The sequence below is a fragment of the Ursus arctos genome, unplaced genomic scaffold (genome assembly GCF_023065955.2).
Source record: "Ursus arctos isolate Adak ecotype North America unplaced genomic scaffold, UrsArc2.0 scaffold_9, whole genome shotgun sequence".
NCBI classification, from domain to species: domain Eukaryota; kingdom Metazoa; phylum Chordata; class Mammalia; order Carnivora; family Ursidae; genus Ursus; species Ursus arctos.
The window spans coordinates 77,050,367-77,620,120 of NW_026623111.1; the positions used below are offsets into that span (position 1 = coordinate 77,050,367).

At 35.0% G+C, this 569,754-nt stretch overlaps 1 protein-coding gene, 1 long non-coding RNA gene and 1 pseudogene across 2 annotated transcripts; 1 reads left to right on the forward strand and 2 right to left on the reverse strand.

Moving 5' to 3' along the window:
• Nucleotides 1-167,242: 167,242 nt before the first annotated feature.
• Nucleotides 167,243-462,527, reverse strand: STPG2 (sperm tail PG-rich repeat containing 2). The gene is made up of 11 exons (XM_048211740.1): nucleotides 462,419-462,527; nucleotides 450,681-450,793; nucleotides 441,109-441,276; nucleotides 431,501-431,613; nucleotides 428,576-428,687; nucleotides 344,090-344,249; nucleotides 329,873-330,033; nucleotides 316,400-316,492; nucleotides 244,169-244,328; nucleotides 168,600-168,715; nucleotides 167,243-167,347 (listed from the first exon to the last, which is right to left on the reverse strand). Exons 1-11 carry the CDS (start codon nucleotides 462,525-462,527, stop codon nucleotides 167,243-167,245), a joined length of 1,410 nt encoding a protein of 469 aa, XP_048067697.1.
• A 7,825-nt stretch (nucleotides 462,528-470,352) lies between these two features.
• On the reverse strand, nucleotides 470,353-471,211 carry LOC113263063 (omega-amidase NIT2-like; annotated as a pseudogene).
• Nucleotides 471,212-489,225: 18,014 nt separating this feature from the next.
• LOC123001624 (uncharacterized) lies at nucleotides 489,226-503,525 on the forward strand. The gene is made up of 4 exons (XR_006410693.3): nucleotides 489,226-489,252; nucleotides 492,608-492,648; nucleotides 493,864-493,962; nucleotides 503,351-503,525. It is a non-coding gene; the product is annotated as an uncharacterized LOC123001624 (long non-coding RNA).
• Nucleotides 503,526-569,754: the final 66,229 nt, after the last annotated feature.

Genomic DNA, 569,754 nt, shown 5'->3' on the forward strand with positions numbered 1-569,754 from the left:
TTTTTAAAAAAAGTATCATCCTTGCCCCATCTCCCCCCAAAAAGCAATACTTAGGAAATGATGAAACAAGAAAATTCTGGAAATTCTCATCAACACTTTCTAATTTTGAGCAAAGCTAGCTGGAGTGATTCATCAGCCCTGGGAAAATCAGAATGAATCCAAGAAAGTAAAAATAACTTATATGGTGCAGGGAAACATCAGCAGAGTGAGAAAATATCACCAGGATTTTCCATATTCCAGGGTATCATACAGAGTTAAGCAAAAGATCTAAAAAATGTGGGAGTGCCACAGTTTTTGCTGGGGTGAGTGGGCCCTGACATGGAATTTAATAAAACGATAAGAAAAAGAACCCAGCTCAGATTACACAAAGCTGCAGCTGAGGCCTAGCCGTCCTACAGTCCATTCTCTTATTCATTCATTTAACCATTCTTTATCAAGAATCTATAATGTATCTGGCACTGTTCTAGGCACTGAAGAAATGGTAGTAAACAAATCAGACAAAAATATCTAGTTTGACAGAGTTTATATTATAACAGAAACAACTTTAATTTTTAAAAATTTTTTTAAAGATTTTACTTTTATTTATGAGAGAGAGCAAGAGAGCCAGCGGGGGGAGGAGCAGAGGTAGAGGGACAAGCAGACTCCATGCTGAGCATGGAGCCTGTCACTGTCACAGGGCTTGATTGCAGGACCCTGAAATCATGACCTGAGCTGAAACCAAGAGTTGGAGGCTTAATCGACTGAGCCACCCAGGCACCCCTAGAAACAAGTTTTTAAAACAAACAAAACCCAAATAAGACTATAGCTTATTAGAATATGATAAATGGAGTGGAAGAATTAAGTGGAAGAGAGAGAAGATGACAAATGAACAAAGACAGGAAGAAAGTTAGGGAATGAACCACATGCACAAGTGAAGGTGAGATTCCAAGCAGCACACACAGCAAGTGCAAAGGCAAGTGTGAGAACCAACCTAGCTGGACAGTGTTATTTCCATGGAGTGAGCTAGGTGGAGGTTAGAAGGGAGATAAAAGAGTAACTGGGGGGGACTCCCGGGTGGCTCAGTTGGTTAAGTGTGTGCCTTCAGCTCAGGTCATGATTCTGGAGTCTTGGTATCAAGCCCCAGATCAGGCTCCCTGCTCAGCAGGGAGTTTGCTTCTCTCTCTGCCCCTCACCCCACTCGTGTTCTCTCTCTGTCTCTCTCTCTCTCTCAAATAAATAAATAAATCTTAAAAAAAAAAGAGTAATTGGGCTGGAGGTGGAGGCAGGCATGTGGCATAAGGCCTTATACCACTGTATTTTGTCTTCTACACGGAACGTGAAGAGAAGCCATTGAGGGCTGTGAACAGAGGAGAGACTTAATCTAATTTATAATTTAATTGGCACATTCTGGCCATGGTCCAGAGAATAGACATTAGGAGGAGCAATTATAGAAGCAAGGGACACTTTGGAGGTTTTAACAATAATTCAGAGAAAAGAGGATGACAGTGGTAGCAGCAGAGATTTTGAACAGAGCTTGAAATTTGGATATATTTGGAAAGTAGGGCCAATAGAATTTTCTGATTGAGTATATGAAGATGTGAAAGAGAGGAGTCAAACCAGAAGTTTGGTTTGGATATGGAAATTCTGAAATGCCCATTAGACATCCAAATGGAGATTCGATGTTTGGCGTGTAGTGAGAAAAGGCCCAAGAATTTTGGCATCGGACAGGATGTCCAGCCCAAAAGGGACCCCACCTGGTTTGCCAAATAGCCCCCTATAACCAGCTGTTATTCAGTGCCTCCCAGGATTAACAAGTTCACCCAGGCCTTGGACTGCCAAACAGCTGCTCAACTGTTTAAGCTGGCCCACAAATACAGACCAGAGGCAAAGCAAGAGAAGAAGAAGAGATTAGTAGCCCAGGCTGAGAAAAAAGCTGCTGGCAAAGGGGATGACCCCACTAAGAGGCCACCTGTCTTTCAAGTATGGGGTAATACTATCATCGCGTTGGTGGAAAACAAGAAGGCTCAACTGGTATTGACAGCACATGCTGTGGGGCCCATTGAGCTAGTTGTCTTTCTGCCCCCCGTTTCATAAGATGGGGGTTCCCTACTGCATTATCAAAGAGTAGGTCAGGCTGGGCCACATGGTCCACATGGTCCACAGGAAGACCTGCACCACTGTCACCTTCACACAGGTTAACTTGGAAGACAAGGAGCTCTGGCTAAGCTGGTGGAAGTTATCAGGACCAATTACAATGACAGATATGATGAGATGTGCCGTCACTGTGGAGGCAACATCCTGGGTCCAATGTCAGTGGCTCTCATTGCCAAATTGGAAAAGGCAAAGTTTCAAGAACTGGCCAGCAAACTGAGCTAAGGTAAGTGTACACTATTGAATTTTCTGTCCATAAAAGTAATAAAAAGTTCTCTTAAAAAAAAGAGAGAGAGATCCTATCTGGAGGTAAAACATGGGACTTTGTCAACATGGAATATTTAAAGCTGATACTAAGGTTGTGAAATAGAGAAGAGGAAGCTGAAAAACAGCCTAAGAGAACTCCTGTAAGGGAAATCAGAAGGAACCAGAAAAAGAAATTAAACACATACGGTGAATGAAGTAGGATGGTGTCCTGGATGCCATGCACAGAAGTTTCAAGGAAGGATGTCAAGTGCTGTGGTAAATGCGGTTAATAGGTAAAATGAGGACTAAGATTTCACCATTGGACTTAGCCACATGGCAGTTACTGCTGGCCATGAGAAGAGTGGTTTCTGTGCAAACGTAGACAGTGAAAGTCTACTAGGTTCAAGGGAAACTAAGAGGAGAGGAGTTGGGGAAAATGAGTATAGGAACTATAAGAAAGTTTGCAATAAATGGAGACTAACAGTGACTGGAGGGGATGAGGGCTTAAAGAAATATATTTTTAAAAATGTGATGTGTAAGTTTGCTGCTGGGGTAATCTAGAAGGAAAAGAAAAAGTCGATGTTGAAGGGGAGGAGGAGAACTGCTGAGGAGATGTCGTTGAGTGAGAGGGAACTTGGTCTAGTGCATAGTGAGGGAGGCCTTAGCCAGGTACAGGAAACGCTCATGAACACTACCAAATGTGCAAGTGGAGAGAGTGTGTAGATCACAGGATTTAGCCTTTAAATATAGTAACAGAGAAAATAGTCTTTAGAAAGTGGAGAATGTGTCAAGGATAATTCAGTCACATAAATCAGAGCAATTATAAGATCTGAACAAAGCTGCCCATTTTAAGATTTTTTAAAATCTGAAAGTGCATAGCATATGTAAACTATTCAACCATACCATAATAGGGAAAAAAGAAAAGAAATAAAAGGTTCGAGGTGGGAGAGGAGCAAAAGACAAAAACAAACAAAGAATGAAATATCACATGCAAAATAGCACAAAGAATTTACATGAAACATAATCCAAGGACTAAAAGCCTATTCTCAAAAACATTTTGAGATATAGAAGAATTTAGAGAAATTAGGAGTTGAAATGGACCACAGAGATCACATGAAAGACAACAAAACAAGTTGAAACATAAGATTTCACAGCTAAGGAAATGGAGAGGCAAAATATTCAAATTGAACATATAGATTAGAAATAGTAAGAATCAGAATAAACATGATAAAAAGTCAAATAAGTGACATAAAGAAAATGTTTGAGGGGCACCTGGGTGGCTCACTGGGCTCAGCTTCTGCTTTTGGCTCAGGTCACGATCTCAGGGTCCTGGGATTGGGCCCCGATCTCCCTCACCATCTGTCTCTCCTCCCGGCCAATGCTCTCTCTCTCTCTCCCTCAAATAAATAAATAAAATCTTAAAAAAAAAAAGAAAGAAAATATTTGAGGCAATTATAGGAAGTTAAGTGAAAATAGAAACATAATAAAGATTTTCATTGAGAGATGACGGCAAGTAGGCATACTGAGATGATCAAATATACAAAAATTACTTATTGGAAATCTGGTAAATGGAATAAAAAAATCTAAGAAATATAACACAACCACATTCTCTGACATGAAGAAAGAAATGAATCTAAAGATACTACACTATACAATAGAAAGAAATTTAACAGACACAGCAAATGACAAATTTCTGATTAAACTATTCTGTGTCCATGATAAAGAATTACTTAGACATCGAGGCAGAAAACGCAAGTCAACTTCAAGAAGAAAAAAAATTCAAGTTTGCCTCAAATCTTGTCAAGCAACATTTAATAGCCAGAATACAGAGAAACAGTGTCTCCAAATTCCTGATGAGAAAAGAATGGATGAGTGAAGGTCAGAATGTTACCTTTGGTTCTAAAGGCAAATGTCAAACATTCACATACATGAGAAAACACGAGTGCCCATGAGTTCATGAATGGTTAAAATATTAACTATACAGTATTCAAATCCAGACAACCAAAACATGATTCAAAAATTGAGAATTCAAAAAAAGTTTTTTAATGATGTAAACATGGTTAATAAAGGGACGATGATAAATATTGAATTCTTTTAGGGAACTAGGGAGAACTATCTAGAAAAGTTAGGGTTGCAGGACAGTCTATAACATAAACCCTGATAAAGAAAAATAGCATTAGCAATACACTTAGTGGGAGGAATGGTAAAACGTATAACTTATGGAGGGGGTCACTACATGCAGATTAAATCGAAACACAATTAAAAACATTTCTTTAATGGCTCTTTTCTCCCCCACCACACAATTAATAGCAGGGACCATGTCTATGGTACTCACTTGTGTGAACTGCCCCTCCTCCCCTGCCACTGATACTTAAAGTCTAGATCCAAGAATTCACTGAGGACAGAAAAGTTGTGTGGGTGTTTTATGCAACTGACAATCACTGAACTCTACCTTTGAAACTAATAATACACTATAAGTTAATTGAAATTAAATAAAATTAAATTCAATAAAAAGTTGCGTTAGTTAACTCTATCACTGAATATTCATTTATAGCTGAAATAATTATTTATAAGGAGATGTTCTTATATGCTGTTTGGCTACCCAGGGGATAATTCAATTACAAAAGATTGTAAATATTCACTTCTTTCATTTTATTTTTATTTATTTTTTAGCTGAAAATGAAGTGATTTTTAATCTATAGATAAAAGACTATCTAAATGGTACTCATGATGTTTTACAAGTTTGGTTTTAAAATAGATTTGAATTCGCAGCAGGTCTTAACGCACAATGATCTCAATAAATCAGGCAGTCCGGAACACAACGTGGAGGTATAACAATTATGTGATGACTTCTTAATAGTCCAAGGGGATAAAGACCTTTTACAAATATGGAAAGAAATTAATCTTTCCACAGTATTAACTCCTAAAAGCTGTTCTCCTTTATAGACTACAATATTATTGTCAGTTTCATATACTTTTACTTTATAGAGAACTCCCAGAGGAAGGAATTTCTGGAGGTTTTCCCAGATACATACAGCTACATTTTCTGACGGGCTTAGACTATCTTCAAAGTATGGCCCATCCAGATCCACATTCTTATGATCAAGGGATTTCATAACCCTCCTCCATATACTCTTGGAGGTCAGTCTTTTTCCCAACCATTCCTGTAACAGGATCAATCTTTATAATCGTGCCCATGGCCATCTGGATTCTTGCATTTCCCAAACATTTTCCACTTTTCTTCATTGCTCAGAAATTTGCTGTGGAGCCGGTGGAGATAAGGCGGGACAGTTGCTCCCTGCGGTGACTGCCCTCCACGCTCATCACCTCGCCTCTTCTTTCGTTTTATATACCTAGTTTTCAGGATGATTAATCTCATCCCTGAATGTTAGAATGGCTCAGATCAGCTCACAGAACATCTGTTAAATTTTTAGAATTTTCACCCAGTAGTTGTTCATAATCAGCCATAGTGGAAGTATTTATACCACAGAAAAAGTCAGATGCTATGAACAGGAGTTAAAGATAATTTAATATCTTTATGAGTAATTTAGATTTGTTTCCAGTGAGAAGACTCCATATTTTTCAATAACACTTACATTAAAAAAAATACTTATTTGAAAACAATTAGAACAGGAAGAAAAAAGAAAGTATATTTCAAAGTATATCACCCACCTAATCATAATTGTTGCCAATATTCCTGCATATTTTTATAAGCTTTTAGTATGTGTGGTTTTAAAAATTAAAATGCAACTTATAATTCTGTTTTCCATACTTTATATTGCAGCATAAATATCTCCCTATGTTTAAGTATTCCATAAACAACCTTTTTTTCCTAAGATTTTCTTTATTTATTTGTCAGAGAGAGAGAGAGAGCTCACAAGTAGGGGGAGCAGCAGGCAGAGGGAGAGGCAGGCTCCCCGCTAGGCAAGGATCCAGATGTGGGACTTGATCCCAAGACCCTGGGATCATGACCTGAGCCGAAAGCAGACACTTAACCAACTAAGCCACCCAGACGTCCCAATAAACAACCTTTTAATAAATTAATCCACTATATGCAAATCACAGTGTGTGCAATTGTCTCGAATTTGCTGATATTTACATATTTTCAAAAATATTCACAATTATACAAAATCATAAGAGGAATGTTTCTGTGCACTTTTTCCCTATATTCTGGTTACTTCCTTAAAATGTATCCTAGAATTTGGATTATATAAGAAAAGAATATTAACTTCTTTAAGATTCTTATTAAATATAACTAAAACCCATCTACAGTTTATACTCAATGGATTCTGGTTTTGATATCAAACTCACACTTCAGCATTTAAATAAGGTTTATAGAACTTAGGGAGGAGAAAGAATGTGGGGGGAAATGAACATCATTGAAAAATAATGAGAAAAATTTAAAAAGCACCCACGAGAAATAATGTGAGCAAACAGTATCTCTTATAGTTTTTAAATTCTAAGCTATGTTCCATATAACCAATTATTATATTCAGTAGAAAAAAATAGGGTTTTTTTGGTTAAACCTTCTATTCTCTAGGAACTTAGTCTGGATGTTATTTTTATCAATCTATACTGCCATTTGAAAAATAGGAAAACAGCCCAAATCATATATAATGCACCAGATTAGAAATGAAAGTGCTTATAGTAAATTTCTTAGGGGATTGTTAAAAGGCACAGAAAAGAAAAAAAAAGTGTGTTTGAGGTTTTACTTAAAGAAAAATCCTTTTGCTTTACTAATACAGATCTCCCTGCATTTATGATGGGATTATTATGTCCCTACAAACCATCATAAGCTGAAAATGTTATAAGTCAAAAATGTATTTAATACACTTAACCTACTAAACATCATAGCTTAGCCTCACCTGCCAAAACGTGCTCAGAACGCTTACCTTAACTCATAGTTGGGCAAAATCACATAACACAAAGCCTGTTTTATAATAAAGTGTTGACTATCTCATGTCATATACTGACTACTGTACTGAAAGTGAAAAACATAATGGTTGTATGGATACAAAATGGCTGTGAGGGGGCGCCTGGGTGGCTCAGTCATTAAGCATCTACCTTCCGCCCAGGGCATGATCCCAGGGTCCTGGGATCGAGCCCTGCATCAGGCTCCCTGCTCCACTGGGACCTGCTTCTTCCTCTCCCACTCCCCCTGCTTGCTGGCTATCTCTCGCTGGCTATCTCTCTGTCAAATAAATAAATAAAATCTTTAAAAAAACATGGCTGTGAGCGCATCAGTGGGTTACCCTCAGGATCACGTGGCTGGCTGGGCACCGTGGCTGCCCAGCATCATGAGGAAGCACCCTATTGCATATCACTAGACTGGGTAAAGATCCAAATTCAAAATAAGTATGATTTCTACTGAAAGTGTACCACTTTTGCACCACCATGAAGTCAAAAATCCTAAATCTAACCATCCCGAGTTGGGGACCAGCTATAGTCGAAGGCCAAAAGAAAAACCTATTATGTCCCATGGATTATTCGATTGTAAGTTACCATAATGTATTTTGCTTTTTTACAATTTTGAAAGGAAATTATTGTCACCATCTTAAAACAAGGAAGTCCAATATTCAAGGAATTAGGATTGCTCTCTCTTTTTTTTTTTTTTAATATTTCTTTCTTTCTTTCTTTCTTTGAGAGAGAAAGAGCATGCACATGAGCTGGGGGGAGGGGCAGAGGGAGAGAAATTCAAGCTGACTCTCCGAGGACCAGGTAGGATCTCACAACTCTGATATCATGACCTGCCGGGAAAGAGGGGAAATCAAGAGTTTGATGCTCAAGTGACTGAGGCACCCAGGTGCCCCTAGGCTTCTTTTTTTGAACAGAGCTAAAGCACAAAAGGTCAGTCACAAAGGGTGATATATGACAGAAGTATTTCTTTTCGTTAGGTAATCTGAGCTGGATCTTCAGCCTACAATACCTAATAAAATAAGAGCATATTCAACTATCAATCCAATCAGATGTCAAAGCATTTACTCAGGATGAACCCAAAGACATGCAAAGGCCTGAAACTTTCCTCTTTTTTCTTTTGGTTTGTCACACTCTGGAAAATCCTTAGGAGTATTTTAAATGACTCACCTTTCCTCAAGCAGCATTCTTCCTATTTTTAAAATGATTACTCCCGGGTGTTTTTGTTCACTATCGCCCTTACAATGAACAGCATCAGCAAATATGTAATCTTCAAGACACTTAATTTATCTAGTCCAGATGAAAATAGAAGCTGAAAGCCCTCAATGGAAGACGGTTTCTGGGGATAATGGTTATTGAAATAATAGTTGAAAAGAAAGGACAATTACAACAACAGCAACCCAGAAAACAGAGAGAGATTCAGGTACAAAGGGCTATAGGTTGAAAAAGCCAGGTTTTACTGGCTACATGCTAGAAAATGCAAAGATCCCGGGTTCCGATGGCATTATTCCAATAACTGTGCATTAAAACTCTGCACTGATACTGTTCTAATAATGAGTTATTGATTATGAATATGTAATTTCAGTGCCTAGTCTACAATAGTTGCACATATTTTGAATAATCCACTTTACCTTTCTTACTCCTCATCTCTAAATGTAAAAATAACCTGAGTACAGGTCAGTATCGTGCAACTCCAGGGGGCACACTGTACTCTAACTAAATGGTGCCCCTTAAGTCATGCAATGGGCCATCCTACCTTAGATATTTATGTTCATTTTGAAGTTTTATAGAAAGTTGATTAGCTACTATCTTTACAGATGTTTTCCCCTTACTATCATTGTTAGCAATAATATGGTTTTAAGGCAATATGTTCAATACAGCAAATAAAATATTTTTTAGCATCTGAAATATCTATGTTCTTCTGTATAGAGTGTTCATTCATTCAACAGATTTTTAAAAATCTCTAGCATGTTCCATACAATCGGATTACAAAACTGAAGAAGACACTCTCATGGTCCTCAAGAAGCATCTTAATTTGAGCCTATCAACCTTCAAATCACATAACTAACTTGCCTTCTTCGGATTATATGCTCACCAAACCATCTTTCGATTTTTACAATGTAGTTTCCCACATGACACCTAAGGAGAAAATGTGCTAAATACGAGACTCAAGTATCTGGCTCCTAGATAGCAGTATTTGTTATTGTAAATTTATAGACTGGCACCTTGATTATAATTAGGCTTCCCATGTAGCTTTCCTTATTTGGTACCTTTAGCAATTATAGGTCTTATTGTAAATTGATATTTGAATTTTTTGTACCTGTCTCCTGAGCTTGGCTAACATGAGTCTGTCCTTGAATTTGATCTGCCATGGACATACTGGAAAATAAAATTTCTGAAATATACTAAGTGAGATGCAGGCCCTGGGTACTGGTAAATTTACTAAGGTAGTGCCACATTTTAGAACCTCTTGAGTTACCAACTTAAGCTTCTTTAGGTAATCCACCTCTTCCTTTAGATTAGTTGAACCAATTTCATACTTGACAGCAAATAAGTGGAAGTATTAGGTTAAATACTAGGATTTCTAAACCAATTATAATTTTCGTATATAAAATTATAGGTCTGAACAACTTATTTCCTCTTAAATTGTATATTTCTTTTGGATAAGTATATACTTAAAGCACATTTAGCCAGCTGCTTCTCCTACATATGCTCCTTAGGCCTGGCAAGTATAATCTTAAATTCAAAAAAAGGGAAACTCTAATTTATACTATAGTTTTAAAAAACTGCCTATTAATAAGAAGTTATGATAACAAAAACTTGGATTACAAATTACTATTTAAAATACACTTGTAAGTAGGAAAATCTAGAACTTTCAACCTACTTATACTAGTAGTGATTAGCATCACTGTTAGTATCAGCCCTAATTTAATCAATCAAATTGGAGGTAGAAAAGTAAAAGCAAATTTAAAAAAAAATATGCTCAATAGTAAACATAAAATGAGGCTACAGGAACAGTGTCAAAAATATCGTGAATCACCATCATGGTGAGTGAGCTAAGTTTTTGTTATTCGTTTGTTTATTAATTAATTAATTTGAGAGAGAGAGCATGGCGGGGAGGGGCAGAGGGAGAGAAAGAGAGAGAATCTCAAGCAGACAACAGATCTCATGACCCTGAGATCAGGACCTGAACTGAAATCAAGAGTCTGATGCTTACCCAACTGAGCCACCCACGTGCCAAGTTTTTGAAACAAAGCAGAAACCCTCTCTGGTAGATACTTCTGTAGCTAAACTAATACTTCTGGTTCTCTGCTTCTCAAACACAGAATAGGATTTCATTACCCAGCCCCGTGATCCCCACTTTGGATTAATGGAGTCATGTAATTAGTTCTTGCCAATGGGTTTTAAGTGGAAGGGATGTTTATTGAGCATTTAACAGATGATGTAAGACCATCCAGAGCATAATTTTCCCTCTGGCACGGTGACCGGCAATGAGGCCATGGGTCCTTTAGTCTGGGTCCCCTATATTTACAATGATAAGAGGCCCCTGCTAACCTGCTATGGACATCTAAAATGTACCAGATATAAATTGTGGTTTTTTGTGAAATCTGGAAATTATTTGTTAACATAGCCTTTCTTAATATATACATTTCATATTATGTTAAAAAATAATTCAGATAAAGACTCTGGCTTATAGCATATCAAAACTTCCACAGAAAACAACTATAAAAGGCAGATAATTTCATAAAGAGCTGCCGAGGCACCAAAGATTTGATAGCACAATATCCCAAGACAAAGAAGCTAACTGAAGTGGGCCCAATGTTCTCCTGACTGCTTTTCCCTTTGAAAGCACTTGCTCATTCTTAGTGAAAAAAAAAAAAAAAACAAAAAAAAACCAGGCAGCAGATAGCTGCTAAGAGGCCAGAAACCAGACAGCTTTCAGCAATCTCAAAGAGCTGAAGAAAAAATGGAAAGTGAGGCTAGAAAGATAGCCAGTGTTGAAGAGTCAAGATTCCTGAGAGAACAGAAGCACAAAAATTTGGCCCAATGTTTGACAGTTTTGCTGTGTGGCAATTAATACATTTGAAAGCTGTTGAGAAAAATGAGTTAGGAGCTAAATGGAGAAGAGCTGTACACAGAGAAGAGTTTTAGCTGTCAAGATTTCAGGTTCAGCAAGACAAGGAGACCTAGAAAAGACTTTGCACTCTATTAGGATCTGTGGAAATGTAGGAGTGAGTGACGGCCAAAAATAGCCTTATATTTACAAAGACTGCAACCTTACCTCAAGACAGCTTAGTCACTGATCCAGTTGAGGTAACCTGCCCTACTTTATGACTGCATTAGGATAGAGTGAGTTCTCTGGAGAAAGAACATTTTTATGCAGAGACTCTACAAACTTTTATGTGCAAATCTGGCATTAATCAAAAGTTACTAGGTGGATCAAGAAACAGGAACAATAGTAAAAAAGATACAATAAAGACAGACTTACAGCTGATCAGGACATGGAGGTTATCAGACAGAAACTTTAAAATAATGATGCTTAATATGTTCAAGAAAAAAATAACAAGATGGTGAATTTTACCAGAAAAATAGAAACTTTAAAAATAGGCAATATATTTTTAAGTAAGCCATGGGTCAAAAAAAATCAAAATGCATATTAGATAACAATTTGAATTGAATAATAAAATATAGCATATCAGTAAAAAATCAGCTCAGTATTATTGTGTTATTCAAAATAGTTTGCTGTTTCCCAATTTATTAACTTGTGTTTTTCATTTAACAAGCATTTCTATGCTACATATTTAAAAATTTAAAACCATATTTTATAAGTATTAATAAATTATTTACTTCAGATAATATTGGGATTACAGGAAAGTGGGAAGATTTCCAGAAAGTCCTGGAACCTGACTTCTATTTGGAATGTCATGTTATTACTCACTAACCCCTCTGATTAGCTTTCTTTTCCTAAATAACCAGTGAGTTTTGTTATTTAAATTAACAAAAGGGTTTTAGTAGAAAAAAGTTCAGTAAGTATAATTTGACTACATGAAGGATATGAAGCTAAAAGAAATCCACCAATTAATTCCAATTCATGAGAAAATTTTAAGAAGCTTCAGAAGCAAATTTACATAATACAGCAGAAGTTTCCATTTATGTTTTTAAGAAGAAACTTTATTCCACTTTATGAGCCTTAGATATCCAATCTATAAAAATTAGAATTGATGCACTAAATTTTAATTAGGTTCCAAAAAATTTGAGAAGAAATTGTAATAGTGTCTTGCCTTAAAATAAACTGTAAAGAACAGTGAAGTTTCATTAGCACATTGTTAAGAGAATCGTAGAGAATTTCCAAATGAGAAAGAAAAGTGTGATAACGAATAACTTAATGAGGATTTGTGTCATACAATATGAAAAAAAAAAACAAACCTAAAAACAAAGCCTTATTTAGCTGTTAACACTAGAAAGTTACTCATAGTATTTGATTTTAAACCAAGATAAATCTGCACTTTTAACATTATGTAATATAAGGTCAAATAAATATAAAACTCTTGTTTTCCCCACTTTTTCTACACATTAAAGAAATGCGAGAAGGCATTCACTCTGAAGAGGGAAAATCGTAGTTTGTGATTTAGAATTAAAAATGACATCATAATAGTGTACTCCAGGTAACAAATGTTATCCAATTGGTTAGTAGACATAATTTTTGAAAATTTAAGAGCATTGAAAACTTAGCAATAGCTTTACATAGAATATTATGTACCTACTAAGACCAAAGCACTCTTCTGAGCCCTATAAAAGACACAAAGTAGAAGTACTATAATTACCAGAGTAACCTGAGAAACTCTTATCCGGGTCAAAATTACATCTTTAGCACTAAATTATATATTGGTAGAGAGTGAATCCTGGAATCCATTACAACAAGATATTTGAAATATTTCAGGCAACAATTGACAAGGGCTTGTACTGGAACCATGAAGACTGAAAGGAGTAAAGTGTGAAACATAAGACTTTAAACTTTTAATCATCTGTGTCCTAACATGTAGGTAACTGCCAATCATTGATTCATTCTACATGTATTCTTCAACTACCACACCTCACAGACATAATGCTGGGGGTGGTGAGTCTAGAAACCCTACAGTGTACAGGCAGAGACAGACAAACACAACCAGCAAACACAATCACTATCTCCTCTGTACACACACATCCATATATACGCACACAGTCATTATTATCAAATGAGAAAAGTACTATGACAAAGATAAGCATAGAGTATTACTGTGTGATGAGAACCCTAGGAAAGAACACACTGGCTTCAGATCAATGTTCAGATCTGAACAGGATCTAGTAAATTACGGGAGGTCAGTGTTCACGCTGTGACAACTAATAAAGCCGGTGAAATAGATAACTTTAAAAAGTTACATATTTTTTAATATTGGAGTATTGAGGAAGGAATTAAAACTAAATAAGCTAATACCAAAGGGATGAGCCTTTCCTCAACAGATAATCAACATCAATTTTCTTCTCTGGGGCATTTGATTTCAGATGTGATCCGAAGATCAGGCAGGATCACACAAAGTGACTTTACTGGAGTAAGGAGAAACCAGAAGAATATTTGGTGGGCATTGTCGAAAACTAGAGAAACTACAGGCAAGTGGCTAGTTTTCCACATCAAATTTTTTTGGGTAAATGGACAAGGATGGGGCTGGACCTGAAGGGAAGAGTGAAATCTTTTCCATCTTGCTGTGGCTGTGAATTGCAGCATCCATCACATAGACAGAGCTGACATATTTTGAAGCTCTCTGGGACAAAACATGAAAGCTAAACTCCCACAGTCTTTCAAGGAGACAAAAATCTACCATGCTTTCGGTCAAAAGTTCATAAGGGTCATCCAGGGAAAACAGCTGAACCAAAGGTGAGCTGAGTCTTCACTAACCCTAACCCAGAGGTGATCCTGGTCTGGTCCTGGGATGGACTGAAGTGATTAGCCTCTCATGGAGAAACGCTCCTTGCTGGCAAATTAATTATGTAGCTAAAGATTTTACAATTGTTTTATACACAAGGTCTGACATCCAATAAAAAATTACTTGTCATGCAAAGAGGCAGGAAAATGTAAGCATCAATCAGAACAAAAAGCAAGCAATAAAAGCAAATGATTAAATGATCCAGGTACTGGAGTTATCCAAAAAAACCATTAAAATACCAATATGTTATTAACAATTAAGGAAAGATGGAAGAATTTGATGAGAAGATGAAAAATTTCTATAAGGAACTAGAATCAACAAAGTAAACATCAATAGGTATTTAAAAATTGAATAAGCACAATATCTGAAACTTTAAGCCCACTCAATGAGGATAATAGTAAGTTGGACAGAGAAGAAGACATGATTAGTGAACTATAAAACAGGTCAATAAAAAATGTGTAAGCTGAAACACAGAAGGAAAAAATAAAGCATGAAAACAAAATAAAGTGCAGGAGACATAAGGGAACAGTGAAGTTTTAACATACTTGTCACTAGACTACCCAAGAGAGATGACAGGGAGATTGTGGCAAAAGAAATACTTGAACAGATAATGACCAAGGATTTGCCAAAACTGATCAAAGATATCAACCCACATATTCAAGAATTTCAGCAAACCATGAACAGGATAAATAAAATGAAGACCATAACTAGCCACTAGCTAATGAAATCCAAAGACTAAATAAATTATAAAAGCAGTAACAACGAAACTGGTGGCTGACTTAGCAATACAAATATGGAAGTCAACAGAAACTGTGTTGAGCTCTGAAAGATTAGAAAAAAAAATTTCAAACTAGATTTAAATCCAGCGAAAATATCCTTTAAAGGTAAGGGTGCAATAAAAATATTTTGAGACAAAGAAAAAATAAGAGAATTAGTCACCTTCTGAGATAATTGGTTGCCATACATAATATACATATAATATATGTATATATTATACATATATTATATGTATTATACATATACAGTATACATATAATATACATATAATACATATAATATACATATAATACATATAATATACATATAATACATATAATATACATATATATATATATATATATATGACAGGAAGTTTGTCAGGCTGAAAGGAAAATGACCCCAGATGTAAAGATAAAACTGAAGGAAGAACTGAACAGCACTAGAAACAGTGACTATGCTGATATATAGAAAAAATATTGACTGTTGAAAACAACATATTATTGTGTCTTGTGGATGTATGTCATAGAAAGAAAAATGTCTGACAACAATAGTTCAAAAATTAAAAGGGGGTTAAATAAAGCCAAAGTGGTGTGTGGCTTTAGCATTGTTTATGAACTGCTAGTACACTAACTTAGGTAGACTTGGGGACACTAACTTGGGTAGACTCCAGTTGGAACATGCAGTCTTTGAGGTGCCTAGGAAACCTCCAGCTGGAAATGTGTCTCATGAAATGCAATATGCAGTGTTGAAGCACTTGGGAAAGATGTGGACTGGATAAACATGCTGGGGTTATCGGGAGCACCAGCCATGGTCATGACTGGAACATCTGAGGGCACTAAAGAAAGAGCCTGAGAAGGAGAGGAGGAAGGTAAGAAGAGGGAAGACAGGGGGAGAAAGGGAATAAAAAAGAGAAAAGAAAAAGAAGGGAAGGGAAGGATCGAGAAGTGGATATGGAGAGGGAAGAGTAAGGAAGAAAGAAGGAAGAGTGTCCTCATGGTTTAAAATATTAACAATGCTGGGGCACCTGGGTGCCTCAGTTGATTAGGTCTTATTTTGGCTCAGGTCATGATCTCAGGGTCCTGGGATAGAGCGCCTCTCGGGCTCTGAGCTCAGCACAGAGTCTACTTGGGATTCTCTCTCTTTCTCTCCCTCTGCCCTTCCCCCTGCTCATGTGCTCTCGCTTGCTCTCTCTCTCCCTCCCTCCTTCTAAAAAATAATGCTTCACTTACTGAGGGCTGGGCATGTATCAGACATCATAATAGGCCCTTTAGTAATTTTTTTTCAAAAATTTGATCCTACAACCCTGTGAGGTGGATACGATTACCATCTCTACTTCAAAGAAAAGAAAACTGACTTCAGGGAGACTAGGTATGTGCCCAACATAATCCAGATACTAAACAGCAAAATAAAGACAGTAAATCCAGATATTTCTGACACGTGTCATGAAATCCAACACTTTGCTGTGGAGACTCCCTGATGCAGGGCAGGATGAGGCCCTAAGAGGCAGGGCTTCAGGCCACTTGCCAAGAGGATTCTTGCATTTGTGTGAGAAAGAAATCAAGAGTAAGCCATTTAGAGAAAGGGACAAAGATTTATTAAGTATAGAAGAAAGGAAGATGCTTTGTCTTCATAGACAAAGTAGTGGTCTCTCTTCCCACATGGGAAGAGGATTCCCCTTTGTCTTTAAAAAATGATTTTATAAGTTTTTATTTTATTTTTTAAAGGATTTTATTTATTTGGGGCAGGGGTAGAACACAGAGGGAGAAGAAGAAGCAGGCTCCCCGCTGAGCAGGGACCCGGACCTGGGGCTCGATGTCAGGACCCTGAGATCATGACCTGAGCGGAAGGCAGATGCTTAACCAACTGAGCCACCCAGGCACCCCTTATAAGTTTTAAAAAATTAGATAATGATATAGGGAGGGGCTTACTCTTTAACTTTGGGTTTATCACCTATATAGGGCGGTTAATTTTTCCATTGTCTTAGGGTTGTGGAATTACCCACAGGGAGCAATTTTAAGAATGTCCAGTCTTTATTACTTTTACTGCCAGAGGGAGTGGGATCTTGTGGCTCTTTTTATGACCTGCTGACATTTAGGTTAAAGGTCTGCTTAAAAACCAAAATGACTTTACTTTGGTCAACTTGTCTCCCGAGCCTCCCTTCCTTCCTGCTTCATCCCTCGTCTATGTCACAAAGCTAAGTCAAAGTAGGAGGAGTCCCAACACCGAGGAAGTGGTCACAATTGGCCACTGCCGCAAAAACAAAACAAACAAAAAATGTAAGTAAGCAACAGTGCTTCAAAGCGTGTTCTTTGGATTTTGCTTTCAAGAGTTCACCGATGCTTCTGGCAAAAATAGTTGCCACTGAGTGGTAGAAAATAGACTACGATAGGTGGAGGCATTCACAGAAGGTAGACAGATAAAGACAATAATAAATCTGGACTCTGGACTCTTCCTTAGAGCCTGGTCATGAAGAAAGAAAGATTGAGAGCGGCTAATGTGTCATGGATGGAGGTTTTGTTTTGTTCCAAATATCCCGGAGTCATGAATATATTGTATGCTGAAGGAGTGGAGCCGCTGGAGAGATTAAAGAAATAGGAGAAAGAAGATAATTGAATGAGAGAGTAGTCTGAAGGCACAGGGTCCAGAGGAGGCTGATGAAAGTGTACGAGCCTTGGAGGGTCATGACAAGAGGACTGAGGTGAGAGTTGTCCTCAAATCCAGGAAGGATTTTCTTTCCACTAAGAAAGGGGATGTTCAAGTTTCTACAAAGGAAGGAACTGAACTCCTTTCTGAGACTTTTATTTTCTGATGGAGAAGAGACAAGTGAGTGGCATTTATTAGTAATAAAAATATTTTTCATATAGCATATGATTCAGTATAACTTTAATAGTAAATAAAACTCAATCATTCATATTTCTCCTTATGCTTTCTCAGCTTCAAACTCCGGGCTTCTATATGTTTGCAAAATACAATTTGGAGATATTTAAGTAAAAGTTAAAGTTCCAGTTCCTTGTGCCAGCTGACTCGAAAACTTTTAAGCTCTTAATTACCTTGTATTTCATATTCTTTATTAATACCAAAAGTTATATGTACAATCAAGTGTGAATTTCTTTGGTTGTAGCTTCCCTTTCCTGGACGTAGCATTACCCTGTAAGGTCTCATTTAAGATACATTATATATAAAATATGTGTGTGTGTGTATATATATATATATATTTACTTATGTTTATCTTAACCAATGTGTTCTCTTTCGATTGGATGGCTGGGGATGCAGCAAGGCTAGGGAACTGGAGTATCTTATATGAAAGTTCATAAATGTTATGAATAGAAACACTGAGGATGATTTTTTAAAAACATGCATGGGTCTTTAAGACCGAAGTCTCAGTGAAATCAAACTTAGTGCAAACTAATCAGGCTTTTGGTCAAAATCAAAAATGTATATGGAACAGGATCTCCCTAAGGTGAACGTGAGGCATAACTAATAAGTGTTATGAAGATATACAGTTATAATTACGTGAACTACAAATCTGTTTTGCTGTGGTGTAGAACACTTTCAGAGATGAAAACCTTACTTACTGGAATGTGCATGACTGTAAATCATGGCCTTAGTAAATCTATAAGGTTGTATTATTATAAGTAGTCATGGATATTACAAGCAAGTTATTTTTCCTTCTGGTTTTTCAGATTTAGGATCTTGTATTCAGAATTGTATACCCATTTGGGACACAGCATTCTGGAATTTTTAACAAGATATAAAATTTCATTTTCACAGAAAGACAGCCTCATTGTAAAGACCACATATCAAGCAAATGAGAAAAGATACGTACATGTGTTTGTGGGTGCTTAGAGGGGAAAAGCAGAAAAGGGAATTGAAAGAAGAAACAACTGGAAAATAATCACCCCATAAAAAGTCAACCACTGTCTCTAGAGTAGTAAATTATAAGTTGAGGGAGCAATTTGAAACAGGAAGTTAGGATAGAATGCACAGTTTGTTAAGTTAAAATATTGTAAAGTTGGAGTAAGGAATTTGAAAGTAATTTTAATGTATGAAGAAATTTTGGAACTATGCCATACTGTTTTTTTCATTTACTTCTAAAAAATGTACTGTAATACTGAGTATAAAATTCCCTATGAATTTAGACTGTAATTATATATTAGAAAAATAGTTTTCTTTCCCTTATAGAAGCAAACTTTACATATAATATTATATATATATATATATATACAAAATTTTTGTTGAAATCAAACTTTAAAACTGGCATCGAGTATTTCTGATACCTTATTCTGATACTGTAATATTGTATTTTCAGCCTGATTAAAGAAATTGTTTCAAGAAGTCACTGTATTTTCAACTACTTAATGGAAACAATGAACACATGGAGATGGAATGAAGACTGGGGTAAAGAAAGAAAAAGTAACCGAAGCAAGTTATCTTTTTTTCCCAGCACTGTCCCCAAGTGCACCCTGGGAAATTTCATAGCTCTTTAGGGTCTCCCTGATACTCCCTCTTCCTTGTCACTCACAATGGAATAAAATTCATGAGCTATGAAGCTGCCTATTTCTGAGCTGAGCTCATTCTCCTCTGAAAAAAAGTATTTCTGGACTCATTCAAAATATTTGCAGTGGCTTCTATGTGGTGTAGCCGTGAACTTGGACCTGAATCACAGTCACAAATTTTAGGGTTAAATGGGAACTTTCAAATACTCTAATCAAACTCATTTGTTTTATGTGCAGATTTGGATGTCAGTTCCAATGCAGTATGCCACACTACACTGGTTTTGTTTGTTTGTTTGTTTGTTCAAATGGAGCAAGTTTTAGGAAATCTGAGGCTGATGTCCATTTTACTTGGATTATCCTTTGTGCCGTTCTTACGACACTTCTAAAAAAACTACCTCATGTTAAAATTTTATGTTTTGGCCTTTGCAAGAGCACATAGTCTTTTGTATAACAGTATTAATCAGGCTCTGAATCTGTGTTACATACTTAGTCCTGGAAGCCACAGTGATACGCACGGTGGGGATGGCCCCTGTTCTAACGGAGCTCCCTGAGAGAGAGACGGACTTGGCTCAAACAACAGAATGCTGTAAGGATCTCTGACTGCTGTGTGGAGAACAACACAAGTACATCTTTATCTAAAAACACAACATAAAATATACCAGCTCATTTAGCCTTGGAACTCCATATATGCTTAGTTTTAAAATATATTTTTTCAGTTTTAAACCAATACCTAACTATAATTATATTTATTATATTATTTCTCTTAAATTTCTGTTTATATCTCTTCAAATTTCTCGTCTACTCTTCTAGGTGTCAAAAAGCTATTAGTTTGACAAGCCGCATTACCACATCCATCCCTATTAGCTGCGAAACAATAACTTATTAGATCCAACCCATGATTAAACTACAGTTTAAATGGTAACAGCTGAATTAATGTTAACATGGTGCTACCTAGTTAGTTTTCTCATGTGAACTGTCCTATTGCTACTTCAACAAAAAGAACATCAACCATGTAGTTTTTATAGATTGCTCTCTTATTCAAATAGCTATTACTCATTTACTAAAAATAAAGTGAAAAATAGAACAAGGCTTTCTGAAACTATATATCAAGGAGCAAGTTTTATAGCTTCAGTATTGCTTACAAATCAATTTCTTAGAGTTGGTCTGCCATTAGTAGCTTTTAAGACTGCTTAGAGCTGTGTCATTCACTGCTATTTTGACACATTAATGCACTAATGGTGTGTGCAAGCTGACATAACTTCTCTCAAGTTCTATTACAGTAATTATCAAGACCCTTCTATGAGACATGCAAAGTTAAGCAAGGTGACAAAGAGTATGTAAATACTCAAGTGTTCCTGGAGCATTCATTTAAAAATGACAGTGAATAATTAAGAAACTATAAAAACACCAAGATAAGAACTGTCTGCTGAGAACCTCATCGGAGGAAACAAACCATGAATAAAAGAGACAGTCACTTAGAAATGATAGCAGGTACATTTAAGTATTCATTTTCTTCTTATAAAACAAGGTTAAAAGTTATGGCATGATAACACAAATCACATTAAAATCCTATGAGTTATTGGTAGTTCTATTAAATGAGTATACATTTAAGGAGCATGTAATATGGTAAAAACGCAATTGTCATCAAAAATCATTTCACCTTTGGTGAGAAAGAGGACAACATTCTTTCATGGCAAAAAAGCATTAATATAAATTAGTAAATGTGATATACTCAGGAGGAAAAACTTGGCTATAGGCAATAAAGTACCTAATAATCAGCCTTTTGTAGTCTCCCTCCTTCCTCTTATCATATCCCAGGTTAAAAGAACAAAAATCCTCCATATAACCCTCCTGTTACATTACTTCTGTCAAAAATATTAAGTGCCTTCCTATTTATCTTACCACAATAAAACAAAATTTTCACTATCCTGGCTCCTTACCAGCTCATTCTCAGCAACATTATTTTTTTACCTCCAATATGATGCTAATATTAGGAAATGACATCAAAATCTTTAATAGAATTGCTTTTCATCCTCACTTTCTTCTTGTCCTGTGAACGGCCCAGCCACTTGAAGAAATTTGGTGCTCCAAGGGACAACAGAATCAAAAATCAAGACATCAAGTTCTCGACTTTTAAACATTAAAACCAACAAGTAAATAAAAATGGTGATTCAGAATTAAGACAGAAGGATTAAAAATCATATGAAGTTCACAGCTGCCAATGCAGAAGAAATAAGAAATTACAAGGTAGAGATGGAGAAATGAAAGGTTTACAACAAGATCTAGAATAGAGGACATAATTGCTCTCTTCCCTTGCTTGTCCTAGAAGGTATCAAGGTCCAGAGAGTTCCCCAGATATCCATGTCAAAGTCAAATAGAATTGAAATAAGAATATAAAAATTAAAAAAGAATAAAAAATAAAAAAATTAAAAAAGAATATAAAAACTGCATTTTAGATTTTTCTATTCTTTTGAGTGAGGCTTGGATGGCTATGTATTTCCCCCTTAGGACTGCCTTTGCAGTATCCCATAGGTTTTGGACCATTGTGTTTTCATTCTCGTTGGTCTCCATAAATTGTTTAAATTGATTTTTGATTTCCTGGTTTATCGAGTCACTCCTGAGCAGGATGGTTCTTAGTCTCCAAGTGTTTGAGTTTCTTCCAAATTTTTCCTTGTGGTTGAGCTCCAATTTCAGAACGTTGTGGTCTGAGAATATGCAGGGAATAATTTCAGTCTTTTGGTATTAGTTGAGACCTGTTTTGTGACCCAGAACATGGTCTATTCTTGAGAAAGTTCCATGGGCATTAGAATAGAATGAGTATTCTTTGGTTCTGGGGTGTAGTGTTCTATATATATCTATGAGGTCCAACTGGTCTAGTATGGCATTCAAAGCTCTTGTTTCATTGCTGATTTCTTGCTTGGGTGATCTGTCTATTGCAGATAGTGGAGTGTTGAGGTCTCCTACTATTAGTGTATTTTTATCCATATGTCTCTTTATTGTAGTTATGAGTTGGCTTCTGTATCTTGCCGCTCCCCTGTTGGGGGCATATATATTTATAATTGTCATATCCACTTGTTGGATACATCCTTTAAGAATAATATAGTGCCCTTCTGTGTCTCTAAAAAAAATCTAAAAATCTAAAAATCTAAAATGCAGTTTTTATATTCTCACCTCAAGAAGCTGGAACAGCAACAGAGGGACAGGCCTAATCCACGCACGAGGAAGCAGTTGATCAAGATTAGAGCAGAAATCAATGAATTAGAAACCAGAAGTACAGTAGAGCAGATCAACAGGACTAGAAGCTGGTTCTTTGAAAGAATCAATAAAATTGACAAACCGCTGGCAAGACTTATCCAAAAGAATAGAGAAAGGACCCAAATTAATAAAATTATGAATGAAAAAGGAGAGGTCACGACCAACACCAATGAAATTGGAAGGGTTATTAGAAACTTTTATCAACAGCTATATGCCAATAAATTAAGCAATCTGGAAAAGATGGAGCCCTTCCTGGAAACCTATAAACTACCAAGACTGAAACAGGAAGAAATTGCTTTTTTAAACAGGCTAAGTAATTATGAAGAGATTGAGTCAGTGATAAACAACCTTCCCAATAACAAAACTCCAGGCCCGGACGGTTTTCCTGGGGAATTCTACCAAACATTCAAAGAAGAAATACCTATTCTCCTAAAGCTATTTCAAAAAATAGAAACAGAAGGAAAGCTACCAAACTCATTCTATGAGGCCAATATTACCTTGATCCCCAAACCAGGCAAAGACCCCATCAAAAAGGAGAATTACAGACCGATTTCCCTAATGAATATGGACGCCAAAATCCTCAACAAGATCCTGGCTAATAGAATCCAACAGTACATTAAAAGGATTATCCATCATGACCAAGTGGGATTCATATCTGGGATGCAAGCGTGGTTCAACATTTGGAAATTGATCAGCGTGATACATCATATCAATAAGAAAAGACTCAGGAATCATATGATCCTCTCAATTGATGCAGAAAAAGCATTTGACAAAATACAGCATCCTTTCCTGATTAAAACCCTTCAGAGTGTAGGGATAAAGGGTGCATTCCTCAATTTCATAAAAACCATCTATGAAAAGCCTACAGCAAATATCATTCTCAATGGGGAAAAGCTGGAAGCCTTTCCCTTAAGATCAGGAATGCGACAAGGATGCTCACTCTTGCCACTAATATTCAACATAGTAATAGAAGTCCTTGCAACAGCAATCAGACAACAAAAAGGGATAAAAGGTATCCAAATCGGCAAAGAAGAAGTCAAACTGTCTCTCTTCACAGATGACATGACACTCTATACAGAAAACCCAAAAGAATCCACTCCCAAACTATTAGAAGTTATAGAGCAATTCAGTAATGTGGTGGGATACAAAATCAATACTCAGAAATCAGTTGCATTTCTACACACGAATAATGAGACTGAAGAAAGAGAAATTAGGGAATCCATCCCATTTACAATAGCACCAAAAACCATACGTTACCTTGGAATTAACTTAACCAGAGACGTAAAGGATCTATATTCTAGAAACTATAAATCACTCTTGAAAGACACCGAGAAAGACACAAAAAGATGGAAAAATATTCCATGCTCATGGATTGGAAGAATTAACATAGTTAAAATGTCCATGCTACCCAGAGCAATCTACACTTTCAATGCTATCCCGATCAAAATACCAAGGACATTTTTCAAAGAATTGGAACAAATAGTCCTTAAATTTGTATGGAACCAGAAAAGGCCCCAAATCTCCAAGGAACTGTTGAAAAGGAAAAACAAAGCTGGGGGCATCAAATGCTGGATTTTGAGCTGTACTACAAAGCTGTGATCACAAAGACAGCATGGTACTGGCACAAAAACAGACACATAGACCAATGGAACAGAATAGAGAACCCAGAAATGGACCCTCGGCTCTTTGGGCAACTAATCTTTGATAAAGCAGGAAAAAACATCTGGTGGAAAAAAGACAGTCTCTTCAATAAATGGTGCTGGGAAAATTGGACAGCTACATGCAAAAGAATGAAACTTGACCACTCTCTCACACCATACACAAAAATAAACTCCAAATGGATGAAAGACCTTGATGTGAGACAGGAATCCATTGAAATCCTAGAGGAGAACATAGGCAGCAACCTCTACGACATTGGCCAAAGCAACCTTTTTCATGACACATCTCCAAAGGCAAGAGAAACAAAAGATAAAATGAACTTGTGGGACTTCATCAAGATAAAAAGGTTCTGCACAGCCAAGGAAACAGTCAAAACAACTAAGAGGCAGCCCACGGAATGGGAGACTATATTTGCAAATGATGCTACAGATAAATCTGGTATCCAAGATCTACAAAGAACTTCTCAAACTCAATACGCGAGAAACAAATAAACAAATCATAAAATGGGCAGAAGATATGCACAGACACTTTTCCAATGAAGACATACAAATGGCTAACAGACACATGAAAAAATGTTCAAAATAATAAGCCATCAGGGAAATTCAAATCAAAACCACACTGAGATACCACCTTACACCAGTTAGAATGGCAAAAATTGACAAGGCAAGAAACTACAATTGCTGGAGAGGATGTGGAGAAAGGGGATCCCTCCTACATTGTTCGTGGGAATGCAAGTTGGTATAGCCACTCTGGAAAACAGTGTGGAGGTCCCTTAAAAAGTTAAAAATTGAGCTACCCTATGACCCAGCCATTGCACTACTGAGTATTTACCCCAAAGATACAGACGTAGTGAAGAGAAGGGTCATATGCACCCCAATGTTCATAGCAGCATTGTCCACAATAGCCAAAGTGTGGAAGGAACTGAGATGCCCTTCAACAGATGAATGGATTAAGAAGTTGTGGTCCATATATACAATGGAATATTACTCAGCTATCAGAAAGAATAAGCTCTCAACATGTGCTGCAACATGGACAGCACTGGAGGAGATAATGCTAAGTGAAATAAGTCAAGCAGAGAAAGACAATTATCATATGGTTTCTCTCATCTATGGAACATAAGAACTAGGAAGATCGGTAGGGGAAGAAAGGGATAAAGAAAGGGGGGGTAATCAGAAGGGGGAATGAAACATGAGAGACTATGGACTATGAGAAACAAACTGAGGGCTTCAGAGGGGAGGGGCATGGGGGAATGGGAGAGGCTGGTGATGGGTAGTAAGGAGGGCATGTATTGCAAGGTGCACTGGGTGTTATACGCAACTAATGAATCATTGAACTTTACATCAGAAACCAGGGATGTACTATATGGTGACTAACATAATATAATAAAAAAACATTAAAATAAAATTAAAAAAAGAATAGAAGATGTCATTAAAGCAACCTTCACTTTGCATCTCTAGCCAGGACACTACACAACTAGAAACATATTATTTCAGAAAGAATGAGAAAAGACAAAAAGGGATTGGAGGGAGAAGAAAGGTGGAACAAGAGGCAGAGAGAGGAAGAAAGAGGAGAGAGAGGGACAAGTAAATCTTGTAATAAACTAGTTAAGAAATCAGACTCCAGTAAGAATGTCAGAGTGTTGTTTTTTTTAATGTCAGTTAGCCACTGTATAGTACATCACTAGTTTTTGATGTAGTGTTCAATGATTCATTAGTTGTGTATAACACCCAGTGTTCATCACAACACATGCCCACCTCAGTACCCATCACCTTGTTACACCTCTCCTCCAACACCCCTCCCCCTGAAACCCTCAGTTTGTTTCCTGGGGTCCTTTGTCTCTCATGGTTCATCTCCCTCTCTGATTTCTCCCCCTTCAGATTTCCTTCCCTTCCCCTGTGGTCCTCTGTGCTAAGAATGTCAGAGTTCTATCCAGTTCTATCTTATTTTCTGTATAACCTTGAGAAGTTACCTAATTTTTCTGTGTTGCAGTGTCCTTACCTATAAAATAGAGATAACAATAGTACCTGCACCTCATAGGGATGGTATAAAATTAAATGAATCAATTAATAAATTACATAAGAAGAGCTTAAAAATGATAAAGGTAAAGTGTTTAAGCAATTCTGGCAAAAAACAATAGAATGATTATGGCATGTCCAGATAATAAGTAAAAGACAGTTGGATAAAGTAGAATAATTGCATAGAGAGGAAAAGAAACTGAGTATGGAGTGTACTAGATAGGAACTAAGTATAAAAGGACAGAACAATGACCTGGGTCTAGAGCCTGTGTTCTACATGCAAAAGGGTCTAATATAAGTAGGTATGTGATCAACGTATGAACAAATGGACAGTGGAGAGTCAACGAAGGCCTTTTTTTTTTTTTTTAAAGATTTTATTTATTTATTCGACAGAGATAGAGACAGCCAGCGAGAGAAGGAACACAAGCAGGGGGAGAGGGAGAGGAAGAAGCAGGCTCATAGCAGAAGAGCCTGATGTGGGGCTCGATCCCAGATCGCCGGGATCACGCCCTGAGCCGAAGGCAGACGCTTAACCGCTGTGCCACCCAGGCACCCCCAACGAAGGCCTTTTAAAGGTAGGATTTACATACTAGATTTTGGAAGAGTAATCTTGCAAAGTTAGACTGAGAATAAGAGATAAGTTTGAATGAAGGAAGTATGATAGAAGATGCACATATTTTCAAATAAGTTGCCAAGAACATTGACACGAATAGTGACACTGAAAATTAAAAGGAATTTATCATTAGAAATATAAATCAGAAAAAAATATATAGCAAAAAGATAGTGCTATGAAAATCATTTACCCCCTAATGCTGTGACTTCCATTAATTAAAGAGAGAAAAAAAAAGAGAGAGGAAAATTTTGAACAAACTTAAGATATTTTTACATTTATAGAAGGATTTAAAATACCCCTAATAAATTGTACACAATAGACTAGCCTTGATCAGTCACCAAGTCAATAGCATAATTCCTTGTTCTAATCTCTATTTGTGACTCTGTATCATTAAGTGTTACAAGTCAGAAAAATTCAATTCTAAGCATGCATTAATCATCTTACAGGAATCAAAAAAATGTTGAGATTTTATCATAACATTTCCATGTTGCTAAGTTAGACTCTTAAAAATTTCCTCTGTGTGTATACTGGTTACAGAATATTTTCAAATTCGTGGTCTAGTACTTTAAAGAATGCTACCTAACTCTCCGAGACAGTTGTAGCTTTGTGCTCCGGAGAGGAGAGTATTTCAGAAAAAGTGATTATATTTCTACTTCACAGATCTATCATAAAGTATAATTAGTCTTCGTGGCTACTTATGAGAAACACAAAATTGTTACTTTTTCTTCTAAGAATTTATCTTATACAGAGATTAGAATGCCAATAATAAATCAGCCATATTTAAATTTAAAGGGTAAACTTTTATTTCAAATAGCACAGTTTTTTTAAAAAAGGTTTTTAAGAGTTCCTACTGTGCATTATCAAACAGTATATTGAAAAGAATGAAACTAAATATATCATTCCCCCAATGTATTTCCTAACCACTGGGGATTTTGAAATAGTCTTTTTCATCTCTAGGTGATCATTAATTTTTGCTTAAAGAAATAATGAATGACTTACCACAGGACCAACAAATCAACAGGCGTGTCAAAGAATTTTAGGGATTAAGGAAACCCGAGAACCTGGCTAGTCCAATCTATTAATTTCTTTGATTGGAAACCAACCATATACTGTTAAGTAAATTGTCCAGGTTAGTTCCATTACAGACAAAACTAGGATTAAAAGCAAAGTTTCCAATACTCCTACGTTATACCACTCAGGATCATTACCCAGAACTGACAAATGAGAAATCAATATACGGAAATGAACTTTGGACGCAATACATGAGATGAACATGACAGTGAAACTGGTATCAACAACAATAACAAGGACCTATTATTTTATATTAATTCAATATCTTTGGAAGGGTTCTTGAAAAATTAAAATTTCATCTTCAACAGAAATACACCGATGATCTACTTCATTCATAAATAATGTACACCAAAGACTGTATTTAAAAATTGAACTAATATTAACATGCATGCATAACGAGGCTAGAAAAAAATCCTAAAGTTAAAATCACAATTAATTGATATTCACTTTTAAAAATTTTCCATGTTCAGATTTAATTCGCTATTTAAAAAAGTAAGTCAAAATAGAATACCTAATCTCTCATATTAAAAATGTTTGTTGGAGGGGCGCCTGGGTGGCTCAGTCATTAAGCGTCTGCCTTCAGCTCTGAGCATGACCCCGGTGTTCTGGAATCGAGCCCCACATCAGGCTTTTCCGCTGGGAGCCTGCTTCTTCCTCTCCCACTCCCCCTGCTTGTGTTCCCTCTCTCGCTGACTGTCTCTCTCTCTGTCAAATAAAATAAAAAAATCTTAAAAAAAAATGTTTGTTGGAATATCAACCAGTAATAGTAAACATGGGAGTTAGTTACCCTTTAAAGCCTGAACTTTGCTATTTCCTGTGATAAAAAAATATGATTTTGGGGCCGCCTGGGTGGCTCTGTCTGTTGAGTGTCTGACTTGATTTCGGCCAGGGTCGTGGTCTCGGGGTTGTGAGATTGAGCCCACATCAGGCTTCACGCTGGGCATGGAGCCTGCTTGAGATTTTCTCTCTCCCTCGCCCTCTGCCCCCCCTCTAATATATATATATATATATATATATATATATATATATATATATATATATGCACATATATATATAAATATATATAAAAAATATATAGATGCACATATATTATATATGATTATATATATAATATATATAATAAATATAATTGCATATATTATATATAATTATTATATATGTACATATATATTATATATATATATATGTAATTTTTTTAAAAACCTGACTCTTCCTACATCCATGGGGGGTAAAATAGTAAAACCTAATAATTTTAAATATCTAATTAATTGAGTAGTGTTTACACAATTAGTTTGATACATTGCACTCATTGAATAATTTGATGCTACTACTAAAATAGGAAGAATATCAGTGTTAAAACATGTACAGAATAGCTAGTACTATGTTTCCATAATTTATTTCTTGGGGTATTTCTTTTATAGGTTTTCAAACTTTTATAATTTCAAGCAGCTAAACATTTTTCACAGCCTCCAGTTTTATAAAGGAATCTGGTGTAAAATCAGTTGTACAGAAAACTTTGTTGGAACTAATTTTTTCTCTATGCAGGTTATTATTTAGCTATTTGAATTCAATATGTTACCATAAAAGCTATTAAAGTATCCTTACCTTAGGAGTCACTGCTGAGACTTGAATCATTTATAATGACATAACTTTTAATAGAGAAACCTGACAAGCCATCCTTCAGATGATGTGCAGTCTTTGTCTTACCTTAAGTAATATTAGCTCAGAGAAGAGGGATAATTTAAACACACATGGAGATGCTGGTGACTTCTACTATATGGATAATAAAAATATTTAAATTAAAGATTTAAATTTAAATTAGACTAGCAGAAATTTTGGTTGGACAGTTGAAGAGTAAATGAAATACTGGTATGGCCGTAGAAGTTTTAAGTTTAAGGACAGCTGTTGACCCATCTATACTGAATAATTTAAACAATTTTACAATGCAAGACAGAAGCTTGGAAAGAATAATCATTCATAAGTTCTTTCAGCTATGATATTACAATGTTAATTTCTTGAAATACCATATACTCTTATGCCACCTAAGATGTTTGTCACATGTGAATGGAAGACTTTCCTCCACTGTAGTGAGGTAGCTCCTTAAGGAAGCCAGCTAGTCAAACAATTTAAAATGTCATGCTGCTTTAAAGTTACAATTTTAATGTAATGCAAAGCATTTTTATCCACTGTATAAATAGCACATGGTATTTGACATTTTCCTACTATTTATGACTTCAGATACATAATCTTAAATTTTTAGAACAAAAAATTTAGTTCAATATTTTAGAAGAGTGGAAAGAGTATGCAGGAGCTTTGGTATAAGATAGATTTGGATTATAATATAGACTCTGCTACTCTCCAGCTGGATAAATGTTTTAAATACTTATTCTCATTTTCATCATCTATGAAAACAGAGGCTATATCTATATACTTCCTATGGTAATTATAAAGATTAAGTAAAATGATTATTATATAAAAGCCTAGAAAGTACATGATAGATGCTCAATAAATGAGTTCTTTTATTTTAATATACTTCCTATATCCTTTCAAGAAGGTGCTATGTAAAATATAATTGATTATAAACAGATATTAAATGGTGAATGGACAGTCAAAAAATTGTTTATTAGACTTGATGGTCTTCAAAGGAATTATTATTTATTAAAACATGTATATTATTAGGTAACAATATAGTGTACTATGCAATTATTTGATTTTACACAAGATTCCACTGTAAAACTGGAGAGGTTGGGGAAATATTGTTTAACATAAGAGAAAAAAAATTATTGGCCAGTGAGTATGTCCTTTCTTAGCTGAGGTAATTCTCTTATTTCATCCAACAACAAATTATGGTCATTCATTCAACACTAGTCACTGCGCTGGAAGTTGATAATCCCGTGACAAACAAATACAGATACAGATCCTGAGGGCATGGGACTTACAATAAAACAAGGGAGGTGACAAGATTAAAACGATTACCTAATAAGTACATAATTAAACTCAGATAAGACACCTCAGTCTCTAAAGGAAGAATCAGACTTGGGTTCAAAGGACAGGGAAGATTTCTGAATGAAGAGGTCATGGCGCATCCTGCATCCACCAAAGTAACAAAGTTTTGGTGACAGGAGTAAACAGTGGAGATCCCAGGAAAACAGCACAGCATACTGAAAAGTTAAGTGTAGCAGAATGTATAATAGATATACTTATTTTATACTACGAAAGCTAGCAAAATGTGAAACAAAGAAAATTAAGATAAACTTGGCTACAGACAATTATACCAGTATCATTTCTCTCTAGTAAAATTATTTCAATAAACACTAAACTTATCACTGCAGTTGTGGCAGACTTGTTCCTTTTTGGTTGGTGATCTTAATTTTAGAGCACTGAGTAAACAGTTCTTCACGTTTTTGTAGTGTTATCTAATTTTCTTGAGAGCAAATTTCAGAATTTCTTTGATGAACAAGATCCATTTGGTTTGTAGTGATGTGATTCTTTTCCTCAATTTACAGGCAGCTTCTTGTTTAATCTTTCTTAATTTATTATTGTCTTATGTTCACATTAATGATACCTTGCTTCTCACTCACTGTTTTGTTGAAACTCAAAAGATCAACAATGCTTTTTTCCTAAGCATCTTATTTTAATGGGATTCAGAAAAGCTAGTCCATTATCACTTTTTTTCTTTTAATGGGAGGACTAACGTGTCCCTCATCCAACAGCACCCTCTCTTTTGAAGCATTATCTTCTGAGATTCTTCCTAGTAAGGGTCATCTTGTTTCCACTTCGGAGTTTCTTTCTGGAAAAATTTTGTACAACCAATCACTGAACATCTGAGCTGAGGCAAGCCAACGTTCTGAGGATCACAAATTCAATCTTCACACTGAGAATGTTTTTGTTCTTCTTATAGAGGCCTGTGTTCATGTCTTTTAAGAATTAAACTTCAGTCACTAAAAAGCTAAGTGGAACAGCAAGTTGACTTTCAAATTATAGAGCTATCTTCACATACAACATGCACATTACATAAAAATTAACTATAAAAATTAAAAACAAATCATATTTCATCAGGGATCTTTTTGTATTTTCTGAAACAACATTATTGAAATGATCCATTTCTCTCTAAATTACCAGTGATTCTTTGAAGAAATTATTTACAAAAGGATGAACATTTGAACCACTGTATCACTTTGCACTGATTGTACTGTGATATGCTTTAGAAAACTCAACCATAAATATTAACTTCATTTATGCACGTGAAATATTTATTATTATTTAATATAATTTACTGCCACTGGAAAATATCTATTTTCTGTTTTTTTCAAAAATTCCATTTGCAATAAAATTTAAACATCGAAAGTATTTGAGGTCAAAGGATTATCACTTACATCTACTGGAAGAGTTATAATAGGCATTTAAAAGATGGCAGTTTTCAACAGCCAACTTATCTATAATTATTTTCTCTTGCAATACAGTGGGTATATTTAAGCACAGTTGTCCTGAAAATAATGTATACATTTTGGTGATTATGAATTATAACAGAAACAAAACTAATTACAAACCTGATATCTGATTTATGATAAAAATATACAAAACAATAAAACTTCAAAGTTTTTGTATGAACATACTTCGATAAAAATAAAGTGAATAGCTACCAACGAGCACTAGACTAGTTCTACTGAAGTAAAGAACCAAAAAATATCAAACCACTGTTTGCATAAATTGGGAAACAGCCAAAACAGTATTGTGATACTTGAGAGATGGGAAACAAACAAATTTAACCTTGTAAGTTCCTGGCTTTCTATCTCTAGGCATATACTGAACTCCAGCACAAGGAGCAAAAATCCAATGAGAGCTTCACAATATAGTTAGAGAGTCTGAGGCAGCTAGAATTTGAGAGTCAGACAGTTGGAGAGGAGAGACCTGTGGAGAGTAAAAGCTCCAAAATTCTGCAAAGGAGTTCCCTTGAGTCTTTGTCTAAATAGTAGTCTGTGCACACATATAGTAGAACTCCATAAACATGCACAAAGAAGAAAAGAAGAATTGCGGGGGTTCTATAGCCTGAATAGTTCCCAAAGGTCACACAGGACCAAGAGAAGTTTAAATTCAGACAAACCAGAGTGTAGGGACTTTGTTAAAACCTGGGCATTTGGTAGAATACATAAGTGTCATGCCTCAGTAGTAGGATTAGTAACTTTAAAGGCTTTTCTAACCTAAAATGGGCTTTAAACATCCTCAAAAAAAAAAAAAAAATCTAGCTGATCCACAAGAAAATTAACTGCTTGCCAGAATAAACCTCAACAACTTTCAGAAGAAAAATAATAATATCAAGGTATTAAACAACATGATAGTCAAAATGTTCAGTATCAAAACAAAAATGACTGTACGTGTGTACAAGCAAGAAAATGTGATCCATCACATAGGGGAAAAAATCAGCCAATAGAAATGAACCTAGAAATGTCTAAGCTGATGAATTTGGCACACAAAGGACATTGAAAGAGCTGTTGTAAGTAAGTTCAAGGATTTAAAGAAAATGTAAAGATAATGAAGAGTCCAAGAGAAATAAAAGTGAGACAACATTTAAATAATTAATAGTCAATTTCCCCTAATTTTATTTTAAAAGTATAAAATAAACTGTCAGATAAAAGAACTCTAGAAATTATAACCAAGTTCAATACAAAGATTACTGCAAAAGAAGAGATTGGTGACATTGAAGACAGGACAATACAAATTATTCAAATAAAGCCCAAAGAGCAGAAAAAAAAAGAGAAAAAAGAAAAGAAAAATAACAGAGTTGCAGTGACATCTAGAGCAATATCTAGTAGTCTAACATATGTATAAGTGTAATCTCAGGTGGAAAAGTAGAGACGAGCATAAAAATATTTGAATAAATAAAAGCTGAATTTTTCCAATTTTCACAAAATATAGATGCTAAGACCTTAAAAGCTCAACAAATCTAAAGCAAGATAAATATCAAACATCACCAAGCTTCATAAAAATAATTGTAAACAATATAAGAGATATATGAGATCAGAGAAAAAAGGGCATATTGTATACATCAGAACAAAGGTCACTATCAACTTCAGAAAAGAAACAATATAAGTTAGAGGTCATGAAATTGCATCTTTACAATGCCAAGTATCAGAGGTTTCCTGTGCTTGGGGCAAGTAAGGGGGAAAAGACTGCAAAGGAACATAAGAAATGTTTTGGCATGAAGGAAATGCTTTGTATCTTGATTAGAATGGTGGTTACATGTCTACATATGTCAAATTTATCACCCTGTATATTTAAAATGCTTTTCATTATAAATTATACCTCAATAAAATTTATTTAAAAATAATAGATAACAGAAAAATATAATTTGATAAATTAAGAAATATATTTTCATTCACAAAAAAAATCTATGTTCTAACACAGTATAGATAATAAGGTGAAATATTACTTCATTCTCCCACTAATTATTTTATTTATTCTTTCTATGAAGTGTTTTGAGTCTCTAACATGCACTTTTCTGACTATGTGATATATGTAGCTAAATTCTATAAGAAAATATGCTCAGTAAGATGGATAGTTATAAAAAAATTCAAACAGTTCTTGAACTCTGTCCTACTTTTGTTTTAACTATTATAATCATCTTAAATGTATATCTTTTTTATGAAAATTGAATTTATTTTCTTATCCATTGTTTTAGTAACATAAGCATATTCAATCAAATCTAACCTAGTATGAGCACACTTTTTGTAAAACAGATCATTTCTATCACTCCTTTAAGGTATGTTTCATTTCTTCCTACACTAAAATGAATATAATTAATCTGTATTATATTTCTTTTTTTTAAGATTTTATTTATTTATTTATTTATTTATTTATTTATTTATTTATTTGACAGAGAGAGAGACAGCCAGCGAGAGAGGGAACACAATTAGGGGGAGTGGGAGAGGAAGAAGCAGGCTCCCAGTGGAGGAGCCTGACGTGGGGCTCAATCCCAGAAAGCCGGGATCACGCCCTGAGCCGAAGGCAGATGCTTAACGACTGAGCCACCAGGCGTCCCTAATCTGTATTATATTTCAACATATCTTTCAAGAAGCCTTCTTTCCACTTAGTTTTCTTAATTTGATAAAAGCAAACTTTTATTTTGGTTATGTGTCTGGTAACAAAGCAGTTTATTTAATTTTCTTTTGAATACTGCTTTAAATCATCAAATGGAGAAAAAAATTTCTGTTTCGTTTTTTTGAAGGAAATACAGTCATGATATTAAAAAAACATAAAAAATTTCTTTAAGGGAATACAATGCTGATTTAGTTGGTAGTAAAATAAATAAAACTAATGCATTTCAAATTCTTTTATGAACTATATAAATTTTAACTGTAATATAGATATGCTGAAAATTTAAGAAATCTGACAATATTTAAAAATATATTTTTGAATCATGTCATTTCAACCCACTAAAATCATTGAATATATTCCTATTGGATAAAGTAATTACATTATTACTACTGGATTAAAATAATACAAAAGCCTATTTAACCACAATGCTAGAATTTTCAGGTCAAAGTTATGTATGAAATTATTAGAAAATACCTGTATAATATTTCCTAATAAAACTGAATTCTTAAATTATTTTTAAATTTTTGTAAATTCTTTCCTATCTACATATTGAAGGAGTAAAGAGTAAAGAATTCAATGAGTGACTTATTTTCTCCATCCATCAGTTAGGGTTCTACATAGAAAATATTCTACACTCTCTATCTACCTATCTAGCTATCTATCAAGAGAGAGACACACACATGTATATGTGTGTATATAGATACACATATATATACTCAAATTGGTGGATGTAGAAAGTTAGCCACTCATTGAACTATGTATTATAAAAATGCATATTAAATATACATGTATATGTAATATATATATAATATATATACTTGTTCTCATAAATGTTAAGCACTAGTAGAGTGAGAAAGAATATAATCAAATAGGGGCGCCTGGGTGGCGCAGTTGTTAAGCGTCTGCCTTGGCTCAGGGCGTGATCCCGGTGATCTGGGATCGAGACCCACATCAGGCTTCTCCGCTAGGAGCCTGCTTCTTCCTCTCCCACTCCCCCTGCTTGTGTTCCCTCTCTTGCTGGCTGTCTCTCTCTGTCAAATAAATAAATAAAATCTTAAAAAAAAAAGAATATAATCAAATAAATAAATTAATAAAGCAAATAAGTAAAACAATTATTATAGTAATTAATGCCATGAATAAAATATTATAGGGTGACACAGTAGAAACTACCTTAGACTGAATTCAAAGGAAAAGTCTCTCTAAAGAATTCAGAGTTGAAAAGAGACATTAAAGTCACAAAAGAGAGCTGTATTTAAAGATGGTGATGTCAGGAGTTCCTGAGCTTCCCTCCTCCATGGGCACACTAAATGAATACTATACATGAAGCAATTCCCTCTGAAAGAGATCAGAAACTAGCTGAGTAACTCCTACAGATCAAGTGAAGGAGAAAATATCACATTGAATTGTGTAGGAAAAGCTGAGACACATTCTTGCCATAAACTCTATCCACATCATAGCACCATACAATTGGGAGGGAACTCCCAAAACCCAGCTTCTCACTGAAGAGTGAAGGGTTTGGACCCCACATCAAGCACCCCAACTTTAAAGATTTTCATTTAAACCTTAGCCCCTAAAACATCTACCTGTGAAAGCCAATGGGGTATAAGTCCATAAAACCATAGCAAATAAGGAAGTTAACAGGAACAAATACTCCCTGCAGCTGTCACCCCAGAACTCAGTACAGAGGGAGCAGGCAAAAATGCCCAATTTCCAGTCTTTCCCTAAGTAAGGTCTATCTTCATAGTTTAAAAGCTGTTACCAGAGGTTAGGCTTCTAATTTAGCATGCATCTAGGGGCTGTGAGCCTCAACTAAGGACAGGGAGGTTGGTGGACATCTCCGTCCCTCTCTCTCTCTCTCTCTCTCTCTCTTCTGCCTGCCCCAAGTCACCAGTATCTCCCTGGAAGAAGATTATACACACTTCTGCACCCAGCTTTAGGGCTGCTGCCCAAAGTAAGGGTCCCCAAATGGTCTGGTTCTGAGAGCCAGCAGGGCTTCTGTTCAGTAGTCTCACAGGACTGTAGTAAACAAAGAAGTTCTTGATGGACCCAGGAGCGTCCTTTTTCACCCCCACACAAACAGCTCTACACCTAAGCCCAGAACAGTGGGAGAAGGCAAAAATACTCACCTTCCAGTTTTCCTCAGGAAGAGGCCCAACAACATACTTCCCCAGCTGTTGCCTGAGGATACAGCTTCCAGTTGGCCTGCATATGGACTGAGTGCGATCCACTCTTTTGGGTCACTGACAGCTCTTGGCACTCCCTAAAACGACTGAGAGCCAGTAAGATCAAAGAAGGATGGATTCAGCGACAACCAGAGCTGTGCTGATTGACAAGGTTTATCTCCTACACAAGATCACTCTCTCGAGAGTGGGAGAAGTGGCTGTCTCATTTAATACACAGAAACCAACACAAAAAAATCAAGGACAATGAAGAAACAGAGGAATATATTCCAAATGAAAGAACAAAATAAAACGACACAACTAGACCTTACTGAAATAGACTCCTAGAGAATCAAAATAATGGTCAGAAAGATGCTCACCAAGGTCAGAAGAAGAATGCATGAACAAAGCGAAACTTCCAACAAAGACATATAAAATAGTAAAAGGCATCAAAAAGAAATCACAGAACTAAAGAATTCAGTAAGTAAACCTAAAAATTTAATAGAGGGGTTCAACAGCAGACTAGATGAAGCAGAAAAAAAAAAGATCAACAAACTCAAAAACAGAGCCAGGAAATTCATCCAATCAGAGGAGAAAAACTAAAAAGAATGAAAAAGAGTGATGGCCTAAGGGACTTCCGGGAAACCATCATTATATGCATGATAGGGGTCCCAGCATGAGAAAAGAAAGAAAAAGGGGCGGAAAGCTTACTCAGAGAACTAATGGCTGAAAACATCCCTAACTTGGGGAAAGAAACAGACATCCAGATCCTTTTGTACAAAACCACAAAAGATCTCAAATAGCCAAAGCAATCTTGATAAAGAACAAAGTTGGAGGCATTATACTCGCTGATATTAATCTATATTACAAAGTTATAGTGATCAAAACAGTATGGTATTGGCATAAAAACAGACACATAGACCAATGAAACACAAAAGAATATCGAGAAATAAATCCATGTATATATGGTCAATCAATTTACAACAAAGGAACCAATAATAGACAATGAAAAAAAGGATAGTTTATTCAGTAAATGGTGTTAGGATCATGGGGACAGCCACATGCAAAAGACAGAAACTGGGCCCACATCTTACACCATACACAAAAATGCAACTTAACATGGATTAAAGTCTTTAATGTAAGACCTGAAACCATAAAATTCCAAAAAGAAAACATAGGAGATAAGCTCCATGACATTGGTCTTGGTACTGAATTTTTGGATTTGACACCAAAAGTGAAGACAAGAAAAGCAAAAATGAGTAAGTAGGACTACATCAAACAAAAAACCCTGCATAACCATCCACTAAATGAAAAGGCAACCTACAGAATGGGAGAAAATATTTTCATATTTTATATATATTTAAAGTTTTTATTTATTTGTGTGAGAGAGAGTACAAGTGAGGGGAGGTGGAGAGAGGCAGAGGGAGGAGAAGCAGACTCCTGCTGAGCTGGGAGCCCTACGTAGGGCTCGATCTCAGGACCCTGACATCAGACCTGAGCTGAAGGCAGAAGCTTAACAGACTGAGCCATCCAGGCGCCCCTCATATCATATCTTTGATAAGGAATTAATATTCAAAATATATAAAGAACTCATATAACTGAATAGAAAAGAACATCCGATTAAAACAATGGGCATTTTTCCAAAGAAAATATATGAATGGCCAACATGTACATGAAAAGGTGCTCAAAGTAATTAGGGAAATGCAAATCAAAGCCACAGTGAGATATTACCTCACACTGGCTAGGACGACGATCGTCAAAAAGACAAAAGCGAGCAAATACTTGTAAGGATGTTGAGAAAAGGGAACCCTTATACACTGTTGATGGAATCATAAATTGGTGCAGCCACCATGGAACAGCATGGAGTTTCCTCAAAAAATTAAAAATAGGACTACCATATGATCCAGCAATTTCACTTCTGGGAATATACCTAAAGGAAATGAAAATACTATGCGGATGAGATATCTGTACCTCCATGTTCATAGCAGCATTATATACAATAGCCAAGATACGGAAACAACCTAAGTAGCCACCAACGGATGAAAGATGAAGAAAATGTGGTATGCACACAAAATGGAATATTACTATTCAGCCATGAGAAAGAAGGGCATCTTCCCACTCATGAAAACAAAGCTGGACCTTGAGGGTCTGATGCTAAGTGAAATAAGACAAACTGAGAAATACAGATACTGTATGATACTATTTAAATATGGACTCTAAAGCAGCCGAACTCTAGAAACAGAGACTAGAATGGTTGTTACCAGGAGGTGAGGGGTGGAGGCAATGGGAGACATTGATCAAGAGTACAATCTTACAGTCGTAAATTGAATAAATTCTAGGTATTTGATGTATAGCAGGGTGATTATGTTAAGACTATATTATATACTTGAAAGTTGCTAGGAGAGTAGATCTTAAATGTTTTCACCACAAAAAAGAAATAGTAATTATGTGGCATGATGGAGGTGTTAGCTACTGCTACAGTGTAGTTATTTTGCAATGTATAAATGTATCAAATCAATACATTTTACACCTTTCATTCACACAGTGTTTTATGTCAATTATGTCTCTATAAAACAAGGGGTGGGGAGTGGCGAAAAGTAGGGAAGTTAAAAAAAAAACAAAAATATAAAGGAGCCAATCTGCAAAGCTCCTAGGTTAGCATATGGGGGATCAGTAATAGCTAGAAGAAAGCTATTCCAGAATCATTGTGGCTGAAACAGTAGGTGAAAAAGAGAGTAGCCCCAAATTAGGTAGGAGCCAGATTACGTAAAGGCTTGCTAGACGTGCTGAGAAGATTGGTGGTTGGTTCAATAGATTCTGGTAGGACTTGCATATTTACATGACTAGCAGTGCTCCTGACACATGTGATCTGTCTACATATTAGTTTATGAGAAACATTTCCAAAAGAGACAAAAACTAAAAAATCTTGTTTTCCCAGTCACCACAAAATTTGATCTAACAAGCACTCTGTTAAAGAGGTCACAGGAAGTTCAATTTAAAATTAAACATATTTGTAAAATAACTTCCTAACAAATCTAACTAACCAAATATACTTCACCAGAAAATAAATTAACAAACAGAACTCTATGCATATAAAATTACAAAGATACAGTTCCAATGAATTACATTATGAGTATCTCAGAATGTGGGATCCCAAAGTTAATGGAATCTACAGAGATATCCATAAAAAGCATACAACTCAGATTCAGATAAACAGTACCACTGAGTAATAGAGCTTTTCAGACCATATCTATATATTATTGTGCTTTATTATGGGATTCACAGATTGAAAGACAGTCAGGATAAATAGATTAAGTAATTTTTAAAAGGACAACAGGAATGCTAGAGTTATCTTCACACATTCAAAGGACATTCATAAAGGAAACACAGCAGCCAGATAAACCACTGAAGAGAACTAGAAAAACTGACCAGTAACTAGAAACAGCCTGCAGCAGGTGGAACCCTCCAGTGAAATACCAGGAATTAAACAGAGGGTGGGGTACAGCTATCTGGAGAGGGGTTCCTGACCTAGGCCCATGTTATATTTCCTTTCAAATCCATGATTTCATGATGATTTTTCACCAAATAAAAGAATATAGCAAAAATAGAGTAGTATTCTTTGCAAAGTAGCAATATAGAAATAAAAGACAACTCTCTAGATTAAAGGAGAATTGAATCATATAGTCATATTTTTAAGACCTTACATGGGCAAAACCCACATGAGGTTATGGAAGGAAGAATATCTAACTAAGGAAGGCCCATGTACTCACAAATATATATCTTAAAACAGAGCCCAACACATCCTCGCATCTCCAAATACAAATCTTCTCTACAAAGCATTAAGAGGCAGCAATGCAGTTTTCACTGAATATTTTCATCGAGTTATAAAAGAGAAGGTACATTACCTAGTACAGAGCAAACAATTCATTGATAATTAATGATATTTCTCCTCTCCCCCAGAAAAACCCTTTTTATTCTCAGCTTCCATGCCTCTTTCTTTCCACCCTTCTCAGAAACTTCTAAAAATTTCTCAGGCTTGAGTCTCTCCTTCCATCTATTGTAACTCCATGTTTTTTGGATTTTAGTCATGCGCTACTTAGCAAAATCCTAATTGCCTCCTCCAAATTATTATTTAGTATCATTCTGATGTGTATGAAAGCTATTGAACACAGAATGACTGTGTAATCAAAAATCCTCAGGTGTTAAGTGTCTGCCTTTGGCTCAGGTCATGATCCCAGGGTCCTGGGATCAACTCCACATTGGGCTCCCTGCACAGCAGGAAACCTGCTTCTCCCCCCCCCCCCCCCACTCCCCCAGCTTGTGTTCTTTCTCACGCTCTCTCTCTCTCATTAGATAAATAAATAAAATCTTTTAAAAAAAATCCTCAGGGTAACTTGTAGATTAGCAAATACCTTATCCTGCTTCACTTTATTTTTTTTTCATTGACAAGCCTAATTATGGTATGTATTAAATGTAAGTTCACTTTTCATATCAACACATCATTTTTCATTTCAACACATCTCTAGTTAAGTACAGGCTTCCACTTAAGCTTTTGGTATTAAGTCAAATCCACAGATTCATTTGGATTGGTATTATAGGGAAGCAAAATTTGCCACCCCAAAATGTGTCTCTTTGGCATGTGGATTATTTTAGGCTGATTATTTTTAAGAAACAGAAGGCTCAAGAAAAACCTTTGACATCCCACTAACTGCCTTAAAAGTTTAGACAAAGGACCTGTTCCAGGAAGGGAATTATCACCGTAGAAAGTATAGCATAATATAAACTAGCTCTGGTATACGGGGAGCAATTTAGCAAAGTCTGTTTGTTAAAATGCCTCTCTGTGTTCCATTGTTTCTGTATGGCCCAGCAAACATTTGTTACCAAACATTTACTCTGTTTCATTTTCACCTTCCTGTGAATTGCTTTCCTTTCTTTTGAAGTCCCAGCCTACCACTCACTCCTTCTTAGTTCAGGATGACAATACACCTCATTTTGCCTAACTTTAGAATCTCATGTTTATGTGGATTCCCTGTGTGTAGGTAATTAATTTTCTCCTGTTAATGTGTCTCATGTCAACTTAATTCTTAGACCGGTGAAAAGAAGTATTGAAGGTAAAGTAAAATATTTCCTCCCCCAACAGTATTTTGGAGATAGAAAATAAACCACACAATATAAGTAGGAATTGGTAATGCATTTACTAACTAAAATGTAGAGTGCATGATTAAAAACACTTATGTACATATTTTATTTTTACAGAGGGGGAAAATGGTCACCTTATATACTTGGAATCACAATCTCAATTTAAAATTTGTTAATTATAAAGATAATACACTTAATCTGAGTTTTTCCACAATAAACTTTAAAACTAAGCTGTTCTAAAAACAAAAACAAACCAAAAGGCCTAAGCTGTTCTAAAAAATATTTATAAGAAAAATGAAGACCAGGGAATTTCTAAGAAGCCAGAATATTATGAAAATAGGAAATTAACATGGCTTATAAATTCCCCAACATATTAAAGGCTATAAAACACATATGCAACATCTGTCAAAGACTCCTTCCTTGGCCAAAGTTGAGTCAGGTTCCTCTGAGTCATCTTTTTGACCTGGCCCCAACCTTGGGCTCTGTCCTTAGCCTTAAGTTCAGTGCTAGCAAGATAGCTGCTGAGTCAGTTTAGTTAAACACCCTGCTTTGGTATATTACCACTCTGGATAGCTGATCAAATTCCTCATCCACCACCCTCAATATCTTATCTCTGCAGTTTGCTTTCAGCAAGGATCTTACTGAGTTGGGCTAGGGAAAACTCCCCTAGAATTGTTTCCTCCTAGTCATTTTCCATCCACTGACCCTTATCCTTTTCTTTGGCTGTAAATCTCAACTTGTCCTTGTTCTATTTGTAACTGAGCTCAGTCCTTCTCCCCTGTTGTAAAACCCCACTGCAGTAGACCCCCTTGAATAAAGTCTTTCTTACCATCTTTAACAACAGTAATGAATAATAATTTCTTCTTTAATACACTAGGATAAAGGAGACATAGTACCTAATCTTTACTTAAATCATTCTAAAAATTATCATGAGGGGGCGCCTGGGTGGCACAGCGGTTAAGCGTCTGCCTTTGGCTCAGGGCGTGATCCCGGCATTATGGGATCGAGCCCCACATCAGGCTCTTCCGCTATGAGCCTGCTTCTTCCTCTCCCACTCCCCCTGCTTGTGTTCCCTCTCTCGCTGGCTGTCTCTATCTCTGTTGAATAAATAAATAAAATCTTAAAAAAATAAATAAATAAATAAAATAAAAATTATCATGAGAAGTTAAACATAATCCCCTAGATAGCAAGTTCTGGCAAGAATCATTTATATAGCATATAGTTTAGTATCTAGTAAACAAAACAAAACAAAACAGATTCACCATAGATACTGCAAGGCCTAGATCGAGGTAAACTGGTAAATACTAGAGAGAAGGGGATTGAGGAAGAAATGAAATCGAGAGCTGCTACTATAAACGACATGTGATTGTTTTCTCATACAGCAGTGTTTCTCAAAGTGTGGTCTATAGAGTGCTTTTCAAATTTTAATGGGCAAATAACATCTAAGAGTATTGTTAAAAGTTCAGGTTTGAACAAAAACACTAATTCAAAAAGCGATATGCAGCTTTATGGTTATTGCAGCATTATTTACAATAGCCAAGACATGGAAGCAACCTAAGTGTCTATCAATAGACTAATGAATAACGAAAATGTGGTATGTATACACAATGGGATATTCTGCAGCCAAAACCAAAAAACCATGAGATCATGCCGTTTGAGACAACATGGATGGACCTAGAGCGTATTATGCTAAGTGAAATAAGTCAGACTGAGAAAGACAAATACTGTATGATTTCACTCATAAGTGGAATATAAAAGAAAACCAAAAAAATGCATAAGCAAACAAAAAGCAGAATTAGACCTATAAATACAGGAAACAAACTAATGGCTGCTAGACGGGAGAAGGATGGGAGATTGGGCAAAATAGGTAAAAGGGAGTGAGAGATACAGGCTTCCAATTATGGAATGGACAAGTCACAGGAATAACAGGCACAGAATAAATTCCCAGGTGATGCTGGTTCTTCTAATCCTTGGATAAGACTTTGAGAAGAAAGCATAGACGACTGGGATTCATCCAGGCTTTTTTCTTAAGCAGGTAAGTGAATCACCCAAACCATGCCAGGTTCTCATTCAGCAGATCCAAGGGGAGTCATAGAAATCTACATTTTTAATAGTATCCCCCAGGTGATACTCTTTGAATTCTAAAATTTGAGAGGCATAAAAAGAGCTGGAAGAGGATTTGGGAATGGGTTTGCTACATATAAACAATACCTTTCTTTACACTTAGCTCCCAGGAGCTTTACACTTTAAGGATGTCCTTGATGTTAACTTTTACAGGATATCATAAGAATAAAAATGTTAAGCAATGAGATTGCAAAATGATTTGCTCAGAGCCCTCTACCCCCCTGGGGATGGCCCTAAGCATTAAAAACAAGTTAAGTGGTAGAAATTGAGTGGAAATAAGTTCTAAACCCTCAGGAAGCAAAGAGGTTAATTAGCAGGGTTAGTCTTGGAACCAGAGCTATGTCTCTATTCAATACTTTTGTTAATGATCTGGAAAAGAAGGTGAAGTTTTAAATTTTGCAGAAAAAATTTATTTTAATTTTCTTGAGAATAAGGAAATTGGTTGAATTCCAAATGACCCAACAATATATAGTAATTAAGAAACACAAAGGTTGATAAAATCCATTTAAAATATGTAAAGGCAAAGCACATTTAAAAAATAAATTCAAATTACTCAAACACATTGATGAGCTCTGAACTAAATGTAATTTTCTCAGGAATAAGATTTATGTATCTCTTTGTGCACTTCAATGAAGACATTTGTTCACTACCTAGAGGCAATAAAAATGGAATGAGGTATTAAACCATATTAAAAGAGGCCAGAAATAGGACACACATATTATAATACTTCAATTTATGAATCAATAATATCTCTTTATCTTAACTATAGTGCTATAGTAGTCATCTTAGTCACATCATCTTTAAGAGGCTATATGAAAAAAAATAAAGAACCAGAAAGCAATGAGAAACTATTATACTTACAAGGAAAATGAGGCACGCTTTATCATAAAAGATTAAAGGATACATTTACTTGAGAAAGGGAAAATTAAAAGGATATGTGATAGTATATAAAATAATGAATACTAATGGCAAAACCAATTGAGCACTCTAATTTATCTATATTTCCAAAGACCATTTGCTAGTAATAGAAAAAAATAGAATCCAATTATATTAGAAGGTAGACAAATATTACCAATAAAGGGTATATTGGTTCTTAACAATGTCCTTCTATGAAAAATCCATTGTAAAGGGTATTGTATTATCTAGGTAAATAAGATGACAGAAAAAGATTAGGAGACATTGTTTAAAAATAATGGATTATAACTATATCTGCAGGTGATATGCAGTATACTCAATAACATAACTAGTTGGAAGTAGAACGGTAATTCTTCCTTTCACTGTTCCTTTACTTTGCAGTATAAAAAAAGAAAAAAAAATGGAATTAAAAAAAGATTCCTGTTTCAACCTGACAAGCAAGGTGGATCTAATTATTTACATTTAGTGATTCTAGAAAAACACAACTTTAAAAAATTCAGGTATTAATTCTTAAAATAAATACATTTAAAATTAAGTAGATATCATTGAAAAAAAAAACCCTAAGAGGTTATAATCAATATTCATTAAATAATATCTACTATGTGTTAGTAATTGTGCTATATGCTAGAAATAAACTGATGAAGATGAAAGACTGTCCCTGATTTCATCAAGCAAACCCTGCAGGCGGTTATACTTCGGTGTGAGAAGTGGTATAAGAGAGGAAGTATATGAGTATATGATGATATAGGAACATATAGAATAGACACATAATCCAAATTTGGGGCATCAGATAAAGCTTTCTAGAATACTTGATTCCCGATATGGGAAGCTGAAAGATGTTATTCAAGTGAAAGAGAGCAGGGTTAGCTTGATCAATATAATAAATTACATGGTAATTTTTTTACAAATGAAAGAAGCTCAATATATCCAAGCTAAAAATGAGGTGGGAAGAGAGGCTAGGGAGATCAATGAAGGCCTGGTCATGCATGCCTCGGTAAGGCTCACACTTTATCCTGAGACAGCCGAGCAACTCTTGAGTTTTTTTAAAGCAGTAGAAATATATAATCAAAATTTCCCTTTAGAAAGTACTCTGACTGCAGTGTGGAAGACAGACTGGGGGTCAGGGAGGGGGAGAAAGACTGGAGCCTCAGAGTTTATCCCGTTTCTATGGAGTAGATGATTATGGGTAAGGTATTGATACCGAGAATGAATAGAAGCAGACAAATTATAGAAATGGTTAGTGGGTAGAATCAACAAGTTCCTAGGTGACTGAATGGGGGATGATAGTAGCAAAACTTTTACAAAAGAAAATGAGGTATGCATTTGTTTAGAATTTGAGGACAACTTTTGTTTCTAAATAGGAAAAAAATAGTTCACAAATTTGATGACATTAAAGAAACACAAGATATGTTAGCTATCAGTCCATCATTCTTTTTTATTTATAATATCTGAGATTATGCTGTACATAAATATTGACAATTTTATTGAAAAATAATCATGCATTATAATTTCCCTACTATGCCAGATTGTAGAAAGTATTTCAATTTAAAACTTGTCTTTTTGATTGTGAGATTTTACTGTGGTTGTAATACGTCCACCACTATAATGTTCAATGAGGTATTGAACTCTATTGTCATATTCAATTGAACTCTATTGTCATATTCTGAAAAACCTCTACTTTTCCTAGAAGCAGCATACAAAAGAGTCAGGTTGATGAAAAGCATATTGAAAAGGGCCTGTTGCAAGTGGGAACATAATGTGTTTAAAGAAACTGACAGAGAGCTTGTGTGGATTGAGTGTAAAAAACAAGAGGATGGAGGGAAGAACGGTAAAATAGGAACGACTAGAAGACATTGAGTTGGTTTAAAGAGAATTATCACTCTGGACAAATTGGCTTTGTGAGCTTATTACACATCGAACATATGACTATACTCAATACATGAACTAGAATAATACGAGTTCTGATATGGTATTAGGAATAATTTTTGTAGCGAACAGACCAGAACAGATCATCACTCTGTTTACCAGTTTGTGGCCCTGGCATATTAGTTAGCCTAGCCAAGTAACGTCTCTATAAAGTTAGAAAAGGGCATATATTACACCATTGCTATAGGAATTAAATGAAATAATATATTATTTTATATATTTGGTCTCTAGAACTGTGAAAAAATAAATGCCTAGACCTAGCAAAAACTAAAAGTTGAGAATGACAATGTAATTTTTATCTAACTTGCTCAAATTTAATTTCACTATGTCTAAGTGAATGAAAGTCACTTCAAAATATCCCAATTTATTTTTTCATAAATAGATTTGAGGTCTGGAAATAAAGATGACTTTGGATTTGGAGTGTGAATACCTAGGTTCAAGTCCTAGCATGTCTCTTATTAGTATATGTAGATGTAGTGGGTTGAATTGTGCTCCCTACCCCCCAAAAAATATGTGACTATCCAGAACCTGTGAATGTGACCTTATCTGGGAAAAAGACCTTTCCTGATGTAATTAAGTTAAGGGAGACCATCCTGGATTAGGGTGAGCGCTAATCCAATGATAAGTGCCCCTACAAGGGAAGTCCATGTAGAAACTAGAGGATTGTGTGTAGATGGAGGCAGAATTGGAGTTATGCTTCCTGGAGCTACCAGAAGCAAGAAGAGGCACGAAATGATTCTGATCTAGGGTTCTCAGAGAAAGGAAGATGACACCTTGATTTCAGATTTTTGGTCTCTAGAACCGTGAAAAAATAAATTCCTGTTGTTTTAAGCCACCAAGTATGTGGCAATTTACTGTGGCAGCCCTTGAACACATACACAGTGTACTTCTGGCTTTGAACAAATGGTATAACCACTATGAATTTCTATTTCCTTCTCAATAAAATAGTAAAATTATACCCTGTCACATAGGATTGGTGTGTTAATTAAACTGAAAGATGTAAACATAAAAGTATATTTAAACTAAAGTACTACTCAGGTCTAAATGTTTATTATATTTTCTAATCTGTCAATAAGGTTTTTAGTAAATGTTTTGTTTTGAAGGATGTTAATAAAAAAGAAAGAAGAAAGAATGGCGTATCTAATGTTTATCATCTAGTGAGGGAATGATAAATGCCTAAGAAATAAGTAAAGAAAAAGAATAAAGAAACATGAAAAGCTTAACCTTATAAATAAAAGCAGTGGCATACCTGAAACAAAAAAAGGATACAGAGCAACCAAGATGTCCTTCAGCAGGTGAATAGATGAATAAACTGTGGTATCCAGACAATGAAATATCATTCAATGTTAAAAAAATGAGTTATTAATACATGAAAAATACCTCGATGCATATTAATACGTGAAAGAAGCCAATCTGAAAAGGCTGCATACTGTATGATTCCAACCATATGACATCCTGGGAAAGGCAAAACTATGGCGACAATAAAACAAACAATGGTTGCCAGGGATTAGAGGAAAGACAGAAATGAGTAGTGGAGCACAGAGGATTTTTAGGGCCATGAAACTACTTATTTTGATATTATAATGATGGATACTTGTCATTACAAATTTATCCAAACCCATAGCATGTACAACACCAGGAGTATACCATAATGTAAACCATGGACTTTGGACATCATGTTGTGTCAATGTAGGTTTGTCTTTGGTAACAAATGTGCCACCCTGGTGGGGATATTGATAATGGGAGAAGCTATGCATGTTTGGGGGAAGGGAAATATATGGGAAATCTCTGTACCTTCTGCCCAATAGTACTATGAAACTAAAACTTCTCTAAAAAATAAAATGTATTAAAAACAAAATGAACCAAAAAAGCTAATAAAATTATTATAAATAAATTAAAAGAGAAAAAGTTTACAGAGGAGAGTGGCTCGTAATATGAAATAGCCTAGTTTAGGAAAATCTTATACTAGTTCTATATTTATTTACCACCATATATGAAACATTATAACACTAATAATTTTAATTGTCTGTGTTGTTAATGCTACTCACTGTAATGAACATAGAGAAGAATAATGTGTACCTTATGATTTCTAGAAGGGAAGTCAGTTCACTTTACAATTAATAAAACTCTAAATGTTCTATGATTGTGAAATAAAAGTAGTGAATGAAGTTATTTTTAAATAGAATCAGTTGTGCTGAGCGCTATCTATATGTAATAGGGCTTTCAATTTGCTCAGACCATCCACACAACTAAATACAACACTGCCATTTCTGAGAATTTTTCACTTATAATTTTTTCTTAGAATGTGGTTTCATAATCACTTTTGATCAACATCTGCTGTTGACTTTTTCAGTTCACATTAGAACTAAACAAATTTCGATCTCTATTGAGTATCTCCATAGGAGATCTAAACTTTAGTCTCTGCTTTCTCATTAATAGCTGTGTGACTATAGTTATTAATATGCAAATTATAGTTTCAAAATGAGGAGCCCCTACTCATGTACCTAGATAAAATAACACTTATTATTACTACAAAAATTCTTTTTATAGCTGTCTTTGACAGATGTCAAGTATGTAGATAATAAGTTCAGGGAAGCATTCAAGTTGTTTCAAAGGTTTGGTGGGTCCCTCGTAGTTACTTGCTTATGGGTACTTTCAACACCAATCAGAGATTGAAGTAACTCCTACTGTGCCCAGTAAATGAATTTAAGAGATGACTAAAAGCTTAAAGGCCTAATCAATGTTATATGATATTATCTAGATTCTTAGTATCTCTTAATAACTAGGATGAAGAGAGGATATAAACAATGTAAAATTCAATGGAGATAAGTATAAAGATTTTTTAAAGAATACAAATAGAACATAATTAACTTATCAATTAGTTTAATGTGTGTCAAAAAGATTTGGAGACTGTCTACAAGGCCTACTAGTGCCAAGAAAGTAATGCGACTACAAGAAAGAGAATCTAAACTTAGTCCATATGCATAAAAGAAACATATTGTACAGCCAGTATTCAAATCAAGACTAATATTGATTCCATTCTATTTGTATAGTTCAGACATATGAGGGTAAACTGGGGCAAATTACTTCACCTCTCTTAGTTTTAGTTTCTTTATCTGTAAAATACCCATAATAAAAGCATTTACCACACATAGTTATTACAAGAAGCGAACAAATACATAAGAAGCACTTAGATTAGCTCTTGCATAGAATAAGAACTAAAAAGTATTTATAAGATAATGAAATATATTAGCAGTTAAAATCATGATGGGTCTAGAAATTGATGGGACAGTAATTTTCCTAGTTAACTGGTGTTTACTTCTGTCCCTTCCTTGTTCAATTTTGGCCAGCTCTGATTTTTACTTCCTGCCTTTCTGTAATCCCGTCTTTCTGTGACTGTGTGTCATACCAAAGGAAAAACTCATTCTTAAGTTATCAAAATGTGATTTTTCTGCTACTGAGTTCTTTTTAAAAGAAGTAACCTTATAAAATAAAGACTAGAAAATAAACAAAAGATATCTGTTAATATTTGGAATATTTTTACATTTAAACTTTAAAAATCCATGAACACTATATGAAGAAATATTGTACTTTGAGAGACAAACTGTAATGTAAAGAAGAAAAATGAAATATATTGAGTTTCAGATATTAATAATAACATTGGAGCAAATATGAGAACACACTTTTTTCAAGTTCTTAAAAGCATGCTAGCGGCTGCTTTCCATGAAAGTGAAATCATTTTATTCACTATAACTAATATCTGGACCCTGAGTCTTGTAAAAGGTCAAGCCATGCTATGAGTAATGTTTTAAAGCAAATCAAACCAGACTGATACTCTTAACTCTTAATCACTTTCCATTAGAGCAATAACTTGCAATCATAAGGCTCTTTTCCATGGAGCCTTTTTCTGAATGATCTACCTCCGTTATAGACGTAGACGACAGTGCTCCTCTTTATAGTTCTCAAGTACATCTCTAATTTTCTCCATTGTGGAAGCAGTTAATGGCTTATTTTCTCTTTCTTTATGACATGAATGTTAATAGCAAGGATCTGTGAGATAAGTGACTAAATCCTAAATGAGTGGTTTTATTGGAAACATTCCAAATCATGGCAGAAAATGAAATTGTTTTTGTTTTTACTGCTTTCTGTTGTATTAGGGTATCATGGCCATTTCATTTTTTGTTACCAAATAATATATTGCTGCAAATGCTTAGGAAAACAATCACCAGAGAAAACAATTACCAGACTAATGTAGATGCAGTGATGTCCGTTATCCCTTTCTCATCATTATCAAATATTACTAAATTTCTTCATTCGACACTGAGATATAAGCTATGTAGTTTTATGAATGTAGGTTGTAAACTGTTCAAATCGTTAATTCATCCTAGGACCTCTTTTATTTAAGCACCATTGCTAGATCACCTCTTCAATTATAAATCCTCGGTATTTACCTTGTATTTTTGGTGAAAAGGATTCTGGGTACATTTGAAAGAACACTAGAATGGGTATCAGATAGCTGGTTTCATATCTAATCTGCTGGTCAAGTTCTGTGATATCTTTGGAAAACCCCTCTAACTCTCTTGAATCTCTCACCTCTATGAGTCGATTTTGTCTCAGCCCCAAGGCGCCCTGGTCAATAGCAGGGCCCTCTCTGATCAGCTGTGGGCATGCACTGCCCCTCTTGAGTCTGCCAATTCTCTCTTTGAGCTAGCCCATTTAACAGCATTTTCAAACCAAGCCTCATGGCCATAATATACCATTTTTCTCGATGCTGGCGCCATCTCATCATCCCAACTTTAAGGCTTAGGTAATTGAGAACCTGTGGTAGGAGACAGTTCATACATTCAAGTTCAACCTCAACTCCCTACTCCCTAATAGTTCTAAGGTCTGTATGTAATTTCTTATCCCAGAACAGGTAGTACAGGACAGAGGAGGAGCAGCATGAAAAAGTAGTCTCCTAGAAATGGATGGGTGACATAGAAACCTAACGTTAAAGATGGGAGACAAAAAAGACAAACTCTTGCTCTGGGTAAGTCATTCTTACCTGCCTCAGTCACTCCATCAGCTGTGCCTATTTATCATTCCACAAAGGTCTTTATGGTTCTGTGTTTTTTAACATAACACACATCCTTTTCCTGAGCATTATAAAGCATGCTAGAGTCTTATCTTGCTTCAAATTCCAGTATGATTTTTAAAAACCCCTATCATTCTTAGGTGCTTCTGAAAAATAGCTACTTTGAGTGATTAAAATGTATTTATGGCAACTGGTAACATCTCCCGCATACATCTGCAGAAATACAGAGATTTTATTGCACAACTATTAGACAAAGCACTCTTCATCTACTAAAAGATAAGCAAGAAAGTGGTCATTAGAGTAAATGGTGAAGTTACTTAGGTTCACATCAGTAATGCATGGAATTAACCATATTTAATGTTATTGGAGAGGAATAAGCCATCTTCCTAATCATAATCATCTTGATCCAATTCCATCCTTCAGAAATTTTAATTTATCTAACTTATAAGAAAATGTGTTAAACAAAGGCACTTCACAATATTAGTGCAATTTGCATCAAATGCACTAGAGAAAATTACCTAATACAATTTTCTAAGCCATTTAGTATCATGAACTTGGCACTAAAAGGAGAAAATTGCATTTTATGATTTGTAGGCTGTTGAAAACATCACACACCTGAATTCACACAATCTACATATTTTTATGCAGTTCTCCCAACAAAATACCAAATCTTTAATAAGCCAGAACACTAACTTGAAGATTTTACTGTATTAAACTAAAACATACAGATAAGACATCTAGCCCTATTTGAGAAACAAACAGTAACTGTGAAAATACTGTAATCATTTCTCTCCCACTTTTGGAATAAAATTACAGATCTCTTCTTGTCTCTACAGTTATTGTTTTTTTTGTAAAACTGAAAGAATAAAAGGTTAAAATAGGGACTGAAAAATATGTGTGTATGTATTTTATTAATGTTCATACTCTATCGAATCAAAGGTTACTGAGTAAAAGAATCAAAGAGAAAAGATCTATATATCAATAGAGTACATTAATTTCCCTTTTAAAAATACACTCATACTTTATTAGGCTTGTGCCAGTATAAAACTAAATTATATAAACTGGATAAAGTTATTCATTTAGAAAACTAATCTTATAAGGAAGGCCTCCTGGCTTGTAATTCCCTAGTCAGCTATCAGAGAGAGGGGTGGGGGGGAGGTCAAAATAAATGACGCACTTGATATTTGGAATTATGATAAACAACACGAGTTTTCAGAACTTGTCAAATGAGATGAACAGAGTGGCTATCATTTCTATCTCTTCATCATCTGATGTGGCACATAAAACAGTGACAATAAAACTGTAAAGATTACTCCCGAGATTCTTCTGATGTCACGGTACCACACACACAGCAGGATCACATTTCAACTTAGACACCCAAAACCTGACTCATCTTGCCAAAGGGAATAGAATATAAAACATCACCGTAACCTCAGCATCAGAGAGAGAAGTAAGATGGCAAAGAAGACACAAGGGCAGACACAGATTTCTCAGGCAAGAAAAGGAGCTGCAGGGCCAACCAAATACACCCAAGTCATTCCTGAGGTTAACAACTACCATAGGCAGAAAGCATTTTGCAGGGCATTTTGGAGCAAAGGAAGCAAAGACTCTGTAGAAATCAATTTATAAAGACTGTACTTAACGTGACCTTTGAGCAATTGCATTAGCAGGGACTGAGAATTTCTTGCAAATAGAATAAGGATCCTGAAATAAGAGAGAGATATCAACACCAAGGAAGAAAGGCATGGAAACAAGAACAAAGTGACATATACAAAAGAAGACTCTAGACTAAAGCAGAATACAGATTACTTCCTAAGTCAAACTAAGCCTTTTTTATGTTTTCTTAGCAAGGAACAATTGTCACTTTATGTTAGAACTTTATAGTATATTTTAGAGTGGCTACGTATATTTGTGTCTGAGGTTGTCGTATGACAAAATCCATTCTGTGTTATATGAACTGTCATTCCCTGGTATGAGTACAGGTAACCTCAACAAATATTTATATTCTATCAATTAATAAAGTTGAAAATCATCAACTTATGCTAAATACAAGAAAAGAAAAGATGATGAAAAATAGAATATTTACATAGTCTCAAAGTATCTCCCTATAAATTATTTGTTAATTACAGAAAATAAACATAGTATCTATATAGTGAAGAAAGTGGACAAAACTGTAACCAAATGACCTTACCGAAAAGGGACAAATTGTCACTCTGTGCCTCTCACTGTGATGCCCTGAAAAGTACACATATCACATATGTAGCATTCTGACTACGAATGTATCATCTGATCCTAGTCATGAGGAAACACTAGAAAAGCCCAAATTGAGGGAAATTCCTCAATTTCTTAAAAAAAATCAACCACAATGAAACACAAAGCCTATTCCAGATTAAAGACAAGATACACATGACAACTAAATGTCAGACATCATCCTGTATTTGATTCAGTATCTCCCAAAGATGTTACAAAGGATATTATTGGGATAACAGACAAAAATAATATGTGGATTATTAACTAGATAAAGTTATTGTATCTACTTTCTAAATTCGTATTTATCAAAATATTTAAATTTGAGAGCTAGACTGGATTCTATAAACAATATCCTTATGTTTTGGAAATTCACACTAAAATTTTAAGGACTAAGGGGAGGCATGATGTATGACTTTGTACATATAACAGAAAATCCTGTACTATTGTTGTAATTTTACTGTAAGTATAGAAATATTTCAAGATAAGAGGTTAAGAAATTCATTATGACATTAAAAGTATAGCTGAGGCCCAAATCACACATCAACAATATAAAATGTACATCGACAGTGGTAGAATATATTTGAAATGTAATTAAAACAAATTGAACTATTTTTTTGATTTTTATTATCAACAGTAATAGTATTATGTAATAAAAGTTTGACATAATAGTCCAGGGACAATAATTCCTTACTAATATCAGCCGTGTATTTTGTTATTGCACATATATAAAACAATAAATGATAGCTTTCACTTGAAGCTGGTGGAAGAGGAAGTATCTTTGGCTCATTCTACAAGTATATGTATGATGTTGTCATTAAGTTTTTACATGATTAGTAACTCCTGAATTTGACATCTGCTCCACAGTGGTATGGCAGAGTAAGTGGAATAATCCCTTAAGCCGAAGTTTTGTACACAGCTTGAATAAAATGCTTCCTAAACATTTTCAAGGCTATTGTCAGATTGCTGTCTTCAATTATTTATTTCTAATACATTTGAGCTTACTTCCTTTTTTGTACAATCACTTGTCCTCAGTTTAGTTTTCATTGCATGTACATTTTCAGTATGACACTTGAATCTAGTGGCAGGAGGATTGTAGAGGGTGTATCATGTCACAAATACCTGCACTCTTTTTTTTTTTTTTTTTTTTTTGAGAGAAAGAGGGAAAGCGAGTACACGTGTGCACACGGTGGTGGGGTTGCTGTGCAGAGGGACAGGGAGAGAAAGAATCCTTAAGCAGATTCTCCACTGAGCATGGAGCCCCACATGGGGCTCGATCTTACAACCCTGAGATCATGACCTGAGCTGAAATCAAGAATTGGACGCTTAACGGGCTGAGCCACCCAGGTGCCCCAAAATACCTGCACTCTTGACGCACAGCCATTTGGTTACATCTTACGTGGTTTCCGTCGAACTATTTTCTCTGCTTGTAACCATTCCTGTTGGTCACTGCTTGTTAGTCATTCCTGTTATTCTTGGTTTGATAAGATTTTTTTTCAAGTAATAGCTTCGCAATGTTTTTTGTTTTGTTTTGTTTTGTTTTGTTTTACATGCAACAGCTGTTATATCATGGTCAAACATCTCATATGAGAACAGTTTCCAAAATCTCTAACTCAAGTTAGGATTTCAAAATATGAAGCATATTCTAAATTATGTCTTACATGTTTATCTCTATTTGGGAAATCAATCTTTGGATGTTAACATGAAGGCAAAGGCCATGTGCGTGCTAATGACAGTGTGATTTGGAAGACTGCAGGATCCTATGACTACTAGTCACAGCCAAGTTCAATGATGTCAGAAATTATTTCAAAATTAGCATTTGCCCATTCTGTCTTCCAAAGTTTGAGACCTGAAGTTGAAGCATATTTTGGCTCAACTCCAAAACAGAATCCAAACTTCCATTCATTTCTAGTGTATATGGATGTCAAAGTTTTGAGAAATATATTTTAAATCAATGTAGTAAATGGGAAAACATGGTTAGTGTTAGGGATAGTAATTGTTCATAAATTTTAACTATTATTAATCAGATTCACACATAAATGAATTTGAAATGAATTCAATGAAATTTGAACAAGTTTTATCCCACTTAGAGTGATGTATATGATCTTTAACACTATAAAAATTCTCAGGGTGATTTGTAGTTGTTAAAACTTATAAGTCTAATTTGTTATCTCTCCTCTGCAGTGATTCAATAAAAATGCCTCAGACCTTTGCTAAGCCTAAACACAATGTGAAATCTCGTCTTCTATGTGGGTGAATTTTAATTTCCTTCTCTACTTTGAGTTTTTGAATTCCTTATATTTCTATAATTCTTCCTAATTTCTATGGCAAATTGCTTTTATATTTGGAACAAACCCATAGATATTATATAAAAATTATTTTGACAAAATACAAATTGTTCTAGGTATTTGGAAATAAAAACAATAGCTAATATAATTTTCACAATATTCTCTACAACTCAATACCATATTCATTCATCCAAACTACACAAATATGGGGCGCCTGGGTGACTCAGTCAGTTAAGCAGCTGCCTTCAGCTCAGGTCATGATCCCAGGGTCCTGGGATGAAGCCCAACTTCGGGCTCCCTGCTAAGTGAGAAGTCTGCTTCTTCCTCTCCCTCTGCTGCATCCCCTTGCTTGCATGCTCTCTCTCTCAAATAAATAAATAAAAAATCTTTAAAAAGAAAAAAAAAACTACACAAGTAATCATTAGGCCAATATTGGTAATTCTATCAGATGTCTGACATCAAATAAAACATGAAACAGCTTTAAATCAAGATGTAGGAAATCAGAAGAGGAAAGGAGGAAAAAGTCCGAGTGCTAGTTATGAAGGCTACGTGGCAGAAACAAGACAAGTATGGATTTATTAACAGAATCATAATTATTTTGAAATTGTAATTATAAGAAGATTTAAATTAAAACTAAAAGTTCTGAACTTTCAATTGATTGAAATTTTTGTACACTCTACAAAAAAGACAAAGCAATTTAAAACTTAATGATACTCAAAACTTAAACAATTTTTAAAGGTACTCAATATTCCCTTGCCCATATATATCCATTTTTATTTTCTTCATCTACCAGAATCACAGCTTGGTGGAAATTGTATAACATTATGAGCTAAGTCAACTGTGTTTGAGTTTTAACCCAAACCAGTGAAGAGTAGCAGAATGAGCTGCCCCCAAAATGCCAGCAGTATTATTTTGAGCTAAAGGCACTTGGAAAGCAACATATACGAGGAGGGCATGCTAACCTTCTCTATTCTTCCAAAAAGCAGGAGATAAAGCTCCCATGTGAAAGATGCCCTACTGGGAGAAAAAGAACATTCTTATCACCAAAGATGGGGAGTTAAGGCCAAGAGGAAACTGTACAAACTTTGTTAAAATAACCCTATCTTCCTTTAGTCTCCCCATATATTTTAGTTACTTCTTCACAATTACTACTCCATGTTCAACATAAGCACTTAGACCTAAGTGTTTTTTGCGTCTTAATTTTTCTGTGATTATTCCTGGGTACATGTAAAAAGTACTAAGTAAAATTTGTATGTTTTTCTCCTGTTAATCTGTTTTACATCAACCTAATACTCAGGTCTAGTTGATGACCCTAAGAGGATAAAGAAAAAATTTTGCCTCCCCTGTGTAAGTACAGAAAGAAGGTCCCTAACTTAAATGGTTCAACTTATGACTTTTCAGCTTTATGGTGGTGCAAAAGATGCATTCCAAAGTCCTCAAACTATACTTTGAATTTTTTTTTTAAGATTTTATTTATTTATTTGACAGAGATAGAGACAGCCAGCGAGAGAGGGAACACAAGCAGGGGGAGTGGGAGAGGAAGAAGCAGGCTCATAGCAGAGGAGCCTGATGTGGGGCTCGATCCCAGAACTCCGGGATCATGCCCTGAGCCGAAGGGAGACGCTTAACCGCTGTGCCACCCAGGCGCCCCTATACTTTGAATTTTGTATTAGGCTCATTTCCTGGGCTAGTGATATGTGGTACGATACTCTCTTGTGATGCTGGGCATTAGCAGTGACCCACAGGTCCCACTGGCCACGGGATCATGAGGGTAAACAACCAAGGAACATACAACCATTCTGTATTTCACTTTCAGTATAGTGTTCAATAAACTACATGAAACGCTCAACACTTTATTATGAAATAGGCTTTGTGTTAGACGATTTTGCCCAACTGTAAGTTACTGAAAGTGTTCCAAGCTCATGTAAGGTAGGCTAGGCTAAGCTTTGATGTTCAGTAGGTTAGGTGTATTAAATGACTTTTTGACAGATTTTCAATTTACAATGGGTTTATTGGGACGTAACCCTATCATAAGTTGAAGAAGATCCATGAATATTTTTTGAGCTTATCAAACATCTTTAACATCACTAGACCTCATTTTTTTCATAAATAAAAGAAGTTATTATTAAACCATCTTCCCAAATTACTACAAATTTAGTTGCTGTAAACACAATTTATCTTCTATTTCTATAGGTCCAAAGTCCAACATAGGTCTCACTGCTGTAAAACTAAGGTGTCAGCATGGATGTGTTCATTTCTGGAGGTTCTATGGGAAAATCTGTTTCCTTGTATTCTCTAGCTCCTAGAGATTCCCTGTATCCCCTGGCTCATGGCCCCCTTCTTCTATCTTCAAAGCCATTAATGTTAAATTTCTCTTCCTCCTCTTCATATCTCTATATCTGACCAAATCTGGGAAAGTTTTCCTGTTTTTAAAAAACCATGTAAGGGGTGTCTGGGTGGCTCAGTCGTTAAGCGTCTGCCTTCGGCTCAGGGTGTGATCCCAGGGTTCTGGGATTGAGCCCCGCATCGGGCTCCCTGCTCCACTGGAAGCCTGCTTCTTCCTCTCCCACTCCCTGCTCCACTGGAAGCCTCCTTCTTCCTCTCCCACTCCTCCTGCTTGTGTTCCCTCTCTCGCTGGCTGTCTCTATCTCTGTGGAATAAATAAATAAAATCTTTCAAAAAAAAATATCAAAGTAGGAGAGCCTGGGTGGCTCAGTCAGTTAAGCGTCTACCTTTGGTTACCTTGATCCCGGGGTCCTGGGATCGAGCCCCACATTGGGCTCCCTGCTCAGCGGGGAGCCTGCTTCTCCTTCTCCCTCTGCTGCTTACCCCACTTGTGCTCTCTCTCTCTCTGTGTCAAGTAAAATCTTTGAAAAAAATATCAAAGTATACATTGCTATTTTTAAATTTCAAAAAGTCTTCAAAGTATTTAAAAATTTTTGCTTAATGATCTTTATATATATTTTCACACTAATTTGGGAAGGTTTTCTTTTAATACCAATTGTGAAGTGCTTAACTACAATAACTTAATTGTTTGTTTTGGCAAAATGATTTCTGAACTCAATAATAATTATGAATATCCAAAATCATGATTCAAAAGATGTTAAAAACCCTCAAAAAAGATATATGTACAACTATAGATATGTGTCAATTTTGTAGTAATTCATTAGAATTAAGATTGGCAAGAAATATCATGGATATATCACATCTCCTGTTAATTAGATTAATCCTTCAAGTTAGTTTGTCCAAGAGAGGGAATTTAAAGCAAGCAAGGTGACTATATGGGGGCAACAGATCCAGCGTACCTCGGCAAGGTATTTCCTTAGTCTCTATTCTCTTAGGCTCAAAGTTGCTTAGTGACCCTGTCTGCCAAGATAAAAGCCTGAAAGACAAAAAAGTAGCCTAAATCTCACTCCCTCAAAAGTATTTTCCATAAGCAAACCTCAGACTCTTCTAAAACGTGAATCAGATTCATCATCAGAAAAGCCACATCCCCATCTGTGCACCCGTATCTCAGCTTCCAGTTTCCCCACATAACAGAAAGCCAATTTCCTTTAATTTTCAACAAAGGCTAAAACAAAACAAAGAAAGAGTTTCTAGTATTTACTTAACCAGAAAGTCTAATAATGAAAGCAGCCCTTTCTCCTACAGCAACACAAAAATGGAACTTCCTTATATTAAGCACCTAACTCCTTAGGTATGAGGTTCCTAGCTATGACATAGCTATGGCCTCCACTAGCTAGGAACTGAACATGAAAAACTTGAGGGAACAGAATTGTTAAGATTTAAGGACTTAGAAGTTTCCTATTCATTTAGCATCAAATGAACAGTATCTGTGTCATCCAAGAAATAAAATATTCATCTGTTTCAGCCAAGTACTCAGGATTGAGGGAGAAAGTGAGAGAATATCTACAATAAATAATAACTATACAATCTTCAAACTGCATCTGTCCTCTAGACAAAAAAGTTATCTACTTCTGCAAAGAACTTTCATGCATTTTTAATAAGTTGATAGTAACGATTGTTAGTTATGACTGTTAAATGCTATTTGAATGTGTCCAACATTGCTTTCCTATTATTAACAGTAAAGTATATACTAAGATACTCAAGAGTTACATATTACATACATAGATACATACACATGTACACACTCTGAAAACACAAAACCCTACCTATGTGAGTTAAAACATTAACTATGTTTACTAACTATCCTATTTAGGAAAACAGAAGGAAACAATACCAACTAATACATTCTTTTCTTTTAGGTACTAAGATATGGTTCTTGAAATTTCAAAGTAAAATACTATAATTAGGGTAAAAAGCGTTCAATCCTAACACCTGAGAAAGGATTGAATCCTAGGATTTGAAATATGTCCAAATAGGAGTTTGAGGGTAAATAAATGTTTATCTTTCTCTTTTCTTTGAAAGATTTTTGGGCTGCTAAATGAATTGTGTCATTTTATAAGTTCCACTTTTATTTAAACTCATTTTAAAGTAATTACAAGTTTAAGAAAGGATTAAAGTTGAGTATTTCTGGAAAAACTCAAAATTATGGCCTTTCATCTACTAAGTAGGAAGTTGGGACTTAACTGCTGCTGCCTTTATAAAAGAAACAAACTTTTAATTTACTTTAGTTCATCTATTTACTTGTATAGATCACTCTTTGGCTGTGCTTTCAAGTGTACCACACTAAGGAGATCTATAGTCATTAAGCCCGTGCTTTGGTCTTCAATAATGGAGCTTGATTTTCTCTCATTTAATCAGATTTACACAATTTTGCAGACTAATTGGGGTAAACTGCCTAATTAAAAAACCAATTATGTTTTATAATTGACCAAGTTTTTTATTGAAACCACTATTCCCCGTAATCATTGTAGATTTACACTTATGCAGTCATCAAAACTGAGAATTATATATGAATGCTTTATTTATCTACCATCTATTATAAATGTCTAGTCAGTTAGATTGAGCAAATAGATATAGTGAAAGAAAGTTTGGATGGACTGCATATTCATGACTTTAATCACTGTAGTAAGCATATTAACTTTTCAATGGGTATTTAGTTCACTGGGGTATAACAAACTACATGAATAACTAAAGTCAAAACAACACTGTTATACACAGCAAATTATTACCCCATAAAATAATATAAGAATTGTGCCAGTGCTCAGCAGCTGTCAGATGAAGACACTCATTACCTATATCTGGTCTGCAATAAAGTCACAAGACAATGTTTACTCATTCATTTTAGAAGCCACCCTAGTAGAATCCCTAGGAGACACACACATGTAATTTATATAGTACAAGCTATAATGATTATCTAATATGATCAATATATATAATTAATATAATCACTGCTGCAGAACAAGCTATAAAGATTACCTGATAGACCATTACTTACAATAGATATTGTATGCCTATCACTAAATGAAATTTACAATATTCTTCTACTTATTTACTTGACAGTTTAAGAAGGACCAGTCACTGATTTCTTACATGGATAATTAAAAGCCACGATAGAAATTTCTGTCTCTTTCTCTGTATGTGTTCCTCTGTGTGTCTCTCTCTGTTTCTGTCTCCTTTTCTCTCTCTCTCTCCCTCACACAAACACAGAGTCATTTAAATTCCTTGAGAAGTTCTATTTTAATTACTACTCAAGTATAAGTGCTTCCAACTTCCAGATAACTACGAACATCCTTAGAGGAACAACAAAGTTTATGAATGTAACCGTACTCTATATTAGGTAAATACTTAAGTGTAAGAAAATCATAATTTGATGTGGGTTGGACCAGTTAATACTTTATTTTCACTACTTCTTTAGATATGCTGGTGGAGAGTCCAACTCATTACGTGAAATATAATTGGATTTTCATGGAGATATGGCTATTTCAAATAATCATCAAAATTTTCATCCCTACATTGTAAAGTGTGCTTTCCTTAGCATTTTTCTAGGAGTAAATATCATTGTTATTTTACAAATCAGAAAAAAAACAAAATCATAAGCTGTTATGATTAAAAGCTGTTGATTGAAATTAAGCTTTTCTCATTCTTCATTTTATTTTTTAGGGTATGATTTCAATGGTGTTTAATTTTTTACTTTTAAGCTTCCAGATCTGTGCTTCCCAATAGTGTAAACACTAGCCACATGTAGCTATTTAAATTTAATGAAATTAAAAATTCATTTCCTCAGTCATACTAACTAAACTTCAACTGATCAGTTAACAGATGGCATGGAACACTTCCATTATTGCAGAGAGTTCTTTTGCGCAGTGCTGCTCTAGAAGTACCACCGAGAATGACAGATCATGAGTTTGCATGATCAGCACTTTTTCCCCCCGTCAGCACTCTTAAGTGATATAACCAACATTCAGACCAAACCCAGGCCTATCTCCAGAGTCTCTGTTTTTCCCACTGCACTAGGCCTTTGGCAACCAAAGATACTCTGGTCAACAATATAGTTTCGGCACAATTTATAAATGTATAGTAGTGACAAAGAGCTATGTAAAAATTATATTTGGTCCAACTTCCTAGCTTTAGAGAACACTACAGACATTTTCAAAAAAGCTAATCAGGCGGGCGCCTGGGTATCAGTTGGTTAAATGACTGCTTTCGGCTCAGGTCTTGACCCTGGGGTCCCAGGATCAAGTCCCGCATTGGACTCCCTGCTCAGCAGGGAGTCTGCTTCTCCCTCTGATCCTCCCACCTCTCATGCTCTCTCTCTTTCTCTCTCAAATAAATAAATAAAATCTTTTTAAAAAAGCACTAATCAGGTAACATAAACATAGATTAATTTATACTTAACTAATAAAAATGATAGCTTCATGTAAGTCTGGACTCAGCCTACTTTCGAAAATAACATGGAATTAATTATGTTATAAAGTCTAAATATCTAGCACTCTACTAAAACACTGTAATTTAACTCATGGATTGGCTTATTAATTTCACTCTTCAGTTGACCAAGTGGAAAATGACAGTTGTAAAATTATGGTCAAAGTCAAATGGGAAATGTCTTAGTCAGTTTGGGATGCTGTAACAAAAATACCATAGATTGGGTGCCTTAAACAACAAACATGTATTTCTCATAGTTCTGGGGACTAGGAAGTAGTGTCAAGGTGTCAGTCTTTTGGTTTGTGTTGAGAGTCCTTTTCCAGGTTTGCAGAGGAAACACCTTCCTGCTGTATCTTCACATCCTCTTTTAAAAGGGCACTAATCCTATTCATAAGGGTTCTACCGTCATGTCCTAATTACCTTCCAAAGGCTCACATCTCCAACTACCATCAAATTGGGGTTTAGAGTTTCAACATATGAATTATGCGAGGATATAAACATTGTCTATTGCAGGAAAGGACGACTGTATGCCCTGAAAGCAGATCTTTGCAATTCTTTTAAAAATCCCTCTAATTTTTCAGAAATTTTTCAGAAAATAGGACTGTTTTCTAAAATAAGAATATTTTAAGAAAGCCAAAGTTCCAAGGAATTATAACTGTGTTGTGGTTGATCTGATCTGGAATTCTTCACGTTATATTTCCAGGGGCCATGAGTGCCCACTCCCTCGATCTAGTAGCCCTAGGAGACTTTCCATATATCATAATGGGAAGATAACTGCATCATTTATGATTATTTCTTTTTTGGCCTTATTATTTGGCCCAAACTAGCTGTTTCTAAGTAGAACTTTATACCATAAAGTAATTTGCCTAGGTTCTGTAGCTACAATCATCACTGACTTCTGGAACCATAACCTCTGCCCCAACCCCATCTCTTATTTCTGCCCCAGGGTTGTCCATTGTGTAGGAAGTCATAACTTACTTTAGAACCAACAATTTTCCAAATGTTGCCTGAACCATAAGTTCCTAAGACCTATAGAATGTGCACACACCTACTCAGTGCACTTTTCAAATTGTGAGTTGAATCAGTTTAGTGGATTAGAAAATCAATTTAGTGTATAGGTAAGCTTGAAAAATAGTAAACATCAGAATGTCACACACAACAATTTTGTTTCGATAGGGAATGGCAAACGATAAGGAATGAAGAAAAAAGTGAACTAATCCAGTAATAAATAAAGATACTGTTTACTATTATAATAAAAATTCTCTTGTTTATACCATTTACTGTTTCTTTTATCTGCTAATTATACTTATCATTGTCTTTTTCTCTGTCATTAATTTATATTCTCGTCAACCATCAATAGATCTATTCTGTTAACAAAATTAAACCTGACTTCTCAAAAAAAGAATGTTTTTGATATATTTTAGGAAAAAAAAAGCCCAAATCAAAACATAGTATTTATAGCTGAGTAAAAGATATATTTTAGAGTGATAAATTGATTGATGACACAATTATAATTTATCTGTTGTGTTTATTGAATGCATCCAAATGCCAGTAATAACACTAAAAGCTGTCCAAATATAAATTTTAGGTTAACTGGATCACTAAGAAGCTCTGTATTATTTACACTGAACCACAGAGATAAATGAGGTCAGTGCTATGCAAACTGCTGTCATAAACTGGGAGAAAAGAAGGTCTACAAAGTGACAAATATTATCAAGAATGTGACAATCTCCTGATGTTTCTAGACACTATCGTACGTTTATCAGTGAAACATCCCTGGGGACATATTTTTTGCATAAACATACAATTCTTGACATTACTGATGAAAATTCCCTTGCGTTCTTACTGTGATAGTATTTTTTTAAGCCTTTATCATTTGCCAATTTATAAGCAAATATAGATTTGATGATCTATGCTATCATGGTTTCTTGCCAACACTACAAACAGAGTTACAGGGAATTTCTTCCACAAGATGAAGAAATTCAGTGTCCTGAATACCAGTTTCATAATGGCCAGCTATCTGCTCCACCCTATTATCAGCTATGCAAATTTTAAAGTAGTAATAGAAAGAAGTCTATCTAGGGTCACTCAGAACAAGCTGAAGGAATAGTAAGTATATATTATTGGTCAGTTGGCAGGCCCTTTATAATGCTAAAATACAGAACTAGTCATAATGCAAGTAGTAACAGAGATTAAGTTGATAATACTGCTTTTGAAAAAAACATTAACCTTTCACTTTACAAATTTGCAAAATATTTTGCTTAAGCAAAACAAGCAAGCCAATTAAAAAAAATGAACAAAATTTAGCTAATGCACTAAGCCTAGAAAAAGAAATAAATGTCATCCATAATGGAAAGGAATAAATAAAACTTTCTTTATTCACAGAAAGCATTATCATGTTTATAGAAAATCTTGTGAAATCCATAAGAAAAGCTACTAGAAGTAATAAGTGAGTTTAGTAGAATTGCAGGATACAGGATCAATGTACAAAAATCACGCCTTCTATATATGAGCAATGAACAATCAGAAATTAATTTTTTTAAATGCTATTCACAAAAAATATGAAATACTTATGGAGAATGATGACAAAAATGTGCAATATCTGTAAACTATAATGTTTTGTAAAATGCTATTGAGAGAAATTAGAGAATATATAAATAAGGCAGTCATATGTTCATCAGTTGAAAGAATCAAAATTGTTAAGATGGTAATTCTTCCCAAATAGAACTATAGATGCAGTATTATCTGAATCCAAAATAGTCAGGGTTTAAAAAAAAAACAAAACAACAGAATTGGGAAGCTGATTTTAAAATTTACATGGGATGCAAAATATTTAAAATAGTTAAAACAATGTTGTGAAAGAAAAAATTTGGAGAACTACTTGATTTCAAAATTTTTCATAAGGTTACAATAATTAGGATAGTGTTGCACTGACTACACATAGTCAAATAGATCAGAAGAACAAAATAATGTATACATTTGTTCAATCACTATATTGTACACCTGAAACTAATAGAACACATATATTAATTATACTGGAATTTTAAAAAAAGGAAAGGATAGCTATAGTGAATTTAGAAATAGACTCACAACTGATTCTGTCAAAGATGAAAAGGCAGTTCAGTGGAGAAAGGACAGTCTTTTGACACATGGTGCTAGAACAATCAACCATGTAAAATGCAATAAACTTCAGCTCAAAGCTTACAGCATATCAAAAAAATTAAGTTAAAAAATATCTTAAAATAAATATAAAACCTAAAACTATGAAAGTTTTAGAAGACAACATAGAAGAACATTTTTATGTCTTTAGGTTAAACAAACATTTCTTAGACATGACACCAAAAGCTTAGTCTGTAAAAAAAATATGGACAAATTAGACTTCAACATAATTAAGAACTTCTTTAATTAAGAAATTAAAAAGACAAGACACAACTGTAAAAAAAAAATCACAAAACAGATCTGATAAACTACTCTTATCTAGAATATGTAAGAAACTCTCAAAACTCAATAGTAAAAGCCTTTTTCCGTGGGCCTGACCCTTCCTCTCCTACCCATTGACACCAGAGTGGGTAGGGTAAAACCAGCTAGAATGAACCAACCACAATACACAGAGCAGACTGGATCAGGTCAGACCAGGAAGCCCCTTTGTTGCTGATGGCCTGAAACTCTTCTCCTTCTGAGACATAGAGGGTAGTGAACATCATTGGGAAGATCAATCAAGAGCCCCACTCACATTAAGCTACCAGAGGAAGTGCTCTCCTTCACCACCAGCATGAGATTCATCTCAGCCAGAGAGAAATACCACAGTAGTTGGAATAGTACTGGTGAGAAGGATCTAGCCACTACAAGCGCAGCCCACCACAGAAAACCTCTTTGATCCTGTGAGCCTGAGATTCCCCTTCCTGGCACACTTCAAAATATTAATGTGGGGTTCTTGATATGGAAGATCCTTTCACAAAAATACCCAGACAGGGAAGTGTTCTAGATCTCTCACAAACAAGGGTTAATCCTACCAAAACAAAGGTGCCTCTTTATTTCCACGTATCTGAGGCCATTCCTTCCCTTTTAGAGAAAACTACAGTCCTGTCAAGGAAACAACTTCCACCTACTCAGAGAACATCAGAAGGGACCAGTAGGAGCTCCAGGGGTACCAGATAAGCCAAAAATATCAATATGACACTGCAAAGTCTCTAAAAACTTAACTGTCTTAAGAACCATAACCTCAAAAGTAGGTTAGGAACTGTGGGCTTAATGTAAACAGGGTGCTGCCTGCTAAAATAGAAGATTTAAATATGATCCAGACAAAACAGAAAAGAAAAACCATAATAGTAAACTAAACGTCTAGTGTATAATAAAAAAGCATCCATCATACCAGAAATCAAGATAATCACAATCTGAAAAAGACTGATGCCAAATTGAGATGAATCAGATGTTGAAATTATCTGACAAGTATTTTAAGAGAGCCATCATAAATATTCTCAACAATCAATTACAAATTCTCTTAAAACAAATAAAAAAATAGAAAATCTCAGCAAATAAGTTATTAAAGAGGACCAAATGGAAGTTGTAGGACTGAAAATTTCGATAAGAGAAAACTCATTGGATGGACTCAATAGTAGAGTTGAGATGAGTAGGATAGAATCAAACTGAGGACAGACCAATAGAATTAATCTCATCCAAGAAACATATTCTGAAAAAAATGGACAGAGCCCGAGGGGCCTCAGGAACCTGAGAGACAATATGAAAATACTGAGCATTCATATTAACTGGGTCCCAGAAGGAAAGCAGCAGAATCATCATATAAAACCATGAAGACCAGAAAGAAGTGGCACAATGTTTTTCAAGTGCTGAAAGAAAGAACTGTGAATATAAATTCTATACCTGGCAAAACTATCCTTCAGGAATAAAAGGGAAATAAACACATTCTTAGATGTAGAAGACTAAAAGAATTTGTTGCTGGACAACTTACCTTTAATCATGTGGTAAAGAAAATTCTGCAATTAAAAAAAAAAAAAAAAGAATCCTGGAGCATTAGCAAGGAAGAAGAAACCACAGAAAAAGCAGACACATAGATACCAGCAATAGACTCTCCTTTTCCTCATGAGCGGTATAAATTACATTTGATGATTAAAACAAAAAATTATAACAGATAGTATACAGATTTTGCACCCTTCTTATGTATGGCACTTATCAACATGGTCATATAGATGTTTATTTTCTCCTCTCTAGTAAAACACAAGTGTCTAAAGAACTGGCTTCAGGGGTGCCTGGGTGGCTCAGTCATTAACAGTGCCTTCGGCTCAGGTCATGATCCCAGGGTCCTAGCTTCATAATTCACTCTTCTTAATGTCACTATAGTATCTTTCAGAATAATTAGCACATATTAGTCTTCAGTAAATATCAAATCTATGAATGAAATGAATAAAATTTATACTTGCGATCACTCTCTTCTAAAATACTAAGTAAATATTTCAAATATTAAAATGATTATTATCAAAAGTATTAAAAACACCTGATAATTTGCTAAGAAATGCTACAATATACATTTGGGTGCCATTTTCAGTCACATTATTTTTCACCAACAGGTTCCTTTGTGCTATGCTATTTTTAAGACAATATTCAACAATATTTCATGGATATATAACTTTATAAATTCATGGGAAGAAGTACAAAGAAGTACAAAGATGATATTAAAAGAATTATAAATATTCAAATTTTTGAAATAATAAGAACCTTCATTTTATTGCATAGGAACCCTTCTTTCATAGCCAAATTCAATAGCACAGGTAACATTAAGAGCTAATGTGGGTAACATGACTTATTATGCAAGTTCTGTAATTCTATTTTTAACTTACAGTGTTTTTGATGGGGGTCAGTGGTCTAAGTTTCTATTCTTAGATCTGGAGAAGATTGGAGGCATTTCTAATAGTCTTTGTAGCCCTAAAATGTTGTAAGTTTCTGTCATACTTCCCACATCCAACCTACACCCACCCTTATTCCTATCTGCAGCCTGGACTTACCCTGACTGTCCTTAATCATGAATGGATTCCTGATGGCTGTGTGCATCAGCACATTTATAGGCATACATAAACCTAAATGAAAATGAATTTCATAGTCCCATTCACCTTTAGGTATTTTTAATCATGGTTACAATAGTAAGAGGAGATGATCCTGAGATCTGCTTTCTCAGGTCAAGTAATGAAATGTACGGTAGTACAAATAGTAATATGACACAAAAGGAATGTGTGTAAGAAATAAATCAGGATCAGGTTCTCTAGAAGGCTGATACAATTTGGTAAAAATTAAATACTCTATTATGGGAAAAAATATCATAAACGCAACTGAAAACATACATTATTCCAGGAAATCTTATTTATATCACATATAACACCCATATGAGTATTTTGGCTAATTTATGAAGGGCTCACATATCCGCTAAAAAGGAGATAGAGTGCCATAGTGGAAAGTGGGTACAGGATATGAATAAATATTTTATAGACCAAAAAACACAAACCAATAATGAATATATGAAAAAAGTAGCCCATCTTCATAATAGTACGTAAATTTAAAAAGCATCATTTTCACCAATCCAACTGACAAATTTGAAGTTTGATGATATCCACTGCAGGCAAGGGTGTGTTGGGAAGAGTTCACACCATCAGTGAGAATATAAATTTGAAAATCAATTCTAAAAAATAATTTGGCAATATTTTCTTAAAATTGAGAATGACATTCCTCTTGACCCAAAAACCTCACAACTTGTCATTTACCTTATAGATATGCTATCAAATTTTTCTGAGATATTATTAAAAATATTTTTTTGTGGGATGCCTAAGTGGCCCAGTCAGTTAAGTGCCTAACTCTTGGTTTTGGCTCAGGTCATGATCTCAGGGTCATGAAATAGAGCCCAAGTTGGGCTCTATGCTCAGTGCGGAGATTGCTTAATTTTCTCTCTCCTTCCTCTTCTGACCCTCCCTCCATGCTCACATTCTCTCTCTCTCTCTCTCAAGTAAATAAATAAATAAATAAATCTTTAAAAAAAGATCTTTTTGCAGAACTGTAATAGCATAAATGTTGGGAACAATTAAAGTGTCCAACAATAATAGCAAAAGGGAAAAAAAAAAAACAACGCCCAACGGCTAACATATGCCATCGACTCTTTTCAATACCACCTGCTCTGCTTAGCACTTACTTTGTATGATTCTACCTAACCCACACAATTATATTGGGATATCGTGCCTTTTTAAAAGATGAAAACCACAAACACAAGGAGTTCTTTCCCTAGTTTCTACAGCTAGGAAGTGATGGAAGTGGGATATAAATCATTGCAGTCTGATTACAGAATGCCTACCATTAAGGAATACAATACAATTAAAAATAGAAGGTAGACATCTACGTGTTAATATAAAAATCTCCAAAAGAAAAAAGGTGTAAAATAGATGACAGGTATGTTCTCGTGTGTGTTTTGGTGTATGGGTGTGTAATTGTATATGGATTTTATTTTCTGAAAAGAATCACAAAAATAATTTAATAATTACCTAGTTAAGTTTGGATTATGTATGTGTATTGTTTTTATTTAGAAACATCTATAGCCATTATATAGGCAAAAAAATCATGACACGCTTTTATGAATATCTTTGTAGTTTTATATGTTAAAATACACACACTATATTTAAAGTAACAAAAGCAAGTAAATAATAATAACGCATGAATCATTAATTTTTAACCTAACACTCATCAAATTCATTAATTTATTTGTTAATTTAATAATCCATTCATTAAACAAAATTTGTTAAGCGCTAACCTACAAAACAATTTTCTAGGTCAGGAGCTGACAAACTTTTTCTTTAAAGGCTAGAAAGAAAATATGCTAAACTTTGTGGATCATAAAATATTAGTTACAACAACTCAACTCTCCCTTTGTACTGCAAATGTACAATAGACAATGTATATAAAAAATTACTATGGCTGTGTTTTAATAAAACTTCATTTACAAAAACATGTATCAGACCACATTGGCCCATAGACTATAGTTTGCCAACTTCTGCTCTAGGTGATTATATTTAGTCTATCTGGGAGTCTTTAGCTTACAAATACCACAAACATGTATACTTATAATAAATACCCATCTACATAATTCATATATGCCTAATAGCATGCATACACATACACAGTGAAAGAACCAACAAAGAAGTTATGCCTGACTGAACTATAAGATGCAGACGTAATTATCATGGAATGATGTAAAAATTGATAATATTAATGATTATATACTTGAGTGATACCAAACATGTTACTAAAAGATAAGAATTTAGAGGAGAAAACATGACGCAGCTTTATTCTTAGATTTTGAATAAAGAAAGCAGAGAAAGAACTGAAAAGCAAATTAACTGCTATCTAGATTTACATTAATATGCAGGAAGAAAATAGGCCATTGCTATTTTGGGATGAGTACAAGACATCACTTATGAAAACTAGGAGGTAAAATCCTTCACCACACAATTACATTGAGTCTGTATCTAGAATGCATATCTTAGTTGCATACTTCGGTATCAGAAACATACAGAATAACTCTATAAGCCGTTCGTAGGACAGCATTAAAAATAGCTCAAAGATGAAGAAACTGATTTCAATTGATGAAATGATAAATATGCAACTAGTACTTTTATGACAACAAAGAAACTTAAAACTAGAAAGAGAGCTGATCCATTTATTAGAATATTTTAAAAGAATTTAAATGAAATTATAACTTTTATATTTTACAAATCAAATCTCACTAACAAATCCTGGAATTTGGAATTAGACCAGAAATACAGAACATAAGTAGTATAAATGTGGCAGCAAAGGATGAAGATTTGCTGCTCCATTCTCTCCAACATTAATTAGTTTACATAATAACGAAACACAAGTTATATAATCTTATATCCATGTGAGTCAGCCCATAGGTCGACTTGCTCAATTTTTAAAATAAAAGGAAGGAAAGTTTTAGCAGCTTGGAAAAATTTTGTAGTTATAAATAAATGGTACACTTTTTGGATAACCTGATTCTTCCACAGATCATCACACTTGAAGATGAAAAATGATGTGAAATAAGAGATAAGGGGATAAAATTCTGAACAATGTACCTTTTATTTCTTTCAAGCACATGCTGTCCCCCAGTCTGCCATGGTTCACTGCAACCAAATTGGTTTTCTCTTTTTGTATCAATATCCAAATCATGGTTCTCTCAGAAGGCATAAACTAACCTTCCCATTAATCCTGTGAATGTCATCAGTCAGAATGTTGATAGCTAATCCATGTTGCCTTCTCATAAGATGTACATTAATATTTCCAGAGTAAAATTTGTTACAAGTAATAAGAAATATCTAAAATTTGTTTTTAGCTAGATGATATATACTTGTATTTTTCAATAATTCCTTTAGTATTCCTTTGATGAAAATTTAGAGAAATATCTGAGTGACTTTATATCATTTTTTGTGATTAAATAAAATACCTAAAACTCAAACATGTGAATTGTATAGAGGGGAAATACCTTAAAATACATTCTTCTAATAAATAAATTGCATTGACAAACTTCGGAAGAAATAATAATCAGAAAGGGCAATAGGAAAAAAAATTATCATTCTAATAAGTATAGTTAATCTTTAAATGATAACATTAAAAAATATATAAACATTTTAAATTACCATATTGGGACCTGAGAACCCAAATTAGTATCAGTAGTTCTTTTTGATTTATTAACTAGGAGAATATATTTATCCACTTCTATAATCTAACAAATGAAAAACAAAATATTAGAATGCTTGTTTAGAAGCTTAGTTTTATTAAAGTTAACTACTTAATAGAATAATAAAATTATTATACACACATGTTTTTATACATAGGTCCGTGCCAAAATATTTTTATGAGGTTTCAATTCATCAAGCCCAAGTAATTAATTCACACATATAAAGTTTATTTTTTAATTTAATTTTTTTTAAATTTTGTTTATTTATTTGACAGAGAGAGAGAGAGCACAAGCAGGGGAAGCAGCAGGCAGAGGCAGAGGGAGAAGCAGACTTCCAGCTGAGCAGAGAGCCTGATGCGGGCTTGATCCCAGGACCCTGAGATCATGACTTGAGCCCAAGGCAGATGCTTAACTGACTGAGCCACCCAGGTGCCCCTAAAGTTTACATTTATTGTGAACATAATTTGGAATTTTTAATCAGACCTTTCTCTTTTTGATATTAAAAGTGTATACTAATTGAACAAAGATAAGAATTAAGTTCAATACAACACAAATTTATTAAATGCTCCCTATGTACAAGGCACATGCTAAATGTTGGAATATAAACATGTATAAAATGAAGTCCTTTCTTCAAAGGGCTTCAAATTAAATACTATGAAATCAGCATACAAATGTTACAATGTAAAGCAAAAAAAGCAAATATTTTGAAGTTGTTCAATTAAATATGGGTATTCAATGAAATAAATGCCTATTTCACATTTGTGGAGGGGTAAAAAAGGATTCATAAAGGAGGTAGCATTTTGAATTGGATTTTGTAGGCTGGATGGGATTGCTACATCTCTATACAGAGATGTATAGAGAGGACACTATGCAGATGACACAGTATAAGCAAATGACAAAGTGATGAAGCAGTGACTAGAAGATATACTCATCCATATACACACCCACGAAAGCAACTAAAGCATGGGGTATGCATATGCATAGTGGGTAAAAATTCAAAAATTAGGGTTTGGGTATTTTCATTGCTATCCTTAAAACCCAAGATGAGGAATTTGGACTTAGTTTCAGGAGAACAGAAATCAGGAAGTAATTCTGAACACAATTAACCTGAATGTCTAAGTGCATAGATTAGAATGCAGAGAGATTTTAGGCAAAGATTAATTTGTCAGTTATTAAAATAACCTTAAAAAGTGAGGATAATGACCTGAACTATATGGTAATAGAAGAAATGGAAAGAATAATGTGAGAAATGTGGTTAAAATTAATCTAGAACACTTAGCAGCCAACTTAATTACGGATGGGCATGGAACTGATGAGATGAAGCCAAAATTGGCCTTAAGATTTTTGGTGTTTTCATTATTCTAGATGTTCTGGGAATTTCAAAAGAATATGCCTTTGTTTCTTTGCGCATTCGTTTTTATTTGCTTTTCATTGTACCAGGACATCAGTAGGGCTTTTCAATCTGGAGATCCATGTCTTTAAATCAGGGAGAAATTTTCATATTTAGGTAAATTTCTTACCTTATTTTGCTCTGTTCTCTCTTTCTGAAATTCTTGTTAGTTAGATATTTGGTCTCCCAGATTTCCTTATATTATGTGCTTTTTGTGAATTGTTAAAAAGTAAAAATTCTTACAAAGATAGCTTCTATGTTTTCTTCTAAGAGCTTTTAAATTGTGCTTTTCAAAACAAATAATCTACCCAGAATTGAATTTTGCATCAGTGTACTATAAAGGTCCATTTTTTCCCCATATTGATGATTAATTTTTTCCTGCAACAGATCTCAAAAAACCCATCTTTCCCCTAATGGTCATCAAGCCCCCTCTCTCACATATCAAGTTTCCATACATACATAAGTGTACCTTGAGCTATTCTATTCTAATCTATTGATTTGTGCATTTATCCCTACACTGATATCACACTGATTTAATTATTATTGCACTATAAAAATCATCTTATGTGGTATCGGAATTCTCCTGCAATAGTCTTCCTTCGGAGTGCCTAATATATATTCTTTACTATTTCAAATACATTTTAAACAATCTTGTCAAGTTCCTTGAGAAATATTTTTCATGAATATAGTACATTTCTCCATTTATTTAGGTTATTGCAGTGACTTTCCATATACTTTTATTTATACTTCTTTCGTTAGATTTATCTTTATGCATCTCATATTTCATTGCTACTTATGTAGTAACTTACACACAATTTCAAATTTCCTAATCACTGCTGGCATATAAAAATTCATTACTTTTTATATAATGACAGCTGGAGGTAGTTAAAATCTTATGAATTTTACTATTTGCCTATAAACTTTATTATTTTGTATGTTAACATCATTATCAAATAATGCCAGTTGTTGACCTTTCTTTTCATTTTATTAATTTTCTATGTATCTATCATTAGTTTCCCCCATGTTTCATCAAATCCAATGCCTAATGATATCAGTTTTCAAATTTAAAAATACACCTGATAGCTTTATCATCATAGTTCTTGTTCCTTAAAATTCTATCCATCCTCCTGCTCCAATCTTTATGAATCCATTCCCATTATCTACATTTTTTTCCTTTTGCCACTATTATGTCTCTAAATAGGGGTGGAAATATGAGATGTCCTTGTCTTTTCTCTGAATTTGAATGAAATACTTCTAAGATTATAACAATGAACGTAATGTTTGTCCTATGTTTTGAGTAAACATTCTTAATTAGATTAATGAAATTTCCTACTATTGTTAGGTTCCTAGCAGTTTTTATTGATGGGTAAGACTTTGCACCCAATTTCAATGTGTGGGTTTTTCCCCTAAGCATCCTGCAATTCTCCAATACCAGCTGGGTGTCCTACAAGTCAACTCAATTCTGACACTATGTATCTGGAGGTAGCGTTGTCAGGTTAAGCACTCAGTTCTACAAGACTGCCCCCCAAAACACTTCAGATGCCAAATGCAAGTAAAGTTTGTCACAGGTGCTTCTGACTGACAGGAAATAGATTGGAGGTTCCAATGATCCCTCCTTGAGTTCAGTTCATTTGCTAGAGCAGCTCAGAGAATTCAAAAACATTTTACCCACTCGATTATCAGTTTATTATAAAAGGACATAACTCATGAACAACCAGATGGAAAAAATGAGAAAAGGACACGGAACTTCCATGTCCTCTCTTTGCATTCCACTCTCCTCAAAACTCCATGTGTTCATCAATCTGGAAACTCTCCAAACTCTGTCCTTTGGGATTTTTATGGAGGCTTCATTACAAAGGCACAATTGACAAAGTCACTGGTCACTGGTGACTGAACTCAATCTCCAGTCCCTCACCCTTCCCCAGAAGTCTGGGAGTGGGACTGAAAGTTCCAACTCTCTAATCACAAGGTTAGTTCTCCAGACAACCAGCCCCCTTAGTTGTTTTCGAAAAGTCACTTCATTAACATAACAAAAGACTCCTTTTTGGCTCTCAACACTTAGAAAATTCCAAGGGATTTAGGAGACTGTGTCAGGAATAGAGTGAGAGACCAAATGTATGTATTTCTTTTTTTTTTTTTTAAAGATTTTATTTATTTATTCGACAGAGATAGAGACAGCCAGCGAGAGATGGAACACAAGCAGGGGGAGTGGGAGAGGAAGAAGCAGGCTCATTGCGGAGGAGCCTGATGTGGGGCTCGATCCCAGAACTCCGGGATCACGCCCTGAGCCGAAGGCAGACGCTTAACCGCTGTGCCACCCAGGCGCCCCCAAATGTATGTATTTCTTATTATGTTATAATATCACAATGGGTTTGAGTTTTAAGGAATGTTTTTTGTTATTGTTAATTTGTTTTGCTTCTAATGATACTATCCTATGGTTTTTTCCTTTTACATACTAACATATTAATCACATTAATGTATTTTCTAATTCTCCATTATCCTAGTGCATACAGGGATGACTTTTATTCCTTTATCATTTAGTGGAATTTTTGGAAGGGAGATAAGTCGAGCGCATGTATTGATTTGCCATTTTCAATAAAAAACTCAGGGTTAATATTTATTAAATGATAAGGATTTAGATAAAGCAATAATAAAATATTAAGATCCTATTTTAAAAAATGAATAATTGTTAAAAAATGGGATTTTTAAACTATCGAATTAGAAAATATTCTTTTTTTATTTTTTTATTTTATTTTTATTTTATTTTTAAAGATTTTATTTATTTATTTGACAGAGAGAGACAGCCAGCGAGAGATGGAACACAAGCAGGGGGAGTGGGAGAGGAAGAAGCAGGCTCATAGCGGAGGAGCCTGATGTGGGGCTCGATCCCATAACGCCGGGATCACGCCCTGCGCCGAAGGCAGATGCTTAACCGCTGTGCCACCCAGGCGCCCCTAGAAAATATTCTTTTTTTAAACACGAGAAGATATATTGATAATGTAGTACCTCACATACTATGAGTAGAAATATAAACTCACATAGTCTTTCTGAAAGTCTACTTGGCAATAAATGTCTAAGCCAGTCACTGCAATTCTAAAATCAAGCAAAGGAATCAATTAATGATAGAAAAAGCTTTATGCACAAAGATGTTCAATACAGTGTTATTAGAGGTATTAAATACTAGTAACAAATTAAATGTTTAACATTAATAGAAGGTAAAATGTAGGTAGCAAATCAAAGAATAAAAGAAATATTGAACAGTGTGGCTTTTTAAATAATGTTTGAGCCTATTCAATTGAAAAATTAAAAAAAAATTTTTTCCTTACATCATGAAGCCATTAAATCTGCAGAGAAAGATATATTTTTAACATCTATCTATTAATCTATCCATATATACTGTATATTTTAGATTTAAAACAGCTGGAAGTTTAAATAAGTAATACACTAACTTTATAAAAAATGTGAAAAAAAATACACTGAACATACACTGAAATATAGCACTCCCTGCTTCTGCATGATAATAGAGTATTTGTTCTTTTTTCCTGTATTATTGTCTTCCTGAAAAAATCCATAAGAAGTGAATATTATTTTTTAATTATAAAATAAACTTTAAAAAATATAAGTCTTACAGAGCAGTAAGCAAGCCCATTTTATATTTCATTGTGAAAAAGCATACACAATAAGCTTTATGTGAATCAACAAAATTTAATATGTAAATGTTAACTATTGTATGTGTCAAATGACCATATTAGTGCCTGGGAAGGCACTTTATTAGAAAGTGTCTGAAAAAGCTAGCCATGTAAAAGGGCTGATGAGATGACCCTTATCTTTAAAATTGTTAAATAAATATAGTGAGTTAGTCCACTCTAACAACCACTAATGATGACTGATATGTTATTACAGCATTATTAGATGGAAAAAATTTGTAATTTTATACTGGGAGATCCATAACCTATTAAACTTACCACATATTATAAATGAGTCAGCTCTTGACCTTGAAATACCAAATATTCTTCTGTTACATATATTACCTAGAAGAAACTGGCTTCTAAGGATACTTAACAAAACTTCAAATATCTTAGCAATGACTTTGAAATTCCATAAATTATCTGAGCACAAGAATGAAAATAGAGTAAAGTAATAGAAAATGATTTTTTTGGGGTGAATTTTGATTTAGATGTTGGTCTAGTATTTTAAGAAATAGAAAAAATACAAATCTGAAAATAAAGACAAAGGAAATTCGAAGACAGAGTCGACTATAGCACAGGTAATAGATCTTAAGAAATCTTCTGTTTTTTGGATGATGAAATAATCATTCCCATTTAATTCTTAGGATAAGAGTTTTACTGTGTTACATTGATCAAAGCAGAACCAAAGTTTTTCTATAACCTGGAAAAATTTAAAGCCAGCCATGTGATTTGCTCTAATGTTTAAAAAGCCTAGAGAGAAGGGATGCTTCTTGACTATTAAAGAATAAGAGTTCTAACCTAAGGACATTAGAGTGGCTGATTTAAATATCAAAACTTGAATACCAAAACAATCTTCTAACCTCAACATATAAAAGATTCAGCAGCAGCCAAGTTATTTAAGTGTGACCAAAGTAGTCATAAATCTTTTTATAGAAGTCCCAGTTATAGGTACTACATTAAAAGTTCTTGTATAGCAGATAAATTGGGTAACAAGACTTGGTATTTTCATTTTGTAACAGGAATTACCAAACACGAGGGACAAAGAAACAAAATTGACACATAAATGAACAAGCAAAGGACAAATGGGGGGAAAAAAGCAACAAGATCTCAAGAGGTTTTTTCTTTTTCAGTAAACTTCCCCAAAACTCATGCTTCTTATTTGCTGAGGTGTATGAAAGGAAGAATCACATGTGTTTACTCCTTTGATCAGGTTATATACTACAAAATCTGAAAAACCAGAGGATAAGGTAGGGAAAATAAGTTTAAGTGTTCTTCCTCCCTTTGTAGAAGAAGAAATACAAAAAGGAAACAGAAAAGATACAGAAGTTCAGAAAAGTGGAAATTAAAGCAAAGAGTTTCCTCTTTTTACTCAATTGGACAAAATTTAAAAATTGATAATATCTAATGCCGGCATTATTGTTGGGAAATGGGCATTTTCATACACTTCTGGTGGATATATAAATTCATACCATTTGATTGGAAAGTGATGTAGCCATTTCTATTGAAATTAAAAATGTGCATACACTCAGCCAACGGTTCCACTTTCGGAAACTTATTCATTAAGATTAAATTGCATGCAAATTGGGTGTTCTTGGTACAACCAAAGTCTTTGTTATCATTACCAATAACAAAAATATAAAGGCAATCTGAATGACCCAAAATAAGGAAATAACTGAATATATTGAGACTTACTTATTCTCATATATCTATAGAATATATATATTCTCTCTCTATATGTGTATATATATATATGTACATATATATATAGTGAAAAGGCTACATGTATATGTGTATATATATGTATATGTATGTATGTATATATATGTATATATGTATGTATATGTATATATGTGTGTATATGTATATGTATATGTGTGTATACGTATACATATATGTATATATGTATGTATATACGTATATATGTATATGTATATATGTGTATACATATATGTATACATACATACGTATATATATAGTTAGTTAGTTAGTTAGTTAGTTAGTTAGTTAGTGAAAAGGCTACATACTGTATGATTTCAACTACATGAAATTCTGGAAAAGGCAAAACTATGGGGATCATGGTTGCCAGAAGTGACAGGAGGGGAAGGGATAAATAGGCAGACCACAAAGGATTTTTTAGGGCAGAGAAAATACTCTATATGGTATTATAATGATGAATATATGTCATTATTTATTTATCTTAACCAATAGAATGTACATCACCACAAGTGAACCCTAAGGTGAACTATGGACTTTGGGTATATGTGTCAACATAGGTTTATCATTGTTAACGAATGTACCACCCTGGTTGGGGATGTTGATAATGAAAAAAGCTATGTATGGGTGGGGGATATATATGAAACCTCTGTATCTTCTGCTCAATATTACTGTGAACTTAAAACTGCTCTAAAAATTAAATTATTCAGAACAAAAGCTATGTATGGAATGGAAGAAAATATTTGCAAATCATTTATCTGATAAAAGATTAATATCTAGGTCATATAAAGAACTTCTATAATTCAACAAGAAAAAACAAAGAATTGGATTTTTTTTAAAAGCAAAGAACTTGAATTTCTCCAAAGATGAAATACAGAAAGCAACAGGCACATGAAGATATTCAGCATTGCTAATCATTAGGGAAATGCACATTAAAACCTGAATGACATATGTCACACGCAAGAGAATAGCTATTATTTAAAAATAGAAAATAACAAATGTTGACAAGGATGTGGAAAGTTGGAATACCAGTGTGGTAGGAATATAGATGGTGTAATCACAATGGAAAACAGTACGGTGGTTCCTAAAAATATTGAAAGTTGAATTACCATATGATCCACTAGTTCCACCTCTGGATATATACCCAAAAGAATTGAAAGCAGGGTCTTGAAGAGACCCATGATTATAGCATACTCACAATAACCGAAAGGTGTAGGCAACCCAATGGTCCATTAATGGATAAATGGATAAATAAAATGTGTTATATGTATTCAATGGATAATTATTCAGCCTTAAAAAGGAAATTGTGACACATGCTATAATACAATTAAATTTTGAGAATATTATGCTAAGTGAATAAGCTGGTCACAAAAAAAAAATACTGTATGAATCCACTTATATGAGGTGTTTAGACTAGTCGAGTTCATAGACGAATGTACAATGGTGACTGCCCAGGCTGAGGGGAAGGAAAACTGTGAGTTGCTTACCGACTTTTACAAGATGGAAAGAGTGGTGGAGATTGGTTCCACAACGATGTGAATATACTTAACACTACAGAATTGCACACAGAAAAATAGCTAGGACGATAAACTTCATGTTCTGTATATCGTACCACAACCAAAAACTTTAAAAATTAATCTTAAGACATACTATCAATTTCTGAATACTTTACATGGGAAAATCTTTGTCATAGTAGAAAAAATCTACTAACTCCATGAAACATTTTAAGAAGTAAATATCAGAGACCTAAGAGTTTATGTTATGCCAGTTTTGCAAAGTTGCAAAAATACTAAGTGGACCTGGACTAAGACTCAGTTCATGATTCCAAAACCTACACTTTTTGTATTGCATAAAATATATTGCCACTTACTGCTAACAATTAAATTAATATTTTGGAAGTGAGCTATGATTTGGAAGTGTTGTAGAGAGGCACTGTTTTTTTCCAGTAAGTTTCTGATGATAATATAAAAATTAAGCAACCACAGTATGTGTACTTATAACAGAATCATCAAGATTCTACACTAAAATCAGGTATTATATGATTACAAAAAACAAAAAACAAAATAAAAGTTCATGTTAAAAGAAAGAAAAAAGAAAGAGAGACTCCAATACACATTCTTCAATCTCATCTCAAAACATGCCACAAAGAGTCACTTAAAAAACAACTTCAAAGCTGTGGCAATTTCATTGCTGTGTTTTATATGTGTCATAAAGCCCCATGCTATGGAATTTTTAGATCTAATTTTCATTCCTAGATAAAAACTGAAAGACAAATTACTTTCAAGCAGCAGCTCAGCTCTGTTCCCCTTCTTCAAAATGATTCAAAATGGTGTAAGACGGTCCAGAATACAGGATGTTGATGATGTTTATTTTTAAATGTTTGCTCATTCCATCACATGAGGCATCAGGGTATCCTGTGTTTGTGAGTTTAGTGCATGACCTTTGACCACATCATGGTATGTGTTCTTTAGAGTAGCGCTGCTTTCAAGATGGACACTATTCCCTCAATATTGTTAAATATCCTTATTTTCAAGTTAGTTTTATTTTATTTTAGTTCTTAACTAATACCCTTACTGAATATATATCAATGTAACCAGTGAGCACTTGGGATCCCTGCTCTCTAGGCTGCACATTTTCTGCAAATCCCTAAAGTGGAACTCTCTATCAGGGAACTTTTTCTCTGTGCCCCAAATAGGGCAAGTATAAAAATATCTTATTGGGGAAAGGCAAAACACATAAAGGTATATAGGCCAAGTTCAGAAATTACATACAAATTCTTTGGTTATTTTCTCTTGTAGATGTGCTTCAACAAGAAAGCTGATTAAATGTAATACATGTTTGATTCATCCACTGACTGATTTTATTTATAGCAGAGCAATTTTTGTGAAATTTATTCTTTTTTTGTGAAAGTTATTCTTGAAATCGCAATCTACCATTGTATTATTTACAATATAATACTGAGTTCAAATTAACGATTAAATATTATAACACTTTAACTTTAAAAGCCCTTATACTGTCTTTCACTTCTGAAAATGTTTTTAAGTATTTGCATTTTATGAGATGCTTCCATCATTTTTTATGCCTATAATTTCAGAAATAAAGTTTACAAAGACAGTTTTAAGAGAAATATAAAACTGTTACACAACTTTTAAAATAAAATGCCAAGAGTACTGGCACATATGGGCTAAAACTAATATTCCAAATAATAATACAGAACTCTTCTTCTTCTATATGATAAAATGTCATATAGAAGTTATCTCTCTTCTATATGATAAAATAATAAGAACAAAACAAAAGAGTAATTATAGCAACAAAAAAAGTTATGGACACCGGTTTTGCTTCTAATAGAAAGGAATTTTCACTGAGTAACTTGAGATTTTCAAGGTAATGATTTTGCCCACAATTTGATACATATATTTTATTTTATTTTTTAAAGATTTATTTATTTATTTGAGAGAGAGAAAGAGTAAGCGAGCACACTCATGAGCAGGGGGAGGGGCAGAGGAAGAGGGAGAGAGAGAAGCAGACTCCTTGCTGAGCACAGAGCCTGATGCAGGGTTCAATCCCATGACCCCAAAATCACACCTGAGCTGAAATCAAGAGTCAGATGCTTATCCCACTGAGCCACCCAGGTGCCCTGATACACGTATTTTAAAATGTGTGTTAGTCAGCTAGTGTGATAGTATCAGCACCAGCAACAGCAGCAATGGTAAGATTAGCTACTGGTGCTGCCGCTGCTCCAAAATCCAGTATCTCGAACACTTTACCGTAGTATGTTCCATTCCTTCTCTCTCCCTTCCCTCTCTCCCTGTCTGTCTCTCCTCTCTCTCGTTCTCCCCAGCAGTCCAGATTATATAAGGAGGGGCTCTTCCTGGCACTATATTGCAGAAGAATTTGCAAAACTGGTGATGAAGGATTTGTTCCATGACTCTTGGTTTCACCACCAAAATCAAGAAAGTATCACAGAGGGAGAGAAAATTGATGGCAAGAGTTGTCACTGTGCTGTGAATTCCTCACTCCACCCATTTGGGAGTAGGTGGGTAGTTAGGGCATGTTCTTTTAACAAGTCTAGAAAGGGGGCATTAAAAAAAACACTCAGAGAGGTACCTGGGTGGCTCAGGTCATGATCTGAGGATTCTGAGATCGAGCCCCATGTAGGGCTCTGTGCTGAGTGTGGAGTCTGCTTGAGATTCTCTCTCTCCCTCTCCCTTTGCCTACCTCCTGCTTGCATGCTCTCTCTCTAAATAATAATAATAATAATAATAATAATAATAATAATAATAATAAAAGAATTACTTATAATTTCCATATTTTCCCAAGTTAAAATATTCTCATCTATCAAGGAATATCAGAATTTAGGGGATCAAAATTATAATTCAGATTATATCATGTTCAAATTTATATTTGAATTAATCTTACGTATACCCTGAATTATTTTCATAACCAAATGTTTGCCCTCTGTCCCTAAGTGAGTTTACATTAAAGTTCATAAATAATTTTTTCCCATCTTGATTATCAGCACTGGAAAATTTTTATGCAAAACATATATATATATATGTGTATATATACACATATATATATACATACATATACATATGTGTATATGTATGTGTGTGTATATGCATATAGGACTTCTTACACATCACCAAGAAAATTTCCCTCAAGTGAGAAAAATAATTTCCTGATGATATTCAGGTTAAATTGTTGGCTAGATAGGAGATTCTTACTTTTAGTCCCTAATTTTCCCACAGAAAGATGCTAAAAATAAGAAAGAAAACAAAGCCATCAAAGCAGTGAGAATCAGGATAAATGGCCAGGCATCTGCCTGAGTCCAGAGGGAATTTCTGATAACTAAAGGTTAGATGGAGGCATTAAGCAAAATCATTTAGGACAAGGTAATAAATTATGTCCATCAAAACTTAATTCATATTCTTACCTCAGAGACATGGTACCATCACAGAGTAAAGCAAAGAAAGTCATTATTTTACTGAGTAGGAACAGTTTTCTAAGCAACCCAAAGCCATTCTCTGTTGCCTTCCAATCCTATACCTAGAATTACAAATCTAATAATCAGCAGATCCCAAGACAAAATTGGACGGAAATAACGAATCACACCCCCGAAAAAAGTCAGTAGCAGAGGGAGACGAAAGCAAGAATAACCATGAGAAAAGTACATACTCTCTGGGCTATATAGTGTTTATGATCGCTTCAAATGATCCTAAAATTAATTCTTGTAATGACATAGCTGACCATGCAGTGCAAGTAGCAGTCCCAGTTCAGCATAGCTTACTAAATTAATGACTGAATAGCAAAGAGCCTTAGAACTGTAGACGTGGCAGAAAGATTCTCACACCAGGTATCAGTGAAGTAGAGCAAGAAGGATCAATATATTTGATAGTCAAGTATGACTCTTTTCATTAAATGGTGAACGCAAGAACAGTAACATGTCAGTTACACCAAAAAAGGAGAACAATGCAGCTGGGTTGTAGGAATAAAAATATTCTTCTTGAATACTATGAATTATAGTAAATAAAGGTAAATTTCAGAAATCAGGTGAAATTTTTGTACATTTATAAGAACACTATTTAAAATGATCAAATTGCTAGACAAAATTTTAAAGTTCATGAAGGAATTTAAAAAAAATTGTCACAGAATTTCTGCCTTCAAAAGGCTCTTAGCTCAGAAAAGTTTTAACCATGAATGTTTTTAATCGTTCAAATAACAGAATAAGTATAAATTCAGTAGATTTATTTACCGAGTATTACCTATTATGTGCCGATAGATGCTAGGTACTAAGAATAAGGCAGCGGGCAAGAAAATCATGGTCTCTGTCCTCACATGCAGCTTACAGTCCAGTGTGTCGAGACCTTAGATCCAGAGCACAGAAAAAACAGGGAACTTCAAACTGCTTCACTTATAGAACCGCGATATAATAAACTGACGATACTGACACACACCCATATACACAGATAAAACTCATCTATAAACTCAGATGCTAAAGAAAGAAAATGCTAGGAAACAATATCTAGGCTTTTATAGCAACAGACTATGCAATAAGCAAATTTGGCTTATTCCAATATTAAAGTTTTGATAAAATATTTAAAAATGTGTTAATTAGGTCAAAAATGGAAAACCATGTGTTTAGTTAGCCAAATCACATTTGACAAAATTAAATACCCCAAACCGTATAATTTTCTAAATTTCTCTAGAATTTTCAGAAAATAAGATGTTGAAAAAGTAATAAGGTAAAAACAGCATTTCAAACAATAGAATAATTCTAACATAGTATACAATAAAGATTTTCCATCAGTAAGGAAAGAATTAGTCAATAATTAGTTAAAAACTATTAATTACTTATTTATTATCAAAAAGAAAGTTAAATCTACCTCATAATAGAAAACAAAATAAATTTCAGATGGATTACAGTTAAATGTAAAAAATGAATATTAAAAACAGAAGTAAACATAAAAGACTATGTACTGAATTTCAGTTTATGTCTTTCGTAAGAACGAAAGCAGAGGAAGCACAAAGGGGAAGAATGAAATTGCGTTACACCATATACTACAGACCGTCTAACATAAGACGCAAATAACAAGTTATGGTAAAATTTTTGCAAAATATATGGCAGGAAATGGCGTAGCATGCTTAATATACATGAAGGTCTTTCAAAACAAGAAAAGGATAACCATGAGATACCAATTTAAAAATTGGCATTAATTCATAGCTACACAGTTTACACACAAAAATAAAATTGGCTAATAAATATTTAAGAATATAATCATCATCATTTATCAAATTTGACAGACTATAACAAAGACATTTTCTTTCCTATCAAAACAACAAAGAAAAAAGAGGAAAACAGAATTTGCAACATGAGAATTTTGTGAAATAGAGCAATTCACTCTCTGATGGATAGAATGTAATTGGTATAACCATTCTAGAAAATACTTTAGCAATATATGTAAATACTTTGTAAACGCTCAGGCTGTTAGCACTATAATTTTCAAATTAAGCTGCAGTGAGGAAGCAAACCGTTCTGAATCTTTGGTGCCCTCTCTCTTCAGCCAGTGGGTGGGCAAAGACTGATGGCACAGGTAGGGAAGTTTTTATTGTGTTGGTCTGAAAGGAGCATTCCATTACCTCCCACCTCCTACCGTATCACACTGGCCAGAAGTCAGTCATGTGGCCACATTGAACTAAAAGGCAGGCTGTGGCATATGACTCTGGGTGAAACCTAATGGGTTTCAGTTAACACAAATGAATATCTGCCACACCATCTGCCCCAATGACAACTAGTAAAAAATAGATGCAACTAGATCCAAATTGATAGAGAAACAAACAATAGTGAGGAATAAAAACTATGAATTAACTATGGTCAATTGTTTTGTGACACTTACAAGTATCTTCACTTTTCATGTCCTCAACCGTTTGAAAAATACTGGTTATGTACTTTGTAGAATGTCCATGAGTATGTGACTGCGTAATGTTGTTCTCATGATTAGGCTGGGGTTATGGGTTTGGGAGAAGAATACCATAAAGGTGAAATGCCTTCTCATCATACCATATTAGAAAATACGAGATATTAACTAACAAAACTTACCACTGGAAATACTAACTTTGGTCGCTTGGTTAAACCAGGTTTCCATACTATAAAGTTACTATTTTTTTCCCTTTCTATACTTTATTATTTAAAAGTGAGTCACCAAGTCCAACCAACACTCAAGTAAGTGTGTGTGTGTCTTGGGGAGCAGGGGGATAAGGGAATTATTTTCCACCTCTTGTGTTTGTGGGGTGGGGAATAACTACGTAGATTATTCAAAAAAATTTTTAGGGAAGATATGTACCTCCTTCCTCATTTATTCAATCATTACTTTATGTGAGTCTGGACTCATGCATATTACTTTTATACTTCAAGTTATAACCAAATACTATGTTATTTATTTTATTGCTCAAATAATCCAACTTTGGGATACCCCTACCATTCAATTTTTTTCAGCAATTCCTTACTTTCTGGTACTGGTACATAAGGTGTTCTAAACTCACATTGTATTTTCATTGCCCTTTATCAGAAACACTCGTTTTTCTAAGGAGCTCCAGTTCATTTTATTGAAGAATTATATTCAGAAACCAAGATCTGGGTCCTGGCCTGACTGCATTTACTACTACGATTAATAAATGCTTACCATTGTAATTATAGTGATATTAAATGCAACATCAAAGACAGTAAATTAGTGTAAAATCAATCTGTGGTGTATGTGTGTATACATTTATAGATGGAAAGGATTAATCTTTGATTTGACAATATATTGGTAATTCTTTTGGGATAATAAAATCATCTTACTGTTCTCTCTTGCTCATTGTTTTAATGACAGTATTTTTCAAATCCCTCAACTTACATCGTACACCATGTTGTAGATATATTTTTTTACTGATATTTCCATTGCTTGTGGCTAGATATTAAGGAAATGTTGGCATAGCTAGTGAGTTACATAATGGCATATTTTGTACCATGGAGCTGGCCAAAAAAAAAAAAAAAAAGATATTTAACATCCCTCAATAATAACATAAAATCAGCCCATTTTATGTGCAGTTTTGCCAGAAGATATTATAAAGATGAGAACTTTTGAAAACCCATAGAGAAATATGAAGGTATCTTAAAAAGTCATGATGATTAAAATACTTATTCAATGTTTTATTTCCGGAAAAATTCCATATTATTTCCTATATCCTTTTAGTGAAAACAAAAAGAAAAATACATTAAGTAATATAAATTCAATTAGCAAGGAAAGGAATGGAATCAATACTTTCCTAACTTCTTATTTTCTCTTCTTACTAAGGTTCTGGGTTTTTTTCAAGTTTTTATTTAAATTTCAGTTAGTTAACATACAGTGTAATATTAGTTTCAGGTACAGTATAGTGATTCGACACTTCCATACATCACCGGGTGCTCATCACAAGTACCCTCCTTAATCCCCATCACCTATTTTTATAGTCCTGTTTTCACAAGCAAAGTATTAGTAGGACAGTAACTATTCATAAGAAATTTTGGGAAATAACATGATTTTCCCTCTATCTAGCAAAAGAAGGCCTTAGAATCATACTTTTAAGTTTTCTTTCCATTATTTGTAACATTTTCTTGGAGACCAGGAAACCATTTTATTTTATTATTGCTTTTGTCTTTTCTATATGGCATTATTGATTTGTTTCTACTCCATTTATTCCTGAGCACAGCTGCATGAGGACTGATTGTTTAATTTGTTGTTTGTCAAAAACATCACTAGTGGTGGTATCAGCAAGGCTTGGGGAATAGCATTTGCTAACAGGCTCAACTACGTGTTACCGCTCAATTCCCTTAAAAAAAAAAAGACTTCAAATTTGTACAATAACAAAGGTTACTTTTTAGAGAATTATTTCATAGCAAAAGGTTGGCCAGTTTATGTCAATTCATATGTGCTCTCTAAAGACTTATTAAATTATAAAATGAACAAGATGTAAAAGTGACTTGTTTGCACGGAAGAAGGGGCATACTACTTTAAGTGTCTGAAGCTTGAAAATGTTATAAATACAGTTAATAAATCCTGCCAAATTTCCTCAGATTTATAAAAAACTTTAAATACTATAAAGCTTACTAGACAAATTATTTCATATTCACATTATAACAGAATGTGAAGGATAGATTATTTAGATAAAATGTATGTACTATATGTGTGTGTGTGTGTATTTAACTTAAAAACCATAGAGAAATATGAAGGTATCTTAAAAAGTCATGATGATTAAAATGTCCATTTAATATTTTGTTTTAGGAAAAATGCCTAACATATTCCTTATATCCTTTTAGTGAGATTGATTCCATTCCTTTCCTAAGTGAGGTTGCTTTTAACTTTATACACACACACACACACACACACACACACACACACACAAATGCACACACACACAATATAACTTAATATATACACATACACACAATAATAGATAATATAATTAACTTAAACTTAACTCCTCTTTTAGAATGTAAGATTCATGAAGGCAAAGCTTTTTGTCCATTTTGTTCAAAGCTGTATTTCAATACCTGGCATTAAATTGGTATACAAATGTAGAAAGAGGGGCACCTGGGTGGCTCAGTCCTTAAGCGGCTGCCTTTGGCTCAGGGCATGATCCCAGCATTCTGGGATCGAGCCCCACATCAGGCTCCTCTGCTGGGAGCCTGCTTCTTCCTCTCCCACTCCCCCTGCTTCTGTTCCCTCTCTCACTGGCTGTGCCTCTCTGTCAAATAAATAAATAAAATCTTTAAAACAAAACAAAACAAACAAATGTAGAAAGAAGCATCATTATCCCCATCTCAAAACAAACATAAAGTAAATATTTATTAATTGATTTATGATTATGATTTAAGTTTCTGACTTCTGTTCTCATATGAAAAATATGAGGTTCAGATTGAAAATGATTTATTCTTGTGGCCAAGTTCGAGATTAGGAATTAGAATCTGTGATATCTCCATGATACATAAAAAGGATTAGTATTTGACAGGAATTGCAAGGGTACATTTCTGGAAGATTCATTTGGATTCCACATTGATAGGAATAACAAAATACACAGACTGTTCCCTTCCATTCCATGGAAATCCCTTTAAGCTTTAAAGAAAGCGTACACTAGCCAGTTGGCCTGGGAAAGGGCAAGTGTGAATTAGGGACCCACAGTGGATATAGTGAGGTAGTGTTAAGAAAGAACACCAGAGGGGCGACGAGAGACATGCATTCTGGAAACTGTGAAAATCTGTAGTAGACTATGAATACCACATCAGAGTTGACAAGAACGGTGGTGGTTAGATAGGTCTTTATTATTATTCAATTTTGTCTAATTAGTATTGCTGAAGTAATTTTTAGTATAAAAATTCAGACTTGCTTACCAAGCCCAAAGCCCAGGTAAGCAACCCTCTAAGGAACAATGGCAGAAAATACTTTCCAAAGAGCATCTAACACAGTCTTCTGCACTGTAAACTTGCTATGCCTCCATCAACAATCGAAGTCTAATTCCCCTGGCCCTTGAACCTAGACTGGGATTTGTGACTTGCCTTACCAAAAGAATGTGGCAGAAAGGATATTTTGGGACTTCCAAAGCTCGGTCATATGTTTACGGCTTCTGCCATATCTCTTAGGATGCTTCCTTTTGGGAAGCCCCCTCTGGAAACCCAACTACCACTGGGAGAAGCCAGCAACAGCTTCGAGTCAGAACAGTGATCCTTCCTGGGCATCCCGCTCAGTCAAGCCCGTAGAGGATGCCAGCTCTAGTTCACATCTTATTTCATCTCGATGAGAGACCCCAACTGAGAACTACCCAGCCAAACCCAGCCAACCTACGAAACCATTAGAGATAAAAAAAAATTTTGTTTTAAGTCATTAAACATTTGGGTCCTTCAATACATAGCAATAGGTAAGACATACAGGAACAGAGTGCTTTTAACTCATTAAGAATGTAAAATATTTCAGGGTATGAGAAACCTTGAATAAATGAATGCTTTCAGGGTACCAGCTCATTCTGAGAACAGCTCAACCATAAAATTTTAATATCCTCCAAATGGGTGACCTGAGTATAAACACATGATTACAGGATGCACTGTGTTTTTCAATAAAATGCTATTTTCTTGTTAATCAAGTGGTTTGCATTCACTACAAGGAGCTTTCTTGCTAAAATCGATTTGAGGACTCGTGCTGTGGTGGCTGTTTTACTGTGTATTTCACATTCCCATTTGTTGTTAGGTAAGTGGAAGAGCAGCCGTGGCACTCATTACTGGTGAGCTTTTCATTATTACGAGTTCTTACCTGACATCCATCCACAAAGTGGTGTTAGATATATGTAAGTGGGCCCGAAATTTCTATTTTCATACATATGAGAGGTAGAGAACAGAGCATAATGATTCATTACTAAATTATTTACAATAATCTCTTGAAAAGTGGCATGTTACCTGACATAGGACATAACTAGGGAGCCATCTGTTCCTGTTTTCTTATTCCTTCCCTTGACCACAGATGATCCTTCTCACCTGCCCCAAAACTCCACATATCCTTTCTAGTCAGGATAAAAAAGTACTGATTACCTCATTGCCATATCCTTCAAATAGTGGTCATTGATGAGATAAGGAAGAAAATGAAAGTGTGTGTGTGTGTGTGTGTGTGTGTGTATTTTTACATGTGTATTTGACCTAAGGATCAAATAGCATCTGATTATCTCAAAATTCAAATGGAAAACCCTCTTGTTTTGTCTAAGAGGAAATACAGAGAAGCAGTGCTTGGACACCATTTTGAAATTCTATCTAGAGGCTTTAACATTATGGTAACCTGCCAAAGTTCATAAAGTTATACAACCTTAGATATGAGAAAGCTTGCTCAGCTGCACATGCCAAGATATATAAAAGGATAATACCAAAAGATATTGGGTAATTAGAAGTACAGGAGAGCAAAAGAGGAATTTGTTATTTTTTATAGTGCATCGATTGAGACAACGTGCTTCTGGCTAAAAGCCATTTTTTCCACATAAGTTCAGATAAATATTTTCCCAAAGAATTTATTCCTTGTTTACTATTATCCCTAAAAATGTAAAGCTAAAAGCTATTCATCCTAAAGGCATGTTATCTTCAATTATCTGAAAAGACCTTGGTAAGTAGCATCTATTTATGAACAGTATAAAAGATGCTGTGAAATAGTAAAGAAAAAGTAGGACATGTCTCTGACCTCACTAAGATCACAAAGCAAATCAAAAGACAAAGCTAGGTTGGACTAAATGCTAAAGATATAAATACAAAAAGTTATAGGGCTATATCCAAGTACAGTCTTTGAAATGGGAAATAAGGTTAGTTTCAGTTATAGGCTGCCGAACATTGAGGGAGACAACCCACCGTGGGCCCTGAGAATTCCTGCACACTCTTACTGAGTGGACAACGAATACAAGGCCATGATCACTCTTTACTTGGTCCATTTTCCAAGTTTGTTTTGTTTTGTTTTGTTACAGGGAACAATGTTAAGGATGATGTAACATCTCTTACCAAAGAACAGCCTTGCTGCCATTTACTATGAAAGCAAACCAGTGATCTCCCAAGCTCTGGCTTTCTCTCCTGTAACACAGCCCACTGAAAATACAGGTGTCCATCATGGGCCCTCTCTGGCCCCCATGTACAAATGCCACAACATAAAATAGAATGTCCAGTTAAATTTGAACTTTGGATAAACTATGGATATTTTGTTTCATGTACGTGGGACTCAAATATTACTTGACACATATGTACAATGAAAAACATATTTGACTAAAATTCAGATTTAATTGGGTAGTCTATATTTTTTTATTTTTGCTAAATTTGGCAAATTTACATGGGGAACATGAGAACCAACAAAAATGAATATAGAGCTCTGGCTACTGCTTTTGCTGGGAGTAATAAAGTCCTTTGTCCTTTGTCACTGATACAGGAGTCTCGTGTCTTCTCCCGGCATCCACGATGGAGTAACAGGCTAACACACTACCTACAAGCACGGAAGACCCAGATTCTGCACAGTTCCTGACACAGAGGAGGGGGGGTTTGCTTGGATCTGTTCATTATATTAGTTTATAGCTAAGCAGAAGGAAAACGGGGTATTCTAGGCAGGGAAATCGAGCCAAAACAGAACACTCTGGGGAGAATTAAAAGAAAATAAAGTTGCATATTTAAAAAAAAATAATGGTTATAGAAGGCCTGAAAATTACTGGAAAACAATTCTCTATGGGTCCCTTGCATTTCTCACATGCGCAGGTACTCATTGTTTTTAACTAACTTTTAAAGGATGTTTGTCGAGTGAACAGCTTTGAACCTGACAGTATATCCTTCCAGAGCAAAGGGCAAGCTTGTTTATTATTCAGTGAAATAGAGATAATGTTTTCTTCTTGTGCAAAGTTCAGGCAGGCTTACTGTACCTTATATTCAAATTCCCTAAATTTCATATTCCTCTCACGTAATCCTATACACTGCACGTGCAGGGCTCACCTGCTCTTCTTCATACCACCCCAAAGGAATTGGGTCTTGGAGAAATGAGGCGAAAGCTGATACTCTTGCTGCTGCTACTGCTGCGAGTGATAAAAGGTCTATGTCCAGATGCAGGTGTCTCCTATCCTCTGCCAGCATCTGTGAACAGCAGCAGGCTAACTTGTTAGTTTGCAATAGAACAAAATACCGAACTGTGATGGCTCTTAAGATTATAGAAAGTTTGAGTTTTGAAGAATTTATACATGAGGTGATAGTCACCAGAGGGCAATTACATGCTTTGGCTTGAGGGCTGACAGGAAAATGATATTTTGACATGATTCCTATGCTCCTTCTCACTCCCAGGACCCTCCCCTACACTGTTTCTCTGGCTGGAACAGTGTTACCGCACCATCTTCTTCCCAACACACAAAATGCACCCTCCTACACATGCATATATAATTTCCAGGCTAACTACTTCTCCCTCAGGAGCTGCCAACCAGTCCAAGAAGCCTTTCATGACCCCCTCAAGTTCTGCTCTTTTGTCCTAAGTACTACAAACGTGCCTTGTACTTTTTACATCAGTCATGCAGTCTGTGGTATTTTGTTATCATAGCCTGAGCAAACTACAATAGACACCTTAGAAAGTACAGCTCGATATATTTTACTAGGGAAAATGATAATACTGGCAGGTGTACTTGACTGAATTTGGCCATACTAAATAGGAGTTTAAGGATTAAGATAAAATGATTCCAACCGAGTTCTATCATTGTATCATTTAGAGGTGAATGCATGCAAGCTATCCACCGAGATCTGTTCTTCCTTTCTTTCTGACTGCATTTCCCAGTTCATACTGTGGCTAAATGTGGTCCACATGTTATACTCTCTTAGATGAAAGATAAATGACCAAGATGTGTGCAAAAAGGAGTCTCTGGCTCTGGATTCCTGTGCCCCTTCTGTCTAGCTGGAATGATGACTAGAGTAATGACCCTCTGTGGCTTCATGGAGCAAGGCTACAAGTAGCCTGAAATGACCCTTTAAGCCATTTGCAGACACCTTCTAGATACCCTTCTTCAAAATGTTTCCCACAGATAGTCCTGATCCTGGGTAAAAGAATGATTTTTTAAAGATTTTATTTATTTATTCATGAGAGACAGAGAGAGAGAGAGAGGAAGGAGAGGGAGAAGCAGGCTCCCCGCTGAGCAGGGAAACTGATGCGGGGCTCGATTCCAGGACCCTGAGATCATGACCTGAGCTGAAGGAAGACACTTAACTGCCTGAGGCACCCAGGTGCCCCAAGGATAACTTTTTTTAAAAGATTTAATTTATTTATTTGAGAGAGAGAGAGAGAGAGAGGGAGAGCACGACTGGGGTGAGGGGCAGAGGGAGAAGCAGACTCCCCGCTGAGCAGGGAGCCAGGCACGGGGCTGATCCTGGGACCCTGGGAACATGACCTGAGTCAAAGGCAGATGCTTAACCAACTGAGCCACCCAGGTGCCCCAAGGATGGTTTTATAATACTTGGAAAGTGACTTTTTTTTTTTTTTTAAGATTTTATTTGAGATAGAGTGAGAGAGAACACAAGCAGGGCAGAGGGGCAGAAGGAGAGAGATAAGCAGACCCCTCCCAGCAGGGAGCCCAATGCAGGGTTTGATCCCAGGACCCTGAGATCATGACCCCCGAGCCGAAGGCAGACGCCCAACTGAGTAAGCCACCCAGGCACCCCGGAAAGTGATTTCTTATCACCTACATTTACATTCTTAAAGTTTGATGGCTAAGTATCCACAACTGCCGAGAAAAGCTCAAATTCACCTTCAGGGTCTGAGGTTAATCATATGGGCAAAGTGGTCATCCTCAAATGCACAATGTATTTGAAATCTCATAAATACTATTCTCTGCTCCATGATATATCTGTGTTCGTCTTGACATGAAATAATGTTTTCAATTACTATCAGAAAAATTATTATAAACTTTTTTCTAAAAATCTTTAAGAAAATGGACCCAGATACGCCATAATGACCCTGGCCCTATCTAGCCCTTTTATTAAACAACATGTGCCATGCTCTCGCACACTTATTCTTGCTATTCCTATCTGAGATATACGCTCCCTCTATCTATCAGTGTCACAACTCCTACTTATTCTTCAAGGTTCAGAAACTATTACCTCCTTGTGCAGTCTTCCTTAACTCTTGTTGCTTTCAGCAAAACAGAATTGGTATCTTCCAAATATGGGCACTCATCACCGCTTTGTACACACTTCTGCCATGTCATAATTTATACCAGTGAGTAGTCAGGACACGGATGTCTCTTTTTTAATTCTGAGCCTCTCCAGGGCAGATCTGTCTCATTCATTGTGGAATTTGGAATTTCCTAAAATATTATATATCCAAATATATTTATTTATTTTTAGCCAAAGATGCTGGGTACCTCCAGGATCCTCTTCTTTTTCCTTCTCCTCCTCTTCTTTTTTCATTTTATTTTACCTCATAGCTTTAAACTCATCACATTTATGAAATTAAAAATATGAGTATCTGCTAAATTGAAAAGCCCATATTTGAGGAATTTAAGAACATAGCAAAGCATTCACTACTGAGTCAAAACATATAAGGAAACCTCTCATTATTGTAGGTGTTAGAGTTTTATCCCCTTGAGATTCATTGCATAGCCCTGTTCAATATGGAATTCTAAAAATATGAAAAATATTTATTTTAGTAAGGCATCTAGTGTACCAAAATTATTTTTAAAAAATGAAATTGGAAAGTAATTTTTCTATGCTAACCCAATTATTTAAATTAGGATACTTAATCTACTTAAGCTAAATTAGAAAGAAAAGTATTGCTGTGAGGAGACTTGTACATTTCTGACACTCTTAGATAAGACAGAGTATAGAACATAATATAAAGTATCTTGAAAGGTTTTCGGTAGATACATACTGACAGACATTCTGTAATTAGCCAAATATTTACAAAAATAGTTTCCTCTCTCTTTTTATGCTACAGAGTAAAATGTTTGAAGGACAGAATTATTTAATTTTGTTTTCCACAGTGTATAGTATAGTCGGAGAAACACCACTCTTTGAGAACTCTTTATTAAGAGATATTGCTCCAGATTTTAGCAGGATTATCAATAAGAAGCTGGAGAAGTTCAATAAGATATTTTAAAATCTCCTTTTTAAGCCAGATGATAAATTGCATGCACGGGTCTATTTTTCACCAACCATTTTAGCAACCCAAAAATAAAGCTGTGCCAGCATGAATAACTTAAATTACATAGTTTCTAGTTGACAAGTCTAGATTTTTGCAAACATTCTTAGTAAATATTACCAAAAACTAAACTTAAAGTTCATAACAAGAAAAGTCAGGGGCGCCTGGGTGGCTCAGTTGGGTCGCCTGGGTGGCTCAGTCGTTAAGCATCTGCCTTTGGCCCAGGGCGTGATCCCAGAGTCCTGGGATTGAGCCCCGCATCAGGCTCCCTGCTCAGTGGGAAGCCCGCTTCTTCCTCTCCCATTACCCCTGCTTGTGTTCCCTCTCTCGCTGGCTGTCTCTCTCTGTCAAATAAGTAAATAAAATCTTTAAAAGAAAAGAAAAGTCAGATAAAAATCCAATTTGTGTTTCCTATTTTTCAATAATAATACTATAAAGTTTTATTAAATGTTGGTCCAGACACTGTGCTTAGCACTTCATATGCATTACTGTATTTCCTCTATTCTAAGAAACGTATTTTTCACATTTTAATCTCTCTGATATACGGATTTATCTTGCAACCACTGTTAGACAAACGGATATCAGGATTCGGTTATGACTGATGTACATACATGAACTTGGCTGTTATTCCCAGTGGCATGTCTGGATACTTAAAATCTCTCAGTCAACAAATCATCGAAAGACCATAGTAAAACTGGTAGTATATTTTCTGTCCTTAGTACATAAAATATTAGTGCATTGTACAGTATTCTCACTAATGGCCAAGTTGTCTCTAGATTAAATTTTTGCTGAGGGCGCCTGGGTGGCTCAGTTGGTTAAGCGACCAACTCTTGACTTCAGTTCAGGTCATGATCTCAGGGGCATGGGATCAAGCCCTGTGTTGGGCTCTGTGCTCAGTGGGAAGTCTGCTCAAGATTCTCTCTCTCTCTCCTTCTTCTTCTGTCCCTTCCTCTCTCTCTCTAAAATAAGTATAAAGATCTTTAAAAATCTTAATTAAAGAGTTTGATTACTTTTTTGCTGAAAACCAGAATCTGTACTGTATCCTGAGAGATAGCAATCCCAACTGCTCATCCAAAGCAAAGACTTTGGAAATATTTTGTCTCTAACTTTATATCTTCAAGTATCATGATATTATATGATTTTGATCTCCCACGTTTATGCATATACTTTAATTCAGTACATTAATCATGTATAGCATAGAGAGCAAAGGGATTAAAAAAATAAATTTAGAGTCAGAAGGTCATAGCAGTAATAGTAACAACAACAACAAGCCTTGAAAGCCATCAATAACATGTGTTATTGAAAGAGCCAGATAATTATCTAAAATCCAAATTTTATATAAGAAAGCAAACTACTTTATGAAGGTAGCATCAGTAATAAATCTGAGCAAAGGGCACATACAATCAATGACTCTCATTAATAATGTAAAAAGGAAAGTGTTGGGGGTTGTTTGTTTTGTTTTGTTTTACCATTTTTGCTATTTGAATATATTGCTGGCAATTGCTGAGATAAAAAACTGGATTAAAAGAAATTTTTATATGTTATAAAATTTTATAAAGTCATATCCAAATGCTATGGAAAGTTCAACAGAATCCTTGAGAAGAAAAACAAAATAGAGATAATAGGAAAAAGTGGCTTTGTTCCAGCACTTAACTGTAAACCTTGAACACACACTTTAAGAATGTTAACAACAGAAAAAATTTTCAAGAATGATTTAAACCAGTACAGTGAATTCATGAGCACATTAATTTTCACCAAGTAGGTATTCCATAAATTTTGGTTGAATGAATGTCTGAAAAAGTAGAATGGTTACTAGAAGCAGTAATCTTGAAAAGAATACAGATACATTCAGATACAAAATAATACAAATTCATCTGTAAGATCTGAGAGTAGCATCAACATTTTGAAATATGACGGGTAACAGAATGAAGGGAATTAGGATTGCCAAATAAACAAAATGGGAATAATCATTAATATGGCCAAAATAAAAGGAAATTTTATAAGTGAAATATAATTTGTAAAAGCACAGAAACTTTGAAAAGCTCTATGTGGAGCTGATGTGCCTATTAATCCATAGACAATATGAAACTGTTAATCAGACAATGAATCAATCCTCCCTAACATTAACTGAGTTGTTATGAAATAAGTTAATAATTCTCTACATGTTAAGCACCAGCTGCCAGTCTATAATCCATATAAATATGCAAACATTTTCCAGACGACACTAATTCAATTTATCAATGCAAAATAGTAATGAAATTCATTGGCTAATTCCAAAAACAATAAATGATGATGCAGTGTGATATTGTTGCAGAACTATAAAATAATGCTTAGATTCACCAAAAATAGAAAAAACCCAGAAGAAGCTGTATTTGAATTGATTCATCTTAGAGATACTATTAATCCTGAAATAAAATAATTGCAGTTATTTTACTGTACAACAATCTGTCTCAAGAGAATATCTGAAGCAACATTAGTGACTCCATACAACTCCCATTGTGTTAAAGCGCGAGTAGCTACAATTTAGTTAAGGACAAAACTAGTTCAATTTTTTTTAAACGACATAAATTACTATACTATATTTGAAAACTGAATCTACTGCTTGGCCCAATGCTACATTCTGATTTTTCATTGTTAATTATAGAAAATAACTTACCTAGCATCTCTTATTTATGTATACATTTAAATCACAATTAAATCTTGCTCACACATTTTATTAGAACAATAATCTGAAATTCAGATTAAATAAAACACATTTGTCCTTCAGCAAAAATAAATATTAGCTTTCCCTGTAAAAATAATGGGTTTAAAGCAAAAATATAAAAATAGTTAAGTACAGGGGCGCCTGGGTGGTGCAGTCGTTAAGCGTCTGCCTTCTGCTCAGGGCGTGATCCCGGCGTTCTGGGATCGAGTCCCACATCAGGCTCCTCTGCTATGAGCCTGCTTCTTCCTCTCCCACTCCCCCTGCTTGTGTTCCCTCTCTCGCTGGCTGTCTCTATCTCTGTCGAATAAATAAATAAAATCTTTAAAAAAAATAGTTAAGTACAGTGTAAAAATGTTACAGTTACGAGAGAATGCTCTATCAGAGGAGGTCTTATTCAAAATCAAAGATGGCTAATCATTTCTGCCTTATTAATCCTAAAAAATCTTACAAAATACAAAAAACTAAAGATCATCGACGACACGTATTGCATGGTGCACTGGGTGTTATACGCAACTAATGAATCATCGAACTTTACATCGGAAACCAGGGATGTACTGTATGGTGACTAACATAATATAATAAAAAAACATTAAAATAAAAAAAATAAAATGAAATCATGAAATTGATTTTAAGAAATTCAGGGTCTTCAGAGTTAACAGACTACCTGATCAGTACGAAAAATTAAACAAGAAAACTTATAAAATTGACTATATAAAAATAATGAAGGCAGAATGTGACAAATATTTATGGTTTTGTGATCAGGTAAGAGACAGACATTTTGGACCACATTCTTAATTTATTTAAAAAGTGTAAAAACTACTCTGAAAATGACAGCAAGATATACACACACATATTTATGTACACATTGTTCCTAAAACCAAAATATTGGTTGCCCTTTTTAAAAAATTGATTTTCTCCACAGATGGAAAAATATATCTTACTAAAACCAAGCAATCTAAAGAAGTATTACAGAGTCACTATTTAATAAGATTATTATATTGACAGACAAGGTAGGATATTATTCAATATCAAATTCATAATAAAGAAATAGGTTTAGAAATATTCAGGTGTCATATTGTTTAAATTTCTATCAACACAGTGAGAATTCCGCAAAGATACTCAAACTCATTTACCAAGTGACCTGGGCAATGCTTACAAGACCTCCTATCAATCGTGATGTTAAATTTAGCTTTTTAGCATTAAAAAAAATGAAGTTTATGCAACCAAAAAGTTAGAAAACTAAAAATGTATTCTGTGGGGTTTTTTTAGAGCTTTCAAATGATAAAAATTTTAAAAATCTCTGTAGTTTATAGATAATCTTCAGGTTAGTTGAAGTAAGAGTACTCTATATATTTGAGAAATGATTTTTAAATTCTAAAAATTCTTGTCTATTGAAAATACTGAAGAAATGTAAAACAAAAAGTTTTTGTACAAAGTTATTGCACACTAAATGCTCTCATGGCCACCATATTAAAGGAACAAAGGCCGAGAATGTCACCTGGTCTAAGAAGAATGTTTTTGCTAGATTGTGCTAGGTTGGTTGAGTTGTCAGCATAAGATTAATGGAGCTGAGCTGTACCATTAACCTGTGACATTTCTGACAGTGCAAGGCTATGTGCTATGAGAAAAGTAGACTATTTTTTCTTTGCTATTCCTCAATTTATAATAGAAATAAGAAAAGATAGATGAAATGTTTTAATGAAAGACAGAAACATCAGAGAAAGCCTATCTCGAATAGATACTTTCCATTATATGTAAAAGCACATCCCCAAATCAGAATATATTAACAAATCTATCACATAAACATATCACATTTTCCCGGGAGATAAACATTAGAATAGTTCTTATTTTAATCTAGCCATTTAAGAACAACAAAATCCATCTTTCCTTATTGACACCTGGACTTGTACTCCTATCAAAAAAAGTTAATTAAAACCAAGTCCCATTTTTATGACAATAAATCCGAATCCATTGTTAAAATCACTATTAAGTCTAAAATAAACAAGCAATAATAGCATATTTTGGTTTTTAGGTTTACTAAAATTTCACAGAAAGATGAATATATTTGTTGTTTTTTTATTTCTGAGCTTCCCACTGGCATAGAAAAAGTAAGATAGATAGATGATGGCCACACTGGAAAGATAAACTACCAAGATATAATGAAGACTAAATACCAGTTAATATTCATAATCAGAGTAAAAAATCTAATAAAATCATAAGTTAGTATTGATATTTACTCATAATTTAAAGGTAAAATAAAATTACCTAATATGACTCAATGCCTTACTTACATGTGTCAATAAAATGACATTTTTATGATCCTGAGTCCTTGCTCTGAAATGCAATGCATACACAAAAAATTCAGTTTTCAAGGACAGAATGTTACACATTTATTGACTCATAGAAACCAGTATCTTTTATAAAGTCATATCATAACTAATAGGAGCCAACAAAAAATGCTGTACTAGTCACTGTGCTAAAGAATGACAATATAAAGACGCAGAGATCCACAGCTTATCTTCAGGGTGCCCAGCCTAGGAAGGAATGTGGAAATAGGATCAGGGCCAGTATCAATAATAGAGTGCTAAAATGCCAGAGTGATAAGAAGGAATTATCAATTATTCAATTATTCATTCAACAACAATTTATTGGATGTTTACTATACACCAGCCACTGCTTTAATTATATTTAAAAGCTGATAGATGATAGATAGATGATAGATAGATAGATAGATAGATGATAGATAGATAGATAGATAGATGATAGATAGATAGATGATAGATGATAGATAGATGATAGATAGATAAGGCAGATAGACACATACATACATTTATCTCAAATATTTAAGAAAATATTAATGATGTTATAACTTTACACAGGTATAACTCACAATCTTTAAATCATGTTGCATACATATGGATTTATCATATGAAGTGAGGAATATTTTTTAACAAGTCTAGATTTTGTTACATTTCTATCCACTATTAAGTAGTTTCTGTGATCTCTCAGCTGTCAAGACCCAAAACTACATTTTTTCATTGTAACTTTGAAATTTCATTTAGAATCTGAAGTGGCAAATTCACCTCCTTAGTCTTTTTATTTTATAAATTATTGAATGATCTCACCCTTATATATTTCAAAGTTTGTGTTACTATCACTTTTCTAGATTTACTTGGCTATGACATTGAGAATTTAAATTATGGAATGTCAATGTATGATTTTAGATTTAGATTTAGAATAATCATCAGTGTTAAAATTTAGAGACTGCTTATACTCCAACATAGCTATTAACTTTCTATTTTGTATCTGAGGAAAATCATCCTGCTTTTTCCCTATAGGTTCCTCACAATACGATGATGTTTGTTTCTTAAAACTCTCTTTTTTTCTTTGTTCCCCACCCCAGGTAACTGAGGCATAAATGGCAAATAAAAAGTGTATTTATTCATGGTACACAATGTGGTGATCAGACACATGAATATTGTGAAATGATTAGCACAAAAAAAGCTAATAAACACATGCATTGCCTCACATAGCTTAACTTGTCGTGTGGGTGGTAAGAACACTTAAGATCTACTCTCAGCAAATCTTAGGTACACAATGCAGTATTATTAATTATAGTCACCAAGATGTACATTAGATCCCCAGAACTTATTCGCCTTCACCTGAATATCGTTTGTACACTTTAATCAACCTCTCCCCATTTTCTCCACCCTCCAATCCCTGGCAGCCACCCTTCTGCTCTCTGCTTCTGTGAGTCTGACTTTTTTACATTCCCCATGTAAGTGAGATTGTTATTTTGTATTTGGCTTATTTTGTATAATGTTCTCCAGGCTCACCCAAGTGAAAATGGCAGGATTTACTTCTTATGGCTGAAAATATTCCTCTTCGTGTGCGTGTGTCACATTTTCTTTATACATTCATTTGTTGACAGACATTTTAGGCTCTTGCCATATTTTGCATATGTGTAAAATGCTGCAATGAACCCAATGAATGCTGCATGGGTGTGCAGACACCTTTTCAAGGTCCTGATTTCATTTTCTTTCAATAAGTACCCAGAAGTCGGATTGCTGGATCATGTAATAGTTCTATTTCTATTATTACATAATGGCTATACCAATTTACATCCCCACCAAAAATGTTCAAGAGTTCCCTTTTCTCCACATCCTTGCCAGCACTTGTTATCTCTTGTCTTTTGGTAAAAACCATTTAACAGATGTGAGGTGTTATCTCTGTGGTTTTCCATCTCTCTGGTGATTGGTGATATTGAGCATGTTTTCATTGATCTGTTAGCCATTTATATGTCTTCTTTGGAAAAATGTCTAATCAAGTCCTTTGCCAATTTTTAAATTGGGTTGTTTGGTTTTTTGCTATTGCATTGTGAGAGTTCCTTATATATTTTGAATATTAACCTCTCATCAGATATATGGTTCACAAATATTTCTTCCATTCTATAGGTTGCCTTTTTGTTGTTGTTGATTGTTTCCTTTGTTGTGTAGCAGCTTTTTAGTTTGATGTAGTCCCATTTATTTATTTTTGCTTTTGTTGCCGATGCTTTTCGTGTTGTATTCAAAAACTCATTGCTAAGGCCAATGTCAAGAAGCTTATCGCTGTTTTCTTCCAGGAGTTTTAGTTTCAGGTCTTATACTTAAGTCTTTAACCCGTTTGAGTTAATTTTTGTTTATGGTATAACAAAAGGGTCCAATTTCATTCTTTTGCGTGTGAATATTGCATTCTCCCTAAAGCATTTATTGAAGAGTCTATGCTATCCCTATTGTGTATTCTTGACCCCCTTGTCAAAGACTAGTTGACCTATGAGGGAGTTTATTTCTGGGCTGTCAATTCTGTTCCATCTGTCTACGTATTTATTTTTATGCCAGTACCAAAATGTTTTGATTGCTATAGTTTTATAGTATACTTTGAATTCAGGTAGTGTGATGCCTGAAGCTTTGTTCCTCTTTCTCAAGATTGTGTTGGCTATTTGGGGTCTTTTGTAGCCCTAAACAAATTTTTATTTATTTCTATGACAAATGCCATTGGGATTTTGACAGGTATTGCATTGAATCTATAGGTCACTTAGGGTCTTATGGACATTTTAGCAATGTTAATTCTTCTAACCCATATACACAGAATATCTTTCCATCTATATGTGCCTTCTTCAACTTCTGTCATCAATATCTTACAGTTTTCGGTGTACAGATCTTTCACTTCCTTGGTTAAATTTATTCCTAAGTGTTTTATTCTTTCTGATGCTACTGCAAATGGGATTATTTTCCTAATTTCTTTTTGAAGAGTAAATTGTTAGTGTATAGAAATGCACCTGATTTTTGAATGTTGATTTTGTATCCTGCAACTTAACTGAATTTGTTTATCAATTCTAAGAGTTTTTTGTGGAGTCTTTTGGGTTTTCTCTGAATAATAACACGTCATCTGCAAACAAAGATATAGAAGAAAAGCATTTAGCTTTTCACCATTGAGGATGATGTTCCCTGTAGCCTTGTCATATATGGCCTTTATTATGTTGAGGAACATTCCTTCTATATCTAGTTTGCTAAGAGTTTTATCATGAAAGTTTGTTGAATTTCATCAAATGCTTTTCCTACATCTATTAAGATGATCAAATGTAAATCAAATAACAGGGAGAATAAACAGTAAAAGTTGGGCAGAAATATAGCCAAAATAGTTTAAAAACAAAGTTAAAGGTAAATATCAGATTAAGTAGCATACAGTGCAACAAACATCATGAGGTACAAACGAGCTCAGTTTTGTAAAAGAGGTAATCCTATAATAAAGATATAACATCTATGTGAAAGCCACATTGATGAAAACCTACATCATAAAGAAAGTGCAATACATAAAGTGAAATGACTTCCTTCCCTCTAAAACTGGGGAAAGACAAGAATGTTAGCCCTCACCATTCTATTTAATATTGTACTGGAGGTGATAGCTAATGTAATAATGGAAGAAAAAATAAATAAAAGGCATAGTATGTATTCAACGTGAGAAGTAATACTTCTCTTTTAAGCAAATATTATTATCAATGTATAAAAATCCCAGGAATATACAAGGCAAGTGCTAGAACCAATAAGTTAATTTAGTAAGATTTCTGTATATTATCAGAAGGGAATTAAAAAATAATTTTACTTCTAATTGATTAATTATGTGAATCAATTTTTCAATATTCATGATGCATCATAGCATGAGTACTTGTATATACATGCACATACACAAACATATATGAATACTCATGTATGTTCATTTTCTGTCAGTTCTATTTTAGTATTTCTATTATGTATCTAGAACATAGCATCTTAGAACTAATATGAAGGAAAGACATAGGAAATGATTTTAGCTAATTTTCTAATTCATTGTAACTTTCACTATTATCCATTTCAAATTATCATAGACCATGACAGCAGAATGGGTATATAGAGATTTTTTAAAATCTAAAACTCATTCTTTCTATGTCCAAATGAAAAAAAAAAAAGGAAAAGATTTTGAACACATACACATACCCTACAGTTCTATAATAACAAAAGATACTCACTGACATAAAACAATTCGTCATATTGCTTTATTTCTTATTTTCCTCATAAATCAGCAATGTTTCTTAAAGGATGAAATGATGACTAGTACATATCTTTCCCTTTAAATCCTTAGTTATAGTTCACTTTCATCATTGTAAGAATTAATATGACACAAGAAAGTTATAGGTATAGTCTTTTAAAACAAAGCATGATTATGTTCGTAAAATAATAATACATATTCTCCTTTCTCTTTGATTTTATTTAGTATTTAACTTATTTATACTATAGTCAATAAGCCATAATCCTGTTTTCTCTCCAAATTATTTTATTGGCAATATTGACAAATGAACATGATGTGCCTGTGAATTTTACTACTCAATATAAACAGATCCATAGATTTTTAAATCAGTATCTGCTTGTAGAGTGTTTTTAGAAAAATGTAAACTGCAATTCATATAAAAATAAGGATGGGATGCTCTACTGTAATACATTAATTCCTGGTAATTCATACATTGAATATCTAGGATATATCATCAAAAATACTTATGAAAAATTAAAAATATAATGATATCTTTAATATCACATATTTTGTGACAAATACATTAATATATTTATTATTTAGGAAATATTGATAGAATTTATGAAAATAGCATTTGGCTAGGCATATAAGATATAAAATATATTTTTGATATTTTGATATACCACTGAATTTTTTATCCATAAATAGTATTATAGAAAATTGCATAGATATATTAAATTATTTTATCAATTTCTCAGAATTGAAAATGTGAAAAATATTTTATGCATATTTTAATGTTAAAACATTTTCTAGAAATGTTTTCTAGGAAAAAAAATATCTAACTGGCTTTCATGGAAATCATTGCAAATTTGAAGTGATTTACTGAATGGGATGAAATTATTTTGCTTGTGATCAGTTAATAACAAGGAATATGGACATAACCTTAATTCTCTATTTCTGAACTGCTTCACTTAAAAATGAAAATATCAGACAATAAATAAAATATAAGAAAATTAATGTTATGTATGAATCTTTCTTCTAATGATATACATTTATATCCTGGGTCACACTGTAATAATTTAATTGAAATTTTAGAAAAGAACAGAATAATCATAACAAAGGAAGAGGAAATTAAACCTCTGAGAATAGTTGCCAAATAAATTCAAAAGGGCTGAACAACAACAGAACTTTTCAGAACGAAGGCAATATTATCACGACTTTGAAAAATGCCTAGGCCAGTGTAGTGATGCATATTTAATGAATGAATCAGTCAAATCATTCATTATGCAACAAATGTTTACTGAATGCCTGTTACATACCAAAAATACTAGAATGCGATGTCATGGAACTTGCAGTCTAGTAGAAATTTTAATGACACAATTTTAAAAGAGGAAGTTTGATTTTAATACATACCTTTTAAAGACACTGCAAAAATTAACTCAATTCTCTATTGAGGTTATTTAAATTATTAATGGAGAATTTCTTTGGTTCTGCTCTCACATTTTATGAAATAGTTTTATTAAAACTCTTTACATGCATTTTAGACATTAATAGCTTTCTCATGGCATAGCCACATTTTTAGTCACATACAGTTTCCCGGAGCATATTATCCTTACTTCCACCTAAGTAATTTAAAATACAGCAATTTTTGAAATAAATTTTGATACTGTCATGGCAATTTTTATCTGAAGCCACAAGTACTTATCTGTATAATTTACTTTAAATAGCTTTTTTGGAACAACACTATACATAGTTGTACGGCTGTATACCCAGATATATTTAGTAAGTAAATGTATAATCTCTTTGCCTCTTTATCTTATGGAACTCTTTCAGTTGACTTCTATGAGCACATATTATCTCGCAGTGATTAAAGTCGTATTAGATTAATGTGTCTTTTCCAAAGGGACTTTATTTCAAGAGTGTCTAAAGTATAAGAGAATCTGAGATGAATTCCTCCATTTCAAAGATAATTTTGGTAAAACTCTCCTTATTTTCAGCCATATTTACTTTTCTCACAGTACTTGTAGGCTGAAAACTGGGGCACACAAACTGGGACTCACCAGGAAATGAGATATATTGAATTAACCACAAACATTGTAGATGAATATCTTTAAAGAGCGTTTTTCGATCTTTTGCAAACAATTTTAAAATCTGGAAATCCAGACCTGAACCAGTACACCAAATTTCATGTCATGCCATCCTATAACTTCAGAGAATGAAATTTAAAGATGTAAGGTTTATTTGATGTGAACTCTGACCTTTTGACTTTCTAAAACCTTTGAAATACAACTTTGGTAAAATCATTTTAATATGGCATGTGTATGTATATATTACTTAAGAAAACTACTTGCCCTATATTTTTCTTGACAATAAAATGAGAAAATGTTTTTAATGCTTCTAGAACACACAAAACATCACGATACATTAGTTTCTTTCCCTTTCAGACAAAATAAAATACAAATTGTCACAAGAACTCATGAATAAGCATTCTAGCTGTCCTGCGTCACTGCTTTGGACAAAAGAATTACCTTTGGTTAGTCCCCAGCCAAGCAAATAAGCACCTTAAAAGGAACAAATGGACATTCCACAAATAATCTTCTCTGATGATCTGTCTGGACACTGTGCTACAGGAATGTGTGTTATTTTTTATGACCTAGCTTTTAAAACCAAACTGAGAGACTCAGAAAGAAACCAAACATCAAATGGTTCTAATCCTGAGACATTCTAGGTTAAATGTGACCCTAGGAGTTAAGGACCCTGAGCATAATATGATCTATGTTTCAATTAAGCAGATCTCATTTGGAGGAGGGCGGCGATGTTCAATACTCTCTCACTTGGAAAGCCACCAAAGTGATTTACCAGAGCACAATTAACAGATCAGTAATATATATTTTACGATCCTTGTTTCCTAAAGCCTCTTCATTTTGAACCTTTGATCAAGATAGGTAAGTTTACTTTGCTTCCCTCCTCTCAAGCGCAGATTTAGATGTATCAAAGCTTTTTGTCAGTGACAACACTAGATTTTGGATGAACTGCTATCATCTTTTGTTCCCCACCTGTCATGTTCAAACTTGGATAAAGTGTACAGGCCAAGTGCATGGCTCAGCAAGGTCAGGAAAGTTACAAGGAACTGCACTGGTGCTTTTTCTCATATCCTAAAGGTACAATTACGTAACTTCTCTGATAACTTTAAAAACTAGCATTCATCAAATATTATTTTGAGTATAATATGGGGCTTATAAATAAACTGTTGCCTCTTTATACAATCCAGAAGGACATAAAAGGCAGATGGAGAACTGAATGTGGCCTATTGTTTTATATAGCTATGGTTTTAAAAAAAAATCCCCACTCAGAAGAAAAAGCCTCTGCTAGATGGCAGCTGTTGAATAGAGTGAGCAGAAAGCATCTTGCTAGAAAAACAAAGAAACTCGAATGAAAATGTAAATAGCTCAGTTCTATAGTCTTCTCCAGGCGAAGGACATGAAACTTGGGTTTTAAAGACAGAGTTTATGAAATAATATCAAGAAGCCTTTTTATTTTGCTGTTGATTTCCAACCAGCCTGCAGCTATCCAAGTTTCAAACACTCTGGAATCCTTAGGCTTGCTTCACTAGCTGCATTTTAACCTCTGCCATGTGGCATGTGAATGTGGCTTGTTTAGTTAGTTTTAAGACATAATTAATAGGCAGTGTCAGAGACTCTCATTTCTGATCATGGGGGGTTGGCAACCCTTTGTTGCTTTCATTCCAGGCTCTGAGATACTGGCCAGATGCTATGTCCTACTACCAAACTGTTATGTGGAAGACATCCTTTTTAGGACACTCTCAAATCCTTTTTGGCCAACTTCATGACTCCTGCAGAAGTTCAATTAGTTACAGTTTTACTTAATTTGCTAGAGGTACATAGAGTGCTTCTAGACTTTTTGTCTAAAACTTCATTGAGGTAAAAATTATTACTATAGATAATTTACTTTTTTTCTCTTATGTTTAGCTTAGTTGGGAGACAACATAGGATACTGGAAAAAGTGTTTCCATTATATATAAATTCCCATCCAAGCCCTGCCACAAACACTTCTTGAGCCCAGGGATGTATCTCACTCTCCCTGGGTCTCAGTTGCTTCATCTTTGTAATAAGACACTGGGCTGAATGATCTGATCCCTTCTCACTGGAAAATGCATGGTTCTAGGGTCTTCCTATGTGTAATCAATCAAAAACTTTATGCTGCTTGAAGCAGACCTTTGCTTAGTTTTCACAAATTAAAATGCATGGTTTGAAGATTTGTGAGAGTCCTTGAAGTTCTATGACAAGTAGCAATTTTTAATTTTGCTGAGAAACAAATTTTATTTGCACACACTGCAAGGCTGTATGCAGGAAGGAGTCAGATTTATTATAACAAAATTTAGCCCTCTACCTACCATTTGTATCTCAATGAGGTCTAACGTGCCCTTCTTTTAGCAGTCTCAGTAAGGTTCCAAAAGGATCACTTTGATATATTTTGTCTTATTCTATGGGGGGAATTGATAATGTAATCTATTCTATTAGCTTGAAAAATTAGTCTTATATATAAAACTTTAGTTATACATCAAAATCAACTAAACATGGCTCCACGATGGAAACGAGAACCATGAGGACCTGTGGAAATGTCCGATGCGCCTCCATAAGTTCAACTTATATCAGGATTTCCTTAGTTTTCCACCCCAAGCACTCACAGATTCTAAAAGCTCTGATGCTTTATGTAAATCAATGTAGCATATATTGTTTAAAATATATTTTTTTTATTCTCTAAATTAACAGAATTATATACATTATAAAACTGTTTAGTAAGTGATATAAATTATAGTATAAATGACTAATAATTTCAAAATCATTTGTTTAATTTTAGAAATGTTTGGTGAAATCTTGTTTGATAATACTGTCACTAAGTAATGCTTCTATCTAATGTTTTGGCACAGAGAACTACACTAAATACTTTTCTAATGATTTCTTCCATTTAACTGACAGTTATTAGGTGTCTTAGTAAGTAGAGGATTTCCCAGATCAACATTGTTTATAGTGCTAACTCTTCCTTCAGTTTCTGTTAAATTAGTAGTAAATGTATTTAAATGCCTTCTATCCCATATCTGAGACCCTTATAGATTTAGTTTTCTATTATCAAATAACACATGACAACAATAAATCTGGATCTCATATTTAATAGGATTAAACTGATCTTTCAGGTCAAATGAGTGGTATGAAGTGGTAGTAAGAGCATGGGCATGTTGCCAGGCTCTTCAAGTTAAAATCCTACTGGCACTGCTGTTTAAATTTGAAATAACCTCTTAGTGCCTCGGTTTTCTTGCCTAATGAATGAGAAAGACTCAATTATGTTGCAATGGCGTCTGGTCCTAATTTATTGTTAATATTGGTAATAATGCTTGTGACTAGCTCTCCTGAAGTGAATTAAATAGATGTGATATTGAGACGTCTGGATGGCTCAGTTGGTTAAGCGTCTGTCTTCGGCTCAGGTCATGATCTCAGGGTCCTGGGACCGAGTCCCACATAGGACTCCTTGCTCAGTAGAGAGCCTGCTTCTCCCTCTGCCTGCCACTCCCCCTGCTTGTGCTCTCTCTCTCTGACAAATACATAAAATCTTTAAATAAATAAATAAATAAATAAATAAATAAATAAATAAATAAATAATAAATAGAGGTGATATTTAACTGTGAAGGTTGAATACAAGGATTTGCACTTCTGGCACCCCATATTACTCCTACAGGCTCTGTCCTATGTCAGAAGAGTCAGAAGACCCTGGTCTTTGCCTGAGGCTGCCCTGATTACTCCCCCTTATCAGCTCTCTCTGTCTTTTGCCTGAGGCTGCCCTGATTACTCCCCCTTATCAGCTCTCTCTGTCTCTGTCCTCTTTCTCTAAGTCCTACAGCAGCTACAGTCTACCTAAACACTATTTGACAATGGCTGGGGTAGGACCCACTGTTGGGTGGCTACAACCTTATGGGGAGAGGTGGACTCTAAGCATTTGTCCTCCAAGATGCTAGCACTTCCTCTAAAGATGCCACCTTTACTTTTTGGTATTTGGTATTTCTGGGCAGAAGGAAACAGGAATAGATGGGCCAGTTCAAGAGCTGCAGTAAGTGAAGTGAGCCATCTGGCAGTCTGGCAGACTGGCTGGGGCCAACGTGGTTCTAAATTTTGCATACCTTGAGGTCCTTGTAACATGGGACATAGGATGGACATGGGATAAAAGAAGATCCTTGGGCATGACTAGGTGGGGAGCTCATATTGTTGCTGAAGGGCGGATCTCATAGTTTGGCCAGAATTGGTCCTTACTGATCAGAACAGCTGCCGACCTTAAAGAAGAAGCAAAGCCCTAAAGGCTCCCCATTAAAACTGGCCTTAATTGTTTAGTTTCTGGGGAGGTATGAAATGGTCCCAAGAGAGAGCTAGAGCAGCTCGAAGACAAATGCCCTGGGACAGGGAGGAGTTTGAGATAAAGGCTATTTATGAACTGATATAGACATATTTCAACAACAGGTAAAGCCTTCCCAATGTGTGTTGGCTAAAAATCAGCCCAAGGAAGAAAGGTAGGAGCTGTAAGCAGCAGAGGGAGTCACAGGACTTTGGGTACAGATAAATGGGCTACCAATGTGAGGTGAAGAAGCTTAATGCAGTTATTTCAGTACATAGTTTGAAAGACACATTCAGATCTTGTCATGAGATGTCAAGGTAACCATTTGACACTACAAATGATTGTAAAAGCACAGTTCAGTTATATCCCAGCGTCATTTGATCTTTCTAGAGAACCAAGGAAAATAAAATAAACCATGTGTGGTATGTGTATATAAAACACTTAAAAAAGCATGAGATGCTCACATCATTTCCTCGATGAAAGTAAAGTTCCAGAGCCCTTAAAACCATTCCAATTTTTAAATTCTGCATATGTCAATAACTTTCTTGTATATGTGCGATTCCTGTTGGACAAGTATAGTTTCCCAATACAAAGCAGAATTATTGTTTAAATCTCCTTATTTATAAAACAAAAGATTTCTAAATCTAAAAATGTGAAGAAAAGTCATCAATGAAAAAGAATGCATTATTCTAAGTGCTCAGCATCAGAGTATTAACATGTTAAATCACTATTATAAAATCAACCTTGTGTATAAAAGAGCTCCAAGCAATATCATGAGGAAAATTTTCATAAATTATGTTGCTATAATTTATATCATTAGGCTACCTGGAACACTTAAAATTGAAGTCATCAATGTAAAATTTGAATTGAATATAGGTTCTTAATGATGTACAAAAATGTATTAAAAAGAACATTTGAACATTAGAATGATAATACATTTTGATCAGATAAATTATATTTTAAATTATGTAGTGAGTTCCTTATTTTCTTATAAGCAAAAAAGAGCATACTTCCCTCTCTTTTATTATTTTATAAGTAATGCCTGAAAGCAAAGAAGATAGATGATAAAACAGTGAAGGATGAGATATAATTTAAAGAAAATTGATAATCCTGCATGAACTAAGAAAGAGTAGTCTGAATCTGAAAAGTAAATAAAGAAATTAAAAACAGGCCCAAGTTATTGAAAAGAATTTTCCACATTCTTAAAAACACTGGCCATTACATAATATGAAATACATTTGAAGTTTCTTCACTAACTCTCAGTAAATTTACAGGAAATTATTCTTGCCATATGAAAGGACTCACATTTTATGAATACAGTTATGCTAAAACATCAAATGAAGTTTTTGATAATGCTTATTAATACGAATCGCATTGCCTGACATATAATAAAAACAAGTATATAATCTTGAACAGATAAATGGATACTCTCATGGTAATTACTATCACAAATTCGCATAAGCTCAAATGAGTTTTTATCTAAAGGCCTTGATATATCATTTATGGTAAAAGTTTTATGAGGTTTATGACAAATATTTCCATTTACACATTGTAATGAAGAAAGCGAAGCATGGAAAAAACTTAAAATTGCTAGCATGTCCTTTACCATGTCCTACAAGCACATGGATTTATCAGTCCCTTAATGATAGAATTACACTTAAATTGAAAAAAGAAAAAGATGTAGAGCTTTCTTATTATCCCATTTGGAAATTATTTTTCAACTTGTAAGGAGAAAAACAAAAATTTGATGAAACTTTAAGCAAAATAAAGCATGCCTTTTTTCTTACAGAGTTCACCTCTGGCATCAGCTTTACTTGTCTGACTACTGAAAGATTAAAAAAATAAAGAGAAAAGTACTGAAAATTGGTAATACGGGTTCTTACAGGAAAAAAAAATTCAACAGTTTCACACTTCTTCATAAGCTAACTATATTAGAATGTATGATATTTTGTAAAATGAAACAATGCTTTCAAATCTCATAAATGTACATCTTTTATCCAAAAATTATAGATTAATTTCCCTACCTTATTCTCAGCTCTGTACATTGGAGAGACAATCAGAAATAAAATTAAATTTATGCCTTAAAGGATGGTAGAAGGCTATGGGAGAGATAATGCATGCACATATAAAATAATAAAATATAACAGTAGAAATTATTCTATCATTAAAATTTTAATGAATTTATATATAGACAATCAATGAAGTTTCATAAGAGTATGAGAACTTTAAAAGCAAAGAAAATGATCAAGGCTGTGATCAGCCATAACTACGTAGACTATTCAACAACTTCTTTTACTGATGCTACTGAGGCTGTCCTTAAACCAAGAGGGACTAAAATGATCATGACTTGCTATAATTTATTGGAGGCTAAGGGAGGACTTTTTGTCCAGACGTAATACAATGATACCTCATATATCTTTAGTAGAAGACTGAAATTTTTTCACAGTAAGAGTTTAAATTTAAATACATAAACAAAAGTGGTGACCTTGGTAAGATAGTACCTTAAAATCACAATGTGGTGTGTGTGTGTGTGTGTGTGTGTGTGTGTGTGTAAATCCTAAACGCAGGTTTTGACTCAGGCATTAGGGAACCACACAGCAGCACAGAATGGGAAGAGAAAAGAAAGTCTGAGGATCTAATTTTGTTATTTAACAACACACCTAAAGGCAAGTTTTGACTTCAAAGAATATAATGTCTCAGTGAACAGTATTGAAAAAATAGTTACTGATAGGAAAAAAAAAACCTTAATCTCCACCTCTCTCATCTTCCATTAAAACTCCAAGTGAAAAATAAAACATTAATTAATTAATTAAGAGTTCTAACAAAGCATCAAGAGTTTTGGTTGGGTTTTTTTGTTTGTTTTTTTTGTTTGTTTTACACTTTGGAATTAGGTTAAAAAAAAAAAAAGGAAATACAGCTCTAAAGCCAGAGATTATAAAGGAAACAACTGGATACATCTCATCTAACAAAAATACAAAACTTCTGAAAAAACACTATTAAAAAAACTACAAACTAGAAAAAATGTCTATAAGCTATGTAACCTACAAAGGCTTATATTAATAATTAAAAAGCCTGTAGCTATTAGAGATAAGTAAAACAACTTTTGTCTGAGAATGGTGTTCAGTATCCCCGAAGCTGATCTTAAGAATAGAAGCCATGGGTGACCAAGTTACGTGGGAGTACTAGACGCAATGGCATGGGACAGGGAAAGGGAGACGGGAGGAGAAGACGGCTAGTAAAGGGAACATTATCATAGCAGCTACCACTATGTGTGACAATTGTTTAAAACTACAGGCAAACTTGGGGAAACAGGGTAGGACACAGGCCTCACAGTTATAAAAAGAGATGAGGGAGGTGGGTTATTTACCAAGAACTCCCGCCAGCCATTGATGCAAAGCTGCCCTAAAGAGTGTTAATTCTCTTGTAGTTGAGATGTTAGAGGTCAGAGTGGCCTCTGTGACTTTGGAGAACTCCCTGGAGGAAACAGATGCAGATACTGGCAGCTGGGAGTTGGCTGGCACTCACTGAAATGGTTCGTCTCAAGAGAAGCAGCAGAGATTATATGGCCTCTGCTACAAGAAGCAAATAATAGTTACTGTATCAGTAAAATGAACTGGTAGTTTACATTAAAAGTACATAAATGTTTAATAGTCATGAGAAAGTTCAACTGCATTAGTAATAAAGTAATACAAATTTTAAAATATTTGGATTTTATATATTAAAGTTATATGTTTATATAAGTCATGTTGTATATCTTAAATTTATACTGTGCTGTATGTCAATTATATCTCAATAAAACTGGAATAATGTAAAAAAGTTAGTATTTTTTAAAAGATTGATTTTTTAAAATAATGTGAGAAAAATACTGTCTCATACATTGATGGGAATGCAACTGACAAAAGGTTTATTGGAAATAATAAGCTAATATGTTTAATGTACACTGATCCAAGAGTTCACATCCTGACCATTCTATTTATAACTTCAACTCTATCTTTTGACACTTCAACACATCCATACTTCCTTTTCTCCATAGTACATTATCACTATCTAATAACTACTTTTTTTACTTATTAATTTGTCTTTATAATTTTTTACCTTTACTAGACTATATGCCACATGAGGGCAGGGACTTTCATCTGTCTTCCTCATTGCCACCTAGACTTGAGAAGAGTGGCTGGCACTTAATAGATAGCCAATAATATTTGTTGAATGAATGATTTTACATAAATATATCATTAGAGAACAATAGAAAAACTGATCACAAATACACTCAAATAAAGTTTATCTCAAGTTTATTTTTAATTTTATTTTATTTGAGAGAGAGAGTGAGCACAAGCAGCGGGGGGGGGGGGGGGTGTGTGTGTGAGAGGGTGGGAGTGGAGCAAGGAGCAAAGGGAGACGGAGAAGCAGACTCCCCGCTAAGCAGGGGCCCCAGGATCATGACCTGAGCCTAAGGCAGCTGCTTAACTAACTGAGCCAACCAGGTGTCCCCTCAATGTTGTTTTATAATAGTAAAAATGTAGAAATAATAAAATGACCAAAAGATGCTGTTTATATAATATACACATACCTGTATTAAATATGATAATATGCATCTGTATATTTTTGACATGAAAAAATAGGCATTAAACATCATTAAATTAACAAAACAGTTTATGAAAAAGCATATTCAGTATGACTCAATTTTGGCTAAATATATATTTTTAGTATAAATCTAATCCGGAGTAATATAAAGAAAAATATCAACTCTGGTTATCTCTGGCTGATGGAATTCAAAAGTTGATTCACTATTTACAGGTGATTTTCAATATTTTCTACCATGAATTTTATATAGTATGTGCATATAATGAATTATAAATCTATTTTTATTGTTAAACATACTGAACCTAATATAGAAAGTCTATAGTGGCTACAGGGTTGTCTCTTTAATTTTTTCAATGTCATGAATTGACCAAGCATCAAACAGACAAACATTTAAAAATGACCAAAACCTTTGTGCATATTATTTTATGATACTAACTTGTGAGTTCTTTATGTAACCTAGACCCGCACTGTAGAGTTGCAGAGCTGAACATGAGGACTAAACTAGTTTTCCTAAGTAAAGCTCTCTAATGGGATATATTTATGTGTATTTTGTAGGAAAAAACCCACTAAAATAAAGTTTTCTTTTACCTTTTCGAGGATCTGATAGAACTACTAAACCAAACATAACTTTTCACTTAAATTAGTGTCTTGATTCATATTAAAGTCAACTTCTTACATTAATATTTCGTATGCAGTAGAGAAAATAAAATCTCAAGAGAAGAAGACATTTCCATTTTTGTTTGTTTATCAAGATCAAAAATGTATAAAACCCCCTATAACTATATTTTAATAATGCCTAGAGCACCAAACAAGAGAGTTGAGGTATTCGTTTGAAACAGCTGGCAGAATTATTTATCTCCTACTTCAGTTTTAACAGCATATCAATCACCGATGTTGCTGTACTACCGCAAATTAGTGTTTTTTTTTAAAAGAACAGAAATTATGTTATTTTTCATGTCAATGTAGTCTCCTAATATCTTGTCATTTGGATTTTTTTTTGTTTTTTGTTTGTTTAAAAGATTTTATTTATTATTTGAGAGAGACAGAGATAGTGAGAAAGAGCACAAATGGTGGGGGGAGGGGGAGGTGGAGGGAGAAGCAGGTCCCTGCTCAGCAGGGAGCCTCCATCCCAGGACCCCGGGATCATGACCTGAGCCAAAGGCACACGTTCAACTGACTGAGCCACCCAGGTACCCCGTGTCTTGTTTTTTTTTTTTTTAAATAAGTTAAAAAATATACTTTTAAGACCAAGTATTGATACAAAGCTAGAACTTAATTTAGGGTACAGATTTTTCTCTAGTTATTAAGTAACAATTATTGCTATTTTATATATATTTTTAAGGATTTTATTTATTTATTTGACAGAGATAGAGACAGCCAGCGAGAGAGGGAACACAAGCAGGGGGAGTGGGAGAGGAAGAAGCAGCCTCCTAGCAGAGGAGCCTGATGTGGGGCTCGATCCCATAACCCCGGGATCACGCCCTGAGACGAAGGCAGACGCTTAACCGCTGTGCCACCCAGGCGCCCCGCTATTTTATATTTTTAAGATGACTCACTTGGTGGCAATCACAAAAGATAGATAGATGTATATCTTAAAATATACTACAAGATCAGCTTCCTTTCGGTGGTGGATGCAGTAACCATGTGTTACAAATCCTCAGGACTACCTACAGAATCAGCAAGACGGGCCTCTGCCTGAAGCCTTGTGTCGTGAAGCCCCGTGTATCACAAGCCCACAAGATAAATGCATTGAAGAATGAATGGATGTCCTGGTCATTTGCGATGCAGTGCTCAGTAGAGGCACACTATAACCCATAATGTTACAAATCCACTTTTATGACCTAACACCGTTTACCCCAGGGAAATATTTCATATCTCTTTTCCTATGTCCTCAAAAATAAAAAATGACTCCATTCAAATGTCATGAAGGTTTGTAGCTTGTGCCCCTATCAACACTGGCCACAGACATATTTTGACTCGAGCAAAGGAGCAAACACAGAATGAGATGAAGCTGAAGGGGGTTTACCACCTCCGACCACCCTTAAGGTGGACCTAGGGCAATGCTACAAATGGAAACCCACACTCCTTATTTCCTAATACTTTAAAGTTATACATCAGGCTAATTAAATTTTAAATACAATATGTTCTATTATCCTGCCTTAAAAGATGTACCTTTATAACCATAAAATTAAGAAAAGTATGTGTAAAGCTTATGGTTTTATATTTTGGCTGGCATATGTCAAAGATGACTGAACTTAATTACTGTGCCTATCAGCATGAAATTATTTCTTTATATTGACAACTAGATGGACACTGAAAGCTAGAATTATATAGTTTCATTTTTTTAAGATTTTATTTATGTTTTATTTATTTATTTATATAGAGAGCATGCATGCGCGTAGGGGAAGGGGCAGAGGGAGAGAGAATCTCAAGCCAGCTCTGGGCTGAGAATGGAGCCTGTTGTAGGGTTTAATCTCACGACCCCGAGATCATGGCCTGAGCCAAAATCAAGATTAGGAAGCTCAACCAACTGAGCCACCTAGGCGCCCCTATAGTTTCATTTTAATAAAAATATTTTAAAATGTTTATTTGGACTTTCAGATTATCACATAAAAATTTTAGCTCTACATATTAAATTTATTTTCAATATTCACTAGTTATGTTACATTTACCCTTTAAATTTAATAAATACTTTAAATTTTTATAAGAAAGACAATTATTTGTTAATTTTAATAACTTAAAAATTTTAGAAGAGAAACAATTGTTTTGCAAATGTAAAAAGCAATTTTAATCATTTTACACTTAATTTAAAATTTTGAAAAAATCTTGGTAGCTTTTTAATGTGGTCACTATTTATTTTATAATCCTAATTTAAATCACTACTCTCAATAGAACAAAATTATATAAAAGATCTTGATTATAACAACCTAATTAGTAATTCTGCTGAAATGAAAACGAGAAAAACAAGTTCAATGGAATAAAGGTGTAATGATTTTTAATTACGTCTGTGGTTTATTAATCATGCAAACTCTGCTGGCCAATCATCAGTTCACTAGTTAGACACAGCAATGAAATGAAGTTCAGTCATCTTTGACATATGTCAACTACAAAATCTAACACCATAAGCTTTACACATACTTTTCTTACTTTTATGTTTATAAAGGCACATCTTTTAAGCCAGGATAATAGAACATATTGTATTTAAAAGTTTATTAGCCTGATGTATAACTTGAAAATACTCAGAAATAAGGAATGTGGGCTTCCATTTGTAGTATCGCCCTAAGCCCACCTTGAGGTGGTCCCAGGTGGGAAACCCCCTTCAGCTTCATCTCATTCTGTGTTTGCTCAAAAGTCAGCCTATATCTAATCACCAACTAATAGACCATTTGAGCAGCTTACCCACAGATTTTAGCTTTACCACATTGTTTTATGTAAACTCAAAGTGTTACTTCAGTCAATCCAGTTACGTTCCTTTTTTCCCTGATATTCCACGAGAGTTGAGTTGTACCTAAAACTTGTCACCTAGATCACTTATACGGGGATTATTATTTAAAGACACAACTTCAAAAGCAAACTAACTAAAATAATGGAAACCCCATCTATGAACATCAGTGTGTTTTCAGTTGGTGTTTGCATAGTAAAGCAAAGAGGCACAGTGTAAACCGCTGTCTATTGGGGGAGGGATGTGGTCACATCCGCTTGTTCGTCAGATGTGATTTGCACAAAACAATGAAATTTCACAGGAGGAATATACATAATCTGCTTATTTTTCCCATTCCAAGATGAATAACTCTATGATGAAGAACCATTCATTCTAAAATGTCCAGATTTTATTACAGTTCTCAAACACACTTTTCAACCATTAGAATGCCAATATTTTGAGATGACAAACAACAGAAGATATCTGCTCCAATGTGCTTTGATTGTTGTGTCAATACTAAATATGATCTATGCCTGCAACAGTTAAATTTGGGATTTTGTTTTTAAGGAAAAATTTATAATAAACGTCACCCGTTGTTTTCAAGTACATGAATCATTAATAACTTTACAACACTAGCTCCATATATATTAAATTAACTGGAAAGTACTGAGAGACGTTCAAGCAGAATCATCCATGCTTGTGCTAATATGTCAAAAATAGTATATCATATGTTAGTAAAGACCCAGCATGGCCTGGTAAACTGCAGGGAAATAGGACATAGGTAGAAGGACAAGTACCAAAAATAGGCTTCTGAACCATCTTTCATGGCGGGGTAATTTGTAGAGTAATTGTGCCAGCTGTTTTATTGAAAGAAAACTTAGTCTTTTATAGGGATATGAAATAGTAAATGTTATCTCAGCAGTGGTTTTATTTCCTGGATAAGGAGAGAGATGCCAACAGAGACTGGGTACCAGGCTTGACTGAGAGAATATGGACATTAACGGGACACGTTGTATCGCAAGGAGAACTTGACCAGTAGACTGTGTAGAGAAGTGCTTTTCCTAAGAAATTAAATGTTTTTTAAAAAATCGTAAGACCAGATATTATTGAATAAACATACATATATATGGAAATATGTACTACATTTAAATTTTAAAATAACAGGGACTATTGTAGCCAATGGAAGTATTAGGGAATATATACAAACATCCACAAATAAATATATATGCTGCAGAAATTAACATTTTAAAAATATAAACGCTGGAGTTTTCTGCCCCTATTATCCTCTTTTGTTCCATGTCCTCTTCTCCTACTCATTTGACTAGACATTCTGTGCTTTTTGGAGAGGAATGAGCTAGTGAAAATGCGATGAATTAATAAATACTGAAAAAGATTATCTGTTTCAATTTCTCCAGTAAATATTGATAGATACAACCCACAAAAAAAACAAGCTCTCTGAAGTCCTCAATAGCTTTTAAGAGCAGGTAAAGTGGTTCTGTGAGGAAAATGTTTGAGAATCACAGTAAGGAAACAAGTTGGTTTCACCTCTCTACTTAGGTAGGACTGAAAAGGGCCTGTTAGAGACCTCCATTCAAAAATGTAAATTTACTAACCATTTATCTATGTGTATGTAACAAACAACAAAATAACTTCAATATATGTGTGACATTTAATTGTTTTTTAGTTTGGATTGAACATCTGCAGGCTAGGAACTAACTACTGCAAACCATTTAAGGACAGAACTACAGCATAATACAAGGATTTTATTACTTCATTTACAAAAGCAGACTTTAGATAGATCCCTACAGAACCGGGGAGGGATCACTACATAAAAAGCAGCAAAGTTGCCTTTTATATGATGACTCTCACATGGCAGTGAGTTCTCATACATTCTCGGGCTTTATGTCAGCTCGGGAAGCTTGCTAGAAAGCTTGGGAATGAATGACCTTTTTAGTTTTGAAGTAGCTATTTCAGACAAACTATATCTGCACAGCAAGACGAGAAAAAGAAAAGTGCTTTGGCCTCGTTCATGTGCCTTCTAGGTTTCAATGCCAGTTCAGCGATATAGTAATGACTCTTTGGGGCTTCCGAACAGTTTACCTACTGTACTAGACATGCCCCGTTTTTGTTACGTAATAAATAGTAAGTCAGGGGAAAATTGCCAAAGCTTATCTGAGCTTGTGGACACACCTAAAACAATTGGAAAAGTAAGCTATAGTAAACCCGTGTGTGTTCTGTTACCTCAAGACAGAACACATCTATCATAACCCAACAACAATTCATCATCATACGGTTCCTTTAGGCCTCTGACCAGTAATTTGGACATGACCCTCCTATGGGAGAGGAACATTTGTAGATGAGGCTTCATATTATATTGATGGATCTGTTAAATTTGGTTTTGCCTTGTAGCTCTTGAGCAATTGAGCTCCTGAGATTCCATCCTCTACCCCAGTGCACACACCCTGACAAGAGGTTCTGTGTACTTCACCACGTACAACCACCAGAACTAGAATAGTGCAACAGTCCTATCGGGGTGAAAGAGGAATGTGACACATGGTGTTAGGGATTTCTTAAGCACCTCCCAGCATGGAGGAAAGACTGTGTGCTTTATTCGTACTTCTCTCATGAACTAGATCTACTGAATAATGGCAACATTCCCAGATCTGGGGATATTGCTATAATTGTTCAGTCTGCAGACAGGACAAGTAATATCTGGTTAAAAGATTTATTGTCCACTTATTCAGGGTCCAGCCTGGTGCCAAGTGTTTTACGTGCATTTTCTCATGTGGTCCCCAGGAAAACCTTATAAGGGGGTTACTGTCATCATCCCAATTTTATAGAGAGGAAATGGGAAGTTAAAAAGGTTAAATAAATTTCCTATATCACAAAGTTTGTAAACGGAAGAAGCTGAATTAAGTTTTTCCAATTGCAATCATTTTGTAGACTTCCAATATGCATATTAATTCACTAGCTGTATTCCACCTAGTGAGATTTGCTTGGATTAGCAGTTCACATTCCTGGGAAGATCTATGAAGCACACTTGGCCAAGCTACTTAAAATAAAAACATACACATTTGGATGGTAAGATTATTCTCTGAAGGTGATATTCACAAAATATCACAAAATATTTCCATTAAGGCAAAAAGGACTAAGATGCCAAAATATTGTTAAAATGATAAAAGAAATCCTAGATGAAATCCACTTATAGCTAGCACAAATACAGCAATGATTCCACGGTTAATATGGATTCATCCTTGACAGATTAGAAAAACAATTTATAACAATAGATGGAGTTTAATGTAGTGAAAGCAAAGCAAAACAAACAGCAATATGGGCTTTAGACTAGATATACCTGGTTTTGCTGCTTATGACCTGTGCAAGTTTGGGCAAGTTACCTAGCCTCTCTGAGCTAGTTTCCTCATCAATAAAATGAGGATCCCAGTACCTGAATGGTATGGTTGCTGTTAGGATTAGTGGTTGTGTATGAAGGCCATTGTGACACGGTGAGTCTTCCATCATATCATTCTTCTAGAGTGAATTATATCAAAATAATGCATTTGCCATCCGGAGCTGAAAATTTGTATGCAAGGAAAATAAAAAGCCAGGATTTCAATAATTTGAGAACACTGAATTAGAAGACACAGCGTACCTGCTATCAAATGTTCTTTAAAATGGAGTTGAAGGGAGTGAAGGCTAAGTTCTCTGTATCACTTACAATCTTAATAACCTAAAAGAGAAATGCTATGTATAATGTGTACTTTTACTGAAAAAAAAGTTATATTAATGGGGGATTAAAAAGACCATGGATAAGAAGGGAAAAAATCGAACTTCTGAATTCTAGGTTTATGCTCCAGATTTCGTTGTTCTCAATCCTACTTTTTTTTTTTTTTCTTTTTGCCCTGATCTACCAAGAAAGAGTTTTGGAAGCAGTGGCCCAGAGTAAGGAACTAAAAACCCTTGAATTCAAGGTTGATTAAAGAGGTTCCAGTCCTGATTAGTTCTGTAATCCCAGACAAATCAATGGATTTCGAGATGAATCTTCTTTTATGAGTGTTTGGACTATTTGCACTAATTATTCAGTCTCTACCAGAGATGAAATCCAAAAACTACGTACTTCAAATTTTAGTAACTGTCACCAAACAGGCTTCAGTACAAGGTAGTTTCTGAAACATCTGAAGAGAATTCCAAAATATGCTCCACAAACAGTCTATTATTCAGCGTATGGAAATCAAACCCTCTTGTTCAGAATAATTTTTAGGTAATTTTAAAATAAAATACAATAAACTATATTAGATTCAAAATAAAATATAAAACAAAACTATTGTTAGACCTCCTATAAAGTATGATAAACCAATGAAACTGGAATTTGAATTTATAATATACTTTATAGAATCAGCTTCATTAGTTTATATTCATATGCTTAATGCATTTTGGTATATAGCAACTAAGTTTCATTAATTTATTTCAAAAATTTTACAAATATTCGCTGAGTACCTAAATATATCAGGCACTAAGCTAGCTACAAGAATGGTATCAATGATTAAATATTTCACATTTCATGGGGATAGCTATTAATTACATAAACTATGATAAGTAATTCAAAGGAAAATTAAAGCTTCAGTGTGAAAAAGTAACACAAAATCTGATTTAGATTGTAAATTTAGGAAGGCTTTTTTTTTTTAGGAAAGGACTTATATTTAATTTGAGAACTGTGAATGAGAAGTTGCCAAAAAAAAAAAAAATGTAGAGGGAATCTGAAAAGGCTACATACCATATGATTCCAACTATTTGACATACTGGAAAAAGCAAAACTCTAGAAACAGTAAAAAGATCAGTAGTTGACAGGAGTTAGGAGGGAAGGCGGAACAAATAGGCAGACCGCAGAGGATTTTTAGGGCAGTGAAACTACTCTGTACAATTCTATAATGGTGGGTACATGTGACTGTAAACTTGTTCGAACCCATAGAATGGACAGCACCAGGAGGGACCCTAACGCAAATTATGGACCCAGGTGAGAATGATGTGAATTTAAGTCCATCAATTATTAAAAAATGTTCCACTTTGGTGGGGCATGTTGATAATGGATGAGGCTATACACGTCTGGGGACAGGAGATCTATGGAAAATATATCAACTTTCTGCTCAATTTTGCTGTGAACCTCAAACTGCTCTAAAAAATAAAGCTTTTAAAAAGTAGAGGGAAATGGGCCACCTGCATGGCTCAGTTGGTGAAGTGTCCGACTCTTGATTTCAGCTCAGGTCAGGATTTCAGGCAGGTGAGATGGAGCCCCATGTCAGGCTCCCTGCTGGGCACAGAGTCTGCTTAAGATTCTCTTCCTCTCCCTCTGACTCTTCTCCCATCCTCTCAAAAAAATTGTAAAAAGTAGAGGGAGGAAGATTCAATACACTCAGGACTAAAAACAGGAAAACTTTAGGAATTTGAAACAGAAGGCATATATGGTTTCTTTGTCATTCTAAGACATTCTTACCCATCTAAGGTAGACATTTCTTAAAAGCTGATAAATATGAGGCATGAATAAAACCTAAACTGAAAACATAAATAAAAACCAAGTCTAATGCATTAAATGCTCATGTAAAAGTATTATATTAAAATGCTCTCTATATAGCCATACAAGTTGATTCCATAGTACTCTCTACCTAATATTATTTTAAATTATATATAATATATATTAATAATGTATATTTTAAAATATATGTTATAAGTACTCTCTCTAAAACTCGCTCTTTAACTTTAGCTCAAAAGTTAGACCCAATGTAACTTAACATCTATTCCAGTTTCTAATACTATGTAACAAATTAACCCAAAATTTAGGGATTTAAAATAACATCTATTCTATCCCTATATTCAATGGATCCAAAATACAGGCCAGGGATGATTTGTCTCTATTGTATCTCAACTAGTTAAGTTTGAAACTGGGGCTCATTTGTCAGCTGGTGGGTAGTATCATCTAAAATCTTTCATTTGCTGATCTGGTGCCTGGACAGGAATAACTCAAAAATTAGGACTGCTTACCAGAGCACCAATAATGGCTCCTCCGTGTGGCTTGGCTTCCTCCTACAATGCTGACCTCCGGGTAGTCAAACTTCTTACATGGAATCTTTGGATTCCAAACACAAATATCAGAAAACAAAGTACAAACTGGGTTACCTTTGAGGATTTGGCTTCTTTGAAGTAATGGACTGTTGTTTCTACCATATTCTATTGGCCATAAATGATGTGGAAACCCGTCAAATTGGGAAGAGTACATAGATGCCACTGTCCAATTGAGTAAATGTGAAAGAATTCGTGGCGATTCTTAATTTCCACAGCATCTAAAGCACTACTATAATCATGAAAAAAGTAGCCATTACTTCCAGATGTTCTGGTTTTCCACTTTTTCTCAGGAAACTATTATTTTTCCTGCGGTAATTTAAGCATTTTAGCCCCATTTTCCTGTCATCTTTCTATGCTCTCTACCTTAATTAACCTTGGTGCCTCTCCTAACTTCCACTACGTTCTCACCTGGGGAACTACACTGAGTACTTTGATCACTATCCCATCATTTTATAAGTTCGTCTCTCCTCATCATTCCATTAATACATATTAATACAATATTTAATTATTATTTTAGTTATAACTAATAAATAATATTTTAATTATCCTGTTGAATTCCTAAATTTCCCAGCTAACCTGCTAACTTCCCCCATCCTTACTCTAGTGGACTTGATAAGACTTGCACTAAGACTAAACTGTCAGCTCTCCTTTCCTTCTCTTATGTTATTCATTCTCAGAGCACCAACCACCACCTCCAAGTCACAACTCTTTCTATGTCTCTGTAAAATGCTTCATAGACGTTAATGCTCTTAATTTATATATATACACACACATATATATGTGTGTATATATATCTGTGTGTATATATATATATACACACATATAAAAATTATATATATAAATATATATTTAGAATGAGAAAAAAGAATATTTTCCCTAGTTAAACACTGGTAATTTAATAGTATACAAAATTTGCCTAGGAAAACATTGCAGTCATTCAAAATATGTGAGAAAATATAAAACATCATCGCTAGTTTCATAAAGTTAAAAACTTAAAATTCTGGAAGAAAATTATGAATTCTCTTCTGTTCTTCTGTTAATTGCTGTAACTGGACAAATGAAGCTTATGAACCAAGAAGTCAATACCACTTTCCTCAAACAATCAGTGGTTGAAGAGCCATGTTTTAAAAATCCCAGTCCATTTTGCAGACTAAAATTCTTACAAAATAATGAAGTGAGTTAATAGAAAAGTGATCATATCTTTGGATTTCAAAGCAATGCCAAATTGCTATTAAACTTTCTAAATAATTGCTCTCAAATTCTGTTCCCATTTAGTCATGGGCTGGTAATAAAGTTAGTTCACATACAAGCATGAGTCCTCACACCACACTTTCAAAACTCGAGTTCTACACAGTCCTATTGCAGGGACTTCTATAAGTGTTGAGCATTTCTTCACAAATAGGTCTTAACACTTGCCTTCCAGAATTTCACAGCCTAGTTTTATTAGAAAGTAATCATTTAAAACATGAAGAAAATAATTATCCAGGAATAAAGAAATAGCTATCCCACACTCAAATTTCTAAATAAAACTTCAGAAGGCAGTATAACTAGGAGAAAGTAAATAATGTAACAATAAAAGAAAAATAGATTTTAAATTATTACACCTGTAAAAATGAATGAAATACATCTTATAGGATAAGCCATAAGAACAAACTGATAATAATATTGGAATAATGGATTTTTTTTCATTTTTATTTCACAAAATATCTGCTCTGATGAAAATAGTTTTACTGAGTACTTTAATAACATCTAACAATTTTGAGTCCACAGGTTTATTTTAGAGCTTGATAAAAGCTAAATACAAATTTAAATATATAACATTTCACATTTAATTTCTTGGACTCCTAAAAGTTCACAGATCACTGATTAAGAATTCCTGATGAATTTATGAGTGAATATTTTCTTTATGTAAATTCAAAAATGATTTAACTTTCAGATTCTGAATTGTTACTTTGTTTTTAGTGGAATAGTATTTATATTTTAAATACTAAAAAAAACTTATGGACAAATCTTCAGAATAGTGAACCTATTGTGGTTTACTAACTTTTCATGGTCATATTTTTAGAATGCATTCATATAAAGGTGCTGTCATTGTAAATCACAGCAAATGGATCATAAATGTGTCTCTCCAATAGTACTGTCAGGAGGATAAACCGAGTAGGTAGGTGAAGTCTTTACCTTAATGCCTAAGAATATTTAATACTCAGTATATGTTACTCATTATCATAATCGTTATTATTACCATGAGCTTGTGCTGGAAGTATAGACCCAGGCTTTAAAATCTGAGATAGCATACCAGAGAAAGAAAAATTAACAAAAGTGAAGTAAACAAATAGAAATCATTACAGATATCAATAAAGTACTGTAGTTTAAATCATAAATTCAATCAACAAATGTATCCTTAAACTTTTCATAAGAAGGAACAGCAAACAATGGTGTCACTATTTTAAATATTACATTTTTATGAGAAAAGTAAACTTTTTCTTACATAGTAGGGCTTTCTTTCTCCAACCATTACAAATGACCTTTTCTAGCTGAATAAAAACTCCAGAAAAGTATATTGAAAAGCTTAAGATGTCTTTAACTCTAATATTGAAAATAATCACCCTTAAGAAAATACAAATCCTGTCAATGCCAAAGACAGTCCTGTAATATTGGCCCTTTTCTGGAAGCTATTCATTATATCTGAGTGGTGTTAGTCTTCTTACCCGGAAACCTGCTGATTCCTGGAATGTATCATTTGATACTATTCCAAACAGCAGCCAAAAGAGACAAAACTGAAACAGTAAGAAAATATTCGAAATATGGTAAATTTATGCTCTTAAAATTTGCCAGTAATTCCAAAGTTAATAGTCAAATCATTATGTTATTACTTAATTTAAATTACTGATAATATATCTTGCATGAAAAATTTCCTGATGTTATTAAAATAGTATATAAGATAGTATAAATAAGTGTAAGCATACTTGATGTGACAGTAAGTAAATATACATATGGCTTAGTATATTCAGGTGGGAAAATGGAAAATAATTGTAATTATTTTTATTACATATATATATAACTTATTAAGCACTACTTTATAGAAGTCATTTTTCCAACTGTTTTTCATCCTTTATCTCATTTAATCCTCCTAAGAACCCTAAAATGTAGCTAAAATTATTATTCCCATTTCACAAATATAAACCTGCGTGTAGGAAGCTTGAGTATCGTTTAAAGTCACTCAGCTAAAGCAGTGGAAGAACTAGGATTTAAGCCTGAAGTCTGATTCCAAAACTCATATGCTTTTAAGCACTAACCATGTCGCCTTCCACAAGGAGAATGAAATTAACGACAATCCAATATGCACCAGGCAATTCATATATTTTCTCTTTTTTACAGATCAGGAAATTCACAGAAGTTAAGTTACTTTTAAGTGTTAAAGTACCAGAGTTCTTTCCCTACATCCTAGTGTTTCTCAAAGTATGTTCTATGGGCCACCCATATCGAAGTCACCAAATGCTCTCTTGAAAGATTCTGGAGCTTTAGTTCCAGAGATAAAGATTTGATACCTCTGTAGCAAGGCACTTTTAACAAGTTCCCCTGTGAATTGCTCTAGAATTCATGTGTAAATGCGTGTACGTATGTGTGTTTCTGAGAAGTTTTCTAGTTTTTCACACTTGGTATCTCCTATGAGAAAATGAGATACTCATAGAATGGCAAAAAAAAAAAAAAAAAAAAAATTAGTCTCCAAAACATGCAATGTTAATATGTGACCCTTTAATTGATTCTCAATCAGGACAAAAATAGATACTTAAATTATATCTCCTGAGGAAATGCCTTTTAATTTTTCTGATGTTAAAATGTCATTATGCAATATTTATAGAAATAAGAATAACAGGATATCCAAATATTCCTTGACTTTTGGTTTATAAATCTGAGATCTTGAATTTTAGATATATTTCTATTCTTCCATTGAAAATCTATCCTTACAATGTTGTTTACAAAATCAGAAAAGAAACAAAGCCACTTTAGGAATATATAACACTTGGCATTTATTATGTACTTGCTACAGGCCAGGCATTGTGTTAAATCTTGTGAATTAGGTAAATTATTATTTGGGTTTTTTTTTGTTTTTTTTTTTAAGTTTTATTTAAATTCCAGTTAGTTAACATACAGTGTAATAACACCACCAAGTGATAAACTAGGTAAATTATTATTTCTGTTTTATAGATGAGGACCCTGAGGTTCAAAGAGGTTAACTAACCTGACCAAGATGATAAAAATAGTAAGTATTAGAGCTGGGATTCAAACTGAGGCCTATTGATTCCACAGGTTATGCTAGCTCCATACTGTCATCCCCAGCACAACTACCACCTCAACATAACCACCACCATCACTAACTACTACTACCACCATTAGCATCACTGCCATCACCATGACGACCACCACCCCATCTTTTGCCTCAACCTGTGTTTCTGAAAAAGTCAATTTCCAGAGAACAAGTGGGGTGGTGATATTTGTGATAAGGACAGAGAGTTAAAATTCAAAATATATAGCCCAAATCTACTGAATCAGAATCTTCCATCATGGAAACTAAAAATATATACTAACACTTTCTCAGGCAATTCTTACACAAAGTAAAATGAATGACCACTGTAATATGCAACAGCACTTCCATTTATATAGAAGTATTACGATTATTAGAATAGTTCACCAAACATTGTTAAGGCTATGAAAACATAAATAGAAGGGTAAAAGAGATAATATTTTAAGTACAGATACAGTTGCTTACCCTTTTGTATTTTGTGGCATTTGGAATAGTACACAATGACCTAGTGAAATTTTCAAGCACATATACAGTAAGACTTCAGTATAAAAAACAATTAGGTTTATAGGGAATAAATGATTGCCAAAGTACTGACATGTTTCCATAATTTAGGAAAAAGAAAGCAATGCAATATAAATTCACTTTCACAATTTTGTATTTGCACCTGCAGTTAAGGCCTGTTAATGAGAGAGCACACTTTGACATGGCACAGGAAACACTTGGATTAATAGATTTTTTAAAACCTTCCATTCCTGACATTTATTTGCATCAATATAACTACATGCCAAACCAAGCATAACATGGGAATTTTGACACTATCATACTTCATACAAGGACATTTCAAGTAAAGAAAATTTGGAAAATGATGGCAGGTGTCTACATTTCACCATCCTCTCATTACTCTCCACAGGTCCCCAGATTAGCCATTTGAAACTAATTCATTAATTACTTAATGAATTGTTCACATATGCTCAAAGATACAATGGCAAGACTGTTCACTGTAGCATTTTTTTATGCAAAGGGGAAAAAAAACATAAAAGCCACCTATTTGTCCCTTACTAAAAGAACAGAAAACAGTGGTTTATTCACATGACAGAATGTTATCAGCAATTAGAAGTCATAAACAAAATCTACATATTTTGACATTGATACATCTCAAAAAAATTTGAGTCAAAAGAGCTACAAACATTTATACATAGTATGAATCAATTTATGTACAAAATTAAATATATGAAGGAGCACTATTTTTGCGGACTGAATTTAAGAATAAGGAAGAGAGTATCAAGAGAAAAAAGTGAGTAAGGCATTCAAGACAGCAGTCAAAACCAAAGTAAAGGAAGAGAGATACAGGATATGTGCTATATTCTGGGAATAAACAGCAGTCCTCCATAAGAAATCATCAGGAAATGAGGCTAGAAAGATATACAGTGGCCAAACTGTGAAACATTCTTATGGCTTTGCTTAGGAATTTGAAATTTACCATGTTAGAAATGGAGGGCTGGAAAAGTGAGTTAATGGGAGGGTGAAATGATCAGACCTATGCTTTAGGAAGATAACTGTGACTATCAGATGAAGAGACTGGTAACAGAATTAGGAGCCTGTTACAATAATGTAGATAAAAGATAATAAGTGACTCTCTCTGAGAAGAGAGAGAATGGCATGAATTTAAGGGTAGTTGTGGAGACCAAATTCACAGGCTTACAAACAAGTTCACAGAACTGAAGAATGAGAAAGGAAGAAAGAAGATTAAAGATAACATCAATATTTCTACTTTGAAAAAATGAGTGGGGTTTGATGGGGGAAGCAGTGTTTGCATTATCAGATCTTTCAGGAGTTGATCTCAGTAGAAGACTAGAAATGTATCCGATGTTCACAGGACATAAAGGATTATAAAATTAGATTTAAGTGATATAAAGTTGAGAATGAAGTTATCTACTTGAAAAGAAAACAGGATAGGACAACTCTGGCAAACATCTGTAGACTGAAATTTTAGCAACAGGAAAAGGAGAAAGAAACATCTTGGAGGACAGAAAGCAAGATCACCCAGGTGAAAGGAAACCAGGAGGACGTCTTGGTTCAGAAACAAAGGGAAGAAAACGTGTGTTTGCTAAATGTAGAAGAGACTTGCTAAATGTATCTTAAGGATCTCTCCAGACATTTTGATGGCTATCTAAGTAGATTTTTCTTTAAGAAAATACCTCAAAATTCTGATCTAACTAGTCAACAAAAATACATATATGTATGCTGATTAATGAACTCTTAAAGGTCACAGGGATGTCATAGGCTATGGTCTCATGTGCAGTGTATTAAAAGTTAGGACAAATAATGCTTTATTATCTTGTTGATTCAGACATGGGAGTATAGTTTAAAGAATAATAAGGAAACCAGAAACGTACTGACAAAATGGTTTTGTAACATCACGATGTTCTAATTTTTCACTGTAACTTTTCCTTTAAAAGCTTGTCATTATAATGCTAATGAGGTAATGCATATTAAAAGACTTATAGTAAAGCAACTCTACATATGCAGTAGACAAACTTAATATGTAAAAAATTAGATTTATTCCCAATGTGGAGAGCTACTCACTATAGATGATTGCTATGAAAAGTACATTTTTTGTTATGCTATATTCCTAAAAAGTAGAGGGAAAAAGATATCTTTTATAATATTCAAAAACAAACCCTAACCAAGAAAAACAAACTTCATTAAATTGTTGGTAACATTTTTGGTTAATAATAAAGTCCTAATCTTAAGGATTCTTCATTTTAGAAAATTTTTAACATGTATTTATTACAAAATGACACATACGTTCCACTTTTGTGGGTTTTTTTACATTGATTTTTCTCAGTAAATTCCCAGATGGACAATACTGATTAATTAATAAGTAATTATAAAATAGACCTAAATGTATGATTAAAATCAAATCTATTTCCCAGCAGTTCCTAATTCAGTATTTTCAAAACAGATATTAAAAAGGAATCAAGATGGTTAGTCATGATTTGTACGTTGTTGTTTTGTTCAGTATTTAATTTAAATATTTCATTCAAATGATCCCTAGAATGCACTATTGCTTGAAACAGAACTTTGAAATTCTTTCTGAATCTAAAAAGTGCAACTAGAGAAAGAGTGTAAGTAAAACAATGAGCTTTAGACCACAATGCATTCTTCTGCAGCAGATTGAGAGCTCACATTATGCTATTTTCTCTTACTCTGATAAATTTATTCTTGACCTTGCCTATTATTACATAAGAAACCACTGCTGAGAATTGCAGTTAACACAGCCATGAAACTTTAATATCATCTTCCCTTGTTACAAGTGGTGTGATTTTCTGTCATTACCGAGATGGCTTCGATTGAGATATAAAGGCAGACGCACTGACACATCAGATAACCATATACTGTTTAAAGGACACAGAAGTAGTTTCAAAGGAGAGGAAAGAAGCTTCACAACAGGTCCCATGTCATGTCATCAATTATCGACCTGTCACACTAATGACTAAGGAAATGCAGGGAGCAGTGACAATGGGAACATTCATCTTGTTCTTCCCTGGAAAAGGTGCACCTGTGTCCCACTGCACTCTGTCTTCTGCTACCTCCTGCCTCCCTGACTTTTGTTCTCCATGACAGTGTATGTAGTCCGTGAGAATGCCGCCTATCTATCATCCTTTCTTCCTGAAAGGCACCTTGACTGCAGTTAATGACTATAATAAGACCAAACAATAGACACCATACCCCCAAGCTCTTATTTTCAGCTTCTCCGGAAATGGGCTCAAGTGAGACAAAGAAGGATCAAAAAGACTGCACTGGAAAGGCAAATATTTCTATACCATCTCACTTAATTTGCTCCTCTGCTTAATGTCATATATAGCTACCAATATTTAGACAGGAAATGTGACGAAAAAGTCATGAGATGGAATTTCTTGTGTGCATTAGACAAACAACAGCAGTATGTGGTAAGGACACACTCTATATATTTACAAATGTAGATAGGCAGGCCTTGTATTGGTAACACTTTTTATTCTGAACTGCAGCTTACCAATGCTTCCCAACATTAAAGCAATAATGTTTTTAAACAACAACAACAAAAGTGAAAAAGAGATTCTTCATAACACGGAAAAAGAAAAACTCTCTCCAGCAGTTATTGCTGCTGCTCGTACTACTACTCTCATTGCCCCTACTTCTAGAGAGACCCGCATGCACTGTAAGTTCCTCTCAAATATCTTAATTGCTGCAAAAAACAGTAGGCTATTGTTATCTCCCATGTTACAGAGTAAGAACCTGAGTCTCAAAGAAGTGAAATTCTTTGCACAACTAGTAATTCTCAAGTCTCCTCTTTGTATCAGTATTAGGAACACCAGGGTATATAAAAATTAATACAATCTGTTTCTAACAAGTAAGAGCGTTACAGTAAAGGGACTAAACAATATAAATTATGTCTACAAATAGCTGTGGCACAAAGTAGTACTTTAATGAAAGTTTCAAGAGGGGTATAAAGATATATAGAGTAAAAAGAAAGGAATTGCAGTGCTGGATCTCATGAGAACATAGCTGAGTTTATTTGATGGAGGTCAGTATGTGCTTAGACCACCTGGAGCATGAAGAGAGTTGTCTTCTGCAGTCAGACATAATGGTGTAAGACATTAAAAAGCTGTAAAATTCATGTTAAAATCCACTGGTGGGGATGGGGAAGGCAACTTGTTACAGGGTTCTATGTGCTGCCATTTGAATTCAAGAAATCACTGCCTTTTTGAACTAATTACCTGTATATGTACCACAGATTGTGAACGTGAACCTGAGCAAAACCCTATACTGTGTACAAATACATCCAAATGCCTGAGAAGCAACTCACACTTGTGATGCTTTTCAGAAATGAGTGGATTAGAATCACTAGGTTTATTGTAAGGAAGCCTGTAGAGGGGGGAAAAAACCCTGATGCATTCTAACAAGCACACTCAAGTCATTTACAAAGGAGAGTTATAGGAAAAAAGAAGTCAGCAATTTCACCGTTGATTTTACAAGTGTGGTTGGATAAAATCAGCTTCCAATGAACAATAGAATTTACAATTTTAAATGAAAAGGCAGGTATTTCAGCACAAACATTTTAACATGTAGTCGACTATAATGAATATTTATAGCTTCATGGTCATAAGTCAAGAGCCCTTGGGACTTTAGAAATAAATGATTCACTACTACTGGAAAGATTTTTGGCCTTCACAACCAATAGATTTTTAAAAAATTCAAATTATGGTAACTTGAAAAAAATAAACATATATTTAATTTAAATATTTTAGTAACTGATATAAAAATATTCACTAATCTTTTCTTTGTCTAAATAGATGTGATGACTTGCTCGGGGCTTGCCTTAAAGTAACCAGAGTCTCCCATTCTTTCACGAGTCTTCATTAAACTGTCAACTGAGGCTTGTAGCCTCTGGCTTTGGTTATATTTTCTACCAGGATTCAATTAAAGAATATGAGGCTTTATATTGTTTTCTTTCCACATTGGCAGGGTCCCATAACTAAGTATGAAAAGAATTAAAGTGCAGGAACATACATGATTTTTCTATCACATTCTATCTCTTTGCTATAGTGTGTAAAACATTTCTGGCATTTTGTAATACACACACACACACACACATATATAGGTGTGTATTTTTGCAACTGGTTTATCAACTGAATGAAATTTCTCATTTTGTGTTTGAAATTTGAATTTGCTTGGAAAGATGATTTAATTCATCATAAATTAAAAATGTCAAATCACAAATTTATTTAAAATGTCCATCAGGATCTAACATTGGCCCAAAGGGTTTAGCACAATTTATGCATATTTTAATGTATTCTGATTAAATCTTTAAAGTCTAGGTGAAAATAGATATTTCTGTCTGAAGTTTCTGTTAATTGAGCTAGCCATGGACTCTGATCTCTCCCTTCCCTCATCTTCTCTAATATTTATCATTCATGCCTTTTTTCTTTAATGTGAACTAGTAAAGGTCCTGTCCCACTAACCAGACTGTAAGTTCTTTGAGGGCAAAAGTGCCCTACTTTTTCATATCCCCAGTTGTATATAGGTCATTCACATAACAGAGATTCAGAAATATTATTTTTAAGAAATGATGACAATGAAAAAAAAAGAAGAAAGAGGAGCAGATGGGAAGGGTCAGAAGCAGAGATTTAGGAACTGTATTATTATAGGGATTTGAACATTCAAAATGCGATTCATAATATTTAGAAGATAGGAAACTAGGACTCTAGTTGGTTATTTTAGAGAGCTGATATAATATAGCAGCAAATTGGTCAAAATAGCTCAGACCGCTAAAGCAGTAGTCTTATTTTACTTGGGTATGTTTATTCCACATACAATTTTCCAGAGCCCAACTGAGATTTTCACACTTTAAACAGAGTAGCATAATGAAAAGGATGGTGCTGAATCTTCTGCAATTAATCCCTTAAACATGTCCTGAGTTCTAGAACAAGTGAGCACTCAATTTCCCCTAACTTCAACTGATCATTTCTCTCCTTTTAACATAGTCTGCTTTAAACTGCAAAGCACTACATAGCTATTAATGACGTTATTGCCAGTGTTTTTTTTTAAATTAGTTTAAGGGTAGAATTTAGTGATTCATCAGTTTCATATAACACCCAGTGCTCATAACATTAAGTGCCCTCTTTAATGCCCGTCATCCAGTTACTCCATCCCCCCACCCACCTCTCCTCCAGCAACCCTGTTTGTTTCCTAGAGTTAAGAGTCTCTTATGGTTTGCCTCCTCTCTGTTTCATCTTATTTTTCCTCCCCTTCCTGTATCTTCATCTGTTTTGTTTCTTAAATTCTACCTGTGAGTGAAATCACATGGTATTTGTCTTTCTCTGACTATTTTGCTTCGCATAATACCCTCTAGTTCCATCCACGTTATTGCAAATGGCAAGATTTCATTCTTATTGATGGCCGAGTCATATTCCATTGTATTATATGTACCACATCTTCTTTCATCCATTCATCTGTCTATGGACATCTGGGCTCTTTCCCTATTTTGGCTACTGTGGACATTGCTGCTATAAACATTAGGATGCATTTGGAGAGATTAACCAAAGAAGGTATTCATTCACTCTTGTATTTAAAACATGCATTTTCCCAATATTTTTAATCTAAATCCTAAAATTAAAATGTTACATAAAATAAAATTTTTGATGTATTAATAGTAATAACACATTTAGGGGAAACAGGGTACAATAGAAGAAATTTTAGTTTTACTCTCAGCACTGGCACTAACTATTATGACCTAAGGTAAAGTCATGCAATCTCTTTGACCTCAACTGGTCCAACTATATATTAATACCAATGAAGTCTATATTCTCCAAGGTCTATGAAATCTATTTTTCTATGATTTTATGAATTAATCATATTTATAAGCCCAGGAGCAACTTGATGAAAATTCAAGGCCTGACACCTTTATAAATAAAGTTCTAGGGCCCCACTGATCTGGTACAATTAAAGAAAAGTTTAAAAACTCTGCACTCTTTACCATTAAGAAAGAGATACACTTCATGGCAGGCCTCTTCGGACTTTGGAACAACATATTCTACATTTGAATGTGCTTCCCTACATGGCTTATAAGGCTATCTCCTTAAGTGTGCCGTGAATGAGAGAAGGCTCTCCAGCTGACACCGTAGCAGGATTTTCTTCTTTGTTTTATGTCTGTGTGTGTATATACATACATATGAATACACAAATGTGTGTGTGTGTGTGTGTGTGTGTGTCCCTCCAGTTTCCTTCTAAGTACTCCCTCTGGAGTTATCTTCTTTAGACTATAGAGGTTGCAAACTCAAAAGACAACATTGACCAGACTTCTTTTCAGTGGGGTTCTGGATATAAATTGGGTCCTAGCAATTAAAAGCACACATGTGAGATGGTAGGTATATTGAAGTGAAGGCCATTATTTTGTTCTTAGCTCTGCTGGCAAACACAGTTAACATATGAGGTTTTCTGTTGCAATATTCCAAGGTCCACTCAGTAGCTTTATGTATGTTAAGTGGCAGTTATGGAGTTAGTGCAGCTTACCTACCAGCACTGCAGATTCCGGTCACTAGTTTTATGTATGTGGAGAGAAATGCATGGCAGCAGTCGCAGCATCTCTGGCGGACTGTACCATGGTGCTCTGCAATTATTTCTGGAAACCCAGATTGGAGTTCCCTCTGTTGACTTTTCCAACAACATTGTAAGCACCTTATTTTCTGATTCAAATTATTTTTTGCCAAAACAAATTTATTTCCTTTTCTACATCTGAACCTGGTATGATATACAAATATTTTAATGCTAATACTAATAAAATATAGAAAGTAGATGAAGGAAGGAAGTAAAGCAGAGAAGGAGGGAGGGGAAGAAGGGAGGAGAGACAGAATGCACTAGATTAAAAGGCAGTAAAACCCTAGTCCTGGTTTCAGCACTGCCATTAGCTCATTGGTGTGACCTTAGCCTTTCCAGATCTTAGTGCCTCAACTATAAAATGACAGCACTGAAAGATGTATGCTCAGAAGATTTCCACAAATTCTAAAATTCTATGCCTTGATAAATTAACTAAAGTTAAGTCAACAGTTGCTGTGTTGCCACCAGGATCTTGAATCCTAAAGCAAATGACTTGCTTCCCTTAGAACCAGGACAGACAAGAACCTGCATTTTTTAATTCTCTGATGATTTCTCTCATATCTCAGTAGTTTAATCAGAGAGCAAGAACAGGCAGTGCTACTTTGAACAGAGATAATTACTCATATGAACAACTTTCTGAATTAGATAGCTATTCAATTTAAATTCTTAACAAATTTAGATTAGTAGTTTTCCAGGTTTTTGTCAAAATTAAAAGTATGAGGTAATTTTTTCCCCCTAGAAGTCAATTACTGAAGCATTTTAGTCAATACAAATATTGTCCTAAAGCAATACTCCTCACAGCCAGTCAGGCACTATCTGCTCATAAACCATAAAATGCACTTTGCAACGGAAGATTGTTACCTACTTAGTAAAAATGCTTTAAAGGAATTCTAAATGGTTTGATGTATTGAAGAGTCAAGTAGTCTGACGCAACATTGACTGTTTTTTAATAACTCTACAATTTTCTTAGCAGATGATGCAGAACCAATTGTAGCTATTATAACAATTTAATTATGAAAAAACAAATGATGACTAAGTTGTAATAGCCTGACCAATTGTCTATAGTTTACAAAGCCAGACTTAATAGTTGTCTTTAATATTTTTGAGTGTGCACCTGTAGTCTTCAAAAGATAGTGTAGCAGAGACTGTTAATTGGTTTTAATATCTCAATTTTCAGCTGGGTCCCTCACTGGGGATGTGGCCATGTATCTATAGGTATTGGCTACTAACAAGTAAAGAAAATTGTTATCTGATTACAAAAGTAATTTTTGTGTCATATATGGGGGGTATTTCCTTCAAAAGGAGAAAGGATACTTTTTCCTTTTCCTCCCTCTGATATCTGGACCTTAGATGTAATATCTGGAATAGCTGTCTCGAACAAGAGGGTAAAGACCATATGGCCAAGGGTTGCTAAGGGTGAGCTGGTTGAAGCTCATTCCTGGCGACTTCATGGAGCCTCTACATAAGATCTAGATTACCTGTCTCTTACAGGAGAAAGAAGAAAGTTCTATGGTCATTTTGAGTTTTCTTTTATATGCAGCTGAGCCTACTCCTAACCAACATAGGTATTTTTAAGATTAGGAGGTTGTTTTAGTTCTCATTAAAATTGTACATAGATTTCTTAAAGAATCATGAAAAATCAACACAGATGTGCATTAGATATTGTTTCTTGTGAAAAAAACTATACAAGTGTTTCTTCAAATTTTTGTGGATGTTCTGATTAATGTGCAGATATACTGAGAGAAAAAATAGTAAATGGAAATGCAAGATATCACAGAAAGTATATACCTCAACAAAAATATCCAAAGTTCATTTTAATCCTACATTTTTAACATATAATTTGGACCTCATACTTAGAGTGAATTACTTTTTTTCAATTTCTAACTGGAATCACTATGAAAACATGCCAGTAATAACACATAGAGCTAATTAACAGCTGTACACTGAAGATTTGTCTGCTAACATATAGATGAAAAAACTAAAGAAAGACCCCCTTACAAGGAATAAAGTCAACACAGACATTTTCAAATGATCTATATGCAAGTAAAAAAGAATTCAAACAAAATATTTACTAATAGATTAGGTCACACATTTGAAATGTCTGGTTTCTTAATGGTACCTACTAATAATTTTTTTAAGTATAAATAATGTAATCAGCACTTACTGTGTACCAGGCAGCATACATACTTTTTCATAACCCTTAAAATATCCTATCAAGTAGATCCTATTATCATCCACATTTTCAAGATGAATCTGCGGCCACAGTTCTCAAATTCTCTGAATATGAATGAAACAGGGAGTGGGTGGATGAGCCAGTGCAGCTCTTACGTCTGTCTTACCAGAGAAGTGAACTCGCAATGACTACCTCAACAATAACAAGATATATAAAGTTTTCCCTTTATGCCTTCCTCACCTCCAAGATCATCTTGCACCTAGCTAATAAACAGTAACTGTAATCAAAACCATAATAGAAATGTGGCTTTACTGAATTTACCATATAAAGTTCCACTTACTTTATGAATTTGTAAAAATCTATGATTTGTGATTTTGCTCAAACATATATTTGCATTACTCATTATTAGGATGCTGGCATCTGCATTCCAATTCAAACTGCTTACTTCCCATTTGCCTCTGCACATCCAGTAACACAGTAACTATTATAATTGTATTTCCCGGAGAAATATAGACTCCAAGAGAAACCCATGAATGCTGATGGAAGTAAAGAGGAAGTGACAATGCCTAAAACATAATTATTCTTAACTGAAAATATCATCTTAGAAAATATACAGAATGTTAAATTGAACAACGATTCTGACATCTTAGGTGAATAGGTTCATTTTATGTTTTATGGAGAAACAAGAAAAGGAAATTTATTAAAATGTTTCAGGAAGTATTCTAGCCAGTGCAAAATAGCATTTATGGGAGAAATTATATGCTATGTTAGGAATCAGTGAAGCTTGATTTTATATCCATTGTAGCTGCCTAGAATACAGTAAATTTTGTTTTCTTGAATGAAGTGACTGATATCACTAGTTTCTCTGGATATTCATAAATTGGCATTCTATGTTTAGCATTAAATTTTTAGGCTCTTTTTATGGAAAATGATAGCACATACCCTTTCCTCTGATACTAGTGAATCGGAACTGACTGTGTAAGCAATTCAGCACTGTAGGCATAACTTTTTTTTAAATCAAATCAGAAGCCAGACCTTTACTAGTTATCAACTTCGTTTTAGAAAATCAACCTATGTGTTGAAATGGCCTTATATGAGAATTATTCAAAAGAGAGTTGCTCTAATATCACTTATTGAATGTATTTGTTTTGTTTACATCCCTATTTAATTTCTTTTGTGATATAACAATGCAATCTCATAGTAATCTTCAGCCCCTTAATAATTTAGACCAATTTAGCATTTACAGACAGTGTCAGTTGCTCTAATATAATCAACCTCTAATTTGAACCAAAAAACTACTGAGTCAAGAACCACTTGAGTCAAATATTATTGCTCTAAATGACCACTAATAATAAAAGGCTTGTTCATACAATATGATAGAAAATGCTCAGGATCAAATCCCCCATATCTTTATAATGTAAACATTTGTCTACTTAATGGATTTTTTCCTATAGTTTAGTGTTAATGCAGAAAGTTCATTTTACCACATTTCATGAATTATATGTCATAGTAAGCTCTCTACCAGGCATCTGAAAGAGCTGTAACTTCAAAAATATGTGATTTGTAAAAGTATATGGCCAAGAGAGTCAAAATTACAATCTCAAAAACTGAATGATTAATCCACCTCTATTATCACCATGAATTGACAGATGGAAACTATCTTGAGCATCATTTATTCATGAAGAAATACCAAATAATATTTAGATTTTCTGTTCTGAACTCTGAATTGAATAAATTGAGCACTGGTACTATTCTTATACCATTTAATTATCAATAGTTGTCCTGATAATATTTAGAGGTACTTTTTTATACAAAGACAGCTTAGAATGTTCTATAAAATGTTCCTTTCTTATTGTTGAGATTTTATTTAAGTTTCCTTTAAGTTTCTTCCAAATTTAAAATTTCTAATGCAAACTTCCATAAAACCTAAAAATAATTACAAAAATTAGATCACAAAGACAGTGATGTAATGTTGTTTTTAGCTTCCTATAATACTCACCTAGAATATTACTAAACTAATTGTCCAATACAGATATACTTTGCATAAGCACACAGAAAAATACACAAATACTATCTTATTCTCAATTTTTTGACCGAAATATCTCTCCTTACTTCCTCACTCTTAGTAGGGACAATAAAATGTCCTTACTAAAGTTAGTAACACTAACACTTACTATATGATCAGCACAATTCTAAGAACTTTAAGCATATTAAATCAGTGAACTAAGGTTGCAGAATTTAGTAACTACATCAGTAAAACTTCACAACAAACACAGAGACAGCATCATTATTATCTCCATCATCATTATCCAATAGGGAAACAGGCACAGAAACTTTAACTTGCCTAAAGCCATATAGGTTTATGTAGTGAAATATTCAGATTTGCACTCAGGAATCATAGCCTGAGTCCTTAGTAATAATCAGGACTCTTTAATGTCCCTTAAACCTACAATAAGGAAAAAACAAACAAACACTCAAAAAGAGGCAATGGACAGTGGCCACAGTAGTGGGGATGACGGCAAACTGAAGAAAACAAGATTCATTGAAAGGGGCAGCTGCTAAGTAACTCCAGCCAACTGTTTCCATAAAGAAATGTGTTGGATTGGGATTTCATCTTACCTGACTTACAGGCTAATAACTTAGTCAGTTACTATTTCCCCATGCTAGCAAAAACAATGAGGTTTCAGGGTCAGAAATAAAGAATTTTGCTACTCAAGCATAGCAGGCAGCATGATCATTAGTATATTTGTGTCAATTCTCCTTCCCGGTCACATTAGGATGGGTTTTGGTCCAAATTTAACAGGTGTAGTTCTAAACGATGCATAGAAAACATTATTTACACTAAGGGAAGCTATTCAGTCACTGAAGATCTCTATTTTATACTCCTATATTTGCATAGATTAAGTGACATTTTCCAGAGAATTGTGTCTCATAAATCAATAAATTTCAGACTTATTTGCAATTAGTAACCTCGACAGACAGGGTACATCCTGCTATAAAAGCATTCCATAGATAAGGACTCTGCCACTGGTAAATACCACTAGTGTGACTGCAAGGATGTCTATTATTAACAAGCTTATAAGGAGATTTGACCAAGAAAAATCTTATGATCCTAATTAACAGATGCAGAAAAAGCATTTACCAAATTTTAACATCCATTCATGACAAAAAAAAAAAACAAAAAAAACAACCCAAAACGTCTCAACAAACTAAGAATAAACAGGGAATTCTTGAACTTCATAAAGAGTGTCTACAAAAAAAACTATAGCCAACATCATACTTAATGGCGAGAAACAAGAAGTTCTTTCCTTAAGATCAGAAATAAGAGATTCATGAATGTCCACACTCATCACTCTTACTCATTATTGTACTGGAAGTCCTAGCTAATGCAAGAAAAAAGAAAAGTAAGTAAAGGTATACTGATTCACAAGGAAGAAATAACATTGCCTTTGTTGGGACATAATATAATTGTCTATGTAGAAAATCCAAAAGAATCAACAAAAAATCTTCTGAAAATAGTTAAGTGATTATAGCAAAGTTGCAAGATACAAAATTTGTATACAAAAGTTAATTGTAGGGGTGCCTGGGTGGCACAGCGGTTACGCGTCTGCCTTCGGCTCAGGGCGTGATCCCGGCGTTATGGGATCAAGCCCCACATCAGGCTCCTCCGCTATGAGCCTGCTTCTTCCTCTCCCACTCCCCCTGCTTGTGTTCCCTCTCTCGCTGGCTGTCTCTATCTCTGTCGAATAAATAAATAAAATCTTAAAAAATATGTATAAGATCTGTACAAAGAAAACTACAAAATTCTGATGACAGAAATAAAAAATAACATAAATAAATGGAGAAATATTCCAAGTTAATGAACAGAAAGCCCTGATGTTATTAAAATGTCAATTCTTCCAAAATGATTTATAGATTCAATGCATTCTCAGTCAAAAACTCAGAAAGTTATTCTGTGGATATCAAAAAACTGATAAAGTTTATATGGAAAGGTAAAAGACCAAGAATAGCATGCTGAAGAACAAAATTGTAGGACAAACACTACCTGACTTCAAGACTAAGTATAATGCTACAGTAATGAACACAATATGATATTGGCAAAAAAACCAAATAGATCAGTGGACCAGAATACAGAGCCCCCAAATAGACAAATATAGTCTAATGATCTTTGGCAAGAGCGAAGACAACCCAAATCATAATGAAACAAATAGACAGCAACTTACAGAAAATATATACATATTTATTATATGTATATAATATAAATATACATTATATATCAATATATATATGTGTGTATATAGAGAGACAGACAGAGGCCTTACACCTTGTACAAAAATTAACTCAAAGCGGATCCCTCATTTCAATGAAAAACAAAACCTAACAACTTCTAGAAGATAATACAGGAGAAAAATCTAAAGTGACCTTGTATCTGGCAATGATTTTAGATACAACATCAATAGCACAATTCATGAAGAAAAAACTGGTAAATTGGACTTCACAAAAATTTTAAAATTCTGCTTTGTGAAAGCTACTGTTAGGAGAATGAAAAGACAAGCCACAGACTGGGAGAAAATATCTGTGAAACACATCTTATAAAACTTGTATCCAAAATATACAAAGAAACACAGCAATTTTAAAAAATTACAAAATGGGCCAAAGATCTGGACAGATACTTCACCAAAGAGATACAGATGGGAAATAAGCATGTGAAAAGATACTCAAAATCATGTCATTAGGAAATTGCAAATTCAAACAACAGTGGGATGCCATTACACACCTATTAGAATGGCTAAAATCCAAAACAATGACAAAACCAAATGCTGACAAGAATGTGGAGCAACAGGAATTCATTCATTGCTGGTGGGAATAAAAAATAGTACAGCCACTTTAGAAGTCAGTCTGGCAGTTTTTTACAAAGTTAAATATAGTCTTGCCTTATGATCCAGTAATTATACTCCTATTTACCCAAATGAGTTGAAACATGTTCACCCAAAACCTACACACAAATGTTTAGAGCAACTTCATTCATACCTGTAAAAGAAGCCAAAAGAAAGTAACCAAGATATCCTTTAATAAGAGAATGGATAAACTGTGGTACATCCATACAATAAAGATGAAGTATTATTCAGTGATAAAAAATAAATGAGCTATCAAGCCATGAAAAGAAATGGAGGAATCTAACATGTATGTTATTAAGTGAAAGAAGCCAGTCTGAAAAGCTACAAACTGTGTGATTCCAACTATACGACATTACCAAAAAGGCAAAACTATGGAGACAATAAAAAGATCAATGAATGCCAGGGAATCAAAGGAAGAGTGGAAGGGGTGAATAGGTGGAGCACAGGAATTTTATAAGGTAGTAAAACTATTCTGCACAATGTCATAATGGTAGTACAGTACGTTATGCATTTGTAAAAACCCACAGACATGTATAACACAGAACAGGGATATAAACTATGGACTTTGGTTAATAATAATGTGTCAATATTGGTTCATCAGTTATAACATATGTACCACATCTGCAAGATGTTAATAACAGCAAAAATGATGTGTAATGGGGGAGGATATATGGGAACTCTGTAATTTCAGGACAATTTTTCTGTAAACCTAAACCTGCTCTAAAACAAACAAACAAACAAACAAACAAACAAACCTATTTTTTTAAAAAAGACAAAGAACAATGCTCTGGTTGATATAGCGCATAACATACAAAACTTAAACCATATTAGATTAAATCATATGAAATTACCAATATTTAAACATTGTTGACTTACAAAATTCACAATTTTATATGGTTCAACCTGATTGTAGATAAGGTCAGATCATGAGGATTGTTTGAGAAAAAGAGTGGAAGAAAAAAGCATATTATTTATTTCAAGTAACAGTAGTCAGTACATAAGCACTCCTTCTAAGTAAAAGTCCACTGAGTGCTCTTATGCTGTGGATACAGTGTCTTTTCTGAAAATCATTAAACTAGATTATTTCAAGTTTTCTTCTCCTTGTAATATCTGTGTGTCCTCAAAAATGCTCTTCTCCTTTACTTTTTATTTTTTGCCTTTATCTTATCAAAAACATTGAATTCAAATGTCGTTGATTTTTGTGTCCCATTCATTTTTTTGCCCCACTCTATAGGACACTAAGAGTTGATTAGAAGTTCTCTGAGCATAGCTGGGCTTGTCAACCTAATCTTATGTCCAAGATGACATGGCTCAGACATTTCATTAGGAAAACCTTGATGTCAGTACTTTTAAGTTGCTTTTGTTTTTCATTTTTCTTCACAATTAATCTATTCCTCAGAGAAAAATCTTACATTCTCCTGCCTGGAAGTCATAGACTCCTGGATGCCGACTAAGAACCAAGCTGGGAGAGGGCTGGTAGTCTCAAGATGCAATAAACAGTCACGGACTCCCACATAACTCCTCCACTTTATTTTTGGTGTTAAATCCAGTGGTTGGCAAAAATATTTTTATTTATAACTCTGATGAATTTTAAATCATAATTTTAAATTACTTTTTAGTTAACTAAGAATCTTTTTTTCTCCATTAGATGAAACACATCAGAGTGGTAAATGCATTGCACTTAGTTTTATAAATTGATATTTACTTTTTCTCTAAAATTATTTTATGTGACTAATTTTCCAAATAGAAATTTCCATTTTCCCTCAAATTACATACTCGACATTTTAATATGCTTTCTAATTTAAGTCCAGAATAAGAGAACAAATGAAAGCATATATGCAAAGTCTCAAGGTCCTGGCCTTTTCCTTCTGCCTGCCTATGTGGAATGGGAGAGGGATTTGGGGATGAAACTGCTTCTGAAAAATATCAATAATGACAAAGTCAGAATAGAAAAGGGATCTTTTGAATGATGGATGTTAACTAAACTTATTGTGGTAATGACTTCACAATAGATGTAAATCAAGCCATCACATTGTACGATTTAAACTTACACACTGCACTGATGTGTGTCAATTATTTCTCAACAAAACTGGGAAAAGGGGAATTTTTTTTCATTATGTTCAGTTAGCCAACATATAGTACATCATAAGTTTTTGCTGTGGTGTTCAATGATTCATTATTGCGTATAACACCCAGTGCTCATTTCAACAAGTGCCCTGCGGACTGGGTGATGGGAATTTTTGAATATTCTATAGCATGAGCTCATCACACACACAAAAAGAATTTGGCATATGTTCTGAAATTATTTTTTACTAAACCATTGTCTTTTTAATTATACACTTGTATTTTTTAATCCCTCATTTCAATTGCCAACACCTAGAGACTAATCTACTCATGTATCCTTCATAATACCCAGCTTACTTGTACACTATAGATGTTCAATGAAAGAATAAAATTAGAGAGCATATTCAAGAATTAAATGAGATAATGTTCCAGTACCCTTCAAGTCCCAAATTCTATGATCTAAAAGCAATCTTCATATGATATGTACATAACAATGAGGTTTTTCAAGTTAGTAGTCTACTACTTCTGGTTTTAACTTGTAATCTTTATTCAAATATTAGGATAGAATTTGAACAAATGTTCATTTAAGACCCAAATGAAGAAAAATTTTAAGAAATTTCTAAATGTTAGTTTAACTAAATTATGGCAATTATGAACTTTGAACATCTGCTTGCTTATCTGCTACTTATACCAAGTTATTCAGTAGATTATATAAAATATAATTGGAATTATAAATAGTCATCAAAGATCTTAAGTATAACTGAGTTCAATTAGGGCAAGTACACATGGAGAAAATAAATGGAGGAGGAGGAGTTAAGATGGCAGAGCAGTAGGGAGACTCTATGCTTGTTGAACACAGCCAGATAAATATCAAATCATTCTGCACACCCAAGAAATCAATCTGAGGACTGAGAGAACAAATGCACAGGTAGAGGGAGAAAAACAGCCAAATTTTGGAAGGTAGGAGCTGCAGAGAGTTGACTTGAGGGAGAAAAGAATTGCAAGGTATTTTGGAGGAAAAGGAGCCCTGATCCCAGAGAAAGGAGCAAGACAGAAAGAGAGAGAGAAAGAGAGAGAGAGAAGGAAAGCAGCATACAGGGGACTGCACAAGAAAAACTCTTCCCAGAACCTTGGACTGGGAAAAGAAGGGCTGACTATTACAAGTTTTTATAAGCAGCAGAGCTCAAAGTCTAAAATTTTAGAAGTCTGCACCATCACCGGGGTTGTGTCTGGTGGGCTTAGTGGTGCTCCTGTAGGGAAAGAAAGCAGAGGCCTGGGAGCAGACAGCATGGTCTGAGGATCCCCTGAGGTGCATGGGGAGAACTCTTCTTGGAGTACATTTGGGAGAGGTGGCATGCCTCTTAGGGGACAAAAGAAAAGATAGGCATCACTGAGTGACCCCATTAATTAGCATAGCAGCAGAGGCACCTACTGAAGTCACTAACTTGGAAGTCAGCTTTTGGCTGCACTTTACCATCAACTCCCCCATGGTTGTATGACTGCTTTTCTGTGACAAACAAACACCAGCCACAGTGCAGTGAGACCCTCCCCCAGAGGATCAGTATGGGTCTGTGCTATACACAATCCTAAAATTTGGAGCTTTGAAACCCAGCTGTGTGCCTGAGATAAAACACAGGAGTACTATCCTACCAGACAGACAGATGGCTCAGACACAGAAAGGGTGAAGACAGGCTTCTGCCAGAACCTGGGACACAAGAGGGGAGATTGTTTGCTCTTCTGAGAGGGCTTCCTGAGTAGTGGCAGGCACAAACTCCCCTTGCCAGGGATGAGAGTGCAGCGTGATGCCATTTTCCTGCAGCCCATCAAGATGGACAGACTTCAGTGAGAAACACAGTGCCCCCAGTGGGGGGCTGGTGCTACTTACACCAAGCCCCACCCCACCACACCCTGCAGGTGGCTCTTTACAAGGGCAAGTCTGCCTGAGAACCAGTAGTGCAGGCCCTTTTCCCAGAAGAACAGCACAAACTCCCTACAGGCACGAAGTCTACTGATCATAAAGTGCTGCAAAACTTTAGTTCTAAGACAGACAGGATCTAGCCTTTTCTATCAAGCAGACCAAAACATACACACCTAGTTAAAACTCACCACACACTAGACCAGGTCCAAATACTCCATGCTGCAGGCAAGAAGAAACTCTGCAGAGGACTGATCTGAGGGAAAGAGCAGCCAAAACACAACATCAGAGTGCACGCAGCATACATCAAAAAGACTTCCTGAAGCACCAGGCCCTGGACAGTATATGACCCTTCTTAATATAGGGATTACTCTCAAGAGCAAGAAACATAACAGGTTTTCCTAACACATAGACAGAGGTCTAGGCAAAATGCCAAGATGGAGGATTTCATCCAAAAGGAAAGAACTGGAAGAGGTCACAGCCAGAGATCTAATCAAAAAAATATAAGTAATATGTCTACATCAGAATGTAAAACAACAATCATAAGGATACTAGTGGACTTGGAAAAAAGCATAGAAGAAACCAGAGAGACCCTTACTGCAGAGTTAAAAAGCCTAAAAACTAGTCAGACTGAAATAAAAGAGAAGCAAAACTGACTAGATGTATTGACAACAAGGATGGTCAAAGGAGAGGATGAATCAGTGATATAGAAGATAAAATTATGGAAAATAATGAAGCTGAAAAGAAGAGGTAAAGAAAACTATTGGATCATGAATGTAGACTTGGGGAACTCAGTGACTCCATAAAGCATAATAACATTCATATCATAGGAGTCCCAGAAAAAGAAGAGAGGGAAAAAGGGGTAGAAGGTTTATTTGAGCAAATGAAAGCTGAAAATTCCCCTAATCTCGGGGAGGAAACAGACATCGAGGCACAGAGAACTCCCATCAAAATCAATAAAAGCCAGCCAACACTATGACAAATCATAGTCAAATTCACAAAATACACATACAAGGAAAGAATCCTAAAAGCAGCAAGGGAAAAAAAAAGTCTTTAACCTACAAGGGAAGACAGATCAGGTTTGTAGCAGATCTCTCCACAAAACATTGGCAGGCCAGAAGGTAGTGAGTGGCATGATATATTCAACATGCTGAATGGGAAAAATATGCAGCCAAGAATACTTTATCCAGCAAGGCTATCATTCAGAATAGAAGTAGAGATAAAGAGTTTCTCAAACAAAAACTAAAGGAGTTCATGACCACTAAACCAGCCTGCAAGAAATATTAGATGGGACTCTTTGGGAGAAAGACCAAAGCAACAAAGACTAGGAAGGACCAGAAAATATCACCAGAAACACCAACTTTACAGGTAATACAAGGGCACTAAATTCATATGTATCAACAATCACTCTGAATGTAAATGGACTAAATGCTTCAATTGAAGACATAGAGTATCAGAATGGATTTAAAAAAAAAACAAAAAACAAGACCCATCTATATGCTGCCTTCAAGAGACTCAGTTAAGAACTAAAGACACCTCCAGACTGAAAGTGAGGGGTTGGTGAACCATCTATCATGCTAAAGGACATCAAAGGAAAGTCACAGTAGCCATACTTACATAAGACAAACTGGATTATAAACCAAAGACTATAACAGGAGATGAATAAGGCACTGTATCATGAAGAGGTCTATCCATCAAGAAGATTGAACAATTGTAAATATTTATGCCCCCAACTTGGGAGCACCCAAATATATATCTCAAATAATAACAAACATAAAGAAATTCATTGATAATAATACAATAATAGCAGGGGGTTTAACACCCCACTTACAGAAATGGACAGATCATCTAAATAGAAGATCAGCAAGGAAATAATGGCTTTGACAGACACACTGTACCAGATGAACTTAACAGATATATTCAGGACATTTCAATGTAAAGCAGCAGAATACACATTCTTTTTGAGTGCACATGGAACATTCTCTGAGTAGATCACATACTGGGTCACAAATCACCTCAACAAGTACAAAAGATTTAGATCATATCGTGCATATTTTCAGTCCACAATACTTTGAAACTTAAAGTCAACCACAAGAAAAAATTTGGAAAGACCAAAATAGATGGAGGTTAAAGAGCATTCTACTAAAGAATGAATGGGCTAACCATAAAATTAAAGAAGAAATTAAAAAATAGATGGAAGCAAAAGAAAATGAAAACAAGACTGTCTAGAACCTTTGGGATGCAGCAAACATGGTCATAAGTGGGAAGTATACAACAATACAGGCCTACTTCAAGAAGCAAGAGCTAGGAAAGGAACAGCAAATAAAGCCTAAAGCCAGCAGAAGAAGGGAAATAATAAAGATTAGAGTGGAAATAAATTATATAGAAACAAACAAACAAAAACCCAATAAACTAGATTAACAAAACTAAGAGCTGGTTCTTTAAAAGAACTAATAAAATTGATAAACCCCTAGCCAGACTTACCAAAAAGAAAAAAGAAGGGACCCAAATAAATAAAATCCAACACCACAGAAATATAATATTAAGAGAATATTATGAAAAATTGCATGCTAACAAATTGGACAACTAGAAGAAATGGGCACATTTCTAGAAGCATATAAAACACCAAAACTGAAACAGGAAGAAATAGGAAATTTAAATAAATCCATAACCAGCAAAGAATTTAAATCACTAATCAAAAAACTCCCAACAAACATAAAGTCCAGGACCAAATGGCTTCATAGGTGAGTTCTACCAAACATTTAAAGAACAGTTAATACCTATTCTTCTCAAACTATTCCAAAAAAAAAAAAAAAAAAAGGAAGGAAAGCTTCCAAATTCATTCTATGAAACCAGCATTACCCTCATACCAAACCCAGATAAAGACTCCACTAAAAAGGAGAACTACAGCTCAATATCCCGGATGAACATAGATGCAAAAATTCTCAACAAGATACTAGCAACCCAAATCCAACAGTACGTTAAAAGAATTATCCACCACGATCAAGCGAGATTTATTCCTGGTCTGCAGGGGTAGTTCAATATTCACGAATCAATCAATGTGATATACCATATTAATTAAAGAAAGGATGAGAACCATATGATCCTCTCAATAGATGCAGAAAAGGCATTTGACAAAATACAGTATCCATTCTTAATGAAAACCCTCAATGAAGTAGGGATAGAGGGAACATATCTCAACATCATAAAGGCCATATATGAGAGCTAATATTATCCTCAATGGGGAAAACAGAGAGCTTTTCCTTTACAATCAGGAAGAAGACGGGGATGTCCATTTTTGCCATTGTTATTTAGCATAGAATTGGCAAGAAAGAAGTCAAACTTTTACTATTTGCAAACAACATAACACTCTATGTAGAAAACCTGAAAGACCCAACCAAAAAATTGCTAGAAGTAATACATGAATTCAGGAATGTCATAGGATATAAAATCAATGAACAGAAATTGGTTGCATTTCTATACACCAATAGTGAAGCAGCAGAAAAAGAAATCAAGGAATCAAATCCATTTACAATTACACCAAAAACCATAAAACACCCAGGAATAAACTAACAAAGAAGGCAAAATATCTGTACTCTGAAAACTATAGAACACTTACGAAAGAAATTGAAGAGAACAAAAGGAAATGGAAAAACATTCCATGCTCATGGATAGGAAGAACATTGTTAAAATGTCTATACTACCAAAGCAGTCTACATATTTAATGCAATCCCTATCAAAATACCACCAGCCTTTTTCACAGACCTAGAACAAACTATCCTAAAATTTGTATGGAACCATAAAAGACCCCAAATAGCCAAAGCAATCCTGAAAAAGAAAAGCAAAGCTGGAAGCATCACGATTCTGGACTGCAACTATGTTACAAAGGCATAGGCATGAAGATAGTATGGTATTGGCACAAAAACAGACATACAGATCAATGGAACATTATAGAAAACCTAGAAACGGACCCACACCTGTATGGTCAACAATTTTCAACAAAGCAGGAAAGAATATCCAATGGAAAAAAAGTCTCTTCAACAAATGGTGTTGGGAAAACTGGACAGCGACATACAGAGGAATGAAACTGGACTACTTTCTTATACCATACATAAAAATAAATTCAAAATGGATGAAAGACCTAAATGTAAGACAGGAATCCATCAAAATCCTAGAGGAGAACACAGGCAACAACCTCTTTGATCTCAGCCACAGCAACTTCTTACTGGTCAAGTCTCTAGAGGCAAGGAAAACAAAAGCAAAAATGAACTATTGGGACTTCATCAAAATAAAAAGCTTCTGCACAGCAAAGGAAACAACAACAATACTAAAAGGCAACCAATGAAATGGTAGAAGATATTTGCAAATGTCATATCTGATAAAGGGTAAGTACCCAATATCTATAAAGAACTTATCAAACTTAACACCCAAAAAATAAATAATCCAGTTAAGAAATGGGTAGAAGACATGAACAAACATTTCTCCAAAGAGGACAGAGAGATGGCCAACAGACACATGAAAAGATGCTTAACATGACTCATTGTCAGGGAAATACAAATCAAAAGTACATTGAGATACCACCTCACACCTGTCAGAATGGCTAAAATTAACAACACAGGAAACAGCAGATGTTGGTGAGGATGTGGAGAAAGGGGAACCCTCCAGCACTGTTGTGGGAATGCAAACTGGTGCAGCTACTCTGGAAAACAGTATGGAGGTTCCTCAAAAAGTTAAAAATAGAACTACCCTACAACCCAGCAATTGTACCACTAGGTATTTACCCAAGGGATACAAAAATACAGATTCAAAGGAGCACATGCACCCTGATGTTTATAGCAGCATTATCAACAATACCCAAACTATGGAAAGAGCTCAAGTGCTCATCAAGTGGTGAATGGATAAAGAAGATGCTGTATATATAAACTACAGAATATTACTCATCCAGCAAAAAGAATGAAGTCTTGCCATTTGCGAGGACATGGATGGAGCTACAGTGCATTATGCTAAGTGGAATAAGTCATAGAAAGACAAATACCATATGATTTCATTCAGATATGGAATTTAAGAAGGAAAACACATAAATAAAGGGAAGGGGAAAAAAGTGGGAGGGAAGCAAACCATAAGAGACTCTTAACTATAGAGAACAAACTGATGGTTGATAGAGGGAAGTGAGTGGGGGATGGGCTAAATGGGTGATAGGGATTAAGGAGTGCACTTGCGATAAGCACTAGGTGTTATATATCTGATCAATCACTAAATTATACTCCTGAAATTAATATTACACTATATGTTAGCTAATTAGAATTTAAACAAAAACTTGAAAAAAAGGAAATACTCTATGCAAAAATATATTTTCACTAACTTATTATTTAAAAGCCCATTTACAGATAAAAAGAAGTAGTCAATTAGTCAATCAGCAGATATTTTTGAGAGTTTAAAATGTCCAAGTACAAGGGATAACTAAAATCATTGGTAATAAGGCTTTGGAATGCATTTAAAAAGAAGAAATGTATAAATAGAAAACTGCTATATTTCTAAAATAAAACAATTCAGAGTTTCTTAAAAATGACAATGATGCCAAGGTTTTTAATAAGACAAAATAAGATCTTATGTATGTTTAATAGGTATCAGATTATCTAAAAAAGCAGGCCACATATGCCCCTGATCTTTTGGCAGTCAATTGAAATTATTAAATATATGGAAATGAAGGTAGTAATATTCTTATAGATTAGTGAAAATAGTAAGGACTTAATACTACAGGATATACTGGAACCACATTTACTAATTTAACAAATAATTTTTAAGTATTTATTATACACTATGAAATCTAATCTAAGATCTTTCACTCTGAACAGAGATCAAAAATCATATACATATGATATCTAGAGACTGATGAAAAAGAAATCATCGATCTTATCAACTCATCTATTTTCTGCTATAGACATAAAATACTACTTTAAAGCTTGACTGTTTATTCATCCAGCACTGAAGACTATCCTCACTAAAGAAGCTAAATAAATACTTTTAACATGCAACTGAACGTGCTGTCTGATGTTGGTTTTACTTTCCTAGTCAGCCTTTTGGCCTCCACAATGGAAGTAATACAAGATGGGAGCATAGCATCTGAGGACTTAAAATAAGTGACATGAAACTTCGTATTCATAAAAGCTGTATCCCCATCTCCCTCTTATCATCAAGAAACTGGTAAATATTTTGACCAAATATAAAGCAGTATGTATCTCACATACAAAAAGATGCTGTTTAAAACTATGATTTATATATGAAAATGTACACATAGAAGATTTACTTCTTTCTCCCCTTCTCTCTGTCAAGTGTAAATGTTTATTTATTATTGCAAGGGAAAAATGTTGCAATAATTGAAGGTGGTTGTGATACTTGTGATTTTATATACAGAAACAATTAGTAACGTCCAAACAGAAAAGTAAACAGTTTATATGAATAATAAGCAGTGCACTTGCTAGAAAAGTTTAGGAATACTTTTTTTTTCCTTTTTAGAACAAAAAATGAAAATCTGATAATACAAGGGGCAATAACAGACAAAAATTGAAAATTTCTTCTGGGTATTATTTTATGCAATATAAAAAAAATTATGGGGAGAGAAGACATCCATAGTACTGGAATTTTCTCTCCATATAAAATTTTATGGTATTGAAGATAACAATCTGAATTCTCTTTTCTACTTAGGAACTCTTCAGTTTTCATGAGAATTAGTTAAAATAATACACAGAAGAAATTTCCAATGTTTCTGTTGTCTTACAACTGGAAATATTTTCTCTAAAATCCTCACTAACATTTCAGGGTTTGAGGGGGCTTAAAACTAATTTTACATTTCAAGCATATTTAAATCAATAAAGCAGTTTCTGAAGCAATAGTACTGAATTAAATATAGTTTCCAATAATAAAGAATACAAAAATAGCATTTTACTTTTACAAGGTAAATATTATCATCCCCTTTTTTCCTAGTAAATTGGAGTAATTGATTTTTTTTTCCATTTTACTGACAAGAGCTTCTCAGAATGAAATAAATATATTTCAGACATGATAATTAAGTTTGCACTACCATATCAGATTCAACACTAAAGAAATTAATGCTTTCCAGGACACAAAGTGGACTATCTTACAAGATTTTCAAGAGCATTGATACAGAAAATAGCCAGGAAATGGCCTTTTATAGTCCTCAAGGCAAAAATATGAATCTATTTGGGCAAGTCAGAACTATCTAAGATGGACCAAAAATAGTCAATAGGTGGTCCTATTTGTATAAAAATCAAAGACCATTCTTGATTCTTGATGTGTAATTCATACACAAACTGATATGAATGGTCTGTTCCAATGTTCTTAATCAATGTGAGGAAACCAATCGTTTAACATCTTTCTCTATACAATATCTGGTGAGCAGAGAGCTCATACTGAAGGAAGAGATTTTAGGGTACCCTAGCTTGTTTAAGCAACCCTGACTAAACATAGGTGGCATTAGTTTATACGTGTAGCTATTAATTTATGTAATTCCTTTAATATTTCTTTCTTCCAACTTCTTCTAGAACTAAGGGAAAAAAGGTGCTAAGAAAGAAAAAGAAACATCAAGGAAAATAACGTAACTTGGGACTCTAAAAAAATTGTGAATAAAAGATATATATTTTTGTAGCCATACCCTCTGTTTTTCAAGAGTAGAGCTATTGAACATGAGTATAAAAAGGTCAATATCAATTGCCTCAGGAATGACTAGGTCAACGTCAATGACAGAATGAGTGAAGATAAAACATTACTGCGCCAAGTGCCAATATCCAGTCAGACTGTAATTAGTGCAGCAAGGCCAAGGGAAGGAACACACTGAGCCCTGAGGGGTATCATCCTTGGAACTGGGTGGTATCAGGAGAGAAAAAAAGAGCCAGAGGGTGTATGTTTTGGCATTTGTCAATAAATTATTTTTTTGACCGTCAAAGAGAACATGAGACTTATCTCTTTCTTTCTTGAAGAAGAAAATAGTTGATATCTCTAATGATTTCGTTGTTGAGAATTCAAAGCAAAGTCTACTTTCCTTACTAATTTACTGATTCTCTTCTAACAATGACTCTAATTCACAACTAAACCTCAACTTATAAACAAGATGCTGTGGCCTGGTAAACTAACGTTTGTATTTTGGGAAAAGATGAAAATAAAAATATGATTTATTATGATAACCAGAGATAAAACTTTGGTAACTGTTTGTAAAATATCCTTTCCTTGGTTACAAACATGGTTAATTATAAAGAAGTTAAAGTTGAAATACTACTTTGAATAAATAATAAAACTTCTACATTGCAATCAGAACAACAGAGTAGAAAAATACATAAATTTCATTTTGGTAAGAGTCTTTCCTGCCTTCATAGATCAAACTCAAATTATGTCTCAGACAAAAGCACTTTTTGGTAATAAAAATAGTGATGGCTTAGATAATTTTTAGCATATTGAGACATATCAAAAAAGTGAATATATTTCAGTGTAACCCACTAAATAACACTATTTCAAGTTAAAAATAGGTTAAATGGATATGAAACTGGTTTCTTTCCACTCTATTTTTTATATTGTTACATTCAAATCATCACCCAATGTCATTGCAAAAATCATATATTTCACTCACCTTTTTAACCATAGTACTCCATTCTCAATGTAAAATATCTCATGTAACTTTCCCAATTTTAAAGATATTTTAGATAGGCAATTCTACAAATAATTTCTGTGTTAAATCAAATATACATACACAGGAAAGCAATGACTTAATACCTAAAGAGGTTTGCAGTTATGGCGATTAGTATGGCCAGAGCTTGATTCTTTTCTTGACAGCATCACCTCATGTGGGAACTGTTATTCTCTGTTCTTTCTCTGAATTATTAGCAGCTAACGGTATTCTTTTGGTAAAAAAGCAGTGATTCTTAAACTTTTTATTTTTGGTGGGGATGAAAGGGAATTAGATTCCTTTGAGAGTATTACGGAAACTATCCAGAGAAAATTACACAAATGTATGAGCACACAATATCCTACTTCTTTTATTTTTTTTTTTAAAGATTTTATTTATTTATTTGACAGAGATAGAGACAGCCAGCGAGAGAGGGAACACAAGCAGGGGGAGTGGGAGAGGAAGAAGCAGGCTCCCAGCAGAGGAGCCTGATGTGGGGCTCGATCCCAGAACGCCAGGATCACGCCCTGAGCCGAAGGCAGATGCTTAACCGCTGTGCCACCCAGGCGCCCCTATCCTACTTCTTTTAAAGGGTTTATGGACTCCATGAAAAGGATTCATAACATATAATCACCAAGACAATCTTTCTAGGCTGAAACCAGTCCTTAAAGTCCAAAGATTCATCCTATTCCAATGCAGTAACTAGTAAAATGATTAACCTGGAATCCTCTGAGGACATCATAGAGCAGACCATATCTTTGACAGGCATCTCAAAGCCTAATATGATGAACTGAAAATAGATTTTCCAGGAAAGACCTTAGCAAGTCTCCCCAAACTCACTAATTTAGGAAGTTCCAAGGAATATCAAGAGCTCTGTAGGCAGAAATGAAAGGAGAAAACTTAACTAAGGATGAAGTCCATGGAGAGTAAGAGAACTTTTATAGGGAATGACAAATGACAGGTAGCTTTTATGCATTCATTTTGGGGTTTTAAGTAATGTGCCATGACCTTTAGAATTGAAGTGCAAAACTGATTTCTAAAAGCAAAAATTTAAATCACATTTCTGAAGGATATGAAATACTATCCCACAAACTTTGAAACTGAACTATAAAAGGGGGTTTAAAGTAGAAGTTTAAAATTAATATAATATATATAATATATATTATATATATAATATATATATAATTTATAGCTACAACCAAATATTTTCTGCAAAGACAATATGAGCATTTGGAAATAAACTTAGGAACTAACCTTCATCCAAAAAACTATATAATTTAAATTAATCCTTATCATCCTTTATTAGCAATTTATCCAGGAATAAATAAGGGAAAAATTTTTTAAATATTAAAAAATTAAAAACTCGATTTTGCTTAATTTATATTAATATATACTAGTATAACTCTACTCAGAATCTTTAGTGTCTACCCCATAGCTGAGAAGACAAACACTCTGCATATTGTTTAATATACTTTGTGATCTAACATTGTCTACATGTCTAATGTCATGCCATTCATTTTACATTATAGCAGTTCTGACTTAATAAAATCTTGCCAAGGACTTTTTATTCTCTAGTGTCTCTTGGAGTTTGAATATATTGTTCCTTTGGCCTAGAATATGTTCCCTTGGCTTGTACAAGCAGAAAATTCCCATTATTCTCATATTTCACATAAAATGCCTTCTGAAGATTGCCAGACTCCATCTGGTTGACTTACTGATTTCTTACTCCATATTTTGGTACCTTTCACTTCCTCAATATAATACTTATTTTACTGTAATTAAAATAGTTACATATTTTTCTCCTTAACAGATTGTTACATATTTGAGAACATAGATTTTTTTTTTTTTTTTTTTTTTTTTTTTTTAGTTTTTGGATTCTCAGAGCCTACACCAGACAGGGTTCATATTTGTAAACTAAAAATAAATGAGTATAGCCATAAAATAAAAGTAATTGTAACAATAACTATAACGTATGGATCCAACTGTTTGTCAAGTACTGCAAAAAAAAGAAAAAAAAAGAAAAAGAAAGAAAGAAAACCAAAATATTTTGGGGGCACATTTTTTGTACTGTATTTGTAGTAGATTTTTATCCTTCTATCTGAGTTACTAAATGATTAACGTGAGATTTAGAACAAGTTTTCTCTTAATGCAATGAACCTACCTTTTCTCTACAACTGTGACTTTAAATTTACTTTTTAACTTTAGGTAGTGGAACTCTTTCCCTAATGTAATTTTATGCAAATGGGTAATATATGAAGCATAGAAAATGGAGTCACTCCAGTTGAAGCAGATAATGGATGTCTAGGTACTTACATACTTGAAATCCTTTTATCTGTTGTAAGTGGCCCTTTGGAGCTAATATATACACTCTTACACTCTAGAAAATTTGTTTTCAATACTTCTGATCTTATATTACCTATTCCATTTTAGTTACTGTCAAGACTACATATAGGTAATTTTCTATATGAAAAAATAATCTGGACCATGGTATCTAAAGCAGTTATTCTCAACTCTCTTCTATAATACCTAAAAAGTCCCATCAAAACTTAAGAAATTTCTCATAATAATAAAAGCTTCATTTGTCACAATGTGAGAAAAAATATACTAATATCAAGCTGAATGAAGCTCATCTGAGACTAACAATTGATATATAATATATATTTTGTTGAGTAATAATGAACAAAATCCAGTGACTTGGAGATGTTTTCTCAAATCCCATATCTTCTACTGGAACTTGCAGTTATGAGATTCAATTGGTAAATTTCTGAATCTCCCTTCCAATGTACTTATACTCCTTTTGAGAAATCCAAAGAACCGTTCTTCTTTATTACATTAGTAAATTAAAAAAAAAACAAAACATCAAAACAAAAAAATGCACTAAAATATAAAAAGCCTAAGAGCTAGTGAAAACAAAGACAACATTTAATCTAGAACACAACTAGCTGTCGGGGCCTCTCATCCCAGCTCAGTGCAGAGAAAACAGGCTAAAAACCTCAGATCCCAATTTATCACTGAGGAAGGAAAGAGTTAGACAGAACATCTAATGATTCGACTTCTCTGGGAGCTGCCTGAGGACCTTGCATCTGTCTCATTTATCTCTATGCACTGATGGGATCCAGCATACTCTATATGTTTGCAGGCTAAGAAGAAAGGAAGCAGGTTGAGCTAGCACAAAGGCTGAGAGGTCTTCAGAATCTCCGGTTGCTCTTATTGGTAAGGGTCTTCTCCTGTATGAGGCCAGTCATGAAGACTAGGAGAGATGGCTGTTTTATTTAATGCACAGGCACCAAAACAGAGAATCAAGGAAAATGAAAAAACAGAGAAACATGTTCCAAGTAAAGCAACAGGATAAATCTCCAGAAACAGACCCTAATGAAATGGAGACATGTGCTTTACCTGTCACACTATTCAAAATAACCAACATAAAGATGCTCATCAAGGTCAGAACAATGCATGAACCAAGTGAGAATCTCAATAAAGAGAAAATATTAAAAAGTATCAAACAGAAATTATGCAATTGAAGGTACAATTGAACTGAAAAATGTGTTAGAGGTTTTCAGTATCTACTAGATCAAGTAGAAGATAGGAATACAAACTCAAAGACAGGTCATTGGCAATTATTCAGTCCGAAGAGCAAAAAGAAAAAGGAAAAATAATGAAGAAAGCTTAAGGGCCTCATGCAACATCTGCAAATGAATCACTATGGCATTACAGAAGTTCCACAAGGAGAAGACATAGGGAAAGGACCAGACCATTTTTTTCAAAGAAAGAGTGGCTAAAAATGTCCCAGATCTGGGGAAGGAAATGGAAATCAGATTAAGGAAGCCCAAAAGATCCCCCTGAAAAATGGATTCAAAACATCTGCAAGATATACTATAATCAACTTGTCAGAAGTCAAACACAAAGACAGAAATTTGAAAGCAGTAAGAGAAAAGAGACTTGTCACACATACAAGTGAACCCTCACAAAACTGTCAATGGATTTTTCAGCAGATTAGAAAGAAAGAAGTGAAATTATCTGTTTCAGATGACATAATCTTATATATAGAAAATCCTAAAGATGCCACAAATAAATTGTTAGAAATAATAAATAAATTCAGTGAAGTTACAGAGTACAAAATGAATATACAAAAATCAGTTATATTTCTATACACTAACAACAAACTATCCAAAAATATTTTTAAAATGATCTTATTTATAATAGCATCAAAAATAATAAAATACTTAGGGATAATGTAACCAAGGAAGTTAAAGATTTGTACACTGAAAATTATACAACAATGATGAAAAAACTTGAAGAAGACACAAATAAATAGCAAGATATCCCATGTTCATGAACTGGAAAAATTAATAGTGTTAAAATGTGCATACTACCTAAATTGATCTATGATTCAATGCAATCCCTCTCAAAATACCAAAGGCATTTTTCACAAAAATAGAAAAACAGTCCTAAAATTTGTATGGAACTACAGAAGATCCCCAAGCAGCCAAAATAATCCTGAGAAAGAACAGCAAAGCTAGAGGCATCACACTTCCTAATTTCAAAATATCTTACAAAGCTATAGTAATCAAAACAGGATAGTACTAGCCTAAAAACAGACATATACACAAAGACAACAGAATTGAGAGCCCAGAAATTAACTTTTGCATGCATGATCAACTAATCCTTGGTAAGGACACCAAGAATACACAATGGGTAAAGGATAGTCTCTTCTAATAAATGGTTTTAGGAAACTGGATAGCTACCTGCAAAAGAATGAAATTGCAGCCTTAACTTATACTACTCACAAAAAAATTGAATTAAAGACTTAAATCTAACACCTAAAACCACGAAACTCCTAAAACATAGGGAAGAAGCTCCTTGACATTAGTCTTTGCAATGATTCTTTCAGATATGATACCAAGTGTAACTAAAATAAACAAGCAGGACTACATCAAACTGAAGAGTTTCTGTACAGTAAAATAAACAATAAAAAAATGAAAAGGCAACCCATGGACTGGGAGAAAATACATGCAAACCATCTAGCTGATAAGGAGATAATACAAAAATACTCATCATCACTCATCATCAGGGAAATGCAAATCAAAAATCGCAATGAGGTATCACCTTGCATCTGTTAGAATGGTTAACATCAAAAAGACAAGACATAACAAATGTTGGTAAGGATGTAGATAAAGGGAACTATTGCGCACTGTTGTGGGGGTATAAATTGGTACAGCCACTATGGAAAACTGTATGGAAATTCCTCAAAAATTAAAAATAGAACTGCCATATCCAGCAATTCCACTTTCTGGGTATATATCTGAAGGAAATGAATTATTATCTTGAAGAGACATCTGCACTCCCCTATCACTGTAGCATTATTCACAGTACTAAAGATACAGGACAACAAGTATACATCAATGGATGAATGGATAAAGAAGTTGTGGTGTGTATGCATAACAATGGAGTATTATTCTACCACTAAAAAAAAAAAAAGGAAATCCTGCCATTTGTGACAACATGGATGGATCTTGAAGGCATTATACTAAGTGAAATAGGTTAGACAGAGAAAGATAAATACTGTATGTTCTCACTTGTATGTAACAGCTGAACTGATTTAGATAATAGTAAAATCGTGGTTGCCAGGGACTACGAAATAGAAGAAATAGAAAGAAATTGGGTAAAAGGTATAAACCTATTAGAAAATGAATAAATTCTGGAGATTTTATATACTGCATGGTGACCATAGTTAACAATACTATATTATTACTTCAAGGTAATAGGTCCTAATCTTCAAGAGTAGGTAGTAACTGTTATCATCACACACCTAAAAAAATGGTAACTATGCAAGGTGATGGCATCATTTATTACACCTCATTGTGGCAATAATTTACAATACATACAAATGTCAATTACATCTCAAAAAGTAGAAAAATTATATTCAAAATATACTTGTATTATTAAATTTCAATTAATCTCAGTACAATTTGCTTTTTTAAAGAGAGGTGTATTTAAATTTTTCTGTATATTTAAATGAGGATTTTTAAAGTTAAATTCATTGAAATTTCTTCTATCTAGTTTTTAAAATATTCTCAATTTTAAATTCTAGAAAATAATGCAGTGCTTCATGTCAACCTTAAAAAGTTGGCATTTAGTGAGAAGACTTACTCAACAAGAGAATGTGAATCAGTCAATAGAATCTGTTATTTTAAAAGGACATATACATATTCTTCTCACTGAGAACTAAGTAAGTAAATCTTTATTCATAGGTAAAGATTAGTGATTTAATCCTGGGAAGAAAATCCCAGCATTAACCATTTTGTTGATTTATACTATAAGCATTTATTAATATGCTATTCTATGCCAGATTTCATGGTTGAGGACCTAATAATATAAAAGTAAATAAATCTTGCTCTCATGGAGTTCAGAATCTACTACTGGGATTTCTTGATTGAAGCTATCAGTGAGCTTTTGTAGGTTAATAAACCATCTAAATTGTATACACAGGTTTTTGTTATAAGCATACATGCAAAATTTTCTCCCCAAGTAAAGAGCCCCCAGCTTTCATTATGTCTTCAAAAGGATCAGCGATAGTGAACCAATAATTATCAACAACTAGAAGGAGCAAAAGAGACAAACAGATTAGCTTGTAATTGAAGGACTGTGAATAATGTTCCAATGACAACTCTGAGCACCCTTCACGCACATACACATACACACCAAAAAAGGAAAAAGAAATGGGGGGAAACACTAATTCTGCCTGGGAAACTCAAAAGCTTATTCACACAAGGTTAAAAAAAAAAACAAAAACAGACTTTGTAAATGTGGTTGTGAAACTTAAGAGAGCTATTGTTATAGATATTATTGTAAGTACCACCCTCATTGGATAAGTTGGATCCATTGTGACACTGAAAACCTATAACCAATGATGGCACAAGTCCTACACATTTAAGCACTTTTTAAATAAACATAATATTGCAGTCCTAAAACAATGTTCTAAAGTTCTAGAATCATCTTTTTCAGTAAAAAAAAAAGGTAAAATATTTAAGGCAAATATGTTCTCAAGAGTTACCAACTTAAACTTATTAAAGACAATAGAGGAAAAAAAGTACAAATTAAAAAACAAAAGCAAGTTATAATAAACAGGCCTAGTAATTTATTGGCCTATCAGATTTAAAATAACTTTTTCTTATAAGAAGGAAAATTTTTAAAGAAAATTAACTGTTCAAAAAAGTTTTCAAATATTAAAGAAAACGGTGTTGGAAGGCAAAAAACATTATACACTCAGTTCTCAACAGCAAAGTTACCTTGCAGTGCAGTATATATATGGGTTACATAAGTTTGAAATTTCAGGCAATATCTGAATGATCATCATTATCAACCCCATAAATATTTCCCTTTGACAGAGAAAATAATTCGCTCTAGTAAATGACTATGAGGAAGTATAAATATAATTTATAAAATCTTATGAAAGAAAAAGAACATTGTTAAATACTAGAAAGACTAGTAAATATGTCTTCTATGATAAATGTATCACAAAATAAAAGGATAACATTAGATTTATTGACATTATTATTTGTAAATACCATTAAAATCAGTTTTTAAAAGTAGGAGAGAAGAGTTCAGCTAATGATTTAGTATGATAATACGATCAGACTATGAGCAGCTATACCACCTAACTTACTAAGACTGAGAGCTTACTGATCAAGAATTGCTTCAAGACACTCCCTCACTGTGCAATAACCCAAAGTAAACAAGTCACAAACTTCGCCCAATTCCAACCAATTCCCCATTTGTAAGACCTGTTTTACATCACACAGCCCAGGTCTTAAAACATCTTAAGACCTTTGACTTGCACCTTCTGAAAAACTATTAAGACTATCTAGCAGATTCTCCCTTTCTGAAGTAAATAAAATCAGCATTGCTTAAGCAGTAGGAATCAGCAGGGGTCTTTTGGGGAAATCAACAGCCAATAAGTAAAATAACAACTCTTTCATCATTCATTTTATTTTGTCTTTCTTTTTTTTCCCTGATGTTACGTTATGAATTTGCTTTGACAGAATGCTGAAGAATTATTTAGATTACGACATTTTTAAATAAGTAGAAAAGCATACATTCAAGAAAAATGAACTTGTCATTAACTAACCCAAAAAAACAATATTCACCGTGGTTTGCACTGAGTATTAATTCTTAAATTATTTGTTAAAAGTTACTATAAAATATTTCACTTTTAATAGTTAGTAGAGTGGGAATGGGGAACCTATTCATCCTATATGGGGAATAAAGTCCAATTGTGAACACAATTTTTAAAACCTGCAAATTTACTTAAACCTCCTTATAATCAGAAGGCCCAGGGCTTAAAAGAGTCCTTTATTTATTATGAATCTAAACCACAGCATCTATGCTTATTAAAAGAAGATAAAAGATCAATACATGATTTTACTGGACCAACACTCTATCTTCTGAGCCCTCTAATAAATTCATGATGCAATAAATACTTGAAAATTTCCATTTGAGTATGTAAACAACTAAGTTTTTAAAGTTGCAGGGATGTAAAATATATATATATATATCAATGCTGTAGTGGACATCTATAGATAAATTGATAAATAATCCATAAATCAATCTTTAAAAAAAATGTCAGAACGTATTCAAAAATGCCTTTCTGGGGCACCTGGGTGGCTCAGTCAGTTAAGTGCCAGACTCTTGATTTCGGCCCAGGTCATGACATCAGGGTCATGAGATCAAGCCCCACTTCAGGCTCACACTGGGTGTGGAGCCTGCTTGAGATTCTCTCTGTCTCTCTCTCTCTCTCTGCCCCTCCCCCACCAGCTCATGCTCTCTCTCACTCAAAAAATATAAATAAATAAATAAATAAATAAATAAATAAATAAATAAATAAATATTTTTAAAAAAGACCTTCCACTGCCAGATTTTGATTAGTCAAATATGAATAAAACATATGGAAAGTACTTTAATGTAGACATTTTCAGTACTTTCTGGAAATTACTCTATTGTTCTGTTACTGATAAAAGAGATATATTATTGACAAACCTCATATGTTGCTGGACCAGGAGTAATCTCTTTGGAATCTTTAAAACGCTTTGATGCTTTAACAAACACGGGTGTGGAGCAAGATTTCCTTAAAACAGGATCATATGTTGCAGGCCCTAAAAGAAACAAATGCAGAAGATAATAAAGTATATTAAAATTATTGATTTGGGTCACATTATTATTCTTAGATTTGTGCTCTTAATGTATAATTTTAGCATCAAATAATCATGGACCCATTCTTTTTGAATGCTTAAAATCATTCCCGTTAGGGCTTTGAAACATAATAAGCACAAAAAAGTGTCATCTGTCTACCTAATAATTAAATGTAATGTAGAAGTATTTTCCCAAAAAAGAAAACAGTACCCCCCCAAGATACATATACATCCTGAAAAAATATATCCAAGTCTTTTATTTCCTAAAAAGGCATTCATATATTTAGCAAAGATATAGTGCTTGAAATGCATTTGGAAATATGCATAAGACTTAAGGAAGCAAAAAAGTAGTTTAACAGCATTCTGGGTGCCAAACATGATAGAAACCAAGGTACAAAGATGGAATTCACATGGAATGATTGGATGTGATTAACAAATTGGTTGAATGGAATAGGGCTTAATACTAAATAAGGATTTTGTATTAAAGCCAATATGTTTTAAATTGTATTCTAAAGTGTCCCAGAAATCCACAGAAGTGCCCAGGGAACAATGTATAGGTAAAGCCCAAGTAGAAGGAGCCTGAATTATTTTCATTCAAAACAGCTTTAGATTTACTCTTCTTTGTTTGGGTCCTATATACAGTTTTTTAAAACTAAAATTGTCTAATAATTTTTTTTTAAAGCTTTTGGATTGGCACCTGGGTGGCTCAGTCAGTTAAGCATCCGACTCTTGGTTTTGGCTCAGGTCATGATCTCATGGGTCCTGGGATGGAGTCCAGCAGGGGCAGGTAGTGGTAATCTGCTTGAGAGCCTTTCCCTCTGCCCCCCCCCCACTCTTGCACGCATATGCACGCTCTCTCTCTAAAATAAATTAATAAATCTTTAAAAGTAAATAAATAAAAAAGCTTTTGGAATCTACTTCCACAGGTAGTGGGTAGCTCCTGAATGTTTTAGACTAAAAGACAGTCATGAAGAAAGAGGTAGTTTATGAAATAAACTTTGGCAGTACATTATAGGATGAGATGACTTGATGGTTTATTTTACGGACACTAATAAGAAGTTTACTAACATTGGTAAGGGAAAGGAAGAACAACTCAATATTTTCTAAGAGATGCAATAAATATTTAATATGTATAGAAACTGGAAGAAGATAAAAAGAATAATGGCCAATAAAAAGGCAATCCTGTGACAAAAATAAGAAAACACAGAAGAGATATTAAAGAAGAACATCGTGTGTTTGGTTTTGAACCAGTTATGTCTGAAAAGATGGCAGCATATACAAACAGAAATGTTCAGAAGACAACTATAAATACATAATTGAAGCTCATGAGAAAGCTGTCCTTGAGAAAAGGAAAGGAGTTATTCAGGAAATAGACTAGTGAGTAGAATATAGCTAGTACAACATCATAGAGAGAAAATAGGGAGAGGTTATTTTTTTTTCCTTTTCTCCATTCATATGTTAACCAATACTTATTGAGTATCTGTCACATGCCAAGCCTGTATTTCCAAAGAGTGCTTACAGGTCCTACTACATCAAATGTTGCAAGAGGAGACTTCACAGACAGGTCACTGTGGAGCCAGTGGAACTGTGATGATGAATGAAACTAAATTAGAGGGCATTAAAGAGACAGTGTGGGGAGAGGGAGCAACAACATGAGCACAGAATATTGACAATGGACATAAACAGTGAAATAGTAGATATAAAGATGTCAGCAGAATACAGAAGTAATGCCTCCATCTCCCTAGTACACATGCAATTAAAAATTACCACCTTGAAGAATAGATCCTTGCAGATGTTTTCAAATCTAAAATATACTAGAATTGATAAATTCACATGAAACATTTTTAAGGCTTTAGCTTCATTAACATAGAACACTTCAAAATTTACAATAAAAGATGACATTTGGCTCTAGTTCAATCCTTCTAACGTCAATTCAATTAATAGGATAGATATACAAAATTATAAAGCTCTGTGGGAAGCTGCTATGAACTAAATGTTTGTGCCCCCCCAAATTCATATCTTAAAACCCTAATCATCTATGTGATGGTATTTGGAGGTGAGGCCTTCAGAAGGTAATTAGGGGGGCACCTGGGTGGCTCAGTCCATTAAGACAGCCACCTTTGGCTCAGGTCATGATCCCAGGATCCTGGGATCAAGCCTTGCATCGGGCTCCCTGCTCAGTGGGGAGCCTGCTTCCCCGCCCGTCCCCGCCCCCCCGCTGCCCATCCCCTCTCTGCTCTCTCTGCTTCTCTCTCAAATAAATAAGTAAAACCTTAAAAAAAAAGTAATTAGGTCACAAGAGTGGAGCCCCTCATGATGGGATTACTGCCCTTAGAAAAAGAGACATGAGAGAATTTATTTTCATTCTCACTCTGACTCTGCTGTGTATACAGATGTCTATCTGCAAGCAGGAGGAAGGCCCTCACTAAATCAAATGTCACTTTGGGCATCTTGACTTTGATTTCCCAGACTCCAGTAACTGTGAGAAATAAACTTATACTGGTTAAGCTACCCAGTCTATGGCATTTTTGTTACAGCAGTCAGAACGGACTAGTGTTTTGATTTGCTAAAAGACAAAGTGTTGTAGCGAATACCATCTTGCATGCTTGACTTTGGAATAATATAATTTCTATTCATAGTGCAGAGAAACAATGTACATATACATACATAATATCTTTACAAATAGATACATACAAACTAAACTGCATGTGGGAAAATGTATCAGTTACCACAGTATGCAGAAAAGAACACAAACTTATCATCAGGAACTGGGTGCATGATTCCACAGTCAATTAATTAAAAATTGTAACTTTAACCATAAAGATGTATAAAGGTTAAGGCAACAGGTAAGACTATTAACCAAACACTGTTGTATCAGTAAATTTCATTTTCAACTATGAAATGAAACAATCTATTCTCTGTCCTTACTATCATGCTACAGCAACTGATAAATATTTACCTTCATGACTGTAACTCATTAAAAGAGGAAAATATTCAAATGTAGTTTTAGTGGATTTCCTTTTATTGGAATTCCTTTGAGGAGCATTAAGTAAAGCAAAACTCTCAATATGCATCTTGCTGCATTTTAGCACTTAGTTTGCTTTAAGCTACAGAGCATATAAAAAACCAGTTCATTGTACTTGATCTTAAAATATATTTCCAATTACATATGTTACTATTTCTATAATACAGATCAAAGATTTACATTGCTTCACCAGTAGTGATTCACAGATACATTATGCAGAAATTAGCTTCCATTTATTTATCAAAATGCCACATTTTAATCACAGGTCATGGAAGAAGAAAACTTCTCATTCCAAATCAAATACCTATGAAAAGTCTGCCTGAATCACAACTATTATATAATGGGAATTCAAGAGCAGGTGATTCTTATAATTACATATTTTCCAGCCCTATGCCAACTTACTCTCTATGAAATGTCAACCAATGCTCTAGGGTAAAAATGGGAGAGAACAGGAACAATGAGTAATTTAAAATAAAAATCATTTTGGTACATTAGAGTGGACTCAGAAATAACTACTTCTATAAATAAAGCTACAAAACCTCAGATTAAAAAATGGCTGTCTTCATAACAAGTTTAAATTTATAAATTGCATAGTCAATTTTGCTTATGAATACCAAATCATCTTTTTTCATGTGAAGCTGAAAGAAAACTACTGAAAAGTAAATATCCCATGTGTGAGCCTATCTTTAGGAATTAAAAAGGAAATTGTTCATTAAAATGGACCACATGGCTTTAAACTGTCATTTAGAGAGTTGAGTTTTTATGGAACACATTTCCTCATGCTGATTTTATTCTTCAGCTCTACGAATGAAATAATAGCTAAGACAAAAGATTAGTACACAAGGAACTATTATCATCAATGTCAAAACCACATTTAGGTTTAATGCTCTTCTCCTGCTTCTAAGACGCAAGGTAATGAAAATGGCACTTCAGATTATGACCAAACAACAATAGTCTATTAAATTGAGCTTACAGGTGATGAGAAAACACAGACAAGAGTCTCAATAACACATAAACTTTTAACCAAAATTCCACGCATGTTTTACCATCCTGTTAAGGTTTCTGTTCAAAAACGAAATGGGATTACATGTTTTAAGAAATATCTTAAATACTTGAGAATGATATCTTAAACTTACTGTAGAGTATCTAAGAATTATTGCCAACACAGCCCCTAAGACATGGTCTATTATAATGCACTCCAACCTAAGTAGACAGAGAATTGCATCAATTGGAGTCTACCTAAATCATCCACCTGTTAAAACGTGTGTTCCTAGCATTGAGTGAGGAATAGGGCCATTACTGTTATGACATGGAAATACAAAATCAGATAGATTTGGCTTGACTAAAATATATCTTCAGTCAGGAACATCTGTTTATCCATGTACTTTTAAATACATTCTTATGAAATTCTTACCAAAATGTGCATCCATAAGCCTATCAAATGAAGTCTTTGAATTGATCCTGTTCTGATAAATACATTATACGAATGCGAATGACTCATTAGTCTTGTAAATCGAAATATAATACACTTTCTGTATGAATTTAGGAACCAACTGGAAGGAAGAATGATCATCTTTCACCTACTACTACTTTGAGTAGGTAGTATATAAATATGTAACACCTGAGTGATTTTTATTGATGAATGAACAAAGTTATCAAATAATCAATGAAATATGAAGTTGTTTTCAAGGTAAATAAAATAAATACCTCATAACTGGTCTGACAGAGTAGCAAATTTTCCTTTCATAATTGAATTTTGGTTTTTACATCCCATTGTTCCTATTTAAACATTTGGAAATAGAATGCCAAGAAAATTATCTAAGCAAAAATGTAGAGTAAGTCTCAGCATATATTCCAAGTCCTCGTACATCCCCACCATCATTTTAACATTCAATTAAAGCTGAATTAGTAAGGTATTCCCTCTAAAACTGGCACTGATCTCTGAATATTATATGTAAAAATCATGATAATGCTATATCTTTGTAAAGCACATAAGGTCATAGATTAAGTGATTAGGGTTCTTTATAAACACCAAATTTGTTTTGAACACTTGATTAAAATTAAGCAAGCTAAGTTCTTTAAGAAAGACATAAAATAATAAATGATTTTTCAAAAATGTTCAAATGGCTAATTTTTACCACTTTAAAATGTAACTATTTCCATTTTCTTTAATTTACTAAAAATTGTTAGGCTCCTAAGTGTGTTTGGATTTGAATTTTTCTCTGAATAGCTCTGCTAGAATAAGGCTAGACTCACAGAGTTTAGAGTTTTCTGGAAGAAGAGCCTACATGATATATATAGTGACAAGCCAATCAAGCAAAGGTTAAGATGTTTATTTGCAATTTAAATGAATAAATTTCTTTACCTTCAAACAAACATATTTTATAGATTAAGAGATAAAATGGTTTTGTGCTTTGATATGCAAATGTTTTATTTACATTCATCAGAGATTAAACAAAAGCTATTAGGTTAACCATTGAATATCTTAGAAAGCTTCTTGCTCCTTTTCAGTAAACTTAAATTTATACCTTAAATCCAGATAAGATTTTTTTCCCTTACTTTACAGGTTCTCTGCTCACTCTGCTCTGTTATCCTGTAATATAAATATTGTCTAATTCTGTTGCCATAACTTCATGGAGTAATGGCAGGCTACTAGGAGAATTCAGCAGAATTCTTCCCTTGCAAGCCTTCTCATCAACTATCACGAGTTAATTTTAACCAAGACAAATAACAGTGGGATTTGTTTATATTAACAGTGTTTATTTCCAAATAGTAAATGGTTTCCTCATCTAGCTTCAATACCCATGACCCACAGTGCCTATTCACAGCCCTTCTATAGCTTTGGACGTGTTTCTCCTCTGGCCTCTGGCTGAACTTGTTCTATGGCTTGAAATATCAAGACTCAAAAACAAAGAGGATCATATTCAGCACCATATATTTTAAATTAATCCTTCCCAAAGTGTAGTTCATGGACTATAGCCATCAGAATCACACAGATTAGTGTCAGATGGTAGATTCCTTGGATTCATGTCAAAATAATATGTCATATTCTCTGAAAGTGGAACCAAGAACACAAAATTTTAACAAATCCCATTGCTTTAGACCTCTAGACTATAATTTAATATGTAGCATTTAGCAAATATATCTAAACATCATTTTTTTTCTCAAATAATCTCAAGAATTAGTTATCCAGAGAAAAAACCTTCTGAAATTATGGATGAGACTATCATTTCTCCAGAATACATCTGAAACTCTTATGCCTCAGGGCCTGCTTATGGTAGAGCTTCCATCAATGCCTACTGAGCTGAACTGAGCCAAACCAAAGGAAGAGTCTGTTTTGAGTCAACTAGAATCTATTCCTGTGACCTTAAGCATTTTAATTATTTTCTTTTCATTTTATTTTCTTTCCCAGTAATTGTCTATGCAAAAAAAAAAAAAATGGATACCTTAAGGTCCTATTTCTATTTACAATGTGAAAATGACATTTAGATGATATATCACATAAATGTCTGTAAATACATTTAAAATAATCGTTGCCTGAGAGATTAGTAGAAGACTGGCAGTGTTAAGACAGGAAAGAGACTTACTTTTTAATGTACATCTTTTAACACATTATGAATTCTGTTATGGCCTTGTCACACTATTTCAATTTTGGGCCAAATGTGCAAAACTAACTTCATGATCATGGAAAATGAAATTCTGTGAAGTATAAGTATATTCACGTCTCTATTTTATTTTAGTCTATCATTTTCCAGATTAAATAATTTTTTAAAGATTTTATTTGTTTGAGAGAGAGAGAGATTGAGAGAATGAGTCGGGGGAGGGTCAGAGGGAACAGAGGGAGCAGACTCCCTGCAGAGCATGGAGTCCAACGTGGGACTGGATCCCAGGACCCTGGAATCATGACCTGAGCTGAAGGCAGACACTTAACTGACTGAGCCACCCAGGCACCCCATAGAACAATTTTTTTTATTAAAGATTTTATTTATTTATTTATTTATTTGAGAGAGAGAGAGTGTGTGTGACCGGGGGTGGGGCCGTGGGAGAGGGTAAGGGAGAGAGAAAATCTTTTTTTTTTTTTTTTGAAGATATGTGTACAAAAAAGTTTATTGCAACATTTTTTTTTTAATAATGATTTTTTATTATATTATGTTAGTCACCATACAGTACATCCCCGGTTTTCGATGTAAGGCTCGATGATTCATTAGTTGTGTATAACACCCAGTGAACCATGCAATATGTGCCCTCCTTACTACCCATCACCGGTCTATCCCATTCCCCCACCCCCCTCCCCTCTGTAGCCCTCAGTTTGTTTCTCATAGTCCATAGTCTCTCATGTTTCATTCCCCCTTCTGATTACCCCCCCTTTCTTTATCCCTTTCTTCCCCTACTGATCATTCTAGTTCTTATGTTCCATAGATGAGAGAAATCATATGATAGTTGTCTTTCTCTGCTTGACTTATTTCACTAAGCATTATCTCCTCCAGTGCCGTCCATGTTGTAGCAAATGTTGAGAACTCGTTCTTTCTGATTGCTGAGTAATATTCCATTGTATATATGGACCACAACTTCTTAATCCAGTCATCTGTTGCAGGGCATCTTGGCTCCTTCCACGATTTAGCTATTGTGGACATTGCTGCTATGAACATTGGGGTGCATATGGCCCTTCTCTTCACTACGTCTGTATCTTTGGGGTAAACACCCAGTAGTGCAATGGCTGGATCATAGGGTAGCTCAATTTTTAACTTTTTAAGGGACCTCCACACGGTTTTCCAGAGTGGCTGTACCAACTTGCATTCCCACCAACAATGTAGGAGGGATCCCCTTTCTGGGAGAGAGAAAATCTTAAGCAAGGCTCCACACCCAGCACAGACCCCCATGTGGGGCTCCATCCCAGGACACTGAGATCATGACCTGAACCAAAACCAAGAGCTGGATGCTTAACCTACTGAGCCACCCAGGAACCCCAGAATAAATCTTTTTTTTTTTTAAGATTTTATTTATTTATTTGACAGAGAGAGACAGCCAGCGAGAGAGGGAACACAGCAGGGGAGTGGGAGAGGAATAAGCAGGCTCCCAGAGGAGGAGCCCGATGTGGGACTCGATCCCGAAATGCCAGGATCACGCCCTGAGCCGAAGGCAGACGCTTAACGACTGCGCCACCCAGGCGCCCACCTCAGAATAAATCTTAACCAAAATTTAAATTCAAGATTTCTGTATACTAGCCATGTGACCTTCATAAATTCTCTAAAACTTGTTAAGTTTTTGTTTTCCTCTGTGTAAATGGAGGATTAAATGACTCAGAAAAGTTCCTCAAAGCCACACAATGAGTAAGGACACATCATTCAACCACTTGAAATCCTTGCAACCTCCCTCAAAGAAAGGAAAATAAAACCATTTAAATTTTACAGGAAACTGAGTTAATAGCTAAGCTGTGACTGGCTCTATGATTTTAATAACTCTTTTTCTACTTCACACTGCCTTCTTAATCTCTAGCTCTCTAGCATTTTCCAAAAATATCAAATTTGTCAAACAAATATCATCTTAATTAAATGAGAATGTTATTTTTTCACCCGAACATGACAATTCTCTAAAAGGTGAATAAGGTCTAGAAGATGGACTAAATTGAGGTCTATATGATAAATTTAGGGATTCTGTTCCTGGATTATTAGTTCATTAGTATACCATAAGGACGTAATTTTGATTTTACGCCTATACTTTTAAATTCATAAGTACATACACATTTAAGGAAAACAAAAATATCACCATTCTAAAAATCAAATTGTCTTCAAATCTCCATATTGTCACATCACTAGCTGTCAAGGATGCCACATCCCGCAACGTTCGAAACCTGTTATAAACAATTTTTTAAAAATCAAGAATTAAATGTTGTTTTCCAAGAAACCTAACAGCCTTAAGTCCCATCTTTTGGTGAAGGCTGCCTCTCTGTGGTGGAATACAATGTGTCACGTTCTCTGAAGGACTTGTTTTCTCTTATTATTATTATTTTTTAACTTGTAGAAGAGAGCTGTATTATATTCAAAAAGACATAGATTTAAATACAGCATCTTTATTAGTTCTTTCAGAATGTTTTTGGCTTCAGGTTTGGAAAGGTCTTGGACCCCAAGGAACTGCCTCGCTCACCTAGGCAAGCGTGTATAACAAGGGATGAAAACAGTATTTATGCAAGTAACGGAAATCAAGTAAAATGAAATTGCTCAAATAGAGTGGTCATGTTTGCTGTCTTTTTTGAAAACTAAACTCATTATTCACTTTACACTGAGTGACCTCTGCTGGTCAGAAAGACACACTTATTAATAGATATTGAACCTACCTGAAAGCAGCTGTTATCTTAATTTCCTGAAGGAATTACTTAAAAATACTAAGTGTACCATAAGATGATGTCTCTTACTTAAAGAACCATGATACAAAACATATCCTATTTCAAATACTGAAAGTCAAGAAACTAAATATGAAGTGGATATTTTTAAAAAGCATTTATTTAATTGTTCTTTCTTTACTAATGTCTACTGTGAGTTGTAATGAAAGTAGGCTTAAAAAGCCTTCTTATTATATTTGGGAAGGACATATGTTCTATAATGAATTTTTTTTGAAGACTTGGTACTTTTAACCATATAATAACTGAAAAATTAGCAACTGTACATTTTTTAACTGAAAGAACAAAATATCTCTCAATCACAAGCATGCAACTTGTGATGTCTCAAAAACAAAGGATTTATTTAATTAAGCAATACTGTCACAGAAGTGGCATTTACCTTATCTAGAATGGAACATACTCCCTCATCAGAAACAGTAAAAACTAATTAGAAGAAGATACCCAGAGGGCCATAGTAAACATTTCAATAACCAATATCAAGCTGCTTTGTTGCTTTCATTTGCACCATAGGTATACCAAAAAGCATCACTGAGAAAACTGCAGATTCTTTTTTTATTATTTTAATAGAAGTCTAAACCTTTGAAATGAAGTATACCAATAAAACACCAAAGAAAGTTGCCTGCAAAAATTTTTGGTCAAGAAAATTCTTATAATTCTTTATTGCTAATTATTGCAATATCCCCTTCCCCTCCTCTTCTTCTTCTTCTTTTTTTTTTTTCTTTTTATCTGTTTAACAATGTCCAGAGGGAGAAAAAGAAACATATTTGGTCTTTGCTTCTGCAAATACTGAAATCTATTTATATGCAAATAAGCTATCCATTATTAGTATGAGAAGAGACTTGTGCATAAAGGGAGAAATAAATTATCACTGGAAACCATTAATGAAATCTATTTCACAACATAACATTTTATAAGAGCCCTCATTCATGTAATATTTGTTTAAGCCTCGAGGGAAAATAGTGAGTTCTACACTTAGATGAAACCTGATACTACATTATTTCCCATGCCAATTTGTTTTGTAAAATGCATTTATCCTTTCCTTAGAAATGACTTGATAATTGTAACTCCAATGAGTCTTTTTAAGAGAACTTTATCATTGAAGTCAGAGTCCTATGTTTTTGTCATATAATTGCCAGACTTTTTAGAGGACTTTATTTTTGCTTTGTTACAATAATTGTTATTCCCTGAGGTTTAAAAACATTAACATTCATTTTTATACTCTTATGGTAGTAACATAAAAATAAATGAGTTTTAAGATGAAGGAATATGAGTCTTTCTGGAATAAGCTGAATTTCTACAGAGAAAAATAAAATAAGTAATAATCAATGCAGACTACAAAATAATTTCATATGCTTTGCCCATTTTCTCTTTGGGTTTCTTGTTTTGTTTAGTTTTTACCTAAACTTTAGTGTGTTTATCAATTTCTTCAAAAAGTCCAACTGGAATGTTAAGGAGTATTACATTAATAGATTAAAATAGGGAAACCTGGTATCTTCATTATATAAAATCATCCCATTCAAGAGTCTAGAATTAGTTCCTCATTTATTTAGACCATTATCTCTGTCCATTATTAGAATTTTTAAATTCTCTTTATAGAAAATTTTTGTCTTCTTAGTTAATTCCTAGAAACTCTATTTCTTTTGGGAGTTGTACTTACTTTTTTTATTTTTTAAATACATGATCACTGCTAGTATAGAGAAATGTTACAGATTTTGTATGTCATTCTTATATCTAGCAAGTATGCTAAAATTTCTTATAGTTTTAGTAGTTTCTGGATTTTCAAAAGTTGTTTTGCTATATGATGTTAAAATCTGAAATTAAGATAATTATATCTCTTTCAATTCTTGTATTTCTTCTATGTTCTTAGGTATTCTATCCTTAGGTATTGGCATGAACCACCTACTTTGTTAAGAAATTATGGTAAGAGTGGGTGTCCTTGTCTTCCTTCCTTTAAAAATAATGTTTACTGTGGGTTTTAAGAGTATAACCTTTATCAAGTCAAAGAACTTACTTGTTTTGATAGTTTTCTGAGTTTTTGTTTTTTAAGCACAAATAGGTAAATTTAATTAAGGTATTATTTCTATAGCTCTGTATTTTTTTATTTCTTTAAAGATTTTATTTATTTATTTATTTATTTATTTATTTGAGAGAGAGAATACAAGCAGGGGGAAGGTCAGAGGAAGAGGGAGAAGCAGACTCCCCAACGAGAAGGGAGCTTGATGTGGGGCTCAATCCCAGGACCCAGGATCATGACCTGAGCAGAAGGTGGATGCTTAACTGACTGAGCCACCCAGGCACCCGTAAAGTATTTTTTTTTAAATGGTACAGTACAGAAGAATGGAAACACCTTGGAATGCACTGCTACCAAAACTGTTCTTATCTCTAGCTTTTTTTATTTACCTTTGCTATTAGATGACTAAGCAGTTTAAGATGTAGTGTTCTGCCCATCACCCTCTACCGTAACCCATGCTGGCATTTAAGAGAAAAGGGCACAGGGAAGTGAGGATGAGGTACTCTTGAGAGAGCTAAGTAAGCTGTTGTATTTATTCATCCTAAAGCAAAGCCCACTATTCAACATATTACTGCCTTCAACAAACAAGACAAGTTTCAAATCAGAAATGTCATTAAAAGAGAGAAGAGAATAGTACTCCTTATATTGGTGCACCCAAAGAGCACTCAAAATAGATAGTCTTTTTTTTTTTTTTTTTTTTTAATGTATGAACAGACAGCAAAGTTCACCTGGCATATGACAGGAGTTAGCAGCGTGAAAGACAAAGACCAAAATAAATTTAAAAACTGACCCTAGAGGAGAAAGAAATTCTTTATGAAAAAAATAACTTTAAAAATTAAATAATATAAAATACATTTATAATAATATTGCATTTATAAAACAAAAAACAATCAGAGAACAAGAATGTATTCTAAGAGCACATAACTGTTAGTATAGAAAACTTAATGAGATGAGAAAATAGGCAAAGGGGGAAAAGCACTTTGTAAAATATAGAGCAAAAAGAGAAACAGAGAGACAATATGATAGAAAGGTAGAGAGACATTAAAAAAAAAAATCTGGTCCAAATCCAGAATTTCCAAAAAGAGAAAACAGAAAACACTGGGGATAAAAACAAAACAAAACAAAAAACTAAATGTTTCAACAGAAAGGAAGACAGAAGGCAAGTCCCCCTACAAAGGAAGAAAAAATTCAAAATGCCATCTTACTTTATTTGGATCAGCAAAACTGGATATTAGAAGACAATGAAGCAAAATAAGACAATGTATAAGAAAATTGAAGAATGTTTTGAAATATAAAGTCCTGCCACCATTTCAATAAAATTAAAGTCCAGAACTAATATACACCAGTCTTATAAGAAAACCAAGGCACACAAAAAAGAAATCAACAGAGCTAAAACAAAGAGGGCCATAGATTAAAAAAAAAAAAACGGTGTGATTGCCACTTTGGATAAAATAATAACCAACACAAGAAAAAAGAAAAATAATTTGTATGATTCCACTTAGATGAGGTACCTCAGTGGTCAAATTCATAGAGAAAGAAAGTAAAATGGTGGTTGCCGGGAGCTGGAGGGGAAGCTGTTGTTTAATGAAGGGAGTTTTAAGTTCTGCAAGATGAAAAGAGTCCTGTGGATGGTTGGTGGTGATGACTGCACAACAATGTAAATGCACTTAACAACACTGAACTGTAAACCTAAAAATAGTTACAATGGTAAATTTCCTGTTATGTGTATTTCACCACAATCTTTTAAAAGATAATTTCATCTTGCAGATAACTACATAAGAAAGTTACAGTATAAATATGAAGCTAATCAAAATGTGGAAAAATTTAAACAACTAATGGAATGTAAAAGAGAGAATCCATATGACTTTTATGACAAGAATATTCTAGTTTGAGAAGCCTGAAGATCATGGCATTGGAACCAAAGAAAGAAAATTAATCCTTGCATTTCACTTGTTTCACCATTGAGTAATTTAAAAAGTAGAGGGTGATGGGCAGAACACTGAAAAGATAAATGAGCAGGGAACAGACAAGAAGAGTTCTGGAAGCAGTGCATTCTAAGGCGTTTTCATTTTTGTGTATGGTAGTGTTTAAAAAGTACTTTAATAAAGAGCTGAAGAATTAATATCTTAACTAAATTTTTCTATTTGTGCTTAAAAAACAAAAACTGAGAAGACTATCAGTAAAAGTAAATTCTTTTTTTTTTTTTTTAAAGATTTTATTTATTTATTCGACAGAGATGGAGACAGCCAGCGAGAGAGGGAACACAAGCAGGGGGAGTGGGAGAGGAAGAAGCAGGCTCATAGCAGAGGAGCCTGATGTGGGGCTCGATCCCATAACGCCAGGATCACGCCCTGAGCCGAAGGCAGACGCTTAACTGCTGTGCCACCCAGGCGCCCCAGTATAAGTAAATTCTTTAACTTGAAAGAGGTTATAACCCTAAAGGTTTGTCTCTGGTAAAGGGAAAGAATGGGTCAAAAGTCTATTTGCTTTTCTCTAAGTTTTTCTATATAACTTTGCTATCATGTGCATGCATTATACATACACAAGTGTGTATACACATATACACACATCTCTGTGGCTTCTCTTTCTAGAACTGTGTTTTTCAGAGGAGAAACAAAATTCTGAAAAGCAGGGAACTACGCTTCAGACTGAAATATCTGAGTCTTTGTATTTAAAAGTCACCAAGTCATCAGAAGTAAAGATCTATATGAAAAATACGTAATAATCTATACCTTGGGTTTCTACAATAAAATATCATTGAAAGGTAAAATTGTATAAATAAATATATTAGGCATATACAATGTGTATGTGTTTATATCTTCACATGTTAGTGATGTATCTATCTCACGGTTCTATATTAGTTTTACTACTTACCCTTTTATTTATTTATTTTTTAAAGATTTTATTTATTCATTTGACAGAGACAGAGACAGCCAGCGAGAGAGGGAACACAAGCAGGGGGAGTGGGAGAGGAAGAAGCAGGCTCCCAGCAGAGGAGCCTGATGTGGGGCTCGATCCCAGAACACTGGGATCACGCCCTGAGCCGAAGGCAGACGCTTAACGACTGAGCCACCCAGGCGCCCCATCTACTTACCGTTTTAAAATATTTGTGTTCCTTGATAAATCATTTAGAAGTCTAAACAAAATGTCTTTTATATGTGGGATTGTCTATAACTAATTTTCAAGCATGGGTTTTATTGTGTTTCGATGAAAAAGTGGTATGTTTAGGAAATGAATAGGCTAAAGTCAAGCAAAGGTGACAATGTGTATTATATCTTTTATCAGACTTGTAAAGAACTGAAACTCTTGCTTTTCTAAGTATTGGAGAAATATTCCCCAGGTTTTTTCTGCAGAATTAAAGTTTTCACAGAATTTTACTTGCTATCACACACATAAAATGTTCCTTGGTCAAATAAATTTGAGGAAATTTGGATTGAACAAAGTTAAAACAGTTCTCTTTACTGCAGATCATGACAGAGCCTGTAATATTCTAATTCACACGTAACAAAAGGTCAATACAATGTGCTCATGTTCCACCACATATGTTTGCTCATGACTTTCCATTCCTTTCCACAATTTTCTTGTAGAGCTAATGTTTGCAAAACATACTTAGAAAGATTTTAATTTCTAGGAAGCCACCTTGGTTCCCCAATTTCTAGCATCATTTTCAACGTACAAATTCTGAAATTGTAATTTAAATCTTATAGTGTTGGTTAAAAGCAGAAATGAAAGCAGAGACAAAATTACAGTAAAGGCATTTTTTCATTTGTTATTAAAAATTCAAAGTAAATTACAGTCAAATAGCTGACATTTAAAAGCCATTTATATCATCTTTAGTTTTGGATATTATGGAACTGCGTTCCTCAGTTTGCATAATTAGTCATCTTTAACAATGCATAGTATTATCTAGCCAGACAATAACTTCATCAGTTTCAGCATGTAGTATCTTCAGATAACCACGGAGCACGAACCAAAGAATTCCATCAATAGTGAATGGTATTCTCTATAATTAGCCACAGCTGCAAGAAACTTATTCATTTATATTCCCTTCAACCTCTCTATCCTCTAATCAAAAAAAAACAAAAAACAAAACTTAGAAGGATAGTAGCTGTAATCTATCTGAAATTTGTACAATAGAATTATTATATGGTATAGCAAAACCAAATATGAATACTGAGAAAAATGAGCTATTTTGAGGTCAAGAAGTTAATTTATTTATAAATATTATTTTAAAATGGACTTTTATTCCATCAATGATACCTATAACTTTAGTATTTTTTTTAATTTCACAGGAAAAAAAAAAAACCTCACCGAAATACGTGGTAGAAACTGTTTGCTTTTAGGTTCAAAAAATCTTTGTGCAGACGTAATCTTCCAAGTTGCTATTATCTTGACAATTTATTTATTCATGATCCTCTCAGAGCAAAATTCAGGATCTAATCTTGGTGAAAGGCTTACTTGGCCCAGGAAACAGAGTCACTTTAAAATCTGAGCATACCTGTTGAAGCAGCCACCCAGAACTAAGGGGGATGGCGGGGGCGAGGGGGGGGGGAGCTGCTTGAGGGAAAAGCTCAGTTGGAGTTATACAACCTGTTTGACCAAATTGAGCAAATCTCTCAGCAGACCCTATGAAAAGATTACAGCACAGTTAGGCTACAGGAAAATATCCAAAATATAGCCAAGCAAAGAAAAAATACCGTATCCCTATAAATATCTTCTGGAGAACTTATTAAAGAAACCTGTTGAGGATGTGTGTGTGTGTGTGTGTGTGTGTGTGTGTGTGTGTGTGTGTGACAGAAAAAGAGAGACAGAAGACAGAATTCTTAGGTCCAACTGAGGAAAGAGAAAATAGTGCATAACTTTATTTTATTTTATTTTAAATTTATTTATTTGACAGAGATAGAGACAGCCAGCGAAAGAGGGAACACAAGCAGGGGGAGTAGGAGAGGAAGAAGCAGGCTCATAGTAGAGGAGCCTGATGTGGGGCTCCATCCCATAACACCGGGATCACGCCCTGAGCCGAAGGCAGACGCCTAAGGACTGTGCCACCCAGGCGCCCCAACAGTGCATAACTTTAGATCTTAAAATCCTCATCGCATTTCTAAGGACTTGTGCCTTCGACTAATTTCTGGAAAGAAATCACCTGTTATTATCAAGAGTCAGAGGAAGATCTGATGGTAGGTAGTGGGAAAGAATATATGACTTAGATTACTTTTCAAAGTTGGAGAATAGAGTATAACTTGTGTCACTACACTTCCTTTTATTTTTATGAAGCTACCTGGATGGGTGATTCAGTTGGAACTTTAGTATTAGATTAATTTTGTCAACATTATTGAAATACGAATGTGTCAGAAACTGATATTAGATATGTTCTGGGTGATGACACTGTGACTTTACAAACTCCAGCTTTCGGGGGAGAAGTCCCTTCCTCGCCTACATGACCAGGAACTTGAAACACTGAACAAGGTGTGTAAGGTGAACTGGAACTAGCTCACAGATGGAAGACTCAAAACCAGGCTGCCTCCAACACATAAACCCTCCTAAGGAGTATAGCAAAGAAGGAATTTAGGTAAAAGACCACAGGAAAAATACTGAAGAAACCAGACAAGACTGATGAGATTTATCACAAATGTCCAGAAACATATCCTTCATACAGTCAATTCATTTTAAAGTAGTTTTTTGTTTCAGGCATGAATTGAGAGATAGTAAGAAAAGCTACCCTATACTTCGTAGTAAAAGTAGACTATTGTTTTGTTTCTTTTTAAGGTATACATTACAGAGAATCAAGAGCTGAAAACTACAGTTTGCTTGCATTATGAACAATAACCATTCTTTTAGATTGATGCTGCCCAAAAGGTTATTTATTATCCTCCACCTACAATTGTGCAATTGCACAAAGAGGTTATTTTTGAGATCAGATGAAATACACTCCATTCCAAGCTTTAGAGAAATGTTTACATCTTGACCACTGTCTTGTTTACATTGACTTCATCTTATTTACATAACCTAGGAAATCTAAATTTTAAATCATTATTCTGGAAGACTATGATAAACCAAAGATATGATCATTTGTTTCCAAACTACTCAGAGCTTGAATCATCTATTAATAGCTGATCTTTCATCTTATATTGTGGAAAGTTAATCTGTAGAAACTGAAGTTAAGGAAGATTCTCATTATCTTTAATCTTCTGTTCAAAAGGTTCTAATTCATTTAGTGTATTGGTACTACAGGGGATATGAAGAGGAAAAATAACAAAGCCCTACCTCAGGGAAATACCAGTAGAGTGGAAAGGCGAAATGAGATAAATGCACATATGCCTATACTGTAAGATAGAATAAGATTAGTACTGTTAGTTCTATGGGGCTCTAAAAGAGAGAAATTTCATCTGGTTGGCAGAATCAGAAAAGATTTCATTCAAGAGGACATTTGAGATAGGCCTAGAAAATGAGTAGAATTTTGTTAAACAGGTACAAACTATTCCTAGGTGAAGGAAAGAGCATCTGCAATTTCTTTATATAGCAGATCATGAGGCATGGTTTGGAAATTGAATAGTGTATTTTCATTAGATATTAAGAATAGAACACAAGGAGGGAGTGGAGAATGGAGAAGGTTACAATGGAAACTTCGGGGCCATAATATATAAGTTGAAATCTTTGCACTGATGTAATAGTCAACAGTTAGCATGAAATGTTGGTAAGCTTGGAAATGGTAGGACCAGAGCTTTATTTTAGGAGACCCTTGAACCACTTATCTTCCCATATATATAAGAATAATGAAAATGACTTCTTAGAATGTATTCTTCTTTTTTTCTTTTTCTATAACATTATTTCCTATACAGTAAACTAAACAACTTATCTATTCTACTCAGAATATATAATATGTACTATTCCAAATACTGTAGAATAAGCCCCTAGGCAATTACTGCGAAGCCTTATCATGGTATCAAATGGCTCCTTAATTGTTGGAGGATGGGAGAGTGGAGTAGAGAAGAGCAATGTCATGTCCTTATTCATGTATATTACATTTCCACAAATATCTTTCAGTTTTATCAAACATTTACCAAAATAGTTCATTTTCAAATTTTAACAATAGTTTTGCTTGTTTGAGCTGATTATTACTATGTTCAGAAAATTGAATCAAATTATAAGGCTCAAATGGAAGACCCCAATAAACTCCTTTTTCTATTTTACCATCTGTTTTTTACATAAAAGAGCAACATAATTCCTTTAAAAGTGTTACTCGAATTACCAATGAAATTTCTATTTTTCTTAATTATGCTAACTTGATATTGATACTTCCAGAAATAGTTCCTTATAAAATCATCTATTCATTTAATTTAAAAACAAGCTATGAAGCAATGGTTTAAGAACAGGTTTAAGAAATGTACCTACAATATAGTATAATTTGTGAACTTTTATTGACAATTCAAAACTAAGGTCTATGCCAAAACTGCTTTCAGTCAAATTTAAGTCATCCTTACCTGATCTTTCAGAGCTCAATGCACAAATATAAGGATAAAATTGTATAGAAAAGTGTCCTTAATTGGTCCAATATATCAAATTCACATCAATAAAGAGCAATTATGGCATATTTAATTTTATTCCTTTTTAAATCAATCTATAAAATTATGTGTTAATCTCTGTACAAAAGATATTTTAAAAAACTAAAGATATTTTTTTCTTCTTCATTTTCCCTCTAGTCAATTGATTTCATGAAACCATCTCATATATTCACAAGGCCATTAAACTATGCTACAGTTATAAATATCATAGCTTGATATCTCCCATTAAACACTTTTACCATGAGAGATTTTTAGTAAAATTAAGATTGTCAAAAATAAAATGTCACAAAAGCTGTTATCTTAATGTCTATGGGAAAACACAATGTATTCTATTAGAACTTAGCGAAAACTTGAATGAATAAAATGTCTTATGCTGATTTATATGGAACCATATTGTTCAGTGAACCTAGATTAAAAGCAGCTATGAAAACTTGGGAAAAGCTCACACCATATGTGCATATGATTTTATCTTTACAAAATATTTCTCTGAGTCAATTAAATAGCAGTTAAGAGTAACAAAATGAAGGTTCTCAAAATTATATTGCAATTCAATATTTGTTTGAAAAATAAAGAGTTAATGTTAACATCTGGATTTCTAATCCTCTATAGAAAATGTAGTCTGAGAAGATGACAGTCATTGGAGATAATTCATCTTTTGGGTTTAAGTACCTCATCTTTTTCTCTAAAAGTTCTTGGATGTTCCAGTTGTTCATATCTACATAATGTTTTAACCTTTACATCAGGTTTAGTTTTCTTTATAAAGATGGTCATTTGATAATGACAGATGCAGTGTGGCTGAATAAAAAGTTATGGAACAGATATACTCATGAGAATTACAGACAGTACCAAAAATTTATTGTTGAGCTCCCAATATATTGTTACAATGTATACACATAAAACCATATCAATTTGTATCTTTAGCTACTAAATTAAAGGCCACCATAAAAAAGTTTTAAAGCACTGTTATAATAACTTGGCTGAAATGATATTTATACTTTAATCCATAGATTTCAAAGCTAAAAGTACTACAAAATTATTTGTTTCAGGCTTTACCCAATGGAATTCCTTCTGCAATATCCTTACAATATGATTATCCAACTTGGCTGAACTTCTCCAGCAAGTTCTCTTACTGGCAGAAACAAAAGGAACAAAACTTTATCCATAAAGAAAACTACTGGGAAGTAGCTTAATTCAGCCTGTAGCACATACAAAAGATCAAAGTCCTGGCTCACGTTTGTGCCAGGATTTAGAAGATAGTGGATAATACGGTAAGATAAAATCACACTCAAAATCTAGTCAGCTAAATTATAAAGCTATCAGTGATTAGTAGTGGAATAAAAGAAAGGTTTTAAAGAATTAAACAAATTATACTGACAGCATTGGTGCCACCCTTTTTTTTTTTTAACTTTTGTTTACCTGGTATGGCACAGGGCACAGCAGACTCAATTCTTTGTGACCTTCTAAGATATCTCACAAATTATCACAGTAACAGAGAACTCATAAGCTCCTAAAATACCCTATTTCATTTTCTGTGTACTGTGTCTATTGGAACTTTTATCACTGTGATTTTTAAACATTCACTTACCTCCAACTGCATGAGATTGCCTGGTCTTGAGATACACGCAACTATATTTGCCAACATGCTTTGGGCACTTGCATATGCCAGCCATTAAACTAAGAACTTTTGTCAATTAGGAATGATTTTGTCCACAAGTAACAGAAAAATTCATCTAGTGGCTTAAACAAATGTATTATTATCTCTTTCACATAATAAGAAGGCTTTCACTGGCTTCTAGTGATGGTTCAACTGCTCAACAAGGTTCAATGTATGTAAATGGTTCAATTAGCTGTTCTCTCATGCTGGCAACAGAGCTGCCACAACTTACTTCTCACATCTGTCTCTAATTTCATCCCTCCCTTCTCTTCCCCTCACTCATTTCAGTTATAACTGACCTCTTTATTTTGGCACATTCCTATGCCAGGGTCTCTGCACTGGTTGTTCCCTCTACTGGAATACTCTTTCCCTACTTATTCACATTGTTCATACTCTTACTTCTTTCAGATTTGTTCTTGAAAGTGACCCAGCAAAGCCTATACCAATCACTTAATATTTGTACCCACTGACCTCCCATGATTCTCAGTGCTATTACCTTCTTCTTATTTCTCATAGCATTTACCATCTTCTCAGAGGCTATATATTCATTTTTTAATGTTTCTCTCCCCAGCAAGTTCCATGAGATAAGGGTTTTTTATATGTTTTATACACTGATATGTCCCTTGGACCTAGAACAGTGTCTGTCTCACAGTAGGCACTCAACAAATATATGTTAAATACATGAATGAATTCATTTTTAAGTCAGTAAAAATGGGAGAAAGAGAGCATGAACAATCTCTCTGTTTTTGTATAAAAACCAAAACCTTTTATAGAAATACCCCCAAAAACTTCTTAGGTTTCATTGTCCAAACAGGATTACATAATCAACTGTAGCTGAAAGAAAGGATGGAAAAGAGAGTGGTTAGCTTTTCCAAGCTTTAGAGAAGACAGAGAAAAAGATAAGGGGGTGGGAGTGGAAATGAAGTGTGATATTAGCCAACCAACAGTCTCCTATGCACTGTAATACATCATTTCAGTTAAGCTTCAAAACCTCATAGTAGGTACTTTTATTATATCCATTTATTGAATGAGTAAGTCAAAAGATTATTAAGCAACTTGCTCAAGGTCCCACAACTATTAAGACTGCAATGTTGCAGTTTTAATCCATGCTGTCAAATCTCTATCTCTCTCTCTTCTTTTTGTACTTTCAAGTTTTTATTTCAATTCTGATTAGTTAACATAGTAGTGTAACATTGGTTTCAGGAGTAGAATTCAGTGATTTATCACTTACATATAATATCCATTGCTCATCACAATGTCCTTCCTAATACCCATCACTCATTTAGTCCATCCCCCACCCACCTCCCCTCCAGCAACCCTGTTTGTTCTCTACAGTTAAAAGTCTCTTATGGTTTGCCTTCCTCTCTTTTTTTCCCCCTTCTCTTATGTTCATCTGTTTTGTTTCTTAAATTCCACATATGAGTGAAATCATATGGTATTTGTCTTCCTCTAACTGACTTATTTCACTTAATATAATGCACTCTAGCTCCATCCATGTTGTTGCAAATGGCAAGATTGCACTCTTTTTGATGGCTGAGTAATATTCTATTGTGTATATATACCACATCTTCTTTATCCATTTATCAGCCAACGTATACTTGGGCTCTTTCCATAGTTTGGCTATTGTCGATAATGCTGCTATAAACATCGGGGTGCATGTATCCCTTCAAATCAGTATTTTTGTGTCCTTTGGGTAAATACCTAGAAGTGCAACTGCTGGGTCATAGGGTATTTCTATTTTTAACTTTCTGAGGAACCTCTGTAATGTTTTCCACAGTGGCTGCTCCAGTTTCCCTATCCACCCACAGCATTAAGAGGGTTCCTCCTTTTTCTGCATCCTCACCAACATCTGCTGTTTCCTGAGTTATTAAGTTTAGCCATTCTGACAGGTGTGAGGTGATATCTCATTGTAGTTTTGGTTTGCATTTCCCTGACGATAAGTGATGTTGAGTATCTTTTCATGTGTCTGTTGGCCATCTGGATTGGATGTCTTCTTCGGAAAAACATCTGTTCATGTCTTCTGCCCATTTCTTTACTGGATTATCTGTTTTTTGGGTGTTGGGCTTGATACGTTCTTTGTGGATTTTGTATACTAACTTTTTATCAGATATGACATTTGCAAATATCTTCTACCATTCCATTGGTTGCCTTTAGTTTTGTTGATTGTTTACTTTGCTGTGCAGAAGTTTTTATCTTGATGAAGTCCCAATAGTTCATTTTTGCTTCTGTTTCCCTTGCCTCTGGAGACATGTCTAGTAAGAAATTGCTATGGCCAATGTTTTCAAAGAGGTTGCTGCTTGTGTTCTCCTCTAGGATTTTAATGGTTTCCTGTCTCACATTTAGGTTTTTCATTCCTACATTTGTTCAATGTCATAGAAAGGCATGATGTTTGGAGCTGCTACAGCCTCTTGCTACCATGAAGTACAAGACTTCTGAGATTCATAGATCAGAAAGAAGGAAAGCATCTGAATCCTTGATTCTTGTTGAATTATCTGAAACTGGAAGCACAAACCTAGAGTATTACTAATATGGGGGAAGATAAACTCTCAATAAATAAGAAATGTTAAAATATGTCTCATAGTTTTAATGTGAATGCTATTATTTGGCCATTGTTCATACAATTCAATGAGAAGCAAAATTATGAAAATGCACTAAGGATGCCAGATATTAGAATTACACATTAGAAAGAATAGAAGGGTTAGTGCATTGAAGGGAAATTGAATTGCTCAGTGACTTATATTACTAACCAAAGCTCTCCTTACAAGACTAATTTGTGAAAAATTTTCATTATAAAAGTCAGAGAACAAAAAGGAGGGATGGAGGAGGGACATATTATTTTCCTGATCACATAGATCAAAGGTCAACAAGCTTTTTTTGTAAAGGACTCGAGATTAATTAATGATTTCTGTTGCAGCTAGTCAACTCAGCCATTAAAATGCAGAAGTAGCCACAGACAATTTGTAAACAAATAAGCAGGGCTGTGTTCCAGTAAAACTTTTATTTATGTAAACTGAGATTTGAATTTCATATAATTTGGCACAAAATGGTGTTCTTATTTTGACTTTTCTTTTTCTTTTTCAAATATCTAAAAATGCAAAATGACTTTAAGCTCATGGCCATATAAAAATAGCTGTATTTCATTTGTAGGCCTTAGTTTGCCAAACCCTGAAGTAAGAAAAAGAATTCTAATAGTCTAATTTGTTTCTACTCCCTCACTAACACAAAAACAAGTCTAATTCCATATATCCCCAGGGCTTTGGGAAATTCTATTTTGGGTGTCTATTCTGTTCTCCAGGGAAGTATCTTATATTAAGGAGGGCACGTGATGTGATGAGCACTGGGTGTTATATGCAACTGATAAATTATTGAACACTACATCTGAAATTAATGATGTACTATCTGTTGGCTAATTGAATTTAAATTAAAAAAAAAAAAAAGAAGCAGTTCCCAATTAGCTGCCAGAAGATAGCTTACAAGGGACTTCAAATCAATGTGTACATCAAACAATATCTATGAACAGAAAAAAAAAATGATTCACATAATCACATGAAAAAAAAATCAAAGATGTTCCATATTTTTACCACTACTAATTTTTTCTTGCTTTACTCAAACCTAAAAATTTGGAAGGTTTAGGCCATAATAAAGCTGAAGAGATAAGCACTTTAACCTTTATGTATTTATTTATTATACTGGTTACAGAATACAAATTCCCACTATTTCTTCTTAGTATCACTACATGAGTGGCTCCTATTCTCCCATTATTTGTCATTTTATTATGTCTCTTTTGCAAATTAACATAGTAGTAGAAATATCTATGTCAAAGGAGTAATAAGCAATATCATAAGAATTTACCACTTAAATTTATATAAGTGTATTTTATTATCTCACTGATATACAGGTAAGCCAAAGTAAAAAACCTTTAGGGTGACCACAGATCTCAGTTAGCTTAGAACGGTGTCAGATTAGCACAGTGCCAGATTAGTACCTTTGTCCTGTAATTATTCACAGTGGCCTATTTCATTCTGAAAAGTATATCCATGTAGAAAATAAATTATATGGTTTCTATAACTTTAGGAAACAAATAAGCCTATTTTGAAGTCTATATCTGATAATTCTATTTTCAAAAGTTCTTGGAAGAGGTCTAATTCTGATGTTTATTCCTTCTTCAAAAATGATATATTATTTGTTTGTGCAATTTTTAATTGTGGATTGTGAACTCATGTTCAGCAGGGTTTATTTCTGAGAATCTTGTGAGGACTAGGATAGAGATTTTTGCTTCTGCCAACCACCCTATGGATGGTACCACCATAAGACTACTTTTTATATGTTACTATCTCAGGTTGAAGTCTTCCAAAATCATGAAAGTAGTATAATGCAAATGCTAAACTTAAGTGAGTACAGATTTATGATTATGAATTCTCAGGGAAGAACTTTTCAAATTCAGGCCAAAACAAAATGCTTTCTTTCTTTTTTTTTTTTTTTTTTTAAGATTTTATTTATTTGTTTGAGAAAGAGAGAGAGAGAGAGAGAATGAGTGGGCACAAGCCAGGGAGGAGGGACAGACAGAGAGGAAGAAGCAGACTCCCCTCTGAGCAGAGAGCCCTGGGATCATGTCCTGAGCTGAAGGCAGACCCTTAACCAACTGAGCCAACCAGGTGTCCCAAGAAAATGCTTTCTTACAGGTTTTTTGTTTGTTTGTTTTGCTGATGTATTCAGTACTTTTTCCTAGCCCATCCTTCAACTGATAGTGTAGCCCTTAGAAAATCCTGGCTTTGGGGCACCTGGGTGGCTCAGTCCATTAAGCGTCTGCCTTCAGCTCATGTCAAGATCTTGGGGTCCTGGGATTGGCCCCTGCATTGGGCTCCTTGCTCAGGGTGGAGTCTGTTTCTCCCTTTCTTCCTGCCCCTCATCCCAGTTCATTCTCTCTCTCTCTTCTCTCAAATAAAATCTTTAAAAAAGAAAAAAAAAAGAAAATCCTGGCTTTGTGTATAGGTGTAAGTTTCTACTCACTAGTTCTGAACCTAAATCCTTTCCTTTATGTGCTTATCAAAATGCTAACTCCCCACCTTCTATAAGGCAAAGTACTAATAACTGCTTATTACTCAAGAGATGCTATCTCTTGAAAACTCTTTTAATTCTTGAAGCTTAGAACTACATTTTAAATCATATTTGCAATATCTTTGCCAGCATTTTACAATGTGAGGATTTTCAAAATGTCTAATCTTCCATATTTCCAGAAACCAAACAGAATGCCAAGTGGGGAAGAAAAGAGTAAAACTAGCAAAGGATAAGTTGAAGAGATAGTAAGAAATTTAAAGGGTAAACACAGTTAATGGGGGTGAGATTTTCAAGAAAGACCTGATCAGTCAACTGATACAGCAACACAAGAAAGATGAAACATAAGAAAAAGAACATCAAATTTATATAAAAGCCTGCTAGGAACTTAAAATTGTAAGTTCAGAGCAGCATTTCAGGTGGTGACACCTGAAAAATATAAACCTTATTATTTGCAGAAACTAGCTGAAAATAGAGACACAGAGTAGCCTCTTAAGGCAGGAGATATTTCATTAATGAAATTATTGTACAGATTAAATAATTTATGTAAATTCTAAGCATGGTGCTCTGTAGACACTCTTTTGTATGAAACTCTTTTGTAGCTGTGTTCTATATATAACCATAATCATGGTTACTTCCTCTAGTCCTTTCCCTTCTTCTATGAGAAAATTATACAGATACTGCAAGATGCTACAGGGTAAGAACTTCACAAAATAAAATTCTCAGATATAAACTACCATGCAGGAAAGGGTTAACTCAGCAGGCCTTAATTGCTCAAACCTGCACATTTCCAAGAAAGGCCCGTCTTATGTGAATTACTCCAGATAAAAACTCTGGACACCAATGCTCAGGTGAGTTTCCTTGGCTGATCGTGTTTTTTCACATGCTGACACATCCACCTGGGGGGAAATTAGGTGATTCCATGCAATTCCACTGGGATAGGATACTGAAACCTTGTGCCTACTTTTTCCTGGACTCCATCTCATGTACCTTTGTCTTTGTTGACTTTATTCTGTATCGTTTCATTGTAATAAATAGTACTTGTGTGTATAACAGTTTTTTTGATTCTTGGGAGTTCTTCTAGTGAGTCATCAACACTGTGAGTATCTCAAGGATCTTGAACACAGCTACAAAAGAGTTTCATATGTTTCCTAAAGTTATGAGGACCATGCAGTTCATTTTTCCAAATGGATACACTTTCCAGAGTGAAACAAGGCACTGTTAACAGTTACACACAGTGCAAGATGGAGGATGAGGGTCAAATCAAGCACATTTTTTAAAAGATTTTATTTATTTATTTGAGAGTGAGCAAGAGAGAAACAGCTCATGAGTGGGGGGAGGGGGCAGACAGAAAGGAAGAGGCAGACTTCCCTCTGAGCAGGGAGCCTGACGTGGGGCTCAATCCCAGGACCCTGGGATCATGACCTGAGCCAAAGGCAGACACCTAACTGACTGAACTACCTAGGTGCCCCAAGCACATTTCTATTAAAACCTTTTTATCATAAGTGAAAACAGAGAAAAAAATTCAGTAAGGAATTAGATATCTTGAGGGGAGAGTCAAAACTTTGAATGGCCACTGTGAAGAGTATTCACTGAGTCAAATAGATAAACTCAACTGAAATACCAATAGCAGTCAAGACTTAATTGTATTTATGAGCATCAGTTTGGAGTGGGTCACACATGCCCAATAAAGGGAAATTTATTCCAGAGGTCCTCTTTGGTAAGTTAATTAATTAATTAATTAATTTAAAAAAAGAAAAAAGAGAAGGAAAACGTCATGAGAACGACTTTGAATTCTCAGTTACTAAATCCTGCCAATTGTCTTGAGATTTTCTTTCAGATCTCTTTCTATACGTGCGTTTTGCATCTTTCCATGATGGTTCTCTAACACCTTACCAATAATACTTCAAGACTCCAGAAGTTCAAAAGTTCTAATCTAGAATCAAAACTCTTTTATTATTTGTTTTTAATTAAAAAGTAGGACATGCTGTTATTATATTTACAAAGTAAAAATATATATAAAATAATGAATAAATTACTTTTTATACAAAACCCCTTATTATTTTGCTGCATTTATTTCCATTCTTTTTAAAGTAAATAATATTCATTGTTAATGCATGCGGTTCTAATTTTTTTAATGAGATCATATTCTACAGAAATTTTTAAATACTCTTTCTTCAATTGATATTTTACTAAAAGCATCTTATCAGCAGATACTGTGTGCTTTAAAAGTATATCCTTTAAATGACTTTATCATATTCCATCATAATGAAACCATCAATCCCTTCATTTTACAGATGAGAAATCTGAAGCTTTGAGAGGTTAAGTGACTTCTCCAAAATCACAGAGGTAGTCACATTAGGTTTAAGATGAAAAAAATAATTTCTCCAGATTTCTTGTTTAATATTTTCTGACTTCACTTTAATCTGCCCAACACAGTGCTGCTCATTTAATCTTCCTAAAATACTGGCTGAATCATATCACCCCCTGCTTTACAGCATTGGCTCCCAACTCCATAGGGAAAAACATCCAAACTCTCACCCTAGTTTCAAGACCATTTAAAATTTAGCTTTGTACCACCTTCCATCCTATCCCAAACCACTTTATCTTCATCATCTGCTCAAAATTAGCCTGTATTGTTACCCCAGAATACAGCATGCCAATTACAGAATCTGAGACTTATGTACGCTGTTTCCCTCACCAAGATTTAATTTTCTTTTCTCTCATATATCCAAATAGTAAAATCTTCAAGGCTCTATTCAAATCCTGTATCCTTCACAAAATCTTTTCAAACCACTCTAATTTACTCTAATTTTTTAGTCCCCTAAATTCTTATTATATGAATAGTAGAGTGTCTTCCTATTAGATGTAAATTATCTCAATTATTCATTGGCATGTCAATCACCCTGGCAATGCTAAAGAAAAATACTCAACTATACTGACTGGACTCACTTTAAATTCATGAGTGCAAACTTCAGATGGATTCCTTTTTTCAAAAAGTTGTACTGTAGTAAAATATAGATAGCATAATATTAATAATTTTACCCATTCAAAAGCACAATTCTGTATCACTAAATACATTCACAATTTTGTATAACCATCACCACTATATATGTCCAGAACTTTTCAGCATTCACAACAAACTCTGTGTCCATTAAATAATAATTCTTCCTTCTCCCATATGCCCAACTCTAGTAATCTCCATTCTACTTTTTATGAGCTTACATATTCTAAGTATGTCATATAAGTGAAATTGAATAGTATTTGTCTGTGTCTGGCTTATTTTTTATAAAGCATAATGTTTTCAAGGTCTATTCATGTCATTCCATACATCAAAATTTCAGTCCCTTTTGTGGCTGAATAATATTCCATTGTACATATATAGCACATTCTGTTTATTCATCTGTTGATGGACACTTGGGTTGTTCCTACCTTTTTGGCTATGAACACTGGTGTACAAATATCTGTTCATGTCTCAGCATTCAATTCTTCTGGCTATACACCTAAGAGTGAAATTGCTGAATCATACATTAGTTTTATGTTTAATCATTTGAAAAACCACCAACCTGTTTTCCACAGCAGCTGCACCATTTTGTATTCCTATCATTTGATACACAGGGTTCCAATTTCTGCACATCTTTGTCAACACTTGTTATTTGCTGTTTTTTAGATTATAGCCATGCTAGAAGGTATGAAGTGGTATTTCATCATGATTTTTGATTTTCATTTCCCTACTACAAATGATGTTGATCATCTTCTCTTATGCTTATTGATCATTTCTATATCTATATTGGAGAAATGTCCATTTAAAAACTTAGCCCATTTTTTAAAAAGCTTTTATTTATTTTTGGAGAGAGAGACAGAGTGTAGGGTGAGGGGTGGAGGCAGGGGTAGAGGGAGAGAGAATCCCAAGCAGACTCTCTTCTGAGCTCTGAGTCTGATGTGGGGCTCAATCCCACAACCCTGAGATCGTGACCTGAGCTGAAACCAAGAGTTGGATGCTCAACTGACTGCACCATCCAGGCACCCCAAGAACTTTGCCCATTTTTTAAATTAGCTTGTTTATTTTTTGTTGTTGTTGAGTCTTAAAATTATATATAAAAATAAATGATTTCCCCGTGATCGCCTTTTCTTCTTCCCCTGCAGGGAACAAAGGGATTCTGCTCAGATCTGGGAAGTGGTCCTTTGATAATTCCAGTGAATGAGTGGTTAGGAGACCTGCAGCCTAACCTGGCTTTTGCTGGGATGGGATAGACTGGTGATGGGTAGTAAGGAAGGCACATATTGCATGGTGCAGTGGGTGTTATACGCAACTAATGAGTCATCGAAATTTACATCGGAAACCGGGGATGTACTGTATGGTGACTAACATAATAAAAAAACATTAAAATAAAAAAAAATAAATGATTTGCAAATATATACATGTGATTTGCAAATATTTTCTTCCATTCAGTAGGCTGTCTTTTTGCCATCTTAATAATATCCTTTGATGTGCAAAAGTTCTCATTTTTTAAAAGATTTTATTTATTTATTTGAGAGAGAGAGAGAAAGCACAAGCTGGGGGATGGGCAGGGGTGAGAGAGAGGGAGAAGCAGACTCCCCACGGAGCAGGGAGCCCAACACAGGGCTCTGTCCTGGGACCCTGAGATTATGACCTGAGCTAAAGGCATAACCCTAAACGACTGAGCCACCCAGGTGCCCCAAAAGTTCTTAATTTTAATGAAGTCCATCTATCTTTTTGTTGTTGTTATCTGTGCTTTTGGTGTCATACCCATGACATTATTATCGAATCTGACATCATGAAGATTTTTCTTAATATTTTCTTCTAAGAGTTGTATAAAGATTTGTATAAAGCTTTAGCTCTTCTTCAATCTATTATGAATTTTGTATATAGCATAAGGTAAGGGTCCAACTTCATGTAGATGTCCAGTTTTCCCAGCACTTTGTTGGAAAGGCTGTCTTTCTCCCATTGAATGGTCTTGGCACTCTTGTTGAAAATCAATCACATATGGGGGAGAATTTATTTCTGGGCTCTCTATTTTGCTGGTCTACATGCCTGTCCATATGCCAGACTGTAGCTTTTGTTGTAAGTTTCAAAGTGAAGATATGAGTCTTCTTTTTTTTTTTTTAAGATTTTTTATTTACTTATTTGACAGAGAGAGAGACAGCCAGCGAGAGAAGGAACACAAGCAGCGGGAACGGGAGAGGAAGAAGCAGGTCCCCAGCGGAGGAGCCTGATGTGGGGCTTGATCCCAGAATGCCAGGATCACGCCCTGAGCTGAAGGCAGACGCTTAATGACTGAGCCACCCAGGCGCCCCAAGATATGAGTCTTCTAGGCTTACTCTTTTTTAAGGTTGTTTTGGCTACTTGGGGCCCCTTGCAATTCCTTCTGAATTGAGCATTGGTTTTACCATTTCTGTAAAGAAGCTGGTTAGAATTTTTATACAGATTGTGTTAAGTCTGTCGATCATTTTTAATAGCATTGACATCTTAACAATGTTAAGCCTTCCTATTCATGAATACAGGTGAAAGTTTAAGATCTTCTCAGGTATTTTCTGAGTCAGAATCTTTCCCTGGGCATGCCCAGTGACCTACTGAATCCCCTCTATGTGTGGCTATTTTTGAATATCCAAAAGATAACCAGGTACTGTCCTTTTAAATATCCTGGAAGCTGCTTTAGCCAGTAGATATTAAAACAATTGCAACTTGCCTTTTGCACCAAAATGATCAGAACAATCAATATGTAATCAGAATACAGAGCCCCAGTATTGGAAATACAAGGTCCTTATTGCCCACCCTGGCTCTAGCAAGCCAAGCCAGAAATATAGGTTGTCATTTCCACAGATGCCTGCCACAGGGCGGGATGGAGGGATGGGTAGTCTCTATACTGAAGGCTGAAATGGGCCAGATCTTAACAACTCACCAGCCCCGCTTTCCACTAGGTGGTGCAGTGTTCAAATAGACTCCAGAGTTTCAAAAAATGCACTTCAGTTTGTGCCAGTACAATTGTTTCCTAGGTGGAGAGACAAATTCCTGGCACTTTCTTCCCTGACTTCACTCCTCACCAGATGGGTTCTTAATCCCCAAATTTATGTATCTACCTCAACTTCTCTACCAATTCCAAACTCAGGTATATAATTTCCACCTCTATGGACTCTTAATGCTGCCACTCAATCATACTATTTCTGTCTGATCTATGTAGTCTCCCACTCCTAACTGACTATTTCACAACTTCTCTATTTTCAGTCACTCAATAAATCTTCACTCCCTGCCAATTACAGTACTTTTTATACCTCACTGAGGAAATAAGGCAATCAGAGATTTCCACTGACCCCCATCACTATCTGCCCAATTACCAGCACCTTGCATGTACATCTTATTCTTCCCCTGACTGTTATCATAGATCCAAACTGTTAGGGAGGTCAAATAAAAAAATATATATTTTTAAAGAGGAGGGGAGGTTAACTAAAGGTTTCTGCTTATCTTCAAACTTCAACAATCTTTTTTGTGTGTGTCAAGTTCTAAGGGGAAAGGGTATACTCTTTCACTTTTATTATTTTTATTTATCTAATAAATACTTAACAAATATGAGTCTTTACTTATATATAACATATTTTTATTTTTTTATTTTTTTGAATATTTATTTATTTGTTTTAGAGAGAGAAAGAGAGAGCATGTGCGCTCACGTTGGGGGAGAGGCAGAGGGAAAGAATCTTCAAGCAGACCCGCCCACTGAGCACAGAGCCCCACGAGGGGCTCCATCCCACAGCCCATGAGACCATTATCTGGGCCAAAACCAAGAATCAGATGCTTAATGGACTGAGCCACCCAGGTGCCCCTATAAATTTTTTAAAATTTAACAGAGAATGGTACACCATGTCTATTAGTAATTCAACCATGTCCTCTACCAATATACTTATAACTGCAATCGGTTTAATGTATAAAACCCTGAAATACATTCTACCTGAATTACTGGTTTGTGGAAAGCAGCATAATAGTTCAAAGGGAGAAAAACATGCTCATACTGCATACTCTAATATTCTTTTCTATTGTAAGGATTTATCAATATCTGTTCTACAACTGAGTTATCTTTATTTACTTTGACATAAGCCTATTTTCCACAGACATACTGCCTTTTCTTTTCCCTAGTATCATAAATTGTCTACTTCCTTAAAAAAATATACTTTATATTGCCTTCATTTCTCTTCATCTTTATTTTGTATGTTCATAAAATACTTGCTTTTAAGAATAGATTGGTACTGTATGTGTATCTAAGTTTAACCAATACTTAAACAATGAGATCAGCTAAAACTTTATATCAATTGATATTTACTGAGCTCCCTGAATATACCACAGACTGGTCAAAAGCTCTAAGTTTGTATTCTTCGAAAATGATTCTCCATGAAAAATGTATGAAATCCATCCTATTTTTATAGGTTCCTATCTCTATTCCATGCCATGTTCTTTGGCTTTAAATGTTATAAAGTCCTTGAATAAAAGTCTTAGAAAACAGCCTGGTGAGAGATGCTCTACAGATGTAAAATAAATATTCATGACACCTGGTGCAGAATTCACATGACCAATAAAAAACTTAGACCATGACATGAGTTTGTCCTTCAAATTTGTAGTTCCTATTGAACCAACCAACATTGTCTGAGTATATTTCCGATTTTTCTAATCATAATTTTTTCTCTCTGTCCTCTTCATTCTCTCCTCTCTGTTTTTTTTTTTAATTTTTTAAAAAAATCTCCCTCTCCTGCTCTCTGCACAAGAGTTATTTCAAATCTCTCCACTTGTGAAAGACTTGAATGAATTAAGTGATGTCACGTTCTGCTTTGGCATGTTGTGATGTTTTAAATTAAGAAATCATTAAATAGACAAAATCATAAAAAGTACAAAAGAAGTATTCCTTTCAGTATTCTTTATAGATTGTTCCAGTTCCATGCACATTTCAGAAAATGATTTTGCCTTACATTTTGAGGAAAAATTCTTTCTTAGAAAGAATTCCTGCAATTCCTTGTTCCCTCCACTCAGTCTAAGAAGCATAGGAGCATTTCCACTATTTCTGTTTTCCTCCTTTTAATTTCAGTAGAATAAAACTGATAGACCATCAGAGAAAAGTTAAAAATATGTTTTTAAATTTATATATATATGGCTACATTTCAATGCGTTTATCATATTGCCCCTCAGTTCTATTATCCTAACCTCTTTAAGTAGATGCACTCCTCTTGGCTCTTGCAAGGGGCTGGAAAATAATCAAGGCATCGAGCTTATTTCTGTTGACTGTAACCCAAACCAATAATTTGTAAGAGCCACTATAAGAATGTACCCTACCATTTCAAAGCCCCTGGACCTTCCTGCAAGAAGTGAAAACACCAAATGAAAGATGTGAGAACATTACTTCACAGATATTCTTTATTTACAATGACTATAGCCATTTCACATGTAGTACCCATGAAGTTGAATACTCGATACAGGCGCTTTTATTTATAATTCAAATCCACCTCTTCATTATCTCATACTTTCATCTTTTCTTCATTAAAAAAAAAATCCTTTGAAAACTCCCTGACCTCCCCCTAAAATAAAGTTAATTATATCACAAGCAGCTCTTCTCCTAATTAAGCTTACTCTAACCACAAATGCATATTCTCATTATCACTAACACTAGGATAAGGTCCTCTGGTTGGCAGTTAGGTGAATGCTCTGCTCCATTAGATTGACTCCCAAGTGTAATATCGGTTTAATTCAGGTTTGTAGTTATAAGAAAGTTAACCCCTTGCAAAGTAAGTTCTTCTGGAAATATTCTTCATGATAGTCAACACCTTTCAGAACTCAGTGAGTTAACCCTTTCTATTTTTACTCCTAAACTTGATAGATAGCTGATAGAAAGATAGATAAGATCCATAACACAAAACAATAGATGTCCTTCTGATTAGTATTAATAATACATACACTGAGACTAAACCTTCCATTAGCTCAAAAATATCAAATTTCCAAACAAATGTGTTCATGCATCATTAGTGGTCAGTGAGTTCATCCCGTCTTAGTGGAGTGTGTTTTCCTTGCCATTTTCTTGTACATATTCAATAGGGGTGTGGATAGAGGTCAATAAGTTTAAGAGGTTATGAAATTAATAACTACATCATTGGTCTTATACCAGCCCAATTTACCATACGAAATTAAGAGCAAGAAACTTAATTTCTCTGATCAATGAAGAAAAAAAATCTACAAATTGTTGGTAAATGTTGCTAAATGAGATAAATGATAAATATTTAAATAATTTTAATTAAAATTATTACAATAATTATTTTCATATGTTATTTGTTGGTGTCAGTCTAGACTTTAAGGATTTGGAATTCCTGGCCTTCCGTCTTTTTAATGAGAAGTAAAATGGTATATTAAGAGCTTTAGCATATATTTCAGGGAAGAATGGTTTTAGTTTATCAAAGCATCTTAGAAAGCCATTTGTGTGAGAATAGGGAGGATGGGAGGGCTATCTGCAAGGAACAAGTGTGTGTGTGTGTGTGTGTGTGTGTGTGTGTGTGTGTAGGAGATAAAAGACTCTGAGAAAATGAAAGATGTTTGGTTTTATTTTTCTCTGGTATTCTAGACAGGAAAGAGATGAAGAACCCAATAAATTAAGGAGACAAGGAAATCATAGATGAAAAACAGATAAAGGATTCAGCAAGATGGCAGAAAGCTGGGAATAATACACCTACAAGGGACATTGTAAAAGATGTAGGAAAAATGGATGTTACATTTACATTTAAACTGTTTGCTGATGAGAAAGACAAAACACATTGACAGTAAAAGAGACGCTTTATTCAGGCTATTGCAAAGAAGATGTCATAATGAGAAATGTCTAAAAGAAAAGGAAGGGGGCCTGAAGTTTTATGGCCTAGCCATAGGTAAACAAGAGTCATTTACTAGTCTTAAGGGACTAGTCTTTTATCAGAGGATATGAGGGCAGGGTGGTCCTTTGCCATTAGCCTTTATCCAGAACACAAAAGCATGAAGAATTTCTTAATCTTCACTGCTTTCTCAGGACAATAGGGCTCAAGAAAAAAGGAAAGGAAAGGAAAGGAAAGGAAAGGAAAGGAAAGGAAAGGAAAGGAAAGGAAAGGAAAGGAAAAAGAAAAAAAGGTCAAAATTGTCATTATTCTCTGAAATAATCACTCTTTTTTTACCACCTACCTTTAATAAAGTCCACTGTGTATGGTACTTTTCTTTCAAGGAACGAGAGGGAGTTGAATTTTGTTTTAGATTAAGGGAGTAGAGGTAAGAAAAGAAGAATATAGGTGTAAAGTGGTGATTAATGATTGAGTGGAAAAAGGAAATTAAAACAAGAGGTGATGAGAGGGAAGTCACCAAGAATCTTCAGCACTACTGCATGGTCAGGGAGTAAGGGGTTGTATTTTTAATGTATGTGGATAAGAAGATTGGAGGATTTACTCATTGCCCAGTAGTTAATATTTGGGCTAAAACCAGAAAAATCAGGTGCCCAAAACAAAATATAGAAACACTTATATTGCCAGCAAAATACTTGTTTGCTTTTCAGAGCTTGTTTCCTGGAGTTTCGGATAAGATCTAAAGATGTACAAGAAGGGATGCTGTGTTCCTTTATCTATCCAGGTAATAAGCCAGAGAGTTTTGGGAGATGCCAGATATTCTAGGGATTATAGATATCTGAACTATTGCAAGAGTCTCCTAACTTGTCAGTCTGCTTCCACTGTTCTTCTTTTCAATCCATTCTCAACACTAGCACAAGTTTTCTCAAGTATGAATCTGATGTATTACTTCCCTATTTAACAGCTTCTAATGGCACACCAAGATTGTTCATGATTTAACTCAACATAGTTATATTCTCAAGTTCTGCTACTCTCACCATCATCAGCCACATTATATTACTTGCTTTCATGTTCATCTATTGATCTTCATATATCTAAACATAATTGATTATTCCTAAGTCTTTGTTTCCAATGTATGCTATTAGAGAACTTAACACAATAAAGTCTTAGTTACTGAAGTCCAGAACATGATAAAAGCTCAAGGACAGGAACTAAGGTTTGGGTGTTATGTACCACCCTATACTCTATACCCTGACCAGACACTACATGGGTGTTCAATAAATATTTTAAAATTAATGACCAAGGTGCTATAAGTATCTCTACCCTGGTAAGTAAATCAGACAAAGTAAGTCCATGTCTAAATATATGTCTTATTTGGGAGGTGGTGAATTTTACATGGTACACATGGCAGAATATGGTGACATTTCAAGGATGATAGAGGACATAAGCTTGAAACAATAGGTTGAACTATAGGGACTTCAAAGTTTATTACAAACTTGTGAGTCAACAATTTTATGGTTAATATGTTAAGAGTGGAAATAAAAGAGATTCAGAAAGAAAATATAGTGCTAAACATCTAAAGATGGTCATATTGGAAGAGAAAATAGTCTAACCAAGGTCCTCACTGTCTCTGTATATGCTTCATTAGCAAGAGTCAGTACGTTAGTTTCCTATTACTGTTGTTACAAACTATCACAAATATAGTGGCTTAAAATAATACAAATTTATTATCTGTAGCTCTAGAGGTCAGAAACTAAACTGGGTCTCACTGGCCTAAAACCAAGATGCGTGCAAAGCTGCATTCCTTTCTGGAAGCACAAGAAGAGAACACATTCTCTTGCCTTTTCTATCTTCTTGAGGTCACCCACATTCCTTGGCTCACCACCTCTTCAATCTTCAAAGTCAGCAATGGCCGGTTGAGTCTTTCTCATAATATACCATTCTGACTCTGTTTTCCTCTCTCATTTCTAAGGATGCTTCTGATTACACTGAACCCTCTTGAAAAGTCCAGAATAATCTCATCTCAAAATCAGTTGGTTAGCAACCTCTACCTTAATTATCCCTGCCATATATTATGGGTTGAATTGTGTCCCCCAAAAGATATGTTGAGGTTTCAACTCCTAATACTTCACAATGTGATCTTATTTGGAAATAGGGTTGTTGCAGATTACCTAAAATGAGTTCATTCTGGAGTACCATGGGCTCTTAATCCAATATGACTGGTATTCTTATAAATATAAGGAGACAGACACATAGGAGGAAGTGATGTATTTACAAGACAAGGAATGCTAAGTATTGCCAGCAAGCACCAGAAGCTAGAAGAGGCAATGAAGGATTCTCTTCTACAGGTTTCAAATGGAACATGGCCTCCTGCTGACATCTTCATAGGAACGTCTTGTCTCCAGAGCTGTGAAACAATTTCTGTTGTTTTAAACCATCCAGTTTGGGGTAATTTGTTATGGCAGACCTAGCAAAGTAATACACCATGCAATAGAACATATTCATAGGTTCTGAGAATTAGGACATGGACATCTTCGTGGGGCCATTATTCTGCCTAACGCAGTCAATGGGGAAATGATAAAAAATAGAAGAAATTTGCCCTGTAATTAAGAAAAAGTAAGATAAATCTCTTTTTGGAAAAAATGGAAAGTATCGTCTTTTTTTCCTTCTATTTTACACAGTATCCTGAAGGCTTTTATCTACTTGGAACTTCTATTAAGAATTACAGATCACTTAGCAGCAATTTTTAACCACTGCTTTTTCTGCAGATTTTAATATTAAGTGAATTAAGTGCTTACCTAATATATATGCCTACTTCAAATTCAGTTTAGGAAAACATACAATTTAAATAAAAAATGAGTAGCCCAAACATAGACTAGTCACTATGACAGAGCCTAAACAGATGGGGGAAAAAATTCTGTACCTGCTCAGTGTCCTTCAGTTTTATAAAAAGGACAAAAAGTTTCTACTGTAAATTTTTAGAGGTTATTTTTTTAATTTTACTTTATTGTGGTAAGAACACTTAACATGAGATCAACTCTCTTAAATTTTTTTAAGTGTTCATTATTGTTGACTACAGGTACAATATTGTATAGCAGTTCCCTACAGTTTATTCATCCTGCTCAACTGAAACTTTATGCCACTGATTAGTATTTTCCCCATTTTCCCTCCCTCCAGTCCCTGGAAACCACCATTCCATGCTGATCCTATGAATTTGGCTATTTGAGACACTTACATAAATAAGAACACTCAGTACTTGTCTTTCTGTGATGAGTTATTTCACTTCGTATATTGCCATCAAGTTTCATCCATGTTGTCTCACATTGCAGAATTTATTTCTTAAGGCTGAATAGTATTCCATTGTATGTATAACCACATTTTCATTATCCATTCCTCTGCCATTGGACATTAAGTTTGATTCCACATCTCAGCTATTTTGAAAAGTTATGCAATAAACATGGAAGTGCTAATATCTCTTTAAGATTCTGATTTCATTTTTTTTAGATAAATACTTAGAAGTGGAATTACTGCTTCACAGGGTAAGTTCTGTTTTTAATTATTTGAGGAACCTCCATATTATTTTTTTTTTTAAGATTTTATTTATTCATTCGACAGAGATAGAGACAGCCAGCGAGAGAGGGAACACAAGCAGGGGGAGTGGGAGAGGAAGAAGCAGGCTCATAGCGGAAGAGCCTGATGTGGGGCTCGATCCCATAAGGCCGGGATCACGCCCTGAGCTGAAGGCAGACGCTTAACCGCTGTGCCACCCAGGCGCTCCCTCCATATTATTTTTGATAACAGCTGCACCATTTTGTGTTTCAACCAACAGTGTACAAAAGTTCTAATTTTGCCACAACCTCACCAACATTTGTTGTTTTTATTTTTTTGATAATAGCCATCCTGACAGGTATGAGTTGGTATCTCATTATGGTTTTGATTTGCATTTTTTTGATGATTAGTGATGCTAAGCATTTTTTCATATACCAATTGGCCATTTGCATGTCTTCTTTGGGGCAATATCTATTCAAGCCTTTAGCCCATTTTTAATCAGGCTATTTATTCATTTATCTATTTATGCTATTGAGTTGTAAGAATTTCTTATATATTTGAGACTAATATCTTATTAGATATATGCTTTGCAAATATTTCCCCCTATTTCGTAGGTTGACTTTTCACTGTTTGTTATACAGAAGTTTTGGAGGTTTTAAAGACATTTAAATCTGTATTCAGCACAGCTAGTGTCTAACAACCCTTTTAAGGGTTACAAGATTTCATTCCTTTTTAAAATTTTTAAATATATAAATATATATATTTATATTGGAAATTTATATATTTCCAAAGATCTTTTAACCTTACAAAAGCAAAATGACTCATTTTGCATTTTTTCATTCTGTCAGATTTATCTTTCTACTTAATAGAGTAGGATTAACACATTTGTCTTTTGAGATAAGGCACATTCTGTGCTGTTCCCTAGTGACCAATCTTTATAGGAACATCAGGTTCAGACCTATTCTGCCCATATAACTGGAGGCTGATAACAGGGGGAGACAAGAGAATGTGAATGGGGACAGGTAAAAGAATGAGAGCTTTTGGCCTAGTAGGAAGCTTTCTCCTTAGAAAAGAAATTTCATTTGCCTTACAGATCTGCACACCATTAACAGATATGAACACTTAATTCAATTGTGAGGAGCATGTAGCTAAAATGCCTGAGGGGGTGGGAAAGTATGGAGAGAATATCTTATATTACAATAGCAATGGAAAAGAAAATCAAAGGTACTCTCTCTTATTTGAAAAATATTTTACATTAAATATAAGACCAAATACATATTTGAAGTATTCCAAATCGAAAACAAAAAGTATCCCAGGACAAAAACAAAACAAACAAACAAAAAAAAACCAATAGAACAAGTCATTCAAGAACTCTTCAATTTCTTGTGAAATATTTTCATTTCCTTAGTTAACATTATTAGATTCTGAAAAGATATTATTCCTAAAATCATATGGCTAAAAGAGAACAATGCATTCCAACTTTTGCATAAATGTTAATAATTTCTTTTCTCTCACGGTCAAAGCATCTTGATTAAATCTTGCTAATGTTCTCTCAATCCTGATTCTCAGAGGATCTAACTATAAATATAATAATCTATGTAACATTTTCAAAAGGAAAAACTGGACAAAAATCTTAATACTAGAAAATAGTAAGAGCCCTCTAACCCAAGAATGAAATAAAGCCCGCATACTGTTAGTTACTTGTATAGCATACAGGTGGTAAGTGGTAAATTTAAACATGCTGCCTTATGACCTGAATCTTGGATTTTAAAAGGCAAGAGACTAATACTAGGTTACAATTCTGTAAAGCAAAGAATGATTTAAATCCAATGGCAAGGCTTCTAAAATAAAGTTTTTGAGTATATTTAAATGTCAATTAATTCTACTTATCTCTATTTCTGGATTACAGGCAAAAGCTTTATGAGATGGCATGTAACTAAGGACAAACAGGGAATCTATAAGTAGGTTGACCAAATGTCCCAGTTTGATCAGGACAATCTTATCTTATGGCTGTTATCTCAACTTTTTTAATAGAACCCCTTTCATCACAGGATATAAAATCAATGTACAGAAATCTGTTACATTTCTATACACTAATAATGAAGTGGCAGAAAAAGAAATTAAGAACACAATCCCATTTATAATTGCACCAAAAATAATAAAATACCTAGGAATAAACTTAACTATAGATGTGAAAGACTTATATTCAGAAAATTATAAAACACCAATGAAAGAAATCGAAGATGACACAAACACATGGAAAGATATTTCATGCTCATAGACTGGAAGAACAAATATTGTTAAAATGTCTATATGACTGAAAGCAAAATACACATTTAATTCAATCTTTATCAAAATATCATCAGCATTCTTCACAGAAGTAGAAAAAACAATCCTAAAATTTGTATGGAACCACAAAAGACCCAAAATAGCCAAAGCAATCTTGAAAAAGAAAAACAAAACTGGAGGTACCTCAATTCCAGACTTCAAGTTATATTACAAAGCTGTAGTAACAAAAATAGTATGGTACAGGCACAAAAATAGACACAAAGATCAATGGAATAGGATAGAAAGCCCAGAAATAAACCCACAATTATATGGTCAATTAATCTTCGATAAAGAAGGCAAGAATATGCAATGGGAAAAAGAGAGTCTCTTCAACAAGTAGTGTTGACAAAACTCGACATGACATGCAAAACAATGACACTGGAACACTTTTTTACACCATACTCGAAAAATAAACTCAAAATAGATTAAGGACCAGGGCACCAGGGTGGCTTCTGTTCACGTTCTGCCTTTGGTTCAGGTCATGATCCCAGAATCCTGGGATCAAGTCCCACATTGGGCTCCCTGATCAGAAGGGAGTCTGCTTCTCCCTCTCCCTCTCCCCCTCTGCCCCTGCTCATGCTCTCTCTCTTGCACTCTCTCTCTCTCAAATAAATAAATAAAATCTTTAAAAAAAAATAGATTAAGGACCTAAATATAAGACCTGAAACCATAAATGCACTAGAAGAGAACACTGGCAGTAATGTCTCTGTAATCACCATAGCAATGATTTTCTAGATATGTCTCTTAAGGGAAACAAAAGCAAAAATAAACTATTGGGACTACATCAAAATAAGAAGCTTCTGCACAGCAAAGGAAACAAACAACAAAACTAAAAGACAACCTACTAAATGGGAGAAGATATTTGCAAATGACATAGCTGATAAAGGGTTAGTATCAAAAGTATGTAAAGAACTGATTCAACTCAACACCCAAATAACAAATAATCCAAATAAAAAATGGGCAGAAGATATGAATAGACATTTTTCCAAAGAAGACATATATGTGGCCAACAGGCACATGAAAAGAATCTCAACATCACTCATCATCAGAGAAATACAAATCAAACTACAATGAGATTATCACCTTACACGTGTCAGAATGGCTAAATGCAAAAACTCAAGACAAAAGTGTTGGCAATGATGTGGAGAAAAAGGAACTCTCATGCATTGTTGGTGGAAATGCAAACTGGTACAGCCACTATGGAAAACAGTATGAAGGTTTCTCAAAAAATTAAAAATAGAATTACCATATGATTGAGTAATTCCACTACTGGGTATTTACCCAAAGGATATGAAAACACTAATTTGCAAAGATATATGTACCCCTATGTTTATTGCAGCATTATTTACAAGAGCCAAATTATGAAAGCAAACCAAGTGTCCATCAATAGATGAATGGATAAAGAAGATGTGGTATATATATATATATATATATATATATATATATATATATATATATATATAATGGAATATTATTCGGCCATAAAAAAGAATGTAATCCTACCATTTATAATGACATGGATGGATCTAGAGGCTATAATGCTAAGCAAAATAAGTCAGTCAGAGAAAGACAAATACTATGCGATCTTACTCATATGTAGAATTTAAGAAAGAAGACAAATGAACAAAGGAACACATAGACAAACCAAAAAAAAAAAAAATCTTAACAAAAAACAGAGCAAACAGAGGGTTACCAGAGGAGAGGTGAAATAGGTGATGGAGATTAAGGAGTACTCTTACTGTGATGAGTACCAAGTAATATATGGAATTGTTGAATTGCTGTATTATACACCGGAAACTAACATAACACTGTATGTTAATTACATTGGAATTAAAATTTTAAAAATACAAAACAAAAATGAAGTACTCCATGAAGATGCATACCAAAAAAAAAAAAAAAAAAGAAAAAGTAAAGAAAAAAAAAAAAGAGCCCCTTTCACTCTCAAAGGCCTTTTACATAGTCACTCTATCCAAAAGAATTAAAGCAAGATGGCTAAGCCTGAAATTACCTTCTAAAGTTATACCTTCTAAAAATGTTTTAAGTTACATTTATAATTTAAAAAATAAAAAATATATATGTAAGATAAACACATTATTTACATCTAGTAATTTATTGATGATATATCAGAACTAACTGGTAGCAGAACCCTCTCCGGTAAGTTGGCTCCAACTCTAAGCTAGCTTTCTTATCTCAGCTCGGGATATTTCAGTTCATTGAAACAGCTGAAAATAAGGGGAATAAAAATTAAAATGGTAGGGGCACCTGGGTGTCACAGTCAGTTAAACATCCCACTCTTGGTTTCAGCTCTGGTAGTGATCTCAGGGTGGTGAAATCAAGCCCCACATCAGGCTCCGCATTCAGCGTGGAGAATGCTTAAGACTCTCTCTTCCCCTTCTTCAGCCCCTCTCCTCACCTCTCTTTCTCTAAAATAAATAAATAAGTAAATTTAAAAAGATAAAAATGAAATCCAAATGGTAATGCACTTATATGCTTGGAAATCCAAATTTAAGGAATTCAAGTCTCCTGGCTTGGATGTAGTATAGCACAAGAAGGTGAGGCAACTTGAAATGCAGATTATGGGAGCATTACCAGCTTTATGAGGAAATGTAAAGAATGTGAGAGTTGGAGGAAGAGGACATGGTTTAAAGCAATTCCAATTTTTTTTCCTAATTGAAAGAGGGTAAATTCTATAAACCACAAATCGGCACTCTTCAGTTTGTTAATCTGTGGAACAGTGAGCCACAAATATATCCTATCTAGACTTTAGCAAGGTATTTAAATAATGTCTTTCATTAACACACAAAAAGATTTTTTTTATCTCAATGTACTTACTTCACATTTGGCTACTCTCTATACTACACTGTACCTCTCATAAAAATCAACCCAGACAAAAGCATATTATTCCAGGCAATGATTTAGACAAAGTCAGGCTACATTCAACATTCTGACCTCAGCTGTTGTTTGTTTGTGTGTGTTTGTTTGTTTGTTGGTTGGTTTTTAATGCCCCTAGGAATGAATATTTATTTAGGCTTATTTGATCTTTGCTTTTACTGCTTATTGAACTCAGTCTCAAAAGTCATTTCAGGGTCTTGTTTCTGCTAACAGTTATTTCTAGCATTCTAGAGAGAGGCATTCCCTCTTCAACCTCCAGGCCCATGGAGTGAACTCAAGACCAACCCAACCAGGATGGGGAATGTGCTCCATAGGATATTATGCAACTGTCACTGATCAATTATCAGTATCAATCAATGTGGGTATTTCTGTTGATTTTCTTGAAACTGTGTTCAACATGTTTTTATCTTTATCTTAGATGATGATACTGAAGTCACATTGTTTATTGCATAATATATTGAGTTTTTTAAGATTTTTAAGATGATGTGCAAGGCCTACATGATTTGGCCCAAGCCCACTTATTCACTCTTCTTTTGTACCACCCTTTCCTACTCTCCCTTTTAGCCACACTTCCCTTTTTTTTCAGTTCTTTGAATGTGCTATGCTCAGAGTCATAGAACATAATGGTATCTCTGCCTGGGATACCTTTGAAACCCAACTTCTATAACATATTGCACACATACACACAAAGTAAACTTTTATAGACCTCAGCTCAAGTGGCACCACCCTGGCAGTAACCCTAATCTGAACACTAGAACAGACCTGCTCTTTATACACCCTCACAGTATCCTTCACTTCGTAGCATTTACTTTAGTTTGCAATTACAAAGTATTTGTATAACAGCTGATGATCTCCCCCCTCGAGACTATAAGACACAGTAGGCTGTATGAATTTTGCACACTACTGTATCTGCCATATTCAAGCACAGTGGCCTAGTACAGAGAAAATACACTGTAAATAATTGTGGGGTTTTTTTTTTGTAGATTAAAGGATACAAAGCTGGTAAGATAGAGAATATGTTAGAGGAGAGAATTAGTGCCCAAAATAATCTTGGCAAACTGGAAAGGTAAGCTACATCCAGACCAAGGGGTGCTAGATGGTAAGTGGTAAATTTAAATATATCACCTATCCTCCAGTACTAAAACTATGCAGAACCTTGTGACAGTCTCCAAATTAGTTTTATTATTTTAAGTGCTGATACTCTGTTATAATTCTCAGATTTCATCCTATGCTTTTTTTGAATTGAATTAGCATGGATAATATAGCTAACATGTAATCACATGGTACATAGCCCAGGAATTTTTTAGGATAGTCATGAGGACTAGCCATGATCAATAAATAATAGAAGTCTATTCAATATGATTGCTAAACGGATATTGAAATCTTGGACTGAACTAACAATGTAGAATCTAGAACAAGAACAAAACTGCTCAGAACACTCCTGGTATACTATCTAATCTTGGGAATTTCACTTTAAATGACATACTGAGAAAGGGCATATTGACGCTGTTCAGGATTGTATTTTCATTCTTAATTGTCTTCCTATAAGAGGCTTGTAGATCCCTGCCCTTTGCTGTGCGACTTAGAGTGCATCCCAGAGAGAGATTTAAATTTTCCTACCCCATCTAAGTTACATTTGGATGTGTGACTTGCTTTAGCTAAAAAAAAAAAAAGAGTCAAAGTAAAATATATGTGTAAGATATGAATAAAAGATATATGCCACTTCTGAGCAAATCTTACACCTTTTCCTCTATTAAAAGATTGGCATAACTTGGAGGCTGCTCCTTCACCCAAAGTTCTAAAATTAAGATATATAGAGAAGAACTTCAGCAAATTCACAGCTGACCTATTATGTAGGTGAGAAATAAACACATATTGTTGTAACCATTAAAATTATGGAGTTATTTGTTACCACAGCAAAGCCTAGAAAAAGTTAGCTAATGGTGTCAGGCAACCTGAATAATTAAAAACTTTGAGACCATTTCATATTAGGAATAGTTGAAGACACTGAAATGTTCCATTTGTTGAAGAAAATAAATGTAGAAGGACATTGTAGCCCTCTAGATATTTAATGAGTGGTCAAATGTGAGAGTAATAGAACTGGTCTGAGTATTCTAACTGGGTCAAATTAGGACCAATAACTGGGAGGTTTAGGGAAATCCATTTCAGCGTAGTATTAGAATTTGCTCCTTGCATAGGTGGTCAAAAATGAAACTGGCAGTTTTAGAATGCTTGTAAAGTTTCCTGACATTGGCAAGTTCAAACAGCTCAATACATTTTCTGTGTATATTTTAAAAGGATTCAAATGTTGGTTGGCTCCATTGACTATACAGTCTCTTTATAAAATAATGCAAAATTTATAACATAATACAGAAGACTTGAACCCACTTTTCTCCAAAGACTCATTGTCCATTATATGTTGGCTTTCCTTCCCTCATTCTGTTCTTGTTTAATCATTATAAATACTAATTGATAAAGAAAGAAAGATTTCTTTTAAATAAGTCATATGCTTGCAAAATTAACAGTCTAAGATGGGGCATAGCAGTCAAATATGAGAAAGTAATACCATTCACAAAGATTTAGATTAAATATTTAAAATAAAGTAACTGAATTTTAAATTAAAATAGGAAATCACAAATACAAAATTGCTTTTGTTTTGTTCCTCAATATTATTCAAAAATAAAAGTCTTGGGGGCGCCTGGGTGGCATAGCGGTTAAGCGCCTGCCTTCGGCTCAGGGCGTGATCCTGGCGTTCTGGGATCGAGCCCCACATCAGGCTCTTCCACTATGAGCCTGCTTCTTCCTCTCCCACTCCCCCTGCTTGTGTTCCCTCTCTCGCTGGCTGTCTCTATCTCTGTCAAATAAATAAATAAAATCTTTAAAAAAATAAAAAATAAAAATAAATAAAAGTCTTACTAATGAATACATTAGTATTTATAAAATGATCCTCCATTTTCTATACATGAATTATGATTTCTGCTTCATTCATGAGTCTATGGTGCATTTATAAACATTACTATAACAACTAATAGGACATTTGATGATTTTAATTTTACCATCCAATAAAGAATTTGTTGAATTAAAGAATTTAATATCAAAATGAACCAACTGTTATTTAAAAATTAATGAATTACATCTTCAGAAGAATGTTCATGCTTGATTTTATAAGAAAAATAACTATCAAATAAGTTCTCTTTTGGTACTTTTGTCATACAAATAAAGTCAATGCCATCTTAAATAATTAACATGTTAAATTATGGCTGTCAACATCTGTTTCTTCTATCTCTTCTAATTAGTACTTTCAAATTTAATTTTAGTTATCATAGGTCAATGTTCAGTTTTATCATACATTATAATTTTTTTTAAATACGTACTACACAGTCCTTAATATTCATTAAGTTTCAATAATAAATTCAAAATAACTATAAAAATCAATATCTTAACAGTATCAAAAATATCTCACTATCATATCTGAAAACTCAAAATATTCAACATGAGTAACTGTAACACATTTTTAGACACACAAAATTTTCTTTTGGCCTCAAATTTAGAAGCTCAGTGATTTTAAGACTTAAAAGGTAAATGAAACTCAGCTGTTGATAATTTGAGAAAGAGACTTTAAAGTGTTTATTCCATTACCAATTATGTTTGTATTTTTCTTCTATTAAAATTTTGACTAAGAACCAAGTACAACACATTCTTCTCATCGGTTTTTCCATTTTTTAACCTATAAAAAAAAACACAAAGGAGTGCAATGAACCAGGAAAAGTTTGGTTTCATTTTCCCTTCTCTAGTTATTTTTTTAAGTTTTACCTATTCTCAATGATTCATTTGGTAGAAAAAGTTTTTTAGAAGATTCTGAGTATCTCTGACAAATATGACATCATGTTTTAATAATAAACTGTAGCTTCTATTAGAGTTTGAATTTCACAGTATTTGTTATACCTAATTACAAAAGGAAATAATCTACAGAATTTGTTTCCAAGTAGTTCGTTATTCACATTTAACATTGATAAAATTGCAATTTTTGAAGCAATTTCCCCCCAAAAAAATCTGCTTTGTCTACAAAATTAGGAGATGGCTTTATATAATATGCATGTTTTTCATATTATAATATATCCACAAAAGAGCTAGTTTGATTTGGCCTTTTCCTAGAAAACTGCCATTTTAGAGAAAACAAAAAATGATTGAAATTTAAGAGGTTAAGAAAGAGTGAGGTGGTGAGACGAGAAAATCAGAAATAATGAAGGGAAAAAATAGAAGCAACCCTTTGATTCCAAGCACATACAAATGACTTGCTAAAACAATGCCAATTTTAAAGACATAATGCACACAAAGGCTTGAAATGGGTAGGCGTGTACAATGAGGCTTGCTCTCTTCCACCTTTGCCAATGACAGAACATGCCTAGATCAATCTGCTGGAGAATGGGAGCTACATGGAGCACATCTAAGTTGCCCCAACAATGGCCAGTCTAGATCAAGTCAATGATCACCTGACTGCCAGACACATAACAAACAAGCTCAGCCAAGATTAGTTGAGTCTCCTTGTCAACCCTAGCTGTCCCTGGAGCAGTAACAGTTACCACCCAACTTTAGGGTACTTTGTTACACAGTATAAGTAAAAAATTATAATACCAGATAGTTTACAATTATTAGGTGCAAATTTTGGATATTGTGACAATTGGTACCCTAACTAGCATAAAATAAACCTCATATAACATTTGATCATATCCATTTGTATACGTATTAGAAATTCTGAGAAATAACATGAAAATCATACATGGGCTTTGATTACAGATAAGCTTGAATTCAAATCCTGTATCCACCATTTATTACTATTTGATTATTATTATTATTATTATTAATTTTTAATTAGCTGTGTGTTTATTATTGTTATGGAAAAAATAATTTAAATTTTTTTGTGCTCCAGTTTTCCTCTGTAAAGTGGGATTTGATATTATACCATAAAATTAATACTGAAGCTTGAATGAACTATTATAGGAGATAAATTTATTCATTAATTATTTCATTGGTTCATTTGTGCAACAAATAGTTACTGAGCATCTATCACATGCCAGGCACCATTTTAGGTGCTAGTATATGGCAGTGAATTCTAACTAGATAAATTGTTGCCATTAGAGTTGATGTTCTGTGGTAGCAAACTGATAATAAGCAATGAATATGTAAATACTAAATTTGTGACATGAAAAAAGTACCACAGATGAAATAAAATGAGGTAAAGGGGACTGTGAGTACTGAGTATGGGTTGTCAAGGAAGACTTTATTGTAAGTTGAGATCTGAACAGAAATCAGAAGGAGGTGAAGAAGTGAGCCATGTGGGGTGTTGGGAGGAAGAACATTATAGGATAGAGCTCACTTGGTAAGTTCAAAAAAACTTGCCATGTTCCTACAGCACAAGTGAGCAAGGGAAAGAAAAGATGAGTTCAGAGAGGCAGAGGGGAGCTAGATTCTATAGGTCCTTACGGGCCATGATAAGGACTTTGGGTTTTTTTCTGTTTTTTAAAGATTTATTTTTCCATTTGAGACAGAGAGACAGAAAGAACACAAGCAGGAGTGGCAGAGGGAGAGGGAGAGAGAATTTCAAGCAGACTCTGTGCTGAGCACGGAGCCCAACACAGGCTCGATTGCACCACCATGAGACCATGACCTGAGCCAAAACCAAGAGTCAAATACTCAAGAGACTGCACATAGGCACCCCAAGGACTTTGCTTTTTATTCTAATTAAAATACTGGAAGCTATTAGAGATTCTTAACAGAGGAGTAACATGAGACTAGACTGCATGGACAAGAGAAGAAGCAAGAAGATTAGTTAGGAAATTCCTGCAAATGTTAGTTTCATCAATTCCTGGTCCAAGAAAGCAGCTTGGACCAAAGTGTTAGCATTAAAGGAGATGAAAAGTTATTGGAATCTGGATATATTTTGAAAAGGGAGACTATAAAGTTTGCTGATGGACTGGATTTGGAATTGACAAGAATCCGGAAGAATCAAGGATAAAGTTCTAGTCTAAGAAACATGAAAATGGAACTGCCATTCTTGAGACTGGGAGGGCAGTTAAAGATCAGGGTGAAGGAGGTAGGGGTGGGATGGATCAGGCATTTGGTTTGGGGCAAGATTATTTTCTGTTTGTGTTTTAATTTGTTTTTGAGGGGGTCTGTTAACCATCCAAGTCCAAATGTTTAATAGGCACTTGGATATACAAGTTTAGATGGAGTTCAGGAGAGAAATGTTGAATGCTAACAGTAGGAGTGCCCTAAAGTTCAGCTTTAGTTTTGGGTTTAGAGATAAATTCTGTTATTCAACTTGGGGAAAAAGTGAATATACTGCATGTGGGCATTATTTGTGGTACTTGTTATCATGGCCATTACCATTAGATCCTGCTAGCATCACAACTATTACGGGAACAAAGCATGCTGTATTGATGTCAGACCGTTTGAGAGTGATTGAAAGCTCACAGTGGTTTAAACAGAGAAAGTTTAATATAAAGAATTATTAACTATGATAAGAGAGTTATAAGTAGGATATAAGAAAACTCTGTATTTTGCCCTAGGACTGAGGGAGAATGTCCAAGGAAGGACAAATATGGAAAGGGGGTCCCTCCTTTCTCAGGTTGGGTTTCAAACTTTTTAAAACCTACTGGGTGACAAAGAAGTTTTCTGGTTTTTGCAGCCTACAGCTGGTCTGTAGTTGGTGAGCAAGCAAGAAGCATCCCTCTGAAGGGCAGGAGGGGGTATCAAGGGTGTGGTGAGACAAAGGTGAATATAGCCAGGCATGTGCGCATGTAGAGGGAATCAGGGTTCTGATGCAGCAGAAGGATTGAAGCACGCAGTGTGTATATGAGCCACTGCCAATAGGCAGCATGCAGACATGTAGAAGAAGTAGAGACAGGGGTCAGACTGGGCACATGGATATGCAGAGAGAACAGCAGCCTTGGTACAGGAGGAGGCCTGGAGCACACAGTACCCATGTCTGTAGGTCCATAGCACAGGGACCATGGGAAACAAACCTGGGGTGGGTTATAGGCAGGCAGGAATAGGGGTGACCATGTGAGCAAGAGAACTTGAGTGTGTGGTATCCATATTGAGAGGGTTACAGAAAAGTAATCACCAGGACAAAGGCTGCAAGGTTGCAGGGGGTCTGTGCATTCTAGATGGATGCCTGCAGCAGCATATAACCATATGGCTTTCCTCCCATACCACTGACTCAGCATTAAGTGGCCAGAAAGAGCAGGAGAGCCCCTTCCTCCTATAGTGTCCCTTCAGGACCCTCTACTGAGAATGTTCAACATCATATTCACTGAAAAGGAGAAATGTTTAAAGGAATTTGACTCTATCCATTTGCTGCACCATGTGTTACAGAGTGAGTTTGAGGCTGAGAGGCAATAAATTGATAACTGGCATACATGTCATTAAGATTTATTATTAACATCTGAAGAGTCACTCTCGAATATAGGCAAGCATTCCAAAAATAACTCTAAAGTTCCCTATGTGTATTAAATGTTCAAATTCTATCATTTGGTTGTAAAACTGCATGTTTATTGCTGCAAGAGGAAATGATGATTGTTCAGTTTGTAATGTTATACACAAAACAATTATTAATAATTATCAACCTTTTAAATAAATAGTGAATAGACTGACAGCCAACATCCTTCTTACTGGAGAGGTTGTTAGCTAGATTCCTTAGGAAAAATATATTCCTTTTTAATAATAAATGCTTATAGAAATTTAAATAAATCAACAAAAAAGAGTACTTGAGTATTAACATATTATAATGATAATTTTTGTAAAATATTTGATATATTAGCTCCATACATTAAATAAAATAAACCTTTCAGCATATATTTATTTTACAGTCATTTAATTTTACTTAGGCCATAAGCCTGAAAGAAAAAATTCTACTTGGGAATTCTCAAATATACCAAAAACCCAAAAGAAATGTGAGTTTTATCTCTTTCCACAAAAAAAAGAAATCAGGAAGACTATCATCAGAGTGTCGAATTAACAGTAGGGAGGAACCCAGCTCCTTCTCATCTTTCTCTCCCACTGGACACGCAACCTATCTTTTCACCTCAAAGTGACATTTTGCTCCAGGTAAAAAAAATGGCTACCAGAGCTCTGAGGGGAAAAGATGAAATGGAAGGGGCAAAGAGCATCACCTGCCTGTCTCCACTTGAAGCAGTCTTCCCACATGTCCCACACAATGATGCTCAAACTTAGACAATGGTTACAACTAGCAGGAATGGACTACTAGTTTGTAGTAGTCTTTTATCTGGATACATTACTGCTCTAGATTGAATTAGATTCCAAGGAACACTGAAATAACTAGTCTATCCTATCTACCATCTTATAATAGAAAGGTTGATAAATAGAAAGGATATAAAGCATATGACAGAGAAAAAAACGGAAGAATTATTGGGAACAAAAAGAGAAAAAGTAAATAGGATCCTTGGAGAACAGAACTTTGGTGTAAAAAGAAATTGACAGAGATGAAGGGGAAGAAAACAGGATAAAAACAAAAGGCAATCATTTATTCATTTGCCTGTTATTAATATACACTATTTTAATAAAATTAAATAGATCAATCAAATATAAAAAGATGATCTCTGAAATATCTCCAAAAGATAAGTGTTCTTTATTATTGTTGTTATTTTTCAGTGTAGTGGGATTTGGAGAGGCAACAAAGTGAGACTAAAAAAGCACTTGGAGTGCCTGCCAAAAAATCTAGAATATGGTGCTGGTTCTTCCATTTATTAATTTTCAGAATAGTAGGAGAATAATGTCCAATCTATGCTGCCTACCTCACAAGTTTATTTTAAGAATTAAAAGGGCTTTTTTTCCAGAGCTTTGAAAACTATTAAGTACTGTTACAAATAAAAGGTTAGCTCATTATGCTTAATCACCATCATTATTCATGAGCTCGGTAAATAAAGGCTAGAGGATGATCACAACGCACTTCACACTGAAGAACTGATCCAGGAATAACTCCACAGAAACACGGAAATAAATGTTCCCATTTAGTCAAAGAGGAAGTACTGTTGACCCTTCAGTTTACAGTTAAATTGCAACAACTACCTATACAGGTTTGTCCGTTTTCTCCCTGTCAATTTTTAGCCGAAATTATGCCACAAAATAGTCTCTTCTTTTAAATCAAACTGAAAGGTCCCAGTTGACCCCAACCATAAAAAACCGAGCCCAGGGGCAATTTAATCATGTCTCCTGGTTAACAAAAAACTGAATCAAAAAATCCTAGTTCCTAACAGGAATCTTCCCTATGGACCCTGCGGTTAGTAAAACAATGCTTTTCCTGGTCCTGCACAAGGTTTTCCCAGCCATGTTGCTATACCAGGGACCACAGAAAGGATTGTAAAATCCTGTTCTAGGGACAACAGTAAGGATTGTAAAATCAATAAAGTTTTCAGTTTCTTACTTTCTACATATAAGAGCTACTCCTTGGTTGGCTTTACAACCAAACGTAAAATGTATTGTTAACCCCCATTTTCTTATTAACTAAAAAGATATTAGTTAACTTCTCTACCTACCTTTCATTATTTTAGACTAAATAGTATTGGCCCTAATACTTGCTTTAACTAGAATAGAAATGATCTCTCTTCAGTTGTTTGTTATTCATAGTGGGTTAACCGTTCTTTATTTCTCACATTACGCCTCTGATATTCAACCTCAATCTATCCATTTTCGGACTTTAGAAGCTATCAGCCAAAGATGAGGATTATGTGCTCTCTCTATGGCCTATCCTTACTTGTAAAATGAAAATTTAATATGCATACAATAGTCAGGGTAATTTTCTATGTGTCAGAAATTCCATTTTTTACTAAAGGACTATCTGCTACTTTTCTGAACCAAATTGTCTTGATTTACTATTAAATTGCCTCTGCCAATTATGTATGATAATAACATTTCACTACTAGAGATTTAAATAATGATGTTTATGTTGCTATAGGGATGTTGTGATACTGAATGTTAGAAAAAAAAATCATTACAGAAATTAAGACATCAAAATGCTTGCCAATAAAGTTTTCATTCATCATCACTGAATATTTTCCTGTCCCATAAAAGCCAACTATAAAAAATTTAAATGCAGTTCTGTATTGAATCAGTAGGAATATGGCAGAATTTTGGCTCTGGAATCTCTTCTCATCTTATTATTCAATGGTATATGTTATTTAATATTTATTATGATGTTATGAAAAATACTAAAAATAACATAGGAAATAATGTTTTCTGTAGTTCAAGTAATTTGGACTTATATAATCAACTGGCAGTTAATAAAGAGAACTATACAATGAGTTAACAAATAATCTATAAATGTACCCTTGTTGGTCACTTTATGAATATACTTATTTAACTATATTTCTTTAAAGAAAAAATTGAATAATTATATATCCTGTTATATTGTTTGTATCTATATCCATAATATAGCTGCTTCTTGAGAAAGAGAATATATAGATATAGATATATATAGATATCTATCTATATATATATATATATAGTTTTTTCCCCCTCCAGAAAGTCCATAGTGGAGGGAAATGCCATTAGACTACATATTGAGAAACCTGGATTTCAGTCTTGGCTCTCTCTCTCACTAGCTATGTGATGGTTGAACTTCGCTTAACTCTTGGGTTTTCACATTCCTGATTTGTAAGCAGACATTGGATCAGATGATATATAAAGTCCTGTCCACCTTAAAGATTCTACAATTCCATGAAATGTAATTTCAAGATGTGTCTAAAGCCTTTACCCTGCATAGATAAAATTCACAAGAATCAGCTCTCTTTTTTCTTTCACTTGGATCAAAGGTGACTAAAACTGATAAAAGCAATTTGTTCAATTCTTCTTCATGACAAGGCATTCCATCAACTCTGGCCTGGATGCCTATCAAATACAACTTCTGATTTAACAGTTCACCAGTTACGTTCTTTTTTTTTTTTTAAAGATTTTATTTATTTATTTGACAGAGATAGAGACAGCCAGAGAGAGAGGGAACACAAGCAGGGGGAGTGGGAGAGGAAGAAGCAGGCTCATAGCGGAAGAGCCTGATGTGGGGCTCGATCCCATAACGCCAGGATCACGCCCTGAGCTGAAGGCAGACGCTTCACCGCTGTGCCACCCAGGCGCCCCACCAGTTACATTCTTAACTATCATGAAGTGCTCATGAATGAAAATTTTGTTATAGTTCATTCCACCCCATCTCTGTTTATCATTTTAATCCTAATAGTATATATGGGGCTTACAAGTATTGTCCTATAGTATGTGAACTAATTTATATAAATATTTCTAATAACACATTTGAAGGAATGCATTCAGCCAAGCTTTCTATGAGTCTTTCCGAAATATGAATGATTAAGTTTGTTCCCCCAGATGCTCATAGTTGACTTTATTCTCTACCACAGAAAACAACTAAGATAGCTCAATGATGATATTTATAATATTAATCTATCTAAACAGCAAACAGAGATACACAAGATAGGGAAATTGTGCTCTTCATTATGTCATTTCATGCAATCAGTTTACAAAAACTACTAAAATGTAAGATATCATTATGATGGAGAATAATATGTTATTTTTTAAAACCATAAATATCATTGCTAACAAAGTGGAAATGAATAAGTGTTATGTGAATTACATCTATAAATTCTGACAAAATTATTCTAATGCAATCTTTTGTATTGCTTCAAAAGGACAATCTTCTATAAAAATGTTTTCCAATGAACTCTGCCTGAGATGTTTTTGAATTTTCTGATCAAAGATTAAAAAAACTATTTTGCATGTGAAAAAATAAAGGCACTGCAAAGATCTTGTATTCTGGTGTAACTGCCCTAGATAACAAATATATATATATCTTTTCTTCTTATTTTCTTTTTTGTGTGTGCTGAAACCTGGTACCGAAAAAATATATACCTTTTAAAATAAATACAAGCAGCATAATTTTACTAGTCTTTAAAGTACATTGTAATGGTTGTGTTAAATCATGTATTTTTCCAAGAGGCTTTTTTAAATCAATGGTAATTAGAGAAAAACAAAGCTTAGCATATATTTGAAAACTGTTCATCTAGAAGTATATAGTACCCAACAGAAGGTATGGTGAAAGGCAATTCCAAGCCATTTGTTTATTACAGTATAAAAATTCAATACATCAGAGTACCATGTAAGTCTATTTCTATGAGAGTTTCTCCTACTACAGAGTATTCTTACCACCATTAAGAGAATGATGTTAAGTCACTGTGTAAGTTTTTCCAAGCATTTTCCACTTCAAGTTATACTATAATTTGTAATAAATATTCTTTTTTATGGGTTTGTGTTCATTCAAATGAATAGTTGACAATTGGAATAAGAAAATGGACCTCTTTTTAAAAGTCTGTGTTCAGATGTTATGGTGGTTATGACAGAAAGATAAATGTGAAGGAGAAAATGGAGGAAGGGAAAAAGTAAAACATATGCATCAGGGCTAAGAAAAAATAAAACTCAAGAGCAAAACAAAAAAAAACAAAAGCATTTTCCCCCACCTGGCACCAAATTTCACTTAAGAAGAGAAATGTTTTAGATTAGAAAAATACCTTGACTAACTGCTTAGAGTTGAAAAGATAAAATTCAAGGGGCATAAATTTTATGAAGAGAGTAAAACACACAGCAAAATTCAATTCAATAATATTTTCTTAAAGATTTCTTTGTATTCATGAGGGATACTAATGGTTAGTTTTCTTATATTGAAATGTATCTGTATGTCTTTGTTATCCAGGATATGTGGGCTTCATCGAAAAGATAAGTAATATTTCACCCAAAGCCTCCCTCTTCCATCTTCAGCACCAGCAGCAAAAAGTAGAATCCTTCTCACTTTTTAACTCACTCCTCTTCCTCTTTCTTCTGCTGCATCTCTCACTAACTCTTCTGCATTCTTGTTCCAATTTTAAGGGCCAATGTGGTTAGATCAGGCCCACCGGAACTAATACAAGATCATCTCCCTAATTTAAGGTCACCTGATGAACAGCATTTAATTCCATCTGTAAAATCCCTTCGCCATGTAACATTCACATATATTCACAGGCTCTGGAGATTAAGGCATAGGCATCTTGAAGGGGGGCAGCGTGGGAAAGCATAATTCTGACTACCAAACCTAAATTTATGACACTTAGTTGTTCATCACTGATAATATTCTAAATATAAGTTACTCAAATTCTACCAAACTTTTGCATAATCTCTAAGTAATCTGAAGTACAATTTATGCTTATACTCTGAAATAGCAAAGAAGACCACTGAAGGTATGTTTTCATTATTTTTTACTGACACAAGTTCACTTCAATTTGTATTTAATAAAACCTTGTGGTTGAGATATGAGAACCATTCTGAAAAAGTGCAGTGAGATGGAAAACTGTCTTTCTGAACTTTCTCCTATGCTAAAAAAAAATTCACAGTATAGTTCAAACAGGTAGGAATTGTTACAATCTCTGAAAGCATGCAATGAATTTAATTTAATCTTTACAAAATAACTTGACTAGAAAACACAGTTCAGAAGGCCATGCTGAACAATGAATTTCATTTATAGCAAAATAAAATGGCTAAGAGTACAACTATTATCTCTACTTCATACACTACACTGATGTTATGATTTTATGTAACTCCATTTTTCTGCCTAGTACTGAATGCAATTTTAAAGTTGTCAGAGTCAAAAATACTTCAGAATACAAATAATCCATATGAAATATAGCTTATATCACATTGAATCTCAAATTGATAGTTTTCCTTCTAATTTTTTTACAGATATGCAATCTTATTTTTTATTATAGTCAATTAAGAAAGATTAGTCAAACTTCAATGTCACTACAATTATCAGGATTATGAATCGCATAAATGGAACTGCTGTGACGTTATCAAGATAGAAATCATATAAAAAAGTATTTTTGCAAGGTGACTTCAATATACAGCAACCTGTTCTCTTTTTTGGCACATATACATATTATGATGCATCTTATAAGTACTTGTGTGAATTCCTTTTTAAAATATAGACATGTATACCAAATCTACAACTTTGTTTATCAATATTGATCTTTAAAAATAAAACTAAATTCATACTGCACATTTCTAGAAAGATTACTTTGCTAACTGCGTGAAATGTGTATATCATAAAGTTCAACTAGTCTAGAAACATTATAGCAGTAATGAGTAGCTCACAATATAGTAGTCCCTCCACTTATCTGTGGGGCGTACATTCCAAAACCCCCAATGGATGCCTGAAACCACAGATAGTACCAAGCCTTATATATATCATGTTTTTCCTATACATACATACATACATACATACGATAAAGTTTAATTTATAAATTTGGCACAGTAAGAGATTAACAATAATAACTAATAGTAAAATAGAAAAATATACTTAATAAAAGTTAATGTAATCTTCCTCTCTCCCTCTCTCTCTCTCTCTCTCTCTCTCTATCCCAGAATATATTAAAGAGAGAGGAAAACCAAGAAACAGACTTTTAACTATAGAGAACAAACTGATGGTTACCAGAGGGGAGATGGGGGGTGTAGGTTAACTAGACGATGGGGATTAAGGAGGGCACTAGTTGTGATGAGCTCCAGGTGTTGTGTATAAGTGTTGAACCACTAAATTGTAAACCTGAAACTAATATTACACTGTGTGTTAACTAACTGGGATTTAAATAAAAACATATATATATATACATATATATATACACATACACACAGTACACACACGCACACGTATATATAATTGTACTGTACTTACACTAATTCTTCTTGTGATGATGTAAGATGATAAAATGCCTATGTGATGAGGTAAAGTAAGAAGAATAGTGTGCATGATGACATAACGTTAGGTTACTACTGGCCTTCTGACTATATGTCAGAAAGAAGACCGTCTGTTTCCCAACCACAGTTGACAGAAGGTAACTGAAATCATGAAAAGGGAAACCACAGATGGGAGGCAGGGACTACTGTACCACCATAATGAGTAAGGATAGACTATCAACTCTAAAAATGATAGGGTTACTAAACAGCTGGAAATATCTCCGAAACAACAGTAACAATGAATTTAGTGACTGTCAGGTTTAATATGCAAACTCTAGAAATGAAAAGAATATATACAGATCTTCCTTGACTTACAATGGGTTTATACCCTGATAAACCCATCTAAGTTGAAAATATTGGTTACGTTACAAATGCATTTAATAAACCTAGCCTATGAACATCAGAGCTTAGCTAGCCTACTTTAAATGTGCTCTGAACACTTTCATTAGCCTACAGTTGGGTAAAATCATCTTACACAAAGCTTATTTTACAAAAGTGTTATTATCTCACATAATTTATTGAATACTGTACTGAAAGCGAAAAACACAATGGCTGCATGGAAACAAAATGGTTGCAAGAATATCAGTTGTTTACCCTCGTGATCACATAGCTGAATGGGAGCTGTGGCTGCTGCCACTGCCCAGCATCAGAAGACAGTTTCCTAAGGCATATCGTTAGCCCAGGAAAAGATCAAAATTCAAAATTCAAAATACAGCTTCTATCAAATGGGTATCATTTTCACACATTGTAAAGTCAAAAAATCATAAGTCAAACCATCATAAGTCAGGGATATTCTCTATATACTTTTCCGATCATGGAAAATTTCTGAAAGAATGAAAGTAGGCAAGACTGAATAAAACTTCAGTCCAGGGCATGCACCGAAAGAGCAAGAAGTATGCAGGATAGAACTGGGGAGAGGGGGGCACCGGCAAGAGTTGTTATCTGAGGTACCTGAGCAAGAACAATTAAGCATTACCACTTACCTCTCCCAGGAAGCCACCTAAGTCTCTGTCTTGTGTTCAGCCAGGGACAGGTATGGAAAGGTAGCTGGACCAGAGAGAATAAGTGGAAAAGCAGGGACAGAGACATAAGGGAAGTGTCTCAGAGGGCTAGTGAAGTACAGTATGTGAAGACCAAATGTTAAAGTACCCCCATTTATTGTTACATTTTAGCTATATTTTCTTCTTACTGAAAACAGTTCAGAGAGCAAGCCCTAATAGCAGCAGCTCCATCCCCCGGCCCTCGTGGGATATACCAACACAGACATTCTAGAGTCTAACAATTGTGTGACCATGTGTTCTAGTTTTCCCAGGACTTTGTTCTATGCCTATAATTCTCATGTCCCATTCAATTTAGCATTTATTTTGAAAACAACAGCCAAATTTGCATGATGCATTTTATAAACTCTCTGTCTAGCAAGGAATCTCAACTACAAAGATGAGCACAAAAATCAAGTACTGACAAACATTTAAAGAAAGACAACTCAATTAAAGGGATATTTTTTAAAACCAAAGAAACGGGGCGCCTGGGTGGCACAGCGGTTAAGCGCCTGCCTTCGGCTCAGGGCGTGATCCTGGCGTTCTGGGATCGAGCCCCACATCAGGCTCCTCCGCTATGAGCCTGCTTCTTCCTCTCCCACTCCCCCTGCTTGTGTTCCCTCTCTCACTGGCTGTCTCTATCTCTGTCAAATAAATAAATAAAATCTTTAAAAAAAAATAAAATAAAACCAAAGAAACAAAATAAAGGATCATTCAGAATCATAGTTTTAAATCAGAATATTTAATGTCCTAAAACAGGTAAGCTAACACATATAAAATGTTAGAAAATGTGGGGGGATATAATAAAAACAGACATTTATGAAAAATGAAAGTAGATATAGAAATCATTTCTCAGATCATAGAACAAAACTATAAATACAAGGCTTGAAAGCAGAATGAAAGCTTTTGCAGATGGGTGAGCTGGAAAATGGGTCAAAGTATACTCCAAGAACTCACAACAAAGACATAAAGAGAAGATACTAAAATAAAAAGTTATTTAGAAGTGCCAACTTCAGCTAGTAAATAAATAAATAAATAAATAAATAAATAAATAAATAAATAAAATATAAAGAAGGCTGGGGAGAACTATGAAAAGAAATAATTACTGGGAGTTTCTGAGAATGAGAGAAAAGCATATGAGCTCAGACAGAGGGTTCAGCTAGATCCAAGCAGAACAAATATAATAAACAAGCAAACAAATAAAACACTCATATCTATTCAAGTTAATGAAAATTGAAGACAAAAAAAATTCCTGAATGATTGCAACAAACGGGAAAAATTCCATTGACAAAGGAATGCTCAGTACGAGTATGAGATACAAGAAGACCACTAAATATGATAAACATGGAGATCTCAGAAACAGGTAAAGAAGACAGATGAACTAAAAAGGCATGACAATTTGAGGACTGAATTGTCATCAGTGACCATGAAGTCAGTAGTATGACTCTTTAAAGTGCTAAGGAAATTAGATATCAAATAGAATGATACAGCCAGCAAAGTAATATTACAAGAATAAGGATGGCATTAAGACATTTTTATATTTTTTAAGTTAATTTGTTCAATATTAAGCTCCTGATAGTCTCTCCAAAATCAACACCTTTTAGATTTGTCTCCATCTAAGTTAATGGAAATCTCCCCTGATAGTTGCTTGGCTCTAAACCTCTAAGTCACTGTTGGCTTATCTTTTTCTCATAGCCTCCATCAGAACCAATGGCATATCCTATCAGCTTCGCCTTCAAAAAATACCTGGACTGTGACACCACCCTGACAGCCAGCACGCTGCTCTAAGCCACCATCATCTCTCACTGGTACAGCAATAGACTATTAATTGCTTCTTCTCTTGCTCCCCTCCAGGCTATAATGTACAGAGTAAACTTGTTAAAACAAATCATATCAATAGTCCATTCAAGACCCTCTAATAGCCTTTGATCTCACCATGAAGCTCGACCTACCAAGCCAAGTATCATCTGGATATATATTACATCTCTGGGCACACCTACTATATCTCCAAGTAATCCTTTCTGCAAGAGCCTTACTGGCCTCCTTGCTTTGAACTTGCCAGGCCCTCTTGTAGAATCCGTTCCCTTTGTCTGCAATGCTTTTTCATTAGATACCTTCACGTTCCCTCAGTTCTTTCTGGTCTTGATTCCAAATTCACCTTCCCAGTAAGACTACCTTTATCCTATCTAAAATTTTATATTACATTTTTCTGCTTTATTTATTCTGCTACAGAATGTAAGACAGAACATAACTATATAGGGATGCCTGGGTGGCTCAGTGGGTTAAGCGTCTGCCTTCAGCTCAGGTCATGATCCTGGGGTCCTGGGGTCAAGTCGCACATCAGCTCCCTGCTCAGCAGGAAGCCTGACTCTCCCTCTGCCTGCCACTCTCCCTACTTGTTCTTTCTCTCTCTCTGGCAAATAAATAAATAAAATCTTTTTTTAAAAAGAACATAACTATATATTTTATGTTTTATCATGCTATTATCTGTCTTCCTCCCTAGAATTTTAGTTATATGAGTGCAGGGATTTTTGTATGTATTATTTAATGTCCAGTACACAGTATGGAATGATTTGAATGAATAAATGAAAGTATTTATCACTAAAGTCCGTAACTAAAGGAATTTCTAAAAGATACACTTCAAGAAGAAGAAAAACGACCCTGGGAGGAATGTCTGAACTTTAGAAAGGAAATGAAAAAATAATAGATATGGGTGAATCTGAATAGCAATTTATTGCAGAAGACAATCTGTAAGGTTAAAGAAAACAAAGCTAAAGCATTGTTCAGGAAAGCAAAGATCTTGATGAAATAAACGCTATTAAGTGTGCATATAGCAACACCAAGGGTATTTACTAAAAATAAGAGTATATAGGTTCCAAACCAGTAGAGCAAACAGATGAAATAGGGTGGTGGTAAAGGATGGTGGGGAGGCCCTGAGTCATTTTTTTTAAAAAGGCAAGAAATAAAGAAATACAGAAAAGTAGAAAACAATAGAAAATAGAGATTTCATAACCTGGTTATAAAAAAAAAAAAATCCACCTATTCCTGAATATGTTAGTAACAAAGGAGACCCACTAAAAACACATAGTCAGAGAATAGTTGAAAGTAAAAGAATGAACAGTGATATGCCAGACCAATTCTAACAACAACAACAACACAAGGCTGATATAGCTAGAAAGTATGAGTAGAGATAAAGACGGGTATTATAATATGATAAAATGTTCAGTTCAACAGAAGGCTATAATACGTAGTCACCTGTAATCGTATTGATTCAAAAATTATTAAGTTAAATTAAACAGACCATGAAGAGTAATTGTAAAACACATCATTATAGTGGGGTTTTTTGGACATAACACTCAAAGTAACTAATACATTAAGCAAGATAGAGAAGATATGAAAAATTCAATTAATAAGCTTGATCTAGCTGACATCGATAGTATTATATGCAACCACTGACAAATACACATTTTCAAGTGTAAGTGAAATATTTACTAAATACTAATTAGGCTGTAAAACAAGTCTTAAGAGAGAAAGAGAAAGACAGGGCATACAAGACAGGCAAAGGGGGCAGAGGGAGAAGGAGAGAGTCTCAAGCAGACTCCCCACTGAGCACGGAGCCTGACTTGGATCTCCATCCCATGACTCATGAGACCATGACCTGTACTGAAACTAAGAGTCAGATGCTTAACTGACTGAGCCACCCAGGTACCCCTGTGATACATTCTTATGTCGAGAACAAACTAATGATTGCCACCTGAAGCAACATGGTTTATAGGCCACAAATTATAAGGTTGAGTGAAAGAAGCCATACACAAAACACACCTTATTACTCAATTTACACAAGTTGAAAATAGTGAAAATAAGCCAATGGTGACAGAAGCCAGAATAATGGTTAGTGACTAGGACAGAGTTAGGGGATGGGTTAAGAATGCTTATGATGTTCTGTTTCTCCATTTGATAATGGTTACATGGGCAGTTCAATTTATAAAAATGCACTGAGATATAAACTAATAATTTGTGTACTTTTCTACAATATTTTTAATGTAATACTTTTTTATCAGTAGGTAAGGCCACAAGGTTTCATTGTCTCCTGGAGATATAAATTTGTTATTTCCATTATTGTTTTGTAATATATTTATAATAAAAATTACATGATACCCAAAATGGGTAGACATGGACACACTGAACCTATGTTGGTATAATTTAGCTTTATGTATAAAAAGTAGACTTTTAAAAAATATTTTTAATACTGTAACATTTCTTAGAATTCCACATTTCATTACATTTCCTTAAAATGCAAATCATTCTGTAGTGAAGAAAAACAGCACATATAATCTTAAACTCAGAAATGAAAACTTTTAACAACATGCAATAATGTTTTAAAGGAATTGTAATGTATTCAGGTAACCAATGCTGACTCTTCAAAGTAAGGTACAAAAAAATCAATTTTTATGACTTGATATCTATTGCAATTAGAGAGCAATGCCAAGTCACTGACAGACTAATGGGTTTCAAAATATTTCAAAAAGAACAAGGAAATTGTTAAATGTTTTAACTGAAATGCAGTTATAATAAGTATAAGAAATTAGATAATATAATCTTTCTGTAAAGCTACCATATAAAACTATCATAACATAATGTTGAATTTCAATAAATTTACAGCATTGTCTAGATACGTTTTATATAACTTTATATAATAATCCTACATTGAACTATTTTTAAAATTTATTATATTTTCTATTATAAAAAGAGTTGTTTTTCTGTGTTCCAAGTCTCTGAATTCTAACTTAATTTTAGAACAGTTGTGTAGCATTTCCAAAGAGGATTGGCTCTACAAAAGTAGACATGAATTGCTTGAAAAGAATATTATATCTGACTGAAACACATTTTTCATGTATTCAACTGCAACATTATCCTACATGGAAATGATTAAACTTGAAGTAGATACTAGGTTTTCTAATTCGTGGGGTATAAAATTAACAGTTGCAAAATCATAATTTCTGACCACAAAGATTGTAATAATTACATATAAAAAGTAGAACCACTTCAAGAATATCACAATCTTCAGTTTTCCTATCTCCCTCTATTCCCTTAACCTTGCCTTCTTGTTATTTAGTTAATAACATTTTACACTTTGATTCTAATTTCTATGATTATATTCCCTGGGCTTAGAAGAAACATCCCCTCTCCAACAAACACACACATTTCTACACTTTACTACCATTCAACCCGGTCAAGAAAAACTATCTTCCTCCTTCCCTTCCCATCTTTCCTTCCTTTCTTTCTAATCCTCTCCCCCTATCCTAATGCTAAATATCACATTATTGTCAATACAATCTTTTCATGCTGGAGTGGTATATCAAAGACTAACACAACCTGTGCCTGGTGCGGTTAGACTTCTTTCAACCAACAATATAGAAACTATGATGAATATGTAACCAGACATGAACCTAGAGTAGTAGTCTGGCCAGTGACACAGTTGGGTGTTACTCAGAATTAAAATTATAACAGAATAAAGATTGTATTAACCCTTCCCCCAATTTCTTTTTTCTTTCTCCCTTAAGATTCACTTCCTCATAGTATATACTGGGGAACAAAGTATGAAGATTGTTTCATTCTTTTTTACATTCTCCACAGCAGTGGGCCCTTCATCCACTCCCAGGCTAATAGGGGCTAGGGACAGGGAGAGGCAATAGAGAGCTATTGTTTACTAAGTATAGAGTTTCAATTTTACAAGATGAAAAGAATTCTGAGTATGGATGGTGTTAATGGTTGCAGAACATTGTGAATGTATTTAATACCACTGAACTGCACACTTAACAATGGTTAAGAGGATCAGGGTGCCTGGGTGGTACAGTCAGTTAATCCTCAGACTCTTGGTTTCAGCTTAGGTCATGATCTCCACGTTGTGGGATCAGGCCCCACATCCGGCTCTGTGTTCTGCATGGAATCAGCTTGAAATTCTCTCTCCCTCTCCCTTTGCCCATCCCACTCATGCTCTCTCGCTCTTTCTCACAAATAAATAAGTAAATATTTTTTTTAAATGGTTAATGAGGCACCTGGGTGCATCAGTTGGTTAAGCGTCAGACTCTTGGTTTGGATTCAGGTCATGATCTCAGGGTCCTGAGATTGAGCCCTGGGGTGGGCTCCACACTCAGCACGGAGTCTGTTTCTCTCCTTCTGCCCCTCCCCCCACCCACATACACTCTCCCTTTAAAATGAATGAATAAATGAACAAATAAAATCTTATAAATAAATAAATATTTAAAAATGGTTAAGATGATCAATTTCATGTTATGTGTATTTTACCACACACAAAAAAAGAACTTAGAAACCAGTATACCAACAGATAGTGTTCTAATCCATTAAAAAGAGTACAGTTAAATCCCCACGTGACATCAGTATCATCCCATCCTTTTCAGCCTTTAACTCTAGAGATTATGCTTCTTTTTTTCTCAAGACCTAGGTCTTTGAGGTCATTCACTCCTAATAAAAACAAGTTCCATCAATAACAAAAATCTGAAAAAAAATAATAAAAATCTGACCTGAGGTGAAGACTTGATGAATCAAGGATTTTTGTTGTGAGGTTTTGTTTTGTTTTGGGATTTTTGTTTTGTTTTGTGAGGGGGTATGTGGCTGGTTTCGTTTTTCATACAAAGAGAAATGTCTTTGCAACCTCTTTATCTGTTCTTTTAGCTTCCTCAAAGGTGAAAAGTATAGCAGATCAGTAACAAGCTGATCACTAAGAAGGCACAATTGTGTAATTTTTGGCTTATTTTCCCTAAGTTCTTCATATATCATTAAGTCTTTCTCTTTAATCACAAGAAAGTTTGATACTTGTTGCCTCAAAACATAACTACATTTGAACCAAGACAATTTCTGAGTTTTACTGATTTCTTTGCCCTATTCTTAAATAACATTATATGAGCTAATTCACACTAAAGAAACATGCACTGCAGTAGAAAACACTATGATTTTTCATCCTCAAATAATATTCCATTGACTTCTGTGTATTATGTCAAATAGTCTATCATTAGCAGTTTATTTCCAATGTCTTTCTATAATATAGATATTACTGTACTTAGCTTTTTATTTCCTTCCATTGATTTAATTTGAAGAAAATAATATAATTCAAATTTTTACCAATCTTGGACTTTCACTCTCAAATAATATTAATTCACCCATTTGCCAATAAATTTGTATGTGATTTTGGAAACAATTGTGATGTAGGGAACACTAATAATTAATTTTTATTATAATTATCTGTAGACATTTTTCTCCCTTGCTGATATGAGATTTGAGGACAAGGATTAAGTAGTACTCCTTTATTCATAGAAGTGCCTGAAACATAGTATGTGCTCAAAAAGTATTTTTTATAAAGAATGAATGAATGAACAAAAAAATGAACCATCTGGGTCTTATTCCTGTTTATACTATTTTCTAACTGTGTTAAAACAAGCAAATTTTTTCTTTTCCTTTTCTAATTATATGATTTTCCACTTTCTCCCTTATAAAGACAGCGATCATTAACTCATAACCCAGTTGTGAAAATCCAGTAATATATGTGAAATGCTTTGAAAACTTAAAACTTTCATTTAAAATACAACATGTCAATTTTAATCATTAACTTACCTAAATAGAATGATTTTCCTCTGTCTATAATGTTCTCTCCCACTTTCTTACATGATTTCAGAACATGGATCATTTTATTACATTACCCTATCAAATATTTCTTAGATAGTTTAATATTACTGTTAATAGCCTTTCTAATCCTGGACTTAGACTTACTCTTTATTCAATTTCAATTGTAGGCATGAATACATCTTCAACTCATTAATTACATAGACTATCAACTTCCTATTCTTGGACCACATCACCTTTGAGACTATACTGAAGCCTTGTCCTGTCTAACCAGTCCAATTATTCCATATTTTTACTTAGCACTAACTTTATCTGCCTTCATTTGTCTTTCTCTACTTGGAAATTGTTCTGATTACCTACTACAGCATAAAAATCTACCCCTCAATACCAGTGGCTTCAAAAACAACCATTATTTATTTTGCTCAAAAATCTGCACTTCAGTCATGACTCAGAGGAAAAGGTTCATCTTAGCAGTACAGGGTGACAGCTGGGGCAGCCTGACTGGGGACTGGAAGTTCTGTTTCTACTTCCACTCACTTACAAGGCTGGCTAGTCCATGCTGGATGTTGGCTGTGAGCTAGGCCTGCGGGCCTATTTCCTCTTCATGGACCTCTCCCTGGCTGCACTGGTAGGATTGCTACTTTCAAGAGTAGGCATTCTGAGAGGACCATCCAGGGGTGCATGAAGTTTTTATGATTTAGCCTCAACAGTCACACAGCAACTCTTCTGCCACACTCTATAGAAGCAACACCAAAGGTTCACCAGGTTCACCAGGGAACTGGAAATAAACTCCAGTACTCAATGAAAGCAGTGTCAATTCTGCACTGTGTGAAGAACATATAGGATGAACTATATTGTGGCAAAAACTTTGGAAAACCCAATCTTCCATAGTCCGTTCTCTGGCTACATTTCACATCTCCCATATGTAAAATACAAGCAAACCTACCATGAAGACTCCCAAATTTCATCCTATTGTGGCATTCTGGTTCAGATGTGGATGAAACTCCTCTGATTTAGTACAACCCTTTGAATACCATTCTTCTCAATCTAAAGGCCTTCACCTAAAGAGACAACTTACTGCTCCACAGATAGCCTACAGACTAATGGTAGAACAGACAAAAGATAAAAGCTATCAACACAGCTATTCAAAGGGAGAAAAACAGAAAGAATATAGTAGTCATAGGCTCACGGCATTTCAAATTCAGCAGAAAACATGTTGCCAGTTCCTAGATTAGGGTCCAGTTCTAATTCCTAGGAGTTGTTCAGTATGTTTCATGATTCCATCCTGTGGGTTTCTGGTTCTGTTCTCTTAAGTCATTCTTTTTCCATGAAAAGTAGCCCATGTTTGCAACTAGGTGGCTTTTCAGCCAACTTCCTACCTACAGAAATCTGAAAGTCCAAAGGCCTCTTTTTATTTTATATACTATGTCTATCCCCTTAGTTCCAAGCTAATAGAATTATTTTTTAAATGTATGGACTCTTTGTTTTATCCATTTATAATTCACTCCATTATATAAAGTTCTACCCACAAAATGTTTGAGATAAGCTCTCCTCTATGTATTGTCTATATAAAATACATATATCATATGTCATCAATTATTCTTTACACCTTTATACCATTTTCTACTTTAAGGCTATAACTCTATATCAGACTTTGATTCTATTATCCTTTATGTTCTAAAATATTGTGTACCAGTTCTTTCCTACCTGTGCCCTCTGCATACTTATTCTCTCCTTCTCAAATGAAGTTTTTCCCATAGTCTTCAAGATTCTTTAGCATTCAAAAACTGAATAACTCCAAAAACTCAATATACTATGCATAGATAATTCTGCCTAAAATATATGCCTATTAATAAATATGAGGGGCACCTGGGTGGCTCAGTCAGTTAAGCCTCTGTCTTCGGCTCAGGTCATGATCTCTGGGTCCTGGGATCAAGCCCTAAGTCAGGTTCCCTGCTCAGCTCTCTCAAATAAATAAATAAATAAATAAATTTTTAAAATAAATATGATCATTTGCAAATTATGCATAAATTATTAGAATTTACTTGAAATATATATAAAATGCCCAATAAAACAAAATTGAGATTGAAACTAATAAAATTAGTTCATTTTCAATAATAACATTTCCATCATTTTTTTTGAGTGGGGAGGGGCAGAGGAAGAGGGAGAGAATGAGAATCTCAAGCAGGCCCCACACTCAGCATGGAATCTGACTCAGGTCAGTCAACCGACTGAACCACCCATCTATCATTTTAAATAAAGATATAGAATCAAGAAATCCTCAAAACTGATCTGATCTATTTTTGCCTATACTCAGAATCACCTTGCATTTTAACATCTCAAAAGCATTTCTGAAAGCTATAGAAAAACAGCAACAAAAATTACGTATTTACTGCATTAGGTTAACAGCAAGAGGGATAAACTGCATTTTGATAAACTCTATAGCATTTCTGAGGCTATAATATTACAAGCCACTGAGAAAATAGAATAAATAATTAGTTTTCACACTACACTGATTTTTATATCAAAGGTATTACTTATGTTTATTGAAAAAGTGAACAAAACTAGCTACATGGTATCTGTTCAATTAACTTCCAAGATAAATTATATTTGTTTCCTGAAATAAATTCCTGTGGGAATGTGATGCAGAAATCACAATGTTATTTTCATGAGAAATGATCTATATTTTCTATACAAAGTAAGTCTCAGTACTTCTAATGTTCGGCCTTCAAATATTATTTTATATGCCACATATGCTGTGGAATCATCCATTCATTTAAATATTTGATTTTAATAAAAATTATGCTTTAAACTTCAATTGTTTTTCTTCACTTAAAAATCTTAAAATAATTTTTACTTACTATAAAGAAATGTACATTCATTTAGAGGAAACAACTAAAAACTGAAAAGCAAAGCAAAATCTATAACAAATCAAAGGAGGTTACTTATATATTATTTTCTCAATGAGGCCTTCTCTGATACAATCTTCGAAACTATGCTCAACCCACTCTGAACTCCCGGTCTTCCTTCTCTCTCTTACTTTTCTTCTTTATAACCACCTGGTATTCATTCTTTTTTTCTTTCTTCTTTTCTCTCTTTCTTTATTTTTTCCTTCCTTTCTTTTATCTATCAATCTATTGATCTATTTCTTTTATTCCATTAAATGTCTAATCCATTAAATGTCTCATACCTCAGATTAAGCTCTATGAAACAACAATGTCTATATTTTGTTCAAGGCCCTGGAATAGTGGTGAATACAAATGAGATTCTCAGTGCATATTTGTTAAATGACTAATCAAATAAATCTTATCTTGTCACCAGGTTTAAATATATATACCATGTTAAAATTTTTCATAGGATTCTATCCATTTGATGTATGAGAATGAACTAATCCCCATTCTTCTTTCATTTAGTACATTTTAAATTTTTCATTACTAGTATTCTTTGGTGAATTTCCTTGATGCTTAAATTCGGGGCTTATCATTAATTGTTTCCCTAGGGTAATCTCAGAAGTAGGATTTTGGGGTTAAATGGCATATATATTTGAAACATTCTGCCAGCCTGCCCTTGAGAATCACTGGTATCAACTTATACTTCCACCACACTGTATAAGAGCCCCCAGTTTTCCACACTTCATATTTTCATTCATTTTCTTTTTAAATTTGCTGAGTATTTCCCTCCTCTAAATGTCCAAAACCAGGTCAATATGAGCAATAAAGTAATGTTTAAGCCCTCTTCCACTTAACAAAAAATTTTACTTTACCTGAGCTGGATCAATCACAAAATCATTTACATATCTATGAATTAAAACTTGGTGCAATAAGAGTAGATTGCTTTATAATGTGATGCACCTCATTTAATAATCTCTTCATTAAATTTTTCTAATGTGTTTTCATTGGTTACACAACATTTAATGGTCTAAACTATACTGATTGCAAAAGTACTATTTCCCTCTTTAATTTAGACTAATGAAAATGAGTTTAATCTTTCTTAAATATATGCAAAGACTTCATTTATGAATAAAACAAAACTACTTCCATGCTGTTAATAAAAGCTCTAAACAATTTGAAATAAATATATCACCATAATATGTTGAGTGATTGAATGAATGCCCTATAAGTCGATAAATCCCATAAGACTATTATTCATTTATCAACCAAACTCCTAACTCATATCATTTGCAACCTCATTTTTTAACACTTTAACTACAAATGTAAAATATCCAGTAATCAATTTTAATATGCCAATTACTCTATTTATAGGTATAAAGATAACAATATACATGTTAAGTTTTATAAGGCAAACTACTGAATTTTTAGTAATGTCATGACTCAAGGAATGGATATGCCTATCATGCTCTATAAATTGATTCCATTTTATAGTTTCATTTATGTGTATATGTATATACACACATAACAACATAAAATAATTTTATCTTATAAAATATTTGATGTATAGCCCAAAAAGATCCTTCCCATTAGTATTAAGGTAAAATAAAATTATCAATGTTTAAACGACAAAAAATAGGATTTAAAAAATATTTTTTCAAGTTTTTATTTAAATTCAAGTTAGTTAACATACAATGTAATATTAGTTTTAGGTGTACAATTTTATGATTCAACACTTACATACAGCACCCGAGGCTCATCATGACAGGTGCACTCCTTAATCCCCATACCTATTTAACTCATCCCCCACCCATCTTCCCTCTGGTAACCATCAATTTGTTCTCTATAGTTAAAAGTCTGTTTCTTGGTTTGAGTCTTTCTTTTTTTCCCCTATGATCATTGTTTCTTAAACTCCACATATGCGTGAAATCATATGATATTTGCCTTTCTCTGACTGGCTCATTTCACTTAACACAATACTCTCTAGCTCCATTTACATCCATTGCAAATAGCAAGATATCATTGTTTTTTATGGCTAATGTTCCACTCTGTGTGTGTGTGTGTGTGTATCACAACTTCTTTATCTATTCATCAGTCAATGGACATTTGGGCTCTTTCCATAATTTGGTAGTTGCAGATAACATTGCTATAAACATCAGGGTGCATGTATCCCTTTGAATTAGCATTTTTGTATTCTTCAGGTAAATACCTAGTAATGCAATTGCTGGATTGTAAGTTAGTTCTGTTTTTGACTTTTTGAGGACTCTCCATACCTATTTTCCAGAGTGGCTGCATCAGTCTGCATTCCCACTAATAGTGTAAAAGGGTTCCCCTTTCTCCACATCCTTACCAACACCTGTTGTTTCCTGAAAAAAACACTTCTCTCTTAATTTAATTCTGAGATATGATATGAAAGGATATCATTCATAGGATAAAAACTGACACACAGCATATAATCAACAGAACTATTATCCCTGTATCTTTTGATTATATAACAATGATTTTTTTAAATCACAAGACTTAACATATTAAGTTAGATGGTATTAAGAATTATAAACAGAAATGGACTATTCTCATTTTAGAGCAGAAAACCATATTACTATGTATATACTAAAAAGAATCAATAATTCTTTGTCATATTCATTAATAAAAAACCTAGCCTAAGTAAAAATCAATGAGAAATGAGGAATCTATTTAGAGAGTTGATAATATCACACCTGAATATCTCTTCCTTGATTGGATCAGTGTAAGAGAATTAGGACAAATGGAAATTATTTTCAATTACCAAATGAAGCATGGATATTAATTGAATTGGCCCTGGTCACCTATTGAATCTATATTCGAGACATGTTTTGAATGGTATACCTTAAATAGTAGATTAAATTTAAAAGAATGAATAATTCTAATTACTACAATATCTGCACATGTCAGAGGAAATCAAATTTTATACATCATAGTATCAGGTAGTACCTTCAGAAATCCATTTTTTCTAATGTATTTATTATAGATGCATGTGGGTTTTCTGCTATCATTTCTTTGAATTATAGACTACTTTTAAGATGCAGGATGGCAAACCATGGGTTATTAGTTTAACCAGTGTGATAAACTTCCTGCTTAGCAAGCTGGCTACTCTACAGTTGTGTAGTGACTTTGACAGTCACTATGTCTTTGACTTCCAAATAGTAACTATCTTCATAATGAAGATATTCCTCTCTCCCAAATTCTTTCAGAAGCTAGTGTTGGCTTGACAAGAAGAACAAATATGTTTCATATTATAATAAGATTTTATACTTCTAAGGAGCGTCAGAGCTTCTGAAAATGACTTTGAAATACACTCTTATTAATCTTTAGTATTCTCATGAGAGCCAAGTAGGTGGCAAATATTTTCTGAATTTTGTAAAACAGAAACTAATAAAACAATTAGTGAATTTCCTTGCCCTAGGCGAAATACTGAAACAATGAAAAGTCACAGTGCCAATCCTGACATCTAACTGAAACTCTTATACCTTCCAACTACAGTAATTTTTACGGAGAGAACAGTAAAGGCAGAGAGAAAAAATAATCTTCAGAAAATATGAAGTTCAACATAATTTACTTCAAGAGACCCTGAAATGAATATTTATTTATTATTTGATTGTGCTCGGTGACGGTGACCATGATAGTACCAGAACTTCAAAAGAACTAATTTCCCTGCATCGCTTCTGGGTGACCACATATTGAGTGTGGTCAGGGACACACCAAAGGGGTTTGAATTCTACTTGATAACAAAGCTAAAACCTGACAAAATCAGCAATGGTACAGTAACTCAAGAGAAGAAAAAGAAAATAAGAAAAGTTAAAATTTTGACTTACAACAGACCTTTAAGGTGGCAATATACTTGATTCTTGAAAGACAATGAAAAACAAAGCAAGCCTCTATGGATCACAGGCTCTCTGAGTATTCTCATTTGCTGACGGGTTTTTCATCAGAAACCCTTGAACGAGTTTCTCCATCCTGTTTCATTTTTTTCTCTTCATATTCTCATAAAGAGTCATTACAACAGTTTGGTTGTTCAGTGGCAATACATTTCAAAATCACTGTTGAAACTATGGTTCCTATTTTCTATCTAGTTTTCCTGTGTGAAATAACACTTAACTGATTTATCCTCATTACTAAGGAAAGTTATTGCGTTCATTTTTAGTCTAAGAACACTATTTCTAGCAGCTGAACTAATTCCAATTTTAAAAATCAAAATTGCTTTTAGAATTTTAACCCCCTCAAATAAATGCTTATCTTTTTACATGGATGTTTTCTTGATACTTGAGAAAAATTAAAATAATTCCATGAGAATAACATGATGTGTGTCTTGTATATGATTGATCTTACAAACCACAGTAATGTGCCTTTCTCTTCTAACACTTCTAGCATATTAAGAATTTAGGTTTTTCCCTAAGAGGAAATGACTTTACTAGCTTTAAGTTAAAACTCGTAAGATGGTCTTTGGTAAAATTAAGAGACATAAAACTCCAAACAGATCTTACAGTTGAAAAAAAAATTGAAAATCTTTCACTGATAAGCAGATATCTTTTTTGTCTTGTATGTTTAAAAGAGGCATGGTAAATATAAAGGAATGTTTATAATTGTCTATCTTAATAATGGAAACCTTAGATTTTTTTCCCCATAGCTTTAAAACAACAGTCTGTACTTACCTGGTCCATCAGTCATTTTTTCTAGGCATCGAGGAGTTGTGCTAAGAAAGGAGGCATGTTTCAGTTTAGCCACAAAACTACGAGGCGGCATGTATTTATGTTGAACTTGGGACATCTCATATGATTTTTGAACATCATAGCTGCCAGGTGCTGGAATATCCTAAAAGAATTTCAATGGATGAGCATTAACATGTCTTACATGGAAAATACCTAAAAATATGTAGCACAGATGTACACACTAAGCAATGGTGTAAGAAGAAAAATATGAAAATTCTCCTAATCATTTAAAAAAAAGAAATTTAAAAGAATATCCCTAAATTTATACCCTCCTAATGAAACTGTAAATTTGTCAAAATTTAAGATAAAATAAATAGAATTATGAAATTTAGATTCATATTCTTAAAAAAATAGCTTTCATAATATAGATCAAACTCTCAGTTTCAAATTTCATAATGAAAATCAAATTTCATACAGGAATGAGAGTAATTATTTGCTTTCATAAGCAGCAACACTATCTCCGCTATACTGTTCTATGTGAGCACACTTTACTTATTCTACAACTGAGACTGCTTATTTCATTTTTAATAGATTCCAATTAAGTTGAAAGGCTTTCCCTTTCATCATTTATGGCTGTTTATATGCTCTACAGTTATATTAACATTTTTCATCAACATAAACCACATGGAAATTAATAACTATAATAATAATTCTAAACTCAATTAAATATAAAATATATATTTGTTGTACAATTAATGCTTGTAAACTATTAGCTAATTATTTCAATGAAAAAAATTTTAACTCATTTTCCTCAAATTATTTTAAAATGTAACATATTCTATGTCTCATATCTGTTCATCTCTATTATATATAAAAGCCAAACTTTTCAAGTTTTAATGATTTTCTAGTAGGCAAGGACACTCTTGTGGCTAACAGTGTAGACTCTAGCTCTAGACTTCTTGGGTTTCAAGTATCTGCTCCTTACTTTTTTAGGGACCCTAGGCAAGCCACTTAAACTCCATGACTCTTAGTTTTCTCACTTGTAAGTGGAGAAAATAATAGTATTTATATCATATATCATAGGGTTGTTATAAGAATTAAATGAGTTAAACAAGTAAAATATTTAGATTGATACCTAAGTCCATAAAAGCATTAGATAATCTTACTATTCCACAAAAGTTAATTTCAATGCAAAAAACAATACTGAACTTCAGGGTTTGGGTTAATAGGGAAGTATTTCAATGTTTCAAGTAAGTTAAACAAATTTGGATACTGAAAAATCATACTTTTAAAGTCCACCTAGGAGCCATACGTTCTCTTGCTTCTCACGCCCTTATTATCTCCTTCAAGCATATGCCAACAACATTATCTTCCACTGGCAAAGAATCATTAAATATGGTAAGGGTACGAGGGGAGGAGATTCCTACGTGAGACCCCACATATCTGGTTTAAGTGCGGTGTCAAACACCAAATGCCACATTCTGTAAGTCAGCTAAAATTGTCAGCAGTTGTTTTCGTCTTGCCTGCGTCAACAGAATATTTAGTAAAGGTACGCTGAATATAAGCAATAACAGTAGTAGCTTCAAAGATAACTTCTGGATCTTTTGGGCTGCTTCTGTGATATGTGAAAGGAAAATGGAAGACAGTACCAAAGCACAAAGAAATCTTGAGTGCACACAATATATTCAGAGTGTTTAGGAAAACTCTGCAAAGATCTTGATTGTACTTACTATACATTTTAGTGTTTTTATGTGAAGCTATTATAGTTATTGCCTCCTTAACACCCTGCCTGGTGTCACCACCTACTCTTTTTTCCAATGCCTAGCCTATATATGATTGATGGCTTTGGCTGCTGCCACACAGCCAAATGCCTTTTTTTTTTTAATGCCTTGAAGCAAAGATAAGAAACTTCATCAGTGATCAGTTTTCTTAAAATAGTGTGTTCCCACCGAGGAAAATTCATCAAACTACTTATCCTAAATTTCTATAGATTTGCCATGTCCTCTACCAAGTGAAGATACACTACCCTCGTTCATGGTCATCTCTTCCTATAGCAGGTCCATGCACCTCTGAAAACAGATTCCCTGCTTCTGTCCTTTATCAATGTTTCTAAGCTCTTCTTACTCATCTTCAATTCTCATTTTGTCTGAGCAAGAGATTGATATTTCAAGTCAATTTCTAGGCAAATGGTTACTAAGACAAATCTGAAACACTGTTTAAGAGCATTAGTTTAAACAATACTTATAGATGGTACTCTAAACACGATTTCAGGAAAAAATAGTATGTATAGGTAAGACCATCAAATCTCTGTGGGTGATTCTTTATATATCACAGAAAATAGGAAAGGCACATGATGAGTGGATATGATAGACATTTCTCATGCCTTTTTTTTTTTAACCTGGTTATTTGTATTCTATTCCTGTGTTTGGAAAATTCCACATACTTTCCAGCAGTATCTGAGATCTGGCACAAAAACTAAAAATGCCTGATTCACATCCTCCTGGTCAAATTTTTTAGCTAGAACATGAATCTAGGTCATAGGCTTAAATGACAGCCTTTGAACTGGCAGCCAGGTATTCAAAGAAATACAGAGCATTAAAAATTCCATTCTAGTGAGGGGTTGGCAGTGCTAGAAGCTCTGTCCAGCTCCCAGAGGCAACAAGAGCAAGTAGAAACTGAGAAAATGTGGTAAAATGTCTGATGAAATAAAAGCTATGCCTCAATGCAAAATAAAGGTAAATCCAAGGTGTCCTGATTTCATCTGGAAAACCCAGGCCCTATCAAAAAATGACATAATCATAGAATTAAAATGATATATGTAAAATTCTTAGAATGGTATCTGATACATAACAAGCACTAGTGTTTCCTTCTACTGCCATCATCATTGTCATTAGCATTATTATTTCTATTAGGTGTGAAACTACTTGTAACCATCAGTGATATCTTCCTTGCCTAGAGAGATGTCAACTGGCTATTTAAAAGGAAAGCTTCCAGTATTTTAAGCCCCAAAGAACAACAACAATGAAAAGTAGTTAAGATGTTGAGAATCACATGGACAGTATCCCAGGCAGTTTAAAAAGAAAAAATCACTAGTTTTAACCAGCCTCAAAGGAAAGCAGGTCACCCCATTTATGTTTTGGAAAAACCATTTCATACACTTTGTGATTTTATTCAGTTCTGTCAAGCAAGTTGAAGCCTCTGCAAAACTTCCCATGCCCAAATACAAGACTCGTCTTCAAGATATTTGAACTTGAGTGGGGTAGGAAGCTAAAGAGTAAAGCTGAAAACTTCAGAGGGTAGAAATTGCAGGAAGAAATAAAACAGACCTTCAGGTTCTCAACACCAAACTCAAAAGGGCGACAAGTGCAGAGCCACAAAGGCAGAGTAGAATCTTTATCTCACGGTATTTATCAGGTAAACTGTCACTAGAAGGATGAGTCCACAGCAATATATAACAGATCTAACAGCATTTTATATAAGTAAAATGTTAGACAGCATAATATAATAAAGACCACTAACTATGCTTTGGCTAAAATAAGGTTTCATTATATTTTTGCATAAATTGTCCTGGCTGTTATTTCATGCCTAAGTATATTCCAGTCTAAAATTTTATTTTAAAATCTCAAATACATAATTATTTAAAAATCACTGGAATTTCTTCTATAATGAAGCTTATCAGTTAAGAAGACTTAAATTAGGAAGATTTCAATGAATCTTTCAATCAAAGCTTTGAATCAAAATCTTTAATCAAATATATATAGTAAAAAAAATTATGGGCCATAAGTGTAGTGAAGTTTGCCTGAATATGCAGAAAACTTTGATTAAAGCCATTTATACAATGGAATATTACTCAGCCATCAAAAAGAACAAAATCTTGCCATTTGCAATAATGTAAATTGTTAGAGGGTATTATGCTAAGTGAAATAAATCAGTCAAAGAAAGACAAATATCATATGATTTCATTCATATGTGGAATTTAAGACACAAAGCAGATAAACATGGGGGGGAGGAAAAATAAAATAAGATGAAAATTGACAGGGAGGCAAACCACGAGACACTGAACTCTAGGAAACAACCTGAGGGGTGCTGGAGGGGATGGAGTAACTTGGTGATGGGCATTGAGGAAGGCGCTTGAAAGGAGCACTGAGTGTTATATGCAACTGACGAATCACTAAATTCTACCTCTGAAACTAAAAAAAAATTAAAAATTAAGCTTCTGCAAAAAACAAAACAAAACAAGCAATTTACCAATATGCTTATCCAAGTTGCTTAATTTTAGGTTTATGGAGAAGAAAGGCATTTCAGATGATTATCAAATTATCTTTGTTTTGCCTATCACAAATTATAATTATGACCATATGGTTACCCTTGCCATTTTTTCAGCTTTCCTAACATTCATCATCCTGAACACACACCTCTTTAAATATTTGACTTAGGAAAGAATAAGTGTTATTTTAGAACAAAAAGTATTTTAATACAGATACAAATATACTGTTAATTGTAAGTGATAGGCAAGAATAGAAAATATTGATTTTATTGTCCATAATCTCCTGATATACTAGAAAAGAACTTTTACCCTAATGCTATTTTATGAAAGGACCTAAAATTGTCAGCTATACCATGAGACTCAAGGCTCAGTAAAGAATAATAAAAAGTGCTGGCAGACGAAAACATGTAGACAATAAAACCACTGATTTCACCTAATTTCTCTAATGTAACATTATACAATTCACACTTGAATCACAGATTTCCAGTTATTTGCTGACATTTCCACTTCATTATCCTCAGATAGCCTTCAAATAAAACTCCTTATCTTCCCTTCCCCAACTACCCTTACCATCTATCCTTTCTCACCTACCTACAATCATTCCTTATTTAACCAAACCTGAAAATACCAAGCTGCATTCACTTTTCTTCACCTTCCTCTCCCAATCATTAGTTATAGATTGTAACTTCTCTCACTTTATCCCTTTCTTTTCTTTACTACCGAAACAATCCTGCTATGGGCCCTAAAATACACCTGACAACTGTACTGTCTCTTCAAACTTAGGTCTTCCATCTCAAACCATCGGCATCACAGTAGCAAAAAAGGTATTGGACTAACACGACCAAATTCTGCTGGAAAAGTGCATTGGTTCCTGAGTGCTATGGGAAAATTTTTCAGAAAATTCTCTTTGGCACCGAAAGCCTTTTTAAGTTTGGAGGTAACTTTACAATTGTAAAACCCAGTTCAAGCAGAGCCTCTTCCATTCTTGATTGCCCTGGCTACAAACGATATCCTTCACTTTTCAATTTTTCTGTTATTTATTGTATAAATATACTTATTTGGATAAACACGTAAACATAAGTATACTGTATACTTATTTGTATAGACACATAAATATATAAATAGCTCATTAAACAAATATGTCACATTTATTTGAATATTTATTTCTTTGTTCATCGATATAAGAGCAGGGAGAGGATTTACAGCTATCTGATGATTCCTCAGGTAAGATTTTATTTGCCTTATGTATTTACAGATGAATTTTTTTTTTATTCTCTCAGTTAAAAAAAGCGGACATTAAGAATCCAGGAGCACAGGGGCTCCACAATAGCATTGGACATTTAGGCCCTTTCATGCTTTATTCCTGTATGGTTCTTAGATTGTAGACTTCATCCTTATGTCCTCAAAATACTGCATAGCTCTAGCTATAACATGCTTATTTCAGAAATGGAGAGAAAGGACAAAAGGCAAAAAAATATGTTTAACAATCGAACAGGTTTCTCTGAAGAACTTTCCAAATCCAATAACTTCTGCTTCCTTTTCATTAGTTAAAACTATTCAAATAACTACCCTATAACTGTAAGAGAACCTGAAAAAAAGTAGCTGTTTTAGCTAGGCACATTGTTCTTCAAATAAAATCGGGTTCTGTTAGTAAGGGGAAAAAAAGAGAATAGATATGGGGTTGACAACTAGTAATCTCAGTCATAACATTTCTCTGCCTTTGAGGGCATTAAAATTGTAAAATAATTAACTCACTTCTAGTATATTATCCAGGATATTAGACTATCTCTCTCAAAATTTATTTTGACCCAAGACTTATAGGCTTTGTTCTCTAACTCTTGCTCATCCTCTGGGTCTCAACTTTCCCTCAATTCATTAGCTCTGTCAGGTTTCCAGTAATAACACTTTCAGAACACACCACTCTTAGCTTTGCAGTGGTTGTTACACTTGCAATTAAATAAGTCTTCAATTATTTGTTTAATATCATCATTCCCATAGGATGTACAGTTCTTGAAGGTTGAGAAAGTATTGTTTCATTGATCAAAGTATCTTCAGTGATGGCAAGTGCATTACACACAATAAGTGATCAATGAATATTTTTTTTAATTTTTATTTATTTATTTCAGGGAGAGAGCACGAGCAGAGGGGAGGAGCAGAGGGAAAGGAGAAGCAGATTCTCCACTAAGCAGGAAGCCCAACGTGGGGCTTGATCCCAAGACCCCAGAATCATGACCTGAGTTGAAGGCAGACGCTTAACCAACTGAGCCACCCAGGAGCCCCATCAATGAATAAATATATGAGCTAATGAAAGAGTGAATAAATCTATCAGTATCTGTCTACCTTGAAGCCTCCCCTCCCATGTTTGGTCTTATCACTGAGCTGCCCCATAACAGTAGGGTTGACACAATGCCTTGAAAGTATTTTCAACCCCTATAGTGCTTAAATTTGTCTCACATAAAAGCAGTTCTATATTAAATGTGTGCTGGGTAAAGACTGTTCAAGTACTGCTTTCCCTAAAGATGTTCCTGTTTCTAATAAAAATAGATGCAACTTATAATATCAGCAATGATGTACAAGTATGGATATGCCCATTCACACTGATCAAGGACTAGCTTTCATAAATCCATTAGGTAGTTAAATTTGATTAATATTTTATGTGAGATGCATCTCCTTCTCTTTTCTATCAAAAAAGTAGACTTTCACTTTGATGCTTGAGCTTTTCATGACCACCTTTGACATTGGTTTTATAGAAAAAAATGTGTATCTCAGCAGATTAGAGTAAAACACATGAACAGAAATGGCCTGTGTAACCTATCTTTTCCTGTAAATGCTAATTCCACTGAGATAGGAAAAAAACATAGATTATTGCCAGTTCTAATAGCTCTAACTGACATGATATCATTTCTTCAGTGTTTTATCAACTCAATACAAATCCAGAAGTTAATTCTTCTGTAAGTTGAATGTGAAAAGAAAGAAAGTAAATGTAAGTGATTTTTAAAAAAAAAAACCACAATTGTTCCCAGACCCAGCTGGACAGATTTAGATAAGGCACTAAAAATTATCTTGATAAACTCAGAAAACTTAAAAGAGGCAAATTTTGAATGTGATTTGGGAGGGATGTGTGAATGTGAATAGTAGAGTTGCAAAAATTTTCATTAACCCTGGAGAAATGTCTACAAGTAAAATTCTAATCAATTTGTTATGTTCAAACTTTTTGAAATCAAATGACCCCTAGTATCATCTATTACATTCAGTATGACAAGAATTACCCCTTACACAAAAAGAAGGATCATTTTCAGGTAGTACTCCTGAAATAACACAAAACATGGAGTCAGAATTGCTGGGTTATATTTACAGACTTGTTTTTAGCTTCAAGCAGGCCTTGAAGAACCTTACTCACTCATCCAACTCCCTCTCACCATGATATATGCTGAAGGTCATGCTCAGAAATATTTAGTGGGTGTCTATGCAGGAGATGTGTTTCTCCCTTCTCTTCTTCCTATGAAATTGACAGTGAGATGAGTCATAGAACTATTCATATTTGGAAGTTGCCTCTCTCACAGTAAGTTAAGAGAAGGCAGAATGATCCAGACTTTCTGTAAGCTATAAATATCTTAGCATCCCATTACCTACATCAAAAAAATAATTACGATTATATGTAGACAGAGAAGAGTAGAGGTGATGAGAGAGAAGAATAAACAATGAAAAAGAGAGGAGAGAGAAAGCAAGGTGATTACAACAAAGGAAGTATGCAATGACAGGAACTGAACATTGTCTACACAGAGAGATAAAGAGCTCTGGTAATGTTACCCATACACAAAACAACTGTTTTCCATGTTATGGCACATAGTTTATAGATCTTAATAGCAAAAGGCAAATTGTGCATTTGAAATGAAGGAAACCAAGTTATTCTCCCCTGATGTTCCTATAAATATCTGCTGTGATGAATTAAATATATTTTAAATATCTCATCTCATTCCATATTTATGTTCTTATATGGCACTAAAGAATTGTTCAAGTTAGTTTATACTTGGTGTCAAACTTAATAGCACATTTTTTAGTGACACTAAATGTTTCTTGATTGAATAGATAAAGAAACAAAGCAAGCAGAATTAAATATTAAATGGAAAAGCTTCGAGGATCCTACCACTTTCCAAGAGTCATACATATAAAGGTTATAGCCATCTAAAAACATCCAAAATATCTTAACTTCATGGGGAATCAAAAAAATAATCCTCTAAAAATAATGCTAATATCCTTACTTCTTCCTTTCCTTTCTTTTGAAAACTTTGGTATATTGTTTCCCCTGTACTGTAAACAAAATGGTACTTAAGTGACACTGTTTTTAAATGTTACACTATTTTAGTTTTAGTCTAACAAAAATTTACTGAGTCTTTACTAAGCACTGGAATTAGTGTCCAACCTTAGTGAAGATTATGGACTCTGAAGCTATATTGTCTGGGTTCAAGCCCTGGCCCAGCATTTTGCTAATCATATGACTACGGGTAAATCTTATGTCTCAATTTTCCTCGTATGTAAAATGGGAATAATAATAGTTCCTACCTCCTAGGCTTGTTGTTAGGATTAAATGAGTTAATATATGTGCAACACAGAGTGCTAGGTACATAGGTGAGTGCTATGTAAATTTTAGTTATTATTATACCTCATTATAAATATTGAGTTCCTAATATATCAGATATTTGGAGGATACTTGATTTTACCTCAAATAACTAAATAAAGTACTATTTGAAAGTAATATATTTTTCAATGTCAGAAATAATTTAATCTTAGAACATACAACTTAAAAAAATATCAGTATATCTGTTTCAAATGACAAAAAGCACAAAGACTGACATAAAATTGTAACTTGATCATGGGCTAAATATAATTTAACAAATATCTTTATTAGACATGAAAAAAACATAATTCAGAATAGAGTCCTCTACCAGTGACTGACATTATTAAAGAAATGTCATGCTTAAAAAAAGAAATTCTTTTCCCCATGCATTTCAGGGAGATGAATCAATTCTTTTTAAAAAGTATTATTTATTGAACAATTTTAAATGTCTTTTTTTAGAGTTTTTGGAAATCTACATTTCAATATATTAAAGAAAATATAAATGTTCTCGTCCCAGGTTCTGGTTTTATAGAAAACAGATACTTTCAATACCTTAAAGATATAACTACCTTGAGAAAAGTGAATTTCTGATTTATAAAGATAGTCCATATTAATGTCTGTATGATAAAAGAGAAAGTCAGTTAAACATGCACAAAAGCATGTGAAAAAAAAAGACGTGTGTAATAGAAAGAAAAAAGAAAGTTCATGGTTTCAGTTTAGAAAAGCACCTAATTCATATCTCTCATGAAGACACTCCAAATTTGCCAGAGAACTCACAGGAAAAATTAAAAAGGAACACACACACACATACACAGAGCAAAATGAAATGAACAACAACAACAAAAAAGCTAACAAACCCGAAGGGTCAGTATAGATCATCTTTGATGTAATCAGGTATTGTTCTGTTTTCTTTTCCCATCACTACACTACATTCTTATTGTAAAAAACTGAAATACAAAGTAAAAAAGAAAGTCTATTATTCTGCTCTATTACTTAAACAGCCTTCACCAGCGAACATTTAACTCATTCCCACTTTCGCATTGTTACAAACAATGACATAATAAAGGAAAACATGTATGTTTATGCACTTCTGGACAAATGCCAAGATAAGCCCTTAAAAACGGAATTGTTAAGGCAAAGATATGCGCACATTAACTTTTGGGTGAAATTATCAAGTAACTTCAGAAAGGTTTTAGCAATGTAAAATTCCCCAATAGTACACTGGCCCTCGAAAAACATGAGTTGAACTACATGAGTCCACTTACACACAGAATTTTTTTCAGTAAGTATATTGGAAAATTTTTTGGTGATTTGCAACAATTTGAAAAAACTCACAGATGAACGGCATAGCCTAGAAATATGGAAACATTTAAGAAAAAGGTATGTCATGAGTGCCTAAAATATATGTAGATTTTATCATTTACTACAGTAAAATATACACAAATCTATTTTATCATTGACTACAATAAAATATACACAAATGTATTATGAAAAGTTAAAATGTATCAAAACATACAGATCGTACATGGCACCATTTGCAGATGAGAGAAATGAAAGCCAACATAAAGATGCAGTATTAAATCAAAGCTGCATTAAAATAACTGTAGCACACACTGTACTACTGTGGTAACTTCATAGCCACCTTCTGTTGCTATTGCAGAGAGCTCAAGTGTTGTGAATATCTGCCTAAAACATTGTGTGACACTAATTCCTCCACATGAACAGTTTCTCTCTCCAGTAAATTGCATATCGCAGCAAAACGTGATCTCTTGTGGTTCTCACATATTTTTCACAATGTTTAATGCAATACTGTAAACCCTGACTAACCCCATGTGACCCACACAAAGTGCCTCTAGCGATGCTGGAAGTGCTGCTAAGAAGCAGAGAAAAGTCATGGCGTTACAAGAAAAAGTTGAATTGCTTGACACGTACCACAGACTGAGGTCTGCAGCCCACCATTTCAAAATAAATGCATCCAGAGTTAAGGGCCAAGGCAAACAAAGAAAAGCCTGTTTGTGAAGCCACCACTGCAGCTACACCAGCAGATGCAAAAAACCTTGCACTTTTTGTGAAATGGTTTTGTATTTGTCTTGAAAAGGCAGCTTTTGCTATGGGTGCAGGATTTCTATAAGAAAGGGATACTTACAGACTAATACGATTCAAGGAAAAGTAAAGTCATTAGATGGCAACTTAAGCCAAAAGGAAGGTAAAGGAACTAAAGCTGGAGAACTTAATGCCAGCAAGGATGGTTTGATGATTTTAGAAAGACGTTTGGCTTAGAAAATGTCAAGATAACAGGAGAAGCGGCTTCTGCCAACCAAGAGGCAGAGGATGAGTTCCCAGACACCATTAAGAAAATTATTGAAGGGAAAGGATATCTGCCTGAACAGGTTTTTAATGCAAATGGAAGTGCCCTATTCTGAAAATAAAATGCTAAAGGACATTATTAGTAAGTCAAGCAAGCACCAGGATTTAAGGCAGGAAGAGATAGGCTAACTCTACTATTTTGTGCCAACGCAGTCAGGTTTATGATCAGGACTGCCCTTATCTATAAAGCTGCTAACCCCCAAGCCTTGAAGGGAGAAAATAAACACCAGCGGCCAGTGCTGTGGTTGTACAAGAAAGCTTAGACAAGAACCCTTTTTCTGGATTGGCTTTATTGGTGCTTTGTCTCTAAAATCAGGAACAACCTTGCTGGTGAGGCACTGCCTTTTACCCCCCTAAGTTACTTAGGAATTCTTTAACTAGAAAAAGAAAGTCAATAGGATTGATTATCTATAAGGTTCTAAAAGTATCCATGAGTTAAATCACTCATATCCCCCTATTAAAAAGCAAAACAAAACCTTAAATCACATTGCTATTAAACTTTCTTACAGTAAGGAGTAAGACCAAGCTGTATCAGAGTACAAAAAGCTGAAATTCTGCACGTGAAAATAATTTATTAGACATCTGGCTTATTCAAACATCAGGCCTACTGAAGGTAGAATTAACAGAGCTCATGCAGTAGGGGGGAAAAATCCATCCAGCACCTGCTTCACTGCAAATTTCCTGGGGAAAAAACTCACGCATTCTGCACTAGAGCCTCATCCTAAAGCATCTACAGGTGCTTGATATTGATGAACATGAATAGGAGATGAGAAACTTTCTGTACACTCAACTTGGCGAGTAGCATTAGTGATGCAACTTGCAGAAATATTCTTAGGCACAAGCAATAGCACTGCCTGCAGTGGGAGTCTTTGATAATCAAAGAAAAGAGTATCACCGAATAGAAATCTTACAAATAAGAGGGAAAGAAAAATACATGCACTTTTCCAATGGACTGCTTTACCTATCAGGAAAAATGTCACAGTGAGATCTATAAAATTAAAGCATTAATTGTTACACTTGTAACTGACTCTGAAGTTATTTTGTGGTATTAAAAATCAGAGAAAAAGAAAACAATTTAACATAAGTGGAATTTAGGGAAGAAAATGCGGGCTTAATATGGAATAATAGCTGCATTTCTTTGGCTAACTCATTAGAAAAATGACAAACATTTTCAGTCAAATTTTATTTTTTTAAAAAAAGGCAGCAGATCACCATTACAATTCAAGAACCTAATCTAAATATGCACTTGATAATAAAGCACATATGACTACAGAGGGGAAAAAAGTTTTCCAAAAAACCATCAAATGTATCATCTCTAAATAATAAATCATTTCTATAGGTCTTTTGTTGAGTGGAATCATAATGAACTGAAGATTTATTGCTTTGGGAAAAAAAAGTCTGTAGTGCAGTAGTATGAATCTTGGGCATTAAGCATAATCATCTGAATTAAGAAGTTCAAAATCTAATAAGAAATGTGGGGGGGGGCGCCTGGGTGGCGCAGTCATTAAGCGTCTGCCTTTGGCTCAGGGCGTGATCCCAGCGTTCTGGGATCGAGCCCCACATCAGGCTCCTCCACTGGGAGCCTGCTTCTTCCTCTCCCACTCCCCCTGCTTGTGTTCCCTCTCTCGCTGGCTGTCTCTGTCAAATAAATAAAACAAAATCTTTAAAAAAAAAAAAGAAAGAAAGAAAAAAGAAATGTGTGTGTGTGTGTGTGTGTGTGTGTGTGCGTGAGCGCATGCACGAGTCTATAAACCAGTGATCCAAGAGCAACTGAGATATCTAACCTGTTCAGTGAGACATTTTAAATCTTCATTCTTTGAAGACAATTAAAAATTACAATTCTGATGGCCCACAAACCAAATAAAAAAACTGTAGAAAGCAGGGATGCCTGGGTGGCTCAGTCAGTTAAACATCTGCCTTCAGCTTGGGTCATGATCCCAAAGTCCTGGGATCCAGCCCCACATCGGGCTCCTTGCTCACCAGGTAGCCTGCTTCTCCCTCTGCCTGCCGATCCCCCTGCTTGCTCTCTCTCTCTCTCTGACTAATAAATAAATAAAATATTTTTTTAAAAATGTAGAAAGCAATTAAAACTACATTCAAAGAGCTATTTTTTTGAGCTTGATTTCAGCACCCCAAGGGGAAATAAACATATCCATCTTTTGATATTGATATTGGACAATGTCCCTATCTACCCCATGAGGTCTACTTGCTTCTAAACATATCTCTAATTCAGCCTCTAGATCAGGTCATCATAAACACCTTTAAGGCTCCTTATACATAGTACTCTATGGAAAGGACTGTCAATCCTATGGAAGAGAAACCCAATAAGAGAATATCATGAAAGTCTGGAAGGATTACACCACTGACAATGCCATCATTATTATAGAAAAAGCCATGAAAGCCATCAAGCCTGAAACAATAAACTCCTGCCAGAGAAAACTGTGTTAACAGGGGCATCTAGATGGCTCAGTCTGTTAAGTGTCTGCCTTCAGCTCAGGTCATGATCTCAGGGTCCTGGGATTGGCCCTGTGTGGGACTCCCTGCTCATCAGAGAGTCTGCTTCTTCCTCTCCCTGTGCCCTTACCCTCTGCTCATGCTTGATCTCTTGCTCTCAAATAAATAAGTAATCTATAAAAAATAAATAAATTATTGTTAACATACAGTGTAATATTAGCTTCAGGCATACAATTCAGTGATTCAACACTTCTGTACAACACCCGGTGCTCATCACAAGTGCCTCCTTAATCCTCATCACCTATTTAACCCGTCCCCCCACCCATTTACCCTCTGGTAACCATCAGTTTGTTCTCTATAGTTAGGAGTCTGTTTCTTAATTTGCCTCTCTTTTTCCCCCCATGTTTGTTTATTTTGCTTCTTAAATTCCAAATATGAGTGAAATCACATGGTATTTGTCTTTTTCTGACTTATTTCACTTAGCATAACTCTCTCTAGTTCCATCCATATCACTGCAAACAGGAAGATTTCATTATTTTATTAATATTCCATTGTATGGAATGCTGCTATAAACATGGGGGCACATGTATCGCTTTGAATCAGTATTTTTGTATTCTTTGGGTTAGGGTAGTTCTAGCTTTAACTTTTGAGGAACCTCCATACTGTTTTCCAGAGTGGCTGCACCAGTTCTCTTTCCCACCAACAGTGTAAGAGGGTTCCCCTTTCTCCACATCATTGTCAAAACCTGTTGTTTCTTGCATTGCTGATTTTAGCCATTCTGACAACTGTGAAGTGATTCTCATTGTAGTTTTGATTTGTCTTCCCTGATGATAAGTGATGTTGAGCATCTTTTCATGTGTCTGTTGACCATCTGTATGTCTTCTTTGGAAAAATGTCTATTCATGTGTCTAAATGTTTTGCATTACTTCATATGATTTACAACAGATGCAATCAAAAAAATCATGAAAGAGATTGTAGTTATGGAAAAAGAGGTGGGGGGAGACAGTTTCAAGATATGGGTTTTGGAAAAATTCAAGATCTAATAGACACCAAACCAGAGGAATGAACAGAAGACAACTTGATGGAAATGAGTGCTTCTGAACCAGTGCCAGATGATGAGGAAGAAGACACAGAAGAAGCAGTGCCAGAAAACAAACTGACTTTAGACAATGTGGCAGAAGGACTCTGATTATTGAAGACTGCTTTTGAATTCACTTATGCCATGGACCTTTCTATGATACCAGCACTGAAACTAAAGCAAATGGTGGAAGAAGAACTGATTGGTACCATACAGCAACATTTTTTAGAAAAATGAAAAAAGCAAAAAAGTCAGACAGAAATTATGGTTATTTCCACAAAGTTACACCAAGAGTGCCTGCCTCTCCTTCCATCTCCTCCATTTCTTGTACCTCTGCCACCATAAGGCAGCAAGACCAACACCTCCACTTCTTCCTCTGCCTCAGCCTACTCAACATGAAAATGATCAGGATGAAGACCTTTATGATGATCCACTTCCACTTAATGAATAGTAAATAATCATTATACTGTACAGTCAACAAACTTATCTGTTGTGCATGCATGCACCCTTGTGTGAAAATCCAATAACAGTACAAGAACTGGATTAAATGTTTTTGTGTCATCATCACCATCATCATCAGTGGCTAAGTGTTCATTGTGTAGAACATCATATACAAGACCTGTATGGAAGTGGATAGTTTGTGCTTACATAGGCATAAAGTGAGTGATATTTAATATAAAATTAGTAACATATTAGTTTTCTTACTATTTTATAACTTGGCTTTCAAAGAATTATATTACTGTACAGTATGCCTCTCTCTATCATTGGAGAAACTGTGTTATCAGCCTATCATCACAGTAAGTGGCTTTTTTTAAAAGTAACTATGTGGTCAATACTGTATTATGAATATTGTTGTAATACTGTATGCCATGAAAATTTTATAACCATTCATTAGTGGCTAGGCTACCATAAAGCAATCATATTGCTGCTTCTTCATTATTAATGCATGAATCATCACACCTGTAAATAAATAAAAATTTCTTTTTCACATTATATTTTCATTTTTGATATCTAGTGTTAATAATACATATAATATCTATAGTATTTGGTATCATATAAGACAATATTGAAGAAGGCACTGACAATTCATTTTAGTAACAGACAACATAAACTTACAGTATTGATAAATATAGTACAGTACTGTATATGTATTTTTTCTTCCTTATGAGTTTCTTAACATTTTCTTTCCTCTAGCTATAGAAATACAGTATAGAATACACATAACACACAAAATATGTGTTGACTGCTTATGTTATCAGTAAGGCTCCTGGTCAATAGTAAGCTATCAGCAGTTCAGTTTTTGGTGAGTCAAAAGCTATACACAGATTTTCAGCTGTACAGGATGTTGATGTCTCCAACCCTTGCATTGTTCAAGAGTCAACAGTATATCTATTACCCCTACCTTTGCTAACACTGAATGTTATTTTTTTTAAATCTCCTAAATGAGAAAACATGTTCTTATATAAAAATCTATATTTCCTTAATTTCAAGTGAATTTAAGCATCTTTTCATGTGTTTATTCAATTTCTATTGCTCATTGAGTTCTTCATCTTTCTTCTTTTTTGTTTTGTAAACTCTTCACATATATTAAGGGAATAGCCTTGGACTTCATATGCATTTAAATGTTATTCCCAGTTTATAATTTGTCCTCTGCCTTCATATATGGCATTTGTCTTATGGTTTCGAGTAAGGTGTTTTGTAGTAATTTTTATTTAGTTTTCCTATAGAAAAGTGTTAAACTTTTTGAAGTCACATTTTTCTGATGTTTCCTTTATAGTTCTCCTGTTTTATAATTTGTTCAAAAAGTTCTTTGGAATCAAAGATTTTTTAATCCAAATTTTTCTTTAACGTTTAAATATTTAATCAATTTAAATTTGTTTTATAGAAAAAATAATCAACTTATATTTCTGTAACTACTTGAAACTTGTCACTGTCAGGGTATAAAGGTTACCAGTAGAGAATAGGAAAACTAGTCACAGAATATAGCGTTGTAGAAAGACCCATCATAAAAGCAAAACATATAGTCAGGAAGGAGAGAAAATAATAGTCTGCTAGTAGTACTTACTACTGTACTTTTCCATTTACTCCATAGGTTCAAAGTGCTGAAAAATAAACTTAGGGGTGGAGGAAGATGGCAGGATTTAATCCACAATTTCTCTAGGTGAAGGCCTACTAAGATATTGAAAACTGATCAAAGATATATACAAATCAACTTCAACAGCAGCTGTAGATTAGATGATAAACTATCACTCAACTCAATAGTGAGTAGGGTTAAAAAGAAAGCCACAAACACTAAATGTTGACATATACTGGGTTTAGATAGTTTTATTGTGATTTGAGCATGTTTAAAATGTATGGCATCATGTGAGTTTTATAGAGCAAGATGATGAATGTGAAAATCTTTGCTGTGTTATTCTCTATCCTTTTCCATATGTTCGAAATATTTCCTAAACCACAAATTAAAAGGTGTATGAAAAAAACATAACAAGAACTAATATAAATTTATTTAGCTACTTTCAAGATGATAAGGGCCTTATAATTACAAAGCAAAAACAAAACAACAGAATAAACCCAAAGGAAAAGATCAATAAAAGTGTAAATAAAAAGTAAGACTTTTCCATGTAAAGATTTTTGCAAAAAAAATTTAAAGAAAACAATAAATTCCAGTGAGTAATTAACTACTAGTAGCAGTATAGTTCTTATTGTTAATGGATTCTTCTCTGTAACACATGAATATCTTAGAAAGTAATAAGAAAAACATAAATTTTACAACACAAAATGGGAAAAAGACCTGATTTGTTGATTTTCAAATGAATAAATAAAATTTGCCAATAAAGAAAAATCAATGATTAATTAATAATCAAAATAATGAAAACTGAAAATTTACGGGGAATCAGCCAACAGGGCAACATGGAAGGATCCTGAGCTCTCTTCCACATACAAATGCATGAAACATACAGCTACACATGGAGCAATTTCCTCTCATCCCTTAACAAGGTCCAGATCCTAGCTGAGCAACTACTACACATCGGATGAATGAGAAAATACCCACATCAAAATGGTTAGGAAAGGCTGAAACACTCTCACTATAAACCTAACTCCTAATACAGCACAAAACATTTGGGAGGAAACCCCCAAATCCTAGCTACTCCCTGAGGAATGAAAGATTTGGAACTCCACATGTAGCACCCCAAATGTTAAAGACTCTCACCAGAGAAAAGAGCTCCCAAAATACTTAGCTCTAAAAGTCAGCAGGCTTGTACCCACAAGGCCCATAAGACTACAGCAAACAAAGAAGAAATTCTTTTTTTTTTTTTAAAGATTTTATTTATTTATTCGACAGAGATAGAGACAGCCAGCGAGAGAGGGAACACAAGCAGGGGGAGTGGGAGAGGAAGAAGCAGGCTCATAGCAGAGGAGCCTGATGCGGGGCTCGATCCCATAATGCCGGGATCACGCCCTGAGCCGAAGGCAGACGCTTAACCGCTGTGCCACCCAGGCGCCCCCCAAAGAAGAAATTCTTAACAGCGGTCCTGAACTCACCATACCTAAACACCAAGGGCTCACCAAAGAGGGAGTAGGCAAAATTGCCCATCTCCCAGTCTTTTCATGAAAGAGGTTTATTGGACCAAACTTCTAATTTAGCAGGCATTAGGGGATGGCTGTGATTCTCCCCCACAAAACAGGGAAGCCAGTGAGTACCACTCCTGCCTTCTCCCTCCAGCCCACTCCAAGTTGCTGGTATAAATACACTCCTACGTATGTGAGGGTACAAAACATTATTTTGCATTCTTTATTTTGTTATATAACACTAAAAATTGAGGTGAATTTTTTTAAATTATTGTTTAATATCACTTCAAAATAGAAATTATGTATTCTGAAACTCCTGGCCATTCTATTATCAGATTTCATTATTAAAAATAAAATATAAACTTTAAAAATATTTGAGTATAAGTCTGATTCCAACCAGTATTTAATTAAAACTAAAATATTTATAAACCATGCATTGGATTTACAGAATATGTTTTCAAAACATTTCTAAACCTTCACTTTGGTATACTAATGTGATTTCTTTTTCAAAATGAAAGGAAGGTGCCCAATTTTTAATACTCTTAATATCTACATTAGTCCTTTACTCTTCTACCCCTCTCTTCCAAAAGTCAGTAAAAACTGTCTTTGCCTTTCCCTTTTTCCAAGCAACATATTTAATCTAATTTACAAAAGATATTGCGCTCTGAAAGGCTTTCAGGCCAAACAATATAATATTATCTAAGTTCTATGGGAATTTGATTATTTGAGGCAAATTAAATAATGTTTTCATACTAATCATTTTAATGTATACCATTAAAACGGAGACAATACAAATTAAAGTTGATGTACAATGTCACTTAAAAATGCAAGAAAGTTCTAATCAAATAATAGCACAATGTGACATTCTTAAATAGTACCTGCAATGTTGCTAAAAAAATCTATTAACACACAATATTTCCTACTCTTGATTTTATGAATGTGCTTTCTGTTTAATTAAGTATGAAAAATTGTCCCTGCTTTGATTTTTTTAAATCAATAAAATTAATACATTTACTTCTCAGTATCTGCATTTCATTATCATTTCTGCATTTTCAGCACTCATCTAGTGCAAATGGTGTTGTCACATTAATCAGTGATTACATCATCATTTAATAATGTTCCTAAGCATCAAAAATTCTCATAATATAAATGTACAGTGTTTCTATTCATATATGAAATCCAGTAGAAAATCAAATTACATTTTAGATAATCAAGGAAGTATTAAACATGAACTGGAATCAAAATACATGCTCCTCATTCTCTCTTTAAGTTTAAAACATTTATTAGTCTGAACAGATTAAGTCAAATTATTTCTTAGGGACATCAAGTAAATTTAGTATGAAAAAAGTAAGGGTCTCACTTTGTGGACTAATGTATTTGTTTTCTAATGCCACATAACAAATTGCTACAAGCCTAGTGGCTTAAAACAATACCTACTCACTAGCATACAGTTCTGTAGGTCAGAAGTCTGGAGTGGATATGGCTGGATTCTATTCTCAGAGTATCACAAGCCCTAAATCAAGATGTCAGCCAAGCTGAGCTCTTAACCTGGAAGGTCAGGGAAAGAATCTAGTACCAAGACAATGCAGGTTGTTAGCAAATATTAGTCCCTTGCAGCTGTAGCTGAAGTCCCTATTTCCAAGCAGGCTATTAGCTGGGGCCTTCTCTGTGCCTAAAGACTGTCCACGTTCTTTCCATGTGGCTGTGGCTATCTTCAAAGCAGCAACAACCTATTCAGTCTCTCTCCAATTCTAATTTCTCTGGCTTCTCCTCCTGCTCCCAGATGGACAAAGTTCTCCACACTTAAGGGCTCATGTGATTACATTGGGTCCACCTAGATGATTCAGAAGAATCTCACTATTTTAAGGCCAGCTGTGTCATATATCATAATTAATCATGTGGTTGATAATTCATCATATTCACAAATTCCAGGGAGTTGTGTGGAGCCCAGGTAAACTAATTATTTAGTGATCCAGAAAGACAAACACTTTGACGAATTTTTAAACAGATAAGCTTTAGATACTTTAAGGCATTTAAATAGATATTTTTAAAGTATTTAAATATTATCGAAGATTTATTTAGATTAGGGTTTGAACACAGTATGTGAGATGAATAGAACAGGCAACTCTTGATTAGCAGTTTGGCCTTTTTTTTTTTTTTCTCATCCAAAATATATTATCTATGGCTCTAAATTTACGAAACTCCACTTAGAGGCCAAATTTTTATATTTGCACCTGCACCATTAGAAAGCAATTTTGTCATAAACTATTATTAGAAGCAACCCTTAGAAGTATTGACCTGCTCTCCAACACCAAAAAGATAACCAACCATCATTCAGTAATTTCCTCAGAGGATTTCAGATATAGTTTTTAGTTTCTTTTCATAACTAATAATAGTTCAAAGCTGTGGAATATTTATCTCTAAGTTGTAGGTCATCCTGACCACAAGATGACTTTGTTTCACATTACTGCTTATCACTTACAGAGTCAGCACAAGAACCCAGATCTTTCACCTATAGTTCAGTGCCCTATAAACTACATCTTCCTCAATAATTTAAAAGCCTGCCTCAATCATTTAAAAGTTCTCTCAACCAACCAGAATAAAATAATTTCTCCTCATTGTGCTAACTTACATTATCATAGTGATCTGACTTATTATATCATCAAATATAAGATCTTCTGTCACATGTTCTCTTATGATCATGTCATATCCTAGAGGATTAAAAGACTTTTCCCCAGAAAACTGACTACTATATATGCTCCTGATTAAATGTTCATAGCTTAAGGGATATAATAAATCAAAAGGTATGGAACCACACAATATATATGTATATTGTGTGGTTTAGTGTGTGTATACACACACACACACACTCACTCTACATCTCTAAAAAAAAGAAGAGAAAAACACCAAAGCACTAGCTAATGAATGCTCCCCCTGCCTAACACACACACACACACACACACACACACACACACACACGCCAGAAGAAAACTATAACACAAAACTACAAACCAAATTAAATATCCTCAATAAAGCTTTTGGAGATTTAAAAAAATACTGACTACAGTTTAAAAATAACAGAAATGAACAAAAAATAAAAGAAATAAAAGTTGATTTGACTTATAGTAAAAAAAATTACAAGTAAAAAAATTATATTAAAAAAATATTTATGTATAAGATGTAAGACCAAGCTACAAGGTAACCAGAGAAGAAAAAGTTCACATAAAAATTTCATAAGCAGTATTGGCAAAAATCAAGGAAAATAAAGAATAAGAATATAAGATAAAGAAGTGAAGAGTCAGAGAAAAAGTGGTTTGAAATGGAAGACAGGCAGAGAAGATCCAATGTAAGTATAAATGGTGTCCCTGAAGATTAAAAAAAAAAAAATGGAACTGTCAAAAATCCAGAAACAGCAAAATTGAAACCACTAAATCAAGGAATAGTATTTGTAAGAGTTTAAGACATATAAAAACAGTTGCAAGCTGGGTGCCTCCAACAATAAAAACTGATATAAGGCTGACATAAAGCAATAATGAAGGACAAACTTTTGTAAGTTAAAAAAATCTAAATATACATATTGAAAGGAACCAATTTATATATAGGAAACCAGAAACTGAAACGTTCGATTCTGGAAATATGCCAGTAAATCTATTGGAATTTAATTTTTTTTAAATCCTCAAGACCTCTAAGCAAAAGACAAAAAGCCTTACAAAGGCAATAAAGTTAAGTAGGCTGCAGGCTTCTCAAAAATATACCAAGCTGGGTAACAAGACTATTATCTTTTTAATTTAAATTCAAATCAGTTAACATATAGTATATTATTAGTTTCTGGGGTAGAATTTAGTGATTCATCAGTTGCATATAACACCCAGTGCTCATTACATCAGTGCCCTCCTTAATGCCCATCACCCAATTACCCCATCCCCCCACCCACCTCCCCTCCATCAACCCTCTGTTCCCTGTTGTGAAGAGTTTCTTATGGTTTACCTCTGTTATTATTTTATCTTTCCTTCCCTTCCCTTATGTTCATCTGTTTTGTTTCTTAAATTCTACATATGAGTGAAATCATGATTATTTAATGGTATTTATAGTATTTGTTTTTCTCTGATTTATTTCACTTAGCATAATACTCTCTACTTCCATCCACATCATTGTAAATGGCAAGATTTTATTCTTTTTTTTTTAAAGATTTTATTTATTTATTCAACAGGGATAGAGACAGCCAGCGAGAGAGGGAACACAAGCAGGGGGAGTGGGAGAGGAAGAAGCAGGCTCCCAGCGGAGGAGCCTGACGTGGGGCTCGATCCCATAATGCCGGGATCACGCCCTGAGCCGAAGGCAGACGCCCAACCACTGTGCCACCCAGGCGCCCCAAGATTTTATTCTTTTGATGGCTGAGTAATATTGCATTGCATATAGATACCACATCTTTTTTATCCATTCATTCGTCTATAGACATCTGTACTCTTTCCATAGTTTGGCTACCGTGGACATTGCTGCTATAAACATTACAGTGTAGGTGCTCCTTCGAATCACTTATGTTTGTAACCTTTGGATAAATACCTAGTAGTGCAATTGCTGGGCTGTAGGGTAGTTCTATTTTTAACTTTCTGAGGAAATTCCATACTGTTTTCCAGAGTGGCTGCACCAGTTTGCATTCCCACCAACAGTGTAAGAGGGTTCCCCTTTCTCCGCATCCTCGCCAACATCTGTTGTTTCCTGAGTTACCACTTTCAGCCATTCCGAGCAGTGTGAGGTAGTATCTTGTGATTTTGATTTGTATCTCCCTGATGATGAGTGATGTTGAGCATTTTTACATGTACAGGACTATTATTTTTAATAAACACACACATACAAAGAAAGAAAACATGAACCAAGGACAATAAATATGGCCAAACCACCCTTAAAAGTATCAAGACTTTAGGAGAAAGAATTCAAATGCACAAGAATTCAGATAATACTATACGCAGGAGAAATCGACACAAAGAAGAGTGTCACCTAACCAAGATATGACAGGTAAAATTTAAACGAAATGACTTATAAACACATTTAGCATATGTATTAATAAATCTAAGACTAAAAGTAGAAGTAATGCAATTGAATAATGGCAGTAGAAGAGAGAGGAACAAGAAAAAATTTAAAAGCTCTTGATTGCTATGTAAGTTATTATGGTCATCAAAGGATGCCATTAAGAACTGACAAACAAGAAAGTAAAAGGACAAATAAGGAAATGGGATTAAGGGAATTTTCAAAAAGTCTAAGTACAAAAGTAACAATTAGAGCAAAAATACAAATATTTCTAAATAAATAAATTGACATCATGAAAGATCAAAGGAAAAAACAATGTTAAGAAATATAATATGTAGTAAAACAAAATATTATGGTACAGTAGAGACCACATATATTACTCATAGCAATACATGTGAATGGACGTGACTCACTTATCAAAATGAAATGATTTTCAAATTGGGTAACAAAATAACAACCAACCAACAACTGTATGCTTTGTACAAACACACACACACAAAAAAAAAACCCAGGATGGATAAAAATAAAGGTATACCAGGCAAAGGTAAATAACAGAAGGGGTGATGATCATATCAGGTAAATCAAAATTTGAGCCAAAAATATTAATCGTAATGAAGAACGCTTTCAATGCTGAAAGACACATTCACTTTGAAGATCTAAAATTCACGACTATCCATGCACCAAATGAAATAGCAATTAATAAATAGATAAAAGCACACTAATGATAAGAGACAGTAAAATACCATGGTCAGTTCAAGACACTTCAAACATGTTAACTAATGAATTCCTGTTTTATTCTATGGGTTATAATTCATTTTCATTATTATTTATTTTGATGCTCCACTTTTGCCAGATTTAGCCAGTGCGAGCCCCCTTCAAACGGGCTCCTATGTCCTTTTGACAGGATCTAACCATTTTTTTGGAGTGCATTAACTTTTAACACATCAAGATATTCCTGCTTCTGCACTGGAATCAGCAATTTCTCTAGGGATCTCTGGAACCTTTAAGTGAGGAATAGTTCTTAGAAACCAAGATCTGAGAACAAAGTGTGTCCATTGCTATTTAGCAGACAGAGATACACATACATATACAAATACCTCTATGTTTATATCTATAAATGCACAAAAATGATGGGCTCATAATGATACCTTCAATTACAACTTAATTTTACAATGTACATTCTGGTCTCTCTCCGTTCCATATTTATAACAATTCTCTAACAGTAAAAAACACAGTTCTCATTCTCAATATATTTATTCATTCATTTACTCCTAGATCACATAGAAAGTTTTAAAATTGCTAACCTACACCACTGTGAAAACCATACCTACTAAATTATAGTTCAGAACTTGTATATAGTTGTTTTTTGCCTTTAGTCTGAAAGTATTGCATTCAAAAATAACTTAGATTACTACTAATAATATTTTTTAAATAGCAAGGAAATTAACAACAACAAAAACACTATTGAACATGAAAGACTTCTCTCATATGTCTTCTCTTTTTAAGGAGTAATGTTATACAACACCACAAAAATATCATACCATATAAAAGGAACAGTATGTAATGCTTCCTCTTTCATTTCAACCTGCTCAAAATTACCCTACTCCCAAGACTCTTATATTCTTATATCCTTATATCCAATTTCTTTTCTCAGGGACAAAAACAGAAACAATATCATTCAATTCTAGCACCCTTAGATGTTTGAATTAGAGACATTTTCATCTCTAACAAAATTAAACTTCCAGTTACTAACTTAACACATTAATTCTATTACACACATTGAGCCTCTGAGTCTAAAAGTAGCTCCGAGCTCTACTAAGTTCCCAGTGCCTCTGAAAGTTTCTATCACTGCAGCATGCCAAGAAAATCATAGTAGTAGTAATACTAATAATAAACTATTTTTCCTAAATTATTTTTCTCTAATTATATAATTAAAATGAAATAATGGATGATCAGAAATACAGACAACAAAAAGTTTAAATATTAAAATAGTCAACCTATTTGGCAGCAAAGAAATTTACATCTTAAACAGTAAAAACCGATATCAAAAGTAAACTCTATTCTCTTATCAATAAAAATAAAGGGATCATTTTTATACTTTGAACATTAAAATGAAAATTAGTTATTTAAAACTCCATTGGAAACACTTTATGAAACCCATTATTCCCTGGGGTTACCAATTCATGCAATGATCATCTTAATGACTTATTTTTGTTTGTCATTAATGAGCTGTTCTCTGTATTTTTATGACATATACATAAATTCATCTTATTCCAAGTAACTTTTTTGCAACTTTGTTAATGTATACTTGACATTCAGTAAACTTCACATATGTAAAGTATACAATTTGATAAGTTTTGGTATGTCACCTGAATGAAACAACCATAACAATCAAGATAATAAACATTTTTTTCACTCCCCCAAATTTTGTATTCTTTTTAAGCCATCCACCTTCTACCCACTTTCAGACATAAACACTGATCTTTCTGCAACTACACACTAGTTGCCATTTCTGAAGTTTCACATAAATGAAATCACGTATTATGCAATATGTTGGTTCTAGCTTTGCTCACTCAACACAATGATTTTGAGATTCACCATATTGAGTATATCTGTATTTCATTTAATTACTGAGTAATATTCAGTTGTATTAGGATATAAAAGTTCGTTGATTACTCACTGGCTGATGAATATTTCAGTTGCTTTCAGTTTGCGGTAAATAATAACAGTTTTGATTAACAATACTGTCATAAACATTTACGTATCTACCTTCATTTCTCTTCAATAAATACTTAAGAGTGCAATGTCTGGGCCAAATATGAATTTTAAACTTTTTTTTTTTTAAGATTTTATTTATTTATTCGACAGAGACAGAGACAGCCAGCGAGAGAGGGAACACAAGCAGGGGGAGTGGGAGAGGAAGAAGCAGGCTCATAGCGGAGGAGCCTGATGTGGGGCTCAATCCCAGAACGCCGGGATCACGCCCTGAGCCGAAGGCAGACACTTAACCGCTGTGCCACCCAGGCGCCCCAATTTTAAACTTTTGAACTTTTGAAGAAACTGCCAAACCACGTTCCAAAGTGGTTATACATGATTCTCTCTTTACATACTTACTGATATTGCAACTACATCAATCTTTTCTTTAATTCTTCAAATTCAATGTACTTAACATATACTATACTATTAGTTTGAGGGGCAGAATTTAGTGATTCATCAATTGCATATAACACTCGGTGCTCATTTCATCAAGCGCCCTCCTTAATGCCCATCACCCAATTACCCCATCCCTCCACCGAACTCCCCTCCAGCAACACCCTGTTTGTTCCCTATTGACAAGAGTTTCTTATGGTTTGCCTCCCTCTCTATTTTCATCTTATTTTATTTTTCCTCCCCTTGCCCTATGTTCATCTGTTTTGTTTCTTAAATTCCACATATGAGTGAAATCATATGGTATTTCTCTTTCTCTGACTTATTTCGCTTAGCATAATACCCTCTAGTTACATCCATGTTGATGTAAATGGTAAGTATTCATCCATTCTGATGGCTGAGTAATATTCCATTGTGTGTGTATATATATATATACCACATCTTCTTTATCCATTCATCTGTCAGTGGGCATCTTTCCATAGTTTGGCTATTGTGGATGTTGCTGCTATAAACACTGGAGTGCATGTGCCCATTCAAATCACTATGTTTGTATCCTTTGGACAAATACCTAGTAGTTCAATTGCTGGGCTGTAAGGTAGTTCTATTTTTAACTTTTTGAGGAACCTCCATACAGTTTTCCAGAGCGGCTGCACCAGCTTGCATTCCCACCAGCAGTGTAAGAGGGTCCCACTTTCTTCACCAACATCTGTCATTCCTGACTTGTTAATTTTAGCCATTCTGACTGGTGTGAGGTGGGATCTCATTGTGGTTTGGGTTTGTATTTCCCCGATGCCGAGTGATTTTGAGCATTTTTTCATGTGTTTGTCGGCCATTGAGGTGTCTTCTTTGGAGAAATGTCTTTTCATGTCTTCTGCCTGTTTCTTGACTGGATTTTTTGGGTTTTGGGTATTGAGTTTGATAAGTTCTTATAAATTTTGGATTCTAGCCCTTTATCTGATAAGACATTTGCAAATATCTTCTCCCATTCCATAGGTTACCTTTTTGTTTTGTGACTGTTTCCTTTGCTGTGCAAAAACTTTTTATCTTGATGAAGTCCTAATAGTTCATTTTTGCTTTTGTTTCTCTTGCCTTTGGAGACATGTCTAGCAAGAAGTTGCTGCAGCCAAGTTCTGCCTGTGTTCTCCTTTAGGATTTTGATGGATTACTGCCTCAGATTTAGCTCTTTCATTCAGTTTTAGTTTATTTTTGTGTATGGTGTAATAAAGTGGTCCAGTTTCCTTCTTCCGTGTGTGGCTATCTAATTTTCCCAATGCCATTTGTTGAAGAGACTTTTTTCCATTGGATATTTTTCCTGCTTTGTCAAAGATTAGTTGACCATAGAGTTGAAGGTCCATTTCTGGGTTTTCTATTCCATTCCATTCATCTATGTGTCTGTTTTTGTGCCAGTACCATATTGCCTTGATGATTACAGCTTGTAATAGAGCTCAAAATCCAGAATTGTATTGGTTTTCTTTTTCAACATTACTTTGGCTATTCAGGGTCTTTTTGGTTCTATACAAATTTTAGGATTCTTTGTTCCAGCTCTGTGAAAAATGCTGATGGTATTTTGAGAGGGATTGCATTGAATGCGTAAATTCCTTTGGGTAGCACAGACATTTTAACAATATTTGTTCTTCCAATCCTTGAGCATGGAATGTTTTTCCATTTCTTTGTGTCTTCCTCAATTTCTTTCATAAGTTTTCTATAGTTTATAGAGGACAGATCATTTACCTCTCTGGCTAGGTTTATTCCTATGTATCATATGGTTTGGGGTGAAATTGTAAATGAGATCGACTCCTTGACTTCTCTTTCTTCTGTCTCATTGTTGGTGTACAGAAATGCAACTGACTTCTGGGCATTGATTTTATATCCTGTCACTTTGCTGAATTCCTGTATCAGTTCTAGCAATTTTGGGGTGGAGTCTTTTGAGTTTTCTACATAGAGTATCGTGTCATTTGCAAAGAGTGAAACTTTGACTTTTTTGTCAATTCGGATGCCTTTTATTTCCTTTTGTGTTCTGATTGCTGAGGCTAGGACTTCCAGTACTATGTTGAAAAACAGTGGTAAGAGTGGACATCCCTGTCATTTTCCTGACCTTAAGTGAAAAGCTCTCAGTTTTTCACTGATGAGGATGATATTTGTTCTGGGTTTTTTTGTATATGCTTTCATGATATTGAGGTATGTTCCCTCTATCTCTAAATGGCAGAGAGCTTTTATCAAGAAAGGAAGCTGTATTTTGTCAAATGCTTGTTTGATCTATTGAGATCATATGGTTCTTGTCCTTTCTTTTAGTAATGTGGCATAACACATAGATTTGGAAATGTTGAACCACCCTTGGAGGCCAGGAATAAATCCCACTTGGTCGTGGCGAATAATCCTATTAATGTACTGTTGAATCCTATTGGCTAGAATTTTTGCATCAATGTTCCTCAGGGATATTGGTCTGTAATTCTCCTTTTTAGTGGAGTCTTCTCCTGGTTTGGGGATCAAGGTAATGCTGGCCTCATAGAATGAGTTTGGAAGTTTCCTTTCCATTTCTATTTTTTGAAACAGTTTCAGAAAAATAGATATTAATTCTTTAAATGTTTGGTAGAATTCTGCTGGGAGGCTATCTGGACCTGGACTCTTGTTTCTTCGGAGACTTTTGATTACTGATTCAATTTCTTTGCTGCTTAGGGTGTGTTCAGATTATCTATTAATTCCTGTTTCAGTTTTGGTAGTTTATATGTTTCTAGGAATGCATCCATTTATTCCAGATTGCCTAATTTATTGGCATATAATCGCTCATAATATTCACTTATAATTGTTCGTATTTCTTTGGTGTTGGTTGTGATCTCTCCTCTTTCCTTCATGATTTTATTTATTTGGGTCCTTTCTCTTTTCTTTTTGATAAGTCTGACCAGGAGTTTATCAATCTGACTAATTTTTTCAAAGAACCAGTTCCTAGTTTTGTTGATCTGTTCTACTGTTGTTGTTGTTGTTGTTTTATTTCCATATCATTGATTTCTTCTCTAATCTTTATTATTTCTCTTCTCCTGCTGGATTTAGGTTTTATTTGCTGTCCTTTCTCCAGCTCATTTAGGTGTAAGATGAGGTGTGCATTTGAGACCTTTCTCATATCTTGAGAAAGGCTTGTATTGCTATATGTTTCCCTCTTAGGACCACTTTTGCTGCATCCCGAAGGTTTTGAACAATTGTGCCTTCATTTTCATTTGTTTCCATGAATATTTTAAATGTTTTTTTAATTTCCTGGTTGACCCATTCAGTCTTTAGTAGGATGCTCTTTAGCCTCCATGTATTTGAGCTCTTTCCAAATTTCCCCGCGTGGCTGAGTTCTAGTTTTAAAACATTGTGGCCCGAAAATGTGCATGGTATAATCTCAATCTTTTGGTACTGACTGAGACCTGAACTGTGATCCAGTATGTGATCTACTTGGAGAATGTTCCATGTGCACTTGAGAAGAATGTGTATTTTTCTGCTTTAGGATGAAATTCTCTGAATATATCTGTGAAGTCCATCTGGTCCAGTGTGTCATTTAAAGCCCTTGTTTTCTTATTGATCTGCTTAGATGATCTGTCCCTTGCTGTGAGTAGGGTGTTAAAATCTCCTATTATTATTGTATTATCAATGAGTTTCATTAATTTTGTTGTTAATTGGTTTATATATTTGGCTGCTCCCAAGTTAGGGGCATAAATATTTACAATTGTTAGATGTTCTAGTTGGATAGACCCACTATGATATAGTGTCCTTCTTCATCTCTTATCACAGTGTTCGGTTTAAAATCTAGTTTGTTTGAGGCACCTGGATGGCTCAGTCGTTTAAGTGTCTGCTTTTGGCTCACGTCATGATCTCAGGGTCCTGGGATCAAGTTCCACATTGGGCTCCCTGATCAGCGGGGAGTTTGCTTCTACCTCTCCCTCTGTGATCTCTCTCATTCTCACCGTTTCTCAGATAAATAAAGATAAATCTTTAAAAAAATAAAAAAATAAAATCTATCTTGTCTGATGTAAGGATTGCTACTCCAGCTTTCTTTTGATGTCTACTGGCATGATAAATGATTCTCCCCTCCCTCACTTTCAATCTGGAGGTGTTGTTGGGTCTAAAATGAGTCTCTTGTAAACAGTATATTGATGGGTCTTGTTGTTGTTGTTGTTGTTGTTTTTTATCCATTCTGATACCCTATGTTTTGATTGGAGCATTTAGTCCATTTACATTCAGACTAATTATTGAAAGATATGAATTTAGTGCCATTGTATCACCTGTAAATTTGCTGTTCCTGTAGACTGTCTCTGTTCTTTTCCAGCCCTTGATACTTTTGAGCTCTTTCTCCACTCAAAGTTTCCCCTTTAATATCTATTACAGGGCTGGTTTAGTGTTCACAAATTCCTTTAGTTTTAGTTTTCCTGGAAACTCTTTATCTCTCCTTCTATTCTGAATGACAGCCTTGTTGGATAAAGTATTCTTGGCTTCATATTTTTCCCATTTAACATGTGTAACATATCATGCCAGTCCTTTCTGGCCTGCCAGGTCTCCGTGCACAGGTCTGCTCCCCCTTATGTTTCTACACTTGTTGGTTAAGAACTGCTTGTCCCAAGCTGCTTTCCAGATTTTCTCTTTATCTTTGAAATTTGCAAGCCTCAGTAGGTCAAGGTGTTGACTTATTTTTGTTGATTTTGAAAGGGGTTCTCTGTGCCTCCTGGACTTGAATGCCTGTTTCTTTCTGCAGATTAGGGAAATTCTCACCTATAATTTGTTCTTCCCCACTCTCCCACTCTTCAACTTCTGGGACCCCTATTATTGGGAGATTATTTTGCTTTATGGAATGGCTGAGTTCTCTAAGTATCTTTTCATGGTCCATAGTTTTCTTTCTCTTTTCTTTTCAGCTTCCTTATTTTCCATCATTTTATCTTCTATATCACTGATTCTTCTGCCTCATTCATCCCCGTTTTTACAGCCTCCATTTGGGACTGCATCTCAATAATAGCATTTTAAATTTCAGCCTGACTAGATTTTAGGTCTTTCATCTCTACATTAAGGGATTCTCTAGTGTCTTCTATGCTTTTCTCAAGTCCAGCCAATTTTATAATCATCTTAAATTCAAGTTCAGATACCTTACTTATACCTGTATTGATTAAATCCCTGGCAGCGAGTACTATCTTCTGTTCTTTCTTTTGGGGTGAATTTCTCCATCTCATCATTTTGTCCAGAAAAGAAAGGAAGAAAAAGAAACAACAACAACAACAAAACTGCAAGAAGTGTTTCTGGTGTATGCTGTGTACACTCTGCTGTTGTGTTGTGGCTGCTCTTTCCTACTGGTCCTTTCTCTACAGAGCTCCTCCTTGCTTGTAGTGGGCAGTGTTTGGATGTTTATAAATGTGCTTTGATTTGTTTGTCAAGATAAGCCTGTCAAAGAAAAAAGAAGGAAAAAGAGAGCAAAAATAAACAAAAACAGCCTGAACCAAGACAAAAGAAAAGGAACAAAACTGCAAACAGACAAATAAAAATCTATAAGCCTGATTCTAAAAAAATAAAATAAATAAGACAGAAAGAAGGAAAAAACAGTACGGAAAGAAGAAAAGAGAAAAAAAAATAAGTCTGATTCAAAAAATAAGAGAAGGAAACAAACTAACAAATGAACAAAAAATTATAAGCCTGATACCAAAAAAAAAAAAAAAGGATAAAGAGAAAAGAAAAACAGAAAATATATATATATATAACAAAAGATAAAAAATAAAAATAAGAAATAGAAAAAGAACTTCAAAATTTTTAAAAATTAAGAAAAGAGGAGGAAAAATAAATAAGGGGAAAAAAAAAAAGCAAGCCTGCTATTTCCACTGGAACCTGATGTTTCAGAGCATTCTTTAATCAGTAGACTTGGTTGATGTGGGGACCTCTGTTGGTTTCTGAGGGAGAGGCCTGCTAGGCTGGCTCACAAATCAAGTGCCCTTGTAAAGATGCCCCTGCCAGGCGCAGGGGGCGGTGTTTAGTGTAGGGGACTCCAGTCCCCACTGGAGGTACTGTGTTTCTTTCTGGAGTCCAGCTGTGTTGGTGAGGGGGCAAGAGGAGAAGGAAGAATATGGCTTTACCCCACCCCCTTGTCCCTGGAGAGGGGAACTCCTAGCCACTGCTGTTCCGGAGGCCCTCTTAGAAAAGTGAACAACCTCCTGTGTCCCTGGCTTTCATCAGTTCCCTGCCCGAACCCGTTTGTGCCTGGACCATCAGCTCACCCAGAGCCACAGATCTCCTGTATTTTATCTCTGGCCAGTGTCTGGGATTCAAAACTCCAAGTTTTAAAGGGCCTGGTAAGGTACAGGCCCACTCCCATCCCCAAAGGAGGCTAGAGCAAGCCTACCACTGTCTTATCCCTAAAAGGCAGTCGCACAGTGCACTCAGTGAAAAGCTGGAACCAGGTTATCTGCCATTGTGGATGACTCAGTCCCCTACTCCGTTCTGTCCTAGAAGAGCAGTCACAGAGGCTTGAATCTACTGCAACAGACAGCAAAAAGCAGCAGCCAGGTTATCCGCAGTCTGCCCATGTTCCGCTCTCTGCTCAGTTTTGTCCCAGAAAAGCAGCCAGGAGGCGCGCACACAGAGGTTTAAGTCTATTGTGGCTCACGCAAAAAGTTAAGAGGTTTTCTGCCCTCTGCGCACACCTCTGACCCTGCTGTTGAGCACCACTCAGTGGCTCCCAGCTGGCCTTTTGTCCTTGGAGAGGCAAAATATGCTCTTCCAAATGCACTCTGGGAAGGGGAGCCATCTCTCCCTGTGCAATGCAGGGGAGCTCCTCACTGGGGCTTATGCTGTGATCCCTACCCACAATGCTCTCTCTCCCACTCTCTCCCTCTCCTCGACTTTGCTCATGTGAAATGTGAAGTGGTTCCCTCACATTTGCAGCCACCGGCTTTCCTCTCCCCCAATTAATAGCTCTGAACCTCCCATTTACCACGTTCTCTCCCTACAACAGTGCAGATGTTTTTCTTAATCCTCAGATCATATTATTAGTTGTTCAAAATAGTTGGATGTTGATCTAGTTGTGTTTGAAGGAGGAGGCAAGTTCAGGGACTCCAACCATTCTGCCATCTTAACTCCACCCCTATAACGATATTTTTATATATTTTTCTCTAAATGCCAAAAATCTCTAAAATACTTGATTAAGAAAAAAAGATCAGAACCTAATGACTTCTAAGGAAAAAAAAAAAAGAAAAAGTATTGGGAAATCATCATGACATTAAATAACAGGTTGAATATACATATAAATAGAAAAAGGAACCATCCCAAATAGTATATTAAAAACCTTATGTGTCTCAGAACTTTTCTGTAATGTCATTGATTCTACTTTTGGATGAAATTCTTCCCGAGGAAAGTCACAGTCCTCTTTGTATCCCAAATGCTATCACAGTGGTTGGAACATAGCAAGGTCATAATAGTGGTTTATTAGAATCAGAACCATGAAATTAGATGATCTAATATAGGACAAAAATGAGCAGAAATTATAATAGTATGTAAACTATTAAGAACTTAAGGTAAAATATTTCATGCCACAAATGAGCTCTAATATATAATTTTTCATTCTGCTATTCCCCTGCATTAGGTTTTCAAATCAACATTGCTTTGCCTCTTTCATTTCACAGTCTTGTAAATATACAAAAAAAGTTTTTAAAATATTTGAGATGTGGCATATTAGAAAGACAGTAACAACCGAAAAAAATAAATAAAACAAAAGACACTTAGAGAAATTACCTGTATACAAGATAAAGAGAAAAATTACATAAGAGTAAAAGTAAAAGTTCACTTCATTAAAAATTTAGCTGGTACACAGTTCATCTATTTCACTGTGGCAAGCCATCAAAATAATTATGATTCTGTGAATGCAATCTAATCTCAGGCGAATGCTAAAAAGTCTGTCTTCCAATTAGCACATTAGAGGGACTTGCCTAATTAAATCAATTGAATTCCAGTAGAAGAAAAGCCCCCTAAGTGTGCACTATGAGACTCATATGAAGAAACAGATATAATCATGTATTTACAATGCACATTAGGAAATTGTTGGCAAATGTTTAATATGTAATTTTTTTCTTTATATACAGCAAATCAAAGGTCTGGGAAAGGTCTTAAACCCTAGCAAAATGCTCAAATGTGCAAATTCTGATTTTAAAAATCTACTCTGTTAATGCTTCTTTTATAATTAAGCAATAATGTCTTAAAAGCATATTTCTAGAATTGGATGTGGGACCATAAAAATAGGTAAATTAATTTTCTAAATATAAATGCCATATTAGAAAGTAATTAGAAAGTCCTCAGAGATATTTATCACTAAAGTACATGCTGCTTCCTTTGTTTTTCTCCTGTGTAGGAAACTCTTTTACTTTTCTTTGAACATCCTTACCATACTAAACATTACATATATTTCAAAATAAATGATACCTTAATGTATTCAGTTATTTTTAACTTACATGTAATTATTTTTTAAGTTTTGAAAGATTTTTAAGAGATGATAAAATAAAATGCATAAAATCTCATTTTTCCTTTCAATTATTACTAATTAAATAATATTTCATTAAAGTTTGGCTTCTATATAGATGAGAATTACAAATGTACTTGCTTCCTGCAAAGAGATTCCTATGCTCCCTTACTCTGGAAACAAGCAAAAGAGAACAGAAAAACTGTGGAGCAGAACACAGCAGCATTTGAATAAAATGTTTCCATAAAAGATCCTCTACATTTTTTAGCAATGGCATCAGATTCACTGAAAGCTTCTATTTCTGTAGCTATAGTTAAAAGGAGAAGGAATAGAAGGTCAGCAAAGGGTGGGTTTGAGATGTTTGGTGGGTTAAGTGGGCATTTTGACAACATGGCTTCTCCTTTGGCATGTTTAATTGTGATGTTTAACGGACATCCTTGCAGTTTAAGATGACACTTTTAAAATAAAACTCTCTCCTAATGATGACTTGAGCCCTGCCACTCGATGGGAGAATCAGTAGAACCTGTAGGATCTTATTTGGAATTGACATTCTCTATTGTAATTTTGTTCTGTTTATTTTTAAATTTTCTTTTTGTTTCACTGGAAAGGAAAGATGATGCTCAGTTTTAAACGTTAAAAGTGTACAAGTTGCTTTGTTACAATAAAACTAAATGTGTAAATAAATAAATAAATAAATAAATAAATAATAAAAAGAGAAGGAAAGAAAAGATGGACATGAGAAACTAGTAAGACAGGGAGGCCTGGGTGGCTCAGTCGTTAAGCGTCTGCCTTTGGCTCAGGGTGTGATCCCAGCGTTCTGGGGTCGAGCCCCGCATCAGGCTCCTCAGCTGGGAGACTGCTTCTTCCTCTCCCACTCCCCCTGCTTGTGTTCCCTCTCTCGCTGGCTGTCTCTCTCTGTCAAATAAATAAAAATCTTAAGAAAAAAAAAAAAAAGAAACTAGTAAGACAGAGAAAGTATGCCCAAACAAATAGGAAATAGTACAGATGAAAGAAGATTGTCTTAATACATCAGCAAAACTGGCAAGATTTATTTCATCTGTGAGCAGCACAGGATAGGAAATAAAGCCTTGAGAAAAGAATCAGGATTCCTGATTTCTAGTTCAAGGTCTCTTATAATATAACTGGAACATTAGGGAAGCCCCAAAATCAAAGCTCTCCTGATCACTCTCTCCCTTTTAAAAGTTCAAGAAAATAATTTGATATTGATATTAATAAATGACCAAGAAAAAAAGTCTGTGATAGAAACCTACATGCAAACACACACACACACACACACACACAGAAACCTACACAAAGATATTATGAAAGAAAACATTCCCTACAGAGAAAATGGCACTCTCAGAAAGACGTGTACAAAATAATTAAAAACTATAACCTAGTATATATCTATCTGGGTTGGTCAAGAAAACAGAGCTATGAAAACTATTACAGAAACACAAAGTTTAATGAGAAAATTAGGGCTTTCAACAATGTGGGAGCTCTAGTCAGAGAGCAGGAAGGCTCTTCAGAAAATTGAAGGAATAGTCACAATGGTAGCCCGGAACACTGGAGTTGGCAAAGAAGCACTCACAGAAAAGTCTGAGAAACTGCTGGATCCAGTGACCACAACTATGAAATAGGATTTTGTGGAAAGATCTCTAAAACTACTGCAACTGGGCATCATGACATACCCAAAATGATGACTTCTATTTTATTCTACATTCCAAATATCATGTGAGATTCTCTATTGTCAAACTCTAACCTGGAGCCATACAGAGAATAGAAGTATTGGTGGTACTCAGTTGACCACATGCAATCCAGAACACCCCATATTTCAAAACAAGCTAAAAATCAAGGAAATGTTATGATATTAAATAATGATATGAATTACATAAAGTGATAGAACTCAGGAAAGCACAGAAATGAATCAAAAGCTATTTCAGAACTGAAGAATAAATTTGAAGGAACAGAATAAACACCATATATAATGTCTTATGGTGAAAATAAGGTTATTTTTAAAAATTAAAAAGAAATGAAGAAAGAAAAGTATTCAAGGCAAAATGACAAAAATATAGACTGGTCAAAGATCAGTGTGCTTATATGAAGAAAACAACCAAAGAAATGGAAGAAAATACACACCAGTGCCTATAATTCAAGAAAACCTTCTTAGGAAAAAAAAAAAATTAAAACTACATGTATGAAAAGCACAGTACTTTCCTAGGAAAACATTTTCCAGAGTGGACAAAATCAAAGTGTATTCAAGTAAAATTACTAAATTTTCTTTATTTTTTAAGGCTTAATGTCATTTTAATTTTTTTGTATTATTTACTTCACAGGTACAGTCTGTGATTCATTAGTCTTACACAATACACAGCGCTCACAACACATACTCTCCCCAATGTTCATCACCCCCCCCCACACACACACTCTCGCTCTCACACACACACATATCTTAGGCAGCCAGGCAAAAAAACAGAGCCCTTCAAGGGGAGTGAAAATAAGACTTTTATCAGACTTCTCAACAGTACTGCTTTATGCCAACAGAAAACAGTAACACGTTTAAGAGAGTCAAGGAAACCACCTGTTAGTCAAAGACTTTAAATGCAGCCAAAGCAATTGCCAAGTATAAAGGTAACATAAAATTTGTTATCAACATGCAAACACTGAGGGCATAATGTTCCCATGAGCACTTCCTGATGAATCTAGTGAAAAATGACCTTCAAAAAGCCAAAATGATTGGAGAGACATTGACATATGGACAGGTGGGGACTTGTAAATGTATACTCTTGGAAGAAGGAAGACAAAAAGATAATTTTAGTGGAGAGATTATACTTCCTTCTTTATTCTCCACATCTAACTACTTAATAAATCTTATTGATCTGATTCTTGGGTCTAATTACTTTTCTCCTCTTTCACTGTCAACAATTTGGCTTAGGTCACAATCATCATTTTCTTGGATTAGAGCAATGACCTCTTAGTGTAGGCAGAATTGTTTCCCAAAGATATCCAGGCCGTAATTTGTGTTTGAAGGATATCCTGGAATTTGTGAATATGTCGTGTTACATAGCAAAAGAGACTCTGCAGATTTAATTAAGGTTAAAATAGGGAGATTATCCTGAAATATTAAGTGCGCTCATCTAATAACATGAATCGTTAGAAGCAGAGAAGCTTCTCTGGGTGGTGTCAGAAGTCAAAGAGACTTGAAACATGAGAGGGATTCAACAGGCTATTGCTGATTTAAAGATGGAGTAGGTTACATGAGAAGGAAAGTAGCTGATCTTAAGTAGCTGTGAGAGGCTCTCCTACCTAATAGTCAGCAAGGAAACAGGGACTTCACCCTACACCATCAAGGAACTGAATTCTGTCAACAACCTGATAAGCCTGAAACAGATTCTTCCCCAGAACCTTCTAAAGGAACATGACTCTGCCAACATCCTGATTTGGGCCTTATGAGACCCTAAGCAAAGAACCAATTGAGATAAACTGCCGCTGGACTTCTAACCCACAGAAACCGTGAGATCATAAATGGATGTTGTTCTAAGCTGCAAAATTTGAGGTAGTTTGGCATAGCACTTATCGAAAGCCAACACATTTCTTTACTGGTCGTGTTGATTCCTGTGTATCCCACTCCAAGTCATTCTCTAGTGACTGCCAGTGTAATCTTTCCAAAATTTGAATTTATTTTTATCATGCTTCTGCTTAAAACAACCACTTAAACCTCGCTGCCTTCTAACTCCCGTGCATGGCCATACAAGAACCTTGTTTGATACGGTATCTGTTTATTCCCGCAGCCTAGTCACTCACCATAATCTCCTCATACTCTGCTCTAAATATCCTAAGTTATTTTTGTTCCTAAAAATTGCAAAGCAAAAGACACTTTGTACATGCTGAACACTACACAGAAGAGCCTCTTTTCATTCAGCTCCCTTAGCCTGCAGGACTCAGATTAATATTACTAAATCTCCTCAGTAATATCCAACACCTCAGGCTGGGTTAGGTAGTCTGCCTTTACTTACTCCTATCAGAGTTCCATCGTTATTTATCGCAAAATTGCCTATATTTTTCCGTTTCCCTCACTAACCTTCAAGATATGGAATAGGAGATTTGGTGTTTTATTCTTCAAAGTAATTCAAGCAATATTTGTCATGAAAAAAAATGGAAGGTAGAATTTTAAAGAATCTACTGATTTGAAATAGATTAAAAGAGGAAAGTTAAAGTTGCTTATTAGCAATTATTAAATGGAATCTTAATCTTTCTAGATTGGTGGTACAATTTCTTCTGCCTTTATAACATTTAAGAATACCATATTTTTAGTCATTTGAAATTACTTTGAATTTACTTTAAATTTGAATTTACTTCAAAATGCTTTCCCTTAGGAGTATCTCTGAGAAAATATGTATCATTTTTTGGTTAGGCATTATTTTCTAAGTACAAAAACACCAAATTTGTGATCTCACTTCAGTTTTCTCAAAAGAGTAGTCTGTTTCTAACTTTTTTTCTAAAGCCTTTCACCCCAAGAACCTGTCACAGTGCTCCCAGTGAGTCACCATGGTAACTCCAAATGTTTTCCACCATGACATAGATAAGGTCCATCATGATGGCTATGACAAGACCACTGAGAGAGTGATTAATGGGTGAAGGCACTGCACAAGGATCTGTAAAAATGCTATCATATTTGAAATCTAGAGAACAATATAGTGTTAACATTCATAAGATTAGTCACATAAATTTTAAAAATAACTTATTTTTTTAAAAAGGAAAACGTATGTTAGCAAAAGATCAAGTTCTTATGATTCTCTTGGAAGCCAAGATTTGTCAAACACCGTGCTAGTAAAAATATTTGACTCTAAATATCATAAAGAAATCCAAAACAGGAATAATAAAAATTAGCTTAAAAGGCAAGTAATATATTATATAAATATAAGAAAACAAAATAATATTGCTCTGTCTTCATTGTATTCATGGAGATCAATGAATAAAAACATTGATACAGGCATATCTCCTTCATGGATTCGTCACAGAAACCTATAAGTCAAATCACAGAGTTCTGCCTTGAATCTCTCAGAACAATACTATAGACTAATATTCACTGAATTGAATATTCACTGAATTGGGAAGAAGGCTACTAAACTGTTAGTTAGCAGTTCTAATCCAATACACTCTCACAGAAATAGAGAAATAGAGAAAACAAAGTCACCTTCAAAGAAGAGAGAACTTTTACTGAAGGCCCATGCCAGTTTCTGATTCACATGAGGAATGTGATTTAGATAAGACTAGCTTGTTAGTTGCTATTTGAATCTCTGTCATTTCAGTACTCGTGAAGATAATAGCAGAATTCAAACACTAACTGTTAATTATCATGCTGATTTTCATTAAATTTGGCAAAAGGGTGCCCAGCATGGAAATATTAAACTACTTTCAAACCATATGACTGAAAAGATTCTTCTATTTATAGTCATTATGTTTAATTTTTATTTTTTAAGACTGGCACTAACCAAAGTCTAGATAATTAAAGCCAGCCAATGATTCCAGTACAAAATATTTCTTTTCAAATGTTCATGCCTAAACAATAAAAAGATCCTTTCATTAAAAATGCTTGAACTTCAAGGTAGCACATAAAATAGAAAATTATAGTTTCACAAATATTACAAATAAAAGCTATTTTAAATGGATTAATCACACAAACCAAAGATTATATTGATAACTCAAAAATAATGTCTATAGAAGTCAAATTTCTTAATCTATATTATACAATGGATCCCAACTCTTCCAAACTCCCAAATCCCCAAAATTTTCTAATTTATAAAGAATATTGTTTCATCTTTACTAAGTTTACAGATACTGAACTGGTTGAGAGGACTCGGGAGACCAAAATAAGGCAGCAAAACTTAAAAACTACTTGGACAAAGTTTCTATTAATGCTGCTAACCTTAATTCAGATAAAAGTTGACATATGGAAAAACTATTATTCATCTTTCAAATTGTGAGACATTTCAATTTCTTATGAATAGCCCTAGAAGACTTTCTAAATTAATGTGGAGATTAATTACCTGATATCCACACTAATTCTGATGAAAGAAAAAAACTGACACATAATGTAGACAACACAAGTTCAAAAAGAGAAAACTATTTTATAATCTAAATTATTTAGTTGGCACTTTACAAAATTATACTTGTAGGATTTGCAAATTTAGCCTCTACCAAGAGGGTAATGAATAGAAGACAGTCATCTAAATAAAGACTTGACCAATTTAAGTACATGATGAAGCCATTTGGCCTGGGAAACATTTTAATTCCCATCAAGTGCACATGACAGCATTTTTTCTGACCTTCTAGCCTGAGAGGTTGTGGTTTCATGGGTAAATTAATAATCTACTGCCCCAACCTGACTTTATACAATCCTAACTCAAGTTAGTCCTCAATTTCCAGCTGCAGCACTGGCTCTGGGTCCAAGGCGATGATGGCAAATGTATTTTGAGTTTGTTTGGAATTCTTAGGCTATCTCTGAACAAGAGAACCTAGATGCTAGACAAGTTGTTGTGGTTTGTATGTGAAAGGTCTCCCGGGTCAATCAATGAATTTCAAAGTTATTTCAACTGGTGTGGCTAATTGTTGTCTACTTCAACATAGATTGGCCCTATAATATTGTCAAAACCAATCCCTAGCTTTAGGGAGAAAGACATCCTTCCTCATACAATGCCAGCTCTTTTGACCTCTGCAAATATCCTACTTTTGGAACCACATCCCAAAGGAGATCAAATGCTCTACTTGAAAATCATAACTATATGACACTGAGGATTCTTTGCAACCTTTGTGACATTAATTTGAGAGAGGTTGCCATCTACTCGGTACCCTGTAATATATGAAACAGACTCAGAAGCTTAATTTGAACAAAGGGAAATAAAGCTATAAAGCCAGGTGGTAATAGTGGTAGTCATTCTGGGGAAATATTTAGAACTGAGAGTTTTTCATTTATTTAATACTGCATGCATCTAACTAATATAATCAACAACACAACAACACTTCAAAAGACCTAAGGCCACTGGAGGCAGCCAATGAAAGGAGTGGTAGCAACTATGACCACATGTTATTGAAAGCAATACATTAACTCAAGAAGGTTCTATACAAGTTGCTGCAAATAACAGTAATAATAATAACAATAACAATACAATACCTTTTTTGGCACGCTACATTCTTTTCACATAGTCTAAATGTTCTGGGTTTCACAATGTTTGTTATTATTACTATTATTATTGGTATGGTATCATATTTAAATAATATGACAAAATATCCAGTTTCCAAATTTCTCATTTCAAAAACTCAGATTGTACATACTGTGTTCCTCTCTTGTAGCATGCCTATAATTTTGCTTTAGTAACAAAACTCGACTAGCAAAAACACATATTTTGTTGATCACAATTTGAACATTAAAAGATTACAATATAGGAGACTAAGTAAGTTAAGCATGATCATAAATTTCAAAATCCAACATTCCCAAGATTTGTCATTGTGTTATACTGACTATTTTCTTGTCTACTTCTGTGGACTGATAAAATATGTGAATCCTCAAGGCTCCTCTGGATCCTAATACAAAGTAACTAAAGCTGTTAAAAAGGTAATTGCCTCGCATTATAACTATGTGAAAAGATAATCCTTTGGAAGCAGTAAATTTTGCTACATTTTATATTGCCAGCCTAAAAGAGAAATTAATCAGAATAACAAAAGCTCAGTTCAGAATGCTTTCACACTTCAAATGAAAACAGCATCAGTAAGAGTAAAAAAAAAAAAAAAAAAAAAAAGTCTAACTTAACAATCTCATGAAAGTACCCTACCACCTAGAATCACAGTATGTATATTGTTATATATTGTTATAAGTATATAAAATGATGGAACAATCCATAAAAAGTAGTTTTACACTGTACAAAAAAAATTGCAATACAATTAAATTTCAAACTACAAATTTTTTTCACAATATCTTTTATTACAGTTGACTTATATTTCATACAACTCTTTGCTGCAACTTCTTTCAGCTATAAAATTGCAGCTTTTTGTACATTGTCTTTCTTTCCAATATGAAAGGAATATCCAAATATTAGGAACTGTAACAAATTAAATCTTCATGCTCACTATTATACAAATAGTTTCTGTGTGGGAAATTAATTTAATGTAATAGAACTACTACCATCACCAGGTTTGCTAAAATGAATGAATAAATGAATGAATGAATATGTTATTTAACTTATATTTTAAGGAAATGGGATCAAATCTATAAAAATTCTGATTAAAAGCTTTAGCTGCTTAAATTAATTTTATGATAATTTGATGAGCACTTTTAAGATCAAAATATCCTTTTACCAAACATGTTCTAGAAAAAGCACAGAACAGAAGCATAAAATAAAAGGTGGATCCTGCTGGAGGAACTTAGAAAAAAGTTACTCAACAGAAATGAGTGGTAGGAGGAAGCAGAAACTTGGGTCCAGGTACTGAATAAATTCACTGGGAATGTATTTTCTCATGGAAAAGAAGAATGGAGTCACAAAAGTAGAAGTGGTATTCAGGTACCAAGACACCCCAAAAACTAGTCCTTGACCAAATACAGACTTCTTTCTTCAAAAATAACAACGGGGTACACTGTGAAAAGTCATCATCAAAATGGTCAAACAACAGCTTGACCTTGGTAGTTGCAACATGAGCATCTTGACGGTAAATAGGCTGTTCCAGCTCCTCAGCTGGGGTGTAGGAAGTACATGATTGGAGTAGCAACATCCTGAAATAGGTGGGGTGGCACTGATAGCAACAGTTCATGTATTTTTAAAAAGACCAGTGCATGCAAACTTTAGGATATTTTAATGAAGCATTGAGAGAGTTATAGCAGCAATCTGGGGGAAGGATGGCAACCCCAAAATTTCCCCTTTCTAATCCTGAGAAAAGAAATTAGAAAGCGACTAGTGTGACCAGTTTATATCTCAACTCTATCCTAAACTAAGGACCTACTATAAGATTAACAGGCAAAACTAATTCTTATTCCTAAAGAACATCTTAAATTATTTAAAACTTAAGTATTGTTTTAAAAAACTAAAATAATTCTCTCTCCCTCTTCCTCTGCCCCTGCCCCTGCTCATGCTCTCTCTCTCTCTAAAAAACTAAAATAAAAAGTAAAAAGCTAAAATAAAATAATTTTGCATCTTCCCATTCTCTACACAATTTCTTTTAAATTCTCTCATGGAATTCAATTATATTCAAAAAACAGTAGAGGGTCAGTAATATGTATTTTCTCCTGTAAAATTAGGTACTATTAAAGGAATATAAATTTCTCATTTTAAACAGAGTAGTTTTTAAAGTAACCTGATTTTTAAAAGAATAGCATAATATTAACAAATATAAAATAACTGCTGGACACCACTAATTTTTTAACAGTTTGCCTCTATATAGTACAAGTTTGATACTTTGCACAATTAAGGAAAAACTGGGGAATCAACAAAAAATTATAAAACGGGATAAAAAAGATTAAGGTAAATAAAAAATATTAACCTTAAACACACATAAAACCTGGAGCTAGGCTTACTGACTTAGTATAATCTCTTTTTCTTTTTAGAAGAGGATTGAGTCCCCATGGAAGAAAATATCTGAAACATTTTGAGAAAAACAGGTCTCTCTTAGGTAATCAGACAGAGTAACACAAGGTGATAAAACAGAATGACTTCAGGGATGGTTTTAGAATAAGTAAAGAAACCTCATTCGCAGGCATTATTCTCTTTTGCTTTCACAATTGTACTGAGGTATAATTGACATACAGTAACTGCAACTATTTAAAACATACAACTTGATAATTTTGGCATATGTATACACTCATGAAACCATCATAATAATCAAGATAACAAATACAAGCACCACTTGCACAAGTTGTGTTGTGTCCTTCATAATCCCTGCCTCCTATCCTTCCTCACTGTCTTCCTTTATGGGCAACAACTGATCAACTTTCTGTCATTATAGATTAATTTGCATTTTCTAGAATTTTATATAATAGAATCAAACAGTATAAAGAGTATAATACATACTATTTTTTGTCTGGATTCTTTCAACATATTATTTCACTCAGCATAAATATTGTATGCATCCATTTTGTCTTACGTATCAATCCATACCTTCCTACTCCTGAGGAAAATTAGACCTGTATTTCTGTTTTCATTATATAGATATACCACAATGTTTTAATCCACTTACCAATTGATACACATTTAATTTGTTTACAAGTTTTGACTATTTTAAGTAATATTGATATAAACATTCATGTGCAAGTCTTTGTATGGATATATGCTTTCTTTTGGGTAAATATTCAGAGAGTAGGCCCTTGGGTGATATGGTAGCTATATGTTAAAATTTTTAATAAACTCTAAAACTGTTTTCCAAAGTGGTTGTACAGTTTTGTATTCTGACCAGCAGCATATGGGATTTCCAGTTCCTCCACATCCCCACCACTTGGCATACAAATATTTTTCATGTTAGCCAACTTCATAGGTGGGTAGTCGTATCTCACTATGATTTCTCCAGTCCCTCCAGTAGTTTCTCAGACACTTAATCTACCTGATAATAAATCTATTTTTCCGTAAAATAGTTAAAGTAGTTTCTTACTGTCAGCAACTGAAGTCTATACAATACAATCCAAGTTGGTACAGCCACTTTGGAAAACAGTGCGGAGGTCCCTTAAAAAGTTAAAAATTGAGTTACCCTATGATCCCGCAATTGCACTACTGGGTATTTACCCCAAAGATACAGATGTAGTGAAGAGAAGGGCCATATGCACCCCAATGTTCATAGCAGCATTGTCCACAATAGCTAAATCGTGGAAGGAGCCGAGATGCCCTTCAACAGATGACTGGATTAAGAAGATGTGGTCCATATATACAATGGAATATTACTCAGCCATCAAAAAGAACGATTTCTCAACATTTGCTGCAACATGGATGGGACTGGAGGAGATAATGCTAAGTGAAATAAGTGAAGCAGAGAAAGACAATTATCATATGGTTTCACTCATTTATGGAACATAAGAACTAGGAAGATTGGTAGGGGAAGAAAGGGAAGAAGAAAGGGAGGTAAACAGAAGGGGGAATGAACCATGAGAGACTATGGACTCTGGGAAACAAACTGAGGGCTTCAGAGGGAGGGGGGGTGGGGGAATGGGATAGACTGGTGATGGGTAGTAAGGAGGGCACGTATTGCATGGTGCACTGGGTGTTATACACAAGTAATGAATCATGGAACTTTACATCAAAAACTAGGGATGTACTGTGTGGTGACTAACATAATAGAATAAAAAATTATTATTAAAAAATACATCTTAAATATAAAAAGCATTTGCTTGGAGGGTAAGATTAAGAAGTTAAAGATAGGGGTAACAATGATTTCAAGAGGACAAGAGTTTCTTTCCTAAAGTAGAATGAGAGTGAAGAAGCAAAGATCTAGAAATAAACGTAATCCCAAAGGCCCAGGAATATAGGAACATGAAAGGGAAGATCAGGATGAGATAGACAATGAAAATTGTATTGGAAAATATGTCATCATTGAAGAGCTAAAGAGGGAAAGTTATGAGAAGGCGAGGATTTAAGTTTATTTCCAAGAAAACAGAAATGTCTGAAGACATAAGTGAACAAGATCTCAGTGCAAGGCCATAGCAGGAAGACTATGGCTAGAATGGAAATAAGATAAAGTAGAAATGATCTATAGAATTGGATAAAATGTGGGTAATCTAAATAAATATGAGTAAAATAGATCAGTGCAGACAACTGAGAATTCCTAAAAGTTCTGCCTATGTAATTATAAAAGATGAAGCACATACTAGGTTTATTTTGTAAATAAATCCAGTTCTAAATATTATTTGATTTTTAAATTTCCTTTTCATCTATCTTTCCTGTAATATATATGATTCACAAATTATCTGCTATAATATTTATGTCACCTTGTCTCAAAAAGGAATTTAAGGTGGTAAATTCCTTCCTAAAAATATTATCGTTTTCTCTCAGAATGCTCGTCCATGGAGAGTTAATAAAATGTAAACTAAGATGTAGTACAATTGCTCGTTGTACTACTTAGAAAACGGGCCATTCAAACCAAAGCAACTGCTTCTGTGCTCCTAGTTTCAAATATAGAATAAAATGTATTTTCTAAAATAATTTACTTCCTAAGGTAAGAATTACCTCTTGTCTACTTTGGCTATAACTTTGCCTTCCAGCACCTCTTTTCTTATGATCATCTCCAAAGGGTTCAGCATTCCTCTCCTGAGTTCATTTACCACAGGATTCCCAGTTAACTGCTCTACCCAGAGTCTTAACCATACTCTTCAGCTGCGAGCTTACACAAGTAATGCTCAGCGAGATCCTCTGTCATCTCTACGCCTACTAGTTTACATTTCTGAATTGAAGTCTTCCTTGATCAGGAAACCAGTTCAGGAAACTTGCATAGGTTTTCCAATATTAGTATTCCTGTTCAAAGGCTTGCGTCTCAATAGTAACCATCAGCCTGGGGCTGGTGAACAAAAGGAGCTCAGAGCAAGAGTAAGAAATAGATCTCCAAATTGTCAAAAAGAAAAAAATAATAATTTTAAAAAATTATTGCAGTTCAGTCGCCAAGAAAAAATTCCAAAAAGCGATAAGAATATTTGATGTCATTTGTACTCCTAATCTTGTTTCTCAATTTTACATTTTTCAGCCACCTTGTGAATTTTTTAAATAAATGTAACCAAATGCTAAATAAAGAAATCTTACAACTCAAACAGAAAATCAGGATATATTATTTACTTCAAATCAGATTAATATTGGGCTCAAGGTATAACCCCAAAAGAAAATGCAGTTTTAAGATATGGTCAAGCATCTGAAATAAGCCTGATGGTGATGACCCAGTAACAATTAAGATGCTGTACCATACTGCCAGTAAAAGGTGAACAATGGTTTGTTACTAAAATATCTCCTTGAAAGTGCCTAATTTACAATTAAAATACTCCAAAGGAAATAAAAAGGTAATGTTTATAATGTAGAAAGAAAACATAAAAATAGAGCCTAGGATTACATAATCTTTCAAGAGGTATAGTCAACTTTATGACAGAGTATCCCTTCCTACCCAAGTGAAAAGATCTTGAAGCATGTATGTCTGGTTCTGTATTATACTCTATTAACTATCCAATATGAAATAGAGTGTTTTTATAAAGCCACAATTATATATCTTCTTAGTATGGCTTAACATGTTCTTACCTCATTGCAATGGTTTGTACCATTCCCTTTTTTTCCAATTTTCCTAACAAACTGAACTTAATAGTTGTTAGATTGTTTTAGTAAATGCTAGGCCTAGACTCTGGGATGTTGGTGTGGAAGTTCTGTACTGATACTTATCATGCTAAGTTTCCTTCCTAAATTTTTCTAATGAAATCTCCTTTCCTTAAATATCAGTGAGGTTGTTTTTAGTTGTCTATAATAGAAAAAGAAACGCAAATGAGCTTAAATAATAAAGCAAATTATGGGCTCATTTTACTGAACAGTCTAGAGCAATGGTTCTCAACCACGTCTGTGCTTTAGAATCACCTAGTGAGGTTTTTAAAGAAATATTCTTGCCCAGATCCCAGTGATCCCTTTCCAGAGATGACACTTCAAGTGGTCTCGGGTACTTCATGAGTACATATACGTATTGTAATAGGTTCTCAGATAACTTCCAATGTGTGCACAGGGTTAAGTATCACTGTTTCAGAAGAAGGGTGGGTTTCAGATGTCACTTAAACTGTATTTCAATTCTATTTCTCTTTCATTCTCTAAGCTCTACTCTCCTCCATGTGTCAGTTCCTTCTGTAGTCAGGTTTTCTTCATGATAGAATAACGGTTGCAGCCTTATATCCGTCTGCTATACACCCAGAAAAAAAAGCTTTTTGCTTCAACCATAGAACACAATTCTAGACTATTCTCTTGTCCATCTTAGTACATACTCCCACCTGAAACAATCACTGTGGTAAGAGAGAGAATTACATAAATTATTATAATTAACTTAAATCAAGCAACATAAAATTAATATAAAAGTTTATGTCTGGAACTAATGAAACCTATAACATTCTGACTGAAGCAAAAGTGTTGATTACCCTTTACAAATGCCTACATAACTCAGAACACACATGGAAAACAAGAAAAATCACAAGTAAATACCATCAAAACTAAACAAGGACAAATGCTGCAGATGTTTGATCTGCAAAAAGAATTACAAAACTAGGTAGAGATAATGGAAAGCTAAGAAAAAAAAAAAAAAAAAACAACCACTGTGTGTGAGATGGCTACAAACTCAGGACCCCTACTCTGTTCTTAAGTTACAATGGATGGTCACTGAATATGCACTCTTAACTTTATATTTATTCCTATGAGAAACTCATTAATTTGAGACCTGAATTATAGGACATCTTTAGTAATGCATTTCTCAAAACAAGTGAAAGATTCTGTATTTTATATTCATGAAATAATGAATAGTCAAAATGCTTTAAATCATAAAATATTTATAATACAGTCTTGAATAAAACTACAAAGAGGTATTTTTACTATTATAAAAATGAAAGAAAAATTCATGAAACCATTAACAGCTGCTACTTTATTTTAGATGGTAGGCTGTATAAACTTCTTTTCTTCTTTCTCCTTTTTCTGTCTTCAAAAATTTTTCAATTATGTACTACTTTTATAAATAAAAAACAAAAGTTTTAATAGACCAATAAGTTGTCTCAATTACAGAATTAGTAGAAATACTAAGAGAAAAACTTTTAAAAAATCCTTCACTTCATTCTAAAACTTAAACTTCTAGATTTTTCTTTTCCAAAAATTGAATGTTTAATCACTAAATCATTCTGAATGTTCTGTGGGTAAATGTCAATGGTATGGTATTCTAAAGTTTACAATACATGCAAAATGCCAATAACTGATACGATTTCAGATAAGGTAACACTAACATATATGTTTGATTTGCAAAAAGAGTTATATAACTAGGTAAGGATAAAAAACCATCATTTATCCCTTGCTGAAAATAATCTCCATGGCAAGGCATTTCGTTTTTCATGAGATTACCTACCCTGTTATTTAAATTCTTCAAGTATTAAGTTGCAAAAAACTTGAATGCAATGATAGCATCATTTACTTATCAAAATGAAGATAAATGGAAATTTTAAAGTTCAGGAAAATATATAGGGCAAGAGAGAAATGGTGAGCAAAAGCTGGCATTTTTATAATTGAATTACATTTTTACACATTATTTGTCTAATGGGAAATAAGAGGAAAGAAGAGAATTATTTTTGAAAAGATAAGAGTTAAAAATAATCTTAATCAAACTTTCTCATTTTATTTTGATTCTAGAAAAAACAGGAAATATGAAAAGAAAAAAAAACCACATTGCAAGTTCAAGACTAAAACAATTGTCTTTGTTTTAAACAAGCAGATATAGAACAAGCAGTAAAACTTAAGAATATAGAAAAGCCGAATAGCACATTTACAAATATGAGATGATTGACATATTTAGATCACTGTACCTAATAACCGCAGAATATACTTTTTGTTCAAGTATACATGCTATATGATAGTCTATGAAACAAGTCTCAATAAATTTTTGCAGGCTTTAAATCATATAGATTATATTTCTGACTATAGTGAAATAAGCTAGGAATCCAGAAAAAGATAATACGTAGTAAATTCATAAGTGTTTGGAAATTAAACAGTACAATACTAATACTACACTGTATATGTGAAAAATTGACATGACTGGAGCCATTTTAAAATGGAGCCAGAGTGCCTACTGCAGAGAAACTGCCTTACACATCTCTGAACTGGGTCAAAACCACTGGGCGAAACATCAATTGTCGCAAGCAATTGCCTGGGAAGTCAGCAGAATGGACATCCTGCTCACAGTCCTAATGGTTATGGACTATATGAAGATAGAACCAGTAGTCTATCGACGTACAATCCAGAGTAGTTTAGCTTCCTAACACCCATAGAAAAACTTTTTTTTTCACTTATTCAAATTATGTAATTGCCCCCTTCCTTTTTCTCATAAAAACCTCTTGCTTTCACCATACAAGTGGGAATACTATTGGGTTTCTTACTGAATTAGTGCTCCCCAAATTCCAATTCTTTAATTCCAAATAAACATTCCTTTGCCTCTCTTTGTGGCTCATTATTTTCAAGTTGACAGGTCAAAGAACAAATTATAATGGAAGTAATAAAATATTTTAAAGTAAATGATAATGAAAATATGATACATCAAAATGTGTGGAATGCAGCTAACATGGGGCTTAGAGGGAAATTTATGGAGAGGAATAACCAAAATCAAATATCTAAGCATCCAATTAAAAATCTAGAAAAACAGCGAATTAAACCTCAGTAAAGTGGAAAGTTTTTTTTTAAAGACAGCAAGAGCAACAAATAGAAAATAAAAAATCAACAAAGCCACAAAATGGTTATTTGAAAAGATCAATAAAATTGATTTTAAAAATCTAGCAAGACTGAACAACAAATATAAAGAAAGAAAACTGGCACAAGAAAAAAGTTGAAAAATAGGTCCTAAATCTACTACAGGAATTTAATCTGTTACTAAAACTGTCTCAAAAAATTCTAGTCTCAGATGGTTTCACCTGTAAATTCTAAGAAGGATTTAAGGAAAAATACCAATCCCACACAAATTCCTCCAGAAAAGAGTTGAATAGAGGCAACAGTTGCCAACTTAATTTATTATAAGGTAATCATAACCATGATATCAAAGCCTGACAATGAAATTATTACAAAGAAAAATTAAAGAACAATCTATCCCATGGATACAAGAAGCATAAGTCCTAAATAAAATATTAGCAAGTAAAGTACTATAACATATAAAAAGAATATTACATCATGAACAGATGGCGTTATTCAATATACACAAAAAACGAATTCATATTCAAAAAGCAATCGATGTAATTTACTAAATAAGAGAATGAAGAAGAAAAATCATAACTATCCCCAATAGATATAAAAAATTAATGTTTCATACATAGTCCCAATATAAACTCTTAGCAAAATAGAAGTAGAAGAGGACTTCTTTTAATGTTAAAGATTATTTTTTAATTATTGTTCATATTATGCAATATGTGAAATATTGAAATGTTCTCCCAGAAACTAAATAAAGATGTTCATTCTCATCAGTTTTATTCAACATTCTGCTGGTGCCAGTGCCAGTACACTAAAACATGATAATCATCTTCATCATCATCATTATAAAATGCATAGGGATTGCAAAGTCATTTTCCATAGATTATATGGCTTTGTATGCAAATAATCTGAAGTATACTATATATAAACTATTAGAATAAATAAGTGAATTTCTCAAGATCAGTGGATATAAGGTCAATATGCAGTATATATTTCTAAATACTAGAACAAATAATTGGAAAAAAATTTTTTTAAAAGATACTTTTATCTTAGCACTAAAAAAATCAAATACAGGAATTTTAGCACTAGTTAAAATGGAATAAACACAATCCATCTTGCCTCTCCCACTGAATCCATCTAAAAACCCTAGATGGCATACATAGAACAACTAACTAAAAGCTTGAAAATTAAATAGGGCTTTCAGTTCCAGACAAAATAAAATAAGCACATCCCAGCCTGATCCTGTAAATTACAACTGAAATCCTGGATCAAATATAGCTATCAGAAGTCCCTGAAGAGCAGAGAAAAAAAAGTAGACAAAGATCCATAGGACTCAAGGGAAGAGCAGACAGTTAATTCAGTTAACTCCCTAAATTGGTGGATTTTTTTTTCTTCTAAACATCCTAGGTTAGACACAAGAGTAGCCCACAACCTGGAAATTCCATTGACACAGGGAAACAAAAAAAAAAAAGGAAACAGTCTCAAGAAAAGCCAGTTCTGTCTAGACAAAGAACCAGTTAGAAAAAAATCCCTGCAGGACTTTTGACTACATTCACTCTTTCTCCACAGAAACACTGCTAAAAAGTCTGCACCCTGCCCCTCTACCTCAAGTGCTGTGGGAATCTGGAGCAGAGCCCTATTAACCATTTATGTGCTGCACTAATTAGAAGTGCACTCTCCTGCTCCCCACCTGATGATGCAGAAACTACAGGGCAGAGCCTCATCACCCAGCTCCACTCTATACTAACTATGACAACAAAAAGGCAGTACCTTACCTCCTTCAAGCTAGAGAGTGGCAGAAGAGGAGTAGATTATAGAAAAGAGGAAGCTGAAGAAAGGAATTATTTAAATCTGTATATGAAGTCCTTGGTATACCCCCAAGTGGCTCATGGGTGAAACCAGAATCAAATCAACAAAGTAAAAGCTCTGAGAATGGAAATGTCATGTGAAATACTGTCCAAGTCTCAAATTGGCCACTGGATAGCATACTAACAAGATAGAACAAAATAGCACTGCGAAGATTTTAAATACTAAATTGACATCTAAACTACAGCTCACAAAAATGGTCCAGGATGTGTGCCCTAACCCCAAATAAATTGACTATCTGCTAAAACCGATTTAAGTAGGAACCAGAATTTCTTAACATAGTACTGAAAATGTCTGGGACACAATCCAACATTACTCATCATATGAAGGAAAAGGAAAATCTCAACTAAAATGAGAAAAAATAATCAAGAAATGACACCACCAAAATGAAACAGATACTGGAATTATCTGACAAGGATCTTAAAGCAGATATCATACAAAGTATCAAGAAGCAATTATAAAATTCTTGAAACAAATGGAAAATTAAAAATTCTTAGAATTTAGAGTAAACAAAGAAAAACCAAATGACAATTTTAGAATGGAAAATACAATTAACAAATTTTTTAAACCTCACTGGATGAGCTAAGTGGCCAAATGGAAATACAAAGGAAAGAATCAATCAACTTAAAGACAGATCAATAGAAATTATCCAAATCAGAACAACAAAGAGAAAGCAGATTTTTAAATAGATTTTAAAGAATTAACAGAGCCTTAGGGATCTGTGGGAAAATACCATTTGTGTCAGAGACTCAAAAGGAGAGAAGAAAGAGTGCAGGGATAAATATATATATATATATATTTGAAGGAATAATGGCTAAAAATTCCCAAATTTGACAAAAGATGTAAACCCACAGGTTCAAGAACCTCAGACAAGATAAACCTAAGTAAATCTATACCCATACGTATCATAATCAAATCGCTGAAAACTAAAGACAAAAAAAAGTCTTGAAATCAATCAGAGAGAAATGATAAATTAACTCTGGGGGAACATAATTCAAATAACTGATTTTTCTCATCTGAAAGCCATCCATCTAATTTTCTTTCTGTTCCTCAAATACGTCAAGTTTTTTGTTTTATTTTGTTTTGTTTCCCCTGGTGCTCTGGTGTCGTAAGCTCCTTCTGTCTGAAACAACCTTCCTTAGCCTCTTCTCACCACTGGCTTCTCATTTAGATCTTAACTCGATGCTATTTTATCAGAGAAACCTTCTAGGAGTATCAACCTGTCCCATATTTCTGATGTTCCTCTCTTTCACAGAACCCTGTATATTTTCTTCCAGACTCATAACACCAACAGAAAAAAAGTCATGTTTATTTAATTTTTTAACTTATGGCCGCCTTTCCCCCTCTGCACTAAAATATTATTTCCATGAAGGTAAAGATCTTATATGTCTTGTCCACTTCTATGTTCCTAACACCTAGAACTGCTCATGCTAAACCCTCAATATGTAGATGATGAATGAATGAATGAATGAATGAATGAATGAATGAATGAATGAATAAACGAACAACTGGATAAGGGCTTAAAATTAAACTAATTAGAAAGAGACAGCTAACAGTAAAATTTGGTATAAATTATACTATATTCTTTTTTTTAAGATTTTATTTATTTGAGAAAGAGAGAGTAAGCAAGAGAGAGAGCACAAGCAGTGGGAGTGGCAGAGGGAGAAGGAGAAGCAGGCTCCCCGCTGAGCAGGGAGTCCCATGCAGGGCACCATCTCAGGACCCTAAGATGATGACGTGAGCCGAAGGCAGATACCTAACCAACTGAGCCACCCAGGCACCCCAATTATAGTATAGTCTAACTCAGTTTTCAACATGCACTCGTCTTAACACTGTCTGAGCGCTTTAAAAAGTATAGATTCTTGGGCCCCACTTCACAATAATTAATTCATAATATCTAGAGGTAGAGACTTGACACTGCATTTTTAAAAGTTCTCTAGCTGATTCTAAGAAACTTTCTAAGCCAGGGCTGAGAAACACTGACTTTACCAGTTGGCATATAATTCTGGATCTACTAGCAAATGGCAAAATCTAGTTATAATAATGATCTAATTATACAATTCTAAAGGGGAAAGGGATACCTTTATGATGAAGCTTGAAGCAAAATCTTTCAGCAAAATAAACTCACATTAGTATGCACCTTCTAAGAATACTGACAACACAACAGATATTTTACGATGATGGTAAAAATAACCTCCACCCTAAAGGGAATCTGAGCGATTTAAGCTTCAAAAAAAATCCAGATAGGGGCGCCTGGGTGGCTCAGTCAGTTAAGCATCCAAGTCTTGATTTCAGCTCAGGTCATGATCTCAGGGTCTTGAGATGGAGCCCTGTGTCAGGCTCATGCTGATCCTGGAGCCTGCTTAAGATTCTCTCTCCCTCACCCATTGCCCCTCCCATTGTCCCCTGCTCACAAGCTTGCGCGTGTGCTCTCTCTCTTGCTCTCTCTCTCTGAAAGAAAGAAAGAAAGAAAAAGAAAGAAAGAAAGAAAGAAAGAAAGAAAGAAAGAAAGAAAGAAAGAAAAAGAAGAAAAGAAAAAAGTCCAGATAGTCATGACAAAAACAGAAGCAGGAAATGAAAGGAGAATAAATAGCTGCCCTGGGAAGTTAAAAATATATCTTTTTTTTTTTTTTTCATCTTTCTCAATCCACTAAATTAACTTTAAGAGCCAGATGAAAGTTTACTCCCTTCCAAAACTTTATCTGCCTAACTTTATCACTTGAGTTGTGTTTTACAATACTTACATGCTATTTGTCTGGAATTAGAGCAAATGAAGAAGTTATAAGAATTAAGTGGATTTGGCTGCATTAAAATGAAAAATACCAATTAGAAATCCAAGTGGAAACGTGAGAGAGGCAACTGTACATTTATCTCAGGTCAAGGGAGAGGATGGGCTATAGATATAAGTGACCCCTGTGTCCTGGAATTATAGAACAGTTTCTACTACTTGATGGTGTAATGATGGGAGTATAGTTTTAAACTCTCAATTAAGATTACAGAGGATGATAATACGTAATTCCAAGTGTATACTATTCCCAAGCATCATTAATATTGCACCATATACCTACACATGATAGATTAAATAATAAAAAATTCTCATTCAATATAGGGGCATCATTATGTTTTTAAATGTAACAAATATCACACAGAATCAATGGGTTTCAAATTTTTAAATTTCTAATGCATACATAAAACCCAAATTTTCTATACAATCTCATGATAAATTTGAAATTTAAGTGTGAATATTTTAAATTTAATAGGCAAATTTAAATGAACAAGTTGAACACAAATTTTAACATTTACAATAATATAATTTTTCAGTTTGTTTCCTGATTTGCAGTATTTATTTTAATCAAAAACAAAAGTATCATTGCAAATCCTGAGAATACTGAAGCTCAAACCAACTATACTTTAGAACAGGTACTAAAAATAAAACCTCCAAAATTTAGAACAGTATAAGATCTAGATCTACACATGAAAGATAATCAATTCTTTGAAATGATTTATCTAAACTGGATATATACAGTACTTGATACCAACAAAAAAGAAAACCTCCCTCTACAGTTATTTTCACAGTATCTCTATCCGAGAGCAAATTCTTATCTCAAGTTAAGTTGATGCTTATCATATATTTCTAGAAATTATGTGTAGGGCAAACACGACTAAACCAATGATTCTCTGAAGCCCAGTTAGAACTGGGTTAGAACCCAGTTACCACCACTACAAAAAAGAATTAGCACACTGAACTAATTTAAAGGAAATATAAATGGGATAGGTTACCAAGAAAATAAAGTGCTAGGTCAGGAACGGATTTTGGAAACAGAACAAATTGAGAAAATCTGAACACACAATGAACACTGGCAAACAATAAATGACTTTCATATTTTTCTATTTTTATGTAAGCTTGACTTATCTTCATGTGGAAATGTTGGGGTTCAGAGAGAATGGTCAAGAAATAATTCTTGAGATGTCTTTGGTGCAAAAAGGTGCTTTTATTAAAGCACGGAGAGAGGATCCATGGGCAGAAAGAGCTGCACTGGGGTTGTGAAGGGTGACTGATTACATACTTTCAAGCTGGGAGGGGGTTAAGGATAGGGTAGGTCTCTAAGGACTTTGGAAGCAAGGTTTCCAGGACCTTGAGGAAGCTACCTATTGCTAGGAAAAGGTCATTTATTACTGTCTAGTAAAACCTTAGTTATGAGACCCTTCAGATGTATATCAGTGGGCTATATGCTTGAGGGATGATTGCCAACATGTATCTTGGGGAGGTGAGGAGCGTAGAGCTAAAGGAAGACCCCAAAGGAATTTTTATATGTTAAAGGAAACTTACAGGATCCTGGAGGTTGGGATAATTTGAGCTAAGACTGCCTTTTGCTCTTAGCAAAGTATAACATCAAGACAGTTGAGTTTCTCCAGGAAGGTCACTCTGCCTATCTCAAGGCCTTGTCAATGGGCTGTAAGTTGTAAGAACCTTTAATTTTTTTTTCTTTTGCCTTTGTTTCCCACATCAATATTACCCAGCTAAGAAAAATTCAAAACATAATGAAAAAAGTTTAGATACATGGTAATATTTGAAAATAAGTAAAATAAATTAAATATTTAAAAAGTATATTCAGGGGCATCTGGCTGGCTCAGTTGTTAAGGCATTAGACTCTTGGTCTAAGGGTTGTGAGTTCAAGCCCCATATTGGGCATGAAGCATACTTTTAAAAAAAAATTTAAATAATAAAATTAAAAAAATAAAGTAAAAGGTATATTCATATTCATGTAAAGATACATCCAACAAGCTATATTGATACAGAGGATAAAAATAACCTCAAACAGCTTTGGATTTCAGAAAATATAAGCACAAAAACACCACAACTAGACTATATGCAAATTACAACATAAAAAATAAATCCATTTTCTCAACTTTTTTCAAACTTTTTTTTCAACTTTTTTTTTATGTAGATAATACCAAGTGTTTCTTTTAAGACTATCAATTTGACAAGGATTTCATCTCCTTTTTAGGCTCATTAAATATTTTATAATTACATTATTCTTCCTTTGAGGTAAGTACTGCTTATAAGAAAAAAGAGAATCTTTTTTTTTTTAAAGATTTTATTTATTTATTTATTTGACAGAGAGAGAGGCAGCGAGAGAGGGAACACAAGCAGGGGGAGTGGGAGAGGGAGAAGCAGGCTTCCCGCTGAGCAGTGAGCCCAATGCAGGGCTCCATCCCAGAACGCTGGGATCATGACCTGAGCAGAAGGCAGACGCTTAATGACTGAGCCACACAGGTGCCCCAAAAGAGAATCTTCTGATTTATGTTCTTCCTTAAATGTCAAACTATATGCTGAGAACCTATTATGTACCTCGTATGACACAAAACGAGAAAGGACAACAATGTAGACAAAATATCTACCTTTAAGAAATAAATAATCTGTGTAAAGTTAAGACAAATTAAAATCAACTTCAAAGCAATGGTCTTAAATGTGTGACAGTGGTCCAAAGTAAAATTAAGATTTTAAAAAGGCATTCTTGAATAATGATATTCATAAAGGCTCATTAGAAGATTGAGGAAAAAATTACTAAACTCCCATTTAATGTCATCTTTTCTGTCAAAAAGTAACTTTCCTACTGACACTAAAAATTCATGTATTTGTTCATAAAAATACATTTCAAAACACTTGAAAGTAATTGTTGGAGATAATCAGGATGTTCCAAATAAAGGTAAATCTGCAACTTCTGATAAATTCTATCTCCTGATATTGAAAGAGTCTACAGATAAAATAGTATGTATTATTAAGAATATTTTAATGCATTGAGAAAAACTCTACAAATATCACAAAGTGATGAGGGGTCACTCCTTCCGAACACACACACAAAAAGTTGTTCACATGCTGATCCATAAAGAAAGACTTTTGCAGCAGCCACTGGCTGAAAACTTATGTTAAGGATATAATAGGAAAATACGTTTGTGACCTTGCGGGCTTCAGTGTAAATGTCAGAGCCAAGCGGCCAGGAATGCCTGGCTTGTCCAACAGTTGGGAACGCCCAACTGTTTTGGGGCAGAACGCTGCTGAAACCTGATTGCTCTTGACAATAGCCCGCAGGGTCCCTAGAAACATATTTAAGAATAGGCCCCACTTGCTAAACGTTACATCGCCTGATCCCCTGACCTTCCCCGTGATGCACCGCTATCCCCTGACCTTCCCCGTGGTGGTGATGCACCACTATCCCCTGACCTCCCTGTGATGCACTACTACTCACTAGAATGTAATGCGGATCACTCCCTTGATTGATTGTGATTGTGATTGTTTTTGATTGTTAACAATAAAATACGCGAGGTTGCAGCTGTTCCGGAGATCACTCGTGGCGGTCATCCCCTGTACCCACGCTCCTTTTCGCAAGCTAACCTGTCTGTGCCTCGTCCTTCTCCTTTATCGATGAATCAAGGGTGCTGCAGCTGCAGCGCTGTGGGCAGTGCCACAGCAACTTTAAATTTTTAATTGAAATAATTGAATATATCCTATTTTTTTTATAATGGAAGCAAGCTTGAAAGAATAACAATTAGAAAAAAAGCCAACTTTATAAAAATTCAATAGTACTCTTCTAAATAGGTCAAATAAAAAATGTGAATTAATACTTTAAGTGAAAATTAAAAACAACATAAAATGTGAGGAATACAGCTAAGCAGTATATGAAGGAAATTTATTGCCTTAAAAATACATATAATCAAAAAGAAGCTGAAAGTCATTGATCGAGCTTCCATTTCAAGACACTAGAAAAAGAAAAACAAATCAAACCTAAGAAAAGCACAAAGAAAAATTATAATCAATGAAATAGAAAATATAGAACAGAGAATATCAACAAAGACAAAAGTTTTCTTTAGAAAGATTATAAATACCGATAAACTTCTAGTAAGATTGATTACGGAAGGAAGGAAGGAAGGAAGGAAGGAAGGAAGGAAGGAAGGAAGGAAGGAAAGGAGAGAGGGGGAAACACAAATTACCAATATCAGGGGGAAAGGAAGGGGCATCACTATAAATCTTATAGACAAAAAAGAAGGGACTATTATGATTAAACAAATATATTTGCCAATTTGGAAGAAATGGATATATTTCTCTAAAAGTTGAATTAATAAAAGCAGGCAAAAGGAATACAAAATATAAATAGCTACTAAGGTGCATAAAAATAGGTTTTATTATTATTTAGGTATGTCAAGGTGAACAGATTGAGAGATGACTGCCATTGAAAACAAAGTTTGTTAAAAGTTTGTTATACTCACAGATCCCAGTGTCATAGGAGGGATCACACAGAGAAGCACCAAGATTGGTGGGGAGGCAGGAAGGGGGAAAATAGAGATGAGAGACTTTACTGTGGTTTCCACAGGAAGGAACAGTGAGGCAGGGTATGCAGGTTTAGGATTAGCTAATTTGAGTCCTTTCAGCAGGTTCTACAGCAGAGTGGGCTATTTCTTGTCTGATTCCCTGTCCTGGGGGTGACTAAAACTGTAGAATAATGACCCCTACGGTGAGAAGCCCATAGAGTAGGTGGTTGATGGTGAGCTCTGGATTGGTTAGTTTGCATAAGAAAGGAATACTTGCAGGAGAGTCATTTGCTATCTCCAGTAATTGGTGATCCTGGAAGGGGCAGTCTCTCCAAGGTCAACACCACCCGATGCCAAATCATCAGAAACACACATTTAATAGATAGGGAATTGAATCTTTTCTTTAAAACCCTCCCACAAGTAAAATTTCACATCTAGAAGGCTTTAACAGTGAATCCTTATAAACATTTAAGGAAGAATAAATCAATCTTGCAAAAAATAAATAAACTGAGAGCACAGGAGATAAAAGAACACTTTACACTCTTTTAAGGACACAGTATAACCTTGACCCCAAACCCTAAAAAGGTCATTACAAGAAAGGACCTCATCTGTCTTCCCTGCTAATAATTCTATCACCAATAGCCCTCCTTGGACTTAGAGAATGGTTTATTCTAGACGTTTATTCTAGACGTTTATTCTAGACGTTTATTCTAGACGTTACTCCTGATCAAGGAACTTATTTCACAGTAAAGGAAATGTAGCATCGGGCTTGTGCTCACAGAATTCACTAGGACTAACATGCCCTCATCACTTGAAAGCAGATGATCTAAAAGAACAATAGAAGGGCTTGCTGAAAATTCAATTAAGGTGCCAGCTGCGAGACAAGGCATTGAGAGGACAGGGTTTAAGCATACATGGTGCTTCATATACAATATGGATCAAGTACCTCTTCTCATTACTTCACCAATAACACACAAAAAGTTTGCCTGCTGTCTCCATAACTTTGAGCTCTACGTAGGTCTTGATTCCTAAGAGAGCAATGCTTCCACTTAAGAGACACAACTCTGATTCTACAGAATTGAAAGTTGAGTGTCAACTAGCATTTTGGGCTACTGATGCTACTGAAACAAAGTAGAGGTTACTCTATTGACTGCCCTGATTTGTCACAAGTAACAAGTGACATCTGAATTGCTGATACACAGTGAAGGCAGGAAAAGCTTTATCGGGACATTCTTCGGGATTCCTCTTAATATTTCTATCTCCAATAGAAGATTGTTAGAAAATCACATCAACCAAAAAAGGAAGAATCATTAAGTATTCATATCCTTCAAAAATGAAGATTTGGTCCTCCATTAGGTAAAAAACCCTCAACATTGACACCCTGATTGAGGGCAAAGGACAATGGAGAGGGTGGCAGAAGAAGGAAGTCAGAAATATCATCTACAGCCTTGGACTAGTTAAGAAATAAGGACTGTGGCAGCTATTCATATAAATTTCCTTCTCTCTCCCTGTGTGTGTGTGTGTGTGTGTGTGTGTGTGTGTGTGTGTGTGTGTGTGTGTTTTAACTATTTTCATCCTCCTTCTTCTCCAGAAGTTAATAAAGTGGGGCACCTGGGTGGCTCGGTCAGTTAAGCTAGCAACTCGATTTCAGCTCAGGTCATGGTTTGAGGATTGTGAGAGAGAGCCGGCATTGGACTCTGCACTCAGCAGGGAGTCTGCTGGAGATTCTCTCTCCATCTCCCTCTCCCCCCCCACCCCGCTACCTCCCCCTCCCCCCATTCATGAGCATGCTCACGCTCTCTCTCTCACAAATGAATAAATAATTTTTTTTTAAAAGAAAAAAAGAAGTTAACAAAGTATGATTCAGTATTTAGGTAACAATTAAAAACTGTACATTAACAATTTATAACAGTATTTAGATAACAAAATATTTAGATAGGCTATGACTAAATTTGTCCAGAGATGAAGACAATTACTGTTGGAAACTTCTATCTCCTCATTTGGAGAATGAAAAAAATTTTGTTACACAAAAGATAGCTGTATCACATTAAGCAGAAACATAGAGTTGTTTGGAATATCATGTGGAAATTCACATATGAGTAAAAAGATGCATATGGATGCTAAATGGTCAAGGGAATGAAATGTACCAGATTTTCAGCTATTTGTTGTCCCAGCTCCAAACCTGGGAATCTTCAACTATATTTGTCAGATGGCTCTCTGTTGGGTTCAGCCAACAGGAGGTACTAGAGGGTATTGGAAGGCTGGTGAATGAAGGGATTTCTTCCTATGTATCTGCTTCTTAACTTGAAAGCAGCAATTCCTTCCCATAGTAACAAATCAATCTATGTAGCTACAATTTTTCCAACAAGCTCCCACTTGAGTTTTCCTTATGTCACTCTGTACCCCTCAAACTTTACAACATACTTCTTCCCATTATCTCTCTTCTTTATACTCCTCATATCTCTGACCTTTTCCCTTTCCCCTCTTTTTATATTTTCCTATTAATGTCATTTTAACTTACATGAAGCTGTCAGTTTTCCATATTTCTTCCCTATGTAATGTCAGGATGATACTAATGTAATGTTACTTAGTAACTACATTTTATTTTTTTTAAAGATTTTATGTATTTATTTGACAGAGAGAGAGACAGACAGCGAGAGAGGGAACACAAGCAGGGGAAGTGGGAGAGGAAGAAGCAGGCTCCCAGCGGAGAAGCCTGATGCGGGCCTCGATCCCAGGACCCCGGGATCACGCCCTGAGCCGAAGGCAGCCGCTTAATGATTGAGCCACCCAGGCGCCCCAGTAACTACATTTTAAATTTATGTGATGGAAAACACCTTTTCCCTTAGACATTTGTAATAATACAATGGGACTATTGTTTGTCTGTAAAAGGCCAACAAAAGGACCATTAGTACATACTTTTGTATATAATGATGACAAGGTACTCAAAAGTTTAATGTTGTGAATTAGTCAAAAGAGGTCTGTGCTAACTATGTCAGTGAGATTTCTATAAATGAATCCAGTGTACCTCCTCTTCATCACTGGAAGCAATTTTGAAAAGAGATATGAATTCTTAAACATTTAAATACACTGAAACAAGGTTTACTCCTCATGAATATGTGCGTCCTAAGTAAGATAATTTTAAGTCATTTTCTAAATGTCATGTTTCATTAGTCATGAATTTATTATAAAGAGGTTTTAATGGTATTAATGCTATCATTTTTATACCATATGTAGGGTTGCACATGTAGTCATGTTGGCTTCAAGGACTTAAATGATGGAGTTATAGTCTAGACTAATAATTTCCATATCACTTGTAACATACTTTCTCTTTTTTAATCACCACATAAGCTACAACATCATGACTGCTTGATATAAATTTGTGGGAATCAGACTGGGATGATGCTACAAATACAGCAAAATTTAAACCTCAGAGATTATCTAGAATATGAGTCATTTTGCTGCTGTTCATTTTAAACAAACATGACACCTTCAAAGTTGGGACAGATTTCATTCTCAAAACACATGAAAGTGTAATATTTTTTTAGCAGCCAGAGTAAAGATAAAATCATTTCTTTATGAAGTTATTATTTACTTCTGAGACTTATGTAGGGCAATCAAAAATAGCTAAAACTGTAAAATAACATTCTCACAATCTGTATAAGTACTGACAGGCAACTGCACTCAATCAAAATGCAGGCTCTTACAATCTGGCTTATCCCAACGTATCTGGCTCAGGAGTTGCCTTCACTATTCTTTCTCTGCTCTGATGAAGATGGTATCCAACAGCACCTGTTCTTGCTGCTTGCATATCAAACCCATTCTCTGAACTAATAAAGTTAGACAATTATATGAAAATGTATATAGACTTCAAAATGTAATGGAAATACACGAGGTATCTAAGTGCACTGTGACCAACTCCCTCTCCAGTGTGTCAGAAATCATTTGCCTAAAATCCTTCACTTGCATTAATGTGCCTATATTCAGAAAATTCATTTTAATGTGCTCTCCCTCACCAATGGTTGGGTGAATGATATGATGCCAACAAGCAAACTATCCAACCAACAAAATAAACTCTAAAAACTATGCAAATATCAAAGCACTTTCTATATATATCCCAGTGAGAAATTATAAAAAAGATTGAGAGTAATACAGTTTTTAGTCAGAATAACTTCGATTCTTGTGAAATAGTTCAGCTGTAACCCATTTCTAAAATATATTTACTATCTTCAGGGTCCCAAGTGTCTGATCTTACTTTTGAGCCCCTGAGACACTAGCACCAGCCAAGCTAGGCCTCCTCTTCAGAGGGCTGAATCTCTCCAACCTTTCAAGTGTTAGTAATTCCACCTATTCCCTTTATTCCCCAGGCCTAAATATGGTGGCACTGATGGCCTATGTTACTATTTCCAAGATACTTTAGTGTTCCCTCTTTGACTTTTCACTTCTGCAATATACATGATTCCTTATATATCTGTCTCAGAATAACTAGTGCAGTTCTATGTCCTGACTAGACCCTGAGTGATATAGGCCCTCTCTACCTAAATATACCATTATAACTTTCTCTCTCTCTTTTTTTTTTAAGATTTTATTTATTTGAGAGAGAGAAAGAGCATGGGGATGGGGGAGGAGCAGAGAGAGGGGGAGAGGCAGACTCCCCACTGAGCAGGGAACCTGAGGTAGGACTCCATCACAGGATCCTGATATCATGACCTGAGCCAAAGGCAGACATTTAACGGAGCCACCCAGGTGCCCCAACCACTGTAACTTTCTATTTGCAGTGGACACGCTGTATGAGGGAAGGATAGTGCTACTCTAGCACCCTCCCATGTTCTCAGGTACTAAGTGGAATTCATACTTTATCATCTCTGGGATTTCTTAACTTCAGTCTCCACTTATCCACCACTACTGCCTATCCCCCAATCTTACCAGAGTTAACCCACAACGTGGGAGAGCATGACACAAGCTTCACACTCAAATATCAACTCCCTTGCTCTGCTACCTTTCTCTATTCTTATACATCCTTCCAATCCAAGAGAGGCTATCTCTTTCAGTGAAGCAGGAAAATTGCCTTATTCTGCAATTTTCCTATTCTCTTTCCTCTAGTAAGATCCTTGTATTTCAGCCATCACCATGAAGAGAATATGCCCCCAACTTATCCTGCTGGTTCCAAGAGCCATCTCAGCCAAATGGCAGCATAAGGTAGACTTTCCCAAGCAAACCTGCAGCCTGAGGTAAGCTTCTCTAGCTGAACTGCAAACCTGCAAGTAATAAATGTTTTTCGTTTGATGCTACTGAGATTGTCAGTTTATCATTCAAAAATAGCTAATTAATACAAAAGCTGGATCTCTTAGTCAACCTCTACTTCTAGAATATTTAAAAGAAAGTGGAAGTTAGAAAACACTTTTCACTCTTTTTAAAGCTCTATTATAAAGCCATGGACCCCACAATTATTGTCTCTGAAATGAGTTTCAAGAAATTTTTCCCAAGTCAAAAACTGAACATTTATTCTTTCTGTCTCTTTGCATTCCTGACATAGCAATACCATGCAAGACAGAGGGTGCCTCTGGTTGAAGAAGGTAAATGTCTCTTACAAAAAAGTGTTAAAAAGAAAAAGACATTACCATATTTCAATACATGCTCTTCATTAATACTATGGAATGATGAAAAGAGAGTATAGGCCTTGAAATGGAATTGACTTAGCTTTGAACCATAACCCTGCCATTTACCATTTTTATAGCTTACCCACTCATAGCTTACTAACAATATGAAATAAGTGTTATAAGCAATAATACACTTATTTCTTACTATGATCCTATCATGTTATCCCTATTTAATTTACCATCCTTATTTTATATTTGAGGAAACTGAGATTTAAAGAAGTTGCCTAAGGTCAGGAATCTAGAAGGTGGAGTAGAAATCAAAAAACCATTTCTCTACAAATCAAAACTACAATGAGAATGGCTAAAATCAACAATACAAGAAACAACAGGTGTTGGCAAGGATGTGGAGAAAGGGGAAACCTCTTACACTGTTGGTGGGAATGCAAGCTGGTGCGACCACTGTGGAAAACAGTATGGAGGTGCCTCAGAAAGTTAAAAATAGAACTACCCTATAATCCAGCAACTGCACTACTAGATATTTACCCAAATGTTACAAAAATACTAATTCAAAGGGGTACATGCACTCCATTGTTTATAGCAGCATTATTAACAATAGCCAAATTATGGAAAGAGCCCAAACATCCAACGACTGATGAATGAATAAAGAGGATGTGGTATCTATATACAGGGGAATATTACTCAGCCATCAAAAACAATGAAATCTTGACATTTTCATCAACATAGATGGAGCTGAACAGTATAATGCTAATTGAAATAAATCAATCAGAGAAAGACAAATACTATATGATTTCATTCATATGTGTAATTTAAGAAACAAAACAAATGATCACAAGGGGAAAAGAAAGAGGCAAACCAAGAAACAGACTCTTAACTATAGGAACAAACTGATGGTTACTGGAGGGGAGATGGAAGAGGGGGAGGAAAAAGGTTAAACAAATGATGAGGATTAAGGAGGGCCCTTGTGATCTGCACCAGATATTGTATGTAAGTATTGAATCAATAAATTCTATGCCTGAAACTAATGCTGTACTACTGTACGTTAACTAGCTGGAATTTAAACAAAAACTTGGGGAAAAAAACATTTCTCTGATTCCAAAGCATTTGCTCTTAAATTTTAACCTATTCAGGGATGATATTCAAAATATTTAACAACTCAAATTAATATACATTAAAATATAAATAAATATATGTCAATGTGTCAATATATTTAAAATTCCCTTCATTCTCAACACTCTGTATTTTAAACCTGTTTATCCAGCAATAAATGTTGTAGTGCAAACTATTCACCAAAGAAGACTAATAAATTCAAGTCATTTCTTAATTTTTAGAAAATGTTCCTCTAATTTTTTGTGACTTTTTTATGTCAATTGTAATTAGGCAAATAATGCCCCTTTCTGAGCCACAAAGTGACCTAAGAAAGTACATCAAATTCTTCCAATGACTTTCCCACTTAATTGATAGTCATTAATTTTTAGTCTCTCAGTAACTAGAAGAAAGTTATTAACTTCAATATTGTTCACAATGCTGAATCTTCTACCAGTTTCTGCTAAACAGAAATTGCATTTTAAAAAAGGTTCTATTCCTTACTATAATGTCTGAGATCCTCACAGTCTTATCTCTTCTGTTTTAAACCATAAAAATCATTTATTATACTGTCATATTTATTTTTTGTAAGCCTAATTCCTTAGGCCAGAGGAGAATAGCACAAAAAGAGTGAACTCTATTCCTAAATTGCCTCAGTTTGAATTCTGACTCTGTCATTTAAACTTTAAATTCTGTACCTCAGTTTCCTCATTTTTTAAGATTTATTTATTTATTTTAGAGAGAGACAGATAGAGAAAGCAGACACACAAGTGGGGGAAGGGGCAGAGAGAGAGGGAGAGGGGTAATCCTCAAGCAGAAGCCCCACTGAGTGCAGAGCCCTGACATGGGGTTCTATCCCAGGACACTGAGATCATGACCCTAGGCAAAAGAAAGAGTTGGCCACTTAACCAACCAACCCACCCAGGTGCTCCCCAGTTTCCTCATTTTAAAAAATGACCATAATTATAGTATTCAAATGAGTTAGCTCTTATTTTTATTAATAAAATTAATTTTGTTAATATCTGCGACAGATGTTTTATGTTTTTTTAACAATTCACATCATTAAATGGATATACAATGTAACAGATTCTCAGGGTGATTCCCCTAATATACATTCAAAACCAAAGTGTCCAACACCAGTAACTTCTCTCAAATCCTCTGGTGGGTAGGAAAGGTAGATTTATTTGCATTTCACTTTTAACCTGCACAGCTTGCCCTTTGGAGTTTTAACTGTATTAATGAATCTTCTTTGAGACTACCCACTATGAGAGAGTCTTGGACTTCATTTCATTCCCTGGAGGCTTTGGAGGCCATAAAAATTAAAATTCAATGTCATCTGGTTTGGCAAAAGTCCTCAGGGTAAAAGTGAACTTCAATGCTCTACTTGCCACTCTGGGCCCCTCCTTAATTTAGCCTTTAACCTGTGTACTCCTAATTTCTTCCCAATTCTCGGAAGCACTCATGAATGTATTTATTTCTATTTTTTCTAGAATTTTGGTTGTTTGCAGAGAATGGGTCAGTCCAGGTACCAGTAGATCATGCCATTCCAAATACATACTCATCATTAACTCATGAGTACTATTTTATTAAAATAATATATTCACAGTGTAAATAAAAATCAAACCATATAGGAGTCTAAAATGAATAGTAAAATTATCCTCCTTGACCTCTCTAGTTCCATTTCTAAAAATAATTTATTTTAACAGTAATTGGGTTTCTTAGAGGTTTTTTTTTTTTTTGTATTTACCGTCACAAATTTAGTATTAGCGACTTATACTGCAGTTTGTCAATTTTTGACATCTCTTGACTGCATACTATAAGAAATTTGGCACGTTTTACTGCATCCCAACCTTTCACTTCTTGCTTTTATTATTTTACTGATATTAAGTTTTCTAAAATTTATATTTTTATATTATAGCTAAGTCCTCTGCAATTTGTACAGATTGATCTAAAACCACTCAGTATTAAAACACAAATTCGAATATCATGGTTATTCCTTATCAAACCAATTCATGTGGCCAAACATATAGAGGAGTAAATGAAATTCTGCCACCAAATCCGTGACCTCTCAAGAATGACCCATGAATGAGCTAAAAAGGCCTTCTTTATTTGTTTTCATTTTACTTCATCCAGGAAATGCTCAGGTTCTATTCTTCTCTAGGGGTATATCATCCATCTCTCATTTCCCTTTTATATTTTGCTGGAGAATCTTTATACATGGAAATGTGAAGTACTAAACTTTCTGAGCTCTTGTGTGCCAGAAAATTATTCTCTTGACTCATTTAATTGGATTTATATTGGATAAAGGCAGAATTCTATATCCAAATTTATTTCCTCTTGGAAATTCAAGAAAGTATTATTCCATCATCTCCTAGCTCTGAAATGTTGCTATTGCTGCTGGGAAAGTGTTTGATATCAGTATGTTTCTCATTCCTCTGTAGGTGACCCTGTTACTTTTCTCTGTGGAAGCTTCAAGGGTATTTTAATTCTAGTCTTCTGAAAATGCAAAACAATGTGAAAGGGATGTATGTCTTTTAAAATTCATACTCTTTGGGGCGCCTGGGTGGCACAGCGGTTAAGCGTCTGCCTTCGGCTCAGGGCGTGATCCCGGCGTTCTGGGATCGAGCCCCACATCAGGCTCCTCTGCTATGAGCCTGCTTCTTCCTCTCCCACTCCCCCTGCTTGTGTTCCCTCTCTTGCTGGCTGTCTCTATCTGTGTTAAATAAATAAATAAAATCTTTAAAAAAAAATTTAAAAAAAAAAAAAAATTCATACTCTTTGGTATTTTGTTGAGTTCTTCTAACTGAAGACTTCTGTCTTTATTCAGTTCAGGATAACTTACCATTTTTTATATCAAATACTCCTAACAACTATCTTACCATTTTGTTTCTGGAATGCCTAATAAACAGATGTTTGGGTTGTTTCTAGTTTCCATTTATCATATTTTCAATCTCTTTGTCTTTTTATATTAAACTAATGCTATGTAGTAGTTTAAAAAAAAAAAAAAACTATTTCATTGCGACCATGTAAAAGGAAGAGAGATGTATATATAAGTCGTTCATATGAAACCAGAAGTCTGAGTTTTTAAATATTTTTATGTGAAACATATAAAATGTTGAAAATCAAACTATACACCCTTTAAAATGTAGGTGGTAAATTTTCCAGTATTTTTATTTTAAGTGAAAATTACAAAATCAATTCCATTATTTCATATGTTTGAGATCAATTTTGATTTGGGATCAATAATTTGGATTTTTCATGAGAAATATATAATACAACTACATGTTTGAAGGGTCTCTTATATGCAGAAGAATTTCTAAAACCAAAGTATTCTATGTGATTTAACGATTTTGCTTCTTGGGTAAGCAAAGTCCCACCCAATACTTTAAATTGCAAGTGTTTCATGTCAAAAGACAGCGATACTAAAAAAGGAGTTTCCGGATCCACTGAGAGACCACATTAAAAGAGAAAAATGTAAATTAAGTAAAAGCAATTGGTAAAGTAACTTATCTTTCTTTAGTGCATATCACCATCTTGTTTCACTCAAACATTCAGCACATATATATGCATTCCTATGGGTACCTTCAGAGATTTGCATTTTTTTCCTAGTAGCTATAATAGTATGATAGAAATAACTATGAATCCACTATTCTTATGCTTAAAAGCTCTATACTAGTAATAAATTACTTCTGACATACTTCACAGTGGATCCTAATGTGTACCATGGCTCACTTGAGAAACACAACACAACCATGCAATTTCTCAAGATAAAGAAATGATGTATTAAAATAATACATTTTTTTAAAAAACACATTTTTTAACAATTATGAGAATCTCTTACATGTCAAAAACACTGCTGGATGATTTTAACTGTCTTTGAACTTATAGCTACAAAAAAACACATAGAACCTGATGCTAATTTTGACCCTATCAACCAATGTCTTAGAAAAAAATTTGATTCAAAAAACTGATATCTCAGGAAAAAAAGAAGCCCATTTCTGATGGCTCATACCAAATTAATTCCCATGATTTCTTAGACATTCACAGCTATATTCATTTAACTAGCATTGCATTCGTCCTTTCTTTAAACTGGTTCTTCCTAACTTTATACCAGTTATTTCACCACTGAAAACATTATAAATCAACTCTTGGCATTGTGCACCTACTAGAATTTGAAGCAGCAATGCTACTTCTCAAGTTAATGGTTACACTTTAAAACCTGGTTGATGAGCCTGTTTTGATAATATGTTATTAATAATATCTTACTATTATTGATAATATGTTACTAATATCTTATTATTAATTTCTTATTAATTTCTTAATTTCAGCCCAATTTCTATAAAAATTCATTTTAACAATACCTGTACATGGAAAGTCTAACTCTTTAACTGTAAATTTCAAATTGATCTTTTAGTAAATTTATTCTGAATGAATAAATATTCATTTTTAAATTTCATCTGCTTTACTCATTTCAACTTACTCAATATTAGGTATTTATAAAAAATGAAAATCTAGTTAGAAAAATTCATACCAACAGTTTAAAATACAGATTAACATGGATTAAAGAAAACCACTGAATGAAGAGTCTTAGGTTGCAAAACAGTTTCAAATTGAAAAGAAAAAATTTACACTTATAAATAAACTGAATTGAACCTAAAGTAAACCTTTCATTTCATACCCAAAATGATTATGATTTCCTATATGTCCTAAAAACAAACATTCTCTAACCCTACAGGAAATGTTCCATATAATAGTCTCTCACAGAGCAATGCTGGACTTCTGCTTAGCTTCAAGAATTTCGTTGAACTTTAAAAATATGGAAGTATCATGCTAGCCAAAGATGTTACAACAGCCTACGAGGTACCTCTCTCAGATTCCAATATACTGTTCATGTTATACAGTCTCCATGATTCCTAGATTACAAATAAGCTTGACTATAGAGGAGTCTTCTTACCATATCTGACAGTTTAGTAGATCTTTGTGTTCTTGATAAGAAAGCAGCATAGCGGTTAGTCAAGTTAGGTAGTTCATCAGAAATTCCACCAACCTGTGAATTTCAAAAGCATATTGAAAGAAGGGATAAAAAGAGTATATCATTTCTATTTATCAATTCAAGTGGCACAATAAGTAATAAATTTGCAAGAAAGTACATCAATGTTGCTCTATCATTCAATAGAGATAGACATATTCATTAAAAATTTTAAATAGGATATAGAAGTAAAAGACTTTAAGTCAATGAGATATAAAAATGAAAAAAGAGTTAATTATATGGAACTCTAGGAAAGTAGGATGGATCTACATACATTATTTAAACACATTAAGAGTGAGTTATTACCTATACTGTCAAATTCAGACATCAATTTTTTTTGTTTCAAAACATATATGAGTAGAAGATATTTAGCCAATCATATACTATTATTTGTTTGTACGTAATTACTAATACATAATATAAAAACATATCAACAGTAACTATTTAAATTCATTATGTGGAAATCCTTGATTAATAAATTTTCCAAGCAGAATGATCCACACTCTCTTGAATATTGAAATTCCTTATATGCATTGAGGATGTAAATTAATGGGCTACATGAAGTTGGTAATCTAAAATTTTAATTAGCAGTTAATTAATCTTTGTGATATTATACTCTTTCTGATTCATCATACAATTTAGTCATTTACATTCATTTAATATTTTAAACTCTATAACCAGTAGTAACATTCTTTGTGTATACAAAAGGGATGAGAATTTATTTTTCCATTTTTATACACTTCACTGTTTTTATTTCAGAATTTGACATTCATATCTAATAATTCAGAATTTGATACCTAGTAAAATAATTAGGTATCTCTTCCTTTGTTTACTTCATGAGGAAAATTAATCTACTAAAATATCCATCCCTCACATACTGTATCTTTGAAACTATATGCTTCTGTACCCTAAGTGCTGAAGTTGGTGTTTCTCCACTTTTCTCCTAATATTATTCCTACCTAGTCACTCAAAAGAAAACAGATTTTATCACTTTCAAAAACAGAAAAATCAGGTACATCTTGTGAAAGCCTTCAAATATAGAACATCTGAGCCAGTATTATTTTGTGTGGTTTTATATTTATTGATGCTGAAAAAAATAATTTACTTTTATAATAATTTTATTATTATCATATACGTGGTACTAGAAATTATAGCATAAGGAAGTTCAAAAGCATTTTGCAATTTTTAAAAAAGATTTTATTTATTTATTTGAGAGAGAGAGAGTATGCAAGTGCGGGGGACAGGCAGAGGGAGAGGGAGAAAAAGACTCTCCACCGAGCAGGAAGTGGATGCAGGGCACAATCTCAGGACCCTGAGATCATGACCTGAGCAGAAGGCAGATACTTAATCAATAGAGCCATCCAGGCACCCACATTTTGCAATTTTTACTGTTTATGGGTAGAAGTTCAGAAAATGAATCAGTCATGGGATGACTTTGGCTTTAGAGGGAATAAGTGTGTAGAAGATCACATTTTTAGCAAAAATAATTTAAATCCATATAAAATTTAAGAAAATCTTATATTTAAAGGCCTCATACAGTTGTGGATGTTTCTAACATTGAGTTGTCAGCATACACAAGAGGGGTAAGATTCTAAATCACTCTGTAGGTGCTTTCTTTCTCCCTGGTGGCATTTACTCATAACAGGAAGAATTTGGGTTTAGACCTGCTAGAGGTTGCTGTTAAAGAACTGAGGAAAAGCTTATTGTGGTCTTATTAAGCCAGAATGTCAAAATTGCAGATTTGAGTAGCCTCAAAACACAAGATCTGTTTCCCCATGAAGCTGTTTGCCAGGGGATAAGAGATGGGGTGATGCTAAAAATCTAAGCCAAAACACAGATGCATTAAAAACTGAAGTTCAGAACCCGACAGAGAGGGGTCTTGAACACATCAGGCTTGGAGCTGAAATCCCTAGAGGACTACACTGACAAAAATAAACAAACCAGAGGCAAACTAAGCCCTAGAAAAATATAATCACTATAATTCATGATTGGATTAAGGTGATCTCTGACTTCTATCTGCCTTGCAAAGGAAAGTATAAAATCTCTCTAGTAGAAGGTAACACCATTTAAAGCCTCTATATTGCATGCAATATCTGGCATTTTATTAAAAATTAGGAGGCATGCCAAAAGATGACATGCATGATCAAAACTCAAGAAAAAAAATAACAGAAAATAACAACAGACTAATAGGTGATCCAGATGTTGGAGTTAGTACACAGAACTTTAAAATAAGTATAATTAATGTGTTCAAGAAAACAGAAGGAAAAATGAAAAAGGAGAGTTAAAAACATGGAGAATTTCTCCTGAGAAGTGAAATCTTTGGAAAGATTTAAATAGAATTCATTCTAGAACTGAAAAATAGAATATCTGAAATTAAAAACTTAGATCGGTATAATAGCATTTGAAACACAGTTTTTTAAAAAAGATTAGTTAATTGAAAGATATGTCTTCAGAAAATATCTAAATTGAAGCACAGAGAGAATCCAAGATGGTGGAGGAGTAGGAGACCTTAGTTTCACCTGGTCCCAGGAATTCAGCTAGATAGCTATTAAATAATTCTGAACACCTGAGAATTCAACCAGAGATCTAAGAAAAAAAGAAAGAAAAAACAGCTGCAACTATACAAATAGATAATCGACCACTTTCTGCAAGGTGGGAGGTGTGGAGAAGTGAATCCAAGGCTATATATGGGAAGATAAACTGCAGGGGGGAGGGAGCCTATGGGAGCTGGCTACTAGAAAGTGATATAGCAGTGGAGCATAAAATCAGAACTTTTAGAAAAGGCTCCTCCAATGAGGACGTCCCTGCCTGACAGATGGTCAGGTGCCAAAGAAGGGTGGAATCCTAGGTGGCATATTGTGGTCTCAGGATGCTCAGGGTCACTGGAAGACCAGGGGTACCTGACTGTAGCAGAGCTCCCAGGCATCAGAACAGGGAAGCCAGCTATAATCAGCAAGTCCAGGAGTGGGCTCTCAGCCCAGGCTTGCCAATAAGAACCATGGCACGGTCAGGCAACTGCTCTCTGAGCAGGGGCCAACAAGCCACAGAACCAGCAAGATGCCCCTTCTTCCCAGGAGGAGCAGCTAGGATGTGCACCGCAGGAGCCTGCAGAGCTTGGAGACTCGAAACGGGGTCTCATGCCTGAGCTACAAACACTCAGTCACAGGCTGGGTGAGCACAGAGAGAAGATGGAGACCAGGGAGACAGGAGTGATAAACTGCTTTTCCTTGAGGGTGAACTGAGGATTGGGACCCAGAACTTTTGGCTCTGGGACTGGAGATTGGGAGGCCACCATTTTCATTCTCATCCTCTTAAGCAGCACAGAAAGCCTTCAGGGAACAAAAGCTACATAGAGCAATCCAGAGTCGATTACTTAGCCTGGCCCCTGGCAATGGCAGTGCAATTCCAACCAAGGCAAAGACACTTGGGAATCAATGCAACAGGCCCCTCCCCAGAAGATTAGCACAAACATCCAGCCAAGACCAAGTTTACCGATCATGAGAATGGCAAAACTCCAGTGCCACTGGAATATAGCATATAGAATTCATGGTTTATTTCCTACGATCCTATAGTCTTTCAATTTTAATCTTCTTCTCTTTTCTTTTTCAACCAATTTCTTATTTTGTCCACTCCTTTTTTAAATCTTTCTTAATTTTTATTTTTACAGTTACATTCTAACCTTTCATTATATTTAATTTTATTTTTCTATATATAATGTTTTTCTTTCTTTATGATTTTGGGATGCAGCTTCTTCTAACAGACCAAAATACACACAGAATCTAGTGTATGTCTCTTTCCTCTTCACCTCTCTGATCATATTCTCTCTTTTTTTTTCTTCTTTTTTTGTTTTGTTAAAGTCTTTTTTAATTTTCATCTTTACATTTACAATCTATACTTGCAATTATTTAGTTTTATTTTTGCATATATACAAGCTTTTCTTCCTTACAATTTTGAGATGTAGTTTAATAAACCAACCAAAATACACTCAGGATATAATGTATTGCTCTGTTCTGTCCACCCGTCTGTTTATATTCCTTCTTTTTTTCTGTTTTGTCTTTTAATTTTCATTTTTACACTTACATTCTATCCTTTCATCGTATTTAATTTTATTCTTGTATATATATGTTTTTCTTTTTTTACAATTTTGGGATCTAATTTTCTAACAAACAGACCCAAATAGACACAGGATACAGTGTACTGCTCTGTTCTGTTCATCTCTCTGATTATATTTTTTTTCTTTTAATTTTTTTTTCTTCAGTTTTGGTCTCTTCTGATTTGCTTAGTGTATATTCTCTAGTGTTGTGGTTGCCATTTTAATATTTTGTTCTCTCTGTCATCTATTCTTCTCTGGACATAATGAAAAGACTGAAAAAATTACCTCAAAAACGAGAATAAGAGGCAGTACTGACTACCAGTGACATAATCAGTATGGACACAAGTAAGATGTCAGAATAATAATTATAAAGATACTACCTGGGTTTGAAAAAAACATAGAAGACATTAGAGAATCCCTTTCTGGAGAAATAAAACAACTAAAATCTAACCAAGTTGGATGGCCTCCAGAAATGGAGGCTCTAACTGCTAGGAAAAATGAGGCAGAAGACAAAATTAGTGATATAGAAGACAAATGATGGAGAATAAAGAAGTTGAGGGAAAAAGAAGAGATAAACAACTACTAGATCACAAGGGGAGAAGTAGAGAGATAAATGATACCATAAAACAAAACAATATTAGAATAATTGGGATGCCAGAAGAAGAGGAAAGACAAGGAGGGGGCAGAAGGTATATTGGAGCAATATGGGGAGGTAAACAAGCATCCAAGTCCAGGAGGCACAGAGAACTCCCACTCAAAATCAATAAAAATAGTATTCAACATATAATAGTGAAACTTGCAAATCTCAGAGATAAACAGAAAACCCTGAAAGCAGCTTGGGACTAGAGGTGCCTACCCTACAAGGATAGAAACATTAGACTGGCAGCAGACCTATGCACAAAGACCTGGCAGGCCAGAAGAACTGGCATGGTATTTCAGGATGCTAAATGAGAAAAATATGCAGCCAAGAACACTTTATCAGGCTAGGATGTCATTAAAATAGAAGGAGAGAAAAAGCCTCCAGAACAAACAGAAACTAAAAGAATTTGTGGTCACTAAACCAGCCCTACAAGAAATATTGAAAGTGATCCTTTAAGCGAAGAGAGAGCCCAAAAGTAACATAGACCAGAAAAGAACAGAGACAATTGACAGAAACAGGGAATTTACAGGTAAGACAATGGCACTAAATTCATATCTTTCAGTAGTTATTCTGAATGTAAGTGGGCTAAATGCCCCAAACAAAAGACACAGGGGATCAGATTGAATAAAAAAGCAAGATCCATAGATATGCTGTCTGCAAGACACTCATTTTAGACCCAAAGACACCTCCAGATTTAAAGTGAGGGGGTGGAAAACCATTTGTCATTCTAATGAACATCAAAAGAAAGCTGGGGTAGCAATCCTTATATCAGACAAATAAGATTTTAAACTAAAGACTATGCTAAGAGATGAAGAAGGACACTATATCATAATTAAAGGGTCTATCCAACAAGAAGATCTAACAATTGTAAATATTTATACCCTTAACATAGGAGCAGCCAATTATATAAGCCAATTAATAACAAAATTAAAGAAACACATTGATAATAATATAATAATAGCAGGGGAATTTAACACCCTACTCACTACAATGGACAGGTCATCTAAGAAGAAGAACAACAAGAAAACAAGGGCTTTGAATGAAACACTGGACCAGATGGACTTAACAGATTTATTTGGAACATTCCATCCTAAAGCAACAGAATACACATTCTTCTTGAATGCACATGGAACATTCTCCAAATGTATCACATTCTGGGTCACAAATCAGGTCTTGACCAGTACCAAACGACTGGGATCATTCCCTGCATATTTTCAGGCCACAATGTTTCAAAACTAGAACTTAATCACAAGAGGAAATTTGGAAAGAACTCAAATACATGGAGGCTAAAGAACATCCTACTAAAGAATGAATGGGTCAACCAGGAAATTAAAGAAGAATTTAGAAAATTCATGGAAACATATGAAAATGAAAGCACAACTGTCAAAACCTTTGGGATGCAGCAAAGGTTGTCCTAAAAGGGAAGTATATAGCAATACAAGCCTTTTTCAAGAAATAAGAAAGGTCTCAAATACACAACCTAATCTTACACCTACAGGAGCTAGAGAAAAGACAGCAAATAAAGCCTAAACCCAGATGGAGAAAAGACAGCAAATAAAGCCTAAACCCAGTTGGAGAAAAGACAGCAAATAAAGCCTAAACCCAGCAGGAGAAGAGAAATAATAAAGATTAGAGCAGAAATCAATGAAATAGAAACCAAAAGAACAGTAGAACACATCAACGAAACTAGGAGCTGGTTCTTTGAAAGAATTAATAAGATTGGTAAACCCCTGGCCAGACTTATCAGAAAGAAAAGAGAAAGGACCCAAATAAATAAAATCATGAATGAAAGAGGAGAGATCACAACCAACACTGAAGAAATACAAACAATTTTAAGAACATATTATGAGCAACTATATGCCAACAAATTAGGCAATCTGGAAGAAATGGACTACCAAAAATGAAACAGGAAGAAATAAAAAATCTGAACAGACCCATAACCAGCAAGGAAATTGAACCAGCAACCAAAAATCTCCCAACAAACAACAGTCCACAGCTGGATGGCTTCTCAGGGGAATTCTACCAAACATTTAAAGAAGAATTAATATCTATTCTTCTGAAGGGGTATCCAAAAAAGTAAATGGAAGGAAAACTTACAAACTCTCTCTATGAAGCCAGCATTACCTTGATCCCAAACCCAAGACCCCACCAAAAAGGAGAATGACAGACCAACATCCCTGATGAACACGAATGCAAAAATTCTCACCAAGATATTAGTCAAGAAGATTCAACAGTACATTAAAAGAATTATTCACCACGACCAAGTGGAATTTATTCCTGGACCACAGGGATGGTTTAACATCTGCAAATCAATCAATTTGACACACTACATAAATAAAAAAAAGGAAAAGAACCATGTGATCCCCTGAATAGATGCAGAAAAAGCATTTGACAAAGTACAGCATCCTCTCTTTTTTTCTTTTCTTAAATTTTATTTATTTATTTATTTATTTATTTATTTATTTATTTATTTGACAGAATGAGAGAGAGAAAAAAAACAAGCAGGGTAGAGGCAGAGAAAGAGGGAGAAGCAGACTCCTCACTGAGCAGGTAGCCTGATGTGAGGCTCGATCCTAAGACCCTGGATCATGACCTGAGGGGAAGATAGACATTTAGCTTAACCAACTGAGCCAACCAGGTGCCTCCAGGATCCTTTCTTGATTAAAACTCTTCACAGTATAGGGACAGAAAGAACATACCTCAATATCATAAAAAGCAATCTATGAAAAGCCCACAGCAAATATCTTACTCAATGCAGAAAAACTGAGAGCTTTTCCCCTAAGGTCAGGAACATGGCAGGGATGTTGACTATCACCACTGCTGTCCAACATAGTGCTTGATGTTCTAGCCTCAGCAATCAGACAACAAAGAAATAAAAAGCATCCGAATCATCAAAGAAGAAGTCAAACTCTCACTCTTTGCAAATGACATGATACTCTATGTGGAAAACCCTAAAGTCTCCACCCCAAAATTGCTAGAACTCATACAGGAATTCAGCAAAGTGGCAGGATATAAAATCAATGCACAGAAATCAGTTGCATTTCTATAACAATGAGACAGAAGAAAGTGAAATTAAGGAATTGATCCCATTTACAACTGTGCCAAAATCCATAAGATACCAAGGAATAAACCTACCCAAAGACACAAAGGATCTACACTCTGAGAACTATAGAATACTCATGAAAGAAACTGTGGAAGACAAAAAGAAATGGAAAAACATTCCATGCTCATGGATTGGAAGAATAATTTTGTTAAAATGTCTATGCTCCTAGAGCAATCTATATATTCAATGCAATCCCTATCAAAATACCATCAACTTTTTTCACAGAGCTGGTAAAAAGAATCTTAACATTTATATGAAACAGAAAAGACCCCAAATAGCCAAAGGAATGTTGAAAAAGAAAACCAAAGCTAGTGGCATCACAATCCCAGACTTCAAGTTCTATAACAAAGCTGTAATCATCAAGACAGTATGGTACTGGCACAAAAACAGACACATAGATCAATGGAACAGAATAGAGAACACATAAATGGACCCCTCAACTCTATGGTCAACTAATCTTTGACAAAGCAGGAAAAAATTTCCAATGGAAAAAAGAAAGCCTCTTCAACAAATGGTATTGGGAAAATTGTACAGCCACACACAGAAGAATAAAATTGGGCTACTTTCTTATATCATACACAAAAATAGACTCAAAATGAATGAAAGACCTAAATGTAACACAGGAATCCATCAAAATCCTAGAGGAGACCACAGGCAGCAATCTTTTTGACCTCAACTGTAGCAACTTCTTGCTAGACAGAGCTCCAAAGGCAAGGTAAACAAAGGCAAAAATGAACTATTGGAACTTCATCAAGATGAAAACCTTTTGCACAGCAAACAGTCAACAAAACTAAAAGACAATCTACAGAATGGGAGAAGATATTTGCAAATGTCTTATCAGATAAAGGGCTAGTATCCAAAATCTGTAAAGAACTCATCAAACTCAACACCCAAAAACCAAATAATCCAGTCAAGAAATAGGCAGAAGACATGAACAGATATTTCTCCAAAAAAAAGACATCCAAATGGCCAACAGACATATGAAAAAATGCTCAATATTACTCGGCATCAGGGAAATACAAATCAAAACCAAATGAGATCCCACCTCACACCAGTCAGAATGGCTAAAATTAACAAGTCAGGAAATGACAGATATTGGTGAGGATGTGGAGAAAGGGGAACCCTCTTACACTGTTGGTGGGAATGCAAGCTGGTACAGCCACTCTGGAAAACTGTATGGAGGTTCCTCAAAAAGTTAAAAACAGAACTACCTTATAGCCCAGCAACTGCACTGCTAGGTATTATTCAAAGGATACAAACATAGTAATTTGAAGGGGCACATGCACCATAATGTTTATAGCAGCAATGTCCACAATAGCCAAACTATGGAAAGAGCCCAGATGTCCCTGACAGATGAATGGATAAAGAAGATGTGATTATATATATCACACAATGGAATACTACTCAGCCATCAGAAAGGATGAATACTTATCATGTACATTGATGTGGATGGAACTAGAGAGTGTTATCCTAATCGAAATGGTCAGAGAAAGACAAATACCATATTATTTCACTCATATGTGGAGTTTAAGAAACAAAACAGACAAATATAGGGGAAGGAAAGAAAAATAAAATAAGATGAAAATAGGGAGGGAGGCAATCCATAAGAAACTCTTAACAATAGGGAATAAACAGAGGGTTGCTGGAGGGGAAGTGGGTGAGGGGATGGGATAATTGAGTGATGGGCATTAAGGAGGGCACATGATGTAATGAGCAGTATGTATTATATAAGACTGATGAATCACTGACCTCTACTTCCAAAACCCATAATACATTATATGTTAATTGAATTTAAATGTAAAATAAATAAACTAAAGTGCAAAGAAAAAAAGAGAACATGATACATAGGGATTATAAGAGATGTCTGAGGCATAGTAATAGGTGTAACATATCTATTTATTAGAGTCCCCAAAAGATAGGAAAGAATGTGACAGAAATATATGAATATATAATAGTAAAAATTATTTAAAACTGATGAAAGGTATCAACCCAGAGCTCTGCAAACCTCAGGCAAATAAATATAAAGAGAACCATACTTTTGACATATTGAAGAAACAGACCAAAAAAAAAAAAAAAAGAGTTGCTTTCAAAGGAGAAACAATAAAATTAACAATGTACTTCTCAATGGAAATGACAGAAGGCCTAAACAATAGAAAAACATGTTTAAAGTGCTGAAAGAAAATAACTACCAAACTACAAATCCAATCCCCCCAAATTAAAAATGACGAAGACATTTTCTACAACTACAATAATTCATCATCAATAGGACTTAACCAAAAAGGCACTAGAGGGAGTTTTTCAGGCAGAAGAAAAATGATTTGACACAGAAACCTTGAAATGCAGAAAGAAACAAAACACAAAAGAGAAGGTAAATGTTTTGGTAAATATGAAAAATATTGAATGTACAAAACAATAATATTCAAAGGGTTCAAAATATACATAAACTTAAGGTGTATGACGAAAATTAAAGGAAGAGGTAGCAAAATGGAACTAAAATGTTTTAAGTTAGCATATTAAGAAAGTGGTAAAAGTAATCCTTTTCATTAAACTGCAAAAAGTAAAGGACACATATTGTACTTTTGGTGGTCACCACTAAAAGACTATAAAACAACACATAACTAAAAATGTTATAGAAATAGATGAAATAGAATAATATAAAATATTTTACTAATTCAAAAAATAAGGTGAGGTAAGAAAAAAATGCTAAAACAAGCAAGCCAATAGAATATATGAAACAATATGGCTTCTATACACACAAATGTATCAGTAATCATTAAATATAAATGGATTAATACTGCAGTTCAGCAGTTTATCAGACTCGATTTTTAAATCTTAGACATGTTTAGTGTCTATCTTTCACTCTTGATTATAGTTTGTCAAATTTTTCATAAACTAAAAGAGTCTGGGTGAAACCTACAGGTAGTTTTTAATTGTCACTAATAATGGCAAAGGCTATTATGTTTTTACTATGCGCCAGAAGCTATTTAAAGTATTTTACATGTATTGATTCATTTAGTATACACAATAATGCTTCAAGGTATGTACTATTATGATCTCCATCTTATAAAGTGTTAAAATAACTTACACAAGCTCAGTGACAGAGCAAGAAAATATACTCAAGTACACTGACATCAGAGCTGATGCTCATAATCACTATGCTATGCTGTCTCATTACCTGGAGTGGAGAATAAAGATTATAATGAGGGCTTTGTAAAAAAAAAATTGTCGGAATTTTACAAATGAGATTATCTTCCTGTCAACACTTTTAGGCTAGTTTCACTCTTAGAGTCTCCGATCTTAAGAACATTTCTTGTTTTCTGCTGATCATTTTGAAGTAGGGAATACCTAAGTTCCTTGTTTATATCTAACAACGTCCAGAATCTCTTCTTTGACAATTCTAAACTGTAAAACAACATGATCACTATGTGCAAAAGATTCTTCCCTTCTATTTCATTAGTTCTCCTTTATTTAGTCAAAATTAAGCTAAGACATGAGTTCCTCTCATAGCTTCCTCTACCTTTTGTGAAAGTAAATTATCAGTAAATCAAAAACATGTCTGACATTCTGCTTTCAATAAAATGAGAAATCCAACAAGAGCTTTTAATATCATAGTTATCATCTTTAATACTCTATATCACTTTATATAGATCCAGATTCCACCTGGTAACATTTTCCTCTGCCTGGAAGACTTCCTTAACATTTCTTATACTGCAGGTCATTGAGGGATGAACATTTCAGCTTTTATACATATATAAAGGTCTTCATTTTATTCTCAGTTTTGAAAGATATTTTAGCCTGCTATAGAATTATAGGTTGACAAATGTTTTCTTTTAATACTTAAAAATGTTGCACTGCTGTCTTCTGACTTACATCATTTCCAACAAGAAATATACTGTCATTTTTAACTTTGTTCCTCAATGCTATGTATCCTTTTTCTCTGGCTGCTTTTAAGAATTTTTTTTTTTAACCATTCTAGTCAATTTGGTTATAATATGACTTGGCATAGTTTCCTTAATGTCTTTTGTGTTGCAAGCTTGTGGAGCTTCATGGATAAGTAGGTTTTTAGTTCTTTTCAAAGTTTGGAAATTTTCAGCCACTGTTTCTTAAAATATTTTTTATGCCCCGCACTTTTTCTTTTCCTTCAATAATGCTAATTACACTTATATTAGGCCACTTCAAATTGTCTCATAGTTCACTGATAACTTTATTCACTATTTCTGTCCTTTTTCTCACCGCGTTTCATTTCTGATAGTTTCTACCAGTGTCTTAGGGTTCACTAATCTTTTCTTCTAACTTCCTAAGCTGTTGTTAATGACAGTGTACTTTTTAAAAAATGTTATATTTGCCATCTCTAGAACTTCAATTTGTGTCTTTTTATTTGTGCCATTTCTCTACTCAATATGTTTGATCTTTCTCCTACTTTCTTAAACATGTGGAATATAGTTATAATAACTGCTTAATGTCTTTATCTACTAATTCTATCATCTGTGTAATTTCTTGTCTTCTATTGATTGTTTTTATCTTCCTGATTCTAGGTTATATTTTCCTGATTCTTTGCATACCTACTAATTTTTTTTTTTATTGGATGTCACACTGTGAATTTTATCCTCTTGGATACTGGATATTTTTTAATTCCTATGAATATTATTGACATTTGTTTTGAGATACAGAAATCCAGTAAAGCAAAAAATATATATATAAGATGAAACGCCTGGAAAAAATATATAAACTGTCATTCACAGGTGGCATAATTGTGCTTGAGGAATTTTTTTTAAAACTAATGATAAATTAATAGAATTAATCATTCAATTTAGCAAGAAGTATGGATTGGTAAAGCAAATCTTTAATAAAGACTATTATATTTCTTTATACCAATAGCAGAAAGCTAAACAATGAAAATATTTAAAAGGTATCATTAACTAAAAAACATCAAATACTAAATACCAAGGAATAAATCTAATAAAGATGGTTAAGACTTCTACACAAAAATAAAACCACAAAAAGCATTTAAAGGAGACCTAAATTACTCTCAGAAATAGTGGAGCAATTTTATTTTATTTTTTTTAGTGGAACAATTTAAAATGAAGATAAGTATTTAAAGAAATACATATGAGATCCTCAAAGAAATAAAGAATGAGATCCATCTTTTGAAAAGAAATTACAAACACAGTTGAAAACCAATTTAATGTTTATTCTTATGCCATAAAGTATCACATACAAATAATTTCAATAATAATAGTATGGCTTGGAGTGCCTGGGTGGCTCAGTTGGTTAAGCTTCTGACTCTTAGTTTCACCTCGGGTCCTGACCTCAGGGTCATGAGATTAAGCCCCATGTTGGGCTCTGCACTCAGTGCAGAGTCTGCTTGTCCCTCTCCCTGTGCTCCTTCCTGTGCTCTCTCTCTCTCTGTCTCTCTCTCAAATAAATAAGTAAAATCTTTAATAATAATTAATAATAATAGTATAGCTTAAAATAATGAGGTATATATGTCACATGTAATTTTTTAAGCCCTAAGTCTTGGTATTAGATATAAAGAATATTATTTTGGTATTCACAAATTACCTGATAATCAACAGGACCAGGAGCAGTAAAAGCTTCTTTCTGAACCAGGAAGAGAGTCCGAGGAACAGAAGAACCAAATGCACTTCTCTTTTGTTTCCTCAAGCAGGTATTGCTAAAGTTCTCGATTACAGTATTGTTTAGGATATTATAAAACCCAGGACCTAAAGTCATGAGGAATATCATCGGTAAGAATAAACATGCTTTTAATTTTTTTAAACTGAGTAACCTTAAATTAAGTAATTTTTTTTTTAGAAAGAACTCTCATATATTACTGGCAGGAATGTAAAAGGTATGACATTTAGAGAAACAATTTGTCAAATTCTTATAAAGTTAAACACGTACATAGTATATGACCCAGAAATTCTAGTCCTAGGTATTTTCCCAGGAAAAATGAAACCTAAATGTCCATCAGCTGGTAAATTTTAAAAATGTGCTATACCCAAACAATAGAACACTACTCAGCAATAAAAAGGAAATATAAATGCAATAACATGAATCAACCTCAAAAACATGATACAAAGTGAAAGCAGATAGACAAAATCCTGAATAACATGATTCGTTACATGAAATTCCAGAAAATGCAATATCATAGTGACAGACATTAGCCTGGAGATTAACCGCAGAGGGGAATGAGAGAGCATTTTTAAAATGATGAAAATGTTCCAAAACTTAATTGTAGTGGTGGTTACCTTAATACATACATTTACCAAAACTCATCAAACTGTACACTTAAAATGAATTATTTTATTGTGTAAATTATACCTCAATAAAGAAGAAGGAAAGAGGGAAGGGAGGGAGGGAGGGAGGGAGGGAGAGAGGGAGGAAGGAAGGAAGGAAGGAAGGAAGGAAGGAAGGAAGGAAAGAAAAGAAAAAAGAAAAGAAAAGAAAAAAAGAAAACAAGAAAAAGAAAAGAAAAGAAAAGAAAAGAAAAGAAAAGAAAGAAAGAAAGAAAGAAAAAGAAAGAAAGAAAGAAAGAAAGAAAGAAAGAAAGAAAGAAAGAAAGAATTCTTGCTGCCAAAAAATATTAAGGAGTTGATGTAGCAACATTAAAAACCAGTTTGGCACTGGAATGAATCCTAAACTAATTTTGAAAAATGTGGAAAGTTTTTCCTTACAATTATGAGAACTGAACTAAAAACTTATGCAGAAAACTGAACCAAATTAACTTTTGGAAATTATTAAAATCTTATTTATATAGCTCTCTAAGGACATTTATTGAAGTTTATAAATATTATAGATAGCGTATTCTAAGAGAAATATAGTAAATAAGAGTACAGAGTTTAAAAAATCAATTTGGGGGAAAAATCCCCTATCATCCAATATTCCTATCACAGCAGTTACTTTATTTTTGCCTTTTACCTTTCAGGACATTTTATAACCAGGAATATTTTCTACAGTGGCAATCTGAGTGGATAACATTTTATTCATTCAAAATTATACAAACAAACTTTCACTGAAGAAAGTTTTATCAAAACATTAAAATGCTTGAAACAAATATTTATATTTTTGTATCTTTGTATATTTGTACATGTTTTACAATTCAGTAATATTAAAAAATCAGTTCCAGTGAGCAGCAATACCCATAAAATGCAATAGATACCTGAAAGAACACAACTTGGTTGTACTCATGTTATCTGAATTCTACTAAATTAGCGCTACAACTAAATATTATAAAATGTAACTTCAAACTCATTTCTTTTTCTGGGCTGCAAGTTCCTTGTCTGAAGATACAGAAATTGACTAGATCAATGCCACTCAAAATGTGGTCTGTGGTTTGTTGCTTGTCCAAGAACAATCCACAGGAAAAGGAGCTTACCAATGTAAATTGACTATTTCACTAGGCATTTTGTAGCTAGTCTTTCTCCATAAAGGAAGGACTGTGTTGATTTACATTTTGGTACAATCTTCATTCTCATTGTAGGCAGGAAACAAATAGTTGACAAATGGGCACTTTGAGTAGTATGAGGCTAAAGATACTTTGGGTGTTTTCTAGATTAAAAGTGACCAAATCATCATACCTAATCAAATAGAAGGTTTTTCTCAAAGAAGCTACCCATAAACTCTTCCCAATTTTTCAAATATTCCAGTTCTAAATCTATTTCTCAAAAATCTCTACCAAAAATTCTCTTGTGCCAACTCTCAAAAAACCTAAATGCTAATGTCTTATTTCTGCAATCTTCAAACATTCCACCACTGGTAATGTTTAGAAAAAAAGGTAAATAGAAAATGTAATGAAAACTATTTGGACCACCGTTTAAGGTACTTAAAAGACAAGTATCTGAGATCTGTCTCTTTTCTGACAGGAGAAGACAACAGAACACATTACAGCTTAAGTGCTTAAATATAGGAACCTCACTCGAAGTACATACATTGCAAGTAGTACCATGTTAAGCATCTGATTTGAAAAGCCATCCTGATCATGTAATTCACTCACATTAGAGGGTTTTCACATTCATTTTTCTAGTCAGTAAGTACAGAAATGCCCAGGAACAGCAGAGCTAGAGAGTTAAGAGTTACCTTCTAAAAGTAACCTGTAAGTATGTTCTAGAACTGATTGATGGGTCTAATTTATTACTGTACACTAATATCTTCACAGAAAAAAAAAAATTGAAGTTCCATGAGGCCATTCTCACTAATCTTTAAAACACGTAAGATTCGGTATTAGATTGGAGGGGTCATCATAATTTAACTGTATTCTTAACAAATAAACTAACCTTTGGGGAATTTATAATATTTTATTCATAATACATTAGGCCACAAAATTGAAAACAAGACCCAATCCTCAGGCAGTTGGGCCAGTCAATAAGTTCATATTTAGAAATCTTTTGGATTTCAAATTCGTGAGAAACACTACTGAGGTAAGCTCAGCTGGGTAGTTCCAAGCACCTACACATGACCTCTCCAGAAGTCCAGTCTTAGAATACTCAGACTTCACAGAGGCTCAGGACTCCAAGACCAACTGTTTCAACAGGCCCAGGTATATACTGTAAACCTCATAACTTTGTCTAAGAAGTGCTCAAATATCACTTCCCCTGCATGCTATTGGTCAAAAAAGACACCAGACTAACCAAGATTGGACGGGAGAAGAACAAGACTCAACTTCTCAATGGCATGAGTAGTAAATAATTTTGTACCAGTATAGACTTACCATAACAAATTACTGTAACAAAACTTATAGCAATAGTTTGAGATCAGGCAATGGGTCAGAAGCTGGAACAACTCAAGACTTAGAGAAAGGGACATGAGAGGACAGTTGGTGATGGCTTAAAGGACAGGAGGAAAAGGTTATTGGAAGCTGGAGAAAAGACAACTTGTATAATGTAATGGCAGAGATTTTAACAAAACTAATGCTTAGATAATAAAGAAGATACTTAATAAATAAGTAGTTTCTAGCTAAGAAAGTTTCCAGGCTGAATTTTGAAAGTCCCAAATAGTTGTTTTTAGCCATGTGTGAGAAGGTATGGAAAGAAAGAGATGGGCTAAAACTGCTATTTTCAAGGAGAATTTGTAAGAAATGAAAGAAATCAAAATTTTCTGGGTTTGAAAGTAAAATTCTTTTTCATCCCATCTCTACATATAGCAAACAGCTCTCAAAGCAAGAAACGGCCTGAGATCAAAGACCAAATCCAGGGTATGACTGTAAGACCCTTTGTTAAGACCTCAGAAATATTTAAGATGGTATGTCATAGTATCTCTCAGTTAAAGAAAAGGCTTCGAAGAATTTTAAGCCATATGTCATAGACCTTCTTGGCTAAAACAATAATGCTCCGAAGTATCAAAGAGTATCAAAACACAGCAGCACCAAAGGTGACCCAAAGTAGACAAGGATTTTCCTAAGAAGTATATTTGAGTGTGGCTTTTGTCCAGTGTATTTGATTCCAAGTCAATACAATAAGATACAACATTTTTAAAAGGAATTATACAAACTTGGAAAGAAAGGGACAACAACAGTGCAAAACGAAAAGTGGCTGTAGACCCCTCATATTCTAAGGCAGGAAGCAGGCCGAGAAAGCTCCAACTGGAAACACAGCCTACTTCTTCAAATTTTTTTCTTGCTTCTTGAGTATTGCTATATACTTCCCTCTTAGGACCACTTTTGCTGTATTTCAAAGGTTTTGGACCATTGTGCTTTCATTTTCATTTGTTTCCATGTATTTTTTTAATTTCTTCTTTGATTTCCTGGTTGATCCATCCAATGTTTAGTAGCAGGTTGTTCAACCTCCATGTATTTGTGGTCTGTCCAAATTTTTTCTTATGGTTGACTTCTAGTGTCATAGTGCTGTGGTCAGAAAAGGTACATAGTATGATTTCAATCTTTTTGTATTTGTTGAGGCCTGTTTTGTGACCTAATATGTGATCTATTCTGGAGAACCTTCCATGTACACTTGAACATGTATTCTGCTGTTTTAGGATGGAATGTTCTGAATATATCTGTTAAGTCCATCTGGTCCAGTGTGTCATTCAAAGCCATTGTGTCCTTGTTATTCTCTATTTAGATGATCTGTCCACTGATGTCAGTGGGGTGTTAAAGTCCCCTACTATTATTATGTTATTATCAGTTAGTTCCTTTATGTTTGTTATTGTTTTATATATTAGGGTGCTCCCATGTTGGGTGCATAAATATTTACAATTGTTATATCTTGTATCAACACTTTTATGGTTACATAATGCCCCTCTTTATCTCTTTTTAAAGTCTTTATGTTAAAGTCTAGTTTGGGGGCACCTGGGTGGCACAGTCAGTTAAGCATTCAACTCCTGGATTTGGCTTAGGTCGTGATTTCAGGGTCATGAGATTGAGCCCTGTGTTGGGCTCCACAATCAGCATGGAGTCTGCTTGAGTTTTTTTCTCCCTCTCCCTCTCCCTCTGCTCCTCCTCCCCATGCTATCACATGCTCTTTTTCTCTCTGAAATGAATAAAACTTCAAAATAAATAAAATAAAGTCCAGTTTATCCAATCTATGTATTGCTACTCTTGCTTCCTTAGGACATCAATTTCCATGATAAATGTTTCTCCACCCCCTCACTTTCAAACTGCAGGTATCCTTGATCTAAAATGAGTTTCTTGTAGGCAGCATATAAATGGGTCTTGTTTGTTTATCCATTCTGACACCCTGTGGCTAACATTGGAGCATTTAGTCCATTTATATTCACAAAGTAATTATTGATAGATTTGTATTTGACATTTTATTACTTGTTTTTTCATTGTTTCTGGGTATTTTCTCTGAGTCTTTCTTATCTTTGTCACTTTTGGTTTCCCTTTGCACTCAAAGGGTTCCCTTTAATATTTCTTGGGGTAGTGGTCATGAACTCCTTTGGTTTTTGTTTGGGAAACTCTTTATCTCTCCCATTCTGAATGATAGCCTTGCTGGATAGAGTAATCTTAGCTACAAATTTTTCATATTTAGCACTTTGAATATATCATGCCACTCCCATCTGGCTTGACAAGGTTCTGTTGAGAAATCTCCAACTAGCCTTAAAGGTCTTCCCTTGTAAGTTAGGAACTTCCTTTGTCTTCCTGCTTTTAAGATTGTTTCTTTATCACTATATTTTGCAAATTTAATTACAATATGTCTTCATATGGACCTGCTTTTGTTGATTTTGTTGATTTATATGGGAGTCCTCCATGCCTCGGTATCTGTTTCCTTTCTCAGATTAGGGAAGTTTTCTGCTATTATTTCCTGAAATAAATTTTTTATAATAATATTTTTTATTATATTATGTTAGTCACCATATAGTACATTTCTAGTTTTTGATGTTAAGGTCCATGATTCATTACCTGCGTATAACACCCAGTGCACCATGCAATACGTGCCCTCCTTAATACCCATCACCAGCCTATCCCATTTCCTGCCTCCCTGAAGCCCTCAGTTTGTTTCCCAGAGTCCATAGCCTCTCATGGTTCATTCCCCCTTCTGTTTAGCCCCCTTTCTTCTTCCCTTTCTTCTCCTACTGATCTTCTTACTTCTCATGTTCCATAAATGAGAGAAACCATATGATAATTGCCATTATCTGTTTCACTTATTTCGCTTAGCATTATCTACTCCAGTCCCGTCCATGTTGCAGCAAATGTTGAGAAATACTTCTTTTTGATGACTAATATTTCGTTGTATATATGGACCACAACTTCTTAATCCAGTCATCTCTTGAACGGCATCTCGGTTCCTTCCACAATTTAGCAATTGTGGACAATGCTGCTATGAACATTGGGGTGCATATGGCCCTTCTCCTCACTACGTCTGTATCTTTGGGGTAAATACCCAGTAGTGCAATGGCTAGAGCATAGGATAGCTCAATTTTTAACTTTTAAAGGGACCTCCACACTGTTTTCCAGAGTGTCTGTACCAACTTGCATTCCCATCAACAATGTAGGAAGGATCCCCTTTCTCCACATATTCTCTGACAATTGTTGTTTCCTACCTTGTCAATTTTTGCCATTCTAACTGGCGTAAGGTGGTATCTCAGTGTGGTTTTGATTTGAATTTCCCTGATGGCTAATGATTTTGAACATCTTTTCATGTGTCTGTTAGCCATTTGTATGTCTTCATTGGAAAAGTGTCTGTTCATATCTTCTGCCCATTTTATGATTTCTTTGTTTCTTGGGTATTGAGTTTGAGAAGTTCTTTGTAGATCTTGGATACCAGTCTTTTATCTGTAGTGTCATTTGCAAATATCTTCTCCCATTCCGTGGGCTGCCTCTTAGTTTTTTAGACGGTTTCCTTGGCTGTGCAGAAGCTTTTTATCTTGATGAAGTCCCACAAGTTCATTTTATCTTTTCTTTCTCTTGCCTTTGGGGATGTGTCATGAAAAAAGTTGCTGTGGCCAATGTCATACAGGTTGCTGCCTATGTTCTCCTCTAGGATTTTGATGGATTCCTGTCTCACATCAAGGTCTTTCATCCATTTGGAGTTTATCTTTGTGTATGGTGTGAGAGAGTGGTCAAGTTTCATTCTTTTGCATGTAGCTATCCAATTTTCCCAGCACCATTTATTGAAGAGACTGTCTTTTTTTCCACAGGATGTTTTTTCCTGCTTTATCAAAGATTAGTTGCCCAAAGAGCCGAGGATCCATTTCTGGGCTCTCTATTCTGTTCCATTGGTCTATGTGTCTGTTCTTGTTCCACTACCATGCTGTCTTTGTGATCACAGCTTTGTAGTACAGCTCAAAATCCAGCATTTGATGCCCCCAGCTTTGTTTTTCCTTTTCAACAATTCCTTGGCGATTCAGGGCCTTTTCTGGTTCCACACAAATTTAAGGGCTGTTTGTTTCAGTTCTTTGAAAAATGTCATCAGTATTTTGATTGGGATGGCATTGAAAGTGTAGATTGCTTTGGGCAGCATGGATATTTTAACTATGTTAATTCTTCCAATCCATGAGTATGGAATATTTTCCCATCTTTTTGTGTCTTCTTCAATGTCTTTCAAGAGTGATTTGTAGTTTTTAGAATATAGGTCCTTTACGTCTCTGGTTAATTCCAAGGTAACGTATGGTTTTTGGTGCTATTGTAAATGGGATGGATTCCCTAATTTCTCTTTCTTCAGTCTCATTATTCGTGTGTAGAAATGCAACTGATTTCTGAGCATTGATTTTGTATCCCGCCACATTACTGAATTGCTCTATAACTTCTAATAGTTTGGGCATGGATTCTTTTGGGTTTTCCATATAGAGTATCATGTCATCTGTGAAGAGAGACATTTTGACTTCTTCTTTGTCGATTTGGATACCTTTTATCTCTTTTTGTTGTCTGATTGCTGTTGCAAGGACTTTTAGTACTATGTTGAATAATAATGGCGAGAGTGGGCATCCTTGTCGTGTTCCTGATCTTAAGGGAAAGGCTTCCAGCTTTTCCCCATTGAGAATGATATTTGCTGAAGGCTTTTCATAGATGGTTTTTATGAGACTGAGGAATGTACCCTCTATCCCTACACTCTGAAGGGTTTTAATCAGGAAAGGATGCTGTATTTTGTCAAATGCTTTTTCTGCATCAATTGAGAGGATCATATGGTTCCTGACTCTTTTCTTGTTGATATGATCTATCACACTGACAGATTTGCAAATGTTGAACCACACTTGCATCCCAGGGATGAATCCCACTTGGTCATGATGGATAATCCTTTTAATGAACTGCTGGATCCTATTAGCTAGGATCTTGTTCAGAATTTTGGTGTCCATATTCATCAGGGATATCAGTCTGTAATTCTCCTTTTGGATAGGGTCTTTGCCTGGTTTGGGGATCAAGGTAATACTGGCCTCATAGAATGAGTGTGGTACTTTTCCTTCTGTTTCTATTGTTTGAAACAACTTCAGGAGAATAGGTATTATTTCTTCTTTGAATGTTTGGTAGAATTTCCCAGGGTATCCATCAGGCCCTGGGGTCTTGTATTTCGGGAGGTTTTTGATCACTGCTTCAATCTCTTCATAATTAATTGGTCTGTTTAAAAAATCAATTTCTTCCTGTTTCAGTGTTGGTAGTTTATAGGTTTCCAGGAAGGCATCCATTTCTTCCAGGTTGTTTAATTTTTGGCATAAAGCTGTTGATAAAAGATTCTAATGATCCTTCCTATTTCATTGGTGTTGGTTGTGACCTCTCCCTTTTCATTCATAATTTTATTAATTTGGGTCCTTTCTCTATTCTTTTGAATAAGTCTGGCTAGTGGCTTATCAATCTTATTTATTCTTTCAAAGAACCAGCTGCTAGTTCTGTTGATCTGCTCTACTGTAGTCCTGGTTTCTAATTCATTGATCTCTACTCTAATCTTGATCAACTGCTATCTCATGCGTGGGTTAGGCCTGTTCTTCTGTTCCTGTTCCAGCTTCTTGAGGTGAGAATATAAAAACTGCATTTTAGATTTTTCTATTCTTTAGAGTGAGGCTTGGATGGCTACGTATTTTCCCCTTAGGACTGCATTTGCAGTATCCCATAGGTTTTGGACCGTTGTGTTTTCATTCCCGTTGGTCTCCATAAATTGTTTAAATTTATTTTTGATTTATTGGTTTGTCGAATCATTCTTGAGCAGGATGGTCCTTAGTTTCCAAGTGTTTGAGTTTCTTCCAAATTTTTCCTTGTGGTTGAGTTCCAATTTTAAAGTGTTGTGGTCTGAGAATATGCAGGGAATAATCTCAGTCTTTTGGTACTGGTTGAGACCTGTTTTGTGACCCAGCATGTGATCTATTCTGGAGAACGTTCCATGTGTATTCGAAAAGAATGAGTATTTTTTTGTTCTGGGGTCTAGTGTTCTATATATATCTATGAGGTCCAACTGGTCTAGTATGGCATTCAAAGCTCTTGTTCTTTGCTGATTTTCTGCTTAGGTGATCTGTCTATTGCTGATAGTGGAGTGTTGAGGTCCCCTACTATTAACATATTTTTATCTATATCTCTCTTTATTCTGGTTAAGAGTTGGCTTCTGTATCTTGCTGCTCTCCTGTTGGGGGCATAGATATTTATGATTATCATATCCACTTGTTGGATACATCCTTTAAGAATACTATAGTGTCCTTCTGTATCTCTAACTACAGTCTTTAGTTTAAAATCCAATCTGTCTGATATGAAAATTGCTACCCCAGCTTTCTTTTGAGGTCCATTGGCATGAAAAATGGTTTTCCATCCCTTCACTTTCAATCTGGATGTATCTTTAGGTTTAAAATGAGTCTCCTGTAGACAGCAAATTGATGGGTCATGTCTTTTTTCCAATCTGCAACCCTGTGGCATTTATGGGAGCATTTAGGGCATTCACATTGAGAGTGATTATTGAGAGATATTATTTTAATGATGTCATGTTGCCTGTAAAGTCTTTGTTTCTATAGATTGTAACTTTCTGTTCTGTATCACTCTTGGGACCTTTTTACTTTTATAGAACCCCCCTTAATATCTCTTGTAGGGCTGGTTTCGTGGTTATGAAATTGGTCAGTGTCTGGCGATTCTGGAAGGTCCTTATCTCTCCATCAATTCTGAATGACAGCCTTGCTGGATAAAGGATCCTTGGCTGCATGTTTTTCTCTGAAAGAGCTTTAAAAATGCCCCCCCCCCAACCCTTTCTCTCATTCTAGGTCTGTGTAGACAGGTCTGACGTAATTCTGATATCTTTGCCTTGTTAGGTGAGAAATTTCTTTGCCCTGGCCGCTTTCAATACTGTATCCTTGGATCTAATATTTGCGAATTGCACTATGATGTGACGTGGTGTAGGTTTGTCGTGGTTTAGCTTGGGAGGAGTCCTCTCTGCCTCTTGGACATGAATGTTTGTTTCCCTTGCTAGATTAGGGAAGTTTTCAGCTACAATTTGTTCAAATATCTCTTCTAGACCTCTGTTTTTCTCCAACCCCTCGGTGATGCCGATGATTCTGACATTGGAACATTTCATTGAGTCAGTAATCTCCCGTAACCTACATTCTTGAGATTGGATTTTTTTAAGCCAAGTTTCTGTTTTAGCTTTCTCTTCCACCATCCCATCCTCCAGTTCACTAATTCGTTCTTCTGCCTCATTTACCGTGGCCATTAGAGCATCTAGTTTTGACTGCATTTGATTCATAGCATTTTTAATTTCTGCCAGATTCACTCTCATTTCTGCCCTTAGAGATTCTATATTCTTGTTAATATTTTCGTTAATATGTTTTTCAAGCCTACACATCATCTTGACCATTCTTACTCTGATCCATTTGTGACAATTTGGTTATAACCATCTCCATCAGTTCTGTGGCAGAGGCCACAGACTCATTATCTTTTCTTTGCTGGGGGGGATTTCTCCTTCTCGTCATTCTGATGAGGAGAGGTTGCGGGGTTGCCCAGAGCCCAAATTATTGACCAGGACCCAGGCAGCGTGCTCTTGTTTTATAGGGACTTTAGGGATGTCAGCTTCTTGATTTTTCAGCCTGCCTTTTGGGGGAAGGGCCTGCTGTGCTGATATTCAGGCAACCCTGTTTGGGTAGTCTCCCTGTCCCCCGCGAGGGGGGATGGGGATGGGCACAATGTGAGCTAGTATTTCCGGGTTTTTGTTCTCTGGCAGCTTTCCCTGGCGGTTTTCTGTGCCCCTTCTGAGAGTCAGAGCAGCGGGTGGCTGAATCCCAGACTCTGGCTCAGAACAGAAAGATCACAATCTGCTTTCCACTGAGCTCTCCTGGCCTCTTTAACTCTGTTTCTGTTGGTGCTGCTAAAAACCCTGCAGCGTCCCGGGTTGTGCACCCCACAGCTGGTGTCCCAGCCCTCACTTCCAGGGCCGGCATGTCTCTGTCCTTTGTGCTTTAACACCGCCAGCCGCCCCCGTTTCCCGCGCGTGTTCCTGAGCTCCCTGTTTCAGTGTGGTTTCGGGGGGGGGGGGCTCTGGAGCGCCGGTTTTCAGTCTGGTTTCACCGCATTCCCAGGCTCACGGTCTCAGTCTGGTTCCAGTGAGCACACCAGAGCTCCGGTTTTCAGTCTGGTCACATGTGTATTCCCAGGCTCACGGTCTCAGTCTGCTCTCTCGCGGGTGCTGGTCCATGAGTCCGTCCACTCCCCAGTGTAGGTGGCTACCGCTTCCCGGCGCCTGAGCTCAGAGGCTCCCTCCCCCTTCCATTTATCTTCCAATATCTGTGTGCAGATTCACGGCTCCCTGCTTCGTACCTCAATACTCAGTGCTGGAGATGTTCATTTATAGAGATCCAGATGTATCTTCCTACGTCTCAGGCTGATTCCGTGGGTGTTCAGGATGGTCTGGTACCTATCCAGCTTGACTCAGGGGACCAGCTGAAAAAGGGGACCCCTACTCCTCTGCCATCTTAACCCCTCCCTGAAATAAATTTTCTGCTTTCTTTTCTCTCTCTTCTTCTTCTGGAACTTCTATAATACGAATGTTATTTCATCTGTTGGAGTCATGAGTTCCCTACGTCTACTCTCATGTCCCACAATTATTCTTCCTCTCTTTTTGTTCAGCTTCATTATTTTCCATTATTTTGTCTTCTAGATCACTAATTTAGTCCTCTGCTTCTTCTGGCCTGCTGTTAATTGCATCAAGCCCATTTCCAATCTTGTTTATTGTATTCTTCAACTCTGATTGATTCTTTCTTAACTCTTTTATCTCTGTGGTAAGGGTCTCCCTAATGTCTTCTTTTCTTTTGTCAAGCCCAGTGAGTATCATTATGATTGTTGCTTTAAATTCTCCATCAGGCATGTTACTTGTATCTGTTTTGCTTAGATCTCTGGCCATGGCCTTAACTTGTTTTTTCATTTGTAATAAATTCTTCTGTCTTGACATTTTGTCTAAGTCTCTGCTTTCTTCTCTGTGTTAAAAAGCCAGTTATGGGGGCGCCTGGTGGCACAGCGGTTAAGCATCTGCCTTCGGCTCAGGGCGTGATCCCGGCATTATGGGATCGAGCCCCACATCAGGCTCCTCTGCTATGAGCCTGCTTCTTCCTCTCCCACTCCCCCTGCTTGTGTTCCCTCTCTCACTGGCTGTCTCTATCTCTGTCAAATAAATAAATAAAATCTTAAAAAAAAAAAAAGCCAGTTATGTCTCCTACTCCTGAAAGTAATAGCCTTATGAAGAAGAGGTCCTGTAGTGCCCAGGGTTAGCACTTCAGGGAATATCTCCAGTCGTGCTGCATGCACTCTGCTATTGTGTTTTGGCTGCTCTATCCTTCAGGCCAGTTGTCTGTAGAGGCTCTCCTTGCCTGTGTGGGCAGTGTTGGTCCCTGGACTGAATGTGGTGAGTTTTAACTAGGTGATCTCTGGTTTGCTTGTGAAATGAGACCTGACACCAGCTCTGCCAGAACTGAAGCCCTGCAGAATTCTCTGGTCAGGAGAAATGGTGTGGGTAGGGGTTTCTGGGGAGAAGGGGCCTGGTTTTCTGGGGCAGGAACCTGTTGTGCTGGGACTGAGGCAAGCTTGACTGAGAAGGGCAGTCCTGCCAGAAAACAGGGGATGGGTCTTGGTGTAAGCAAGTTAGGCAGCCACAAACACAGTTTATTTCTTATAGAAAAGGAAGAGTGCTTCAAAAGATGGAACCAAGAGCCCAAAAGATAGAACAAAGGACCTTGGAAAAATATTCCCAGGGAGCCCAACTGGGCCCTAACCAAGGAAATTACAAAATGTGCCTGGTTGGATTTCATAGCTGCTATAGGCCTATGGCTGTTATGGGCCTCTAGTTTTCTCTTTTCTGAATAGGAGCATCTAGTATGATTATCCTATCTTTCTCCCACTGCTGTTTTTCAGTGTGTGAGGCAGTAATGTGTGTCTTTAGTTCATAGTTCTTCTGACAGACAAAAGTCATATTCAAGTAGCTAAAATATCACATCCAAGAATTCTCACCTATAGTGATACAGTCTTAGGTAATGAAATCCTGGACTTCAAGATTACACCATGATTACATGAGACTTTGGGGGCCTGGAGAAGGCATGTGGGGCAACTGAAAATGTTTTGTGGGCCGAGGGTAGACTATAATAAATTTAGGTTAGCCAAAAATTCTTTGCTACCTGTGTCATTGAGAGATGAAGTGTCATTATCTTCTGTTCAATATGTGCTACCCTGAGTAACCTGATTAACAAACAGAATGTGGGATTTCTGACATTGGAAAATAAGCCCTGTACCATCCTGCCACGTCCTGTGGAGCCCTGTGCTACCAAATTAAAAGACCAGCTACCCTGAGGCAGCAATGCTGAAGCTATGTATGTGCTCTGAATGACAGTCTTATCTGAGCGCTGCCTTCCAGCCATCCCACAAAATATTAATAGAATATTAGAAGATATAACAGAAAACTCTGTGTTTTAAGCCACTACGTTCTTTATGCAGCAACACAAAACTATATGTTAACATTTATATAAGTTATTTTTGTGCTGGATTCTTAGTTCTGTATACTAAAACATCCAGTGAAAACACTAGAATATATTTTAGGATATCCCCAAAATAAAATTTTAACAAAAGTACATCTCATAAGTTAAATTACTGGCAGTGACCACATAGTTGATATATATGTTCACCCATAAAGAGAAATTAGGAAATTTACTGAATAAAGGAAAGCAAGAGAAAATTACCATTAAGATACATGATGTGTTAAATTGAAATCTTACTAAAGTTATATATTATTTTTAATCTATCTGTGTTTAATGTATAGTCGATACTTTAAAAATGTGCCCAAAAAAAATGTGACTTAAAATCACAACATAAACCACAGAACAAAAAAAATGAACTTTTTGGTACATCCATCTTGTCAAGAATATTAAGTTATATAACTACATGGATTAATTGCTAACCTGGCATTTTCTCTGTCCTGGAGTCCTGTGTGAATCGAGCAGCACTTTGACCAAATGCGGTACTTTTCGGTGTTGGTGTTTTCTTCACGGAATTGAAAGCAGTTCGAGATTCATTATATGTGCCAGGAGCTGGAGTGATTGATTTCATAGGTACAAATCTCTGGTAAAGAACGGGAAAATATGCCAATGAGAAATGTACTATATAGTCCATTTGATATTTCATGAATTAAAAGTTGCCTTCTTAGTTAATATAACATCTGGAGTTTAATTTATTTCTTAATGGAGTGAAAAAATACAGATAAATTAAGATCTTGTACCTATCAAAACATAAAATAGATAGCTTTTAGTAAAATCATACATATATTAATACAGTAATGCATTATGTACTTTACTAAGCCAAATAGACATTTTGAAGGAAATTACCTCAAGATGAGTTTCTAGATGATAATGTATGGACAATTTTCACATTTAAATTATTCTGCAAGTTAATATAATAAATAAAAACTATATAATCTAACATAGTTTCTTTTATGTAATAAAATTATGCAAATTGACAAAGTTCCTTGACATATATATTCAATTGACTCAACAATGTCATTAAATATCTTAAGAAAAAACCTTAGATTCAAGTGATATATAAATCTGGTTTAGCTTATAATACTAAACTTATTATATTATAAACTTATATAGTAAGTTTATTATAAACTTGTAATAGTTAACTTAATATTAAATATATATATATCTATATAACAACTCATGAAGTATAGCATTGTATATTTTCTTAGCTTTTCATTTGGAATTAACTTCAAATTTACAGAAAAAAAATTTGCATGAACAAAAATAATTCAGAAAACACATATATAAAGTTTACCCAGATTCGCCCATTGTTAACATTATGCCATTTGCCTTTTCATTTGCCCATACTCTTTTGTTTCTTTCTCTTCTTTCAGTATGTCCATTCCTTCCTCTCTGTGTCTCTCTGTCTGTGTGTGTGTCTCTCTCTACACACACACACACAAACACACACACACATACATGCAGCATATATATAGAACCATTTAATGTAAAGTTATATATGTCATGGCCCTTTACCACTTAATACTTTCGCGTGTATTTACTAAAAATATGGATTTTTTTTTTTACATATCAGAAGCACAGTTATCAACTTCAATAAATATATCAATGATATAATATTTTTATCTAATCAACTACTTATATTCCAAATCTGTCGGTTTATCTAATAATGCCTTTGTTCCATTTTCCCCCTTCAGTATATAATTTAATCTAGGTTCAGATATTGCTTTTAGCCTCCTTTAATACAGAAACATTTCTACAACCTTCCTTTGTATTCTGTGACTTTGGAAGAATATAGCACCCCACTTTTGTATAATAAAAACCTTTGTTAGTTGGGACTTCTCTGATGTTTCCTCATGATTATATTCAGGTTATGCATTTCAGGACAGCATACTAAATAGGTGCTGCAGCTTTCTCAGAGTATCATATGTAGAGGTACAGGATGTCCTTGAACCTCAACAGTCATTTTAATTTTATAAAATTGAATACTCCCTCTACATTTATCAGTAAGCACTCAACATTCCACTGTAAGCTAAAGCCCTCTCTTCTCCCCCAATTATTCATTATTTAACTACTTATTTATCTACTTATTTATGTATTTATAATCCATATGGAAATATGAATGCCAGTTTTAACTATTTATAATTAATTTTTTTTTTTAATCAGTGGGGAGCCCTTCAAGTTGGTTCATATGTCCCTATGATATGCTATCATCTTTTATTTTTTTGTAACATTTCTTATTTTGTGACATAACAAGATGTTACAGGTTCATCTTCCACCTACTTTGCCCAGTCCCTGCTTCTTGGCTTATTTAGCAAGCTGGGATATATATCTATATATCTATACTATCGACACCTATACCTACAACTTTATCTATACACACACATATACTCATAGAGACACATATATATTTAAGGAATCATGAGTTCACATCAAACCTTCAATTCAAATCTATCATTCAAGTTCCCTTTTCACCTCCCCCATCCATATTTGTATGTACCTTCTTCCAAGTGAAAACCCTGATTCACAATATTGACACTTTTGCTCAGAGTAATACATCTAAAATAGTTTCATTATTGCTTCACCCTTACCATTATAATAAACCAACCTCCTAAAAAGAATCCAGAATTTGTTTGTAATTCTTTCACTCAGTATCCCCTCCAATTCCATCCTATCCAAGACTGGTGTAGTCAAATACCGTGGTTACATGGATTATTCCTTATCCCCGCTTCAATGTGGCCAAAAGTATTCACTTAGAATACGATGGTACATTTGTTTCCATTCACTTTCAGTTTTAGGGGTTTTTTTTAAAGCCTTCCCATTCTTACCATGTATTTTTATTTTTTAATATATGGAACATTGACATGCTTCTAAAAGACAAATATGTATTTTAAAAAGTATACTCAAAGTTGTGCTATTCCCTTCATCTCCCTTCTACCCCATGGATGACGCACCACTGGAAGAAAATAGTCCAAATTTATAACATTCGCTTATTTTCATGGTATAGAAATTATTAGTCACACTACCATGTGGCTAATCTCATGCTACCATTATAACATCAACCAACATGCAAAACCGGAAAAATTAACAGTCAGTTCCTGCAAGCCAACAGAAATGACCTAACTGCAGCATACCAGCACTTCCACTCCATCTCTTTACCATCCCTTGTAGGTAACCAACTTCATTGTTTTCTGATTTATCCTTTATGTGTTTATATAAAAATAAGTAATTATGTGTACGTTTTATTTTTTCTTTTCCATTTTCTTATTGAAGTATAATTAACATACGGTGTTATATTAGTTTCAAGTGTACAATATAAGGGTTGTATAATTCTATATATTACTCAGCGCTCATCATGATAAATATATTCTTAATCTCCTTTATTTCATCCATCCTCCCACACACCTCCCCTCTGGCAACCACAAGTTTATGCTCTGTATTTAAGAGTCTGGGGGGCGGGGTGTTGTTTGTCTCTTTTTTTTCTTGTTAGTTCATTTGTTTTGTTTCTTAAATTCTACATATAAATGAAATCATATGGTATGTGTCTTTCTCTGTCTGACTTATTTCTCTTAGCATTATACCCTCTACGTCCACTCATGTCATTGCAAATGGCAAGATCTCATTCTTTTTTATGGCTAAGTAATATTCCAATGTGGGATATGTGTGTGTGTGTGTGTGTGTGTGTGTGTGTGTCTATGTATACACACACACACACACACACACACACACACACACACCACTTCTTTATCCATTCATCTATTGATGGACACTTGGGTTGCCTCCATATCTTGGCTACTGCAAATAATGCTGCAATAAAAATTCCGAAATAGACATTTTTCCAAAGATATACAAATGCCCAACAGACACAGGAAAAGATATTCAACATCACTAATCATCAGGGAAATGCAAATCAAAGTCACAAAACTACACCCACCACAATGGCTAGAATCGAAAAGACAAGAAATACCATGTTGGTGAGGATGTGGTGAAAAAGGAATCCTCATGCACTATTGGTGCGAACGTAAATTGACACAGCCACTGTGGAAAACAGTGTGGAGGTGCTTCCAAAAATTAAAAATAAAATTAGCCAAATGATCCAGCAATTCCGCTACTGGGTATTTACCAAGGGAAAACAAAAACACTAACTTGAAAATATATATGCATCCTTCTACTTATTGCAGCATTATAGGTATGTTTCTCACTTTCCTTTCTTTTTTATACAAAAGGAATATGATGCCTGGGCCCTATTCTGGACAAATTGAATCAGTCTCTGGAAAAGAGGAAAGAAGGTACCCGGGTATCTAATTGTGTTAAAATTCCCCCAGGTGTTTCTAATACGCAGCAAGATTGAGAACCATTGTTGTAAAAGAAGTCTTATGTTTTAAAAACTAATAGTTGAAGACCTAAGGAAATTCAATGCATTTAGATAAAATACCATGTAACTCCTTAAATCAATAACTAAAATAAGTACCCCAGAAAAATGTCTACTTCTATAAACCAAAAATTATGTGTTCTAAGTCTACCTTGTTAATTGCATTATTGCTTTTTCTATCAGTCATTAAATATATCTGTTCATATTCAACCAACCACTAACACTAACCCTTAGCAGGCAGTCCTGTTGGTTTTAATTCTTCCATATCTTTCACCCCAGACCCATTATTGTTTTCTTCATCATCCCCTTAAACAAAACTGGTATCATATTCTTTTCCACTTCCGAAAATACATTTAAAATTCTGTAATTGGTGCCAAGTCATATCAAATCAGGACTACATATTAGAAGAATAGAAACAACACAAGAACTGAAAATTCTAGTTATAAAAATGATATTTTTGAAAAAATCAAGGACACACATACACACACACAATATCCTGTTCTCACACATCCATTTTGTGTAGTAGCTTAAGTACTATCAAGTCGCTCAAGACAGACACCTGGTATTCATTCTTGATTCTTCCCAGTCCCTCACCACAACATCTAACCCATTAAAGATTCATGTTAATTATGTCTCCAAAAATATACCTGCAATCCATCTCCTTGTCTCCAAGGAGGTGCCTCTTAAGTACAATGAAACCAAAGTAGTAACCTGTAGTCATGTGAAAGTTAACAACCTTCCTGAGTTAAGATAAATTAAAATAATCAAAGCTGTATGTAGTACAGTTGGATAAATACTGCAACTACTTTGATCTAGAGGCTTCCACATGATAAAAGTTTGCTGGTATTAAACTACCATGGAAATATCTTAGATAACTTCAAGTAGCCTTGGTGTACACCCTGGAGAATGTGACACAATTACTGTGAAACAGACTCTTGCATCACAAATAAAGACCCTAGTTGCAGCTGTAGATATGATCTATCTCCACCCTCCAGAGAGAGAATTCAGAACATTCTCTGAAAAAACATGCATGTCCTTAAAGATTACATGTTAATACTCTACATATTCATTGGCAGAGTATATTTTAAAACTCAGACTAAATCTATTATAAGCTAAACTGAATGTTCACATATACAAATTTAAAATGTTTAATAGATTGTTTCAATTCAAATAGTCACCTTTGCATGTTATTGTTAATATTATATCTTATTTCATTTCATTTTACCCATATTTTTTGGCAATATGATTTGTTCCATCCATGTCTGCTTCCAATTTGCTTAAATGTCATTTTTTTCTTTTTATGATCTCCCTAAACACCATTAGATTTGTTGCTGGCTTCATATTGTATCTATGCTCTGTGTATGAAAATGACTGTAGAACATTACCTGGGATTGAGAAAGAAAAGCAGGTGATGCATCATTTACACTTGGTATCATACTTTCAGCCTTCTGAAATTGACTTTTAATGTCATATTTTCCAGGTCCTGGTACTCCCTAAATTACAGAAAGGAAAAATACATGTTCTCATTAAGAAAGCATCTATAGTACCTAAGGGAACAGTTGGCTAAATATATGAACCAAAGCTACAGGGTTTTCGAGCAAATTCCTATATGATATTACCAAAGCACTTCATTAAAAGGCAAGCCAGAACAAACTTCTTAAGAGAAACAACAAAAAAAATTTCTCTTAGCAGAGCTTCCCAGGAACCTGAAAACACACTACTTGAAACTTTGCTGCCCTCTACTGATAGAGCACAGAAAACAATTATCTACTTCACATAATTAAACATTGCAATGAATAAAGGTGGCTTCTATATTTCTTCTATTTAAATGTATATACCAAATCTCTAAGAAAATATTTTACTATCTTTTCAAATTTTTGTTAATCAATAGACTACTTTGTTTCCAACAAATAAGCTTCAGGATATATTTTATTTCAAATACAAATGTTTAAAAATGTAAGACATTAAGTTTTAACCAGATACTTTATAGTAGATAAAACTTAATTCAGTAAATACTGGGATTGATTTTTTTATTATCTTAATTAAAAATACTTAACTTTATATTCATAAATATATACAAGAAGTGCTATTTAAAAATATATCAGGAAGTGTTATATATTAATCATCAAATACTTTAATTACCTTGATAGAGTACCTTTCATAGTACAAAAAAGTTTCAAATCTTCTGTTTCATATATACCTCCTCTACTTTTCTGTTGTTTAAAGAATTATTCCTTAATTTACGAATTACATTCTTGAGTGTAAAATAAAACTCCCTCAGCAAATCCTGTCATCTCTATCATTATTATAGGTCCAAAACCAACATTTTCTCTCCACCTCCACAGACACTACTCTGATCCAAGCCTCCATATCTCACCAGGATTACTGTGAAATCTTCCTCTTTTTTTTTAAGATTTTATTTATTTACTTGACAGAGAGAGAGACAGCCAGCAAGAGAGGGAACACAAGCAGGGGGAGTGGGAGAGGTAGAAGCAGGCTCCCAGCAGAAGAGCCCTATGTGGGGCTCGAACCCCGAATGCTGGGATCACGCCCTGAGCCAAAGGCAGACGCTTAACGACTGAGCCACCCAGGCGCCCCTACTGTGAAATCTTCCTGACTGCCCCCCTGCTTCCACCCTTGTCCTCCTTCAATCTATTTTCAACATGGCAGCTAGTGATGGATCTGGTTAGACTGCACCACTTGCCTTCTCAAATCCATCCAATGGTTTGCAATCTCATTTTGAACAAAAATCAAGGCCCTCAATATGATATGAATTTCACCCCCAGACACACTATCACCACTCTAACCTAATCTTCTATTACTCTCACATTTCCATTCACTCTGTTTGTCGCAAAGATTAGGCATATATCAACTTGAGGACCTTTGCACTCTGGGATGTTCTAATAGCTCTACTAGCTCCAGGACTCACTCCTTCTTAATGAGTGAGTCATTTCCAGGCCACCCAGTCTAAAATTTAATTGCCTCCTCCAAAAAATTCTTACCCCCTTTCCTACCTATTTTTTAACCTTATCATTTTTTACTATCCAAAATACAATATTCCACTAGGTTGTAAGCTCCAACAGGACAGTTATTGTTTGCTACTGTATCTTTAGAGTACAGAGGAGTATGTGGAGCATAGTGGGTGCTCAGTAAATATTTGCCAAAAAAATGGATGAATACATGAATGCATGAATGCCTGCATTGAATCCTACATTTTCACTGATCATCTAATGGATTTGGAGACATGTTCCTCTGAGAAATAATGTGGCTCCAAATAAGAACATTAGCCATTTCTAATAATAGTAAAATATCTTAAAGCCCACATATTTAATTTATATTTAATAATACTAATAATAATAATACTTGGGAAATTTTTATTTAGGAGAAATTCTTATATATAAGTACCTTTTCATATTAATAGGTTTGATTCTAAAAATTTATGCAAAGGTCCATGTCATCTTGTCTTAAATGAACAAATCTATGCCATTATCTGGTGGCTGGTAGAAGAGATGCAATTTGGCTATGGCATGTAAGATTGTTTTTAAATCTACGAACTTATAGTAAGTTAGGTTTAGAATTAGAGAAACTTCTACAGAATTCTGTGTTTATAAAAACCTTTGAGATACAAATCAAATACAGAAATATAGAGAGCATAACTTCAAATACACAATATTAATCTATATTCTTGAACTTTACAGATATGCTATATCCATTCTCCATATAGGCAGCCTTAGTAAAAAATACTCAGCTACTGACAAATTGGGATTACCTTCTTACTGTTATAAACAGTAGTATAAGTGGCCATTACTATGGATCACAGGGAAAAGACTGTGAATAATTAGATATGTGAATATACTTAGTCTTGGGAACTATTTTTCATAAAAGCAGAAATGAAATTTTGACCTCTTCAATGAATACTTCTTTTTCCTTTTTTACTGTTTTTTCAAAAAGTTCCTGATGTTATTGAACTTTTTTTCGCTAAAATAAGATATAGCAGTAAAATTAGGCCCTTGTTTCTAAAAAGTTAAGCTTAGGATTTAATAAGCCAATTAAAAATGTTTTAAAAATACAAGACTATGACCACTCAAGACAAGTCTCCTTTTATAAAGGTGGAAAGACATTGAGAAGACCAGACCCTAGGCACAGGCTGAAAATGCTATAATGTTTATCCTGCTTTTTCAAATTGTTATCAACAGACCACCTGCATTAGTATCAACCTTTTAAATCTACAGCTCCCTCCCCCACGGTGTCTCATTTGAGATCTAGTGGATCAGAATCTTGTTGGGTAGAGGAATCTACACTTTTAACAAGCCTCACAGATGATTTTCATGCATAATAAAGAGCCACAGCTCAGTCCAAAAGAGGTCACTACTACAGCACCCTCTGCTAAACACATACATCCCAGAGAAGGCCTAGATCTTGGGAGCATTCTGCCTTGGGAACAGAGGTTAAAGATTATTGGGGCAGGTTGTTTATGGCATCTTTTCATGTGTAACCTAATAAAAATGGGCCTCTTGCTTCAAATAAAAACTGGGGTATAATTATCCATTTGATGATCAGATGGTATACAGGAGTTAGGAGGCCTGGCGGAAGCCACACGATTTTACCTTTACTCTTCTACCTTGGAGCCACCATCAGTGATGATTCTTCTTTTTCATTAAAAATACTAAAAGTTTGCTATATGCAAATCACTGGTATATAGTAATAAATAAAGCATGGGGTCTCCTTTTGAGAAGCTAACACTAGATTAGCTAAACCCAGGCTGTACATGACAATCATCTGGGGAACTTAAAAAATAACAATGACTCATTCCACCTTATGCAAATTAAAGCCAATGGAAATGAGACCCAGGTGCTTTTTTTTTTTAATTTAAAGCTTTTTGGTTGATTCTAATGTGCAGTCACGATGGAGACCTAAATCTGTTTAAAAATCACATTGCTAGGCCTCATCCAAGTGCAATCACTTTCCAAAGGTTCTGTAACCACCATTGTTTCCTGGGGTTTCAGAGTCCCCTTCCCATAAATAAGGACTACAGTGAGACCAGGTTACCAGGTATTTCTTTCAGATCACATTCTATACTTTAAAATTCTGCAATCATATTTTTAATTTTCTAGTTCTCTAAATCTTTGTTCAAACTTGCATTATCCTCCATCATTCCAAGGATATTAATTATAATTTTATTTATAATTCTGTTCTCTTGTCTTTTTCTTGGGAGTTTTATTGATTTGGGATTTTTTGTTTGTATTTCTCTGTGTTTAGCATTGGAGTATTTCCTAAAATGTCTGGTGATCTCTTGCTCCCCGTTCAGATTTCAGAGTGAGCCACTAAAAGAGTTGATTGAAAAATTCATATATAAGGGCGCCTGAGTGGCTCAGTCATTAAGCGTCTGCCTTCGGCTCAGGGCGTGATCCTGGTGTTCTGGATCGAGCCCCACATCAGGCTCCTCTGCTGAGAGCCTGCTTCTTCCTCTCCCACTCCCCCTGCTTGTGTTCCCTCTCTCGGGAGCTGTCTCTCTCTCTGTCAAACAAATAAATAAAATCTTAAAAAAAAAAAAAATTCATATATAGATAGATTCGCCTTTGAAACCTATTGGACTTCATTATGCTGTGATGGAATCATAACTTTGCATTAGTGGGCCTCAAAATGTCAGTCTTTTCTCAAGTCTGGCTGACAAGTGAGGTGAGTGGGAAAAGTACCTGGAACTCTCTTCCATTCTATATATAAACTGTCACTTAAAACCCTCCATTTTCTTCTTGTCTTACTTTTAATTATGAAAAATTAAAAACACGCAAAAACACATAAAGAATAGTGTAAGAAATTCCCCTACACCCATCACTCAGGGTCAACAATTCTCAACTCATGTCCAAATTTGTTTCCTAATCCTACCAACTTCCCCAATTCTCAGTCTGATGATGTAAAGGCAAATCCAAAACATCATAATTTGATCAATACACACTTTAGCATGTATTCCCAAAAAATAAGGGACTCTTTAACATAAACACAAAACCATGTTTGCATCTTAAAAAAAATCAACAATGATTTGATTCCTTATTTATTCAGTTCCAATTTTTGTGACTGCCTCATAAATTTGTGTGTACAATCAATATATATACACTTTCTATATGTTTATCTGAATCAGAACCCAATTAAAGCCCATACTTAGTAGGGATCAATGTTTTTAAGTCTCTTATAATCTAAAAGTTTCTTCTCCATCACTTTATTTTTTTTCTTTCAATTTATTTGATGAAAAAGCTAACTTTTTGTCCAATTTTTCAGCATTTCCCACAGTTTGTATTTTTTTTATTGAATATCTCTGTTTCTCCTGTTCCTCATACTTCTGTAAACCAGCAGTTTGATATAAAGGCTTGATCAGATTCTAATTCAATTTTTTTTCAAGATTACTTCATAGGTGGCACTGTATACTTCTACCAGGAGGCACAAATAATAGCTGGTTCTTTCCATTCTGCAATTATAGCAGCCATTAATGATTACTGACTAGATGCAGTGATTTAGTAGGGGATCCAAAATGATAATATAATTCTATAATTCCTTCTTATTTATTGCCTGAAATACTTCTATACTGAAATGCTTCTATAAAGAGAGACTTCTCTCAACAATTGTTTAGTTACCCTAAGGTATAGCTCACATAGGAAAAGCAAGATAAATGCTTGGGGTTTTTTTTTTTCCTTTTATTTACCAGTTTCAAAATACCAAGTTAGATTTTTGCATGTTCCAAAACTAATCAATAAGTTTTTAAAATTCTAATTTTAAACTCATGGATTTAAATATATTTGAATTATCTTACCCCATTGGAGTTGTACTGCTCTTTGAAACTGAAATTATCTCATCTTCGACTGCTGGGAACTTATTTAAATGAGCCCCTAAGTCCTTTTGACACGAACCCCAGTAGTCTTTCATAGCTCCCTTGCTTTCTGGTATGACAGGCTGCTTCAGGTTCTTCAGATATAATTCCTGCTCCAGACCTGGAATTAGCTGTTTCTCCAAGGAGCTCTTATTCTTCTTATCTGGAGTCTAGGAATACCCTACAATTTTGTTACATCATCTCATCTCTTTCCTCTTCTGTCTCAGTGTTCTCAAGTCCAGGGACTCTCTCATTTGATTTCTCCACCAACAGACCTCACATCTTCTCCTGTATTAGAGATGAGGAAGTCACCCAGCTATAAGAGACTGTGCTTCCTATCCAGATTATCACCAATCCTGCTGTTTTCAGTCCCACCTGCCACCTTCCAAAGCAATTGATATTCTTGGGCGTTTTGAAGGTACTGTAAGGTGAACTAGCTTTCTTGTTGGCATCCCTCTCTGAAGATATTTACATAGCAGCTTTCTCTATTCTACTATTTCACATTTACCCATCAGCTTTCCATATTTGAAAACTGACATCTTTTATCTATTATCATCTCCTCTCCCATTCTTTTTGTGTTTGTAGTATTGCACCTTCCTTATTCTTTTACTTATTAATTTAGTGGGGCTTTAGGAGTATTGTGGGCTAAGCTGTGTCTCTCCAAAATTCATACGTTGAAGTCTTAACCCCCAGTACTTCAGAACATAACTGTATTTGGAGATAAGGTCTTTAAAGATATAAGTAAGTTAAAATAAGGTTTTTAGGGTGGGCCCTAATCCTGTATGACTGGTGTCTTCATAAGAAAAGGAATTTTGAACATAGACATGAGTGTGCACAGAGGAAAGGCCATGTGAAGACACAAAAAGAAGACAGCCATTTACAAGCCAAGGATAGAGGTCTCAGAAGAAATCACTGCCAACACCTTGATCTCAGACTAATAGCCTTCAGAACTATGAGAAAATATATTTCTTCTATTTATGCCTCCCAGTCTGTGGTACTCAGTTATGACATTCCTAGAAAACTAATGGGGGGAGGGATCTAAGGTATGAGCATGGATTCAATGTACCTTGTGCAAACAGAAGTCCATCTATCCCATTCTACAAAACTAAAAAATATAAAGTATTTCACAAAGATAGAAATGTAGCAGAAAATATAACAATGGTATCCACCAAGTCAAAGAGTTGTGCTGATGGTAATTTTGAGAAGGAAAAAGTCAGCTTTACACTTTTGACAAATAATAGTTCAATAACATTAACGGAATAGATGGGACTATAAAGATAGACTGATGAATCTTGACATTTCTGCATCTCTCTTTGAAATACAGAAGATAGTTTGCAAGATCTTTCATATTTGCATAGAACACAATAGTATGCATGTAGTAACTGAAACAATGCCATGGACTTAAACTGATTATTTTAATACAGAATTCAAAATAAAAAATACTAAAACTGACAAAATTATAATGGTTACCAAATAAGGTTTGGTGTAATAAGATACAGAGAGAAATCTAATGTTAAGATTTTAAGATTTTCATTTGTTTCTATACACTTTAGTTTCACATCTAATTTCATTGTTGCTTGTACTGCCAGTATAATTTTGGAAGTGGCTTCATTCTAAAGTTTATCCACATATATCCATGCTATAATGCTAGGACATTGCACAAAGGGTGTATGGGGGGATGAGGAGGTACTTAGGTCTTTTTTCTAGCATACATCTAGGTATCACAGAAAGGTTTTATTGTAGTTTAGAGGCTTTTCTTAGTCTATAAAACTCTCACTTCTGCAATCAATACTTTCTTAGGTAGTGCTTTTTGTTCTCCCTGTCTTTGATCCTTCTTACAAATAAAATGAAGAAACATTAATTCCCTATATTTACTGATCACCACTGTGTGGCAGGCACTATACTTGATATATTACTGTTATCTTTAATCCTTAAAAATCCTCAAGTTGGACAACATTACTCAAGTTTGCCCAGTAGGGAAAATAAGATCCACAGAGATTTAATAACTTAGCATTAAACACAACTAGTAGGGTCACAAACTAAGGTCTGAGTAATTAAAAGCCTCTTTTTTCTTTTTGAGGAGTATTACAAAAGATTAATATTGCAGACATTGTGACAAAAATGATTGAAAAAATATGTATTAACCTATTTTAGGAACATGCCCTACTTTATATATTCTGGAATGCAGCCAGATTAGTGACACCCACTGATATCATATGGATTAGAAAAACTAGGCAATTGAGTCCAGCAAAACCAGAGAATCATTGTACTAGTGAAGGTTAATTCTAGTAGGCATGGAATTAGTATAAGTCGTTTTGCTAAAGTAGCTACAAGGCACTGATCCATGGTCAAGGTATGAAACTACTGACTAATAGTCTTGCTTTGCAATTATGGCTCCCATGAGTTTCAGAGTGGTTTTTATCAGCTTGTTAGCATTGTTCATTGATAACAAGGACACTGATGATTTGCACCTGCCCTTGGTGAGACTCCCAGTGGGCTTTACTGTTGGTACTGGTTATGCAGCAAAATATCCTATGTGGCCAGCAGAGTACATGAGACTGTGGAAAGACTCCATCTGTGCTCCCAGATTCTGAGCTGTTCATGCATGTGTCTGTATTCCCTAATCAAGACATAATGCGTAATGCATGCCCTGGTGTGGACTTAGAGAAGGAAGACAATTAGAGCTCAATCCTGATCTCTCTGGAAAACTTGTAGCCTTTAACTACAAAGAATACTCTTACTTTAAAGTTGTTCATATTTGTTGGGCTTTTTTCCTGCAATAAACTTATATTTAAGCATTGTCCTTTTGGGCCCTGAGTCTTCTTGGGCTATCCAGCCCTACATGCCGCTGTTAGAGCAATCATGAAATATAATAAACTGTTCCTTAGTTGTTACGTTGTTGTTGTTTAAAGACATTACATTTCAGAGGGGAGAGTTAAAATGGCGGAGGAGTAGGGACCCCTTTCTCAGCCGGTCCCCTGAGTCAAATTGGATAAGTACCAGACCAGCCTGAACATCCATGGAATCAGCCTGAGATGCAGGAAGATACATCTGGATCTCTATAAATGAACATCTCCAGCGCTGAGTATTGAGGTACCAAGCGGGGAGCTATGAAACCACGCACAGGTATCGGAAGATAAACGGAAGGGGGAGGGAGCCGCTGCATTCGGGCGCCAGGAAGCAGTAGCCACCTGCACTAGGGAGCGGGCGAACTTGAGGAGGACTGGCACCCGCGAGAGAGCAGACTGAGACCGTGAGCCGGGGAACGCGCGCCACCAGACTGAAACGTGGCTCCGGTGTGCTCACTGGATCCAGACTGAGACCAGGAGCTCCGGGAGCGCACGGGGGTAGCTGGCGGCTGGCAGTGTTAGAAACACAAAGGACAGAGACACGCCGGCCCTGGTGTAAGGGCTGGGATGCCGGGTAGGGGCGCACATCCCAGGATGCTGCAGGGTTGAGCAGCACCAACAGAAACAGAGTTAAAGTGGCCAGAACATCAGTGAGGAACGGTCCACAATCCCTCTGTTCTGAGACAGAGGCTGAGATTCGGCCACTGCTGCTCTGATTCTGAGAAGAGGCACAGCAAACTGCCAGGGAAAGCCGCCAGAGAACAAAAGCCTGGAAACACCGGCTCACAATGTGCCCATCCCCATCCCCCCTCACAGGGGACACGGAGACTCTACCCAAACAGGGTTGCCTGAGTATCGGCGCAGCAGGCCCCTCCCACAGAAGGCAGGCTGAAAATTCAAGAAGCCCACATCCCTAAGATCCCTATAAAACAAGGGCGCACAGCCTCGGTCCCAGTCAGTAATTTGGGCTCTGGACAACCCCACAAACTCGCCTCATCAGAATGACGAGAAGGAGAAGTCCCCCCCAGCAAAGAAAAGACAATGAGTCTGTGGCCTCTGCCACAGAACTAATGGATATGGAAATAACCAAATTATCAGAAATGGAATTCAGAGTAAATACGGTCAAGATGATGTGTGTAGACTTGAAAAAAGTATTAACGAAAATGTTAATGAGAATATAGAATTTTCTAAGGGTGGAAATGAGAGTGAATCTGGCAGAAATTAAAAATTCTATGAGCCAAATGCAGGCAAAACTAGAGGCTCTAACAGCCAGGGTGAACGAGGCAGAAGAACGTATCAGCGAACTGGAGGATGGCTTAGTAGAAGAAAAAGCTAAAATAGAATCTGGACTCAAAAAAACCAACACTCAGGAACGTAGGATACGGGAGATTACTGACTCAATGAAACGTTCCAATGTCAGAATCATTGGCATCCCAGAGGGGGTGAAGAAAAACAGAGGACTAGAAGAGATATTTGAACAAATTGTAGCTGAAAACTTCCCTAATCTAGCAAGGGAAACAAACATTCGTGTCCAAGAAGCAGAGAGGACTCCTCCCAAGCTCAACCATGACAAACCTACGCCACGTCACATCATAGTGCAGATCGCAATATTAGATCCAAGGATACAGTATTGAAAGTGGCCAGGGCAAAGAAATTTCTCACGTACCAAGGCAAAGGTATCAGAATTACGTCAGACCTGTCTACACAGACCTGGAATGAGAGAAAGGGCTGGGGGGGGAGGGCATTTTTAAAGCTCTTTCAGAGAAAAACATGCAGCCAAGGATCCTTTATCCAGCAAGGCTGTCATTCAGAATTGATGGAGAAATAAAGACCTTCCAGAATCACCAGTCATTGACCAATTTTGGAGCCACGAAACCAGCCTACAGGAGATCTTAAGGGAGGTTCTATAAAAGTGAAAAGGCCCCAAGAGTGATACAGAACAGAAAGTCACAATCGATAGAAACAAAGACTTTACTGGCAACATGGCATCATTAAAATCATATCTCTCAATAATCAGTCTCAATGGAAGTGGCCTAAATGCTCCCATATAATGCCACAGGGTTGCAGATTGATAAAAAGACATGACCCATCCATTTGCTGTCTAAAAGAGACTCACTTCGACCTAAAGATACATTCAGACTGAAAGTAAAGGGATGGAATACTATCTTTCACGCCAATGCACCTCAAAAGAAAGCTGGGGTAGCAATTCTCATTCAGACAGATTGGATTTTAAACTAAAGACTATTGTTAGAGACACAGAAGGGCACTATATTATTCTTAAAGGACGTATCCCAACAAGTGGACACGACAATTATAAATATATATGCCCCCAACAGGGGAGCAGCAAGATACACAAGCCAATTCTTAACCACAATAAAGAGACATATAGATAAAAATACACTAATAGTAGGAGACCTCAACACTCTACTATCAGCAATAGACAGATCACCTAAGCAAGAAATCAGCAAAGAAACAAGAGCTTTGAATGCCATACTCAACAAGTTGGACCTCATAGATATATATAAAACACTACACCCCAGAACCAAAGAATACTCATTCTATTCTAATGCCCATGGAACATTCTCAAGAATAGACCATGTTCTGGGTCACAAAACAGGTCTCAACCGATACCAAAAGACTGAAATTATTCCCTGCATATTCTCAGACCACAACGCTCTGAAATTGGAACTCAACCACAAGGAAAAATTTGGAAGAAACTCAAACACTTGGAGACTAAGAACCATCCTGCTCAGGAATGACTCAATAAACCAGGAAATCAAAAATCATTTTAAACAATTTATGGAGACCAACGAGAATGAAAACACAACGGTCCAAAACCTATGGGATACTGCAAAGGCAGTCCTAAGGGGAAAATACATAGCCATCCAAGCCTCACTCAAAAGAATAGAAAAATATAAAATGCAGTTTTTATATTCTCACCTCAAGAAGCTGGAACAACAACAGAGGGACAGGCCTAATCCACACACGAGGAAGCAGTTGACCAAGATTAGAGCAGAAATCAATGAATTAGAAACCAGGACTACAGTAGAGCAGATCAACAGAACTAGAAGCTGGTTCTTTGAGAGAATCAATAAAATTGACAAACCGCTGGCAAGACTTATCCAAAAGAATAGAGAAAAGACCCAAATTAATAAAATTATGAATGAAAAAGGAGAGGTCACAACCAACATCAATGAAATTGGAAGGATTATTAGAAACTTTTATCAACAGCTATATGCCAATAAATTAAGCAATCTGGAAGAGAGAGAGGCCTTCCTGGAAACCTATAAACTACCAACTGAAACAGGGAGAAATTGATTTTTTAAACAGGCCAATTAATTATGAAGAGATTGAGTCAGTGATAAACAACCTTCCAAAACACAAAACTCCAGGCCCGGATGGTTTTCCTGGGGAATTCTACCAAACATTCAAAGAAGAAATAATACCTATTCTCCTTAAGTTGTTTCAAAAAATAGAAACAGAAGGAAAGGTACCAAACTCATTCTATGAGGCCAATATTACCTTGATCCCCAAACCAGGCAAAGACCCCATCAAAAAGGAGAATTACAGACCAATTCCCCTAATGAATATGGACGCCAAAATCCTCAACAAGATCCTGGCTAATAGAATCCAACAGTACATTAAAAGGATTATCCATCATGACCAATGGAATTCATCCCTGGGATGCAAGCGTGGTTCAACATTCACAAATTGATCAGCATGATACATCATATCAACAAGAAAAGAATCAGGAACCATATGATCCTCTCAATTGATGCAGAAAAAGCATTTGACAAAATACAGCATCCTTTCCTGATTAAAACCCTTCAGAGTGTAGGGATAGAGGGTACATTCCTCAATCTCATAAAAACCATCTATGAACAGCCTACAGCAAATATCATTCTCAATGGGGAAAAGCTGGAAGCCTTTCCCTTAAGATCAGGAACACGACAAGGATGCCCACTCTCGCCACTATTATTCAACATAGTACTAGAAGTCCTGGCAACAGCAATCAGACAACAAAAAGGGATAAAAGGTATCCAAATCGACAAAGAAGAAGTCAAAATGTCTCTCTTCGCAGATGACATGATACTCTATATGGAAAACCCAAAAGAATCCATGCCCAAACTATTAGAAGTTATAGAGCAATTCAGTAATGTGGCGGGATACAAAATCAATGCTCAGAAATCAGTTGCATTTCTATACACGAATAATGAGACTGAAGAAAGAGAAATTAGGGAATCCATCCCATTTACAATAGCACCAAAAACCGTACGTTACCTTGCAATTAACTTAACCAGAGACGTAAAGGAGCTATATTCTAGAAACTATAAATTACTCTTGAAGGACATTGAGGAAGACACAAAAAGATGGAAAGATATTCCATGCTCATGGATTGGAAGAATTAACATAGTTAAAATGTCCATGCTACCCAGAACAATCTACACTTTCAATGCTATCCCGATCAAAATACCAACGACATTTTTCAAAGAACTGGAACAAATAGTCCTTAAGTTTGTATGGAACCAGAAAAGGCCCCGAATCGCGAAGGAACTGTTGAAAAGGAAAAACAAAGCTGGGGGCATCACAATGCCGGATTTCGAGCTGTACTACAAAGCTGTGATCACAAAGATAGCATGGTACTGGCACAAGAACAAACACACAGACCAATGGAACAGAATAGAGAACCCAGAAATGGACCGTTGGCTCTTTGGGCAACTAATCTTTGATAAAGCAGAAAAAAACATCCGGTGGAAAAAAGACAGTCTCTTCAATAAATGGTGCTGGGAAAATTGGACAGCTACATGCAAGAGAATGAAACTTGACCACTCTCTCATACCATACACAAAGATAAACTCCAAATGGATGAAAGACCTCGATGTGAGACAGGAATCCATCAAAATCCTAGAGGAGAACATAGGCAGCAACCTCCACGACATCGGTCAAAGCAACCTTTTTCATGACACATCTCCAAAGGCAAGAGAAAGAAAAGATAAAATGAACTTGTGGGACTTCATCAAGATAAAAAGGTTCTGCACAGCCAAGGAAACCGTCAAAACAACTAAGAGGCAGCCCACGGAATGGGAGAATATATTTGCAAATGACACTACAGATAAAAGACTGGTATCCAAGATCTACAAAGAACTTCCCAAACTCAATAAGCGAGAAACAAATAAACAAATCATAAAATGGGCAGAAGATATGAACAGACACTTTTCCAATGAAGACATACAAATGGCTAACAGACACATGAAAAAATGTTCAAAATCATTAGCCATCAGGGAAATTCAAATCAAAACCACACTAAGATACCATCTTACGCCAGTTAGAATGGCAAAAATTGACAAGGCAAGAAACAACAATTGCTGGAGAGGATGTGGAGAAAGGGGATCCCTCCTACATTGTTGGTGGGAATGCAAGTTGGTACAGCCACTCTGGAAAACAGTGTGGAGGTCCCTTTAAAAGTTAAAAATTGAAGTACCCTATGACCCAGCCATTGCACTTCTGGGTATTTACCCCAAAGATACAGACGTAGTGAAGAGAAGGGCCATATGCACCCCAATGTTCATAGCAGTTTTGTCCACAATAGCTAAATCATGGAAGGAACCAAGATGCCCTTCAACAGATGACTGGATTAAGAAGTTGTGGTCCATATATACAATGGAATATTACTCAGCTATCAGAAAGAACGATTTCTCAACATTTGCTGCAACATGGACGGCACTGGAGGAGATAATGCTAAGTGAAATAAGTCAAGCAGAGAAAGACAATTATCATATGATTTCTCTCATCTATGGAACATAAGAACTAGGAAGATTGGTAGGGGAAGAAAGGGATAAAGAAAGGGGGGGTAATCAGAAGGGGGAATGAAGCATGAGAGACTATGGACTCTGAGAAACAAACTGAGGGCTTCAGAGGGGAGGGGGGTGGGGGAATGGGATAGACTGGTGATAGGTAGTAAGGAGGGCATGTATTACATGGTGCACTGGGTGTTATACGCAACTAATGAATCATGGAACTTTACATCAGAAACCAGGGATGTACTGTATGGTGACTAACATAATATAATAAAAAAACATTAATAAATAAATAAATAAATAAATAAATAAATAAAGACATTACATTTTAGAGTGACTGGTTATATAGCAAAAGATGGCAGAAAAAACAACTGATATTCACTAAGCATTTGTCAGGCATTACTTCAATTCAAGACAAGAAACCTGTGCCACAAAGAAATTACTTGCAAAAGCAACAGAGCTTGTAAGCAGATGAGACAGATATTACTGGTTGCTACCACAATCCCAATTTCCACCCTCCCTTTCCACCACCTTCCGGGGGTGGCCATGTGACATAGTCCTGGCTAATGAATATAAGCACTCTTCTGACAAAGAAAATAGAAGCTAGAGCAGGACTGAAAGAAAGACAAGTTCAGTTTTGAAATGTTAGTTTTGTAGTTGTTATAAAACATCAAGATAGAGATGTCATATGGACAGTAATTCATAGAAGACTGGAGCTCAGTGGAGAGTTCCGGGTATAAATACATAATAGAAGCAGTCTGTATATTTGGAAATGATCAGCACAAATAGGTGCTACCTAAAGCCATGAAACTAAATGTAGTTTCTGGGGAAATGATATAAAGAAAGGGCTTAGAATAGTATGCAAGATTTATGTTTTTCTTTTATATTGTATTATATATTTTATTATTTTAATTTTATCATATTCTTAATATCATTAATCTTTTTTAATGGCCCATATGAATTAATGAATCATTCTAAAACTAGACTTTATTCTAACAATTTTTCATTTACCATATTCTTCAGCTAATATCTGGACTGAATATTTTGGCAAGACTGATGATTATTCTATTTTCCAGCACTGAATTAACAGATCCATTCTAATTCCTAAAAAGGAGATGATATTCAGCATCCTTTTTCTAATATAATATAATATAATATAATAGGAGAAACAAATTTATATAATATAAATATAATGAGAAACAAATTTATAAGCAACTTAAAAGGAAAGTTTGCAACTTAAAATATTTTCAGCATGCTTATATCAACATAATTTTTGCTATTTGATTAAACTTAGCACTATATTCTTAATAAAAGAAAACTGACTTTTCATTTAAAATTAAATATATTGAATAAGTATGTGACGGATTTAGTTAACTTTTTAAGTGACTCATCATAATGACTGATTGGCCAGAGAAATATATAACTTTTACTTGAGAATGTAGAAAAGAACATGTGTCTTTTAATGTTCATTTTCATTGCAAGATAAATTTCGGTTCATTTAGAAAGTGTAATTTATTCTTTCTGATCTCAGGAAACAAACACCCTGTATATGATTTTTTTAAAGAACTAATTAAATTTAAACAGAACCAAATCAAATTAACATGGCATGGAAAACTCTAAGGGAATAAAATAGATTTGAAAAGTAACTCTGTATTAATCAATAAGAGAACTACAAGTGTCACTGGGTCTCAGATACAACAATTCCGTTATACATCACTGAAATTAGAAAATTAAATAAGTGACAGGAAATGCTTTGTAGGATAAATCATAAGCTAGTTAGCTTACCATATGTTCAGTAACAGAAATAGAACACAAAAATAGTTTTCCCATGTAAATCGAAACAAGTATATCAGGAGAGGCAGAATTCAAATGCAAGCTGCTAGTTTTGACTGTATATTGTTGCTTTGGAGTAGAGGGTTATTTTATGCAGTCCCAGCCATTCCAACATGAAATTGAGTAAGGCTGATGAAAAGCTACTTAGATTCCTTAATATATATGCTGAAAAAACAGTTCATATCAACACTGGTATTAGCAATTCAATTCAGTCAAAATACAGTAAATCTGAAGTTACCCTGCCAAGTTCTGAACTAGAGTAAATAGGACTAAATGTGGCTATCCTGAAAAATCTTACCACGATGATCAAGAATTATGTAAGAGTTTTGTGCTCAAATATTTTTCACCAAGAGAAAAATATATACAAATAGTTTATATAGTTTCCCCACAATTACTGTATCTTATATGGTGGATTATCTAGTAGCAGCCAAGATTTATAATGCCTGTTTTGGTAATTTAGTACCAAGTAAATGTTCAGAGTTCATTAACATTTATTACTGCGCAATGCAACATGAACTTCTCAATAGTTACTTAATATGAGTGCATTCTTCCTGCTCTTTGCAAACCCCAATCTATTTTTAAAGGAAAAAGAAACAGTATCACTTAATGAAAAATACAAAGACAATTAAACACATCCAAATGAAGTAATGTTAAAAGTTATAAATCTTAAATGAAGCTAAAGGACCCACATAAGATTAACTGATATTACATTGACAGGAATGAAGAATTCAAATGTCTACTGGAGCTGGAGTTCCATGGAAAATGGTACACTGAAGATCACTCACCCTCACTCTCCCAGGGGTAGAATTTAATCAGTTCCAATTGATTGTGGTTAGGATGGGTTGTTGGTTTTTCGTTTTTGGTTGTTGGTTTTTGTTTTGTTTTGTTTCATTTTTTTTTTTTGAGAAAAGCTGAAAATCTGGATTTGTATATGAAATGCTACAAGTTACAAATGCTGGCAATTAATTCCATTTTTTATAACTACAAATTGGCCATAATCCACTCGTGGATTAAATTCAACCCACTGACCACTAGATTCCACACTCTGCTTAGTCTATTTTAATCTTAATATATTAAGAATATATCTCCTTATATAAATTCCTGCATATACCTTGAAATCTCACAAAATCAAAGTTTTGATAAATGAGTTGGAGTTTTTCCATGCCTTGTTGGTAGTATCAGGATAAAATTACAATGTTTATAATTACAAGTGATTAGCAGAGACTCGATCTTTACACACTCTGATAGTTCTGAAACTAGGATTGCCTACGTCTGACGTATTATCTCTGAAATGCTGTGTAGGAAAGGGCCCAATTACTCACACTTACTTTCACTAGATTACTGTGTGCTGTGCTCAGACTACTGAATCACATCAAAGGCACTGCCTGACACCTGGAAGAGACTGTTTTGTCTTCACAACTCTCATTGTTATGAGAGACTTGATCTAGCTTCCTGTTACATTCCCAAGTTAATGAACACAATAAACTGGAAGTTTCCATAATCCTCTAAGAAGTGTATGGGGAGATGTTGGTGGCAACCAAAAACAAAGTGTGAAAGTAGGCTCAGCTGGACAGATTGATAGACCCCCCTGAGCAGATAAGGTTGTAGATCAAGTCATCAAGTAATGAACCAGAATAAGAACTTTCTCTGACTCTGGGTGGTGGAATGTTAATATGGATTTCATAGGGATGGGAAGGTCAGGAAGATGATGGGGAAATTCTAACTCCCTAAATTGAGGATACTTGTGATTACCTAAGAGCACTGAAACAGGGCGTTTAACACCCAAGGTAAGGAGATTCTTTGCCTATATCTTCAATTGCAGTGTTTATAAAGTTTGGCATCCACATTATCCCTTAATGGGTAATCAATGTACATGAAGATCATCAATTTGGGGTAATTTTTTTAAAATATGTTTCTTACTTTACTTGATAACAAAAAATAACCATAATATTTTTAAGTTAACAATAAAATGTTTTGTTTTAACGAGAAGGATAATATTGTTTGCAGTCTTTTACCAAGGTAACATTATACAACTCAATGGTGGATAGCTTAATTTATAATTTAGGTTACACTTGCAATTGATTTCTCATGCTAGCTTCTACTAAATTAGAAATTTTAAATTCACGATCATAGATCATTGTAAATGTCACCAAGTGTTTAGTGCCTGCCAGATAAGTCTGGATATTCATATTAAACACAAATGGCCCAGAAATTATGGAGAGACGGCTCACTGCAGACTACTTTCAGCACTCTAATAGATGATAAATTCTAACATTTTACAGCCAAAAGCTGGAATGTTGGATGTTTCAACTTGGAAGACAACAGTAAATGTATTTCTAATCCACTCTTGTTTTCAGTTCTGGAAATTATTTCTTCATGGTCTGTTGCAGCATTTGGATGTGGTTTATATATTAGTTAAATAATATACCATCAGTTTCTTTCTCCAAAAACTAAAAAAGACATTGAGCTGGGAAAAAGTCCAAATGTCAGACTCAAGCTATTTGAATTGAATTTCATTGGCTTTAAAACTTGAGAGAAAATATCCTCAATGTTTAAAAGCACAGTATTTTGGTTTGGAAGTGAGAGTTCAGATCACTCAAGTTACTAAGATATGTTCCTTGAAAAGACCACATGAAATCAGAATGGTCCTTACTGGCATTAAGTTTATATTTTATTTCAACAATTCCTATAATCATCTGTCTCCTCACCAACATTCTTAATTTTGGTGTGTTGGATTCATAACTCACTTCTTCTTTATCCATATTTAAAATACACATATAGACTGACTGCAATTTGAATATATTCATACTTTTCACTATTTATTTCAAATCTAATTTAAAATCAGAAAGCATGCTGTTGATTATCAACTGTTTTCTATAAACAAAGCAGGGTATGGAATGACACTCAGGTGGAATTTCTTATTTACATAACACTCTTCCATCCTCCCAGTAGGGTTGGTGCTATCCATTGCTGATTCCAAAGCAAGTTTTCAAGTCCATGTGTGCCATGAAATTAAATCAAAGAAACACCACTTCTCCCTTTGCTTGAGTTTTCAAAGATAAATATAACTAAAATTGTCAAATTCTTCCATATATATATATATATATATATATATAGCACAAATAAGCAAGGGTTGATACATATTCTGCAAATCAATGATTTAACACAAGCATGAACTAAAATATCTATCCAAGGTGCTGGCAGGGCTGCACTCCTGGAAATTCTAGGGGAGAATTTGTTTACCTGCTTTTCCAGTTTTTAGAGGTTGGTTCATGGCCCTGCACTACTCTAACCTCTGCTTCTTCATCACATTGCTTTCTTTGACTCTCCTGCATCCTGCTTATATGGACCCTTGTAATCACATCTGGACTGTCCAGATAATCCAAGATAAGCTCCTCACCTAAAAGTACTTAACAATTATATCTGCAAAGATCTTTTACATGTAAGGTAATATATTCACAGGTTTCAGGGGTTAGGCATCTTTGGGAGATTAGTTTGTGCCTAACACACGAGGCTCACCTCCTCGGGCCTCTTTTCTCCCTCAATTATATCTTGCTCAGTAAATTTTTCCTGCCATGTTAATACTTCAATATATTCAAGCAGATTTTTTAAATTCATTTTTCTAATTGTCCTTAACTACAGGTTTCATTTGATTATCTAGTCTTAGTGTATTTTCTTAGTAAGATGTATTTTCAGAGCCTATTACAAATAATTTAATACTTCAAGATTCCTATCATTAAAAACACTTTACCTGATTCAGCTTATAAATTTTATTCTGTTGATTTTATTTAATTTAGTTAGTGCTTCTAAATTTTAATTCTAGGGTGTTATGATCTCCGTATATTTTTATTTCCTTCTCAATCATTATGACCTTAAAACTTACTATCCCCCTTGTTACAAATGGAAAACCTAAGAAATAGGTTGAATAACTTGCGCCTGCTCACACAGCTAGTAAGAAGAGGGAAAAAGGGGTACTAAACTTTTCAAAAATATTAATAAATTTATCTTATTTTTTATACAAGATTATTTTGAAACTTAGAAGTTCCTTATTTTCTTGTGGAGAATAGATGTGACAGAATTTTATTTCACCTGTATCCATTCATTCTTATTTTCACTCCTTGTTTTGAGTTTAATTTGCTCTTTTTTCTATTTCCTAAAAATGGAAGCTGGTTTCATTGATTTTACACATTTCCTCTTTACTAATATAAACATTAATTCTATGTATTAGCCACTAAGTACTGTGTTACAAATCTTACAAATCTTACTGTGTTACTCCATCTTACAAATATTGATAAGCTGTGTTTTCATTTTCATTCAGCTCAAAGTATTTTCTAATTTCCCTCATGATTTCCTGTTTTACCCAAGATTTATTTAAAAGTATGTTGCTTAATTTCCAAATATATGTAAATCTTCCATGTATTTTTTTGTGATTGGTTTTTGGTTAAATCTGTTATGATCAACGAGTATATTTTCTATGATTTCAATTCTTTTAAATATATTAAAACCTGTTTTATTGCCTGGAATATGGTCTGTGTTGGTGAATGCCCTATGTGCACTTGAAACTATGTGTATTTCTACTGTTTTTAGGTGGTGTGTTCTACAAATCTCTAAGAGGTGAAGACAGCCTATAGTGTTGTTCAAGTCTTCTGCAAACTCACTAATGTTTTGTTCCCTTATTCTATCAATTATTGAGACCAGAGTGGTGGAATATCTAGCTTTAATTATGAGTTAGTCGATTTCTCCAGTCTGTTCTGCCAGTTTTTGCTTCATGTATTCTGAATCTCTGTTTATACATACATATACATTTAGGATTACTGTGTCTCCTTGATGACCTTTCTTTTTTATTTTGAAATGTCCCTCTTTATCTCTGGCAATATTCCTTGTCCTCAAATCTATTTTGTCTGACATAACCATTTGCTTTCAGTGTTTGCATGGTATGTCATTTTCCATTCTTTTACTTTTAACCTATGTTTATCTATATATTCCAAGTGTGTTTCTTAGAGATAGCATCCTTGTCTCTTGCTTTTAAAACCCATATGACAATCTCTGCATTCTAATTGAAGATATTAGACAATTTGGATTTAAAATAATTATTGAGGGAGCCTAGGGACTCAGTTGGTTAAGAGTCTGCCTTCGGCCCAGGTCATGATGTCAGGGTTCTGGGATCGAGTTCCACATCAGGCTCTCTGCTCATCGGGGAACCTGCTTCTCCCTGTCCCTCTGCCTGCCTCTCTGCCTACTTGTGCTCTGTCAAATAAATAAATAAAATCTTTAAAAACTAAAAAATAAAATAAAATAAAATAAAATAAAATAAAATAGTTATTGATATGCTGGCATTTTATCAATAGATGCATTGTTTTTCTATATTCTCCATTTGTACCATCTGTCCTTTGGCAACTTTTTTTCTCTTGTTTTGCCTTCATTTGGATTAGTTGAATATTTTTTAATGATTCTATTTTATCTCCACCATTATATTATTAGCAATTTCCCTTTAATTTCTTTTTAGTGGCTCTTCTAGACATCTTTAACATCACAGTCTAGCTTCAAATAATAGTATGCTACCACATGTATAGTGTAAGAATTTTCCATCAGTATTCTTCAATTTTCTTCATTCCTTACTTTGAGTTATTGTTATCTCACGTTTTGCTTCTATCTATGTCATAAACCCCCAAACATTATTAATAAAGTTACGTTTTAGACAACCAATTATCTTTTAAAGAGATAAAAATTTTAAAACATCATTCATGTTGATTTATGCATTTACATTTCTGGCACAGTAGGAGTCAATGTCGAAGGAGTTTGGGCATTTGTATTACTTGTATCTTCTGGACATGCCTGAGTCTGGTCTCTTATATGCCATTTCCACTTCATTATACATAATTGCTGTACACTCCAAACCTTATGGGCCAGCTGGTTAGAAAACAGCCAGTTCATGATGGCAAGTTTAGGCTACATGAACATCTGATGTGCCATGATTAGGTATTCAGTTTCTATCAAGGCCCAGGAGCAAGCCAGAGCTGTTTTTCATAAAGAAAATAGTTATCTGCAGAAGATGAGATAGAAGTGCTCCGAAATCCTAGAGGTATATTTCCTCTTATTTTCATATTAGTACTTGACAGAAGTTTTCTACAGCATTCCAATTTGCAACAGATACTTAAGTATGATTATATTCTGAATCACAAGGCCCAAGTGAAAGAGTAGCTTGCAATGCAGCCTGGATTTGCTGTAGAACCCTCTCTTGCTCTGGTTAAAACTGGCACTTATCCATATTTCAGTAGATGGGCCAAAGTAACACACTCAAATGTGATACACATTTCCCTCTAAAAACCACAAAGGTGTGCCAAGAGTTGTGCATCTTTTTTCATGGTAGGGATATGGAAGGAATAGCAACTTGCCTTTCACTTTGGAGGGGATATCCTCACATAATCCAAAGCACTAGACCCCCCAGAAACTTCACTGAGAAAGGAAGCCCCTGAAATTTTATGGGGTTTATCTCTTACTGTCTAATTTGAATATATCTTCCCAAGTAAGGCATGTCAAGTTTTTGCTAATTCCTGCTCATCAAATCAAATCAGTCTAATTCTATCAATACAGTGGGCCATGTTGTTTTACTCCAGTACAGATAGTATATCTGGGACAGCAGCTGCAATCTACATCACAACCTGATTAAGTTTATGAAGATACACAATCATTCCCTAAAATTCATCTGACTTCTCCACAAATCAAATCAGATAGTTAATAGAAATGTAATAGATACCACCACTACTCAATCTTTCAAGTCCTTTGATGGTGGCCCTAATGTCTATAATTCCCTAGGAACTCAATATTGCATCGGGCTTAATACTTCAGCAGGGAATAGAATTTTCAAGGGACTCCACTTAGCTCTTTCTACTGTAATAGCCCACATTCCATATGTCAGAGAGCCACTATGGGGATATTGCCAGTTTCTAAGTATATCTATTCCAATTATACTTTCAGAAACTGGAGTTATAAACACAAAATAAATCTGTGAACAAACTGCCCTCTATGAGTCTAACTTCAGTTAAGACTTCATCTATCAACTGACCACTGTAACCCCCAGTTTGACCATTGGACCACAGTGGCATTTTAAGCCCCCAAGAATTAGCATCAACTCAAAGCCAGCAACTAGTCTTCCCCACAATTTCCTTTTCCCCGGAGCACTCAGGTAATTGAACCCAGATCCCATTGTACAAGCCTTGAAGAAGGATTTATAGAACATACTGTGGCAATATTTCTGGGTCCTCAAAAGGAGCTCTGACGGCACCTGCTTCACTTGGCACTGCATCATAATCCTCCACAAGTGATAGCTCAATTAACTGTGATGCCACTTTATGCCATGAATTACTAGTATACCACTTCCCATGACTAGGAAATCAACATTGTGCTCAAGCCTCACAGTATGGCCAAATCAATCCCAAAATCTCATCTTTGATAGTATATCTTTTGGGTATCAATTCTGGATTGGTCAGAGGCCAGTCGAGAGAAGCCAAGTTAGTAATTTGAACAGAGAATACTTAGTATAAAGAATTATTAGCAGGTAAATGTAGTCACCCACTAAAAGTAATAAAAGAATACTCTAAGAAATACAGTAATTGCTAATGGAAGAAGCATTTACAACCTCTAGAACTGAGGGAGGACAAACATGGAAGAAACTAAGAATTTGTAAGAAGGCAACTACCACAAACTAAGGCTGGATTCTGACCTAACTGGACAGGGTGTGGCTATAGCAAACTGCAGGGAGTAGAAGTATGCTGCCTTACCAAAGGGCTTGAGTAGTTCATAAGAAGTTGCCCACTGAGGAACTGGTGGGTCAGCACTGGTCCTCCAGAAAGCACTCCCCGGGGCATGATGGGCTAAAGCTGATCTGCAGGAAGCTGCCTTCTGGGGCAGTAGTATGCTGAGGCTGGCTCTCAGCCTGCTGGGTGCCTGAGAAGCTAGTTGAAATTGAGCACTAGTCCTGAACACTGCGGGTAAGCACGCCATAGAAGGAAGAAAATGCATACCAGAACAAGCCCATTCCTCTGCTACTCCTAGCTCTGTCCCTCCAGCACCATCTATTGACAAAATCTAACATTATACCAACTGGCAACAGAAAAATGTTTACACGTCCAACTCTAACATCACAGCGTGGAGCAGAGAAAGGTAGATTTGGAGCTGTGGGACAATAAATATATAATTGGCACATGGAGCCAAGATGAGAGGCCTGATGAATATCCCTTATATTTGAGTTAAACTACTGGGATACAAAGATAAATCAAAACACAGTAAGATATTTTCATTTACCACTCTCCTTTCAAGAGATGAAACAGCTTTTGTCAGTACCTATGGTACATAGCTAAGCCAAACTAGAAGAAAATGCATAAACCTAAAAACGCTTATTAATAAACAGGACGCATAATTACCGGTACAAAGTTGGACTGTGCAAAACAGGACTTGTGGCCATCCTAGAAATAAACTAAAAACCTATAATAATTTAATATATGATAAAAGTAGCATCTAAAAATAGTGAGTAAAAATACATTAATAAATGTCTGTTGTTGGGGGTCACCTGGGTGGCTCAGTCGGGTAAGTGTCTGACTTCAGCTCAGGTCATGATCTCAAGGTCCTGGGATTGAGTCCCACCACCGCTCCATGCTCGCTGGGGAGTTTGCTTGTCTCTCTACACCTCCTCCCATTCATTCTCCCTCTCTCTCTCTCTCTCTCTCTCTCTCTCTAATAAATAAATAAAACCTTAAAAAAATGTCTGTTGTTGGTACAATCAATGGCCTTCTGGGAAAAAGATGGATCTTTCCTGTAAATAAATCAAAATTATTTTTTAATAAAACCATAAATGTACTAAAGGGAACCATGCAAGAAGTATTTTAGAACAGGAAAGCATAGAAGGCATTTTAAATTATGATATAAAACTCAAAAGCCATTAAAGGAAAGGGATAAATCTGACCATAAAAATACCCAAAACTTTTGTACTACAAAAATTATAACCAAAGTCTAAAATCAAATAACAAACTGGGAGGTAATATTTGCAACTGAATCACAAAAGGCTAAACTTTAGTATATACAAAGTTCCTATAAAACCGTAAAGTAAAACAAAAAAAACCTAATTTTAGATAACCAGAATACACAAAAATATACAGTTCTTAACCCTATGAAAAGCTGCATAATTTCTCATAAGAAAAATGAACTGAGATGCCATTTGTACGTATAAGATTTTAAAAGATCCAAAATTTGGATATAGGCCACTTTACTGACCATGGGAGAAATAGGAGCACTAATATATTTATGAGGAGACGGTAAACTGGAAATACCTAGCACAATTACAAATGCACATATCCTTTTAAACACCAATTCTAAATTTAGTGATTATTCTATGGATAGAATTACATATGTGTAAAGGAGCAAATACAAGGTTATTAATTTCAGCACTGTCTGAAAAATAGCAAGACTGAAAACAACATGATTTTGCATCAGTATGGAACTGTCAAAGTAAATCATGATACATAAGTATGATGTAATGCTATATACCTTTTTTAAAAAGGATATTCTTTGTGAACAGATGAAAATATATACTTTTACTGTTAAATTTTTATGAAAAGCTTCAGAAGAACATCTAGAATCTGCTACCATTTTCTATAAAAACACAAAAAAAGTAAAAATGTGTATGTGTATTACTAGTATGTACATAAAATTTTTTGAGAAGTAATGTCAACTAGGGGCACCTGGGTGACTCAGTCAGTTAAGTGACTGACTTTAGCTCAGGTCATGATCTCAGGGTCCTGGGATGAAGCCCTGCATTGGGCTCCCTGTGCATCCTGAAGCCTGCCTCTCCCTCTCCACCTGCTGCTTCCCCTGCTTGTACTCTCTCTCTCAAATGAATAAATAAAACTTATTTAAAAAAACAAAAAAAGAAGAAAGAAAGAAACTCTTATGTAATACTAACCTCTAATACTAACCCTATGAGTTAGGTATTTTACAAATAAGGAAATGGAGAAACAAAATATTTTCATAAATTTGCCTAATGTCACATGACCAAGAAAAGGTGGAGCTGAAATTTGAACCAGGCCTGTTTGATTTCAAAGTCTACACCCCTTCCATTTCATTACACTGCCTCATCTCAACCTTTTTCCTAATCCCTAACCTCATTTCCACTATGACATTGCATAAGAAAGAAACAACTAAATATTTTATCTTACCTACTGCTTTACACTGGCAAGGTTACTTGCCTGGTTTAGTTCTGATCTAGGAATAATTTTCTTTTCAGAGTTAACGGAAGCTAATCTAGTAATCTATGCCAAAGGCTTATAATCATACTTTCCTCTTGTGAAACATATGTAGGCATTTTGAGAGTAGACTTCTAATAGAAATAAAGTAATTCAAAAGAGGAGTTTTGATTAGATTATCCTTCTTCTGTCATATACTCATGTGTAGCTCAAATCACCAGTGATTGCCCATTTTCTCTACTCAGGCTTTTTCCAAATCCTCTCATAGTCTCCATCATTTCCTTTTCAGGGATCCTCTTTTATCTACTTTAAAATTCACCTAAAGACTTCCTTAAGCAGAAACATCCTAATTTAATCTCACCCAACCCCAATTAAGCAATTCTTAGTGTTTATAAAGCTTCTATTATTAAAAAAAAAAAAAAGTTTCTATATGAAAGGCTCATTCAGACTTTAGAATAGAAAAGCTTCATTAACCGGCATGTCTATTGGGACACCTGGGTGGCTCAGTAGGTTAAGCGTCTGCCTTCAGCTCAGGTCATGATCCCAGGGTCCTGGGATTGAGCAGAGAGCCTACTTCTCACTCTCCCACTCCCCTGCTTGTGCCCTCTCTCTCTGTCAAATAAATAAATAAATAAAATATTAAAAAAAAAAAAGTGATGTCAACTAATGTAAGTGATTTATATACCGGTGTGGGTGTTGAGATATGAATAGATAGGGAAAAGTAGTGGGAAGTAGTGGGAAGCAGACTTTTCCTTACGTGAATTTTTAAATATGTACTGATTTTAACCATGTGAAAGGTGTCACTTATTCAAAAATTTTTTAGTTTCAATTATTTTATTAAAAAGTCAGAAGGAAAATTAAAAACATAATGAACCCAAAGTTTAAAAGAAAGGAAATTAACATAAAAGAAAATATTTGAGATGTTCAAAACCCAAAAGCTGGTCCTTTGGAAAGATTAATAAAACTGATTTTTAAGATTTTTTTTTTTATTTGACAGAGAGACAGCCAGAGGGAGAGGGAACACAAGCAGGGGGAGTAGGAGAGGAAGAAGCAGGCTCCCAGTGGAGCAGGGAGCCCGACGCAGGGCTCGATCCCAGGACCCTGGGACCACGCCCTAAGCCGAAGGCAGACACTTAACGACTGAGCCACCCAGGTGCCCCTAATAAAACTGATTTTTAATAAGATTTTAAGAAAAAAAGAATAAGGATAGAAATAAACAATTTTAAGAATTAAAAAAGAAACACAACAAAAAATATACTGTTTTCTTAGCTGTCAAAGAATATAATGAACTTCAAGGCAAAATGTTTTTACACTTAGCTAAAATGGACAATTTTATGTAAACTAGAATTAAAAATAATTAACTCAACAATAGAAAATCTGAATAAATTAATATTCATTAAACAAACTCAGTTAATATACAAAAATCTCCCCTACAAAGAGACCCTCAAGCCCAGGTAGTTTTATAAATAATTTCTACTAAGATCTCAAGGAAGAAAAATTTCCTTTTTTTATGCTAACTTTTTCAAAGAGTAAGAAAAGAGGAAAGTTGTAAATCCTTCATACCAAAACCATAAAAGGAGAGCACAAAGAAAGCATACAGCAATCCCATTTATGACACAGAAGCAAACATATCTATAAAATTTAAAACTAATAATATATAATAAATGCAAGATGTTTTAATATCAGAAAATCTACCCACATAATCCATGGCACTGACTGATTAAAAGAGAGAATTCTTATAATAATCTTAATATACATAAAAAATTAATGAACTTCAATACCCATTCATAATCTTTTTTAAAGCTAGCAAAATAAGGATGCCTGGATGGCTCAGTGGTTAAGCATCTGCCTTCAGCTGAGGTCATGATCCCAGGGTCCTGGGATGGAGCCCCACATCGGGCTCCCTGCTCGGCGGGGAGTCTGCTTCTCCCTCTCACTCTCCCTCTGTGTGCTCTCTCTCTCCCAAATAAATAAAATCTTTAAAAATAAATAAATAAAAATAGAGAGTCTCTTATGGTTTGTCTCCCTCTCTGATTTCGTCTTACTTTTTCCTCCCTTCCCCTATGATCCTGTTTTGTTTCTTAAATTCCACATATGACTGAAACCATATAATTGCCTTTTTCTGATTGATTTATTTTTAAGAATAACCAAAGCCAAATTCTGTATTTTAAATACATAAGTATTTATTACATTATTCTTTATATTTTATCACAACCTTGTTAAAAATATAGTCTGAGACTTTAAAATGTTAATGAAGTGTAAATTAAGCCTGAACTTAAAGGTAAATGTATATGTGATACATAAATGGGCTGATAAATGTTTTTCTTGATGAGGAGGAAACTGACAGAGCTTATGGAGCCCCTAGAACAGCAGTACTTAATTAAATGTAGTATCAGAATCACCAGAAAAACTCTCCAAAAATACACAAGTGAGGCCCTTCACCAACACTATTAACTCAGAAGCTGGAGATAAAGATATATATATTTTTTAAATGCAGGATTCTAACAAACAGCCCACGTTAGGAGATGCACTGGGGAGTGTACAGCGCAAGCAGGCGGAAGGAGTAACTCTCAAGGTTGGAAAGGATGAAGCAATATATTATAGTCTGGCTTGGTTTCTCTGGCTTTCTCTTTTAACTCACAAGATAAAAGAAGATAAAATAGGTACAAGATTGTACAGAGGAACTCTAGATTCTTGAAAATAATAAGACTCTATCTTGGATAAGAGTTCATGTAATTAGAGATAGCAGTAAAGCAATTAATCCTGACTAAAGAACAAATTTTCTCTTAAACTTGAAAAGAACAAATAAAGTTATATGCAGGTTTTGTGATATATAAAGCACAAGAAAGAACGAATAAGTTTTGAGTTCTTTCTTCTCTTAAAGCAAAATTTGTGGAAACTTAAATTGGTTAAACAATACTAAATAATAATTGAGTTCATGAAATAGAAGAATCTCCAATGGATACTGGATTTAAAGTTTTAGAATAAAATGGTTCTGGGTCAGAATATCAGACCCTTCATTTACCAGCTGGAAAACCTTAGCCAAATTTCAGTTTCTCTGGCTTTAAAATAAGGATGACACTAAAAGGAACCAGGACTCCACTAAGAAATGACTGAATATGTATCTTTTAAGGATGAGCTAGGAACATTTTATTATACTAGAAAACAAGAAAGGGATCAAAGACTGCCAGGTTTGAATAAAAAAAGCTCAGGAGCTAATGCAAATTAGGTTCCCAACTGCCAAAATTGGAAGATGTAGGACAGTAAGAAGAATATTGATTGAAACACAAATATGTTTAACTCCATGAATTCATAATGATATTTTCAAAAGATCACGGGTCACCAGTGGAGAATGCTAAGCAACAATACATTATTTTGAAAAGTGGTAAATAAAAGGAATGAATCAAGCATTTATCTTGACTTTTTTTTTTAAGATTTTATTTATTTATTTGTCAGAGAGAGAGAGAGAGAGCACAAGCAAGGTGAGTGGCAGGCAGAGGGAGAAGCAGGCTCCCTGCTGATCAAGGAGCCTGAGGCAGGACTTGATCCCAGGACCCTGGGTCATGACGTGAGCTGAAGGCAGACACCTAACTGACTGAGCCACCCAGGCATCTCTACCTTAACTTTTCTATATGAAATGTACCACAGTGTAACCAAATTGTTGTATGTATTTTGACTAAAAAACAAGGTGGAAAATTATAGAATATCACCATTTTGCAACCCCTAGTTATTTATATAACTAACCCTTAGTTATTTATATAACTAAATCAAGATTATGATCATCATTGGCCACCAACACCACAAAAGGACAGAGAAGAGATATCAGGTACCTCCTGAAGGAAGTACACAATCCCACCCATGAAGTAGTCTTGCTGAACAATGTAACATTAATCTGATTAAGCCTCTAGATCTCAATACTAATTTTCAGAAAGTAAAAGAGACAAAGGAACATATTAAAGGATATCATTGAGAAATACTCAGCAAAGCCAGACTGTGGGAAATTTAAGAGAAAAATAACCTGTTTATTTCAATAAATATAATACATAAAGAGACAGAGATAAAGCCTATATACTAAAAGAAAGCTAAGAGCCATATCAACCAATTACAAATGTATGAATCTTGTTTGGATTCTTATTGAAACAAATTTTTTTAAAAACATGACACAATTGGGAACACCAGGTAGCAGGTTGAAGATATTAAACTATTTTCATTTTGTAAATATAATGCTTATGTTTTAGATAAACATATTGAAATGTTTATAGACTAAAATACCTAATACCTAGGATTCACAACAAAATAGTTTAAGAGGGAGAATAAAGAGATAAACATGATTGACTGTGAGCTGCTAATTATTGAAGCTGGGTGATGAGTACATGGTAACTCATTATCGTAGTCTCTTCACTTTTGAGTATGTTTTAAATTGTTCATATTAAGTCTTTTTAGATTAAAAAATAGATTTACGCCCCCCTCCCTCCTTGGCAAGGCTTGCTCACACTGGCCGGCTGTTTGCCAATAGGGAAGTACCCCTCTGCTGAGTTCACTGCAGCCTCCAGCACCCTTGGAGGACTTAAAGGACAGTGAGTCCAAGGCAGAGCCTGGGTTCCTGAAGAAGCTCGTCTACAAGCTTTCCATCTTGGGCCAAATCTGCTAAAAGACAATCATCAAAAAACTGATGCTAACAAAACAGAAAAATCCATACCAACATTTTAAAAATGGGTTGGGACATACTTTAAGCCTTGGAGACTAGTTCTATACTATGTAAAAACTGCAAAGGCAAATGGGAGAAAAAAAATTATCTTTCTTTGGAAAAAAAATTTTTTCTGGCACAGAAGATAATCACCTTAGATAAAAGGTCCTGGAAGTTATGCAGACTGTCAAGGAAAAGAAGAAAGGATAGGGGGCTTGATAGTTTCAGAGAGGTACAGAAATACGAACTATTATGTATAAATGGAAAACAAATTCACATTTAACCAGCAAAATGGTCTATAAAATTATTCTTTCCCATAAATTCCTTAAGTAGGAGAGGAGGATCTGATAGAAATTGAGATCCTCCATCCCCCAGGAGTTCTTCTTTTTGGATAGACATGTAATTTATTGCTTGATGTACTTTTTTAAAAGAACCTTATTGCTCCCATTTCTTTATCTCTTGATGGGAAAGGAGTTTAAAGATACTTGAACTTGTCAAGTCAAAGATAGGTCCACTGGCCTTAGTCTTCTGTGCTTGTTTTTTTTTTTTTTAATTTAAAAAATATTATGTATCCATGAATTCTCACACCTCCTTCTTTCTAGCCCCAATAATAACTAACCACTGTTAACATTTTGGTAAACATTCTTTAGGACCTCAAGCATATACTATTTATAATACAATTTTAAATTAAATGGGTTTTGCTGTTTTGGTAATGCATTTTAAAAATCAATAACATGTTCTTGACATCAAGTATTCTATTGTAATATATAGAGAGATCTCTATGTGTAGTGTAATAAGATAAGAAAGGCCAACAATTTATACTTATATAGTTATTAGGAGAATTAATAGAGACAAATATTTGGTAACTAGACAAAACTAAATAAGATCACATATTTAAAATACCTAACACAGTGACTATCACTTAGCAGACAATGAACTGATGGAGAAGAATCTTCATATTATGTTGATACACTCATAAATAAGCATCACCTATTAAGAGACAGCTAGTAAATTTAGTGACTAAATTCAATCTTTTCCCTCCCTAACTTCACTGAGGAAGGGAACATAGTATTATTCTCAGAAAAAGATCACTCCAACATACACCTAACCTTTCAAAGTTTCAGGAAAACACAAGGACTAATGAAACATCAGTTCTCAAAAGTTGGTTAGTTGGTGAGTTTTCCTGACAAAAGACACAGCCCACTTACACCAAACATTCCCAATTTCTTTTAACAAACTGATAACAAAGAATTGGGAAAAAATAATTAATGTAGTATGAAAATCCAGGTACATTAGTAGAATTAAAGGAGTTATTCTCCGTTAACCTGAAATATATCATCAGAATGGCTGCCAAAAATGTTGTTGATTTTGATGAGAAATAAATGAGAACATGCAATTGGAGATCAGCTCTTAACCCTTCATGAGAATCCATCTGCATAATCACACTTTAAGTATCCCCTCCTAGAATACAGATACACAGCATCCCATATCCATTAATATTCTGGTTTCCATAGACACTTCAAGCAGGGACTTGACTCTACATGAGCCATTAACTAGAGCTATATAAAACCTCTAAGAATCAATCCCTAAGATATTCACAAAAGCAAATACTACAAAATCTAAATTGGAGTAAAATTAAAACAAGTCCTCAGTGATTTTTGACTTTTATTGGATACCTGTGTCATAATGTACTTTATCCTCTCATTTCCATCTACACATCAGTTGAGACAACCAATAATGTTATCTTTGTCCTTCACATGAATTTTATGGATTGTCTCAAGACATCATCATGGAAGTGTTGATTGATCTCTTTTGGCAACATTTTGTGATAAATATACTGTTCATTTCCCTGAAAGTAAAGACATATAAATCTTAGGTATATGTCTTATTTTACAAAGTGAGCAGGGTTAGTTCTATATCTGATTTTTCATATTCTTTAATCTGAAAATTCATTTGTTGAATGATATGCTTTCAATACATAAACTACTGAAGACTTTTTAATCAGTCCTAAATTTCATAGTTCAATTTTGGACATTGATCATGATTGTGCACATTCATTTTTGTGATTTACAATCTCACTAATAATTTAGATAGTTAATTTCAGATAAAATGTATTACCCACTTCATTAGTTTATCCTGAAGGCCCTAACCTGTAGCTACTTTCTCTGATCTCTTTGAGATATATTCCTTATAAATAAATGTATTCCTTATTGAAAAACTAAAGATCACAGTACCAGAACATCAATTTTTTTTAAAGATTCTATTTATTTATTTGAGAGAAAGAGAGAGCAAGAATGGGGGTGTGGGGAGAGGGAGAAGCAGGCTCCTGGCTGAGCAGGGAGTCAAACTTTGGGCATCGATCCCAGGACCCTGGGATCATGACCTGAGCTGAAGGCAGCTGCTTAACTGACTGAACCACCCAGATGCCCCCAGAACATAATTTTTTAAAGATGAAAATAGCTTAGGTTATGCTATTTTTACTTCTCACCATTCCTTCATGATCGTTTTTTCATGATCACTACGGTTTTATAAATTTCATGTAAAACAGCTGGTACTTAGCAGGAAATCAAATCAAAATGTATACTCCCATTCGATGGGGTATAAAAAGCACAGGCAGGAGCACTTGGATGTCTCAGTTGGTTAAGTAGCACAGTCTTGATTTTGGCTCAGGTCATGATCTCAGAGTCATGAGATGGAGCTCTGCACCAGGCTCCACACTCAGTGCAGAGTCTGTTTGAGATTCTCTCTCTTCCTCTCCCTCTCCCCCCCCCCCCCCGCTCTGCTCGCTCACACTCTCTCTCTCTCAAATAAATAAATTATTTTTTTTAAAGCACAGGTATTACTCACATAATACTTAATTTTGCACTTCACATTTTTATACAATTTACTCTAAAGAACCAAAATATAAATGAGAAAAGTTGTTCTTCAAAAGGAACACCCTAACCAACTATGAATATGAAAAAAAAATAACCTTTGCATTATTACAATTTGGATTACAATAATGAGCAAAATTAACCAGCATAAGGGTTTATTTTATGAAAGATCATTAAATGTGATCTCTCTAGATGCTTAGAGCTCAAAGTTCTTTGGTATATCATCTTTATTTTATCTGGTAAAAGTTTTAACTCAGTAATTTTACTAAAACTTTTCACTAATCTTAATAAATCTTACATTTAGTATAAGATGAAATTCTTAAAACTAAGATCCATTTTGGAGCCTATCCAGAAGCTATTAATTATTGAAAATATTACCAAAACCATTAACTCTGAAAATACTTAAAATAATGACACTTTTGTGCACACCATTAGGTGATTCTATTGCAATTTTCCTTTGGTGGGCATTTTCACAATGTTTCAATAATGCTATAAATTTAGTCATAAGTTTAATAAATATTTTCTATAATAATTACGCACAAAATTTCTTACAGTAAAAAAAAACCCTGGCATCTAGGGCTAGAACAAGGCCAACTAGAGTGTTGTTCCTGGGAGCTATATTGGGGTAGAGGAAGCTGGGTCTGGTCTGGGTCACAAAGAGTCTGGGAGAAAACTGGATCATAGAAACTTGAAATAGCCAATGGGAGAACCCTGGAGCGAAGATCAGAGTCTGAAAGCAGTGACCAGCTCAGAGTTTATTACATGCAACAGGTTAGGTTTAGTAGCATAGGACTAAGTCTATGAAGGACAAGAGTACTGAGATGGACAAGTGTGAACTGCAAGCCTGCTGTCATGTGATAATAGTTAATGTACCAAAGGGTCATCTGCTATGGCTCCACCTTTAGAATATCCAGTAGAATCCAATCATATTCTTCTGGGATGTAAATTCACATGAATGCCCTTACAACCATACTCCTCTCACCAGATTATTCAGTAAAATTAGTTTCTATAGCATAAAGATTTCAGGGCACCTTGTATATCTCAACTCCCTAGCCTTGATCATTCTTTGATTCTTTTAACAAATGTTTACTTAGTATCTATTATATGCCAGGCACCTTCCTAAGTGCTGCAGATAAACTTAATAAAATGTCTTCCCTCATGAAGTTTAAAATTTAATCAAATCTATAAATAAATAATGCATAATATCATATATAATGTTGAAAAATGAAAACTGCTACATGGGGATAGGTGATTAGATTGAGTATTCAAGAGAAGGCCTCATTGAAGAGATGATATTGAAGCAGAAATGTGAATGAAATGAGGGGAAAGCCTGTCAACAGCAAAGGCATTCTACGCAAAAGGAATAATGAATGCAAAATAGTTGAAAACAGGAACCAGTTTGGCATGTTCTAAGAAACTGAAAAAGAATAGTAGAATATATAAGAGTAAGTAAAGAGAAAAGTGGCAGAAAATAAAATTGAAGCAGTAGGCTGGGTCTCTATCATTAAAGACCTAGTACACTATGATTGAATATATGAATTTTATTCTTAAAGTGGTGGAAATCAATGGAGGGTTTTGAGTAAGTAAAGTACCTAATCTAACTTTATTTTAGAAATATATCTCTGAATAATGTATATAGAATAGATTATAGATAGATTATGAAAACAGATTAAAACTCTTAATTAAGTTATTTGGTAAAAGAAATTGGTACTATTTAGTGACTGGCTAGCTGGACTGAATTGGAAAGACAAGTGGGGAAAATCAAGTCTTGTTTTGAACATGGGTGATTTGAGATGCCTATCAACCAGAGATGTCGAATATGCAGTTAAATAAAAACATCTACAGTATGGGTGAAGGGATTGACATAGAAATTTGCAAATAATCAGCACGTAAATGGTATCTAAAGCCATGAAACCAAATAAAGTCTTTGCTAAGAAATGTAGAGGTACAGAGGAAAGGCACAATCTAAGCAAGTTGAGCATAGAAAGGGAAGAATGGGTATGAATGGATAAAAGAGCTGAGAGAAATGGTGATATGATACACAACCATTACTATGATTCAGAATGAGCCAGGAAATCCTCTTTAAATTTAAAGTTTATTTTTAAGTCACAAGGATATAAAGTACAACAGAGGAAATAAAGTCAATAATATTATAATGACTTTGAACAGTGGCAAATGGTAACTAGACACCACGGTGATTATTTCATAATGTATATAAATGTCGAATCACTATGTTGTACACCTGAAATTAATTAATATTTTATGTCAACTATACTTCAATAAAAATTGTTTTAAATAAGTAAAATTTATTTTAATTCTATACCAAAAAAAAAAAAAAGGAACTTACCTTATGACTGGTAGTGTAACAGGTTCTGGAATATAAGAATAAGTGAACTATACCATAGGGTTGTTGGTGGGTGCAAATATGGCACAAGCCAGGCTCTACTGCTCTGGTAACATGATGAAGGTAGACCAACTCTGTTGCAGGCTACATTCCTTGGGTTGAAAAAGACACCTTATTGTACACTGTATCGGGAATGAGAGAATTATAAATACCTAATGGTCATACTATTACTTCCAGCTTCCCCAGAACAAAATGACTCTTGTAATTGGTGTATTTCTTGCAAAGACTCTGGAAGCCATGGCTCTGAAGTTGTTACAAGAGATATTAGCTCCAATGGGGAGGCATGAGGCTTTTAAGCCAGGGAGGATCCTACACCTACACGATGTGAATCTTCTCCTGCGCCTGAGCTATACTGTTAGGAGACAGCCACAACTCCTTCAGAAGGCAAACGCTTGACGCTGCTCTGCTGCTAAGCTAAGGATTCTGTCCTATAGTCTCCTGAGTAGACTGATTTAATGCATGATAGTATAGGCTAGAATTTCAGACCTTTGACCCAAGTGTCCAAGAAGTTATGAGAGAAAAAGGATTGGGAGATAGAAGAGATCTTAAAAAAAAAAAAAAGGAAGAAGAAGACAGAGATGCTAATGAGATACCAATTGCTGGATAGGGGATCTTATTTACCTTTAGTCTTACAGCAAAGTTCTAAGACATATAATAGAAGACGTCTTCTGCTTGTGGGAGCAAATAAAAGTCAGAGTGAATCCAGATTTGTGCTAAGAGGAAAAACTGCTCACTCCCATACCAGTCCATGAAATGGACCTAGTCAGAAACCCAGCTACCATTGGGCAGGAAGTAATGATGGCTACTGACCAAATTAAACTCTGGCTAGGGAGTAAAGGTGGGCACACAAGCCTGCCACTCTGATGATGGGGTAAAGTCACACTCAAGAAATATCTGTGTGTGTGTGTGAGCGAGCAAAAACAAGCAGGACTACAGGGTGTCAATACTTGACCAACATCTGATGCCTTGTTATGATTATCCATAAAAATAAAGAAACTTCTATAATAACTGAGTGTTTTAAAAGCCCAAGCCTAGAGACTAAAGTAAAATCTTGACTTGACTATGATTTCAGACTGCATAGATCCCCTGATTTACGGATGGCATTTTTTTAAACATACAATCAAAAATGAAAGAGACATGTTTGATAAAAAGGTTATCTTAAAAAACACTGTACTGTTCAGTTTACTAAACACTGTCGTGGGGTTTTTTTTCCCTATTGTAAATTTACCTGTGATTTACAGAATTAAAAGATGTGGTGGCCCCTATGGGCCCTATAAAACTAATCAGCCAAAATTCTATTCCAATCAACTAGTAGAAAGTAAACATTAATGCTCCATTCATTGAATAATGCAAATAGTGGTGGTCATGAAACGTGCTGATTGTCTTTTTCTATGTGAATGTTGTTAACCGAAGGACAGGGAGTAGACACGGGCAAAGGATTAATAAAAGTATTTTGCCTTTGCTAGCTGTGCTTCCCTGACAACGTGAAAAGAGAATATGTCTGCTGGGTTGCTAGGCAACGTTACTTAAAGTAAAATGCCCCCTGATTGATAAGATACATCTGTACCTGGAGAACTATAAATACCTGATGGGGCACCACAGCTTTATCATTTGTAGCTGGCATGTCCCTTGTGAGGATCCTGGAAGCTGTCTATGAAATAGTTACCAGAGATACTGCTTCCTGTGGGGTGTGAGACTTTTAATCCTGGGAAAATACCATACTCTCCTGACATGTATCAAATCTTCTTGCATGTGAGCTATAACTCTGTTTAATTACTAAAAGGACTCCTATAGAAGAATTCTTGACATTGTTGACAGGGGAGCTGTGGTTCCTATCATATATCCCTCTAAAAAGACTATTCCAAATATGGCTTATATAGTTTTACAAGTCCAGATGTTTGGTTGAACTAAGAAGTTGAATCAAAGCCCAAGATACTACCCTGACTGGCCATCAATCTTCAAGATGTACACAAATAACAGATTTCCATCAGAAAGGTCTAAAAGAGACTGATCCAAAACTAGGATACAACATAAGGGCCTTTGATCTGGTACGTCTGGAGAGGCTACGGAAGGAAATAATACAGCAATAATAGCTAAGGCTAGATTTGGCTGAGATAGAGAAGTAAATAAATAATCTTTATTAGGTCATATAGTAAAGAACAAGAACAAAATCATAATTCTGATGGAAAAGAAATATAAGAAAATTCTAATGTTGTAACTTCGAAGTCAATTTTATTGCTAACACATCCCATGTATTTCTGTATATTTCAAGACATGGCAGAGATACAGAGTTACCAAATGTCTCAGCTTATCAAAGTATTTCAAGGGATTCAGATGAGCTACTATGGCAGTGCCACGGTATAGGTGAATAGACACTGGCTCCGATTTCACCCGCTAAGGACCACAAGTAGCTAAGTTAAACAGTATAGGCCACCACCACCAGTGTTACCTTACCTTCACTCCTTTGCTTGCTGAAGAAATATGATAGACTGTGGGGCCACAAAGTTCTCCATAAAGAAGAAATCCCAAATAGAAATGGCTTTGGAGGATATACAATAAAGATCCTTAACTCACCAGACGTGGAATGACTAAAATGTACACAATATTCAAATGATGGAAAAAACAAACTATTTTATATAATACAGGCTTACTTTCTATCACAACTGCTCCAAGGTATATTCTTCAGAGTCACCTCCAGACTTCAAGCAATACTTTCACAACAAATAGTCTAAATCTCATATGAAATATCCCATTTAATAGGGAACGGTCATGTGAGAATTTTACATATGGGAAATTATCATTGGCAATCCTCTATAAAAAACTCTCCCCTAATAAAAAAGGTTAAATATATTGGCTTCTCTTTAGAATTAATGAAATAAAACTAATGGGCAGAGATGAAAGGTCTTTTTTCATGTCTTGAGTAACTAGAAGTAAGGTACAACCGTGCTCCTTCCTTAAAAACGAGTTAGTCATTGTAGAAGTATCCACAGCCATTTAATTTTGATCATTTAAGCAGAGACTTCATAGGGGAAAAAGGTTGTTTGTCTACTAGTCCTAACAAAGTTACCAATAACATCACAATAATATCCTTCTGAAGTCAGATTAAAAAAAAAAAGAAGGGAAAAACAAAATCATCAAGAAGTAGGATTCTTATAAGACAGGAAAACATTAAAATCTTAGAGGAGAACATAGGCAGTAACCTCTTTGACATCGGTCATAGCAACTTCTTACTAGATATGTCTCCTGAGGCTAGGGATACAAAAGCAAAAATAAACTATTGGGACTTCATCAAAATAAAAAGCTTCTGCACAGCAAAGGAAACAATCAACAAAACTAAAAGGCAACCTATGGAATGGGAGAAGATATTTGTAAATGACATATCTGATAAAGGGTTAGTATCCTAAGTATATAAAGAACTTATCAAACTCGATACCCAAAAAACAAATAACCCAATTAAAAAATGGGCAGAAGACATGAATAGGGGGTGCCTGGGTGGCTCAGTCGTTGAGCGTCTGCCTTTGGCTCAGGGCGTGATCCCAGCATTCTGGGATCGAGCCCCGCATCAGGATCCTCCGCTGGGAGCCTGTTTCTTCCTCTCCCACTCCCCCTGTTTGTGTTCCCTCTCTCGCTGGCTGTCTCCCTCTCTGTCAAATAAATAAATAAAATCTTAAAGAAAAAAAAAAAAAGAAGACATGAATAGACATTTTTCCAAAAAGATACAAATGGCCAACAGACACATGAAAAGATGTTCAACATCACTCATCATTAGGGAAATACAAATCAAAACTCCAATGAGATTATCACCTCACACTTGTCAGAATGGATAAAATTAACAACACAGGATACACCAGGTGTTGGCAGAGATGTGGAGAAAGGGGAACCATCTCACACTGTTGATGGGAATGCAAACTGTCGCAGCCACTGTGGAAAATAGTATGGAGATTCCTCAAAAAGTTAAAAATAGAACCACTCTATGATCCAGCAGTTGCACTACTAGGTATTTACCCAAAGCATACAAAGGTACTAATTCAAAGGGCTACATACACCCCAATATTTATAGCATCATAATCTACAGTAGCCAAATTATGGAAAAGCCCAAATGTCCATCAGCTGATGAATGGATAAAGAAGATGTGGTATACACATATATACATACAATGGAATATTACTCAGCCAAAATAAAGAATGAAATCTTGCCATTTGCAATAATGTGGATGGAGCTAGAGAGTAATACACTAAGTGAAATAAGTCAGAAAAAGACAAATACCATATGATTTCACTCTTGTGAGAAAGTTAGAAACAAAACAAATGATCATGAGAGAAAAAAAGAGAGAAGCAAACCAAGAAACAGACTCTTAACTATAGAGAACTGATGAGGGGAGGTGGGTGGGAGGATGGGTTAAATAGGTGACGGGGATTAAGGAGGGCACTTCTGATGAGCACCAGGTGTTGTATGGAGGTGATGAATCACTAAATTGTACAGCTGAAACTAATATTACACTGTGTTAACTAACTGGAATTTAAATAAAATCTTTAAAAAGGGGGGGGGGAGCACTGGGTGGCTCATATCATGATCCCAGGGTCCTGGGATCGAGCCCACATCAGGCTCCCTGCTCAGTGCGGAGCCTGCTTTTCCCTCTCTCACTTCCCCTGCTTGTGCTCTCTCTCTGTCAAATAAAATCTTGGAAATTAATTAATTAATTAATTAATTAATTAAAATAATAAAAATGTAGGATTCAGAGAAAATATATTATTAGAATCTATAAGGAATTTTCACATGCTGCAAGGCACCGATACAGAACAAACCTGAAAGAAGTAAGAGGATGACTTCAATACTTCCGTATTATATTTTCCTTGCAAAAAAAATCATGAGCCAAAAATGTGGGTAACAATCCCACTGAGTCTGCTACTTTTTGAGGAACCTAGAGCAACACTCCATCTCATCTCTCTCCACTCAATTATACATCTCTTTCCTTGTGCACTGAGAGACAAATATCAAAAAATGTAAATTATAGGGATAGAGAATGTTATATCCTGAGATGTAAAGGTCCCTCAAGTAAAGATGCTTTAAAATCCCTCTCAAACATAGGTGTTAGAAATTGCCATTTGACATGTACTCCATACATTCAGATTTTCAATAAAACTCTCTCCTTCACTCATAGGTAGAATAAAAAGATGCCATTTTACAACTTAAATTTGATAATCAGAGAAATGATTCCAATTTTTAAAAAAGAACCTGAAATTATGAATAGAATTAAAAATAACAAATGATTGTATTTATCTGAAAAAAAGGCTCATTCTTTCTCTTCACCTATAGGATATACCTAATTGAACCCTTCTAACTTTCCACCAAGATAACTGATTATAAGCCAAGCACCAAAAGGAGATATGTTTCAATATGGGGGGGGGGGAATCCTGCTATCACAGAGATGCAGTTCTATCTTCTCCTGCAAATATAATCTCAAATCTCTATAATAGGTGCCACTCCCTACTGTTGTTTCAGCCAGTGAGAAAGGTGCCTGCTTCAATACCACCTTGAATATTTTTGTCTTGAATTTTACTTTGTAGGAAATAAATTTTGTAATTCACATTGTATTTTCTACTTCCATTTGCCTGACATATCGTTCTTTATTCTTTCACTTTTAATCATTATATATATATATTTCTATATATGTGTCTCTTGTAAATAGAATTATATTTTTTTATTACAATCCAAAGTCTTTGCCTTTCATAGGAGGTTTAAACCATATAAATGTATTTCCATAATAGAATAAATTTATTGTTATCTATTTCCCATTTGTAATTAATTCAAGTTTGTACCATAGCAAAAAAATGGCCTTTTCCTCGCTTTCAATGTGGTTGGAGTTTCCATCCAATGACAGGCTTCAAATTTTCATTCTCTGCAGAAATTATAAAAATTAAATTCCCAATATGTTGGAATCATCCTGTCAAGAACAAAGAACCAGAATCTATCCAGTATGTAGAAACGTAGCTATGGTTCCAGCTAAGTTCCAAGTCAGACACATCACCAAGAGCCAGAGGTTCACTATAGCTTCTGTAAGGAAACCATCCAAAATCATCTGGTTCACTCCTCAACTGCAAAACTATTACAAATTAATATTTGATCATTTGTTATTGTACCCTCTTCTTGTGACATCCACTGAAATAAAGAGTGACTCCATTTTTTAACATTTGACAGCTGACAGCTTTTAAAACCTCACCCATCCTTCTTCCCTTCTGCCCACATTTGGCAAGCTGCTAAGAAAGCCTGAGTATTTTCTCCTTTAGTACCATCAGGAGTTTCAAACCATATCTTCATGTCAGAACCAGTCCCACCCACTAACCGCAATAGAAACTCTAAGCCAATGGATTCAAAATAAGAAGAAAAATCTGATTAAACAAAAAAAATTACAAAAGTTTAATTATAAAAACTAACAATTCAAAAATGATCCAGACTAGAAAATTTTGCTACAAGATCTTTAAAATATCAAGATTAAATCATCCAATTTGTTTTATGAAAGAAATAATTCTAATATCACAATCTGACATATTTTTTATAATTATATTTTTATTATATTATGTTAGTCACCATACAGTACATCCCTAGTTTCTGATGTAAAGTTCCATGATTCATTAGTTGCATATAACACCCAGTGCACCATGCAATATGCGCCCTCCTTAATACCCATCACCAGCCTATCCCATTCCCCCACCCCCATCCCCTCTGAAGCCCTCAGTCTGACATATTTTTTATCACAACTATGGACTAACCTCATATGTGCAAAAACTCAAATAAAACACAGGCATCGACTCTATAACATCACTTCTTCCTAAAAACAAATTTTTCTGTGCTAGAATAACAGTTACAATGCATTAAACATCAACCTAAAACCTCTAACAATTTTTTATGTAGTAACTAAAACCATATAAAATGGTTATATACGTAACAAATGATGCTTAAGATGTAAAATGTTAAAACATACTTCCTGATAAATAATTCACATAGCTATTAACAAACAGTTGCCTTGCACATTTGAATATTATGATGACTTTCTTAGCCCAGTAACATTGGAGATGAATATGCCTTTGCTGATAATTCAGTACACTTTAAAAAACATCTACAGATGATTTTCATATTCTTCCAAAATTGTATTTCTAATGTGCGCAGAGAATTTTCCTGAACATCACTTCGTTAAAAATTTTGTATTGGGTTTAAAAGATGTGTATTCTATGTCATTACTATATGCATAAACAAAAGAGAGTCTCTACCAGGAAAACATTAACCAGGGAAATGTTCTGTGAGATAGTTGTATACTTGCAAAATTGATTCAACTGTACATTAAGGGAATTGTCTATTCAAAATTCAAGAGTGGCTTTAGATAAGAAAATCTCTCAACTGATCCATCATGTCAGTAGGTTTAGTGAAATCCACTACATGATGACCTCACTAGATCACAAAAACAGCACTAAACACACTTTTCACATTGAAAAATATTACAAAACCAGGAATAAAGATTTTTTAAATGTAAAGAATATTCATTTTAAACTAGAAGCCAGTGCCATGCAAAAGGAGAAAACTAAAGGCATTCCCACTAAAAACAGAATAAGATGCGAGATACCATCCTTATCATTAAATATTGCCCTGTAATTTCTTTCCAAAGCAGCAAAATAGCAAACCAAAAATAAGGATGACAAAGGTAGGAGACAAATTACCATTCCGATGACAAGATCATGTATATAAGAAACCTAAGAAAATTATTTAAAAATCTCTTATAATTAAGGGAAAAAGTTTGGTAAGGAATCTAGTTACTGGATCACTTTATTTTATTTATTTTATTTTATTATTATTTTTTTAACTAGACTCCATGCCCAGTGTGGAGCCCAGTGTGGGGCTTGAACTCACAACTCTGAGATTAAGACCTGAGCTGAGATCAAGAGTCAGACACTTAACCAACCAAGCCACCCAGGTACCAGAGGATCACTATTTTAAATAAAATCTTTTGTCTATACCAGTTATAGTCAGTTCTTAAAAAAAAAAAAGAATCAAAAACTGCTTTATTATATATTATATATTTATTATGAACCAAGAAGGTATAACTTATAAACATCATTATTACATGTGCTTATAAACATTTCTTTTTAATATTACAAAAGAGCTATCATATCCATTCTCTGAAATAACTCTCTTCTCAAAGTTAGAAGTTCTTTTAATAAGAGAAAAAATATTTATTCCGCAATATCCCTGCCCTATATTACCTGTAAGAACAATCTAAATAGCCCGGAAATTCATCATAAGTGTATATAAGAATTTAATACATGATAAATAAACATCGCAAACCAATAGATTATTCAAAATGGACTTTTGTTTGAATTATCCAGGAGCAGAGATACTCTTTTCTCACTATACTTAAACAAGAGACTGTGAAGCTATTTAGTGCAAATAGACGTCTTGCCACTATTAGTAAAAGTTTCATCTGTGAACAAAACAAGTACAGAAGAGGTTCTCAGAAGTGAAAGACAGAAACCAGGTCCTGGTGACATCACTGGAGCCTAAAACAGTACCTGAGACAGATCTACTGTAAAATGTACCAATAATTCCCTTGCTATTTAAATTAAGACAGACCGAGTTCAGTTCACCGTTAACTGACACACCTACCAAGAAAAGTATATACCCTATAAGGAGTATGCAGAGTAAACAAGTATATATTTGAATAATTCCATCCAACAATATAGATAACACCAAGACTCCCTCATCACCAATCTTTCATTTTGACAACACTAAGCTACTTTGCCTAAATAACTGCCCTGATATCTAACCTATTTCTGCTATTGAATCACAATAGGGCAACAGAATTTAAATACAGATGCACTCAAAAACATAAATACATACATACATACAGATGCACTCAGAAAACCACTGTTAGTTATGACATTGACTTATAGAGTATGTTTAAGTTGTACATTTTTATAGCTGCAACTTTATCAGTATGAGTGAATTTACAAATACATGTAAAAATGTTTTTAATTTAGATATCTATCTGCAGTTTATAAAGTATTATATATAGTGTGTTTTATGAGTAAAGAGAAGTTGATATATCTTTCATTTTATTTCATGTTTCTACTGGATTATGCTATGACTAAAACATAACAATTTGATGTCTCTAAAACAGTATGCATTTGAATATATCTATCAAAGCAGAGGAAAGGTTGTTTTACATATCAAAACTATAGTGTTCCTAATATAACCAAACATCACCTATGTAAATATTTAAGTGACTTCAGTGGCTAACAATTCTTCAAAATTCCACAATTTGGTGGAAAATGTAATCCAACCTAATTCTCACAAAAGGCAAATCAGTATGGAGATATATATATATGTCTTAATACAGAAGTTATTTGTCAAAATTTAAAGAGAAAGAATACACTTTTATATTTACCCCATTTGAAAAAGAGTCTATGTCATATTTCTTTACTCATATCTAAAAAGGAAATATATCTTCATCTGTAGGAACATTGATAAAATACAATAGAAATGGCAGGAAATATATCCCCTTTCTACTAGACCAACTATTAATGTTACCATTCATGAGTCAGGAAGATGTAATATCCATAAATCACCTTCACTATTAAGTGAATAACACGTACTCAAATTGCCTAATTCATTCTCTTCTACCTATAACTGTACAAGTGACTGCTTTATTTATTCAGAAGTTTATTATTTCTGACAGTCAATATCAGTTATGGTTCTTTTTATTAAATATATAATATATATTCAGAAACATGAAGAAATTACATTCTTCTTTTAACAGTTTAGCATTTATGGATGTCAGAAGGCTCAAGATTCAAACATGGCCTCATCAATTACAGCAACACACTGAGGAAATTGTTTCCTTCTCACCTCTTCGCATTTTAGGAATCTAAACAATCAGTCTAGTTCATGGAATCAAACATTATCCTCATATAAAAACACCTACACAATAGATTAAAATTGTGTATTTGGTTATCATACAAAAAGAGGTGAGTTGTTTGTTTTTTTTTCAGAAGGCAATTTGGAACTATAGCTCAGACCAGTGCTTCCTAAAGCCTGAATTCCACAATGGAAACACGAAAGAAATTACTTTGACCCTAGTAAACTTACAGGAGAATTATTGGTATAGCTCTTATAATATTCAATTTTAAAGAAATTTTTAATCCAATGAGTAACTGGATTAAACACAGTAATTTAGCTATTAAACTCTGAACAGTGTTGTTTATTATTACACATCTAAAACCAGAGAGCCCATACTTTGGATATTAAAATAAGTTAATGTCTTAAATTGTCTTTCAGACAATAATATCAAGAAGATTCAGCCGCTTCATGAAGATTTTGGAGCAAGAAAGGAAGACAATTTTAAAAAGGAGGACAATATCAATATATAAAATAAAATACATTCAACAGCTTATTTTATATCTTGAAAGCACCCATATCCAGATAATGTATTATTTGTACATAATTTAGGCACAAAGCTGGAAGAGATGAGGGATAAGGCAAATAATACATTTTTTAAAGGTTTTCAACAATGAGCTTCACTGAAGCAAAAGAGGTTTCCTGGTAAACAGGTATCTTTCAACTTAGTTTTCTAGGTTGAAGCCTCACTAATATTATGCTTTATTGGGTAATACAGAAAAAGAATCCTTTTGTTCCTAAGCCCATAATATATATTTTTCTACCAACATCCAAAATCCCATCTGCTACTTATTATTGATGTTAGAAGAAAACAAAAGCAGTTTTTACAATTTTCACTTCTCTGACAAAAGTTTTCCTGATGGTGTACTCTAAAAGACCTGGGTTGTCTAAACGTAATCTTAATTCCACAATAAGGTGCTGATTTTACAAAGTAATTCATAATTTTCTGTACATTTCCTTGCATGTATGTATGTCAAGAAATATCTAGGCTGTGCTCCTTTGACTAACCTCTGTCTGCCCCTGGCCACCACAGGGCCTTTGGTGTTCCTTTTACCTAGAATGGACTTCCCTCACCCCTCCCTCTAATTTATGTTCCCCTTCAGATCTCACCTCAAACCACGTTTCTAAAATAAAGCTTTTCTCCCCTGATCTCCATGACTAGGTCAAATTCCTTTATTTAAACTGAAATTCCTGAATACTGCTCCTTCCTAGCGTTTGTGTCTGTGATGCTTTTTGCTACATTGACTCTAAAATCCCTAAGGAGAGAGACTACACATACTTTTGTTTACCACTGTTATCTCCAGAGGTTAGCAAAGTACATAGCATATGACAGAAGTTTATTAAATATATGCTGAATAAATTATTAAATGAATCACAAGATTTGGAAATGGCCATTGATCTGAAGGGCTCCTAAGTTTCATGGTAATAGGTGAACCAAAGTCAAGAGAGGAAAAGCACCCATTTTTCCCTTAAAAAGGTATTTGTGCTTTCTGGATCCAGACTCCAACAATGAGCTCCAAAAGTTGTGTGTGGGAGTGTTTAAGTACAGTGACAATCTCTACAGGCTGCTACATTTCAGAATATGAGCAGGTAGCAAACATTTTTAAATTTTAAAAATTTTTTAAAATATTAAGAATATATCTATAAACATATGAACACTTGTTCATCCTACTATAATTCGTCATCTATATAAGTGTATCAATCACCATTTTTTAAATACTTGTATTATAATACTTAATAGAATTTAGTGTTCTATATACATAAATTTTCAGGAAAACTGAAAAGTATTCTTTAAATAATTTACATAATGTTCTTTTTAACTTTAAGTGTTTTTAGTTATTGAGTAGTAATTCACTCAGAAACTGATATTTCAGTGTTTCTATCACAACAAATAGCTCTATGAAGTTATAAGTTTTATATATGTTACTTATAAAGTTTTGCCATCTTATCTATCATCATGACAGCTTGCCCCCTATCAGTTCTTTTAATTTGCTGTGGCTTGTGATAAAACAACCAAAGGTTTGTGGACAGATACCTAAAGTAAGAACATTAAGTTCTAAGGGTCTCTCTTAGCCAAAAACAAACAGACAAAAAAATAATGAATTTAGTGGCTACAAACTTGGTGTTTACCAGAACAGAATCTGAGTTTTACCTATTGGGAGAATCTCCATAAATCTCTCACATTTCCACACAACTAGATATTAACAATCAATTGCTCCAGGATTATCTTTTCAAGATTTGCATAAGCAGATAGCCCTGGAAAGATGAAGACACGGACATTTGGAGCAAATTTATTTACAGTCCCAGATAGTAAATATAAAGACATCCCCCTTCCCTAAAGACGGTCAAAGTAATAAAGACAAAAAATGCCTACCTCTCATTTCTGGGGTAGAATTGCTACATTCCAGGTTAATGAAGATAATCTCTCTCTGAAAGTAAGGATGGGGCAGTTTCACCAGCAGCTCTCATGTAAGATCAGAGTCTACCAATGTCAGGGTTTCCTTCCAGACATTTGGAGGGCATTGTATCCCCATTGTGTGTACAGGTAGTATTAAGCCCTGTAGGCATTACTCTATGGGGATAGGAGATCAGGGACCAGAGCCAGGATGTCACCATTGCTATAAGCATTAAACTGTCTAAATCTATTTACTTGTTGTCTCCTTAGAGGCCGAATCTATGAGGGAGTAGCAAGGCAACCTAGCAGCTGCCACCACGCTACTACTTAGAAACTGCTTGATCACTTGACATTAGTTCTACCACTTACTAGTACTGTGATGTTGGACAAGCTACTTAATCTCTTTATTTCATATGATCTCATTTGTAAAATGTACAAAATAATAATTACTGCAAAAGACTGTTGTGAAGTGAATGCTATATGAAAAGCAGGTAGTTACCATGCCTTAAAAAAATATGATGATTACAATTGATATTATTATTAACATTTATTTATTCATTCATTCATTCATTTATATTATATAAAAAACATTTTATACTTATTTCCAGATTTCTTACTATGTTCCACAGTTAATACAATTGGGTAGAAGGAGTATTAGAATTTTTTCCACTTGAGCTTTCTCATACATTAAAAATAGAACACATATTTAAAAATCATTTCTCCTACCTCTTTGTAGTTCACTCATAGAATCTAATATGCAGATTCTAATTCAACTAATATATATCAGATATACATACATGACAGTCACTATGCTAGAATTTTCTTATTTTATAGTATCAATGTATATTTAGTATTCATTCAAAATACTCTAGCAATGTTCCTAACACTGATAACCCAAAAAATAACTTGGACGATACAAAAATAACAATGAAATTAAGAATAAAATACAAAACAAACTTGACAATGTATAGCTTAAAGCATTCTTCCTTTGTTACAGGCATATTGCAAATACATTTCAATTAAAATTTGGAGGCAGACCACATAAATCACAGCCTAAAACAGAGAATATCAATTTCTAGAATAGAGGCAAAGGAGAGGACTATCAGAATCAATGACGAAGTTCCTTCAAACAATATAAATCCCTTCTCATCAGGTATATACTCCTCTACACAATTTTGATTTTGATTTTCAGGTGCTGGGAGTTGTGTATGTATATTCTGATATGCTCTTTTATCCTACCTCCCACTGAAAACCACTGACCCAAAAGGTAATCTATTCACTGAGGTTGCTTTGCCTATTGTAACTTTTTAGATCATTTTATTAAAATGTAATTGATGACAGGGGTGCCTGGGTCCACAGTTGGTTAAGCAACCAGCTCTTGATTTCCGCTCAGGTCATGACCTCAGGGCTGTGAGATCAAGCCCTGCATCGGGCTCTATGCTGGGTGCGGAGCCTGCTTAAGATTCTCTCTCTCCCTCTGCTGCTCCTCCAACTCTATGGTTAAAAAAAAAAAAAATGTAACTGGTGACGAAAATATCTTTACTTCACCTTCATTTTTTGAAGGATAGTTTCTGTGGTTATAAAATGCTAAGTTGGCAGCTATTTTCCTTTGTAATTTTAAAAATATCATTCCATTGTCTCTAACGTCCCATCATCTCTGTAATAATCATCTGCAAATTATTCTTGTTCCTTTGAAAGTACTGTGTCTATTTCTCTGACCACTTTTAAGAACTCCTCTTTTGTATTTAGTTTTCAGCAATTTTAATACAGTGTCTTGACATGGCTTACTTTGTGTTTATTCTCCCTGAAGTCTGTAGAGATTCTTTAATGTGTAGGTTGATGTCTTTTGTTACTTTTGGAAAATTCTCATCCAGTACCTTTTCATATAAAATGTCTGCCTATTCTCTTTTTTCTCCCCTGGGACTCCAATTACACATATGTTTCATATGTCTCTTGTACTCTTTTCTGTACCTTCCATCCTTTATTCTGTTTTTCAGTATGAATATTTTCTACTGAACTAGCCCTCAAATTTACTAATCCTGTCTTCTGTTCAGGATTAGTAAAACGACAAGGCCTCTCTTATTCTAATCTGTTAAACCTACTGATTGAGTTCTTATTTTCATGCATTGTATGTTTAGTACTAAAATCTCCATTTGATTTTTTTAATAAATCTGGTTCTCTGTTAAATCTCCAGCTCATTCCTTATCTTGAACATAATAATCATAATTATTTTGAAGGCTGAAAAGTCAAATATCTTGATCAATTAAAGGGTCTGATGTCCTCTTGGATTGTAATTGAGTGCTAAGCATTATTTACAGGAAAAATGTATAAACTGAGCATCTTCTACTAGAGAGAATTTACTATTCTTGGGTCTTGCAGTTAAATAGAGTCAGATCATCTTGGGCCAATTAGGGACTGAGAGATTTTTGATGCTGAGTTTAAATGTTTGGGGAAGCTGATCTATTTCCTATTTGCCCTTATACTTGAAAATCTGGAGTGTTTACCAGGGCCTTCTTCTGAGTATACATTATCGCTATTTTCTGTCTCCATAGCACATGAAATGCCAAATCTAGGCTACATTTTTAGCTGCCACTTCCTATGTGGATTCTTGGCTTCCTGCCTGCACATCTTAGAAACCAACAAATGCCTCAGAAAGAAAAGCAGCACAGAATGCCAGGATTGCTTATCTGCAGTTCCCTTTATTCAGTACTCTAGGCTTCTCAAGCCTTGACTACCGTGGTATTCCTAAATTTCAATTTTTCATTTCCCCAACCTTGGAGACTGATGAAAGATTTGTACCAGCCATTTCTGCTTAATATCTCAGTCTTTCTTCCTATGCCACTTACAAATCAAAAGATGCCTTGATGGAAAAATTTCCAGAAAATGTCAAGTTAACCTCAATGCATTTCTCTTTCTCTCTGAAATCTTTATTCCTTAAGTCCCATCTCCTTTGGTTGTTCTCTGCTGCTTTCAGCTATTTGGCAATCATATAATTCATCTAGTCTTTAATTGTTCTCAGCAGGATATTTGGGCTGATAACAAGCTACTCCAGTATAGCCAGAAACAGAAATCTTCACTGTGTTTTTTAAGATACTGAAGTATGTGACTGAATAATATTAAATGAGAAGGAAAAAATGAGCCATGTAATAATAAAACCCAACCTCAATAATAGGAATATATTTTGTAGATTATGAAAAGAAGCCCCTCTATCCTTCAGAACGTCACATAAAGTTTTATATTTTTCTTGAGAGTTTAACTATAAAGTTTGAAACCCTTGAGAGCACCTGTAAAATCTGCAAGCAAGAAAGACCATATGGTTTTAAAAGGTATTAAAGAAACAAATGAAAGGTAAAGTATCCCAATAATCCATCATGAAAACCTGAAAGTAAGAATAAAAAACTCAGAAGAGAATTTAATCTATAAGACAGAAGTCTTTTAAATTTTTCTTAAAACTTACACAACGTTAATCTCATAGTTACTGTTTTCTGGCTCATATCTTTAATCACAATTGACAATGTCAATACGTTTGTTTCCATATGAACAACTGAGGCAAATTCAAGTGAGAAGATGCTTCTTAAATGTAATTTTAAAAATTTGTAGAGATTTCAGAACCATTGAAACAAATGTTGACACTGACTATGTGTGATTTTTGACACTAAAAGCAGTTATGGGTATTTCAAAGTTTATGTCTTTGCCTAAGCCTGCCATTTCAAACTAGTCAATCCTCATGTTCACTGCTGACAGTATAATGTTGAAAAACATTTGATATAAGAGTTAAAATGCCAGTATTATCTCAAAAGGTCACTATAATTTTAATAGGTATAGTTAAAAAATCTATTCTCATTCCTAATTACAATGTCACTGTGTGTTTAAAGAAAGGATACAATTGTACTTTATTAACTAAAAATATTTCTATTTAAATCTACATATACATTAAAACATACAACTTTGTAATATATATGGTTATAGAATTTTCGCTACTAACCATTTACCAACATGTTAAAGACTCTCTGACCTAAGTATTTAATCAACAAACAAAATAATTCTATTTATAACATCAAAGGCCCTACAGTTAAAGCTCTCAGTTTATTCCTGTGACCCCTGGGAAGCCCATGATATCCTTTCAGGGAATCTTCAAGATCAAAATTATTTCATAGTAATATTGTCTTAGTCTTTTGGGCTAGTATAACAAATTACTATAAACTGAGGAAAGCTTAAAAAACAGATATGTATTTCTCAGAGTTATGGAGGCTGTGAAGTCCAAGATTTTGTGTATGGCAAAGGTCCACTTCCTAGTTCATAGGTGACTATCTTCTCACTGTGTTTACACTTAGTGGAAGGGGTAAAGGAGCTGTCTGTAGTCTCTTTCATGAGGGGACTAATCCCATTCATGAAGGTTCTACCTTCATATTCTCAACTTCCAAAGGCCTCACGTCCCAATACCATCATATTGGGGATTAGGTATCAACTTGAATTTTGGGAAGACACATTCACTCTAGAAATACTAAGATTTTATTTGCCTACTTGACTCTCACTGTCTCTTAAACAATCCTCAGGTTTAATTTCTAATATAATAAGTATCAATAAATATAATTCACCTAAATAAAAGTTCTTTAGAAATAATCCTAAAATTTGTATGGAACCACAAAAGACCCCAAGCAATCCTGAGAAAGTAGAACAAAGTAGGAAGTAGCACAATTCCGGATTTCAAGGTATACGACAAAGCTATAGTAATCAAAAGAATGTGGTACTAACATAAAAATAGATGAGTAGATCAACAGCAGAGAATAGAAAACCCAGAAATAAAACCACACTTACAGAGTCAATTAATCTACAACAAAAAAGGCAAAAATATCAACAGGGAAAAGAGAGTCCGCTCAACAAATGGTGCTGGGAAAACTGGACAGTCGCATGCAAAAGAATGAAATTGGACCACTTTTTTTGCACAATACACAAACTCAAAATGGATTAAAGACCATATGTAAGACCTAAAAGCAGAAGGATCCCTAAAAGGAAACATAGGCAGTAATTTCTTGGATATCATCCATCACAACTTTCTTCCGAATATACCTCCTCAGGCAAGGGAAACAAAAGCAAAAATAAACTACTTGGACTACACCAAACTAGAAAGCTTTCGCTTAGCAAAGGAAATCATCAACAAAACAAAAAGACAATCTAGTGAATGAGAGAAAATATTTGTAAATGATCTATCAAATCAGGTAACTTAATATCCAAAATATATAAAGAACTCATACAACTCACAACCAAAAACCCCCCCAAACAACCTAATTAAAAAATGGGCAGAGGACCTTTTTCCAAAGAAGACATACAGATGGTCAACAGACACATGAAAACATTACTAATCATCAGAGAAATGCAATCAAAACCACAATGAGGTATCACCTCATACCAATCAGAATGGCCATCAAAAAGACAAGAAATAACAACTGTCGCCAAGGATGTGGAAGAAAGGGAACTTTCATGTACTATTGCCAAGCATGTATATTGGGGCAACCACTGTGAAAAACAGTATGTAGAGGTTCCTTGAAAAATTAAAAAGAGAAATACCATACAATATAGTAATTCTACTGCTGGCTATTTACTCCCCCCCAAAAAAAAGAAAGAAAATACCAATTCAAAAAGATATATGTACCACTATGTTTATTGCAGCATTATTTACAATAGCCAAGATATGGAAGCAATCCAAGTATTCACCAATATATCAATGAATAAAGAAGATGTAGTGTATGTGTACATAAATACACACAAACACACACACACACACACACACATACACACAAAACGGCATATTACTCAACCATAAAAAAATAATGAAATCTTGCCATTTACAACAGCATGGTAGACCTAAAGGATACTAAGTGAAATAAGTCAGATAGAAAAAGACAAATACCAAATTATTTCACTTACATGTGGACTCTAAAAAACAAAACAAACAAGCAAACAAACATACACACACACACATACATACCCACACACAAATAAAAACTGTCACATAAATATAGAGCACAAACTGGTTATTACCAGGGGGTGGGAGGGTGATGAACAAAATAGGTAAAGGAGATTAGAAGGTACAATCCTCCAGCTATAAAATGAATGAGTCAAGGGGATGAAAAATACAGCACAGGGAATGTAGTCAACAATAATTTTGTAATAACTTTGTATGGTGACAGATGGTAACAACACTTACCTTAGTGAGCACTGAATAATGTATAGAATTATCAAATCACTATGTTGTATACTTTAATATAATTTTGTATGTCAACCAGACCTCAATATTTATATATAAAAGATATTTAATATACATATAAAATTAAAAGTTCTTTAGAGTTCTCAGCCATTTTAAGAGTACAAAGAGAAGGGCGCCTGGGTGGCGCAGTCGTTGAGCGTCTGCCTTCAGCTCAGGGCGTGATCCCGGAGTTATGGGATCGAGCCCCACATCAGGCTCCTCTGCTATGAGCTTGCTTCTTCCTCTCCCACTCCCCCTGCTTGTGTTCCCTCTCTCGCTGGCTATTTCTATCTCTGTTAAATAAATAAATAAAATCTTTAAAAAAAAAAAAAAAAAAAGAGTACAAAGAGGTCCTACGGCCAAGAAGTTTGAGAACCAGTACCCCACAATCTAAATGATACATTAAGAAAGAAAATAAGCAAACAAAAAATTGTTGCTGTATCTACAGAACTGTTTTTTTAAAACATCACACAAGATAAAAATAGTAAAAAAAAATAATTTTGTATATTGTATTGATAAATCTTTAATGTCGAAGAGTACCAATAAAATCCAATAAAACCTAAATCAAAAAGCAAATTCACAATATCAAATATTCCTACTCTCACAGGATGTTATGGAATGAACTACATCCCGCCAAATCTCATTTGTTGAAACCCTAACACCTAGTGTGACTATATTTGGAGATAGGGCCCTTAAAGAGGTAATTAAGGTCGTAAGAATAGGACCCTGATCCAGGAGGACTGGTGTCCTTATTAGAAGAGGAAGAGATACCAGGATGCACATGCACAAAGAAAAGATTCTGTGAGGACACAGCAAGAAGGTGAACATCTCTAAGCCAAGCATAGAGCTCTCAGAAGACACCAAACCTGCTAATCCTTGATTTTGGACTTCTAGCCTCTAAAAGCATGAGAAAATAAATTTCTGTTGTTTAACCCATCCATTCTACTTTTTTGTTAGGCAGCTCTAGCAAACTAATACACAGGACTAAAACTTTTCATATTATTCTAGTGACTTCTGAAACTTTTAGCTATCTCAGTGAGAATCACAACTGCAGAAGAAAGACACTGTCTGAGTGCACAACAGATTCCTAATTCTTTTATTCTCTTTGTTCCCTTCGAAACTTGAAACTTAATACGACAGTTTTCCTGAAATAAATTTTATCTCAGATGCAGAGCTTGAAGGTCATCTCAAATATGACCCTTAAAAATCTTTGTTTCTCTCCCCAATTGTAAAGCAAGTTCATCACTGTGAAGAAAAAAAAAAACTCATGAAGAAAGCACATAATTCTTAACAAAAAGTGGAGCACTATGTTTCTAAGTACATCCTCATCTGACTCACTAGCCAAAGAATATCTTCTAAGAATTTCCTCCTAAAGGGAGAACTAGCCCACAATTACTATTATTACTATCATAGTAATAATAGTAATTGAAGCCCATCATTATCTGTTCTAAATTGAATAATAGTAATATGAAGCCCTCATAATATATTTCTCTTAGAGACTTACATAAAAGAAACCCAATTCATCACTAGCTAGCTGTTCAGATTTAAGGAAAAAATTAATTCCTAGAATAGCTAAGTATTCCAAATCCCCAGCTTCCAGATTTCTAAATAAAGAACACTAGATTTAAAATACTGCTTCACAGGATTCTATGAAGAGTAACCATGTCATAAAATAGTTTTCCTGATTCAGTGTTCTAAGTATATACAGTTAGCCTGCATTTGCAGTGACCCTGAATGTTCATGAACAAAGGCATCTCAGTAGATAAAAACAAAGCAGGAGTGCAGAAACAAATGTGCACAGTCAATATCTTCCCATCATTTACATCCAGGATATTACAACGGATGTAATTAATCTGCCCGTACAAAAGTGCTTGCTTCCACTGAAGAAAACACTCTCTTTAAAGATACATTAAATGCTAAAATTGCACATTTTAAGACTATGCCATCATTTTCCTGTTATTTAAATCAGGTAGATGGAAGATATAGATCTCTAAGCTTTTAATACCTTAAATTTGGAATTTAGTATCATAGGTTATCAAGTATAATTTTATTTGAATTCTATCAGATAAATGGAAGGTAATCTACATGATATAAAAGCATCAATCAATAATAACCATAACTATTCTATATTATGTTTCTACCGAAGTCTTTCATATACTATATCAGATTCAAATAATCTGAATGAAAATTTATCAAGTTATGCCTAATTTACAACTCATATACTAGCTTTTACAGCTATTCACAATAGTTATATTTAAAAATACATTTAAATAATTTCCCTCTCCTCCAAAATAATATTTTTGCATAAACTGTGCACAAATATGAATCAATATGGGCAGCTTTTTGGTTAAAAATATCTTAATATATCACCATTACTCAAAATATTTTGCTCACACCCTATTACATAAATATGGATATGTATCCTGTATAGGATGACTTTGCATGTCCTCCAGGTAGGCCCAGAGGGCAATGTTGGCAATAATGACCCATCTGTTCACTACTGGCAACCAGAAAACTTCTAATGAAGACAGATGTGGGTCACCCTGTACAAGCAGGCTGCAGGGTGTTAATGAATCCACCTAATGGTCACTACCTGCCACTCTTCACTGATTGATGACCCAGAAGGTTTAGTTTGAAAAGCAAAGATGAGTATTTCACATACTCATTAGTCTTACCAGGACACTGCTTTCACTTTCTCTTACATACTCACTCTTTACTACCTTCCTTCATCAATTCTTAGAAAATATTACTATTATTTATTAGACTCTACTTTTTAAAATAACCTCAGTAATACTTTTGAGAAATTAATTCCTCCTAAATTTCTCTACTGACTAAATCACAAGATATCAATTTCATTTTGTGGTATGGCAATGCTATATATGTGAATGAAAAAGTTGGTATTTTCCTATGCCATAAAACTTTTCAGGGAAATTTATGTACAACTTAATCATCAATGTCAATCTCTCTAAAATGTTACTTTGAAAAATATTAACGATATTATCTGCTCTAAAATAGATTATTATTTCATTCCAGATTCCAAAAAGAATATTCACTTATAGAGACCAATCCTGAAATAGTTACATACCCATAAAAAATGTATAAAGATGGCATTTCACATTCTGAAAGATGCTGTGGGTGAAATTCAAAAATCATAATTTATTCAATTGTTTTTCAGAATAAAACTTGAATTATATTATATCTAAACTCTTAAATAAAACTTAATACAGCCATTCCATGAGGCCAGTATTACCCTGATACCAAGACCAGATAAAGACATCACAAAAAAAAGAAAACTACAGGCTAATATCTCCGACAAACACAAATGCAAAAATCCTCAACAAAATACTAGCCAACTGAATCCAACAATACATTTAAAAAAACCATTCACCACAATCAAGTGGGATTTATTCCCAGGATGCAAAAGTGGTTCAATAGTCTGAAATCAATCAACATGATACTGCACATCAATAAGAGACAGAATTAAAACCATATGATCAATTGAATAGATCCAGAAAAACCATTTGACAAAGTACAACATCCATTCATGATAAAAACCCTCAACAAAGTAGGTCTAGAGGGAACATACCTCAACATAATAAAGGCCTTATAGGAAAAATCCACAGCTAACATCATACTCAATGGGGAAAAATTGAGAGCTTTTCCTCTACAGTCAGGAACAAGACAAGAACGTCCACTCTCACCACTTTTATTTGAGAGAGTACTGAAAGTCCTAGCCACAGCAATCAGACAACAAAATGAAATAAAAGGCATGTGAATCAGTAGAGAAGTAAAACTGACATGATTTGCAGATGACATAATACTCTATGTAGAAAACCCTAAAAACTCCACCAAAAAATTACTAGAACTGATCAATGAATTCAATAAAGTTGCAGGATATAAAATCAATGTACAGAAATTTGCTGCATTTCTACACACTAATGAAAAAGCAGCAGACAGAGAAATTAAGAAACAGTCTCATTTACAATTACACCAAAAAATAAGATACCTAGGAATAAATTTAATCAAAGAGGTAAAAGACCTGTACTCTGAAAACTATACTCATGAAAGCAATTGAAAATGACACAAAGAAATGGAAAGACATTCCATGCTCATGTATAGGAAGAACAAATATTGTTAAAATATCTATACTACCCAAAGCAATCTACAGATTTAATTCAATCCCAACCAAAACACAAATAGCATTTTTCACAGAACTAGAATGAACAACCCTAAAATTTGTATGGAAAGACCACAAAGACCCAAAATAGCCAAAACAATCTTGAACAAAAAGACAAATACAAAAACAAACCTGGAGGTATCACAATCCCAGACTTCAAGTTGTATTAAAAAGCTGTAGTAATCACTTAGCATAATCTCCTCCAGTCCCATCCATGTTGCTGCAAATGTTGTGTAATCGTTCTTTCCGATGGCTGAGTAATATTCCACTGTATATATGGACCACATCTTCTTAATCCAGTCATCTGTTGAAGGGCATCTAGGCTCCTTCCACAATTTAGCTACTGTGGACATTGCTGCTATGAACACTGGGGTGCATATGGCCCTTCTCTTCACTACGTCTGTATCTTTGGGGTAAATACCCAGTAGTGCAATGGCTGGATCATAGGGTAGCTCAATTTTTAACTTTTTAAGGGACCTCCACACTGTTTTCCAGAGTGGCTGTACCAACTTGCATTCCCACCAACCATGTAGGAGGGATCCCCTTTCTCCACATCCTCTCCAACAATTGTTGTTTCTTGCCTTGTCTATGTTTGCCATTCTAACTGGTGTAAGGTGGTATCTCAAGGTGGTTTTGATTTGAATTTCCCTAAGTCAAGCAGAGAAAGACAATTATCATATGGTTTCACTCATTTATGGAACATAAGAAATAGGAAGATCAGTAGGAGAAGGAAGGGAACAATGAAGGGGGGTAAACAGAAGGGGGAATGAACCATGAGAGACTGTGGACTCTGGGAAACAAACTGAGGGCTTCAGAAGGGAGGGGGTGGGGGATTGGGATAGGCCAGTGATGGGTATTAAGGAGGGCACATATTGCATGGTGCACTGGGTGTTATACACAAATAATGAATCATGGAACATTGCATCAAAAACTGGGGATGTACTGTATGGTGACTAATATAACAAAATAAAAATTATTTAAAAAAATAATAAACACCGCAGGGTTTATTAAAAAAAAAAAAAAAAGCCGTAGTAATCAAAACAGTATAGTACTGGCACTAAAACAGACACAAAGACCAATGCAACCGAACAGAAAACCCAGAAATAAACCCAAAATTATATGGTCAATTAATCTTTGACAAAGTAGAATAGAATATACAATGGGGAAGTCTCTTCAACAAATGGTGTTGGGAAAACTGGACAGCTATCTGCAAAAGAATGAAACTGGATCAATTTCTTATGCCATATATAAAAACAATCTCAAAATGGATGAAAGACCTAAATGTGAGACCTGAAACCATAAAAATCCTAGAAGAAAACACAGGCAGTAATGTCTCTTACATCAGCCATAGCAACATTTTTCTAGATATGTCTCCTGAGGCAAGGGAAACAAAAGCAAAAATAAACTATTGGGACCAGATCAAAATAAAAATCTTCTGCACGGCAAAGGAAACAACAAAACTAAAGGGGACTAAGAGTACACTTATTATGATGAGCACTGAGTAATGTATAGAATTACTGAATACCTATATTGTACACCTGAAACTAACATAACTCTGTATGTTAACTATACTGGAATTAAAATAAAACATTTAATTAAAAGAAGAACACAAGAAAATGACTGTTAAAGATGATCCTCTGATACAAATTCTCAAAATGGCCTTACAGAAAGGATCAAAGGTGTATGTTCTGAAAACACCATTGGAAAGTGAGGGGAAACTGGGTGAGGGGAATCATACTATCCTTGCAACTCTTTTCTTAAATCTAATTCTATTCTAAAATAAAGAATTAATGTTTTAAAAATCTAATATATCCATAACTTGGTTCTTAGAAAAATTCTTAGATATAAAAAGTAAACATATATAATCAAAAAGTGAAAGCATACAATTTTTAAATGTATATTTTTATATAAATAAAACCATGAGAAATATTGTTTAATGTAAAGTAATTGTTTAAATTTAAGTTTGAATGAGTTTCTACAGTTTGTAAACATTATTACTATAAGTTTCACTTTCCACATAGATGTTTAAAACAATCTACTGTTGCTTAAGTCACAAAAGGACTACTTATTCTTATAGCAAATGAGTTCACTAGTCAGAACCTTTTAGAGTGAAAAGGTATTCCTTTTAGGCTGACAAATCTAAAATATTCAGTAAAAAATTCAAGGTGAATTTCTTTTAAGAAAAAGAATAGGACCATTCAAATAATTTAAAATTAGGCAAAGTCAAAGTATAATTCTAAATACAGCAACAGCATAATCACATTATGAAATAAGGCAGTTTTATTCATATAAAGGTAGTGATATAGCTATCACAACAGCTATCACTGTTTTCTATCCTCAAAAACAGTATTATACATGGCTGCTTCCTTCACTCAAAGAATCTTAGAGTGTTACATTAGAAAAGTAAATATGGATTTCTTTGAAAAGCAACAATTAATATACGTAACATGTTAAATGCAGCAAGATAATGTTTTCACATGCATTACCTCATTTCTTATGTAATCCTGTGAAGTATGAATTATAATCCCATTTTATAAACAAAAAGGCTCAGAGAAATTGTTACTTTTTAACATCCACACCTAATAATAACAGATGGAACATAATTTCACATTCATATTTTCTGAATCATGATCCCCATGGTCTTTTTTTCCCCACACTTCAAAACTGAAAGCAAGGTCCACTTGATTTACACTGTAACATGTATCTTGTTTTACAGTAACACATCATTTACCAAAGGTCATGTATTCAACCAGAATGGATATATGAAACTAAGTTTAAAAATCAGACAAAAGCAAAAGATATCCATGAGTAAGTACAAGAAATATCCCATAGTCAAAAAATTAAGATTGTGGGGTTTTTCCATAGTCAAGTACTTGAGATCTTCATTCATCTTCTGTTTGCTTATATTTTATTTCCTGACTTAACAATGTTTTAGTGATCTAAACCACATATAATCCTTCCACACAAAAAAAGAAGAAGAAAAGAAAATGAAACCAGGAAACTGCAGGCTCTCTACTAAAAATCACGAATTTAATGGAAGGTTTAGTGTTGTGATCTAATTGACAGGGTTGAGAATGTTGTAGGGGCAGAAAGTGTAGAGAGGGCATGGTATCAGAAACATTCAAGGCATATGAAGACCAGAACAAAGGAACAGATCTAAGAGCAATCTAATCTTGCCAAAGGTCTCTTTCTGGTCTACAATGGCTTTGAATGGCCAGCCCACTTAGACTTGCCTTGGCTGTTGCTCTGCAATCCCTGCAAGGTGCCTCCTAATACCTGACACCACAGCCCTCTGTACCACCAACCTCTTCCCTCTCTCTAACTAGAGTAAGACATGAGATTTAGTGATGGAATGTGCCCACAATGTCAAGAGCACACCAGGAATGAAGGTCTACCCTGATGTATGTGGGATTCCAGTTTTAATTACAATCAGATTTTCTGGTTTATTTCTGATATTATAGACTTAGGGGAATAGATTATTTGATGGATTTACAGACCAGGGAAGTATACTTTCTTAGAGCTGGCAATAGAAAGCCTTAATGACAGAGAAGAGTTGCAGAAATTTTCCCTTCACTTCTATAATGTCAGAGCAAAACTGAAACCTTTTTTTTTCCTAGGACAACCTTCTAATGATGCACAGAAATCCCAAGTCATTATAAACCACATCATTCCTAGATAAATCAGTGAATCTGTAAATTTAGGACAAGCTGCAATCCCAAAAGACCCAGGGGATCTTAAATATCTTCCAATTACTCACTGAAGAGGGTGGGATGTATCATGGCTCAGATTTTATGCACAAGAGTGTACACAGATAACAGTGCATATATAGCAGGCTATCAACACAGGTGGCCCTTTCCACAATTGGCAACATTGCAAAATACATTAGTGTGTTTGTGCTTTTCAAAAAAGGAGGAGGTGAGGTGCAAGCAGTGGAATGATACATAGTCTAACTTGAGAGACAATGCTACCTAGTCCAGTCCACCTTTAAAACATGCAGCCAGCAGTGCATGTTTATGGGCCTCAACATGTTCACACTATTCATGATTTCTGTTCTGACTCTGCCTCAGCTGCCTCTTATTATGTGTACCAACCTAATATTGATCTGCCTACATTCTGAACTGTTTCCTCTCGTTCGTATTTATACTCTAACCCCACTCTTCAGATCTGATAATCAGCTAGCTTTGAACCTTCCCTGCCCTCCTTATCTACATTTCAGATGCTGCCTTGGCCATTTTTATGCCTTGACCCTGGTTGTCAAGGCAGCAGCTCAGCTCTGAGAGAAGGACCATATCAGTGGTGCAAAGTCCTCAGAGCAGAGAATGTATGGAAGTGAATGGTGTTCTGTGATGATGCTCAGTATTCTGGCTGCTGAGATAAGATGTCAACATGGAATTAGGGGTTCCAAATTAAGAACTAAAGGCCAAAAAGAGGAACTACCATACTGATCAAATTCTAAGTCTCATGGTGATACTTTTATCTGTGGGGTCAGTTTTGAATATCAGTATATGCTGAACCTTTCTCTAATAGTGATCCCAGGATTACAACTTCTTCAAAGCCAGAAGATACAGCCTTCTTTGTAGTATGAGATCATTATCGTCCACTGAGTTTCCTTTCCTTGAGATATGCATGAGGCAAGGGAAAATGAGAGATGTAAGGTAATAAGTTCTCTTATGAAAACTTAATCAATCTTTCTTCAAAAGCAAAAATCTAAAGGAAGACTATCATTTATGAAAATCCCAGAATAAAGCAATGGAAATAACCATGAGAATTTCTGAAGAGTCTTGACTTAGTTTCATAGGATCTATTATTCTTACAAGGTATCACATTTTATTAAAAGCTAACGCTAAAGAGGTAGCTAAACACTTAATCTTTTCTAGGGGTATGACTTGTGTTCATGGGACATGACTTGTGTTCCCTATATCTTTTCCAGCAGAACCAGATTCTTTGTCTGGAAGTCAATGTTCTCAATTCTTGTCAATCTTGAGGATGGCAAGAAAGATGCAAACTCCTCCAATAGATAACATTAAAATAATGGGGGCTGACTAGGGATCCAAACTTAGGCTTTATACAGAATCAGAGAATGAACTGATGACTGTCAGAGGGGATGGGGGTAGGGAATGGGCAAAATCGGTGAAGGGGAGAGGGAGATACAGGCTTCCAGCTATGGAATGAATAAGTCACGGGAATAAAAGGCACAGCATAAGAAATGTAGTCAATGATACTGCATTAGCATTCTATGGGGACAGCTGGCAGCTGCACTTGGGGTGAGTATAGTATAATGTATAAGCTTGTGGAATCACTATGCCACCCACCTGAAACTAATATAACATTGTATGTCAACCACACTCAAATTTTTAAAAAATATATATGCCTTGGGCTTTTTTAACTTAGGACAGGAAGAGAAAGAAGTTATTCATTAATTCAGTTCAAGATCTGACAAGCCGGGTCACAGCAAATAGCTTAGTTCAACAGGGGCCGTGGTAAGAGTTTAAGTAGAGTAGCCATTTACCCAAGGAAGCCATTACCCAAGGGAGAAAGTCAAGCATTAAGAATTGAGAGGTACTGTCAAATAGGAGGAGACAAGATTATGAGAAAGTTATAAGGACAATTCAGTTATCCTTACCAGCATATTTCCCACCCACCAAGGAGGCCACTGGAGCTTAAGGTAAAACCTCTGCAACTATCTTGTACTCTAGTGCCTCAGGGAATTTCCCCAGGTTCTACTTCCTACCCTCCAGTTTGAATCCACTTTCTATATTAAGGTACACCCACCTCATCATAAGCAATCAAGCCAGATTCAGGCTCAATTTAGTCCTGCCCCATCTTCCAACTCCTGTACAGATGGAGTGCCTCCAGATCTGATTTACCTTAGAGGGAAGGTCAGAAAACTGCTACCACAGACCCAGTGCTCCAGCATTTCTAATCTGGAATATTAAAGAAACTTGTACCTAGTCTCCTTTCTGCCCCTCTCTCCCCTATGCAGGTCCACCCTTAACACTGCCCAACATTTCCTAAAAAACTAATCAAATCAGGTGACTCCCTGATAAACCCTTCATTGACTTCTTTTTGCTTATACAATAAACTGCACAGTTTGTAGATTGGCGTTACAAAGCCATTCTTTTATCTCAATCCAAACTGTACCCTGAATAAATCTATTCCATCTCTATTGCCACAATTACCATAATCTTCTACTCTTGCCCCCTCCATTCTAGAAATGGAGAAATATCCATTCAGCAGAAATATCATGTTACTCCCCTATGTCAAACCCTTTATTGCCCTAAGAACAAAATCTAAACTTCCTACCAAAGCCTATAAAGTCCTATAAAGTATGGCCTCTCCCTACCTCCCAAGTATCATCTCATACCATTCATTCTCCTTTCTCATTGAACTCCAGCCCCAGTGGCCTTCTTTCAACTCCCTCTCATTCCCATCTCAGAAAACTTACACATGCAGTAATGATTCTTGAACAGTGAAAATTGAAAAATAGTAAATCTGTAAAATTTTGATGCTGGTGGAAGGATAACTTTAGAGTTAACTATTATAGAATATTTAAGGATATCAGAATTGTTCCTTTCCAAATCATTGATATAAATATTACATTGATAAAAATTTCCCTTTACTGTAAACAGGGCAAGCAGATCTTTAGTGGAGTTTAATCCTTTTATTCATAGAAATTCTTAGAAATATGAAATAATACTCTATTATAATAAAAATACCCAACATTGACAAGGAGAAAAAGATGGTGGGAAAATAATACTGAAAAACAAATGTTTGTAGTATATTTAACTCAAATATCTATCAGATTTTTCGATCATTCTTCAAACATACAGCGTTACCAAGGACTGTTTCAAGAAGTGGAGATACCACAGTGAACAATAAAAACAAAAATCTTTGCCCTCTCACAGCTTTCATTCTGGTAAGGTATATATCATCCAGTTTACATATTCTATAAAGTAATTTATAAACAATATGCCCATTTTAAATGTATATTCCAATGAGTTTTGACAGATCCATTAATTCTATAACCATTAAGCCATAAAGCCATAATCAAGACATAGAAAGTGTTTCTATCGCCCCCCCCCCCAAAATTTCCTTGTACAACTTCCCAAACATCTTTCCATCACAGGCCATAGACAACAGCTAAATTGTTTTCTATTATTATAGATTGGATTTGTCTTTTCTAGAGTTTTATATAAATAGAAACATATACTATTTTTTTTAAATATCTGGTTTCTTGTGCTCAGAAGGCTGTTTTTGAGATTTGCCATGAGGTTTTGTGAATGAGTCATTCTATAGGTAGTTCTTTCTATTGCTGAGTAGCATTACATTACATGAATATCCACCTATTTTCCATTCATTTATTGATAAACATTTGAGTTGCTTCCAGTTTGGGGAACATTCATAACAGTGAATAAATCTGCTATGAAAATCAGTGTATAAGTATCTGAACATGTGTGTTCAACCATATTATGTAAATATCTAGACATGGAGTTGCTAAATTTTTCATTTTTTTCATGCTAGGATATTGAAATGCAATTTATTTTTGTATATTGACACTGTATTGTGTGATCTTGCTACACTCACTAGTTCTCATAGCTTTGTTGTAGGCACTCGCGATATTTTATTTCATTAGATTAAAGAAAAAATGGAAAACAAGAGAACAATTCTGTCCTTGGGTTCATCACGGGTGTTAAAATTAGCAAATCAATACATATGGATCAATCATAATCAATGGTTATCACAATTCTCATGTCTTTTAAATATATTTTGTTTCAGTATAAAAATGAAATAATTTGAAAAAAAGACAAAATCACTTTGGGTAATTTAAGCAATAGCTTAAATGAATATAGAAATTAACTCAAAAACTGTTAGAAATATTAATTTGACTGAGTTAAGTTAAATGAATGGATACTAGTCAGATACAATCCAAAAGAAAAATTTTATACACACTGTGACTTCAAACTTGTTATATTTTTAGTATTATAGAAAATAATAAATTATTTATTGAATATCATGTATTTATCACCATAAGAAACACTATAGTAAGAACATATCCTGTACTGTTGAAATTAATTCTCCCAAGACTATGAGATACTCTTCATTTTAAAGAAGAGTCTTGAAATAAATAATTTGTTTACAGGCCTATAACTAGCAAACATTGGAGCAGAACTCAAACCCAAGTCTGACTTCACAAAGTCCATGCTATAGTTTTCCGGTGTTTGTCCCTTTAAACCAATAAGAGGCAGAAAAGGCATGTTTTTAAAAATACACAGTATCAAGGAAAAACTCTGCTTTTTTTATAATATTAAGAAAAGAATTTAACAAATCAAAAAACCTGTAAGTCCACAAGTAATACATTTCATTTTTTAAAAAACATAATTATAGATCTGCACCACTATCCAAGCTCTCAACTTCTTGAATCCAAATATTTCAATAATGATTTGCCGAATACCTTACCTAAAATTCAACACTTAAATAGAAACTTGCTATAATCAATCTTCAGGTGCGTATGAGCAAAAAATATGCCCTGCACAAATCTGGGCAGAGCATTTAGCATGAGCCACAGTCTTAGCTGTTGTGCTGATGAGATCACTCCTGGTTTTGTTTAAAGTGCAGTGCATTACTGCAATGACCTCATCTTCCCACTCCTCCCACATCTCCCTTGCTCTCTAGGCTTAGTACTTCACTGGTCCCAGATTTTGCTTCTGCCACATGGCTGAGGATATAATCAACCCAGACAATTTAGATGCTTTTAGTATCTATAACACACTATTTCACTGTTTATTGATATTACAGAACATGTTTTTTGTAAAATAAAAAGTTATACGTGATATAGAGCAGAACCATTTTTGACTACGCACAAACATACTAGTGAGCTCAATAAATATTTTTTTAATTAAGTAATTGGGCTTTCAATGCCTTACAGAAATCCTTGTGTGATTACTATATAGATATTTAAGTGTGCTTAATTTGGGAAACTGATGTAGGATTTTGCATGAACCGGATGTATTACCTTTTGTCAACAGAATATAGGTTCCTGCTACCTAAAGTTTGCTATCCAGTAGGTTTTCAGGAATGGATTAGATTGATTGACTGACTGATTGATTTTACAATTTCAGGTGTTTTTTTGGTTTTTGGGTTTGGGGAGGGGTTGTGATTTTTTTAAGTTTTTATTTAAATTCTAGTAAGTTAATAAATTCCAGTTAGTTAACATAATAGTGTAATATTGGTTTCAGGAGTAGAATTTAGTGATTCATCACATACATATAATACCTACTGCTCATCACAAGTGTCCTTCTTAATACCCATCACCCATTTAGCCCATCCCCAACCCATCTCCCCTCCAGCAACCCGTTTGTTTTCTACAGTTAAGAGTCTTTTATGGTTTGCCTCCCTTTCTTTTTTTCCCTTCCCCTATGTTCATGTTTTGTTTCTTAAATTTCACATATGAATGAAATCATATGGTATTTGTCTTTCTCTGACTGACTTATTTTGCTTAGCATAATACACTCTAGCTCCATCCATGTTGTTGCAAATGGCAAGACTTCATTCTTTTTTATGACTAAGTAGTACCACCTCTTCTTTATCCATTCATTTTTTGATGGACATTTAGGAATGGATTAGATTTAAATGAAGGAGTCTTATAAAATGAACAACTATCAAAATAAACAACTTGAAAATTTTTTCCACATCTTTCTGCTTAAAAATGACTACTACAATTTATATGGAATCTGGACATTTCCAGCTTGCATTAAAAGCCCTCCATTATTACCATCTTCAGGGTTCTCTCAGTACTCACTAAAACGATCTCACTGGCCAGCTAGATTACTCTGCCAGCTACTCAAATGTTATTTTGTGTACTTCACCCCAAATGTCATTTGCTCCCTCCATCAATCTGTTGCCCAATATTTCCTTTAAGAGCTAGCTTAATGTAATTTTATTCCTTCATTCAATATTTTTTTAATCTACCATGTGTTAGGGATTTAAAATCAATAACACATAATCCCTGACCTCAAGAATGGCATGGTCTGATGGCAGAAACATATACTGATAATACAGCAATGATAAATGCCATGACTGAGGTATGTGAAAGTACCAGGAGTTGAATCTCAAAGAATGATTGGAAGTCAACCACATGAAGAAAAAGGGGGCAAAAGACTAAAAGACTAGCAGGGAATGAGTGGGGAAAATGGTAAGCTCAAGAAACTGAAGATAGTTCAATACGACTAAAATACAGGATACATAGAGAAGAATTGTGAAATGTGCATTTGGAGAAGTAGTTTAGAGTCAGATTATAACAGCTTTTATGTCATAAGAAGTATTAAAGCTCATTTCATTCAGTATATACCTCTATTTCACATATAGTCTATTTTTTAACCCTCATAGATTTATGTCATTCATTCATTCATTCATTCATTCAGCAAATGTTAGGGAAAACACCATGTATTTTCTCTAATCGTTTCATATGTGTAATTTGTGTCTCCAATTAGAAGCCAAATAAATTTTTTTTAAATATCTGAAGTCCTAAGGCAACAAGTGTAATGCTAACCATATATTACTCACTTCAAGAAATGCTTCTTGATTGAAATATTAATAATGTAATTATCAGGTTATTTAAAATCATTAACCTAGTTTTATTTTGGCAATAATCCTAAATTAGCAAAAGGTAAATAACACATGCAGAGAATTATAGTGGCAAGAACTATAAAGTCTCTCCTTTAGAAAAAAATAAAACAAAAACTCTAGCTATTCAATAAGAGCTTATCTCTCTGCATTCCATTCTAGGTAAGCTTCCTGAAAGACTGAGCAGCCTATAGTCACAAGATCCTCTTCTTGGGGTGCCTGGGTAGCGCAGTCATTAAGCGTCTGCCTTCAGCTCAGGGAGTGATCCCGGCGAACTGGGATCGAGCCCCACATCAGGCTCCTCCACTGGGAGCCTGCTTCTTCCTCTCCCACTCCCCCTGCTTGTGTTCCTTCTCTCACTGGCTGTCTCTCTGTCAAATAAATAAAATCTTTAAAAAAAAAAAAAAGATCCTCTTAATTATCATCCATCCATTCTTAAATTCAGGTCATCTGCTGTCTGCAACCTGCGCCATCAGAGTGCTTTGCTAAAATAACCATTGATTTCAAAATTCTGCAAGGTTCAGTGGATCCTTTTCAGTTCTTATCTTTATTTACCTAACCAAAGTATGTAACACAGGTGGCAACTATCCTCCTCTGGCTCCTTGGAGATCACTCCTTCCCCATTCTACTCATACTGGGTTTTTTTATTATTGATTTTTCCCTTTTTTATTTAAATTCAATTAGCCAACATATAGTACATCATTAGTTTCAGATGTAGGGTTCAATAATTCTCAGTTGCATATAACACCCAGTGCTCATCCCATCAAGTGCCCTCCTTAATGCCCATCACTCAATTACCCCATCCCCCCACCCTCCTTGCCTCCAGCAACCCTCAGTTTGTTTCCTATAGTTAAGAGTTTCTCATGGTTTTTCTCCCTCTCTGATGACCCCCATACTGTTTTTAATCCTCCTTCTCTGTTTCTTAGAGTCCCCTTCCTCCACTTATTCATTATATGTTGTCAATCTTCAGGTTCAATCCTCACTCCTTATGGATGATATAATTTAACCCAAAGACTAATTGCTAAATCTTCAGTTAAGATTTTTCTTGATTTTCTGACTACCTTCAAGACATTTCCACCTATATAACAAATAGATGCTTAAGCTTAAAATAATCTGATTTCCCAGTACTACACATCACACACACACACACACACACACACACACACACAGCGGCATGTTTTCTATAGTCTCTCCAACTCTCTCTACTATTCATATAGAACTCTAAGTAAGAAATCCAGCAGTCATCCTCAGTACTTCCTTCCCACTCATCCTCCCACATCAAATTAATCAGCAGATAAAATCAATGTTGACATACAAATATATGTCATTTTCCCCTCATTTCTAGGCTCCTTTCACTATCTTAATACAGGTATTCACTATGTGAATCACTATGCATCACGTTATGACTTCTCCTTCTCTCCCTTTCCCATATCCCATACTTTGACTCACAGCTGACTGTCCTATTTTTCTAAAATCACAAAGCTATTTCCTGCTTAAAATATTTACTGGTTCATCACCACCTACAGATAAAAATAAAAACTGCTTTTCTCAAATTTTCATGGCTTTGCACATTCTCTTTACCTGCAATGTTCTATTCCATTCCAGACAAATAACTACCCATCCTTCAAAACACAACTTAAACATACTTTGAAACGCCTTCCTGACTTCTTCCATCCTCTAAGAAGAAACAATGAGTTTCTCTTCTGAAGTCCACTGTACCTGAGTTGAATATTATTGTATAATTTTTTACATATTTGTATCTTCCATCAAAGTGTGAACTTAAGAACCTCTGTAGTACTCATCATCTTTCTTTCCACAACATAAAGTATTCAATAAATATCCATTAAATGAGTAATAGTAATATGTATCACTTACTGAGTGTTAACAAATGTCAGATACTGTGTTAAGCTATATGTGTGTGTATATACAATTACACCTCATCAGATTCTCACAATAACCTTTTTGTAGATATTATTCATATTTTAGAAATCTAGAAGGAAAAATATTTAAGCTTAAAGTGGCAAAATAACTTGCCCAAGGTCATACAACTACTATATGATGGAGCAAAAAATTGCAGTGTGATTCTAAAGCCTGAACTCCTCACCGCTAAATCATTAATAAATCTAAGAATGCTTTATTTATTTTATATAGTTCTTAAAATTTTACCGCAAATGAGTATGACTTCAGTATATAAGTCATTAATAACAGTACAAACCATTTCACAATCAGACTTGAAAATATCAGACGTTCTTCCAAAGATATATAATCACTGAGCAATAAATAAATGTTTCTAAGCCTTTTCCTCACACCTTTTCTCACACATAATTTTGTCCATTAGTCTCTTAATAATTCAACCCTTTCCTCCCATTTTGACACCTTTTCTTTCCTCTTTGAAACCCATGATTTAAAAATTGGAAAAGTTATTTTAGAAAATAAAAAAAGTAAGCATTCCACCTTTAGGTATACATTAGCCATTACACAAACAACTAATTTGTGTTTGGGGGAGAAAAACACATTTAATTGTGTGCAAGTCTTCCTAAATCTTTATTTATCCTCAAATTGAAGTTCCTTGAGGCCACCGCTACATATTACTAACTGCAGTAAATTTTCAACCAATTACTTGTTATAATGGCAACCAATCAGGTAATCTAATAAATATTTAAGACTAGCAATGACAAATGAAAAGGTAAAATTTTTGCATCATAAATAAGGGAACAATCCACCCATAAGAGAAAACCATTACTAATAATATATTGACAAGCTTCAAAAAATAATCACAAAAAGCTATATACTATTTCTGTTTATGTCCTTATTAATGTTTCTAAGCATAATTTTACTTACTTGAAACTACATCTTTCTACTCGAGTGCTAAATCTACTTAAGATCTACTTACAATTAATAAATTATTTTTAGGTAATCTACTAATCCAGAGAAAAACCTAGTTTATGAGTTACATGTTTAAAGTGTAACTTTTAAAATTCTAACAGTTTTCGTAAATTTATATCAATAAATGAAGAGAAATGACAGCTCTATAACTTACTTTGCAACCAGAATTCAAATAACATTTTAATATACCTACTGCTAAGTAATTTCCATTTAGCAGAACTTACAAAAATTAAAATTTCTAATTTAGGTTTGCTCAGAAGAACTACAAGGCAAATTTTCATATCTTGCCACATAATTTTTAAACATTTGTTTTAATGAATATGGGAAATGAATTAGTAGTTTATGTCTATAAAAATCCAAAATATTGGCGCCACCTAGTGAAATTTTACTCAGTTTTTTAACTGGTAAGAAGCTATTATAGCAACCCCATAAATTTTGCATTACCAAATCAAAGAACTTCAACAGAAACTATTGTTAAATGTCTTTGTATATTAAGGATTTCATTAGTGTTAAGGAAGATACTAAAAAGAATTTTCATTGCCAAAAGCAAGAAAAACTCCTGTGGAAAATATTCAGGTTGAATAAAAGTTTATTTTGTGTTTCTTAACAGAAGTTCTCAGTAGAGTAGAGCACCATAATATATTCAAAAGATGTACTGAAACAATACTGCATATACAACAGAATTAGATAGATCACAAGAATATGATAAAGTTTTTAAAACTTGCAATTGTTCATTAAACTATTACATTTGTATTATATTTTGTTGTATCATCAGAAAATGCTTAAATCCAAAGACACTAGAGTACTTATTTAATTATTTTACTGCTTTAAAACATTCTTCTAAGGCAGTAGGATAAATAGGAGAAAGAAATAAACCTAAGAATTCTTTCTCTAAGTTCAAATTTTAAAATAAAACTGCCCATTTTTCAGATCTGTAATCAATTTATTCAAAAAGCTTAATAAACATTATCCTCACTCCACTAACTATAGGTATGTCAAAAAACAAGCAGAATGAAAGATTCCTATCCTCTAGAAACAATGACTCAACTGGGTACATAAGATAAACATTTTTTTAAAGATTCCATATATAAGAAAAAACGTTATTTAAATTAATCATAAATCCAAAATAAAAGTAAATCAAATTTGCAGAACTCTAACAAGTCAATAATAAAAAAAAAATCCATTTTAAAAAGGGCAAAGACTCTAAGTAGACATTCTCTGAAGAAAATATACAAATGGCCAACAAGTATATGAAAAGATAATCAACATCAATAGTCTTTAGGGAAACGCAAATCAAAACCAGAATGATATACCATTTCACACCAACAAGGATGGCTACAATCAGAAAGATAAACAATAGCAAGCAGTGCAAAGATGTGGAGAAATTGAAACCTTCAATTTTACACTAATGTAAAATAGTGCAGCTGCTTATAAAATAGTTCCACAAAAAGTTAAAACATAAGAATTATATTATCCAACAATTTCACTCTCAGGTATATACCCCTGAGAAATGAAAACATATACCCTCACAAAGACTTATCTATGAATGTTCATAGCAGAATTATTTTTATGCTCATTCTTATGCTTTTGGGTTTTTCTGTTGTTTTTTTTTTTTAAGATTTTATTTATTTATTTGACAGAGAGAGACAACCAGTGAGAGAGGGAACACAGGCAGGGGGAGTGGAAGAGGAAGAAGCAGACTCTCAGTGGAGAAGCCTGATGTGGGGCTCGATCCCAGGACTCCGGGATCACGCCCTGAGCCAAAGGCAGACGCTTAACAACTGAGCCACCCAGGCGCCCCTCTTATGCTTTTGTTTAACATAGTATTATGCTTATTTTTATTCTTAACCAAAAAGTATAATCAACCCAAATGTCCATCAACTGATAAAATGGATAAACAAAATGTGGTATATCCATGTAATGGAATATTGAGCTATAAAAAAATGAAATATGGACACATGTTACAACATGGAAAATATTATGCCAAGTAAAAGAAACCAGTCACAAAAGGACAAATATTGCATGATTCCATTTATATCAAATGTCCAGAAAGGCAAGTCTACAGAGACAGAAATAGATTAATGATTGCCTACAATTGGGAGGACTGGAATAAAATGGGAGTAACTGCTAGTTGGGGTGAGTGAAATACTCTAAAATTGATTGTGGTGATGGTTGCACAACTCTGTGAATACACTAAACCATTCAATTATGTGCTTTAAATGGATGAATTATGATATGTGAATTATTATCTTAAAAGAGCGGTTTTTTAAAAAACAAAGTGAACTTCTAAACTCAAAAAGAAGTGCATTTTGAAATAAACTCTAAATGACATGAAAAAAAAATGAACATGTTGAGAAACAAATCTGACAAGACTACACTCTCTTCTAGTATGTGTTAATTTCCCCTTCTACAGAAGTAAAGGGAAGGGAATGCCCTGGATTAGCCAGACCTAGAGAGTTCAGAGAAAGAAATTTGTAAAGATGTGAAAACATAACCATAGAGGGAAGCCAAAGTCTAATACACCAAAAAGAGGAGTACGAATGTGTAAATACAAGCAAGAAATCTGAGTGAGATTCAGGGAAAAAAGAAAAAGAGCCATGGCTCGATATAAGTAAAGAGCGTTCCAAGAGAGTTTTAAGGAATTACTACCTATAACTAATCTTTATGTATCATCTATTGTGTCAGTGTCAGAGCATCAGCTGAACTTAAAGAAACAAAAGTGGAAGCTAGTCAGCCTACCCCACACCAAATTTACCAACTTCCCCAAGCCATACTTCCTGCAACTGCTCTTAACACATGTGGGACAGGCACTCCAAAATGTTATTTTCCAAATCCAGTCTAAGAATCATTGAGAAATTACCATTTAGCATTATATAAGCCAAAAAAATTTTTGATTTTAAAAAATGGAAAAGACTCCATCTTCCCTTGTTACTTCAAAATGTAAATTAAAAATTTCTACATATTAGAAGCAAATATTTGCTATGACAAAAAGGCATTAAGAAATGACATGTACAACTAAGATCCTATTTACAACTAGTTCATTCATCTTCAGTCCTTATTCCTTTTACTATTTATAGGATAAAGAAATGAAAAATTATTCTTATTTTATTATTATTACAGAGGTCAGGATCTCTCATGGAAAAAGTTGTGGGAAAAAATCATTTTGAACAAAACATTAGTTTTATATTATACCAACTATGAAGAAAATATCAATATGTTCATATTACCTACTTTCATTATAAATGTTCTTTAATACCTCAATATTCTTATTTTATCAAAACTGTTTTCACAGAGTTGATTTTTAAAGGAAAAAGAGGCAAACTGTATATAGTTAGAACCACCCTTGCATCCCTGGGATAAATCACACTTGGCCATGGTGTACGTTCTTTTAAATGCAGTGTTAAATTTTTTATTCAACAGCTAACATTTTTTTAAGGATTTTTATAACAATGTTCTTCAGGGATATTGGCTTATAGTTTTCTTTTCTTGGAGTGTCTGCCTGGTAATCAGGGTGATGCTAGCCTCATAAAATGAGTTTGGAAGCGTTCCCTCTTTACTTTCTAGAAGAATTTAAGGATTGACATTAATATTTATTTGAATGTTTGGTAGAATTCACCCATGAAGATATTAGGTTCTGGGCTTTTCCTCTTTGGGAGATTTTTTATTACTGATTCAGGTTTCTTGTTATTGGTCTGTTTAGGCTTTCTATTTCTTCCTGATTCAGTTTTGTTAGGTTGTATGTTTCCAGGAATTTATTCATTTCTTGTAGGCTGTACAGTTTGTTGGCATATAGAAGGCAAAAACAGATGAGAACCACACAAAAGCAGAAAAAGAATGCATGATAAAAATAGGAGCAAAAAACAAGGGCATCAAGTAGAAAACAATAACAAATATGGTAGATATTAATCCAACTATAACAATAATCCTTGAATGTCAATGGTCTAAATTTACCAGTAAAAGACAGAGATTGTCAGAGTGGATCAACAAATAAGACCCACTATTGCAAGACTTGTATAGTAGTCTTGCTGTCTATAAGAATCCCACTTTAAATATAAAGACAAATATAAATTAAAAGCAAATAGAGAAAAATATACCATGCTAACACTAATCAAAAGAGAGCAAGGGTAGATATATTAATTTTTAGCAGTACAAATTTCAAAGCAAAGATTATCAGGGTTAAAGAAGATCATTATATAATGATAAAAAGGCCAGTTCTCCAAGAAGACATAACAATTCTTAATGTGTACATGATTAACAACAAAGCAGCAAAACTGATAGGGCTGCAAATAGAAATAAATGAATCCACTATCACAGTTGAAGACTTCAACATCCCTTTCTCAGAAATGGGCAGACTAGCAGGCATAAAATCAGTAAAGACATAGTTGGAATCAATAACACCATCAATCAACTAGATATAACTGATTTATTTATAGCAACGAAAGCACATATGAAAATCTAAGTTTCCACTTTAGGAAAATAAAAAAGAAGACCAAATTAAACTGAAAGTAGGCAAAAGAAAAGAAGTAAGTAGAATTAGAGCAGAAATCAGTAAAATTGAATATGAGAAATGAATAGAGCAAATCAATGAAACTAAAAGCTGGGTCTTTGAAAAGATCTATCAAATTTATAAGTCTCTAGCCAGGTAAACTAAGAAAAAAAGAGAGGACACAATTACTAATATCAGAAATGAAGGAGGGGACATCACTACAGATCCCATAAACATTAAAAGAATAATAAAGGAGTACTATGAACTCTATGCCCATACATTTGATAAGCCAGCTAAATTGGACCAATTGCTTAAAAGAATCAATCTTCCCAAATTCACACGAGAAAAAACAGATGATCCAAATAGGCCTATATCAATTTTAAAAATTGAATCAGTAATTAATAACCTTCCAAAAAACAAAAGTACCAAGCCCAGGTGGGTTCACCAGTAAATTTTACCAAACATTTAAGGAACACATTATATCAATTCGCTACAAACTCTTTCAGAGGATAGAAGCAGAGGGAATACTCCCTAACTCATTCTATGAAGCCAGCATAACCCTAATACAAAAACAAAAACATTACAAGAATAGAAAACTACAGCATGGAGCACTGGGTGTTACATGCAAATAATGTCATGGAACACCACATCAAAAACTAAGGATGTACTGTATGGTGACTAACATAACATAATAAAAGATTATTATTAAAAAAAAAGAAAACTACAGACTACTATCTCTCATGGTTCTAAATTAACAGTTCTTATGCTGCTTGAGATTTGTAATTGTAATTTTATAAAATCAATTCTATTGCATTATTCTGTTATTGTGTCTTTTCATTTCTAGAAACAATATTTCTCATTGCTGATTGATATACAGGGGAAGATCAAGGAAACCAAATGCAGAGAAAATTCTTATTGAAATAGTTACTGATTTTTCAGCTGAGAATCATTTATCCTTATTCTAAATGATCCATTTTAAAATTTTTATTCTATAATCTTAAAGATTTTTTATTTACTTGAATATAGTTAATATACAATGTGATATTAGTTTCAGATGTACATATAGTGATTCAATTTCTCTATACATTATTCTATGCTCTCCACAAGTAGCAACCATCTGTCACGATACATTACAATATCATTCACTATACTCCCCATGCTGTCCCTTTCATTCTCCTAATTTATTCATTCCATAACTGTAAGCCTTTATATCCCACTCTCCTTCATCCATTTTTCCCAATCCCCATACTCCTTTCCTCTGGTAACCATCAGTTTGTTCTATGTATTTATAGGTCTGATTCTGCTTTTTGCTTGTTTATCTATTCATAAGTTCTATTTTTAGATTTCACATGAGTAAAATCATATGGTATTTATCTTTCTCTGATTTAATCCACTTAGCATAATACCCTCTGAGGCCATCCATGTTATTTCAAATGGCAAGATCTCATCCTTTTTTATAGCTGTGTATATTCCATTGTTCAAGTTTTCATGTTTAAATATAATAATATACTGAAGGAGAAAAAAAAAATCTATAGCTTTATTTGCCTACAAGTTCCAAAAGAGTAAACTGAAACATAGCTATAAAAAAGGAATGAAATCTTGGGTTTTATATTAATAAATATATACCATCCAGAAGAAGGAAGATGAAAATCCTACTATGTACTAATCAGACTACACCAAGAATATTATGCTTGGTTCTAGTATCATATTAAAAAGAGAGAAAGAGAAAGAGAAAGAGAAAGAGAAAGAGAAAGAGAAAGAGAAAGAGAAAGAGAAAGAGGGAGACTCACAAACTGAAGAAGATCCCTACATCACTTCAAAGGAAAATAAATTATCATGAATTTAAATAATGAGAATAATGTCAAAAATACTTGAAACAGTTACCTTTACTAGAAAAAGACTGAAAAGGAGACTGAAAAGAAGTCACAGGAAAAGAGAGAAAAAGTAGGCATCAGGCAGGCAAATTCAGATCAGTTTAAGAAGGAAATTGTAAGAAACAGAGTTGTCCACTACTGAAACAATAAACCTAGGACTAGTGAGTTCTTTATCACTAGAGGTGTTCAAGCGGAGATGGCATTCACTGATAGAGATTTAAAGCATAGTTCCTTCAATAATGTTCACTGAGTAACAACTAGCTACCAGGCACAGTAGATCTAAGAGTACTCTAACCCTGTAATCATAAGAGTCAATGATCTTAAAATATAGACAGTAGATGAAATAGCTACATTTCAACTTACCTTTTTTTCCTCCTGCAATATTATTACTTCATAAAATCGTGGGAGATTTAAGCAATAATTTTGTTGTTTATCTTTCTTGATGTTAATATTTTCATAATGAGGTTTCTTTTTCCTTTAGAAAAGTCAGAAAAATTGAGCTCTCAGTTTCAAATATATAATTGTTTATACAAGCAAAGAGAATATTTTACGCCAACATTGCTTAAAAAGTATGCAATAATAAGAACATCTGGGTATGTTAGGCCAATATATTCTAAATTTTGTAAAATGTATTCATCTATGTTGGTTGTTTGTGCATTTTCCAATTCAGAGCATTTTAATAAACCTACACTGACCAAAAAAAAAAAAAAAAAAATAGGATGTGGGATTTATATTAAGAGTTTAAATAAAAAGCTAATCAAAAAAGCTTCCTGTGTATTCTATTTAACATAAAACATCTTTAAAATTTCAAATCCCTTGTATTTCAACTACTTATATCACAAAACAAAAAAAAGGGGGGCATAAAGTTCTTTGAAAATAAAAGAGATGCTTATTTTCACTGATATTTACACAATCGCAAGAAAGAATAAGAAACTAAAAGTGATTAACAGCCCAAGCTTTAGAGTCAGACAGCCTGATATAAATCCTAGCACTGTTACCTACTAGCTATGTGACCTTCCATAAATCACCTTACTTCTCTAAACTTCAGAGTACATTCTTCACCTGATTGGAAATAGTAACAACCAATTCTTAAGATTGTAATGATTAAAGTAGTAGGTGAAGTATTTAATGCTATACATGGCCCATAAGTACAAAATAACTGAGCTATAATTAGTACAAGATTTTTTTTAAAGATTTATTTATTTATTTGTTTGTTTGTTTATTTATTTATTTTAGAGAGACAGAGAGAGAACACAAGCAGGAGGGCAGAGGGAGAGGGAGAGAGAATCTCAAGGAAATTCTGCGCTGAGCACAGAGCCTGATGTGCGGCTCAGTCTCACGACCCTGGGATCACGACCCACTCCAAAACCAAGAGTCGGACACTTAACCAACTATGCCACCCAGGCGCTCCTACAAGAATTATTTTTAAATAGGTTCTACTGACTATACTATTTTTCCATTTCTTAAACAGAATTTCAAAAAAACCCCTCATATTAAACATTTCCAATGAACTATATTGAACATAAGCATTTTTAAAAACAGATTATAGAAAAACATAAAAACAAATGCTTAAGTTATATAATCACAAATATTTTCTTTGACATTGCTATGATTTAAATACGCATTTAACATGCCAGTTCACTGGTGAATGATGACTTTTTTATTTTTTTCACACAAAATCAACAAATGAACTTGTTTTCAAAACCTCAAATAGTTTTGTGGATAACAAATTTATATTTGGGAAATCAGAAGGGTCACATATCATTTAGGTCTGTGTCTTTCCCAAAAAGAGACCTCGAAGCTTATCTTTCCATTCACAATGACCAAATATCTCCACTTTTATACTGTATCAAATATACCAGAATAATTCTGACTCGATCAGTAAAGCACAAGGTAATAAATAAATAAATAAATAAATAAATAAATAAATAAAACAAAATGTCAACTACCAGACAGAACTAAGATAATTTCAAATAAAAGGTACGGTGAAGGTAGCAGAATCAAAGAGCAGACAAATTATGGAAATGGTGACATAATGAAGCAGTCTGGAATGCAATCTATATGGCTACATTCCCAAGCAAAAGTGAAAATGCAAATAGAAGAAACACAGGAAATAAAAAACCTCAAAGAGAAAGTAACATTTAAAACTGAGGATTTAGAACAGGAGTGGGACAAGGCTGAAGAAACAAAAGAGACTGTTACGAAAAAGCTGCCAAGCAAAATCAGAGCACCAAGGTTAGAGAGTCCCGGTTACGCCTGCGGTATTTAGTCAGAAGTGTAGTGGGATAGAAGGAAAGCAATCATCAGAGAACTACATACCTTAAAAAAAGGTTACTTTTGCCTTATGTTAATTAAACTTCAATAAAACTGATGAACAGGTAGGCAGGCAAGCAGGCAGACAGACAGAAAGACAGACAGATAAGCAAACCAGCCAAACTGAAAGAACAGAGGATAAATTTAGAATACTGAATAACAAAAACATATGTCAAGGCGATGAACAGACTTAATTAGAACATTTCGTAGACTTTTGTTTGGAAGAATGGCAAAGATATTAAGTTAGACCCCATTAAGCTAAAGATATAAATTAAAGTTCTAGTGTACTACTAAAAGAATAAAAATACAAGGTGTACCTCCCATATTAGGAGAGTGAAAAAAATGAAAAAGAAAAGAGAATAGGGTATAAATTCCCAAAAATAAGAACCATGTTTTATTCCTTTTATTCTCAGTTACTATGTGTAGTACTAGCACACGGGAAGAATTCAAACAATGTTTGTTCAGTAAATGAACATCAGCAAGCGAGTCTAAGAAAGAGTCGCAGCTTCTGCCACCACATATAGATGTGTTTGAATCTGTCTAGGAAACTAATTAGATAGCTAATCACTGTGGGACTTCTTGTAAGAAAACTCATTCTATGAGAGAAAAAGAATCAGGTGGATAAGCTGGATCTTGTTTAAAAATTTTAATGATGAAAACAGGTGATAGAGTCTGAAAACAACATGGTATTTGTTACTCAATTTTGTCTTCCATAGACCCATGTCTAAGGCCTTACTGTAGAAGTAGGAGAAAATAAAGACAGAAAGAGTTATTTTACCAGAAATGTATTTCCTAGTTAAACTTCATAAATATAACCTCCAAGCTGATGCCATGGCTCTGACCCCACACTGAGAATTGCTTCTAAATCTATCATTTAGGCAGAAGAATGGACACCAGAGCCAGGCACAAATAAATATATTAGAATACTTTCTAGTCAAGAACTACATTAAAGGTATACTTTTTTTTTTAACTTACTGGACTATATCATACTGTCCAGGACCAGGCCCTGACTTTATAGGTAACTCAAGTCTTCCCAAAGAGTTGCCAAAACGTATCCCCTTGTATTTCAAAGTTGCTTTGGAAAAATCCTTTAAAAAAAAAAAAAAAAGTGAAGATGAGACATAGTTTAAATAAATCATGAAACAGTGTTTAACTTCATTTAAGTCCAAATCTAAAGCAAGGACAGCCTTAGTCAAGGGGGTTTCTCTAACAATTGCTTAAGTCTTCTTTCAACCTAAATTAATACTGCTGTGCCCCATCCCACTCCTGAGTCAGCCAGGATTCCTGGAGAAGTATCTCTAGTTTTAGCATACCCTCAACCAATATGAACAGCTTTGCTCTTAACAGTACACTCAGCAATCTAACACCTTAAAGGGCAATAAAGATGAGCTCCTCATCATTTAAAAAAGGGAGGGTAAGGCAGAACTGTATGATTTAGGGAATAGAAAGTCTGTTAAAAATGATCTTAAATAGAAATTAATTTCTAGAAATCAAATTCAAATTCAAATATCACCAACAGATATTAGATCATTTCTAATTACCTAGTATTTAAAACAACAACAAATTCAGGTAAAGTTTTCAAATAGCAACAAATATACAACAAACAAATTACACACTACCCCCAGTTCATTCTATTAATGCTTGAGGTCCAGATTAGTCCTTTAATGCCAAAGAAATTATTTATCACGTAAGAAATCAACAATCATGTTTCCTTTGCATCCACTATAATAAATGTCAAAATTAAGCATGACCCTGAAAAGTTCACTTAGGAAAGTTAAAGGAAATTAATAAAATAATAAAATGTAACATAAGAACAGTAACTTCTCTTACAGAAATTCTCTTCTGTTGACCTAATAGATTCTAAATTGAGCAATCATTTAAGAATTTCTTTAAAAATCATTGTTTAACTGATGGTAAAGGCAACTCAGGTCTACTTACCTTATTTTTTAATTCATAGTTATAATTAGTTATTTTAAAATACACTTAGATTAATAATCCAATATATATATATATATATATATATATATATATATATATATATATAAAATAAAATCCCCATAACAAACTTGTAGCTTAACTGCATAAAACAGTGTCACTTGTCCCAGGTGAGTATTACTCTTCTAGAACAGTGGAACCAACCTCTCTCGATTATCATTATAAATAATGATTAATGAAATAGCAATATTAGTGATATAAAGTATAATTCCAGTTCAAAATGGTGACTCGAACCCATATCTGCCCAACTCCTACCAAAATTTCAAAAAAATTCTATAAAATAGACACAAGTTACCAGTACTAGAAACTAAGAAGCTATCAGTCACATTCCAAAACTTCAATTTCTGGAAAATATAGCACAGTAGAGACTACAACCAGAAAAAGAACTCACCTCATGTTAAAAGAACCTCCTCTGAAGCCCATTGATGACCCCAGTGGGACAGGAACTAGAGATGAGAATAGAGAGCAATTCTCAAAACTACTAATATCCTTGGAGATTTGTGCCAGGACCATTATATGAAGTGATGAAAGACAATGTTAACACCCACTCTATTCTTGGCATGCACGGTTGGAAATAAACTGGAAGCTCTGCCATTGGGCCCTCATGAGGAAAACTCTGTTTAGAGAGGTACCAACCCAGAATGTTTTGGGATGCCACAACAAAATCCAAAAAGAATCTGGTACAGCACTGAAATTTCCTACTATGTGAAAATGCCTTTTACTTCCTAGAACTTACCATTAACAACTAGCCCTCAGATGTTACAGAATACAGCACAAATAAAACTAAACTTTCCCTTCTACATCACTTGATCTTAAAGAATTAAATAGGGGCCAACAAACTCTCTGACAGAACTTTGATGTGTCCATGAAGTGAAATGGGACCTTTGTTGATTCTTTTTTATAGATGCAATCTCACAGATAAATTGAACTGCAGTTTCTCTACAGGTTTCCCCTGCTTTGATTTCCCTTGTTTATTCCTTGCTTGGGGTGGTAGAGGATGTTGGAGCTGAGGGTAGAGAAACAGGGAGTTATTAGTTATGTCCAAGTAAGATTCAGACATGTTTCAAAATGTCTAGTGAATAGGGCAAATCAACCAGAAGGTGAGTGTGAAAACTAATCCTATGGGAAGCAGCTAATCATAATGACCCTCATCCAGTAAGAAAATCTTACTGTCCAAAAAGTAGCAATGCTAAATATTGAATATTTTCTGTGGACTGAATTTGTCCCCTAACAGTCCCCACTGGATTTATGCCTGTGTCCTGCAGGATACAAAGAAGCTATGATAAAAATCTAAAAGACTTCTTTCATTAAACACTGGTAAAACTCAGTGCTACTTTTAGACCCCTATAATACTATATAAGACAAAGAGAAAAAGACATTAGTCCCCCAACTTCACCCCAGCTCATCATGCAGCTTTAGCTGTGATAAAGTACACTGGTAGAAATACCCAGCAGAGAGCACCATCTGGTAAGAGACTGAGGTGCCTGGTGGAACAGCAGCTGTCTCAGTGGAAATAGACTTGTTCAGGAGCATGGTCAAGACAGCCCCTGAGGACTCCCAGAAACACCTGGGAAGAAGTGTGCAGAAGGCTAGAAGACCTCTACTTCAATAAGAGGAGACAACACACTTACATTTGAGTTATTAACAGAATTGTGACACTCTTTAATACTCACAATCCAATGAAGCCTGGAAACTTGTTATATAAATAAAAAGGATTAATCCTTATTTCCACTAGGATTATTTCCAGCACTATAAGTGGTCTCGATGTACTTAGATTATTAATATGTAGATCCCTTCTAATGAATTATAACGCAAAGAGCACAGAGATATTTTCCTATCTTCACTATAGATGTTCAGCTTTAACACGCTTATGAAGCTATAACACTATAAAGCACTATATCAAAGTAAAATGATATCATTATGATATTATTATCATAAGTAGGTTGTCTAGTTGATACATGATTCTCAAGCCCAGATCTTTGTCAGTACTACAAGGAACAGAACTATGAATAAAAAATTGAAAGAGCTATCTCACCAGTCTCTACGGCACACAGAGTATACACTGCTTCGGCACTCCTGAGTATAACACAAAAGGAAATAAGGCAGTCAGATCACCCAAAGGCTTTGGATCTGGGGTGCAAAGACAAATGTAACACCTAGCAGGACAGTATAGAAAAATGGGACAGCCTGACATGTCCAACAGAGCTACAGATGGTAGCAGATGAATACTGGAAGAAACCACGGCATCCACTAGAGTAGCTGAAAAGCAGCTTGTTCCTTTGGGTCAGCGGCAACTCCAGCGGCTGCTGCGCCCTACAGAGCTTTAGGAAAAGAAAGAATGCCAAGCCACACAACACTTCCTTTTGCTAAAGTAAGTGTTCTAGATCATCTTTCAAATGGAATTACCTAATATAGCCATGAATTTCAAAGTACATATATAGTTGAGTGGACAGAAAGAGCAAAATTTCTTCATTCGTGTTATACTTTATTTTTAGTTAAAATTAAGTGAAATTTCATAGTTGTGCAGATTTTAGGCAAAATAGGAAGTGAAGCATGCAAATGTAGAACTCTGTTCTAATACATTAGAACGTGTTAGATATGTTAGATATTTTATATATTTCAGGCAGGAGCATATCTACTATGCTTATACTATGGCCTATAGATTTTTTTAAAAAAAAATCAGTATTTTAAGACAGCATTTTATAAAGCATCTCTTACATCATATTTTTATAGCCTAAAAAATACATGTTAAAGTTTTACATTGATTTTTTTAACACAGCATTTTAAGACCTTGAGCAGAATTAGGTCTAGGAAACTTTCTTCAGGTTAATTTACACTGTTGTGATTTTGTGGCTCAACTGTTTAACAATTCTTAACGTAATCCAGTAGAAGGAAAGATCATGCATAAATATACATACACACAATTCAAGACATTAGCAAAATCCTTTTCCTGTATATACACTAAAATTAATTTCACCTAAGCCATATGAATTGACAACTACTTATTTCACTAACCTCTGACTGCAGAGGTTACTCAGGTAAATGTTCAATCTGAAATTTAATTTAAAAGCCTCTTAAAAATGCAAGACAGGAAATGAAAAATAAATTGATGCACTCTTAACTCTAAATCATACATTCTTTATGTCAAGAAGTGTTGACAATACCAATGTCAAGGTCATTGTCAACTTGGAAAATCATTAGCAAATAAAATATGACTTAATTGAGGCAAACTCAGCATGGAGCTGCATTATTTTAAGTGAATGTGGTAATATAACTTGAAGAAGAATTACTAACTGCCACTCCCATTGACAACAAAATGTATGAAGAAGGGGCTATGCAACTTTTCCACCATGTCTTTTCCATAATTAAGTATGGAAACAGAATTTGTGAAGAATTAAAAGTCCCAAAGTGCATCAATTCAAACACTAATGGGCTGTTCTCTACCGTGGCAGCATACAGGTAGTTCCCAGCATGTTATCATTAGCAAATGTCAGTGTCATAATTCCAACACAAACTTTGCTTGTGAAATCCACCTCTGAAAAGTAGGCTTCTAATGGTTACTTGGGCTCTTCTTAAGAGAAAGAGTGCACATGAGAGAAACACTAAATTTTTTAATTCAAATGTTATACAAAGTAACTTATATAGAGAATTTTTCCTTACAGATTAAGTACAGCTAGAACCATCATTTGTTGGCTAGAGTCTTACACAACTCTTAATTTCAGAGCTTCTTTTCTATTTAAAACTATGTAAAAATCTCTCCAGCATATGTTATTCTTCAGTTCAGGGAAGAACCACAACTATTACATATCTCTTAGATTATTTTCTTAATCTTCTATTAATATTCATATCTAGAAACTGAACCCACATGTAAGATTATCTCAAAAAGCAACTAAAGAGATACATAGAATTATCAGAAATTGCATAAGATCTAAGTGAACATTACTACAGTAACAATTTCATAGTAGTCTATAGGAATTTGTGGGGTTTTTTCTGAAGGAAAAATAAAATAAATTTTATATGCCAAAGTAATGTTTATTCATATGTGAAAAAGGTTTTGTACATCTAGGTAAGCTTGGAGACATGGTTTTGGCCCTTGAATAGATGCTATATTATTCCCAAAACAAAGAAATAGTATATATGAAAAGTATAATTTTAAAGAATAACCATTTTGAGATTTAAGGTAAGAGTAATCAGAGATTTGTTTAAGCTAAGGCCAAAGATCTAAGACTATTGTGAAGAAGAGCTTAAATAACCTGGCCAAGGACAAATAACTATTGGAGTGAAGCCAAGAAACAAACCCAGGTGGTATACTCCATTCAACTACATCTCCTAACTTTTCTTTACCTTGGACAGAGTATACTGATATTAGACTATAGGACTTCCATTAATTTCACTGCAATTTTTATATAATTTATCTCTACTGTTCTTCTAAGCATCTTCCTCAAATACCTAAGATACTGGTACTGTCTGTTGAAGAAGACTAATTATTTTGAGATTAACAGGATGACGGGATAGTCAAGGCCTGGAAAACCAGGTATGGCATAGAAAGAGAGAGCAAAACACTCATGGGACAAGAGACCCATAGTCAGAAAGAAATGGGAATTCTCTGAGAATAGGAGACACATCTATAACTTACAATGCCCTTCCTCTCTATTTCCAGAGATAACCTGGTTCTTCCTACGTTTTATACCATGAAGCAGTTCATCGGGTCTTAAAACAACTATACTTGAACAGAAAATGTACCATTTCTACTGTGTTCCACAATCAACAGAAATCAAAAGAGGAGTTATAAGCTAAAAATAAAATAATAGTGGCTTATGTATTTACCATTACTATTGTTCTTTAATTCTTTATATAGATTTGGGTTACTATCTAATGACATTTCATTTCAGCCTGAAGGACTGCCTCTAGTATTTCTTTTAGAGGAAGTACTAGAGATAAATTCTATCAGTTTCTGTTCACCTGGGAATATCTTAATTTCACCTTCATTTCCGAAAAACAGAATTCTTGATTGGCAGTCTTTTTTTTTTTTCTTTTCCAGCACTTCAAAAATATCATCCCATTGCCTTCTGGCCTCCATGGTTTCTGGTAAGTCAACTGTTAATCTTATTGTGGAATTCCTTGTCACTTCTCCTGCTCTTTTAACATCTCTGTCTTTGGTTTTCAACAGTTTGACTGTAACGTATCTAGGTATGCATCTCTTTACATTTATCCTGCTTGGAATTCATGGAGCTCCTTGTATGTATAAATCAATGTTTTTCAACAAATTTGGGGTGTTTTAGCCATTATTTCTTCAAACATTCTGACTCTTTGTTTTTCTTCTCTCTTTCTGGGACTTCCATTATGCATATGTTGGTATGCTTGATGGTGTCCCACAAGTCTCTGAAGCTATGTTTATTTTTCTTCATTCTTTTTTCTTTCTTCAGACTACATAGTATCAACTGATTTGTCCTCACGTTTCCTAATTCTTTCTTCTGCCAGTTCAAATCCATTACTGAATCCCTCTAGTAAATTTTCAAGACCATAACCGTACTTTTCAATTCCAGAATTTCTATTAGATTTCTTTCTATAATTTCTAACTTTTTATTGATACATTCTATTTGGTGAGACACTGTTCTTATATTTTCCTTTAGTCCTTTAGACATAGCTTCCTTTACTTCTTTGAATATATTTAAAATAGCTGATTTATCAACTTTGTCTGATAAGTCCAACATACTGGCTTCCTCAAGAACAGTTTCTATTGATTGCTTTTCTTACCTGTGGGCCTTATTTTTCTGTTCTTTGCATTTCTCACACTTTTTTGTTGAAAATTGCACATTTTAGATAATATAATGTGGCAACTCTGAAAATCAGAATCTCCCCCCGCCCCATCTATGGGTTTGTTGTTGATTGTTTGGTTAGTGATTTTCCTAGACTATCTCTAGATTCTGTATTCTTCGTCATATGTGTCTACTGAAGTCTCAGCCTGGTTAGCTGAATGGTCAGGTAATGGTTGGACAAATGTTGGACAAGGCATTTCCTTAAATGCCTTGAACTAATAAGTCTCCAACCTTTGCAGAGGTGCTCTGTGCATGTGTTAGGGCACACCTTCAGTGCTCGAGTAGGCAGCTTATAAGTCTACCTTAGCTACACTTCCAGTGTAGAACCTCAAGATCACCTATCGGTAAGAGCTCTGTAGTTTGTCAAGTCTGTTTTTTGCAGGGATGGGTTAGCAATGACATTCCTTTCGGTGTTTTACAGGACTAAGCAAGTAAGTAAACATATTGAGAAATGGAATAATAAGTATCTCATGGAAAAGGAAAGACTAGAACAAACCTGTGGTACTGGATTGGAATTTCTTAAGAATCAGATATTCTCTTTTATAACCACAACTTAATTATCAAAATCAGGTATCAGCATAAACTCCAAGTTTTTAATAGATAGATAGATAAGAAATAAGTATGGATTTTTAATTCTGTCCATTGACTGCCTGAAGCAATGGCACCCCAGCAGCAATGCATGTATATAGTATACTGATCTTGCTTTAAAATACCATTCCCCACTAAATGGAAGTAGAGCTCCTTAAAAAAATGTCTGATTCCAAGGCTGGGTCAGGGGAAAAAAAAAAAAAATGGTGAAACTGGAACATCTTACTGTGCCAGACAGTAAAGAAATGCTCAAAGAATGATGAGGACCTGTCAAAAAGACACAAGAAGCAGCTTAAAGGATCAAATCTGAGGTAATTTAAACCTCAGAATAAATGAGTAATAAATTATAAATTTTTGCATAAAAGAAGAATTCATGAATCCATGCTGATATAAATGGGAAGAAAGATAAAGAAAGCTCTTCTTTAAAGTGCCAACAAATAAATGTCAAAGGAAAGATGGAGTCATAAAACCACCACTTGATATACATCACAGTAAATTGAATCAGGCATCATGAAAGAATATTAAACTAGTGAGTTTGATGAAAAAGATATCTACTTATTCTTAAAGTAACTCCCACAAACTATTTATAAAATTTTTAAAAACCGTAATTTTACAGTAGATAAAACTGGAAGACACCACCTCAAGTTAACATCACCAATCATGAGATAAGGAGATATCCTGTGCCTCTTTATGTGATGCACTGAGAAGTATTCCTGCCAAAATATACAAACCTACTCTAATTGTGATAAAATATACACAAACCCAAAATTAAGAAATACTCTACAAAGTAACTAGGCTATACTCTTCAAAAAGTCAAGGTTACAAAAGACAAAGAAAGACTAAAGAACTGTTCCAAAGTAAAGGAATCTTTCTTTTTTAAGATTTTATTTATTGATTTGACAGAGACAGAGAGAAAGAGAGACCACAAGCAGGGGGAGAGGCAGGCACCCAGTTGAGCAGGGAGCCCGACATGGTCCCAATACCAGGACCTTAGGATTATGACTTGAGCCAAAGGCAGACGCTTAACCGACTGAGCCACCCAGGCGCCCCCACAGTGGCTGCACCAGTTTGCCTTCATGGGTATCTGTTATTATGTTTGTACTATTCTATATATAATTATATAAATTACAGGAAATATATATTTTTTCAAACTTTTAACAATTCGAAGGATCTAAGACCCCAAAATGCACCAGTACAGCCACAAACCAAATGGTTTCTAAAGCTATTTGGGCCTAAGTCCAAAGATAGAGATACGTACAAACAAAAACTTACAGAGTTCTGAGAGTGAAGGTGAAGCCAAATATGAGAATACCTATTCTTTGCCCAAGGTTTGTCTCTCTTCAGCCTCTCCTTAAATCTATGCTTAATTTTGGCCAATTTCCTCATGGGGGTTACTTCTTCCAAATCTCATAAAAGTATAAAAATATAAGTTGAAAGCACTATGTATTTCAGTCTTGTAATTAAGTAAAACCAGATATATCCATATTCATGGATAATTCATACATTTCAATTGGCTAAATGAAATCTGGGCTCAGTTTTAGCCAGGTTTGAACTTGAAAACCTGCATGAGATGGATATACTATAATATGCTTGCTATTTTAACTACAGATAAGCTCCTTACCTTTTTTAATAAACATTTGTGAAATAACGCTTACACTATCAGATTCAAATTCCTTTATTGAAAAAAATGCTCTTTTCCCTTCCAAATTCAGGAAAAGAATATCTATGTATTCCATAGGATTATACATTGTAGCAGAGACTTCTAGTAAGTGAAACCTGTTTCCTTTTCTTCCTAAATGTAGTTAGACTGTATTTCCCAGCCTCCTTAGCCCTTAAGTGTGTCTACATAATTGAGCTTTAACACCCAGATATGGTCAAAAATCCTCCCACTAGCAATCCTCCATCCTCTTCCCACTTTGCCAACTGGATAGAGGTGAACCAAAGCCTTTTGATGATGACGGGAACATCCATGGAATAAGCCTGTGTCACTGTAGCTCTACATAGAGGAAAATCTCTTATCAACAAGGAATACCACATGAACGAAGACAAAAAGAACTTTTGTTGTATTAAGCCACTGAGATTTGGGGGTCTATTTATTACTGCAGTTGGTATTACATTAATTAAAACATGCATAATCATAAACAATCTTCCAATTGTCAATAGAAAATACATTATACTTACAAATTGAGGTTTATAGTATGCTGGACCTAGTGTACTGTCACGAGCAGGTGGAGAATGTTTTATAATACTGCCATCCTCATTAATATCATAACCATATGAGCATCCACAAGAAGGAATTGAAGGAACATCAACACTTCTGGAAACTGTAGGTGGTGCCCTTGAAATTTTCTATAAGAAAACATTTTATATTATTTACTTGGAGACAAGAAAAGGACCAAATATTAAAATTTACTGAAAGACAATTATTAAATATTGACTTAATGACTTTCATAATATGAACTAAAAATGCTTATTCTATAAAAGTAATTTAAAGGAGTAAATTCAAGTCTCACCTAATCATATAAATTAAGATAATATACAGTATTACTATTAAAGTCACCTTAAGAGGGAAAGAGTCTCTCTCACTTGGCTCAGTTATTTATTTTGCTTAGTAAATAAGTATTACTGATGCTAAAAGCAGGCATTCACTCCTATAGTCACATCATCAATCACAGTTCATAATATCTCCCAGGCAAAAATGAACTTTGTATTTTCTGTACCACTTCCTGGCTTCATTCCTTCAGCTAAATCAGCTCCTGATTTATCTCCATATTACTGGTGCTCTATATAAATATCCTAATTATGCTGACTAGATAGCAAGAAAAATGTCTATGGCATAATACTAAATGGAACTAGAAAATAGAATTTATGAATATAGCTAAGATATATGAAATTATACCAAAGTATATATAGTAATATATACGATTTAATGATGAACTTTTTTTTTTAAAGATTTTATTTATTTATTCGACAGAGACAGAGACAGCCAGCAAGAGAGGGAACACAAGCAGGGGGAGTGGGAGAGGAAGAAGCAGGCTCATAGTGGAAGAGCCTGATGTGGGGCTCGATCCCATAACGCCGGGATCACGCCCTGAGCCGAAGGCAGATGCTTAACCGCTGTGCTACCCAGGCGCCCCTAATGATGAACTTTTAAAAGCTATGCTAATTTTAACAGAATTATCCAAGTTATAGTCAGAAGTTTTAGGGTCATTATCATTTTTTCAAAATTTCCTTTAGCATAAAATATTTTATATTTAAATAAAAACAAGAAGTAGTAACATATAGCAGAAATACTAGTATAAAATTTAGCAAATGAAATACTGGCATTTAAGTGATTTAGTTATCTGGAAAATTAGTTAAGAATATATTGATCCTCTGTTGTTTCTGAATAGATAAATAATAAATGCTATAGTTTAGTGCATGCATGCCCTATAGACGATTATGTCATAAACATACTATCACTGGCAGAATTTTACTTTTTTTATCATCATTAGAGACCACTATTAAGTACTTTCAGTGATACTTTTTATACTGATTACCAAATTAAAACAGGAAATACTGAATAGCTTCTTCCGCTATTTTCAAAATTATTTACATGATGTCAAGACTTTCCAAAATATGTCCCCTACCCCCTTCTCCACCCTCTATTCCTACTACCCTCCCTCAGATCCAAATATTCTCAAGAACTCTGATCTTCCCCAAACATACCAGGCCATTAAATACCTCAGTGTCTTTATTTACATGGTTTTCTCTGCCTGGAGTGTTTTTTTCCCCATTGTTTTTAACTACTTAGTGAATCCTTCTTTAAGATCCAGTTTGATTGTGATATCACTATTCCCTCTAAAAACTCTCTACTTCAGGCTACTAGTAGACATTTTATTATGATATATGTTTATTAAAATAGCATTGCATCAAGTGTTTTGTACTGAATTACATAATTTTCCTGTTAAAAATTATAGATCCTGGGAAGCAATGATTTGTCTTCTATGTTTTGTCAGTGCCTAGAATTATGTCTAGTATACACAGTCTCTGAAAAAATGTCTGATATTCGTTTCAAATGCACAACATTGTAATTGGACAATTCTATACATTACACAATGCTCACCACAACAAGTGCAGTTACCATCTGTCTCCATACAAAGTTACACGATGTTACTGACTATATTCCCTATGCTGTATTTTCCTCTCCATGACTTTTTATTTTATAACTGGAAGGAAGGAAGGAAGGAAGGAAGGAAGGAAGGAAGGAAGGAAGGAAAGGAAAGGAAGGGAGGGGAGAGAGAAGGGGGAGGGAAGGAAGAGGAGGGAGGGGAGGAAGCGGAGAAAGCAGAGGAAGAAATTCTTAATGTGTCCATTAAAAAACATAAACAGGTCTTAAAAAAAAGCAATAACTGACTGCTTTTCAGAAGAAAATATCACACAGTATCATTAAGAAAATACAAAAGATTACTTTAATGTCTAATAAAACAAGTGTTTCCTTCTAAAAAAAAATGTCTGATAGACACTTGAATAAGTAAATGAACATTTACTTTGTCCCCATGCACAAAATAGCTGATATTTAAATATGCTTATAAATCTTAACTTCATTGTCATTGTACTGACATTATTCAACTGAGTACTTAGCTCTAAAATATGTCCCCTAAACAAAGCTGATCAAAATGTAATTAATACAACCTATGTAAAGGAGTTATGGAAAAAGAAAAGAGAGCCACTCTGAATAAACTGTGACCAAAATTTTCTAGATTATTTCTTTCAAAGGGCTAGGCCTTTGGTATAAAAATTATTCATTATATAACACCAATGTACCTTTCCAAGAATGCCATCTGCTAGTTTCCTACGTGAATTTTTTACTTGGGTCAATATAATCTCATTGTCTTCCATGGACCCTACTTCTCCAACTTCACTCATGTAGTTCTCCATGCCTGGAATGTATATTCCAACCCTATTCTTCAAGGCCAACCTCCTCTATAAATCCTCTACAAAGTATACTTTGCCACAATACAATATTCTTCCTTTAAATTCCTATGGCATTGGGGCACCTGGGTGGCTCAGTTGGTTAAGCATCAAACTCTTGATTTCGGCCCAGATCATAATCTCAGGGTCACAGGATAGAGTCCTGCCTCAGGCTCTGTGCTGGGCATGGAGCCTGCTTGAGATTCTCCTTCTCCCTCTGCCCCCCATCCCCGCTCTCTCTCTCTAAAAAAAATTTTAATTTAATTTAATTTAAAAATTCCTATGGCATTTAATTACGTGGTTATTCATTTAGCACCTATCATATTTCATCTTGCATTAGTAGCAATTTATATATCTCTCTTTCATCTAAATTTTAAGTTTTTTTATTTCAGGAATCATGTTTTAAATTTCACTGTATTATTGACAGTACTTATTGTATACACACACACACACACACACACACACCACTCAGGAGGTTTTTAAAATCTCCTTTCCTTTCTGTTTGCCATAGAAATTGGAAGTGATTATAAATTTATTAAAAGCAAAAAGGAAGTCAATTGTTAACACAATAAAAAAACTAGTTTATACACATCAAATATTCATTTAATTATAGACTACAATATGGATACTAACAAACCTAATTTTTATAGTAAATTTTTTAACATACCACATAAAACATTAAACCTTTACAATTTTAACTAAAAGAAATGTCAGAAGCATAATTTAAAATAGCAACATACTGATTGAAGATGCTCTTTAACCTGTAGTGCTTTTCTATTCATGATATCTAATGTTCCAGGATAAAACTGGTCATAGCTTGCTGGTCCCGGACTATCTGAAACAAACTTCTTAAAACGCCTCTCCCGGTTTTGTAGACTATGACCTCCTTTTACATTATACTAAATTGGAGAGAAAAAAATATGAAATAATTAAAAGAAGCACTTTATAATTAATACCTATTTGGTAAGTATTACATATTAATATGAACAAACAGTTTTAAAGCCCAACCTGAGAAAGTTAAGGCTCTTGATTGAAGACATCATTCTAGTAAAGGGATGAGAGTATGACAATTATAGTCATCGGTTTTAACTCTGAACTCAGACTAATATTTACTGTACTTAGGACACTCTAAGAGAATGCAAAACTCAGTTTTAAAACAAGAATCAAAACAAAGGAATCCCCAAAGTTGTAGAGCAAGAATAAAGAATATACGCTAGCAGGTCTCAAGAGAATATGTACCTCTGAAATGAGCTAAAAATATTGGTACTCACACTGCAAGGAAAAAGCAAACCTTCCAAGCTTGCTTAGGATTAATTATTTTCATGAACTATTTTTTGGCCATTTCCAGGGATGCCTATGTGGGCTTACTGGCAACAGCATGGGTTTTTATTTGGTTGGTTGGTTTTTTTCTTCATTTTTTTAACAGCTTGGTTTTATGCTCAGATTAATTTTAAACATTGTTTAATGCAGAGAAGGGACTGGGAGGAATCTCCCATAGCTCTTCATGCCACATGTCTGTATTCTCTGGAATCAGAAAACTATCAACTGGGTAATAGCCAGTGAATTCAGATAAAATTCCGTCTTATTAGTTTCAATTAACAGTCATAGTGTAATCATTTCAAAGATGATTCTTGGTAATAATGGTTGGCATTTCATAGATAAGATTTTATTTATTTGAGAGAAAGAGAGAGAGAGAGAAAAGGAGCAGATGGAGGGAGAGGGAGAAGTAGACTCCCCACTGAGCAGGGAGTCCAACCTGGGGCTCAGTCCCAGGACTCCAGTCTCTGGGATCATGACCTTAGCTGAAGGTAGATGCTTAACCCAGGCACCTCCAGATAAGATTTTTTTTTTTAAGTTACTGATTTACCAACAGACCTTTTCCCATGGTATATACATGTCAGATGTTCATAATTACTATTAACTGAGCCTATTTCTAGTTTGCGTCTTATTCAGCTGCTTTCAGCTTTTAAGAAATACACAAAAGAGATCTTGTTTTAAAAAATGAGTCAAAATTATATTCTTGGGTAGCCAATCCACTACTTGACAACTGTTTTAATAAGACCATAATTCCTATTTAAAGAGTTTGGATCTGTAACAAAATTTAATCATTTTGCAAAAACATTAACATTACAAGTTAGATAAAAAGTAAAATCATGAGAAAAGAGAACATCTCCTCAAATCTTGATTCTTTGAAAGCCATTACTATAATCTCTATGACCTTACATTTCACACTGCAATTTGAATTTATATTGAACTTCAACAGAAGATAGTAAAATTAATCTGATTTTTAACTGGTAGAAATTAACTGGGACTTTTCTAATTATTCATATTTCATAATTACCAATTCTACTGATTTTACAAGAGGTTATAAAAGGAACTACAATGTGTCAGATAAAGGATTCAAAAATTATATTATGAGCTAACTATAACCTTATATGAAAACCTGTGAGAAAACAGCCTTCCTACTTTTTTAGTCCTGTGCTTTTGTCTATATGCTGTGGTTACTTGATAAATTACTATGTTGCCAGCAACCTCCCAACAATACAGAATGTAGAGTCTCATCTGAAGGGTGAGGCCATGCACTGTATCACGTGTGATATCCCATCACACAGCTCTAGTGAAATGTATCTCTCAGATCAAAAATTAAACCTAAGTTGGACATCTATTACTAGGCCTAGATAGTGAGAAATATGAAAGAAACTATTTATCTGGATCCAGGGAAGAGATCTCCACATCTAAGTCTTATATAGCAAGGAACAAGATGGTATCAGCCATGCAGAGACAGGTCACAAACTAGAAAAGAATTAGAACCAGAAAACATAAATGAAATTTGAACTTACTCTTTGGATGGGGATTCACTCTAGGAAAAGGGATATGAACAAAATAAGGTATGTGACTTAAATTATCTATCAGAGAATCAGAAACTTGCACTTTGTAAACTTCATTCTTCTGCGTCTTTTATTTTCTTAATTTCCCTTATGTTGCTTTCTAAGAAAACTTCCTTTTGAAAAAAATTAGCATGCTTCAGATATGCTAAAGGAGACAAAGGAAAAAGCGAATTTGGCCATAACTGGGCAAGAGCTGGAAAGGCAAAAAGAATACTCCCATCCTCACTCCCAACATTACAGTAGTGGTGACAACCATAAACAAAGTGAAATAACCATAACCGAAACAGAGAAATAGAGAAGACTAAATTGGGACATGCAGTTTCTTTTTTTTTTTTTAATAATTTTTTATTATGTTATGTTAGTCACCATACAGTATATCCTTAGTTTTAGATCTAGTGTTCCATGATTCATCATTTGCGTATAACACCCAGTGCACCATGCAATACATGCCCTCCTTAATACCCATCACCGGCCTATCCCAATCCCCCACACCTCTCCCCTCTGAAGCCCTCTGTTTGTTTCCCAGAGTCCATAGTCTCTCATGGTTCATTCCCCCTTCTGTTTACTCCCCCTTCATTGTTCCCTTCCTTCTCCTACCGATCTTCCTGCTATTTCTTATGTTCCATAAATGAATGAAACCATATGATAATTGTCTTTCTCTGCTTGACTTATTTCACTTATCATAATTTCCTCCAGTCCCAACCATGTTGTTGCAAATGTTGGGTAATCGTTCCTTCTGATGGCTGAGTAATATTCCATTTCAACTCCCAAATGTTCTGCTTTTATAAGAGCTTCAAGTATTACATACAGTGGAGGCAGGCCCATACAACTACAACCAGATTTTCAGTCTTTTCAAATTTCATTTGAAGTTTCCAAATAATATTTCCTAAGTAATTGCTAACAGAAATGAACATTTCAACATACACTTCCAAAAAAAGTATAAAAATAAATTGTTAAATACTTGCATTAATTTCCAATAAGATTATCCCTATAATTATTATCCAGCATATTAATAATTTACAGAATTTGTATGCTAACTATGTCACATTACAAACATATTTCTTAATTCAGCCATTTAAAATAATAATGGACTTTATTTTTTAAACAGTATGGTAAAGTCACACTTCTTGAAATTCTTAAAAGTTCTGCAAGAATTTAGCCTAAAACTACACAAAAAAAATCAACAGCAATTGAGTAAATAAGTCATAGTCATTTTTTAAACTAAGGAAATCAATCTTCTCCTGGCACTGGTTTATGGTTTCAAGAAGAAATATAGAGAATACTAGAACTCTTTTTCTTAAATCGCCCATTACATTTAAAAAAGTACATTTCCTAATTCCTTATTCTTGAAATCCAAGAAATGTACCCAATTGGGGATAAAATAAAATCTGGTCTAAGTTGCACTTTACATTATTTTACATGTGGAATTGACTAAAATCAACATTAATATAATATTTCAACATCCTGATATTTGTCATGCTTAACAAGTTTGAAATCTACCTATTGTGTATTTTATTCCATTCCCCTCTTGGAATAGTAGAGTTACAGTCTTAACAGAACTACTGGTGGAACTAGCAAGCCCATATACCCATAATATGCTGGCCATGGGCCACGGAGTGGAAGCAGGAGTGACACTTGTAATGATGACATCTAATGACCCATTACTATTTTTTGCTTTTTGCCCTCTAGGCACTAGTATGCTGGAAGTTTTAAGAACCCAGGGAAGAGCCATAAATGTTCCACTGACTTGGAAGTTGAGACCATCAACTGGCCATTCCAGGCTCTGTATGCTAGAAAGAAAAATAACCAGTGTATTGGCTGAGGTGATTAACCCTGAGCAGAACTGACAAACAGGACTAAGGACAGCCACAAGCATTGTGGTGGGATGGAACATAGAGACACCTTGCAGAGCTGCGTCGAACTACAATGCCCAGTGAAAATGGTAAGAGCAAGTTTAAAGGTTTGAAAAGGAAGCCTGTGAATCAAGAGCTCAGACTCCTTAGAACTAAAGATTCTGGTCACCATATCAGGCTGAAAACTCCACCAGATAAAGTCCCTTTAATGAGACAGGGAACACAAAATGAGTAATGAAAATCTTAATCTTAAACCATCTATAGCTTCAGATCAGTTACAGAAACTAACAGGTCCCCATCTGCCTTTCCTTGCTTCCTACATCACTTGCTTTCGTTTCCCCTCCCCTTTTTTCCCTCTTCTATTGTAAAATGGCAACACTAATGATGGATAAAAGTTATTGGATGCTCCCTATAATCAAGCACTATTCTAAAATGCTTACTAATGTATTTAACTCTTAGAAAAAGCCTATAAACTTAGTATCCCTATTTAACAAAGGAGGAAACTAAAGCCCAAAGAGATTAAGTAGTTAAGATTAAGTCTACCTACATTTGAAATCTGTCTGAACTAGTAAGTGGCAGAGACAAATTTCAAAATGTAGGTAGTCTACTTCAGGAGTCCACACTATTAACCACTTCTTTATAATATCTCGTGTTATATTTACTTACCATTTCATCTATAGGTTGCAGAATAATGGAACAGGAATGTGAAAAAACAAAAGTAGAAACGGCCTTAATCTAAAGATCCATTTGGTAGTAACACTGTAATATCATCTCTGAATGCGGTAGCTAGACCTTAGTTTGGCTCCTTCAGGGAAGTTATACTTGAAAATTATACATAAAATAATTGCTTTTTTTAAATTGTATATGTGGGAAGAAGAATTATGTGTATACGTAGTGCACATGAGAGACAAGAGAACTGAGAGAGAAGAGAAGAGAAGGGATAAAATGTAATGGAAATCTATTGTTTTTTATCTGTCCAGCATCCCGTCTATTATCTTCCCATAACAGCGTGCATATTCACCACCATTGGGGCAATCAAACCTCCCCTATAATTTGTGGTTTTAGAGGGGCTTCCAAACACAGGTTTCCCTGTCCCAGGAATGACTGGACCAATCAGATTCTCTCTACTAGGAATCTGAATCCTAAATGGATTCACACTAAAAAAAAGTGGAAGGGAGTTTTAGAATTAAGTTACCTAATGGCAGTTCCTGATTGCAGTTCTTACTACTGAGATATCTGAATTGTCTTAGTCCTGTCCTTCCTTAAGACATAATTACACAGTTATTCCTTCAAGTCCATAAGCCACCCAAATACCTTTCCTATAAATATTACTGTAAATCTAGTATCTGTCTTAAAAATCTATCTTATTGCTTCCAAGCAAAAACTCCTGACTGATAGAATGGTTGCTATTACCCACTTAGAAAGTCTAACGCAACAATTAAGGCATCAATGACTGCACCTGGGCCTCCAACAGAGGAAATAAAGATCTGCTAGGCTCAATTAGGAGTCATTATGTATGAATGCAAAATTAATGTGAAAAGGGTAAAAGATGATATTCATGATTATGAAGATACTGGAGTTACATCCACTGTTTCTGAACATGAATGTATCATCAAAGATGTTCTAGTCATAGACTCTCATAGACTGTATAGGCTCCAGATGAGACAATGACAGTAGCTATACCTTAAAAATATGGCACACAAACTAATTTTCACTCTACTGCCATCCTCCATCTACATATCTTGGTCATTTGCACAACATTCATGCACCATAATTCATTCAGTAGTCCTATTCTCCTATTCAAGAGTCTCAAGAACCATGAAGCATGTAACAATGTTTTCTGTCTTATAGAATACATAGAATAATGGGGAACATCCAACCAGGCAATCAACAATAAACACATATTTTCTCAAATTCTAATAACAAAATACAGATTAAAAGGAGAAAGAAGAGGATATGAAGGGAAAATAAAATATGACAAATGACATATTAGTCCAGTAGAGGAAGAAAGTGTGATGCTTATTAACTCCAACTATTATAATAACTATTATAAATTTACCTGTGCTTCTGAAACGTTATAGTGTCCTGGCCCTGGAACAGCTTTTTCAGTGTTAGAGGCAACAGTAAAAGTACTTTCTCTGGCAGCCAAAGAAAGGAATGGTGCACAGCCACCTATAAAAGTAAAATCATATCACTGGCAGATAAGATAGGGTACCAGTGATTTCAGAGAAGCATTCAAAATATATAAAATCATTTAGTGACCTCAACTGTGGAGACTATATTATCAGAACTAATGGCTAGCCATAGAAGTTGCTGTATTTTTTTTAAATTCTGATGTAACAGCAGAACACTTATTAGTATATATTAAAGAACTTACAGAACTGGAATTCATTCCTAAACAACAGAAAAAATACTTAAATTTTTTTTAAAAGCCTTTTTCTCTTCTAAGAATATTTGCTTGAGATGAAAACAACAGTTATTTTTAGCTAATAAAACATTTTCATCTTCAGGAGAGCAGCGTTTTACATTTTGGAACATCTATTATTTGTAGACAATAGCATATATAAAGTTGTAGAGACAACTTAGATTGAAATAATTTAAAGTGAGTTTACAACAAGTAATTAATAATGTCTCTCTGCTTTGGTACATAGTTGGTACTCGGTAAATATTTCTTGATTGCCTAACCCCAAACAAAGGTTTACAAGTCTAAGATATAAATTTCTTTGGAACAAATAATCATAAAATTAGACAAACTTAATAAACTTAATAGAAAGACTTAGTCTTCTAAAAGACTGATAAAAAATATCAAGAACTGTATCAAGAAAATGAGTATAGTTTAAGCAACACAGATATCACAGAAGAAATGGAGAGAATAGAGCAGCTCTCTTCAATGCGTAATAAAAGAATGAAAGTGAGAATGCAAAATGTGTGAGAATATTATCCACTAAAGGGAAATGTACACAACTGTGAGAATATATGGCAATAATTAGTATAGTTTAAAATCTTGCTAATCTGGGCTAAAAATAAAAGACAGTCTTTTTAAAACAGGAAATAATGTGTTTCTTTTGAAGCCCACATGTATTAAAATGCAACTGAAATCAAGAACTATTTCTTTGTTACACCCTTAAAGAAAACCAACAAACCATGAAAGAAAGACAAGAATGGATCAGAGAAAACCTTCAGAAACAACCACAAAACAAGTAAGATGGCAACAAATACATATCTATCAGTAATTACTTTGAATACAAATGGACTAAAAACACTTAAATCAAAAGATATAAGGTGACCAACTGAATAGATAAAAAAACAAGACCCATGTATATGTTGCCTACAAGAGACTCACTGCAGACCTAAAGACACCTACAGATTGAAAAGGAGGTGATAGAAAAACATTTATCATGTAAATGGATATCAAAAGAAAACCAGGCTAGCAATAGTTATATCGGACAAAATAAACTTAGAGACTGTAACAAGAGACAAAGAAGGACACGATATAATAATAAAAGGGACAATCCAACAAGAAACTATAACAATTGGAAATATGTATGCACCCAACATGGGAGCCCCCAAATACATAGAACACTTAATAACAAGCATAAAGGAAATAATGGATAGTAATACAATAATAGTAGGGGACTTTAACACCCCACCTACATTGACAGGCAGATCATCCAAACAGAAAATCAACAAGGAAACAGTGACTTGAATGACACACTAGACCAGATGGATTTAACAGATATATTCTGAACATTCCATCCTAAAACAGCAGAATGCACATTTCTTTTAAGTGCACATGGAGCATTTTCCAGAATAGATCACATATGAGGCCACAAAACAAGTCTCAACATATTAAAAAAAAAAAAAAGTCATACTATGCATTTTTTTCTGGCCACAATGCTATGAAATTAGAAATCAAACGTAAGAAAAAAATCTAGAAATAGCACAAACACAGGGAGGTTAAATAACATGCTATTAAACAATGAACCGGTCTACCAAGAAATGAGAGCACAAATCAAAAATTACATGAAAATGAAAACAAAATGGTCCAAAATGTTTGGGATGCAGCAAAAGTGGTTCTAGAAGGAAGTTTACAGCAACACAGGCCTACCTCAAGAAGCAAGAAAAATCTCAAATAAATAACCTAACCTTACACCTAAAGGAGCTAGAAAAAGAAGAACAAATGAAAGCCAAACCCAACAAAAGGAAGGAAATAATAAAGATTAGAGCAGAAATAAATGATATAGAAACTAAAAAAAACAATAGACCAGGTCAATGAAAAGCAGGAGCTGGTTCTTTGAGGGAGAAAAAATAAAATAAAATAAAATTGATAAACCTCTGGCCAGAATTATCAAGAAAAAAAAAAGAGAAAGGACTCAAAAAAAAAAATCACAAATGAGAAATAACAACCAACACCACAGAAATACAAACAATTATAAGAGAATATTATGAAAAACTATACACCAACAAATTAGACAAACTAGAAGAAATGGATAAATTCCTAGAAACATATATATACAAAACTTGAAACAGAAAGAAATAGAAAATTTGAGCTGACCGATAACCAGTAAAGAAATTGAGTCAGTATTCAAAAAATCCAAACAAACAAAAGTCCAAGACCAAATGGCTTCACATGGGAATTCTACCAAACATTTAAAGAAGAATTAATACCTATTCTTCTCAAATTATATTCCAATAGGGAAACTTCCAAATTCTTTCTATGAAGCCCACATTACCATGATAACAAAATTAGATAAAAACACCACAAAAAAAAAAGAGAACTACAGGCCAATATCTCTGATGAACAAGATGTAAAAATCCTTAAAATACTAGCAAACTGAGTCCAACAATATGTTTAAAAAAATCATTCACCATGATCAAGTGGAATTTATTCCTGGGTTGCAAGGGTGGTTCAGTATTCACAAACCAATCAACGTGATACATCATTCCAATAAGAGAAAGGATAAGAAACATATGATCATTTCAATAGATGCAGAAGAAAGCATTTGACAAAGTACCATATCCATTCATAATAAAAGCCCTTAACAAAGTGGGTTTAGAGGGAACATATCTCAGAATAATAAAGACTATATATGAAAAACTCACAGCTAACATCATCCTTAATGGGGACAAACTGAGATCTTTCCCCCTAAGGTCAGGAAAAGATAAGGATGTACACTCTCGCCACTTTTACTCAACATATACTGTAATCTTAGCCACAGCAATCAGACAACACAAAGAAATAAAAGGCATCCAAACTGGTAAGAAAGAAGTAAAACTTTCATTATTTGCAGATGACAGTGATAGAATGTACAGAAAATCCTAAAGACTCCACCAAAAAACTGCTAGAACTGATAAATGATATTCGGTCAAGTTGCAGGATACAAAATAAATCTATAGAAATCTATTGCATTTCTATACACCAATAATGAAGCAGCAGACAGAGAAATCAAGAAAACAACCCCGTTTGTAAATGCACCAAAAATAGTAAGATACCTAGGAATAAACTTAATGAAAGCAGTGAAAGACCTGTACTCCAAAAACTACAAAATATTGATGAAAATAATTGAAAATGACACCAAAAAATTGCAAGACATTCCACATTCATGGGTTAGAAGAACAAATATTGTTAAAAAGTCTATGCTACCTAGAGGAATCTAGACATTCCATGCAATCCCTATTAAAATACCCTCAACTTTTTTCACAGAGCTGGAACAAATCATCCTAAAATTTGTATGGAACAAGAAAAGATCCTGAATAGCCAAAGGAATGTTGAAAAAGAAAACCAAAGCTGGTGGCATCAAAATCCCGGACTTCAAGCTCTATTACAAAGGCACTATCATCAAGACAGTACGGTACTGGCACAAAAACAGACACATGAATCAATGGAACAGAATAGAGAACCCAGAAATGTACCCTCAACTCTATGTCAACTAATCTTCCACAAAGCAAGAAAGAATATCCAATGGAATAAAGACAGTCTCTTCAACTAATGGTGTTGGGAAAATTGGACAGCCACATGCAGAAGAATGAAACTGGACCATCTCCTTACACCATACGCAAAAATAGACTCAAAATGGATGAAAGACCTAAATGTGAGACAGGAACCCATCAAAATCCTTGAGGAAAACACTAGCAGCAACCTCTTCAACCTTGGACACAGCACATCTCCAAAGGTAAGGGAAACAAAAACAAAAATGAATTATTGGGGCTTCACCAAGATAAAAAGCTTTTGTACAGCAAAGGAAACATTTGACAAAACCAAAAGACAACCGACAGAATGGGAGAAGATATTTGCAAATAACATGTCAGATAAAGGGCTACTATCCAAGCCCTATAGAGAACTGATCAAACTCAACACCCAAAGAACAATAATCCAATCAAGAAATGGGCAGAAGACATGGACAGACATTACTATCCAAATGGCCAATAGACACATGAAAAAATGCTCAACATCACTTGGCATCAGGGAAATACAAATCAAAACCACAATGAGATACCTCCTCACACCAGTCAGAATGGCTAAAATTAACAAGTCAGGAAACAGCAGATGTTGGTGAGGATGCGAAGAAAGGGGAAGCCTCCTACACTGTTGGTGGGAATGCAAGCTGGTACAGACACTCTGGAAAACAGTATGGAGGTTTCTCAAAAAGTTGAAAATAGAGCTACCCTACGACCCAGCAATTGCACTACTGGGTATTTACCCGAAAGATACAAATGTAGTGATACAAAAGGGCAGCTGCACCCCAATGTTTATAGCAGCAATGTCCACAATGGCCAAACAATGGAAAGAGCCCAGATGTTCATCAACAGATTAATGGATAAAGAAGATGTGGTATCTATATACAATGGCATACTACCCAGGCATCAAAAAGAGTGAAATCTTGCAATTTGCAACATGGATGGAACTCGAGAGTATTATGCTAAGGGAAGTAAGTCAATCAAAGAAAGACAATTATCATATGATCTCACTGATATGTGGAAATTAAGAAACAACACAGAGGATCATAGGGGAAGAGAAGTAAAAATAAAACAAGACGAAATCAGAGAGGGAGACAAACCATAAGAGACTCTTAAGCATAGGAAACAAACAGGGTTGCTGGGATAACTGGGAGATGGACATTAAGGAGGGCATGTGATGTAATAAGCACTGGGTTATTATATAAGACTGATGAATCACTGACCTCTACCTCTGAAACCAATAATACATTATATGTTACTTGAATTTAAATAAAAGTAAATAAATTTTTCTAAAAAAGAACACTAAAATATCTATTATAAATATTTTCCATATGTTCAACAAGGTAGAAGAAAGATGAACATGATAAGGAGATAAAGGGAAGATATAAAAATACTAAAATCAAACTTCTGAAATGAAAAGTACACTGATATGGGGCACCTGGCTGGCTCAGTCAGAAGGGTGTGCAACTCTTGATCCAGGGTCATGAGTTCAAGTCCCACATTGGGTATAGAGATTACTTAAATAATAACTTATAAAAAAAAAAAGTACACTCATAGGGTTAATGACAAATTTTATGTGAGTTAATAACAGACATTTTTTTCTCAATTCTTAATCTCTTTAAAAATAACTATTTATAGTAAAAATAATTTCAAGTTATTGTGACATTATATAGCATATATAGAAGTAGAATATATGATCACAATAGCACCAAAGATGAGATGGGAGAAATGGAAGCAAACTCTTGTAAGGTTCATATACTATATGTGAAGTGATACAATATTATTTGAAGGTAGACTGTGATAGGTTAGAGATGTATATTGTAAAACCCAGAGCAACCACTAAAAAATAAAGAAGTGTACCTAGTAAAAACAACTAAATTCATTCAACAAAGGTAGGGATAAAAGCTAAGAGAAACAAAGAAGAGATTAAATAAATAGAAAAACAAACATCAAGAAAGTAAATTTAAACACAACAACATTAATAATTAAATTAAATAGAAAAGTTCTAAACACCCCAATATAAAAGGCAGAGATTGTCAACTGGATAAAAACGTAAGACCTAACCTTATGCTGTCTACAGAAAACCCTCATAACACATAAAGACATAGAAGTTAAAAATAAAAGGATGGAAAAGATACACCATGCATCCATGAATCAAAGGAAGCTGGAGTGACTATAGTAAAATCAGACAAAGCAGATTGTAGAACAACGAATACTAGAAATAAGAGAGACGTTGCATTATGATAAAGGGGTCATTTCATCAACAGGATTTAATAATCCATAAAGATCAGCAAGGAAATGATTGCCACAAAAATCAGAACAGAGTTTACCTGTAGGGGAGAAGAAAGAAGGTATAATTGAAAGGGAAATTGGGCAATGTTATATTTCTTATTTACTTTTGATGCCATAATTTTTATGCAATTTTCTACATAAGCGTTTAATCTTACAAGTAAAAGTTTTTTGGGTTTTATTTAAATTTAGGTTCATACAACATGACGTAATGTGAGATAAATATGAAAACTAAGAAAGCTAAGTTCAGACTAGTTCTTAAGGCAGCTGTCCTGACACCATGGCAGAGATTCTAACTCAATCTACCTAAACAAGTGTGAAATTAATTGCGAAATACTGAAATTCATAGAAAAATGGAAAAGAAAAAACACACAATAGCCCCATGTATTCAAGAAAGCCAGTACTCATAAAATCTTCATTGAAGCTTTCCAAAATTATATAGGTTCTTTCATCAATAAGCTAAAAGTTTATATGAAATACTGACCTCAAGTAAAACCACAAGAAAATTATTTACACTGATTAGCTCCATGAAAGAAGGGACTTGTCTGTTTTACTCATAATTGTATACATACTGTTTACATTTAGAGTGGCAAACTGTCCTAGCGTGCTCAGGACATAGAACTTTTAGTGCTAAAACCACATACCCACATAAATCAAGATGTCTGGCCACCCTATCAGAGTGCTCTGCATATTAATCAATAAACATAGAATCATAGTTGATATTCTAAACTACACTTTTAGTCTTTTCATTCAACAATAGTGAATACTTTGTTGTTGTGTGGAGAGAGGCAGTGAGGGTATAATCATAAATAAGCTAAAACTCTGGCCTCCAATAGTGGGAAAGCCAGAAAAATAAATAATTATACTACAAACAGCACTGCCAATAATTAAGATACAAAATATAGGAGAAGAAGGTTCTGGGGAATGAGGGTTAGTGGAGTATGAGATAAAAGGGTTGACTTGGGACATATGGATGTATTGGCACGTGAAGTGCAACAATGAATGATAAATCAAACTGTCAGGTAGAAAGAAGAAATATAGAATACAGGAGAAGGAAAGATATGAAAAGAAAGAAACAAGTTCAGTTTGAGAAATATTGAGTTTGAGGCACCAGCAGCAGGAGATAAATCAAACTGGCATGAAGCAATAAAAGTTAGTCCATTCGGAGAAAGAAGGTGGGCAGCATGTGATTAAAGGGCAAGTTCTACAGCCACAGCTACTGCCACAAAACAAAAAGGTCATTCTTCATATAAAAGCAATAACTAGACCTTTGAAACATACTCATCTTCAGGGACATCAACATATACAGCAATCACATATATATTGTTTATTTAAGCTTAAAAACAGAGTGCATTCCCTGAGGTGGTCTCCCTAAATTCAGACTGGCTAATAAGATAAATTATTATTGGTGGCATAAGCTCATAGGCACGAGTGCAAGACCATGGACGGCTCATGCTTCTGTGGCAGGCAAAGTTAACCACTCCTCCATCAAAGAAGAAATCTGAGAAAGAATATATTTAGGAGCTGGTGTTACCCAGCTTAGATAACTGATATAGAACCAATATAGATAACTAATATACAGCTGATGTAGGGTGCCATTTATTAAAATCAAGTTCAAAAAGCAATTAAATTCTCCTTAGCACAATATGCCAGGAGAAGTCACATTACTAAAAGGACTATGTTTTTATCATATTCTACTAGGCAGTTGTCTCTAGGGAAAATTTGCTTTGATGAGAAAAAACATCCTTCCTTCTTAGATAAATGTGAGAAACTCAGGAATAGCTCTCAATAATCTGGAATTGGAATATCCATTCTCTCTCCTACTCATGAAATCAGAGCAGCTCAGTCCTGTTCTTTTTAGGCTGCAAATCCTGGGTTGAAAAGAGTCTCTCCGATTAAATGGATGAAGGCTTAGGCAATGAAGTTTGCAGACTGGGGTGAAAAGAACTTCCTGAAGAAAATGTGAAGATAATACACTGGAGGACTGACCAAGCCAGCTACAGTAATAGGAGAGTGGTAATTAGGAAACAGAAAAGTTAGGAATAAAGAGTATTTGCATCCTTCTTTTGAAGATCTAAGACTCTAAGTTCCTCTGCTCTTCTGTGGTTCAAGGTAACAAGTTATATAAAGTCCCAACATCTATTCTTCCTACATCATACTGACCCTTAATTGAAATAACTGTGTATATTTCTGCATAGTCTGGTGTGTCGCTGATATTAAAGAGAGGTAAAGCAGAATGAACCTAGGGAAGAGATAATAGCTACTTTAAATTATCCAGGAAAGGGGCCCCTGTGCGGCACAGCAGTTAAGTGTCTGCCTTCGGCTCAGGGCATGATCCCGGCGTTATGGGATCAAGCCCCACATCAGGCTCCTCTGCTGTGAGCCTGCTTCTTCCTCTCCCACTCCCCCTGCTTGTGTTCCCTCTCGCGCTGGCTGTCTCTATCTCTGTCGAATAAATAAATAAAATCTAAAAAAAAAAAAAAAAAAATTATCCAGGAGAGAAATGATACCTGTACCTTCTATTAATTATCAGCATGTTGTTGCTGAGTATTGCTAAAACAGGGCTCAACAGTATACAGCTGCTCTGAGTTGCCAAGCATAGACTTTCCTAGTTTCTTTCACAAGTCAGCAAGGCGAAAATCTATAAAACAGTAAAAGGAGGGCCTTGCAACACCCCACTTACAGCTCTCTAAGCAGAGTTCACATAAGTCATGTAGCAAGTTTTTAATTCTATGTGTAGCTCGTTAGATATTTTTTAAAATTTTATTCCAAGAATTACTCTTTCTTATTTTTTTAAAATTAAGCATCTATGTGTTACAGTATTGAGCTAAAAACTGAGAGTAACAGTAAAGATCATGGCTATTGCCCCCAAAAGAATCACATTTAATGTGGCATCCAGATAAGTTAACAGATAATTAAGATATAGTACCAAAGTGCTGTGAAAGTGTCAGTAAAGAGTCAAAGAAAGACTTGAGAAATAGCAGTCACAGAGTAATTTCACTTTACCTGAGTCTGAAAGAGTAGGTAGGACTCAGACAGATGAGGAAGGAAGGAACAGCATACTGGGCAAAGTATCAGCAGCTACAAAAGCATGGAGGTGAGTGAGCATGAATTTCTAGAAAATGCAGAGTTGAAACTGCTGATATGTATGTGGGGTAAGTGCTGGGTGTGGGTGAGAGAGAATGTGGGAGGCCAGGTAAGGGATCAGACCATGAAGAATCTTATGCACTATGCTAAATAGTTCAGATTTTAACCTTGGTGTTAAAAGGATTTTTTTTATAATGATTTTTTATTATATTAAAAAGGATTTTTTTTTAACAAATAACATAATTATATCTTAGGAAGATCATTTTAGCCATAAGAGAGAAGTAAGGAACTGAAATAGAGGAAAATCAGTAATATTTTATTGGTTTAATTCAGAATAGAAATAATGAGTCCTGAACAGTCAAGGGCAGGTATATGAAGAAAGGGAACTAATTTAAGAGACAATGAGAAGATAGAATCAATAGATCTTTTTTTTTTTTTTAAGATTTTATTTATTTATTTGACAGAGAGAGACACAGCCAGCGAGAGAGGGAACACAAGCAAGGGGAGCAGGAGTGGAGCAGGGAGCCCGACGAGGGACCCTGAGATCACGCCCTGGGCTGAAGGCAGACGTTTAACGACTGAGCCACCCAGGCGCCCCAGAATCAATAGATCTTAATGATCAATAAGCATGGTCAGTCAGGGAAGTCTAGAATAATTCCAAAGTTTAAAATTTATAATTGACTTATAGGGAATTTTTCAAAGGGGCTAGTAATGATGGGGAAAATGATGAACTGAGATACTTGGGAGTTTCAGATGTCAGAGACTACCCAGTAAAGATGTCCAAAAAAGTAATAGCAATGAGAAGGCCCTAAGATCAGGAGAAAGTTAATCTTAGAGATATAAATCACCTATATCTCTAAAGACTTTCTTCTGGGATTCATCAGAATCAGAATAGGGATAGTAGGTAAAGCTATGGATTTGAACAAGAAAGTGCACAAGAAAAGAAACCAGCAAAGGAGAGAAAATACACTATATAAACATTTAAAAGACATTAAGAAAAATAATCTTTAAAGAAGACAATGAAGGATTGATTGCCAAGGGAAAAAATGACAGCCTGATTCAACATTTAACAAATGTTTATTAGGTCCTAACCATGCATCAAGTACTGTTTTAAGACAATAACTGGAAAAAGAATGAGAAAAAAATGATGATGTTACAGATACCAGGGAAAGAAATATTTCTAAAGACAATGTTCAGCCGCGTCAAAATAAAATCAGGATTCAAAACATCACAGGTATAAGTATTTTGGGTGGTGGTTGGTGGTTAATATATTGTTAGGGAGGTTAATGTTTATAACAACTCAATTGTATTAAATACTGACATAGGCTCCAAGAACACTGATATTGATATCAGATGAGAAAAGCAGTAAAATTCAAAAATTAAAACAATGACAAATCTGCACTCCACCCAAAGAAACCTAAGTCAACCTAATATCCTAATGTCATTAGTCATTTAAACACAGTAATGGAATTTGTTTAAAAATATATAGTGTAACAATAGGGGAAATGCAGATTAACATGGGAAAAACTATAATTAGGATGGTAGTAAGCTCCACAAAATCATCAAATTAGAAAAAGCAGAAAGCAAATTATAAGTGTTTGTTAAATGTTTCCCCTAAGTCACTAACTGCAAACAAGTGAGAGAAAATAATTATTGCAAGTAATTATTTAAACTATCCATTACAACTCCATCTCTTCAAGTATAGCTTTTTTTTTCTCTCCAAAATGTGGGCTCTCATTAGTATGTTCAAAAAGAAGACTGATATGGTCAGTTAAGAAGCATCCATCAGGGGCGCCTGGGTGGCACAGCGGTTAAGCCTCTGCCTTCGGCTCAGGGCGTGATCCCGGCGTTATGGGATCGAGCCCCACATCAGGCTCCTCTGCTATGAGCCTGCTTCTTCCTCTCCCACTCCCCCTGCTTGTGTTCCCTCTCTCGCTGGCTGTCTCTATCTCTGTCAAATAAATAAATAAAATCTTTAAAAAAAAAAAAAAAGCATCCATCAAAAAGTACACGAGACTATCTTTAAACCATACTGCAAACTAGAAATATAAAAGTTACATCTTAGTAAATCAAGTGTCTCTGGCTAATGGTTGCAAAAGTGTGTGAAGCAGGCAGAATTACAAAGAAAAGAAACAGTAGACGGTAAGAAATAACACAGGATTTGGAGACTTATATAGTCACCAGAGACAGGAAATCAAAATCCTAGATCTAACCCGTACAATTGAACGTAGGATGGAGATAACCATTGTAGCATCAAAAGTCCTAGCCATACGCTTACTGACCTTGTAAAATGTGACAAATGATTTTACCAGTTATCACCTGTAAAATTAGGAGAGTATTTTCCCTATTTTATGTTTTGTTACACTTACGAAGTGGTACCATTATGTTTAACAAGCACACAGAAACGGGCCTGGCTGAAAGTGAGGGGCCTGTCACAGCGGCTTGCCTTTCCCTACCTCTTACCTGTTGCCTGCTGCTTCAGGAAAGGTACCTGGTAGGATCCAGGACCCACATGCTCCTCAGTGCTGCCACCTTCAGCCAATCTAAGCAAGCGGGGAGCTCGATCATACATAATTGTGGGAAGGAGGGGCCGGGCGGGCGAAGCCGCAGCTGAAAAAGGGTAAAAACAAAGTGACTAGAGGTGTGGAGCAAAAGGAAGCTGACGACAGTATGAAGAGGGTCGAGCAGAACTTAAATGGACGAGCTACCATAGAGGCTATGCCCCACCTGCTCGTTGGGGTCAGATTTCCCCTAGGTCAATTTATAGCCCCGTGGTAAAGTGAAAAGGAGCGCGACCAGGGATAAGATACCCCGCACAACCATCTATCCGTTCACCAGGCGAGCGTTGAGGTGCTCCACCAAGAAAGGAGATTAAAAAGTAGGCGCCAGTCCCTAACTTCCGGTCTTCTCTCCGCCCATTTCTCTCCGCCCCGGAAGTCTCTAGGAGCGAGGGGTCGAAGTGCTCCTCCCTGACCAAGCGCTCGGAGCATGCGTACTGTGCTGCGGGAGTCCCGCCTCGTTGCGCCCTGCGCGCACCGCGTTCCTGAACGATAGAGAGGGAGAGTTTTGGGAGTTCTGTTGCGGCGCCACCAGTTTTAAGTTTTGTGCTCGTTGGAAAAGCTCTAGAAAACACGTTAGAAGAGGTTAGAACCCGCTTGACTATGATCCCTTTCCGCTATAAACCAGTTAGAGCGGCAGGGAAGACACTAGCAAAAACTGTGAAAGAAAAAAAACATGCTCTCCAAGCAGAACCTCGGTTCTGCGAGCTCAGCGCCCACTCCTACTACAACTACGTTCACAACCACAGAGGAGAAAACACCTCTGCTCTATCGTACAGATACTCCAAACTACGAAGAGAATCTCAGGAAGTGGTGGTAACAAGAAACAGGGAACCCGAGGAAGGAGAGGAAAAGCTCACCAACCGAAGCAATGCAAAGGGCAGGTAACGGAAAGCAGTGTTTGTTGTCACATGCCAGGCAACGGCGACATTGACTTCTTACGCTGTTGAATACAAAGCAAGGGCTTGAAAAAGCCCAGTCCACCCCCACCCTCACCCCCGAACCAATGGGTCTCTTAAACTCAGGCAAAAGGAACCTGGCTTGTGCAAAGGTCTTAAGGAGTCTGTCAGAATCCACCTTAAAGTGGTCTCTGGCTTTTTTTTTTTTTTTTCCCCAGCAAGAATCCCTCCCACATTCTAATCACCCTTAAAGGCTTAAATAAATAACTGCCTTGACCATGCCTCACCCCCAAATGAGCTACAGTATTTACCTTGCATCTACTTCGGATTTTTACAGTATTTATATTCTGTAGAACATTTGATACCCAATTCCGTGGGTCATTTATTGTGACAATTGTTCTATATAGGTTGGAATACTCTCCAAGGCTATATGCTTCTCAAGGATATATCTGTAATACCTTTTTTTCTTCCTACTCAGTAGCTAGCTGAATATTTACTTTAAAAAACACATATTGGGAAAAATATATATATTGGCATATACTATAGACTGCTGCTAGGCTATGGGGATACAAAGATACAACAAAGTTCAGCCTCAAGCATTCTTTATGGAATAGAGAAAGAGATGTGTATTAGCCATAATATGAGGTGACAAGAGAGATGTATAAAATAAAAAAATATTGCAGGACTTTGGAACCCACCTCTTCCTACTAAGAAATTAGATGCTGATCAGTAATCCTTTCTCGTTGACTTCATTTTTCCTTGCATGCTTGCAGAAAGCCTCATAGTTTTCTCAAAGTTATTTAAACCTTATTTTCCCAAGCTTCCACAGATAGCCATTGAGATCTAGAACACATGTACTATTAGATTTTATGATATAGTATGAAAAGAGTCACAAAAACAAAAGAGAAAAATCTGTGCTTTGGAAAATGATCCAGTGGTGCTGTAAATTAGCTTTCTATTGGTGGACATTCCTTAGGGACTTCATTTTCCCTTGACCCAAACAAGAATAGAAACCCAGAGCAAATTCAGGTCTGGGCCATCTTTGTAGCAGTCACTGGTGCAGACTGACAACCTCCTGGCTATTCATGTCTGTTGTGGCCTTGATTACTCTTTCCTTGAATAGATTTGGGTTTGAGATTGGGAATGGAAGTGATAAAGCAGGGTTTATCTGCTTTTAGTCTGATTTGATTTCTGCCAGTGAGCCTAATCTAATTTAGACAGAAGGAGTTCTTCATAAGGTCTATCCTAGCTCATTTGCAGATCTCTAAACAGGACTTTGTGACCTTAAGACCTTTGTACCAGCTACAAACACAGTGTTTTTCTATCTTGCCTGCCTCCTCAGTGCATGTTCTTTTCTCAAGGACCTCATAGAAGGGTAGCTGATGCATGGTAGGACTCTAATGTTGCTGGTCTTGTGGCCAGATCCTTTCTAAATAATACACCTTTGTCTTTAAATAAAGGTACAACCTCTACACTCTATAATTTTGTAATACTTGGAGTCTCTCAGAATCTCCATTCTTAACACAGAGTCTTTAAAAAGTTTTTAGTGTGAAAATCCGTCCTCTGTTTCCTTGATCACTGTGGCAGTTCTTTCTACCAGCTATTATTTCCTTCTTATGGTTCAGTAACAAATAAGGCACACCATATTTCAGAATTGGAAAATCTTTTTACATGAGAACAGTAAATCTTTTTCATTATCTCTCATTGTAGTAAATATTTCCTGAAGAGTTCAGAATGAATGTGCTGCAGAGAAAAATAAATACATTAACACAGAATTATAATTACATATAAAGACAAAATAAAGAATTTGGCTCAGTATTTCTCACTTCCTACAAAATAGTTTTAATGCTAATTATCCACCCTATACAACTATTTCCATGGTATTAGTAAGAAATGGAACCTATGTTTGAACTAAGATTTATTTGACTACAAAATTTGGGTTCTTTCCATTCCTCCATGTTGGCTACTGCTAGAATAAACTTTAAAATGAAGTTTGAATAAATCAGATTGATTCTTTATCAAATATGTTAGCTGCAATGAAGAACTCCATAGTCACCGATTTTTCCTTGTAACATTCTGTGGATTACATAGATAGCAGGCAATGTCTGGAGTATTGCATGAGGTGGAATTCTGCCTTCAATAGCTTTAAATGCTTTATAAATATTACAAAACTGAATTGGTTTGAAAACTAATTTCTTCAGCCCATTATGATTTGGTTTTCCATTGTTTTGCTTGTTGTAAAAATAAAAATCAAGTAATGGTAATACATTACTTGGCATGTGTTATACAACAGAATGTACTTTGTCAATGTTATTAGAGGTCACGTTGTAAGGTGATATGCATTCAAGTTAAAATGGTAAAAATACTTATATAATCCTTTGAAGCTTACAAAGTATATTTTATGTTCAGTATTTTGTTTAATATAAATTTATGTCTCTAAAGTGCAGACTTCATATGATTCTAAAATATCAAAATTTCATAAAATGTGTTTAAAAAATTATACCATGTTATCAGTGACCACCTAATTTTTTTCACTTACATTTATTGAGCATCTATTATATGCTAGCACTGTGTGAAGCACCTTATATGAATAATCTAAATCATTTCTCATATAACTCATGAGGTAGGTTCTATTAATATCTTTATTAGTATGCTGAAAGCCATTAAATTTCTCACCCAATATCACATAGTTAATGAATAATGGAGCTGGATTTCAAGCTAGTAAGTTTAACTCTAGACTTGTTATCTTCTCTTTTTTTTTTTTTTTTTTGAAGTATGCTCCAATGTGGGGCTTGAACTCATGACCCTGAGCTCGAAACCTGAGCTGATATCAAGAGTTGGACACTTAACTGAGTCCCCCAGACCCCCCTCTAGATCTGTTTTCATAGCCATTATAAGGGACATGTCCCCAGCTATGCTCTACTTTCACACCCAATAGTTTTTTCCTCAGTTCTTATTTGAGATTGGCTGTATGTTTGTTAATTCATCTAAAAAAGAATGTCTGGAGGTAGTCTTTCAGGAGTGATATGGTGGCTCCTTGATGGCAAGGAACCAGAATGCTCTATTATCCTGCTACATATCTTGATGTATGCCTCCCAGTCTGAGCTGAGCTCATGGTCTAAAAATTATCTGCTGGAGCTCCAGCCATTATAAGCAGCAGGAAGGGAAAATACAAGTATTCCCCCCTCCCTGTCAAAGAGACTTCCCAGAAGTAACACATAGAAACTACGTGCTTACATTTCATTGGCCCAAACTATGTCAAGAGGCACGTATAGCTATAAAAGAGGCTGGGAAACATAGCCTATCTCTGGGTATCAGGTTCTATTACTAAGGAGAAGGGAGTCCGTGTGAAGAGAAACACCTCTCAGTTTTTTCCACAATCACCCTTTTGGGAAATCTCCTTCCTTGGTGTCAAAGGTACCATAGTTTCCAGGTGCTCATTATACTTTTCCTGAACAGCACCTACTGTCTCCTCTAATTTTTTTTTTCTCTCATTTTTCTTTCTCTCCCATCGTCTTCTCTCTTTCTCCCTTGGTAATCATTCATTCTCAAACCATGTATCCTCTTTGAGATTCAGGCATTTCCAAGTGTCTGCTCAACATTTAAATATAAGTGATCCATCATTACTTCAAATTAAGTATTCTCAAACCTTAATTCATTTTGTCTCTGGAAGGCCTGATCACACTCCTAATCTGTTTCTCTTCAGAAGAGCAATATCTTCCCATACATAAGGCTTAAAACCTCTTAGACTACTTCTATTCTTTGTGCTCCCACATCCAAACAGCTGCCAGTTCCATTGTTTCCACCTGTGATCTTTCTGAAATTCACCCCCACCACATTCTCGTTGTCATTTTGTTGATGCTCTCAACCCTACTGATTTGGTGTACTCTAACATCTCAAGTGGAATCCCTTTGGTAACCTGTTACAAGTTATCCCACACACTACAGGCTAATCTTCCTAAGTACAGTTTTGAAAATGTCACTCTCAAGCTCAGAAATCTCCTGTTGCTACTGTAAGCTTGGCACTGGGCGTTTCAAACAAGCCAGTCTACCTTTCCATTTCTGTATCTTCCAGCACTCCCCATTCACACAAGTTACATAATGTTCACACAAACCTTGCCATTTTCATTTCTGTGCTTTTGTTCAAGACTTTCTCTCTGCCTGGAAATGCCCTTCCTTCACTTCTTATCTATGAATGTTAAACTCTAGTGAATATCGTTTTTTAATTACAGCATTTAGATAGCACATTTTAAAGAGTACATTTTTAATGTTTGTTGAATATTTTAAAAGGATAGTAAAATATAAAATGAAACACCAGCAGAGCAGTATTACTTTTGATACCAGGTTAGTACTTTAAATTTAATGAGAACCAAAATTTGTGAATGTTATGAAACAACGAAAGAGTACTAGCTTCTTGAGAAAAAAAAAAAAATGAACCATGATTTTAGTAATTATTCATCTCCTAAAAGTTTTCACAGACATCCACATTTGTGGGTAGTTTTTGTTTTTTTAAAAAGTATTGTTCTAAGGGAGCCTGGCTGGCTGGCAGTGGAGCATGCAACTCTTGATCTCAGGGTTGTGGGTTCGAGCCCCACATTGGGTGTAGAGATTACTTAAAAATAAAATCTTTTTAAAAAAAAAGAAATGCTAAGTGAAATAAGTCAAGCAGAGAAAGACAATTATCATATGATTTCTCTCATCTGTGGAACATAAGAACTAGGAAGATCGGTAGGTGAAGAAAGGGATAAAGAAAGGGGGAGTAATCAGAAGGGGGAATGAAGCATGAGAGACTATGGACTCTGAGAAACAAACTGAGGGCTTCAGAGGGGAGGGGGTGGGGGATGGGATAGACTGGTGATGGGTAGTAAGGAGGGCACGTATTGCATGGTGCACTGGGTGTTATATGCAACTAATGAATCATCGAACTTTACATCAGAAACCAGGGATGTACTGTATGGTGACTAACATAATATAATAAAAAAACATTAAAAAAAAAAAAAGAATTGTTCTGGGACACCTGGGTGGCTCAGTTGGTTAAGTTTCTGCCTTCGGCTCAGATCTTGATCCCAGGGTCCTGGGATCGAGTCCCACAATGGGCTCCTTGCTCAGCAGGAGCCTGCTTCTCCCTCTGCTTGCCACTCCCCCTGCTTGTGCACACACTCTGTCTCTCTGACAAAAATAAATGATTTTTTAAAAACTTAAAAAAGTATTGTTCTGAGGGGCACCTGGGTGGCTCAGTCAGTTAGGCATCTGCCTTTGGCTCAGGTCATAATCACAGAGTCGTGGCATCAAGCCCCACATCTAGCTCCCTGCTCATCAGGAAGCCTGCTTCTCCCTCTCCCTCTGGCGCTCCCACTGCTTGTGTTCTCTCGTTCTCAAGTGATTAAAAAAATCTTTTAAAAAAAAAGTATTCTGTCAGATAGAAGGAGACCAAGAGGAAAAGTTTGGGAATTAAAGGAGCCAGGTTTTTCAGAGGTAGTACCAAGAATCACAGAGTTTTCTACTTGTTAGAGTGTATTAAGCATATCCATACTAGTAAGCACATCTGTACTAAAGTACCAATTATTAATATGAAGACATATAAGATCATATGTCTTAGTGAAAACATACTGGGTCAAGAGAAGTAGAAGATAAGCCACAGACTGGGAGAAAATATTTGTGAAAGACACATATGATAAAGCACTATTATTCAAAATATGCAAAGACTCTTAAAACTCAACAATAAGAAAACAAGCAACCCAATTTAAAAAATGGAAAAGAGAGCTGAAGAAAAAATATATATAAGAAATATATAAGAAAATATATATCAAAGAAAATATACAGATGGCAAATAAGCATATGGCAAGATGTTTGACACCACATGTCATCAGGGAAATGCAAATTAAAACAAGATACTACTTATGTTGGGTTCTCCAGAGAAACAAAACCAATGAAATATATACATATAAGGAGAATTATTACAGGAATTGGCTCATGCAGTTATAGAGGCTGAAAAGTCCCACAATCTGCCATCTGCAAGGTGGAGAACCAGGAAAACTGATCATATTCAGTCCAAGTCCAAAGGCCTGAAAACCAGGGAAGTCAGTGGTCTAACTCCCAGTCCAAGGTTAAAGGCCTGAGAATTGGGGACCACTGGTATAAGTCCCAGAGTCTGAAGGCCCATGAATAAGGGGTTCAGATGTCCAAGAGCAGGAGAAGATGGCTATCCCAGCGCAAGAAAAGAGAACATTTACATTTAACAAAACTTTGCGTTTTTGTTCCATTCATTCCCCCTGTGGATTGGATGATGCCTGCCCACATTGATGAGGGCAGATCTTCTTCACTCAGTCTACTGAATCAAATGCTAATGTCTTCTAGAAACACACCACAGACAAACCTAGAAATAATGTTTTACCAGCTTTCTGAACACTCTATAGGCCTGTCAAGTTGGCACATAAAATTAACCGTCATATTACTACACACCTATCAGAATGGCCAAAATCCAGAGTACTGACAATACCAAATGCCGACAAGGATGTAGAGCAATAGGACCATTTCTTGTGAGAATGCAAAATGATACACCACCTTGAAAGACAGTTTGGCAGTTTCTTACAAAATTAAACATACTCTTATCATACAATCCAGCAATCATGCTCCTTGGTACTTCCCAAAAGGAGTTGAAAATTAATGTCCACATAAAAACCTACACACTGATGTTTATAGCAGCTTTATTCTTTGGTTTGGGGAGGGTGGCAGGGAGTCCTTTTTAACTATTTAATGTGATGTGAAAGGTATGATGTGCTGATGCTCCATCATCTCAATAGAGAGTTCCCAGGAAGGGAAAAGGCTGAATTTTTTTTTAAAAATTAAAAAAAAAAAAAAACTTTAAAGAATTCAGCAGGGAGTTGATTACATTGCAGAAACATATCATCCTGTTTTGTGACATGTTAGAAACCTAAACCTTAGAGCTTTGTTTCCTCCACTGCATACAGGTCTGATCATTTCTGGCTAAAAATGGGGATTTGCTGGCATATTTCAGCCAACTTCTTCAGGTCTTTATCTGAATACACGATTGTTTCTTTGGTGCCAGCTACAGCAGGGGCCTCCCCCACCACACCAGGAAGTTACGACAGTGCTGTGTTCCCAGGCAACATAGGAGGCTTTATCATCCGAAGCAGGAGATGCCATGACTACACACGGGTGATTATCTAAACAGCCTGGCCTCATTGAAGCAACTCCCAGTGCGCTGGTCCAGAAGTCAAATTAAAAGCTCCAGGATATACCAACAGCTGCCAGCCCCTCTGTATGTAGATTTGTGCAAGCTCCACAAAGCAATGTCATAGCAGATGCCCAAGCCCACTCTGCAATAAGGATTATCAAATGTGGAAAAACTATCACCGGGACTCAATGCTTTAGACTTTCGAAATGTAATTTTCCCAGGAACATCAATGTCAAACAGATGGTGCTTTCTGTGCTCTACCAGTAAAATTCCATCAGGCCTAATATGGCACAGGTGTTGTATAATCTCCCAGCATCCTCTTCAAGAATGGAACCTCCAATGAGATATATGCTGCACTCCTTTGCTACTTCAGAAAGCTTCTGTGTGGCTTCACCAGGAATTTTCTGCACATGTTCAGGAAAATATTTCATGCCAAATGGAGAATTAAAGCATTCTGGTAGAGAAACTATTTTGACTCCTTCTGTTGCAGCCTCCCAGACAAGGCCACAAGCTTGAGTGAGGTTATCTGATTTGATGGAAGAAACCTGAAGTTGGATGAGGACCAAATGGAAAGTGGCCATGGCTCTCCCAGGTAGCACCATGGGTGGTGCAACAGAGCAGAGGTCTCTGGGTGGAGAGCCTATAGCAGCTTTATTCTTAATTGTCAAGTCTTGGAAGCAAGCAAGACATCTTTCAGTAGGTGAAGGGATATATCCAGTCGATGGAATGTTACTAAGCACCAAAAAGACATGAGCTATCAAGCCATGAAAAACATAAAAGAAACTTAAATGCTTATTACTAAGTGAAAAGGGCCATTCTGAAAAGGCTACATACTGTATGATTCTAGAAAAGGCAAAACTATGAAGAGAAAAGATCAGCTATTACCAGTTGCGGAGTAGGGAGATGAACAGGTGGAGCACAGGATTTTTAGCACAGTGAAAATACTCTGTATAATATTATAATGATGGCTATATGTCATTATACCTTTATCCAAATCCATAGTATATGCAACACCAAGAGTGAACCCTAATGTAAACTACGGACTTTAATGTGTCAATGTAGATTCATCCTCAGTTTAGGAAGAAAAAGTGCCATGCCGGTGAATGATGTTGATAATTGGAGAGATTATGTATGTGTGGGAACATGGGGTACATGTAAAATCTCTGTACCTTCATTTCAATTTTGTTGTAAAACTAAAAACACTCTAAAAAAGTAAGTCTTTAAAAAAAAAAAAAGGATGTGAGGAAAAAAATTGGATAATCAGCTGATAATATCCATTTACCCCACTGTACTGTCATTATGATTCTTACATATGTAAAATGATGCTCCATAAATGCTTATTAAATTAAATCAAATTTCCAGGAATTTCAGTGAAATAATATGGTATTTAAAAAGTTAATTGAAAGAATGAGTCTTACACAGGGAATCTAGGAATGTAGTAACTTAAATATGACCTCTTTCCCCTCAACTACGAACTTTAATATATCTTTACACTCTCTTAAATAAAACCATTTCTGAGGTCTCTGGGCAGCCAGGGACAGGTAAAGGCTTGGATTCTATGAATGTTCCAGTAGAGAAAATAGAATAAAGCTTTCCTTCCACATGAGATAGGCATCATCTTCCACCACTTCCAAGATTTCTATCACTGAAGGTGCCTGTGGGGTGCCACCTGACCCCAGTAAGCTAACAAATAAAGATATAATACATCTAATACATCTATATAATAGATATATAATAGATTTAATACATCCATATAATCATCTAAAATGATATTCAGAGAGAAGAAGATCTTGTCAAAATAAACAGAATTCAGACCACTTTCTATAGGTGATAACAGAGACAGATGACCACTAATAAAATAATAAGAAGGTTAAGTATAGCACAGGAAAGAGATTCTGAAGCTAAACATATGATTTCCCAGCTGAACAATTACATAGATTAATTCAAAGAAAGTTTAGTCAGTGTTGAGACCCAAATAAGCTCGAGAGACCAAATGGAAGAAATATGTCAAAACAGAGAACAAAAAAATATAAAAATACAGAAATTTAGAGGAACAGATAAGAGACCTGGAAGATAGATCCAGAAGAATGAATATGCAAATAATAGGCATTCTTTTTTTTTTTTTTAATAACAGGCATTCTGAAAGCAGAAAAGATAATTGGGACATGGGAGGAAGTTAAAAAAAAAAAAAAGAATCCTCAGAGTAAGACTTGAGCCTCTTTAGATTAAAAGGACGAAGATTGAGTTGGTATTAATGAAAAATAGCATACATCTGGATATAGCTGAAAAATTCTTATAGAAGAGACAGAATAAGTTACTTATAAATGGAAAAGATCAGAATGAAATTAGAACTCTCATTTTCAACACTGTAACATCATAGACAAAGGAAAAACATATGCAGATGACTAAGGGTAAAAAAGTGGATGGAAACCAAAAGAGCCTATGCCCAATAATAATTTTGTTCATGTGTCAGGGCATAAGTAAGACTGTGGATGTGTGAGAATTTAGAAAAGATGCTATTTGTTATTCACACATAGCAAATGAAGAGACTCATGAAATGGCTTTAACCAAAAAAGAAATTATCTATATAAAATTATATGAAAAGCCTCAAGGTAATGTATTTTCTTTACACAATAAAGAGGAGAGGAAATAATGTTTGTCAATGAACATTTTCTGTAAATATATCATAATTATATTTAAATATTAATACACAATAACAGACTGACCAACTACAACTGTTTGTATATGTTCTAAGTAAGGACTCTAGGAACTAAGATGACATAGCTGATGAAAAACTAATTTGCAGTCTGACAAATTATATAGAAAAAAACCAGGAATTTGGGGGATCTAGAGGAAGAGGTAACACAAAGTGTCATGGGGGTCATGGCTGATGAGAAAGAGAAGGAAAGAATAAAGAAAATGAAAATATTCTAGAGGCTTCATCTTACTTTGGAGAGAGACCAAGAGAAAAATAGAATGTTTTAGTAAGGAAAATTACTATCTTGTTTTCAAGTAATAGTGAAGAAATGTGTCTGATTTGGAGCACAGGAAAAGAGAGGTAACCAATAATAGAATGAAAATCTTATAATAGAACTTCCACATTACCAAAAAAAAAATGGAATAAGTAATCACTAATACAAGCCAGCATAAATGCATAAAAGAAAAAAACAATGTAACATAAATAATAAAAAATTAAATAAAAGAAAATCAAGCATATGATCATTGCTCTAAGTATAAAGCATTAAGTTCTCCCACCAAAGATAGAGATAATCAGATTTAAAAATCTCATGGATGCTACTATTTCCAAGAATCAGTAAAACACATTGACAGTAAAGGAATGGGAAAATGATACCAGGGAAACTCAGACCCTGTTGAAGAAATAACCAACTATGGGAGATTTACGGTTAAAAGTACCAAACGAGACTTAGAGGGATACCAGCTAGTGATAAAAACGAAGTTTATGTATACTGTACACTTTAAACTTATACAGTGCTGCATGTCAGTTATAGCTCAAAAAAACTGGGGGAGAAAACCAAGTTTATGAAGATGATACAATAGTAGCAAAACCATAGGCATCAGATATTACAGCTGTTACATAAAGCAGAAGCTCTTAGAAATGGAAGAACTTGATCAAAACACAGTAATAGTGGACATGTCAGTGCACCTCTTTCAGAATTGGATAGACGGAAAATAAGTTGTGAAAAATAAAATCATTAGACTTGATATACAAAACCTTCTATTTGACCACAAAGAAGCCTTAACAAATTTTAAAATACAAAGTTTTCATGAAATACCAGGTATTTTATATAGATATTCCCTCCCTAAAGGAGAAGGAATATTCCTTAAATGTTGAACTTAACCAAGTTCTCTCAAAGAGGAACAAAGAAAAAAAGAAACAAGGAAAAAAAGGAAAATCTTGAAACAAAGAAGAATAAATACAGTGGAAAAACCTGACAAATGCCACCACAGCCAGGTGATCAAAATTAATTTCAACACTGATAAGTTGTGTTGGCAGTTTGTACCTTTGATATGATGTGATGAAAATAGCACTGTACCCCTATGATCTTCCCCCAAAATTCATAACCACAGTCTAATTATGAGGAAAACAGACAAATGCCAATTGAGGGAAATTCTACAAAATACCTGACCAGTACTCCTCAAAACTGTGGTTGTCATCGAGAACAAGGAGAGTCTGAGAAACTGTCACAGCCAAAAGGAACCGAAGGAGATACAACAGCTAAGAGCAATGTAGTATCCTAGATGAGATCCTGGAATAGATAAAGGATGGTAGGTAAAAACTAAAGAAATCCAAATAAAGTATGGATTGGTACATACCAATGTATCAATATTGGCTCATTATTATAGCAAATATATCATGCAAATAAAAGATGTCAATAAGGGAAATTGGGTGTGGGATATAAAGAGGTATCTCTGTACTTCACACTTTTGGAAAGACCCTAAAGTTAAATGGGGAAAACATCATAGAAATATCAATTCTCGCAAAATTATTATGTAATCTTACACAATTTTAATTAGAATCCCAGTTGATTTTTTGATATAATAAATGTGGCTGTATAGAGAATAATAAAAGAAGGAGAATGGTGAGGAATAACTCCCATTACCAAATATTAGAAGATACAGTAGTTATAAACAACTATAATTAAATTAGTGTGCTACTGGCCTAGAAGTAGACAAATAAATCAAGAGAACTAAAGAAAAATTCCAGAAATGTTTCCCAGTATATGTAGACATTTAATATAAGACAAATATATTTTAAGTAAGAAATGAACTCTTTAATAAATTGTGCTAACACAACAGACTACCCAATTTATAAGAAAATAGAATTTACCCCTATAATGCACATTTAAAAAAAATAATTTCCAGATGTTTTAAGATGTAAATGTAAAAAAATGAAACAAATTAGGGGCGCCTGGGTGGCGCAGCCGTTAAGCGTCTGCCTTCGGCTCAGGGCGTGATCCCGGCGTTCTGGGATCGAGCCCCACATCAGGCTCCTCCGCTAAGAGCCTGCTTCTTCCTCTCCCACTCCCCCTGCCTGTGTTCCCTCTCTCGCTGGCTGTCTCTCTCTGTCGAATAAATAAAAAAAAAAAAAATGAAACAAATTCATGCATAGAAATCTAAAAAATTATGGGCAAGGGAGAGCTTAACCCCTAGAGACAGAAACTAAGAGAAAAGATAGTTACTACATGAAAATATCAAAATTTCAAAGGAAATGTGAGGAAAAGCATATCGGAGTGAAGTAAAATATCACTTTTTTAGTCACAAGAAAGGCAAAGATTTAAAAGACCAATAAAACTTATCTTCTAAGAAATATAATTTCATAATGGGTGGTGGAAATGTGGACTATCACTTTGTTTTAATACTATCTGTGGATATGCCATAGCTATCCCATAAAAATTAAATATTCTATCATAAAATGATATACATTCATGCATACTTATATCCATATATTTAAGCAAATTTATTTTTGTACTGTGTAAAATGTCAACAACAAAAAAGTAAATGAAATACCTATTAATAAGGGGAATTAGTCATGTCACCATGAAATACTACACAGACATTTTAAAGATTGAATTAAAGTCATTCCAGTTACTTGGCATGATTTCCATGAGGTATTGTTGGGAAGCACAAGATTCAGAAAAATATACAAGACACCATATAAGTAAAACCAAGAATTACCACCCCCGCCCCAAAACCCCTCGTTAAGTATTAAATGTACATGTGCATATATATTCGTGTATATGATTATGTAAGCATGGAGAAAATATGAAAAGATGCATGTTTGGGCATTAATAGATTTCCTAAAATGGGGAGAAAATGTGGGTGAAAGAGGAGAAGAATGAGGAAGAAATAGATAATGATCACAATTTATTCATTGTTTATAAAATGAGGGAAACGTTTCAGGATTATGTAATAAAATTTAATGTATGAAACTTTGGTTGAAAGATACAAAACAGGGAAAGAAAGCAGGCAGAGCTGTGAAATGTTTTTATTTTAATGCCATGAATGAGGTAGAGCAAGAACGTGGTGAGAGGTAAATCAGGTAGTGTTTGCAGTAAAGGTTGCAACACACGTGCATACACCGTTTGGGCTCCTTTGCGAAATATGTTATCATCCCACCTGATTCAAATGACACTGTGATAAGAAAAACCCAATGCCAAATGAGGTAAACAGGAATCAGAGGCCGTGCTATATGTGGTCTAGTGAGGTCCATCAGGGCGAAGATGTTCAGAGGCAGTTGGAGAGGTTTTACTGCAAAAATGTAGAGTCATGAAATTAAGTCGTGTAAAAATGGGTTAAATGAAGTTTGCACACTGAGGAGTTTTTCAGGAAGGGACAGATAACATGTTTCTATTACTAACTTTGACCAAAATCAGTCTGCATAATAAATCACCTGCCAGAAAGCGGTGGCAATTATTCATTCTTCTGATACTCTGAAAATTGGGTTTGAGATCGAGGCAGATGCTGCCACCTGATCCTTAGATTGCTCTCCCTGTCCTTATGGTGGGTTACTCTGGGTTGGGTCCTCCTAGAATGGATGGTGCCAGCTAACAATTTACTGATAATATGCTTTTAATGGTCTAAAAATAGGGCAAACAACACCAGATGCAGTACTTTTGTTTAAAAAAGTGTGAATGAAATGGTATGGTATTTAACTTTTTCTTCTAAGAAAGTAAAATGAAGACTAGATGAAGTCTTTTTCACTAGGATGTGTGCTTTTTAAAGATCGGAAATCAGTAAATTTTGGCACTTCTCATCATTTAAAATCAGTACATTAAAAATGGAAACTACATTGTATTGAGGTCAAAATCTCACCTGGCTCAACTTATAAATTGTTAATAAAAAATTTAAGAATATATTTACATGGCATTTTTAAAAACCTGCTGTCTTGCATAATGGTCCCAAAGGAGCTTATTATAGTTTTAGAAGATTCTCCGTTGTTAGAATTCTATCTCAGCACTTACAGTGTTTTACTAACTATATGTAGCTATATTCTTCTATTATATATGCTGACCATGTTAAATTGATTTGCAGTTCTCATTCATTAAGAAAATCTTCTGATTAAAATCTCAGTACTTTAAAAATAATTACCTCTTAACGTTGAATATTACTCAACCTTAAAAAGGAAGTCCTGTAAAATGTTAGAACATAGATGATACTGGAGGACATTAATCTAAGTGAAATAAGCCAGTCACAAAAAGACAAACACTATATGATACCATTTTTATGAGGTAGTCAAATTTATAGAAACAGAAAAGAAGAATGGTGGCTTCCAGGGACTGGTGGAGGAGGAGATGGGGAGTTGTTTATGGATATAGAGATCTGTTTGGAAAGATGAAAGTGTTCTGGAGATCCTTTGCACAACAACATTAATATACTTAACATTACTGAACTTTAAAAAAATGGTTAAGATGGTAAATTTTATGTGGTGTTTTTTTACCACCACTAAAAATAAAAAGTAAGGTAATGATCTTAAATTATACGAGTGCTTGTGAAATCTCAAATGTGCTTTATGAAATATGCTTTCTTCTCATGGTTGAAATATAAAGGATTTGTTGACAACATATCTTTACCAGGTGAAGGAAGATTCTACTCAAGCCCAGTAAATAAGGTAACAAGTATTTATTAATTCTCTATTATGAACAAGATATTGAGAGGTATGCAACACATTTTCGTAGATACATAGATGTAGATAGAGATAAGGTTGTTGATGCAAGTCCTAAAAGCATTAATAAAGTGGCAATTCAAGATACAAAAAATGTCAAGAAAATAATAGAAGTCACAAGATGGTGTATGATCAATAGTTAAGTGAAAGTTACTAGAGAAAAGAAATCTTTAGCCTAATTGGACAGGCATAATAACTAACACAAGTGATCAGCATATGTCCCACATGTACAGGTGGCTAGTTCAAGAAATTTTTCCTTACGTATTTGTGGTTGAAAGGAATTGATATTCCTTATGTCATTATGTTTCTATACAACTATTTTATAAGATTCCTGAATTTACCTTTCTTTGCTTCTCCACTGCCCTTTTTTAGCATACGAAAATTAAGTCTCTAAAAGTAATCAGGTAATTCCAAATTCACACAAACCCAAACCCAGATAAATGTGACTCCAAAACTTTCTGTCAATTAATTTCATATACTAGGACACTAAAATATAATCTTTCATTTTTTTCTACCTTCTCCCTCACCTTTCCCCCATTTATTCTAATACAACTGATGACACCTCTTTTCCCCTCTTACCAACCCATGCACCAGCGCACAAACACACAACTCTGCCTTCCCCCAGTTCTCAGGATAGGGCCTGAGGTGGCAATATATCAGACAGGGAAAAGGTAAGGAAGGGGTGAAGAATCTTTAAGCCCCAATCTTCAAGATTGTCCCTTTCACCACCAACCACCAAGAATCTTAGTATTTGTGCTGTCTCTTCTTATTCCTACTCTCCGCTAATACATACACTCCGCAGAGAACGTTATACTAGATGCAGTAAACAAATCTGAGGAAATGCTTGGAATGACCACACCAATTCCCAGGATTCACTAGAATTCTTTACTGTGCCTGGAATACACTCTTCCAGTAACGTGTCCTAAATTTATTTTCATTTTTGTACTCATATTTTTTATCTCTAATATTTAGGGGTTGGAAAAATAGATTTCTAGACTCATTTTTAATCTGTATATTTAAGATTCTGGAAACTGAAAAATGAATTTTAAAAAACAAGGCACTAGATGGCACAATTTCACCAATTTATGCTAATAGTCATTCATCCTCTTACTAATTCACAAATAAAATAATTTAGCTTTATAAATAGTTATATCTAAATAATTTAACAGGAAACCTATATAACAATAGAGAAGAGCTCCTGAAAATATAATGTTTCCACTATACCATGTCTTATGGCCTTATTTATGAACATAGTAACCAGGATTCTAGCATTGGATGAATAATTTAAGTAACCCAGAGAAAATAGTCATCTCTCTATAGTGAAATACATCAAAAACCTATGGATGTTAAACATTAATGTCTACCAATGTACATTTTTACAGTATTACTAATATATAATAAAACACTATAATAAAGTGGACTAATGATTCCACTGACATTGAATACTTAAAATCAGGTGCTAGTGAATTTTTCTTACTTCACTGCTTGCCTTAAGCTAATTATATCCAGTTAGGACCTTTGCTTCCTCGTACCTAAAAATGAACAAATTCATCCAGAAACAGTAGAAAATGACTAAGGCCTACCCAATTTAGCAGCCAGTTGACCTTTTATTTGCTAAAAGCACCATATTTACAGCAAAAGTCCCAGGTCTAACTATGTTTTCACTACCACTTCATTTCCTAAAATTGTTCATATTTCACAAAGTTTATCAGCTCTTGAGCTATATCTTGACATACAAGACAGCGCATCAGTCAAATAAGCAGAATATATACCTCACCTGGACCGTCTCCCAACCGTGGCTCAGGCTGTTGGAGAAGTCTTGCCTGATTACATAGTGAATACCTCTGCCAGAAGGTGCAATCAACTGTGATAAATTCTTACGTAAGGGACTCTAATCGGGAAATGTCTCTACTTATTCTTGCCTGATGAAAAGTTTTCCTCTTAGAGGAAAGTCATCATCATGGACAAAGGAAACAGCCTCTGGAGGATCACGTATGAAAAGGGAAGTAGAGAAAATGATATCTACATTGTTAGCTAGACTCTCCTAGGCTGCACTATGCATTAAGAGAGTAAATACAGCCAGATTGCCTTTACATTTCAACAAACTAGGCAGAGCAGTGTGGCGGATGGGCTGAGGGAGTGAGAAAACAAGAACTTGGATAATTACTAGAGAGGAGCTCTTGAACCAATACTGGAGATCCTTGAAAGTTAATGATTCCATAAATAGCTCATCAACAGTAACGCTAAGTGGACAGTGATTTCTTACAGAGTGTTTTCCCCAGACATCGAAGGTTACTTACGTATAACAGCTGAACAAATATCAACACTATATCTGCCAAATTCTACTACATGTTTTACATAAAGACCTGAAAGACATTCCAAATCTGTACCCATAACACTGTCGCCATCCATCAGCCCAAGAGGTTAATGAGCCATCTTTTCTGAAGATAGTTTACTTTGATAGGATAGGAAAGACAGACTCTGTTCTTTTTGTTCTTAAACGCTAAGCTTCACTTCAAAAACTCTTTTTTTCTCCTCCCCTAAAATAATGTTTAACTGATATCCTAACCAACGTGTACTATGCATTATGATAAATACAGAGGAAAATAGAGTACTAACAGGATATACTGTTCTTTGTGAGAAAAATATGCATATTGTAGAGAGAATATATGAGCCCATTTGGCCCTTCTCAAGAGAAGCATTATAATGTGAGTACATAGTGGAGTACATTGTGATTTATTCCACAACATATCCATTCCACCCCAGAAAACTATCTGAGCAAATTATGGTAATTCATTCCCCTTGGCTATAAATAGTTCAGAAAAGGGTGTGTGACCCAACTGTAGCTACTATAGACATAATTCTAAAATGGGCCCTTGAAGATGCCTTACCCTAATCCCTGAAGCCTATGAATAGAGAGAGATGTCACTCGCATGCTTATGTTCTGTTATTTGACACAGTTAGTCTCAAGATAGAGAAATTATTCTGGGTAGGCCTAAAATTTAATCATACAAGCCCTAAAAAGCAGAGAGGTTTCTTCAGCTGATGGCAAAAAAGAAAGAGATTCAAAGCATGAGAAGGATTGAAGGGAACCACTTGATGAGGAATGCAGACAGCCCCAAATTGCTCAGATCAACCCCTAGCTAACAGCAAGTGAGGAAATGAGGACCTCGGTCTTCTTACCATGGGGAACTGGATTTTGTGAACCTTGAAAGTGAATTTTTTCTTCAAATACCCCAGAAAGAAGCCCAGGCCAGCCTACAACTGGACATCAGCCTCATGAGGTTCTAAACAGAGAGCCCAGTAGAGCCGATCCAGACTTCTGTCCTACAGAACTATGAGATAATAAGTGAGTGTTGCTATAAGCTACTAAGTTTGTGGTAATTTGTTATGTCAGCAATCGAAAGCTAATCCAGTGGCCAAAGGGTTGTAAAATATAGTCTGCTAGTGATTCTGAGGAAGTTGTACTTCTATGAAAGAGCCATAGGACAAAATGGTGTCTCTTCTTTTTTCGAATGTTACTGTGTCTGGACCTAATGGCTAGAACTGACTTGTGGATGTATAGAATTATTTTGTTGAAATTCCTAAAACTAAATCACCCTCACTGTCACAGAATAAATTTACTTGGTAATAATGTATAGGACATAAGCATATTAGAAAATGGAGTAAACCTAGGTCCTCAAGCTACGGAAGAGACTAAACTTGGAGCCCACCCTACCTCTAGAATAACTGATATGTGAGATAATTTCTTTGTTGTTTAAGCCAGTCTGAAGGAGGGTTCTGTTACAGACAAAATATTCCAACTGATAGACTTATTAATATAAAACTAGAGTTACATCTGGAGACCCAGTGTTAGGTAAAAGAACACTGGACATTGAAATGAGAAACTTAAGATAACATATACCCAGCTGTAGTTGCAGACTTATTTAATTTCTCATACATTTATGGAAGTATTTAACTTTCTCCCCTTTTTAATCCATCTATCTAATGAAATAGAAAACATTCAAAAGAAGATTATATGGAAGATATTTCTGTAATGACATGAAAAATTTATACCTAATATCTATACATATTGTTGAGTAATTTAAAGTTTGATCAATAAAAGTGATGCTTTATTATCATGTTGTGAGATACCAAAACATTGCCAATACTCAGGAATTTGTAACTAGTTAGTTATCTAAGTATGAAAAGAAAGATCAGGCTTGAGATAGAGATTTGAAAGTCAGCATATGAGAGATAATTGAAACCATGTTAATGGCCACCCAACATAAGAAGACAAAAAGAGAAAAAACAATGCCTGAAGATAGGAAGAACCCTCAGAAACAACCAAGATTAAAGACCTGTAGGCAAAAGAGGATTCTGTGAAGGAAAATAACAAAATTGGTTGGGCATATGTGATTAAAATCAGAATAAATAATGTCAGGAAAGCCAAGAGCATAGATAGAGCTTTGAGAATTGTTTGTCCAACAATCAGAAGTAAGTAAGAGAGATTCAGTAAGATAAAGACTGAAATGGATCCGCTGAACTTGGCATTTTTAATGCATTATTTATTTCAGTAAAGATAATCTCAGTCATGGGGTGAAGAAGGTAGGGGATAAGAAGAAGCCAGATTGCTGTGAGTTGAGCAGTGGGGATGACACTTCATCTCCTGAGACAGGAAGGAAGGAAATAAGGATGAATGCAGATGTTTATCACAATGGAAATATGCAAATGCAGGCACATGGAAATAATACAACAGCAGGGTACCTAAACTCAAGTGAAATAATTACAAGGAGGAACAATGTTCAAGAGATTTCCTAAACACCATCTTACACAATCAGAATATTGATGTCCAGAATATGATACCAACCTCAATGCAGCTATAAGTAAAACAATAATTTACTTTCTGCAAATGTCAGTAGAGTGCTACTGGGGGTGGTCTCTAAAGAATTTGGATATTGGGTGAATTAGATTGTCCTCAAAGAATGAAACTATGTACTTACATATAATTCATTTATAGGCAAAGTCACCTGAAAGACAGAACTCTTGTCAAGTCTGCAAGATTTGATGTACCTTCTTGAATATATTAGCATGGCTAATGAAAGAATGTATCCATAAAAAAGGGAAGGAAGTATCGATGGGGTATGGAAGTAAAGAAAAAGGGAATCACCCAGGCAAAGTCACCCAAATGCAGGGATGAATATGTTTGTCCTGCTGGCAGGGCTATTCCTGGTGGGAAAACCAATAGAGAAAATATATGCACAATAATTATCATAATTTAACCTGTAGATGGAGTACCATGGGAATTAAGAGGAAAAGGAGATTATTTCTAATTGACCAATGATCTGAGCACTGAGGCAGAGAGGAATGAAATAAATGTTGTTGGGTATATGGAAGAATTTGCTTCTGTTTCGTAATTTTTTCATTTCCGAGTGTTTTGTTTTCTCAACCAAGTTACCAAGTTCTTTCTGGTCAGGGACTCATAGTAAGATCATAATTAAAACAAACAAACAAACAAACTCAACATCACTTGCTCTAGAGCAGGATTACAATTAAACTCCAACAGGAATACCAGCAAATAGGTAAAATATACTCTTTCCCATGACCTCCATGGGAATTTCTGTCAACTTGGCTTTCATATGGAATAATATCAAAGCTCTTCTTTCTGGGGGTACCTGGCTGGCTCAGTGGGTAGAGCATGCAACTCTTGATCTCAGGTTCATGAGCTTGAGCCCCATATTGGATGTAGAGATTATTTGGGAGGGAAAAAAAAAAAAAGCTCTTCTGATTTCCACGGCAGGCTTACAAAGGAGGCACAGCTCATGTCATTATTGCTAAGTTGAGATCTTGAGGCCATGGAAAGAAGTAGCAAATGATTAGGTCAAAGTTATATGACCTGTGAAATCAAAGACCCAGCACAAAGGTAGGACAGAACAATCTTCTTTTATCAGTCAAATATTTGTTGAGGACCTCCTGAATGCTAGGTCTCATTTGGGGCACTAGAGAAGCAGAGACATGAGAACACACCATCCTTAGTGTCAAGCACATGTCAGTCTAGTGCAGAGATAGATGAACTAGAGCCCCCAGGCCATACCCAGTCCACTGCCTGTTTTTATGAATAAAGTTTTATTGTAACAGCCACACTCATTCATTTTCATATTATTGATGAATGCTTTCCAGCTACAACAGCAGAGTTGGATAGTTACAAAAGAAACCATATAGTCTTCAAAAGGATATGTATATATATTACAATTTTTCTGGACTATTTGAAAAAAGTTGTAGACATCATGCCCCTTTACCCCTAAATGCTTCAATATATATTTCCTAACAAGGTAATTTACTCACATAACCATAATAAAATGATCAAAATCAGGAAATGTAGGAGCACCTGAGTGGTACAATCACTTAAGGGTCCAACTCTTAGTTTTGGCTCAGGTCATAATCTCAGGGTCATGAGATTGAGCCCTGTGTCGGGCTCCATGCTCAGTTCAGAGTCTGCTTAAGTTTCTCTCTCCCTCTCCCTCTGCCACTCCCCTCCATGGTCTCTCTCTCTCCCTCTCTCTCTCAAACAAATAAATAAATAAATATTTTTTTAATAATCAGGAAATTTAACATTGAGCAATATTATTTAAATTTAAATCTTATCAGTTCTTATTTCATTTATTGCAAAAAAAAAAAACGAACGAAAGAAAGAAAGAAAGAAAGAAAAAGAAATCTGGTGCAGGATCCAGTCTGGGTCACACTTTACATTTAGTGTTTATGTCCCTTTTATCTCCTTTAATCTAAAATGATTCATTAGTCTTCATGATATTGAAAATTTTTGAAGAGTACAGGGCAGTTTTATGTCCCCACTTTAGATTCATCTGATGATTAGATTTAGGTTATACATTTTTGACAGGAAAACTATAAATGTGACATTGTGTTCTTATCAGTATTTCACATCACACCGCATATGATGTTGACTTTTCCCACTATTGGTGATGTTAACTTTGATTGCTCAGTTAAGGTGATGTTTGCCAAGTTTCTCCATTATAAAATCATTAGTTTTCCTTTTATAATTAATTGGTAATTTTTGATTAGATACTTTGAGACCATGTAGATATTCTATTTTTTATCTATGGGATAGTTTTAGTACCCAAAAGTGATTCATACTTGAATCAATTGTCACCTAATAATAGATTTTTGATTTTCCATTGGAAAGGAATAAGTCAAAAAGGCAATGGGCAGAGACTCCTTAAACTTATAGTATTATCTGCCTCTGATAGACAGTTGAGCTAAGAACTTCAGGTACATTTCAGACAAAAAATGAAAATTAAGTTGGAGACTTTAAAGGAAGTAAACATTTCAAATGTGTTAGAACCTGCTGCTATTATAGCTGTATGGCCATTAATGAGAAAAGGCCCACATACTAGTTTAGAATAATTATAATTCATTAAATAGTTAAACTCTACCAAAAGAAAAACTTACATGTACATCCCTGGCTAGTGGATATTTCTTAAGCAAATCAAAGAAAACAGAAAGAAATGTTAAGACCAAACATTCAACTTAACATGCTCTTAGCCTTAAGCTTTATCAAAAAGAAAAAAATATAGTGACACAGGTAGAGGGCCAGCATGAATTGAACCCAGATTGAGAAGAGACTCACCCATGGTTTGTGCACAGAAAGAAAAGGAGGATGTTGTGGGTGAGGGAAAATCTTTTCTTCTACACATCTTAGTTTCTCCAGCTGGGGTCCTATAAATTAGACTGACCAAAGACAGATTAACAAAAGAAAAACAAACAGGAGGTTATTAACATGTGCATTATGTATATACCCATGGGAGTACTCAGTGATGAGTAACCCAAATGATTGGTTGGAACTTGAGTTTAAATACCAACAAAGAAAAAGGGGTTTGGGGTTTTTGAGAAGGGGAGACAAGTTATGTGAAAGTGACTAAGAAAAGTATGGTAAACAGGGATTGTTTGGTGTGATTTGTTATGCAGATTTAAAAGAAAAAAAATTCCTTTATAAATATAATTTCCTTTAAAATAAAATATGTGTCCTATTTTTAGGGCTTTTTCTGTATCTGCTAGTTTTCAATGGCCTTTACTTCAAAATAATCCCTATGCCAGAGAGGTATATTTTATGGTGGCATATTTGGGTACCCCTCAATATCTATAATGGACCACGAATTCTGGTTCTTGCAAAAGTGGAAACCAGAATCCATCTCAAGCTGCCAGAACCTAGTTTTGCAAATGAGTTGGATGTTCTTTACTCTGTTTCCCTCCATGAGATGGGCAGCAAAGAACACACCTACGGAGTTCTTCAGGTCACACCCATTATATTAAGTAAAGCATGGTGCTAGAAAACTATAAAGGATTGACACAAATGAAAAGACTTGGAGAAAATTTAGGGATAATTATTACTCAAATTTTTTCCAATTTGTTTTTATTGTGGTAAAATACATATGATATAAAATTTACCATATTAATCATTTTTAAGTGTACAGTTCAGTGCTATTAGATACGTTCGTAATGTTGCACAACCATTTCCACTGTCTATTTATAGAACTCTTTTCATCCTGTAAATATAAAACTCTATACCCATTGAAAAATAACTCTCCATTTGCTCCTTCCATTAGTGCCCAGAAATCACCATTTTACTTTCCCTCCCTGTGGTTTTGACTACTCTAAGTACCTCATGTAAGTAAAATCATATATTATTGTCTTTTTGTGACTAGCTTATTTTATTTAGCATAATGTCCTCAAGGTTAATCCATGTTGTAGCATGTGTCAGAATTTCCTTCCTTTTTAAGGTTGAATAATATTTAATTGTATATTATATGACATTTTCTTATCCATTCATTGATTGATGGACACGTGTTGCTTCCACATTGTAGCTATTGTGAATAATGCTGCTATGAACATGGGTATACAAATATCTCTTTGAGATCCTGTTTCTAATTCTTTTGGGTATATTCCTAGAAGTAAAATTGCTAGATCATACAGTAATTCTATTTTTAACTCTTTGAGGACCATCATACTGTTTCCACAGCGGTTGTCCCATTTTAGACTTCTACCAATAATTAACCAGGGTTCCAGTTTCTTCAAATCTTTGTTTTTGTTTGTTTGTTTGTTTGTTTGTTTGTTTGTTTGTTTAAAGTAGGCTCCATGCTCAGTGTGGATTCCAGCGTGGGGTTGTGATCTCACAACTCTGAGATCAAGACCTGATCTGAGATTAAGAGCCAGATGCTTAATCAACTGAGCCAGCCAGGCACCCCCCCTCCCAGTTTCTTCAAATCTTAACAGCCATATAGTGGGTTTGAGATGCAATCTCATTGTAGTTTTGACTTGCATTTCCCTAATAATTGGAGATGTTGAGCATCTTTTCATATGTTTATTGTCTATTTGTAATCTTTCTTGGAGAGATGTCTATTCAATTCTTTGCTCATTTTTTAATTGGGTTAGTTTGTTATTACTGAATTCTAGGAGTTCTCTATGTGGTCTGGATATTAATTTCTTATCAGATATATGATTTTAGATACTTTCTCCTATTCTGTGGGTTTCCTTTTTACTCTTTTGATGCACAATTTTTAAAAATTTTACAAAGTTCTATTTGTCTATTTTTTCTTTTGTTTCCTGGGATTTTGGTGTCCTATCCAAGAAATCATTGCCAAATCCAGTACACTGAAGTTTTGCCTTATGTTTTCTTCTAAGAGTTTTTTAGTTTTCAATTTTACATTCAGATCTTTGATCCATTTTAAGTTAAATTTTGTGTATCATGTTAGGTAAGGGTCCAACTTCATTCTTTTGCATGGATATCCAGTTTTACCAGCACCGTTTGTTGGAAAGACTGTCCTTCCATTGAATGGTCTTGGCACCCTTGTCAAGAATCATTGAATCATATATAAGAGGTTTTATTTCTGGGATCTCTATTCTATTTCATTGATAATTATGTCTGTCTTTATGCCAGAACCACACTGCTTGGATTACTGTTGCTTTATAATAAGTTTTGAAATCAAGAAATGTGAATTCCCCAGCTTCATTCTCCTTTTTCTTTTCTTTTTTTTTAAAGATTTATTTATTTATTTATTTATTTGAGAGAGAGAGAGCATGAGTGGGAGGGGCAGAGGGAGAGGGAGAGAGACTCTCAAGCAGACTGTGCTGAGCATGGGACCCAACATGGGGCTTGGTCTCACAACCCTGAGATCACAGCCTGAGCTGATACCAAGAGTCAGTTGCTTAAGCAACTGCGCCAACCAGGTGCCCCTTTGTTCTCCTTTCTCAAGATTGTTTTGGCTATTTGGGGTCCCTTGAGATTCCAAATCAATTTTGGGATGGGTTTTTCTATTTCTGCAAAAAAAAACGTTGTCGGGGTTTTGATAGGGATTGCATTGAATTTGTAGATTTCTTTGGGTGGTATTGACATCTTAAAAATATAAGTCCTCCAATACATGAACATGGGATGTGTTTCCATTTATTTATGTCTCTTTAATTTCTTTCAGTGATGTTTTATAGTTGTCATTATACAAATCTTTCATATTCTTAGTTAATTCCTAAGTATTTTATTCTTTTTGATGTTATTATAAATGGATTTGTTTTTCATAATTTCCTTTTCAGATTATTCATTGTTAATGTATAGAAATGCCGCTTATTTTTAAGTGTTGATATTATCCTGCTACTTTGTTGAATTCATTAGTTCTAACAGTTTTTTTGTGTGTGTGTGGAATCTTTAGTTTTCTGCATATAAGATTATATCATCTGCAGAGATAATTTTATTTCTTCCTTTTTAATTTGGATGCCTTTTATTACTTTTTCTTGCCTAATTTTTCTGGTTAAAACTTTTGATACAATTACTCATAGTTTTAAAGAAGTTTTGTAACTTCATAAATTCTTCATTGCTTGTTAAAGGCTTAATTTATTTTGTTTTGTTTTGTTTTTCAGACCTTGTAGTTAATTAAGCAATCTTAAGAGCTGGAGGCAGTGCTGGGGGTAAAAAAGGTAAAGGTATTTTAGATATTGTTTATAGCCATCAATCAAAGTACACCCTCACATGTGCTCAGGAAAGCTCAAATAAGCAATTTTTCTGCAATGATCTTTTTGACCACACCCATAAAGTCAACTCATAATCCAGTATAAGGAAGCATTATATTTCAAAATAACTTGTAGGATGAGAATTAACAGTCACAGAGTGTATAATCTGTGACCTGGTACCATATAATCTTTAGAAGAATCATGTAAGGTTTTCATTTACAGAAGAGAAAACTAAAGTTCAAAAAGATTGATGATAAATGGGTGACTTATAAGTCACAGGGCCAAGATAAAAGCCCAGTTCTGAATCTAGAATCCTTTTCACCATGCTACAGTACTTATGTATTACTTTTATACTAGTAAGTATTCATTTGAGAACAACAGAAGAGAAGAAATGACTAAGTCAAAATAATTCATAAAGTGATTTTTAAATGCTTTTTGCACATCTTTCAAATTTGAGTTTTGGTTGTAAGAATTTTTGGTTCATGAAAAGAAATTGTTCCATGCACCACTGCAATGGTACTACTAATAGCTATTAGATATTACAAATAGTTATGTCTAGTTATTGCTGTAGAAAACCCAGTCGCTTCTCTAGAGGAAAGGCATTTAACAGAAGAAATTCATTTGAGGGAATTCCCAAACACTATGGAGGCATTGAATCACAGTAACTACACAGATATAAAAACTAAAGAATAAAAAAACTAAAATAAGATGTGTGCTATGGTAATGGGATTGTGTATGATTTCACTTTCTTTTAACAAAGAAAAGTCATTTGTTGCTATTACCGTGTTAATTTTATAATAAATAAACAACAGGGAGAAAAATGCTTCAATAGAATTTGCTTATGAATTGTTCTTCCAGCCCTCATTAAAAAAATTATCTTTGTAAGCCTTGGAACTAAATGAATTCTGGGTGAACTTACTCCATTTCTTAGAATTAATTTTTGGACTCTTTTTACAATGCAAATCTTTCAGTCTATGTTGAGTCAGTAAATTCTGTCTCCTAGGCAACTTTGTGTAAATCAAAACTGAAGGTCAGACCAAAATTAATGCATTACATTAAAGTAAAATAGGATTGCTTTGCATTTCAATTGGCACTATTTGGTTTTGTGTGTTTGAATGTCCCTATTACCACTGTTGTTTAATTCTAGGTAGCTTGAATCTCTTCTACATTTTAGGTCTAAGACATTTTATGAAAGAAAAATTAAATTTTAAAAATTAAACAATAGTTAAAAGAATTAATCCAGTGATAAATTTTCATCTTCATTAGTAATGAAAGTCATTGACATCCAATCAGCAATGAAATAATTTGGCTCTATCAAATGAGCAGATTTAGAAAATAATACCCAGTACCAGTAACTTTAGAGAAATGTTTCCTATTTTGGCTCCAATCTCTACAGCCTCCTAATTCAGGTCTTCATTATCTCCTACCTGGACAATCTCAATAGCGCCCTTTTAACTTGTCTGCCTGATCCTAGACTTGCATTTCTTAAGTCCAGTCTCCACACTGCAGCCTGAGAAATCTATTTAAAATATAATTCTAACCATCTTATTGCCTGTGTTTCTCAGCGTCTCAGTTTCCAAGGTAGAATAGTTAATGATGTACAGTATCTGTAAAGAAATTGCTAAATGCACAGTTGCTGTTCAGTGTTGCGATGATAAGTACACACAATAAAAAACTTACAAAGTCTAAGATTTGTTCCTCTGACAGCCACAGGAAACCAAGTTAGAATTATAATGTTTGCTTGGTAAGCATGGAATTAGAATAGGGACCTGAGTTGTACAACTCAGATAGTTAAAGGAATCAGGTTTGAAAACTTGGAGCTCTTACGCTCCCAGCCATTTTCATCAGTAGGAGCATTCTCTGCCTGGACACAGCTTTATATGGATATTAGCACCTTTTCATTTCCGGATTCCATATTCTGTACTCCAAAAAGAACTTACCTTTCTATTTATGTAGGGGAGGCAAAACTACTTCTCTACCCTCTTAGGGTCTCCAACAGAACAGGACATAAATTGAGAGAAGACAAATTAACAGAAGAAGAACATATAAATTTTGTTTTCATATGTATATGGTATTCTTCATTGGAAAATTAAAACCCCAAAAGCTGTTAGGCCTAAGTGCTTATATACTAGGTTAAACAAAGTGTAGTGCTGCGGAAAAGCATCTAAAATATATGGGGAAACCAAAGGAAGATAGTGTTATTTTGACAAGATTTGTTTGTACAGACTCTTCTCAGCCTTGACATCCTGTCTCTGGTGGTAAGAATTCTTTTCCTCCCGATGCAGGAAAGGGCATCTTTTGCATGGGATTTTTCTCTCCTGTTTTCAGGGAGAAAAGGCGAGGTCATAGTGCCGCTTGCACCTATTGTTTTTCAAGTATCTTTACCTCAAAATAGTTAATATGCCAAGTCAGCATATTTTGGGAAGGCATGTTCTGAGCCCCTTCATTTACATCATCTGTCTAAATAAGGTATAATACCACTGCTTAGGGTTTTACTTATTAAACTTTAATCAGATTACAGACTTGCTTCTCGATATTGCACTGAGGTTATTTTTTTTTTAAGTTTTTAATTATTTGAGAGAAAGAGAGAGAGCACAAGCCAGGGGGGAGGGACAGAGGGAGAGGGAGAAGCAGACTCCTCGCAGAGCAGGAAGCCTGATGCAGGGCTCCATCCCAAGACCCCAAGATCGTGACCTGAGCCCAAGGCAGACACTTAAGCGACTGAGCCACCCAGATGCCCCACATCTAGGTAATTTTTGTTAGAATTGGAGGCATTCCCAACCTCTTTAGACCTATAGTTCTATACAGTCTCCAGGTTTATTACTATAAAGTCACTAATTTAAGCAAGTATTTGAGTACCTATTCTATGCCAAGCACTTTTTGATGTTTTGGGAATAACCAGGACCTAGACAGACACTACTCTTATTTTTTTGAAAAGTACCATAAGAGTAGTTTTCCCAGGGGGCAATCTTACTTTAATTATTGTTAAGTTATTGGGTGACTTCTCACTGTTATCACTATTTCCAAAAATAGATCACTGGGAAGTTTATTAAAACTTTAAATAATCATTTTGTATCATAAATAATCACCTCCCAATTATCTATCATATGTTGGCTTTTCTTAAAATGTAGCACTGAGGATGATCCTAAGTTTTCCATTCCCCTTAAATTTAACAGTAGATAATTTTAGATAACATGTAGAATAATAGACTTTGCCTTTAATTCATGTTAAAGAGTTTGAATTAGGGGCACAGAGTTTGAAAACTGTCATTAAATTATTTGCTACATTCACGCACTTCTCTCATTCTTCCCTCACCTGACAGTGTTGAACTTTTACCTGAGCCTGTGTTTTGAGCAGCAATGGGTAAGAAATCCTTGTGCCCATTTGTGTTCCTGAAAATGACTGTCTTCAAAGCATACCCTGGCCTCACATCGTCCAAGATTCTTCGTTCTTCCTCATAACTCCCATATTGCAGATGACTTGTTTACCTGCAGCTATAAAACCCCAGGTCCCTCCTTTTTTCTTTGAGACATTCCTCATTAATAAATTTTCTCTCTGATAGAATCATCCACAAGCAATCATCTCTTGAATTGTCCAGGGCCCTTCGTCTTTTACACACCAAATCATAATGCTCAGTGCTGCCTTAACACAAAATTCACTGGGTTTTTATGAGAATTATATGATTCAATATTTGTGTAGCATTTTAAACAGTGTCAGAAATCTCATATATGTTCAACAATGTATTAACTGTAATACCTATATCATCTATTACTATTATTAGTATTTAATTGTTGTTAACTACTAATCAATGTTAGAGAAAAAATATTATTCAAATTGTTAAAGAAAAAAATTATTCATGACACTTGTTTAAGATACTAAGGCAGACCTTATTCAAAGTGGACCATTGAAGTGGTATAGAGCCAATGCAATGGGTCTTGCAGTAGGGGAGAGAGATTGGACTCAACTCCCAATATAGCATGGGCAACTGAAAATTTGTAGCCAAGGGGGGCTCATTACTAAGAGGAAACATTAGGGGTAAGAGGGAGTAGGATGGGATTCTGGCTGAACTGACCTAATAGGATTCTTGCTAAAGGCAGGCCAGGATGATCAGACATCACCTGGGGGGATGATGGCAGATGAGAAACCCTATTAGAAATTGAGGGTGATCAGATATGGAAGATAAGCGATTCTAGTAAAACCGATTTATCAAGGTTCTCCCTAAATTTGGACAATGCTGAGAGAGTCTCTGAAGTCCAAAATTCAGACCTAGTTGAAAAAGAGTTCAAGAGAGCCTGAGTAGAGTTTGGTCAAGGAAAAAAATCTTTGTCATCAGGAAAGGAGTCTGGGAAAAAAATCTTATCTATAAATTTGATTGTAGTGCTGAAATCTGACCTAAAGTGCCTAGAAGAACAGTAAAATGTCAAGAGGGGAGTTACAGGGGGAACAGCAAGGCTGAGAGAACTGGTATTCTCCTGGATTCCCAATCCAACTTCTAGACAATAGAGTAAGCAATTCCCTTCCAATCTCATCACTTGAAATGTATATCCTCGGTCTAAATCCCCTTCCTCTACCTCACAGAATCACAGTTCTCATCCAGCAGAGACCTCTTCCTTCTTCAACACCTTCAGCCTAGAACAGTCCATCCTTCCTCCACACCGATCTCCTCTACATCCTAAGGTAATTTGACAACTCAGTTCCTTTTTCTTTTTTTCCTTGACTCTATAGACCTCCCATTTCCATTCCATCAACCAGGCACTTAACAAAATTTTACTTTGATCTTCTCAATTACAAAAATCTGAGAACCCTCAGATACTTTAAATCAGAAATGCCTCTCTTGTAACAGAATTTATTTTTTGCGTGTCACATTTCCATTTTCACGTTATAGAGGCTAACTTGCTTTTTACCTTCCACATGACTTTCAGTTACCTAACCATTCTCTTTCTCAAGTCAAAAGGACCTCCTTGCCTCTCAACACTCTCTTCAAACTCCAGTGTATCAGGGATGTGTTCAGCTTTAGGGAACAGAAAATGCAACTAAAAGTGGCTTGAATCAATTCTTTGAGTGCTGTAAATATTTAAAAGTAAGCGGAAATAGTGATCATTTAATCCTGGGAGTAGGCACTTAAGTTGTGAAAGATTGTATCCTGTTCTAAGTAGCTTTGTCCATCTACCTTCATGTAGCATATGGATATTATCATTTCCTTGGGTGCCAAGACATGGAAAAGGATGGGAAGCACTGACTTAAAGGAGTGGAGGTTTACTGTCTCACCTGACACAAGTGCTGGGAGAGGCAGTTCCAGGCTGGTGCTATGGTTCAACAAAGCCATTGGACACCGAGGCTCTTTCTACCTTCTTGCTCTACCATCCTTACGGGGCTATCATTTGTCCTCTTACTTGTTGCCTTACGGTACCAAATGATATCAGTGCCTCCAGGCCTCAAAAACACAAAGCAGACCAAAAAAAGAGCGGAGAAGTAGTGATACCAGATCACATCTGCTTATACTTCACTGGCCAGAATCAAGTCATGTGGCCACTTTAGTGTCAATAGAGGCTGGAGAATTTTGAGTTGTTATGTTTTACAGCTGCTGTAATAGAGTCAGATAAGAAGAAGACAGGGAGGTGGGTGGAATGGGTATTATATGAGCCAATCAATCTAAAATATCTGACACACCAAGTTTCTAAGATGACAATGTTTAATACAGCTTTCCCTATCAGAAGTCCAATAACCTAGGGGCTCCTGGGTGGCTCAGTCATTAAGCGTCTGCCTTCGGCTCAGGGCATGATCCCAGAGTTCTGGGATCGAGCCCCACATCAGGCTCTTTCGCTGGGAGCCTGCTTCTTCCTCTCCAAGTCCCCCTGCTTGTGTTCCCTCTCTCTGCCTCTCTCTCTCTGTCAAATAAAATAAATAAAAATCTTTAAAAAAAAAAAGAAGTCCAATAACCTAGATTTTCCTAATCATGCAGTGGACCTATAGTATCTCACCCAACCCTGAATCTTCCCCAGTGTCTGCTTCTAGACTCTTGCTGAACATCAGGGTGATGCTGAAGGAAGAATGAGGCCAGTTGAAATCTGAATCTTGTTGCAGCTCAGATTTTCTAACACAATCCACTTTTGGTTATTGTGGGTCTTTCTTTTAAATGCCCATCCCTTTTCTTCATAAGAATGAAAATACTACCAAATCTGTCTTGTGCCATGTCTCATGTCATATATAGGTCAAAATTCCTTTGATGCTATTAATAACAGAGAAGATGTGAGTTACACACACACACACATACACACACAATGGAGTATTACTCAGCCACCAAAAAATGAAATCTTACCATTTTCAATGATGTGGATGGAACTAGAAGGTATTAAGCTAAGTGAAATAAGTCAATCAGAGAAAGACAATTATCATATGATTTCACCCATATGTGGAACTTAAGAAACAAAACAGAGGATCATAGGGGAAGGGAGGGAAAAATAAAATAAGGCAAAATCAGAGAGGGAGACAAATAAGAGACTCTTAACTATAGGAAACAAACTGAGGGTTGCAGGAAAGGAAGGTAGGTGGGGCGATGGGGTAACTGGGTGAATGGCATGAAGGAGGGCACGTGATGTAAAGAGCACTGGGTGTTATATGCAACTGATGAATCACTAAACTCTACCTCTGAAACTAATAATACACTGTATGTTAATTAATTGAATTTAAATTTTTAAAAAAAGGAGGTGGGGGAAGATCCTATTAATATGAATAGCAAAAGCAGAAAGAGGAGTGGGGTCCGGTCAGGAACCTAGTCAAGTGACAAATCTTCAAGACTAAAGAGAGGGCTACTGTGAAAATTTAAGTTGAAAGGAACTGACCAAGATTGCAGCTATTTGGCAACAAGGTAAAGAGGCACTACACCCAAACAGAACTATGAGGACGGCATTATGTTATAACCTACATTATACTTTAACCTGCTCTCTTTTGAAGGCTTCTGTTCCAGCCCCCAAGAATATGCCACAGCACTCTGAACCCATCACGTGACAGAGTAATTCAACTAAGTACCTCCACTGTAGTTTCTCCTAAATTTATATTTCCTTCCTTGGCATTTCACTTTATTTCAAGCCTACATTTCTAACTATTCACAGAACAGCCCTATTCAGATGTGTATAATGTGCACAAGAACATTACAGTGATATCTGAAGCAAAATGGAAAATAAAGTCACCTGCATTACTATCCATCCCTATGGGGTAAATTCCAATTTGTAGGGCATAAGCTGTGAAAAGCTTCTTGGGCAGATTGCCAGGAAGAAGAAAGGTGTAGGGCACTGGAGCTAGAAGTCTGACGGAATCTTGACACCTTGATTAAGAAGACTAGGAGCTGGAAAAAACTGCCATTTCAAAGCTGCCAATAGTTTTTGTTTCACAAAAACATGATAACACGTTTGGGATAAACAACCTCTTTGTTCTGATTAAGCCTCTTGAATTTTTTTGTTGTTTAAATATACAGCAAAGACTACAGTTAAAAAAAGAAGAAGGATTGTTCACTTGGTGGACAAGAGTTGAATTTCCAGATTTGGTTCCCTTTAGTGACTGTCTCCCCTGAGTTTAAATCTCCTTTATACCTGAAGAGGATTGCTTTTCTTGGGAGATGTGAGTTGAGGACATTATTGGTAGAAGATAAGGACCTGGGGCCAGAGGTTGAAGGAACTGTTTATATAAGACCCATTCTGAGCCTTGGGTAGGAACAGCGCTGCTTTCAGCTCCAGATGGTGAAATGTGATACAGAGTTGAGGCAGCCTTCTCTGCCCAGAATCTTTCATCAGCTAACACCCTGAGGAATGTCAGCTTTTAGAACCTCAGACCTGGAAACAGCATTCAGTGCTTCCTGGTCTCTCTCGGTCTCTCTCTCTTTTTCTCTCTTTCTCTATCTCTCTGTCTCCCTTCTCCCTCTCTCTGCATCTCTGACTCTGCTATCTCTCCAGTGACTTCATTATCTCCTACTGCAAATAGGCATTCTCCACAAGACAATAGGACCACTGGCATATGTTTTCACAAACTTCTAACTCTAGTATTCAAATGCAAGGCTTTCTGTGCTATCTCCATCTAGAACAATCCTCGTGTAATATTGTGACTCATATCATATGACTTACCTCACCAGAGGGAGAAGTATTCTGATTGACCTGGTTTTAGACACACGCCTAGAGATAGAAGCTTTGCCACTAGAAGAAAGTATGATGGGAGTTGGCCAGTAATCTGACTGGTGTGCTTGGCAGCTAAAAACAGTAGCTAGCTCTTGCATTATGTGAAAAGCTGAGTAAGATTTATTTCCCAACTCTGGGCATATATCCACTGCTTCAGAGCCCCATCTGTGCTGCCTTGTACTCTCAAGCAAGCCCTTAAGGAAAGACAGAACAGACATGTTGTCCAAAGGCTGGAACACTAGCACAAAGAATGGGACCCAAATATTTGTGAATGAAGGCATGAATGAAAATCCTGAATGCATTATTTCTCAGACCTTTCCTATCATCCACTTTGTTCACCCTGCTTCTTTTCTTCTTGTAATCAGGTCAGGGGACATAGGTAAGAGGAGTGGTCTTGTCTGCCCTGAGTCTTGACTGGACATTAGGGGAAGAAGTTTGCCCTCAAATTCATCTTCAACAACCTGAACTTGAACCATTTAATCCCCATAAGTCTGTGAAGTAAGAACCTAAGATCTTGGGTTTTTAAATGTGCAAATCAGTCAGCATAAGTGTGATAAAATTTAAACTGCTATAGGATCAGAATAGATTTTAACATTTATCATTTTTATTTAAAAAATCAAGAAAATTAATTTTTAAGAAGAGAAAACAGTTTGGCTCTGTAACAGTAATATAATCATACTCACTAAAAGAATTGTTTACAGCAGATTACTAATTATCATTCAGGACAATAACAATTATGCATTATCATTAATTGTGTTTCAAATTTACTTTGCAAATTTTTTTCCAGTTTTATTGAGACATAATTGACATGTAATATTGTATAAGTTTAAGGTATACAACATAGTGATCTGATATATGTATATACAGTTGACCCTTGGACGACATGAACTTGAACTACAGGAATCCCCTTATACACAGATATTTTTCAGCAAATGACAGTACAGTACTGTAAATGTATTTTCTCTTTCTTATGATTTTTTAATGACATTTTCTTTTTTTCTAGCTTGCTTTATTACAATACAGTACATAATGCTTACACAAAATATGTGTTAATCAACTGTTTATGTTATCAGTAAGGCTTCCAGTCAAAAGTAGGCTATTAGTTAAGTTTGGGGGGAGTCAAAATTTATATGCAGATTTTTTATTATGCAAGGGTTGGGGCACCACATTGTTCAAGGCTCAACAGTATTGTAAAATGATCACAAAAATAGTTTAGTTACCATCCATCACTACACACGGTTATAAATCATTTTTTCAGCTTTCAAATACACATTACAATATTGCTAACTATAGTCACCATGCTGTACATTACTTCCCCAGGATTTATGTGTTATATTCATCTTATAACTGGAAGTTTGTACCTTTTGACCATCTTCATCCACTTTCCCCTCAAGGAGGATATTGGCCTATAATTTTCCTTTCTTGTGGTATCCTTGTCTGGCTTTTGTATCAAGGTTATGCTGGCCTCATAAAATAGGCTGGGAAGTGTTTCCTTCTCTTATGTTTTTTGGAAGAATTCGAGAAAGACTGTTATTAATTCTTCTTTCACTGTTTGGTAGAATTCATCAATGAAGCCATCTGGTCCTGGACTTTTCTTTTTTGGAAGGTGTTTGGTTACTGATTCAGTCGCCTACCTAGTCATTGGTCCATTCAGATTTTCTATTTCTTCATGATTCAGTCCTTGTAGGTTGCACGTTCCTGGGAATTTATCCATTCCTTCTAGGTTATCCAATTTGTTGGATAGTTTGTTCCTAGTAGTCTCATGTCCATTTCATTAAGAATTGTTTCTGGAGTTTTATCTTGTTCTTTTGTTTGAAACATATTCCTTTTTTTTCTTCATTTTCCTTTACTCTCTGCATTGCCTTCTGTGGATTGCATAAAACAGCCACCTCTCCCAGTCTTCATGGAGTATTCTCATGTAAATGATGAACATATTTGTTCAGCTCAGCCTGAACTCTTGGTTGTCTCTCAAACTGTTGTGATTGGACAAGTCATCTTTGTTCTTATTGACTCCCAGTAGCTAAGGATGTGCCAAGTCTGTTGGTGTCCCAAAGGGGAGAATCTCAGTGAGTACCTGGACACTGGCTGTTTGGAAGCTGAACCCTCAGGCAGCATCCTTTAAAGTATCCAAATAGGCCTCTTTCTGGGAAAAACTGGGAAATGGGTATTTTTGTCTACTCTCTCTGTGCTGGGCCCTGGGAGGATAGCCAGTTAAGAACTTTTTCTTTGATTGCTACAGTCCTATGGGGACCCACTAATGTAAGTCCCACCAGCCACCAGAGCCAGGTGATCAAGGGATGTGTCCCCTGGGTGGCATCCACAAAGCCAGAGTACCACATGTGTGCACAAGCTTCTTCCAGGTAGACACCAATCACATAGAACAGGGCAGAGGGAGAATGTAGTGATAGTACCCTTAGGCCTCCCTGGTCTCAGGAGAGAATCACAGTCACCCCTAGATGTATGCTAAATTAGAAGGCTGACCCTCAGACAACAGCTCTTAAACTAAATAAAAAGGCCTCTTTCAGGAACAGGGAAAGACTGGGAGATAGGGATTTCTGTCTGCTCCTCTGCACTGAACCCTAGGTGGATAGCCACAGAGAGTCCTTGAGAGGAATCCAAGAACTGTTTCTTTGTTTGCTATAGTCCTATGGGTCACATGGATACCAGCCCCGCTAGCTTTCAGAGTGGGGTATTTTGGGGGATGGTAACCCAGATGGAAGTTTTAAAAGTTGGGACACTAGATGTTGGGTCCAAACCCTTCACTCCCCAGGGAGAAGCTGGGAGTTGTGAGTTCCCTCCTGATTGTATGTAGCTATTCCAGGGGTGAGGTTAATAGCAAGAGTATGTCTCAGCCTTTCCTACCCATTTCCATTTGGGTATTTTCTTCTCCACCCAATGTGTGGGAGTCACTTAACCGATTTCTGGATTTCTTCCAGAGGGAATTGCTCTGTGTGGACCAGCAAATTCAGTGTGTCTGGAGGTGAAGTGTCACTGTCTTGGACAGGACCCTTTTGCAAATTCTATGTGCTTGTGTTGCTTAGTTCTGAAATCTTGGTTGTCAACATTTGTTGTTCATATTGCATGGTCATCTGCCCACATATTTAAAACAAAACCAAAGAAAGTATTGGTCAATATCTCATCATGAGTGCCTGACTGTTCTCTAATGTTCCATGTATTTCTTTTACTTCCCCAAATAAATTGAATATTTCTTAAGAAGTCTTACATCTTTGATAAGGTAATCCTAGGTTGAAAATTGACACAATGACTATTAAGAACTCTTGATTGGAGACAAGAAAAACATTCCTTCAAACCAGTAGTTTTTACGCCTATCAGACTCAACACCCTCTCTGAAGAACAAATACTTTAAAATGACCACTATCCCATCTCAAATGTAATTATTTGGTGGCATAACCAACAAACAAATAATTTTGGCCCAAAAAGGCTATCTAGCATCCTCTGTATAATAAGAGAAATAAAATGAATTTTATTTAAAACAAAATTACATATATATCGTTGTTAGAAATGTATGAGCACAACTAAACAAGAAGACATATAAAGTTCTCTGTAGTCTTTATTTTTAATATACAATATTTAATATTTTTAATATTTTAAAATATACAATATAATTTACTTACCATATAATTTATTTATTTAATATGGCTCTCCCTTTGAAAGTCAGCTCTATGATGGCAAAAAAATCTGTTTTGTTCTCAATGCATAAAGTAATGGCTGACATATGGAAGGTGCACAATAAATGTTTGTTGAATAAATGTGACATTTAGGAATGCTTTCGCGTACAAATAAAACAATTAATAGCATAAAGACATTTATTATTTATGTTATAGGAAAACCTGTTTAGTGTCAGAGATTCTTTGCGTTGTCATCATCAAAGTGCCAATGATATCTCCCCTTATTTTAGCACGATGATTGCTGTAGCTGCAAACATTATGTCTTCATACAAAAGAATCTCAAGCAGAAGAAATTGTAACAGAAGAAAAAAAAAAATCTTCATCTCCCTTGTGTCTTTTCAGGATGGTAAATCTTTCCCAAATGTCTAGAGTAGACTGCTTCTGAGGTCTCATTGGCCTGAATGACTTCGCACTGTCATTTCTACACAAATTACTGGCAAAAGGGAATTAATAACATAATAAACATATACACCAATCAAGGCTTATGTCAGGGATTGGACACAATGCTGTCTAAACAAAACTGCAATTTTGTTAACAAAGCATTAGAAGACATGATGTCTCCCTACGTGATATATAGCTAAATAAATACTTTATTATAAATTTATAACAAATAATGTTAACTTTTATTATTAGAATTACCTTTCTATAATAAGCATTATAATGAAGTTATAATAAGGTTACCTTTTTTGAAATTTTAATTCCAGCATAATTAACATACAGTGTATATTAATTTCAAGTCTATAATATAGTGATTCAACAATTCTGTACATTACTCAGTGTTCATCATGGTTATTATGCCTTTAATCCCCTTGAACATTTCCATGAGTTACCAGTGGTGGTCACAAGTGCCATATTAATCTCCATCACCTATTTCACCCATTCCTCCACCCATTTCCCCTTTGGTAACTACTAGTTTGTTCTCTATATTTAAGACTTTTGTTGTCTCTTTTTTCTTCGTTCATTTGTTTTGTTTCTTAAATTCCACATGCAAGTGAAATCATATGGTATTTGTCTTTCTCTGATTGACTTACCTCACTTACCATTACACTCTCTAGGTCTATCTATGTTGTTGCAAATGTCAAGATTTCATTTTTTTTATGGCTAAGTAATACTCCATTGTATATGTATACCACTTCTTTATCCATTCATATATTCGTGGGCACTTGGCTGCTTCCATATCTTGACTATTGTAAATAATGCTGCAATAAACATAGGGGTGCATATATCCCTTCAAATTATTGTTTGTAAATACCCAGTATTTAGTGATTACTATATCATATGGTAGTTCTGGTTTTAACTTTTTGAGGAAACTCCATATTGTTTCCCACAGTGGCTGCACCAGTTTGCATTGCTACCAATAGTGCATGAATGTTCCTTTTTCTTCTCATCCTTACCAACACTTGCTGTTTCTTGAGTTTTTTATTTTATCCATTTTGACAGGTGTGAGGTGATATCTCATTGTGGTTTTGATTTGCATTTCCCTGATGATCAGTGATGTTGAGAATCTTTTCATGTGTCTGTTGGCTTCTTTGAGAAATGTCTGTTCAGGTCTTATGCTCATTTTTTAATTGAATTATTTGGTTTTTTGGTGTTGACTTGTATAAGTTCTTTATATATTTTGGATACTAACCCCTAATCAGATATGTCATTTTCAAATATCCTCTCCCATTTAGAAGGTTGTCTTTTAGTTTTGTTGGTTGTTCCCTTTGCTATGCAGAAGTTCTTATTTTGATGTAGTCCCAATAGTTTATTTTCTTTTTGTTTCCCTTGCCTCAGGAGACATAGGTAGAAAAATGTTCTATGGCTGACATCAGAGAAATGCATCATGCATTCTTCCAGGATTCTTATTAGTTTCAGGTCACACATGTAGGTCCCTAATCAATTTTGAGTTTATTTTAGTGTATGGTGTAAGAAAGTGGTCCAGTTTCATTCTTTTGCATGTAGATGTCCAGTTTTCCCAACACAATTTTTTGAAGAGAACTCTTTCCCATTGGATATTCTTGCCTCTTTTGTCAAAGATTAATTGACCATATAATTGTGGGTTTATTCCTGGGCTTTGTATTCTGCTCCAATGATCTATGTCTTTTTTTTTTTTTTTTTTTTTTTTTGCCAGTGCCATGTTTTGACTATTACAGCTTTGTAATATAACTTGAAGTCTGAAATTGTCATACTACCAGTTTTGTTTTTCTTTTCCTTTTTCTTTTTTAGATGTATTTATTTATTTGAGAGAAGAGAAAGAGTGGGGGGAAGGGCAGAGGGAGAGAATCTTCAAGAAGACTCCCAGTGAGCATGAAGCCTGACTCACAGCTTGATCTCACAACCCTGAGATCATGACCTGAGCTGAAACCAAGAGGTGGATACTTAACTGACAGAGCCAACCAGGTGCCCCTGTTTTTCTTTTTCAAGATTGCTTTGACTATTTGGGGTCTTTTGTGGTTCCATACCACATGTGGTTCCAAATCCTAAGTTTGTTTGTTCCAGCTCTGTGAAAAATGCTATTGATATTTTGATGGGGATTGCATTAAATGAATATGTTGCTTTGGATAGTATAGACATTTTAAAAATATTAGTTTTTCCAATTCATGAACATGGAATATCTTTCCATTCATTTGTGTTGCCTTTCACAGCACAATTTCTTTCATGATTTCTTTCATCAGCGTTTTATAACAGGTCTTTCACCTCTTTGGTTAAGTTTAGTCCTAGGTATGTCATTATTTTTGGTGCAGTTAAATGCAATTGTTTTCATAATTCCTCTTTTTGCAACTTTATTAGTGTAGAGAAATCCTATGGATTTCTGTATATTGATTTTGCATCCTGTGATTTTAATGAATTGACTATCAGTTCTAGTAGTTTTGGGTGGAGTTTTAAGGTTTTCTATGTATTGTACCATGTCATCTGCAAATTAATAAGGTTACCTTTTAAAATTTAATATAATTGAATGGGAAAAAATGTCCAGAATGATAGTGTCTCACTTAATGTTGCATTTAGCTGAGTGTAAGAGAAACAAGATTAAAATGGATTACCAAAAAGGTTTTTTTTTCTTTTTTAAAGATTTGTTCATTTACTTGTTTGAGAGAGGGAATGAATGGGAGGAGGAGAGGGAAGGGGAGAGAGAATCCCAAGCAGACTCCCCAAAGCAGTGCTCAATCTCACAACACTGAGATCATGACCTGAACCAAAACCAAGGGTTGGACGCTCAACCAACTGGTGCCACCTAGGTGCTCCAGGTTGGTTTTTTTTTTTTTTTTTTTCTTCTTCTTCTTACAACAAGAATTCCCCAAATAGGCAGTCTCAAAAACTGTTAAAATGTCTTCAGGATGTCATCAAGGACTGAAGCTTCATTCTTCCTGACTACACGCAACTTTCTTTCTTTGGACCATAAAATGTTTGTTGTACTCCTAGCATGTTCACACCCCATGCAGGAAAAAGAGAGAAAAGGGGAAAAGACAGAAGATGATTACCAGGTAGTTGACCAGCTTTCAAACGGTGTCTACCAAGTGATTTCTGGTTATATCTTCTTGGCTGGAACTGGTTCACAGGTCCTCCACTCTCGGGGAAATGAGTATTTTTACTTGATCCAAAGATAAATTTGGGTCTGTTATTAAGAAATGGGGGAGAATAGATATTTTTCAGCTTACTAGTAGTGTCTTCTATTTTGGTCACAAACTATTTTAACAGTGGCTTCCTTAGAGTGGTGAAATTATGGATGAGTCCTATACCTTTTTGTATTGCCTGAATTGTTTTCAATATTTTTTTAATTGGAAAAAAACACAACAAAATGATATTCAGTTTGAAGGGGAAAACAGAAAGTTTGAAGATTTTATTTTACAGGCTGTACCAAGATATCCCTGACATTAACATGTCTGCTTCAAATGATCATGTCAAAATAGTCTTACTTGACCTTCTCTTGGGGAGTCATGGCTTTGGAAGTTGTTCCCTGTGATCTCCTTATTTACTGCAAATAAAGTTACTTTGCATGAAAAATGAAATATTAAATTAAGTTAAAAACAAAATACTCTTACTTAATATATAACTTTGGTTATAGACTCTTTGAATCTTAGTGAACTTATCCATAAAATAAAGACATTATAGTCAACTGTCAAAGTTAATGTAAACTTAAATGAAATAATATATACAAAATATTTAGCACAGTTGTCACTAAATGATAACTTTTATTTATTAGTGCTTAGATATAGTAGATAATATAAAATAGTCCTTTTAATTAACTATACAATTTATTGATTTTACTTAGCTGTATCTTTTATATTCGCTTATTTCCACTGAGAATGTTGTAGGTAGGTAACAGGAACCATGCTAAATGTCTTATCTATATTAAGTCATTTAAACCTCAAAATTACTCATGAAGTATATAGTGTTACTATTGCATTTTACAGATGAAAAAAACTGCAGCTTAAGGAATTTAAGGAAATTGTCCAAGATTATATAGCTAGGATATGACAAAGCTTACATTTTGACACAGGCAGTTTGACCCAAAGTTTTCAGCCTTAAATAGTCTACTAAAACACAGATCTAAAATGCCTCAATTTTAAAATTATGAAAACATCATTAGCCTGGTTATAAATCAATTCATCTAAGATATTAGTCTGGTTATCTTAATTTCTGAATCTAGCAAAAAGAACCATAGAATCAGCTGAGTACATCTTTAAATAGCATTCAAAAATCACAAACTTGTCATTGTAATTTTTCCTCATGATATCACCCTGGTTGATAGTGCTACCTTGAATAATTTCTGAAAATTCTACTCAAATTCTCAGAAGACTGTTGATTCATACTTTTTATAAACATATAAAAATGCAAAATTTTCAAGTTAACTCATGTAATGATTACAACTTGTCTAGGTCAGTCTAAAGACTAAAAACGTAATGAAAAAGAATCAAACAATCTGTAACAAAAGAGCAATAAAAGTAGATATTCTTTCTCAGATATTTTACTGACATAACTAGTTGTATTAACTGCTCACATGGCTCCATTCATAATTATGAAATTAGTAAAGTGAGAAGAGAATAATGAATTTTATTTTTAAAAGTACTAAGTGAAATCATTATGTAAACAATTTATAAGTTATCTTAGCTGAATCTAAAAGGACTATATTAATCGCTTCTCAGCCTTTTGGCTAAGAACAAGTGTAAAAGGACTATATTAATTAGCAAAATACATTGGTAAAAAAAATATAGACAATATTATAGTATTATCTCTGCAGGGCTACTGCATTTACCAACACAAATAAATTAAGTTCGGTAAAAGTTAACAGATGCCTAATATCTTCCTGCTGGTTATCAGAAAAGGCGGAAGAGTATAAGAAATGATTTTTTTTAAGTGTTTTTGAGGCACAAAGGTTCACAGAGGAGGGAAGGATTATATGTAGAGGTTGGTCAGAAAAGCTGTAGATAGAATATAACAGAATTCATCTTTAAAAGATAAATAGAAAACTTTCTTGGATGATTTCCATGAAGAAAAGCATTCTAGGCAGAGGGACTAATATAAGCAAAAGCACAGAAGGTATAAAACAGTAAGGTACTTTTGAGGAATTGCATGCTTTTCAACACTCCTGAAAGTGAATTTTCAGGAAAGAAATAACATGAGATGTCAATGATAAAGCAGGTGATTAATGGAGAATCTTATCTGCCATAATTGTAGTTTGAGCTTTATCCAAATTCACTGGGGAGACATTGAAAGATTTATACAGTGAGGTAATGTGGTTATCTGACATTTTAAATCAATCACTTCCATCACTCTTGTGGAGGATTCCTATATCAAGAAATATCTCTCTTTGCTTCTAATACCACATCTTGCATTGAAACTGTGTTGATGTTAGTATAGCTATACCAGTTTTACTTTGGTTAGAGTTTGCATGGTCTAGAATTTTTAACATTTTAACTTTTCTGCATCCTTATATTTATAATGTTTCCTTTGAACATATAGATAGGAACTTTCCCCCATCTGACAATAGTCTTTATTTAGAATATTTAGGATATTAATCCATTTATAGTTAATATAATTTTACTAATAAAACTATTTGCTTTCTAGTTGTCCTATCCTTTTTTCTTTTACTCTTTTGAGTTAGTCAAATTTTCTTTTTCTTTTTTGAGTTAGTCAAATTTTTACTGCTCATTCTCCTTCTCCCCACCATTAGCTTATCAGTACACAGTTTTTAACTCTCATTCTAAGAGTTACTCTAGAGCAGGGTTTGTAGAACATTTGGATTGAATAATTCTTTATGGGGTAGGTGGAATGCTGTTCTGTGTATATTATAGGATGTTTAGCAGCATGCATAACTTCTACCCACTAGATAACAAAAATACCACTGACCTCTTACAATCACGACAAGCAAAAATATTTTCTGACATTGTCAAATATCCCCTGTGGGACAAAATCTTTCCTCATGACAACCATTGCTCTAGAGCCAGGCTGTCCAATATGTTAGCTAGTAGCTACATGTGAGCATATGAAGTGTGGCTAGTCAAAATTGAGATGTGCTATAAGTGTAAAAGTACAGGATTTTAAAGACTTAATATGATTTTTTAAACCTTCATTAATAATTTTTATTTTGATTTATAATATCTTAGATATGTTAGGTTAGAAAATATATTATTAAATTAATTTCACATATTCCTTTTCAATTTTTAAAAATATAACTGCTAGAAATTATTACTGATGTGGTCCTCATTTATGGCTTGCATTATATTTCAGTATATTGGACAACACTACTCTGGAGATTATGGCGTACATCCTTCACTTATTAGAGTCTAGTATAAGTTAATACTTTTACAATTTACCAGACAATGCAAAGACTTTAGAACACTTTAAAAAATTTTTAGTTCCACTGTTAATATACGGTGTGATACTAGTTTCAAGTGTGCAATATAGTGATTCAACATTTCTATATATTACTCAGTGCTCATCATGATAAGTGTATTCTTAATCCCCTTCACCTATTTCACCTATCCCTCCACCAACCTCTTCTCTGGTAATCATCAGTTAGTTCTCTATAGTTAAGAGTCTGTTTTTGGGTTTGTTTCCTTTTTTTCCCCTTTGTTTGCTCTTTGTTTCTTAAATTCCTCATATGAGTGAAATAATATATTTGTCTTTCTCTGAATGGCTTATTTCACTTAGCATTATACTCTCTAGATCCATCCATGTTGTTACAAACAGTGATTTTAATCTTTTTTATGGTTGAATACTATTCCTGTGTGTGTGTGTGTGTGTGTGTGTGTGTGTGTGTGTGTGTGTACATCACATCTTCTTCATCCATTCATCTACTGATGGACACTTGGGCTTCCCCCACATCTTGGCTATTGTAAATAATGCTGCAATAAATATAGGGCTGCGTATATCTCTTTGAGTTGGTGTTTTCATATTTTGGGGGTAAATACCCAGTAATGAGATTACTGGATCATATACTAGTTCTATTTTTAATTTTTCTGTATGTAGTATCATGTCATCTGCAAATAGTGAGAGTTTTAACTTCTTCCTTACCAATTTGGATGCCTTTTATTTCTTTTTGTTGTCTGATTGCCTTGGGTAGGACAAGGACTTCCAGTACTATGCTGAATATAATTGGTGAGAGTGGACATCCTTGTCTTGTTCCTCACCTTAGAGGAAGAGCCCTCAGTTTTTCCTCATTGAGTATGCTGTTAACTGTGGGTTTTCATATAAAGGCTTTATTATGTTGAGTTATGTTCTCTCTAAACCAACTTTGTCGAGGGCTTTTAAAATGAATAGATGTTGTATTTTGTACTTTTTTGCATCTATTGAAACGATCATATGTTTTTTACCCTTTCTCTTATTGATGTGATGTATCACATTGATTAATTTGTGCATATTGAACCATCTTGCATCCCAGTAATAAATCCCACTTGATCATGGTAAATGATTTTTTTTAATGTATTGTATTTAGTTTACTGGTATTTTATTGAGGATTTTTGCATCTATGTTCATTAGAGATATTTTCCTGTGGTTCTCTTTTTGGGGGGTGTCTTTATCTGTTTTTCTATTATTATTATTAAGGTAACGCTGGCCTCATAGAATGAATTTGGGAGTTTTCCTTCCTCTTCTTTTTTTCGAAAAGCTTGGGAAGAATATGTATTAACTCTTCCTTAAATGTTTGGTAGCATTTGCCTGTGAATCCATCTGGTCCCGGATTTTTGTTTGTTGGGACTTTTTTGATATCTGATTCAATTTCATTGCTGGTAATCAGTCTGTTAAAGCTTTCTAGTTCTTCCTTCCTCAGGTTTGGTTGGTTCTATTTTCCTAGGAATTTAGCCATCTCTTCTAGGTTGTCCAGTTTGTTGGCATGTAATTTTTCATACTATTCTCTTACAGTCCTTTGTATTTCTGTGGTGTCAGTTGTTATTTCTCCTCTGTCATTTGTTATTTTGTTTATTTGCATTCTTTCCATCTTTTATTTTTAATGAGTCTAACCATACTCTTATTAATTTTGTTGATCTTTTCAAAAAATCAGCTCCTTTTGTCATTGATCCATTTGATTTATTAATTTTTTGTTTCTATATCATTTATTTCTGTTCTAGTCTTTATTATTTCCTTCCTTCTGCTGTTTGGGGATTTTGTTTTTGGATTTTTTTTGTGTGTGTGGTTTGTGTATGTGTGTGTGTGTGTGTGTTGTTTGTTTGTTTTGTTTTGTTTTTGTAGCTCCTTTAGGTGTAAGGTTAGGTTGTTTATTTGAGATTTTTCTTGCTTCTTGAGGTAGGCCTGTATTGCTGTAATTTCCTCTTAAAACAGCTTTTGTTGTATCCCAAAGATTTTGTACTGTAGTGTTTTCATTTTTCTCCATGTAATTTTTGGTTTCTTCTTTGATTTCATGGTTGACCCATTCATTGTTTAGTAGCATGTTATTTAACCTCCATGAATTTGCGGTCTTTCCAGATTTTTTTTCTTGTGATTGATTTCTAGTTTCATAGTATTGTGGTGGAAAAAAAATGCATGGTGTGATTTTCAATCTTTTTGAATTTGTCAAGACTTGTTTTATAGCCTAATATGTGATCTATTCTGGAGGTTTCCATGTGCACATGAAAAAAATGTGTATTCTGCTCTTTTATGATGGAATGCTCTGAATTTATGTGTTAGATCTTTCTGGTCTAGTGTGTCATTCAAAGTCACCCTTTCTTTTCTTTTTCTTTTTTTTTTTTTAAGATTTTATTTATTTATTTGACAGAGAGAGAGAGACTGAGAGAGGGAACACAAGCAGGGGGAGTGGGAGAGGGAGAAGCAGGCTTCCCACCGAGCAGGGATCCCAATGCAGAGCTTGATCCCAGGGCCCTGGGATCATGACCTGAGCCGAAGGCAGACGCTTAACGACTGAGCCACCCAGGCACCCCATGAAGTCACTCTTTCTTTATTGATTTTCTGTTTGGATGATCTGTTCATCAATGTAAATGTGGTATTAAAGTCCCCTACTATGATTGTATTACTATCAATAAATTCCTTTAAGTTGTTATTAACTGTTTTATGTATTTGGGTGCTCCCATGTTGAGTGAATAAATATTTACAAGGGTTATATCTTCCTGTTGAATTGTCCCCTTTATTATTATATAGTATCCTTCTATGTTTCTTATTACAGTCTTTGTCTTAGTCTATTTTGTCCAGTATAAGTATTGCTACCCTGGCTTTCTTTTGATATCCATTTGTGTGATAAATGCTTCTCCATACCCTCACTTTCAACCTGCAGATGTCTTTAGGTCTGCAATGAGTCTCTTGTAGGAAGCATATAGATGAATATTGTTATTTGTTTGTTTGTTTTAAAGATTATTTATTTATTTGAGAGAGAAAGAGAGAGCACGAGCAGAGGGGAGGAGCAGAGGGAGAGGGAGAAGCAGGCTCCCTGGGAAAAGCAGGCTCCCCACTGAGCAGGGAGCTTGAAACAGGACTTAATCTCAGGACCTTGAGATCGTGAACTGAGCCAAAGGCAGACGCTTAACCGACTGAGCCACCCAGGTGCCACGAGTATTGTTTTTTTTTAATCCATTCCATCACCCTGTGTCTCTTGATGGGAACGTTTAGTCCATTTATAGTCAAAGTAATTATATATATATGTATTTATTGTCATTCTGTTACTTGTTTTGTGGTTGTTTTTCCATGATTGTTTCTCTTCTTGCTCTGTTCTCTCATGGTTTGCAGCTTTCTTTAGTGATATACTTAGATTCCTTTCTCTTTGTTTTTGCATATCTATTACTAATTTTTGATTTATTGTTACCATTAAGTTTGTATATAACATCTTCTGTGTCTAGCAGTCTATATTAAATTGACAGTCACTAAAGTTTGGATCCATTCTTTACTCCCCCACATGTTTTAGGCATATGCTGTCATACTTTACATCCTTTTATTTTGTGAGTCCCTTGACTGATTTTACAGATATACTTATTTTTACTCCTTTTGTACTTTCTATTTTTCTTACTCTTACTTATGATCTTTCCTTTCCACTCATAGTTCCCTTTAACATTTCTTGTAGGGCTGGTTTCATGGTCATGAACTCCTTCAGCTTTTGTTGGTCTGGGAAACTCCTTATCTCTCTTTCTATTTTGAATGATAACCTTGCTGGATAGAGTATTCTTGGCTGCAGAATTTTTCCTTTTCAGCACATATCATGCCACTTTCTTCTGATCTGCCAAGTTTCTGCTGAAAAGTGCTAATAGCCTTATGGAATTTCCCTATATGTAACTGTCTTCTTTTCTCTTACTGCTTTTAAAATTCTCTTTATCATTACTCTTTGCCATTTTAATTACTATGTGCCTTGCTGTGGGCCTCCTTGGTTGATTTTTTGGGGGGGAATCTCTGTACCTCTTCAATCTAGATATCTGTTTCTTTCCCCCAGATTTGGGAACTTTTCAGATATTATTTCTTCAAATACATTTTCTGCCCCCTTTTCTCTCTCTTCTTCTGGAATCCCTATAATGTGAATGTTGTTACATTTGATGGAATGACTGAGTTTCCTCAGTCTATTCTCATTTTGCACAATTTTTTTCTCTCACTGGCTCAGCTTAATTACTTTCCATTACTCTGTTCTCCAAGTCACTATTTCATTCTTCTGCTTTCTCTAGCCTACTATTTATTATATTAATTATTCTTAATTTCATTTATTTTGTTCTTCATTCTGATTTGTTCTTTTTTTATGTTTTCTATCTCTTTGTTAAAGGTTTCACTGTTGTCGTGCACTGTTTTCTCAAGACCAGCGAGTGTCTTTATGATCATTAGTTTAAATTCTCTATCAGACATATTACTTATATCTGCTTCACTTAGGTCTCTTGCTGTGGTTTTGTCCTATTCTTTCATTTGGGACATATTCCTCTATCTCCTCATTTCGTCTGCCTCTCTCTATCTATTTCTATATGTTAGAGAGGTTAGCTATGTCTCCTGTTCTTAAAAATAATGGCCTCACGAAGAAAAGTTCCTGGAGTGCCCTGCAGTGCAGTGTCCCTTGTTCACCAGTATCCAGCACATCAGGAATGTCTCCCATGTATGTTGTGTGTGCTCAGCTATTGTGTTCTCACCAGTTTTCCTTCAGTCCTATTGTCCACAGAGGTGCTCTTTGCTCATTGTGGGGAGGGTTTCATCCCTGGTTAGGGTGGGACACACAGTTTTAACAAGGTGTGCACTGGTCTATTTGTGAAATGAGACCTGCCACCACCCACTGGAAACAAAGCCCCACAAAACATGCTGGTCAGGAGATGGGAGATGCGGTGGTGGGAAGGTTTGCACCAGTCTTCTGGGGTGGGGATCCACAGTCCCCAGACTGGGGCAAATATGACTGGGAAGAGTGATTCACCAAAGCACAGGAGGATGGGGCTTGTGTAAGCAAGTTTGGCAGTGAATGTGTGCTGGTTCCCACTGGTGGCCATGTGTTTATGCTGGGGGGCAGAGAAGGGAGATGGCAACTGCCAGCTCCTTTGTTCCCGGAGAAGTCCTACTGGGAACACTGCCCTTTCTGGGATATGCTCTGAGATGTGTAAATAACTCTCTCTACCATGTGCCCTAAGAGTTTTTCAAACTGCCACATCTATAGTATAACTCTGTGGGCTTCTAAAAAATGCTTCTATCTGGGATCATTTCTTTCTGACTGAAGCACTCCTTTTTTATTATTTGAATGCACACATACTATTGATTAATTCCTTCAAATTTTTTTTCTGAAAATGTCTTTCATTTCAGGTAAAAGAATTTTTATAGATGTATACACTTATGTAATCACAACCTAGATCAAACACTCTAGAAGCATTTTCACCACTCTAGGAGGTTCCATTATGTTTCTCCTAATCAGTTTTCCCCAAAGGTAATACTATCCTGACCTTTATAACCATAAATTAGTTTTGCCTGCTTTTGGTCTTCATATAAATAAACTTATACAATATGTGCTGTTTTGTGCCTGGCTTCTGTTGCACAATATTGTGTTTCTGAGATTCATCTATTTTGATGCATGTAACAATTTTATGAATGATATGCCATTGTATGACTATACCACAGTTAATTTATCCATTATTATATTAATATAGATTTGGGTTGTTTTCAGATAATTGCGATTATGAATAAAGCTGCTGTAACCATTCATGTACATGTATTTGGTGAACATAAGTACTCACTATACTAGGAATGAAATTGCTGAGTTATATGGAAGACTGTTTCATAGATACCGCCAAACAAATTTCCAGAGTGGCTGTACCAATCAGCCCTCCCATCAGCAATTAACACTATGAGAGTTCATTTCTCCACATCTTCACTAAAACCTTGCTATAGTTCATCTTTTTATTCTTAGCCTTTCTGGGACATAACAGTCTTTGAGCTTATGGAAGTCTCATAAATATAATCTGAACATTGGCTTCCCTTTTCACCCCTTAATGGTGTCTTTTGATGAATATAAGTTTTTACTTTCAGTAAAGTCCAATTTTGTTCTCTATTATGGTTATTATGGTGGATTTTAAAAATAATTGCTTACCCCATAACCATAAAAAGTTTTTCCTTTCTTGTCATTTTTAATTTAAACTCTATTAATTAACATATAATGTATTATTTGTTTCTGAGGTAGTCAGTGATTCATCAGTCTTATATAATACCCACTGCCCTCCTTAATATCCATCACCAAGTTACCCCTTCTCCTCCAACAACCCTGTTTGTTTCCTATGATTAAGAGTCTCTTATGGTTTGTCTCCCTCTCTGATTTCATCTTATTTTATTTTTCCATCTCTTCCCCTATGATCCTTTGTGTCATTTCTTAATTTCCACGTATGAGTGAGATCATATGGTAGTTGCTTTTCCCTGATTGACTTATTTCACTTAACATAATACCCTCAAGTTCCATCCACATCCTTGCAAATGGCAAGATTTCATTTTTTGATGGCAGAGTACTATTCCATTGTATATCAATACCACATCTTCTTTATCCATTCATCTGTCGGTGGACATTTGGGCTCTTTCCATAGTTTGGCTATTGTGGACATTGCTGCTATAAACATTATGGTGCAGGGTCCCCTTCAGATCACTACATTTGTATCTTTGGGGTAAATATCTAGTAGTGCAATTGCTGGGTCATAGGGGAGCTCTATTTTCAGCTTTTTGAGGAACCTCCATACTCTTTTCCAAGTGGTTGTACCAGCTTGCATTCCCACCAACAGTGTAAAAGGGTTCCCTTTCTTGCCAACACTTGTTGTTACCTGTCTTGTTAATATTTGCCATTTTAACTGGTGTAAGGTGGTATTTCATTATGGTTTTGATTTGTATTTCCCAGATGCTGAGTGATGTTGGGCATTTTTTCATGTGTCTGTTGACCATTTGTTTGTCTTCTTTGGAGAAATGTCTGTTCATGTCTTCTGCCCATTTCTTCATTAGGTTATTGTTCTTTGGGTGTTGAGTTTGATAAGTTCTTTATAGATCTTGGATACTAGCCCTTTATCCCATAAGTCATTTTCAAATATCTTCTCCCATTCTGTCAGTTGTCTTTTGGTTTTATTGAATGTTTCCTTTGCTGTGCAAAAGATTTTAATCTAGATGAAGTCCCAATAATTCATTTTTGCTTTTGTTTCCCTTACCTTTGGAGAGATGTCTATCAAAAAGTTCCTGTAGCCAAGGTCACAGAGGTTGTTGCTTGTGTTCTCCTCTAGGATTTTGATGGGTTCTTGTCTCACATTTAGGTCTTTCATCCATTTTGAGTCTATTTTTGTGTGTGATATAAGGAGATGGTCCAGTTTCATTCTTCTGCATGTGGCTGTCCAATTTTCCCAACACCATTTGTTGAAGAGACTGTCTTTTTTCCATTAGATGTTCTTTCCTACTTTGTCAAGGATTAGTTGACCATAGAGTTGAGGGTCCATTTCTGAGTTCTCTATTCTGTTCCATTAATCCATGTGTCTGTTTTTGTGCCAGTACCATACTGTCTTGATGATTCCAGCATTGTAATAGAGCTTGAAGTCCAGAATTGTGATGTCACCAGCTTTGGTTTTCTTTTCCAACATTCCTTTGGTTATTTGGGGTCTTTTCTTGTTCCATACAAATTTTAGGATGATTTGTCCAGCTCTGTAAAAAAAGTTGATGGTATTTTGATAAGGATTGCATTGAATGTGTAGATTGCTCTAGGTAGCATAGACATTTTAACAATATTTGTTCTTCCAATATATGAGCATGGAACGTTTTTCCATTTCCTTGTGTCTTCCTCAATTTCTTTCAAGAGCGTTCTATAGTTTTCAGAGTATAGATTCTTTGCAGCCTTAGTTAGATTTATTCCTAGGTATCTTACGGTTTTTGGCACAATTGCACATGGGATCAACTGCTTAATTATTCTTTCTTCAATCTCATTGTATATAGAAATGCAACTTATTTCTGTGCTTTGATTTTTTATCCTGCCACTTTGCTGAATTCCTGTATGAGTTCTAGCAATTTTGGGGTGGAGTCTTTTGGGTTTTCCACATAGAGTATCATGTCATCTTCAAAGAGTGAGAGTTTGACTTCTTTGCTGTTTCGGATGCCATGTATGTATGTACGTATGTCTGATTGGTGAGGGTAGAACTTCTAGTACCATGTTGAACAGCAGTGGTGATACTATACATCCCTGCTGTGTTTCTGACCTTAGGGGGAAAGCTGTCAGTTTTCCCCACTGAGAATGATATTTGCTGTGGGCTTTTCATATATGGCTTTTATGATATTGAGGTATGTTCCCTCTATCCCTACACCGTGAAGAGTTTTAATTGAGAAAGGATGCTGTACTTTGTCAAATGCTTTTTCTGCATCTGTTGAGGATCAAATGGTTCTTGTCCTTTCTTTTATTAATGTCGTGTATCACACTGATTGATTTGCAGATGTTGAACCACCCTTGCAGCACAGGAATAAATCACACTTGGTCGTGGTGAATAATTCTTTTAATGTACTGTTGGATCCTATTGGTTAGTATCTTCATGAGAATTTTTGCATCCATGTTTGTCAGGGATATTGGTCTTGTGATACTTTTGGTGGGGTCTTTGCCTGGTTTTGGGATCAAGGTAATGCTGGCCTCATAGGACAATTTTAGAAGATTTCCTTCCCTTTCTACTGAAACAGCTTCAGAAGAATAGGTATTAATTCTTCCTTAAATATTTGGTAGAATTCCCCTGGGAAGCCACCTAGCCCTGGACTCTTGTTTATTGGGCGATGTTTTTATTATTGCTTCAATTTTCTTGAGGGTTATGCGTCTGTTCAGGTTTTCTATTTCTTCCTGTTTCAGTTTTGGTGGTTTATAAATTTTCAAGAATGCATCCATTTCTTCCAGATTGCCTAATTTGTTGGCATATAGTTGATCGTAATATGTTCTTAAAATTGTTTGTATTTCTTCAGTGTTGGTTGTGATCTCTCCTCTTTCATTCATGATTTTATTTATTTGTGTCCTTTCCCTTTTCTGTTTGATAAGTCTGACCAGGGGTTTATCAATCTTACTAATTCTTTCAAAGAACCAGCTCCTGGTTTCGTTGATCTGTTCTACTGTTCTTTTGATTTCTATTTCATTGATTTCCACTCTAATCTTTATTATTTCTCTTCTTCTGCTGGGTTTAGGTTTTATTTGCTGTTCTTTCTCCAGCTCCTTTAGGATTAAGTGTACGTTGTGTACTTGGGACCTCTCTTGTTTCTTGAGAGAGGCTTGTATTGCTATATACTTCCCTCCTAGGAACACCTTTGCTGCATCCCAAAGGTTTTGAACAGTTGTACTTTCATTTTTATTTGTTTCCATGAATTTTTTAAATTCTTCTTCAATTTCCTGGTTGACCCATTCATTCTTTAGTAAGATGCTCTTTAGCCTCCATGTATTTGAGTTCTTTTCACATTTCCTCTTGTGTTTAAGTTCTAGTTTTGAAACACTGTGGCCTGAAAATATGCAGGGAATTATCCCAATCTTTTGGTACTGGTTGAGACCTGATTTGTGACCCAGTAAGTGATCTATTCTAGAGAATGTTCCATGTGCCCTGGAGAAGAATGTGTATTCTGTTGCTTTAGGATGGAATGTTCTGAATATATCTGTAAAGTCCATCTGGTCCACTGGTTCATTCAAAGCCCTTGTTTCCTTGTTGATCTTCTGCTTAGATGATCTGTTCATTGTAGTGAGTGGGGTGTTAAAGTCCCCTGCTATTATTATATTATTATCAATTTGTTTCTTTAATTTTGTTATTGATTAGCTTATATAATTGGCTGCTCCCATTAAGGGCATAAATACTTATAATTGTTAAATCTTCTTGTTGGATAGACCCTTTAAGTGTGATATGGTGTCCTTCCTCAGCTCTTATGTCTTTGGTTTAAAATCTAATTTGTCTGATATAAGATTTGCTACCCCAGCTTTCTTTTGATGTCCATTAGAATGACTAATGGTTTTCCACCCCCTCACTTTAAATCTGGAGGTGTCTTTGGGTCTAAAATGAATGTCTTGCAGACAGTGTATCAATAGGTCTTGCTTTTTATCTAATCTTATACCCTGTATCTTTTGTTTGGGGCATTTATCCCATTTACATTCAGAGTAACTATTGAAAGATATAAATTTAGTGCCAATGTATTACCTGTAAATTCACTGTTTTTGTAGATTGTCTCTGTTCCTTTCTGGTCTATGTTACTTTGGGGCTCTCTCTTCGCTTACAGGATCCCCTTTAATATATTTTGCAGGGCTGGTTTAGTGATCACAAATTCTTTTAGTTTCTGTTTTTCCTAAAAGCTTTACATCTCTCCTTCTATTTTGAATGACAGCCTTGCCGAATAAAGTATTCCTGGGTGCATATTTTTCTCATTTAGCACCCTAAATATATTGTGCCAGTCCTTTCTCGCCTTCCAGGTCTCTGTGGGTAGGTTTCCTGCCAGTCTAATGTTTCTACCCTTGTAGGTTATACCTCTTGTCCCAAGCTGCTTTCAGGATTTTTTCTTTGTCTCTGAGATTTGCAAGTTTCACTATTACATGTTGAGGTGTTAACTTATTTTTATTGATTTCGAGGGAGGTTCTCTGTGCCTCCTGGACTTGAATGCCTGTTTCCCTCCCCAGATTAGAGCAGTTCTCTGCTATAATTTGCTCCAATATACCTTCTGCCCCCTCTTTCCTCTTCTTCTGGGATCCCAATTATTCTAATATTGTTTCACTTTATGGTATCACTTATCTCCCAAATTCTCCCCTAGTGATCCAGTAGTTGTTTATCTCTTTTTCTCAGCTTTTTTATTCTCCATCATTTTGTCTTCTATATCACTAATTCTCTCTTCTGCCTCATTTATCCTAGTAGTTAGCGCCTCCATTTTTTATTGCATCTCATTAATAGCCTTTTTTATTTTGACTTGATTAGATATTAGTTCTTTTATTTCTCCAGAAAGAGATTCTTTAGTGTCTGCTATTCATTTTTCAAGCCCACCTAGTACCTTTATAATCATTAATCTGAACTCTAGTTCTGACACCTTACTTCTATCCATACTGAATAGGTCCTGGCAGTCAGTACTGCCTCTTGTTCTCTTTTCTCAAGTGAGTTTTTCAGTCTCGTCATTCTGTCCAGAGAAGAATAGGTGAATGAGATAACAAAATACTAAAATGGCAACAACGACCCCCAGAGAAATATACACTAAACAAATCAGAAGAGACTGAAACAAAAAAAAAAATTAAAAGTAAAAGTAAAAGAAATAATAGAGAGAGAGAGAGAGAATATAATCAGACAGATGAGCAGAACAGAGCAATACACAGGATCCTGTATGTATTTTGGTCTGTTTGTTAGAAAACTAGATCCCAAAATTGTAAAGAAAGAAAAACTTATATATGTACAAGAATAAAATTAAATACAATGAAAGGATAGAATGTGACTGTAAGAATAAAATTAAAAGACAAAAAAAAGGAATATAAACAGACAGGTGGACAGAACACAGCAATACACTATATCCTGGGTGCATTTTGGTCTGTTTATTAGAAGAAACTATATCCCAAAATTATAAAGAAAGAAAAAATATATATACAAAAATAAAATTAAATACAATGAAAGGATAGAATATAACTATAAAAATGAAAATTAAAGAAGATTTTTTTAAAAGAGTTGATAAAATAAGAAATTGGTTGAAAAAGGAAAGAGAAAAAATTAAAATTGAAAAACGGAAGAATCATAGGAAAAAAACATGAATTATATATGCTATATTTCCCTAGTGCTGGAGTTTTGCAGTTCTTGGTGATTGGTAAACTTGGTCTGGGCGGGATGTTCTTGATGATCTGGGGAAAGGGCCTGTTGCATTGATTCTCAAGTGTCTTTGCCCTGGGCAGAATTGCACCGCCCTTGCCCAGGGACCAGGCTAAGTAATCTGCTCAGGATTGCTCTATGTGGCTTTTGCTCTACGCAGCTTTAGAAGATAAGAATGAAAATGGCAGCCTCCCAATCCTCAGACCCAGAGCTCAGTGCGCCCTCAGGAAAAATTGGTCAATCACTCCTGTCTCCCTGGCCTCCCCCTACACTCCATGCTCACACAGCCTGTGAGCAAGCATTTCTATCTCAGGCACACAACCCCACTTCAAGTCTCTAAACCCTGCAGACTCCAATGGTGTGCATCCACAACACTCCTCCCAGGGGAGGAAGGGAAGTCTGGCTTCCGTTCTGCTGCTTGCTGGGCCCTAGCTCAGAGAGCAGTCGCCCAGCTGTGTAGGGGTTCGTGGTTTATTGTAACCCCAAGCTGAGAGCCCACTCCTGGGCTCACTGATTACAGCTGGCTTCCTCGCTCTGATGCCTGGGAGCTCTGCCGCAGTCAGGCGCCCCTGGTCTTCCAGTGACCCCGAGGATCCTGACACCACACTGTCCCAGCTAGTGTTCCACCCCCACTTAGCCACTTGAGCACCTTTTAGGCAGGGATGTTTCTCAGTAGGGCAGACTTCTAAACATTCTGATTTTGTGCTCCCCTGCTATATCACTTTCCAGTGCAGGCTTACAGAGTCTCTCTCCCTGGTTCATCTTCCTTGCAGAAAGTGGTCACTCTTCTATTTGTAGAATTGCAGCTATTCTTTTCTTAGATCTCCGGTTGAGTTTCAGGTGTTCAGAATGATTTGATAGCTATCTAGGTGAATTCCTGAGACCAAACAAAACTAAGATCTCCTACTTCTCTGCCATCTTGGACTCCTCCAAGATAGTTTCTTATTATTTAGTCTAGACGTTTTATCATTTAACTTTCACACTTAGTTCTATGATCCATCTTAAAGTATTATAACTTTTGAAGGATTTTTTTTGTAATTATAAGGCATATGCTTTCATATGATTACAGAAACTATTCTATTGTTTGTTATTTCCATCATTTCTGTTGAGAAGTCTCATTGTTACTTCTTTAAAGAGAGGGTTTTTTTTTCTTCTTGCTGCTTATAAGATATTCTCTTTGTAATCACTTTTAGCAGTTTGACTAATAATGTGCCTACGTATGGTTTTCTTTTAATCATCCTGCTTGGAGTTCATAAACTTTTCAGATTCTGTGACTTGATATATTTCATAAGTTTTAGAAAATTAGGTCATCATCTCTTCAAATATTACTTCTCTTCATCTGTCTCCTCTCCTTCCAGAGCTCAAATTACATGTACATTAGAATATGTCATCATACCCTCAAATTCTTTATGCTCTTTTTTGCATTTTCTGTGTCTTTTTTTTTCAATCAATCTGGATAATGTTTTCTAATCCTTTTCCTAGTTTATCAGTCCTTTCTTCAGTCATGTCTAATCTGCTCTTAAGCTCATTAACTTTTTATTTGAGTTACCATAATTTTCAGTCCTATAATTTTCAAAATATTGGTCAAAATTTCTGTTGAAATTTCTTATATTTTCATCTTTTATCTTGCATATAGTGACAGTTATTTTAAATTTCAAGTGCAATAAATACAATATATGGATCTCTATGAGTTTCTTTTTTTTTATCTGTTTTTTGTTTTGTTTTGTTTTGTTTTGTTTTGTTTTGTTTTGTTTTGTTTTCCCCTCTCATGTTCTCATGTTGTGGTCATGTCCTGGATTATCTATAATCTTCCATAAAATACTGGACATACTGGACATTGTGTTTGAAAATTCACAGTGATAACTTGAAGCTCTGGATGATGTTTTCTTTCTGCAGAGAAGATTTCCTTCTTTTTTTCTTTTTCTTTGTAGATAGTTAGAATAGGGATAAATCACCTGAACACACTCTGGGGCTGACTTTCAGTCTTTATGATAGCTTTATACCTTTTTATTTGTACTATTTCTAGGATGTATCTATTATGGGCCTCAACTGAAAGTCTCAAGTGTTTACCAGGTTCTCCTTCCTTTAATGGTCTCTGAACTCAAAATTTTATCTCCCAACATCATGAGACTGATGAAATCCCTGCACAGTTTATCAACCCCTCGGCCACCACTCCCGATTGGATTTCTAATCCCCTCATTCTATACCAATCACAATTAGCACATGCCTAGAGGGGATAAACAGCACAGACTGTTGGGATCATCTCAATTTATAAACCTTTTCTCCAAAATCTTGGCTCAGAGTTTCTATTTCCTAGTTGCTTCAAAACCATTTTTTAAATTTTATTGAGTTCTGTTTAAGCTGTTGTTGGCAGGAGGGTAATCTAGACAGAAGTAAAAATCCTCTAGATCTGTCTCTGTGAAGTATGTCTGTGAAGAAGAAAAAAACAGAGAAGAAAGACTAGTAGGAAGATAATAACAATCTGAAGTACTGAACTTTCTATTTGAGATAAAGACAAAGAGACAAACAAAAAGAATATTAAAATGGTTAAATTACTAGACTTTAGTGATCAGATATGTAAAAAAGATGAAGAGACAAGAAAGGAATCAAGGATGGATTAGATGGATTAGATGATGGATAGTAGTGCCACTAACTAAGCAGGCCACACAAAATAAAACTGGATTAAGGGGGTCACAATGGAAAGGGATGTGGTCAAGAGGAAGAGATAATAAATTTCTCTTTGATTATGTTTAACGTGTTTTTGGATCTATTAAACAGATCACCACTAAGCCACTGGATATGGGGAAAGAGGTTTGGGCTATTGATATAAATGTGTAAGTTATCTGAATATAAGTGGTGGTTAAAATTATGAGGTCAGATGCAATTATGCATCTATATGTTCTATATGCAGAATAAGTGAACAAGGCTTAAGACATACCCATGGAGGGGTGCTTCAGTCAGTTAGGTGTCTGCCTTTGGCTCATGTCATGAACTCAGGGTCCTGGGATCAAGCCCCATGTCAGGCTCCCTGCGCAATGGGGAATCTGCTTGTCCCTCTCCCTTTGCCCGACTGCCTCCCCCTGCTTGTGCTCACACACACCCTCTCTCTCTCGCTCAAATAAATAAATAAAATCTTTAAAAAAAAATAACCCTGGAAAACCCAGATATTTAAGATAAAGAAGGTAAATAAATAACCATTTAGAATCAGTATCAGTTAATTATGTACAAAAACAGTTCAGTCGTCCAAGCAAAGAAGCATCAATCCTTTCTTTTTTTCAATTATTCCATGAAAAATCTTATCTTCCCAATGTTATCTCCTCTATAATCTTTCCTTGTATAGTTCTAAATTAACAGGACTAGCATTTTAGGAGGTCCATAGGAAAACTGTTATCATGTATTTCCATAAAGATTTATGAGTCTGGAACAAGGTACAAACATCAGAAGGATATAAATGAAAAAAAGTAGCATGTGTAAATTCAAGCTGGAGTTGATCTGGTATTACTGATTTAGAGAATAGGCTCTGACGACCTTAGGTTGTTAAAATCTGATGGCCAAATCTGTATCTTGAGTTTTCTACTTACTAGTTGTGTGACATTGGGAAAGATGCTCAATTTCTCAAAGCCTCAGTTTTCTTACTAATAAAGTGAAAATAATAGCAGCACCTATTCCATTGGGTTGCTATGACAATGAAATGAAATAATATGTGTAAAGTGCTTATCACAGTGTCAGGTATATAATAAACTATACATGATATGAAAAGATGTATAACTTCAGACCAACTAAATTACACAGAGGTAAAATTAGTATGAATATTGAAACCATGGTTGGATTCAAGCTTAAAACACCTTTTACCCATATCTAAATGCCAGGAGAGTCTCATTGCAATATCTCTCACCCCTTTGATTACCAAAACTAATTCAACTTTGAATATTTCCTTTTTCCCTATGTCACCCCCTAAAATGAAAATAAAAATGAACTTCCCACATAGAATGACCATCTTTTTGTTGAAGTACATGAATGGCCACATTTCTTGTTTTAGCTGCCACTGAACATGTAATGGAGGTAATAGTAATATATGCCTTCCAAACTAGAGGAAAGTATTATGACTCATGTAAAAGTATACGTTATATTTATCAGGTGTTGGGCCTCAATTAATCATTCTGTCAAAAGATCTAGATATTGCTTCTATTAAAATTTCACATGACCAGAATACTTCTGTGAATCTGCGAATTAATTCTCCTAAACCAAGAACAAAATCTGTGTCTGGCCAAGATGACAGCTTCACTCTTGAAATCAACAAATTTTAATGATTGAGATGCTAAATGTTTGCTATTTATCCAAAGATAGTAAGCAAATTTATATTCAACATTAACTGAAGCATTGACTTTACATTCTTTTGCCTACAGAGGGTTTTTTTGAACTTTTTTTTTTTTTTTTTTTGCCTCCAATACTGTCTCCACCTGAATGTGCTTAGTGTGCCCTAATGTATTCAGAAAACATTCTTTCTTCATGAAATCCACTTTACCTGGGTGCATGGAAGAGAAGGCACTTGTTTATACTCTTATTTTCCTTATGTTTTACAAACTAGAAATTTTAAAAATGAAGTAACTACATTGTATTCTTAAACTCTTTCAGTTTTAAATAGCAGAAACACAATACAAATTACCTGGTACTCAAAACAGATGTGTAGGCCAAGTAACTGCAATGCAAAAGGATGGTACTGGCTTAGACACAAACAAATCAAGGGTTTCAAACTGCATCATCACAACTTTCTTCACTATCATCTTCACTGATCTCTGTGTGTCTCTTCCTCTATTTCTCTCATCTCACTGGAAAAATGCTTGTATTGATTTTCTTATTGCTGCTTTAACAAATTTCCACAACCTTAATGGCTTGAAACAACACAAATTTATTCTCTTAAAGTTCTGAAAGTCAGAAGTCCAAAATAAGTCTTGCAGGGCTAAAATCAAGGTGTGGGCAGGAATCATTCTCTCCAGAAGTTCCAGGAAAGAATCTGTTCCTTGCTGTGATGGTTAATTTTATGTGTCAACTTGTTTGGGCCACATGGTATCCAAATGTTAGGTTTAAATATTATTCTGGGTATGTCTATGAGGGTGTTCTGGCGTGAGACTAACATTTGAATCTGTAGGCTGAGTAAAGTGGATTATGGGTGGGCCTCATCCAATCCACTGAAGATCTGGATAGAACAAAAAAGGCAAAATAAGGAAGAATTTGCTCTCTCTGCTTGTCTTGGAGACGAGACATCAGTCATCTGCTTTCAGACTCAAATTCAAACTAGAACTTCACCATCTGCTCTCCTAGGTCTCTCTAGCTTGCTAATTAAAGATCTTGGGGCTTCTCAGCCTCCGTAACCACATGAGCCAATTCCTTGTAATAAATCTCTTTATACGTGTTTTCCCTCTTTCTCTGGAGAACCCATAAATGCACTTGCCTCCTCCAGCTTTTAGAAGCTGCCAACATTCATTGTTTGTGGCCACATCACTCTACTCTCTGCCTCCATGGTCATTTTGCTTTCGACTCACTCTGTTCTCCTGCCTCCCTCTTATAAGGATTCCTGTGATTACATCAGGCCCACCCAAAATGAAATATCCAAATAATCCAGGATAATCTACTCATCTCAAAATATTAACTTAATCATATCTTCAAAATCTCTTTTACTATGTAGCATATTCATAGATTCTAGAGGTTTCAATGTCAACATCTTCGGAGGGCCATTATTCAGCCAACCACAGAGGGTATCTTGTTCACCAATTCTAGCAGAAAAGTCCTAGGAAGAACTCTTATTGGCCCACCTTAGGCAACATGTCCATCCCTAAGTCAATCATCATGGCCAAAGTGATGTCAAGAATTGGTCAGCTTAATCTGCATGCCCACTCCTCCTGAAGGATTGAATGAAAATGCTGTAACGATGGTCCCATTAGGTTTATAGGAATTTGGAGAGGGATGGCTCCCCAAAAGAAGTGTTGCTATTACCAGAAAACAAGAGGAGGGTTGGTGGGTAGGCAAAAATGAGTAAACAAAACACAACTGATGTCCACTACCTATTTCATTCTTTGGTAACAACAGGAGAACTGTTCTTGTTTAAAAATTCTAGTGTGAGACAGTGTACTTGTCTATATGTTTTGGGTTTAAACAAACAAACAAAGCAGTGAATAAAGGCATGGGATTTAGTTAGACAAACCTGAATTTATAGTTTGACTCTACCCTTTCTGGCCGTATAACATTTGACATGCTATTGAAATTTCTTGATTTTCAGTCCCTCACAGGTAAAATAAAGCTACTTACGATATTGGACATGGATATCTCTCATGCTTCTAATCCACCATATTTGAAAATATGTCATGGTGGAATATTCCCAGTCTTAAGATTCCTTCTTCCAAAAAGTAGAATGCAGAAAAATGAAACTCCCTGCCTCTCTTGCAGCTAGGCCTGGGACTGTGACAGTGGCACAGCTGCCCCAGTCAGACTCACACACACCAGAATTTGACCAGTAAGTGAGCAACAAGAAGAAGGAGTCTCCAGTCTGAATCCATTTTTGCTGCTTCTTTCTATGGCAGCAGCAACAGTGTATGCAGTTTCTCAGTGACTTGATGGTCAAGTTCCTGGCACAGAAGCAGCATGGTTGTTGCAGGAGGTGTTGGGAATTGGCAACACCTACCCTAACACCCTGCAGAACATCAAGAAAAGCAATGGTTTCCTCTTTGGGTCAACTGTACCATATGGTTTTTGGAATCGTTTCTAGGAGTTTATGTTCAAGTCCGGTTCTCTAGACCTTCCAATGACTTTGTAAACCAACAAATATCCTTTTAATAAACACCCTCCTCTGCTTAATTAGCTAAAATGAATTAGCTTCAGTTGCTTGAAATTAAGAGTGATGACTGAAATATCTACTTCAGAGGTTGGTGTTATAATTACACAAAACGATATATTGTCACATAATGTAGCCTCCTTAATTTGCCTGCCACTTAGGGTTATCTCTCAGATATACTATCTGCACCCAAGCTCTTGCTTCAGAGTCGGATTCCAAAGGAACCCAAGGAAGACAGACAATACCAAGAAAACAATACACACTGCCTTTGAATATTTCAGATAAAAAGAGGCGTTTGAAACTAAAATTCCAAAGTGAGCGCCTCAACCATTGTTTTCCTCAAGTCCAAGTGCTAAAATGTGGAATTTTATTTTTTAATTTTGGGATGATTCCCATGACTTTCCATGCCATTAATGTATCTGGCATAGATTATTTTCCACAGAAATACTGGCAAAATTCCCAAAAAGGGAATAGTCTTTTTAATATATCAATGTCATCTCTGTGTTTATCTCAGAAGTAAAAGGCTTAATATGTGTTTGCACTGAAAATAGTGCTGAAATTTGAGAATGTACTTAAAAGAAGAAGGTAATATTCAGTAATATTCTACTGGTTGGAATGTATTTTACAAGAAATCTAATTACTTTTACAGGTTAGTTGAAAATCTTAGACCTAGAATATGTGAATGATTTTCATTTGAACAAATTAAGAGAATTGATTCATCTTTGTTGCAAGCGATCCAGTTACATTTAGTCAGGGAACATTCACAATCTTTGGGCTCAATGTTTCTGGAAACCTAAAAAGAAAACTAGAGCACATTTTCCCTGCAGGCTCTAACTTGAAAATTCAATTAAGATTTATTGATAAAAGACTGCACCAGCTAAAATATATTACCCTAATTTAGGAATCAATAAGCATTTCTGTGATTTTTATGCACTATAAATTATATACTTTAATTTATACCTATCTGATGTCCAAATGTGTTGGCAAATGAGATGCCTAAAGCAATGTGTGGAGATAGAATAGAATTCTGTTAATGCTGAAAAGATGTAGCATTTGTATTCTAATCATAACAGAGCTTATGTGGACTGTTTTAACAACTTGCATACTAGGCTCATTACATTTATATAGTGTCCCTTCTGTCTCTAGTCTTTTACACCTGGCTGATCCACCCACACACCATAAAGACAAACTGAAAGCACCTAAAGTTTTAGGCAATTGCCTCCACGCTTTCACATTTCTCTCTCCCAAAACGTACACCTCCTTCTGGCCTGCTTTGGCTTTTGATAGCCTGCATGTGTAACAGGGTTCCAGGTGGGGCTGAATTTAGAACATTGATTGACAAACTGGCAGCATTTCTTACTTTAGGTACCTGTAGTCAGTGCCCTTGAAGATTTCTGTTTTGCTCTTAGTTACATAAGATGGTCAGCACCTATTCTCTTGGGGGGCAAGTCTCATAACCTCATGTTTTTCCTCAAGACTTCTTGGTATACAGAGCTTGCTTTTAGTGTAAGCTATAGGGAAATTTGCATACTAATGAAGAAGCCATTCGGGGAAAAAATGAATCAAGATCTGAACAACTTCCTTTTTGGGGTTTAACATTGTTAGAAATTTTCTGACAGATTGAGGTGGTTCAGTCCAAGATTTTTCATTGGAAAATAGCACCAAAGACTTTGACGTAGAACTCTCCCTCTGTGATTTGTGCTTATGACCCAGCCAACTCATAGACCTAGATATCTAAAATAAGCACATATGGGATGCATGAAAACATCCTAGTAGCTTCTGGTAATTAGTCTAGTATTTGTTATCAGTTTTGGGGATCAGTGGCTGAATGGGTGCAAGTATAAATTCAAAAATTAACTAGGCTATAACTGTACAAGACCAAGAGAGCTGGCTAAGGAAGGGTATCATTGTAGCAGTAGACGGGTGTTCCTGAGAGGGTGCAGAACAAGTGCTCAGTAGAGATAACCAAATACAAAAGCAAAACACCTCTGTTGTTAAAGGACATGATAGACTTTTTGGTTCTCTCTTCTCACTTCTTTCTCAAAGCTGAACTGACCATTGCGGATGGTTTATTGTGGGAAGACCACAAGGAGGCAGACATTGGTGTTTCTGCAAATATGAGAATGAGATACGTCAATCTGATAAATTTAGTTTTGGTTTCCAGCTTTATTTACTTTTAGAGTTTTGAAGTTTCCCTCTATTTCTGTGTGTTTGGGTATAAGCTACAAATATTGTGAAACTTAGATCACAGTTCTATTTCTTCTATGGGAGCATAATAACTAAGCAAGAAAACATAGTTGATAAATATACTTTTTAAATATCAATGTGACTTAAAATGTCAAGAAAACTTTTTAAAAAACAAGAAAACAATATATAGACTTATAATAGCCTGTTCTACAAATCTCGAAGTGTTTAAGTGAGCTTAAGTGTTTAAGTGTTTAAGGGAGCTGAGAAAGATGCTGAGATACAGGATTGATTGAATAATAAGAGAAGGCCATTTTGTTTTAGAATGGATTAAGTGGCAAAGAGGAGACTAGACGAAAACAAGAGCAAATATAGCCAAGAAACTGAAGTTGTTTGTCTTAACTCTGTACTTTTAAAACCAATTCACACTTCCATTCCTTATATACCTAGCACCCAATAAACAAACTTTGAATAAAAATACGTTAGAAAACAAAATGAAAGAAATAAAATCAGATTTTAAAAATAAAATACTTGGTAATAAGCTTAAACAGAAAAATATAAGATCTACTTGGGAAAAAATTGGGGAAATAGACTTACACTTTTATAGAAAGACTCAATAATATAAATATGAAAATTCTTCCAACGTTTACTGGGTTAAATCAATGTCATCCCAAACAAAATTCCGAAAAGGTTTCTTTTTCCTTTTTGGACTTGCAAAAATAATACCATAGTTCACCTGTAAAAATAAATGTATGCGTGTAGAGCCAGAATATTCCTGAAAAAGGAGATTAATATGAAGGAAATATACCTATCAGATGTCAATATATGTAAATCTTCAATATTAAAGAATGTTATTACTAGCCAAAGAACAGACAAATCTGTGAAACGAGAGAATTCAGAAGTAAACCCCCAAATATATAGGAATTTACTGCATAATAAATATATCTTTTTAAATCACTGAGGGAGAAATGGATTATTCAATAAATGATGTTGGAACAACTGGGCTAGCAATTTAATAAAGATCTCACAACAAATTCCAGGTATATAAATATTTAATTGTGAAAATGAAAACATAGAAAAACTAAAAGAAAAGAGACTTTTTTTTTCTTTACAATCTTAGAGTAGGAGACTTTTTATAGGAAGATTGAAAAGCCAGACATCATTAAGAAATAGATTCACACATATGACTAAACAAAAACTAAGAGCTCCTGCAAGACAAAAATAAATACTACAAATAAAGATAAAACATGAGCAACCAACTGGAGAAAAAACTATTTGCAACAAATGACAATAAAGTTGTAACTTCTTTAACATACAAGTAACAGTTGCTGATCGATAAGAAAAAAGCAACCAATAGACAAAAAACTGACATAGGATATAGACTTGCAAATAAATTTAAAATATTTTCTTTAACAAATAAATGATGCAGGCACAAAACAAAGTCTCCTTCATAAGTCTTAATTCTGGTAGGCAGGGCTAACAATCAAACGGTAAACCTTTGTGTAGCCATACTAGTTGCTATTATGACTTTTGCCCAATCTGATTGGTCAGTGCCTATACCCTTTCCCGTTGTTAAATATTTTAAATATCATCCCTGCTAGTAGAGGATTAACAGACAATAAACCAACATACCAGAGTTTCTTAACCTCTGCACTATTGATATTTTGAACCAAAGTGTTCTTTATGTTGGGGGTCATTCTGTACATTGTAGGATGGTTTAACATCTCTGGCCTCTACCTGCCAGATGCCAGTAGTAGCAACTCCTCCTCCTCAGGCCAATCAAAACTGTTTCTAGACCTTATCAAATGCCCCTCCCCCTGTTGACAGCCACTAATACGTATAATATGCCACACAGAGTGTTATAAAATGTTATAAAGGAAAATAAAGATGGGTGGGCAGAGACAGAATGGAGGGAGGCATGTGCTGCTTTCAGTAGCGTGGAAAAGCAAACACTGAAGAGATGACATTTGAGCAGCAACTTAAAGTGAGTGAGCCATCCTGCTAGAGAGGAAAGAGAATTCCAAACGGGAAACAGCAAGAGCAAAAACTCTGAAACAGGGGCAGCATGTCTGGCATGGGTGAGGAATAGTGAGAGAGCCGTCGTAGTTGGAGCAGAGTGAGAGAGAGAGAGAGGGATAGATGAGGTCGGAGAGGAAGTCAAGAGCCAGACCTTTTAGGGTAGTGCAGAGCCTGGAAAGAGCTTCAAATTTTACTTTGGATGAAATAGAAAACCACAGGAGAGTTTTGAGAGAAGACTGATATGATCTATCTTACGTTAACAGAAAAAAAAAGGAGCAAAAATAGCTAAGAATCTTATGAAAAAATAATCAACTTCAGTTGTAATTAATTCAAAGGACTTTAAAAAATTAATGTACCATTTTTTTTCACCTAGGATATTAGCTAAGATTAAAAAGTTGAAACATCCAGTGATGCTGAATCTTTACGGAAATAGGCAAAGTCCTCTGCTTTTAATAAATGTAAACTGGTACAACTTCTTTGGAGGACAATTTGTCAATACCTATTAAATTTAAAAATTGATGCAGTAACTGCATTTAAAAGGAACTTAACATATAGATGTACTTTGCAAGTGTGCAAAAACATATTATAAACTTATTTTGTGCAGCATTGTCTGAAATACTAAGAATTCAGCATTTTGCTCAGTGTTCACTAACATTGGGCTGGTTATATAAATTACAGCAAATCCATATAATAGAAGCTATGCAGCAATCAAAAAGTTTAAGGTAAATCTATACAGGCTGATATGGAAAGATCTTCAAAATATATTGTTAGTTAAAAAAATAAAGCTAAATACAAAAGCAGCTTAGAGTATAATTCCATTGTTATTTAAAAGAATTAAAAAGGCATATGTGTTTTGCTTTAGGGATGTTCATTTTCTTTATATCTGATTCCAATTAACTGATTTGTTCCCTATACTTTTCATTAAACATAATACAACATGATCACTAATGAATGAATGGTTCCTTTTGCTTGTATGCTTGATTTTTAGAACTTTGTTTATTTTGTAGATTTATATTGGGGGACTCTGCTTTTTTAAGATATTACATTCCTTACTTTTATATTTTAATATAATTTCACAATAAACATAATAATACTTCTAAAAGTAGAAATCTGATGAACTAGTATATGGATAGAAAATATTTTTGGAGAGATATATAGGGAAGTGTTAAGAATATTATCTCTGGAGAGTAGAACCAAAAGTGGGTGGAGTAGGAAATTTTATATTTCATTTTATACCTCCAAGCACACATTTAAGTTTTTATCATGTTCATATTTTCTGTAATATCAATAATAATTTAAATTTAAGCAAAAGAATAACATCTTCTAGAATACTGGTGCCATTCCATGAGCAGTCTCTATACCAGTGCCTTTGAACTCCTGTCTTCTGGGCCTGTCTCCCATTCCTGGTCTAGAATCACCTCTTGGATATAATAACAAATTTGGTTTTCCTGGTTTTTATGCTCAATTCTTTGCCTCCATTTGCATTTGGTCTGGCTTCCATTCCTCCTAGCACTCCACCTCATGTGATTTAACGTGTGATCCATCTGCTTGCTTATCTGGCACCAACTGGTCTTCCATGAAAGTGGGTCAGACCAAAGTTTCATAAACTTCCAAGTCCAAGCAATGTTATCACTTAGGAAAAGAGATTGCAAAAAAATAGTGATACTTAATAGAAACGGACTTCATTAAGATGCTTAATAACTATATTGTACCCAAGGTAAAGATAAAAATTGGTTGCTGTTTTCATGCTTTTATTATAAAATCATAGGTTATAATGAATTTCATATGGTTTACGGCTATGTGAGGAGATGCATACCTTGCTCAGATATATTCACACCGTACACAAACAGACCCATTACAAAATAGTAGAGGAAATTGGGTAATTGTTTTCTTACTGGCCTTCAAGGGGCCCATTTTTGGTGCCACACACACCAGAGAATATATAGGAATATTGTTTCAGATTCCATTGGGGCCATCTGCAGTTCGCAAGGGAGAATTTCATATCTGTCTGTTACCCACCCTCCCTCCATGGCTGGTTTCCTCTCACCATTCTTAAACAGCACTTTCTGACCATTACTCCCACCTCTTGTATGTAGGTTGAGTTCTTTTCATCTCTGCTACTATGACAGGTTACCCTGATTTGTTAACATATAGCCAATAATCAATGATGGCATTCTTGACATTTTCACAAGGAATAAAACAATGTCCATAGGTGTACATGTCAATTTTTTGATGTCCAAACCTGTTTCGCATTTTTTCTAACCTTTATTTTTTTGCCTTGTATCTAACATCTATTTCTGAGCAGAGTTTTCTAGATAAAAACTTCCTGATTTGTTGACATCTTCTGGCTAAATAACTGTCAGATTCCCATTTGGCCTTTATACTTTCTTCAGCTCCAAGTGGATAAACACTAAAGGGGGAAAAAAACGCAGATATTAAGAGCCAGTGTAAATAGCATATGCTTCTTTTTCTTCTCTGCCAATGCCAGTAGTGGTATTGCAGTCCTGATTAATAAATGTGGCTTACTGAAGCCAAAAACAGTTATTATTTTTCCAGTAATTATATTAAGACAGTATTAAAATGATTATTCAGGTACCCTACTCTTTAAGGACAGCTAAGATTCTTTAAAACTGTCTGAAAAGCTAATTTGATGAAATCCTATTTGCTATTTTAATTACAGTATGGGGATATTACCATGGAAAATAAATCTCCAACTGCCTGAGTGAAAAGCTTTCGGGAAAGAAAGATTGCTATGGTGATCATCATTGTGGTTTGCTGGCCACTGTCAGATCATAGCACTCCGGATTATCACTGCACCAAGCGATCAGCTCTTTTTGCCTACAGGTTTTGGACATCTGGACAGATCTAAGCAGTGCCTGCCCTCCTTCGTGATCTACCCTTTCATTATTTCCTTCCATTACAGAACTTTAGGAATTTCTATTTTGCCAGAGTATGTCCACATTCTACATAAAGTTCTCCCATCTCCTGTGCTTTTAAAATGTGCTTATGGACCTACACAGATGGGTAATTAACACATGGTATATTCCTTGGGAAAATTTTTGAACTTCAAATAATGTATTAGTTCCCTATTTTATCAATTTTGTATGTTTGAAGTTTTACATATTGAATAATGAGTGATATCTGCTATGAATAATATTTCATATATAATAAACCTCACTACTAATGTAGAAAGTATGAGATATAATCAACAGAACTTTATATTCAATCAGCCTCAAAAGGACTGCTACTGCTCTTTGTGTGAATATCTATTTTACCTGAGATGTAAAAGGAAAAAACTGAAATTTTACCTGCCATCATAATAATTATCGGGAACCATAATAATGTTGTATAAGTCTTTCAAAAATAGGATTAGATGGGAAATTAAAATGTTTTTAATGTTTTAAAAATAGGTTCTAAAATTTAAGATACATGCATTTGCAATATGGATGGAAGGTTTCTTGAAATCTAATTTTAATTACCTACTTTGTAACCTGTATATTTTGTGATCACATATAATAACTGATGGTGACTAATAAACAGGTAACTCATCAATTTTTACTTATTTAATAGTTATACTGTATTATCAGCTCTGACAAAGAATAATTACTTACAATTATTATATTACATTTAATTTTTTTTCTTTTTAAGTACCTTTATAAAACAGGGTCTCTAAAGCTCAAAACAAAAGCAAAAACATAATTTTGACCCAGATCTTTTTCCGCTATATACCTCGTGTCTATTCTCCTTCTAGAACTTCCTTTGAAGTGGTGACAGGCCAAAATACGGAAGAGGGAACCAATAAAGAGAAATCAAAATTTCACTGCAGCTATTAAATCCTATCATAAAGTCAGTTCACCAACTTGAAAAGAAGAGAGATAGGAAGTGGTGAGAAAAGAGATCTGATAAAATAAGTAAACAGAGGTTTGAATGAAAGGCTGGGAAACTTGGGTTTCATTCCACAAGTAAAAGGAAGTCTGAAATTTCCTGATCAGGGTATTGACATAATAAAAATTATCTTTGCAAAACCTTAATCTGCAACAAATTAACAGGAGTCAAAAGAGATGGGGAAAGCATGATATAGGAATCTGTTCTAGTCAGAGGTCCTGACCACCTGGAGTAAAGTAGTTCTTCTCCAGAGGCAGAGAGTATTTAAGAAATATTGTGAAGAAGAAACAGGTAGAACTTTGGGACTAATTGGTATAGGGAACAAATGAGAGGGAAAGATAAAAGCGACTCTCAGGCTTATTAATACAGTAAAGTTAAATAATTTTTATGTAAGGACATCTGAAGGAAGTCATAGCCACTTACAGGATACTAGTTATAATTTTAAAATCCAGTGACGGGGGTGCCCTGCAGGCTCAGTCGGGCATGCAAGTCTTGATCTAAGGATTGTGAGTTTGAGCCCCATGTTGGGTATAAATATTACTTAAAAATAAAATCTTTAGGTACCTAGAGTTAAGATGGCGGAGGAGTAGGGGACCCCTTTTTCAGCCGGTCCCCTGAGTCAAGCTGGATAGGTACCAGACCAGCCTGAACAACCACGGAATCAGCCTGAGACGCAGGATGATGCATCTGGATCTCTACAAATGAACATCTCCAGCGCTGAGTATTGAGGTACGAAGAGGGGAGCTGTAAACCTTGCACAGATATCGGAAGATAAACGGAAGGGGGAGGGAGCCGCCGCGTTTGGGCTCCGGGAAGTGGCAGCCACCTGCACGGGGGGAGCGGCGGACTCACAGACGCACCCGCGAGAGAGCGGACTGAGACCGGTGAGCCGTGAACGCGCGCCACCAGGCATCTCCCGGAACACCGGAATCCCGGTGTGCTCACGGGATCCAGACTGAGACCGGGAACTCCCGGAACGCATGCGGGGTGGCTGGCGGCTGGCGGGCCACCTGCACGGGGGAGCGGGCGGACTCGAGGTCGGCACCCGCGAAACAGCAGACTGAGACCCTGAACCGGGTGCGCACGCCACCAGGCTTCTCACGAAACTCCGGAATCGAGGTGTGCTCACCGGGCATAGACTGAGACCGGGAGACCCAGGAGCGTGCGGGGCGGCCGGGGGCTGGCGGCATTAGAAACACAAAGGACAGAGACGCGCCGGCCCTGGAAGTGAGGGCTGGGACGCCGGGTGTGGGGCGCACATCCCAGGACGCTGCAGGGTTGAGCAGCACCAACAGTAACAGAGTTAAAGTGGCCAGAACATCAGTGGAGAACGGGCCGCAATCCCTCTGTTCTGCGACAATGCAGCCTCTGCTGCTCTGACCCTCAGAAGAGGCATAGCCGGCCGCCAGGGAAAGCCGCCAGAGAACAAAAGCCTGGAAATACCGGCTCAGAGAGTGCCCATCCCCATCCCCCCTCGCAGGGGACACGGAGACTCTAACCAAACAGGGTTGCCTGAGTATCGGCGCGGCAGGCCCCTCCCCCAGAACACAGAAGGCAGGCTGAAAAATCAAGAAGCCCACAACCGGAGGCGCCTGGGTGGCGCAGTCATTGAGCGCCTGTCTCCGGCTTAGGGCGTGATCCCGGCGTTCCGGAAAGGAGTCCCTCATCGGGCTCCTCCGCTGGGAGCCTGCTTCTTCCTCTCTCACTCCCCTGCTTCTGTTCCGTTCTTGCTGACTGTCAGTCTCCCTCTCTCAGATAAGTAAATAAATAAAATCTTTGAAGAAGAAGCCCACATCTCTAAGATCCCTATAAAACAAGGGGCACAGCCTGGGACCCAGTCAATAATTTTGGGCTCTGGACAACCCCGCAACCTCCCCTCATTAGAATGACAAGAAGGAGAAGCCCCCCCCAGCAAAGAAAAGACAGTGAGTCAGTGGCCTCTGCCACAGAAGTAACGGATATGGATGTAACCAAATTATCAGAAATGGAATTCAGAGTAACAATGGTCAAGATAATGAGTAGACTTGGAAAAAGTACTCAGGAAAATGTTACTGAGAATATAGAATCCCTAAGGGCAGAAATGAGAGTGAATTTGACAGAAATTAAAAATTCTATGAGCCAAATGCAGGCAAAAATAGAGGCTCTGACGGCCAGGGTCACCGAAGCAGAGGAAAGGGTTAGTGAATTGGAGGATGGGTTAATATAGGAAAAAATAAAAATAGAAGATGGTCTTAAAAAAATCCACGCCCACGAATGTTGGCTACGGGAGATTACTGACTCAACGAAATGATCCAATGTTAGAATCATCGGCATCCCCGAGGGGGTGGAGAAAAACAGAGGTCTAGAAGAGATATTTGAACAAATTGTAGCTGAAAACTTCCCTAATCTAGCAAGGGAAACAAAAATTCGTGTCCAAGAGGCAGAGAGGACCCCTCCCAAGCTCAACCATGACAGACCTACACCACGTCACGTCATAGTGCAATTCGCAAATATGAGATCCAAGGACACAGTATTGAAAGCGGCCAGGGCAAAGAAATTTCTCACGTACCAAGGCAAAGGCATCAGAATTACGTCAGACCTGTCTACACAGACCTGGAATGAGAGAAAGGGTTGGGGGAGCATTTTTAAAGCTCTTTCAGAGAAAAACATGCAGCCAAGGATCCTTTATCCAGCAAGGCTGTCATTCAGAATTGATGGAGAAATAAAGACATTTCAGAATCGACAGTTACTAGCCAATTTTGTAACCACGAAACCAGCCCTACAGGAGGTATTACGGGGGGTTCTATAAAAGTAAAAAGGTCCCAAGAGTGATACAAAACAGAAAGTCACAGCCAATACAAACAAAGACTTTACTGACAACATGGCAGAATTAAAAGCATATCTCTCAGTACTCAGTCTTAACATTAATGGTTTAAATTCTTGCTTTAACGCCACAGGGTTGCAGATTGGATAAAAAGAAATGACCCATCCATTTGCTGTCTACAAGAGACTCATTTCGAACCCAAAGATGCATTCAGACTGAGAGTAAGGGGATGGAGTACCATCTTTCACGCAAATGGACCTCAAAAGAAAGCTGGGGTAGCAATTCTCATATCAGATAAACTGGATTTTAAACTACAGACTATAGTTAGAGATGCAGAAGGGCACTATATTATTCTTAAAGGAAGTATTCAACAAGTGGATATGACAATTATAAATGTATATGCCCCCAACAGGGGAGCAGCAAGATACACAAGCCAACTCTTAACCAGAATAAAGAGACATATAGATAAAAATACATTAATAGTAGGGGACCTCAACACTCCACTCTCAGAAATAGAACACCCTGGCAAAGACTAAGCAAAGAATCAAAGGCTTTGAATGCCATACTCGACGATATATATATCTTAGATATATATAGAACACTACACCCCAGAACCAAAGAATACTCATTCTATTCAATGCCCATGGAACATTTTCAAGAATAGACCATGTTCTGGGACACAAAACAGGTCTCAACCGATACCAAAAGATTGAAATTATCCCCTGCATATTCTCAGACCACAACGCTCTGAAATTGGAACTCAACCACAAGGAAAAATTTGGAAGAAACTCAAACACTTGGAGACTAAGAACCATCCTGCTCAGGAATGACTCGATAAACCAGGAAATCAAAAATCAAATTAAACAATTTATGGAGACCAATGAGAATGAAAATACAACAGTCCAAAACCTATGGGATACTGCAAAGGCAGTCCTAAGGGGGAAATACATAGCCATCCAAGCCTCACTCAAAAGAATAGAAAAATCTAAAATGCAGTTTTTATATTCTCACCTCAAGAAGCTGGAACAGCAACAGAGGGACAGGCCTAATCCACGCACAAGGAAGCAGTTGACCAAAATTAAAGCTGAAATCAATCAAGCAGAAACCAGAAGTACAGTAGAGCAGATCAACAGGACTAGAAGCTGGTTCTTTGAGAGAATCAATAAAATTGACAGACCACTGGCAACACTTATCCAAAAGAAAAGAGAAAGGACCCAGATTATTAAAATTATGAATGAAAAAGGAGAGGTCACGACGAACACCATGAAATTGGAAGGATTATTAGAAATTTTTATCAACAGCTATATGCCAATAAACTAAGCAATCTGGAAGAGATGGAATCCTTCCTGGAAATCTATAAACTACCAAGATTGAAACAGGAAGAAATTGATTTCTTAAACAGGCCAATTAATTATGAAGAAATTGAGTCAGTGGTAAACAACCTTCCAAATAACAAAACTCCAGGCCCGGACGGTTTTCCTGGGGAATTCTACCAAACTTTCAAAGAAGAAATAATACCTATTCTCCTAAAGCTATTTCAAAAAATAGAAACAGAAGGAAAGCTACCAAACTCATTCTATGAGGCCAATATTACCTTGATCCCCAAACCAGGCAAAGACCCCCTCAAAAAGGAGAATTACAGACCGATTTCCCTAATGAATATGGACGCCAAAATCCTCAACAAGATACTTGCTAATAGAATCCAACAGTTCATTAAAAGGATTATCCACCACGATCAAGTGGGATTCATACCTGGGATGCAAGCGTGGTTCAATATTCGCAAATCAATCAGCGTGATACATCATATCAACAAGAAAAGACTCAAGAACCATATGATCCTCTCAATCGATGCCGAAAAAGCATTTGACAAAATACAGCATCCTTTCCTGATTAAAACCCTTCAGAGTGTAGGAATAGAAGGTACATTTCTCAATCTCATAAAAGCCATCTATGAAAAGACTACTGCAAATATTATTCTTAATGGGGAAAAGCTGGAAGCCTTTCCCGTAAGATCAGGAACACGACAAGGATGCCCACTCTCGCCACTATTATTCAACATAGTACTAGAAGTCCTTGCAACAGCAATCAGACAACAAAAAGGGATCAAAGGTATTCAAATCGGCAAAGAAGAAGTCAAAATGTCTCTCTTCGCAGACGACATGGTACTCTATATGGAAAACCCAAAAGAAGCCACTCCCAAACTATTAGAAGTTATAGAGCAATTCAGTAACATGGTGGGATACAAAATCAATGCTCAGAAATCAGTTGCATTTCTGTACACGAATAACGAGAACGAGGAAAGAGAAATTAGGGAATCCATCCCATTTACAATAGCACCAAAAACCATACGTTACCTTGGAATTAACTTAACCAGAGACGTAAAGGACCTTTATTCTAGAAACTATAAATCACTCTTAAAAGACATTGAGGAAGACATAAAAAGATGGAAAGATATTCCATGCTCATGGATCGGAAGAATTAACATAGTTAAAATGTCCATGCTGCCCAGAGCAATCTACACTTTCAATGCTATCCCGATCAAAATACCGAGAACGTTTTTCAAAGAACTGGAACAAATAGTCCTTAAATTTGTATGGAACCAGAAAAGACCCCGAATCTCCAAGGAACTGTTGAAAAGGAAAAACAAAGCTGGGGGCATCACAATGCCGGATTTCGAGCTGTACTACAAAGCTGTGATCACAAAGACAGCATGGTACTGGCACAAAAACAGACACATAGACCAATGGAACAGAATAGAGAGCCCAGAAATGGACCCTCAGCTCTTTGGGCAACTAATATTTGATAAAGCGGGAAAAAACATCCGGTGGGAAAAAGACAGTCTCTTCAATAAATGGTGCTGGGAAAATTGGACAGCTACATGCAAAAGAATGAAACTTGACCACTATCTCACACCATACACAAAAATAAACTCCAAATGGATGAAAGACCTCGATGTGAGACAGGAATCCATCAAAATTCTAGAGGAGAACATAGGCAGCAAACTCTACGACATCGGCCAAAGCAACCTTTTTCATGATACATCCCCAAAGGCAAGAGAAACAAAAGATAAAATGAATTTATGGGACTTCATCAAGATTAAAAGTTTCTGCACAGCCAAGGAAACAGTCAGAAAAACTAAGAGGCAGCCCACGGAATGGGAGAAGATATTTGCAAATGACACTACAGATAAAGGACTGGTATCCAAGATCTACAAAGAACTTCTCAAACTCAATACACGAGAAACAAATAAACAAATCAAAAAATGGGCAGAAGATATGAACAGACACTTTTCCAATGAAGACATACAAATGGCTAACAGACACATGAAAAAATGTTCAAAATCATTAGCCATCAAGGAAATTCAAATCAAAACCACACTGAGATACCACCTTACGCCAGTTAGAATGGCAAAAATTGACAAGGCAAGAAACAACAATTGCTGGAGAGGATGTGGAGAAAGGGGATCCCTCCTACATTGTTGGTGGGAATGCAAGTTGGTACAGCCACTCTGGAAAACAGTGTGGAGGTCCCTTAAAAAGTTAAAACTTGAGCTACCCTATGACCCAGCCATTGCACTACTGGGTGTTTACCCCAAAGATACAGACGTAGTGAAGAGAAGGGCCATATGCACCCCAATGTTCATAGCAGCATTGTCCACAATAGCTAAATCGTGGAAGGAGCCGAGATGCCCTGCAACAGATGACTGGATTAAGAAGTTGTGGTCCATATATACAATGGAATATTACTCAGCAATCAGAAAGAACGAGTTCTCAACATTTGCTACAACATGGACGGCACTGGAGGAGATAATGCTAAGTGAAATAAGTCAAGCAGAGAAAGACAACTATCATATGATTTCTCTCATCTATGGAACATAAGAACTAGAATGATCAGTAGGGGAAGAAAGGGATAAAGAAAGGGGGGGTAATCAGAAGGGGGAATGAAACATGAGAGACTATAGACTATGAGAAACAAACTGAGGGCTACAGAGGGGAGGGGGGTCGGGGAATGGGATAGACCGGTGATGGGTAGTAAGGAGGGCACATATTGCATGGTGCACTGGGTGTTATACACAACTAATGAATCATCGAGCCTTACATCGAAAACCGGGGATGTACTGTATGGTGACTAACATAATATAATAAAAAATCATTATTAAAAAATGAAAATAAAATAAAATAAAATCTTTAAAATAAATAAATAGATAGCTAAATAAATCCAATGGCAGAGAGAAGCATAATAATAAGCAAGTGACATTAACTCACATAATATTTTTAGATGAAATTGTATTTTATGAATCACAATAGCCATATGTGTGTTCACACTGTTCACCGTTGGATTCTTCTGCACACTGCTGTTGAGATGAATGCTTCCCTGGGGGTGAGGGGGTTATGCAGTGCACAAGCTACCCTACCAGAGGCTGTGACTATAGCATCTACAATCTTTGGAAGCAGTTGGGCAAAACTTGAGGAAACCTATTTATTCAGTTCTCAAATACTATCTGGTTCAGAATGGCTTCAGGGATGCTTTGCAAGAGCTCCTTAATCCCCACAGCAACAGTCATCCATAGACTGGCTACCAAGTGGATGAAGAGCAGCAGAGGATTGCATTGTTGCCAATAGTGATGGGAAAGGTCACAGAAGGAAGGACTCTTCTCCCTACCAAGTCCCCCCTGCTCCTGCTTTCTTAGATAATGTGCGGACTAAGAATGATCTACTACACGATATTACTTTTCTAGGGCTGCTGTAAAAAAAAAAAAATCACCACAAACCTGCTGGCTTAAAACAACAGAATTTTTTTTTTCTTTCACTATTTTGGAGGTCAGAAGACTGAAATCAAGGCTCCTGGGAAGAATCCTTGCTTTCATGTCCCATTTTCTGGTGACCCGTGGCAAACCTTGCTGTTCCTCGGCTGTAGTCCTTCTTCATTCCAATCTCTGCTTACGTCTTCACATGGCCTTTTCCATGCATCTGTGTGTCTTCACCTCTTCTTGGAAGGACACACCTGTCATTGGATTTAGGGTCTACTCTACTTCAATATGGCCTGATCTCAAGAGCCTTAACTAATTACACCTGCAAAGACCCTATTTCTGAGTAAGGTTACATCTGAGGTTCTGGATGGACATGAATTTTGGGGAAACACTGTTTAACCCACTACAGAGACCTAGGTAAAAACCTAAACATGTCCCAGGCATGTTCTCACATCTCTTAAAGAAAATGTTGCATTTTTACAGTTGCTGAATTATGCAAAGGCAAAAAAGCAATCCGTTCTGATTCTAAAGATCAAATAAGAAAAGAAATAACCACAAGACTACATTGGCAGTGGGTTAAAGCAAAAATGTTTTGATTGAACACAACAACACAGGGCATTAAGGAAAAGGCACCATTTCCTAAGTGAAGCAGAGAAAGACAACTATCATATGATTTCTCTCATCTATGGAACATAAGAACTAGGAAGATTGGTAGGGGAAGAAAGGGATAAAGAACGGGGTAATCAGAAGGGGGAATGAAGCATGAGAGACTATGGACTCTGAGAAACAAACTGAGGCCTTCAGAGGGGAGGGGGTGGGGGAATGGGATAGAATGGTGATGGGTCGTAAGGAGGGCACGTATTGCATGGTGCACTGGGTGTTATACGCAACTAATGAATCATCGAACTTTACATCAGAAACCAGGGATGTACTGTATGGTGACTAACATAATATAATAAAAAAACATTAAAAAAAAAAAAAAGGAAAAGGCACCATTCCCAAGCTCCAGCTTGAGAACACAGCCTTCCCTTGAGTGCTGACTTTTAAACGCATTCCTTTCCCTACTTGTGACAGACACATTCTGCTTTTATTCACTATGAAAGAAGGAAATGAAGGAAAGAAGATAGGACATAATTCCACAGGCTTCTTATCTGACTTACTTTTCCTGTAACAAAAACCTTTTATTTTGTGAACTGATGTTTAAATTGTACAATTAGTTGCTATCTTGATCTTTCTTCCTCTAGTTCAGTATATTCTTCCATTGAAGCCCAATTGGCACACTTTATTTCTTCTAAAACCTTCTCATTGTTTATTAACGTAGAATAGAATATGTGGAATTTTTTAAAATATCAGTTTGCAATTCTTTTTGAAGTTTGTATAAAATTGTGTGTTTTTAAAAATTCATCATGGTTTTTTTTCTGAACATGAATTCTTTATCATTTGCATAAAAAATAGGAAAGAGGTAATGTGAGAAAGGATATTAGATTTATAAAACTATCTTCTTTCTTCCTCATTGTTGCTTTCACATTCTTACATAGCAAATTAAAGGAAGAATTACATCCTTGTAGGAATTCAGTAAACTTTTCCTATGTAAGACTAAATTTGTCCTCCTGTCTGAATTAAGTAAGAACAGAAGAATTATGTTTAGTCAGAATTATAGGGGCTGATGCTAAAAAGATGAGTAAAACCGTGCTCCTGCTATTGAAGTGCTAAACAAACTAGTGGTAAAGAAATAATTATAATGTGATTCATGCTACAGTGGTGATATTTACATATGGCTATGACATTATAGGAGCTAAGTCGGTCAGAAAAGGCTTCCCTAGGAGATGGCATTTGAGTTACATCTGGAAGGATAAGACAGATTTTGCCGGGCAGAGAATAAGTTGGAGAAGGGTGCACTAGGCAAAATAAACAGCTATGCCAATTCGTGGATTGTATTGTGTTCAGAAAATGTTAAGACAATTATTGTGTCTAAAGAATAGGGTTTGTGCAACAGATGGAACATAGCAGGAAACAAGGATAAGATGATAAAGCAGACTGAGATCAGGTTATGATGTGCTTTGTCCATGTGTAGAGATAATATTTTACAAATACCAAATAAATGCATTTTAATGTCTCCATTAAAGCATGTTCCTCTGCATGCTTGCACTTCCAAAGTCAAGCCTTGAGGCTTATCATACCACAGTATGGGAGATACCATAAAATAAAAGTGGACTTTGATTAGGTTGAAGCCTCAAAGCAGACTTTTTTGACTTCTTTAGGAAGGTAGTAATTGAAAGAGTCAGGTTTTAGAGAAAAAAGGACTTACTAAATTCCTTGATCTCTCTCCCTAATATTTCAAACACAAGCCTATACAGTTTGTGTCAGGGAAAGGCAATCCAGACAGGAAGGTTAAGGGGGAAGAGTCTGTCCCTTTCAGTCTTGTGCATTATACAGAAAGACAAGACAGGAAGAGTGAAATGAGCAGTGTATTTCCTCTCTCCTCCCAGTTCTTGCTTTGAGACAGCAGAGGGATTACAGGTGGAGGGTGGAGCATGAGAAGGAAACTCATTTAGAAACGCTGAAACAGAAATTATAAAGACCAAAGGCATTGGATCTAGGGACTCGCTCCTTACTAGCAGTGCTGGGGCGGCCACAAGCCTAGACGAACCCCACCCTTCACTCAATGCAATGTCCAACATGGCACAGGAACCATGCCGTGGAGGTGGGGATAGATGATGGCCACATAACTAACCTGAGGTGTATTTTCTGGCTGCTCATGGCTTATGCATGTTCTACAGCAACCTCAAAAGTTCCTGAATGCTTTTAAGAGGGAACCTGAAAGTGCCGAGAGGGCCAGTAAACCGGCATAGCCTGGGACCACAGAAATGACACTCTGTGAGAGAACTTAAAGGCCCAGATCAAATGACCAGGCTTCAGTAACAGGTGCCATCCCATCCTCCCACAAGTTGCACCTCAATGCTCACCAGTCCAAGGAGAATACTCATCAGCCTTTTCACTGTAGAGGTTAGCCCATCAGCACAAGAGCACTATGAATGAGGAGGACAGTGGCAGAAGATGAAGTCAGAGAGGGAGGCAAAGGGAGAAGATACAGAACCTTGCAGGCCATGGTACAGAGTTTGGATTTTATTCTGATTATAATGGGGAATCATTGAAGGGTTGCATGAAGGGGAGTAACGTGATCTGATTTACCTATTAGAAAGATCATTCTGGGTGCTGTATGAAGGGTGGACTCTAAGGGACAAAAGTGAAAACAGGGAGGCTGGTCAGGAAACAATTTCAGTATTTCAAGGGAGAGATGACAAAAAGCTTGGTTATAATTGCAGAGATAGTAAACGTTGGATTTGGCATATATTTTGGAAGTAGAGCCAATAAATCTTGGTGATGAATCAGACTAGGGTGTGAGGCAAAGAGAGGAATGGAGGCTATTGGTTTGACCAATTGGGTGGGGTACAGTGGCCATTACTGACATGGGAAGATTTGGTGGAGATGAATGAATTTGGAGAGAGGTGGAATCAAGAGTCTTCTCTTGGCAATGTTAAATTTGAGATCCCAGGTAGACATCCAAGTGGAGATATGAGGTTGGGAGATGGATATACATCTGAACTTTCAGAGCAGGACAATGTAGAGTTGGAAATGAGAGGTCAGTCTACAGATTATCCGTAGCATATAGATAGTATTAAAAGCCAATGGACAGGATGAGGTCATCTAGAAAGGGAGCAAGGAATTCCTCTCGCCACTACAAGGTCTTATGAGCTGCACCATCCTTTCTTCCCAGCCCAGATCCTCTCAGAGAGTAATGGTGGAGGGAGAAGAAATCTGAGAGACTAAGCGTCCTATAAAACACTATACATTTTATCCAAAGGGATGTTTAAAATTATTTTGCTGGATTACATTTACAGGTTTAGATTAAAATTTAGATTTTCTTTTATCTACTACACAGTAAGTGAAGGCTTATCAGGTCAGCCCTAAAGGAAATAGAAATTCCATTTTCTTTGATCGCCTGAGCATAGTTTAAATAAATCTGAGATCTTGCTTCACATATGACCTTAAATCAAATAATTCTTACTATAAACAAATATTTGTTCCTGTTCCTCTCCTGAATGAAACTCATGGATAATAAAATTGACCTATACATGGTTCCAAAAAAAATCAATATAATATTTTAATATCATATATAAGAGAAAGAAAAGGAAAGGAATTTAGAATAAAATAATATGTATTTCAGTATGTCAATGCTCAGACACAACTACGCTAGAAAACATGAAGCAGTCAGATGCTTGCATCTATCTATAGACTCACCATAAATGTGACAGCCAGAAATGTGGATGTGTTTTTGGCAACTCAAATACCCAAACAGCATCCGCCATCAATAACACGAGTCTCCAAAATGACAAACAACTTTTGTAAAGTTCTGAACAAAACTAAGTACATACTTCCCTTGACTTACACAATACGTTGATTCTTATAAAACTGCTTAGATGCTTAAACAGGCTTTCCACTTACGTGAATTTCTCTGGAGACATTTAAATTTGTGCAAGATATGAAATAATTTTTCATTAAGCAAGACTGTCCATGCATTGTAGGACTTAAGCTTCCCTGGCCCCTGCCCAATAAAGGTCAATAGTATTCCCAAATCATGTGACAATCAAAAATGCACCCACGAATTTACAAATATTTTTAGGGAGTACTATCACCCCCATTGTGGACCTCTCTTTTAGTGACATAAGGTTATTTTTTAGTTAATAGAGAGCCAATGAAAAATTATAAGCATAAAGGTATTGATGCACCAGTGTTTTTGGAAGATATCACCAATGGCATTGTATATATTGAAATGAGTGGAAATCAGTGACTTAGAGGTCCATTAAGTGGCCATTGCAATATTTCAGATACTAGATAATAAAAGCCTAGATGGATCATGGCATTATGAAGGGAGGAGAATCAGAATCTAGACACAATGTAAACAAAATGAAAAAATTTGAAGGTCAATTATACATAGATTGGGGAAGAGAGAGGAATACGGATGGCTCTAAGCTTTCTAATTTGGGAGAAGTGATAATGTCATTCACTGTATTAATGAATATAAGAAGAGCAGATTTGAAGGACAAGGGGGTAGAAGACAAGTTATATTCCATCTCATGAAAAAGACTTGAAGAAGCTGCAGGGCAGTGTTCCTTCTATCCATTTTACTACCATTAAGTTTTTCCAAACCAATGTATTAACTATCAACTATTTGTCTGTCACTGGTTTGTAGCAGTGAGACAATCATACTCTCTGCCCTCAAGGAACTTACCACCTAATGAGAGGGAAAGACATTTCAACCAATGATTATACGCATATTTTGTCTAATTATAATTGTAGTTAGTACAGTTGTGATAAATGCAATAAAGACTTTGGCATCCAACGAAAAGTTGACCTAATTAGTCTGGACAGTAAGGAGATGGCTCCTGCCTGAGAGGCTCCAGGAATTTTATGCCCACCAGTTTCTCAGCCATACTTCTCTACATTGTTCTGCATTGCTAGGATATAACACTGGTTGAGAATCATTAAGATGACCTATTGTTCAATTCCCCGGGCCATTGTCTTTTTGTGGTCTCTGAGACAGGCCTGCAACCCTATTATCTATCATGGCTTTCAAGTGAGAACAGGGCTATTACATCTTTCACTGATACAAAGTGAACTCATTGAAAAAGATAATTCATTTTTCCCTATCCAGACTTTTTCTTACCAAATGCCTCTAACTCTTGGTGTAGTTGTGACAGCAACTGACCTTTTTGAAGTGTCATATACATCCATGGAGCTGGACCCTCATACCTGTCACACTATGCCAGGGAATTATCAGGTAAATCAGGAGATGTCTACCTGCATCTCCACGTCACTTCTCCCACTCTCTCCATAAAACTCCACCTCCACTTTCCTGATTCATATGGGCGGCCTACAAGAAAGCTGGTTCTTTCAAAAATTGTCTCAGACCAACAGTCTTTAGGAGACTAGTAAGGAAAAAGCCAATCTAACAAAAATGCAAAGCAGTTTCAGTAAAATCAGCAGGTCCTCAGCCAGATTTCTTGTGTCTGTGGCAGCCCATGGGAATGGTAAAATTACCTGACACTCCCCATGCCCTAAAGGAGATTTGGTCCCAAGGGAATCCCTCCTCCCCACCACCTTGTGAAGAAAAACTGGTGCAGCACTTTCTCAAGTGAGAGAAAGTTTTAGTTATTATCAGAATAAAAGAGTGAGGTGTTACATAAAGTAGACTTTGGTGAGTTATAAGACTACAGATGAAGTAAGTTGCTTATCCTTACAATCTGACCAACTGACATTTAAACATTTGTGTTCAAATCACTCAATATTGAACTGGCCGGAGGAACTGTGAAAGATTTTCCATTTTGTAGTTTTCACTGCAATGCTGTTTAAAATATAATTTTAATAAATAAGTCACTACTACTATGTAACTCACATTTTGAAAAAAACACTATTTGTGTGAACTTCTGAATTTTGCCTCTAGACCTAAACCATAGTTAATACGTACACACACACAACTTTTTTTAACAGAACAAATCCAAAATATAAGCCAGGCGACAGTGGAAATAAAAATTTTAACATCTATCTGTATTTTTTAAATATCTCAGATCTAAAAGATCATGAATTCATAAAGCCCTGACCATCCTCCAAACACATGTTAGATCCACTGAGAAAACCTAGGTGATTAGAAAGTTTATAGAATCTTAATTAATTAAATAGAGGTGTTTCCAAAGACAAAGAGGACAGTTTTGCATCTGTAATATGCTATTTTACTATCATCCTTGACAATTTGAAGTCTTTAGACACAGACATCTATTTGTAAAGCAGACAGGATCTATGCAACATCTACAGAAGAGTAATTCATTTGTGCTGATATCTAATTAGAAAATTGTGAAAAATTTGTGTACTAAAATACTTCAACTATTTTCAAGAAATATAACAGTGTATATGTGATTACATAGAGAAGCACAAATCCCTATTTTTCTAATTACAGTTTCAATGAAGATAGAATCAGTTGCATTTCTGATATGACAGGTGTGCCTTTAAAAAATACATTATTTCTCTCTCAGTTACTAAAAATGATGACTGTGGAAAATATTGAACTACCTTGATAACTGGGGTCAGAAAAGAGATGATGATAAATAGATTCAAATCCTAGGGCATATATTCAAACTAAGTATGTATAAATAATGAGGTCTCACTTAGCTATAATCTCTTTGGGAGCCTCTTTTCAAATTCAGATGTGAGAACTGGGAAACACAGGCTGATGCAATATTCTGAAAAATCCTCCTGGGAAAAAAACATCTACAAAACAAGCATATCAAATGAATTGTGTTCAAGAATTTAAACCAAAATGTTAATGCTAAAAGAGCAATACAGGATCATGAAAGTAAAATCATCTTGCATTATCATTTTAGATCAGTCTCTCTGTTTTGGAACTGCAGTAATTACCTTCAAGAATATATCCCTTACATGAAACCTGAAAGCTATAATTATTTTGTCTATCTTGGCTTAAAAAAAAAAAAGACATTACTTTTATAATAGCATTTGACTTGGTAAAAGTAATACAACTATAAACTCCCCCTCACCCCAAAAGCATGGAATTATTTAAATAGCTCCCACTCTGGCCACACAAACTAGATAAAATTAAGACAAGTTTGATGTTACTAATAAATCCCATAGGATTTGAGAATATTTTTATGACTATGAATATGAAAGTTCCCATGGAAACTTCCGCATTTTGCCACTGCATAAAAAACAAAGCAAATTGCAAATAAGGTAGAGAGAACTTAATTAAAAAACATTTTACCAAATTTTAATTATTGAATATCTACCAAACCATTCTGGTAATATTCTCAGTAACTAGCTAACATGGGAAAAAAAACCTTAATTTTTAATTTTAAGTAGTATTCTAAAAGTATAAAAAATCCTCACTGTAATCTTGGTTTACAGTTTAAAATGTTAATATATGATAATGAGGCTACCTTCTGAATTACTAGTGGAAAGTAATCACTGGGATATTTGTTTTTATATTTTAATGTACCCAATGGGGAAAAAAATAGTTCTGTAAGTTTGGCAAGATAGAAAAACTTCTGATCATTTTTGTAGTTAAGCTTCTTATGCATTATTCAGTACATACATACTATCGTTTTGCACTGATACAAATAGCAGTCTCACAGAGCACTTACAAAATTTAGAATCCTTGATAGAACAGGAAGGACTCTTACAAGTTACCTAGTATAAAACCTACATTAAAAATTTGTTTCTGGAGGCGCCTAGTTGGCTCAGTCGGAGAAGCATCGGCCTCCCACTCAGGTCATCATCCCAGGGTCCTGGGCTCAAGCCCTGTGTATAAGGCTTCCTGCTCAGCAGGGAGTCTGCTTTTCTTTCTCTCTCTCTCTCTCCCCCCCACCCCACCCCACAGCTCATTCTCTCTCTCTCTCTCATAAATAAATAAAATCTTTAAAAAAATTTGCTTCTGAGTATAAAATAAAACATATTCAAAGTGTAAGAAAAAATTATATGTTTGGTATCTATCCATTCATATTTCCTTCAATTTTTCTATGTGTTTGCCCACTTTTATTTTTCTCTTGGGTCGGTTGCCCTTATCTCATTGATTTAAGGGCTCTTTTTATATTAGAGACTGACCCATTGTTTAGCACATGTGTCACAAAATTTTTTCTAGTTACTGTCTACTACTGTTTACTGTTTTTAAAATAATTTTTCCAAATACATGCTTATACAGTAACTTTAGATTTGTTCATTTAGTGACTTCTAATTTTCATGATATTCCTTAAAATGTCCACCTCAGTGACTCATGTTTTCTTCTTATATACTTATGATTTTGTTTAATAAAACTTAAGCCTTTGATTTAGCTGTTTTAAGAATAAAGCGAATAGCCCTATTTCTGACTTTCCAAGAAGCACACTTATTTCAATATCATCTACAATTCATTTTTCCCTCTGACTTGAAGTGATAATACCTTCTGTGGTCGGCAGAATAATGACTCCCCAAGGATGTCCGCATCTAATCCCCGGAACCTGTGAATAAATTCGGTTTCATGGCAAAGAGGGATTAAGGTTGCAGGTGGAATAAGGTTGCTCATCAGATGAACTTGTTACGTAGAGATTATCCTGCATTATGTAGGTGGACCCAATGTAATCATGAGGGTACTTATGAGTAGAAGAGGGAGAGTCAGAGAGAGGTTTGAAGATATTATGTTGGTGGTTTTGAAGATGGAGAAAGGGATCACAAATAATGCAGGCAGCTTCTAGACAATGGAAAAGACAAGGAAATGTCCTCCAGAGCCTCCAAAAGGAATGCAGTCATGCTAACAGCTTGATTTTAGCCCAGTGAGACCCATTTTAGACTTAGACCTCCAGAACTGTAAGATAATAAATTTGTGTTGTTTTAAGCCAGTATGTTTGTGGTAATTTGTTACAGCATAATAAAAAACTAATATGTCATATTTTACTAGCAAGGAAATAGAGAATTAAAGTGACATTAATTTTCTAATTAATGGCACACTTTGGTTAATAGAAAGGGCTCCTTATTTTTAGGCCCTCAAGCTAAACTTCTTATATTTACAAATAATAAAAAGAATTAAAACCCAGGCAAAAACTAGAACTTAAAAATACAGCACAAATAATTGAAAGGTTTATAAATAAAATGAATAAAAATAGGAGGTAACTACTATGCAGTCCAACAGTACTAGGGAGACTTATGGCAGATTACCCTAAGGATGGACAATCAATTCTTTTAACTTTAGAGTATAATTTTTTATGGATGTATGTGACATTTTAGAATTTCTAGAGCCACACAAATGAATGGGCATGATAATGATGCCATAAAATAAAACTTTTACTTATGAGAAACGAGGAAACTTATGAGAAAATTATGCAATGTTATCTTTCTACTCAATGTATGATTTCCTTTCCACATACAGGTTGAACAGACCTCTCATATCAGTGAAAAGTGTCATGTAGGCAGAGAGAATCTGTGTTTTCTTGTCATGCATTTTTCTGGTGTAGAGCAAGCATGAAGTACTAGGCTTTAAAAGAGCGTTTTGTAAATTTTGAGAGATTTACAGACAAGATGACACTGTAAGTTTAGGCTTTTATGTACCCATATAGCACCAAAAATGAATCAATAATACATAAAAACATTAAGAGAGAAAACCAAAAAGACGTAATCAAACTCAAACATGAGATAAGTCTCCATGGATGAGAAACAGAAGAGAAATGCCAGAAGTTCTGCTAGACTCTAAACCCAAAAGTAAGCATTGGTGGTTAGGAGTTTGTTTCTAAAGGGTAACAAGGACCAAAAAAAATGCCATGCAAGATGGAGAACCGAAACCACATCCACTGATCAAACCAGGGCTTGGAGTGGAACTCACCTCCTAAAAGGAAATGAAAAAACACTGTTGTATCTGCTGCTTTTGTCATAGGATATGTGGAGCTTCAGGCCTAAGCAGAGACAATAGGCACAGCTCCTTGACTGTGAAGAAAAGCAAGCCATTAGGTGATTGATGAATAGATCTGCAGTATTGCCAAATCAACACATACTAAGGACTCCAAACTCTATTATGAAAACGTTTTTGGCCTAGGGATCTAGACAGAGGCAACCACAAAACCACCAGACAAGCAGGGGTGAGCACAGAAGTAGAGAGAGCAAGAGAGAAATGCAAAGTAAAATTTCAAAATACATATATTTGTGTGCGTGTGTGTATGTGTATCTAAGAACAACAGCAATAAAACTAACAAACAGGAATCCATCTCAGATGAAATTAAATTTTAGAGAAGAGTCTAACAAAGATAAATAAATGTTTAGCATGTTCATTGAATATAAATGAAGACATAGTTTTCTTTAAAAAAAAGAAATTTGAACAAAAGAAGACAAAAATTTTAAAAAAACAGATAAATATGAGAATCATAGAAACTGCAGAAATTAAAAATGAAGTTATTGGGATTTTTAAAACTCAATAAATGGAACAAAACTCAAGATAGGATACAATGGATACAAAAAAGAGAATTAGCAAACTTAAAGATAATATTGAGAAATACACCCAAAAAAGTAGAATTAGAAACAAAGAGATTTATTTAAAAAGAAGATAAATAGAGGAGTTAAGAGTTGATATTTATCTAAAAAGAGAGAGCAGGTAAGAGACTGAGACGTGTTACTAAGTGTCTTATAAGTGTTCTAACAGAAGATAATGGAGGGAATGGTAGAGAAACAATTCTTGAAAAAATACCTCAGAATTTCCAAACTCAAGACAGTCATAAGTCTTCAGATCAAGAACACTCTAAAAACCATGTAAAAAATGAAACTAAATTCCTACCCAGGTGTATCCTAATGAATATATAGAACATTAAGAGTAAAGATTGAATGTATGAGCTACATCTACACACTACTAGAACGGCTAAAGGACAAAGAACAGCTAGAACTCGCCTACATTGTTGGTAGGAATGTAAAATTGGAAAACCACCTTCAAAAATATCTTTGCTATTTCTTACAAAATAAAACAAACACTTCTGTATGAACCAGAAATCCCATTCCTAAATATTGACCTAAGAGAAATAAAAGCATATGTCTACACAAATTTCTGTAGGAGAATGTTTACAGAAGATCTATTTATAGTAGCCCCCAAACTGGAAACAACTAGAAAGTCATCAACTGATGGATGGTGAGTGGATAAACAAATTGTGGAACGTCCATACAGTGGAATGCAACTTAGCAGTAAAAAACTGCAAAGTACAATACATACAACAACATGAATAAATCTCCAAAGCATTGTACTAACATAGAAATCAAACATAAAATCCATATCTTCCCATTTATGTAGCATTCTGGAAAAGGCAAATCCATAGATAGTAATGAGGTCACCGTCAGAAACTGGAGGGGTTGAATAACAAGGGGCATGAAAGAATTTGGGGGTTGATGGCAATGTTCTATTGCCATCTACAGTGAATTTCACTGTGTGTAAAATACACCTCAATAAACCTGAATTTTTAAAAAAGAATAAAGAAAAAAATATTAAAAGCTACCAGAAAGAGAAAAGGAACCCATTTTAACCCACAGCAGGCCTCTCCTCAAGAAATAAAAGGCAACCGAAGGCAATAAAGTAATAGCTTTAAAGCACTGAGGGAAAAAAATTACAAACCTGTATTTTATATCCAGTCAAACTACCATGCAAGAATGAGGCAAAATTACATTTTCAGATACACAAAGGCTAAGAGAGATTACTACTTATGGATTCTCACTGAAAGAACTAATAAAAAATGTCTTTCAGCAGGACCTAAGAGAAAACCAGCAGGGATGCATGAGATTTTTTTTAATGGTGTATTAAAAATTAATGAAAATAAATTTAATCAGTACTGAGCTTAAGAAAATTCACTACTTTTATATTTTTAAAAAATCAAGCAATTGTAAGACTGAAGAGGATAATAATGGATAATTGAAACATGCTAAGATCATTTTTATGTATGGAGAAGAATGGAGACACCAAATAACATAAAATCTGTAAAAAAAATCTGTAGTTAAATATTATACAGAAAAACTAAGGATTATAAGTAAAGACAAAACATATAATCAGCAATAAATGACTCAGCAGATGAAAAGTGGAGACTAGAAAACTTTCGGATTAAGAGACACCAGAAAGAAAAAAAAAGAGAGAAGCCAGGAAAAAAAAATTGTTTTAAACAATCCCAAAAAGGAATGGTAGTCATAAAATATAAAGTAAGTTAGTAAATGTAGGGGCAGATTTCAATTATTAATAATTGAAATTATTAGTTTGGACAAAACAACAAAAGTCTGCTCTCTGCCGCTAACAATCCATTAAAATTAACGACCACACACAACAGCTTAAAAAACATGTAAAAAATAAAATCTATCTGATGCAAATACTAGCCAAAGAAAGTTATTTTAGCAATATAATATTTGAAAAAATCAAATTAAAAAAGAACAATTCTAGGAAATAAGACAAACCACAGATTGGGAGTAAATAAATAAATAAAATCTCAAATAAATATATAAAATCTTTAAAAACAAAACAAAACAAAGAACTCTTAAAACTCAACAATAAGAAAACAAATGACCTGATTAAAACATGCGCAAAAGACTTGAACAGACATCTTACCGAAGAAGATCACAAATGTGCATATAAAAAGATGCACCATATCATATGCTATTAAGGAATTGCAAATTAAAACAATAATGAGATACTATTACACACCTATTAGAATGGCCAAAATCTAAAACGGTGACAACACCAAATGTTGGAGGGGATGTGAAGCAACCGGAGCTTTCATACATTGCTGGTGGGAATGCAAAATGATACAGCTCTTTGGAAGACTTTGGAAGTTTGGCAACTTCTTACAAAGCTATACATATTCTTAATGACCCAGCCATTGTGCTTTTTGGTTTCTACCCAAAGAAGTTAAAAACAATGACCACACAAAAATCTACACACAGTGTTTATAAAGCTTTATTTATAATTGCCAAACTTTGGAAGCAACAAAGATGGTCTTCAGTAGGTGAACAGATAAATTGTGGGACATCCAGACAATGGCTTATTATTCAGCACTAAAAAGAAATGATCTAGTTATGAAAAAACATGGAGGAATCTTAAATGCATCTTCCTAAGTGAAAGAAAACAATCTGATAAGGTTACATACTGTATGATTACAATTATATGACTTTCTCAAAAAGGCAAAAATATGGAGACAAAAAAACATCCGTGAGCACTCGAAGTCAGAGGAGGCAGAGGTGAATAAGCAGAGCACAGAGAATTTTTAGGGTAATGAAAATACTCTGATTTAAAATGATGAATATGTGTCCATTATACATTATATATTATATATTTGTCCAAACCCACGGAATTTACACCAAGAGTGAAACTTAAGTTAAACTGATGGACTTTGGGTGATTTTGATGTGACACAAAGTTCATCTTTGGCAAAAAATGTATCATTTTGGTGAGTGATTTGATAATGGGGGGGTTATGTATGTGAAAGGGAAAAGAATATGAGAAATCTCTGAACCTTCCTCTCAATTTTGTTATAAACCTGAAACGTCTCTAAAAAAATTAAATCTTGGGGCACATGGGTGGCTCCGTCAGATAAGCGTCTGCCTTGGGCTCGGGTCATGATCCCAGGGTGCTGGGATGGAGCCCCACGTTGGGCTCCCTGCTCAGTGGGGAGTCTGCTTCTTCCTCTGCCTGCCGCTGCACCTGCTTGTGCTCGTGCTCTCTCTCTCTCTAATGAATAAATAAATAAAATTTTAAAATAAATAAATAAAATAAAATAATTAAGTCTTAGGGGGAAAAAAGATGCAATATCTGGGCAGTGGTGTCTTTACAGGACTAGCTTGGCTTTAGACTTCCAACTTAGTTCCTATTTGTGTAGATTCGAAGACTGATTCACCTTTCTTTCCAAAGATTCTGAGAAATATCCAATATTCTTTACTATAATCCTTTTCTTCTGATGCCTAGCAGAACCGGTTCTATTGCTTACAACTGAAAACCTCAATGGATACAGCTCTGAGGTCCAATCCACCTGGAACATAAAGGAAGAGTTCATCATATTAACTCTGTTGAGAAACAAAGACTGTGCCCCGGGCACAGTGGGCATCGTGGCATAGGTGGGAGTTTGGAGAACCTAAGAGTATGCCCGCTTCCGCTAAAACTCTACTGAAACTGCTCTCCGGGGTCAGCTATGATTTTCTGACTGCTAAACCCAATGGAACCTCTTCTCAAGTTTGATCTTTCTGCTGTATTTGACACTGTGACCACTCCCTCCTCGGGTTCTTATCTCTCGACAGAGTATTTTAAGGGCAGAGATGGAGCAGGATGATCTCTGTATTCCTAGCACATTGCATTTTGCTTGACACATGGCACTCAATGAGATTTCAGCATATTGTATTTTTAACTACAACTAAAGGAGAGAGCCTAATCGAATAAAGCACACAGGAAATTTTAGTTGAATAATGAAAAAATAACAGTACTTCATTTTGAGTGTTCCTGAGCCCATTGTAATTATAGTGATTAATAATGGCATATAAGCAAATTGTAAAGTAATGCAAACATATCCATGGGATTGGTCTATTTGTTAACATACGTTGATTTATCAATTAGAGAGTAAAAAGAAAATGAAGGAGCTACAAAACTGCATGAAGTTGTCAAGATCCCAAGGAACATCAAAAGGTCAGTGGATATTCAGTTAATCGTATAGATCTTTACCTCAACAAAACCCAGAGTACCTTGCTGGTTTAATAGTCCCATCTCAGGGGCGCCTGGGTGGCTCAGTCGTTAAGCGTCTGCCTTCGGCTCAGGGTGTGATCCCAGAATCCTGGGATCGAGCCCCACATCAGGCTCCTCTGCTGGGAGCCTGCTTCTTCCTCTCCCATTCCCCCTGCTTGTGTTCCCTCTCTCGCTGGCTGTCTCTCTCTCTGTCAAATAAATAAGTAAAATCTTAAAAAACAAACAAACAAACAAACACCATCTCATTTTTTGGATCTTCAAAGATCACAGACTGATGACCACATCTAGATCAAAACCTGAAGATGAAAGTGATTTTTACCTATACAAAAGCAGACCAGCTTGGAGATTTACAGTTAAATAATATTTATACCAAGATCAAATTTGCCTCAACCTACCAGATATCAATCTCATGGACATTGATTGACTAGGAATAAGAGTCAGAAAACTTTAGCCTGTGGACCAAATCTAGCCTCTCATCTGTTTTTGTAAATAAAATTTTATTGGAACACAACTGTGCCCTTTTTAAAATATATTGTCTATGGCTGCTTTTGCTCTGTAATAGCAAAGTTGAGTAGTTAGGTGGAGATAATGTGGCCCACACAGAGCCTAAATTTTTACTATCTGGATCCTTACTGATAGTAAATATTTTGCTGACCCGTGATCAAGAATATATGGAGAAAGCAGAGAGGTCTAATTTCGATTTCTGGACTTGTACAAAGGGCCTTGAAAGTGGAGATTCCTTCTATCCTACTGTCAGAACTAAAGTTTCCCCCTCGCTCCCTCCCCTCCCCATCCACCCTTTTCTTATAGTTAGGGCTTACAAACGGGAACAGTTAGTCCTAATTAAAATTTGTGATTAAAAACCTACAGTATATCAGAATTCCATGTCCACTTGTCAACTCACCTAATTCTTTTTCCTAGGTTCTCACATTGTTCTCACTTGTAAAGAAATAATGGTCTTTTTATCGATAATCCTTCTTCTGACAACTCTTGGTCAATCTATTTCTCTGCTCTTATTTCTGCAAAAATTTATTTTTTAAAGATTTTATTTATTTATTATTTGAGAGAGCGAGAGAGCGTGATAACTAGGAAGAACACTCAAGTACCAGTGTGAATGGAGTCAGGGGGAGGGGTAGAGGGAGGGGGAGAAGCAGGCTCCATACAAAGCAGGGAGCCTGATGCAGGGATCCATCTCAGGACCCTGAGATCATGACCGGAGCCAGAAGGCAGACACTTAACCAACTGAGCCACCCAGGCGTCCCCTTTTGCACAAATATCTTAAATAAAATACTTGCTTATGTACATTTCTTAGCATCATTTTCTTCCAGCTTCACACTTGGTTCGTGCGTCATTTATCTGCCTCCATAACTTTCATCATCATTCTGTACAGCTAGTTCCCTCTCGCTTTGACCTTTCCTTTAAACCTCACACCTGCATTTCCAAATGTGTATCTTCATGCGGGCATGTTGCTTTCCTACTCACACTTGTCTGGTTTGACATCTAAATCATTATCTCTACCCACAAAAACAAATCATAAAATACACACAAAAATAGAGCAGCTATTCATTGTTTACTTTCCCTAACCTGGTTAAATGCTCTCCTACTGGTTGCCAAAGCTAGAAACAAGGGAACCCTCTCAGCCATCTACATCTAACCAAACTTAAAATTCTGAAGATTTTTGAATTTAAAATGTATTTAGAAATTTTCTCCTTCATATCGTTTTTATTACTTGATTTTATATTCTTGTCATTGAATAACTTTAAAATAGTTGCAGCCTGTGTTCCTGTTTTCAGTTGACTATTTCTCTAACTGATCGCTCATATTGTTTCCAGACTTACCGTAGTATGGATCTGATCATGAAACATCTCTGTTCAAAAACCTTCAAGATTCCCCATTAGCCCAAAAGCCAAAGCTTTGGAGTGTCAGTCAAGGCTGACCACGCCTGAGCTGCCTTCTCAGATTTATTTCCACCTAAACCCCATCATAAAACTCAAATCTAATAACATTGGATTATTTTCTATTTTCCAAATGTGGTGTAAGAGTTGAGCCATTCTTCCCACCCACGCTCCTTCGAAGACTCTTCTAAGCACTTGAGAAAAAAAAATAGGTGGTCATAGTGTGGCTAACAATTCCATTTTGGTTTGCTACGAACCCTGTGCAAGCTGGCTGAAGAAGAGGGAAGGGTAAAAAGAGGATTGAGGAGATTCTGAAGAAAGAATAAGGCAATTATAAGAAAGAGGAACTTTGCAGAAAGAGCAGGGTTTTAAGTTGTTTTGCTGTATGACTCCTTCCGTTTTCTCATTAAATCTCGAGGAAGTCTATTTTTCTAAGCAATCCTCTACAGTTGGGTTTATTTAAGGGCTAAAACTGAGTGGCCTGGCCTGAAGGAATACATGAGGTGAGTCCAAACTGGCCTTGAATTCTGTCCAACTGTGCATGTGTTTGCTGCCATCTTTATTTTGTAAATTTTCTTGAAGGCATGAATCACATTTTATAGTAACCGATCTCTGTTTATGTGTTTGATTTGAATTCTAGACGTCTCTAACCTGTATTTTTCCTTTGATTTCTATTTTAATACTGTTTCTGTATTCTCTTCTCCTAATCCCATGTAGTATAATCAGATGGACAAATGAATTGACCCCTTTCCACAGTTTTATCTCCTATATTTTGGTATCCCCTGCTTTTCAAAAGTTTGTGTTACTCAACTTGGGTTTTATGAAAGACCTACAATAGTACCTGTTTTCTTTAACCAAAAGAAATAGGAAGAGGATTTTAGCTTTTACCAAAAAAAGGTGAAAGTGATAATAGCGTTCAGCATTTGTTTGCAGGGAGACTTTACCGAGGCAGCAGCCCTCCAGCAGCGCCACCAAGCTTTTCCCCCGGGAACTACACTCACCGTCTCAGCATCAAGAGGCCATAGTTTTGCACTGTGCGTGTGTCTGTGCTTTATCTCAATTCATTTTGTGCATCTGTTAGCAGGATATGTCCTAAGGTATGAAAAAAGCCTAAGAGAGATTATTTTGGCGGGTCTGGAAATGCTCAAAAATTTTTACATCAAAATGGTAATTGCTTCTTCACATTACACCATCTCCGCTCCCAAAAGATTTCATAGAAATGCTCTACTTTCTAATAGTGGGAGGGAAGGACCGTAAAGCTATCACTGTCACCAGCATAGCACATGCTCAGAAGAGCTCCTTAAGGTTATTTATTCATTCCTTGCATCAGAAATCGGAAGCTGTTAAAATTCTTTAGCAAACAGCTGTTCCATTAGACTTCTTTCCCACTACCAAACAACTGTTGTTGGATATGACCCCTTTCCATCAAATAGCATTAGATATGAGACCCTTTTAATGAGACTTATGTTATTCTATCTTTAAAGCTCTCTCTTCCAGTGCACTAAATTAGAGCATGCAATTGGTATTTAAACGAAAATCATGCCAGACACCATTTTAACAGTGCTAATTAACAAAATCCTTGTTCTCATTGTTGCTGCATTCTTGTACAGGAAGAAAACAAACAAATAAATAAAACAAGATGATATCAGACAACAATAAGGCTATGGAGAAAAAACAGTGATGTGATAGAATGACTGATTACTTCAGATTTGTTTGTTTGAGGACTTTAGAGAAGTGAGGCAACCGAGTTACTCTAAGAAATCTGAGCTGTGACCTTAATGACAAAAGAAAGCCGCTATGGAAATATCTGAGGAAAGAGTATTCCTGACTGAAGGAATAGATAGTTCAGTGGCTCTGAGCAGGAATGAACCTGGCATGTTCAGGAAACAAAGGATGGAGAGTTCAAAATAGTGACAAAGATGCACGCATGGGATAGACCACATGAGCCCTTGCAAGCCAGGGTAATGGATCTCCTTCTAAGTGAGACAGGAGGTTTTGAAAGGTTTTAAGCAAGGGAGTGATGGATCTATTTACATTTTATAATGATGACTCTAGCTGCTGTGCAGAGATTAGATTGTAAGGGGGCAAGAGGAAAAGTAGGAGGCTCATAAAGAAGTCTGGGCGTGAGAAGATGGTGGCTTGGACCAGGCTGGTGGAACACAGACAGAAGTGGACAGATGTGAAATGTGTTTTGAAAGAAGGAAGAATCAGATGGATTGGGTCTGGGGCTAGAGGAGGAACAGAGAGAGAAAAGAAAGAATCAGCCAAAGCTTCCATGTTTGTGGTTTAAACAAAATGAGATTGGTAGGGTCTCTCTCTTGCTCTGCACTCTCCCCCTCTCTCAAATAAGTAAATAAAATCTTTTTAAAAATGAGATGGTAAATATTTTAAAAAGAGAAGACTGGGGATGGAAGGACAACCAAACTTTCTTTTTTGGCCATATCAAATTTGAAATGCTTATAAGACGTGCAAGAGGAAATACCGTTGTAGGTAGCTAGATACACAAATCTGGAACTCAGCGTCAAGATCGGAGATGACTTACAGACCTGGGACTAAATGTAGACATTCAGGGAGTGCGTGTAGAGGAGAGAAGGGAAGCGAAGGAGATGTTTAGAGGATATCTCCACTGATATTTAGGGGAGAGCAGAGAAGGGCTCTGTTGTGAGGCCAAGCAGAGCATGAGCTCTTCTTTCTTTCTGAACTCCAGATTCCTACATCCAATGCCTATTTTATAATCATCCCCAAACAACCAACAAGATATCCTTTTCCTCTGTTACTACTTGAAGAAATTCTAGGATTTTTCTGTGAGCCACTGGTCCAATATGCTTGTTTGTCCTAAGAAGACAAATGTTTCCAATGGCTTCCATCTTCCGTCTGATTCTTTTCCTGCTGCAAATCATGCCCCATTCCTTGACTTTAGCATCTGGACGTTCGTGCTTTCCCCTGATGGCATAAGTCCTGTTGTGCTTTTTGTTTCAGGGGGAATTTTGTGTTTGGTGTTTAACCATTTCATACCTCATCTTAGTAACTGAAGAGCTTCTTAAGAGAAGTACTTGAGATAGAAAATCTGGCCAATGAGCTTAATCTTCACCACCAACTGTAAGTGTAATCTTCGGTAAATCCCTAAAACTAATTTACCTCACTTCTAAACTATATGCTAAAAGTTATTGAAAAATTATTAAGCGTATATAATTTGTACCTGAAGACTAGGCGTTAGATCAGATCTGTTTGTCATTTAGAGGTCTCGTCAAATACTAACAGTTTTTATTCTCTATGATTTGGTGGTTAAGAATTTTGTATGAGACTGTTGCTGGGAATGCAAGATGGTACAGCCACTCTGGAAAGTATGGGGGTTCCTCAAAAAGTTGAAAATAGAGCTACCCTATAACCCAACAACTGCACTACTAGAGATTTACCCCATAATACAAATGTGGTGATCCAAAAGGGTATCTGCACCCCAATGTTTATAGCAGCAGTGTCGACAAGAGCCAAACTGGAAAGAGCCCAGATGTCTTTCAACAGATGAATGGATAAAGATGTGGTATATATATATATATATATATATATATATATATATATATATATATATATATATATATTATAATACTACTTAGGCATCACAAAATAAAATAAAATCTTGCCATTTGCAATAATATGGATGCAACTACAGGTTATTATGACAAGCAAAATAAGTCAATCAGAGAAAGACAACTATCACATGATCTCACTTTCATGTGGAATTTAAGAAACAAAACAGAGGATCATAAGGGAAGAGAGGAAAAAATGAAACAAGAAGAAATCAGAGAGGGAGACAAACCATAAGAGACTCTTAATCATAGGAAACAAACTGGGGGTTGCTGGAGGGGAAGGAGTTGGGGGATGGGATTACTGGCTGATGGACATTAAGGATGGCACGTGATGTAATGAGCACTGGGTATTATATAAGACTGATGAATCACTGACCTCTACCTCTGAAACTAGTAATACATTATATGTTAATAAATGGAATTTAAATTTTTTAAAATGAAAAGAAATAAAACTAGAAAAGAATTATGTGTGAGGAAAATAAACTAGCAATACCAATCTCTTCATCCTCTCTCTTACTCTAATTCTCATCTTCCAATGTGAAACTCATTGTTACAACCATTGTCTACATATAGTTGGTGCTTACGAATTGTATTGCAGTGAGACTTTTTGGCACGAAGACTCTACATTACCAAGTGTTGCCAGAAGGAGCAGTAACCCCAGTCAGTTCTACTGTTTTACTTAGGACCATATTGCTAGAACCAAGCACCCATCCTCTTCATCTTACCCAAAGGACATGGTTTCCAAAGTGGGGTGTGCAAAAAAACCATGGGGAGCAAGAATAAAAAGTAAACTTGGCACATATCTATTTTGTGTCTAAAAAATATAAAGGTATTTATACTTTTAGCATTAGCCCTGACTGACACTACTGACCTCAGTGTTCCACAAGTCACACGCTAGCGTGTACAGTAGGCCCAGCAGGGGTTGTCATGGAGGTGCTCAGAATTTGATTGTTTTTCTATGTGTTATACTGTACCAGAATTTATGCGCTACACAGAATGTTGTCGGTATGGTTCATTTTTATAAGATTAGATCTTTAAAATAATAATGGAGGTTTTGCATACTTTGTCTAAGACAAGGTCTGACCATGAAAATCTTTTTACCACACCCGGTAGCCAGTTCAATGGTTATCTCTTAGAAAGCCTTGTCCAGCTAAAAGCTGAGGAACACTTATCTTTAAAAAAAACTTGACAAGTGTGCCCAATTTGCTGACCTTTTCTATGAATACAAGTGACTGTCGGGTATTTTTGAAAACAAAATAATACTCTTAATCAGTTTCTTCAAGGTAAAGGTGACATATTCAATAATGAAGGAGAAAGTAACTGCTGCTCAAAAGACATTTGTGCTACAGAGAGAGCATTTTGAAAATAGTAACTTGGAAATGGTCCATTGTTATGTAATTTTGTTGCTGAAAACATTTAAATGTAAAAATTTTTTTATTTTAATGTTTTTTTTATTATATTATGTTAGTCACCATACAGTACATCCCTGGTTTCTGATGTAAAGTTCGATGCTTCATTAGTTGGATATAACACCCAGTGCACCATGCTATACGTGCCCTCCTTACTACCCATCACCAGTCTATCCCATTCCCCCACCCCCACCCCCTGAAGCCCTCAGTTTGTTTCTCAAAGTCCATAGTCTCTCATGCTTCATTCCCCCTTCTGATTACCCCCCCTTTCTTTATCCCTTTCTTCCCCTACCAATCTTCCTAGTTCTTATGTTCCATAGATGAGAGAAATCATATGATAATTGTCTTTCTCTGCTTGACTTATTTCACTTAGCATTATCTCCTCCAGTGCCGTCCATGTTGCAGCAAATGTTGAGAACTCGTTCTTCCTGATAGCTGAGTAATATTCCATTGTATATATGGACCACAACTTCTTAATCCAGTCATCTGTTGAAGGGCATCTCGGTTCCTTCCACGATTTAGCTATTGTGGACAATGCTGCTATGAACATTGGGGTGCATATGGCCCTTCTCTTCACTACGTCTGTATCTTTGGGGTAAATACCCAGGAGCGCAATGGCTGGATCATAGGGTAGCTCAATTTTTAACTTTTTAAGGGACCTCCACACTGTTTTCCAGAGTGGCTGTACCAACTTGCATTCCCACCAACAATGTAGGAGGGATCCCCTTTCTCCACATCCTCTCCAACAATTGTTGTTTCTTGCCTTGTCAATTTTTGCCATTCTAACTGGCGTAAGGTGGTATCTCAGTGTGGTTTTGATTTGAATTTCCCTGATGGCTAATGATTTTGAACATTTTTTCATGTGTCTGTTAGCCATTTGTATGTCTTCATTGGAAAAGTGTCTGTTCATATCTTCTGTCCATTTTATGATTTATTTATTTGTTTCTTGCGTATTGAGTTTGAGAAGTTCTTTGTAGATCTTGGATACCAGTCTTTTATCTATAGCATCATTTGCAAATATATTCTCCCATTCTGTGGGCTGCCTCTTAGTTTTTTTTGACTGTTTCCTTGGCTGTGCAGAAGCTTTTTATCTTGATGAAGTCCCACAAGTTCATTTTATCCTTTGCTTCTCTTGCCTTTGGAGATGTGTCATGAAAAAGGTTGCTTTGGCCAATGTCGTAGAGGTTGCTGCCTATGTTCTCCTCTAGGATTATGATGGATTCCTGTCTCACATTGAGGTCCTTCATCCATTTGGAGTTTATCTTTGTGTATGGTGTGAGAGAGTGGTCAAGTTTCATTCTTTTGCATGTAGCTGTCCAGTTTTCCCAGCACCATTTATTGAAGAGACTGTCTTTTTTTCACCAGATGTTTTCTCCTGCTTTATCAAAGATTAGTTGCCCAAAGAGCCGAGGGTCCATTTCTGGGTTCTCTATTCTGTTCCATTGGTTTATGTGTCTGTTTTTGTGCCAGTACCATGCTGTCTTTGTGATCACAGCTTTGTAGTACAGCTCGAAATCCGGCATTGTGATGCCCCCGGCTTTGTTTTTCATTTTCAACAGTTTCTTGGTGATTCGGGGCCTTTTCTGGTTCCATACAAATTTAAGGACTATTTGTTCCAGTTCTTTGAAAAATGTCCTCGGTATTTTGATTGGGATAGCATTGAAAGTGTAGATTGCTCTGGGTAGCATGGACATTTTAACTATGTTAATTCTTCCAATCCATGAGCATGGAATATTTTTCCATCTTTTTGTGTCTTCCTCAGTGTCTTTCAAGAGTGATTTATAGTTTCTAGAATATAGGTCCTTTACGTCTCTGTTAATTTAATTCCAAGGTACCGTATGGTTTTTGGTGCTATTGTAAATGGGATGGATTCCCTAATTTCTCTTTCTTCAGTCTCATTATTCGTGCATAGAAATGTAACTGATTTCTGAGCATTGATTTTGTATCCCGCCACATTACTGAATTGCTCTATAACTTCTAATAGTTTGAGAGTGGATTCTTTTGGGTTTTCCATATAGAGTATCATGTCATCTGCAAAGAGAGACATTTTGACTTCTTCTTTGCCAATTTGGATACTTTTTATCCCTTTTTGTTGTCTGATTGCTGTTGCAAGGACTTCTAGTACTATGTTGAATAATAGTGGTGAGAGTGGGCATCCTTGTCGTGTTCCTGATCTTAAGGGAAAGGCTTCCAGCTTTTCCCCATTGAGAATGATATTTGCTGTAGGCTTTTCATAGATGGTTTTTATGAGATTGAGGAATGTACCCTCTATCCCTACACTCTGAAGGGTTTTAATCAGGAAAGGATGCTGTATTTTGTCAAATGCTTTTTCTGCATCAGTTGAGAGGATTATATGATTTTTGAATTTTTCTTTCTGGATAAAATCTAAGACACTGATAGATTTGCGAATGTTGAACCACCCTTGCATGCCAGGGATGAATCCCACTTGGTCATGATGGATGATCCTTTTAATGTACCGTTGGATTCTATTAGCCAGGATCTTGTTGAGGATTTTGGCGTCCATACTCATTAGGGAAATCGGTCTGTAATTCTCTTGTTTGATGGGTTTGCCTGGTTTGGGGATCAAGGTAATATTGGCCTCATAGAATGAGTTTGGTAGCTTTCCTTCTGTTTCTATTTTTTGAACCAGCTTCTGGAGAATAGGTATTATTTCTTCTTTGAATGTTTGGTAGAATTCCCCAGGAAAACCATCCGGACCTGGAGTTTTGTGTTTTGGAAGGTTGTTTATCATTGACTCAATCTCTTCATAATTAATTGGCCTGTTTAAAAAATCAATTTCTTCCTGTTTCAGTCTTGGTAGTTTATAGGTTTCCAGGAAGGCCTCCAACTCTTCCAGATTGCTTAATTTATTGGCATAAAGCTGTTGATAAAAGTTTCTAATAATCCTTCCAATTTCATTGGTGTTGGTTGTGACCTCTCCTTTTTCGTTCACAATTTTATTAATTTGGGTCCTTTCTCTATTCTTTTGGATAAGTCTTGCCAGTGGTCTGTCAATTTTATTAATTCTCTCAAAGAACCAGCTTCTAGTTCTGTTGATCTACTCTACTGTACTCCTGGTTTCTAATTCATTGATTTCTGCTCTAATCTTGGTCAACTGCTTCCTCGTGCGTGGATTAGGCCTGTCCCTCTGTTGCTGTTCCAGCTTCTTGAGGTGAGAATATAAAAACTGCATTTTAGATTTTTCTATTCTTTTGAGTGAGGCTTGGATGGCTATGTATTTCCCCCTTAGGAGTGCCTTTGCAGTATCCCATAGATTTTGGACCATTGTGTTTTCATTCTCGTTGGTCTCCATAAATTGTTTAAATTGATTTTGATTTCCTGGTTTATCAAATCATTCCTGAGCAGGATGGTTCTTAGTCTCCAAGTGTTTGAGTTTCTTCCAAATTTTTCCTTGCAGTTGAGTTCCAATTTCAAAGCGTTGTGGTCTGAGAATAGGCAGGGAATAATTTCAGTCTTTTGGTATCAGTTGAGACCTGTTTTGTGACCCAGAACATAGTCTATTCTTGGGAATGTTCCATGGGCATTAGAATAGAATGAGTATTCTTTGGTTCTGGGGTGTAGTGTTCTATATATATATCTATGAGGTCCAACTCGTCGACTATGGCATTCAAAGCCCTTGTTTCTTTGTCGATTTTCTGCATGGGTGCTTTGTCTATTTCTGATAGTGGAGTGTTGAGGTCCCCTACTATTAATGTATTTTTATCTATATGTCTCTTTATTCTGGTTAAGAGTTGGTTTGTGTATCTCGCTGCTCCCCTGTTGGGGGCATATATATTTATAATTGTCATAGCCACTTGTTGGATACATCCTTTAAGAATAATATAGTGCCCTTCTGTGTCTCTAACTATAGTCTTTAGTTTAAAATCCAATCTGTCTGATATGAGAATTGCTACCCCAGCTTTCTTTTGAGGTCCATTGGTGTGAAAGATGGTACTCCATCCCTTTACTTTCAGTCTGAATGTATCTTTAGGTGCAAAATGAGTCTCTTGTAGACAGCAAATGGATGGGTCATGTCTTTTTATCCAATCTGCAACCCTGTGGCACTTTATGGGAGCATTTAGGCCACTTACATTGAGACTGATAATTGAGAGATATGATTTTAATGATGCCATGTTGCCAGTAAAGTCTTTGTTTCTATAGATTGTGACTTTCTGTTCTGTATCACTCTTGGGGCCTTTTTAGTTTTATAGAACCCCCCTTAATATCTCCTGTAGGGCTGGTTTCATGGTTACAAAATTGGTCAATGACTGGCGATTCTGGAAGGTCTTTATTTCTCCATCAATTCTGAATGACAGCCTTGCTGGATAAAGGATCCTTGGCTGCATGTTTTTCTCTGAAAGACCTTTTAAAATGCCCCCCCCCCCAACCCTTTCTCTCATTCCAGGTCTGTGTAGACAGGTCTGATGTAATTCTGATACCTTTGCCTTGGTACCTGAGATATTTCTTTGCCCTGGCCGCTTTCAATACTGTATCCTTGGATCTAATATTTGCGAATTGCACTATGACGTGACGTGGCGTAGGTGTGTCATGGTTGAGCTTGGGAGGAGTCCTCTCTGCCTCTTGGACACGAATATTTGTTTCCCTTGCTAGATTAGGGAAGTTTTCAGCTACAATTTGTTCAAATATCTCTTCTAGACCTCTGTTTTTCTCCAACCCCTCGGGGATGCGGATGATTCTGACATTGGAACGTTTCATTGAGTCAGTAATCTCCCGTAACCTACATTCTTGAGCGTGGATTTTTTTGAGTCCAGATTCTATTTTAGCTTTCTCTTCTACTAACCCATCCTCCAATTCGCTGATACGTTCTTCTGCCTCATTCACCCTGGCCGTCAGAGCCTCTACTTTTGCCTGCATTTGGCTCATAGAATTTTTAATTTCTGCCAGATTCGCTCTCATTTCCGCCCTTAGAGATTCTATATTCTCATTAACATTTTCGTTAATACTTTTTTCAAGTCTACACATCATCTTGACCATTGTTACTCTGAATTCCATTTCTGATAATTTGGTTATATCCATATACATTAGTTCTATGGCAGACACCACAGACTCATTGTCTTTTCTTTGCTGGGGGTGATTTCTCCTTCTCGTCATTCTGATGAGGAGAGGTTGCGGGGTTGTCCAGAGCCCAAATTATTGACTGGGACCCAGGCCGTGCGCCCTTGTTTTATAGGGATCTTAGGGATGTGGGCTTCTTGAATTTTCAGCCTGCCTTCTGTGGGAGGGGCCTGCCGCGCCGATACCCAGGCAACCCTGTTTGGGTAGAGTCTCCGTGTCCCCTGCAAGGGG

Coding starts and splice junctions, on each gene's coding strand:
- STPG2 (XM_048211740.1), bottom strand. CDS start 462,527: ATGTATGATCGAGCTCCCCGCTTGCTTAGATTGGCTGAAGGTGGCAGC. Junction 428,688..431,500: donor GGACAGTATGATATAGTCCA/GTAAGTTAAAAA, acceptor ACTTTTCTAAAG/GAAAAAGAAACCTCATTATG. Junction 168,716..244,168: donor AAAAATGACTGATGGACCAG/GTAAGTACAGAC, acceptor TGTTTCTTTTAG/GGCCTGCAACATATGATCCT.